At 42.4% G+C, this 531,900-nt stretch overlaps 5 protein-coding genes, 4 long non-coding RNA genes, 3 other non-coding genes, 5 pseudogenes and 1 gene segment (V, D, J or C), besides 23 other annotated features; 7 read left to right on the top strand and 11 right to left on the bottom strand.

The window, feature by feature from the left end:
• Positions 1-34,107: 34,107 nt before the first annotated feature.
• Positions 34,108-34,867, top strand: PPIAL4D (peptidylprolyl isomerase A like 4D). Its single transcript, NM_001164261.2, has one exon. The coding sequence runs from the start codon at positions 34,158-34,160 to the stop codon at positions 34,650-34,652; it is 495 nt and encodes a 164-aa protein (NP_001157733.1). The 5' UTR covers positions 34,108-34,157; the 3' UTR covers positions 34,653-34,867.
• VOPP2P (VOPP family member 2, pseudogene) lies at positions 40,520-43,442 on the bottom strand (annotated as a pseudogene).
• Positions 59,705-61,431, bottom strand: LOC100996740 (uncharacterized). Its single transcript, NR_148945.1, has one exon. It is a non-coding gene; the product is annotated as an uncharacterized LOC100996740 (long non-coding RNA).
• Positions 60,035-60,404: a silencer, noted in NCBI's record as "silent region_1258". NCBI's record gives its function as "represses an Ori minimal core promoter by ATAC-STARR-seq in GM12878 lymphoblastoid cells {active_cell/tissue: GM12878}" and the evidence as "EXISTENCE:reporter gene assay evidence [ECO:0000049][PMID:35858748]".
• Positions 60,230-112,183, top strand: LINC01145 (long intergenic non-protein coding RNA 1145). 8 transcript variants are annotated; one of them, NR_156691.1, is made up of 6 exons: positions 60,230-60,643; positions 61,551-61,605; positions 105,097-105,340; positions 106,617-106,755; positions 107,196-109,336; positions 111,644-112,183. It is a non-coding gene; the product is annotated as a long intergenic non-protein coding RNA 1145 (long non-coding RNA). The 8 variants fall into 8 exon arrangements; NR_111954.2 differs by lacking the exon at positions 61,551-61,605 and having other exon boundaries at positions 106,667-106,755; NR_111958.2 differs by lacking the exons at positions 61,551-61,605; positions 106,617-106,755.
• On the bottom strand, positions 99,171-99,443 carry TRE-TTC10-1 (tRNA-Glu (anticodon TTC) 10-1; annotated as a pseudogene).
• On the bottom strand, positions 106,618-106,763 carry RNU1-153P (RNA, U1 small nuclear 153, pseudogene; annotated as a pseudogene).
• Positions 113,994-114,504: an enhancer, noted in NCBI's record as "H3K4me1 hESC enhancer chr1:149293556-149294066 (GRCh37/hg19 assembly coordinates)". NCBI's record gives its function as "activates a minimal SCP1, AML or CMV promoter by ChIP-STARR-seq in naive H9 embryonic stem cells {active_cell/tissue: H9 hESC(naive)}" and the evidence as "EXISTENCE:reporter gene assay evidence [ECO:0000049][PMID:30033119]".
• Positions 114,505-115,013: an enhancer, noted in NCBI's record as "H3K4me1 hESC enhancer chr1:149294067-149294575 (GRCh37/hg19 assembly coordinates)". NCBI's record gives its function as "activates a minimal SCP1, AML or CMV promoter by ChIP-STARR-seq in naive and primed H9 embryonic stem cells {active_cell/tissue: H9 hESC(naive and primed)}" and the evidence as "EXISTENCE:reporter gene assay evidence [ECO:0000049][PMID:30033119]".
• TRNAV-CAC (transfer RNA valine (anticodon CAC)) lies at positions 115,104-115,174 on the bottom strand. The gene has a single exon. It is a non-coding gene; the product is annotated as a tRNA-Val (tRNA).
• Positions 115,175-119,052: 3,878 nt separating this feature from the next.
• TRNAV-CAC (transfer RNA valine (anticodon CAC)) lies at positions 119,053-119,125 on the bottom strand. The gene has a single exon. It is a non-coding gene; the product is annotated as a tRNA-Val (tRNA).
• Positions 119,126-126,390: 7,265 nt separating this feature from the next.
• Positions 126,391-129,726, bottom strand: LOC101929805 (myomegalin-like). 2 transcript variants are annotated; one of them, XR_007066541.1, is made up of 3 exons: positions 129,587-129,726; positions 127,907-128,041; positions 126,391-126,608 (listed from the first exon to the last, which is right to left on the bottom strand). XR_007066541.1 is itself a non-coding variant. In XM_017003041.2 (3 exons), exons 1-3 carry the CDS (start codon positions 129,663-129,665, stop codon positions 126,532-126,534), a joined length of 465 nt encoding a protein of 154 aa, XP_016858530.2. In that variant the 5' UTR covers positions 129,666-129,726; the 3' UTR covers positions 126,391-126,531. The 2 variants fall into 2 exon arrangements, 1 of the variants encoding a protein (XP_016858530.2); XM_017003041.2 differs by having other exon boundaries at positions 126,391-126,782.
• Positions 146,887-147,181: an enhancer, noted in NCBI's record as "tiled region #11936; HepG2 Activating non-DNase unmatched - State 24:Quies". NCBI's record gives its function as "activates a minimal TATA promoter and a strong SV40 promoter by Sharpr-MPRA in HepG2 cells {active_cell/tissue: HepG2}" and the evidence as "EXISTENCE:reporter gene assay evidence [ECO:0000049][PMID:27701403]".
• Positions 146,970-147,043, bottom strand: TRN-GTT10-1 (tRNA-Asn (anticodon GTT) 10-1). The gene has a single exon. It is a non-coding gene; the product is annotated as a tRNA-Asn (tRNA).
• Positions 163,586-181,986, bottom strand: FAM72D (family with sequence similarity 72 member D). Of its 10 annotated transcripts, none has more exons than XM_047429806.1 (5): positions 181,661-181,986; positions 179,283-181,470; positions 177,217-177,294; positions 173,151-173,275; positions 163,586-164,779 (listed from the first exon to the last, which is right to left on the bottom strand). In XM_047429806.1, exons 2-5 carry the CDS (start codon positions 179,432-179,434, stop codon positions 164,685-164,687), a joined length of 450 nt encoding a protein of 149 aa, XP_047285762.1. In that variant the 5' UTR covers positions 179,435-181,470; positions 181,661-181,986; the 3' UTR covers positions 163,586-164,684. The 10 variants fall into 10 exon arrangements, 9 of the variants coding, with proteins under 9 accessions (XP_047285762.1, XP_011508264.1, XP_047285765.1 ...); XM_011509962.4 differs by having other exon boundaries at positions 181,253-181,470; XM_047429809.1 differs by having other exon boundaries at positions 179,283-180,967.
• Positions 179,484-180,051: an enhancer, noted in NCBI's record as "H3K27ac hESC enhancer chr1:143912345-143912912 (GRCh37/hg19 assembly coordinates)". NCBI's record gives its function as "activates a minimal SCP1, AML or CMV promoter by ChIP-STARR-seq in primed H9 embryonic stem cells {active_cell/tissue: H9 hESC(primed)}" and the evidence as "EXISTENCE:reporter gene assay evidence [ECO:0000049][PMID:30033119]".
• Positions 180,726-181,228: an enhancer, noted in NCBI's record as "H3K27ac hESC enhancer chr1:143913587-143914089 (GRCh37/hg19 assembly coordinates)". NCBI's record gives its function as "activates a minimal SCP1, AML or CMV promoter by ChIP-STARR-seq in naive H9 embryonic stem cells {active_cell/tissue: H9 hESC(naive)}" and the evidence as "EXISTENCE:reporter gene assay evidence [ECO:0000049][PMID:30033119]".
• Positions 180,902-388,994, top strand: SRGAP2B (SLIT-ROBO Rho GTPase activating protein 2B). 12 transcript variants are annotated; one of them, NM_001330684.2, is made up of 11 exons: positions 180,902-181,059; positions 182,839-183,447; positions 281,082-281,274; positions 315,884-315,944; positions 320,681-320,843; positions 361,528-361,590; positions 370,208-370,423; positions 371,063-371,191; positions 378,945-379,166; positions 382,773-382,874; positions 383,901-388,994. In NM_001330684.2, the coding sequence occupies exons 6-11, from the start codon at positions 361,564-361,566 to the stop codon at positions 384,120-384,122; spliced, it is 918 nt and encodes a 305-aa protein (NP_001317613.1). In that variant the 5' UTR covers positions 180,902-181,059; positions 182,839-183,447; positions 281,082-281,274; positions 315,884-315,944; positions 320,681-320,843; positions 361,528-361,563; the 3' UTR covers positions 384,123-388,994. The 12 variants fall into 12 exon arrangements, with proteins under 12 accessions (NP_001317613.1, NP_001355253.1, NP_001372155.1 ...); NM_001368324.2 differs by having other exon boundaries at positions 378,942-379,166; NM_001385226.1 differs by having other exon boundaries at positions 315,855-315,944; positions 378,942-379,166.
• Positions 201,983-202,483: an enhancer, noted in NCBI's record as "H3K27ac hESC enhancer chr1:143934844-143935344 (GRCh37/hg19 assembly coordinates)". NCBI's record gives its function as "activates a minimal SCP1, AML or CMV promoter by ChIP-STARR-seq in primed H9 embryonic stem cells {active_cell/tissue: H9 hESC(primed)}" and the evidence as "EXISTENCE:reporter gene assay evidence [ECO:0000049][PMID:30033119]".
• Positions 206,022-207,014: an enhancer, noted in NCBI's record as "NANOG-H3K27ac-H3K4me1 hESC enhancer chr1:143938883-143939875 (GRCh37/hg19 assembly coordinates)". NCBI's record gives its function as "activates a minimal SCP1, AML or CMV promoter by ChIP-STARR-seq in naive H9 embryonic stem cells {active_cell/tissue: H9 hESC(naive)}" and the evidence as "EXISTENCE:reporter gene assay evidence [ECO:0000049][PMID:30033119]".
• Positions 211,534-212,297: an enhancer, noted in NCBI's record as "OCT4-NANOG-H3K4me1 hESC enhancer chr1:143944389-143945152 (GRCh37/hg19 assembly coordinates)". NCBI's record gives its function as "activates a minimal SCP1, AML or CMV promoter by ChIP-STARR-seq in primed H9 embryonic stem cells {active_cell/tissue: H9 hESC(primed)}" and the evidence as "EXISTENCE:reporter gene assay evidence [ECO:0000049][PMID:30033119]".
• Positions 254,052-254,921: an enhancer, noted in NCBI's record as "H3K4me1 hESC enhancer chr1:143986871-143987740 (GRCh37/hg19 assembly coordinates)". NCBI's record gives its function as "activates a minimal SCP1, AML or CMV promoter by ChIP-STARR-seq in primed H9 embryonic stem cells {active_cell/tissue: H9 hESC(primed)}" and the evidence as "EXISTENCE:reporter gene assay evidence [ECO:0000049][PMID:30033119]".
• Positions 256,660-257,529: an enhancer, noted in NCBI's record as "H3K4me1 hESC enhancer chr1:143989479-143990347 (GRCh37/hg19 assembly coordinates)". NCBI's record gives its function as "activates a minimal SCP1, AML or CMV promoter by ChIP-STARR-seq in primed H9 embryonic stem cells {active_cell/tissue: H9 hESC(primed)}" and the evidence as "EXISTENCE:reporter gene assay evidence [ECO:0000049][PMID:30033119]".
• Positions 257,036-257,230: a silencer, noted in NCBI's record as "fragment chr1:143989855-143990048 (GRCh37/hg19 assembly coordinates)". NCBI's record gives its function as "represses an EF-1alpha promoter that drives an FKBP-Casp9 reporter gene in an ReSE screen in K562 erythroleukemia cells {active_cell/tissue: K562}" and the evidence as "EXISTENCE:reporter gene assay evidence [ECO:0000049][PMID:32094911]".
• Positions 273,986-274,485: an enhancer, noted in NCBI's record as "H3K27ac hESC enhancer chr1:144006805-144007304 (GRCh37/hg19 assembly coordinates)". NCBI's record gives its function as "activates a minimal SCP1, AML or CMV promoter by ChIP-STARR-seq in naive H9 embryonic stem cells {active_cell/tissue: H9 hESC(naive)}" and the evidence as "EXISTENCE:reporter gene assay evidence [ECO:0000049][PMID:30033119]".
• Positions 274,990-275,284: a silencer, noted in NCBI's record as "tiled region #15698 duplicate 2; HepG2 Repressive DNase unmatched - State 14:Gen5'". NCBI's record gives its function as "represses a minimal TATA promoter and a strong SV40 promoter by Sharpr-MPRA in HepG2 cells {active_cell/tissue: HepG2}" and the evidence as "EXISTENCE:reporter gene assay evidence [ECO:0000049][PMID:27701403]".
• Positions 275,350-275,644: a silencer, noted in NCBI's record as "tiled region #356 duplicate 2; HepG2 Repressive non-DNase unmatched - State 14:Gen5'". NCBI's record gives its function as "represses a minimal TATA promoter and a strong SV40 promoter by Sharpr-MPRA in HepG2 cells {active_cell/tissue: HepG2}" and the evidence as "EXISTENCE:reporter gene assay evidence [ECO:0000049][PMID:27701403]".
• Positions 275,350-275,948: a biological region, named in NCBI's record as "H3K4me1 hESC enhancer GRCh37_chr1:144008259-144008767".
• Positions 275,440-275,948: an enhancer, noted in NCBI's record as "H3K4me1 hESC enhancer chr1:144008259-144008767 (GRCh37/hg19 assembly coordinates)". NCBI's record gives its function as "activates a minimal SCP1, AML or CMV promoter by ChIP-STARR-seq in primed H9 embryonic stem cells {active_cell/tissue: H9 hESC(primed)}" and the evidence as "EXISTENCE:reporter gene assay evidence [ECO:0000049][PMID:30033119]".
• Positions 276,533-277,513: an enhancer, noted in NCBI's record as "H3K27ac-H3K4me1 hESC enhancer chr1:144009352-144010332 (GRCh37/hg19 assembly coordinates)". NCBI's record gives its function as "activates a minimal SCP1, AML or CMV promoter by ChIP-STARR-seq in naive H9 embryonic stem cells {active_cell/tissue: H9 hESC(naive)}" and the evidence as "EXISTENCE:reporter gene assay evidence [ECO:0000049][PMID:30033119]".
• Positions 277,514-278,492: an enhancer, noted in NCBI's record as "H3K27ac-H3K4me1 hESC enhancer chr1:144010333-144011311 (GRCh37/hg19 assembly coordinates)". NCBI's record gives its function as "activates a minimal SCP1, AML or CMV promoter by ChIP-STARR-seq in primed H9 embryonic stem cells {active_cell/tissue: H9 hESC(primed)}" and the evidence as "EXISTENCE:reporter gene assay evidence [ECO:0000049][PMID:30033119]".
• Positions 279,028-279,528: an enhancer, noted in NCBI's record as "H3K4me1 hESC enhancer chr1:144011847-144012347 (GRCh37/hg19 assembly coordinates)". NCBI's record gives its function as "activates a minimal SCP1, AML or CMV promoter by ChIP-STARR-seq in naive H9 embryonic stem cells {active_cell/tissue: H9 hESC(naive)}" and the evidence as "EXISTENCE:reporter gene assay evidence [ECO:0000049][PMID:30033119]".
• Positions 284,798-285,463: an enhancer, noted in NCBI's record as "H3K27ac-H3K4me1 hESC enhancer chr1:144017621-144018286 (GRCh37/hg19 assembly coordinates)". NCBI's record gives its function as "activates a minimal SCP1, AML or CMV promoter by ChIP-STARR-seq in naive and primed H9 embryonic stem cells {active_cell/tissue: H9 hESC(naive and primed)}" and the evidence as "EXISTENCE:reporter gene assay evidence [ECO:0000049][PMID:30033119]".
• Positions 295,276-295,776: an enhancer, noted in NCBI's record as "H3K27ac-H3K4me1 hESC enhancer chr1:144028101-144028601 (GRCh37/hg19 assembly coordinates)". NCBI's record gives its function as "activates a minimal SCP1, AML or CMV promoter by ChIP-STARR-seq in naive H9 embryonic stem cells {active_cell/tissue: H9 hESC(naive)}" and the evidence as "EXISTENCE:reporter gene assay evidence [ECO:0000049][PMID:30033119]".
• Positions 343,876-344,377: an enhancer, noted in NCBI's record as "H3K27ac hESC enhancer chr1:144076705-144077206 (GRCh37/hg19 assembly coordinates)". NCBI's record gives its function as "activates a minimal SCP1, AML or CMV promoter by ChIP-STARR-seq in primed H9 embryonic stem cells {active_cell/tissue: H9 hESC(primed)}" and the evidence as "EXISTENCE:reporter gene assay evidence [ECO:0000049][PMID:30033119]".
• On the top strand, positions 345,158-346,018 carry LOC107985595 (uncharacterized). Its single transcript, XR_001737760.3, has 2 exons — positions 345,158-345,244; positions 345,970-346,018. It is a non-coding gene; the product is annotated as an uncharacterized LOC107985595 (long non-coding RNA).
• A 12,207-nt stretch (positions 388,995-401,201) lies between the features above and the next one.
• Positions 401,202-401,927, top strand: LOC107985528 (immunoglobulin kappa variable 1-39-like). The segment is given in 2 exon segments: positions 401,202-401,250; positions 401,375-401,927. Coding segments are annotated over 2 exon segments (372 nt in total).
• A 13,547-nt stretch (positions 401,928-415,474) lies between these two features.
• On the bottom strand, positions 415,475-416,181 carry LOC102724269 (uncharacterized; annotated as a pseudogene).
• Positions 416,182-434,976: 18,795 nt separating this feature from the next.
• On the bottom strand, positions 434,977-462,108 carry LOC105371217 (uncharacterized). 2 transcript variants are annotated; one of them, XR_002958630.1, is made up of 4 exons: positions 461,768-462,108; positions 459,889-460,059; positions 458,897-459,024; positions 434,977-435,000 (listed from the first exon to the last, which is right to left on the bottom strand). It is a non-coding gene; the product is annotated as an uncharacterized LOC105371217 (long non-coding RNA). The 2 variants fall into 2 exon arrangements; XR_922045.3 differs by lacking the exon at positions 434,977-435,000 and having other exon boundaries at positions 453,290-459,024.
• A 712-nt stretch (positions 462,109-462,820) lies between these two features.
• On the top strand, positions 462,821-480,606 carry LOC105371216 (uncharacterized). 3 transcript variants are annotated; one of them, XR_922043.3, is made up of 4 exons: positions 463,064-463,159; positions 466,556-466,701; positions 478,649-478,757; positions 479,505-480,606. XR_922043.3 is itself a non-coding variant. In XM_047438050.1 (2 exons), exon 2 carries the CDS (start codon positions 469,366-469,368, stop codon positions 470,185-470,187), a length of 822 nt encoding a protein of 273 aa, XP_047294006.1. In that variant the 5' UTR covers positions 462,821-463,159; positions 466,616-469,365; the 3' UTR covers positions 470,188-473,045. The 3 variants fall into 3 exon arrangements, 2 of the variants coding, with proteins under 2 accessions (XP_047294006.1, XP_047293999.1); XM_047438050.1 differs by lacking the exons at positions 478,649-478,757; positions 479,505-480,606 and having other exon boundaries at positions 462,821-463,159; positions 466,616-473,045; XM_047438043.1 differs by lacking the exons at positions 478,649-478,757; positions 479,505-480,606 and having other exon boundaries at positions 462,972-463,159; positions 466,556-473,045.
• An 8,190-nt stretch (positions 480,607-488,796) lies between these two features.
• LOC100996737 (proton channel OTOP1-like) lies at positions 488,797-522,815 on the top strand (annotated as a pseudogene).
• Positions 522,816-531,900: the final 9,085 nt, after the last annotated feature.

Genomic DNA, 531,900 nt, shown 5'->3' with positions numbered 1-531,900 from the left:
AAACACTACCCGTTTAAGTGATTTACCACTTCTCCATTAAGCCAACTTAAACCATGTTGCCTTCAACTCAACATTGATTGATCCCCAATACAGTCCTGAAGGGAGGCAAGAAAACTTACAAACGAAGTGGTAAAGAAAGAGAGAGATTAAGCAATTTGCCCCAAATCTCATAACCACTAGGTGATAAATCTTCAACTAGAACTCAAATATCTGGCTGAGAATTCAGTGCTCTTTTCATTTAAATCACATTGCTTCATAAAAATAGATCTGCAGGAAGAATAAAAATGTCCAAAGTGCAATGAGACAGAGAAGATAATATGGAGACAGACATATTGCACAGAAAGCATTTGACCATATGTCTGCCTGATCCCCTTCATGTGTCTTGTTCATAACTTACTTTACTCGGGCAGCAGGAGATAGCATAACAACTGTCAGAGTGAATTTAGGCCACAGTTTTGTGTTGCTGAATGTGTTGAGTCATTTCCCTTAGTTCACATTTCTACCTAACTTTATCTTTTAAGTCATCATCATGGCTTTAATCTCTTATTTATTTTGACTGTTGAGATTTTGTAGCCATTATCCAAATAAAACATTTATTTTCACTCGTGAGTCCCTAATCCTTCGTCAATGGAATTAGCTATTTATTTGATGCAATAGCTAGACCAGTAGGGTTAAAAATGCTTTTATAAAGACATTAATAGCTGGGTATGGTGATGTGCACCTAGGGAGGCTATGGCAGGAAGATCACTTGAGTCCATGAGTTTGAGGCCAATGCCTTCGCAACATAGTGAGACCCTGTCTTTAAAGTAAAAATTTAAAAATTAAAAGAAAAGATATTTAAAAAGGCTGTTTACCAAAATGATGGTTAATTGACAGAAAATAGAAACTGAAACTAGAAATCATTGCCATCAGCTTTCTCTAATGTGTACTTGATCCTTTTCTCCCTGTGATGGAAGTCGAAAGTCTTTTTGTTTTTTTCTTAATCCACTACTGTTCAAATGAGAATAAACAGCCAAATGACTGAATTAGTTGGTAGACATAATTCCTAGTCTTCAATTATTTTTATATTCTTTTGTAATACAGTCATTATTTTTTCAGACTTCTATAATATTGCATTTAACCAATCCCCAAATAGGGAAACGTTATGTAATTTTTCTATTATTTACAGTTCCTTGATTATAATCTTTTATTTGAAAAGATTATATATTTATATAAAAACCCAGTTTCTTTCTTACATATAAATATTATTAGTAGTCTAAAAATGTCACTCTCAATAAACAGGATGAGTCAACTTGAGGACTAGAGAATCAGGTAGTCAACATCAGAGAACTGGTTTAGCAAACAGAAGGGGCCTACCCAGATAGAGAGAAGTCAGGCAGGGCTGTGCTGTGAAAATATTAGAGAAGCTTGATGGGAGGCCTAATATAGTTTGTCTTTACACCTGTATATTTTGCTTCTTGCATCTGCTTCAATGCCCTCTGTCATTTATTATAACTAGATTTATTGTTCCAATAGATTTGTACTACAGTCAGAACAAACAAATCACTGGATCCAGCAGAAGCCTTAGATATATGACATAACAGAGATTTGCACAAAGATTTGCCCCATTGCCTTCTCGAATTTCTCTTATCATCAATCCATCTAGCTGGAGCTCTCTGAAGGTCATCAGAGGTCAGTATAATTTTAATAAGATTTTAACTGAAGGATAGCCTTGATGTTCAGTGACCTTCAGACATGTTTATAATCGAGAAGCCACTCCCCCTGTTGAATGATAACCTCTTCCATGAATTACCAAACCAATGGTGCTCACATTCTGATTAACGATTGATTCCCATAAACCCAGCTTCCCCCAACACTGATGATCTAAATAACCTGAATTATTTGCATTGCCTTATCAATTCCATCTCATTTCCTTTCTTGGTGGTTTTGCTCACACTGCTTCTATGTGGAATGTCCGTATGTAGCCACTCGAGTTTCCACTTCATCGTTCCATCATCTGTAGTCTCTATACACTATCCATCATCAGGACTAATGTGAGCTGACTTTCCTCCAAAAAGCTTTCCCTGAACTTATCCTGAAATAACGTTTTTCTTTGCTAACTTAGCATTTGTCACGTTAGTATACAGCTTCTCTAACTGTCATGAAATGAAATAAATGGGAAGAAGATGAAACATGAAAAGAAATCTGCTTCTTAAGGCAGGCCCTGGGGGAATAGCCCTGGCTGGAGGTAATGTAAGGTCTAGATGGTGTTTTTAGAATCTGAAGACTGCAACACCAAACACAACAAGTATAAGCCTAGGCAAGCTGTCAGTGCAGGGCCTAAAATTAGGTATTTCAACAAGTGGATGAATCAATTTGGGGAATTGTATTAGTAAACAGAGGAAGCCCATCCAGTAAAAGGGAGAGTAAGCAGGGATGCAATTTAAAACTATTGAGGAAAAATGGCTAAGAAATAGTAAAATTAACACATGGCCTAAAATATTAAGAAATTAAGCCTGTTACAGAATTACGGACCTGGCTAGTATATAGGAGCATTAACAACACAAAAACAGATTAGGTCGGGATTAGCAGTGGGGGTGAAATAATCTTCAGGGCTGAACTACTGAGCTAGAAATATTTAAATCCTCCTTGCAGATGAAAACTATAGAGGACAATTTATTGGTTCAGCATGAATTTCTGGTCTTCTGTTAAGAAATACGCTCTTTCATTGAAAGTGAACATTGAGGCAGTAAACTCCAAATACAGCTGCAGGTACTATCTCCTGCTGATTTGTGTGTATAGAGCATGAAAGAAAGGCTCAGAAACAAAAGCATGTTGGAAAAATAAGCAGAAGGAGACATTTACTTGCAAATAAATGTGAGGAAGTCATTCTTCAAAAGAACTGCCCAAAAAATTAAAAAAATAGAACTTTTTAAAACAAACAATATTATGAAGACTATAGGGTTTATATTAATCTCTTCATGGCAGAAAACAGCAATTTTATCATGGTTATTGTATTCAGAAAGTTCATGACATATCTTCAGACAATAAACAGCATTGTAAAGTCAAGGATAAAGTGATTTTCATTAAGGAGTTAGCAACTCTCAGGAAATGCTCAAGGTTTTATTCATTTGGAGGACTGCAGGTAGACAGAGAGACCCTTTTATTGTTTCTTTATGTCAGAGTGCAGAGTTTTTTTTTCTCTGTTTCTTCAGCAGTGGGACATGATGAACGGGCTGACAATGGTGTCAGGCCCCAATGTCACTTTGGTTTTTACACTTCATCTTGCGGTCATGTTTCCTTCTCTACAGGACATGTTTGTCTACCTCCATTTGCTGAACAATGTTCCTAATCAGTACTATTGATTTTACATTTTAATTTGATCCATTTTATTTGCACAGATCTAAGAAGTGTTGATTAATATTTAATGACCTCCTAGTATTTTTTTGATGAAACAATAAACTAAGGCTCACAAGTTTACGTCTATCTATAGATTTATAAAGCCCTTGTGCTTTAAATTTACTTTTACATGTTTAACAGCTCAGTTTAGAGCAGACCACACCAGTCCGTTCACCTCTACCTGATTTCATCTGCAGTATTTATAATGCAAATGTATCCTTTTTAATAAAAGATATCCAATGTCTCGGTGTCCCTGCTCTGCCAAGAAAGGACATTCTTTCTTACCTCCAAGCCTGAGATTGCATAGTCCATAGAGCAAGCACCAGATTGGTTTCCTAGAAGGATGTTATAGGCATCGCTTCTGCGTGAAAAACATAGAAATTATTCTTATTACTGGATTTGTCTTGTCTAATTAAATTGAATTTGTAGCACAGCTATAAATTTTTTATTAAAAAATTGATTCTTCCTGGCTGGGCAAGGTGGCTGATGCCTGTAATCCCAGCATTTTGAAAGGCTGAGGCCGGCAGATCACCTGAGGTCAGGAGTTTAAGACCAGCCAGGCCAACATGGTGAAACCCCGTCTCTATAAAAATACAAATAGTAGCCTAGCATGATGGTGGGTGCCTGTAATCCCAGCTACCTGGGAGGCTGAGGTGGGAGAAGTGCTTGAGCCCAAGATTGAGAGGTTGCAGTGAGTTGAGATCACGCCATTGCACTCCAGCCTGGGCAACAGAGCAAGACTCCATCTCAAAAAAAAAAAAAAAATTTCTAATTAGTAATATATTCAGGTAGAAGGGAGGACAAATTCTTATTGAACCAATACAAATAACTACATAGTCACATAAAGTAAATGTTTTTATTAAAGAAACTTTGTGCAAGATTTAAGCAATATTGCTAATTAAGGGTATGTTAATAGACAAAACCAAATATTGTATGTCACAATTCTTTACAAAATAATTATTTGTATGTTTTTCTTGGCAACTTATTAGCTTTGTTTTTATATTAAGAATTTCTGCAAGGTATTTTTTTCCTCAACACTAAGAATTCAGAGTGTTTTATTTAGTTTTTACAAATTTAATAATTTGTACATTTAATTGGAGATTAAAGGTAGATTAAGAAGAAAGAAAATGGGTTTCTCTCATGTTCATTAAAGTAGAAAATTAAACTAGCCTCAATTAAATTGCCTTACTGAGGCCCTTTAATCCTAAATAACAACCTCTTGTCGTGCTGGTCTTGAGTTAAGCAGTCTACTTTCATGAATTCATCGGCTTCTACACTGTGAGTGTCTTGGAACTCCTGACTCATTTATTTCGTATAGTTGGAATATTGTCTGTGGGGACAAGGTCAGCCTATTCTTGGAGGCCTATATCCATGAGTCAATTTCCTGTGGTATCAATAGTATCAACAGTGTCTGCTACCATTATTACTGGAGCTCTTTTGATATTTCTTCCAGATGACTCAAATTCTGATTGGCGCTTTGTAGAGAGGCTTTTAGGTATGCTTAAAGGGAAAGGAGGGCTGGGCACAGTGGCTCATGTCTGTAATCCCAACACTTTAGGAGGCTGAGGCAGGCAGATCACTTGAGGTCCGGAGTTTGAGACCAGCCTGGCCAACATGGTGAAACCCTGTGTCTACTGAAAATAGAAAAATTAGCCATGCATGGTGGCGGGCACCTGAATATAGCTACTCGGGAGGCTGAGGTAGGAGGACAGCTTGAACCCGAGAGGTAGAGTTTGCAGTGAGCTGAGGTCATACCACTGCACTCCAGCCTGGGCAACAGAGCGAGATTCCATCTAAAAAAAAAAAAAAGCAGCGGGGATAGGGGGAGGAGATGTTGCTAATAATAAAACTGTAAAGTTTGGTTAATTTTTTGCCATAGCAAACAACATCACAATGGGGGACAGTGGCATTCTCTGTTGAGGTGTAATACATACTCATCTAATGAAATTTTAATCAGTGATTACCGTAAAAGACAGAACACATGAAGAACAATTAGTGCATCCCGATACCTCTCCAGGGCCTTTAATTTTCCCCACAAAGTAGATATTATTATTTGTCACCAACTGATAAGTTTACTTTTTTTAATCAGTTGGTTGACATTTATTGCACCAGTCTTTGTACATGAACATAAATATGCCTGAATCCAACCTGAGAAGTGCACAATTATTGTAACATAGCCACAGTAATCATACATAATTATTGCATTTAATTAATTTAAGATGATTTTATTGCTATTTTCTCAGAATATGGCCTTGAAAAACACAGCAGCTTCCACTATATTGAGCATAGTTTTGAGCAAATTAAATATCTGGAGAATGCAAAACATTACCTTTATTTCTAATATATCTTCATGTTAAGAGCTAGGAGGAGGATCTCTGGAGTTTCCCAGCAGCCATCTGAGAAACCCAGAGATACTGTATTCATAAGTAACATCTCAGTAGTTTTACTATTTTGGATTTGAGGGTTAAATTTGGGGAATATGGTATCAAAAACAGTGTCACAGGTGGGGGCTGCAGATGTGAAGGGCCTGCTATCAATCAGGTGACCCTGGATGGACTACCCACTCCCTGTGTCAGTCCAGAATCCCAGCTGTAGTGGGTTCCTCTCTGCTACAGCACATGTTTCTAAAGGGCAAGAATCTGGGCTCCCAATAACTGACCTCTGTCTCCTCCATCCTGGCTTGTCATGGTAGACCCGAACCACCCTCCCATTGAATTTGGGCCCTTGTGGCTCATAGCCACAAGGGAAATTGGGAGCTCACATGTGAAAGGCAGAATTAAGTTAATGCACCTTCTTCCAAAGTCTTACGTTTGTTTGTAGCCCAGGTGCCCCTGTTTCCAGCAGGAGTATTAGCAGTACCAGGCAGCCACTCCCCAGAGTTTGTGTTTCTGAGCTTTCCCATCATCAGTTAATTGGAAATTTCAGGAACTGTCCCTGCCTTACAATGCCTGCTCTGATCTACAGGTCTTTTGGAGACAGACAGCAGGTGATGGGGCATGCCAAAGAGATAAAAATGTCTTCTGATAATCAGGGGTCAGCAGATGAGTATGAAAGCTAATTATCCCCACAACTCAGGGAATTTAGAGGCTTCCCCTTTTGTCTTTGTAGGAATAGCAGACTTTCTGACTGTAATGTCCAAAGTTCTTTACAAGTTGAAGTACAGAAGAGATCAGAAAATGTCTTACGCACATGAGAGTTGTTATCCAAAGATTTGTCATAGGAGCAGCGACTCTAGGTGTTCTCTATTCTATTTAGAAGAATTACATTAGATTTTGATTCCTCAATGTGGCCAAGAAATAGAGCTACTTGCTGGGAGCAAGAAAGACAACATGACTTCTGGAAACTATTTATTATGAAAAATGAATTTTCATTATGTAGCAAATTACACTGCAGAAGTATTACAAAGAATTCTCATAGACATGGTATATTAAATCTCAAATCAATAATCATACATAGTCAATTAAAAATATCTTTGTTGATATCTTTCAGAACCTGGGAAATAATTTTCTGACTTTCAAATTTTTTAGTTTCTATTCAATGGCAGAAAATCTATATTGTGCCAAACCAGTCTGAAAATTAGTAGTTGATTATATGCTGGACACAGAAAAATTTTCTATAACCTGTTAAATGCAACACTCCATTCATTGCTTAATTCTCCCCAAATAGCATAAGGTAATTAAGGCTTTTGTAAACTTTTTTCTTTTTTTAGAACAGCCTACAGTGACAGAGGAGAATGGTTATATTGTTAATTAAAGCTGGTTCATCACTCATGTGGTAAACCTGACTCACATGGAAACTTAACTATTTTATCACGAAGATAAATGTTTATCATTTAAATATGTATGTATTCACTTTTATACTTCTTGAAAGGATTTCTAGGAGTACAAAGTAAACTACTATAAATCTCTTTTCTCCCGGATGGCAATATTGTTGTGGGTGAGAAACAATTTAGTCCAGGAGAGCTATATCTAATCCGGTAGGACACTGTGGAGAATACAAGTGTTAAATTTTTGCTAAAAAACTAATATATGGCCGGGAGTGGTGGCTCACGCCTGTAATCCCAACACTTCGGGAGGCCGAGGAGGGTGGATCACCTGAGGTCAGGGGTTCGAGACCAGCCTGGCCAACATGGTGAAATCCCATTTCTACTAAAAATACAAAAAATAGCCAGGCATGGTGGCAGGCGCCTGTAATCCCAGCTACTCAGGAGGCTGAGGCAGGAGAATCACTGGAACCCAGGAGGCAGAGGCTGCAGTGAGCCAAGATGGCGCCATTGCCCTCCAGCCTGAGGGACAAGAGCAAGACTTTGTCTCAAAAAAAAAAAAAAGGCTAATATATGGAGATTGATTTATCATTTTATCAAAAAGGTAACCCAAATACTAATATGACTTTTTTGAGACCATCCATTTAACAAATTGGACTAAAAGACTCAAAAGTTCTTTTATGTTTTATGCCCAAACTAATTAACATTGAGTAAAGTTAGTCCAAAAATTATAAACGTTTTATTGCTCATTTAAACTCATTATTTGCAGCTATTATAAGCTATAGCAAATGAAGTTTACTTCCCTCAGATATTCTACAATTATTGTATGCCCTTAAATTTGTATTTTAAAATTCAGTTTTATATTCTAGCAAAACTCTACAATTTGCCTTTTAGACAAAATTACTCTCTTTGCCTTGATAAGCAAAAACACATTAATTATATTGCATGCACTTTTCTAAATACTCAAACTGACTTAATTTCTTAAAGTAGTATAAAAGAACATGTGCATTAATCAGAACTAAGGGTACTTTTACATACTGTTCATTCTCCTACTTGATAGCCACTCTATAATGTGTAAAAATATGCAGCAAGGATATGTTAAAAATTTTATGAGACTCATCCAAAGATTTTTCACTAATTATCTCAATGAAATATTAGCCAAGCTCATAAAGCTAACTAGTATGTTAAAATTCATTTTAAACTGACACACTGCAGAGAATTTATACTAAAATATAAAAATTTACATGAAAATTGTGTTACATATGAAATTTGAATTTTTTACCATGTAGGGTATGTGTGGTTTTACCTATACAGTATAATTATTTGTAGCCCCATCTCAAGTTACAGGAACAAATGTTTTAAAAAATACTAGTTTAATAATTCAATTCAGCTGAGCCATAAATCCAGTAGGGGACATCTAGAAAGCTCTGGTAAGTTAAAATATTTTATAAACCAGAAAAATATGCTAACATTAATTCTAAGATTGTGATAAAATCAGAGAAAAAACATAATTAATTTAAACCAAAATTATCAAACCATATACATTTATCCAAGGATTTCCCATGATTAAAAATATTACTGAACTTTACTTCAGTCAAATTTTTAAAACGCTTCAATTTTGTTCTGAAGCACTGAAGTCCTTTGCGTTATGCGATTCTCTTACCCGCCTGCCTTCCCTTGCTTCTCGCCTTCTGACATAGCAACAAAGTCCATTAATTCACCTCAGAACTAAACCTCTCTATAGATTTTTTCTTCTGAGCTGCAGTTCAGCAAGTTACCTGTGCTAGTATACATAAGCCGAGGAAAACAGAAGCTCCATTAAACTTAAGAAATTGTTTAACCTAATTCATTAATTTTCTCCAGAGATAGGAAAATGTACAATAATTTGTTCAGAAGATATTTACATACATACAACAAGAAGTCATTATGAAATTCGGAGCCAGTGATGATTTTCTCCCTGCTTTATTGTAGACTTTCATATGCTATTTATTTATAGTCCTTATCCAGTCAGATTATAGATTATGGTAGAGACGTAATTTTTGAGGTTGAGTAATACTTTACTGTTGATGTATAGAATATTCCTCACAACTTATTTTAACTCATTTTTATATTTCTATGAGATTTTCCTTGTTTGGGGTTTTTTGTTTGTTTGAGAAAAGGGCTAGAGAAATTTAAATGCTTGAAAACCTTTAGAGTTTTCAGAAGCACCCAGAACTTCAAAGAAACACAAAGCTATTCTCATTAATGCTTTCTTAAGACAAATAAAGCAAAGCCCTATCAACAGTTAGAGCTCTCCATTTTTCAGGCTATGCAAGATTGTCTCCAATAGTTATGGCTTCAGCAGTGGTTCAACTTGAGTGTGCATCAGAACCACCTGCAAAGCCTAATTAAACGGATTCCTTGGCTCACTTGGCAGTATATGACTCAGTAGGTAAGATTTGAGAATTTGCATATCTAACAAGTTGCCGGGTAATACTGATACCGATGTCTAGGGACTATGAGAATCACTAACCTAGAGTGTTTAAAAAATGACCAATTTCTGTGCCCAATTATCTGCCAAAGTTTCCTAAGAGAAGGAAAACAACAACAAACAAACAAACAAACCAAAACAGAGAGAAACTGAGAGAAACAGCCACAACTGGAAACTAGTAACACAAAAACAAACCATTGTAAAGGCTAATTAACTTATTTTCATACCAATGGGGAAAGATTTTTATTTCATTTTGCACCCACAAAAAGCTTTAGGAGTTTTTTCATGTGCCAGAAGGAAGCACATAACCTCCAAATTCACAATCTATTCTTTGCCCGTTTGCTGTAGTTACTCTTTGTACCAAAGGTTCTGAGTCTGGAGTCTCTGCTTCCACTGGTCAGATAGACTCTCTCCTTACATTGTGGTCTCTCACTGAATGTTCTCACCCACTGCTTCCTCACTACGTAATACCTGCCCAAGAAGCTCCCGTCTTCTCATTCTCCCATCCCATATGCTGACATTCTTTCCAGTCCCTGCATTGTTATGAGAGCTCAGTGGGGGAGGGAGCTGAATGTCTGTATTCAGTCCACAACTACGATCTAGGATACTCTGTATTAACCATAAATAATTGATGCAAGTTTCTTCCACTCAGCCATAGCTGAGCCAGATTACCCGCAATGCTATCTCATCCCACCACAGTCTCTACGACTAATTTCTATTATACAAGGTAAGATCAACATTTGAAGTGATTGAGTTTAAACATAAAAAGATGTATTGGCTCCTGCGACTGGGCAGTCTTCAGGGTTAGTTGCTTGAGTGATCAACGATACCATTAAGATTATGATTGGGACATGAAAAAAAGAACTGGCAAATAAGGAGAGAACTTTGACAATAGAAAGGCATTTAATCCTTGTGTTGTTTTGAGCGCCCTAAAGGAAAAGACAAATTAAAGGCAGATCCTAACAGAACTATTAACAAAGAAGGAAGAGGGTGAATGAGACTCTTGAATCAAAAATTCTTAATTCTTAACTCCACCTGTGAAATCTTACTTAATCTGGTTATACTGAGAATAATCATCACACCATTCTGTCTCACATTCTAGAAGGCTTTGTAGTGGTAGAACTGTAAACAACATATAAACATTTCTGAAATATTGTGGTTGTTTTATCTTCCATAAGCCTCACACAAGCCGTGTGTATGATCATCCATCTTCTGGGCCATTATCTGATTATTGCTGCTATCTCTCGCTTTGGGGAAAGGAGAGTCTCTTTCCTTATCAATAGTATTGGATCAGCTCTTCTAATTTCATGATGACATGAGTGTTCAGGAATGATGGAAGGCAAATGTAACCCTGAGAAAACTTGGTTTAACTACTGCATTTCACAAGTCCATATCCATCCTAGAAGGTCTTCCAGCCTGCTCTCTGCCTTGCTCCCAAGATGGCCACATGTAGGTCTCTTCTTTCCCGTAACCAGAGGGTTATAGATTATATTATCCTTCAAAGTCTGGGATAAACCAATTTCTCACTCTAAAGAGAACAACGTGTTTTGATTTTTCCAACCCTAACCCTAGCCTAAAGTCTACCTTCTAATCCTATCTTATTATAAATGTCCCTGGATTGATCTTTCAAGGGATTTTTGCCTACTGAAAAAATATTACTCTCACTCAAAGAATTGTGGCCTGACAAGAAATCTACAAGAGTCTTGGACACAGAGGCCAAAACATCATAACGTCTGGATTATTCAGGCTAAAGTAATATCACCTGTGGGTTACCCACAGCCCAGTCCTCAGCTTCAGACAATGCCGGAGTCACTAGTGTTCTGTTTTCTTTCCTCTATCATTCCTATTCAAAAATTCTAAAAATTTGGAGTTCCATTTCTCTTAAGAAGACATGAATACATTAGTACAGTAACATATTTATTTCTACTTCCTTGAAATTTTATTGAGAAATCCATCATTTTCCAAACTTTTCTTTCTATTGGTGTAAAACAGGGATGAATGGCCATGAGCACTTCATTGCCTCATCTCAGGTGACACTTTTTTGCCCTTTGAAAAGCCTATAATGTACTTTATAATGTAGTTTAACTTTTCCACTTCACCTCATGTAAACAAACTGATTTTCCAACTTATCAACACAGTATGAACATTTCTCCAAGTCAATTAACAGAGGAAATATCACTTTAAATGAATGCACAGTTTCTCTATATAGAGAAAAATAATATGTGTGCATATATGCATGTGTAAATATATGTATATGAGTAAATTCTACAAGTTTTTAAACTATCTTTTTACTGATGGAGACTCATCATGGTTTTTTTCCCCCTGTACTACAAACAAAGTAGCCATAAACATTCTAACATTCTGGAGTATGGTATCCCTTATATGAAATGCTTGGGACCAAAAATATTGTAGATTTTGGATTTTTTCAAATTTTGAAATATTTTCATATCATAACATGATATGTTAGGAATGAGACCCAATCTAAATTTATTTACATTCCCTACATATAGTATACATGTAGCCTGAAGGTAATTTTATGTATTTGTAAAATTTTGTGCAAGAAACAAAATTTTGACTGTCTTTTGGCTGTGACCAGTCATATAATGTCATATGTGAAATTTTTCACCTGTGGCATCATATCAGTGCTCAAAATGTTTCCAATTTTGAAGCATTTCAGATTTCAGATTTTTTAGTTGACCTTGGAACAACATGGGTTTCAACTGTGCAGGTCCGCCTACACTGGTATTTAAAAAAAAAAAAAATATATCAGAAAAAGTTTTGGAGAATTGCAATTGAAAAAACTAACAGACTAACTGCATAGCCTAGAATATAAAAAAAAAATTAAGAAAAAGCTATGTACATCCTGAATGCATAAAGTATATGTATATATTAATCTATTTTATCATTTACTACCATAAAATATACACAAATCTATTATAAAAAGTTAAAACTTATCAAAATGTATGCACACAAACCGTACAAGTCACTATTTGCAGTCAAGAGAAACATAAACAAACATAAAGATGCTGTATTAAACCACAACTGCATACAATTAACTATAGCACATACTGTACTACCCAAATAATTACTTTTATTTTATTTTTATAAATGTGCTAGGTACAAGCATAGTTTTATTATATGATTGTTTTGTTATTTGGATATATTGCTAGTGGTGAAGTCTGAGGTTTTACTGTACTCATCACCCCAATAGTGAACATTGTACCCAATAATCATTTTTCAACCCTCACTCCCCTCCAACCCTGGCATCTTTTGGAATATTCTCCAGCGTCTACTTTCCAGTGTATGTACTATTATAATAATTTTGTAGCCACCCCCTGTTGCTACTGTGGAGAGCTCATGTTGCCAGTATCTGCCATGAGCACTTGGTCTCTTCAGTAAATTCTGTATCTAAGTAAATAGTGTGTTCTCTCACAGTTCTCTTTTCATTGTGCTTAGTGTAATACTATAAATCTTGAATAACACCATGAGACCAATACAAAGTGCCACAAGTGATGCTGGGAGTGCTCCCAAGAAGCAGAGAAAAGTTGTGACATTATGAGAAAAAGTTAGATTGCTTCCTATAGATTGAGTTCTTCAGCTGCCTGCCATTTCAAAATAAATGAATCCAGTGTAAGGTCCCTTAAAAAAAAAAAGAGAAATTCATAAGGCCTCATTTCGTGCCAACAGGCATGAAAACCTTGTCCTTTCTTATCTCATATTCAAAATGCAGCTTTTATGTGGGGTACAGAATTGCTATAAGAAAGACATACCTATAGACTCTTATTTGATTCAAGAAATAGCGAAGTCATTATTTGACAACTTAAAGTAAAAGCAAGGTGAAAGATCTAAAGCTGGAGAATTTAATGGCAGCAAAGGATGATTTGATAATTTTAGAAAGTGGTTTGGTTTTAAAAATGTCAGGATAATGGGAGTAGCAACTTCTGCCAACCAAGAACCAGCAAGTGAATTCTCAAATGCCGTTAAGAAAAACATTGAGGAGAAAGGATATCTGCCTGAATAGGTATTAATGCAGCTGAAAGTGCCCTATTCCAGGGGGAAAAATAAAAGCCACAAAGATCATTTATTAGTAAGGAAGAGAAGCAAGCACCAAGATTTAAGGCAGGAAGGGATAGGCTAACTCTACTGCTTTGTGCAAATGTAGTCGGGTTTATGATCAGGGCTGCCCTTAACTATAAAGCTGCTAACCCCTGAGTCTTGAAAGGGAAAAGAGAAACACTAGTTGCCAGTCTTTTGGTTGTACAACAAGAAGGCCTGGACTATGAGAATGCTTTTTCTGGATTAGTTCCATCAGTGCTTTGTCCCTGAAGTCAGAAGTACCTTGCCAGTAAGGGACTGCTTTTTAAAGTTTTTTGTTGTTGTTGTTTAATTGGAAAATGCCCCCTGGCCACCCAGAACCCCATGAGTTCAACACCAAAGGCACTGAAGTGTTCTCCTTTTCCCCCAAACACATCTCTACTTCAGCCTCTAGATAAGGGAGTCATAAGGACCTTTAAGGCTCTACATATGGCACTCTATGGAAAGGTTTGTCAACATTGCAAAAGAGAAACCCAATAGAGAGAACATCATGGAAGTCTGGAAGGCTTACACCTTTCAAGATGTCATCAGTTGATAGAGAAAACCATGAAACTCAAAACAATAAATTCCTGCTGGACAAAAGCACAATTTGTGTCCAGATGTTGTGCATAGCTACAGAATTACGACAAACCCAATTTAGAGAAAACCATGGAAAGAAGTATGGATATGAAGGGAAAAAAAGGTGTGGAGTGAAGGGTTGTAAGATATGGATCTTGGAGGAATTTAAGAGCTAATACACACCACACCAGAGGAATTAACAAAAGATGACTTCATGGAGATGAGTGCTTCCTAACCAGTGCCAGATAATGAGGAAGAAGACATAGGAAAAGCAGTGCCAGAAAACAAATTGGCATTCAACAATCTGGCAAAAAAGCTTTGATTATTCAAGACTACTTTTGACTTCTTTTATGACATAGACCGTTCCATGATACAGGAACTGAAACTAAAGCAAATGGTGGAAGACGGATAGGTACTACACTGAAATGTTTTTAGAGAAATGAAAAAGCAAAATAGACAGAAATAATGATGTATTTTTGTAAAGTTTCACCAAGTGTGCTTGCCTCTTTTGCTTCCCCTTCCATCCCTTCACCCTCTTCCACCTCTGCTACCCTAAGACACAAAGACCAGCTCCTCCTCCTCCTCCTCTGCCTACTCAACATGAACACAACAATGATGAAGACCTTTAAGATGATCTACTTCCACTTAATGAATGGGTCATATATTTTCTCTTCCTTACAATTTTCTTGATTATAATTTCTTTTCTGTAGCTTAGTTTATTGTAAGAATACAGTATATAATACACATAGCATGCAAAATATGTCTTAAATGTAACGCATGTTATCAGTAAGCCTTCTGGTCAACAATAGGTTATTAGTAGTTTGGGGGGAATCAAAAGTTGTATGCAGATTTTTCACTGTGTGGGAGGCCAGCTCCCCTAACCCTATGTTGTTCAAGGGGCAACAATATTCTTTCTCACTGGCACTTTACTTTCCATAAATTCAAATCCCAAAAGTAGAACTGCAAGTTCAAAAGGATTTTTAAAAAAATAATTACTGTCAGATTACAGAAAGTTTCCAATTTACATTTTCACTACCAATGTACAATGTTGGCGTCCCTGAATCCTTATCAGCAATGAATTTTTAAATATACTATAAGAGATGAAAAAATTTTTTTTAAATTTGGAATTCCCTGATCACTAATGAAGTTAAGCATCAATATTATTCCTTTAATATGCAAATGCTGAAAATACATTTAACTATAATAGATGTCAAAAATCTGTAAATCAGGCTAGGTGTGGTAGGCACTCACCTGTATTCCCAGCCACTGGGAGACTTGAGTCCAGGAGTTCCAGACTGTAGTATGCAATGATCAAGCCTGTGAATAGCCACTGCACTCCAGCATGGACAACATAGCAAGACCCCATCTTTTTTTAAAAAAAAGAGTCTATAAGACAAAGGTCCTCATAAATTAAGAGAAGCCAAGACAGTCACTGTGACTGCAGAATATTTTAATTTTTTTTATTATACTTTAAGTTCTAGGGTACATGTGCACAACGTGCAGGTTTGTTACATATGTATACATGTGCCATGTTGGTGTGCTGCACCCATTAACTCATCTTTTACATTAGGTATATCTCCTAATGCTATCCCTCCCCCAGCCCCCCACCACAGAGCAGGCCCCAGTGTGTGATGTTCCCTTTCCTGTATCCATGTGTTCTCATTGTTCAATTCCCACCTGTGAGTGAGAACATGTGGTGTTTGGTTTTTTGTCCTTGTGATAGTTTGCCGAGAATGATGGTTTCCAGCTTCATCCATGTCCCTACAAAGGACATGAACTCATCCTTTTTTATGGCTGCATAGTATTCCATGGTGTATATGTGTCACATTTTCTTAATCCAGTCTATCACTGATGGACATTTGGGTTGGTTCCAAGTCTTTGCTATTGTGAATAGTGCCGCAATAAACATACGTGTGCGTGTGTCTTTATAGCAGCATGATTTATAATCCTTTGGGTATATACCCAGTAATGGGATGGCTAGGTCAAATGGTATTTCTAGTTCTAGATCCTTGAGGAATCACCACACTGTCTTCCACAATGATTTAACCAGTTTACAGTCCCACCAACAGTGTGAAAGTGTTCCTATTTCTCCACATCCTCTCCAGCACCTGTTGTTTCCTGACTTTTTAATGATCGCCATTCTAACTGGTGTGAGATGGTATCTCATTGTGGTTTTGATTTGCATTTCTCTGATGGCCAGTGATGATGAGCATTTTTTCATGTGTCTGTTGGCTGCATAAATGTCTTCTTTTGAGAAGTGTCTGTTCATATACTTCGCCCACTTGTTGTTGGGGTTGTTTGTTTTTTCTTGTAAATTTGTTTGAGTTCATTGTAGATTCTGGATATTAGCCCTTTGTCAGATGAGTAGATTGCAAAAATGTTCTCCCATTCTGTAGGCTGCCTGTTCACGCTGATGGCAGTTTCTTTTGCTGTGTAGGAGCTCTTTAGTTTAATTAGATCCCATTTGTCAATTTTGGCTTTTATTGCCATTGCTTTCAGTGTTTTAGACATGAAGTCCTTGCCATGCCTGTGTCCTGAATGGTATTGCCTAGGTTTTCTTCTAGGGTTTTTATGGTTTTAGGTCGAACATGTAAGTCTTTAATCCATCTTGAATTAATTTTTGTATAAGGTGTAAGGAAGGGACCCAGTTTCAGCTCTCTACATATGGCTAGCCAGTTTTCCCAGCACCATTTATTAAAGAGGGATTCCTTTCCCCATTTCTTGCTTTTGTCAGGTTTGTCAAAGATCAGATGGTTGTAGATGTGTGGTGTTATTTCTGAGGGCTCTGTTCTGTTCCATTGGTCTATATCTCTGTTTTGGTACAACTACCATGCTGTTTTGGTTACTGTAGCCTCGTAGTCTAGTTTGAAGTCAGGTAGCGTGATGCCTCCAGCTTTGTTCTTTTCACTTAGGATTGACTTGGCAATGCGGGCTCTTTTTTGTTTCCGTATGAACTTTAAAGTAGTTTTTTTCCAATTCTGTAAAGAAAGTCATTGGTAGCTTGATGTGGATGGCATTGAATCTATAAATTACCTTGGGCAGTATGGCCATTTTCACGATATTGATTCTTCCTATCCATGAGCATGGAATGTTCTTCCATTTGTTTGTGTCCTCTTTTATTTCCTTGAGCAGTGGTTTGTAGTTCTCCTTGAATAGGTCCTTCACATCCCTTGTAAGTTGGGTTCCTAGGTATTATTTCAAATATTATTGTAAAACAATGAGATATTGAAACATACATTGGAGCAAACTCTTCTTCATCTTTAAATCCTTTCAGCACAGAGACAATCAACTGACTGTCTGGGTACTACCTGACCACTATTGGAGTCTCTTTCATCTGCCTGAGTCTGTGCAACAATATGAAATTATAATTTTACTATGCACCTAAACGTTCCTCAATATATTGAATTCTTACAGAATTTGAAGAGTCATATTTTGTAAATCCAGTTACCTTTTTCCACTACTCTAGGCCTCATATACTATCTGGCCTAAGGGTTAAAGGTCCATAATTGAATAAGCCAAACTTGTTAATTTGAGGGTAAAGCATGTCAAGAAATCTGGCCTTAATGTCCAATGAACTTATGTCATATTAAGTAGCTGGATAGAAACATGCATTCCAAAGTGGATACTGTTTATCAGGCTCAGTGCTCTATTCTTGACAGTAAATCCCAGAATAGGGTGGATGCTTTAATTTTGTATTAAATAGTATTAGGTGTAATATCAAAACCACTAAGGGAACACTAATGATGAGAATAGGAACACTAGCTGTGGAGCTGGCAATTTTCTATAGAAATCCTATCTCTTTCAATTGCCTGTTTAGTGGGCAAGTGTTTCAGTTCCTATAATATCTAAATTGGAGAAAATCACCCCACCTACTTCTTCAGGTGTTATGATAATTATGAGGGATAACATCTTTTTAAGTGTTTAACACAATTCCTCACACATAGAAAGCAATAATAAACATTGGCTAGCATTGTAAGGATGGATTATTGTCTTCCAATGTGTTTTCATACATTTTCTTTCTGGGATCTTGAGTGAAACATGTGGATCTAGAACAAGAACAAAATGATGTTACCTTGATGATCTCTATGTAGGGTCACACTCAAGGCATCTTAAAATATTTTGCTGGCCAACAAAAGACACCTCCTGTTCTAATTGGGCATTGTCCTTTTCTTTAAACTATGCAGACAAACAATATTATAAAGTGAGAACATCCGCATAAAAAACCTAAACATAAATCTTAATAGTGAGTTCATGAAAATTCTTACTGATGAAATGGCAATGTCACAGACTGACTGTTTATGTCCCCCCAAATTTGTATATTGAAATCCTAACCCCCAAGCTACTCGTGTTAGGAGATAGAGCCTTGGGGAGGTGATTAGGTCATGAGGACAAGATTCTCATGAATGGGATTTGTGCCCTTATAAAAGAGATCCCAGAGAGCTCATTGGCCCCTTCCAAAGTATGGGGATACAGCAGGAAGTTGCCATCTATGAGCCAGAAGGGTGAACCTCACCCCAGATGCTGAATCTGCCTTAATATTGGACTTCCCAGCCTGCACAACTGTAAGAAATTTCTGTTGTTTATAAGTTACTCAGCTTGTGGTATTTTGTTACAGCAGCCTACACAGACTAAGACAAGTAGCATTTTGAGGATTAAAATTTCTTCATAAATGAATAGAGTATGCCCTGTTAAACCATATTCTCAGCTAACCCCATTTACTCACTGTTCCTCTTTATTTTAGTTTCACATTTTTGCTATTTATCTCTGTAATTTTATTCATTCTTCACAATTTGCCATTCTTATACTTCGAATCATGTTATCAGTTTATAATACCTCCATCAAATGATAGTCTGCATTTGTTTATCCTTGGCTGATTCAAAACACTTGGCATAATTTCCTTAAAGGAAATCATCTTCATCCCACCTCACAACACTGTATTATTTTCAATTAATTTCCAATAAACTCTTAATTGTCCATGCTCTGTCAGAGTTGGCAGAGTTAATCCCTGTTTAAGCTAATAGGTTCAACTTCTTCAACAAACAAATCTTTCATGAAAGCTGCTGACAAGCCAGAGTATTAATTAAATCTAGTTTCATTGCTTCTCAATTTCCTTGATCTTTCTCTCTTGTTCTTTGGGAAACAAACAGTCACAGAGTTCTGGCGCTAATAAATACTATAAAAAGTAGGAAATACAGTCTAAAGAAGCAGAATATTCTGTTTAAAGTTGATGTGGTGCTTTTTGTGCACCAAGCATTGGCTCAAAAGCCTGAAAATTAGGCAGCAATACTTCCTAAGCTCATCTTCAACCATAAGGCAGAAAAGCCAAACATATCTGAAAATATAATATCACTGGTACCTTATACCAGCACTAAGAATAAGAAAACCCTGGAAAGTGGCTCGAGTACAGTATTTTTCTATTGGAATTAATTTTTCAAAATGGAAAGGACTTCATTGTTATTTTTATTATAAAATTAGTATATGTTTATTATTAAAAATAAGTACAAAAATCTCTAAAAGAAAAAGGGAAAAATTACCAGCAGTTCCACATTCCAGATATCATCACTGTTAGCATTTAGGATACAAATATCCAAACACTTTTTCTGTCAATACATGTAATTTTTAAATTTGACCATTACACAATGTACACATGCACTAAAGCACCACACTGTACCCCATAAACATGTGCAATTATTATGTCAATTAAAAACAAAATAAAAGCATTTTACAAAAAATCATGTTTTGTTAATAACTTGTTTTTCTAATTTTATACACCATAAAATAAATGTCTTTACATGACATTTATTTTATGATAATAACTAATTTATTCATTTAAACAGCAAGGTACATTTCATTCTACAGATATACTATATAATATTTACTCCAATCTCTGGATGAGAATTTATGTTGCCCGTAAATATTGTATCACAAACATTATAAGAATAATCTCTGTAAAGGTTTTCTTCCTGAATTATTATTTGGGTAGAAAAATTACTAGAAATAGAATAACTGGGTCAAAGATTAAAGACAATTTAAATTTCAATATATAGAATCAAATTATTCTCCAAAATATTGTACTCTACAGTATTTGAATTTTGATTTTTTTCTCCATTTTCACTACTGCCAATAACTTTAATCTTTGTCGATAAATGAGACAAAAAAGACAAATAATGCAATATTATACAAGGGAGATTAATAGGTAGAAAAAGAAATGCAATGGCCAGGAATAACAGAAGATGTTCAACATCAATCCAACCAAATTATTGAGTCTTTAAAATGCAATAGCAGTCAATGTTAGCAAGAGTGTAGGTATTAGACATTCTCATAGGAATATAAACTAGGGCCATGTTTTAGGATCATATTAGATCACAGCAATTAAAAAATGTTAAATTCATATGTTCTATAGCAACTTCTCAGGTTGGAATTTATCACATGGAGAATCTTGTAAAATACATAAACCAAGATATGTTATTAATGTTATTGGTAGCCTATTGTTTAAATAAAAAATATATTTATACAATACAGTTGTTAAAAGTTAAGAATATCTTGAAGGTAAATTATTAAACAAAAATAGAAAGCCTAGGCCAGGCAAGACTTCATCTCATGCTTGTAATCACAACACTTTTGGAGACTGAGGCGGGAGGATTGCTTGAGCCCAGGAGTTTGAGACCAACCTGGGCAACACGGTGAGACCTCATCTCTAGAAAAAAAAAATACAAAGCCTAGTTCTGAACATCCTTTTGTGTAATACTAAAAGATAAAATTTTATTTTCTAACTTGTTTAAGATCTATATTCTATATGGGGGATGTGTATTAAGGTCATTTTTAAAAAGATACTCAAGAAATTGTCAACAGTGATTATCTTAAGGAGAGATTCTAGATGTCTGGGGGTAAGAGACTAGAGGAAAGAGAATTTTATATTTCATTTTTACCTTTATTTAATTTTTTGATTTTCTTACTGGGTGCATGAATTATATTTTTATGTCAGCATGTTTTATCAGACAAATAAAATTATGAGCTATTTCTGTTTTCTCTCATTTGTTTTATGTTTAAATAAAGGAAAATGAGATATGTCTTTTTAAATTAGATAATCTTGAGTCCATGATTATTATGAAAGCCCTCTGTTATCTTTTTCCTTCCTTTCACAATGACTATTTATGTTGTAGAATCATTAATTTCTCAAGACAAATGTCTTAGAAGGTAGATACAAAAAAAGGTATACATTTTTTGATTCAAGCTAATTTCATGTTATGAACAAAATTACGTAATGTCATTTCTAAGACCTTTCTGTGATCTATCAATCCACTAGGTTAAAGAGCAGAAATCACTTCCAAAACAAATCCTTTTGCAGTCAGCAAAATGAAGCAATTATATGAATAAGTTTTTCCACTTGGCCTATTTTTCTACCCATGGTTATTAATCAGTCTCACTGACTACATTTTCCGTTTTACATCCCCTTTCAGGCACTACTGCAGATGGCCAAGCATATCACATTATGTAAATAAAATAAAACAAAATCTTCTCCCATTGAGCAAATGGATATACTTCACCTCTAATGCTTCCAGTCTTTCTCAGATCATTCAAAAAGCATGATATGGTTTCCATAAAAGGACATTCATCCCATTTGACTAACTGGAATTTCTTTACTCCAGCTAATCTTTACCAAAGAGCTGAATTAATTCAAGTTGACACCCTGTTATCTACCAGCTCTTCCAGCCCTTTTGCTTGATTGTTTTGTCATTTTGCCTTTTCTTTTCTTCTAAAGTGGGAGTATGGAGATTTACCCTTCTGAAACAGCTGTGTCACATCATGATCCTTGAGGATATCAGCTCTTAACTGGCTGCACATCAAAATCACTGTTTCCTTTGACCAATACTCTAGACACACTCAAGCAGAGATTCTGGATTCTGATTTAATTGACACAGAGTAGGGCCTGGGCATTTTTACAGCTCCCCACATGATTCTATTGTGCCTCATCTATCCTAGCCCTTAAGCAGGACCAAACATTTGTTCTATCTTAATTATTATTCTCTTAAACTTAGTCCAATTCCTTACAACTGATAGCTTTCTATATACTCATCTGCCTTGAGTGATGACAATTGATATGGTTTGGCTGTGTCCACACCCAATCTCATCTTGTAGCTCCCATAATTCCCACATGTTGTGGGAGGGGCCCAGTGGGAGATAACTGAATCATGAGGATGGGTCTTTCCTGTGCTGTTCTTGGGTTAGTGAGTAAGTCTCATGAGATCTGATCATTTTTAAAATGGGAGTTTCCCTGCACAAGCTGTCTCTTTGCCTGCTGCCATCCATGTAAGATGTGACTTGCTCCTCTTTGTCCTCCACCATGATTGTGAGGCCTCCCCACCCATGTGGAACTGTAAGTCCATTAAACCTCTTTCTTTTGTAAATTGCCTGGTTTCAGGTATGTCTTTATCAGCAGCATGAAAACAGATGAATACAACAATACTGTAACAAATCGACTCACATCTGTTCTCTTTATAGGAATTGCAGTGCTACAATATTAGTGGCTCTTAATTCTAAGAGTGTTAAAAAAATATTAATGCTTGTCTCACCCCTAAAGTCTAGGGTGTGACCTGAGTATTAGGTTATTTAAAACTTTTCTCAGGTAATAGACATGTGCAGCCGAGGTTGAGAACCACTCTATAGGGCCAAGATATGTAAGAAAATTCAAGTCCTTTAGCTGGGCATGGTGGCACGCAGCTGTAGCCCCAGGTACTCTGGAAGCTGAGGTGGGAGGTTTGCTTGAGCCCAGGAGAGAGAGGCTGCATTAAGCTATGATCACATCACTGCACTCTAGCCTGGGTGACAAAGTGAGATCATGTCAAAAAAAAAAAAAAAAGAAAGGAGAAAGAAAGGAAGAAGAGGAAGGAAGGAAGGAAGGAAGGAAGGAAAAGAAGAAAGAAAGAAGAAAGGAACAAAGAAAGAAAGAAAGAAGAGAAAAAGAGAGAGAGGAAGAAAGAAAGAGAGAAAGAAAGAAAAGAAAAAGGAAGGAAAGAAAGGAAGAAAGAAAGAAAAAGAGAGAAAGAAGAAAGAAGAAAAGGAAAGAAAGAAAGAGAGAGAGAAAGAAGGAAAAGAACGAAAATTCAAGTCCTGCCTTGTAAAATGCAGTACTCCATTTTCCCAAAGAGATCCCAAGGGAAACTTAACTACAGGATAAAGACAGACAAAAGGACATAAATTACAACTACTCTAGGTTCACATATTATTTTGTTTCTGAAATGGGTTTTAAAATATCTATGTCAGAGTTCATTTCTAGAACTTTATCTCTAGAAAACATATTTTCACTTCTCAATACAGGAAAATGGAGATTGGAAAAATGAGTTTGGAAAATGATTTCCATGCTTATCTCTCAGCTTCTTTTTTCAACTTCCCTTTTTCATCTCCGTATCTTCACTGATACCTAGGAATCTCTGTTACATCACAGTCTTCAAGAGCTTTGCTCACAGCGAATTAGTTAAGACATTAGCTTTCAAAAGTATATGATATTCTCTCACAAGCATTTGTCTACTTTTAATAGGGCAAGCTACGTAAAGATGTTAAATCTCATTCCAGAAATACCACATCTATTCTACCTATTTATGAGAACAGTCGTCTCTAGACCAAGATAGAAATTCATAGTTAGGAAATAAATCCCTGTAGGGTTTTTCCACAGTCCCAATATGTCCCCTACTGTCCCGATTTTAGCAACAAAAATCCCCCATCCAGAAAATCCTTCATTCCTGAGTAAGTTGAAAGATTGGTCACCCTATTTCTATCTGTGTCTCTTTCTTTCATAATTGGCTCATAATCATAGCAGTCACAATTTTGAAAAATGTTATTTTACTGAATTACTCATTGCTGTTTTCTCATTTTTTAAATAATAAACACTTATTAAGAAACATTGGAAATATACCAAAAATAGTAAACAATAAAACAGAAACCATTGGCAGAAATAGTCACTATTAAAATCTTAATATACTCCCTTCCAATGTTGTTTCTGTTAATGCAAATTAAAAAATCAGAGATTCGCCTCTGTGAACTAGATCTCTTTTTACCTTTAGATATTATTTGACAAATACATAGCTCAATCATCTATCCAAACTTCTCTTTTACAGACTCCATGCCAATTAACCTTCTCCTATGAAACTATTATTTCTTCACATAGGATAAATATGGTTATTGACACACAAACTTTCTTAGTTACACTGCAATCCAGTTGTGCGTTCCTAAATTTATACCAATTGGATTTAGAATGATCATTACTAAAGAGGCTTGGCCTTATCTCTTGCAATTTGCTTCTTCCTTCTTAAATTCAATTCTTGTAATGTAACTATAATTTGGGGGTATCTTTTTGCCTCATATTCAAATTCTCTTTCAAACTGAGGTACATTTCTGTATTTCTGTATTTGTATATTGCATATAATAGTATAGAAAACAATAATGAGATTATAGTGTACATAAAAGTTTTGAAGTATAATTAAATATTTAATATATAAATATATTAAATATGGGCTGCTGACTCACCAAGCCTGGTTTGGCTTCCATCACTTGTGTAATCAATCACCTGTATTAAATCACCTCTGCTTGAAAGACGAAGAATAGTTTCTGATTTATAAGCAAACACTGAAAGCTCTTCTATTTCTTGTTTGCTAAACAAGATTTGTCAAAGTTAAATATTTTATTTTATTGAATTCACTTTTTGCCTCTCCTACAATGATGATTTGCTTTTCCTCCTTTAACTTGTTAATGTGATGAATTATACATAGTTTTTTTTTTCTATTGTTAGAAATCCTTGCATTCATGGAACAAACACAATTTTCATACTATATTTTTTATAGACTTCTAAACTTAATTTGCTAACTTTTAATTTAAAATGTTTGCCGTTAGGTTCATGAGGAAAGTTGGCATGTAATTTTCCTGTCTTACACATTTCTCATATAACATTGGTATCAAGGTTGTACTGGCCTCATAAAATGAACGAACAAATGGACCTTTTTTTATTCTGGAGTTGTTTTTATAAAATGGAAATAATCCATTTCTTGAAAACATTTGATAGAACTCACCAGTAAAAATGTCTGGGCCTGCTGGTTCTCTTCTTCTAAGAAGAATTTGGAACTTATAATTAAAGCTCCTTTAATGTGTTAGAAAACTTTCCAGGTTTCCTTGAACATTAATAAATTCCAATGACGAAAAGCCCTCAGATATTAAATATAACCTTAAATATAACCTTCCCTCAATTCAATTTTTCTTTTGCAGATATGATTAGATACTCTAATTTTTCAACCTCTATTTCACATATCCATTTTCCTTTCCTCCTCTGTACTGTCTTCAGCATAATTTGTTTAGTCTAACTTCCAACTCACTTATTTTCTTTTTGGTTCTATCCAATATTGTGTTTAACCTGTCCATTTAGTTTTTAATTTTCATTATATTTTTTATTTCTAAAAGATCTCTTAAATTCAGTTTCAATCTGCTTAATATAAGATACATACACTGTCTCAATTTATATTCCTGGCACACCTCATTGATTTTTTAAACATATTAAACACAGCTTTTATAGTTATATAATCGTCCTAATATCTGAAATCTTTATGGGCATAATTCTGTTTCTGCTCATGATGTTTATTTCCTCATGAGTTTTGTAAGAGTCTTACTTTTTTCTCATTTTGGATGAAATTTTACCTGTGGCCATTCTTTGAGACATGGGCTGAATGTGGGTTTCTCCAAAGACACTTTGCCTTCGTCTTGTGTTTGGTGGTAATACCAACATGGGATAACTATAAAATAAATTATCAGTTTCATGTGTGGGTTTTTTTTAACTTATACTTACAGTGAAAATTTAAACCACAAATTCATGTGAAGATGGCCTTCTCATTTTTCCTCTAAATAGCACCGAGTTTGAGGCAGGAAAATTTCCTGGTTGTCTCCCCCTGAGGAACAGGTTTTTATCTAGTTTATCCTTTCCCTGAAATTATAGTCCTTCGTATCTGTGGCTTTCAGCAGTTTTCTCCTGTAAGACTGCTATACTGGGCAGGCACTAGGTTTTGTCTCACACTCTCCCATATCCCAGGTGGTCATAAAAATTGAAGCTCAGGGTACTAGGACCAGGACTGTCCTTATGGAAGCTTCTGGTTTGGGGGTCTGCATACCTCTCTGGATTTATGTATTCTCCTTATGCTTGGCCTATGTGGTTCACCTTAGTTTCTATTCAAGTCAGTAATATACTTTTGAAAAATGACATGTACATTTTATCTGGTATTTGTAGATTTCATATAGCAGCATAGTGATTCAGCAAATTTAGTCTACCACAATGCTGGGAATAGAATTCCCCTAATTTTTGAAAACATTATATTAAATCATGTTTATTGCCATTAATAGTTTTATAAATGTGCTTTTAAGTAACTGCATTTTGTCATAGCTCATTGTGATTGTATATTTAACTAGTTCACCCCTACCTCATGTTTTTTGGGAGTGAAGGTTGTACTCAACTCATTATGTTAAGTAATACTACAGTAAACATCAATCTATACATGCATTAATAATGATTTCCAAGAAAGTAGTGACACATGGTCATAATCATCTTTGAGGCTGATGGTACATATTTTCAAATTGCATCTCAGAAATAATATACCAATCTGTGCTCTAATCAGCCGCATATGAAAGTGTCATCTTTCTGTTCTCCAACGAATACAACTACTACTGTTTTTATACCTACAAATCTGACAAAGATGGGAGAAGGCATCTTATAGTTTCAATTTGTATTTCTTTGGTAACCAATGTACTAAATTACTCAATGTACTAAATTACTCTTTTCCTGTTTATCATCCATTTCAAACAAAATGTAAACCATTTTTTAAATTTTTTTATATTAATGCAAATTGTAAATCACTACTTTATTTATTCAACTTCCTAAGCAAAATTATATGTTGTCCCATTTATACATTTTATATTAGATCATTCTGCCTTACATTTATAACCTAAAAACTGTCAGAATTATATAATAATGATGAACAGTTGATTATAAATAATGTCTTTATTAGGATATTTCTCCATAAATCTAAATTTCATCAATCTTTCTTTAAATATCTCTACACAATGTCCTCTTGTATTATATTAATAATTGCAGATACACTTCTTTTTGCTATTTCTATTAATTCTTTCCTATTCCTATTGTCTGTTAGTCTCCCATTTCTCCCATAAAATAAATAAAAATTTTTCTATCAGATTCTGTGATATATTACTTCTTATTCCCAGCCTTCAACATTTTAAGAATTCAGATTGACCTTTTCTCCCATTCTTATTTCAAGTTATCAGCATGTCGATACTTGGGAAATCCCATCAAGTGTTTAACAGTGCATACCTTACTGATTCATTATTTATTTCAATTTAATCTTTCTTATTTTCATTCAACTTTTTTCTCAGTAATACAACTTTTTCAAGCTTTTTATTTTCTAATGCATTTCTCCAAATAGCAGCCATAACCCTTATATGCCCTCTTTCAATGACAACAACAAAAGTGTGCTAGGCTTCTTGGAAGAAAATAATGATACCAATTCAAGAAGGAGAAAATTGATGTACTGATAAACAAATGGGCATCTTAGGATCATGTTTCTCACAAGTAAGGCAGTTCCAGAAATTCCTAGGACCATAATGGGTTTTATTCTAAATAGGTTAAACATATCACTTAAAAAATTGTTTTCTACAGTTCTCTAATATTGCTTACAATTGTCCACGTTTCCATGTTTATAAACTTGCACTTTTTTTTTTTTTTTATGGAGTTTTGCTGTTGTTGCCCAGGCTGGAGCCCAGGCTGGAGTGTAGTGGCGTGATCTTGACTCACTGCAACCTCCACCTCCCAGGTTCAAGCAATTCTTCTGCCTCAGCCTTCTGAGTAGCTGGGATTACAGGTGCGTGCCACCACACCTGGCTAATTTTTTTGTATTTTTAGTAGAGACGGGGTTTCACCATGTTGGCCAGGCTGGTCTCGAACTCCTGACCTCAGGTGATCCACCCGCCTTGGCCTCCCAAAGTGCTGGGATTACAGGCATGAGCCACTGCTCCCGGCCTTATACTTGCACACTTTTTAATTGTAAGACCTTGCTACTCAGTGAGGGATCCTGGGACTAATACCATCAGCTTGACTTGAGGCCCTGTTTGAAAGCAGACTCAGAATCTGTAATTTATCAGGATCCCCAGGTAATTTGTATGTGCAGTCTAGTTTGGTAGATCTGCTCTGGCAGACTGGAAGACTCTTCTATCTGCCTCATGTAAGGTGCAGGTGACATAATTAGGTAATCAAGCAAAAGATCACATATTTTAATAAGAAAGAGACACTGGCTATTATTTTGAGTGGTAAAACAGGTTATTCAGTCCCAGTTTAAAATGGAAATGACAGAGACCAAGATGAAGATTTTTAATTTGAGATGTGCCTGCGATGCAATTACATTTGCTGAATGAAACTGCTTCAGTAATTAGATGCAGGTTTCTTCTCTCTTCTTTTTGAGATGTAAAGAAGACACAATAGACTCATGGAACTTAAAGAACTAGACGCCAGCTAACAAAACATGCTATCCAGGCTCTTTCGTTTCACCATATTGCTTTCTTGAAAACATAGGACAGTGCCAGTTTAGCACTGAAAAAAATCAGTTCTCCTAATTCTAAAAAGAGGAGACAGCCAGGCGTGGTGGGTCACTAAAAATACAAAAAATTAGCTGGGCATGGTGGTGCATGCCTGTAATCCCAGCTACTTGGGAGGCTGAGGCAAAAGAATCACTTAAACCCGGGAGGTGAAGGTTGCAGTGTGCTGAGATAGCGCCATTGCACTCTCGCCTGGGCAACAAGAGCGAAACTCCGTCTCAAGAAAAAAAAAAAAAAAAGAGAGAGAGAGAAACTGTAATTTCATTTCAGAAGTTTTATAGGGTACTATTTCCAATTCTTTTTTTCTTACTCCATTAAAGTGTAATTAGCAGTATGTGAAAATTTCCACTTTATCCTCAATCAGAAGCCTCTCCTTCCAATTAGCATATATTTTTTCTATTAACTTTGTAAAGTGGGATTCTTGTTTTATACATACCCATGGAAAGTATACTTAAACTGTGAGACCCTGGGATTTTATATTTCCAAATAGAAGATACCATCCTCTTGTATCACAAAATGTACCTAAGATGGTTTGGATTATATTTAAATATTCTTGAATGAAATAGACTTACTGACTGAAGCCAATTATTATATTTTTCCACACCAAAATAAATGCAATAGGAAAAGATGACAGTTCTATGTAGTATTCCTGCTTCCATATTGCACAAATTAGAAACATACATATTCCATTATGTTACAGGGTCTAGGGCTTTGGGAGGACAAGGCTGCAGGCAGCCGAGATTGTGCCGCTGCACTCCAGCCTGGGCGACAGAGTGAGATCTTTTCTCAATAATAATAATAAAAGTAAAAAGAAATATAATATTTAATCAATATATGCACACACATGGGTTTATCATGACACACACGACATGTGTGTACAGTGAAAAAAATGAGTAAATCTAGAAACCTGTATTGCCTCAATAGCTAGCTAAGTACTTCAATATGCATGTTTATTTCAACAATTTTGTGTTAAGCTTCAGTGGTAAATAAGCAGAGTACACTGACCATAATGAATACTTCTTTTGATGAGGGTTATCACTACACAATTAAAATATTACATAGTTGGCTGGGCACGTTGGCTCACACCTATAATCCCAGCACTTTGGGAGGCCGAGGCAGGCAGATCACCTGAGGATGGGAGTTCAATACCAGCCTGACTAACATGGAGAAACCCCTTCTCTATTAAAAATACAAAATTAACCAGGCGTGGTGGCACATGCCTGTAATCCCAGCTACTCAGGACGCTGAGGCAGGAGAATCACTTGAACCTGGGAGGCAGAGGTTGTGGTGAGCCGAGATAGCGCCATTGCACTCCAGCCTGGGCAACAAAAGCAAAACTCCGTCTCAAAAAAATATATAATAATAAATATATATATATTATATATAATCAATATAAATATAATATATAATAAATATATAATATGTATTATACAAATAATAAATATATATATTATATATAATAAATATATCATATAGATGATATAGTTTAGAGTTAAATACTGACTGCTCTTGGGAACTTTGAGGTATTCTGAGGGATATAAATAACACGAAGAGAATAGCACATTGGCTTGAAGCAGATTAGAGTCTGCTACCTGCGTGAATACTTGTTTTTCATGAACTATGAGGATGCCCTTAGCTTTTGAACCACTTCTACTTGTGTTGAAATTTACCCTTTAATTTTGGGGTTTGACAGGCTCTGCCCTTCTGTTATGCTTGAGTCTGGCTTTTCCTACTCTGACTCACTTTGATTCTTGACCTCTGAATCTTATTCCTATTTTACAATAAACACACATCGCACATACGCCAATTAGTAGAGTGGAAGAGGGAAAAATTGCCAAGGAACTATGTTTAATTTTGTTCCTTTCGCAAACCAGACACCATAACAGAAAAATTTTAGGAACATGTGCATGTTCAGTAGCCTTCAATGCAATTATACTGGTTATTAAAAAGTGTTGGATAATCAATATTTTTTAAAGATTCACTAGTCCCTTCTGATAATTTTAGAACTTTGGGAAGTAATAATACAAATGTATTTTTAGCTGTGTCCTTTAATCTTTTACTGTTTCCTCTATGTGTGGTGTTTGGTTTGTGTGTGTGTGATAATTATTATAAAGATCAGAGGCTAACAGAGGTGTTAATCACGAACTTTTAAATTTTTTTTATTTTTATTTTTTTAGTTTTTTTAAGAGACAGAGTCTCGCAGTGTTGCCAAGGCTGGATGCAGTCACGCCAACTCAGCTCACTGCAACCTTCGCCTTCAGGGTTCAAGCGATTCTGCTGCCTCAGCCTCCCAAGTAGCTGGGACTGCAGGAGGGCACCACGATGCCCCACTAATTTTTGTATTTTTAGTAGAGATGTGGTTTCACCATATTGGCCAGGCTGGTCTTGAACTCCTGATCTCATGATCCGCCCACCTCAGCTTCCCTAAGTGCTGGGATTACAGGCGTGAGCCACCGCGTCTGGCTGCATGACCTTTTAACTTGTCTCATACACTCAATATTCTCAAGATATACCTTCCAAAGTGCAAAATTATGGCACTTTGCAGCCCTGACCACTAACTGAGAACTTTGATGCTTTGGATTTTGGAGACCTCATTTTATCACCTGGTCCTTTTACTTCATGACTTGTCATGCTGCCACATTTTGATGGGATTGAGATGAAGATAATAATTCCCAACTGGTCAGGAATATTGTGCCCCTTTGTTTTTATATCCAGATGCAATAGAGCCTCTGACACACCACTACTATTGTTCTTAGGATTTGGAACAAAATGCATTTCTTTGACAAAATAAATGTTTTCTTTAAAGAACTCTTGATTGATCCTGGACCATTGTAGAAACTGAAGTCCTATCAATGCAAAAAAATATGACAACATGAGCTGCTTATCATGAAATAAGTGTTTTCCAATTAACTATCCTGCTTCATCAGCAGGTAGGAATAATAGAATCTATACCTATGTCTTCATGGGAAGTTCTCTATGGCCAGTTGATTAGTGAGGGAAAAATTGAGCCTGATTTACAGAAGTCACTGTACAACATCACAGCAGCAGCCAAAAGTAGATTGCTTAGGCATTATAACCTACGTGAATGCAATTTTAAAAGAAATTCAGCCTATGTAATTGGTTGTCCACGATGTCTAGAAGGAGAGATATTATTGATGTATATGTGGCAGCTAATAATTTGTCTAGATAATTAGGGACTTGGGGCCAGGCCTGATGGCTCACACCTGTAATCCCAGAACTTTTGGAGGACAGGACAGGTGGATTGTCTGAGGTCAGGAGTTCGAAACCAGCCTGGCTGACATGGTGAAACTCCGTCTCTACTAAAAATACAAAAATTAGCCAGATGTGGTGGTGTGTGCCTGCAATCCTAGCTACTTGGGAGGCTGAGGCAGGAGAATCTCTTGAATCCAGGAGGAAGAAGTTGCAGTGAACCAAGATTGCACCACTGCACTCCAGCCTGGGCAACAAAGCGAAACTCTGTCTCAAAAAAAAAAAAAAAAAAAGAAAAGAAAAGATAATTAGGGACTCGGAAAGACAAAGACTGAAGGATTGGTGGCAATGAGTTTTGGGGAAAAAATATGTAGATGAACCACAGAAAATGAGCCAGAGTGTAAGAATATTTGTGCTTAATACGAATGCTCACCAAACTATCATCAGGAAGGTTATCAAATAGATATGAAGGTATGAAACAATCTCTTTCACCAGGCACTACATTGCTTGCTTAGAAGGCTAATAAACAGCAACATTGGTGGTAGCAGTAGAGAATACACATAGGTTCAGCAACATGTTGGACTTTACCACTCTCGCTTACAAAAGCCTATTTAGCTGTCAAGACTATTAGGTGTCCAACACACAAGCAACAAAGTCCAAGGCTAAGCACACAATAACATATCCTGGGTGAATAAACCAGTCACCTTTTGTCAGACTTGTTGATTTTATTGGAACTCCTCTATGATAAAGGCAACAAGGAATTTTGTAAATGGAATCTACCTTTAACCTTGAATTACATTTGCTTTACCTGACATCATTTTTCTCTGATCGCCACTCTCCACGGGTACATTGAATGCCTTATATATACTGCCATAATATCCTGTTCTACATCCTTCTCTTAAAAGAACTTGTTGTATAACAAATGAGTAGATATTCATTGGACTCACCTGGTCCACCATTTATCCTATCACTAACCAAAATTATTATTATTACAGAATGGTGAATATTTTATTAAAGACTCAATCACAGTGCCAGCTGGAGACAATGGCTTATAAGGTTGTACTCATGCTAGAGGATGTGGTGGTGTATCCTCTGAACTAGTAACTAAGTATAAGCTTGTCTGGTGTCTCCTATATAAAAAATACAACAATCTTTGATATTTGTTATGAATGTTGAAGTGACTCCTTTTGTCATTACATCTAATGATCCACTCCAAATACTTGTCTCTTGTCTCTGAGATTCTAGGTTTTTGCAGAATTAGTACCCAAAGGGAGAGTCTTAGCAGTATTCCATTTTACAATCCATCCTTCGTTAGAGGATGAGAGACTTCTATCTAGCCTTTTAGGTTGCCTGAGACCTTTAAACAAACAGTCAAAAATTTAAAATTTAAAATGCGGCTACACTGTGGCATGGGGTAGTAAATCTTGACCTTAAAACTGGTATTTGTAAGAAAAACAGAAAGAATTCAGGGATCCCCTTTGATGGCTCCTAATTCTATACAGTCCTGTAAATATTCCTGAAGACTAACCAGGCGTGGTGGTGCACACCTGTAATCCCAGCTACTCCAGAGGCTGAGGAAGAGAATCACTTGAACCTGGGAGGCGGAGGTTGCAATGAGCTGAGATTGTGCCACTTCACTCCAGCCTGGGTGACAGAGCAAGACTCTGTCTCAAAAAAAAAAAAAAAAAAAGAAGAAGAAAGAAAGAAAGAAAGAAAGAAAGAAAGAAAGAAAGAAAGAAAGAAATGAAGACTGCCACAACTTGGAAGCAACCAAGATGTCCTTCAATAGGTGACTGCATAAGCAAAATGTGGTATATTCCTACAGTGGAATATTATTCAGTGCTAAAAGGAAAAAACTATCAAGCCACAAAAAGATACAGAAAAACAAAGACATTTTGCTAAGTGAAAGAAGCCAGTCTGAAAAGGGTACATACTGTGATTTCAACTATACAACACTCTGGAAAAGGCCAAACTATAAAGACAGTGAAAAGATCAGTGGTTATCTTTGCAGACGCCACCATCGCTGTGAGCCCTGTACTATCAGCCATGGTCAACTCCGTCGTCTTTTTTGAAATCACCAGGGATGGCAAGCCCTTGGGCCGCATCTCCATCAAACTGTTTGCAGACAAGATTCCAAAGACAGCAGAAAACTTTCGTGCTCTGAGCACTGGAGAGAAAGGATTTCGTTATAAGGGTTCCTGCTTTCACAGAATTATTCCAGGGTTTATGTGTCAGGGTGGTGACTTCACACGCCCTAATGGCACCGGTGACAAGTCCATCTATGGGGAGAAATTTGATGATGAGAACCTCATCCGAAAGCATACAGGTTCTGGCATCTTGTCCATGGCAAATGCTGGACCCAACACAAATGGTTCCCAGTTTTTCATCTGCGCTGCCAAGACTGAGTGGTTGGATGGCAAGCATGTGGCGTTTGGCAAGGTGAAAGAACGTGTGAATATTGTGGAAGCCACGGAGCACTTTGGGTACAGGAATAGCAAGACCAGCAAGAAGATCACCATTGCTGACTGTGGACAATTCTAATGAGTTTGACTTGTGTTTTATTTTCACCACCAGACCCATTCCTTCTGTAGCTCAGGAGAGCACCCCTCCACCACATTTGCTTGCAATATCCTAGAATCTTTGTGCTCTTGCTGCAGTTCCCTTTGGGTTCCATGTTTTCCTTGTTCCCTTCCATGCCTAGCTGGATTGCAGAGTTGAGTTAAGTTTATGATTATGAAATAAAAACTAAGTAACAACAACAACAACAAAAAAGCTCAGTGGTTGCCAGGAGTTTGGGGATGGGTAGGGAGATAAACAGTTCTGAAACAGGCGATTTTTAGGGGATTGAAAATACGTTGGTAATAATGTAATGATGGGTACATGACATTATGCGTTTTGCAAAACTCCTAGACCTGTACCACACAAAGAGTGAACTCTAATGTAAACTGGGGGTGGGATAAAGGTGACAGTATGTGAGAACTCTGTACTTTCTGCTCGATCTTTCCATAAAGCTAAAACTGCTCAAAAAATAAAGTCTATTATTTTGTTAAATGAAAGAAATTAACAATGACCATGGCACGCTCACACAAAAAGATTATCAAGGACATTTCTCTGTCAGGAATGAATATTTGGTCATTTCACAAGGCAAAACCCTGACTAGCAGAGGTGTTAGCTGAGGGCACATGGCCATAGATGCCAATAGTGACCTGCTGGCCACTTGCAGAAAGGAGAGCCTTTACATCCAAACACATTGTTTCTCTTGTATTGTCCTGTGCATACTTATGTATCTTAACAACTTTCCTTCTTTCCTCTCCATTTATCCCTCTTTTTAAAACAGGGCTTATTGAGGGTGATTAACTTAATTTTTAAATGATATATGGCAGAATGTCAAGAGAGTATAGTGAAGAACTTTGTAGAGGAATGGACATAACCCAGAATTCTTAGACTTAGAGTACATGCTGTGATTGAGAATTTTTTATTGTTTCATTGTTCAAGAGATTGTAGGTACATGTTCAATTATTAGAGAAATAGTTGCACTCTGTTAGAAGGAAGCTTGGGTCTTTCGTGTTTACTTTCAAAAGGGAAAGTTTATATTGATATTGAGCAAGTTAAAGCATGAATATTTACTATTTGATGTTTGTTCCTGTGTTTGAGGAATTCCTCAGCCTCTCAGTTTTGACGAAAACAAGAAACCACCTCCTGCTTTAGAAGCTAAAATGTCAAATGCTTGCTTTCTCAGCCTCCTTTGCAGCTATCTGTTGCAAAGCGAACAAGTGGGAGTGGTGCTGGTGGCTTTGCAGTTAGCCTAGGATTGAGCAATTGCTGCAATTGTTGCTCTCTGCATCTTCGGTGTTACTTCTTACTGGTGGTGACAGTGGTTTCCTCCCTGGATGAGTTCTACAGCATGGTTTGGGGTACATTTCCTGGCTGCCTAGCTTTGATCTGGCTCTCTAGCCTTCTCAACAGTTCTACAAGTTCCCCACTATTTCTGTGATAAACCTATTTATTGTTAATGTCAGCCATAATTGGCTTCTGTGGTTTATATTTTTTAAAATTCCAAGATATACCAACGTAACAGATAGCTCAACAAACATATGTCTTTTTAAATTAAGATATATTCTGTGTCACATGAAGTACAATGGACAAAATGCAACAAATTGAATTGAGCTAAAGACCAAATATATATTAAGCCTGGCTGGTCTTAAAAATGTAACTGGATACAGCCAGGCATGGTGGCTCACGCCTATAATCCCAGCACTTTGGGATCCTGAGGTGGGCAGATCACCTGAAGTCAGGAGTTTGAGACCAGCCTGGCCAGCATGGTGAAACCCCATCTCTACTAAAAATGCAAAAATTAGCTGGGTGTGGTGGTATGCCCCTGTAATCCCAGCTACTCGGGAGGTTGAGGCAGGAGAATCACTTGAACCTGGGAGGCAGAGGTTGCAGTGAGCCCAGATCATGCCAATGCACTCCAGCTTTGGCAACAGAGTGAGACTTTGTTTCAAAATAAAAAAATAAAAATAAAAAAATAAAAACGTAACTGGATAGACCTAAGGATCTTGAATAAGCAGAAAATAATTTAGGTAAAAACCAAATAATAAACTAACATTCTGAAAGGTTTAGGATTTGGAGGCCCAAATGTCTTAGCTAAAAGTGTTCATTCTAACCTCACAGGAAAATTGAAATATGAAAATATACAGAAAAATCTTAGGCAGTATTTATCAATTTTAAGAAACAACTATTTACAGGTTTTTCAATAGGCATTACATTAAAAACAAAATATATAGTTAATAAATATGAAAACTGTGGATATAATCAACACATTTATTTTACTTCTTGAAGTGTTAACATGTGCTGTCTCAAATATCAACAGTGTACACGTGAGAAAAAACATTTTACATAGATTTTCTGCGACAGAAAACAGCATCTCATTAGACATCCCAAGTTTTTTTCATTTGGAACACACACTCATTCCCCAGTATACTAGGGGTAATAATAATTTAAAGAGTTTAATTACTTTTTACTACTAGAAAACTAATTTTATGTTTGGCACAAATTTCTGAAATGATATTCCACTGCAAAGAATAATACCTATATATGGCCAGAATTACTTTTCTTCTATAACATTAAGATAATACTTGTCAGCCTGAGCAACAAAGTGAGACCTCATCTTTACAAAAAATAGATAAATTAGACGGGTGTTGTGGTGATGAGGGTCTGTAGTCCCAGATACTCAAGAGGCTGAGGTGGGAGGATCTCTTGAGCCTAGGAGGTCGCGGTTGCAGTGAACTATGATTGCACCACTGCACTCCAGCCTGGGTAACAGAGCAAGATCCTCTCTCAAAATAAAAATAATAAAAAAAAAGATAATATTGGTATAATTCAGGGTTTTTGCCTCAATCCCCATGCTTCTTCATTTGACCTTCCCTGACTCCCTGATGAATTTTAGTTTGAATTTTTGCTATAGTCCAGAAGTTAATTTAAAAGATCTTAAAATTTCCACCTGCCTAGATATTACTTATTTGTTACACTTTAGTCCATGATTTCTATTGTCATTTACATTACCCCAAAAATATGACCTGCTGAATTTCTGCTGTCATGAATTGACTAACATATTTTGTGCCTAAAACCTTTACATTTAGAATCTTTTTGTTTCGTATTGGAAAATATTGTAAGTCCTCCATTTATTGGTCAAAAGCACTGCCTATTTATTTCCATGCTTAATCAGAGAGACTTTCCAATAGTTATTTAATATTATTTACGTTCATTCACTTGTTGACTATAATGAGGTTAGTTGCTATGATATCTTTAGGTCATTAATATAATAAAAATATGTCAACTTTTCTCTTCCAATGTGTCTTTGGGTTATTAATTTTTAACTCAGGTATCAAGCTTGTAAAATGTTTAATGGCTTATAATAATGTCTAACACATAGTATCCACTGAGTTCTGATAACTCTGGTTTATCAAATTCTCTTTTTTTGTACCATTCTCCAAATGCAATGCTATTTGGTTTTATTTTTATTTTTTAAAAATGTGCTGCCTGTTTTGAGTCTCTAAAAGTGTGAAATGCTCAGCATTTCCCAAATGTATTTGAACATGGAGTGTTATATTTACTAAAAAGTTAACAAGCAAGTATTCCCCTAAACACTCTAGCAAATACTACTAGTACAGACAAATTATGATGTAACATTATAGTACATTTTAACTTATTAGGTTAATTTTGGTTGCAAACAATCAAAATTCAAAATGGCTTGTATAATAAAGAGATTTTGAACAATAGTATAGGCTCAAGATAGCCTAATGCAGAAGTTTAATAATGACACAAAATAAATGCTTCTTGTCCTCCCTGTTTCTTCACTCTACCTTAAGTGATATAGATTGAATGTTTGTATCCCCCCCAAAATTTGTATGTTTAAATCTAATCCCTAGTGTGATGATATTTGGCAGTGGGTCTTCGGGGGGTGATTAGGTCATGAGGACAGAGCCCTCATGAATGGGATTAGTGCCCTTATAAAAGAGACCTTAGAGAACTTCCTTGCCCCTTCCACCATGTGAGGACACAGCAAAAAGACAGCTGTCTGTGAACCAGGAAACAAATCCTCATTAGACCCTGAATCTGTTGACACCTTGATCTTGGACTTCCTGGCCTCTAGAACTGTAAGAAATAAATTTATGTTGTTCATAAACCATCCAGGCTGTGATATTCTGGTATAGCGACCTGAAAGGACTAACACATTAGGTCTCAGTTTTATTCTATGGCTTAAAATATCATGTCATGAGTAGACAACTTCCAATCCTAGTACCTCATGCTTCCTCTGCTGCATTTGGAAAGAAGGCATTTCCCTCTTCAATCATGGAATGAAAAAGTTGTACTTCATTCTGATTTGATTAGCAGAAGGCACAGGTTCCTTCCATGCACCAATTACAATGACCAAGAATTGGGCATGGGACTCATGTCACTTAAACATTGTGAAGCTGAGAAATTCATTATTTGGTTAGGAGTGTGTGAGAGCAGGGAACACTGAATGCTTGAGACACCACCACGATGTCCACTACATGTATTTCCATTTCAGTAAACATTTCCATTAAGATAATGCTAGAACAAAATCAGAGGAGTAGATCTTGGTGTCCCCAACTTTTGTTGACCTAACAAAGTGAAGTTGCTTCAACTGGACACTTCTGAACCACATTTATGCCTATATGTTCAGTTCAAATTTATTATAAGCAATTTTCAGGTCCATATGTTTAGGATATTTCATTTGTTTGGTTATGCATTATATGTATACATGTTTTTAACATACATACACCTCTACATATATTTTGGAGGCCTTTACACAAAAGTGTTTTCCCTGAAGGGAGAAGAGAAAAGTTGAATGCAGAAGTAGAAAAAAAAATTCATTTGCACTTGTAGTATTTATATCTAAATATTTTATATTACAGATGTATTAAAATTTTTATAATTTTAAACACTACTTTAAAACAGGGAGATGGTTTACCTTCAAAAAATTTGGCTCTCAACTCAAAGTTATCAAAGTATATCCTAGATGTAGTTTGCTTGTCAGGCTTCTACATGAAAATCTAAAATGCTCCTGCATTTCAGAATGAGCCTAACATATGTAATTGCACTCATCCACTATGTCTACATTGCCAACCAAATACTGACAGAGAGAGCTAGAGTGCCACAGAGAGCTGGCAGTTCCTCTGTTTGCATTAGCTTCTACTTGCTTCTTCATCTTTCCTCTATGTCTGACACATTTCATGTTACTGTTTTTAAATGTTCCCTTAGCTACAGAGCTAATGTGCTTATATCTGTAAGGGGTCTCATGTGAACCTCTAAATAATTAAAGATTCATTAGCTCCCTGGAGGGCCACCATGATTTCCAAAACAAGTCACAATACCTAAAGATCTAATTGTACAATTTCCCTCAGAAATAGCCTTGAGAAAGAAGTCACATCACTCAGCAATGAGTATTATAATTACTCACAGCAGTTTTCATGGTACTATATAACATCCAATTTACAGAATTAAAGGTAATGTAATTCAAAAGAAAAATAGCTGGTTTTAAGGAATGAAGGGCCATGTCAACTATTGGAAGCATCTTTGAACTGGAGCCTCTATGTTCGGGTTTCACCAGGTTTATGTTTTTAATTAATATCCTATTCAGCTTGCTGTAATTTCCATTGAGGTTTTCTAGAACAAGACAAGTCAGAAATTGATCTTTAATTATAAGCTAAGAGCAAACTGCCAAAGAACTGAGAGAAATTTTGAAGAAACAGGTCTATCAGGACTAACCATTTTAAGATAGTAAAGACTAATCAGACACACACACATATGCACAAAAAGAGGGAGAGAGAGAACAAAAATCCTATGAAATACATTTTAAAAACTTAATTTTTTTTTTTTTTTGCCCAAATTTATTTTTATTTTGCACACATAGGAAACAGGATCCTATCAAAAGAGAACAAAAAAGAGAAATGAGCCAATTGTTGCAGAGGAAAAGCATGCAGAGATCTGCTTCAAGTTTACTCTGAACCACAGACGCTCCGGGAATTCTACACACCAGGAGCTGTCTCACTCCAGGAAGTGGGCACAACCCACCATCCACACAATGGAAACAAGAATGGCCAGGAAATGTCACCGAAGTGGGACTTCCATATGCAGGATCAGCGTTCACAGTAGCACAATTCTAACCAAGTTCAAGGGAAAACAAACTCTGTCTCACACAAACATGGGAATACAAAATTGTTGAGCCCTAGCCATCACTGTCTCTTAACATTATTTGCTATCAAAAAGACAAACGAAATTTAGTCACGGACTTTTGGGTGCCTATTCAGCTGCACCCGATTCCAGGGGCAGCTTAGTGTGCTTTTTCATTACAAAAAATAAAGACATTAAAAATGCAAAACAAATGACCTGGAGGAAGAGGAGTGTTTGGACCCACGCAGTTGTCTTGGTTGTAAACAGTGAACATTGTGCTTTGTTGTCTCATTTAGATGGAGGCCTGCAGCATGGGAGGTACCACGCTGGCAGTCAGCAGTCACACCAGGGTGGTCAGAGACACTGGTGGCAGCATCTGTGCTTGCAACTGCATTCCCAGGGTGTCTGTTTTGTTCCCAAGTGTCTCCCACAAAATTCCCCAGGAGGTTCTCCGATTAAATGTCCTCAGAGTGAAAAGCATGGACACCAAATCACTCCGTATCCATTTCCATGAGATGTCTTGATGCTCCAGTTCAATGAGTAACAATTTCTCAAGAGTCTCTGATTAGTTCATTAAAAAATAAGCACCCCCACCTCATTCCCCGTGATACAGCACATCTAGTAATCTAGGCGCCTCAGCTAAGCTGCATAGCTCTTAGCACACAGGACAGGTCAGCGTTCACACATCAACACTATAACTATGCGGCGGAACTAGCTCCCCGCTAGCCGTCAACTACTCAGGAGACTACCTGTGAGATCCTGGGGTGAGCTGTGATTCCTATCCAGGAATGTGCATTTCCAACCACTTCTTCTTTATTCTAATTATGACAACATGGTCAGTGCAGTTGAGTCAGTACTTCTCCTGTCTTTTCCCAGCAAGCTCCTCCTCCTTGGAGCCCAGCACACACCCGCTTAGACCCAACACAACCTCAGAGAGAGACGCCTCAGCTGGTCTCTCTCCCTGGAAGAGTCCATGTGACTTCCCAGCCAGATGTGCCCCCTGTTTTGAAAGCACCCTTCAGAACCCACCACTGGAGCTGCCTGAGGGAAGGAGACCCCCGGGCCTGAGAATGACCTGGAGAGGCAGTGATGTCCAGGGAAGACACACACCCAGTCTGATTTCAAAGGGCAGGATGCTCTACATGCACTTCCATAAACACACCAAAAAATGGGTAACAGTCCTTTCTCCAAATCAGACCAAGAGCTCACAAAATGCAATGTCTCAGTTTGGGGCAGGAAGTGATTTCCCATGAATTTAAATAAATTTGCTTAGTGGATGTCAGATCACTGTCAGGCCTCCAAGGCAAGCCTGATTCTAGGCCCCATCCTGCGGTGAGAGCTGCACGTGCTACCCTTCCCTGGCGGTGCAGGAGAAGTCTATCTTTAGGATATGAACAGAGACAGAAACATGACAAGGGGCTTGCTCTCTCCTGAATGTCTCTCCAACAGCTTCTGGAAGAGGAAGGCTGACGAGAGGACAGGCTGGAGCAGATGACCTGCTGGGCTCAGCTCAGTCGGCTGCTGCTTCATCGGCTGAGCCGCCCGGCGTGGGGCTTCCTATTAATACCCGGGCAGAAGGATGCTTGCCTGGGATGCTCGGCCTGGCCCCTCTACATGCCACCTGCACCTCCAGCACTGCCTTCTTCCTCTCAGTCTCTCTCCTGTAGATCTGGTCACGCCACCGTAAGGACGTCAGCCCTCGGGGACTGTCACCACACTACCATGTGAGAGCACAGACTGCGTCAGAAACAGAAGCAACAGAGGAGACAAAGTGTGAGTTCATATATTGTACTCCATGGAAAGCCTGAAAGAGAGCTGTGCTTGCTGTGAGGATATCAGAGGAACTGCCCTTAGCAGCCCACGAGACCGTTCCTGGAAGTGAACATCAACGAAGACAGAAAGGCCAGGGAAAGGCCCTCTCCTGTCTCTCCTCTTGCACGTGGGCACCCCACTACTTGGCCTTCACTACCTGTTCGTACGGGGGCGGAGGCGTGTTGCAGTAGGCTGGAGGGGGCGGGCAGGCCACACTCCCCTGGGGTGAGTTGGGTGGGACCTGGAAAGCCATTGCCATGGAATTCCCGACAGGGTTCATCCCCGGTCCTCCTGGGTCGGTGTAATAGGGTGGCCCCGGCTGCTGGGCTCCTGGGCCGGGATTTGGGGGCTGCCTGGTGTAGGACACATTGAAGGCTGGCTCCTCGATCAGCGGCGGGGGGTACATGCGCCTCCGGATGAAGAAGCCGGCTCCGCAGCAGAAAAGCACGCCCATCATCAGAAGGAACCAGAAGTACCACAGCCACTGTATGGAGAGGGCCCGCACACAGCACCTGGAGCCACAGCAGTCCTCGTAGGAGCGGCATATATAATAGGTTGGATAGAGTCCTTCGAAATACCAGCAATGCTTTTTGGCTTCTGTGCACTCCAAGAGCAGCCCGAGCAGCAGCGCCGCCACCTTCGCAGGCTGGCGCCTCATGGCTCCTCGCGTCCTCTCCAGCGCGCCCGGACGCCGGGTCGCAGGCGCGCTTCGCGACTCGGCCCCCGCGCGGGGCGGGCGGGCAGACTGCAGCCGGGAGCCGTCCCGCCGACCGCTGAGGGGCCCGGCTGGGAGCGGGCGGGAGCCGGGGCGCCGCGCGCTCCCGACACCAAAAACTTAATTTTTTTAAGAAGAAGCATTTGATCTGCCAAAGAGAAGAGTTAGCAGTTTGGAGATCTGACATTGCTAATCTCAGGGCAAGAAAATAACAAAATAAGACACCAAAGAATTACCTAAACTGTGGAAGATGAAGCTTTCAGAGTTCTCACAGAGAAATGGGATACTAAAGTACCAAGTTTAAGAGGTGTAATCTATTAATGTTTAATTTATGTCCCAAATACTTAAAAACTATGTTTCATTGTTATACATATTTATTTTATTGTAAAGATAATGAATGCAGTAGGGTTAGATTTAAATAATTCATTGGGTTTAAAATGAGAAATGAAAGTCTGGCTTTTTACAACCTACAGTCTTATCACCAAAGTTAGCTATTGTTAATAACTTCTTGTCCATTCTTGTATGTGTTATAGTTTCTTTCTTAGAAAGAAGTATGCTATACTAGTATACATACTATTTATTCATGAACCTTGCACTTATCATGTAATCATATGTCTTAGTGGTCTTTTCATAATAGATGTCTCTCTTTCCCATGCTGTCAGTGGTGATTGCATGAGGCATTGTACAGACGTACCAATAATTACTTACTCTGTGTCATATTGTTGGTTATTCAGATTGTTTTCACTTTGTCCTTGCAGACAACACTGCAATGAACATCCTTATGCATATATTATTCCAAATACATCATCGTGATGGCTGTGTGAGAGAAATATACATTGTTGATTTTATTTTTTTATTTTTTATAATTTCAACTTTTGATTTTAGATACAGTGGGTACATGTGCAGGTTTGTTACATGGGTATGTTGTGTAATGCTGAGGTTTGCGGCATGATTGATCCGATCACTCAGGTACTAGGCATAGTAGTTGTTTTTCAACCTTTACCCCCTCCCTCCTTCTACCCTCGAGTAGTCCCCAGTTTCTATTGTTCCCATCTTTGTGTCCACGTGTACTCAATGTTTAGCTCCTGCTTATAAGTGAGAATATGTGGTATTTGGTTTTCTATTCCTGTGTTAATTCGCTTAGCATAATGGCATCGAGTTGCATCCATGTTGCTGTAAAGGACATGATTTTATTCTTTTTTATGGCTGCAAAGTATTCCATGACATATATGTACCATATTTTCTTTATCCAATCCACAGTTGATGGGCACCTAGGTTGATTCCATGTCTTAGCGATTGTGAATTACACTGCTGATTTTAATAGAAACCACTAATTTTTATGCCAAAAAAATCATCAATGTGCACATGCTCCAAGGCTGTGTGAGCATAGCCCTTTTTCTTGGGATGTCAACAACACTGGGTTTTATCAAAATATAATTTTTGCCAATTTATTAGTTAACAAATGCTAACTCAGTGCTATTTGGATTTGAACTACCACTGGTGCTGAGCAACTTTTTACATATTCACTGGCAATTTATTTATCTTTCTCTGTTGTTTATCTTTTTCTGTGTAATAATTTTCCCTATCTTCTACTCTTTTAAACATTAAGTTTTCACTGTTTTCTTAATAATTTTTAAGTTTAAAAAGTGACCTTTTGGCTGGGCGCAGTGGCTCACGCCTGTAATCCCAACACTTTGGGAGGCCAAGGCGGGTGGATCACAAGGTCAGGAGATCAAGACCATCCTGCCCAACATGGTGAAACCCCGTCTCTGCTAAAAATACAAAAATTGGCTGGGGTGGTGGCACGTGCCTGTAATCCCAGCTACTCGGGAGGCTGAGGCAGAAGAATCACTTGAACCAGGGAGCTGGAGGTTGTAATGAGCCAAGATCACGCCACTGTGCTCCAGCCTGGCGACAGAGCGAGACTCCGTCTCAAAAGAAAAAGTGACCATTTTATCTGCTGCATATAATTCTAATGATATTTCTCAATTCGTTTATCTTTTAACAATGGTAATATATAATGTCTTGCTATTTAGAAAGATTTTTAAAAGTATTTTACATAAAGAAATTTTTATTCTTTGCCATTAATACTTGCAGGTTTGGAATTTTCAGGACCTCCTCAAAGGCCACCTACAGGAAATGCTCTTCAAAGACATTTCACTTTTTCCCCACTTGATTGTGGAGCAAAGACTAACACTGGCAATGCTTTGAAGTACTTGAGTCAAATGGGTCTCTCATGTGGTCATTACTATACTCACTCTCAGGCTCCAATGCAAATTGTTTCCTTATGCCAACTACTCTTGCTTTCTTTTAATAGACCTATTCCTCCTGGGCTGTCTGAAACTAACATTTAATTGTAAATAAAGTCCTGCAAATCCTTGGTATCTCAAAGAACCCTCCTTCCATTTAGTTTTAGGATAACTCTCCTTCTAAAACTCTATTCTTCTCCCTGGAGTCCAGACCCCCATTCCTTGCAACAAATGAACTCTTGATTTGAGCACTGAAGGGAGATAATTGGAAGTTTGACTTTGTGTTCTAGGTTTTCCCTGCCAATATATGCAGCGTCTTTAAAACTAATTGGGCTGAGGCAGGAGAACTGCTTGAACCCAGGAGGAGGAGGTTGCAGTGAGCCGAAATTGCACCATTGAACTCCAGCCTGGGTGATAGAGCAAGGCTCCATCTCAAAAAAAAAAAAAAAAAAAAAAAAAAAAAAAAAAAACAGCAAAAAGAAACTAATTAGGTTCAAGAAGTTCGAATGAATTCAACTTAGACAAGCTCTTAAGCAGACATGTTGGAAGTTCCAGAAAAGACAGTTTGGGAAAATATTTTATTAAAAAAAAAAAAAAGACTGTCCTCCACTTCCTCACTCTTTCTTCCCACTTATTTTCACTCCACTGGTGCAGTTTGGTGTCAACTCTCCTCACTCTACTGAAACTGCTGCAGCCGAGGTTACTAGTTATTTAATTAACAAAAGCAACAGATTTTGTTTTTTTAATTGCATTATACTCTACTATTTTGTGACATTTAAACTATTGACAATGTCTTTCTTGAAAATGTGTCCTTTCTGTTTTTTTCAAAACACGACTTTCTCCTTGATGTCCTCCTTTTTCTCTCATTATTTCACCTTTACATTCTCTGCTGACACCTTTCACCTTACCAAACCTTAATTAAATGTGTATGCTTCCCAGTCTCCCATTCTTGGCTCTCTTCCCTTCCCTCTTATTGATCATTATTGTATTCTGTGATCTCACCAATTCTCTTGGCTTTAACAATAACCAGATGACTCCAGAAAACTATTCAAAATTCCGGACCTATGGAGACTTTGCACCCAGATATGTACCAACAACTCAACCTCAGTTATCTCTAATATTATCTCATTAAGTGCCCTCTAACTACAGAATGACTCCTCCTTCTGGGTTTCCTCTGCCTGAATGGCACCACCATTCAGTGGCCCACGAGAAATGTGGACCTCATTTGGAACTTCTCCCTTTCCCTCATGTTTCATTTTCTCTTGGCTAAAGAGTTATTAGATTCTTCATTTTTAGCTTTTCTCTAGCCTATCTTCAATTTTATAGTGGACAGTTAAGTATACCCTATATCCCAGGAGAGAAGGGATATCTTCTTCTATGCCCCTACTATGAACTAGCATATCCTTTGAGTCCTTTCTTTGTATGAAGCACTGGGGAAATTTAATCAACTTCATAATCACTTATAATCCTCACAGTAATTTTATGAGATAAGTTCTATTTATTATCCCTATCTTAAGGATGAGGAAACTGTGGTTTAAAGAGCTTAAGTAATTTGGGCAAATCATAAAAGAAGCAGTGAAGACAGAATTCAAATCTAGGCAACCTGAAATCTGAGCCTGAGCACTTTGCCTCCCTAATAACTATCTCCCTTTGAGAGTTGTATTACAAAGTTGACAACATTTAGCAACCCTTATTCCCCTCCCCACCCCTATCTCTCTCCAAGAAATCTGCTGTGAGGTAGAGAATGTGTTGATTTTCTCTGCAGTTTTTAGTGCATAGCATAGGGCTTAGAAAGGAGAAAATGTTGAAAAATATTTATTAAAATAATTGTTTTTCTTTGATAGTTGTTATAACCATCTAATTGTGAGTGCTTAACAATTACTATAAAGGAGAATGGAAATCACAGATCTTTTCACAGAATTTTTTTTTTTTTTTTTGAGACAGAGTCCAGCTTGTCACCCAGGCTGGAGTGCAGTGGTGCGATCTCAGCTCACTGCAACCTCCACCTCCTGGGTTTAATCACTTGCCTTGGCCTCCTGAGTAGCTGAGATTACAGGCGTGCACCACCATGCCTGGCTAATTTTTGTATTTTTGGTAGAGATGGGGTTTCACCACATTGGCCAGGCTGGTCTGAAACTCCTGACCTCCAGTGATCCACCCATCTCAGACTCCCAAAGAGCTGGGATTATAGGCTTGAACCACCGTGCTGGGCCTTTCTCAGATAATTTATAGTTTACCTGGAAATGTAAACCATATATACTTAAACTGAGGGATATTTACAAAAGAGCTTTCTACTTAAACCACAAGAAGCTGTATTAATAACAAAGCAAATCAAGCTTGTTCACAGGCAACTGAATGGAATGAATGGTTTTGATTGGTGTTGCCAGTTATATTTCTAACAAGAGAAAATTCAATGTGAGCCTCATTTGGAAACAAGATATTACAGAGAGGAAAATTTGGGATTAAGGTCAGATTTGGTGCAACTATGCTAGATACAGAAAAGGCAAACTTTCAGCTCAATCCCCAGCTAAGTACAAGTTCAATGGTGAAGGCATAAGAAAATGAGCCATTATAATAAGTCTGAAATAAGTTTATGATTCCACCTCAATATGGGCATGCAATATATTCTAACATTTAATCCCTGGAAAAAATGATGACATCACACTGAAATCTTGACTCATAAGAGAACTTTTTTATGCTGTTCCCTAAGTCAGTTTATTTCTACTTCATTCTTGCGTTAAGGGTAGGCTCAATTCTTACTCATTCAAAAATGGTATCACCTGAAGCTTTTCTTTAATTCTTGTTTTCTCTGCAGTGAGAAAATTAATCAAGGGGTTAAAATGTATATTAAATTATATATGTATTATATGTAAAAGTTATATAATATAGATCAGAGAAGAATATATTGCATATGTTATAGGCTGAATTGTGTCCTTTCCCCAAATTAATATGCTGTACCCTGCCCCCTGCCATCCCGGTATATCAGAAGGTGGCTATATTTGGAGATAGAGACTTTTAAGAGGTAACTAATGTAAAATGAGGTCACATGTCTGGGTCCTAATCCAATATCACTGGTGTCCTTATTTGAAGAGGAAATTTAGGTACAGACATACATGTGCACAGAAAAAAGTCCATGAGAAGACAAGATGAGAAAATGACTATCTAAAAGCCAAGGAGAGAAATTTCAGAATAAAATTAACACATCTGATGCCTTGACCTCACACTTCTAGCCTCCAGAACCGTGAGAAAATAAATTTCTGTTGTTTAACTCATCCAGTCTGCAGTAATTGTTATAACAACCCTAGCAAAGTAATATAGGAAGTATATATATATATATATACACACATACATATATATATACACATATTTGTGTGTGTGTGTGTGTGTGTGCGTATATATATATATATATATATATATATATGATAGAGTAGATAGATAGAGACATATACAGTCATCCCTCAGTATTAGTGGGGTATTGCATTCAGGAGCCCTGCATATACCGAAGTCTGCACATACTCAGGTCCCACAGTCAACCTTGCAGAGCTCGCATATGAAAAGTTGGCCCTCCACATATGTGGGTTTCACGTCCCACAAATACTATATTTTCAATCTGTATTTGGCTGAAAAAATCCACCTATAAGTGGACTCACACAGTTTAAACCAGTGTTATTCAAAGGTCAACTGTTGATATATAGATATATAAATATCTCATATGTATAGAGCAAGCGGGAGAAAAAATCTCTAATCTCTCTTCCTTCCTGCTCTTTTTGGATTGCAAACTCTTCTCTCATAAGTACAAAAAGTAATGTTAACAAAGTAAAGAGAATTGGAAATAGTAGTGTTTTTGACCACTAGTGTTTTGTAATTTTAGAAAAAAAAATTACTGAAATGTAACTTTTTATTTATATTGAGATGTTTTGACTCATACTCCAATCATACAGAAATAATAGATAAAATATGAAAAAGACTTCTTTTTACATACATAGCTGGATTAAAATATTAGAAATAATTTTCTTCCCTCAAAGGATCCCCTGTTTAATAAACGGTGCTGGGAAAACTGGCTAGCCATATGTAGAAAGCTGAAACTGGATCCCTTTCTTACACCATACACAAAAATTAACTCAAGATGGATTAAAGACTTAAATGAAAGACCTAACACCATAAAAAACCCTAGAAGAAAACCTAGGCAATACCATTCAAGACATAGGCACGGGCAAAGACTTCATGACCAGAACACCAAAAGCAATGGCAACAAAAGCTAAAATAGACAAATGCGATCTAATTAAACTAAAGAGCTTCTGCACAGCAAAAGAAACTCTCATCAGAGTGAACAGGCAATCTAAAAAATAGGAGAAAAGTTTTGCAATATACCCGTCTAACAAAGGGCTAATATCCAGAATCTACAAAGAACTTCAACAAATTTACAAGAAAAAAACAACCCCATCAAAAAGTGGGCAAAGAATATGAACAGACACTTCTCAAAAGAAGACATTTATGCAGCCAACAGACACATAAAAAATGCTCATTATCTCTGGTCATCAGAGAAATGCATATCAAAACCACAATGAGATACCATCACATGCCAGTTAGAATGATGATCATTAAAAAGTCAGGAAACAACAGATACTGGAGAGGATGTGGAGAAATAGGAATGCTTTTACACTGCTGGTGGGAGCATAGATTAGTTCAACCATTGTGGAAAGCAGTGTGGCGATTCCTCAAGGATCTAGAACTAGAAATACCATTTGACCCAGCGATCCCATTACTGGGTGTATACCCGAAGGATTATACATCATGCTACTATAAAGATGTATACATGCACACGTATGTTAATTGTGGTGCTATTCACAATAGGAAAGACTTGGAACCAACCCAAATGTCCATCAATAATAGACTGGATTAAAAAAATGTGGCACATATGTGCCATGGAATACTATGAAGCCATAAAAAAAGATAAGTTCATGTCCTTTGCAAGGACATGGATGAAGCTGGAAACCATCATTCTCAGCAAACTATCACAAGGACAGAAAACCAAACACCGCATGTTCTCACTCACAGATGGGAGTTGAACAATGAGAATGCATGGACACAGGGTGGGGAACATCACACACTGGGGCCTTTCAGGGGGTGGGGGGCTGGAGGACAGATAGCATCAGGAGAAATACCTAATGTAAATGACAAGTTGATGGGTACAGCAAACCAACATGGCAACATGTATACCTATGTAACAAACCTGCATGTGGTGCACACGTACCCTAGAACTTAAGATTAAAAAAAAAAATTTCTTCCCTCATGAGGTACAAAGCCAAGCATTACACTGGGGCCATGATAGTCCAGGTTGCTGAAAGATTTAGATCTAAAGACCGAAAATTGGGATATATATTGAGAGAGAGAGAGAACAAATGGTAACCTAAATTTAATAAAATAATAATAGACAAATTAGGGTAACAGGCATATGAGTATTTTTTGTTCTAACAATTCTTTTATTTTCAAACTTATCTATAATCTTACATTTATTTCCCAATAAAAAGGATTTTAAGTTAAAAAAAGAAAGTTTTTCTGTAGTAACATTTTCACAACTAGGGCCTTTAAGACTGAGGAAATACTCCAAGCTCTGAGCAAACTCAGTAAGTATAAATCCTTATGTAGACATACCACAGTAAAATGCAAGATACTAAAGACTAATACAATATTTTCAAATCAACCAGAGACGGAAGGCAGATTACCTGCAAAGGAAGGACAATTACTTTATCACAGACTTCTCTTCATCAACGAGAACAGACAATACAGGAATAACATCTCCCAAGTTGTGAGGGAGACTAACAGATGACATGAAATTCTACGACCAAATAAAGCATAATTCAATGGGCAGCAGTTAACAGAATTAAGCTGTTTCCAGACATCTATGGAGAGATTTAACTCAAAGATGTCACTGTAAATTTGATTGTTGAGATGTAGTAATGGATACTTGGTAAGGTTATTGAATTAGTTAAACGATCTTCAAAGCTTAGGTCATGTATCTTCATTAAACACATGGTGCTTTGCATTTACTAAAGAAGGGCTTCCGTTTTCTCTCCAAATAAATCATTGCGACCTTAGCACCCCAAGTGTAAAAACCTCTTTTATTTCTATTCTTGATCTCTAGTCCCTGCTTATGTGTATGCATAAATGCATGACACCGTGCTTCTCTTTTAGTTATTTATTTCTAGAGATCATGTCTTTGAAAATCATTATATTCCCAGCAACTATTTAGAGTGGTACTAAGCTAACTTGGTTTATGGTGTCAACCGCATAGCAGTTATTTGATTGGCCCATTCCTTTATAAAATATTTTATGCTTAGATGATGAACTCTACATAAATTCAGCCAGGAGAATGTTTTCCTTGGCAATCTCTGGGAGATTACAAATGTTCCTTTTTTTTTTTTTTTTTTTTTTTGAGATGGAGTCTCGCTCTGTCTCCCAGGCTGGAGCCCAGTGGCGCGATCTCGGCTCACTGCAAGCTCCACCTCCTGGGTTCACGCCATTCTGTTGCCTCAGCCTCCCAAGTAGCTGGGACTACAGGTGCCCGCCACCACGCCCGGCTAATTTTTTTGTATTTTAGTAGAGACAGAGTTTCACCGTGTTAGCCAGGATGGTCTCGATCTCCTGACCTCATGATCCGCAAGCCTCGGCCTCCCAAAGTGTTGGGATTACAGGTGTGAGCCACCGTGCCCGGCCTACAAATGTTACTATTAACTCCTCCTTCTGCTAAGAAATAAACCAAAATAAAATTATTCACAAATATAACTGTTTTGATCATGCTTTCAGATGATATGTAAAGTAGCCCACAGAAGGTAAATAATATTCAGGGGAAATAAATTATTACTTAAGAGTGGGTGCTGAGAAAAAGAAATGTGTGAAGTGTGAGGTAGGAAGTATGTGAGAAAAGCTAGGGCACAGTTGTGTCTTATATTTTTGTTAAAATCTGCCTGTTAAGACTTCCTGATTGGGTAATGGGAATGATACAGTAAAATACTCTTCCTCAGAGTGTCTGACACCATTGTGATAATTTACTACATAAAAGTACAAGTTACATTATATAAAAAGACAGAATGGCCTGGCTCAGTGGCTCACGCCTATAATCCCAGCACTTTGGGAGGCTGAGGCAGGTGGATCATCTGAGATCAGGAGTTCGGGACCAGCCTGGCCAAAAGGATGAAACCCTGTCTCTACTAAAAATACAAAAAATTAGCCAGGCATGGTGGCAGGCACCTGTAATCCCAGCTACTCAAGGGGCAGAGGCAGGAGAATCGCTTGAACCTGGGAGACGGAGGTTGCAGTGAACTGAGATCATGCCACTGCACTCCAGCCTGGGCAACAAGAGCGGAAACTCCGTCCCCCCAAAAAAAAATGACTCCAAGAAACTGAGGTTTCCAGATGAGGGTTACACAATGTGGATCTAAAAGCAACAGGGAAAGGAAAAGGATTTGGGCCCAGAATGTGGGGAATTTTAGATGCTGCAGAAAGCCTTCTGGTGTCTTTCTAGAATGGCTGGATTTTGGTTAAGGCAAAGAAGAAGTAACTTTTCATGGAGAACAGTAGCATACAGGAGTGCGGATGGTTTGATCATTTAAGGCAGGGATGTGAGGTTTGATGGAATATGTTGATAACAAAGATTCTTTGCTTGGCCAACTTTAGTCAGGCTTCTAAATCTTCAGCTAGGCTAAACTGTGCACTTCCTCGCAAAATCCAGCATTAGCAAAGAACACTGCCAAGTTTACCAAAGAACCCCTCATTCTCAATATCTGATCAGGTTCTTCATTCTTCACCATTCTGCAGGTGATGTCTGATCACCCTGGCCAGTCTTCAGCAAGAATTCTTTTAGGGCGGTTTAGCCAGAATCTCCCTTACTCCTGATGTTTCCTCTTAGTGATTTTCCATTCACTGACCCCTGCATTGCTCCTGGGCTATAAATTCCCACTTCCGCATGCTGTATTCAGAGTTAAGCCCATCTCTCTCCCCAGCTCCAAGACTGTGTTGCAGTGGTTCCTATATCTATGGTGATGGTCCTGAATAAAGTCTTCTTTACTGTGCATTTGAAGTATCACTGAATAATTTTTTCTTTAACAACTATGGTGTTGAAACTCAACTAGGACAGATTCATCACTGGATCCTGGGCCTCTCACTCAGAACCCTAAATGCATGCCTTTGAAGTCTTTGTTGTCATTTCTGACTGATTAGGGATCCATTGGTGAATCAGATTCCTGAGCCATTGCTCCAGACAAAAGCCCGTTGATGGCTAAGGACAGATTTTGAATCTGAAGGGATGAATATTCTCTCTGAAGCTGGGGTAGAGTCCCAGGCTTCTTTTGAAAGCAATCCTCTGGGCAGGAAGGTCTTCGTGTGGGCTTCTTGTTCTGAGTGGTCTATTCTCTGAGTCCCTAGGCTAGAAGTCTCTTCTTTCTGGCTCTCTTTTTCTGAGTGAGGGGTTATTCCCTGATTCCCTGGGCTACAAATTGTTCTTCCTGGCTCTCTATAAAACCACTCTGCTCTTTCTCTTCTCTCTATTGGATCCTGCTTCTCCCATGGGAGCTCTGTCACCTGAAACCCCTCTTCTCAAGTCTCTGCTGACTATTTCTCTGTCCACTCTTGCCAGACCCGTTTCTTTTCTGCTGAACTTCAGGACCCCTATCCTACCCTCCTTTGAGGGGGCTCTCAAGGGACTCAGAGGCCCCTCAAAAACAAGCACCTGGGGCTGATAATAGGAGAAAAAAAGAAACTGTTTGGAAACTGATAAAGTAAAAAAAAAAAAAAATCTTAAAAAACCTCCTCCACAAATATTGGTAAAAAGCTTTAGCCTTTGTTATGTAGGTCAACTCAACTTATCCCTTTTTCACCAGAAACACAATTTGGATAACAATATAAAGCGGAGATAAACCAGTGAGTTTGTATTTTTGTATTACTCTGTTTTACTGCCTCATGGTTAAAAACTTTTTTTTTTTTTTTTTTTTTTTTGGGACAGAGTCTCACTTCATTGCTCAGGCTGGAGTGCAGCGGGGCAATCTCGGCTCACTGCAACCTCCACCTCCTGGGTTCAAGTGCTTCTTGTGCCTCAGCCGGGCGCCACCATGCCCCACGCCCAGCTAATTTTTGTATTTTTAGTAGAGACGGGGTTATGCCATGTTGGCCAGGCTGGTCTCGAACTCCTGACCTCAGGTGATCCACCCACCTCAGCCTCCCAAAGTGCTGGGATTACAGGCATGAGCCACTGCACCTGGCCTGGTTAAAATTTTTTAAATGAGAAGTCATAAGATCTGGTTACATCACTCTATATGTTTGTGTATGTGTACATGTGTGTATCTATGTTATTATGTTATGTATATGTGATATTTTTCTACCTCCAACGTTATTACCAAACTAAAATACCCAAATTGGCTAGGGATAAATGAGCACTCAAACAAATAAGAATGTATAAAATTTTCAGAAAAGTAGAAACTGACCCAATTTTTTTTAAGTTCACATAATCTGGGATATTCCTTAGTAAATAAAAACTAGTTTAAAAAATATTGGTAAAATAAAAATAGAAACATTTTCAGAATTGTCAGCATACACTTGTTTTACCTGGCTTTGCTGATTAGACAAGTTTGTGTTGTTACTGTTAGATGTTTAAGGCCATAAAACCATAAATTCAACCTAAGAGTAGAATATGTAGTAAAAGTAAATTGCTTAATTGTCTGGTGTATGTCTGTTGCAAAAGTAAATAAGAAAAGATGTCTAGAAGGATTGTGAAAATCTTATCTTGTATGGTCTAAGCTGACTGAGATTGGATAGATTTATTTATAAGGTTTTATTAAAACTTAGTTTTAGTAATACATTGATTCAAAAGTAGAATTTGATCTTCTCCGTTAAAATGGTAAAGTTTTCTTGGAATGTTGGTCTGAGAATGTAAAGGGTATTTTTTTCCTTTTAAGTAATTGGCCTCAGAAACAGAGACTCTGTTTCATCAAGATAATTTCTTGAGTTTCATGTTGTTTTATTAGGTTTTTGGTTACTTAAGAAAAGTGAGTCTTCTCAATATTAAAGGAGCTAAGTTCTTGTTCACAACTATGTAATCTGAATTTGCCTTTAAAATCTTTTAATGGAGCTTTTATTAAATAGATAACTATGGTCATATTTGTTTTAAATGTTTTAAACTTTTTGACATTTTTGACAATCTTCCCAAAATCACATTCTAAGTTAAGTCTTTTTGACCTCAAATTAACTTAGGATTCTCCATATTGGACCCTCAGAAAGCCACAAAGAATTTTTTTTTTGTATGAAAGAGAGATTAAACCAATTAGATTTATTTAATATGCTAAATTATATGTGTAGCATTCAAATAAAAAGTGATGCTAAGCCATCTTTAAGTTATATTTATGGATATATTATTGGGATAAGTGTACAAAAGTTGTATGAGATTCCTAGAAATCTAGTATGTTATCAGTCATAATTTTGGTTATTATGTTAAAATGCTGTATGCCATGCTAACCAAATTTTCTTATAAATTGCATCATTGTAATGAACTCTCATTAGATTTTTTAACCATGGACATTTTAAGTCCTTGTCATCTGTAGACAGTTATTGTTTTAATTTAATTGTTCTCTAAAAGCATTTGAAATTAGCTACAGTCCAAAATGGCTTCTTCTTCAAGGAGATTTATGGAAAATACTCTTATGACTATTCTGGAATACAGGTTTCTGAACAACTTTAACGTCATACAATTGGACTGGTAAGAATTTCCAGAACTCTAATAAAACTGATGGGTTCATGTAACTACTAACCCAAGATCAAGCAAAACAAGATTTAATTACATGGTACTGAATGAACTGATGAGAATAATTTTTAAAATGAGTTTTTGTTGGAAACATTGCTAGTTCTTTAAATGTTTTGTTTTCCAGATTTCAGAAAACTTTTTTTTAAGCTATCTCTAGCTTACACCAATTCAGTAAAGAATACTTTTGTGCAAAATGGAAACATTTACTTTTTCTCCCTAACTTATCCCTCCAGAATTTGGAAACTATTTGTGCATATTCTTATTTTTATGGCAATGTATTTATTTGCATAAGTTTAATAAGAATCTGTTGTCTTTGTAACAGGACAAACTGGAAACACAGGTTATATCACCAAGGCTTTGACTGAAACATCATGTTTTCAGATATGACCAGAAGGCTTTAGGGGACTAAGGTTGGCTTTATGGAACCAATAAAGTACCATCTTGGAAAAACTGGCTCTAGGGTTCCCAGACTTACAGGTAAGTAAAGAATGTCACTGCTTGGTGGGTCTGGAAACCTTGGGATATTTTAGGGACCTCAAGAAGAGAGAAATTTATCTAAATCTATAAATGTAACAGGTGCAGACTAATGACAAGTTTTGGGCTTGTATCCCAGCCTCAGGTGGCTTTTAAAAGTTTAATCTGACTGGAGACAGTGGCTCACGCCTGTAATCCCAGCACTTTGGGAGGCCAAGTCAGGTGGATGACGAGGTCAGGAGTTCAAGACCAGCCTGACCAATATGGTGAAAGCCCTGTCTCTACTAAAAATACAAAAAATGAGCCAGGCATAGTGGCACGCACCTATAATCCCAGCTACTCGGGAGGCTGAGCAGAAGAATCGCTTGAACCCAGGAGGCGGAGATTGCAGTGAGCCAAGATCGCACCACTGCACTCCAGCCTGAGAGACAGAGGGAGACTCTGTCTAAAAAAACAAAAACAAAAAGTTTAATCTGAGATTTCTTATCTGACAAACGCAACCTTTAAAAGAGCCTAAATGGTCAATCACTACTCTTAACTGCACTTGTGTACAAAACCAGTACAAGTTTAATGAGATTAAACTTATTTAGCAAACAAATCAATCTGACTTTGATTATCTTTGACAGAAATGAGAGTGAATATAGAGAGAAAAGTTATGTTTCGGGAGAAAACTGCAGTGCACCCAATATTAGATTCTAGCTGTTTTTTTTTTTTTCCTGAGGTTTTATTATCTGCCTGCAATCTGCAATAGATCCTCAATTTTTCTAGCTTACTACAATATTTAGCTACAACACTCCAAATTAATATTTCATTTTTTTCCTGCTATTCTGGCTTGGAATCACTAAAATTATAAACTTTTCATTTCTTGAAGTCCTTCAAACTGAAACTGGATGACTTGACATAAGCTTCAGAAAAATTACCACAACAGCTTGTGTGTGGCCCATCTTTATGGCATTCAAACTGCAAACTAATCCAATGCCTCTTCTCACTCCAGCTGAAGATACTACAAGCCCAGCATCTAGAAATCTTATTGATCAGCTGCCCTCTGGGCTCAGAAACTGTCTTTATAGTTTGTTCCAACTATTAATCTTTTTTAATTTTATTTTTATAGAAACTAAACTTCCCACATTAAAGGCCTGATAGCTCACACTATCCAGGAAATATCCTCTGCTACCAAGTCCCAACTGATGATTCAACTGGTCCTTAATGAATAAAAGGTGATCAAACAAGAAAAGAGACTTATATTGTTTGAAGGAAAGATGAGTGTCTCTTCTTTCCTTAAACAAGAAGTAGTACTAACAAAGATTCCTTGCTAGGCCAAACTTTAGTCAGATGTCTATCTTCCTTGCAAAATCCAACTTTTTTTTTTTTATGTGGTACAATGTGATGTTTTGTTCTTTTTTTTAAATTTATTATTATTATACTTTAAGTTTTAGGGTACATGTGCACAATGTGCAGGTTAGTTACATATGCATACATGTGCCATGCTGGTGCGCTGCACCCACTAACTCGTCATCTAGCATTAGGTATATCTCCCAGTGATATCCCTCCCCCCTCCCCCCAACCCACAACAGTCCCCAGAGTGTGATGTTCCCCTTCCTGTGTCCATGTGTTCTCATTGTTCAATTCCCACCTATAAGTGAGAATATGCGGTGTTTGGTTTTTTGTTCTTGCGATAGTTTACTGAGAATGATGATTTCCAATTTCATCTATGTCCCTACAAAGGACATGAACTCATCATTTTTTATGGCTGCATAGTATTCCATGGTGTATATGTGCCACATTTTCTTAATCCAGTCTATCATTGTTGGACATTTGGGTTGGTTCCAAGTCTTTGCTATTGTGAATAGTGCCGCAATAGACATACGTGTGCATGTGTCTTTATAGCAGCATGATTTATAGTCCTTTGGGTACATACCCAGTAATGGGATGGCTGGGTCAAATGGTATTTCTAATTCTAGATAGAATGTTTCCTCTTATAACTCATAGTGAATATGACTGGACAATGAAACTATTTTGTAATTTCTTTCCTGAAAGGTAAAGGCGTTAGAACATAGAATCTTTCACTGATTCTACAGAATCTTAAGACTCCTTCAGAGATGGCAGTCATTCCTACCGTGCTGAACATCATGTTGTCACGGTGAGAATCAGAACTAAATTGATTAAGGGTCTGAAACAGTTTGGCACTCTTGGGCACTTATTCTGATAAGAAAGCTGATGAGACAGGGTAATGAAAAGAGGCTGCAAGAAATGACCATTCATGCATTCAGCCAACATTTAGGCCACCCTCCTGTATTCCAGGCACTGTACGTGGCACTGAGAATGCAAAGCAAAACGAGTCATGGTCTACTGGCGGGAGCCTTCTCAGCGGAGAAAAGATCAACAAGAAAAGTGCCTGCTGGAGACCTCTCCTAGGGCATAAACCAATATAGAGGTGGGGCAGCTACGTCAGCCTGAGGTGTCCTTAGGCAGAACAGAAAGTGAGAATCAGAGCAGTATCTCATTTCTGAACACCTGGATTGTAGCTTTCCCTGGACTGACTGTCAAAGGAGGTGGTTTTAAAAAGCAAGCCAAACAGGTTTCCATCCTTTAGGAAGACCCTGGAACGTGCCAGTTGATTCTGACAATTTCTCATGAACAGAAACACCTAGGAAGGGAGAACTGGTGAGTCTTTTCAAGAGGAGGAAGTCCCTCAAAAGGGGCTGTGTTTCGCAAACGGCGCCCCAAAAGGGCTGAAATACTTCGATCTGGAGGAAAAAGACTCAGGCACTGAGGGAAGGGGAGGGTGCACATCTGGAGTAATTTCAAGGCTTTTTCCGTGTTATCTGAGGTGGCAACAAGTAAAGATTTGTTCGTTTTATTATTTTTTTAATTTTTAAAGATTTTCTTTTCCCCCCTTTTCCCCCTCCCGGCCACTCCGGTTTGTGTTTGCCACAAGACTCATAATTCCTTTAGAAAGTGGAGTCGAATTCATAAAAGTGACGGGGGGAGAGCGCGGAGAGGGAAGGCTGGGAGCCCCAGGGAGTCTTCACTACCTACACTGCCGCTCAGCTCCCGGCGCGAGTGGAGGTCGGGGTGGGGAGACGCGACTCCTGCCCGGGATGGCTGACACTCTGCGAGCCCCGGCGGCCCGCGGCCGGGCCGGGTGACTAGGCGGAGGGCGCGGAGGGTCCGCGGCGGGCGGGTGGCGCTGCAGCAGCCTGGGCACGGCTGCCGCCGCCCGCGGGCGAGAGTGTGCACGGGTGTGGAAGGCCGGAGTGCGGGCCGTGAGGGGTGTGATCGCTTGAGCCGGAGCGGGGCTCGCCCCTCGTCGGCTTCCGCCGCCCAGCCCGTGATCGCTCTCCGGCCGTCCCCGGCACCCTCGGCCCCCCACGGCGGTTGGTCCCGGCGGGGGAAGGAGAAAGTGAGACTCGGTGTCATCACCAATCCGTCGCCAGAAGGGGAGGAAACTGGAATCCAGCAGCGGCGAGCAGCAGCTGGGCGGTCACATCTGGAAATGGAAAGCCGACCTCCCCCTCCTCCTCCACCTCTTCCTCCTCCTCCTCCTCCTCCTCTCACCCAGGATCACTTCCGAAACCACTTGGCCTTCAGCCCCTGCCTCGGCCAGAGGTTTCATTTTTAACTGAATATTTACGAAAGCTGAAAGCGTGCGAGGGGGGTGGGGTGGAAATAGCGGCTGCTTCTTTTCCAAGGATTTATTTAATGGGGATGTGTTCAAGGCAAGACCGAATTCAGAAGGATATCGACGTCGTGATCCAGAAGTCCAGAGCTGAGGACTGCCTGTTTGCAGGTGAGTTCTTGCTTTTCCAGAACCTCGGACCCAGCGCCCCCTTCCCAGTTCTCTGACCGCGACGTGTGTGGCTGGGGGTGGGGTGGAGGGTTTGCACGTCCGCATTCCGGGGTTCATTTGGCAACAGCTGCTGCAACGAACGCGGGAGCCAAAAGCGGGAGGGGGCGCCAGCCTCGCCCCTTCCCCTCCCCCCACCCCCAAGTCTGGGGCAGCTACCAGCTTTGAGGGCAGAACCCGCGTGGCCCGAGCGGGGGTCTAGGCGAAGGGGCAGTGCGTGGTATTTCCAGCCCCGCGTAGTGCCCGAAGCCTGCAAGCACGCCTCCTGGGTTCCAGCAGCGGCGGCACAGCGGGGTTGGTTGGACCCGCCAGGTTTGCGTAATGGGCTGAGCGGCGGCGGCCGGGAATGGAGCCTGCTGCGCTGCGCTCGTAAGCTGCGCCCGGCGCCGAGGACCCCCGGGGGGCAGCGCTCGGCCCATCTCCGGCCCCTTCGGCTCCATCTAGTCCCCTCCGACTGGCAAAGAGAAGGGATTCCTCGGATTCCCAAGGCACCCAGCGCCCCTGCCTGGGGGGTCGCCTTTCGTCCATTTTGCTCCCCCGGGAGAGAGATCGGATTTTGCTTTCGCTGCCGCGAGCCCGGCTGGGGCTGCTTCCGGCCTCCCCGACCGGGAAATTCCCGCCGTTGCCATGGCACCCGGCACTTGCTGCCGGGGGCGGCCTGCCGCTGCACCCAGTCGGGGGCGCGCCGCATCCCCTCGGACGCTGCGCGGAGAGACCTCGCCGCCCTCTAGCCCTCGCCTCCCGCCCGGCCAGGCCTCCCCTGACTCCACCAAATGGAGGGCCCAAGTCCTGATCGGGGTTAAAACAAATCCACTCCAGGGGTAGCTTTTGACAGGACTTTCTGTTTCAGATTTCAGGTACTCAGACTCCACCTTTACTTTTACCTATGTTGGCGGCCCCAGAAGGTATTTATGGGTGTAGAGTTGCTTCATTTCCTGTTCACACTCTTGTGTTTCCTTTGTTCTTAGCGTGTTCCGTGTTCGGGTATTTTGGTTGCTTGTTTGATTACTGTGGCTTTTCTTTACCTACAACCCAAGCCTGACGTCCCTCGGTTTTAAATAGCAGGGGGAGGGGAATCAATGTTTGATTCAGGTGTTTCGAAGACCATGCCACAGGCGATGAGCAGAACTCTTCATGTTGAAACGGTTCTGCTACAGTACTAGATTGCTCTCAGGCGATTTGGGGTTGATACAGGCAAGCCGGTGCAAAACTGGAATACTGGATATGAAGTGAAATGTATAAAAGACATAAAATGTCACAAAATAGTTTGATCACAAGTGTTGATTTTCCTGGTGAGTTGGGGCTGCGTGTTTCCATGTTTTCTGAAGGTTCACATAAACATGCAGCCTGCCAATTCTCTGTACATTTTTTTTTTCAATGAGTGGTATTTCGGTTTTCACGTTTAGTTGTAAGACAGAAATTGGAGACTTATATGTAGCTGGAGTGGATGACTTCTTTCTTTTGGGGGAAGAATGAGAGATGCACATTTCGTTAGTAAATTGTGAACAACTTGAAACAAACCCAAATCCAATTGTGAATTTAAGAAGTAGAGTTAAAATGAAAGGTAGCCATTCAAATACTATGCCTTGCTGCCTTCACTTATTAAGTTAGGATTTTCTTCCTTTTAGCCCTTTAGGGATACAGTAGTTTAAAAGAGCAGTAGCCACATATGAAAGGATCAGATTTAGCTTAGAGGGAATTCCTTAGACCAGCCCTGCTGTTAAGACTTGACATTCAATATTGTTTGATCACATTCCAAAATATAGCTTAGCTAATGGCAACATTTGTAAACATATAAATTGCAAAAGAAGCTTTCTTGTGTACATACATTTTTAAAAGCTTGAAATTGATGTGAACTTTTAAAAACACGTAGGATCTGTATTACATTCTACATCTCAAAACAAATTTAATTAAAGTGAATATCATTCCAGTATATACAATATGCCTAAGACCCAGAATTGGCACATTGATTTACTAGTTGAAAATATAACAGTATTCACCAAACTTCAATGTATACTTTTTGGAGAGAATGAAATTACAGTATTTCTTAATTTACTGTAATGTCATCTTTGTAATTATGAATTAATTCAATGAGAGGAGACTTGGTTGATTAAATTAATGCTGGTCCTACACATTATATCTAAAGGATCTTCGTATATGACTACTATCTTCTTGGATTATTTTAACAGTTAAAATATACAAAGTGGCCCATTAAAAACAGAGTTGACTTTTCACCATTGCTGTTTTTCTGGTGAGACATGTGGAAAGGAAGGACAGGTGGACTTTTCAACTAACTAGCTCTCTGATTTTTAATAAGATACCTCAGTTCTTTTGGCCTCAGTTTACTTATCTGTACAAAGAGTAAGTCATATGCTTAATCACTAAGATCTGTTAGATACTGCAGTTAAGATTCTTTATCAGCAAATTACTGAACTCTAGTGTTAACATAGCTAGAGGTGGAAAAGGGAGCAAGACCAGGTGTTGGGATGAATAATTAACTAATCGAGATAACATCAGTTTTCACCATAGGAACAAGTACCATGGTTGCTCTTAAAGTAAGAGATGTTTCCTATTTTATGTAATTTTACTAAGGGATAATGTTTTCTTTTGTCACTGATTTAAATGTACCTGGATGTTTCTCAGCCATTTGGCTAAGATCGAACACAAGTAATACCTGGGCCTTTTATATCTAATCTAATGTAGACCAGCCTGTTAAAAGAGAAAGACAATTGGTTAAACTGCTGATGTGTTGCTTTGTCTTCTCAAAAGCTTGTTCTATAATACAATATGTAAAAAGTTGTTACAGTGTAGTAACCGTAGATAATCCCTTTATGATTTGTACCTAATGGCGAAGACCTTTTATTTTCTGAAAATAACGTGTTTGTTTTCATTACCGACATTAGAAGCCAATATTTATTAATCTATTTCTCATCCTGACATTTCAGTCAGACTCTTAAAATAATCTTGCTGTGTTTTGATTTAATGTGCTTATCAACTTAGAATATTGAATTAATGTTAATAGTGTCATTTTAGGTGAACTAGACTTCATTGAAGGAGGTGGGAGCCTTATGGAGAGAGAGTATATGATTATCTCTATTTGTATTTAATTACCATTTCATCTAACCATTCAGAACGTATTTCAAGAATAATTTTAATTCAAGTTGTAGATAAAACTTACTATACCATTTTCATTTTGACGCTTTCCAAGAATGAGATACACGGTATTTTAAAGACAAAGATTGATCTTACATGTTACTATTAAAAAAAACACGATAATTTTGTTCTACATTTATACTTTTAATTTTTCTGTGGATAATAAGAAATGCCAAGAGTCGATTGTGTCCATGCTGGCAAGTGGCCTAATAAATTGTCCTTTTATTTGGTGGTCCTCAGAGTGGCAGTTAACATCTTGCTATTCTGCCTTGTGGACTTGAGGTGGAAAGGTTCATGGAATTATATCCTTGCTTTTGGATGTGCAAACTGAGGCTCAGAGAGTTTAAGACACATAGTCACTTTCACCAATTAAATGATGAAGCTGCCATGTAAACGTATTTCATCACACTCCCGAGACCTTCTTCTCCAGTAGTGTTTTCAAGCTTTTTGAGCATGCAGACACTACCATCAAAAAATTTTGTAGAGACATACTTGAGAGTTACAGTTTAAAGAAAAACAAGGTGTAATTATTTGGTTATTAGTAGCATTTACATATGCTTGAAAACTTCTGCTATATATACAGTAAGATTAATTTATTCTAACAATGATCTTGATAATCCCCCTGATTCCCAGACTCCTTGGAATAGCTCCACAGCTATCAGTGGTTCTGCCACAGGTTCAGAGCCTTCCCAGTACTGCCTTCTTATTTGAGAGGTGTGCTAAGAGCTATAAAGCAGAGGCTTCAATTGTACACAGTTTGGAAGTTTAGGCAAAAGTCATTTCTTCCCTATATTTTGTCATGCTTATCTCCTGTCTCTTTCTGTTTTACAGATTAGCAATAAACTCCTTAAAACCCAAAGGTTTGGGCTTCTGTTCCTTTCACTTGCAGTCAGACATGGAGTTAGTGGTAGAAGAAACAGAAGGGGTAACCTGCATGGTGACAGCTACTGAGGGGATGGATAGGAAAGCAGGCTGAGTCCCTGGGGCCAGTGGTTACCAAAGCCAAGGAGAGAGCAAGGGGAGCCCAGTGGGCCTGGCCATGGACTGCTCTGGAATTCCGAGTGTGAACTTTCAGCCAAGAAGGTAGTGTGAAAATATTACTGTGAGGTTTTAAAAGTACACAAATAACAATTGTTTTTTGTAAAAAGAAAAAAAAAAGTTAGAAAAAGAGATATGCCAAAAAGAAGAAAGTAAAAAATACATGACTTCTGTCTTCTGTTAACATATTAAAATTTATTCTTTTAGATTTTTATGTGTCTATATACATGTAAAATATATATGCATCCCCAAATTGTATTATACTCTTTTGAGACCTCACATTTTTTTTCACCCAAGAATATAACATTAATTTCTTTCCTTTAGAAAAGACATGAGACTAAAGAATGTTTATTGTGTTGAGAGTTTCCCAATCAAGGAGTATGACTCTGTATAATAATAAATCTAATGTTTTATTAGAAATTATAATAAAATTAGAAATTTAATATTTGGCAGGATGTGAGTTGCCTGCATATGTACACCCTTTATTATATGACTAGACACTCTTTTGTGTGGTCATGGATATATTGGCATCTTTTGAAGTGTATCCTTTTTGTTTCAGGAGCTTCTGTCTAGATGAATAGCAAGTGTGACACTGATAATAGTAATCGAATATTCCTCCAAGTACAGGCTCCTTCCTCTTTCTCCTGGACCTTTGCACATGCTGCCTGGAAAACTCACCCACAACCTACTTTCCATCCTCTCCTTCAGCTCATCCCTGCTCAGCCCTCTTTGTTGAGATATTTGCCAAGCCAGATTCTCTGAGAAGCCTTTCCTGGCATCTTCGTCTATATAATTCTGCTAGTTGTTTCTAAAACTATGTTGTTAGTGTATATTGTAATCACCTATTTATGTCTGTTTGACTGTGAGCCTCTTGGAGATGGGAATTCTCTCCTATGCATTGCGGTTTCCCCAGCCCCTAGCACACTGTCTAGCCCAGTATTCCTTCTCAGTAAGTAGGTGTTGAATGACTTACAAAATGAATGCTAAAAGACCTGGTAGACAAGAAGGAATTTCTTAGCCTAAATGACCAGATGTGGAGAAGATACTCAAACACTTCAGGGTCCCCGATCTGGTGATGTCACTTGCAGTGGAATTTCATATGAATCCAGTGTGACAGAAGTTGCCTAGTCAAGTTGTAAGTCCTCTTCTCTGGGTCACATGTTCAAATACTTTTAGGGGACAGATAATGCAATATTTAAGATACAGGAAGTGATGAGGACTGTGGCACACTGGAGAGTTTGGACTCCAAGAGTAATTAATTCAGTTGAAAAAATCAACAGCACTCTGTTGATCAAGCAAACTTTCTAGGGGCCCTAATCCACCGGGGCCTGCAGTATGTAATTCCATAACTCATGGGATGCCATCAAGAGAGACAATCTACTTGATTGCTAAAGGGCCTTTGTTTTCTTTGGAGTTCCCCAGGAAGGAGAAATGTATGTGTGTGCAGGGGTGAGGAGGGGGGAGAGTGAAGAAACAATACTATCCCCCTAAAAAGGTTTGTCAGTTTTCATTATGAAAGAAGATCAAACGTGCCCACTCCAGAAATCTTGGCATATGCAGTTATTTTGAAGCCATTCAGCGTTCTTCAAGATGTCACAATGAAAAGAGTGATGATTTTTTAAATAAAAAATTAACATGTTTCTCTTGGCAATGGGACTTTCTCACCATACTTTTAAGTTACATCACTTATTATATATTCAAAATACTGATTTTTTAAAAGTATGTTCCTTGGAGCCCTGGGAACCTGCCTCAGGAGCTGGGGTGGCTGTGGGGAGGGAGTATGAAGGGAGCTGAATGAGTTAGTCAGAATCTGGGTCTTCATATCTTTTTTAAAATTGTGGCTGCTTTTTTCTGTTCTGTATAACAACTCTTTTTGAAAACAGTTTCATTGTTGAGTTTTAAAACCACTGACCTAAAATAACCACCAATTTAACGTAAGTATAACTTCATTGAGTTTTTTTGTATTAAAAAAATTAAACTCCATTTTCTTCATGGATTAAGGTGATCCTACTAGGATATTTATTAAGCATTGTCTCTGCTGTTCTTTTTGCTTGCCTTGCTTTATCCCGTGTTTCCAAAAAATACAAATAGGTATTTTGTCAGCTATTTTACATTTTATAGCAGGGAAAACAGAGGCTTGGGTGATTTAAGTAAGTTACAGTTAGTAAGAGCCATAGGATACATTTCGGTGTAAGTCAATGTTTATGTAAGGCTTAAGGGACATTGGTTGAATTGGCATGACTAGAATAGTTGGGAATGTTTGGGAATGGGGAGAGATTGCTAGTGGGATGTCTGCCAGGGGCAATACTGAAAATCTGCTGGTTGGCAAAGGTAGTGCCTGAGCCCAGTGCTAACCATAGTAGTTGGAAAATTGTGTACGTTGGCTGTGGAATCCTTATGCAAATATTTGTCCAATCCATCTAAATTTCTCTCTGCAGCATTTTTAAAAAGACAGATAGCTGAAATTTTGTCAGTCCTAAAAATATTTTGTATTTCTCTGCCCAGATTTGCATTTGGGTAGATCGTGCTGTAGAAGATATATCTTGCTTTAAGATAGCTGCCACTGATTAGTTTATTTTAGTCTATTTTAATCAACTTATTGCCTTGTAATCTTTCCTTTTTCATTCTCTAAATTTCTGAAATTCTATCTTTCATGTTCCCCAGGAAAGACTAGTAAGACGTGTTTTTATTAATAAGACATTATCCTCATTTCACCATGACATAATTTGGGCTTTCTGTTCCAAGTTATCCTACTTGAATGCTGGACACTTCCACCTGAATATTTGTCATTTTCACCTCAACCCAGCACATCAAAACAATCCCTTATTACCTCTTTAAAAGAAGCTTCTCTCTCCAGCCTTTTCCTAGTCAGTATCACATCTTTTGAGCCAGGCATGGGGATTGCAGTTTCAGATTTCACCTCAAGTCTTCCTCTTCTGGTTCCTGAAGCTCCGGCAACCTCTACTTTGAAACATTGTTGGCCTCTTCATCCCATCCCATGTCAATATTTAGCCCATGCCCTGTTGGCTTTGACTTAGCTCAATCACCTTAACCCAGTGTCTTAAAATTCTTGATTTTGAGTTTCTTATCCATCCAGTTTATTTACACCTGAACTCTTTAAGCATGAAATTAATCATTCTTCTGTTCAGAAGCCTTCGAATGTGACCACAGCTTTTTCCATATAGACCTAAAACTTATATTCTTGGCCTTTGAGAGCTGCCTTCCCTACCCACTGATATATGTTTCTCGTGCTTCCTAACACCTACATGCTTCTGTTTGCTTAGTGACCCCCCCCACCCACTCATCAGCAGTTTGTATTAATTTAGTGTAAAGCTGTGTAAAGTTTATTGATTGATAATATCTGTGTCAAGATCATGGTTTTTATTATAAAGAGCAGTTCATTGTGTTTTTTCCTTGCCCATGAATGGTATCTCTGTTCATTAGAATACATAATATTTTATGCATAGGAGGATAGAGTGAGAAAATGAGTAGAACAAAGTAAGAATGAGAGGAGAGGATAGTGAAATTTGAGGATAGGATGAGAATGTAAATAGATTTATGTCCATCCATTACAAGATTAATAACCACAACGATAAAAGTCTTGAATGTTATTTATTTGCATATGAGTGATATTTCAGTTTGTGGCTGATACCCTTTTGGTATTAAATGGAAGATGACAAATCATCCAATATTAATTTTAGAGGGAGACATCTATTGAAATCTTTGTGCAGTCAGGTCAAGTTTCTGTGTACAAAAATTAGCAGAGAGGTTGCTGCTGGTTGACTTCCCCTAGGATGGTGTCTTTCTGAACATTTTGAAATGTAGATTGAAAAGGTGGATTTGTCAACTAACTCTGAAGTGCTGTAGTTAGTTGTGTTTTCATCATTGTTTTATTATTTATTTTATTTTTAAGATGGAGTTTTCGCTCTTTTTGCCCAGGCTGGAGTGCAGTGGTGCAATCTTGGCTCACTGCAACCTCTGCCCCCCGGGTTCAAGTGATTCTCTCGTCTCAGTCTCTCAAGTAACTGGGATTACAGGCACACACCACCACGGCCAGCTAATTATTTTGTATTTTTAGTCGAGACGAGAATTCACCATATTGGCCTCAGGTGATCCGCCCGCCTCGGTCGGCCTCCCAAAGTGTTGGGATTATGGGCGTGAGCCAGCCACGGTGCCCGGCCTGTTTTATTGTTTGAAAAACAAGTACAGGTTGTTATTATCCAAGAATTGTTGATAGAGTATATACTGTATTTGAAGTGTAGAACTGAGGCAGAGGCTGATTAATATAACTAGTTTACATTTGTTAGCCTTTCACATCTGTGAAGGAATAAAGTACAGACAAAAGTGGAAAACAAACCAGGAAAAACAAATTGTGAAGCACAGAGCTGCTTAAAAGAAAAAAGTCACAGAAATAAGTCAGTATTTTGTTTAGAGACTAGAACTCCAACTGCTAGCCAACTGCCTAGAATATAGTAAATATTTTCTAGTTTCTTAAATGACTAGTAATATTCCTACATTATGTGATGGCATTTCCCAAACTGTTTAATTAGATGTTAGATTTGTAGCCAAATATGTCTAGGAAATGCTTAAACAATATAAAACAGTTTTAATGATTGGCTTTTTAGAACGTTATATATTAGTGTGCTTTATGCATATCCAAGAGGTGAGTGAGGTATTTGGGGTTTTTCAGACTTACTTGATTACAGATCTGGAGTATCTCAAAACAGTTGTTTTGTGGAAAACACTCTGGCAAACTCTGAGTCTTAGTCATTAAAAATAGTTTTTGGGTAAACAAAAGTGTAATAGAAATGGAAATTACTGATTCACATTGAGCCATGAAGAATTTATTTTCAGCAATTTTTATAGAAGTTGCTTTATGACAAAGAAAGCTTTGGTTAACTGGCATTTGGCATTTCATGCCCCTAAATTTTCTACATGAGGATTTATTTCTCTGGTTCTCTCACTTTCTCACTCAGTTATACTGAATTCATTTATGATGAGCGCTCTGAACCATTCTTATTCATCAAAGCCCTGAAGTTGGCAGAGCCCTCTCTGGTACCTGATTAGAAGTCCGTCTTCTGTCTCATAGGGAAGTGTTAGAGATGGATAATGTTTCTGTGTAGCAGAAGTAGTCATTATGTCCCCTTAAATTCGGTCACTTTGACTGCAGTAGAGCTTCTTAGTGAGCAGTCTGTGATGGAGTATACTTTCGGAGAAGCTCATGGTGGGGGAAATCTGGAATTTATCTAAATATTTCATTTCTTTGATAAATTACATTAAAAAATTAATGAGAGTATCTATTTGGTGAAATCATTTTCCTCCACGTGACCAAATGAGAAATTTAGTGAAAGATTTAAAATCATTTTTCAGACTTTTTCCACATTAGTCGGGAAGCAAACCCCTTTTTTAAGGCAATGTCAGTTATTAAGCTTTAGGGAACCACATGCCACTTTAGGTAACACGTGATTGGAGAGATTGAAGAGTGAAGTCCCTGCTTTAAAGTGTACTCCTGTGGACACAGTAATACATATATTTAAAATGGTTCATGTTAAGAGTAGGTATATTTCTATCTAAATACTCTGTAGCTTTTGTGATTCAGGGAAATGAGTGGAGCCTCACAGGCACAAGAATCTAGTAAATTCTAGGTTTCTTGTGTGGAAATCAGTGGGCAAAATCTTAACTGAGTGAATTCTTGATTATTGGTATCACATTTGTTAGTCTGTATGTATCTGTGTCATCGATCTCCTTAAGAAGAGACTCGTAGATATTGACTGGGAGACCCAAGCTGAATGCTAAAATCTGCTCCATGGATATAAGCTGATGCAGTCATCATTTCACATTAAAATGTACCACAGCTATATATGCAGCAAAAAAAAAAAAAAGTTAGTCCCTCCAGCTGAAAAGCGGTCATTACTTTATTATCACCACAGAATTTGAAATGATTTCTGTAGTTAACAGTCAGATTTTATTTTTACTTAACTAAGACAAAGTGAATAATTAGCCAAATTCTTTCTTGATTCCTCTTTTTGGAGCAGTCCATCTTTATGGGAAAACCAGCCTAGAATGGTGATTTCAGTTTCAGGTGATTTCGATAGAATTGTATTTGGCTCAGAAATGATAAGACTGGGGCCAAGAAAAATTTTAAACTTTTTTTTTTTGTAATCATATTACTAGTTTGATTTCATATGAACTTCCTTTGTTGACTTTCTTTTCCATTAATTTAAAAGTTCCAGTATCCTCAATATTTGATGTCTTATATGTACAGAATCCTTTCCAGCTGTAAGTCATCAGCAAGTAAAAAATTTAGTATGGCAATAGTTTTCATAAGAGGTTTTTTAAAACAGAAAAATGTTGACATTGCCAGCCTCTGGGTTGCATTTTGGGATATGCTACATTTCAAAGGTATCTTTTAAATCTGAAGGCAAAGACTTTTTCAACATCTGAATATTCTGATTTACAGAAATTAAAAAAAAAAATCCCGGAACATTACACAGGCATATAAATTTGAATCAGGAAAATATAAAATTAGCTGATTATTTTTATTCAGTAAAAGTGCCTTGGCACAGAACTAAAATTGATAACTTATGGTTTTAGCATGTAGATAAGTACATGAGAGTAAATCACATTTCTATATGAATAGAAATATCCACTTTATTCATGTATAGATTATAAAACTATACTAAACAAAAAGTAATCATTTACTATTACAAAAATTATTAAGAGCCATTACAAAAATTCTCTGCCTACTAATTTTCAATCACCATAGAAATACAGTATTTAATAATGCTGCTGCTGTACTTACATAAAACATACTAAGAATAGATGTTATATTTCTGTGTTTGAATATTGAGCTTAAACATAAAACATGTTTGAAATGTGTTTGTGTGTGTCTCTCACACACACACATAACATGTACATACCTGAAACTCATACTGCAATTGCAACACATCTTAAGTTTTTCCTTTTAAACATACCAAGATAACATTCTAAAATGAAGAATAATATCTATGTCTCTCTTCATACTACATACTATCTCTCTATGTATATGCAATTGCTATAAACATATCTTCATATTTGATATATATAGGTACATATATATGGATAGATAAATATAGATATATGAGAGAGAAATGGAGATTAGAGATCTATGTTTGCCATAAATCATACTTGTTAACATAAACCATCTGATTAAACTGATATTTTGTGGCCCAAGACCTGAGACATGCAAAACTATTCTTAGCAGATAGAATTTTCTAAAAGCTGAGAGCTCATTCTCCAGGAGCTGGCCAAGGACCAGTCCTAAAGGCAGACCTTTCTTGGAAATGTACAGAGTCTGGGCAAACAAGACCTGCTGAGTTAACCCTTTCCTATACATATGCAGATGGTATTCAGCACAGGGCCTGACAGAAGGCAGTGTTTGTTATTATTATTCATAGCATGAGCCCATTTCTTGTTGTGAGCAACATGAACAAGGAGACTAAGGGGAAAAAAATGCCCTTTTTTAGGGTGACCACCCTAACTGATTTGAAAGTCTACAATTTTTTCAGTTTAAAATGGTATTTATTTGTAACATGTACTATTATTGAATAACAATTTCTAATAAAAAAACTACGCTAGTTTTCTGCCTATGGAGAAGCCACCTTTTTATTCTTTTACTTTCTTAATAAGCTTGCTTTCACTTAAAAAAAATCTACCCTACATATACACAAAAGTTAAAAAGCAGCAATAGTGTACATTGGTCAGTATAAATGCATGCAGTTTTCTTTTCTTCAGTGTAGAAAGTCCAAGTCTAAACCTTTATAATTTTTAGAGTCTAGCGATTCTCCAGACTCCATACTTTTCGTTGTTATCAGATGCCAGCGTTAATTGCTTTTCCTTTCTTCTGTTTTGGGTTCCTGATCTTCATCTGTGTCTTTAAAACAGATTATTTTCTTTAGATTTGAAAGGTTGGGTTTTTGTCTTCATTTCTTATTTGTTTAGCCTTGTATTTCCCTTTCTTTAATTGAATTGTGTTATTGAAAATTAAATAATTTCTCTGTGAAGTCAAAAATCCTGTTTCAGGGTGGGCTCTAGAGCCTTCCTCTTGGGCCATATCCTTAGAAAGCCTGTGTGTATTCTGATACATTTGGCAATTTCTACTGGCTTTTCTTGTATTGTCTGACCCCTTTTTATTTCAGCGGTGCATCCTGGTCTTACCCAACAGGCAAGTGGTGACTCCAGTGCAGGTGACGCAGAGGTGACACTAGAATGAAGTGAAATATTCTGTTGAGGGCTAAGTTCATGTTTTTGCTGACAGTGGTGGATAAATGTCATGGCTTCCCCCTGCATAGTGCTTAGGACATTTCTTTTGATATGTGTTTTAGAGAAAACATAAAACTTGTAATCAGGAAAATGCAATAACGGAAGAAATGCTTACTTGAGTAACTAATGTGAGTTAGGCAAAGAAGATACAAATACTTCCCATTTCCTACTTCTAAATTACAGTCAAATTGTCCTAAGCAAATCTCTCATTGTCTCCATGTAAAAGATATAGAGAAGCCGTTAGAAAAAGGTGGCTGGAACAACTTTATACATACAGCCTGAATGAACTGCCTCATCATTTATATGTTTGAGGAAAGTGTCTGTTTGATAATTTAAATTAAGTTTAAACTGTCATAAACGGAGAGCTGTACAGATTCTGTGGGAGAGGATACTGGGGTACCAGATACTCATTACTAGGCTCTCCACTCTGCCTTCTTCAATACTCTGGATCGGTGCCCTTTATTCATTTTTTTCACAACTTCCTCCCCTTTGCTCACATTCTTTACAAGCTTCCAGGATTTTTAAATTTTATTTTATTTCTTTCCACAATGACTCTCATGGCTGTTGCTATAGTTGCTATAAAAGGCAAGGTGGGGAACAGACAGGTGAATGAGCACAGAGGTCATTTGTAAACCGTTTGTGGTTAGTGCTCCTCTGTTTACTGTCTGTCTGTCTCTCTCAGTGTCTCTGGGTATGTGTCTGTTTACAACATAAAATATATGCACACAAATCTCCAATTTTTCTAGAGTAACTATTAACACAGTTAAAATCTGGAAGAACTCTATCTTTTAAAGGAAATACCAATTAGCAAATAAAAGAGTTGATTCCCCCCAACTCTCATTCCCCAGAGCTTGCTTAAGTGTATGGTTTGCACACATTCCATAAATAAAAACATTGCTGGCTCATAACTATGCTTCATTTTCATAAGCCTTCCAAATGTTAGTAACTTAGCCTTCTCCTTTTGAAGGGTTAGTCTGTAAGTGATACTGGAAGCCATGTGGTAAGAAAGAGGACAGAAGTATAAAATCAGACTCAGAAAGTAAAATCTGGCATATTTGGCATAGATCCATTCAGCTTCGTATACTTTGTTAGGACCCGAGGGCATGCCTGATTTTCATAAAATCGATGCACTGTTATTAAAACAAACAGGTGAAAATCACTTTTGTTAAACTACTTGACAAGGCATCTGACTACCTTAAGTGTGTTATAAATTTTGCAAGTGGTTAAAATTTTATGCTTATGAATTCAAAAGATAGACTTTAGTTAAATTAAAAACTAATTTATGTAGATATTTTCCCTAATAATATAGCACAAATGGGTTTTATTTCCAACTGAAAAGAGTATTTATTACCATGGATATAACTAGAAGAATCATACAAATATATGTAATTCCATTAGAAAATATTTTTCTTAAAATTTGAAATGACAAGAACTTAATGAATCTTAAATATCTCTTGTTTTATTTTGAAAAATTGTTTTCATAAGATACAATTGAGCAATTGAGATTTGTTCTCCCAGTATCTGAAGATTTTTTTGGTCTTGTTTTGTTTTTTGGGTTTTTGGCCCTAAAATTAGGTGAATTCAGCTTTGGGTCTATTTCATCCATTCTGGAAGGTTCCTTGGGTCACTGATCTGAGGCATTCTTGATGTGGTTAGGACTTCCCAGCATTATTTTTTTTAGATCCTGTTTATTTAAAATGAAAAGGATTAGCATGAGGGATGGTAACATTCCTTTTTGATATCTGTAGCAGCAAGTTTTCTTATGATTCATTATTCTTCTTCTTACAGCTTTAAATCATCTAGGAACTTCATATAAAATTTAATTCCAGTTTCAACTAGTTGTGGAGCATTTGATCCAAAATAAAATGAAAGTCCTCTCTGAAGCTGTAGAGGAGACTCAAGAATCAGAACAACCTGAAGTTCTTTAAGCTGTCAGTTGAAGGACTAGGTAAAAAACAAATATCATTTAGTGTGATCATTAATGCACATGAGTCATTATTCCATGTGGTTGCTGTCGACTGGTCAGGGGCACTTCAAGCCCTTATCTGTACTTTGTCCTGTCTCTCTACACCCCGTTCTACTTTTTCAGCTTGTTGCCTGTAATATGTGAATGGAAATAAAATAATCAAGCTTGTTAGAATTGTGTTCATAATGACACAAAAGACCTGAGAGAATGTAAGAACATATAGAACATCCAAAATAAGACATATGTTTGGTTGGTTTAAAACCTTTTTGTTTGTTTCATTTTCTTCTGTGCTTAATGTGTAGTTACTATTATTTCATATCCTTTGACTTACAGGTTTGACTGCAATGCAGTGTGAATATCGCACATGGGACCATTTGTCATACTGTCAGATGGCAATACATAGATGGATAGAATTTTGCTGTTTGATCAAAGCTGTGCCATCGGAAACTTGTTTTCCCAAGTATGGGTACATTCTCCTCTTTTCCTGAGTGGAGAAACCTAGATCTGAGCAAAAAGCATGAATCAATACACCTTGGGAGGCAGGGTGTCAAATATTTGATGCCATTTCCTTTGCTTGTAAATTGTTCATTTCATTTGAATATAAATATAAAAGGACTTCTACCAAGAACATGAAACTAACATTTTGCCAAGCTAAATTTTAATGAATTTATTTGGACTTTTTTATAATCACTTAATATTTTCAGTTCATGTGCTAATATTAACTCTACTTACTGGAGAGAAAGAAATGGTATTCAATATGATAACTGCCTTGTTACTGCAGAAATGTAGAAGTTTGGCATCTTAAGTATCAAATATTTTAAGTCAAAAAATTACCAGTGTCCCACAGCACAGAGAGAGAATATATGTTTGCTTGTGTCCCTTTAATCTTTCCCCTGTAAAATTAAGCCTAGGGGCCTTACACTATTTTAAATTTTCAAAATTAGGTCATGTAAATGTTGTGTCATATTTCCAATTCATAAGTAGTATACTTATGAATACTGAATAGTGAACATAGGGTACATTTATATCCTACTGATTGCTTAGCTGTGGACCAGAGGTAAACAGAGAATGAATGGTATTTTCACAGGTTAGTAAACTGTTTTTCTATGATCTCTTATATACAAGTGTGATGAACATTTTTTCCCCCTTCCTGAACTAATATAGGAACATATGGTCTAATAAGTGTGAGTTCATTTGGGGAGGGCAGGATAGAATGCTTGAAATTAGGACTGACCCAAAAAATGCCTTGGTCTCAGTATTTGTGGATTACGAGGAGGAAGGGCTGAAAAGGAACCTTAAAAGCATTAGAATGGTAGAGTACAGATTAGCAGCAACACTCAGGGCTCCATCATGAAGAGAGTGAGATGAGTTCCCATGGTTAATGCAGCAGGGGCTCTAATTGAAAGCCCTCTACCTAGGAAATGATTTAAATCCTTTTATCCTAGCTGGATTGTGAACGTTTTATTTACTTTGAGGAAGTTGTTTAACCCTTTTTGTAGATTGCATCAATATTTAGAGTAATGTAAATACATTTTCCCTTTGGCTATTTTACAAGGACATTGAGGATTAATTAAATTTAAAAGAAAGTAGTGCAGTTAACTCCCAGGAGACAGAGGGAGATGTTTATCATTTTTCTCATCATTCATTCCTTATTCATTCATTTTACAAATGTTTGTTGAATAGTAATTATAATGAAGATACTATACCAGCTTCCTGAATTGGGAATACAAAGATGAAGGATGAGAGTGACTTCTGCCTTCATTATGTTATGTGTTCATATTTTCTTTTTAAAATTCTCATTATACTATGAGTAATTGTGCAGGGATTTAATATTGCTGGTCTCAGCAATAGTTGATCTTTGATTAACATCTCACTGACACATATTTTCACTGTGTATATTTATTTTTCCTTTCTAAATTTAGAACTACTCTTTATCTTCTACTGTAAGAGATATACAACATACTTTTGTTTTTTTCTATGTTGTAATCAGTGCAGTTTTTTTAACCAAGAATAAACACAAGTTCTAATAGCAAACAGAAATAAACTCCCTACACATTACCTTCTCCATTAAAATATGTTTTATGCCACATGCAGAATTTTAATATTATATAGTTATTTGTGAAAGTATAACTAAATAGAAATTTTAAGAAAGAATGCCTCTAATATTCATATCTTAGCACTAAAGAAGCATATATTATTCTGCAGATTGAATTAAAATGTTAGTTACCAAGATATGAACTTAGACATTTTCAGTAAGCATTTATAGGCTATTCTAGTAGAAAACTGTACACAATTTCCCATGAGGCTGGTGAAGGTTTCTTAGCTTAAGCGACTTTTTATCTGGTTCTTGGATTTTATTAAATAATATTTGAATGAACAGTTTTGACTAACAGCCTGAAAATATTAATCTTTCCTCTCAGTCTGAGCAAGCGAAAGTAGATAAATTCATATTGTATGTCTGATTCTCTTTGGGTTTGAAAAGAAATAAAGACTCTACTTCTAAATTAGCATAGAAAAAAGGAGAATTTCTCTTGATTTATTTCTCAGTTTGGGTTTGTGCTTTTGAAAAAGGAAAATAATGACCCTGAAATCAGTAGGCTTTGTCTTTGCCAAAAAATGTGGACATGTTGATCTTAGGGGGGCTGATTATATAAAACAATAGAAATGTAGTCTTAGATGAAAATCTGTAAAGATGTAAGAATGCTGAACTAACATGAAAATCAGGGGCTGAGAAAATGCTGGATTGAGAATAATGTGATAATGAAGGTTTTATATATATTCATATATATAAAATGCATTCATATATTCTCTTCAACATACATAATGTCATAAAAAGGATAAAACGCCTAAGTCTAGTCTTGACAGAGCACCAGCTTAAATCACATGAGCCTATCAGAGAACTTATGACAATATTTAGGGCTAAACTGATGTTACTGGTGAACCAGTATCTGGAATGATTTCCATAACTCACTTAACTTGCACATTTATAATGTGGACTTTAAAAAATAATTATCAGGATGGCTACTCTGAAGCCAGGAGCTTAGGAAGTGTCACAGATGGTATATATTTGTATTCCTGCCTCATGTCCCTTTCCCTGAAGTGGCGTGTGGAGTATGAGGGATTACGGTGTATTTGTAGGTGGTGTCCCTGAAAGGCTATCAGGGGACTTCTGGTTCTGCTTCAGTTCTGTTTTGTGAAGGCGGTCAAGTGATTTAAGGTCTCTTGCTTCAGCCATCCCACTTAGAAAGCAGTTGCTTTATAGTCCTTTGGGTATATACCCAGTAATGGGATGGCTGGCTCAAATGGTATTTCTAGTTCTGGATCCCCGAGGAATCGCCACACTGACTTCCACAATGGTTGAACTAGTTTACAGTCCCACCAACAGTGTAAAAGTGTTCCTATTTCTCCACATCCTCTCCAGAACCTGTTGTTTCCTGACTTTTTAATGATTGCCATTCCAACCGGTGTGAGATGGTATCTCATTGTGGTTTTGATTTGCATTTCTCTGATGGCCAGTGATGATGAGCATTTTTTCATGTGTTTTTTGGCTGCATAAATGTCTTCTTTTGAGAAGTATATACCCAAAGGACTATAAATCATGCTGCTATAAAGACACATGCACACGTATGTTTATTGCGGCACTATTCACAATAGCAAAGACTTGGAACCAACCCAAATGTCCAACAATGATAGACTGGATTAAGAAAATGTGGCACATATACCCCGTGGAATACTATGCAGCCATAAAAAATGATGAGTTCATGTCCTTTGTAGGGACGTGGATGAAATTGGAAATCATCATTCTCAGTAAACTATCGCAAGAACAAAAAACCAAACACCACATATTCTCACTCATAGGTGGGAATTGAACAATGAGATCACATGGACACAGGAAGGGGAACATCACACTCTGGGGACTGTTGTGGGGTGGGGGGAGGGGGGAGGGATAGCATTGGGAGATATACCTAATGCTAGATGACGAGTTAGTGGGTGCAACGCACCAGCATGGCACATGTATACATATGTAACTAACCTGCACAATGTGCACATGTACCCTAAAACTTAAAGTATAATAATAAAAGAAAAAAAAGAAAAAAAAAAGAAAGCAATTGCTTGAGACTACTTCACTGTAAGCTCCTTTTTTTTTTAAATAAATGCAGATTTTATGATATTCCTGATCATTCTCTTTGCACTTAGTTTTAAAATGTTATTTGCAGTTGATTAGAGAGTGGTGATAAGTAAGCCAGGATTTCTGGAATGCCAGGGCACTGTCCCCATGCATGGAAAACTGCACAAGAGCTTGTGTGTCTTGACATTCCCACATGTCAGGATGCCTTCATTTGCTAATGACAGAATACCCAACTCAGACTGGATTAAATAAAAGGGGATTTTCTTGCTTATTTAACTCTAGATTCAGTGGTAAATGGGTTTCTGGGTTGATTGGTTTGGGGCCTAACAATGTCTTCAAGGACTTGGTTTCTTTTCAACAGTCAGCTTTTGCCTTCCTGTGAGCTAGCATTGTTTCCCATGGGATTGCAAGTCAGCTGCATACAACTCCTGCAGTTCTTCCTTTTCCATATCCAGAGAGGGGACGTCCTTTCAGACGCTGATTATTTTAGGTGTAAATTCCATGTCCCATCCCAAAACAAACAAACAAACAAACAAAAAAACATCTAGGGCATGTCTTATTTGAGGCGCTTAACAAATGACTGGATCATCTCCCTTGTATATAACCCAGAAAACACTGTGAAGTAGAGCAAAATTGGAAAGCCCAAGTCAAAGACCATTTGCAAATTTCAAGTAGATTCCAGTCTGTTGCTCAAATCACAAAACATGAAATGGAGGGGTCTCCCTTGGAGACCATAAAGTCTGTGACATGGTGGCCAGTTGGGTCACTGGAAAACATGGCAAAATATTGAAAATGAGGGATTAGGTGAGAGTGTAGCAACTGAACACTAAATGCTTGATCCAGGTGCCATCCCCTGGATACTGACAGGGAGACACATTGTCCAGGTAATACTGGAAAAATACTTTCTATAGTGTAAACCACAAATAAAATTCCAAGCCCCTCAACTATTTGAATGCACCCCTCCTCTCAGCCAGGGTCATTCCAAAGTTAACCTGAAAAACTGGTTCAGACCATGATGGGAAGTAGGGGTCAGATATGCCTCATTATACCCTCCTTCCTTTGGAATTCAGGCACAACTGACCAGCACATCCGACCAGGCACAACTGGCATTACAACAGAGATCTTAAGAGTTTTTGTAGCAATAAGACACCAAATTCCAGCCTGACTCTAGTGTAGCATTACATGACAGATAGCAGGCCCTGAAAGAAATACAAATATTTTACCCTAAAATATATTTGTTATCATATTTTGAAATGTCCCTACAAAGTTGTCTCTTGTGGGGAAAGTCTACATGCTACAGGGAATCCCTTTCCAGGTCTTTTCCCTAATCTAGGCACCTTTTTAAGTCTGATAAGAAACATTTACAATCAATTCTCTCTGAAGCCTGCTACCTGGAGGCTTCATCTGCATAATAAGAACAACCCCTTAACACAGAGACTGCCTTCTATGGATTCCAGGTCTTTAGATAAACTCTTTCAACCAATTGCCAAAGTATCAGAAAATGATGGCTGGTAACTATTTAATTATGCATATATATTAGTAGAATTTGGGGGGTGGGCACGGTGGCTTATGCCTGTAATCCCAGCACTCCTTCAGGAGGCTGACAGATTGCCTGAGTCCAAGAGTTTGAGACCAGCCTGGGAAACATGGTGAAACCCCATTTCTACCAAAAAAAAAAAAACAAAAACAAAAATTAGCCAGGCATGGTAGTGAGCACCTGTGGCCCAGCTACTCAGGAGGCTGAGGTGGGAGGATTACTTGAGCCTGGGAGGTGAAGGTTGCAGTGACCCAAGCTTGCAACACTGCACTTCAGCCTGGGTGACAGAGGAATGGGCCTTCACTAGACACTGAACCTGCTGGCAACTTGATCTTAGACTGACCATCCTCCATAACTGTGAGCAATAAATTTTTGTTGTTTATAAGTTACTCACTCTGTGGTATTTTGTTATAGCAGCACAACTGGATTAAGACATTAACCTGACCTTAAGAAATCATCTCACATCAGTCTTGGCTTTGATGAGAAACAAAGGGCACACTCGAATGTGTGATTTAAAGAGAGTTTTTTTTTTCTTTTTTGAGATGGAGTCTCGCTCTGTCCCCCAGGCTGGAGTGCAGTGGCATGATCTCGGCTCACTGCAAGCTCCGACTCCTGGGTTCACGCCATTCTCCTGCCTCAGCCTCTGGAGTAGCTGGGACTACAGGCGCCCGCCACCACACCTGGCTAATTTTTTGTATTTTTAGTAGAGACGGGGTTTCACTGTGTTGGCCAGGATGGTCTCGATCTCTTGACCTCATGATCTGCCCGCCTCGGCCTCCCAAAGTGCTGGGATTGCAGGCACGAGCCACTGCACCCAGCCTACAGAGAGTTTTATGAAGAGAATATTTATAAATATATGGACAGGATCAAAATAACCCAACAAAGGACTGAGAGGCGCTCAGAATCTGGAATCAGCAGAGAAGTTGTATTGCCTCTAGGACTTAATTGTTGTATAAGTCTGTTCAGGTTGCCATAACAAAATACCATATACCAAGTGGCTTAAACTATAGAAATGTGTTTCTCACACTTCTAGAAGTTGGGAAGTCCAAGATAAAGGTGCTAGCAAAGCGGATTTCTTTCTAAGATCTCTTCCTACGGCCTGTAAGTGGCTGTAGTTTCACTGTGTGCCCATGTGACCATTTCTTTGTGCACCATAGGGAAGGCTGATGAGCAAGCTTTCTAGTGTCTCTTCTTATAATGGCATTAATCTCAGCATGAGGACCCCACTCTCATAACCTCTTTTAAACCTGATTACCTCTCAAAGGCCCCAGCTGCATAAACCATCACACTGGGGGTTAGGGCTTCAACATTTAAGTGTGGGAGTTGGTGTTCACAATTCAGTCAATTGGAGTGGAAATTGAAATGGGAAAGGAAAACTATAGTTACTAGAGAGAGCTATTGTCTTGGGGAGGATCACTGGACAGGACTATGGTCTTTGGAGAAATAAGCGAGTTACAACTGACAAAGATTCTTTCTGTGAAAATAAGTAATTTAAAATGTAAGTTGTTGGAATTCCAAATTACTGTGAGCCTTAAAAAAATGTGAGTATGGGCCAGGCACCATGGCTCACACCTGTAATCCCAGTACTTTGGGAGGCCCAAGGCAGGCAGATCACCTGAGATCAGGAGTTCAAGACCAGCCTGACTAACATGGAGAAAGCCCATCCCTACTAAAAATACAAAATTAACCAGGTGTGGTGGTGCATGCCTGTAATCCCAGCTACTCGGGAGGCTGAGGCAGGAGAATCACTTGAACCTGGGAGGCAGAGGTTGCAGTGAGCTGAGATTGCACCATTGCACTCCAGCCTGGGCAACAAGAGTAAAACTCTGTCTCAAAAAAAAAAAAAAAGAAAAAAGAAAATGTGAGTATGGAGCCTAAGTCACATGAGAGGCACCTGTAAACTAGGCAGTTGTAACCTTTGTTTCTCTGATTATAGATTGGCCTTCTTCCTTACATACATTGTTGGTTTTTTTTTTTTTGTTTGTTTGTTTTTTTTTTTTGAGATGGAGTCTTGCTCTGTGGGCCAGGCTGGAGTGCAGTGGCATGATCTCGGCTCACTGCAACCTTGGCCTCCTGGGTTCATGCCATTCTCCTGCCTCAGCCTCCCGAGTAGCTGGGACTATAGGCGCACACCATCACGCCCAGGTAATTTTTTGTATTTTAGTAGAGACGGGGTTTCACCATGTTAGCCAGGATGGTCTCCATCTCCTGACCTCATGATCCACCTGCCTCAGCCTCCCAAAGTGCTGGGATTACAGGCATGAGCCACTGCACCCAGCCACACGCATTGTTTTCTAACATGTTATATAAATTATTGAAGGGTGCCAGGTAAGATTGCTTCCCTCTGCACTGCTGACTTTCATTATAGATTAACTTCCTTCTTACCTTGCTCTCATAAAGACTTCATGGCTATTGCATTGTCTTAAGATGCAATGTTAAATACACTCCTTTAAATTGGAAAGGAAATGTGAGCCAGCTATAAAGAAAGAAAACAAGTAGTATGGAAAGAGAAAAAGGTTGGGCACAGTGGGGCTCATGCCTGTAATCCCAGCACTTTGGGAGGCTGAGGTGGGTGGATCACTTGAGGTCAGGAGTTTGAGACCAGCCTGGTTCACATGGTAAAATCCCATCTCTAGTAAAAATACAAAAAATTACCTGGGCATGGTGGTGGGCACCTGTAATCCCAGATATTCAGGAGGCTGAGACAGGAGAATCACTTGAAACCAAGAGGCAGAGGTTGCAGTGAGCCAAGATCATGCCATTGCACTCCAGCCTTAGCAACAGAGTGAGACTCCATCTCAGAACAACAACAATAACAAAAAAAAAAACAAAAAATTCTGCAACTAATTAATTTGTTGTAACTCTTAAAGCAGCCTTATATAGAAAATGTTGTGATCCTATTAATTTTTTTTCTTTCTATGTAAGCAAGAACTTCACTTTTGACTTTGCAGCACTGACCCCATTTCTCTGGAGTCTGTGTGCCCTGATTGGCTATTCCCAGATTTTTGTTTGAATAAACTCTTTTTTAATTTTTACCATTAGTTCCCACAAGCAGAATGAATAAACATTTTAACACTGAATTCTGAACCTTTCATTTATTTCAGGTTGACATCTCCTTGGCCAAACTAATCAGGCTCTTCTGAGTCCTCTTCTCACTAGGCCTCAACTATTGAGCTTCTGTGTTCCTCTCTGCATTGTTCAATCTCAGCAAGAATCCTTCTCAGTCAATTTAGCCAGAATTCCCCATCTTCAATAGCTGATCACTCATAATATCTAATAGGGCTCCTCATCCTTCACCATCTGCTAGGTGATGTCTGATCACCCTGCATTCAGCAAGAATGCTATATGTTGGCTTAGCCATGTGGGAAGCCCAAAATATGCCACCCCAAAATACACTCCTTTGGTATAATTTGAGATGGCTATTTAGAGGGGCTGCAGATGTTACTGAGGGGTCTCACCCCAAAAAGGGACTCTTTCCTGTTTATTATTGCAAAGCCAATGTATGAAACCAAGAGTGAGCGTCAAGCAGTGCAGGCTCTATTCAATGGCATTGGAGAAGTAGGAGCATAGCATGGAATTGGAGAAGTAGTATAGCTTGCAAATCACCTTCTCAGCTACTGAGAACCAGGAAGTTACAAATATAGAGGATCTTTAATGAAGGGAATGAGCAAGGTGAGGAATATTCATGCTTTTCTTAGGAAGGGATGGAGATTTTCCTAGAATCAAGGAGTCACCTCATTTCTGTCCTTTCTTGGTCTCTTCCGTTCATTGTCACAGTGATTGTCAACTGTCATGCACTGATGGGAGTGCTATTTAGCATGGAAATTGGATTATAATAAAGCTAGATGTTTGTCAGAGGTTGCGTAAGCTGCCATCAAGGATTTCACCAGCTTCAGCTGGTTTAGTCCCAAGAAGAAACTTCTGACCACAGACATCCTGTTTCTTAAAAATAAGCAGAGTTAAAGGTGAGTAAGAATTCAGCCATGTCACATAGGCACTGCAATGGCCAACAACATCTGGGTAGGGGTCCAGGTAAGTCATGTAGGCAGTGCAATAGGCAACACAGTCACAGAAATACCTATGAAAAGCTGTCCTTTTGTCAGGGAGATTAGCATGTGTAGAGGAAGTAAACATCAACTGCAAATGGCTTTCTCTGAGACCTTCTTATCTGCTTTATCTGGATCCAGGTAAGATTAACTCACAGGAAAAGGAAACAAAAGATCTCATGCTTTTAAAGGTCTGACAGAGAAACTTTTTTTTTTTGAAACGGGGTCTTACTCTGACACCCAGGCTGGAGTGTGCAGTGGTGCAATCTTGGCTCACTGCAACCTCTGCCTCCCAGGTTCAAGCCATTCTCATGCCTCAGCCTCCCGAGCAGCTGGGATTACAGGTGCCCACCACCACACCAGGTTAATTAATTAATTTATTACTTATTTATTTATTTATTTTAGACAGAGTCTTGCTCTTTCGCCCAGGCTGGAGTGCAGTGGTGCCATCTCAGCTCACTGCAAACTCTGCCTCCCAGGTTCATGCCATTCTCCTACCTCAGCCTCCCTAGTAGCTGGGACTACAGGTGCCCGCCACCACGCCTGGCTAATTTTTTTGTATTTTTAGTAGAGACGGGGTTTCACTGTGTTAGCCAGGATGGTCTTGATCTCTTGACCTCATGATCCACCTGTCTTGGCCTCCCAAAGTGCTGGGATTACAGGCATGAGCCACCGAGCCCGGCCTGTATTTTTAGTAGAGATGGGGTTTGCCATGTTGGCCAGGCTGGTCTTGAACTCCTGACCTCAAATAATCTGCCCACCTCAGCCTCCCAAAGTGCTGGGATTACAGGCATGAGCCACCACATCTGGTGGAGGGCTGCTTCTTGAGAGACTTCATCTGCATCACATCTGCATCACAACACAGCCTTTGCTCACCATGTCTTTCCTCCCCTCAACCTCCCATAACCTGTGGCCACCACCCCCTAAGAACTCCAAGCCTAGTTAGTCCTTTATGTGCTGCATATAAACTTCAACCATACGGCCTTCTTTGAGGCTTTTTTTTTTTTTTGAGACAGAGTTTTGCTTTTGTTGCCCAGGCTGGAGTGCAATGGCATGATCTCAGCTCACCGCAACCTCTGCCTGCCAGGTTCAAGTGATTCTCCTGCCTCAGCCTTCGGAGTAGCTGGGATTACAGGCATGTGCCACCATACCTGGTTAATTGTGTATTTTTAGTAGAGACGGGGTTTCTCCATGTTGGTCAGGCTGGTCTCGAACTCCTTACCTCAGGTGATCGGGATCCACCCACTTTGGCCTCCCAAAGTGCTGGGATTACAGGCGTGACCCACTGTGCCCGGCCTGAGGCTCATATTTTAATTGACTCTGTATTAGTCAGGGTTCTCTAGAGAGACAGAATTAATAGGATAGATATACAAAGGAGTTTATTAAGTATTACACTTACTTTTTTTTTGTCTTTTTTTTCTTACTTTTTGTGGAAAACAGGGTCTTGCTATATTGCCCAGGCAGGTCTCCAACTCCTGGGCTCAAGCTATCCTCCCGCCTCTGCGTCTCTGAGAGCTGGGATTACAGGTGTGAACCACCACACCCAGCCAGGAGTTTATTAAGTATTAACTTACACAATCACAATGTCCCGCAATAGGCTGTCTGCAAGCTTAAGGAGCAGGAAAGTCAGTTCAAGTCTCAAAACTGAAGAACTTGGAGTCTGATGTTCCAGGGCAGGAAGCATCCAGCACAGGAGAAAGACGTAGGCTGGCAGGATAGGCCAGTCTTGCCTTTTCATGTTTTTCTGCCTGCTTTATATTCATGGGCAGTGGATTATATTGTGCCCACCAGATTTAGGGTGGGTCTGCTTTCCCCAGCCCATTGACTCAAATGTTAATCTCCTTTGGCAAGGAGATACCCTCACAGATACGCCCAGGATCAATACTTTCATCCTTCAATCCAATCAAATTTGTGAGAAACAAATTCACCCGTCTAAACCCAAACAATGAACTCAGAGACCCAGAGAACAGCAAAAGTGAGACTTTTAATGACGGTCTTGCAAGATCGGGTGTCTGGCATGCAGGCACACCCAGCACAGTTTCAACAAGCAATTTACGCCCTAGTGCACAGGCCCCTCCCTCAGTTCCTCATAGGCTGAGTACTAGCCTTCCACAATCTTCCTAGACATCACCTATTGATTGTTCTTCAAGTACATTCTTTAGGGTCTTTCTGCTGCATTTTATTGCAGCACACGATGCATTATGACTCTCAGGATTTTTCAAACATTTGACTTACGGCTCTAGTGGCTGCACTTAGCTGATAAGAGAGGGTACAATTATCTATGTTGCAAGCTAGCTTAAACTAAATTTCTTTGTGGAGTGGGGAAGGGGTAGATGAGGGGGCCCCCACCGATAGATGCCTGGCCACTGGGTGAAAGGGAAAGAAGGAAGGTGGAGGGGGTGGCTCAGTACATTCTGCTTCTTTATTTCTTTCTTTCCAGGTAGCCTGCCTAAACCTATACCAAGCCACTTAGAATTGAAAATAGATAATCACATATAGGTTATTTCCTACAATTCCCTCCTTTTTCTTTTTACCCTTTTTGGTTTCATTTTCACTTAAATTGCTTTTTCAAACTGTTCCAGAATTGTTTACTTTTTTTTTTTAGACAGAGTTTTGCTCTGTTGCCCAGGCTGCAGTGCAGTGGGGTGATCTCGGCTCACTGCAACCTCTGCCCCCCAGGTTCAAGCGATTCTCCTGCCTCAGCCTCCCGAGTAGCTGGGATTATAGGCGCGCTGTAATTTTTGTATTTTTAATAGAGACGGGGTTTCACCATGTTGGCCAGGCTGGTCTTGAACTCCTAAACTCAGGTGACCATGAGCACCCGCTTCAGCCTCCCAAAGTGCTGGGATTACAGGCGTGAGCCACCACGCCAAGCCAGAAGTTGTTTACCTTCTTCCTCATAGGAGGAGGAGTTTATTTGGTTTCTAATAATAGTAGGTTATTTTGTTGGAACATCAGGGGCATCTGTTTACTGAGAGTTGTTTTAATAAACCTTAGTGTTATATATATATATACATATATATATAAAATATATTACATATATTATATATAGTAGTAGTGTTAAACCCCTTACACAAGTATTGATGCAACATCGTATGTCAATGACAGAATCTGATAAGTTGGAAGAGTATACTGTAGAAGATACATACTTCACTTTTTTTTTTTTTTTTTTTTTTTTGAGATGGAGTCTTGCTCTGTTGCCCAGGCTGGAGTGCAGTGGCGCAATCTCGGCTCACTGCAACCACCGCCTCCTGCGTTCAAGCAATTCTGCTGCCTCAGCCTCCCAAATAGCTGGGATTACAGGTGCCCACCACCACACCTGGCTAATTTTTGTATTTTTAGTAGAGACAGGGTTTCGCCATGTTGGCCAAGCTGGTCTCGAACTCCCAACATCAGATGATCCACCCACCTCGGCCTGCCAAAGTGCTGGGATTACAGGCGTGAGCCATCCAACCCAGGCTTAAGTCTTTTCACAGTTGGAAGGTCCTGATTAGAGCAGCTAATTCTGCTTTTTGAGCAGAATTCTGAGAAGGTAAACCCTTGGCCTCAATGACTTCTTGTTAGCTAACCTTCCTTTCTTACTCCCTCATGAATAAAGCTATTTCCATCTCTAAACCACTCAACACTGGGGTTAGACAAGGGCTTGTCTTCAAGGTTGGACCTTCTAGAGTAGATCTCTTCCATGGTTTCCACCCAGGAGTCAATGAGTTGGGGATCTGTTTCTTGGGATGTGAGGTCCAGCAACAGAGTAGCAGGGTTTAAAAATCAGCATACTTTAAGGGTAACATCTGGGGTGTCAAGCAGAAGAGCCTGATATTTAAGTAACTGGCCCCCTATTAGCCATTGGTATACTTTTGCCTCTAGGACCCTCTGTACTGTACTTCATGGGGTGGTGGGGGGCGGGGGTGGTATGGCATCTACTTGTTGTCCCAAGGTAAACTTACTGGCTTCTTCTACCAATAGAGTGATGGTAGCCACAGATCTCAAGCTTCCTGGTCACTCAGCTGCCACCTGGTCTAGCTGTTTAGAGAAATAAGCCACTGGTCTGAGGCAATTCCTGACCCTTCGAGTTAGAACATCCAAAGCTGTCCCTTGTTATTCATCCACATAGAGGATGAAAGGTTTTTCTAAGTTCGAGAGTCTTGAAGCAGGGGCTGTCCCTGGCTTTTCTTTTAAGGCTAAGAATGCCTTTTGACAGTCTCCATTGCAATTCAAAGGCTTATGACCACTCACTTTTGGAGGTTCATAGAGTGGTTTTGCTACGAGCCCAAACCTGGGAATCCAAACGCAGCAGAATCCAGCTATTCTCAAAAAGGAATTTGAGGGACCTGGAGTGCCAGGATGGTCTCTTTTCATCCCTGGGTCAAGATCCTGGTCCCAGGAGTGAGAATGTGTCCCAAATACGTGACCCTTTGGACAGAAATTTGGGCCTTTCGGGGGGATACCTGATACCCTTGTTTTGTTTCAAAATTAAGGACTTGAAGTTGTATGTATCTCAGAGTCTTCCCCTAGTAGGGCTGGAAATTAATAGGTGATACACATATGGTAAGAGGGATCCATTAATTAACTGTAGTTCCCATACCTCTTTTGCCAATGCATTGCCAAACAGATGGGGATTGTCCGAAAACCTTGGGGACAGGACAGTCCAGGTAAGCTGAGATGCAGCATGAGTGTCTGGATTAGTCCATTCAAATGCAAAAATGTATTGGGTGTCCAGGTGTAAAGGTGTGTGAAAGAAAACATCTTTTAAATTTAATACTATGAACCAATAAGCATCTTCAGGGACTTGAGTTATTATTTTATAAAGATTAGGAACTATTGGGTGACTGGAACTAATGCCTCATTAACTGCCCTAAGATCCTGAACAAATCTATATTCCCCGTTTGGCTTATTAACAGGAAAAATGGGGGTGTTATGTTGGGACTGATAGGATTGCAATAATCCATACTTCATTATCAGGGGATGGATGCCCCTTGGAGCCAAAGGTCTAAAAGGATACTGGATTTTTCTTTTTTTTTTTTTTGAGTCAGAGTCTTGCTCTGTTATCCAGGCTGGAGTGCGGCGGCGCAAGGCTCACTGCTACCTCTGCCTTCCGGGTTCAAGCAATTCTCCTGCCACAGCCTTCTGAGTAGTTGGGATTACAGATGTACACCACCATACCTAGCTAATTTTTGTGTTTTTAGTAGAGATGGGGTTTTGCCTTGTTGGCCAGGCTGGTCTCAAACTCCTAGCTTCCAGTGATATGCCCACCTTGGCCTCCGAAAGTGCAGAGATTAAAAGCATGGGCCACCACACTTAAAAGGATATTTTTTTTCCCATAGATAATTAACACTGGGTTTCAAAATAACCTGGACTGGGAGAACATTTGCAGTTCTTCCAGGAACTACCATGTCACAAGCAGACGGGTCTACTTGAGAAGTAATATTTGATGGAAGGAACGACTTTTCTTTATCTGTGTTAAGACATGAACTTAGAGCTAGGAGAAGTGTCCCTTCCCAGCCTGTGGCCTTCTCTTGAGGTGCTCCAAATTGAACTGCAGCCTGTTATTGGGAAAGTAAGTCTCTTCCCAGTAAAGGAATAAGGCACTCAAGACTAAGCAAAAATCTGTGGAAAAACATGGTTCCCCACAGTGCAACTAAATGAATGGGTGAATCTCCTAGCTTTTAGCTGGTCATCAATCCTCATTACAGTACAGGAGTTGGAAGACAGCGGCACCAAGGACTAGATCAGAACTGAGAAGGCGGCTCGCATATCCAATAACTCAATATTTTTACCCGCCATGTCAAGAATTACCTGAGGCTCTTCTGTAGAGAAGGCAAGGTGTCTGGTGGAAGCTGTAGGGAATCTTGGGCCCTGTCAGTCCTCTGTTCTCTTAGCCATTAGGGGTCCGAGAAGCTCAGACTCCGTTTGGAGACTGAGGCAGTCTTTCCTCCAGTGGCCCTCTTGCTTACAGAAGGCACACTGATTCCAGCCTAGGGGATGATGAGCTGGCTTTTGTCTGGGCATCCCAAAGCCACTCTTGCAACACTTTCTCAGGATGGGCAGCTCAAAAGCAGTAGGAGGCTGAAAGCAGCTGCAAACAATTGCATTTTTTGGCTATTTCTTTTGGTTTTATCCTCTTCCTCTGCCTTGTCCCTATTGTTGTAAACTCCAAAGGCCATGTTTAAGAGTTGGCTCATGGAGTTTGGGGTCCCATTCCTGCCTTTTGTAACTTCCTCCTAATGTCAAGGATAGATTGAGTAATACAACGCATGCCTAGAAGAGCCCACCCTTCCGGGTTGTCTGGGTCTACATTAGTATATTTCCTGAGTGCCTCAACCAAGCAGCCCTAAAACAGAATGGGATTTTCATCCTTCCACTGAGTTACTTCTCTATCCTTGTCATAATTAACTGGCTTAATCACACACCTTTTCATACTTTCTATTAAACAAGTTAGCATGTGATTTCTATGTTCAAGTTCTTGGGAACCCTTCTGGTAATCCCACTGAGGGTCTCTATGTGGAACTGCATCTCCCCCTACATAAATGGTATGGCCTTGGATATGAGCAGCTACTCTAACTGCATATTCACAGGCCAGTACCCAGAATCCCTCTCTTCTCCTCTATAATACAGGAAGAGGACAATAATATTTGCAAGTTGTGCCAAGTTAAATCAAAGGACATCATCAACCTGACAAACTCCTCTATAAACTTCCCTGGATCCTTCAAAAACCAGCCATATTTCTCCTTGAAGAAAGCCAATTTGGACAAAGGAAATGGCACATATACTCTGATTGTTCCCCTATCTCTGCCAGCTAACTCCAGCAATGGACACAGATTCAATTTCAGGGGCTGATAGAGAGCTCCACTCCTGGTGGTTCTGGTTGGGCTTACTTCCTTGGGCAGTGGGGGATACAGGCTGGAGCTAGCTAAATAAAAGGGAGGGTTTTCTGATGACATTGGGGTGAAATCCCACACTGGAGAACTGGCAGGACCCCTCGCAGAACTGGGGGACTGAGAAGACCCTGGAGAGGGCATGGGCCCTCCAGGGGGTGCCGCCAGGAAGGGAGCATCGAGGATATCCCACGCGGTTTCTTGGTGCCTGGAAGTAACATGAGCCAGACACATCCTGCAGTTGACTCTTAAGTCAGAATCCTGGTAGGGGGCCGTAGAAGCCTGTACGTAAGGAACTTCTCCCCATTTTCCTTCCTTTTTACTGAACAAGTCCAATTGTAAAATAGTATGATAATGTAAAGAACAAGTTTCAGGCCAAATTTCTTGTTCTCTCAAGAAAATTGTTTCTTTTTCTTTGAGCCATCTCATTTGAATTTGCTCCAATTGCCTTAAAGACACCCTAGTGGGGAGTCCTTTGGGATGCTCGCCTTTGTCCCCATGTCTAACAAGGATCTCTACTACACCCAGAAGTTTTTCTAAGTCTAGCAAAAGCTCAGTTACTTTCCCTTTCAAATTCCCACCTCCTGCAGAGAAGATGTAAGTACAGTTAGCAAAGTGTTATGAAAGTAGATTATGAAATATGAATGCGAAGTAAAATGATGGGTCTGAATTCCACAGAGTGAAGAAAGCATTTTAGTTTGGGCAAAGAGGGGTTAAAAGAAACAAGGTGATCATGGAAGGGAGGAAGGGAAAGCATGAACAGCGTTGTCCAGACTGAGGTGCCAGAAAATCTACCCAGCAGCCACAGAGACTGAGGAAAAATATTTGGGCAAAATGTTTGGGTGGCTGCTGCTTGTCTGCCACTATGGGTAGTTGTCACTTGGGCCAGGGATTCAGGAACCCCTGGTCCCTGTGACCAAGAGTTCAATATGGGCTTGAGCAAAGTCACGTAGGAGGGGGCCCACAACTGGCTGTTATGGAAAATCGTAATCTTTTAATTTAAGGGCGGAGAAGATGACATCCACACTCCTCCAGGGAAGGAGCTCTAATCCACAATCCTATAGGGAATGTCAATGCTGAAAACCCCAGAGCATCCAGGGAGAGGCCAACAGTGACAGTGGAACTCTCACCACAACGAAATGCCAAAAACCCAGAGTACCCAAGTATCAGCCAGTGATGGTCCCCACACTGAATGCTGAAACTGCAGGGGAGGCAATGGTGAACCCCAAAGGCCAAGTTAGGGGCCACTGAACAATGTGACTTTGGCATCTCAGGGTCAGCACAGTAAGGGACTTTTCACGACCAAGTGTCCTGCCTTAAACAGTTCTTGACTCTGTCCTGTCCTGTCCTGTCCTGTGTTATATCATGTCCTGTCCCATCTTGTCTTGTCTTTGTGGTCACCAGATGATGCAAGGAAGGACAACCCCAAAATTGGGGCTTTGCCCAGGTAAGAATTCAAGGGCAACCCAGCGGTGAAAGAAAGCAACTTTTGTTAAACTGGTACTGCTTCTCGTGGAGGAAGGCTAACCTATGGGCAGTGTGTGGGTTGCTAGCTAGCTGTATTTATTTAGATGCTTTTAATTAGATGCTAATTAGGAAGTGGGTTATTCAGAACTTTTTGGAAAAGGGATGAGGAGTTTCCAGAAGCATATAAGGTAACTTCCTGGCCATTGCCATGGCATGTTGACATGGCATTTATAAACTGTCATGGCACTGGTAGGAGTGTCTTTATGCTAATGAGCAGTGAGAGCAACTAGAGGTAGCTTTTGTCTCCATCTGCTGGTTTTGGTCAGCTTCTTTACTGCACCCTGTTTGGACCAGATCCTGCTCTGATCAACTGGGCCACAACCGCAAATAAGTCCTGCCACTTTCCTACCTCAGTAGAATCTCTGCCAAAGAATGATCTTGAAAGTTTGCTGTTTACTCATCATCTGGAAAAATCTTCCTGTATAGGCCAAATTCCCACCCTTGAGATTTCTGAAGGACCAACAAGTAAAAACAGTATACTCCAATGGGACTGTTAGATTTCAACTAACTTACTCTCCTTTGGATTTCTTTTTCTGAAAATAAATTCTTCACACACACTGACTTGTCTTTTGCAATCCAATGTAAAAGTGGGACATCTTCTTCAGAAGCTTTGAAACATACAAATTAGCCTCAAACTTACCTACCAGACTTCCAGGCTAGAAGGCTGATTCATGTAAGAAGGACTAAGAAGACACTTCACCCATATCCTGGGTAACAGGAGGGGATCCTTTAGATAGGTTTGTACACCAGGCTGGTAACCTACACTTTCTTCTAGCAGTGAGAGGTACTGAGATCCGTCCCCCCTCCTGCAAGGCCAAGACCCAGAGAGAGCCAAATTTTAGCCTAGAATTCAGCCAGCTCTTCACAGTCTTCCATGTTTTACATTTTCCTCCACAATCATTTACTTTGAAAGACTTCAAACCTATAGAAAAATTGAAAAAAAAAAGAACTCCTCTACACCATTCACCCAAGTTCAACAGTTAACATTCCTTTACCTTTTTTCTCTGTCTACACACACCTACACACACATTCATATTTCATAGTAAATGCAGACCAAAAAAACTCCACTTCATCCCTAAATAGTTCAGCATGTATTTCATGAGATTAAGGACATTATCCTATATAATTATAATACAATTCAATTATCAAACCTAAGGATATTAACATTTATTCAATAACATTATCTAATATATAGTCCAGATAAAAATTTTCTGTTTAGAAAATGTCACATCTATACACATATATGTGCATGTATATAGATATTTATGCATACATAGTGTGTGCATGTGTGTATGTATGTGTATATATAACACACATGCACATTACATATGCATAAATGTTTTAATTTAATAATATTTATATGCATCAATATCTTAAAGATATATACATATCATTAGCTGGAAGCTGCCTCTATCCATATATTAAAGGTTTCTCCATATGTAGTGAACTGTAACCTAACTGGATGTGTAAACAACCTGTAACCTACTCTTGAGCCAATGACTGAGTTTTAGCCAATCAAAGGTGGCCAACTGTTCAAACTGGATTCAAATAAGACAAACTCAGAGCTGTAGCCAATCCGATTATTTTTGTACCTCACTTCTGTTTTCTGTAAGTCACTTTCCCTTTTCCATCCATAAATCTTCTTCTACCACATGGTAGCACTGGAACCTCTCTGAACCTATTCTGGTTCTGGAAATTTCTGATTCAGGAATTCTTCTTTGCTTAATTAAACTCTGTGTGTGTGTGTGTGTGTGTGTGTGTGTGTGTATTATATATTATATACACATGTAATATATATATGTATGTGTATATATAATATTTATTTAAGAGAGAGAGAGAAGTGACTTGTGGTACTGATGTTGCTTCCCTAGGTTCCAAGTAAAGTTCCTCAATTGCACTTTACTTACCTAGAGCTGTCCCTCCATTTCTTTGTCCTTGTTGCTAAGTTTTTGAAGTGGATAGGCTAGTTATCTTGTTCAACATCCTGCATTCTGATCAAACTAAACATTTTTGGAAAGAACAGAATATAGGAATTTGTGCTTCTTACCACTCAACCTGTCAGAAAGCAAGTGATGCAAGAACAAAATATTGTGAATATGTTTACATCGAAAGTGTTAAAGAAAACTCAGCATCTGCCAGCAAGTTTATGGCGTGCCACGGTGGTATAGTGATTGGCACTTTGTGTTGTGAATGCAGAACCTTGATTCCAATCCAAAATGGCAGTGTGTGGCATCTTTTTGGGGAGAAACTGAGCTGTCTTTTGGTTTGTTTTCAATCCGTGCACTGACTGAGTCCTTTAGCAGGGTTTACCACTGACTCCTGCAATGCAGTGCAGTCAGGCAAAAAGGAGACCCCACATTGCACATACCTAGGGCCCAGGACATGCCCTATGTCTCACCATTGAGCAGAAAATATCCCAAAGGGTAAAATGTCACCTTTCAAACCGCCATGTTGGTAGCTTCCACTAATGCAGTGGTGTGGTCATAACTGGTTTTTACTGTTCCTTACAATGGCTGCAACCCTTATTTGTGACTAGAGAACAAGGCTTACCACTGAATTGCCAGCATGATACAGCCAGGGCCATCAAAAACACACCTGCACTAGATCATTGGGAACTTTGGAGGTGCCTTACATCTGGGCATGCATTGAACCACCACACAAGGTGAAATGCCTCTTCTCAAAGAGGCTTGCCTGCAGTTTCCACTAATGAAATTGTGAGTCATAGCTGTTCTTCTGTTTGAGATATTAGGAGGGATTTTGTGGGGGGTGAGGGGGGATGAAAGTGAGCTTTTACTGAGTTTAAAATAAAATCCAAACTCCTTGCCATGGTCTACACTGGCTTGTCTCCATCTTCCATCCCCCACCCCCCATGTTTATGCTAAAGAGCAGACTATTGAAATGTAATTCACACAGTGTAAAATTCAAATATATTAACTAGGACAGGTTATTAAATATTGACAAATGAAATCATCACCCAGATCAAGTTATAGAAAATTTCCATCATCCCAAAAATGTCTGTGGATGCCAGGCACGGTAGCTCATGCTTGTAATCCCAGCACTTGGGAGGCTGAGGCGGAAAGATTGACTGAGCCCAGCAATTTGAGACCAGCCTGGGCAACATGGCAAGACCCCCATCCCTATAAAAATTTTTTTTCAAATTCAAAAAATAAAAAATATTTAAAAAGGTCCAAGAGTCCCTTTCCAGGCAATCCCCACCCTTCTCCCCTTGGTTTATCACTATTCTGATGTTTATCACCATAGATTATGTTGCTCTCTTCTTGAAATTCATATAAATTCACTTTTTGTGTTAGCGTTTTTTTCACATCTTTGAAATGTATCCATATTATTATATGTATCTAGTTTATTTGGGTGTAACTGGTGAGTGTTATCCAATATGTGAATACACCACTGTTGATGGACAATTTGGTTATTTCTAGTTTGGACTATTATGAAGAAGGCTGCTGTGCATGAATATTATTGTACGAATCTATTTATCAACAAATATTCTGTGTTTTCTTAGATTTTGTATTTGTCTCTATTTGGCATCTATTCACCGCAGAACAATTATAATAACTATATTTTCTTATTTTCTTTATTTTTTTCTTAAAACAATTTATTGATGTATGCCTGGTATACTAAAAGCTGTACATATGTAATGAACACAATTTGCTGAGATTGGAAATAAGTATGGACACATTAAATCATCACCACAGGCCGGGTGCGGTGGCTCACGCCTGTAATCCCAGCACTTTTGGAGGCCGAGGTGGGTGGATCATGAGGTCAGGAGATTGAGACCATCCTGGCTAACACGGTGAAACCCTGTCTCTACTAAAAACATACAAAAAAAAGATTAGCCAGGCGTGGTGGTGGGTGCCTGTAGTCCCAGCTACTTGGGAGGCTGAGGCAGGAGAATGGCGTGAACCCGGGAGGCAGAGCTTGCAGTGAGTGGAGATCGCACCACTGCACTCCAGCTTGGGCAACAGAGCAAGACTCCATCTCAAAAAACAAAAAAATCATCACCACAATGCATACAATAAAACTATTCAGCTGGGCACAGTGGCTCACACCTATAATCCCAGCAGTTTGGGAGGCCCAGGCTGGTGGATCACTTGAGGTCAGGAGTTTGATACCAGCCTGCCTAACATAGTGAAACTCCATCTCTACCAAAAATACAAAAATTGTTACAGAATAATTATACATGTTTATAGGGGTACATATGATATTTTGATATATGCCTACGATGTGTAATGATCAAATCAGGATGTTTAGGATATCCATCATCTCAGACATTTTATCATTTCTTTGTGTTGGGAACATTTCAAATTCTCTCTTCTTAGCTCCTTTGAAATGTACAATATACTGCTGGTAGCTGTAGTCACCCTACTGTGCTGTTTCTTTTCTGAGATTCCACCTAACCCCTTGATGTTCCAACTGCTGTGGTTGTCTAAAACTTTGTCCTCTGTTCCTTTAATCTAGGAAGACAGTTTGGTTTTGTATTGTAATTTAGCTAATCCAAGTAAGGGGGAGCAAAGTTTGTTCTATAAACGAAAAATAAAATCCTAAGTCCCCCAACTGACTAAATGGACCCCCCGTTGGCCAACGGGACCCTAGGCAAACCTTATAAACTGAGTCCCAGGCCAAGAAGGAACGGGAGGCCAGACAAGCCTCATTATATTCCCACCCTTTTGCAATTTAGACAAAACTGACCAACATTAATGTTATCACAGAGATCATAAGACTGACGGAACAGACTCTTTATGGCAATAAGACACCAAATTATAAATAGGACTTAGGACCATTCCGGGCAAGGATTAACTCACACACCCCATATATGCAAAGAATAAACTATGTTCTAACTGCCACAAGGATTTTCTCTAGCAGCTAAACAAGCACTGGCCTTGAGAATAGGGAGTGTTGAAGCACTTGCTGCTCACCCCTCACCAGATACCGAACCCCGCTGTTCCACAAGCCATAACTACAGCCTTGACTGACAAGAGACTGATTTCAGTAACTTTCTTCTGATGAGAAGACCAGCGACCATGGACTGGTTCTGTCAGTTTTACAGTATCTGTGCATTTGAGTGCCTTTGTGTCCTGAAAAGACCTTTGTGTATAGGGCCTAATTGTAATGCATTTAAATGCTAAGTATCCATAACAAGGTGAACAAGGTTGTATATTACGTGAATGTTTGTTCAATAAGCATGCATCAGGACCCCTTCACAAATATTCATAAATCCTCCTATAACTTGTTGAATATGTATTTTAGGCCCACCCATTCAACTTAAATTCCTGTCTTGCCCCTCCCTCCCTCAAAGTGCCTGCTTCTGGGCTTCCCGCGATTCCCAGCCTGTCAGGATGACCACCTTACATGCTGTAACCCTTTAGAAGAAATAAATTCTCCTCTGTAAGCTCACAAATTGTATGGTTTTTCAGTTAACAGCCCTCTGCTGAAAGTTTGCAAAATGGGATACTCACTACCTGCCATTCTTCCATATGTCCGCCTGCTTTTGTTCAGTCTTCCAGCACCTTCAAATTATATAATATATATATGAAATAAATTTTTCTAGTTTATAGTCGTTATCTGTGGGAGAGTTACTCTGAAAGCAGCAAGAAGCCATTACCAGATGCAGATCTCATTCTGTCAGTAATGGCAACCCAGCAAATAGGGCAGGAGCCCCACCCAGGTGTGGATCAATGCATGGCTGTATAACCTTGAGCAAGCTGCTTAGTCGACCTCTGAAGTCAGTACTGCTGTATGAGAAATGGAGATATGAAAAGAACAGGAGTGCTAGGGTGCCCAAGGGAGAAAAGAGTAGGTAACAAGATTTTCGGTCAGGAGCATGAGAAACAGGGAGAGGGTCGCCATTAACTCCCCTTCTTCACCAGAGTTTTCTGGCACCCAAGACTACAGAAACTCTCCTGCAGTGGGCTTTGGGGCACATCGCAAGTTCCAGTAACAAGGGCTAAGGTCGCCCGCTTTTGGAGACCTTACAAAGCATGTATTCCCTGACCAGGAATCGAACTCGAGCTGCAGGCGGTGAAAGCGCCGAATCCTAGCCACTAGACCACCACGGAAACAACAGCAAGCACTTTTCATTCCTCTTGCCTTCCAAAGGTTTCTCCAAAAGGTGAACCTGTCTGCAATGCTCACGAAGCCCGCCAGATGCACAAGTCAAAACTGATCTAGAGATTCTGAAGTACGCTGTGCTCCTTGAGAAGTGCGGAGCCACTGGAACCACAAGCAGCTTCAGACAGGAACCAATGAGGCCATCAAAACCCTCAGCAGAGGCATCTGTGAGTTCATTGTGGTGGCTGCAGACACCACGCTGCAAGAGAGCATTCTGCACTCCCACTGCTGTGTGAAGAGAAGAATGTGCTGGGCCTGCCTGGAATGTTTGCGCACTCCAGGCGGGCCCTGGGGCGGGCCTGTGGGGTCTCCAGTCCTGTCATCACCTGTTCTGTCACCATCAAAGAAGGCTCACAGCTGATCCAGTCCATTCAGCAGTCCGTTGAAAGGCTTCTAGTCTAAACCTGTGGCGTCTAAACCCGTGGCCTCTGCTGCACAATCTCTGCTGACTCCTCCCCCTGAGGTTATTCTCAGCTACTTTCTATTGCTATAAAATATTATAGTACTAAATCTGGTTTCTGGGGTTTTGTATAGTTTTTGTTCTGTTTTACAGGGTTGTTTTCCCCCTTCTCCATGCCCACCCTTTCTCTGCCATCCTGCATCCTCTTCAACTCTCTATTGAAAAATGAACAAATGTTCAGAACAGAGGAAGTAGAGTGGTGGCACCATCAAAGGCAGGAAGGGCCAGGAGAACCTGATGGGAGCGGGGATACAGACCTGGTTCTAGCTTCCAGTCTTCCAGTCACTAACTTTCTGCTGTGTGCAGGGCACAATGGAAGTAAACACCACCCACTATATATCCCCTGTGCCTGGCATACAGAATCATTCATACATGTTGACCGAAGGGTTTCCTTTGCTTCTAGGGGATTATGTATCATTTTGGGAGGAAGCATGTATTCTGTGAGGTTGTTTAGTTTATGTCCAAGCGCCATTTACTAATGTATCCCTGCTCTTTGCTTTCGGTATGTATGTTCTTCCTCCACCTGACAATTGTGCCCCCAATGGTGGCCAGGCAGCAGCATACCAAAGAGATGTGCTGCAAGATTTCAGAGGTGGGTGAGTGAGACATGGGAAAGTGGACTCAGGTCTTGAAAGAGTCAGGAGTGGCCAGGGCAAAGAACATGAACTGGTGCTGGAATGAAGGATTCTGGGAAGGTTGTGGAGACCTGGCTGGTAGCTAGAGCAGAGATGATGGAATCCAAGGAAACAACTTCTCTCCGGTGAATCAAGATTTCTTCAGTGGACACTTAGTCCCAGCTCTGATAGCCCTTACCCCTGTTTCCTGCCACAGTGTGGGTCATATGTATTCTTTATCATATGAGGAGAGTGCTAATTAATGTGTCATTTATTTTGTGAGCATGCTAATACATATATTCATATTCCAATTTAGTGAAAAAAAACTGATCTAGAGATGCCCCTTTTCGAGGTGACAGCATGGCTCTGGAGAGATGGCCACAGGAACCATGGCAGTGGACCAGGTTGCTGGGAGAAGGCAAAAGGGGAGGCACCCAAGCTGAGAAGGGGCTAAGCACTCAGCCCCTGGGACCACCAACAGCAGGCCTGAGACACATGCAGGAAACCAGACAGCCTGGATGAAATTTCTTTCAAGCAAGGCCAGTGGTCCCTGACAGAACACCAGAGGTTTCCCCCTAAATCCTTTCGCATCTGTACCGTTTCCATCTTAGTTGGAGCTCTTTGTTCTCATCCTTGCAATACGCAGAGAAAAAAAAATCACAGGTTGTTGATTGTTTGAAGATAGGGTATTGCTCTGTCACTCAGGCTGGAGTGCAGTAGCATGATCACGGCTCACTGCAGCCTCGAACATCCGGGCTCAAGTGATTCTCCCACGTCAGCCTCTGGTGTAGTTGGGACCAAAGGTGTGCCACCACAGAGGCAGGGTTTTGCCATTTTGCCCAGAATGGTCTCAAACTCCTGAGCTCAAGGGATCAGCCTGCCTAGGCTTCCCAAAGTGCTGGGACTACAGGCATGAGACACCTTGCCCAGCCAACCAGAGTTCTTTTTGATGCCGATATTTTACTCGGACTCCACATCTAGGTAGGAATTCATGTTTTCAAGTACGGACATTGCTCTACACAATCCTCTCCTTTCCTGATCACTAAATTAGAGTAAATCACTGTCCTGAAGAAGGTACCCTTGGGAGAGTGGGTTGGCCTGTCTTTCCACCCTTTCTTGACTCTGCCCTCACCTTCAAGCCTCTTTCTGGCCTGTGTTCAAGGTCCAGAGGCATGCTTAAGACCTCTCTGTGTGGCTCTTCTTGAAGAGTCAGGAACCCCATACTTCCTGTTCAGCGGGCAGAGAAGCTTCAAGCCGCACAGTTTTGGGTATGCTAGGATCCCACAAGGCACAGATGTGCAGTGGCCCACGAAGTGAGTTTGTGGGTCTCCAGTTACCTGCAGCCCTTTCTGCTCCTGTAGGTTAAAGGGCAATTGCCTTTTTTTTTCTGTCCAGGAAGGACCCCAGAATGTTCTGAGTCAGAAAGACAGTGAATCCTCTCCTCTGGGTCAGTGGGGAGGGAGAGAGAGAGAATTCAGAGGGAAGAAAGCAGAAAAAGATGTCACAAAATTGCCTAATCAAAAGTTACCATGATGCCTGCCTCATCTGGAACTGGGCTCCCAGTCTCTAGTGAGGGAGACATAGTCCAGTCCAGTCCCAGTCTCCAGTCTGAGCCAAAGCAGAACAAAGCTGGACACTGCAGCCTGGCATCCAACGAACATTTTGTCACTTTCCCCAGGGTGGGAGCATTTGAACTTTGGATGTGAAGGAAACATGGTAACCACTGCAGTAAGAAAAGCAACTGCTGGAGAAAATGGCACTTTCTTCCCCAAATTTGTTTTTACACTCATGTCTAAGGAACACCTTAGAAACCACATTAACATCTTTCAGCAAAAGGAAATTCTGCCTGTTGATCTTTTGCTGTGAGACAAACTTGAAAAGTTCACAGACACTGCCTTTCTCTGAAAACTGCCCTTACCTCTTTGTTATAATTCACTTCAAGATCTGTTGAGTAGGAACATCAAAAATGCAAATAAAAAGTTTCAAGTATTATGAAAGAATGCAATAAAACTGCCTTTAAAAAAAATCTCAAGATGGAGGTGGAGATCCTGTGATCATGAAATCTGAATAGGCTGCTCCTGTGTCCTTCAGTGGTGATGGCTCTGAAACCCTTGTGTTTTATGAACTTCATGCCCTGGTCTTCAAACGAATTCAGTGCAGGCCAAGAAGCACAGTTTGGCCTGGGTTGGATGCTCTATATTTTCAAAGAGTGAAATGCCTTGAGACACAGCCTTTGCTATAGTACCTGCTAAAACTTCAACGTGTGGATAAATATAGCTTACATTGAATCGAATAGACTCAGCGAGAGTGGCAGTGAAGGATGCCCTCTGGAAGATTCGAGGTGCTGAGGCCAAAGGGCTAGCAAGGAAACAGCGTGCGGGTCAGGCCCTTCAGCCTGGTGGAAGAGCAGGCAGGGAGGGTCCTATGGTTCCTGGGAGGACCGGAAGCATGATCGCCTGTCAAGAGCCAAGAGCCCTAATGGCCAGCGCCGGGGAAAGGGCCCCCGAGGGGCAGTCAGCAGCCCTGCAGGGGCGGCGTCCACACTCCTGTGTGGCACGGGACACTCATGGCTCCACCAGCTCCTGAAGCTTCTGGGAGCCAGAGAGTCAGCAGGGAGAATCCCACACACGGGCACTCAGTTCCTGGAAACCCTGCATGAGATGCGGGATCCCGAAGCCAGATTGGGGGTCCCTAGGGTCTTGGCTTCGGGGCTAGGCGCGGAACCGTAAATGAGGGTTCAGCCTGTCTGCCTGAGGGATTGTGTTTCCTGCCGTATTTATCACTCAAATTTTGAAAAGCAGTCGAATTTGTTATATTGGAAACCCTAGTAGTTAAAAACAGCAGATGGTAACATTTCAGGAATATGTCTTGTGCCAGGAACTGTGAGGGGTTTCTGTAGTGTAGTGATTACATGTTCGCTTCACATGTGAAAGGTCTCAGGTTTGGGACCTTTCATCATCAACATGATGAAACCCCGTCTCCAGTAAAAATACAAAAATTAGCCAGGCGTGGTGGTGCATGCCTGTAATCCCAGCTCCTCGGGAGGCTGAGGCAGGAGAATTGCTTAATTCCAAGAGGTAGATGTTGCAGTGAGCTGAGATTGTGCCATTGCACTCCAGCCTAGGCAGCAAGAGTGAGACTACGTCTTAAAAAAAAAAAAAGAAAGAAAGAAAAGAAAACAGAGGACTTTAAAACCGTTATTATGTCAATATTCTATGGGTCCAAAGAATTAAGCAGAGGTATCAAACATATAAAAATGGTCAGAATCAAACTTTGGAGATTAAAAACTACAACATCTGAGATAATAAATTCACTGGATGCAATTAACAGCAGATTAGACACTGCAGAAAAAAAGATTATGAAACACAAAGCCGCCGGGCGCCGTGGCTCAGGCCTGTAATCCCAGCACTTTGGGAGGCGGAGGCGGGTGGATCACGATGTCCAGAGATAGAGCCCATCCTGGCTAAAACAGTGAGACCCCCGTCTTTACAAAAAAAAAAAAAAAAAATATATATATATATATAAATTAGCTGGACATGGTGGCGGGCGCCTGTAGTCCCAGCTAATCGGGAACCTGAGGCAGGAGAATGGCATGAACCCGGGAGGCGGAGCTTGCAGTGAGCCGAGATGGTGCCACTGCACCCCAGCCTGGGCGACAGAGCAAGACTCCCTCTAAAAAAAAAAAAAAAAAAAAACCGCACTGAGGGGAAAAGTCAATGTGAAATTCTACAAAAGCTGAAAATTCACTACCCCCAGCCATTACCACAAAAAAAAAAAAAAAGTTGAAGGAGTCCTCCAGGCAGAACGAAACTGACATCGGATGAAAATCTGGTTGTACAAAAAAAAAAAAAAAAAAAAAACTAGACATGACATCTAATAGACGAATATATAATTTTAACATCTGACTGTTTAGCTGGGCGTGGTGGCTCACGCCTGTAATCCCAGCACTTTGGGAAGCTGAGGCAGGCAGATCACTTGAGGTCAGGTGTTTGAGACCAGCTTGGCCAATATGGTGAACCCCTCTCTCTACTAAAAATACAAAAATTAGTCCGGTGTGGTGGCCCACGCCTGTAATCTCTGCTACTCAGGAGTCTGAGTCAGGAGAATCACTTGAACCCGGGAAGCAGAGGTTGCAGTGAGCCAAGATTGTTCCACTGCACTCCAGCCTATCTGGAACCTAGTTTGATCTGGAGGGATCTTATTTTATAGGAGGCTTGGAGGGGGACCTTTTGCTTTGTGTACTTATAGGATGCACAAGACACAAGGGAACAATCTCTCACTTTTTAAATACAGTGATAGGCCTGAGGAGAAACAACTGCAATTTTTTTTTTTTTTTTTTTTTTTAATGAGATGGGATTCTCACTGGTCTTGAACTGAGCTCAGGCGAGGCTTCCCCTACGTCGGCCTCTCAAAGTGTTGGGATTAATAGGCGTGAGCCACCGCGCCTGACCACAACTAACCAACATTTAAAAGCACGTCCCTGGGTAGGCTCGAACCACCAACTTTCCGGTTAACAGCCGAACGCGCTAACCAATTGCTCCACGGAGATAACCTCAGTTGGTCGCTTTCATCTCAACATAGATTAAGCAATCACTAAACTCTAGGGGTTGCCATTCGCTTTCTGCAGGACAACTGTGCAGACTACAAAGCTTCGGAAAACCGGAGAGGCTGAGTCGACTAATCGTGTTGTTGCACGTTAGAAACGCTTGCATTGCCTGACTCTGAAACCAGAAGGGCGGCCGAATGGCCTTCACCCTCCATTAACCCTCGCCTCCTTCAGAAGCCAGTGCCTCTGGAAATGCCTGGATCTGCGACCCCAGCCTGAGCCTAGTAGGGCCCAAGGGAAGCTGAACGCCCCGACGGCTCTCATGGTAGGTAGCTCTTTCTGTTTTTTTGCGCCGCCTTCAGGCAATCATCTACTCCGCTTGCTATCCCCTCACTCAACTCGGCTTCAGTAGATGGGGTTGGTGGGGCGGGAGCGGGAAAGAGGCAGGGGAGTCAAAAGGGAAAACCTGAAAAGAAGGAGGGAGAAGAAGCAGGGGAGACCAGGACGAGACAATGGGACAGCCCAGGATGCCGGTGCAGAGGGCACCGGCTGGATGCAGAGAAGATGGGACACGTATCAGAATGGACTGGAGAAGACGTGAGGGAAAATCACAAGAACCTGTAGCTGCCCAAGAATAAACACGTAAAAATCGCATAAATGTTTTTACATTAAAAAAAAATCGGGGGACCGGGCGCAGTGGCTCACGCCTGTAATCCCAGCACTTTGGGAGGCCGAGGTGGGTGGATCACTCACTTGAAGTCAGGAGTTCGAGACCAGCCGGGCCAACATGGTGAAAGCCCGTCTCTACTAAAAATACAAAAATTAGCTGGGTGTGGTGGCGACGCTTGTAGTCCCAGCTACTCAGGAGGCTGAGGCAGGAGAATCGCTTGAACCTGAGAGGCAGAGGTGGCAGTGAGCCGAGATCGCGCCACTGTCCTCCAGCCTGGGCGACAAAGCGAAATTCTGTCTCTCAAAAAAAAATGCATAAATAAATAAAAGAGGGGTGGGGAAGCAAAACGACGGGCAGTAGGTGTGGGGCGCATTGGGATTCTATAGTGGTTAGTACCCTGCCTTGTGCCTGCAGCAACCTCTGTTCTAATCTGAATCCTGGTACAGTCAGACTCTATCTTGGACCCACTGGGGCGAACCCACGAGTCTTTTGGTTTGCTTTTAATTCCTGCACCAGCTGCGGCCTTTATCTGCAGCCAGAAAGCAGGGTTTACCGCTGGCCCCACAGCGCCATACGGTCTGGGGAAAAGAAGGAAACCCAATAGTACACAAACAAAGGCCCAAAGAGAAACCTTCCAAGTGCTCTATGCCTCACGGTTTAGCAGAAAATATCAAGCAACTCTCAACCTAGCTGGTCTGTAGCTTCCACAAATGAAATACTGTATTCATTGCAGCCTTTCTGGTTGAGATATTTCAAATATTTGGTGGGGCTTTTAATGAGACGGAGAGACACTCTCGAGTGTGGAAGAAAAACGTGAGGGGGTGTGAGGATAAGGCGACTTTAGGACAGAAAAAACAAAGAGACAAGGAAGCCACGTAAACGTTTTCGGGTAGGCGTGAGGCGATGTCAGTTTTGAACCCCGTTATGTTAGGTAGAGAGCGCAGCCCTCTTCTAGCACAAACACCGTTTCCCACATTGAAGAAATCACAGAGATCAGCAACTCTAGAGTGCGATGAAGAAGCTTCACTCTGGGAGAACCCCCTTCGTGACCACGGTCTCTTTCCTGCCAGGTAAGTGGGAATGAGCGCATGCCCTGCAGGGACAGCACAGCGTCCTCGCCCTGGTCGGACGCTCAGGGTCACCACCCTACCCACTGCCCCCCTCGCCATTCTTCCAAACCACTCTCTGCCAAAGATTCCACCGACAGTCACCCCACACGACAACCCAGGCCGCCTTTCAGCAGTGGCTCCCGCCCCGCAACCACGCGCCCTCTCACCCCCGCGGTTCTGCCCGCCGCCTCTGTCCAGTCTGTGCACTTCACCTCCCTGGCTCCCGCTCTCCCCTGAGCTTACAGTGGACGCGGGGTTCTTCCAAACCCCTCTTGGGAATACTGAATGGAAAAGGGGGAGCGTGCGCAAGTGCTTGGTAGAGTGTAGACATTGTGGGATTTGACTGTGGTACCATCGCTTTGACGTCCTAGTGCTAATTTTTACACCTGCATTCTGCTTAGGGCACCGGCAACAGTTTTCCGTTTGTGCCTACTCCACCTGCTGTCTTTGTTGGGTCAGCGAACATCGCCTCCCTCTACCGCTCAATCAGCAAAAGGGACCGCCCTTGAGGACCTCACCCGCGGCTCACTCCCCTCCCAACTTCGCGGGCATCGCCTCCGGTCGCCTCTTCCGAAGGCCTAACGAGCATGTTAGCTGCGAACGGAGGTGAGGAGGCTCCGCTGACTGACCGGTGCCCATGTCCAGGGCACGCACAAACGCCATGACTTGGCTTGGCCTCTCTCTTAGTTATTCACAAGCTCAGCCCGATAGGCACCTCTGGGGCGGCGACGGCAAAGAGGGTGCGCTTATTAAGTGCAGCTCCACGGGGACTGGCCTCTGCACGGCTGTGTACACCTGAGCGAGACGCTCAGTCGCTCTCTAAAGCCGCTTCTGCGGATGACAGACACGGAGATAAACGTGAGAGGTGGCCCACCACGACTTGCCCTCCTTTGCCCGGGTTTGCCCCTCGCTGCGGAGGCTGTTCTACATCTGGCCCTTGGAGCAGGCCGGCTGACAGCGTGGTAAAGGAAGATTTCTGCGGGAGGGCGGCCAGTGCAAAACAATTCCCTGACCGGGAATCGAACCCGGGCCGTGGCGCTTTCAGCACCGAATCCTAGCCACTAGACAACCATGCAGATGCGGAAAGCTGCTTTCTCTCCCTTCTTCGACCTGAAGCGACACTTTCCTGTGCTCTAGGAGGACTTGGGTCTTGTGAGAGTCTCCCTTTGCTCCTGGAGTCGTCTCACAAGGCCGTTCACTCCCTGCTTTCTTCAAAAAAAGAACCTGCAGGCGACACACCAAGGGCTCCACGAGGGAGTCCTGAGTACTGGAGCGAGTTGCGGCCACGCGGCCGCAGCTCACCACTGGCCTAGAGATGCCCTTTGCCAGGCGGCAGCAACTGACAAGATGGTCGCGGGTCGCCGGGTCCGGAGCCGCCCACCAGGTTGCCAGGAGGAGGCGGGAGCGGGGAGGCGCCCGAGGTGAGACGGGGGCACCCTCTGCATCATAAAGGACCCAGACCCCGGCACCCTCAACATCATAAGGAATCAGACGGATGCGGAAACCGAGGCGGGCTGGATAGGAAACTCTTTCCAGGAAGGCTCCGGGGCACTCAACTGGTCTCCAACCTTCCCCTGCAACCTGTGACGCCTGCCATTTTCCCATTTTAGGCGATGGCAACGCAACCCCTCCGTTTGCTCTGGGCAAAACTTCGAGAGTTCCCTCTGAAGCTGGAGCTTTTTCCTCAGATCCAAGATCCAATTGGTCACCAATTCGTGATTTCCGTCGGCCAAGTGCGTGGGCATTGATCTACACGCGAGTTTCTCCACCTCTGCCGAATGGCTACTTCGGGGTGGGGGAGGGGCCCTCCCGCCGTGGATTGCAAGGTGTTTAGCAGCATCTGTCTCCTCCGCTGACTAGACACATGCCAGGGGGATAACATTCTCCCTCCCGCTTCCCCCAGCCGCGGCCTAGTGTCCCAGCGGGGTTGGGAGAGGCATGTGAGGGCGAAGTTGCCCCCTGTTGAGAACCATTGCTGCGCGTAGTCCTTCTCTCTGAACTTGTGCAGAGGACTCTCCAGGTGAAGGCTCAAGGGTGGATCCAGCTCGAGACACCCTCGCTCCCCCTCACAGTCGGACCTTAGGATTTAGGCTTTAACATCTCCACATCATGAGATTCGAAACCTTTAGGTCTTGTCTTCCGTTCTGTCCTCCAAATCGGCCTCTTCCGAGCCTGTTGACCAGGGCCAGCCGGGCAGAGGGCTGGGCTCGCTCAACGAGGCTCCTCTCGCACCTCCTGGAGCTTCAGGCTTCTTTCCGTTGCAGAGAAGCTTTATGGGCCAATTCGTTCGGCATCCCCGGGGGCAGGTGCGCGGTGCGCGGGGAAGAAGAGGATTTGACTGCGGTTCTCCACCCCCGGCGCCCAACCTCCACCCCGGTGCGCGCGCTCTTCCAGGCTCCTGCTGGTCCCACTTGCCAGGAGTTAGGTCTCAGGTCAGCCTGAGCTCCTGAGACGCCCAGGCCCGGAAAGACACGTAGGGGAAACCATCTGCTCACTTCTGTCCTGTCCGGAAGGGATCCCTTTCTGACGGGAAAGAAAGGCGGTGAGTCCTGTCCTGTTGAGTAGGCGGAAGAGAGATCAAAGGGAAGACAAGAAAAATCCTGTGAGTTTTCAGGATCTAAAGTTACCATGAGGTCGACCTAACCTCCTCTGGAGGTCCTCCCGGTCCTCCCGTGGCTGTCGAAGGTGAATCTAGCTTCCGTCTCCAGTTCGCCAAGGCGGACAAAGCCGACGACAATGGGCCTGTCCACTATCTTCTTTCATATGCACAAAATGTCAGCTCTTCTTGTTTCTAACTTGCAACATCCCACCTGATGACCAGCTCAGCAAATTAGAGACCCTCCATGGGATTCCATCTCTGTCTTAGTTCGGGCTTCCATAACTATATACCATAAACTGGGTGGCTAATTCACGACAGAAATTTATTTCTCACAGTTCTGGAGGTTGGAAGTCCGAGATCAAGGTGCCAACATGGTAGGGTTATGATGAGGGACTTTTTTCTGGTTGTAGACTGCCACCTTCTCATTGTATCCTCAGGGGGCAGAGAGAGCTCCCTGGGGTCCCTTTTATAGTGGCATTAGTCCCACTCAGACTAACGGGACTAAATCCAGACCCAGTTATTGCAATGTGTGCAAAAGAACAAGGACTTGTACTATCTGACTTCAAGGCTTACTATAAGCTATTACAGACAAGGCATCAGGAGGGACAAATAGATAAACAGACTGAGTTAAGAGACCTGAAACTGATCCACAGCCATACAGTCAATAAATGAGCTTTCAATGAAAGCAGTTCAATAGAAGAAAATAAATCATTTCAATTAATGGACTTTCATATGGAGGTGGGGGAGACCAACAATGTTATTCTCCCTCACACTACATACAAAAGTAATTTGAGGTGCATTATACACCAAAACTTAAAAGTTAAAGATATAAAGCATTTCAAGGATACTCTGTAGGTAAAGATTAGCCTACCAACAAGTAGGACACTGAAAAAATATATATAAAAGACATGATAAATTAGACTTCATCAACATTAGCCATACCTTCTCATCAAAAGATACCACTAAGAAAGTGAAAAGGCAAGCAAGCCACAGACAGAGAGAAAATAGTCACAAAACGTATCTGACCTCCACATCCTGTAATTAGAATTATTGTGGTCTGGTACACTGCACCCAGTTTCTGCAGGAGTACTTTCTGGGTGTCTCTAATGAGTAAGAGAGGGCCCCATGGGATATTCCTACAGTTCCCAGATGAACAGTGGGAAAGACTCTACGTTGACAAACCCCGGGGACCTGAAACCTCAGGTCCTCAAGGAGGGTAGAGGATACCTGGACCCTGACCCAGACCCCTAGATGGGCTGTGCCAAGAGACCCAGCAAGGGAAGGGATTCCCTCCTGCCTCAGGTTCTCTGTTCTTCTGTGGTTAGAAGACCTGAACCCAACTCCCTCCCCAAGCAGTGGAGATAGGGCTTTTCCAAGGGCTGGGGATCTTGCTGTCCTAAGGACAGCTGAGCAAGGAGGTCGAGGAGGATCTTGGGTGGTGGAGGAGAGGAAACCGGGTAAGATGTGTGAAGCAGTCGGCTATACCAGGCACAGAGAGGACCCACTGGGACACAAGAGCCTGCATGTGAAGCCAGGCCTTGGGCCACCTTGTTCCTCAAAGGGGTGCTTACTTCCATGGGATCTTCAAAGGGACTGTGGAAAGAGAAGCCTTCAGCCCACACCTCTGAATGCTTTTCCACCACAGCATGCCCTGTGGCCTGTATCCTGCTGGTGTGGAACAGTCAGACCCCTGCAGGGCTGCAGAGCCTCTGTACTGGGCGGCATCCCAGCCTGAGTGCCAGAGCTCAGTGGGCAGGCCCCCGAGCAAGTAGAGAGGAGGGCACCTTTTGGACAGAACCTGTGGGACAAGAGCGACGTCTCATCCGTTCAGGTTCCTCACAAAATGAGAGTCAGGAAGATCAGGGTGCAGACCTGATTTCCCACGAAGGGCTGAAAGCAGACAACCGGAGGGAGAGCAGCACCTGGGCCAATGAGGTAGAAGACAGAAGACCACAGTGTACTTCTGCCCTCAACCTCACCCCCTCCCACCTACATCCTCCACACCCCCTGACCACCTTCTTCAGAAACGTAATAGGAATCAAGATCCCCCCTGGCCTGGTTGCTATGGGAGGCACAGTGGCCTGATGGAGCCTGAGGCAGGTGTGGGAAGATGTGGATTGTCTAACTGGAGGTTGGGAGTCCAGGGTGCAGAAGGAGAAGCTTGGAGTGCAGGATTTGGTGGTATGTGTGTGGCAGTAGGCACTATGTTCTAATTGCCAGTTTTTTTTTCTTCTTCCTTTTTTTCTCTAGCTAAACAAGCACTGGCCTTGAGATAAGCAATGCTGAAGCACTTGCAGCTCACCTATTACCATAAACTGACTGAGCCCTCCCTACACAAGCCGTAACTACTGCTTTGATTGGACAAGAGACTGATTTCAGTAGTTTTCTCTTGATAAGAGACCACTGGCCGTGGGCGGGTTCTGGACAGTTTACAGAAGCTATGCACTTGATTGCCTTTGTGTCCCTGCTTCACCTTTTGAAGCATAGGGCCTAATTATAATGTATTTAAATGTTGTCTCCACCCCAAAGTGAACATGGGTTGCATGTAACAGGCATGTTTACTCAGCATGCATGCAGCAGGATCCCTTCACAAATATTCAGAGCTCCCCCTATTCCCTGTTGAATATGTATATGTGGCCAGCCAGATCAACGTAAATCACTATTCGCCCTCCCCTCCCTGGAAACCTACTTTTCGGGTTTCAGCAGGAAGCTATGCCTCCCAGTCTGTCAGAATGGCCACTTGCAGGCTGTAACCCTTTATAAAAAAATAAAATCTCCTTTCTAAATTTATAAATTGTGTGATTTTTCAGTTGACAGCTTTCAGTTGTCAGTCAAGTCATTGACTGGGAAAAGTCATTTGCAATATATTTATTTGAAAAATGACTCAACTCCTGAATATATAAGAACTTTCATAAATCAGTAATATAGAGCTAAGCCAAATAAAATCGGGCAAAATATTCGAATAGGCCTTTGCAAAGGAGAATTTCTTATATGCTGGAAGCCATAAGAAAATATGCTTCATAGTATTGCTCATTAGGCAAGTACAAATTAATTCCACACTGAGATACCACTAACCAATCACCAGTGTGTGACTACTTTTTTTTTTTTCTCTGAGACAGGGTCTCTCTCACCCAAGCTGGAGTGCAATGGTGCGATTGGTGCAATCTTGAGTCACTGCAACCTCCCCCTCCTGAGTAGCTGGGACTACAGGTGCATGCCACCATGCCTGGCTAATTTTTATATTTTCAGTAGAGACGGGGTTTCGCCATGTTGGCCAGTTTGGTCTGAGAGCATAGCTACATTTTAAAAAGTTAGTACACCAAATGCTGACAAGAATTTGGTGCCACTTCAACTGTCATTGCTGGTGAAAAAACATTCTAGAAGACTGGCAATTTATACTAATGTTAAACTTGTACTCAGGTCGTGACCCAGCAATTGAAGTACTTCCATGAATCTCAAGTGCACAAAAAGACCTGTAGAAGAATATTCATCACAAGAATTCAATAACACCAAAATTGAGAAGTGATCTATGAAACTACGTGGATATATCTCATGAGTATAATGAACATACCTGCAGAAAAAAGGCCAGATACAAAAGATATGTCCATTCACTCATGTGAACTTTAAGAACAGGCAATTGTAACCTATGGGAATAGACATCAGAATAGTGATTAACTAAGAGGACACAGGGTGGGAATTGCCTGGAAAGGGGCTCTAACAGGCCTTTCTCAGATGATGGCAATTTTCTATAACTTGAGCTGGGTGGTGATTACATTCATCAAAAATAAACGAACTGCACTAAAGATTTGTGCACTTTATGTGAACTGTAGTTTATTTACTGTTCTCATTGCTTGAACCCGGGAAACGGGACGTTGCAGTGAGCCGAGATTGAGCCATGGCACTCCAGCCTGGGTGACAGAACAAGACTACATCTCAAAAATAATAGTAATAGTAATAATTTACTGTTCTCATAAAAATTAGGGGATGGGGAATGGAGGCAAGCCGGTGTAGACCATGACAACTAGTTTAGATTTTATTGTAAACTCATTAAAAGCTCGTTCTCGTTTTGTGTTTTTAAAAAATCCCACTGATACAGCCGTTTTCTCTACCAGATGAGACTATAACCGTATTATTTCATCGGTGGAAGCTACAGACAAAGGGCCCTTGAGAGGCGGCATCTTCACCTATGGGAATTTTTTCTGCTCCATTGTGAGACAAAGAGCATGTCCGAGTTTTCATTTTGGCCAGGCCGCCCCCTAGTTTACGCACTGTGGGCTAAACTCCAGAAGCTGGCGCCCTTCCGGGCCAGCGGTTTACTCCGCTCTCTGGAGGCTGCTAGGATTAAAGGCAAAGCAAACGACAGGTCTTTTAGCTACAATCGCAGGAGAGAAAACACTACTGTGACTCAGATTAGAACCCAGGTTGCGGCAACCACAGCTGCAAGTATTGACCACTACACGACCAAAAAGCCTGCTGACAACCATTGTACTTCTTATATTTTTTTATGTAAAAACACTCATACTATTTTCTCTGCTTTATTCTCGAACGTCTGCAGATTTTCGTGCTTTTCTCTCTTTCATGCGCTTCTCCGTTACTCTCTCCCCATTCCGCTACATAATTTAAAAAACATCTCATCTCTCAGGACCTGGCCACTGCCTCTACAACAAGCCTCCTGGGAAGTCTCGTTGTCCCATCGACACCTCTCCCTTCTTTCGCTCCATTTTTTTTTTTTTTTTTTTTTGACGGAGTTGCTCTGTCGCCCAGGCTGGAGTGCAGTAGCGCGATCTTGGCTCACTGCAACCTCCGCCTCCCGGGTTCAAGCGATTCTCCTGCCTCAGCCTCTCAAGTAGCTGGAATAGCAGGTGCACGCCACCACATTCGGCTGATTTTTGTATTTTTAGTAGAGACGGGATTTCACCATGTTAGCCAGGCTGGTCTTGAACTCTTGACCTCAAGCGATCCATCCGCCTCGGCCTCACAAAGTGCTGGGATTACAGGCGTGAGCCACCGTGCCCGGCCAAATTTCAGGCCAACACCTGTTGACACACATTGCCAGACACACGGAATCCCTCACTGAACACCGATGGGCCCACAAAACACGCGGAGGCCACGGTGGCTGAAGATGTTAGCAAATTCGGTTCGCGGTGTCTGGGGTACAGCCTCGAGGGTCCATTGGCTACCTCTGTGCAAGGACCACTCTGCGCAAGGACCAGTCACCGCTGCTCTCCTCATCTCCATTGAGATTCTCCCGCACACACCTCCCCTTTCTTTGGGCCGCTGAGGCCTCTTGGACCTCCGAGGTGATTGCCCCGCCCGCAGCTTCTCTCCTTCCGGGAGCTTCATTTCTTGTTCCTCTCCGTAGTGGCTCAGCGGTAAGCCCAAGGTCCAGCACACGAATCAGGAAACTGATGGTTCTTGGGTTTGCAGGAATCCGCCCAGAGAACAGATGAAAGTAACAGGTACCAATATCAAAACTGCAGTGACTCACCAGAAACACTACGTGCTTGCCACTTTGCTTAGCGGTTTGTTGAGTCCAACAACTGCGTGGGTCCCGGGTTAGTCTCCTGAATGTCTTTTGCTGCTACTTTGGTCAGCGTTGTTGTCAGTTTACCTTGTGGTGGCCAAGCCCTTAAATGCACTATTAGGTTATGCAGTGTAATTCTGCAGGGCAGAAGGGTAAAGAGCCATAGTGAAGAGCAAAAAAACCTCTTGCCTTGACCGGGAATTGAACCCGGGTCTCCCGCGTGTGAGGCGAGAACCCTACCACTGAACCACCAGTGCCTCTCCCCAGCAACCCTTGGAGAATTACCGGAAAGAGTATCCAGAAAGACTTAGAAACTTCCAAGCGGCCTTTTCAAGTGTCGACTCAAAGCTAACAAAGACATCCAAACCAAATGTTTTTATAGGAAACTTTTGCTAAACAAAGTTATAAATATCAAAATAGCTCATTCATCCAAACCAAATGTTTTTATAGGAAACTTTTACTAAACAAAGTTATAAATATCAAAATAGCTCATTTGTCGGATCAAACTCTTAACTCTGAAAAAGGTCTTTCTACCTGCATTACATACCCCTATAATAAAACGTCACAAATTCATTCATGTTTCTTTTTTGTAATCCTAAATCTTCAATTGTCAACGTCAAACTGCTGCCTTAGTGGTTCTGAGAAGGTAACCTAACTGGTAGCTTAGGTAAGTAAAGTTCTAATCCAGGGAGGAAATAAGAAGCAGAAGCAGAATTAGAATTAGAGGAAAGAGGAAATAAAAGGACAGAATCAAGGTAGAGATAATGAAGAAACAAAGGTTGGTCCACTGAGTTAGTCTTTTGTCGCTGGTTTTTTTGGCAAAAGAGTAATGATCGGTCTTGTAACCATAATACTGTTATTTGTCTGCTTGAAGATGTATAAAGCATTTAAAGGAAATGTGATATAAAAAGATTAATAATGCCTGCAGTCAATATTTCATTGTTAGAGAGAATCCAATTTCCTAAGTTAATATGCTTTGATGTATTAGCTATGTAAGGAGTAGACTAGTTTAAGGAAATATTGATGGTCAAAATATTAACATATTAGTCTTTTGATGAAGTTCAAATAGAGAGATTTCTTTTCTCAATTTTCCCTGGAGAGATTAAACTGAAGAGAAAAATTCAGAGAGTTTGCCCCACATGTTGGGTCTGTGAGTCATTATGACTTTTTCAAAGACAGGAGTTGTGACATGGAATCATGCTTCTTCTCTAGCTGAGAAGCCAAGCTAGGTCCAGGCTGGGTCATAAACTTGAGCCCAACAAGGAAATCACCCTTCACATTGACCTCACAGAGCTTTGACTGTTCTCTGTTCTTTGCCCAACACCCAAGACACACACCAGCTCTGGCCAACAAACCTTAACATATTATCTATATCAACCAGAGCTACATTTATTCCCAAATCTCCTTCTAAAATACAAACCTGTACTTTCTACTCTCAACTTCTAAATTTACAAAGGCCTCATATGCATCTCAGAGTCACAGATGCTAAAACTCAACACACCGGTGAGTTCCCTGTCAGCAATATGTACCACCCTCTACCTCAAAACCCAATGATCAGACTCAAGCACAGCATCTCCCAAAGAGTAGTGCACTGCCCTGGGTGTTTCAATGATCACTAAAACCTGTTTCTAGCCCTGCCTAGCACACTTATCCTCACCACCATCTATCCTATTTGCCAAGCCAGATCTTTCTTTGGATAAACTCTCTCATTTTCATAACACAACAATTTCAGTTCAATTCAAAAAAAATAGCGTTTAAGTTTATTGGATACTCCACAAGCTTACTGCCACTTTATTACCACACTTTTCCATCTATCGGCTCTTGCATCCATTAACATAAGCAGACAAAAAACTGGACTCCTGGCCAGGTGCGGTGGCTCAAGCCTGTAACCCCAGCACTTTGGAAGGCCAAGGCAGGCGGATCACGAAGTCAGAAGATTGAGACCATCCTGACTAACATGGTGAAACCCCATCTCTACTAAAACTACAAAAAAAAAAATTAGCCAGGCGTGGTGGCACCCATCTGTAGTCCCAGCTACTCGGGAGGCTGAAGCAGGAGAATCGCTTGAACCCAGGAGGCAGAGGTTGCAATGAGCCAAGACCACACAACTGCACTCCAGCCTGGGTGAAAAAGCAAGACTCCACCTCAAAAAAAAAAAAAAAACAAAACAACAACAACAACAAAAAACTGGACTCCCTACAGCCAGTGTAGTATGCACCACTCACTTGCCACACTGTATGCTGAGTGACCCTTCCACAGCTTAAATCTGCACATAACTTCAGCCTAGAACCATATAATGTCCCTTTATTTCTTCAGTACAATGATTAATACCATATTCTCTGTACCCTTCTTCACTCTATGCTCATCATTCTAACAGCTCTTGCCAATACTCAAATCCAGGAGCAGCAAACTACTTCACATGTCACAAACTTTTCACAGGTTCACACCAGTGGATTCCCCAGTGAACCAGCTGTCTTAACTCAGGCTTCCATAACAAAATACCACAGACTGGGTGGCTTAAACACGAGGAATTTCTTTCTCACAGTTTGAGAGGCTGAGAAGTCCAAGATCAAACTGCCAGCGGATTCACCTCCTTGGTGAGGGCTCTCTCCCTGGCTTGCAGACTGCTACATTCTCCTTCTGTCCTCGCATGGTGGAGAGAAAGAGAGCACTTTCGTCTTTCTTCTGTTTCTTATAATGACACTGATCTCATCATGGAGATCCCATGGTCATGACCTCATCTAAACCTGATTACCTCCCAAAGGCCCTACCTCCAAAATACCTTCACATTGGGGGTTAAGGCTTCAATATATAATATGAAGGGAACACAAACATCCATTCCATTACACTAGCACCTGCATTTGCAATCCAGCCTCTGGGCCAGGCTTAGCAGTGTAGAGCCCAAGGCTTCAATTGACAGGATTTTTATGCTCTCATGCTCTGGCTCCTTGGCTCCAGAAGCTTCTAGAACCAGTAGGGTGATACATCCTTTAGCAACTATATTGTAAAACACATGGTGGGTAAAAGAGTGCCCTATTAAGTATTTTGGTTATGCCCCCATTAGTGTGCTTGGCTCAATATATTAATAGTAAGTAGTGGTTCGCATCCACCCTCAGTACCATCCTCTGCAGTCATCCTGTCAGTTTCCATTCCATTCTCCTATCCCTGGCTTGCTGGTTCAATACTCTTAAGTGATTTACTGCTGGTGCTCTTCTTTTTCCCTCAGAGATACCTTGTGATTTCTTTGATTCTCTCCATCTCTACAGGTTAATAAGTCTAATATTTAAAAACTCTGTAGAGGGATGTTGGGAAGCTGTGGGGAGAGCCCTTGGGCTTTTCGCCTGGGTAAAGTGCAGATTCCTGAGAATTCTGGGCCTTGGCTTCCAGCTGCACTAGTGCCGGCCACTCAGCTGTTCTCAGCAGCGTCACCTGGCGCAATGGTGCTGAAGCGCACTGCCGAGAGGCCAGAAGGCAAAGCGAGAGTCGGTGGCTATGGCCTGGAACCCATTTAGGCAAAACAGAGGGCGCGCGGGGACAAAGCAATAGAGAAGGGTGGGCAATACAGGATCTGTACACCATACATTAGCAATTGTATTTATTAAATTGTTGATTACCTAAGCCTCCGGAGAGTAGTTTGGACGCTTACCGGTTTTCTGAGGATTATTTGGGGAAGGGGTATGCATGCAAATGTATGTACATAATTCGTGTGATTTCGGAATATTGACTCCATGAGTTCCAGATGCAGATTTGGAACGTTTTTAAAAAACATTTTGTTTTTGTTGTCTCGCAAATCAGCCAGATCTGCAACTGTATCAGAGTAAAGCGAAGCCAAGCTGGACCCTTAGGAAATGCGCTAACATGTCATCCACTTTCGGTGTCTGCCTGTGAAAATTCAGGCGATAAAGAGAATGAAGAGAACCTTAAGGAATTGCTGGAACCAAAGTTAATATTAAGCAGGCCTGCTGTGACGTCCTCTTCCTGGCAGACCAGTGGAAATTGTAGCCTGGTCGACAATCTGTATAGATTGATGAGGTCTAAAATGTAGTCACAGGTTCAACTATTTTTCTGTTTTCCAACCTCGAGTAAACTCACTAAATTTAAGGGCTAACAAAAAAAACAAAAAAACAAAAACCTATGTTTCCATCCAGTTTCGAACCGGGGACCTTTCGCGTGTGAGGCGAACATGATAACCACTACACTACGGAAACCACACGCGGAACCTGCGCGGCAAAACATAACCATGAAAATCTTAGATCAGCCGTTTCTATTATAGTTTCCAAATCCAAGATCGCACCACTGCACTCCAGCCTAGACGACAGAGCGAGAGTCTCAAAAAAAAGTTGGGAGAAGAAGGTGCCATTTTCCCTAGTTGCTTTTCTTACTGCGGTGGTGACCGCATTGCCTTCACACCTGAAGTCCAAGTGCTTGCACCCTGGGGAATATGCAGACAGCTGGGTCACTGGACGCCAGGCCGCAGCGCCGGCCTCGTTCTGCTTTTGGCTCTAAATGCAGTCGGGGGACGCGACTGGACCTCACCAGAGACTGGTGGGCTGTTACCCTTACCAGCGACTGGAGGGCCAACCTCCCAAAGAGGCCTACTTCATGATCGCCTTAAATCAGGAAATTTCATGAAATCCCACCCCTCTACCGCCCCATTCCCACATTGTATCTCCTCCCCTGCCCACTCTGAGAGGATTCGCCCCCTTTCTGTCTCGTCTGGACCCTTTGGAGTCCCACATAGACAAGACAAAAGGGGCATTGCCTTTTCCTACAGGAGCGGGAAGAGCCGTCACAGCGGAGGAAACAGAGACTCACAGCGCGCATCCCCACATACTTGCGCCCTGCCGAGTTCCAGCAAACCCAACAAAGCACTCTGAAGCTTCTCTGGAAAAGGAAGGAGTGTGAGGTTTCTGATACGGCAAGAGGAGCCAAAGAGAGGGGACCCAGGCCTTCCCCTAGCTCGAGAGAACAAACCCAGAAGAAGGGCAGATCCAAAGGAAAAGCGCAAAGGCGGCCCAACCCCACGACCTGAGCGAGCCAAGGGTCGCGGGTTAAATTGCGTTTATCAGAACAATTGTTTGCTCACTGTCCCAAAGCCCTCCTAGGGACAAAGAAAACACTGGCATGGCACCAATCGCAGAAGAGGGCAGCATTGACACCCAGGAACAGGAGTGGAAAAGCAGGAAAAGCAGGGATCATCTCTCCCCTACCCCGTATATGGCTGCAGACATAGCAGTGGTTCTTTTCTCCAGGACCCAGTGAGTATGCACCAGGAGAGAACATTATGCACGTTATTCATGGTGGCACCACCCAGGCTGAAAGTGAGCCTGTGCTGCTTGGGCTTTCAGGAAGGACGGGCCCAACTCTCCCTCCCTATACAGAGCTGCAGTGCCCTGACAATGGAGGACAGACCATGGAGTTGCCTGCCCTGGACTCGGGGAAGAGGCTTTGCCCTAAACCCCATTTTAGTGGTAGCTGTCAGAGTGCCATATCCACAGACTTCAGCTGCACCACAGCCAGGAACCAAAGGACAAAGTCTTTATAAAATGAAGGTTGTGAGCTCTGTGACAGGGCATGATAGGGAAGCGGATCACATTCTTGCCTACTCAGGAGGAGGAGCTAGTGCACCTCTGCCCCTTCCCCTGAGACCTCAGCACACCCCGACATGATCTCTTTCCCACCATCCTGTCAGGGCAGGTTTTTCCACTGGACACCAGCCTACGTAACAGCCCTGACTCTTAAGCACCATCTACTGGACTGCATCCTAAACTGGACCACTGAATTCAAAAACCCTGCTACCAAAGGGCTTAGTGCTAGTCCATGAGATAAGTTTCCTGAGAATTCCGTACCCTCAGCCCCCAACAAGGGTTAGTGTGTTAGCTTTTACTTCCAATACATCACCACAACAAGCAGCATCTGAGAAAGCTACTGCTCAGAAGCTATCCACAACCAAGAAACCCATACAAAGCTAGGGCTCCCTGAAAGCACCCAGAAATGAAGCCAAACAATCATACACAACATACACCACAGTCATACCATCAAGGGAAAAAAAGAATAAAAACATTAAAAATCCTCATCCAAACAATACCAAATTCAAAACTAAGAAGCAACAGCTTCCTCGGATGAGAAAGAATCAGTGCAATAACTCCAGTGTACCCAGAGTATTTACACACTTCCAAAGGATCACACTAGTTTCTAGCAATGGATCCTAGCCAGACTGAAATGTCGGAAATGACAGATAAGAATTCCAAATACGGATTGCAAGGGAACTCAATGAGATCCAAGAAAAAGTTGAAGTCCAATGCAAAGAAATCAGAAAAACAATACAGAATATGAAAGACAAGAAAACTATATTAAGAAAAATACAAATAGAACTTCTATAATTGAAAAATTCACTAAAGGAATTTCAAAATACATTGAAAGCTTTAATAATAGACTAGACAAGCAGAAGAATGAATTTCAGAGCTTGAAGGTTGGTCTTTCAAATTCACCTAGTCAGACAAAAGTAAAGAAAAATGAATTTTTAAAAATGAACAAAGCTTTTGAGAATTATGGGGTTATGTAAAGCGATCAAACCTATGACTTATTGGCATTCCTGAGAGAGAAGAAGAAAAGTAAGCAACCTGGAAAACATATTTGAAGGAATAATTCAGGAAAGAATTTTCCTAACCTTTCAAGAGAGATTGATGTTCAGATACAAGAAATTTGGACAACTTCTGCAAGATACTATACAAGATAACCAGTGAAAAGCATACAGTCATCAGACTTCCCAAGATAAATGTGAAAGAAAAAATCTTAAAGGCAGCTGAAGAAAAGGGCCAGATTATCTATAAAGGAAATCCCATCAGACTAACAGCAAACTTTTCAACGGAAATCTTACAAGTCAGAAGAAACTGGGGCCTATTTTTAGCCACCTAAAAGAAAAAAAAAACTGCCTGTCAAAGTTTCATACTCTGCCAATTTAAGCTTCATAAATGAAGGAGAAATAGTTTTTCCCAGACAGAGAAATGCTAAGGGAATTCATTAACACCAGATAGTCTCTATAATAAATGTTCAAAGGAGTTCTAAATATGGATGGTACTTGCTACCATAAAAGCACATGTAATTACAAAGCTCGTACACCTTATAAAGCAATATATAATTGGGTCTACAAAGCAACTAGCTTAACACTATGACAGAAATAACACCTCACACATGAATATTAACCTTGAATGTAAATGGCCTGAAAGTTCCACTTAACGGGCATAGAGTAGTCCAGGTGTGGTGGCTCACACTTGTAATCCCTGCAGTTTGGGAGGCCAAGGTGGGTGGATCACTTGAGGTCAGGAGTTCGAAACCAGCCTGGCCAACATGGTGAAACTTCATCTCCACTAAAATACAAAAATTAGCTGGGCGTGGTGGTGGGCGCCTGTAATGCCAGCTACTCGGGAAGCTGAGGCAGGAGAATCACTTGAACCCAGGAAGCAGAGGCTGCAGTGAGCCAAGATCGCACCACTGAACTCAGCCTGGGACTCCATCAAAAAAAAAAAAAGGCATAGGGTGGCAAATTGGGAAAAAAAAAAAATCAAACTTTCCATGGCCTTTGAGACCTATCTTACATTTTATAGCCCCCAGGGGCTCAAAGTAAAGTGATAGAGATCTGTTATGCAAATGGAAAACAAGAAAGGTCAGGAGTTGCTATTCTTGTATCAAGTAAAACAGACTAAACCAACAAGAGTTAAAAAAAGAAAAAAGACAAAGAAGGGCATTACATAATCAGAAAGCATTCAATTCAACAAGAAGATTTAACTATCCTAAATATATATGCACCTAACATTGAAGCACCCAAATTTATAAAACAAATACAACTACACCTAAGCAAAGAAATAGACAGCCATGCTATACTAGTGGAGGACTTCAACATCCCACTGACAGCACTAGACAGATCACTGAGGCAGAAACCTAACAAGGAAACTTTGGACTTCAATTGGACTCTTGACCAAATGAACCTAATAGATGTCTATAGAATACTCTATCCAACAACCACAGAATATACATTGTTCTCATCTGTGCACAGAACATTCTCTAAGATTGACCACATACTCAGTCATAAAGCAAGTCTCAATAAATTTTTTAAAAAATGAAATTATATCAAGTATCTTCTCAGACAACAGTAGAATAAAAGCAGAAATCAATGCCAAGAGGAACTCTCAAAACCACACAAATACATGGAAACTAAACAACAGAATCATTTTTGGGTAAACAATAAAATTAAGGCAGAAATAAAAAAAAATTGAAACAAATGAAAGTAGAGACACAATGTGCCAAAAACTCTGGAATATAGAAAAGCAGTGTTAAGAGGAAAGTTTATAGCACTCTATACCTACCTTGAAAAGATAGAAAGATCTCAAATTAACAACATAATACCACACCTAAAGAACTAGGAAAAGAAGAAGAAACAAAACCCAAAGCTAGGAGAAGGAAAGAAATAACTAAGATCAGAGCAGAACTAAATGAAACAGAGATAAAAAAAAAAATACAAAGGATCAATGAAATGAAAAGTTGGTTATTTGAATGATTGATAGACCACTAGCTAGATTAACCAGGAAAAAAAGATCCAAATAAGCACAATCAGAAATTACAAAGGTGACATTACAACTCATATCACAGAAATACAAAAGATCCTCAGAGACTACTATGAGCATCTCTACACGCACAAACTAGAAAAACCTAGAAGAAATAGTTAAATTCCTGGAAGCACACAGCTTCTTAAGATTGAACCAGGAAGAAATTGAAATCCTGAACAGACCAATAATGAGTTATGTAATTGAATCAGTAATAAAAATTCTACTAATCTGAAAGAGCCCTGGACCAGACAGAATTTTACAGCTGAATTCCACCAGACGTGCAAAGAAGAGCTGGTACCAATCTTACTAAAACTATTCCAAAAAATTGGGGATGAGGGATTCCTAACTCATTCTATGAAACCAGTATCATCCTGATACCAAAATCTGGCAGGGACACAATAAAAAAAGAAAACTACAGGCCAATATCCCTGATGAACACAGATGCAAAAATTCTCAACAAAATACTAGCAAACTGAATCCAGCAGCACATCAAAAAGATAATTCATCATGATCATGTGGGCTTTATTCCTAGGATGCAAGGATGGTTCAACAGACGCAAAGAAAAAATGCTATTCACTGCATAAACAGAATTAAAAACAAAAACCATACTATTATCCCAATAGATGCAGAAAAAGCACTCAATAAAATGTTACATCCGTTGCATGATACACACCTTCAACAAACCAGGCATCAAAGGAACATAACTCAAAATAATAAGAGCCATCTATGACAAACCCATAGCCAATATCATACTGAATAGGCAAAAGTTGGAAGCATTCCCCCTAATAACTGGAACAAGACAAGGATGTCCACTCTCACCACTCCTATTCAACACAGTACTGGAAATCCTGGCCAGAGTAATCAGTCAGGAGAAATAAAAGCAATCCAAATAGGAAAAAGGGAAGTCAAATTATCTCTGTTCACCAAAGACATGATCCTCCATCTAGAAACCTCTAAAGATTCCTCCAAAATACTCCTAGACTTGAAAAACAAGTTCAGTAAAGTTTCAGGTTACAACATGAGCATACAAAAATCAGTAGCATTTCTATACACTAAAAATGCTCAAGCTGACAGCCAAGTCAAGAACTTAATCCCATTTAAAATAGCCACACACACACACACACACACACACACACACACACAAATAAACAAAACACCTAGGAATATATTTAACCAAGGAGGTGAAAGATCTCTACTGGGAGAACTACAAAACACTGATGAAAGAAATAATAGACAACACAAACAAATGGGAAAACATTCCATGCTTGTGGACTGGAAGAATCAATATTGTTAAAATGACCATTCTATCCAAAGCAATCTAAAGATTCAACGCAATTCCTATCAAGTTACCAATGTCATTTTTTACAGAATTTAAAAAAAAAATTATAAAATTCTTATGGGGCTGGACATTGTGGCTCACACCTGTAATCCCAGCACTTTGGGAGGCTGAGGCAGGAGGATCACTTGAGGTCAGGAGTTCAAGGGCAGCCTGGCCAATACGGTGAAACCCCATCTCTACCAAAACACACAAAAGTTAGCAGGCGTGGTAGCACACACCTATAGTCCCAGCTAATTCAAGAGGCTGAGGTGGGAGAATCACTTAAACCCAGAGGCAGAGGTTGAAGTGAGCCGAGATCATGCCACTACACTCTAGCCTGGGTGACAGAGTGAGACCCTGTCTCAAAAAAAAAAAAAAAAAATCCCCATGGAACCAAAAAACGGCCCGAATAGTCAAGCAATCCAAAGCAAAAAGAACAAATCCAGAGGCATCACATTACCTAACTTCAAACTATACTACAAGGCTATAGCAACAAAAACAGCAAGGTACCGACACAAAAATAGACACATGAATCAATGGATAAGAATAGAGAACCCAGAAATAAAGTCACACACCTACAACCAACTGATCTTTAACAAAGTTGACAAAAATAAACAATGAGGAAAATGATACCCTATTTAATAAATGGTGCTGGGAAAACTGGCTAGCCAAATGCAGAAGAATGAAACTGGACCCCTACCTCCCACCATATACAAAAATTAATTCAGATGGTTTACAGACTTAAATATAGGACGTCAAACCATAAAAATGCTAGAAGAAAACCTAGGAAAACCTCTTCTTGACATTGGCCTATGACTAAGACCTCAAAAGCAAATGCAACAAAAACGAAAATTGACAAATGGGACTTAAAAAGCTTCTGCACAGCAAAAGAAATAATCAACAGAGTAAACAGACAACCTACAGAATGGGAGAAAATATTTGAAAACTATGCACCTGACAAAGGACTAATATCCAGACTCTATAAGGAACTTAAATCAACAAGACAAAACCAAATAACCCTATTTAAAAAATGGGCAAAGGACATGGCTAGACACTTATCAAAAGAACACATACAAGCGGCCAACAAACATATGAAAAAATGCACATCACTAATCATCAGAGAAATGCAAATTAAAACTACAGTGAGATATCATCTCACAGTAGTCAGAATGGCTATATTCCAGGCTCGAGGCAAGCGTGCTCTTCACGAGTTCTGTCATTCTCTTGAGTGAAGCTCACCTGGTATGGTAAGTTGTCCTCATTTTAAAACATTCAGATTTTATTCTGCAATCCTTTCACATGTGACAGTTTTTCTGTTCTTCCTAAGCATGTAATGGAAGTCAAGGAATTCTACATCCTCACTATCTATTAATATTTCTTACCTTCCCACAGCAGTGAAATTCCCATTCTAGTCTTCTGAAACAGAGATAGCTAATAAAGAAAACTCATTTCTCCTTTAACCTTTTCCACACATTTCAGACCATTCTGGTTTTATTCTTTTCTACACAAATTTTACTCTTTATAGGTGTTCAATAAATAAATATAAACATTAATTTTAAAAATAATTTATTAATTTGATCTCTTCATTTAAAGATAATATCCAATGCCTCCAAGTTCCCACCCAAGAATTCTGTTGGATAGGGCTGGAAAAGTTCTGGAGAACATTCTTCCAGACTCTCTAGGCATCATGTCACAGGATGTCCTCGCCACAGCCAGAAGAGTGACTCTGAGTATATGAATGAGGGGCTACAGTGGACTGTGCAGTACCTAGGGAGGGAGAGACAGGGCTGCAATGAAGTCTGGAGGGATTTAGGAGATTCATTGATTGTACCAAACAAAAACTTAATTTCTTCTCTCCTATTCCGTACCCAGGTGAAAGTGGGAAAGACAGGAAGAGAGACACCAAGCTTTCTAGTTGACAGCTAGTGACTCTCTGATTATCTGCAAAGATTGGGAAAGGAACTTAAACATGACATGTAGATTTTCCAGAGATATTTACTCCTGGAGCCAGGAGTCTGCGAACATGTAGGTGGGATCTTTTAAGAAGCAGCCTTATCTAGATTGGGAATAAGCTATTATAGTTTTAGGCTGTGTGGATCTGGTCAACTTTTGTGCTGCCTACTTCTCTTTGCTTCTACAACTGGGCATTGCTGCAGAAAGGAAGAAATATGGAAGTGACTTCAGCTTTGATTTTTTCCTTCTGGAAGCCTGAAAACTCCAGTTTGCTTCCCTGAGCCCTTTTCCTGTTGCACAACTAGGGTGTGGACTACAGGTCCTACCCATGGAAGATGGAGGTAGATACTTCACAGGGAATAAAAACAACCCAGACAAGTCATACCTTTAGGTAACAGATACTTTCAAAGATGTACTTTCCTGCACCCATTAAAGTTTTAGTCTCAGCTAATCTGAAAACCTGCGGTCCTCCTGCACTGGGATAGCAGTGCAATATGGCTCAGGCTCAGGTTTTGCTGGGCACACCAGAGTAGGCCACACACTCTCATGTGAAGTGGCTTCAGGTATGGATCAGGGTCTTTCCCACTAATTGGCTTCAGTTATGATGTTGTAGGTCATCATTCTTCTGGCTTTAATACGAGAGAAGAAGGGATGGGGAAGAACTGGTCTCCAAGTGAGAGCATCCAGGGTGAAGAGTGTGGAAATAAGGGTCATTAGCACAAGAGAAGAGCCAGGTGATATCAAAGGCATGTAGTAATGGCATAAAGGTGGAACGTTGCTCTCATTCTGCTGAAGTGGGCACCATGGAAACCTTGGTGCTACCACTCGCCAGTCAGGCCACAAGCCCAAGAACAGCACCAGGCAGTATAAGGACATATAAGAATGACATCACTTCAGATAGTCCTGAGAATTAGACCTATCCCTGCTTGGGGCAAACCACTCAGTGGGAGCAATAGTACCCTTCTGCTTCCCTATCTGGGCTAATTGTAAGGAACAAGTGAAATCATGCACACCAATGTGCTTTAAACCGGTAAAACTCTGCCCCAAGAAGCTATGTGCCCTTTTGAGACTCCCTAGACGTGGACAGAAACATAAAATTTCTGCCTTTCTACCTTTTCCTTGGTCACCATTGCTAAGCACATGCTGCAGCCTCTCCCTCAGGCGGTCATTGAGACTGATGGACTCCTCCAGGCGCTGGCGCAGGTTCTGTATCTCAGCAAGATTCTTTTCCAGCAGGTCGGCCCCTACTGCAAACACCAAGACATAGGAGAGGTAGGAGGTAGGGAAGCCTGATCATCCCTGGGCAGCTGTGGGGCCTGCGTGGCATCTCTCTGCAAGATCCCTACCTATCTCTATCCTTCTGTCAGCTTCTTCCTCTCTCCTGGGCATTCAGGAAGCACCAGGCAACTTTACTTAAAAGTCCTGGGCTTTCAATCACAGGGTGGCCCCCTGTAAGGAAACACCACAGGCCTCCTCCCAGACAGAGACCACCAAGTACATCTAAGGGAGATGGACACAGGGTGAGAAACTGCTAAAGGCCTCTAGGCAGAACTGGCCTAGTAATGGGAAAGGCTGTCTACCTCCTTGGTATGGAAAACAATCCAGAGAATCTCCCTCTCTACCTCATCCCTCTCCCCGATGATGATCCCGACTCAACAGCCTTTGAGATTTCACTCACTCACAGACAGAAAGACCAAGGTAAGTGCATATGAAATTAAACCAGGCTGTGAATAATGAGTGATAGTGAATGTTCTCCTTTAACCAGTTTTGGCAAAGAGGAACATGGAAGAGCTTGGGAAGGTATCAGGATCTGAAGTGGGGGAACAGGAGAGAAGGGAACAATCTCCAAGGAAGGAAAAAGATGCACAGAGAGAGGAGGCTGAGAATAGGCTTCACCCACTGGGAGATTTTGCGTAGGGTCAGGCTTTTCTCTGAGAATTTAAAATGTCTTATTGTTACACTACCTGGGACACAGAAATGGAGCTGCTTCAAGCCATTCCTCTAAATAGCTGCACTCCTAGCTGCCGGGTGCCAGGATGTTTGGCTCCAAATCCAAAAGCAATGTTTATGGGGGCAGGATTGGCACGTGGTTGTATGCACAGTGTGTGTGAAAGATGTGTGTGAAACAGGAAGGGGAATATCACACTCTGGGGACTGTGGTGGGGTCGGGGGAGGGGGGAGGGATAGCATTGGGAGATATACCTAATGCTAGATGACACATTAGTGGGTGCAGCGCACCAGCATGGCACATGTATACATATGTAACTAACCTGCACAATGTGCACATGTACCCTAAAACTTAGAGTATAATAAAAAAAAAAAAAAAAAAAGATGTGTGTGAAAGAGTGGAAAGAGTGTGTAGGGCTGGGTGACTCTGTAGAAATAGTTTCCCACCCGACAGTAGCTCCTGACCTAAGGAAGACCTTCCCCATGGAAATCTGAGCTTAGCATTCCAGGACAGTCTTAATCTAGGCCTAAGAAGGTTGTAGCACAGAGAGAAGGCAACATTTAAGTGTGAGGTAACTTATCCTCCTTGTAGAGCACCTCAGAATGTCCCTGACTTCTCCTACTCTCCTGCCCAGAGTGAGTTCCTAGGTAGGGTGGCTAGGAGAAGGCACTTTCAAAGAACAAGCACTGAGCTGGTTCTCACTGTCTGGCTGATCTACATATTGTCCTGTCATTTTTTATGAACCAGGTTCTAACAGAGGAACCAAAAAATCCTCTGGCCAGGAAAGGAATGTGTCATTCCTACCAATGGGCTCGATTTCACTAAGTGCTCCTTTGTGTTTTACCAGAGGTTTCGGAGTTGGGTTGGTACAAAGAGGAGAAGGAGGCTAGGTCTCCAGATGCATTCATTTTTTGAGGCCTCATCTCTTCCCATGGGCCACTGCTACCGTGTTCTAGTGTCCTGCTCTGCTGGGCCAGTGCCGCTCGAAGGATGGAAGGGCTGGGCAGGCCTGGTTCCTTGGTTGCTGGGCAAAGCAGCTGAATCAGCAGAAATGGCAGGGCTGGCATCTGTCCAGAAAGGAATGTGAGTGAGAAACCAACAGGGAAGTCATAAAAGAGTGTTTTAAAGGCAATTATAGTGAGTTGAATAGTGTCCTCCAAAAATTCATTCAGTTCACTTGGAACTTCAGAATGTGATCTTATTTGTAAATGGGGTTTTTGTAGATATAATAAGTTAAGATGAGATGATACTGAATTGGGGGTATGTCTTAAATCCAACATGACTGATGTCCTTATGAGAGGAGAGGAGACACAGAGATAAAGAGACACACAGAGAAGGAGACCATGTAACAAGAGAGGCAGAGATTGGGGTGATGTGTCTACAACCCAGAAACCACCAGAAACTAGGAAGAGGCAAGGAAGGATCCTTCCCTGGAGTCTTCAGAGGGAGCATGGCCCTGCTGACTCCCTGATTTTAGACGTCTTCATCTCCAGAACTGTGAGAGAATACATTTCTGTTTTAAGACGCCCGGTTTGTGTTTTTTTGTTTTGGAAGCCCTCGAAAGCTAATAAAGCAATCCACGGAATGAAGACTAAGGCAGATGTCAGCAGACTCATTTCCCAAGGACTCCCCATTTCACCCTAAAGTAACTGGCATTTCTCAGCCTATGACATAAGCAGTAGTGTTAGTTGTAATATCTGAGCATCACAGCGCACATACAGGAAAAATATGGGGCCCCTCTCCTAGCTCCCTTTATGATTCCCAATGCTGGAATGATCCTGGGGAGGTACTTCAGAAATGTTTCTCCTAATAGCAGGACTCACAGCCAATCCTAGGAGTTCAGACAGTGAGGGGTGAAGCATTTTGTTGGTCTGTAAACAGGTGACTATTTATTCAACATTCTATGCCCTTGCCAGAAACACACCAGCTACTCCTTCCTGGGATTGTTCTACACTGAGGCTGTTGGAGGAGGAGGAGAAAATGGCCTCCACTTCTGGACAATGTGCAGAGAACCTAGAGAGTGTTGCTTCCACTCCTGGTGGTTCTCTCTCTGGCCTCGGCTGACTCTGGACCTGCAGTGAAGCTGAGGGGGTGTCTGTCTAAGGCAAGTGGTGATTTGGATTCCACCTAGAATGGCTTTTGACACTGCAAAAATAATTCTTATGTACAGCTCACATTGTCTGGCTCCTGTCCATAGAATAGCTAGTGTACTCTTGCATAGAGGATTGTAGAATCACAAAATACATGGCATCTTACAGCTCAATGATGCCATGAGAACATGGCCAGATCCTCTGGGCCCTTCATTACTGTCTCCCTTTGAGAGAAAAACCAAGCTGGGGTGGCAGGGCCATAATTCAGAGAAAAGTTTTAGAGTCTTTCCCTTTCAAGGATTATTATCAAGGGCTAAAGAATAGACAAGTTTCTCCTCTGAGCAGGTGGGAGTGAGGTTTCTGTTTGCCCTCAACAACATCACGTTCTTTTAGGAACTGTATATTTAAATCAGTATCCAGTAGGTCTCTCCTTCTCCAATTTATAAAATATCAGATACTAATTAGAATCACTGTGAGATAAAGAGTAATGACAACTATGTTAAGTCTTTAATAAATGCCTGACTTAAAGTAGGAACTCAATCAAAATGTGATTACCACCCCCTTTCAAACCTCCTTTAACTCAGAAAATCAGTTTACTCTCAACCATGGCCATAGGAAGCTCTAAGTTTTATCAGTAACAGTGATCAGTGTTTTAACGTTCCCTGGCCATACCACACGGGGAACATGCCCTACACTGCAGATGGAAAGCAACAGAGACTAGACTTTTGTGAAGGAAATTTGGCCTCACAATGTAGCTGTCATGCCAGTGCACTACAGGTTGACTGTTCTAGAAATTTTGGTTCAAAAACCAAAGAGGAAGTGGTGATAAACAGTTGCCCCTGTGAAAGGACAGTGACTTCAAGTGGGAAAGAGAAGGGCTTCGATCTCCCTCAGGAAAGACAGTTGTGGCAAAAAGTAAAGCTGGTGCTCTCCAGAAGCATCATTCCAGAGGCCACACCTCACTGCAGGCAGTGGCAGGGATTGCAGGTAAGGGAAGCATGGGCTTGCCCTTCTGCCATCTCTTGGGGCAGTGCTGAGGTTGAAACAAGTGCCTCTGGGCAACTGAATCAAGGATGCACATAAAAGTCCCATTGGCCCCTTGGAATAGGTGATGTACATATCAAGGGCAGCTCATCTATTTACAAATTCTTAGATAGAAGTGTAATATGTGTAAGGTCTTGTCCCATCTTCAGAGGCCAGAACTCTGCTGGGTGCACAGAGCAGAAAAAGTGGAATGAGAAAAACCCTGGCTCCAGAAGCCTAGCAAAAGAGGTGCTGAGAAGGAGTGAGCACCCTTTGTACGCAGCCCCTGACTTCTCAGGCTGCAGAGTGAAATGCTCACAACCTGAGCTTTGAGTCAGGTAGACTCAAAGTGTATGTTACCCCAAGCTGCTTTGTCTTCAGTAAGTTCCTTAACTTTGCTGAGCCTCAGTGTCCTCCACTATAAAAGCAGAACACCACTACCTATTTGAGGGGATCACTGTGTCAATTAAATGAGGAAATATATGTATAGTGGTCAATATTGTGAGCATAATAGGTGCTCAATCAATGAGAAGTTCCTGTCTTTCCTTGGCTGCTATAATCTTAGAGGAAACATTTTGCCGCTTTGCTCCTCATTGTGAAATGAGAAACAGGAATAGTACCAGATCAAAACCCATTATGGGCCGGGCATGGTGGCTCATGCCTGTAAGCCCAGCACTTTGGGAGGCTGAGGCAGTTGGATCACCTGAGGTCAGGAGTTTGAGACCAGCCTGGCCAACACGGTCAAACCCCATCTCTACTAAAAATATAAAAATTAGCCTGGCGTGGTGGCAAGCACCTGTAATCCCAGCTACTTGGGAGGCTGAGGTAGGAGAATCACTTGAACCCGGGAGGCAGAGGTTGCAGTAAGCTGAGATTGTGCCACTGCACTCTAGTCTGGGCGACAACAGCAAAACTCCGTCTCAAAAACAACAACAACAACTAAAAACCATTATGGCTCACTCATTACTTAAAATTGCCAATTTAGAAAAAAACACCAGATACAGCCAGGGACTAAAAATAATTTCTTGGTATTGTCCACATTAGGATATGATTCATACTGGCCTAAAACTTCAAACACTTTTCTCAAGAGGAAAATTAAAGAGAAAACTGAGCAGGAGAAAAATGAAAGTCTGGTTTCAAACTTAATCTCCTCTTCCCGTCTCTATCAAGGCTATCCCAAGGACCCTCTCAGGGAAATTCTCAGGAGGGACACGCTGGTTGGTGATGGACTCAGCTTGAACCTCACAGCATGGCCCCATTCACTGATAGTTTAGAGGGTGTTACAGCAAACTTATTAGGATGATGGATGGGATCTGTAAATGCATAAATGATAAAGATGATTTAGTGATGAACAAAAAATAGGAACTGTGGCTGTTTACCCCAGGGATTCCAGGATTAGGTGCACAATGTTAGCAACACTCATGTCCCTAGTTTGAAAGATGACATAACTGTGTGCAGTGAAGAGGAACTATTTGCCCCCTTTCTCCCCTTCCCAACCCATGCCCCCCAAGACCAACACCATGTATGTGCCAGAGGGGATCTAGTGACTGATGACATGTGAGACTGGGAATGGAGAAAAGCTACCTGAAAGCCTTGGGGCTTATGCTCAGCACTGAGTCCTGGAGCTGTGCCCGACCAGGTACATCACGGTGGATCTACAGGGCCCGGCTGCAAAGATGCCACCTCTTGGCCTAGACAATGCATGAGCCCCAAAAACTGGAGCCATGTGGCTACTCACTGACTACAGTCACTGAAGGATGCACTTCCTCCTTGTCAAGCTGTGGAGACGTGCTGCTCAGGGAGTGATGTGGGGTAGACCGGGTGTGGTTGCTGCACCAGATCTGGGGCTGAGTCTGGGACCGGGCATCCCACTTGGTCTCTAGGACTTCTGTCACTTTACTCATATTATGCATCTTCCTCAAGATACTAGTGGGGTAAGAAAGAAGAAAAAATAAAGGTCACCTAATGCCACAGCTGTACTAATCTGGAGGCTCACAGGAGATGTAAAGGGGAGGTCAAGAGGATCATTCCTTCAGAGGAGAAGCCAAACAAATCATTTCTGTTTCAGGATAGAGTATGGAGGGAAGGCGGGGACAGAGAGAGCAACAGTTGTCTGGTGCATTGGCTACAAACATCCTGAGGAAAAACGAAGCCGTAATGGGCCCCTTAAATAACACTCATGATTCCTTCACAAAACAGCCAGAGACCCATAAGAGTTCAACTCCAGGTATGGGTATGGCGGTACATGCCTGTAATCCCAGCAATTTGGGAGGCCAAGGCAGGAGAATTGCTTGAGTCCAGGAATTCAAGACCAAACTGAGAAACATAGTGAGACCCTCTGTCTACAAAAAATAAAAATAAAAAATGAGCTGGGTGTGGTGGTGTGCACCTGTAGTCCCAACTATTTAGGAGGCTGAGGAGGATCACTTGAGCCCAGGAGGTCAAGGATGCAGTGAGCAGTGATCGTGCCACTGCATTCCAGCCTGGGCAACAGAGCAAGACCTCATCTCAAAAATAAAATTTTAAAAATGTTAAAAAAAAAAGAATTCAACTCATTCTGTGAACATAATTTTTAAAATAGTATTTGCTATAGGCCATTTAAAACAGATTCCCCAGGCAATGTAGCCTCACTGGTGTCTTGCAGTTTCTAGATCTCCTTCCCTAAGTATAGAGACACAGTATAAACTTTTGTTTGCAAGGAAAATTTGTAGCTGTTTTACATCTTCCAGCACTCCTTGGGTCACCCTTGAAGAAATCAGATATAATCTTACTCTGGTCTTTAAATAAGGGAAACCAGAGGTGATCCCTGGAGGTTCAGAAGACTCCTAAGACCCAGATAGGTTAGAGCAGCTCTATGTTACTAAATTGGTGAATTAATTGGTGAAAATAAAAGAATAATATATTTTTTAAAAAATTTTAAAAATGAGACTGCCTTATCCCTAAGGATACATAATGGTTTAATGGATAAATAAGCTATTTGTTTTTTACTGGCCATGTATGCTCCTGTTTCTTTGAGCTTCTGGCTCTTGCTTCTGGATCCTTCACCAGATTACATCTTCGACAGCCCCTGAAAATTTGGAGTTACCTGAGAGTCGAAGACACCTGTCCTACTTGATTCTTCTTACTTGTACAGTCATCTGAGAACAAAATTCAAAAAGGCCAGTCATGCTTTAAGCAGGTCTCATTTCCCAGACTGCAAACAAACATGGAGGTCTATCTGGGAGCAGAGACTTGACTACCTGATGCTTGCCTTGATTCCAGGATACTCTGAATTTTCTCAGATCTTGGGTTGAGTCTTTAGAGAGCTTGCCTGGCAGGCTTTCCTGAGCCCACCATGAAGGTCATCATCTCCACTTGCTTTGCCCTGAGTCACAGCAAAAAGCTAAAAATGTCTTTATTCCCACATATCATGGAACACATATCCACTCCAGCCAAAGCCTCCAAGTCCTGGCACAAGGCCAGCACCCAAACCCATGGCTGTGTGTTCCACCATAGCTTTCATGCAGAACTTCCTCCCTTCTCCAAGGAGATGATAGACATCCGTGTCCCACCTACCATCAGGAGACAGCACAGTGAACTCAAGCCTTCTGCTACTATGGGCCCTTGGGTTCTCAAGGGGGAATTTCATGTAAAATGCTCCTGAAACAGCTAATTATCTCACCACCATGTACTAGTACACACAGTGCCTGAACCATGCCAAAGTCAGCATGATTCTTTATCATTTTTTTGAAGTGTGCCGATTAATGTTACTTATTTAATCCCTAGAACAATCATGCAACATTCAAGGGCTGGAATTATTTGACTTAATTTTTTAGGTAGAGAAACAGAAATCAAAATAAATATTAACCTGTCCAGAGCTGGTAAGGAACACATATAAGCTAGAGGTAGGGTTTTTGGATTCCCAGTTCAGGGCCCTTCACAAAAACCAGCTGCCCCTGTTCCTTCTGTCTTTCTGCCAATTAGTTTCAGATGAATACCATCATCCCTGGGGATGCCTCCTGCCCTAACAGTCATATTCCATGAGGGATGGAGGTGCTGGTGATCATCATGGCATCCTCAACCCTTCTTCTTGGAGCTCCTCTCCAGCCAGTCCTGACTCTGTGATGGTCTTAAGGTGGTGATTACAAAGCAGGACACCAGGTTGAAAAGTGACATGTGAATGGGGGTGGGATCCTGTGAACTTAGGACCTTGGGAGAGACTGAAAATCTTCCTAAGCTCTGCGGCCAACTTACCTGTGCTGAATTTTCTGGCAAGGCTCTCTGCCAGCTGGCTTCCTTTGGCCAGCTGCTCGCAGTAGTGCTGCTCCATATAGTGGTCAATGTTATTGCTCTGGAGTAGCTCCTCAAAGGTCTTTAGTGTGTTCTTGACATGCTGGATGAGAAGAGCAGAGGCCACTCTCCCAAGCTTCATCTTCTGCCGTAGGTGGGTTAACTCTTGAGACTGATCCTGAATCAAGGAATGATACTTCCTAAAGTAGAAAAAAAGAAGTAAAGGTAGATAGGAATAACTGATAGGTTATAGCAATTTAGGAGAAGGAACTTGAGAGTATCACCAAAGGAGGCCACACACTGAATTCTAGCATATGTTTAGTGTCCTGAATATGGTAAAAGGAATGAAGGAAATGAAAACAATCTTTATGTGAAAGATCCCTTCTAAGATTGTCATTTTCCCTGCCACTTGCTAGAGAAGAAAAATCACTTGATCATATTAATAGATGAAGAAAAAGCATTTGACAAAATTCAACACTCATTCATCATAAAAACTCTCAACAAAGTGGGAATAGAGGAGACCTTCCTCAACTTGATAAAGAACTTCTATAAAAACTCTACACTAATGTCATACTAGAAACTAGAAGCTTTCTCACTAACATCAACAATAAGGCAAGAATTTCCCCGCTTACCACTTCTTTTCACCATCATACTGGAAATCCTAGCTAATGCAGTAAGATAAGCAAAGGAAATAAACGGTATACAGATTAGAGAAGATGAACTAAAACTGTCTTTGTTCACACATGATGCAGTTATTGTATTATAGAAAATCTCCAACATGGTGAAACCCTGTCTTTACAAAAAATACAAAAATTAGCCGGGCGTGGTGGCATGCGCTTGTAATCCAGCTACTTGGGAGGCTGAGGAAGGAGAATTGCTTGAATCCAGGAAGCAAAGGTTGCAGTGAGATGACATCGTGCCACTCTGCACTCCACCCTGAGTGACAAAGTGAGACACTGACTCGAAAAAAAAAAAAAAAAAAAAAAAAAAGGCCGGGCGCGGTGGCTCATGCCCGTAACTCCAGCACTTAGGGAGGTCGAGGTGGGCGGATCATGAGGTCAGGAGATCGAGACCATCCTGGCTAACACAGCGAAACCCCGTCTCTACTAAAAAAACAAAATAGTAGCCAGGCTACTCAGGAGGCTGAGGCAGGAGAATGGCTTGAACCCAGGAGGCGGAGCTTGCAGTGAGCCGAGATTGAGCCACTACACTCCAACCTGGGCGACACAGTGAGACTCCATCTCAAAAACAAAAAGAAAAGAAAAGAAAATCTGAAAGAATTGACAACAAAAATCTCCTGGAACTAGTAAGTGATTATGTCAAGGTAAAATCTAACAAAACATGTACAAGATCTGTATGAGGAAAACTGCAAAACTCTGTTGAGAGAGATCAAAGAAGCACTAAATACACAGAGAGATATTCTGTGTTCATGGACAGGAAGACTAAATATTGTCAAGATGTCAGTTCTTCCCAACTTGATCTAAAGATTCAATGCAATACCAATCAAAATCTCAGCAAATAAATTTTGTGAATATCAACTAACAGATGCTAAGGTGTACATAGAGAGGCAAAAGACCCAGAATGGCCAACACAATATTGAAAAGGAACAGAGGGCTGATATGACCTGACTTCAAGACTTACTGTAAAGCTACAGTAATCAGGAAAGTATAAGATTTGTGAAAGAATAGACAAATAAGTCAGCGGAACAGAATAGAGATTCCAGAAGACTCCAAAATATAGCAGATTGATCTTTGACAAGGGGACAAGGGCAATACAATGGAGAAAAGATAGTATTTTCAAAAAATGGTGCTGGAACAGCGGGACATCCACATGCAAAAAAAGTGAATCTAGACACAGACTTCACATTCTTCATGAAAACTTACTCAAAATGGATCATAGGCCTAAATGTAAAACATAAAATGATAAAAAAAAAAACCCTAAAAGATAACAACAGCTGAAAATCTAGATGACCTTGGGTTTGGTGATGACTTTTTATTTATTTTATTTATTGATCTAAAGATTCAATGCAATACCAATTTTAATTTAGAGACAGAGTCTCTAAATAAATTAATTATTTTATTTATTTGTTGGAGGGCATGATCATGGCTCACTGAAGCATTCCTTGGGCGTGATCATGGTGTGATTATGGCTCACTGCAGCCAAACTCTTGGGCTCAAGTGATCCTCTTGCCTCAGCCTTCCAAAGTGCTGGGATTACAGGTGTGAGCCACCAAGCCCAGCTATATGATTACTTTTCAGATATAACACAAAAGGCATGATCCACAAAAGAAATAATTGATAATCTGGACTTCATTAAAATTAAAAACTTCTGCTCTGCAAAAGGCACATCAAGAGAATGAGAAGACAACACACTGGGAGAAAATATTTGCAAAAGACATATCTGGTAAAGGACTATTAAGCCAAATACACAAAGAACTCTTAAACTCAACAATAAGAAAATGAACCACACAATAAAAAATGGGCAAAAAACCCTGAACAGACACCTCACCAAAGATGATGGCAAATAAGAATATGAAAAGATGCTCAACATCATATGTCATTAGGGAATTGCAAATTAAAACAACAAGATACCACTCTACACCTATTAGAATGGCAAAATCCAGAACACTGATAACACCAAATGCTGGTAAGGATGTGGAACAACAGATATTCTCATTCCTTGCCGGTGGGAATGCAAAATAGTACAGCCACTTTGGAAGACAGTTTGGCATTTTCTTGCGAAACTAAACATACTCTTACCAAATGACCTAACCATCTGCTCCTCAGTATTTTCCCAAGCGAGCTGAAAACTTAAGTTCACACAAAAACCTGCACATGATGTTTATAGCAGCTCTATTCATAACTGCAAAAACTTGGAAGCAACCAAGATGTCCTTCAGTAGGTGAATGGATAAATTTTGGTACATGCAGTCAATGGAATATTATTTGGTACTAAAAAGAAATGAGTTATGAAGCCATGAAAAGACATGAAAGAACCTTAAGTGTGTAAGTGAAAGAAGCCAACCTAAAAAAGCTACATACTGTATGACTCTGACTATATGACACTATGGAATAGGTAAAACAGTGGAGACAGTAAAAAGATCAGTGGTTGCCAGGTGTTAGGAGGGAAAGGAGAATGAATAGGCAGAGCACAGAGAATTTTTAGGGCAGGGAATAGTCATTCTTTATTACAATGGTGGATACATGCCATTATACATTTATACTTGTGTCAAAACCTATAGAATATACACCACCAAGAATGAACCCCACTGTAAACTGTGGACTTTGGGTGATGATGAGTCAATGTAGGTTCATCAGTTGTACCAAATGTTATCACTCGGGGGCAAGATGTTGATAGTGAGGGAGGCTGTGTCCGTGCAGGGGTAGGGGGCATATGGGAACTCTCTGTTACTTTCCACTCAATTTTGCTGTGAACTTAAAGCTGCTCTTAAAAAGTCCATTAAAAAAAAGAATGATCACAGAAGTATAATTTTTAAAAATATATTTGATGAAGTGGGTGTAGTGTAGCCTTTGTGAATCGAGAGCACAGGATTCTAATGTTATCTCTGCCAGAGGCTATTATGCAACTTTGATCAAATGACTATCTCTTAGGGCCTAAGTGTTCTCAGTTCTGAAATGAGGTAATGAGACTAACTGACTCTAGAGTTTTTTGGGTGTTTTGTTTTGTTTTGTTTTGTTTTGTCTGAGATGGAATCTTGCTCTGTCATCCAGGCTGAAGTGCAGTGGTGCTATCTTGGCTCACTGCAATCTCCACCTCCCGGGTTCAAGCAATTCTCCTGCCTCAGCCTCCCAAGTAGCTGGGATTACAGGTGCCCACCACCATGCCCAGCTAATTTTTGTATTTTTAGTAGAGACGGGGTTTCACCATGTTGGCCAGGCTGTCTCCAATTCCTGACCTCAAGTGATCTGCCCACCTCAGCCTCCCAAAGTGCTGAGATTACAGGCGTGAGCCACTGCGCCTGGCCTAGCGTTATTTTAGCCCTAACTAACATTATTCTCTGGGTCAGTGAAATTTAAGTGGAATATATTGGGCAGTGACCTAATGGAGCATGAAGCAGGATTTGAATCACTTCCAAAGCTGTGCACCAACCACTTAGGCAAATTAGTGATTTCAGTAACTTAGTATTTCAGTAACTGGCGCTCACAGGCAAATGCGTAATGGATTAACCCCATATTATTTAAATGTTTCCAAAAAGCTATAGGAAAATGGCCATTAAAAACAAACTGACAAATTTAGCCAACAGGCCACTATTTGACAATTCTGCAAGCTTATTTTTAAAATTCAGCTTATCAAAACTGCCATTCCAGAAGCCAGGGACCTGAGTTTCCATAGAGGATGGAGTAGAATGGAGGGGCCTCTGTATAAATCTACCTCCTCGGGAACTGGGACAGTTCAGCATTCACCAGAGTAACATATGAAGAAACAGGAGATTCCTACATGCTCCTGGGGATCCAGAAGAGAGACCACTCACATGACTGGAAGATTTCCAGCTCAGGTAACCACAAAGGCCATATATTTGGTGAATACATGCAATGTTAGTTAGAATAAAACCAAATTTCTCTGAATAATATAAAGTCATTACTAATAAAACTTTTATAGATTTTTCTCTGAAGAAATTTCCAAGAAGGTGTTAAGAGAAAGCCCTACAATTAAGGTATGGAGGCTGGCTGCAGGCCCTGAAAGCTACTCTGACGAGCAATGACTTAATGCTGATAGTGGGAAGTCTCTTGCCCACTGCAGGATACAGAGAATTCTTCCTCAACCCGAGGCTTCTGCTCATTCACTCCCTTCTCAGCAGGTCCCTTCTTCTCTGAGGGCTGATGCATCCCAGCCTTCTGCTGGGACATTTTCTCATGAAGAGCTCTCTTACAGCCGTCTTTGAAAGGAAGGACAGAGAAGAAAGATGTCTATGTCTTCACAATGGCCAGGCTTTTCTCCAAAACTACCTAAAGCAATTGAAACAAAATTATGGCTTACAGAGGTTAGATTATTAGTGGAGATCCTGTAGGACGATAGAATCTCAAGAGCAGAGCCTACCAGGAAGTAGAGTGAAGCCTACAACTTCCTCAGCCATGAGGACCCAACAATCCACTGGGTAAAAGAAAGATGCAGCAAGTGCTGGGGTGGGGTCGGGGTGGGTGCTGTTATGAGAAGGAAGGGGAGGTCCCACAGGTGTTTAGAAGAAAAAACAGGCAATAAATGAATGAAAACAAATGGGGTTTAAACTAAGCTAAGGGATGAGTATTTTTGTTTCTTATAGCTGAGATAAGGTTCTTATGAAGTTCCCAGGGAATGTCCCTTCAGAGGTCAGGAAGCATTTTGCTTCCACAAGTTTTGAGAGTCATGAAGGCAGGAACACATTTTCAGATGCCAGAGCTCAAATCCCATGTCACTGGGACATCAACAATAGTGCTATGGGGAAGACTCAGGGTGCCAGCTCTTGAGTCACAATCACAGAATTAGAATGTGGAAGTAGCTACAGAACCCAAGGAAGCCCTGCCTTCTGATAGCCACACTCAATGCAAGGCTGCGTATTTCACCCTGGAGGTCTCTATAACAGGGGAGGCCACCCCCTCAATAGCCAGCTTTTTTACCCTTTTGCTTATGTTGTCAACCAATTTCTAACCACAGCAAAATAACCTAAGTATACCTCTCCTTGAAAACATCAAAATATTTTCTCAGCAGCTTTTATTTTCTTGAAGACAATTTCAGTAAAAACAATTCTTGTGGCTTTTCCTAAATGAATTTTTTTTTAACTTCTAGTGATTCTTACTCTTCGTTTTTAGGAACTCTCCAGGTTTTCACTTCCTACATTCTTTCAAGAGTATAGTGACTAAAACTGGAGAATAATCATTTAAGTCTGACTAATAAATTTAGCCTCATGTTGTATTACCTTTTAATACATAATAAATAATATATCCCAATGCGATACTTGCTTCCTTTCCCTTGCAGTAGCAACGTGTAGGGGTTTCATTTAATATGAGGTCGATTTTAACCTTCCAAACTCCCATTCCACCCACCTTTGCTTGCACTCATGGGAAGGCTCAGTCTATATCTGGTTTGCCCACATTCCTAGGCTATAGACCTCTAGGACTCCCAATTTGAGAGGCGCCATTTTTTTGGAGGGTAGTGAATTTTGATTTCTGTCTCCTTTGCATCCTTCCCAATGAAAACTGCTTTCAGCCACTCTCTGCTAGCCTCTCACCAGCACAGAGCTGAATTCACAAATGCCTTGAGGGGAAAACCTTTACCAAGTGTTCAGTTCACATCTCAATTCATTCTAGAATCTTGGCTTTTCAAGTCAAAATACCTGGACAGCTCCACATGTCTACCCACTCCCCACCCCCATGAGGTTACTTAAAGTGCTGCTGTTTTCTCTGGTTTTTAACCACTGCCCTCTCCCCAGCTTCTCAGCCTCTTGTCCCTTGCCAAGAACTAGCAAATACCCTGAGGGGGAAAAATTGTTTCATTCCAATGATCTTCTTTCTCTCTCTCTCTCTCCACCCGCTTTCTGTAGCTGGCCCTGTGGGTCCTAGCTTTTCAAAGACTTCAAACAGAATTCCTTTAAACCAGATTTTATCTACTTCTTTTCGAAGGGAGTGCTGGTTTGCCACAAAACTCCATCGTAACTGAAAGAGGAAATCTTCTACAAATTCCAGGTAAATCAAATTTTCCTACCTTGATTTCTGAAGAAAACAAAAAAAAAAGAGAAGAGGCCATTGGTAGGTATATACTTGCATTTTTCTTGTAATACTTGCGTAAGTCTGAATGGGTATTAAAGGCTCTTGCTAGAATCATGTGCCAAAGATTGTCTACCATGACCTAAACAATCAGGCCTGTCCAAGGTCCAAGAATTTGATCAGGTTGGATCCAGTCCTCTGGTGCACTAACAGAGATCCTGTTGGAGGATAGAATCCTGCTGTAGGATTCTACGTCTGTACTTTGAGTAGACACTTCAAGTAACCAGTTTTTCAGACACCTGGCCACTAATATGGGGAGAAGAGGTCAAAAAAACCATTGAATATTTCTAATTTATTTTAGGGAATGTTAAAATTTCTCACTGGTACAGTTAGAAATGAAAACAAAGACATAATAATAATAGTAATAATAATAATAACTGTTTCAAGAGCATTATTATGTGACTGGCATTGTTTCTAAGTGCTTTACTGTGTAGTAACCTATTTAGTCCACATAACGACCCTACAAGATAGTGTTGATTTTTTTGTTTGGTGGTGGTTGTTGTTGTTGTTGTTGTTGTTGTTGTTGTTGTTGTTTGAGATGGAGTCTCTCTCTGTCATCCAGGCTGGAGTGCAGTGGTGTGATCTCAGCTCACTGCAACCTCTGCCTCCCGGGTTCAAGCGATTCTCCTGCCTCAGCCTCCTGAACAGCTGGATCACAGGCCCCACAACCATGCCCAGCTAATTATTGCATTTTTAGTAGAGGCAGGGTGGTTTCACCATGTCAGTCAGGCTGGTCTCAAACTCCCGATCTCAGGTGATCCACCTACCTTGGCCTCCCAAAGTGCTGGAATTCCAGGCTGAGCCACCCCGCGCAGCCGATAGTGTTGATTATTACAACCCCTTGTTGCAGATGAGAACATTGCACTGAAAGGCTGAGCTTACCTTTCCAAGGTCCCATCATCTCTATGAGAGTGAGAGCCAGGACTCATCCAGACCCTTGCTCTGAGCCATTAGGCTTGGTGGTAACTAAGAAGATCTCACTAAGATGCGCATTCCCTCCTTCTTGCTCAATCTCCAAGATTTCGAGGACAAAATGGAAATTAAAAGTAAGGCCTACAAGATGGCTATTATTTTAAAAAGAAGGAAAGAAAATTATCAGTGTTGGTGATGATGTGGAAAAATTGAAACCCCTGTGCACTGTTGTTTGGAATGTATTAGGTTGGTGCAAAAGTAACTGCAGTTTTTGTCATTACTTTTAATGGCAAAAATCGCAATTACTTTTGCACCAACCTAATAAAATGGTACAGCCACTGTGGAAACCCATATGGTGGTTCCTCAAAATATTAAAAATAATTATCACATGATCCAACAAATTTACTTCTGGCTATATACTCAAAAGAACTGAAAGCAAGGATTCAAAGAGATATTTGTGCACCTACATCAATAGCAGTATTACAATAGCTAAAGAAGGGAAAGAACCCAAGTGTCCAACAACAGGTAAATGAATAAACAAAATGTGGCAAATACATGCAATGGAATATTATTCAGCCTTAAAAAAGAAAAGAAATTCTGACACATGCTACAACATAGATGAACATGAGGATATTATGCAAAATGAAATAAACCAGTCACAAAAGGAAAAAATACTATAGAATTCTGCTTATATGAAGTACCTAGAGTAGTCAAATTCATAGAGACAGGAAATAATGGTGGTTGTGCCAGGGGCTAGGGAGGGAAGAATGGGAAATTAATGGGTATAGCGTTTAGGAACTTTAGTCTAAGAAAGTAGAATATTGGATGCCAGAAATTCAGTTTTCTTTCTGTTCCAAGATCCCTTTAGCTAGAACGACATATTGAAGTCAGAGTTCCTAAGGGAAAATCATTGTGCATGGAGATCATCCTTGTGGATCAAATGTGAATCAATAGTAGATCAAAAGATATTCCACTTTTGCAGATATTGACATTTGTTGGACCCGTAAGATTTTATCTAGTATTAGATAGATAAGATGTGAACCACTTCTCAACACTGCAGACTCAAATACTAGGAAATACTAAGAACCTCAGGACAAACAAATAGCCAGTCCAAAAAGACTCACAGACTAGATAAGCTGTCATCTACCACCTAACAGATAATGTATCCCTGTTAACCACTATCCCCAGATGTTCATTTCATAAAATCAAAAACAGAATTCCATGTGGATCATGGAAAAAAATGGTTGACAATGTACAAATGAGAGAGAGAAAAAATACTTGTCTAAGAATTACATTTAGTGTCTAAAAGCCAAATAGCTCAATTTCTGCTCATGAGATTCAACAGATGAACTGAGGGAACATATGCCAATAGCTCTGAGATTACAGGTCCGCATGGGATGCCCATAAGGTGCAGGATTCTATTAGCTAAGATTATATGTCTCAGGTGGGCAAATCTTTGTGGACATAGCAAGAAAAAAGAAAAACTGTCAAGGAATAATATAGAGACAGTGTGATGGTTAATTTTATGTGTTAACTTGGCTAGACCACAGTGCCCAGGTATGTGGTCAAATATAATTCTGGAGGTTTCTGAGAAAGGGTATTTTGGATGAGAGTAACATTTGCATTAGTAGACTTTGAGTAGAGCAGGTTGCCCCATGTCATGTGGGTGGACCTCATCCAATCAGTTGAAGGCCTGAATGGAATGAGATTGACCTTCCTGGAAGAAGAGGAAATTCTACCAACAGAATATTTTAGGACTCAAATAACAACTCTTCCCTGGGTCTCCAGCCTGCCTGCCTTGAACTTTCACAATCATGTGAGCTAATTCCTTAAAATAAATCAATAAAAATAGATGATAGATGGATGATTCTGTTTCTCTGGAGAACCTTGACTAATACAGATAGCATACTAATTCACCCTTGCCATTTATAGAGGAAAGAGTGGAGTAATAAATATCAGAATATCTTCTCCAGACCTGGTCACCACAGAAACAAATTATAGCTGTACAAAATATCTTGGAAGTTTAGCTGAAGAGATGAGGAGATACTCTACTGCTCCATGTGCGCCATGTCATCTGTTGTACCTCCCCTTAGTTAAGTCAGGAGGGCAACACTCCCTTTATTTTTTATTTTATTTCATATGTATGTGTGTGTGAGATGGAGTCTCGCTCTGTGGCCCAGGCTGGAGTACAGTGGCGTGATCTTGGCTCACTGCAACCCTGCTTCCCAGGTTCAAGTGATTCTTGTGCTTCAGCCTCCCGAGTAGCTAAGATTACAGGCACAGGCCACCACCTGTGGTAATTTTTGTGTTTTTAGTAGAGATGGGGCTTCGCTATTTTGGCCAGGCTGGTCTCAAACTCCTGACCTCAGGTGATCCGCCCACCTCGGCCTTCCAAAGTGCTGGGATTACAGGTGTGAGCCACAGCTCTCAGCCCCTCTATTTATCAGACAGATGTATAGAAAGTTTATTGTGCTAGCAAGAGTATGAAGAAAAGGATTCTCTGAGTTGAAAAAACAAATTGGAATATAAATTGGTACCACTTCTATGGAAGGCAAATTTACAGGGCTTATTAATTAAAATAAAAAATGTGTACTGTAACCACTATGATACAGCAGTTGCACTTCCAGAACTCTACCCTATAGAAATCCGTGTACAAATAGCAAAAGATATTTGTACAAGAATGATGACTGCAGCATTATTTGTAATCGTAAAATCATGGAACAAACTTAATTTAAAAAACAACATGTAAAGGGTTACATGATGGAATAAACAAAAGAAGAAATGCCTTCATCAAAAATAATGCAGAGGATAATAATAATCTTGAGTCTACTGATAACATTATTGATCGAGCAATTATTAAATCTAGGCACATCCTGCAAATGCGGTATTATTACCATCCTCATATTACAGTTGAAAAAATATTGAGGTACAAATAGCTTGTCAATAGCCCAAAGGCACAAAGAGAAGCAAGATTTCACCCAGAACCCGTGAACAGATCACACAAAATTTATCTTGTTCCCTGGTCCAAGGAACTTCTGTACCTTCCAACTACATTTCTTTCCAACAGAGACCTTCTTGGAGGATGAGAAGCAGCCACTAGTTGACAGGAGGGGAAGTGAGGCATGTAGTCTTCAAGGGAGCAGACCACCGTGGGAGTTATAAAATATCAGCGACGCCTCTGGGTGGGTTCGAACCGCCAACCTTTTAGTTAACAGCCAAACGCGCTAGCCGATTGCGCCACAGAGACATGGCTGAGCTCCTGATTTCGTTCTAAAAGAGGGTAAGCTGTCACTAAACGCTAGCTAGCACCATCCGCCTTTTGCAAAATGATTGGGTAATCTCCAAAGCCTGACCAACATGGTGAAAACCTGCCTCCACTAAAAACACAAAATTAGCTGGGGGTGGTGGTGCATGCCTGTAATCCCAGCTACTTAGGAGGCTGAGGCAGGAGAATTGCTTGAACCTGAGAGGCGGAGGTTGCAATGAGCTGAGATCGCACCCTTGCACTCCAGCCTGGGCAACAACAGCAAAAACTCCACCTCAAAAAAAAAAAAAAAAGAAAAGAAAAGAAAATGAGCTAAGGAGCTAGGCTTCCTTATTTCACAACCTTGGCTCTGTCTCCTATGAAACCAGGGCAACTATTTAACCCCTCCATGTCTGAGTTTCCTCATGTATAAATGAAGGGAGCAATAGTACCTAGCTTATAAGGCCATTATAAGGATTTTAAAAGTTAATCTAAAGTGCTTAGGACAGTGTATGGCATAGAGCAAGCACTCAGTAAATCCATTCATTCAATAAATGTTTATTGAATATAGGTGTGGCTGCTGTTTTGGCTGATGAGTATACTAAAGTCAGTGAAACAGACGAAATCTGTGGAGCTTTCTTCCTTGGGGGAGGAGGCCAACAACAACAACGAATACACACAGAGGAAGAGCAATGGAATGAATTGTGTTCCCTCCCCTCCCAAATTCATATGTTGAAGCCCTAACTGCCAACGTGATGGTATCTGGAGATGGGGCATTTGGGAAATAATTAGATTTAGAAGAGATCATGAAGGTGGGAGACTCGTGATGGGATTAGTGCCCTTTTAAGAAGAGAAAGAGTCAGGTGCAGTGGCTCTTGCCTGTAATCTCAGCACTTTGGGAGGCCAAAGCAGGAGGATCGCTTGAGTCCAGAGTTTGAGACCAGCCTGGGCAACATGGTGAGACGCCATCTCTATAAAAATAAAAATAAAAAATTAGCCCAGTGTGGTGGCACACACCCATAGTCTCAGCTACTTGGGAGGCTGAGGCGGGAGGTTGAGGCTGCAGTGAGCTATGGTTCTCATCAGTGCACTCCAGCATGGGTGACAGAGCAAGACTGTCTCAAAATGAAAGAAAAAACAAGAGAGAGAGAGAGATACACCAGGGCTCTCTCTATGTCCTGTGAGGACACAGCAAGAAGGCAGCTGACTGCAAGCCAGGAAGAGAGCCCTTACCAGGAACTGAAGCTGTCAGCACCTTTATCTTGGACTTCCCAACCTACAGAACTGTGAGAACTAAATGTGTGTTGTTTAACAGACATTTTGTCTATGGTATTTTGTTTGTTGTTGGTATTTGTTGACATTTTGGTATTGGTGTGTTGTTTGTTGGTATTTTGCTATCAGCAACCCGGCAGACTAATATAGATTTATATGTAAACATATATTTGAATAGGAACCCTGCAGAAGCCACATAGCTGGTTTTACTGATGCAAAGAGCCCTATGCTACAGTATGATGAGGTGAAGGGCTTACATTTCCCTTTCAGCAGTGGTATCCACTCTCCACAGCGTAGACTTGGAGAAGCCACTTGACTCTCATCTTAGATTCCTGCATCTGTAAAATGATGAACTAGATGATACCCAAAATTTTAGATTCTATCCATCTTATGGTTGGAATAACAGCCCACCTTCTAGGTCAATTACACACACAGGTGTGCTGATGCTTAGGGTGGCAGAGAGGGTGTCCCACAAGTAGACACTGATTATCCTAACTGTAACTTTCAAATGGAAAATTAATTAAATCTCTAAATTTGGATTTGGCTTCCTAGTTAGCACTGTTTCCTTCCTGGAAAAGAAATAGTTATGTGTCAGACAGAACAGCCCCCTCTGATCATTTTTTTCCTTCTTCCTTGCATTATTGTTAGCTCTGACTGTGCAGCTCTCCTGGTGTCTCTCCCTTTCTAGATAACAGCCTAGAAAAAGGAGCTTATGGTTTCCCTGAGGTTCTTTTGATAAATGGCTGACATTTGATTGAACCATTCTCATTTCACTTATTTTTCACTTTCACAGAAAAACTGTAGTAGGTATAACAGCACAAGGTAATCATTTTTAAATTATTCAGACATTTTTAAAAATTTGATTCTGCTTCTCTCACCTCTGAAAGATGTTACTGGGGTGTCTTGGTTGCAAAGATTCATTCAAGTTCTTTTGCTTTTGGATTCTCCATATTCTCTGAGGAAGTGACTGCATCTAAGACTGTGTCCAAGGAAGCATCTTATCACTTTCATCCTTTGATCCCTGAGTGCCTTTCACTACCAGATATACTAAAACAAAAATCTTCTCTTAGCTCCCTGGTGCAGTGGAGTTGAGGGATAACCACAAAGAATTCAGAGTACATCACATAACGGAACTGTCAGGAAGCTTTTGATGGCAGAAACATATTTTCCTGGTGATGAGATTAGAAGGATCTTCATATAACCATCAGATATGTTATTGTCACTTCTGAACAATGCTTTTTATAGCAGATTGTTTCTCAAAAAGGAAATAGAAATGCGATTTTAAAATATGAAAAATATGTTCAATCTCATTATTAAGATAAATGCAAATACAAATTATAAGAGGACTTAACAGATTGGCAAACATCAGAAAAGTGAACAACCTCCTCCACTGGCATTCTTTTTTTTTTTTTTTTGAGATGGAGTTTCACTCTTGTTGCCCAGGCTAGAGTGCAGTGGTACGATCTCAGCTCACTGTAACCTCCACCTTCCAGTTTCAAGCGATTCTTCTGACTCAGCCTCCCGAGTAGCTGGGATTACAGGCTCCTGCCACCACACCCGACTAATTTTTGTATTTTCAGTAGAGATGGGGTTTCACCATGTTGGCCAGGCTTGTCTTAAACTCCTGACCTCATGATCCGCCCGCCTTGGCCTCGGGAGTATAATTTGCTGTATGGAGGGCAATTTGACAGTATCTATCAGATTTTATAATGTACAGAGCCTTGAATTCAGTAATTCTACTTTTAGGAACTTATCCCACAGATATTCCAGACATGCTCAAAGATGTAGGTACAAAGATTTTATTGCAGTATTATTTGTAAGAGTAAAAAACCAGTCCATGAGGAAGACTAGTTCAATAAGTTAATAATCTAGAATATATCGATATAATGGAATACTATCAAAGAACAATTTTCACAATGTATTTTTAAGAGGGGGAAGGTACAGAAACATATGTAAGGAGTTTCATTTGTTTAATATACAATTAGTGACACAGGTTGCATCTGGGGAGGAAAATTAGGGAACAATTTTTTGTTGTACACCTTTATCTTTCATTGTATCTCTTTCAAAACCTTTTGTACCATTTGTGTGTATTGTGTATTTTAAAAATTAATTTAAATTTCAACAACCGTTATAGTGATGCAAAAAACCCTATAGAAATAACAGTTTACATTCAATTTTGCTATATGTCAGGTACTGATTTTTCAACCACAACCTTGTAAGATACGTGCTATTATCATCCCCACTTCACAGGGGGAAACCTGTGGTAGAGAGAGGCTGAATAACTTGTACAAGGATTCATACCTAATCAGTAGCAGAGCTCAGATTTGAACCCAGGCAGCCTGTTTCCAGAGACCATACTTTACCCACCATTCTATACTGCTCTGAGGTCACAGACCTCCATGATGAACTCTTAATTGAGTGCAGTCAATAGGAAACTCAGATAAACTCAGATGTACAAGAAATATCTCACTTCTTCATTTGCTTTTCACCTACTTAACTCTGACTCTGAGTCCCCATCCAGCTTGATTGGCAGAAATTGTAATCTCAGTCATTATTTGGACTCTCCACTGCAAGGGTTTTTCAAGGTCCTGGAATCTTACATGGCACCAAAGCTTGGCAGAGATCCTGCCAGTTGTCAATACATACTGGTTACCACTGACATGTCCATTGCAGTCCAGTACTCTCCTGCGGCCATGTGTAGTCCTACTCACCCTCACCCATAGACTGAAAACTTCCTTATATTCTTGGGAAATTTTCTCCTTTCCTTTTCCTGCTGCCTTCAAAGACATTGATAATACTATCTTCATTGAGTTCAGGTTTTATCTACAGACAGCTAGATCATTCTGCAAAATATCTCTAAGGTAAGAAATTACTAAGGGCCTACCTAACTCACTTAGATCAAAGGGGTAGAGAAAGTACAGAAAGTAGACAAAGAAATTAATATTTCAATAGATTATCCTGCCACAGAGTCATAGCCATGAAAAACAATAACTTTGGATTTGGAATTTACCTCCTACCTCAAGTTTCCCTCTGCAAGTGTTTGGACTTGCATGTTATGGAATGATGATTGTAATGAACCATGCCTTCTATTGGTAGCAGATTTTGACTGAGATATAGGACAGTTAACAACTGCAGTTTGAATGCAAAGGCAGACAGAGTACACTTTGCACAAGGGACAAAGAACTGATAGGGAAACAAGGACAGTCTCCTTTTACACCTTAAAAATCCTCAAATAAGAACCTGGCTTCTGCTCAGCTAACCGACACATAAGTGCAGAAAAAAAGACAAGATTGGAATCCAAGGAAGGAAATGTTAGAATCCAAGGGCCAGGAATCAAAGAGAATATATTTAAATAGAAACCAGGTTGATACTAGAACTTTGGGATGCCTAGAGTAGGCGGGAAAAAGATGTATGATCTAAGCACAGGATATTTCGAATACAGGAGCTTGGATAAGAAGTCTATCCCAAATTCCATCTGCCACCAATGAAAGCAGAAAGGAAATACGTAATGAGAGCCAAGCCATGGGGAAATAGTCCAAGATGGGTGTGCCTCCTGTGTATTTAGTAATCATGTCCAGCTCAGCAAATCTGAGTTTCTTTATTCCTTGAGCCACTGTCCATTTTAATGAACAGGGAACATTTGATCTCAAGCAGCTTCAGAAACTCAATTTTCCCCCAGCCTTTGTCTAGGTTTTATAGAGGAAAAGGTATAGTTGCAGTACTGGTTGATATTTGCTTGTGAGAGCTCTTGGGCAGGTAATTCTTGATCCTTTGCTCCACCTAGTGGATTTCCAGGCTAGAGAGACTCTGGAAAAGAGATCAGTGATCAGAAGGGTGTACATTTGCTGATAAATGAGACTTACCAGTCAGTTTCTGGATTATCGTCAGTTTCTGGATTATCGTCTGTTTCTTTACTGACGATACCCGATTCCATCCCAAAGTGTCCTTGTTTGAATTGATTGAAATCTTTCATTTATTTCCATTAATGCCAGATGTGTAGCTGTAAGTCATCAAAATCTAATGCATTCCTTTTCTCTCTTCTTAATATATAAATAACATTATATAATCAGGAGACCCATATCAGCACAAGAAAGCATATTCTACTTATAATTATATCCTCTGAGGGCCAAACACACTCAAACCTCAACAGAGTCATTTAATTAAACAATGACCTACCTGCTTAACACTTTGGGGACTCCTTTGAACAATAATTGGTTAAAGAGTCATAGGACCCTTTCTCAAGAAGTTTCACATCCAATTATAAAAACAGATGAAATAACACTGGAAAGCAGGGCGACGCTGAAAAATTTCAGGTAGAAGAGAATTCAGAGCTGACTCTTACACAATATCCATATGTGGAGATAAAATTAGTGTTAATGTAGGTTTAAGCCATTAGAGTTACAACATAAATTTGACAATCTATGCTTACTTGCTGGCTGACCATGTCCCTGTCAGTTACCAGCCTTAAAGGCTACCAAGGCATTATTCTTTATTCCTTACCTATATTTAATACTTACTTTTTGTTATGGGTTGAATTGTGTCCCCCAAGTATTCATATGTTGAAGTGCTAACCCTCAGTCCCTCAGAATGTGACCTTATTTGGAGATAGGGTCTTTATAGAGGTAATCAAGTTAAAATGAGGTCATTAGGGCATCTCTACTCCAATATGCCTGCTATCCTTATAAAGAGGGGAAATTTGGAGACAGATGCACACAAAGGAAGAACACCATATGAAGATGAAGATGGCCCTCTACAGGCCAAGGAGAGGAGCCTGGAATGGATTCCTTCCTCACTTCCCTCAGAAACAACCAACTCTGCTAATACCTCGATATTGGGTTCCCAGCCTCCAGAACTGTGAGAAGATAAATTTCTGTTGCTTAAGTCACCCAGTTTGAAGAACTTTGAATGGCAGCCCTAGTGAATTAGTTCAATTGCCTCTGGCAAATGAATAAGAAGCTCACTGCAAAAATGAAATTAATCCACCGAGTGCTAGAGTTGGACGGGATCTCAGAAAATGTATTGCACAATCCCCTTGTTTTGAAATAAATGCCCAAGGTCACACAGCAAGTTGGTGACTTAGTCACTCTTTTAGCTCAACTTTCAGTCCATCAACGTTCTATCACAGTCTGCCAACTATTTCAAAGATGGTGGCAAAATCAGCCAATGATGGTGATTAGATCCAAAACTTAGTTGCAAATAATTTTTCGGGGAACTATATGCAAGCATAGGTCCTTCCTAAATATTTGCTAATGGAAGCATGTGCTAAATAGGATGCCTACCAGAAGACTGATACCCAGCAGAATAGCTAGACAGGTAATTTGACCTCTGGCTGGGCCCGTAGGATTCATCATCCCTCCAGACAAGCACTTGGTTGTGGTAAAGATCTGGCTCTGGTTGGAAGGCTGTCCCATCCCACTGAGGGTGATTCACCAGAGCAACTTAATCATCTACGGATCAGAAGCTCAGGTTCATGTGAGCAGGGTGGGGGTTAAGGGAAAGAGAGTCTGAGTAATGCTTCACAGTGGGTGTGGGGACTTGTTATAATAGTAGGCACGCTGTTGATTAAAGTACATGACAGAAGTAATTGCCAGAGATCCCAAACCAGCCATCACCTAGCATTAGAGATGTATCTAATATCAGACAGAAAGCCTAGTTTCAACTCTGCAGCAGAGGCCTTTGAAAAGTCTCCAGAAGTAATTGGCACTTAATCAATGCAATCATTATTACAGCACATGGCTACTGCAGCTTCAGGCCCTCTTGCAACCACTGAACTGCAAAAGAGGAGACTATGTCTGTAGAATTTTACCACCAACACAACATTTGATTCACAATCTCAGACTAGATAGGAGTGAACATATTTTCATATTTATATATTTTAGAAATACAGGTTCACTGTCAATAAGAATTCAGTCTTGTATAAATGATGGTATAAACAGGGAGGGGCATTTTCCCTTTACAGAGGCTTAATCAGCATTAATTTTGAGAGATAGGAAAGCAAAATCTACCACAGGCTGTTAAGCATTTGTTTTTCATCTAATCTTCTCAACCCTCCATTCAATATTTGGGGGAGTATGACTGTTTATCACTTGCTGAGATATGCAAGGTGCACATGCTGCTTATAATTAAGGAACAAAGAAATGTTGACTTTGCTCTTGGTCTTGCTTCATAAAGTGTTACCACTGGGCATCAAATTGGGTGTTTAAAGGAGAATATACCTCTCTTGGAGAGTAGACACGATTTTTAGGCCTAGATCGTCTCTTCTTTTCCCCGCAGGAGTTCGTAGTTAACTTTCCATCACTCTGTAAAAGGCAATTAGAAAAAAGAAAAAGCCCAAGTTCCCCTCTTGGCATCTTGCAGAAGTCTTTCATGCATAATGGATGAGAGGAAATGGGGAGAAAGAAAAGAAACATCCTGAAATTTAAGCACCCGTAAATGTTTTCATAGATGTTGGTAGTCTATTTCAGTGTTTTTCAAAGGATATTCCCAGATTACCCACTTCAGGATAAGCTGCATTGTTGACAATGCAGATTGCCAGGCCTCAATATTAGACCTGAATCAGAATTTATGGGACTAGGACCCTGGAATCTACATTGTTAGCAAGTGTCTCCAGGGATTCCTGTATACACTGAAATGGAGCCTACTCATCTATCTTCCATAGTCTAAACAGTGCTGTGCTCAGTATCTCCCTCCCTACACCTCTCCCTTGTTAATCAAATCAAGTCTCTCATATTTAAATGTCTTTTTGTATGCAGATGGCTCTCAAATTTATATCCACAGCCCACACCTCTTCCCTAAAACTCCAGAATCCTATACCCTACTGCCTGATTGACATTTAATAGGCATATTCAAAAACAAACTCTTGAATTTTCTCTCCAAACTTGTCCTTCTTCATCTCCATAAATAGCACCATGATTACCATAAAACCTTGAAGTCACTGTTGACTGCATCCTTGGCATCTTCCTCACTTTCTCTCATATTCATTTCCAATCCATCAGAGTACTGTCAGCTCTACTTTCAAAATATGCCCCAAATCTTCCTCTATCTCAAAGACCAGATAGGAGGCTGCTATCAAAATATGATGTTTTGATTATATAATATATATTATATTATAGACTTGATATATTGTATACTCACAGCTACACATTTGGCATTAGTGGAAATAAATGAAAGATTTCAATCAATTCAAACAAGGACACGTCGGGATGGAATAGGGTATCGTCAGTAAAGAAACTGACAATAATCCAGAAACGGGCTGGTAAGTCTCATTTATCAGCTAATGTACACACTTCTGATAGCAGCCTCTTATCTGGTCCCACTGCATGTTTTCTGTATCAGCCAGAGTTCATTTGCAGATAACAGAAGCCATTCTAGCTATTTGAAGCAGAAAGGGATTCAAAACAGTTGTGGTAGATTGATGTTACAAAAATCCTTCCTGTTTCACCCACCTTTTTGCAATTGCCACAACTCCCATAAAGAGATGAAGTCTATTTTTCTCTCCTTGTAAATCTGGGCTAGCCCTCGGTTTAATTCTGACCAATGGAAAGAGGCAGAACTGATGCTGTGTCACTTCCAGACCTAGCCTTAAGAGGCTTTGCGGCTCCCACTCTCACCCTCTTAGAAGAAAGCAGCCGTCCTGTAAGGAAGCTCAGGCTAGATTACTGAATGATGAGAGACCATAGGAGAGAGAGGTCTCAGCCTTTCAAGGCATCCCTGCCAAAATCCTAGACATACGAGTGAGACAAAGTAGGGCCACTGACAGCTGAATACACCCACCTGCCTGTGGAGCCAGGCAGGATCAGCAGAATTGCCCAGCCAAACTAAGTTTTTGGGGTGCTTATTACACAGCAAGAGATAACTGAAATGTCACTAAATTTAGGGATTGCAAAACCATTGGAGGGTTGGTGGGGCAGGCTGTAAATGTGGCCTCCAGGAATGACTCACAGAATAACACCACAGAACTGCCCTGTTAGAAGAATCGCCGCTCCTACCATAGTCTGAAAGCTAAGGATCAAGAAGCCATCAACCACTTTCTAGCTTCAGAAACACACTATCTTAGTCATGCTCTGGACATCAGGAAGTCTCCACAAGTCTGTTGGCTTCAGAATCATACCACAGATCAATTTTAGATAGCAAAATGGATAAAGTGCTGTGACCACCTTTTCCCCACTGAAGTTTGTTCTGAAATCAAGACTTATGCAAATGCATATAACTAGCAAAAAGTAAATTATATAAACCCCTAGCTGCAAGAGAATCTTTTTAGCTTTTTTATTTTTTATGTTTATTTTTTGTGGCAGGGTCTTGCTCTGTTGCCTAGGCTGGAATGCATTGGTGCAAACATGGCTCACTGCAGCCTTGAGCTTCTGGGCTCAGACCTTCCTCCCACCTCAGCCTCCCATGTAGTTGGGACCACATGTGCATGTCACCATGCCCCGCTAATTTCTTGATTTTTTCTAGAGACTGGGGTCTCACTTTGTTGCCCTGAATGGTCTCGAACTCCTGGGCTCAAGCAATCCTCCTGTCTTGGACTCCCAAAGTGTGGGATTAACAGGCATGAGCTACCGCACCCAGCCCACTTTTAGCTTTTTGGCCTAGGCACTGTGGGTAGGCATAGAAGAAAGAATTTTTTTAAAAATGCTTTGTTCACTGCGTAACGCTCACAATAGTGTTCACACAAAAGAGATGCTCATTAAATATTTGTTAAATGATTGAACTAAAGTTTGATAAAGCAAAGGCATAACTTAGAAATGACTGTCTCTAGTTCGCCCAAAGTATGAAATTCTGTATGCCTAAAACTCTCTTTCAGTAATTCTCTTTTATGAATATATTCTGGAATATCAAGAAAGATCTAGGATTCAGGATTTTTTTCAGCCCAATATTTACCATCTTTACTATAAGTGTACAACCATCCCAAGTCAGACAAGCTGAGTCTATTTGGTTTTTTTTTGTAATAAATTTTAATTGGAAAAGATGAATTTGGGAGAATGGGAAGAAGGTTTTGAAGGGCAAGCCCTTCAGTCATTTCTGCTTCCTATGGCTTTGGCCACCATCTCACTTTGAGGGCTTGTTCTTCAGGATACTGACAGCTTGATTTCTCTGGGTAATGTCACACAAAGGAAATTAGCTCAGTATGTCTTCTACTGAATTCCATCTGTAGCTCAATGTTTGAAGGTATTTGTGAACATGACTACAGAGCAATTTTGATAAGACAAGGCAATGTTCCAGTCTCTGAGAATATTTTCCCCAAAGAACTATTTTTTAAAATACCACTGAACAGCCTGAAAACCCACCCACACATGAGCAATCTCCTGCAATATACAGAAAGCTTTTCAGGTGTCACAGCCATAATAGCAGGTGGTTCCTTTGGGTAGAAAAATTATGGCAAGAATATAGCGACAGAAAGCAAACTGTTTTGATATTCTGGGTACAACTTTCCCCAAGTGAATCATTCCCATATGCCTACTTTTACCACGGGCGCCTTTCCAGAGGAAGTGATTTGTGTGAACGGAGGTGTAGAGATGCATTCTGGTGGGCACACTTCATTGGTGCCCATATTTAGCAGATCCAATTAATCGTCAGCTATTTGTCAACCCATTCCTCTGTAAGTCTCAAAATGCAAAATTCGAATATGAATTTGATACCTATTTTTGCTTTCCACATAACAAATACATAATCTTGTTATGAAGATTCAGTAGTGCTCTTTTAAGGCAAGGCTGCTTCTGAAATTCCATATGAATAGATTTTTAAATACAAGCTTATAAAGAAGGCTGAGATTAGAGCAATTTGCAAAAGGCAGTCATTTAATTCACTTTTTATTACGAAATATTTGAGACATACAAATAGCTTAAAGAGCTTATTTACTCTGCTGTAAACTTTTGTTGCTTGTAAGATAAAAATCTGGACTTGTAAAAAAGACTTTGTTTCTAGATAGAACAGCAAAGTTGCAAAGTAAGAGTTTTGCATAATTTTTTTCTTTCTCTATAGTGTATAAGACTAGCATTTTTATTGTTTACAGATAAACCAAATCTCCCTTACTGAAAAGGGAGATGTTGTTGTCCCCATCTCAATTTAAAACAAAAATCAACTAAGCTCTAATAGGAAAAGATGTGTACAGGAAGATTGCTAATGGAAAACTTTTATTTTTACATTTTATTTGTATTTAATTTTTAAATTTTTATTTGTTTTATTTATTTGAATGGAAGACAACTGCATTGAAAAATAAAAAGAACCGGGTACGGTGGCTCATGCCTGTAATCCCAGCACTTTGGGAGGCCGAGGTGGGTGGATCACTTGAGGTCAGGAGTTCAAGACCAGCTGGGCCAACATGGTGAAACACCGTCTCTAGTAAAAATACAAAAAAATTAGCCGGGCATTGTGGCATGTGCCTGTAATCCCAGCTACTCAGGAGGCTGAGGCAGGAGAATTGCTTGAACTCAGGAGGTGGAGGTTGCAGTGAGCTGAGATCACGCCACTGCACTCCAGCCTGAGCAACAGAGGAAGACTCCATCTCAAAAAAAAAAAAAAAAAAAAAAAGAAAAGGAAAAAAAGAAAAAGAAAGCACAGTTATTAAGCTACTTAATTCTGGGCTTTCCAAATCTTAGAGTGGTGTCATTTGCTAGCTGGGTGACCACGAACAAGTTCTTTAACCTCTCTGTGCCTCAGTTTCCTGATCTCTATGGGGAGGATAGGATCCATCAGTTAGGGGTTACATGTGAAGCACTTGGAACAATGCCTGGCACACAGTAAGCCCTCTATCAATGGTAACTCATTTTCTTCTTTACCCTCAACTAGAAAGTCAGCTCCACATGACAGCAGCAATTCTGTCTTGCTTAGTTCTGCAGCCTCAGCATCTATTTTGCCCATAGTAGGCACTGAATAAATATTCGTTGAACTAACTGATTAATGAAAAATAACTGGGCTTTGAGGTTGAAAGTCAAAGGAAATTTCTCCTAAGTTTTATAGCTAGTGAGGGAAAAATGGACAGCAGTTTAGAGTCAGGGAGGTAGAAGAAAACCCTAAACTAAGATGAGAAGCCTGATTGAAGTTCAGATTCTTCCAACTCTCTGGGTATTGCAATCAGGATTTTATTTCTTAATTTGCTCATTTATTTATTTACTTATTATTATTATTTTTTGAGACAGGGTCTCATTTTGTTACCCAGGCTGGAATGTAGTGGCACAATCACAGCTCACTGCATCCTTGATGTCCCAGCTCAAGTGATCCTTCCACCTCCGCCTCCTGAGTAGCTGGACTACAGGCACGCGCCACCACACCTGGCTAATTTTTAAAATTTTTGTAGACACTAGGCCTCACTTTGTTGCCCAGGCTGGTCTCAAACTCCTGGCCTCGGGTGATCCTCTGGCCTCAGCCTCTCAAAGGGTTGGGATTACGGACGTGAGCCACCATGCCTGGACTCTTTCTTAATTTGTAAAATGGGAATGATAGCTCCCAAGGTTATTCTGAGGAGTAAATGACACTGCATGTGAAAGCTCTTAATAAACTGTAAAGGAATATACAAAAGCATGATATAGTTAATTTCTATCTCAGTAAGTTTTTCCATTGGATGACAATAAAGGGATTCTTTGAGAGTGTTGGAAAAAGGAATCTTTAGCTAAAGATTTCGGTACTAAAAATATTCAACCCCAGAGGTACCACAGACATAGACTAATTTTTTCCATCTGTGCAGTTTAGGGTAGATTTGGCATACGCTCAATACCAGGCAAGAAAGAAACTATGGTTTAGGCTGCTTTTAAAGTTAAAAAAAAAAAAGGCAGAAAAGGAAACTATTTCCTTTTATAAGCAGGAATGTTAAAATAGGGAAAGCTTTCATCGAGCAATTCACTACTGAATCAAAACTATTTGATCCATATTCTCACCTACCTCCCCTCACTCCGTATTTGTGTTGTGGTTAGTTGTCTTCTAGATCATGGTTTATATATCATGGTCACTTCCTCACTAAAGTTAAACAATATAGATTATTCTTAACCAGCCACATGTGACTCAGAGGTCAAAAGAGTGTTCTTTTTGGGTAATCTCTCTCAATTGCTAATACTTAAGGACCTGGTTTTCAGAACCATTGATTATTTAAAATGTATGTCTTTAAGATTAGGCTCCACCCAAGATGCCTCCTCAGAGGCTAAGTTTGAGGTTGAGAAACTAGCTTAAGGAGAAAGATAAAGTAGCAGAAATGTCATGGCGGGTGAGCTGATGACTCACTGCCCCTTCCTTGAACTGCAAGAATGACAAAATGGAAAAGGGGAAAAAAAAAGGCAATGCCCTACTGCAGACTAGAGGCTCCATGAAACCCAAGAAATTCCGAGAACTTGAAGAACTACATGGGTTCTTAGGGTAAAGGCAGTAAGTTTAATTTCCATGGTCAAATTGTTAAGTGCATCAAAGAAAGGACATTAGGAAAGCTAAACTTGATTATACTTTACCATCAGAGCCATCATCCTCAATCTGATCATTTTATTCTCCTGCTTAAAAACTTCAATAACTCCACATTGCTACTGGACCAAGTCTAAACTTACAATCGTATAGTAGAATATTCTTCATAACATATAACCTTCCTTGTTAACTTCACCTTGTAATTAATTCTTTTTTTAAAAAAAATTTATTTATTTTTTAACTTTTGAGACAGGGTCTCACTCTGTCACGCAGGCTGGAGCGGAGTGGTCCAATCATGGCTCACTGCAGCCTCAGCCTCCTAGGCTCAAGTGATCCTCCCGCCCCAGCCTCCCAAGTACCTGGGACTACAAGCCTGTGCCATCACCCTGGGCTTATTTTTGTATTTTTTGGTAGAGATGGGTTCCCACTATCTTGCCCAGGCTGGTCTCAAACTCCTGGCCTCAAGCAATCCTTCCTCCTCAGCCTCCCAAAGTGCTGGTATTATAGGTGTGGGTCACCATGCCTGGCCGAATTAATTTTTATTACATGTCTTGGAAGGTATGGGGGACAACTTAGAACTTCCCAAATAAGCAAGATACTTTTAAATTCCCATCAATTTGTTTACACTATTCCCTCTGCTTAAAACTCTCATCCCAGCTGGCAACTCCTAACTGCTTCAAAGCCTGCCTCAAGTATCATTTCTTCTCAGTAGCTTTCTCAATTCCTATGCTCTCTTGCTCAACTCCCACTCTCTCCTGCTACTCAGAATGATTGCTCTTTCATCTCTGGAGTCATAGCACTTTAAGCATGCCTTTGTTAAATCACTTAACCCAATGAAATAAATGGACTCACAGAGTTCTATCCTTTCCTCAACTTACTGTGTACTCCCTGAAGGCAAGTGTGAGCATGTCATTGTACAATTCTTGCCACACTATTGGAGAATAATACAGGTGTGTTGAATTGAATGAAATATTAAAAGAGGACCAAAGAATAGATGGATCTTCTAGGCCTAGGAATTATACTAGGAGTAGAAGGTGTATCCTAAATCCATGTATGTGATTCTGCTTTGGTCTTACCAGAGTGAATGTAATTTGCTTTTATTTAAAAACAGTGTTGACAGGCCATGCACAGTGGCTCATGCCTGTAATCCCAGCACTTTGGGAGGCCAACGCGGGAGACCACCTGAGGTTAGGAGTTCGAGACCAGCCTAACCAACATGGAGAAACTCCATCTCTACTAAAAATACAAAATGAGCTGGGTGTGGTGGTACGTGCCTGTAATCCCAGCTACTTGGGAGGCTGAGGCTGGAGAATTGCTTGAACCTGGGAGGCGGAGGTTGTGGTGAGCCAAGATCACACCATTGCAGTCCAGCCTGGGCAACAAGAGTGAAACTGCATCTAAAAAAAAAAAATCCCAAAAACAGTGTTGGATTCACACTCATGCGTGTAATCCCAATACTTTGGGAGGCCGAGGCTGGTGGATCACTTGAGGCCAAGAGTTCAAGACCAGGCTGGCCAACATGGCAAAACTCCTTCTACTAAAACTACAAAAATTAGCCAGGCATGGTGGTGCATGCCTGTAGTCCCAGCTACTCGGGGGTGCTGAGGCATGAGAATCGCTTGAACCCTGGAGGTGGAAGTTGCAGTGAGCTGAGATCATGTCACTGCACTCCAGCCTGGGTAACAGAGCGAGACCCTCTCTCAAAAACAAACAAACAAACAAAAAAAGCCCCACAAACCAGTGTCATTTAGCCAGGTGTGGTGCATGCCTGTGGTCCTAGCTACAGGGGAGGCTGAGGCAGGAGGATTGCTTGAGTCCAGGACTTCAAGGCTGTAGTGAGCTATGATCACACCACTGCACTCCAGCCTGGGCAACAAAGCGAGACCCTGTCTCTAAAGAAAACAACAACAACAACAAAAAACCCTCAAACCACACTAGTGTCATGAATATATTTCTTTAGATAAAACTTTATTAATCAGCTTTCTGTTTAGAATTGGCTTTCCCATAATCCAGTTAACCAAAGGTAGTTGAGTAATTTGAAATATTCCCCAGCTGGAGTAGAATCACATTTGGGGCTTGCTTCAATCAGTGCACCTCTGTCTTGCTTTTGCTTTTCAGAGAGACCCTAGGTCAATCATAGCCTTTGAAGGCATGAGCTGAACGGAAACCAGATGAACTCTATTGAATTTTAAATTTGCCACATTTCCTAGTCTAGTATTAAACTTTTCTTCTCTAGTTGAGCAAGTTAACCAAAGAAGTATATATATATTTTTTCTCTTATAGATTATGCTCACCTAAGAACTTGAGGTTACAACACACACACACACACACACACACACACCCAAAAAACCAAATCGCAAAACAAATTATTCCATACTCATTCCATTGGTTCTTTTGATGGCCTTCTGTCAGTGTTAATGGTTGGTGTGAAAGATTTTTGGAAACGTTTTCCAGGAGGGAGTAATAGCATTTCCTGAAGCACCTTTTATCTTGGTTTGTGGCAAATGATTCTTTCAATGCCCTCAGGTCACTTATACCCTAAGACCCTGCATGAGTTTATTCAACCTTCAAATCAGTCACTTCTGCCCTCATCTAGGGCACATAACAATGTAGTTAGTTACCCAGCAGGTATCCCGGCTAAGTAAGACCATAAATAAATCATATGAGCAGGAGCTTTTGGAGTCAGTCTTCTGTCTGAGCACCTCTAACCGGTTATGCTACCTTAAACAAATTACTTAACTTCTCTCTGTCTCACCTGATTTACCAGTTTAAAAAAAAAGGAATAATAATGGTACCTACCTCATAGGTTTGTTGTGAGGAGTTAAACGTCTAAAGCACTTAGAACAGTGTCTGGCATATGGTAAGTATTCAATAAACATTAGCCTTATATTCTATACTTTAAGTACTATTTATTTATATTTTTACATACAATATGTGGGCATAACAAAAAATTAAAGGAAGAATGGTCATTTTTAGAAAAAACTTTATTTACAAAACCACAACTCAGTCTGCTTTGGTATTGACAAAATCCCTACAACTGAGATATTAAAGAGATACATTTATTTTAGAGTTACATAAAACCAGAATCCAACACTACCCTACTTTCCTATTCCTTTGTAGCTCTGAATGCAGCTTTAAAAAAACAAAACAAAGCAAAGCAAAGCAAAACAAAACAGCTCTTTATAATGTACAATGGCTTAAGCAAATCGCTTTAGTTTTTTTTTCTATTTAAGATTTAGGACAGACCACTCGTCTAAAATTCACTATTTACAGAGAAGGTCCTAGGGAACAGGATAACTTATTTAGGTTTAGCTCTCATAATACAATATCCATAATGGCTTTAGAAGAATGTAAATAAATAACATTGGTAAACAGCGTATACTGATATTTTCTGACAAACTCATTTATCTAACATCATGCTGAGCAATCAAGAGGATTCCTCTATATATTTTAAATTTTAATTTATTCTATTTCCTGATTCACAAACTCTTGCTCCATGTTAAAGCAGTTATCACCAATAGAACCTATGAGAACCAGTGCCCATGGAAACCTAACAGCTTGTTTTTTTAATCCCCTATTAAAACTCGGTTGAACTTGATATATGCATGGTTGAAATATGCGTGGGTACTAGGCCTTTATTCAGGAATGTAAAATTAATGGTATCTGGTATCAAGTTGTAAGAAAAACTCCCCCAGATTGGGAGGTAACTGAGTGATATGTGAAAGAATCTTCCCGTCTGAATTTAAGAATACACCTACACTGGGCAGAAAAAGGTGGGGGAGAGGAAGTAGAAGTAGAGGAAAAGCACAACTCCACTGGCTTCAATCAAACTGAGGTAACTAATTAGAGACAGAAAATAAATAAATCAACAAATGCCCCATTTTTGTTTTCCAAAAAAGATCACTGGCAACTAACAATTTTAAAGTTGATCCATTAATATATTTTTAAATAGAAAAAAGTTTGTATATCATATATATCATAATTCCATTTATCTAATACACTCCTCTGCTGAGATATTTAACACATCTTCATCTGTACTCTCTTCTATCTCTGGCAAGTTGCCCCGAAGTAGGACGTTTACACCTGAAAATAAAAAGTCATAAAATTCTTTAATGCTTACTACTGTTATAACTCAGAACACAAATTACGAAACTTTATATGTTAATATTCTTATGTAAACCATAGTGTTAGCAGTAAAAAGAGTAGCTATTGAAGAATGTACTGCAAATAAAATTACCTAATATTATCCATCTAGGACATAAACTTTATTTATTTATTTTGAGAGAAATTCTCTCTGTGTTGCCCAGGCTGGAGTGCCTGGCAGGATCACGGTTCACAATCACAGATCACTGCAGCCTGAACCTCCAGGGCTCAAGTGATCCTCCTACCTCAGCCTCCCAAGTCACTTGGACTACAGGCGTGTACTACCACACATGGCTAATTTTATTTTGTAGATACAGGTTCCCACTATGTTGCCCAGGCTAGTCTCAAACTCCTGGGCTCAAGCAATCCTCTCTCCTTGACCTCCCAAACTGTTGGGATTACAGGCATGAGCCACCATGCCTGGCAAACACTTTTTTTTAAAGGGCTAGGACATAAACATTCTTTAAATCCTTTTAAGCAAGGGCTTGAATTCTAGAATTTTACAGCTCAAAAGGCTCTCAGGAGTCCATTTACTCAAACTCTGCCTCCAGCTGCATTATAACATAATCACTATACACTGATAATTTTCTGATCTATTTTAATGATGTTTAAGAATGGAGATCTCACAAGATCCTTTTAGATTAAATGCCTCTTTGGAGGGTTCAGGGAGAAGTCCTGAATAAGTCTCCTCATCCCTTCAATAAGCAGAGAAGTAGCTGGTGCCATTTTTCTGATTCAGAAAAAAAGCAAGGGTTCGGAGCCAGTTATAATATGAACTGCAATCCTTGGTACCAGTGGGTTTCAGTCCACAGGCAGAGCTTTAAACTGAACTTTAGGGCCAGGTTGCAGCAGTCACTATAATAAACAAAAGAATAATCAAAAACTTCACTGAGAAAGAATAGTCAGATTTCATATTGAAGAATGAAGCACAGGTATACAGTAAATGACTAAACATACAGTAGAGGATAATGACAAGTTTATTACTCTGGGCATATATTACATTATTAGTTAAAAGCACTAAATGGAAAATAACTGACCTCTAGGATAGCCAATTAACTTCACAAGAAAAGCAAATCTTTTTTTTTTTCTTTTTGAGTCAGAGTCTCGCTCTATTGCCCAGGCTGGAGTCGAGTGGTGTAATCTTGGCTCACTGCAACCTCTGCCTCCCAGGTTCAAGTGATTCTCGTGCCTCAGCCTCCCGAGTAGCTGGGACTACAGGCGAATGCCACCATGCCTGGGTAATTTTTGTATTTTTAGTAGAGATGGGGTTTCACCACGTTGGTCAGGGTGGTCTTGAACTCCTGACCTCAGGTGATCCCCCTCGCCTCGGCCTCCCAAAGTGCTGGGATTACAGATGTGAGCCACCACACTTGGCCAGAAAAACAAATCTTAAGCTGTCCAGTTATCAGTGTGGACACAAAGAGGATCCAGCAATTCAGGATACCCACCCCATATACACTGAGATAGCAGCCACATGGCGGAATGGAATGAGCCAGGATTTGGAGATTTGGTTTGAATCCAGTGTTCACCACTGCTAGTACACCATGCATGGTTTTACTACAAATGCATGCAACATAGACAATATATATTACTGTTTAGTGGATTTAAATTTTGTATAGAATGTTATTACACTACATATTGTTTTCTAATTTGCTTTTTCACTCGTCATGTTTTTGAGGTTAATCCATGTTAACTTGTGTAGATTTCGCTCATTTATTTTTACTTCTGGAGAGTATTCCATTTTGTGAATTTTTAAAAATGTTGCAAATACAGCCCATTGCTCATCCCTTCCTCAGCTGCCCATCTTGCATAGGTGGTTCAAGGCGACATGCACAGGGATGTGTAGTGTGACATTGTTGAAACAGTAGAAATAATTAACTGTTTACCTTGACTGAGGGAGATACTGGAATCTAATCTGGCAAGAATTTAGCATGTATCTGATGCTGGTAGGGATACAGATGTGTATCTTATTATTTTCTATAATCTTTTCGTGTTTGAATTGTTTATAATAGAAAACGCTACCCCATCCCCACCCCCACCCTAAGAATGAATGGTGTTCTGCTCCAGGTAAATGTCATGGAAGAGCTGACAGGAAGAGCTGTAAGGAATTGCGAGGCAAAAATCAAAGTGAAAATTAGAACCCATAAATGTAAATGGAGGGCTGAAGCCATTTTGACTCTGAGGGCATTTGCCAATTTCAGGAAATTTGAGCTGAGGTTTCCCAAGGCTCCTCCAGAAAGTTCTGGGAAATCAGGTCTCTAAATGAAGACTAGCCTAGAAAACAGACCTCCAGGAGTCCTTTTCAGTTTAAACATTATAGAATTTATAAAGCTTGTCTATGCATTCCTTTGACACTGCTGGTTCAGGTGATTCAAGGACAGTTGTGGCGCCATTAGAAACTTGCTTTGATACCAAGCATCTAGAAAATCTTGCTTGAAATCACAATATTAGGGTTACAAAGCAGAAGCTTGATATTCTTGGAGTCAGTACTCAGAGACATGAAGCAGCTCAGCACAATTGGTTCAAAGGAGGAAAAATAAACTAAGAGATTGGATCTGACAGAAGCAGCACCTTCCTTTCTCTGTTAAGAAGGGAGGAAGGAAATCCTGTGATACATCTGTTTCTTATGGATTAGATTCAGTGCAAATGGAAGAATGCGGGGCTTTTATCTTTGAAAAATTGACCAATATTAAAAAGTAAATCAAACTTGAAAAATCTCCACCCTGTGTTTTGAATTCTGTAAAGCAGGAAAAATACTATCAAAGCAGAAACTTCCTTTAATGTGTCCCATGGGCAACACAAATATAAAACTGGAGGCTTAAATTAGGAGACTGTATCCCACTTAGGGGAGTTCAGATAAGTCCTTACATGAAAATGGCCTTCTTAACATACCAAAGTTTTAAATTAAGACCCCATAAATGATAGATTGAGAGCCACAGTTGAGTCCCAGATAAAAAAATCAAATCTACAAAAATCTAAGCATAATTGGAGGATTTAAAGACCCTTGACAACCTAGCTTGCAATTCGTGATCTTTTGGTCTGTGAAGGCAAATCATATATTTAAAAAATACATTTAAGTTCTAAAGGAGACTAAAACATGCATTTAGGAACCTAAGAATGCTAGTGTCAACTTAGATTGTCAAGTTACTTAAAGTCGGCTGGCGAGGTGTCTCAGGCCTGTAATCCCAGCCCTTTGGAGGCCAAGGTGGGCAGATCACTTGAGGACAGGAGTTCGAGACCAGCCTGGGCAAAATGGCAAAAACTGGTCTCTATGAAAAATACAAAAAATTAGACAGGGATGGTGGCACACACCTGTGGTCCCACCTATTGAGAAGGCTGAGGTGGAAGAATGGCTTGAGCCTGGGAGGTCGAGGCTGCAGTGAGCCAAGATTGTGCCACTACACTCCAGCCTGGGTGACAGAGCAAGACCCTGTCTCCAAAAAAAAAAAAAAAGTTCCTTAAAATCAACTTGGTCTGTTGTGTAAATAGATGTTAGACATGGAGAACATGTGTCTTATAACAAAACTCAATGGCTCCAGGCAATATAAAAAGTATTATATAAATCCCCTTTAAAAATTGGTACTTTGGCCGGTGCAGTGGCTCACACCTGTAATCCCAGCACTTTGGGAGGCTGAGGTGGGCGGATCACCTGAGGTCAGGAGGTCGAGACCAGCCTGGGCAACATGGCAAAACCCCGTCCCTACTAAAAATACAAAAATTAGCCAGGTGTAGTGGTGCGCACCTATAATCCCAGCCACTCAGAAGGCTGAGGCAGGAGAATCACTTGAACCCGGGAGGTGGAGGTTGCGGTGAGCCGAGATCACGCCACTGCTCTCCAGCCTGGGTGACAGAATGACTCCATCTCAAAAAAAAAAAAAAAAAAAAGGTACTTCAGGCCAGGCATGGTGACTCACGTCTGTAATCCCATGTAATCCCAGCACTTTGGGAGGCTGAGGCAGGCGGATCCCCTGAGGTCAGGTGTTCAAGACCAGCCTGACCAACATGGTGAAACCCTGTCTCTACTAAAAATACAAAAAAATTAGCTGGGCGTATGCCTGTAATCTCGCTACTCGGGAGGCTGAGGCACGAGAATCGCTTGAACCCGGGAGGCAGAGGCTGCCATGAGCCAAGATGACACCATTGCACATCAGCCTGGGAAACAAGAGTGAAACTCTGTCTCAAAAAAAAAAAAAAAAGAATTAGTATTTCAGTGCCTCAGCACCTTAACACAAGGAAAAAGAAATTTTTTTTTTTAAAAGAATTGGTAGTGTACTTTCTTACTAAAATAATTTTTTTTTTTTTTTTTTTTGAGACAGGGTCTCACTCTGTTGCCCAGGCTGGAGTGCAGCGGTGCCACCTCGGCTTACTGCAACCTCCACCTCCTAGGTTCAAGGGGGGTTTCATCATATTGGCCAGGCTGGTCTCGAACCCCTGACCTCAAGTGATCATCTGTCTTGGCCTCCCAAAGTGTGGGATTACAGGTGTGAGCCACCATGCCTGGCCTTGCTAAAATAATTAGTATAAGCATACCTCAATTGTGCTTTAGTTTATTGTACACCATAGACACTGGGCTTTATATAAATGGAAGGTTTTGGCAATCCTGCATTGAGTAAGTCTAACAGCATATGCTTACCTTGTGTCTGTTACATTTTGATAATTCTCTCAATATTTCAACCTTTTTCATTATTATTATATATATTATGGTGATCTGTGATCTTTGATGTTACTGTTATAATTGTTTCAGGGTGCTATGAACCACACCCACTTAAGACCACACCCACTTAAGACTGCAAACTTAATCGATAAATATTTTGTGTGTTCTGACTGCTCCACTGACCAGCTGTTCTCGCTCTCTTTCCTGGGGCCTCCCTATTTCCTAAGATACAACAATATTGAAATTGGGCCAGTTAATATCCCTACAATGACCTCTAAGTGTTCAAGTGAAAGAGAGTGGCATGTCTCTCACTGTAAATCAAAAGCTAGAAATGATTAAGCATAGTGAGGAAGACATATTGAAAGCTGAGACAGGCTGAAAGTTGGGCCTTTTATGCCCAATTGTTAGCCAACTTGTGACTGCAAAGAAAAGTTCTTAAAGGACATAAGAAGTGCTACTCCAGTGAAAACAAGAATAAAAAAGTGAAATAGCCTTATTGCTGATATGGAGAAAGTTTTAGTGACCTAGATAGAGGATTAAACCAGCCATGATATTCTCTTAAGCGAAAACCTAATCCAGAGCTAGGTCTTAACTCTCTGCAATTCTATGAAGGGCAAGAAAGTTGAGGAAACTGTAGAAGAAAGTTTGAAGCTAGCAGAGGTTGGTTTATAAAGTTTAAGGAAAGAAGCCATTTCTATAACATACAAGTTCAGGTGAAGCAAAAAGTGCAGATGTAGAAGCTGCAGCAAGTTATCCAGAAGATCTAGCTAAGATTATGGATGAAGGTGGCTACACTAAACAACAGATTTTTCTTTTCTTTTCTTTTTTTTTTTTTTGAGATGGAGTTTCACTTTTGTTGCCCAGGCTGGAGTGCAATGGCGTGATCTTGGCTCACCGCAACCTCCGCCTCCCGGGTTCAAGCCATTCTCCTGCCTTAGCCTCCCAAGTAGCTGGGATTATAGGCATGCGCCACCATGCCCAGCTAATTTTGTATTTTTAGTAGAGACGGGGTTTCTCCATGTTGGTCAGGCTGGTCTCGAACTCCCAACCTCAGGTGATCTGCCCGCCTTGGCCTCCCAAACTGCTGGGATTACAGGCGTGAGCCACCGCGCCCGGCCTCTTATTCCTTTTTTTTTTCAGATGGAGTTCCACTCTTGGTGCAATGGTGCGATCTCGGCTCACTTCAAACTCCACCTCCTGGGTTCAAGTGATTCTTCTGCCTCAGTCCCCCAAGTAGCTGGGCATGTACCACCACGCCCAGCTAATTTTTTATTTTTAGTAGAGGCAGAGTTCTACTATATTGGTCAGGCTGGTCTTAAACTCCTGACCTCAGGTGATCCATCCACCTCGGCCTCCCAAAGTCCTGGGATTATAGGCGTGAACCACTGCATCCGGCAGAGATTTTTAATATACACAAAACAGCCTTCTATTGGAAGGAGATGCCATCTAGGACTTTCATAGCTAGAGAGGAGAAGTAATACTTGGCTTCAAAGCTTCAAAGGACAGGCTGAATCTCTTGTTAGAGGATAATGCAGCTGGTGACTTTAAGTTGAATCCAATGCTCATTTACTGTTCCGAAATTTCTAGGGTTCTTAGGAATTATGCCAAATATACTTTGCCTGTGCGCTGTCAATGAAACAACAAAGCCTGGACGACAGCAAATCTGTTTACAGCATGTTTTACTAACTATTTTAAGCCCATTGTTAAGACCTACTGCTCAGAAAAATCCCTTTGAAAATATTACTGTTCATTGACAATGCACCTAGTCACTCAAGAGCTCTGATGGCATTGTACAAGGAGATAAATATTGCTTTAATGCCTTAACATAACATCTATTTGGCAGCCCATGGATCAAGAAGTAATTTAATCTTTCAAGTCTTATTATTTAAGAGATAGATTTCATAAGGCTATAGCTGCCATAGATAGTAATTCTTCTGATGGATCTGGGCAAAGTACATTGAAAACCTGGAAAAGCACATTCCTGATTCATGGGAGGAGGTCAAAATATCAGTCTTAACAGGAGTTTGAAAGAAGTTGATTCCAACCCTCATGGGTAACTTTGAGAGGTTTTAGACTTCAGTGGAGGAAGTAACTGCAGATGTGGTAGAAATAGCAAGAAAACTACACTTAGAAATGGAGCCTGAAGACGTGACTGCATTGCTGCAATCTCATGATGAAACTTTAATGGATGAAGAGTTGCTTTTTATGGATGAGCAAAGAAAATGGTTTCTTGAGGTGAAATCTACTCTTGATGAAGATGCTGTAAATATTGTTGAAATGAAAACAAAGGATTTAGAATATTACATAAACATAGTTGGTAAAGTAGTAGCAGAATTTGAGAGGATTGACTCCAATTTTGAAAGAGGTTCTACTATGTGTAAAATTCTATCAAATGACATCACATGCTACAGAGAAATCTTTTGTGAAAGGAAGAGTCAATCCATGCGGCAAACCTCATTGTTGTCTTATTTTAAGAAACTGCCACAGCCATCCTAACCTCCAGCAACCACCACCCTGATCAGTTTGCAGTCATCAACATCAAGGCAAGACCCTCCACCAGCAAAAAGATTATGACTTGCTGAAGGTTCAGATGATCATTAGCAGTTTTTAGCAATAAAGCATTTTTTTTTTCTTTTTTGAGACAGGGTCTCATATTGTTGCCCAGGCTGAAATGCACTGGCATGATCACAGCTCACTGCAGCCTCTACCTCCCAAATTCAAGTGATCCTCCCACCTCAGCCTCCTGGGTAGCTGGGACGATAGTATGCCCCACGATGCCTGGATAATTTTTGTATTTTTTTTGTAGAGATGAGGTCTCAGCATGCTGCCCAGGCTGGTCTCAAACTCCTGGGCTCAAGTGATCCTCCCGCCTTGGACTACCAAAGTGCTGGGATTACAGGCATGAGCCACTGCTCTCGGCCGAATAAGTATTTTTTGATTAAGGTATGCACGTTGTTTTTTAAATGTCCTGCTATTGCACACTTAATAGACTACAATATATTGTAAACATAACTTTTATACACACTGGGAAACCAAAAAATTGTGTGACTTGCTTTAATTGTGATATTTGCTTGCTTTATTATGGTGGTCTGGAATTGAACCTACAATATCTCCACTTGTGCCTGTACAACATACTTTATACTTTGGTGTCAAATATTTCCCTTGACTAAAATTCTGTCATAACGTATTAACATAGATGTCGAAATGTCTGTTTTTATTCTGAAGCATCACCAAATACAGAGGTTACTTAGTCCTCCTCCTCTCAACTCCCATTGCCCTAGGCCTGGCCTCTCCCTTTCTTACACACACACACAGACACACACATGCATTAGACTATCAAATCTAAAATCTTCAAAAATTCTCTGGAGTCAGAATATGTATCAAGGCAGCAGTTAAGAGCAATTATAATATTCATTTTAAAAGACCAAGAAATTCAGCCAAGTTTGAGGCCTTAAGTACAAGGATGAACATAGAAATGACAATGAATTTTGCCTAATAGTTTTCATAAGTGAATGTCTGGGAAAAAAGAATTGAAGTTTCACTCTAGCTAATCCAGCTAAGAAGATCTAAAAGGAATCCTGAAATGATCTATTGGGAATTTTACTCAGGTATTGATAGAGAAATGTTACAGGAATGTCCAAGTCAATTGTTTCTTACCTGTGGAGTCTAGTCTGTTAATATCATAAACTGCCTGGCTGTGAAACATCCAGAAGTGTCTGTTGTTGCAGGAAAGAAGACAGGAACTACATGGAACAATCACATGATAACCTACAATGTTCCCACTAGAAAAGAAAGTAAATGTTACTAGATACCATGTAATAACTAGCCAGATAAGTCTTTTCATATTGCTTATATAAATAGACCATATAATTTAGATCTCATTTCCTAACAACTTTCATTGCTGAGATCTTTGGGATGGGATGGGGGTGCAGTTCTACCATCAAGTGGGAAAGCAGTCTTTAAGTGAATAATAGTAAAATATTCTCACATTTCTTTGCTATTATTATTATTATTATTATTATTATTATTATTATTATTATTGAGACCGAGTTTTGCTCTTGTCACCCAGGCTGGAGTGCCTGCAACCTCCGCCTCCCAGGTTCAAGTGATTCTCCTGCCTCAGCCTCCAGAATAGCTGGGATTACAGGCGTGTGCCACCATGCCCAGCTAACTTTTGTGTTATTAGTAGAGATGGGGTTTTACCATGTTGGCCAGGCTGGTCTCGAACTCCTGACCTCAGGTGATCCACCTGCCTTGGCCTCCCAAAGTGCTGGGATTACAGGCATGAGCCACCATGCTTGTCCTGCTAGTATTATTTTATGCATTCTCCCTTCAGAAGTTAGCTTCTAGATGCCATAATGTTGTGATTTGTTTTATAAACCACCCAAATTGATGTGCTGTACAGACAAAATAAATTAAATTAACTCAGTTCTGTGGGTAAAGGTTTTTGCTATCCCAGGACTGTGGCAAGTTGGGTTCTTACATGTTCTAGTTTCATGCCAGCACCTAAAAACTGTTTCAACAGATGGAGAGGTAGGAAGACAGCATGAGTCCCTGTAAACCAAATACAATCTGGCTGCTCTAATTTTAGTCTCAGTGTTTTTGAAGGAACTCAGAAATAAAGCAATCTACAGCCTCCAGAGAAAGTTGCAAAAGTTTTTACAGTTTTCAGAATTATCCAGCTGATTATAAGTACCTCAGTCTTTCACATTTTTTTTTTTTAACTAGCTAGTCACATATTAAATAGAGTGAACCTACAGGGAATGTTTTAGCTAGTACTTTAAAAAAAATAGCAACATGAACTGTTTATACCTTGAGTTGTAAAAATTCTTATTCAAGCTTAGTCTTACTCTGTGAGATTTGTGAGTCAGTCATTTTTATGAGACCCAATAAAGATTACTATAAAAGGTACCATTCCACCTAAAATATGTCTTCTAATTATAACTTGCTTGAAAGGCAAACAAATGAAAACAAAAGTTGTGTTTGGACTAGGAGTGCCAGTTATTTGTAAGACTATATTGCAAAAGTAAATTCCATGACTTTAATTACCGCCTATATTCATTCATTCATCCATTGATTCATCACTTAAACTAACATTTATTGAGTATCTGCTGTCTTTCAGGCACTGCTCTAGGTGCTAGGAATACACTGGTAAACAAAACAAAGCCCTTGTTGTCACGGAGCTAACAGTCTAGCGAGGCTACATCAGATCATTCTGCTCCCTGGTTAAAACCTCTTCAATAGCCAAAAATGAAAATAAAAACCTTTCCATACCAAGGTCCAGATCTATGCTGTCAAGAATAATAGCCACTAGCCACATGTGGCTGTTGTACACTTGCAGTGGGGCTGGCCTGAATTGAGATGTGCTGTTAAGTGTAAAATGTACACCAGATTTCAAAGAGTAAGACCAAAAAATGGAATATAAAATATTACATTAGTAGTTTATGTTGGTTACATGTTGAAATAATATTTTGGATACATTGGGTTAGACAAAATATATGATTAAAATTAACTTTCCTGTTTTGGTTTTCTTTTGAAAATGTTGTTCTTCGGGTGCGGTGGCTCATGCCTGTAATCCCAGCACTTTGGGAGGCTGAGGCGGGTGGATCACTTGAGGTCAGGAGTTCGAGACCAGCCTGGCCAACATGGCGAAACCCCACCTCTACTAAAAATACGAAAATTAACTGGGCATGGTGGCATGTGCCTGTAGTCCCAGCTACTCGGGAGGCAGAGGTGAGAGAATCACTTGAACCCAGAAGACGGAGGTTTCAGTGAGCCAAGATGATGCCATTGCACTCCAGCCTGGGCAACAGAGCAAGACTCCGTCTCAAAACAAAACAAAAAAAATGTCGTTGCCCAGGTGCGGTGGCTCACACCTGTAATCTCACACTTTGGGAGGCCGAGGCAGGTGGATCACTTGAGGTCAGGAGTTTGAGACCAGCCTGGCTAACATGGCGAAATCCTGTCTCTACTAAAAATACAAAAATTAGCCGGGTGGGCTGGGTGCGGTGGCTCACGCCTGTAATCCTAGCACTTAGGGAGGCCAAGGCAGGCGGACTGCCTGAGCTCAGGAGTTTGAGAGCAGCCTGGGCAACACGGTGAAACCCTGTCTCTACTAAAATATGAAAAATTAGCTGGGCATGGTGGTGCGTGCCTGTAGTCTCAGCTACTCAGGAGGCTGAGGCAGGAGATTCGCTTGAACCTGGGAGGCGGAGGTTGCAGTAAGCTGAGATCGTGCCACTGCACTCTAGCCTGGGCGACAGAGCAAAACTCCGTCTTAAAAAAAAAAAAAAAAAAAGAAAGAAGAAAATAATGTCCAAAGGCCAGTGACTTCATCTAGTTTTTGTTGTATTTCCAGCCCTTGTAACAATGACTACCACATACTAGTTCCTCAATACAAGTATAGCTTAAATAAAGGAATGAAATCAAATAGCACATAAGAAGAGCTTGCCAATTTAAATTATTAGGATTGTCATTTATAATACAAACCCCTTCTAAATACAAACCCCATCTAAATGAGAAAATTTCAACTTTTATCCTCCTAAAATGAAAATAATAACACGTCTACTTCTCAAAAGATTATAGTAATAGCTCTCAGCTGTTGTAATTTATAGTTTATTGAGCACTTTAACATTCATATTTGCTCTTTATAATAACTTGATAAGGTAAACACAGAAGATTATTAAATTTCTATCTTAATAAGACAGAATGGCTGGGTGGGGTGGCTCATGCCTGTAATCCCAGCACTTTGGCAGGCTGAGGCAGGCGGATCACCTGAGGTTGGGAGTTCAAGAGCAGCCTGACCAACATGGAGAAATCCTGTCTCTACTAAAAAAAAAAAAAAAAAAATTAGCTGGGCATGGTGGTGCGTGCATGTAATCCCAGCTACTCAGGAGGCTGAGGCAGGAGAATCACTTGAACCTGGGAGGTGGAGGTTGTGGTGAGCTTAGATCGCGCCATTGCACTCCAGCCTTGGCAACAAGAGCAAAAACTCCTTCTCAAAAAAAGAAAGAAAGAAAGAAATTAAGGTAGGATGCAGTGGCTCATACCTGTAATCCCAGCCTTTTGGGAAGCTGAGGAGAGAGGATCACTTGAGGCCAGGAGTTTGAGATCAGCCTGGGCAACATAGCAAGACCCTATTGCTACAAAAATAAAAAACTTAGCCAGGCCTGGTGGTGCCTGCCTGTAGTCCCAGCTACTCAGGAGGCTGAGGTAGGAGAATCACTTGAGCCCAGGAGTTCAAGGCTACAGTGAGCTATGATCATGCCACTGCACTCCAGCCTGAGCAACAGTATGAGACCCCTCTAAAAACAAAGAAAGAAGGAGTAATAACCTAGAAATTAAATAAGAAAACAGAGGTTCAGCAGTTTAGAGGCTAAAGGAGTTCACTCAAGGTCACATAGAGAGTAAGGGTAGGGTCAGACCTCAAACATGATTTTTATTATTGTAAATCCAGGTGTTTCTCCCCCCTAACCTACATTGCCTTGTTCTGAAAATTGAAGCGGATACTGTGAATACACTTTGAAAACTGTAAAATTATATACTAATGTGAAGCATCAGAAAACCCTTTTAAAAAATAGCTCTAAGTAATAAGTAATTTTTCAATGGCTCATTGCATGCTTTATACCAGTCCTTGTTGCAGCCCACTGAACCTTTCTCTATGCTTTGGTGTCAATATCCATCTTCCAAACCCAGAGCTATCCAGAATAGTGCCACAAATTACCATTTTAAACATGCGATGTCCTTCAGTTTACATTTGCAGATTTTGGTGAAATAGCATCTTCCAGTGAAGTCCACTGCGCTGGAGAGAGAAAGGTATAAAAAGACAGTCAGATGTACTTTACAAAAAATTTAATTGTGGCAAAAAATTAACAAAATTTACCAACTTAACAAGTTTTATGTGTGCAGAGCAGATGTGTTAAATATAATCACATTGCTGTGTAATGAATCTCCTGGGTTCAAGTGACCCTCCTACCAGAGTTTCCTGAGTAGGTGGAACTATAGGCGCCCTATACCACATTTTGTTTATCTGTTCATCTGTAGAATCAATGGACATTTGGATTGCTTCCACCTCTTGGCTATTGTGAATAATGCTGTTAATGAACATGGGTGTGCAAATATCTCTTCCAAGATCCAGTTTTGAATTCTTTTGGATATGTACCCAGAACTGCTGGATCAGATAGTAATTCTACGCTTGATTTAGCACAAATTTTGTCAATCCAAAGAGCTGAAAGCTAACATAGAAGTATAGTATATTTTTAAAGAGTCAGTTCATATTTGTGAGCTCAACATAAACATCTGACAAATTTTCCATTAAAAAAATTTTTATGTGTTCATTGATTCACATACATCTTAGCACGCTAATTCATTATTATTTTAACCCCTACAAAGAAGGGTAGAAAATAGGAAAAACATGATTCTATTCTAGACTTGGGTCTAACCTGTAACAATTCACCTAGCCTTCCTTATGACTGCCCTATTACTTACCATAGCTATTGCAAAGATGAATGGGTTAATATTTTAAATTTGTGTATGAGCTACTAAAAAGAAAAAGCAGTGGACAATGAATCACAGAACTTTGTAGCAGTAGGTTCTATGATTTATTTTCTAGTGTTTTCCCTTTTTTGAAATACATATACGATGTACACACACACAAATGTAAAATATTAACTTAGAATTTAAAAAAATTAAAAAGATTTTAAAATAACACATTTATCTCTGCAATAAATGAGAGCCTTTGGCTTTGCTGTTAGACGTGATTACACTTAGACCAATTCAGAAAAGATTTCAAGAAAGGAAGAGTACACAGCTTTACCTGGGTAAATCAAAAAACTTGTAAAGTTTCTATCATTATCATGAAATTCATTTAAAATGAATTGTGGTTATTAACCTGCTTCCTCTGGCTCTATATCCAAAGACTTAGAGAATAACTGTCCACTCATATTTTGGATAATTACTTTCCTTTTAATAATAAAATTTCAATAAATAACTAAATTTTGAAGATTCATGTAGGGCATATATATGTTGATTATGGAAAGGGAAAGTACCATTTAGAGCTAGAAAGAGGTTTATTTGAGTCAAATAAAATGGCTATTTTACCAAATAGGAAGCAAATTCTTAAGGACTCTACACCCAAAAGCAGTTAGTGGCTGAAAACAAACAGATTTTAAAAGGGTTCAATTATGGGAACAAATGTGTAATGTCCAAAATAGTCTTTATTGGAGATAAGGATTAAGGCTAAGTCTCTATTTTTCATCCCATAAAAATCTATTTACATCTCTTTCAGAGAGAGAGAGTTTTGAGGAAAGAAAACTGAATTTGATGAACAACGGATCTGATTTAGGATGCCAATTGCAAATAATGATAGAAAACGGATTTTTTTTTTTTGGTGCAAAATTTCATGGATAAAAATGAAAAACTTAAATGACCTCTCCTCTCCAACAGTACAGAAAATTTTGCCTGAATTTACCTAAAGTCTACGCCACGGACTTGATTCAGTGAAATAGGATGGTTGGGCAGGGCACTGAACCAGGGATCAAACTTAAGAGATGTGTGGTCGCATGACTGCAATTGAACTAGAAGCATTACATCAGGACTGACCACCTTGGCTAAACCATAGACTTTGTCCAGACAGTCTGCCCACTTAGATATATTACAAGGGGATCATCAAACTGGTGGGAGTGGCTGAAACACCGAAATGATAACCTCCTTGTTGACTCCCACAGATCCAAGCCATAAGTGTTCCCATTTAGTTAAAAGCTACCGTTGCCCGCCACTAGCATGACTTACTTGGTAGGAGGGATGTCTGTAGAGAAAAGGTCTATTTCAGTATCAGCCAGCAAAACAGCCTTCATTCCCCTAGAGCTGAGCACTTGTTTACAGAATTTGCAACACAGGATGGACACGCACCTGTCCTTGAAACTACAAATGTTGGTGGACATGGCGTCGCAGGAAGGATGAGGTGTGGGATTTTGAAAAAGGAAACAAGAGTAATGCTCCTACTATTTTGATTCCCCTAGGCTAAAATTCAAATTGCGGGACCTAGAGCTTTTCTAAGTCCTAATATTGGGAAGGAAATTAGTTTTTTTTTCTGTTTTCCCGGTGGCGGAGTAGAAGAAGTATTTATTGAGTAGGAACAGGGGAGCGTGGTAAACTTGGCTTTCCTTTTAACTTTTGGAGAAGGGAGTGGAGTTTGAATTGGAGAGGAGGCAGGTGGAGTTTGAAGGGAACTTCTCAACGGCTTTCCCTTTCTGCTGTCTAAAGGAGTCCTCTACACTTCAGCTCCCGCCCCTTCATAGCAATTCCCTCAGCCTTCTCCGATCGTCTAATTTAAAGCTTCTCCTCTTTTAAGACATCCCTTCCCCAGCATTAAGCCCCTCCCCCGGAGCGCTCCGGTTCCCTGCTGTCGGATCTCGGGCTAAGCGTCCCTACCCACGCCTCCTCTTCCCAGGATTCAGAAACTCCCTTCTCTTTTTCTGCCAGGCGATCCCGGATTCTCCTCCGTCCCGCCCCTTTTCTCCCGGACCTTCCTCCGCTCTGCGGGTCCGCGGGCCCCTCTCCTGGCAACCCCCGGCCCTCAGCGTGCTCGCGCTGTTTCTCTCGCGTCCTCCCTTCCCTCAGCTGTCCCTCGTGCCCCCCGCAGTCCCCTCAGGTTTCTTCCCGGAGCGGCTGTTCCCGGGCGCGCGGTGGTGTTGGTGGGGCAGAGCTGAAGTCGCTTTAGAGGCTCAGTCGGCGCTGGGGTCTGTCACCGAACACGTTGGTTTTCGCTCCCTCTTCCGCTTTTCCTGCCTCTCCAACCCGGTATCAGTTTGAATTGCCAGCGCCGCGCACCGATTGGAAGAACTAGAGTTAGCCCCAGTCCCTCATTGGAAGGCTCCGGGGCCTCCCCTCACGAGAGCTTAGTGGCTTGAAGACCGTAGGCACCGCCCCAGTAACGGTGCTGAGATCAATTCGGCTTTCTGGTCGGCTGAGCTTGGCTCCGCCTCCGATCTCATTGGCCGGCTTCGGGAGGTTTCGGCAAACCCTGCTTTAGCCCTAGTGAAAGTGGCAAGGCACGCCCTTCCCGCTTCTTATTGGAAGAGGGTCTACAGTCTCCACCGGTCTCTACTCTTTATTGGTTAAAATTCCCCGCAACACCCCTCCTCTCTACCCCGGCCCAATTGGCCGTGCCTCAGCTCAAGAGTTTGTGTTTGGTCGTCGGTTCCACCTTAATCCCGCCCATCAGTTCTACTTAGGGGTTCAACAACCCGGGGTGGAGCTTAATCTGTGACCACGCCTCGGCAGTGCTAGTCACACCTCCAAGTTTTGCCAGCTCCTCCCCCTCATTCCGGGCCTCTCGGGATCAGCTCTTCCTATTGGCTATGGGCCCCATCGGTCGATAGAAAACGGGCGGTGATTGGTAAAGGGGTGGGCTCTACTTCCCGGCGGGGTCCTGCGGAGTTGGCGGAGGCTCCTCCAGGGACTGGGGCACAGATCTGCGTAGAAACGGGTGGCGGGGAAGAGAGGGGAGGAGAGCTCTGAGTGGGAAGCGGAGCCGGGGGCCTGGGACCCGTCGCGTCAGAGCCAGGTAAAGGCTCCTTCCCTCTTCCTTTTCTTCCTCCCGGCCGCCGGGCTGGAGCCCTGACTGAACAAACCCGGGCTGGGGCGGGAAGGAGAGGGCGCGGATGCTGCTCGCGGCATCGCCTTAGCGGTGCCGCCCGGAATCCCTCAGACCGCCCCTCCTCCACCCTCTCCAAATCTCCCAGTACAGCCCATAATACTTCTCAGGACTGCGAGTCTCTCCGCCCATCACTGTACAGCCTGGGACTCTGTCCTGGCTCACGGACCGCAGCGCAGCCGGCACCCAGCCGCCTCTCCCTTTCCTCCGCACACGGGCAGCCGCGGTCCACCGTAGGGCAGTCGTCGTTGGCATCGCGCGTAATCATCGGCCGGCCTCCTCCAGTGTCTCCCAGCCCTGGCGGACAGCCCGGGTCCCAGCCTAGGACCCAGGAGGATGGGTGTTCCGCGCAGCTTCCGGGGCTCTCCCCGAGTCCCACCCCCCGGCCCGCCCCGATGGACTTCTCTTCGCCCACTCCCATCCCTAGACCACATCTCGGCCCCCACAGTTCCTGACATCCTTGCGCTTCACGCAACATCGCGGCCCATGATCATGCCCCAATTCCCCTCACCTCTAAGGCAGCCTTCTCCTTGCCGCCTCCCGCCTTCCGAGCGTGTGCAACTCCAGTTGTCCCCGGGCTCCCTTCCAGCCTCAGGACCCCATCTCACACCCGCCTCTCGCTTCCCGCTTCCCGCTCGCCTGAACCCCGCCGCCTCTGCTCCCTGTCTTGTTCCCTCAGCGTGGCCCCTTCCTCCAGCCGCGGGAAGTGGGAGACGCTAGCGGGAGCTTCCTCCTCCCGGCGCTCGGAGGAAAAGGAAAGACCAAGTAGAAAGGGTCGCCGCTGCGGCACGCGAGGGAGCTAGTCGCCGGGCTCCGCGCTCCCGCTTGCGTCCCTCCAGCCCCCTGGGCCTCGTCCGGGGCCGGATCTTCTCGGGCACCGCCTGGTGCGAGGAGTCAGGACTGCGACCTCACCGACCTCCTCCCATCCCCAGCCTGGGATTGGGTGGGATATCTGGGATCTCTGAGCTTGGGTGTCAAAAAAATATTGGGGGTGGCATTTATAGTCACTATCGTCCCTAGCTTGAGGGAGGCGACGGCTGCCTTCCGCTCGCCGCCCCCCGGTTTTCCCGGCTCCGACCCTATCCTCTAACCCGTTTCCTGCTTCAGCTGACCACATTGTTTTCCTGGATGTGTCCCGTGCCGAGCAGGCTTTTTCCTGCAGATTTGCCCCGCCCCCCCATCAACATTTTGCTGCCAAGAGAAGCTAGTAACCAAAAACAAAACAACTGGGAGGAGGGGCGGGAGAGGAAGAAAAGTTGTGCCCTGGTGGCTTGTCCCTCCCCGGCTTTGATCCCCTTTGATGTACAGGGAGGTGCCCCGGCCGGGGGTCTGGGGCCACGTCGGGGGCTAGGTCGGGAGGGCTCCCTCGGGCTGGCCGCTGCCCAGCGCTGGCGGGGCTCAGCAGGCCGCCGAGGTGCCGCATTCCCCGCCCGGTGCCCCGCGTTCCTGCAGTTCCCGCCCGGAGCCCGCGCAGGCGGCTGCTCCAAAGTGTTTTCTTTCAGCCTTAAAATCCGGAGGGAGCTTCCTTCCTCCCCACCTCGTAGCGCCAGGCTCTGCGGGCGGGGAGACGTTAAGCGGACAGGAATGGGCCCAGGGCGGGCTCGGAACGACGTCCCCTACCCCACCCCCGCCGCGATTAGGATCTGCGCTCTGGCTGATCGCCCCCTCCCCCTTTTCCTGCATTTACAGGCAAGTGAACCGGAGCAAACGACTTCCGATCCAGTCTGCGCTGTTGCGGCTCCCGTTTGGGATTTGATTTGCAGCATCTTTGAGCCTCTACGACAAAAAACCGCGAAGCACGCCCAGCCCTCCCCCGGCACCCCGAAAAGCACCCACTCCCTCCCGGGGACACAGCTGGGCGCGTCCACACCCCCGCAGCCCCACACCATGTTGTGCGGAAGGACTTCCACTCCCCGCCTGTGTCGTTGATGTCAGACCCCAGGCCAGCCTCCGGGCGCTGCAGTTCTCCCGGCTAATGCTGAGGCTGCGGCTCCGGCTCTAGCACAGGCACCAGCCGCCGCCGCACCCGGCCTCAGCGCCCACCGTCTGCATGTGCCCGCCGTAGCCGTCTGCCCAGCCCGCAGCCCGCGCTCCACGGAGCGCTGGAGACCACCGTGGGGGGCCCCTTCTGCCCTCGAGAGAAGCGGTCTTGGAGGTATTGATTTAGGTGGTTGGATTTTTTCCGTGGATCTATCAATTCACAATTCGAATTTGGAAGAAAGAAGGAAAACATGACGTCTCCAGCCAAATTCAAAAAGGATAAGGAGATCATAGCAGAGTACGATACTCAGGTCAAAGGTAAGGGTTTTGAAAAATAGCACACTGCAAATGCTCTGTGGACTGGTGAGGCGTGTATTTCCACCGTGATTTGCAGGTTGTTCATTTCTTTGGGTGGAGCAGATGGGGGCAGGCTGACCCCAGAGGTGGTTTCATAGATGGGTCTGAACCTCCAAAGGATGGGCAATGCCAGGGGGCCATTGACACTGGAAAGGAATTTTTGCAGTGGGCTGTAGGAGTATCTTTGTGGGGCTGACCATGATTTTGGCAGCCCTTTCCCCCCAAGCCGGGCAGGGTGGGGGGAGGGGCAGGAGGCTCTTAGAGAAAGGCAGTTTGCCTCCGGTTCTCTGGGTCAGGTTTCCTTGAAAGACAACTGAAATCTGACAGGTGTTTGGACATTTGTTTCAGAGATTGAAGAGGAGTCCAGACAGAAAGGCAACCTTGGGAAGGTGTACCATTTGGAGAGCCTTGGGAGAGGCGGGGTTTTTTGGATGCACTATATTAAAACATGAGATTTGCAATGGCATTGGCACCAAAAGTCCATTGCCACCTTGGGTGTACCTTGTACCTGCCTGGTCTCTGGTCGGCCTGCATACAATCAGAGATCAGAGAATAAGGCCACCCACGCCCGGTCTCCGCCCTCACCTAAATCTGAATAGAGTTGGGAGGATGTTAGGGTAGCCGGTTGGTGCTGATTCTGGAAAATGGGAAGACATAATTGTTTAACCCTTCTGTGCTGTGGCCCTCTGCTCCGGAAGACATGCTTTTAAAGCCCCATTTCCCTCTCCTGAAAAATGTGAAGGGTAAAGCAAAGTGTGGACTAGGAGAAACCAAGTGACCTGTCTTCTCATCTAGTCGACTGACTTGACTCATGAATAAGAGCCCTTACTCAGATAGCGTTTTTTAAACCAGCAATTCCCATAGGAAGGGTTCCTGCCTGTTAAAGAGCTGCAGCATGTGTTTGTGCAAGGCACTGTCCTTTCCTGGTCAGTCACTGGAAAGAGCCATGTGGCTCCAGCCCATTGAGACCTTAGCTGGGGAGTGGAAGAGGTGGGTGGCCTTGAATGTTACACCACATGGTTGGAGCTCTGGGTTTTCCTTTGTTTCAGAGTACAGAGGGAGGGGCCCCTCCTTTCCCTGCACCAGTGCAAGGAGACCTTTTCCTATCAGAGAGGACTTGGGAAGGGCCATGGCTCCCCTCTAATGATTGCTGGGGGGTGGGGGTAGGCGTAGAGTTTGAAATGGGCAGCTCCCTTATCTCTTGGAAGGTTGGAAGGTAGTCTGAAGTCCTCATTGTACCTACAGGATCTTTTTTATGTCATTAGTTTGGTCAGTGCTGGAGGTGCCCTAAGGGGCCTTCTATCCACTTGGCTGCAAATATTGGTAGGTTTATTACAGAGATGGGGGAGTTGACTGATTGATAGCTTCAGTTGAACTGGGATTGAGAGAGGTGTGGTTGTGAGTTATTATTGAGGTCTTGGCCTCTTGTCACTGTTCATAATCCAGGCCTGTTTTTGTAAACAATAGGCCACTGGCCTCCATGTCCTGTCCAGATGCATTGCATTTGCTCTTGGAATCCCCCCTGCAGTTTTAACCAGATATGTCTTTTTTTTTTTTTTTTTTTTTTAACACATCCTATTCTTAAACTGTTGCCATCGGGAGTGTTAATAACTTTGATCTTCCCAGATTTCTCTCCAGAAGCACGCCATTTGACTAAGGTGCAAAGTGACTTTAAATGTTTAATTTTTGGAAGGTTCAAGGCTGATAGGTGTTAATAGAACCATATCTGCCAATTTCTTATTGGCAAAGGATTTCTCAAGAGTGTCTCAAAATTAAACACTTTGGATATTTACAAACATTGCTCATTGAGATGAGGTAATGCAGTCGGCTATTTGGGTTCTCTCTTCAACCTTGCCACAAACAGACTATTTTGCTTTGCTCTGATATTTTCCCATTGATACTATTCAGGATCATAGAATTTTATAGGTGGCTGAGCATGATGTCTTACTCCGAGAAGGTGCCTGATGAATGCTTATGGAACTGATTTGAATAGTTTAGTCCTTCATTTTACAGCTGAGGAGAATACAGAGAACTGAAGAGGCTTGTCCAAGGTCACACGGCTAGATGGTGGCAGATCTGAAACTAGAAGCAGATTTACCAACTCTCAATTCTCTATTCTGTATCTTTACTATGAAACATCATCTGACCAGGGTGGAAAAAAATAAAAAATTCTTAAGGAGCCCAAATCTGTCAATGAATAATGATAGTAATAATGATAATGATAATAGATTACATTTTGGTTGCTCATTATGTTCCAGTCCATCCCAAGTGCTTTAAATGAATGGTCTGGTTTAATCCTTACCTCAACCCAGGGAATGGGTATTATTGTCACCTTCCATTCACCATATAAGGAAACTGAGGCTTAGAGAGGATGAGAAGCCCTTCCAAGGTCACACAGCCAAACCATGGCAGCTTGACTTCATTCCTTTATTCATTAACTATTTATTGAGTGCTTGCTGTGTGTTCTGGCGATTGGCCATACAGCTGTGAAGAAGAAAAAGTCTCTACCCTCGTGGAGCTTATATTCTGGAAGCTGGGCTCTCTATGGAACAGCACAGAATTTGGAGACAAAGGGCCTGCGATCTGGTTTGGCTCTGCCCCCCACTAGCTAGAAGCCCTGGGTCAGAATTATTATGAGTGTCAGCTTTTTGTGTGTTATATGGGACTCATGGTGCTGCCAGACTTCTCTTACAGATGCCAAGATAAAAAGAAAATTGCTGTAACAGCTATGCAGTTTGGTTTGGTTGTTAAGTGCAATTTTTAGAGTCAAAGTGATTCAGGTTTAAATCTTGGTTCTGCCAGTAGATAGCCTTTCACTTCAGGCAAGTTACATGACTTGTCTGAGCCTCAGTTTCCTTATTTGGAAAATGGGTAAAATAAAATACATTTCCTAAGATAGTAGTGAGTTGTTGATGAGATATATAAATTATTTAGAACAGTATCTTGCACTTGTAAGTGCTCAATAATGGTACGGTCTACTTCTCTGTGAGCCTTTCTTTTGCTGAATTGGGCTGACTATTGAGGCTGCATTGCATATTCACTCCCAAAGTGCCAGCTATTAAATGATAGGAAATAAGTAAGGAATGAAACTTAAGTTCTAGCTTAAGATCATTTAGTCGTAACAAAACATCTTGGGTCAGTCACTTAAACCCTCTGGACATCAGTTTCTTTTTCTGTCAGTGAACAAGTAAACTAATTATTGGCCACTGTGGTTCGGCCTGTCTTTGACCAGAGTCCCAGGTCCTGTTTTTTCAATCAGAATTGTTTGAGTCAAATGGACTCTAAATGGGACCCTCATCTCATGGGACTTTCTGGGACCCTACCTATCCCTTGATTTTTGCCTCCCTATAAACCACCTGCTTGCATGTGCCCTGAGGAACTCCTGAGGCTTCAGCCCCAACCCTACCCCAGAGTGGTTTTATGAGGGGTGTGCCTCCTTAGTCAGCCTGCCTTGTAGTGTCTTCTTAAAAACCATCATTGTTTCAGGTTTGTGGGTGCCCACATTCCTTGGAAAGTTCATGCCTCTCAATGTCTGACTTGAAAGCAATAATATTCTTAGTCTTTTTACATAGCTCTTTCCAATTTACATTATGCTTTTATATGTAGTTGTCCGTCAGTATCCTCAGGGGATTGGTTCAAGGACTACCCCCACTTCCCTCAGGATACCAAAATCTGCAGATGCTCAAGTCCCTGATAAATAATGGTGTGGTATTTACGTATAACCTATGTACACACATCCTTCTGTATACTTTAAATCATCTCTAGATTACTTATAATACCTAATACAGTGTAAATGCTATGTAAATAGTTGTTATACTGCTTTTAAAATTTGTATTATTTTAAATTGTTGTATTGGTATTTTTATTGTTTTTTTTTTTTTCTTGAATATTTTCCATTCCCATTTGGTTGAATCTGCAGATATGGAACCTGCAGGTATGGGGAGGGCTGATGTACATTAATCTCTGGAAATTCTTTACAACCCTGGTCAGATTCATGGTCATAAACTGAAGCCTTTGGCCTCTAGCCTGTTAGCTTGTTGCTGGGATTGGAGCAGCGAAGGTGGTAAGGTGCAGGGCATGGTTACCAGGGTTGTGAATCTGGGTGGTATTTGGGTGAATACACATGACTGTATACAGTCCCAGCTATTGTTCTTTCCTTATTTAAGGCCCCTTTCCTTTACCCTCTCTATACCTTGAGTTTTTACAGTCTCCCAGAAAGCTTGAGATTGACAGTTCATGCAAATATTCCAGAAGAAATAGTCTGAAACAGGGTGGCACTGTATGCTGAGCAGTCACATTTTCTTTCTCGAGAACATTAGGGGTCTTGTCTTTTTTTTTTTTTTAATGTCTTAGGAGAACAGTGTGTGTGCACCACAGAGCTGGAAGCGAAATTTTGTAATTTCCATCTGGAGCATTTTGATAGAAAAAGTGCAGGCCTTTGCTTGGAACAGTTTAACCCTTTCAGGACCCTTCAAGAGCAGGAGATGAAATTTAAAACTGGAGTCGTATTGTGTATGTATATATACTTGGGAATGTTGATGGCTGGTATATAAACAAGCTCTTTCCCTTGGGAGGTCTGAGCAATTTTTCATTCATGCCAACAAAGGTCTTCTCCAAAGCTTCTTTCCTCACAGCTCCCATTCCCCAAGGGAGCTTTAAATATAATCAGTTAATCAGTTTTAAATATAATCAGTTAAATATAGTCAGTTTGAAAAGCTGCAGTAAAACATTTAGTTGGAATCCTCAAGCAGATGCTATCATTTTCCTGCAAGATGATTGAGGGCTCCTGTCCCTTGCTCAGGGGAAAAAACAGCAACAAAAAAAGCTACTCTGCAGCAGTAAGGTGAACTCCTGGAAGAAAATGAAACTCTTGGAAACTTTCAAGTACCATACTCTGCATCTTGCAATTGAAAGACCCTAGAGGAAGGTGGTAGGCAAGGAGCCAGGGGATGCAGTGTACTGTGCAAAGAAGCAGTAGTTGGAAACAGTGTTCATGAGGGGTCCTTAGCTTTTTCAATTTCAGGTGTTCTTGGGGAATGAGAACAGAAATTTCCTTTGAAGAAGCCTATCTGGTAATTGTGGCCACATCCGTTATGTATCATGCAGGTTGAAAACTTAGACAGGCTCTGATGATTTCTCTGCTATGAGGTGTCCAGAGATGGACCTGGCTGCAGTATGTAGGCGCCCTCACTATTAAAATCAGCAGGTACCCAGACCCTGACTCCCATTATTCACTCCAGATAAACTGGGCTACCCAGTGGCACCTGTAGAGTTGTCCTTCCAGAAGTGAGAATGCTTCATGGGAATTGTGCTTACCTTATACCCTTGACCTCTGACAGCTACATTAGGAAAATATGTCATATTGCAGGGAAAAAGCAGTTGATATGTAGATTTCTGGTAGTAATAAAATTAGCAGTTTTAACCTGGTGTCAGCTCCAGAATTGACTTTTTGGGGAATCTGGGAAAGTTGCCTTGGAAGTTGTTAGGTTTAAACATAAGTAATAACAGCACTTAAAATCATTTTAAAAAATTACAAAATTAACACCCTTACTGATTTTACAATAATGTGTAGGAACTCTCATATCTCCCTTACTCTCTGTAATTGTGGTAGAATACACAGGAGGTTGACCATCTTAACCATTCTAGAGTACAGTTCAGTAGCATTAAGTACATTCACATTGTTGTGCAGCCATCACTACCATCCATCTAAATGACTCTTTTCATCTTGCAAAACTGAAACTTTATACCCATTAAACAACAGCTCCCTATTCCCTCCTGCCCCTGTCTCTGGCAAGCACCATTGTACTTTGTCTCTATTTGATAACTCCAGATACTGCAGGTAAGTGGAATCATATTGTATATATTTTTTGTTACTGGCTTATTTCACTTCCTATAATGTCCTCAAAGTTCATCCATGTTGTAGCATATGTCCAAATTTCTTTCTTTTTTAAGGTTGAATAATATTTAATTGTATGTATATACCCCATTTTGTTTACCCATTCGTTCATTGATGAACACTTGGGTTGTTTCCACCTTTTGCCTATTTTGAATAATGCTGCTGTGAACATAGGTGTAACATAGGGGTGTTCTTTTTTCTTTTTTTTTTTTTTTTTTTCAGATGGGGTCTCACTCTGTCACCCAGGCTGGATTGCAGTGGCTTGATCACGGCTCACTGCAGCCTTGACCTCCTGGGCTCAAGTGATCCTCCCACCTCAGCCTCCGAAGTAGCTGGGGCTATAGGCACATGCCACCACACCCAGCTAGTTTTAAAATTTTTTGTAGAGATGAAGTCTCCCTACATTGCCCAGGCTGGTTATTTTTTTTTTAAAAGGTACACTATACCAAAGTTTTACAAGCCTGTATATACATTTCTATATAATCACTTGTCCTGATAAATTTTTTAAATTTAAGGTTTTAATATGTGCATTAGCTTGTATATTAGTATATTATTAATTATAAAGTTGTACACCTTTTAATAATTACATGAATTACTAAACTTTTACCATATTTTTAATAGCTTTATTGAGATTTAATTGACATTTAATAAATTGCACATATTTAAGGTATACAATTTGATAGGCTTTGACATATATAATACCCATGAAACCAGCACAATCAAGATAGTGAATGTAATCATTACCCCCAAAGTTTCTTCATTATAATGTATTAATAAACCAGTACTATTGGCCAGGCACAGTGGCTCATATCTGTAATTCCAGCACTTTGGGAGGCCAAGGTGGGAGGATTGCTTGAGCCCAGGAGTTCAAGACCAAACTGGGAAACATAGTGGGACCCCATCTTTGCAAGAAAAAAAAACAAAAAACAAAAACCTGGCTGGGCACGGTGGCTTACGCCTGTAATCCCAGGATTTTGGGAGGTGGGCAGATCACCTGAGGTCAGGAGTTTAAGACCAGCCTGGCCAATATGGTGAAACTCTGTCTCTACTAAAAATAAAAAAATTAGCCGGGTGTGGTGGCAGGCACCTGTAATCCCAGCTATACGGGAGGCTGAGGCACAAGAATCACTTGAACCTGGGAGGCAGAGGTTGCAATGAGCTGAGATCTCGCCATTGCACTGCAGCCTGGGCAACAAGAGCGAGACTCCATTTCAAAAAAAAATTATCTGGGTGTGATGGCACATACCTGTAGTCCTAGGCTCTCTTAGGATGATGAAGCAGGAGAATTGCTTGAGCCCAGGAGTTCGAGATTGCAGGGAGCCATGATTGATTGCACCATTGCAGTCTAGCCTAGGTGATAGAGCTAATAATTATGTTATAGAAGAGGCATTAACTTCAAGATAACTAAGTGAAAGCCTGGTATTAACAAATTTTAAAAAGTAACAAATAAATAATGATCTAAGCTACCCAGATTAGTTTCTGGAAAATTTGTTTAACCAAGACAATCTCCAAGGGAAGTCAGGCTAATAATTGTGTCTCAGCCATTACTCTGCTTTTAGGAGGGAAGGTACAGGATGGAGTGAGAAAGAAAAGAAAAAAAATCATGGCCATGTTAGGAGTGGACAAATGACAGTGTCTGTTTCCATATAGAGTTGGCTTGGCTGGGTGTGGTGGCTTACATCTGTAATCCCAGCACTTTGAGAGGCCGAGGCAGATGGATCACCTGAGGTCAGGAGTTCGAGACCAGCCTGGCCAACATGGCAAAACCTCATCTCTACAAAAATACAAAAATTAGCTGGGCGTGGTGGTGGGTGCCTGTAATCCCAGCTACTCAGGAGGCTGAGGGAGGAGAATCGCTTGAATCCAAGAGGCAGAGGTTGCAGTGAGCCGAGATCATGCCACTGCACTCTAGCCTGGGTGACAGAGCAAGCCTCCATCTCAAAAACAAAAAACAAGCAAATGAAAAAATAGATCTGGCCTGAACTAGTCCTAGGGCCTCATGCCTTTTTAGAAGGGGTCACAAATAAGCCAGATGTCAAGGAGAGGGGCTAGGGGCTCCCACTGGAGATCTACTCAGAATGTTCTTAATATGGCTTCTTTCTTCTAATGATTGACTCCCTATTGCCTGCTAAATACAGACCAACTTTCTAAGGTAGACATGAACTTCATTCTCAATCTGACTGCAACCTATTGTTTCGACCACATTTCTTATTTTGCTTTAAGAGGACTGGAAGCCTAACTTGACTGCTTACCATTCTTTAAACAGACTACTAGCTAACATTTGCTGTCTGTTGGATGTTTACCACTTACTAAGCATTATGCTAAATACTTTATATAGATTATTCCATAATCCTTACTCCAACTTTAGGAAAAAGATGTTACTAGTATCCCATTTTACTGATGAAAAAAGTGAGGTGTAGGACATTCAGTTATTTCTCCAGGGTCTGCAGCTGGTGAATAATGGAATAGGAACCTTGGTTGTCGCCAGAGTCTAAGTTCTACGTGTTGCTCATGAAATGCCCCTTTTTCGCTGCGCAGTCCCGTATCTTCACCTATTGAAATCTCATCCTTCTGCTGGGGGCAGTGGATCACCTGAGGTCGGGAGTTCGAGACCAGCCTGACCAACATGGTGAAACGCTGTCTCTACTTACAATGTAGAATTAGCTGAGGGTGGTGGCACTTGCCCGTAATCCCAGCTACTTGGGAGGCTGAGGCAGGAGAATGGCTGGAACCCAGGAGTTGGAGGTTGCTGTGAGCCGAGATCGTGCCCTTGCACTCCAGCCTGGGCAACAAGAGTGAAACTCCATCTCAAAAAAAAAAAAAAAAAAAGAAAAGAAAGAAAGAAATCTCACCTTTCTGGTAAAGCCCAACGTTTCTGGGATTCCTTCCTTAATTGCTCTGACCAGAAATAACCCTTCTCTCTATTTCACCCACATAGTGCTTCTCTTAATAGATCTCATATGGCATTGATCTCATACTGCCTTATGTTTGGAATATTTGTATTTCATTCTTTTTTCTTCTACCAGACTTCTGAATGTAGGAATGTTTTGAAGTTGTGTAGTGCAATGCAAAGAATACAGGCTCTGGAACCAGCCCTCAGTTGGAGTCTTGTCAGCATCACCTCCTTGCTGTGTGACCTTGCTGAAGTCACTCAACTTCTCTTCCAAGCCTCCTTTTCTGTGATGTGGAGATAATGAGACCTGCCTTGCTATTAATTGCAGTTGTGTTAAGAGTACTGGCTCAGTGTATGGCAAATATTAAATGCTAAATAAATAGCTTATTATAAGGTCCCTTCAGATAGGAAACGTGTCTGGAAGACTATTGTAGCTCAAATGGTGGCTCTCAGTAAACACTTACTGTCTGTAGTACTGAATGAATGGATGACCTAACTACTACAAATAATCTTTTAGAAATAGTTTAATTGTATCTTGACACTGTATCTTGCACAATGTCACCAGAGTGATTTTTAAAAACTCATTTTTTTTTTGCTAACATCGTAGCATAAAAGACTGTTAATATTAATCACTTCCCACTTACCCTGCTTACATTTTATACTGCCTTACAGCTGAACTGCCTCTAGTTTCCTTTCTTTATCATGTTGTGTCATGGTTTGTGCTGTATCCATGCTGTGCCCTCTCTTTGGAATGGGTCCTCTTCCTTGAACCTGTAAAACTTATTCAACCTTTAAAGCAGCTCAGATGCCACCCCTCCAGGAAGCCTTCCCTGCTCCCCTGTGCGGGATCCCAAGCAGGATTCCTCAGCATCTCCCCTTGCCTTCTGTACAGAGTTCATCAGTACGCTCTCAGCATCTCCTCTGCAGTGTCTTTGTACACTCTTGTATTATTGCACTCATCATATTACATTGCGATCTCTTCATTTACATCTCTTTGTTTACAACTCACTGAGCACCTTCAGGAAAGAATGGTCTTTTATTCATTTCTGCATGTCCAGCTCCTGACACATAGTAAGCACTACAATGTTTATAAGTTGAATTGAACTGTCTTCTGAGTTGAGTTTGGATGTGATAGTGCCATGATGGCACGCTTCTGCATTTCTCCCCGACTCCAGTAAGAAACCCATGCCCTATGTTAATATTATTTGAAATTTGATATAGATTAAACTTTGTGAATATATTTGCATTATACAAGGACAAGTACAAACTACATAGCCTTATGGATCCTCCCCCACGGGGGTGTGTTTCTCCTTAAATTTATTGCTGGCACAGCCCTCTTTAGAATCACTGCCCTCTTTAGAGTCACTGCCCTAGAGCTATACTTGCTTTGACCAAATTTCTTCAGTCACATCTCTCACCTTGGAAACCAAGAAAAATGTTAACACTGAAATTCCCGAGAGTTTAAAACAAACATAAGGCTTTCTGTAATTGAAGCAAAAACACATTGTACATTTGTCTAGGATTTATTCACCATTTTAATCAGGCACTAAAAGTCTAAGTTTGAGAAAGTTTGTCTGTCTTGACCTGGAGTTAAAACTGGGTTGACCTGAAAAAGGAACTGTTTTGTTCCTTTTTCAAAGCACGGTGTGGAGAGAGCTATTGCCTGGTTAGAAGCAGCTGTGAGATCTTTGGTAAATGGGGAAGGAGAGGTCCTAAGGAACAAGCAGGAAAATGGTCCCTTATGGTTTTTCAAGTCATTTGGTATGAAATACCCTTGACCTTATTTATACGTTGTGAATGAATGGTTCTGAACTTGAAATATGTATTCGTGAGGAAGGAAAAACAGTTGGGGCATGTTCCTCCATTTTGGTGTATATTTTAGGATATCATCCTTTAGGAAGAAGGCATATTCTCTTTGTTTTTTTTGTTTGTTTGTTTGTTTGTTTGTTTGTTTTTCTTAACCATATCTTCTAAATGCATTAATCAGTGGAGAGGTGACCCAGAAATCACTGTGAAAGTTGGGACCTTATCTTTGCTGTTTGAGCCCAGATCTTGCATTTAGAATCATGGCATGGTGGGCAGGATCTGAATACTCTCCCTGGAGAAGATGACCCTGGCAGCCATGGGTGGCTGGGTGGCCAGGGCTCCACAGGAGGACAAAGCACAGAAAACAAAGGGACTTAAGAGCATGAGCTGGCCATGACAAGCCATGCCATAAGCTTTAAGAAATATGTCTTGTTTCTGAAGAGTTGGCTGTTGCCAACTCTTCTCCAAACATTGAAATCCCTTAGAAATCTGCTTCCTTTCCCCATTAGATTTTGTGTGTGTGTGTGTTTATTATTTTGGTAGGCGGTGGAGATACTGCACCAGAGCTTGTCAGATGAGTAAGCTGCTCTTTGGGAAGACATCTTGACTGAGGTACCTATTCTGGAGCAACATTTCTTTTGGGCCAATACAGTACTTTGTTACGCGTTGAGCTACAGGATTCTACACAGGCAGAATGATCCTAAGGGAAAGTGCTGGATTGGGAGGCAGAAAGCTTGGGTTCTAGTTTAGCTTTGTCATTGGCTGCCATGATTTTGGAGATAACTCACCTAAGGTCTCAAAATCCCTAGTTTCCCTATAAAATCCCTGTAAGATGGGAACAACAATTCTTGGCCCTTATAATAATGATGGTGATGATGGTTAGCGTTTATCAAGTGCTTCTTATGTCTCAGCTCTGTTTTAGGTGCTTTACATATATGAACTCATGAATTTCTCAACAGTCCTGTGAGGTAGCTGCTATTATTATCCCCATTTTACAGATGACGCACAGTGAGGTTAAATAACTTGCTCTGAAGCACATGGCTAGTAAGTGATGAGGACAGATTATGAACCTAAGCTGACTTAACACTGGTGTGAAGCTGAAATGAAAGAATTCAGTTGAAACTATGAGATGCTGTACACACTCAGTTGATTGTCCTCATTTCCTAGTAACTTGGTACAATAAAGAATTAATGCAGTGTTTTAAATGTCTTTCTGTTACATACCTACTGTACCTCCCTATGCCTTGGTATTCTCATCTAAAATACTAGGGGTTAAACATTAGAAACTTTCTAAGGTCCTTCCAGCTTTCAGGGTTCATTATTTTTGCTTATTAATACGTTGAAGATCGGCCTGGCTGGGTGCCTCAAGCCTGTAATCCCAGCACTTTGGGAGGCCGAGGCAGGCGGATCACCTAAGGTCAGGAGTTCAAGACCAGCCTGGCCAACATGGTGAAACCCTGTCTCTATTAAAAATACAAAAGTTAGCTGGGCATGGTGGCGGGCGCCTGTAATTTATCTTAGCTACTTGGGAGCCTGAGGCAGGAGAATTGCTTGAACCTGGGATGCGGAGGTTGCAGTGAGCCCAGATCGCACCATTGCACTCCAGCCTAGGTGACAGAGCAAGACTCCGTCTCAAAAACAAACAACAAAAAAGATGTTGAAGATGATGATTTGTCCCTTTTAAGTAGACACACTTTGAAGTACAAAAACCATTATATTCTCTGAATGACATTCTTTCCACCCCCAGAACTTGCCATGCCTGCATGGCTGCTGCACACTTATGGAGGGTAGGCCCCAGGTGGTAGGTAGTACCAGAGTGGCAGCTGGCCTGGAGAGCAGTTGAAGTGATACTTGTTGAAGTATCACGATCTAGTAGGAAGATGTGCCTCACAGCTGGAGAAAAATCGAGGGGAGAGAGAGTTACTTGATGGGCCTACAGGTGAACTTGTGACTGGATCACTTTAATCAGGATGTTTTAATCAGGATAACTATTAAACTTTGGACTTCCAGTAAGCTCAGAGACTTCTAGAGTTAGAAGATTCCCTGCTGTAACTGGTTTGTATGGTTTTCCCCATCCATGTTGGTAGGTCAGAAATGGAATTTGTGTAACTCTTAGTATTACAGATATTTATGTTGTTGTGTGCAGTACTTAAATTTAAAAGAAAAAGGAAGTTGATTGATTGTCCTTAATGAAAATTAAAGAAATAAGGAAGTGGGAGGCTCGTAATCTCTGACATCTGGTCTGGGACAAACCTGGGGGAGGCAGTGTGGTTATGGAACTGGTATAGGGTTGATCTAGACATCTGGGTTGTTCGGGAAGTGACTTCAGGCTCTTTTAGGATGTGGAGTGGCCTCTTGCCTCTTACATTGCTCTTTATGTATTAGGCCTTTTGTCAACTAAGGATTTCTTTGAGGATTGTGATGAAGCATGCTGTAATGTGGAATTGAAATGTTTTCATGTTTATGTTTGTTTTCCTTTCGCCTAATGAATAGGCTAGTAATAGTCTGTTGTTTTAAATGAGTACTATTAATAATAATGACAGCTCATATTTTTATCATTACAGCATTTAAAAAATATCATTCATAGGGAGGAAGAAATGTAGGGTAATGGAGGACCAGCTATGTAATGTTGAAGATGTCATTCCACCTTTGGGATTCTCAGCTTCTCAGCTGGAAAGTGGAAAGATGGATTACTAGTTCCTAGCTTCATGATTTTTAGGACATATGAACAAAAAATGGCTATTGTTAAGTGAGTTGTCACATAGAGTCTAGATGTTGATTATTGTCCTGGGGGAAGGATAGAAACCAGAGAATAGATAGCACAGGTTCTTCCTACTCCCCTCTTCTACTTCTGGTTTAAGGTTTCATCTTTTTTTTTTTTTCTTTGTTTTCTTCTTAAAGGTTTCATCTTTAAATGACATTAATTAGGCTTTGTGTTTTTAGCCATTTTTAGAGTCCGTTGTGCTGTATCTCCTGATCTCTCTTTTTCAGTGATTTGTGGTTATGTAAGTTATCTCAGTTCTTTGCTGTCAGCAATTTTAAATCAAACATTGAAGCATTTTGGGTAGATGACGTGTTACTTTGATTAATGAGGTTCTTGATCTGGATATTTTAAGGCCAGTAACAACACAATATGGAAACACCTAATTCTCCTTAAAACTGCAATAGTGTTCTCACTGCCAAAGCTGAAACCGATTTGTGCTGGTTACTTCTTTCTAAGAGTGAATGTGTGCGTATGAGCTTTCTTTTGCTGTTTTGGCCAGGGAGTGGGACTGCCAGTCCAGAAAGGCCAGCTCTTCTGGATTCAGTAGCAAAAGAGTTAATCATTAAGCAGAGACAGAAACCTCCCAAGTTTCTAACCTTCTCTTGCGTTAAATCTCCTTACTCTTATTAGAAGAAAAGGCATATGCACACTTATGCATGCGCGTGTGCACGCACGCACACAAACACCATACACACAAATACTCTAACAAAACTTAATGTAAAATGATCTCATGTTTATGAGAGCTGGAATTACTTGGGAGGGATACTTGTGTTCTGCAGGCTTAGTGGGCACGATGTGAAAGCAAGGCTATTTGGCCTGTGGAGATTGAAGATAAGAGCGTGATATGTAATTGAGTAAGAATTTGAAAAATTATCCGATAACGTTAGGAGCAGCAAAGCAACTGCTTGTACTTTTTTATGCTTGAAACTATTTGGAGTAGGAGTGAGGAGCTAGCATTGTTTTCAGGGCATGGGAACCCCCTCCCCACCTCACTAGCCAAATATGTTTGCCTGGGCCGAGAGTGTCAGATCTCTGAGAGATCTTGACAGAGTATTTAAATACATTCTGCCCTCGGACAATTCTTCAGTGTTAATCATTTCAGGAAAAGGGCTGTCAGCTAACCTTTAAAATCCTTTCCAGAATAGTATACCACAGCCCACCTTTCCATCTTGTTCCAGTGACCCAATCTATAAATGGTCAGTTCCTTCATTTGCAGAACTTGAAATAGTTTAAAGAAGAGACTTGATGAATTGAACTCATGTTTTTGCTGCTGTGGCCACACCCTCTATACAGACATTTGCTTCATTTGGGTTCTCAGCAACTTGGGAAGGAGGAGGCTATTGATGAAACTTTCAAGGCGTTGGCTTATAGCTACTGGAGTGTTCTTCTTTCCTGTCCCCTCCCCTCCTCACTTCCTCCAGTGTTGGGACACTTTGTATTGAACAAGAAGATCATGAGCTAATTTCAACCTGGCAGCCATTTATTTAGCACCTACTGTATGTTGTCTTTTTTTTTTTTTTGAGGCAGAGTCTTGCTCTGTCACTCAGGCTGGAGTGCAGTGATGTTATCTTGGCTCACTGCAACCTCCGACTCCCGGATTCAAGTGATTCTCCTGCCTCAGCCTCCTGAGTAGCTGGGATTACAGGCACGTGCCACCACGCCTGGCTAATTTTTAAATTTTTAGTAGAGACAGGGTTTCACCATGTTGTTCAGGCTGGTCTCGAACTCCTGACCTCATGATCCGCCTGCCTCAGCCTCCCAAAGTGCTGGGATTATAGGCGAGAGCCACCGTACCTGGCCTATATGTTTTATACTATGCTAAGCTGTGGGCATAGAGAGATACAGAAAAAAGTTTCTGCCTTCAAGGAGCTGCAGTCTATTAGAAATGTCTTAGTCCGTTTTCTGTTGATTATAACACAATGCCTGAAACTGGGTAATTTGCAAAGAAACAATTTTTTTTTTCCGGTTCTGGAGGCTGGGAAGTCCAAGATTGAGGGCTGAATCTGGTGAGGGCCTTCTTGCTGATGGGAACTCTCCACAGAGTCCCAAGGTGGCGTAGGATATCACATAGAGAGGGAGCTGAGTGTGTAAACTTGCCAGCTCGGGTCCCTCTTCCTCTTCTTAAAAAGCCACTAGTTTCACTGCCAAGATAACCCATTAATCTATTAATCCATTCATGATGACATGCCTTCATGATCCAGTCACCTCTTGAAGGCCCCACCATGGGGATTAAGTTTCAACATGAGTTTTGGAGGGGACATTCAAACAATAGCAAGAGGGGTGATCGGATTACACAAGTACAGTGATAGGGTCATAGTAGAGAGATATCGAAGGCTCTGTGGATAAGGAATAGTCTAACAGTGAGTAATGCTGATGAGACTGGTTGATAGAGGAAGATGATGATGTTACCTAGTATTTACAGGGCACAAGGCAGTCAAAGTGCCTTGCCATACTTTATCTCATTTAACCTCAGAATTGTACAACACAGGGCAGGATGATATCCGGCCTTTTTTTTTTTCTTTTTTTTAATATTTTATTTTGAGATAATTATGCATTCACATGCAGTTGTAAGAAATAATGCAGAGAGATTGCACATACCTGTTACTTAGATTCCTCTGATGGTTAACATCTTGCAAAACTATAACACAGTATCATAATCAGGACCTTGACATTGATACAGTCAAAATTCTAAACAGTTCCATCACTGCAAGGATCACTCATGTTGTCCTTTTCTAGTCCTGCCCCTCCCAGTTCACTCTTTCATCTCACCCCACTTTAGTCCTTAGTCCTTAACTGCTGGCAACCACTAATCTCTTGTCCATGTTTATAATATTGTCATTTCAAGAATATTATAAAAACGGAACCATTAGCATGTAGCTTTTTAGGATTGGCCTTTTTTTTTCACTCAGCACAAGTGTCTGAAGACTCATTCAGGTTGTTGTGCATATCAATAGTGTATCCCTTTTTATTGCTGAGCAGTATTCTATGGTATGAATGTATGATGGTTCGGACATATGGGTTGTTTCCTATTTTAGGCTGTTATGAATGAAGCTGCTCTGAACATTCATTATAGATTTTTGTGTATACAGGTATTTTTTAGAAAATAGAGATAAGCCAGGCATGGTGATGTGTACCTATAGTCCCAGCTACTCTGGAGGCTGAGGCAGGAGAATCTCTTGAGCCCAGGGGTTCAAGATGAGCCTGGGCAACATTTTGGAGATCCTGTCTACAAAAAAAAAAAGATGGAGGTAGTTTTTTGTAATGGCAAGATTGTACATTAGAAGATAGAAAAGTAGGTTTTGCATCTTACTAGGGAAGATACATGTATATTTCTCTCCCTTTGGACTGATCATTTAAGTTGTTTCAATTTCCTTATCAAGAAACTGGCATAATATATGTTCTGCCTACATCCCAGGGTGGTTGTATAGATAAACTGAGATAATATATGGCCTCCTCCCAAGTAACTGGGATTATAGGTGCGTGCCACCACGCTGGGCCAATTTTTGTATTTTCAGTAGAGACGGGGTTTCACTGTGTTGGCCAGGCTGGTCTTGAACTCCTGACCTCAAGTGATCTTCCCACCTTGGCCTCCCAAAGTGCTGGGATTACAGGTGTGAGCCACCGTGCCCGGCCTCAGAGTAGTTCTTAAATTGCAATCTAGAGACAACTCTTTTAGGCCATCTTGCTTTTTCTAATAATTGATGTGTAGATGTTCCTTTTATATTCTGTTTACTCATTGTTGACGATTATAGGTTGCAATACCTGCTCCCAGATTTAGTTTATCATCTTACTTTTAATTGAATTATTTGATATATAAGAAATTCCAAGTCCAAGCATGGTGGCTAACACCTGCAATCCCAGCACTTTGGGAGGCCATGGTGGGAGGATCACTTGAGTCCAGGAGTTTGAGACCAGCTGAAGCAACATATTAAGACTCTGTCTCTACCAAAAATACAAATAAGTTAGCTGGGCATGGTGATGCACTCCTATAATCCCAGCTACTCAGGAGGCTGAGGTGGGAGGATCACTTGAGCTCTAGAGGCCAAGGCTGCAGTGAGCCGTGATCATGCCTCTGCACCCTAGTCTGGGTGACAGAAGGAGACCCTGTCTCAAAAAAAAAAAAAAAAAGAAAGAAATTCCAAATTTAATATAGTCAAATTTACTTTTTGTTAAAGAAATTAATTTTCTTTACTGTTTTGATTTATTTAAAAGACAAACACACACAATCATAAGGATATTCTTCTATATTTTCACCTACACATTTTGCCTTTCACATAACGTCTTGAATAAACAAGGAGTAAATTTTCGTGAACAGCGTGAGGTAGGGATCTAACTTTATTTTATATTCCATGTGGCTATATTTATTAAAGGGTTCATCTTTTTCCCCATTGATTTGTAATGTCTCATTTGTACATACATTAAGTTTATTATACATATTTGTGGGCAAGATGAGTTCTCCATCATGCTGTAGCGGTGCTGCCGCTGGATGTGCATCAGGGGTTGCTGATGAGGGAGTCAAATATTTTCCCCTTTGAGGTAGCAGCACTAGGCTGTCCCCACAGCTCCAACCAGAATAGCTCTGCTTTTATGTTCACGATATTGGGTGTCCCGCTAAGATTTTATTTGAATAACTTTTTAGATGGAACAATTTTAAAAGTTAAAAACTACCATTTTTAAACAAATTACATTTTGGATCGTTTTTTGAGATAGCAAGGGTTTCGTCTCTCATCTTGGGTTGGATGAAAAGTGTAAGACAACACAGAACTCAGAACCTAGCAGCGAGGGAAGTGCCTGTTTTTCAAAGGGAAAGGAATGTGTTATTTTGCAGTTGTCAGTAGTTCCAAATATATCAACTATTCCACAAAATAATGAGTATGTAGTTTCCGTGAGAGACTTAGAACTGTCTAGAGCCTAGTCCTTATTGTCTGTGATCATAGAAACCATGGAGAAAAAAAGCCTACCTATACGAAAGTAGTTAAAAAAAAAAATAACCCACAGCAATACAAGAAATGACATCAGCCAGCAGATGACTGAAAATGAGTGGTGTTGATAAGAACTTGAGGAATTTTGAGATGGGAGAGGTGTGGGCCAGAATGAATAAGACCTTGATTTATGGACTAGGATTTGGCTAAGTCGATAGTAGGAGGAAAGAACAGAGGCAGTGTGTCTTCCCTCAGTGGAGTTCCCACAGCCCCCACCGTGCTTACCGCTCCTGCATCACTTCCTACACCCTAATACAATGATGGTTTTATCCACCCTCACCCCCACCCCCACGCTCCTTCCCCCAGACTACACTCACTACCAGAAAGCTTGTGAGTTCTTTGAGGGTGGGCAGTGGGCAGCCTGTCATTTCAACATTCCCAGCCTCCTGCACCATGTTTGCATGTGGTAGGCACCCAATAAATGTGTGCTGAGTGAGGGAGTAGACTCTTGGGCTGGAGCAGAGGAGTTATAGACAGAGGAGTAAGATCGAACTGGATAGTTTTTGATGACCTTGAAGATCAGCCAGAGTCTGGCTTCATACTGGGGCAACAAAGAACAGTGGGGGCACTCTGAGTTGAAGAGTGATGAAGTGTGATGAAGTCATTTCAGAGGGACTCCCTGGTTGCTCTGAGTTGCCTGGCTGGGGGCAAGAGGCTTGTTCCTGCCCACACAGCATACCAGGCCTTGTGGTGGGTGCTGCAAACATGCTGTTAAATGTGATCAATTACTGGAGTCACCTGTGAGGGAATTGCGAGTCCCCATTTACTGAACAAGAAATTTGAGTCAGGCAGATGATCCGAGGTGATGGTGACCCATGATGGAATGGGGACTGCAGCTCAGGTCTGTCCAACTCTAAAGCCTGCTGGTTCTTTTATCTTGGATCTTATGTTTGACCACACTGTAATCAGGAGATACCACTAAGATGGGAAGATGAGCTGCCGAGATGGGTGTGGGGCCTAGGGGTGAAGTAAGAGTCAGGAATGCCTGAGGTTTTTAGTTTGGGAGACAGGGAGAACGATGGTGGCAATGGCAGAAATAGACATATGGAAGCCAGGAAGAGGTGCAGCAGTTGGTGAGAGAATGAGCATTATTTTAGATACCCTGAGTTTGAGATGACAGTTCCATTCAAGCAGGAATTTCATTAGGCAAGTGACAATGCCACCCCCATCCGCCTTTCATTAAATCTGTCATTTTCTTTTCTTCTAAATTGGGAATGTTGCAGAGAAACTGTGAAATAGATGACACCCCTCTTACGTGCCAAATACCTGACCTCCTTTTGCAGCTTCTTACCTTTCACTTTCAGAAATATTCTCCCTTGAAGGGGCTTCGTGTTTGTGTGCAGGAATTAATAGCATTTTCTATCCCTGTGCCCTGTAGGGAAAGAGCACAGCTAAACAAGGAGAGAGAAAACTGGAGTTCTGAGCTGCCTTGCTCCGAGTTTGGTTGGAGGCCCCTTATGAGGGTCAGCTGGGAATGAAAGAAAAGTCAAGTCAAGCCCTGCCAGCACCCTCCACCACCTGACCTCCCATGGGTGACTGAAGAGCCAGCTAATGAACAAGTTCTTTTAAAGGCAGCCTGGGGAGTGTGGGAGAGGCTGAGTTCAGCAAAACATGACTAGGTGGTGCTGGTGCTGTTTCGGGGTGTGGAGGCAGAAGTGGTTGATCTCCTTAATTTGAATAACTTTGGAATGGGGAGATGGTGCTTTGATAGAGGATTTGATTGGAGATTTTGATTGTAGGATATGTTGAAAGAGGGGATCAGGCTAAAGCCATTTATAGGAAATTATATTTCAGATATTGGCAGTTGAACTTAATGTATTCTATTCTCACTTCCAAAGGCTTTGAATTTTTAGTGTTATTTCTATTTTGAGGAGAGTGGCCTATGAGTACTTCTCATCCAATGTGTTCAATCCAAGGAGACTATAGGAGTTATTACTCTCCTCCTTTATAAATTCTTTCTGTGTAACAGAGATTACCCACAGTTGGCTTGAGAGTTTTACGCCACAGTTTGGTAGAAAAAAGACCACTCAGCTGGAGGTCAGAGGCTTGGGTACCAGTGGTAGCTCTGACCCTTGCCATCAACTATGTGGCCCTGGGTAAGTCTCTAACCTCTCCTGGCCTCAAGCCTCTTCAGATATAGGATGAACATATAATTCCTACATCTAGGAGTTGCTGTGTTGACTAAATGAAGTAATGCTTGTGTATCAGCTTTGCAAATTACATACCCCAAACAAATATATATTAAGATTTTATTTGCTGCAACAGAAGAAAGTGGACCATCTCTTGGTGTTTGTTTTGATGAGACTTGACCTATATAACACAGGCTCAAGTATGTTTGTTAAAGTGAATCACCTGTTGCTTTCTGGGCCATACTTGAAATGACGTGCCGTGTTACAGTGAACCCCTTTTGCACCGCCCCAAGTTCAGGTTGCCCTTACACAATTTGGGCGAGATAGATGAACACGCACCTTCCTCCTTCTTAGAAACAAAACAGTGACTTGGGTAGGGTAGACATTAGGAAAGTGACTTAGCTGGTAAATATGTGATTAATAATGGAGATTTGGCCTAAGCATGAGTGCGAGCCTCTGAATACGGATGGGTAAATGATAAATAGCAAGTCTGCCAAGTTGAGCACATTGGGGAACCTCTTGGGCTCTGTTCATGCTTGAAGTATGACTGTGCCAATACTGTACTCGCTATTTAACAAAATGAGGTCATACCAATCACACTATTTTGCACGTATTTGTTTACACATCTCTTGTCTGCTAAGCTATGAGCTCTTTGAGAGCAGGGACTGTTTCTGTTTATCGTTGTTTTCTAGCATCTAGCAGAGTGCTTAGCATATAATAAATGTGTATTGGATGAATGAATGAACGAATGAAATTCTTTGCATTTTTACTCGGTTAGAGAGATTTTTTGAAAGGCATATATGTGGGATTATTTGTGCTGTCATCTGCTAATTTCACAGATGTCTTCTCAACTGTAGACCTTCATATAAGGGAAAGACCTATTTACGCATAGTTGAGTTGCAGCTGCTGCTGCCCTGGCCTGATGGCACAGTGGTGAGGGCTGTCTCAATATCTGTCCCATGTCTCTTTCATAGAATAATACCCTCCCTCAGCCCCTTTTCCCTGTATCTTCCTTTCAAGGGTTGCTGTGTAGTTAACTCTGCCTCAGGCAATTTATCTTATCTGTACTTTTCTCTTCCTCATTCCTCTTCTCTTTTCCAGTGCTTGTCCAGTAACCTCAAGGAAATCTGTTCCAACCCTTCTTTGCTGTTGGTGTATTCCTATTCATGAGTTAAATCCCAAACAAAACATACTCTAATCAGGGCAGTCGAACTTGAAAAGAGTCAGTGAGAAATCTGAAAGGAGGAAAAGCCTGGCCACGAGGCTCCAAGTGAAATGAAAGCCATAAACACCAGCTTCGTCAACCTTGAAAGCTTCTAAAAGTGCCCCTAAGCCTCCTTTTGAATCACTAAAAGTTTTCACTTACCTCCCTGTCTTTCTCAGATAAAATTTCCTCTTTCTCAGCCATGAGTCTTAAAAAACAAAGCAAAACAAAACACTTCACACCTGCTTCTTATTCAGTTTTACACTAGTGGAAAGAGAACGGGATTTAGAGTTGGAAGGCCAACGTGAGCGTCCTGCTGCCACTTAGTAGCTGTGTGACTCTGTATAAGCTTCTAGGCTTTCTGTGCCTCAATTTCTTCAACCGTTGACAATATGACCGTGTATCATCACATAATACACTATGATGTGAAGTTTATGTAGATGAAGAACTCTTTCAAGCTCACAAAGCACCAGATACATGTCAGATATTTCTAATGTTACACCAGTTTTTAATATCATGTTTCATTTCACATACGGTACTTGATATCTCAATTACATTAGAGGCTAAGACAGTTTTCTACCAGCATGAGAACTGAAACACGATAGCATGCCTTTTATGGCGAAATGTGTTTGAACTTCAAACAACAAATATATAAAACTTATTATGCAATACACCCTATCAGCAAATTAATTGAAGGCTGCCTCTAGATTGTTAGGTGTGGACGACAGGAACTTTATTTCCTACTTCTTTTGTACATGCCATTGCTGTTTAACAGTGTTGGGTTCATAACAGGTGATTAGACAGTCTTGTTGATAGTTTGGAGAACCATCTTAATCATGACCTAGAATCATTCTTATTTCACAGCAACCTGTGTCTTGACTAATGTTAAACTGACTAATTTGTTTTGAAGCTGAGAATGAGAAATTGGAGGTCCTTCTCATAGATCTGAGATTCCTTTTTATTCCCGAGTTGGATAAATTAGGGTAAACAAAATCAAATACTTGTAAAAATACTGTACAAAGGAATGACATATGCATGCTGGTTCCCTAGCAGGGTAATTCCATCAGCGCTTTAAAAAAAAAAAAAAAAAGATGACATTCCTTCTCAACCAGCCAAAGGAGCCATTTTCCAATCTCTTATCTTGTTGGGGTGTGTTAGAGAAATATACCAAGTGCAAGAACCTGTAAGCCTGGGGTTCATTAACCTGCTTAAAACCAGTTTTACTTCAAATAGGCGATCTTTAGTGTCAACCGTTGTACTTTTGTCTGCAGGGAACAACTCAAGTTTCGTCCTGTCCTCAGTAAGCAGATGAGAGGTAGGGTTGACGTTAGAAGCCAAGTTTTTGTGGAGCAATAAGGTAAAATTATGAAGGAAGCCTATAGAATTCCAGGAGAGTTTAAAGAAAACAGTAGAATACTTTCTTAGCAAGGGTATGGGTGGGCTTCTGAGTGGAGGAAGCAGGCTAGACCTTGGGATGTTCCAGTCCAAATTCTGTTTCGGAAGCTCCCTAAATGTATGCAGAGGTTGTGTAATTGTATTCATCACTGTTGAATGTATTATTGGTTTGATTTGGTTTCACTGCTCCTAAGTTCCTTTTGTCTTATCTTGCAAGCATATCACTGTGAGTACTTAAATCATTAACAACTCATTAAAACTCTTGACCATTTTCATTTTCTACCAAGCTGAAGCCTGGGTGTGGTGGAAACTTGTGCAGGCCTGCTTGGCTGTGCCGCAACTGAGCAGCTCCTAGCAGTTTGGCTGTCAAAAGGTCACTGAATAAACAAATTGATAGGAATGGCGGACATAATCTCTGCAGTTCCTTGAAAAGAAGGAAGGGGCTGCAGGATACAGGATAGTGAAGGATCCTTCTCTTCAACCTGAAAGACTCTTCAGCAATTAACACCTTGACTCTCTTTTTATGCAACACTTTTTTTTTGTCCTCTCAGAGACTCTATTTGTACTTGGTCTTTTCTTCTTTCAGGATTTCTATAGCTTCTTTTAGAGACTCAAAGTGCTTCCAGTTTTGTTACCTCATTTATTCTCTAGGGGCAGGAATTAAGGTCTTGATGGAGATGAAGTGGTACATCACTTACTGGGCTGTGGAGGCAGTCTACAACAGGCAGTTGCAGCAGTTCTTCTGGTTACATGTTGAGAGAGAGATATATATATACACATACACACACACACACACACACACACACACACACACACACACACACACACACACACATTTTACCTTATTTAGGATCTCCCAGAAGATAATTTTAACTATTTGTAATTTCTATATATTTTAAATAGCTGATTTATGCCTCATAAGTAAAGAAAAAAGGTTTCTCTGCTTTTGACTTGAATTGTTGAACTATTTGTCCCTTGGTAAACTGATCAGTTGCCGTGCAGATTGAGAGAAAGCCATTCAATCAATCAAAATGTTTCTACTGCATTGGCATGCTTTGTAATGGAAATGAAAATGACAGCATGTTTTTGTCAGTTTAAATGAATAGGTTTCCTTTAGATCGATGCTGAAGTTGGTATTATAGGTATCTAGCCTATGAATGCTAATAATTAATTACGGAAATGCCTCATGGAAGCACTTGAACTTACCCCTGCATCTTACAGATATATCTGCCTGTTGGTGAAGTGTATGCCAGCGTTGACATTTCTTGTGAGTACTGGCATGACCCATGACACAGCCTCTGTGGTACCAGAGGGCCCTACACTGTCTTCAGAGACATTCAGTTCAGTGCATTTTAAAAAATTCATTCATTCAATCACTAATTCATTCATGTACTCAACACATGATTATGTATGCCTACTATGTACCAGGCTCTGGTCTGGTGCTAGAGATAGAGTTATTAACAAGACTGAGGAAGTCCCTGCTTTCATGGAGCTGTATTTGTTTTTTTTTTTTTTTTTTTTTTTTTGAGACGGAGTCTCGCTCTGTCGCCCAGGCTGGAGTGCAGTGGTGCGATCTCGGCTCACTGCAACCTCCACCTCCCGGGTTCAAGCAATTCTCCTGCCTCAGCCTCCCAAGTAGCTGGGACTACAGGCGCCCGCCACCACGCTCGGCTAATTTTTGTATTTTTTAGTAGAGATGGGGTTTCACCATATTGGCCAGGCTGGTCTCAAACACTTGACCTCGTGATCCGCTTGCCTCGGCCTCTCAGAGTGCTGGGATTACAGGCGTGAGCCACCATACCCAGCCCAGAATGGTATTCTTAACGTATGGACTTAAAAGGAGCATTTGCAAGGAAGAGTGGCAGTGGCAGTATTGTATGGGGAGCTCTGATTCTCATTTATGCAAGATATGTAATGCCTTTCTAAAGAATAGTGTTGCTACTTACAGCTCGGGCTTGGAGATAAGACCCACTACTCTGCAGGTCCACTTGAACTTCTTTGTAAGCCCACTTGAACTAATCTGGAAGAGTTTCAAGCTTTGGTACCCTATTTGCCAACAGCTGGGTACAAAACCACCTATTGGGTATGATTTTAGGGCTATTGTCAAGGTCCCTGAAGGTGGATAGACTGAAGACATCTCTTCTACTGGTAGCTTTATCTCTTTAAAACATTCTTTTATTGTATCTCACTCAAAAGACTAGCTGTTTATTTATACTTTAGTATGAGATTCCATTTGTTTCTTTACAAGGTTTTGATAAGGGTCTAAGACTACTAGATGCCAGTTTAGTGAGGGAGGGCACTCTGGGGGAAGTAAGCAGGTATATGGGGCTAAAATCAAAAGGTTGAAGCACCTCCAGTTTGACCTACTTAACAATTTTGCTTAGCCTTGAACTCTTGGCTTCTCTGATAATTAGTTTTCTAATTTTTTTTTTTTTTTTTTTAGACAGAGTCTTGTTCTGTTGTCCAGGCTGGAGTGCAATGGCGTGATCTCAGCTCACTGCAACCTCTGCCTCCCAGGTTCAAATGATTTTTGTGCCTCAGCCACCCCGGTAGCTGGGATTACAAGCGTGTGTCACCATGCTCTTGTAATTTTTGTATTTTTAGTAGAGACAGAGGTTCGCCATGTTGGGCAGGCTGGTCTTGAACTCCCGGCCTCGAGCAATCCACCTGCCTCTGCCTCCCAAAGTGTCGGGAGTACAGATGTAAGTCATCATGCCCGGCCTCGTTTCCTAATTTTAAAAATGAAATTGTTGGAGTAGATCATCACAATCCCTTTTAGTTAAGTCTGCTCACTTGGTAGATTTGTACCTAACTGCCCAACTGCCCAGGCTTTGGTGTTTTTCCCCATTCTGTGCTTTGGTGAGGAGATCCTGCGTTTTCTTTCCGTTTCCTTTGCCAGAAAGAGCTCCCTGTGGCAACATAGAAAATATCAACTCACTGATTTCCCCAGAAAGGGAAGAGTCCACAGCTTCAGAATGGTATCTGCCCTGGTGTCTGCATTCTGGTCAGGCGGCTGCGTTCAGCGTCTGTGCTCCCGGGCTGGGGTGCTTATCTGTAGTAGCCAGACGGCCTGGGCGCTCACAGTAAGTTACGTTTACATAGTGGAGAGGTGAGCAAGCAGATAGTCTGAAGCAAGTAGAAAGAACACTCCAGTCAAGGTTTTCCAGAGGAAAGATTTTGAACCATCGTCAATTAAATAAAACAGAATCTTCTCAAGATCACCAGAAAATACATAGCCAGGGAGATCCCAAGTATTGTGGAACCAAGCTAATTATAGTTACCTCCTATTTGCTTAGCATTTTGTGCTTTTAAAAATGGGTCTTATTTCATATCTCATCTGATCTTAAATATCCTGTGAGCTAAGCAGGTCAGAAATTATCATTATTATTATTTTTTGAGACAGAGTCTCACTCTGTTGCCCAGGCTGGAGTACAGTGGCATGATCTTGGCTTACTGCAGCCTCCACCTCCTGGGTTCAAGTGATTCTCCTTCCTCAGCCTCCCAAGTAGCTGGGATTACAGGTGTGTGCCACCATGCCCGGCTAATGTTTGTATTTTTACTAGAGATGGGGTTTTGCCATGTTAGCCAGGCTGGTCTCGAACTGATCTCAGGTAATCCACCAGCCTCGGCCTCCCAAAGTGCTGGGATTACAGGCATAAGCCATCTCACCTGGCCAGCAGGTCAGAAATTAGTAATCCCATTTAAAATATGAGAAAACTGAAGCATTAGGTAGGCTAAGTGACATGGCCAAAGTCACACAGTTAATAGGGCAGGATCAGAATTTAGAATGCATGTTTTTTCTTTTAAAAACAACTTTATTCAGGTATAATTTATGTGCAATAAAATTCACTATTTGAAACCTATAGTTCAATGAGTTTTGACAAATGGTATATACTTGTGTAGCCACAATTATAATCAATAGGTTGAACATTTCTATCACCCCAAAAAGTCCCTTCACGGTCCTTGGCTTTAATCTTCCTCTTTCCTTCCCCAATTCCCCCTGTCTTTTGATGTCTAATGCAATGCTCTTTTCACTGTCCCACACTCGGACTTGACAGCCCTTCAGCCATATCCTTCTGGAGAGAGTCCTGGCTGGCAGCCAGCCTGCCTCATCATGTTGAGTTATGAGAGTGAATGGGAAGTTAGTGGGTTGCTTACTCCATTGTTAGTTCCTTCCTTCCCTTCTTTTACCAGCTCCAGGCTATAGAAAAATTATGTGGGTTCTCCTTCCCAGGAGAGCTTGAAAAACAGGACACCAGCTCACCTGTCTGCTCTTGCTTCCTGGTAGCCTGCTGCTGGGGAGGGGTGGGAGTGAGCAGGAGGTGGTGGGGTGGTGGACTAGGCGACCTCTAGAGGATGCTCTACTTCTGTATCGTCTGCTCAGTCTCGATCTCCTTAGAAACCAGCTAGCTCTCTGCTGCCTAGTTGCAGTTCTCCAAGGCTTTAAGCAGTCTGAATTCCATATCTGATGAATGAATCCCAAAGGTGTTGAAGATCCCAGTTCTGAAAAATGAGCAAACCCCAAGTTTTATAATTGAAACTTTCATAGCAGATCGGGTCCTAGACAGATCCCTCCCTCTGTAACTGAGTTAGGTTTTGAGGGGAGATATCCCCCATTATACTGTTCCTAAATCCTAGATTTTGACTGTAGTGTTCGGGACATTCCGGAGAGTCACATTGTTTACCCAGGTGCTGGACCAGAGTTGCTCCCCGGCGTTGCTGTGTGGCATCCAGCAAAGGCAGGTTGGGAGCCTGCTCCTTTTCATAGCCAGCTTTGCCTCCATACCAGCAAGATGGAAGATAGGTGCCTTCACTAAGCCCCTCAGGTGGCCACAGGATATGATCCAGAATGGTGGTCTCTACTTTTCTATTTGCTCCTATTTAGCCACCCAGTTTGGGAGTAGCCCTGTGTATTATGATTATCTCTTTCATTCATTTTGGGCTATTTGAGTTTTTAGGGCCCTTTCCTATCCGTTATCTCCTGTTCTCAATAAGTCTGATATCTTCTGTTAGAGTAAAAGCTCTATCTCCTCTGATCTAAGACAGCTGCAAGGACAGGACAGACTCAGATTTCTTCTCTGCAAAGGCTCCTGTTAAATCTTGGGCCCTATGGTATTGATTTTCTTCTAGTTATCTCTACAAATTTTTCTGGCTTTGCTGAAGGGGGAAAAAATCACCAGACTGCATGCTTGAGCTTCAGGTTTCTCCTTAGCTGGCAGCCTCAACCAGAAAAAAATTCTTTTTGAGAGCACTGAGCCTCAGGCACTGGTTTTGCCCTGTACTCCCCAGTGTCTAACTCTTAACAGCTGGTGGCCATCCCTGGCCTCCATCTTTACTTTGCTGCATACCTCAGCTTGATGAGTCCTTGATGTTGATTCCTTGACCTTACTGCCATCTTCTTTCCCCTGCAGGGGCCTCTTGAACTATGGGGAGCTTAGTAAACAGTGGGCTTCCTGTGTTTTGTCTACCAGCAAAGCTGGGTACCTGAATCCCCATGTGACAGTGCTGCATGGCTGACTCCAGTATTCTTCAGGAGACACAGTAGCAGGAACAGAGACTTAGTTGAAAGCCCCAAGTGTGTATATCTGAAGTGTTTGTACAAAGATGGGGGCAGAGAGCTGCTCATGTCTGCAAAGAGGGACAGTCCCACTCTTGCAGAGGTGACAGTCCACAGCAATGCTGTCTCTTCCATTTCTCATTGGGGTTAGGTTTCCAAAGGTCCATGAAGGTTTTATTCGTTTTCGTGCCCCAAGAGAGCTTTCCATAGTAATGAAAGAAATGTTAAGAACTGCAGGAAATGGGTAAGATTATAGATGGCCAAGGAAAGTGGCAAGGAACAAAAAAAGACAATGTATTTTAAAGGAAAACTTTTTGGAGCTATTTCATGGATGCTGCTGGTCACCTGGGGAAATCTTGGATTTATTTGACAGTTCCCATTTTCCACTTAGGCTTCATGTATACATGGGTTTGGGAGCTAGGAAGGGGAATAATACCCTCCCCAAAGAGCTGTGGCTGAGCTCCCAGTCCCCAGGACCAAATTGAGCTGTTGCAGCTGGGAAGCAGATTGGTGCAGCCCTCCCCAAAATGCTCACAGCCCTGTGGTTATTTCCTGTGTTTTTCCCCTTGTATATTCCTCTTTGCAGCTTGTATCTTCCCTTTCTACAGGAAATCTCAGCCGCCTAGCCCATGGGCCTGGTTGGGCTGCTGTCTCCTTCCTTTATTCTTCATAGCCCTTAATCACTTCTCATTAGTGGACTCCCTGGGAGGGAGGGAAGAAGGGTTTTGTTCTGATGCCGGCCTCCTGGAAGGGCTGTATCCCACCAAGACAGATGGCTGCCTAGCCTATTTTTAACTGTCTCTGGGGAAGAAGATTCCACAACCTATTTTGAAACCTGTTTCATTGATTGACAGCTTTCCAATTAGGAATTTCTTGCTGATACCTGACTTAAAATTTGACAGCTATAGTTGAAACTCATTTCCTTTTGTTTCTTTGAAATCATAGAGTTTGGGAAAGAGAGGGATTTTAATTAGAAGTCGTCTAGGCCTACCCCTAATGAAGAAAATAAGTTGAAGTTGAAACTGAAAATGCCTCCTCATCCTCTCATTGAGGATCCCATCAGTTTTGGGATCTGCCTTTGAAATCACACATTTGGGTACCATTCTGTAAGAATCAATTTAATTTTCAGGGGGAAAAAAGTGTTCTGGAGCTGGAAGTTTAGAACGCAAGTAAGTCGTTAATACGACTTACTCTATTTTGTTTGTAGTGAGAAAGTTAAATGGTGCTTATAGAATTACCTTGCCTCTATTGGCAGAGAGTAAAAATAAACTGAGCTCTCAATATACAAAGACTTCCCCAGTTCTTTTCCTTTCGCTCATATCAATGCCTGTCTTTAAAGAAAAAAAGAGGGTTATTTTTCTCTCCTCCATCAGTGGGATTCTCTGTATTTTAAATATCTTTTTTAAGACTAATGTCAGGTGACTCAAATTCCACTGAAGTCTCTCTTTTTAGTTGTCTTTCTGCCGCTGCAGACTTCTCTTGACATGAGACTCTGTGCTGCTTCTCTTGACAGACTGCATCTCGATGGCAGAACACTGGTAAGAAGCTAATGATGTTGGTTCCGTTTCAGTGTGTGGAATCTTGTTATGTGGTATAGAAGTCCAGCATTCTAGGCGAATAAACCGAAAGGTATTAGACTGACTATAAAGGGGTCTTGGGAAGGGATCTTACTCCTCTTTGATAGTTGGTACTTGTACCTTTTCTCAACACCTGCGACATTTTCTTTTTCCAGAGATAGCATCACATGTCAAGGTGGAACATCAGATGCTTGGATCAACCAATGAGTTGTATCCAGACCTGTGACCAAAACTGAGGTGGCATTTGGGATATCATTCACCTTTTGGTCTGTGCTTCAGGCCATGAGTAGTTAGTGTATAGCACATGTTCACAGGCATTAGCATCTCAGTCTTTTGAAATATGGCTAAAATTTAGTATTCCACCTGCACTTGATCTACTTGAGAAGTATTTAACAGGTCTATTTTATAAAATCCCAAGGCAGCCTTTTCTGCTACCTGCTTGGATTGGGCTGCATGAATATAAACTCATTTTGCTATCAGCCTGAGAAATAGGCAGGTATACTGGAAACACCTTCTTATCTGGGGCAATTGGACTAGTAATTGGTCAGTTAATTCCAAAAGTCAGTTAAAACAGAGAGTCTTTAAAAACGAAGACAAAACTGTTCTCAAGCATTTTATTTATTTTAATTTTTTTTTGAGACAGGGTCTCTCTATTATTGCCCCAGCTGGTCTCTAACTCCTGGGCTCAAGCCATCCTACAGTCTCAGCCTCCTGAGTAGCTGGGATTACAGGCACATGTCATCATCTAGCTAGCATTTTATTTTAACTTAAAAATATGTAAATGCCAGCCTGGCCAACATGGTGAAACCCCGTCTCTACTAAAAAAAAAAAAATACAAAAATTAGCTAGGTGGGTGGCAGGTGCCCGTAATCCCAGCTACTCGGGAGGCTGAGGCACGAGAATCTCTTGAACCCGGGAGGCGAAGGTTGCAGTGAGCCGAGATCACACCACTACACTCCAGTCTGGGCGACAGAGTGAGACCCTGTCTCAGAGGGGGGAAAAAAAAGTGAATGTACACATATTCACAAATCTTTTTATGTGGGCCAGGGCTTTTTCTTAAAGTGTGGATCTTTCAAGTAGAGTTCAGTTGACTTTCTTTCATAAATTATACACTTAACATTTGATCTGTGATTTCCAGTTTAAGTGAACCAAGTTCTTAAATACATTTGAGAAATGAAGGGCAGAATTCTTCCAGATTTTTAAGCTCCACCACTACAACCTTTTACTGTTGTCTTGCCCATATCTAATTCAGCAGCAATTTTTTTTAGCAACTTGCCTTCAAATTTCTTCCAAGCATTCAACCTCTTTTTCATAGAAATATCTTTTTTATACTCATATTTCACTTGTTTGTATTATATAATAATTTAATATGTAATTAAAATAACAAGTATACCTAGCGTGAACTAACTACTGACCCTGAAGCAGCCAACCTGGCTGGTGGGAGTAGATGTGAGTAATACACAACCAGCCTCCAGTGTGCTATGCAACTCAGCCAGTTTATTTTGAAGAGAAGTTGGTATGTCACATAAGCTGGCAAGTCAGTTAAGAAAGTATCACCCGTATGTTTCTCTCCTTTTTGCCTCTACTGATTGCTATGGGACTTTTATCTTAGCACCTGTTATCATAATTCCTCTATTAAACTATAAGCTTTTGGATGGCAGGGCCCTTTTCTTACTTATGTGTGTATCTCCAGTGTCTCCTGATATAGTGTCTGGCCTATAGTAGGTGCTCAGAAGTACTAACTAGACATATATATGTCTTAGTTCAGTGCTATATATTTGTTGGTGCCAAACAGCTCTTTATTGAATAGATGGATATATGTATGTATTACTGCACATAATGTACTCAAAATCCAAATGAGAACCTATAGAGTATCTATTTTTTAGGATTTTTGCCATACTGGTTCCTTGTGTTTGCATGAAAAACTGAAAATTGACTGTGGAGCTTTTAGGCTTGGGTTGGAACAATATGTATTTTAGAAAGATTACTCTCTTAATAATAACTACAACTCATTCTTAGAATAATAAAAATCATATCAGTACTAAGTAATATTTATCAACTGCTTACTGTGTGCCAGGCAGTATGCTAAGTGTGTATGTTATCTTAGTTCATATCTACAGCCCTGAAAGAAGACACAACAAGGCATGTTGTGTTATTATTTCCATTTATAGATGAGGTCTCTTTGGGAGCCAGCAAGGAGGTGGTACAAGGTCTAATCTTTGAACAGTTGAGAAATGGGTAGTTTGTTTTCATAGTGCTGCTTCTTATTTTCAAGGTTGAGGGCCCTTCTAGGCGAGGTGAAAGGAACCCTTAAATCTAGAGACTGCCTAGAGGGAGAAACTGACACTTACTTTTGGCTTTCTGGGAACCAGGGTAGGTCCTCTCTTAATTGAAGAGAATTAATAGGATCCTGTGGCTGGGCATTGGGCAGAGTGTTTGAATAGCTGCTGGCCATGGTAGGTAATGCCAAAGTGGCAGTGAAAACAAGCTACTGTGGGACATTAGACCCTGCCTGTCACTTTTCTTCCCAGGCCACTCACTTGTTGGAGGGCCCTTCTGAAACTCCTCTTGCTCTGTAGTCTGGATGCTTGTGAACAAGCTGCTTGCAGGTGCCGAAACAAACAGCAGTGTGGGTCTCAGGGCCTGGGCTTGGAAGCTGGGCAGAGGGTGGAAGGGCTCCATTTGGGAGCAGTGTTGATGGAAGTGATTTTTCTAGCTGAGGTGCGAGGTTGGTTCTGAGCTGAATTTAAGAGAAGGCTATGGTCTTTTGTCCTTCCACACTTTTGGGACCCAGCAGATACTACAAATGCAATCTTTACAAACCCACTCACTGCCAGAAATGAATCTAAAAAAGTGCTAGTCTGTGGGCCTCTTGGTCAGGAAGGTGACAGCAGTGGCAACAGCAGAAAAACCAATCAAACAAACAAAATGCCTGTGGGCTGGCAAACAGAATTTCTTTGCAAGGTTAATTCTGAATGTCAGACTCTTTCCTTTTTTGTAGGTTGGAAGGAGGCAGCAGCAAAGGGAAAGAGATAGCAGTTGGAGGCCACCTTCTTTAGTCCCCCTTCCCCAAAGAAGAGCCGTAGCTAGTATTGTGGTTGGCATTAAATTGATATAAAGACACCCTGGCCTGGAAGTTAAAAGTTTTTTTTCTTTCTTTTTTGAGACAGAGTCTTCCTCTATCGCCCAGGCTGAAATGCAGTGGCATGATCTTGGCTCACTGCAACCTCCACCTCCTGGGTTCAAGCAGTTCTTGTGCCTCAGCCTCCCGAGTAGCTGGGACTACAGGCATGCGCCACCATGCCCGGCTGATTTTTATATTTTTAGTAGAGACGGAGTTTCACCATGTTGGCCAGGCTGGTCTTCAACTCCCAACCTTAGGTGATCTGACTGCCTCAGCCTCCCGAAGTGCTGGGAATTACAGGCATAAGCCATTGCTCTCAGCCGAATGAAAAGATTTTTGATGTACTTTTTAGCCAGAGGGAGTTTATGCTGCTGTGTGGCCAGTTTTTCCACATGTCTGCAACAGTTACAATTTTTGACAGATATCTTGAGAAGATTATAGATTTTGATAGAGGCAGTAACTTTATTAGCAAGACTGATTTCATATTAGAATGAAATCTCTGGGTCTTTTTCGGATTACTTTATGTTCCTTAAAAAGAAAGACATTGGGCCAGGCACGGTGGCTCACGCCTGTAATCCCAGCACTTTGGGAGGCCAAGGCGGGCGGATCACGAGATCAGGAGTTCGAGACCAGCCTGACTAACATGGTGAAACCTCGTCTCTACTAAAAATACAAAAAAATTAGCTGGGCATGGTGGTGGGCGCCTGTAATCCCAGCTACTCAGGAGGCTGAGGCAGGAGAGCTGCTTGAACCCGGGAGGCAGAGGTTGCAATGAGCTGAGATCGCACCATTGCACTCTAGCCTGGGCAACAGAGTGAGACAACGTCTCAAAAAAAAAAAAAAAAAAAAAAAAGACATTGACTGGTCTTGGCAGTCTTTGGGTTTTATTCTGAACTGTGTAGAGTTGGCCAACTCAGGAATTCTAGACTAGGGAGAGAATTTTGCAGTGCTTTTGAGCATGTCTGTGTAAATGTGCTGTACTCATCACTATGGAATGGTTCTCCAGTTTGGCTGTAAACTCATGGAGCTGGCTCCTTGAAATGCTAGCGTCCTAGCCATGCACGCATGCAAGCAAGCAGAATTTGTTCACGCCTAGGCCATATGTGGATGTCACTCTTCTTCAGTTTCATATCCAGTTTCTGCTTGCCTGAGCTAGAAATGAAGTCATCCAGCACTCACAAAGCCTCTGGCCTTAGAGGCTTAAAAACAAAAACAAAACAAACATAGCAACTATCCCATACCACCTTAGTGAGGTGGATATTATTGTCCTCTTTTCAGAAGTGAGGAAACTAAGGCTCAGAAATTAAGATACGTGCTCATGGTCACACAGGTCCTAGGAACTGGGATCCAGGATCCCAAAGTCTGCCTCTAAAGCCTATGCGTTTCCCATAGGGCTGCTGAACCTGACCTTTGCACTTTGCCATTTATGTTACTTCTTCCATTCCTTGGGAGTAAATTGAAATGGGTTTGGGTTGGCGCTGTGGCTCACACCTGTAATCCCACCACTTTGGGAGGCTGAGGTGGGTGGATTGCTTGAACCCAGGAGTTCGAGAGCAGCCTGGGCAACATAAGGAGACCCCATCTCTACAGATAATTTAAAAATTAGCTGGACTTGGTGGCGCCCACCTGTGGTCCCAGCTACTTGGGAGGCTGAGGCAGGAGGATCACCTAAGCCCGGAAGGTCGAGGCTACGGTGAGCTGTAATCATGCCTCTACACTCTGGCCTGGGTGAAAGAGCAAGACCCTGTCTCAAAAACAAGCTAACAAAAACCCCCCTAAAAACAAAAGAAATGGGTTTGAGAGAGAAGAAGAGAGAGAAACTTAACTGTGGGTGTTCGTAGTTAGGTACTCGTGGAGGACCACCTACCATCAGACGGGAGTGGCTAGCCCTTGTTTTCATTTATGCAGACAGACTTCCTTTTCTACCTCTGCTGGTTATACCAGGTACAAATAGGGATGCTGCAGTAGAGCAGAGGAGCTAAACGTGGCTTCCTCTGACTTACATAATAAAATAAGAATCTCCCCAATGGCCCTTTCCTGTCTGCTGGTCTCTGTGATGAAGTGGGCCACCCTAGGGACAGCTTCACTTAAGGGCCTCCCCAGGGTTATCAGGTCCACAAAGGGTCTTGGGATCAAATGTACAGCTAAATTGATGAGATCAATTCATTAAGATAAAGACTTCTACTTCCGAAGCAGTATGGTGCTTGGGTCAGTGTCTCTTGAGAAATTAATGTATAGATAAAATATTTCATATTAGGGAGAGCTCTGTGCTGCCCTTTCCCAAAGCTTTGGTTATTTGATGGGAGGGGAAGTCTTCTCGAACCTATGTCAGAATATTCCGCTTTGAAAGATGAGGGTTTTTCTTGAGGCTAGTTTTGTACCTGCTGTTTCTTTTAGAAATGATTGCTTTATGGATTTAAAAGGTGACCCAAATGACTTTTTTATTATTATTATTTTTTAATGCTGGGAGGAGTTTGCGTGTGTGTGTGTGTGTGTGTGTGTGTGTGTGTGTGTGTGTTTTATCTCCTTCAACTCTGACCACCTGGAAGTCAGCCTAATCTCTGCCCTCGTGTTGATCTTTAATTCAACATTTAATTACCTATCTTGGTATCCATATGAATTTGATTGTTTTTTTGGCTTTTTTTGAACTCATAAAAGGTATCCAAGTTCCTGGAGGGCATAGTGCCCATCTCCTCCCATCCACCAGTGGACATTCTTTTCCAAAAGACACATGGCAAGTACCCCTCACACCTGAGCTGTGGTGGTTTGGGTTTGTCCCCTTTGCTTTTGTTTGCAGAACACCTTTTACTCCTTTTGCACTTGATGGTTCTGTTGTACTTGTAAGGAAAATCAGTTGAAATAAAAAGATATTAAATTGAGAGACAAAAAGATGTTGCCACACTCCCAGTTAGAGGCAGACTTTAGTCTATATTTTCAGATTTATTTTGATTATAAAGTGTAGTCTCCCCCCGCCACCCCCTGTCTGCTTTTCTTTGTAGTTCTGTAATCAGGAGTCTGTTATTCTCTTTCCAATGCTATAATTAATAGTCTGGTCTAAAATATAAAAACCTCAAAGTTATTAATGGAAATGTCACTACTCACCTCATTTTTACAGAGGCCGCTTGGCCTCTAAGTCATTGAGTCTTTGGACAAACATCATTTAGCATTGACTATGTGCAAGAACTGTGCTGTATGCTGGGGATTTAAAGACAAAGAAATACAGTTTCTGCCTCTGAGCGTGCATCATCTCACTGGTGAGGCTCACATACAAACAAACAGGCAGAATTCAGTGTAATTGAGAAATGTTGTAATTGAGTTATATATAGGGTTCTTATTTTGCACGTCTCTGTAGAGTAGTAGTTTCCATACTGTGCGGTATTTGCCTGTTCACTTGCCTGTTCCTTTGTGAGCTCTCGAGGGCCAGGAACAAATATGGATATAAACATGGAACCATGAGCGAATAGATGTTTCTTATCAATGCTCGGCCTGTCTTACGAGGTGTTCCATAGTGGAACCACCTGGGAAACAATTGATTTTGCATTCTTGTTTGTTAGCTAAATGCCTGATTTGCTTTTTAGGATTCTTTTAGGTTAAATCATATGAAATTACCATTTTGTTGATAATTTCACATGGTTCCATGTAATAAAAAGAGATCAATTTTACAGACTTCTGGTTTCAGGTCATGCACAGAGGTGAAGTTCTGCACAGGTACTGGGCATCCTATATGTATTTCCACTAGGTTACTATTTCCGAGTGTGAGTCTCTATTTGGAACTTCAGAGAGGGAGCCTGTGGCCCAGCTACTCCTGTGTCACTCAGCTCTGGAGTGGAATTCTTCTAGGTAGTGCCTGTTTGTAGACTGGACAGGGAATAAAACCACTACTCTGTGCCCGTTTATAAATATTTGCATTTACCTTGGAGAATGTACAAGACCTGGGCTTCATGCGTGTGTGAGAGAAAATAGCAAGTGAAAAGGATGTGTACACAGCAGCATGAATGGGGTGCTATTCTTAGCTGGGTCTCTAACCTAGAGAACAGGAAACAAGATGCTTCTGAATGTGGACTATGGCTGCCCTATGCTAGAGCCAAGAGGCTTCGAGTCATAGGGAAACTCATGACAGTTGCTAGTGTCCTTCAGACCTTCCTCTTTTGTAGAAAGTTTCATTCTTTGTGTGTCTCAGACTGAGATGGAGGAGGGGTGACTCTGTTTTCTAAGGGATCTAGAGAGAAAGGGCAGATGTAGTCTTGAGCAGTGGGCTTCTCAGCTGTGCTGCTTCTTCCACGGAGACCATCTGGATCTACTCGGTTGATGGAGCAGCTCCTCTCATTCTGAGTGGGTTTAGCATTTGAGAAATAGAGGGGCACCTTGGCTGACTGGACTAAACCTTCTTTGGCAATTTATAATAAATGCTCTCTGATTTATTGTTTATTCTTTCACATTGAGGTTGAACCTGATTTGCCTTTGAAAGTTAAGAGCAGGACTAGGACTAGAACTAGAAATGCCTGATGTATACTGTAGCACACAGTGGAGCGTTGTCCACTTTTTAGTCACTTGGTGACTACCGATTAATTGATTTGAATATATCAATGTCTGGCAGTTGGACCAATTACTCAGCTTCCCAATCTGATGGTGTGGTTGATAGAAATGTTTCCTGGTGGCATTTTCCCACAGGATTAGGATGGTGGTGGCATTAGCCAGGATCTCTTTTGTCACTGCCACTGTTACTGAATGATCTGTATTTTGAACTTTCTTGACTTAGTATAGTATTATACATCCAGCCCTTACCCTAAATGCTTATTATTTAATATTGACAACTTACAGGTTAATGTTTTAAATCTTTTTTTTTTTTTTAAGGCAGAGTCATGCTCCGTCACCCAGGCTGGAGTGTGATCTCAGCTCACTGCAACCTCTGCCTCCCAGGTTCAAGTGATTCTCCTGCCTCAGCCTCCCGAGTAGCTGGGATTACAGGCGCCCGCCACCACGCCCAGCTAATTTTTGTATTTTTAGTAGAGACGGGGTTTCACCAGGTTGGCCAGGCTGGTCTCAAACTTCTGACCTCAGGTGATCCAACTGCCTCGGCCTCCCAAAGTGCTGGGATTACAGGTGTGAGCCACCACGCCCGGCAAAACAGCATATCTTTAATTAGAACCCAACACGAGATGGTATTTCTTCAAAGAGGGCCTGAAATTGTGGTATTACCTCCAAGCGAACTTTATGAAAGGGATCGGGTCTGTATATAAACCATTTAATTTCTCCATTTCTCTAAATGGGAAAAAAAATTTGTTTTTGTTTCTTTTTTACTCAGAACACCAAGCCCATTCAGCCACCTCAAAAGAGGTTATAGCCAGGGCGCCCCTCTTAGAAGAAAAGACATTTTTTTTTTTTCCTTAAGATTGGTGCATGGAAGCTTAGAGCCTCATTTCACCACCTCTCCTGATTTGATATAGATTTATGAGAAATGAATATAGGGAAAATACCGGCTGTAGACTTGACAACTGTTAACTTGGTGAACAGCATGTTCTTGTTTATGTTAACTGTGTACTTTGACTGTTCAAGATCCCCATTACTTTTCACTTGTCATGCCACATCATTGCTGCAAGTTAGCCTCCTTAGATAAGATACATGGCAGTTAGCTATCTTCACCTGATGGGGAGGAATAGGGTAGAGAAAAGAATGTGACCAGCTGTTGTCAGCTTCTCCGTGGAAGTGGTAACCATGTCAGAGCCAGGCCCTGGAGACCTGGCTTGGAAAAGAATGAAGTTTTCCTACTAGGAACTTCTGTAGAGCCCTAGACCTTTCCATCTTAGTGCCGAGTTAAATGAGTCACGTAGCCTTCAGGTAAAGTCATTTCCAAGGGATTGTGAGAATGTGCCCAGGTTGGTTTGGACTGTGTCACACTTACTTGTACTGGCTTATCTTTGCTACTAATTTTTTTGTGTGTGTTATTGTTCTTCTAACTATTGTTGATGATTTGAGTGATGCGAAAGATTTTGATGATGGTAACTTTCTATAAGAGATGTAGAAGCAAGAGGCCCAGAGAATTGATCTTGCCCTTCATCTGACACATTGTGACCAGTTTGTTGAACATGATAAGGCCTGGAATTGTCACTTCGAATGTCTTCTTAATCTGGGAAATTTGAAGAGGTCTGCAGCAGGGAGGCTGGTCAGGGAAGTAACTTTGCAAAATAAAATCTTCATACTGATGCAATCCCAGAGAACTTGCCTTTGGGTTTGTGATTGCAAAGTGTTGAATCAGTCTTTGGTGTGGATACAGAATATTTGAAGCTAGTTGAAGTGTAGGGGTGTTGGGACAGGAGAAATGATGAGATGAAGTCTTATCAGAGGCTGAAGGTCACCGGATATTTTCCTAGTAAAGGTTCCTTTGATGTGGAATTTATCCGTTTAGCCCACCTAATTGGAGTTATCTGGTTTCTGTCCCTGAAGATTCTGCTGTTGGCCCTGGACTACTTAATTCTGTTTGCTCACCAAATCGGTGACATAAGTTACAAGTTATGAGATTTAATGTTTAGAGTATGGTTTTGGATTATAGGTTCCTTGCATTCTTAAGTTAGCAGAAGGAAACCAAGAGAAGCAGCATGGTACAAACAAAACCCCAAACAAGTGCTAATGTCAGAGAGACCTGGGTTCAAATCCTAGCTATGCCACATATAAGTTTTATCATGAGAGTAAATTGCGTAATCTCCCAGAACCTCAGTGTTCTTGTTGCTAAATGTGCACAAAATAACTGGCTATCTTATAGAGACGTTGTGAAGTTAGAGTGAGTGAAGGTGACATGCCTAGTAAGGACCTGGCACGTAGAAGCACACAATCAGCTTTAACTGTTTCTGTTATTAGCAGTGGACTTAGCACTGTATAAATCTGTCCCTCCATGCTTCCCACTTGCCCATTTGTCAAATGGACTTGACATTCCTTACTCAGTGGTTGACAGGGAGCCAAGTGAGATATCTGAGCTGTTGAGGATGGATGTGTATCTCAAGATCCTGGCATTCAGACTGGGGCTCTACAAGTCGCACTATATTTGCAAGTTGTAGCAGAACTATATTAAAAACATGCCCTGCCTGTTTCCCCTCGTTGGTCCTCCCATTCAGAGAGGGGCTTTCTGGCCTTGTGCTTTAAATAGTCCTCAGACGGTAATGTGGATAGTAGATGAACACAATTCTTGTGAATCCATTTGCCTTGTGCTTGGGAGTTCTATTCTTAGACCACAATCACCGGAATAGAAAGCCTCCGACCCCACATCCGAACTGAAGCCATGTGGGCCTGGCTAATGGATTTCTTTGGGAAGCTGGGACAAAGGACCGGGTCTGCTTCTGTCATTGACTAGGCCAGGTATGGAGCAGTCCATTAGAAACCAGTCTCCTCCCAATTGTCTGGAGTTTATGAGCCTGGCTTACCTGGGATCATTTTCATGTTATGATCCTAATTAAAGTTCAGCCTGTTTACTCTGCTCCAGTCAAGGAGTTACAGGGGGAATCAAGGCAGATAAGATGTTTATGGGTGAACCCTGTTTCATTTTCCTCGGATCCACAATTAAAGAATTAACAGCACTTGTTATTTATTGAGCAGAACCGTGGGCGGGAGGAGGGCTTTAGTGCTTGTTTTGCTGCTTCTGTGAGCCCAGGGCTGCGCCAGCAGCATTTCACTTTTAATCCTTAGTATTGTTAGGCCTATACTTCCACCTATAGAGGTGGCAATTGAGGATCTTGACTTGCCCAGGGGTTCATGATCACGAACCTTCTACTACTTCATACCTTGAACACCATCTCTTCTAATAGATGGGCAACAATATGGTCATTTCTGTGAAGATACTGGTGACTTAAAAGCATTACTAAATGTTTATTAAACACTTGAATATAGTAATTATATATGTGAGAATGGATTCACATCTAGGGCTCCTGACAGTATCTGTCAAGATGCTGGCCCCAAACCCTGAGTTTGTCATGTTATGTGGGCATATTTGGTTGCCCAACTCTGAAGCCAAATGATGCCAGGGAGAGAGAGCCTCCATGCTGTGGGGGTGTTTCTAAGAGCAGCCTGGTCCTTAATTATCCTACTAAAGACAGTGTCCTCTGTGATCTCAGACTCATAACATCCCTGTTAAGATAGGAGGGGGCTGAAATCATTTGTTCTCCTTCACATTGAGGGGAGACTCAGGCACAGATGAGAGACAGAGGCAGAGAAGTTAAATAATTAGTCCAAGGTCACATCAAATGATTTCCAACTCAGCTGATGAATCTGTCTAGGTCTCGGTCTCCAAATATTGCAGCTTCCCTTACAATGTAATTTGATCTCAAACACTTTACGTGTCTTATTTTTCTTCCTCCTTTTTCTATTTTGGTAAATAAGATGTTTTTTACACCTACTGCCAGATTAATGTTGGGTTTTAATTTAGCCCTTCAAGATGATCAATGACTTAACCGAGGAAACTGCTGCCAGAATGTAGTTTATAATGTACCTTTTTTCCTATACTCGGTTTTCTGCTTCTGTATTTTGTACATTGTCAGTCTCTGTGGGTTAAGAACTTTGGGACTCTCAAGGGTCATCTTGACAGAGGAGCTTCTGCAGTTGGGAATTGTTACCTTTCTCAGAGCAGTGCTATTGGGAAAAAAAAATCTAAGCATTTTTGTTCTCAGCTTCACAGAGGAAGTGAAGCACATTCAAGGGTAGCCCATTGGCTTCTCGTATAGGAATAGTATAGATTTGGCTTATTTTATTCCTTGCTTATTATAATATTATTATTCATAAGCATACCTTTTCAGTTACCCTCATGATTTACTATCTGTAAGAGCATAAGCTTACTGTTTGTGTAATATTTGTCCCTGTATTTTAGATGGGAGTTGCTGAGGTGGTATAAGGTTTGGTAACTGCATCCGGCCTCTCAGGGAAATAACCAAGTTGTTCAGATTCTTAGCTGTATTATGTGAAGTTGTTTGTCAGCTTCATTGCTTACTACTGTGAAATAAGTTATAAAGAGGAACTTTTAATAAAAATAAATGGATTCACTCAGGGGAGGGGTATTCATTGTTGGTGAAATATGTCGAGGACCAGATGCTTTTTGGTCTCCCAAAGACCTATCAAACTGCAGATCTTTTGGCTTTGTAATATATTCAGTTCCACATTTATTCATTCAAGATTTTTGTGTCCTCATTATGTGCCAAGTACTGGGTTGGACACTAGGTGACAGAGATGAACAAATCCCTAATCTTGGGATTTCACAGTGGATGTTGGAATTTAGTACCGTTTAGCTTCATTAGGTTCTGCAGTAGTCCCAAGATTTTCCAAGATCATCCTGTCCTCCAGTGTTCTATTGATTCAACTTCAGAATATATCCCAGACTCTGTCCCTCTTTACTCCTCACTGCTGTTGCCCTGGGTCCATCTGCCATCATCTCTCACCTGGATTATCTCAGTAGTTTCCCAACTGGTTTCCTTGTTTCCATTCTTGCCTCCTTCTGTCTACTCTCAATATAACAGCTAGAACAATCCTTTTACAATGGAATTCAGATCATGTTTACCCCTCTGTTCAAATTCTCCAGTGACTTTCCAGTTTTTACATGATCTGGCTCCTACTACCTGTCTCACTGTGTTTCCTACTACTCTCCTGCCCTTTCTCCTCTTAATAAACACTGGGCTCATGGTGTTTCCTTTAACATGCCAGGCATGCTTGACCCTGTCCTGTCTCAGGGCCCTGCTGTTCCCTCTGCCTGGAACATTCTTCCCATAGTGTCTGCATGGCTCGCTCTCTCACTGCTTTGGATTGCTGCTCAAAAGTCACCTTATCAAAGGCCTTTCCCAAAGGTTTAAAAATCATTCTACTATAAAGACACATGCATACATATGTTTATTGCAGCACTATTCACAATAACAAAGACTTGGAACCAACCCAAATGCCCATCAATGATAGACTGGATAAAGAAAATATGGCACGTAAGCACCATGGAATACTATGCAGCCATAAAAAAGAATGAGTTCATGTCCTTTGCAGGGACATGGATGAAGCTGGAAACCATTATTCTCAGCAAACTAACACAGGAACAGAAAACCAAACACCGCATGTTCTCACTCATAAGTGGGAGTTGAACAATGAGAACATACGGGCACAGTGGGGGGAACATCACACACCAGGGCCTGTCGGGGGGTGAGAGGCAAGGGAAGTGATAGCATTAAGAGAAATACCTAATGTAGATTATGGGTTGATGGGGGCAGCAAACCACCATGGCACATGTGTACCTATGTAACAAACCTGCACATTCTGCACATATATCCCAGAACTTAAAGTATAATTAAAGAAAAAGAAAAAGAAAAAAAAAGTCACCTTATCAAGACCCTCTAGGCTACTCTGCATAAAATATACCCCACTTCATATTTCCTATTTGATGTCTGACTCCCCCTCCTCCTTCACTAAAACGTAAGCTCCATAAGGGAAGGGATTTTGTCTGTTTTGTTCTGTTGTATCCCTAAATACCTAGAAGGTGCTCAGTAAATATTTGTTGGTTGAATGAATAAATCAGCCTATTATTTAATCAGTCAATGTCCTCTGTAAAAAGGACTTCTCATACCAGTGGCACATATCTGTATGATGGTCAGTGTAGGGAGGGACATGGTCAGAATGGCTCTGTCTGTGTGGGATAGTTTTTCTTAGTATAATCCCAGAAGACTCCTATTGGGGTTAAGCCACAGATTTAGCGTTATTAGTACCACTCTTTAATCATAAAGTCAGAGGATGTTATGACTGGAAGGGATCTGGGGGACTGTTTGGTCCACTTTTCTCATTATTGATGTGAGAATAACAGAGCCTAGAGAAAGTAAGTGAATTACTCACAGTCATAAAGCTGTAGGGGTCAATCTGAAATTAGGCTTCTGACATACGATTCTGTAGTCTTTCCTGCATGTGTTCCCCCTGGCTGAGACAGTTTGTGGGCTTTCAGAGTTGACAATTTTCTCTCCAGTCTCTAAACAGGAGCTTTTATCTGGACATTCTAGGTTAGCATAGATGGACGATGACCCTGTAATGTGTGGAAAGTCCCAAAGGGTGAGCACTGTGAATGGGAACTACCCCAGATGTGTCAGGAGCACCACAGGCACGCTCACTCTTCCATTGGCAGGAGATGTGTAGGGTGGAAAGGAAACCAAAATCAAGACCCTTTGTTGCTCCAGTTCTTTTATTACATGTCACAGTCGAATGTGTCTCCATTTAAATTCAGATTTTTTGATGAATGGCCAGACCAGCTGCAGGCCCTTTGGGCCAGAAGCCTTGATCTCGCCAACTGTTCATTTTCTTGATGGACTTCCTTATTTCAGGCATTTGTGTGTAGCTGGTCTATTGTGGAGTTGTCAGAGGGGTGTAGAGCCCCCTCTTTGGGACAGTCAGTCCTCCCTGTGCAGCATGTCCTGAAGCTGGCCTGCCTCCATCCTCTTTCTAAGTGTGTGAGGTCTTTTGTTAAACAGGGTAAAGTGAGGGAGGACTCCTAAAGAGAGAAAAACTCCTCCAGCATTTGCTGGAACATGTTTGTGAACTGAGCAAGATGTAATTGGGATGGCATAAAAAAAAGACTTACATTTACTTAATTTCTTGCTGTCTGGTTTGTGATATATGGTGCCCCAAATTGAGGTTAGAAGGAGCTTTGATCATATGTCAAGGAGGTGTCATATTTAATTCTACTCCCTGTGGCCTCTCTTACAATACCAGTCATGCATAAAGCCCGTGGTTTTGCTGCATCTAGTTTTACTGAAGCAAAGGCTCTGCACTTTCATAGTTTACACTGACATATTTCTAGTTTGCATCTGAAGTGTACTCTGAGGATGCTGACTTCCAGATAGCCATTTTTGGGTTAAGGGAAGTTCAAGTCTCCTGAGTATAGTAGCTACACCACCTGGAGAGCTTCATTTTGGTTTGGTGACAAAATTTATTTTAGCTTAGTTTTCTTACATTAGGTGGGCAAAATAAGAAAGGCCAGAAAAGTTTAGGACAGTTTTCTGAGACACTCAGCAAAACTATGAGGCCTAGAATTGAGAACTGGGTATTACCCTGTAGATGATGTCTTTTCAAGCTGGGCTAGTGGAGTTTCTGAGCAGCAGCTGCATTCTCCTTGTACATCTTCAGGTTTTGTAGGATTACCTTTAGCCCTCTAAGTGATCAGATCCGCCTCACTGTCACTCATGGGAGCCCTTGATCTGGACAACGTGGACCTTGAGTAGCTGAGTTCAAACAACTGAGGTGGCAAGAGGGATCTCCCCCTTGGTTCTTTTTTTTTTTTTTTTTTTTTTTTTTTTTTGAGACAGAGTCTTGCTCTGTTGCCCAGTCTGGGGTGCAGTGGTGCGATCTTGGCTCATTGCAGCCTCCGCCTCCTGGATTCAAGTGTTTCTCCTGCCTCAGCCTCCTAAGTAGCTGGGACTACAGGCACCCACGACCATGCCTGGCTAATTTTTTTATTTATAGTAGAGATGGGGTTTCGCCATGTGGGCCAGGCTGTTCTCGAACTCCTGACCTCAGGTTATCCACACGCCTCAGTCTTCCAAAGTGCTGGGATTACAGACATGAGCCACCGTGCCCGGCCCTTATATATATTTTTTAATTGAAGAGGTAGAGAAGCAATCTCAAGGTCAGGACAACTTACCCTGAGGTTCTCACTTGTCAGGGATTGTGCTGGATTCTGACTTAGGTTCTGCCATCAAACACAGAATGCCCTGATCCTTAGAGGCAGAGGCAGCTCTTTAGCCTATAGGGTAAATAACCGGGAATGGAATTCTCACCAATTCTTATCTTCTATGCTAAAAGTTTTACTTTAAGATTTAGGCCTGCTTTTTTCTTTCTCTCTGTCTCTCTCTCTTTTTTTTTCCCCCAGTAACAGTTTAAAATTGGTGCCTTAGACGCAAGCAAAAAGATATTAGCACAGCTTTAGAAATAAGTGTGAGTCCGCATGTAATTTTTTAGTTTCTCCTCTCCCTTCGCTTTTTGCTTTCTTGGTAGTATGCTAATTGTATTCTTTTTCTGCATCTTTTTTCCCCATTCTTTGGCAGATATTATTACTTGTCTTGAAAGAGTAGGTGAAGAGCTGTTTTTAGGACTCTTTGAAAGGGTACAGTATGGATGACAGTCTTGGCTAAATGTAATCAGATCCAGGAAGCTGGAGTCAGTGTGAGCTGGAATCAGTTCAAATTAGCAAAGCACTGGCGCTCAGTGGCAGGAATACAAGTGACCACAAAGTGTTAAACACATCTGGAAAGGGATTCTGACATCATCCTGAGAATCTTTGGGGAATACATATAGCCTGTAGACCCATTCCTCTTTGACCCTATAAAGATTCTTTAAAGAGTAATACCCTGAGTGGTTTTCTGGCCAGCTTGCCTGCTCATTTATCTTTGAGGAGATGGAAGGAGACAATATGCCTCGTGGAGATCCACAGGCCCTAGAGGTGTATGGATTGTGCATTTGGAAGTGCTGAAGCTGAGAGACTGGGTCTCTTGGTGGACCCCAAGGGATCTGCTTTTCCTCTACTCATTGTCCCTACACAACTTTTCCTGGCAGCTGGCATTGCTGTTTAGATGGGTTGTTCTTTGCTGTTTAAGTTGTTTGGCAGTGGTGTGTCAGGATGCGGGTTTTCTGAATACTTTCCCAGCTGGTTACTTGAGTGGTGGTTAGGGAGGGGCTGTTCTGGGGCTGCTCTGGAGCTGTTGAGGTCGGGTGTCTGTCTGGATACTCACAGCTGGTCTGTCGAGGAGAACGCTGTTCTCATTCTGCTGCCTTTGGTGGTGCTGTGTGTGGCTCTTTAGATGTGGGTGGAGATGAGTTGGGGGAGTTAATGAGATCTTTTTTTAGCTGCTTTTGATAAAGTAGTCTGTACTACAGGATTCATTGTGACTTTTTCCCTTAACCTGTGCATACTTCTTTGCTAGCCTTTGTGAAAGAGAGTTCAGGCCCTCTTGCCCTCTTGCTCTTTCGCTCTCTCTTGCCCTTCTGCCTTCTGCCATGGGATGATGCAGCAAGAAGACCCTCACCAGAGGCAGGTTCCTTGACCTTGGACTTCCTAGCCTCCAGAACTGTAAGAAATTCTTTTCTCTTTTCTTTTCTTATTTTCTTTCCTCCCTCCCTCACTTCCTTCACTCTCTCTCTCTTTCTTTCTCTTTTCTTTCTTTCTTTTTTTTTTTTTTTTTGAGGCGGAGTCTCGCTCCGTCCCCCAGGCTGGAGTGCAGTGGCTAGATCTCGGCTCGCTGCAAGCTCCGCCTCCCGGGTTCACGCCATTCTCCATTCTCCATTCTCCAGCTTCAGCTCCCGAGTAGCTGGGACTACAGGCGCCCGCCACCAGGCCCGGCTAATTTTTTTTGTATTTTTAGCAGAGACGGGGTTTCACCGTGTTAACCAGGATGGTATCGATCCTTTTTTTTTTGTTTTAAATTATGCAGTCTGTGGCATTCTGTTATAACAGCATGAAATAGACAAAGGCTCCATTTTCAAGAGCAAGCCCTTTTGTAGTTTCTGAGCTAATTATGACTGCAAAGGAAGTTCTATAGGTAGCCTCAGATCTACCACCTAGTAAATCTGCTACTACCCAGACCTAGAATCTAGGATTCTAGATCAAGTGCTGGGCAACATGATACCTCTGCAACTTGGCACCTCCCTATATCCCTCCAGTTGGTTTGGCCCATCAGGACTAATATTACCCCTCATATCCTAGTCTCTCTTGTAGGCAGAAGCCTTGCCTAAACCCTAAGCTGCTTAGCTCACATTCTGTCTTGTCTTGCTTTTTCTGTTTTTTTTTTTTTTTTTTTTTTTTTTTTTTTTTTTTTTTTTTTTTTTTTTAGGAGGGGGTTCAAATATAAAATATACGGAAAAGAAATATAATGAACCTCCATGTACTCAACACCCGGATTAAACAGTTATCTCAATTTTGCCAGACTTGTTTCATCTACTTCAATCTCCCTAAACATTTACATTTGTACAGGAAAAACTGGATAAATACCTAATTCTCCACCCTATCTCCCATTTTAAGTCATTTTTCAGAATAATGAGTTAGTGACTAGTAACCTCCACTGTAGTGACCAATAGTTTTTTTTCCTGAATATCGTAATGAGCTCATAGATTATTGTTTGCATTTGAGCCCATTGTAGTCACTATTAATTGTTTTAGATGCTCATATTGTCTCAGGTTAATAAGTATCTCTTCAAGTTGACTCCCATGGCCTTTTGACGTGATCCTGTTGGACTTGGATGGCTTCCTTGCTTTCTGGCAAAAAAAAAAAAAAAAGGTGTTCCAGGATCTATATCCTGCACCATACATGGAGTCAGCCATTTCTCTAGGGGGTCTTGATTCCTTTTAGTAGAGAACACAGTTTGGGCTCTAGGACTGAATTACTTTTGTGAACCTCCTCTCCTGCGATTACAGCCTGCACCCCTGCTTATAGCCAGTAGAAGCTCTTGTTGGGCATCAACAGATCGAAAATCACCATGTAGTTCTGCCTCACTCTTACAAAGATTCATCTCTTGAGAATTTTGTGCTCTACCCCCGTTGTAGTCTTTATGGTTTTGAAACTTTTGCTTCAGTCACCCTGAATTTTGCCAGCCATAGACATGCCATACCTTGGATTGCCAAACTGCCCTCACTGGAGCCAATTTCTCTGGTTAGAATAGTTGTCCCAACTCATGCTTAATACTCTAGTAAGCAAGGTTCCACCTGGGCTCAGGTTAACTTTTCTCCTTTGGGCCCTGTGTTCTACCAGCATTCCATTTATCTGAAACCCTCCCTCACCTCATCAAGATCTTATCTGGTCTTTAATGATTTACTCTGCTGCTTCCTGGGTTCTAAAGAACCCAGTTCAGGAGTTCCTCTTTCAGTTCGAGATCTTATTGGCCTGTCTCGTCAGGTTGGTGTCAGCCCAGCTAGGATTAAGCAGAATGGGGTTGGGGGTTGTAGTGCACTTTTGACACAGCGTGTACCTGGCTGACTACTTCTCTGTCTTTTTTTTCCTATTGCAATTCATGAGTCTCAGCATCTTCTGAATGGTGTTTAGTAGGTCATCATGTTGAGTTCCTGCTCTAGGGAGTAGCATACTCTGGCTCTGTATCATTGGCAAAGGGATTTAAGGTTAGATGATAGGCTGCAGTTTTGTTAAATGGAACAATATGAAGAGATGGCATTATAAAGAGGCTTGGCAGCAGGGCCCATTTGAATGGTTGGTTCTTGATTCCCATGTTGATATAGGCAGATCCTTGACAGGAATTTTGAATGGTCCCAAATGTGGTAAATCGCTGGTACATCAAGTCATCCTCAAAGTTGTCTGTGTAACTGTGTTGAATGCAGTTTTGTGAATCTCTGGTGATTGTCTGTATAGGGCTTCATCATTTAGTTATTTTAGTTGAGCCTGTTTAACTTCTTCAAGAAGATAAGATATGTGAAAGAGATGCAGACAGTAGGGAAAAAGCTAGGAGCTTTGCTCCCCCATCCTCTACTTGGGTTCTGGAACTGGACTCATAGGTGAGTAGTGAGGAGCTGGGCTCAAGCGAATTAATCCCGGATCTAGCTGTGCTATGTGTTCGCTCCAGTCCTTGTGTCAAAGTTCACTTTGAGCCACTCAGAGTAGCGTGTAGAGTGGTCATTCAGGACTGTGCTAACTTACACTTCATTGTATCAAATGGGAGATCCAGTAATTTATAGTCTATTATTTCTGGAGTCTGGAGATGACTCTGTATAAGCTTTGCTGAAGCAGATTTTATTACATTAGAAGAGAACCTACCTGGCTGCATCCAACACCAGAAGCTTTTAGATGCTAAGTAAGGAGGTCATAGTAAAGGTAACAGAATGACTCTGGAACCCATTACCCCACCCAAGAAGGGGAGTAATGAATTCCGGGTTGCCCTCTTTTCATTTCCCTTTGATTTTGAGTAATAAATTCCCTCCTTACTTCCCAGCTGAACAAATTGGGAGTCTGTATTCCCTAGAAAGACTGTTCACATACCCATCAGACTAAATTAGGTGAAATCTCTTTGGCCTTAATGAATGTTGAAGGATTTTAAAGGGCTAATGGAAATTCTTCTAGAAGTAACAATTCCCATTCTATTGGTGAGGCAGTTCTAAAGAAAGTCCCTGAACCTCTTAGGTTATTTTGTACAGCAAAAGAACCAGCATTGGGTTTTCTTTGCTAATAGATGACAGGGAGAATGTAGACACTTGGAATCCATGGAGAATCCCTAAGTTGCATTTTAGCCTTCATGTTATGTCTCCTTTCCTAACCTTTTTACCAGAGCTGATCACAGGAAACAGCATGATAGATTTGCATGACCTAGCTCCCTGCCTTCTCCTGCCATTCTTTTAGAAAGTGGTGAGTGGCTGCCTGCCAGGTAAAATCTGGGTGACAAAATCCAAAGTTAGATTCAGAGTTATAAGCATAGCCCCCACCCAAGTTGCTTCCAAAGAAAAGAAAGGAAGAGTGTTGTGTAAAATCTTGCTTCTTTGCCTTTAAATTGGGTACTTATTGAGTTACCACATTAGAATCGTGCATTGTGCTAGTTGTTGTACTCCTGTTGATTGATTAATTTCATTCTACATTCATGGAACACCAACAATGTGCCTGGTACTATGCTGAGTACCTGAGATAAAAAGATAAACAGGAGTTGGTCCTTACCACTTAGAGCTCACAGTCTACTACTGTGAGAGTGTGGGAAGGTGTGATAAGAGCTATAGTGGTCTTGCCACATAATTTGCATTTGTATCTTAAAGCCAGTGGGGAACCATGGAAATATTTTAAGCAGGGGAGTGACATGATTCATTTGCATTTTACTTTTTTTTTTTCTTTTATGAGACAGAGTCTTGCTCTGTCGCCCAGGCTTGAGTGCAGTAGTGTGATCATAGCTCACTGTAACCTCAGACTCCTGGGCTGAAGTGATCCTCTTGCCTCAGCCTGTTAAGTAGCAGGGACTACAATTGTGCACCACTACACACTGCTATTTTTTTTTTTTTTTTTTTTTTTGAGATGGGGTCTCACTCTTGTTTCCCAGGATGGAGTGCAGTAGTGTGATCATGGCTTGCTGCAGCCTCACCTACCTGGGTTCAAGCGATCCTTGTGCCTCAGCCTCCCAAGGTGCTGCGATTACAGGTGTGAGCCACTATATTTGGTCTCATTTGTATTTTTGAAAGATCACTGGTGGCAGTGAAGATACCAGTGGGTTGGAGGGAGGGAGACTAGAGGCAATAACAGTTTAGATAATAGATATTTACTGAGCCCCTGCTAAGTGCCAGGCACCGATCCAGGTGCTGGGAACCTAGGGGGTGAGTGAATAAGACAGTCTCTGCCCTCATGGAGCTTACATTCTAATAGTGGTAGAGTAGTGTGGTGGTAGGAAAGCAGACTATATATATATATATATATATATATATATATACTATATATATACATGCAACAAATGATATTTTTTCAGATGGTGATAAGTAATTTGAAAAAATAAATAAATAGAGCTATGGGAGTTAGAGTGTTTGGGCATTGGGATGGGTACTAATGGGAATGGGCAGTGAAGGCCTCTCTGAGGAGGTGATATTTGAGCTGAGGCAGCTATGAGAAGACCTAGGCAAGAGTGGTCCTGATGGGTGGAACGGCAAGTGCAGGGACCTAAGATGTGAACAGGCTTGGCACGGTGCGTAAGCACCGTAAAGATGGTCAGAGTAGCTGGAGCATGGTGGAGCCCAGAGGAGCAAGTAATAGTCAGTTGAGGGTGGAGCACATTCTAAGCCATGGGAAGGAATCTGGATTAATTCCAGTGGAGTAAGAAGCACTGTGATTAATTAAATCAGGGGTCAGCAAACTACAGCCCATGGGTCAAATCTGTCCTGCTGCCTATTTTTATGAATAAGCCATATTGGAACAGTCATACCCATGGGTTTGTATATCGTCCATGGCTATTTTTAATGTTACAAGAGCAGAGTTGAGTAGTTTCAACAGAGAACATATGGCCCAGAAGCCTAAAATATTTACTATCTGGCCTTTATAGGAAGAGTTTACTATCCCTGAATTAAATGATCTAATTTAAGTTTTGAGGAGACACTCTGGCTACTGTTGAGATAATTAATGGTAGGAGACAAGAGTATATCTGAATAGTTCAGATAAGAAATAACTAGATGTTGAGCCACCAGAAAGCAAAGATCACACCGTTTTTGTTCTGTTTAAAAACACCTAGGTATGCTTTATACTCATTAAATATTGTTGAATGAATGATGAGATGCTGAATAAGGGAGTGCCAGTGAATATGAAGGGGAAGTGAGGTTTTGAGAAATATTTAGGAGGTAAAAAATCAGTGCAGCTTATTGTTGACAAGGTGAATAGAAATAGGAGTAGGACAGAAGGAGGACTGTAGATGCCCTTCAGGCTTCTGGTTCAGGGATCTTGGTGCATGGTTGGTGTTCCATGAACCTAGAATGAAATTGATCAATCAACAGGCTATTAACTGAGACAGGAGAAGTGGAGATACAAAGAGCATACACTGCCAGGAAGAAGGAATTAATCTTTGGACATGAGACTCCCGGGACATCCAGGTAGAGATGTCTAAAAGGTAGTTGGAAAGACAGAGCTCGGTGGCATGATGCGTAGACTTATGGTAACCAGAATTCTGGAGTCGTTAGCTAGTGTGGGCTCTCCTAAGAAGGGTGTGTGATGAGAAGGTCAGGGTTGGATTTCATAAGGCATTCATTTCCATTACATTTTGGATCCAGAGAGGAGGCAAAGGTAAACTAGCTGTGTGGACAGTTTGCATCAGTCAGTCAGTCAGATCATCCCATGACCATGGCATATTTTTTCTGCAGAAGCTGATAGGCTCAGATGAAGCCTTGCCTTATCTGTTCCTCTGGCTGCCAACCTCTTTCTCTTAGTTGGGTTGACTGGGGCAGTGGTGGAGGTTTCTTCCCAGACTCTCTGCTAAGGTTGGAACATTTGTGGCCTTTTAATTCTGTAGGTGATTCATATTTGCATTTATCTTTTTTTTTTTTTTTAAAAGAGACAGGGTCTCATCCTGTCACCCAGGCTGGAGTGTGATGGCATGATCATAGCTCACTGCAGCCTCGACCTTCTGGGCTCGAGTGATCCTCCCACCTCAGCCTCCCAAGTAACTGGGACCACAGGTGCGTGCCACCAAGCCCAGCTAATTTTTTATTTTTTGTAGAGACAGGGTCTCCCTATGTTCCCCAGGCTGATCTCAAACTCCTGGGCTCAAGTGTTCCTCTCACTTTGGCTTTCCAAAGTACTGGGATTACAGGAGTGAGCCAACATGTTTGCATTTATCTAGTTGAGGCTATGGGTAGGTAGAAGTGTCTAGTTGTTCTTGGTGTTTTGTTAGAGCAAGAACTCTCTGACCCAAGGGTTAGGTAAGTGGCTAAGTTTTATTAAACATTGTTAAATATTAATAAATTTATTAAATATTATTAAATATTATTAAATTTATTAAATATTGTGGGTTCTTTTAACCCACAAAGCTAGATAAACCCATTAGAAGTCCTGAACAATAGCTTCCCCTTTCCTTTTTGTCTGGGGAAGGGGAACCACAGAAATACTTAATAAAAAAGCACTTGTGCTGAAAATGGTCTTAAAACTGGATGCAAATCTCCCCTTTACAGAAGTTCATTATGAAAACCCAAGGATGAAATCAACATTGTAAAGGGAGTAGGGAAGGAGGACCACTCTCTATCCCGCTCTTCCACCCCCCTCATATTTTTTTCAGCATACTGTCACACCTCTGTTGTTTGTACATTTTTAGAAGACACTTTTTGAACACATTTTAACCCCGTCTTACATATAATATTCAAATATTAGGGTCCCATGTTTTATGAGTTTCTCCTTTTCTAAAGAAACAGTTGAGTAATAGTTTTGCTACTCCTCTAACCTAAATTATTCCTGTCATGAGGTTAGTGACTTCTGACAGGCAGAGGTAAGTAGTTTAAAGCCTGATTACCTAGTCCCAAAGTGGACGAAATGGAGCCTTGAACCAAATAAATAGGTAGTAAAGGTAAATTTAAAATATGAAAAAAAATTTTTTTGAAAGGCATATGTTGACGAGTATTATTTCCACTCCTGTCTGGTCCACCCTGTAGAACCCCTGCTCCTTATTGTGGGTGTCACTCTTAATAGTTCCTTATATATCTGTGCAGTGTTTCTTTATGTAAGTAAAAGGAGATATGAATATATGTTCTTACCCCTCCACGTTCTTTTACATGAAAGGTAAATCATTATCTAACCTGTTGTGTACTATTTTGTCCTTAACAGTATGTCTTGGGGATCTTTCCTTGTTGGTACAGAGAAAGCTTTCTCATTCGTATATCAGAGCTGCATAGTATTCCATTGTGTGGATGGCTGCCTCCTACTTTATTGAATCAGTTCCTTACAAATGTGCACTTGAGTTGTTTCCAGTATTTGCTATTACAAGCAATACTTCAGTGAACAAAGGCAGCTTTTTAAAGGGTCGCACAGCACTGCATATGCTACTTAAAATGAGATTATTATTCTTCATTCTTAGAATGCCAGTTGGTTTTGTTGGTTGATAAATTCCCAATTACTCGTATTCATGAGTGCAACATTGATGATGAATGTGACATCCCTTCATAACTTAAGAATCATTAGTATGACTGCCCCATGGAGGCATACTGTTCTATCTCAGGTTTATTTCAATAATAAAACCTTTGGAAATTTTAATAATGAAACCTACTTAAGACCCTTTGCTTAAGAAGTCTGAATCACTGATCACTGCAATTACTGCCATGGCAGCTGTAGAGCAATTTAACAGGATAATAGTGAATAAGATAAATTACACTTCAGATTCTTAATGGATTGATGTGCAGAAGTATGCAAGGGAAGATGGGGGTGGGAGAGGAGCGCCTTTAAAATTTCAGCACACAGTAATAAAATAGGGAACTGGGCCATTGTAGCCGTTACTACTAGGAGTTAGTAATCTCGTACAAACCTCTGGGGCTCTGTGGTGGGTAGAATGTCCTGTTTATTATAGACAACAAATTGGGTTAATTCTCTTGTTTGTGTGCCTCTGTGGAGTGGGTGGAAATTCTAGGTGACTTGCTAATTGTCTTATTTGGAATACTCCCGTTTCTACTAAAGAATTAGTATCTTTGGTATAAAAATAAGGAGGCAGACCAGTTTTACAAATAGCTGCTGGCCAGGAGAATAACAGTTTCTGCCAGGTGAGCAGTTAAAAAAAAGGCAGACTGGAAAAATAACTGTGGAATGGTGTTTCTTATTTACAAGGCTAACATAAAGTCTCCCTGTGTGTTGGGGATGGGGGAGGGGACGGATTGGCTAAGAAGTAAGTACGGTGCTTGCTTTGTATGTCCCTCGATTTGTGTTTAGGGGAGAATAGTGAGGATGTGGTCATACGGGTAGGCGTGGGGCCCGAGGAAGGGGTCCAAGGAAGCAAATCCAGGAGACTTGGCTGCAGTTCTACCCTTATGGACATTCCTTGGCACTTGGTCACACTGTGGACACCTCAATATCTGCTGGGTATTGATCTTGTATACCTTCATTCTCAGTACAAAACCCTTAGCACCCATTATCTCATTCTTCCCCACCAAAGCCCTTGGAGATGAAGAGCAGGAGAATGAAGTCTTTTCTCTCTTAATGTTTAATCAGCATTAACACACCTTTAAGTGCCATTGGATTTAGAGCAGTGTTGTTATTAAAGCAAACTAAATTGTCTTGAAGTGTAGAAAGCACTTTTAGAAAAAGAAGCAAGGTTAGGCTGAGAGAACAAGACAGATGAAGTTACTCCTCTGAGCTGGAAAAGATCTTGTGTCAAAGGAGGAAGCCTCAGAGATAATCTGGGCCAGAAGATTCTGTGTTCAAATCCTGGTTCTGCCTCTTGGTCAAGTTATATAACCTCCGATTTATAATTATTTAAATCTGTAAAGTAAAGAGAGTGATATCTACCATGCAGTGTTTTTGTTTTTTTTTTTTTTGAAATGATTAAATGAGATAATAGAAATAAAGTTGGCCCTCAATAGGTGGTAGCTGATACTATTAATATTATTAACAGAGGGTCTTCTAAAGAATCTCATGATAGTTTTGGAGCAAAGGAAGGCACTCTCTTTTACATGAGGAGATTGGTACTTCTGGCAGTAAATCGAGGGCTGCCTTTAGGGTTGGGAAGCATATTGACAGTATTGGAGGAAGGTGTTAGTTGCCATGGCAACTTGGGAATTCATTTGGAGAGAGAGTTGTGACTGGAGGTTATCTCACTGTAAGAGACTGACTGGTGGAGATTAAAAAAAAAAAAAGCTTGTCTGGCAGGAATGAAATCTTGCTTGCTGTATATCTGCAGGAAATACCAAGAGATGTGCTCTAGAGAAAGTTCCAAACATGAGTCAGAATGATGTGCAGGCCTTCTTTGGTAATGGGTGGTTGTGTCTTAGTGGGCCTAAATGCTGCCACCAGTTGATTGCTTTTGTTCGCATGTATTACTTTGGTAAAAAAATAAATGTATGAATGGGATTTCAGTGAACAGGGTTTTATCGTGGGTTTTTTTTTTTTTTTTTGTCTTCTGAAAACATGACGTCAAATTGTTGGATATTTTCCTACAGTTGGTTTAGTCCCCAAGAAGGTTTTAGTAAAAGAGCATGAATACAGAGCGTAACTGAATCATTTACCTTGTTCCTAAGGTAAATGACATAAGGAATACAAGTATTTCCTTTTGATTGGGCAATTAAGACTTTTTTTTTTTCCTATAAAGGTTCTCCTGATAGTGCCACTTGATTACTGATTTTGAAAAGCCTCTTGGTATGATGTACTTAATGTCCATTGTTAGTTTGTCTGCTTGTTTAGTACATCTGCTGTTATCTGTTACCTTCTGATTGCAGCCTTGCCTGGAAACAGGGCTGGACCAAATGAACCCCTTAAAACAGCAAGATTCTGGAGTCGCTGTTTAATTTTTTACAGGCTTCCAGTGCTTACTCACATCTATTTCCTTCCTTCCCTTTCAAGTTAGGGGTACCATTTGACTTGCATTGGCCAGCAAAATGTGGCCATACATGGCAATTCTGGGCAGAAGCAGTTGCCAGTATGGGACAGTTCAGTGCTCTCTTTTCTTGCCTTGGTGATGGTGAAAGTTTGTGAGCAGGTGGAACCTCTGTCAATCTGAGCTCTTGAACTACAATGATGGAAAGATTGCCCCTCCCTGACCCTTGTTGGACACACAGCATAAAAAATAAATGAGCTTTTGTGAGGTTAAGCCACTGAAATTTTGGGGGTTAGTTGTTCATGCAGCAGAACCCAGCCCATTCTTACTGCCTTAATAGTCATTTAATACATATGTATTGAGTATTTAACTTTGTGCTGGGCACTGTTAGGTTGGGGATATAACAGTGAACAACACAGAAGTCTCTTCTCTAATGGAGATTACATCTATGAGGGAGACATAATAAATAAACTAAGATAATTAAATATTGAGATAAGTGCTATAAAAGAAAATAAACAAGATCATGTGATAGAAAAATCTCCAAAGAACAAAGAGGCTATGAGAAGGAAATGGGAATCCCCCAGGACTCATATTAATGACTTTTAATATTTCCCTATATGTCTTAAGACTCTGGATACTTCTAGAGTAGTTTCTTATGCCTTGGAAAGGGGATAACACTGAAGGCAAGAAAGCAATGTGTTGTATTACTTGGTAGCATGTGACAAAATTAAATAACTAGTGTACTCCAAAATAAATGACAACCGAGAATGATATTAGTTTGCTCTGCATCTTTAGAAACTCATTAGTGTCCTGCTGGGTTTAGTGGAAGATGAAATCTGAGCTTTGTTTATGTGCTGTGTTAAGCCCCTCCCCGAGGGCATCCATCTTCAGCATTCAGACTTTCCAGAGATCTAGTTGCTTAGTAGGTACTGATCCAGTTTAATTGTATTAACCAGACTCTCACACTGGGGAGAAGTGGAATGCAAATTGATGCATAATGCTTATATCTTGCATAATATAATTTTGGAAGGAAATAGAATGATGACATATTTCCTTAAATCTTAAATGCTCTCCAGTGAAAACTTTGAGAATGGTTATAACTTTTCTGGAAGAAACATAGGGATAGAGCTCAGGTCTGATCATTGAGGAACATTAGGTTCAGTGCCAGTTGGCAATGATGATTTACTTTGTGTGACCGTAAGAAATCTCTTGGTACGAGGGTGGGCAGCACCTATTCTGCCTTGATAGGAAGAAATGAGAAAAGTGTTACTTGGGAGTTGTAATGGGGAAAGGAGAGCTTTATCTGCTTTTCTTTTCTTCCTTTTCTTTGGGGCAAACCAAAGCAATGAGAATAGGAGAAGGTCAGGAGAGGAGGCATGTCTAAATGACAGTTATAAGGAAGAATCAATTCATTCAAAAACTTTGGGCACTGGAAGAGTATGGGCTGTTTAATTCTATGTCCAAACTGGGAAACATGCTTTTGCTACTGCAATGAAGGGAATTCAGAGTGATGTGCATGGTGACATTTGCCCCTCATCCATCAAGCCAGTCTTATGATCATCCCTGGAGGAAGATTGAGAATCTCTAAACTGGGGCTCAGATTTTTCTTTCTGTCTCGAATATTTTAGTCATCTCATGTTGGCACATACTCTAAAAATCTGATCTGGGTGAAACTCCAGGGAAGTAGGAAAAATTGATCAAAGTAAGAACAGCATTGAAGACACACACATCCTTGCAAATATATGGGTTTATTGATACAGTGTAAATTTCCGTGCCAGGACACATGCCAACAGTTTAATGATGTGTATATAGCAAAGTCCCTTGTTAACCCCATTCAGAAACTCTAAAATGAGTTGCAAGGCTGAAAGTATTGAAGCCAAAGGCCAAAAACAATGATCATGTTACCTAGGATCTCATGAATAATTCAGCTGAGTTTAATGCTTTTTCCATGGTGAAACTAAAAAGCTGAAATATTTGGCATAATGTAGACAAATTGTACCCCGCTTCCTTTTGGGAGGATGGTTGGTCATGAGGAATGTAAGGAAGGGTGGAGAAAAATAAGGAATCTTTTCATATTTGTTTTAACCAAATATATGGAATCTCTCAACATTCCACCTCTAAAGAAGTAAAAATATAAAAATTCAAGTTGGGGATTTAAAGATGTTCTCTTTGAATGTTCATTAATAGCTGAAGATTTGGGCTTGAGAGGCACTTAGAAAATTGCTCCTAAAGTCCTAGAAAGACGGTCACAGAAATACCAAGAGAGAAGGAATGCTTGATATTCTTGGTGATAGGAATCACCAAGAATAGTGTATTGGTCTGTTTCAGAAAAATAATAGTAATTAGAGATGAACAAAAGAGCATGTGGATATTTTTGAAAGTTGTGTGCAAATTGAATTACTGTAAATCTAATCATAATTTCAAGGCATTAGAAAAGCATTATAACAAAACCTGCCAGAAGATTAGAATTATTTTTCATAAAGTGAACGTGTTTTTTTCTCTCCAGCTTAATTTTTAAACCTAGGTTTTGGTATATTGATTTAACTTAAATTGAGACCTCTGCCATTCAGGGGATAAAGCTCTGGACATTCTACATCCTTAGACTTCAGTTCTTGCCTCTTAAATAGGTAAACTCTCCTATTTCTTTCTACTTTTCTCCTAAAAATAATGAGAAGATAAGCAAGTTAATAGAATCTAAGAATGTTTGAGCTGGAAGGTGCTTAGAGATCATCTAGTGCAGGTCACTCATTTGACTGAAACTAAGACCTAAAGAGGTTATGTGACTCTTCAGAGTCTCCAGTTATAAAAGAGAAGGCAAATTATTATGAATAGGGCAAACATAACTCAAAGAAGGCATTCTTTTTATTAAAAAATATGGGAAAGGAAACAGACCTGGCTGGCATGGCCCATTGTTTTCATTCTCTATGTTTCTTTTTTTTTTTCTTTGAGATGGAGTCTTGCTCTTGTTGCCCAGGCTGGAGTGCAATGGTGCGATCTCGGCTCACTGCACCCTCCGCCTCCTGGTTTCAAGCGATTCTCTTGCCTCAGCCTCTTGAGTAGCTAGGATTACAGGCATGTGCCACCACGCCCGGCTAATGTTGTATTTTTAGTAGAGATGGAGTTTCTCCATGTTGGTCAGGCTGGTCTTGGACTCCTGACCTCAGGTGATCCTCCCGCCTCTGCCTCCCAAACTGCTGGGATTACAGGCATGAGCCACCACGCCCGACCTTCTGTATTTTTTATTGCTTAAAATATGATGAGATGCCTGGACATTCAGCTGCCATCTTGTGATGTGAAGTGCTGTGTTAACTCACTGAAGAAAAATAGATGGAGCCCTGCATCCTTAATGACAATCATCAAGCTGCCTTACCAGCTATGCTTGTCCCTCCTCCAGGTTTCTTCATTGGAGGTCTTCTTCTGGATATCATGGACAATATAATTCCATAAGGAATAATCCAAAATTGGGACAAAATTTTGGTAATCTGTTTGAAGTCAGTGGAGAGCTAACAAAGCAGCAGGATATTATGGAGCCAAGATCTTGGAGAACAAGGAAATTCGAGAGTGACATTGGGACAAACTTTCCCCTAGAGGCATATCTTCTGATTCTTAAAGAGGCAGCTGAGAGGCTAGAAATCTTTCCAGCAAAACTTACTTTTTTTTTTTTTTTTTTTTTGAGACGGAGTCTTGCTCTGTCGCCCAGGCTGGAGTGCAGTGGCGCAATCTTGGCTCACTGCAAGCTCCGCCTCCCGGGTTCACGCCATTCTCCTGCCTCAGCCTCCCAAGTAGCTGGGACTACAGGCGCCCACCACCACTCCGGGCTAATTTTTTGTATTTTTAGTAGAGACGGGGTTTCACCGTGTTAGCCAGGATGGTCTCGATCTCCTGACCTCGTGATCCGCCTGCCTCTGCCTCCCAAAGTGCTGGGATTACAGGCGTGAGCCACCGAGCCCGGCCACTTTCAAACATTCATGGTGCTAGAGGCTCAAAATTTAGGACCTGCCAAGGAGAGTGGGCCGTGGCAAATATCTTTGGCTTTGGGTTGCTATTCTGAGGTGCTGAACTTTAGGATCGAGTATGAACGGAAAATTGACTAGCCCTCATAGAGACTGAGGCCCAGCTTCATACCCTCTCATTCCCTGACTGGGTTAAGGATCTTGATTGGATGGCCAGTTTTCTTAGCTCCATCTCAGAAGCAAAGGACGATCCTCTTGGTGAAGTCTTAAATTATTTCTCTAATTTCTATATTTTTTCATATAAAATGTCCAGTATGCAGTTAAAAACAGCCAGGCATATGAGGTAACATAACAAAATAATTTGAAACTAAGAGACGTAATAAATAATAGAAACAGATCCACAGAGTATCCAGATAATGGAGTCATCAGGTATGGATTTAAAAATAACTTTTCAAAATATGTTTAAGGGTAAGATAAAAACAAGATATATTATTTTGGCAGAGAACTGGAAATTCAAAACTGGATAAAGTGACAAATATAAAACTAAAAATATAATAAATGAAAGTAAGAATTTAGTGGATGGGTTTTATGCAGAGTGAATAGAAAAGAGTGATGGATGAATTCTCAATAGAAAAAAAGGAATCCAGAAAAAAATGGATTTATATCTTCAAAATAAGGAAAATAACATACAAATAAAATTCTCTACAGTGTGAAAATATCCTTTAAAATGAAGGTGACAAGTTCTTCCATGCAAATATGATTTGGGAAAATTTTAACAAAAGGGCTTATGATGAACATGGACTATATATATATATATATATATATATATATATATATATATATATTTTTTTTTTTTTTTTTTTAAATTATACTTTAAGTTCTAGAGTACATATGCACAATGTGCAGGTTTGTTACATATGTATACATGTGCCATGTTGGTGTGCTGCACCCATTAACTCTTCATTTACAATAAGTATATCTCCTAATACTATCCCTCCCACCTCCCCCCACCCCATGACAGGCCCCTGTGTGTGATGTTCCCCATCCTGTGTCCAAGTGTTCTCATTGTTCAGTTCCCACCTATGAATGAGAACATGCCGTGTTTGGTTTTTTTTTTCCTTGCGATAGTTTGCTCAGAATGATGGTTTCATCCATGTCCCTACAAAGGACTTGAACTCATCCTTTTTTATGGCTGTATAGTATTCAAACATGGAATATATTTTAAGATAGATATAAGACTAAAGCAAAGGTAAGGAAAGGATGGAAGAATAACGTGTGTAAATGATATATGTTCTGAAAAATAGAAATAAAGCCAATAAAAATGGGAGCAGAATGGAGGAAGGCAGATAAAAAGGGGAGAATAGAATCAGACTGTCACAAAGTTAATAAATAATTGGGAGTCAAAGAATTCATTATTGAAAGCTGACAAACCAGATAGTAGGAGAGTAAGAACAAAAGGGGGCTAAGGACATTATAAAAAGTATTAGTGTAAAGATAACCACTAGAACAAAAATGCGGACTCCCCTAAATAGAAAAACAGGCAAAGAAAACAAATCACAGAGTGAATTTAACATAATAGAAACAGTAAAAATAATATAAAATAATATGACAGGCTTAAGACTAAATATATCAGTAATATAAATATATAAATGAGCTGAAAATCACCTAATAAAAGGAAAATATTTTCAGATTGACTTTCAAGCAAAACCAATTCATTGCTCTGTAGAAGAGACATACCTAAAACAAAAGGATTCAGAAAGGATAAAACTAGTAGGATGACTTAAAGGCATACAAAGATGCTCTTAGCAGTGTTAATTATAAGACCCAAATAACTACCAAAATGCTCTTCAGAAGTAGAATGAATAAACAAAGTGTGGTGTATTCATACAGTGGAATACTACGTATATAATGAGAGTATGAATATGAATTTTACAAAACAACATGGATGAATCTCATAGTAAGGAGTGAAAGAGGCATGAAACAAGAGTGCATCCTATATGATTCCATTTATATGAAATTTTAAAAGAGGCAGGACCAATCTATGGTGATAGTAATCCGTATCATGGTCACCCTTATGGAAGGGTAATGACTGGAAGGGAAGCCAAAGGGGCTTTCAGAGCACTAGCGATGCTCTATTTTTTATCTGGGTGCTGGTTGCATGATTTTGTTAACTTTGTGAAAATTCTTTAAGCTGGATACTTAAGAGTTGTGTTCCTTTCTGTATCTACGTTACATTTTAATAAAAGGTTTACATTTAAAAATATAAACTATTTACAAGCAGAAGATGAGGCTTGGGGTAAAGTCCCATGGAATAGCTGGACTTAGAGTCATCAGAGAGAATGATTTTTAATTCCAATTTCTATGAACACTGCCTCTAGGCTCTAAAGGCCATTTTCTTTTCTTTATGACACTTCAAGGTTGCTCCCTAGATTTGTTTTTGCCATCTCCAAATTAAAAATAGAGTCTAGAAAAACAGGGTAGAGAATGCAGAAGTACAGCCGAATACACAAAGGCATTTGGCATAGAGTAAACCATGGTATTTCAAATTGGTGGGATGGGAGAGAGGAATGGATTTTTCAATAACTGGTTTTGAGACAACTGGGTAGCCATTTGGGAAAAAATTAAATTGGATCCCTGTCTTCCTCCTTATATGGAAGTAAATTTTATATTGATTAAAATATACATGTACAAAATGAAACCATAAAAATATTAAAAGAAAATATAGAGGTATATATTTTTAAACCATGGAATATAATGTAAGCCTGACTGAAAATTCAGGAGCTATGTAAGAAAAGATTGACAAATTTTAAAAGTTCTACATGGTTAAAAATAATATCATAAAACCAAAAGATGAACTGGGAAAAATATTTGCAACACATGAGAAGGGGCTAATTTCCTTTATAAAGTGTTCACACAGTCAACAAAAAGTCAAAAAAGATCAGTAATCCAAAGAAAAAATGAGTAAAGAACATGAACTGTTGTTTAAAACAGACTAACTAAATAACTTACTAACACCCGCAAAGACTTATTGCAACATGGAAACCTATGAACATAGGAAATGAATGATGCCAGGTCTTATTCATAATAGAGGAATACAAATTAAATTGCAAGTACAGTATGTAGTCATTTTTCACATATTAGATAAAAAACATTTGCTCATACATTGCATTCTGAGTACAGAGTAGCAAGAAGTCTCCTATATTGTTGAATGGGCAGTATTAGAAATAATTTAAAATGTATATACCCTTTGACTTACTGGTTTCCTTCTACCACTTTATTCTGTAGATACACCCACATCTACATTCATTACAGCATTGTTTATGGCAGCAAAAAATTGGAAACAATGGCAGGTACCACCAAAAAAAGAGACTGGTTGAATAAACAAAAGCATAGCTATGCAGTGGAATGCTATGCAGCTGGTAGAAAGAAGGGGCAGATTGATATGTACTAATATGAAAAATCTCCAAGACACACTGTTAAATGAAAAAAATGTGGCACACGTGCCACGTTTTAAAAAGGGAAGGGGCATATACACAGATGCTTGTTTACACAGTTAGTATTTCTTGAAGGATATATAAGAAAATGGTTTCCTCAGAGGTATAGACCTTTGGGGAAGGGTAGGGATGAGAGGGAAACTTACTTGTCATTGTTTACTGTTTTGTATTGAGAATGTTTCCCCCAGGTGAATGACTGTTATACCTATTTAGGAAAACAGACGAAACCAATAAAACCAAACTATTTCTATACAGTGATTATTAGCAGAGATGCCATTGGCATTTTAGATGCATTTTGGGACTGTTCCACACATTTAGGACATTACATTCCTTTCCCTTTGCACTAAATGCCAGTAGCACTTCCCTAGACACTGACAAACAAAAAGTGCCCCTGTAGATTTCTGAAAAGGCCAGGGTGTGGATTGGGGTGGTGGTGTTGTTTGAGTCTAAAAGAATGTAACTTCTCTTCAGGGTTTCCCAGTTTCCAGGTTATGTTGGCCTGGCAGGGAGGGTCTTGACCGACACGGATGGTTATGGACCTTTACTTAGTGAAAAACTCAAATGAACTTCCTTTCTAGAACTCATGGTTTTCATTCAGTGACACTGGACTTTGCCCTGGAGCAGTGACTGGTCAGGGAGCTGTATCTAAGTGGGAGTTGCACCTGTGTGGGCAAAAGTGTGGCACTCAGATTTTCGTAACAATGGGCAAGATTTCAGGAAGCAGGATTTTGGTTCCCTTACTTTAAAATGCATGGAGAATGGCTGGGTTTGGTGGCCCATGCCTGTAATCCCAGCACTTTGGGAGGCCGAGGTGGGCAGATCACCTGAGGCCAGGAGTTCAAGACCAGCCTGGCCAACATGGCAAAACTCCATCTCTACTAAAAATACAAAGCCTAGCATGGTGGAACATGCCTGTAGTCCCAGCTACTTGGGAGGGTGCGGCACGAGAATCACTTGAGCCCAGGAGGCAGGGGTTGCAGCAAGCCGAGATCACACCACTGCACTCCAGCCTGGGCAACAGACCGAGACTCCATCTCAAAAAAAAAAAAAAAAAAAAAAAATTAAAAAAAGCATAGAGGACTGGTTGTATCCTAATAGCACTGGTCCATTTTTCTGTGGTGTGCATTTTAGCTTTTTTCCTAACAAAAAAATCTTACCACATGATTCTCTGCCAACAGATTTTCCTGAGCTGGAAGGAACAGATGTTTCTGTTGGAAATGGGCATCTGTTTCTCCCCTCGCTGTGGCGTGTGCTTCCTATGAGCCCAGGCCCAGGTAACAGTGAATTATCATTAGAAGGCTCTCTCGTAAGACTCATGGGGAAGAACCTATAAGACCCTAGTCTTCCAGGAGGCCAGAAGGAGAGTAGAATGGAGGGTGAGCTTCAGAGCACTGAGGACTGCAAAGGGGAACAGAGCTGCTGTCCTGTCTGCTTGGCAGTGACCAGCAGCTGCTTCTGGCCCTCCTGAAACAGGAGGCGAGTTACTGAGACAGTAGAGAAACCCTGAGTCTTTAGAACTGTATTATCTACCTGGGCCTTATAACCTGGACATGCCCAGGGGTAAAATATATCCAAGTAGAAATCTTCCTTCTCAGAACATACCCAGAAATAATGATTCTCTATTTTGAGTACTTTCTTGTGCAGTATACTAACCAGGTGCCTACTGCTATAAATTAATTTTTTTATTTTTCGTTTTTCTCTTTTTTGATGGAGTCTCGCTCCGTCACCCAGGCTGGAGTGCAGTGGCACGATCTCGGCTCTCTGCAGTCTCAACCTCCTGGGTTCAAGCGATTCTCCTGCCTCAGCTTCCTGAGTAGCTGGGACTGCAGGCATGCGCCACCATGCCCAGCTAATTTTTGCATTTTTGGTAGAGGTGGGGTTTCACCATGTTTGCCAGGCTGGTCTTGAACTCCTGAGCTCAGCTCCTCCACTCACCTCAGCCTCCCAAAGAGCTGGGATTACAGGCGTGAGCCACTGTGCCCAGCAATTTTTTTCTTTAGTCTAAGTGTGCACATTAATGCATAGGAAATCCCCATCTTTCCCCAACCCCCTAGTTTTTCTTTTCCTCTTTTTAAAAACTGGATTTTCATTCATTCTTTCCCTTTCCGCCTCCCATCCCCTGCCCTCCCCAAGGCGTGTTGTAGGTACCCCCAGACCATTGCGTTAAAGCGTTCAGGATAGTGCTCTGCTGATTTTAAAAAAACATTTAAAATAACATTTCCTGCTTTTTCTAATTAGAAAAGCAACATGCTTATCATAGACAGTTTGGAAAATACAGAAAAGCAAAGTGAAGAAAATAATTATCAAGGAAAACGATATGCCTTTCTTTTAAGCCATCATTTTCTCTCCATCTTTGCAGCCACAAAGTCCTTTGTTCCACTTTTTACGTCTTAGAGTAGCTGGGGGTTGGCACACAGATGGTTGGAAGTCCTTGGATCTCACTGTGTTATAAGAGTACAGAAATACAGCAGGCAGCTCTTTGGCTTTGTTTTGAAGCCCTGAAGAATGGGAGAATGCTCTGCATCACTGGAGAACATTTGACTGCATTCATCTCCCAACAAGAGTGGTTGCTGGGAGGAATGAGCAGAAGGAGTGGTGTGTACCAGACTGTACAGGAGTCTTTCCTCCCTAGGCCTGGTCAGCTTTTGCCCTTGGACAGGGGAAGAGGATATCTGGGGATTTATATTTTCTATCAGAATTTGAGCCTTGTCACCTTGGCTGTCCCTCTGTGTCCTTGGGTTTTTAAAATGGAACCTCTTTGTTGTAAAATATTAGTTGTACAGTTGAATTTTTCAGAGTAGAATTGGGATCCAGAGTGAGAAACTTTCTCCCTGAAGGGGCTCCCTGGACTTTTGCTCTTGGCGAGTTGCTGGCAGATACTGACACTAGAAATAAGTGTCAGAGAGGTCTGATATCACTTCAGTTTCAGACTGACCCCAGAGCAACCCTTGAGGACAGCAGTGTGTAAGCTCAAAAAAGATTGTTCTAATTTTGATGACCCTCAGAGTTAAGGCTTCTAGGGGAACTCTTCATTTTCGTAAAAATCCGTCTGTGGGTGGTCACTGTGTTGAGAGATGAGAATTTATGGGTTGAAGTTGTTTTTATGATTTCAGACTAAGTGCTTCTACAACGGGATATTGGGCTTGGGAGTGTAGACGTTGTGGGACCAGGAGCTTTGCAGACTTCCCTTGTTCCCAATTTCTTGGATTTTTTTTTTCTATCCCTTCATTCAGTTGATTCTGATGTCCTAGTATTTTTTCCTAGATCCCAGATCAAGAGATACTTTTATTCCTAATTCTCCCTCTGAAAATTCTATGTCTTTCAGAACAAGATAGGGGAAAAGAGAAATGAGCTTATTAAAAACTATGATATCACAAGGTCAGGAGTTCAAGACCAGCCTAACTAACATGGTGAAACCCCGTCTCTACTAAAAATACAAAAATTATCTGGGTGTGGTGGCATGTGCCTGTAATCCCAGCTACTCAGGAGGCTGAGACAGGAGAATCGCTTGAACCCGGGAGGCGTAGGTTGCAGTGAGCCGAGATTGTATCACTGCACTCCAGCCTGGGTGACAAAGCAAGACTCAGTCTCAAAAACAAAAACAAAAACAAACTACTATGGGCTGGACATGGTGGCTCATGCCTGTAATCCCAGCACTTTGGGAGGCCAAGGCAGGAGGATCACTTGAGCCTAGGAGTTGAAGACCAACCTGGACAATGTAGTGAGACCTTATCTCTACTAAAAATAAAAAATAAAAAATTCACCGGGTGTGATGGTGTGTTCCTGTAGTCCCTGCTAATCCCAGAGGCTGGAGTGGGATGATTGCCTTACCCCAGGAGTTCAAGCTTGCAGTGAGCTATGATCATGCCGCTGCACTCCAGCCTGGGTGACGCAGCAAGACCCTGTCTAAAACAAACAAACAAAAAACTAGGGTGGTTAAAAAAAAATCTTGGTGAACAACCTCTCTTGTGGATTGTAATTTCTCAAAGAAAAATATGATGTAAAGATTCTTTCTTTTACTCTCCCTTCCGGGTGTCTCATCAAAAAGCGTATATTCCTGAGCTTTGCTGGCAATCGTATTATTTTTTCTCTCCACCTCAGTCCCTGTAACTTTCCTCTTTGTCCATTCTGGAGTTGTGGAGGTGATAAATGGGTCCAAAAATGCTGTTAAGAGTGATCTTTAGGTGGGCACAGGTTCTTTATGATATATCCCTAATCAAGAGCCTTTACAGGTTCTCCCCAAAGTCTCTTTGTGCAGGAATGGGAGCCTGCTGTGTTTTAGACTGGATGGGGCTCTGACCAAGTATTTTTTGTCTTTCCCCGCAGGGCATAGTAGTAGGTGCTCAGTAAAGATTTGTTGGATTGAAGTGGTTTGAATTAAATATGATTTGTATGTAATTTTATATTCAAATAAAGTCTGTTCCTGGTCTGAGTTACTTTTCAAATTATATATTGTTACTCTGAAGATTGTCATTTCCTGAATTTTATTTTCTTTGTTCCTTTTCACCCACTTGCTTCCATTGTTCCAAATTTAGTCGTGTTGGAAATCAGACTAGGTAGGTGTGGAAATAATTGTCAAATCAAATTGTTCAGTCAGGGGAAGGTGGGGGGTAGATGGCTAAAGACATCAGAATCTTTTGTCTGGGTTTTAGGGTCAGAAAATGGAAACTGGCAGAGCAAAAAGGTCAAAAAGTATCAGGAATACCCTGCTTTGCTTTAAATCTCTATTTGCCTTAGAGCAGTCATCTGTAGTGTGGTGACCACAGGCTTTCTAATGTCTATGGGTTTAACCCCCTAGAGAGCAATTCCTTTGGGGTGAGGAGACTGGAGGGGATATTCTTCCCTTCCAGGGGTCTTCTCATTGCCTTCTTTTTAATTTTTTAAATTTAAATTTTTTTTTTTTTTTTGAGACAGAGTCTCACTCTGTCACCAGGCTGGAGTGCAGTGGCGCGATCTCTGCTCACTGCAACCTCCGCCTCTCCCGGGTTCAAGTGATTCTCCTGCCTCAGCCTCCCAAGTAGCTGAGACTATAGGCACGCATCGCCATGCCCAGCTAATTTTTGTATTTTTAGTAGAGACGGGGCTTCACCACATTTGCCAGGATGGTCTCGATCTCTTGACCTCGTGATCCACCAGCCTGGGCCTCCCAAAGTGCTGGGATTACAAGTGTGAGCCACCATGCCAGGCCCCATTGCCTTCTAATAGCCCTTTTCTCTTACCCTTTAGCTCTTGGCGCTTGACTTCCTATGTCCATCCCCAATATCCCTACTCCGTGAAAGTGAGGTGAAAATGCCATCATCTTTCTGCCTGTCCTGCTTTTAATCATCTTCCAAGGCAGCAGCAAGTGCAATTCTAGTCCCTTTCAACCCCGTCCATGTGGGTGTTAGACTGATTGTTTAGCTTCTTTATGAAGATGCACATTAGCCATTCAGAAACTTAATCTCATAATGATTTGTGTGTGTTGGTAAAAAAGAAAAGCCATGATCTCTGACTGGTATACTCAGATGTTCCCTTTGGTCACTGATGGCAGGATTTCAGAAGCGAAGGACCATTTAATTTAATTTTGCAGATGGCAGGAGGTAAGCAGGAAAGCTTGGTCACAATATGCCCCCTCCTGGGAGAGTGGCTTCAGTAAATTCAGGTTGCCGAGAGCCTTAGATGTGAGAAATTTAACCCTCTGCCTTCTTTCCACTTCCCCTCCCTTATATAAAACTTGGTTGTTGTTTTTGTGTGTGGGGTTGGGGGGTGGGGTAGGGGGTGGAGTTGAGGAAGGGTGGGAAGGTGGAGTGAAGAAAATTGCCTGGGTTGAAAAGCCAGTGACTGATGTTAGATTACCTTGTAGTGATGTTGCTTTGGGCATATGGATTATGACCAGATACAGATTAACCCGTTCCTCTATAATTGTTTTATGGCCTCATCCTTCTGAAATTGCCTCCTTGTGGCCTGAAATCCTTTCTGGGGTTTTCCTTAGGCTGGGAACTCTGCTTGCAGATGAGAAATAAACCTACCTCTCTCCAGGGCATGAGTTCCACAGTGAAACTGAGGAGTAGATGGATGAGGAATCTTCTTTTATTTTGTTTTTAGGGTGGTGCCCTTCCCACAGGGAAGCAAGCTGCGGATTCTGAATTTGTTAATTGCACAGCAGCTGAGTATTTGCTGCCTAGTCCTGTTGAAGTTCCAGGATTGGATATCCAAGCTGTTGGCTTTTAGGATACATCCCCAAATGGTCATCTATCACTCTTTTTTTTTTTTTTTTTTGAGACGGAGTTTTGCTCCTGTTGCCCAGGCTGGAGTGCAATGGCGTGACCTTGGCTCACGGCAACCTCTGCCTCCTGGGTTCAAGAGATTCTCCTGCGTCAGCCTCCTGAGTAGCTGGGATTACAGGCATGTGCCACCACACCCGGCTAATTTTTGTATTTTTAGTAGAGACGAGATTTCTCCATGTTGTTCAGGCCATCTATCACTCTTTACGGCCAATAGTCACACCCAAAATTTTGGTGACTTTCACAGTCTGGCTATTGGATAAATTTGGTTTCGGATCTTGCCAAAATGAGGCAAAATTGTTTTTCTTCATGCTTCAGAGCCATGCTGCTCTATAAGGAAGTCTATATTAAATAGGTAAAGACATATTTCTTAATAAATCAGTCTAGATGATGGTATTCAGAAGCTTGACAAAATTATCTTCCTAAAACTTGTTTGTTCCTGCTTTGCTAAAGGTTAATAGAAATAACTCATGGATAAGTAGTGAACTTTTTAAAGTTGCTGTTTTTGTCTTAAATCCCTCCTGTCTTTGCTCTTTTCCCTTCCTTTGTGGTGGCTGCCAATCCTACCTTGCAGATAACTTCTCCCTCATGAAAACAGAGGAGGATCTGATATTATTAATTTATCCTGGTAGTTTGACCATTGTAATGCTGTCCGTGAACATTTGCATTTCAGTTGTTTATCTATGAGTAGAAGGCCCTCTGGCTGGGAGTGGTGGCTCTTGCCTGTAATCCCAGCACTTTGGGATGCTGAGACGGACAGATCACTTGAGGTCAGGAGTTCTAGACCAACCTGGACAACTTGGTGAAAAATACTAAAAATGCAAAAATAAAAAAATTTAAAAAATTAGCCGGCATGGTGGCGCACGCTTGTAATCCCAGCTACTTGGGAAGCTGAGGCATGAGAATTGCTTGAACCAGGGAGTCAGGGTTTGCAGTGAGCCAAGATCATGCCACTGCACTCCAGCCTGGGTGACAGAGTGAGACTGTCTCAAAAAAAAAAAAGAGAAGAAAATAGAGTAGAAGACCCTTTTTTTCTTTTAGCCACTACCAAGTAGGTGAAGATATACTTATATGTTTTACAATTATTCATTCATTTATTCATTCATTCATCTGTGCAACAGGTATTTTTGATGATCATGTATCAGACACTACTCTAGATGCTTTATTTCAGTCAATACAATAAAGATCTCTGTGAGTTAACATTTCAGTTGGGGAAGAGGGAGACAAACAATAAACATGATGAATATATAAATTGCTAGTATTTAGAAGGTAATAAGTACAGTAAGGAGCATCAAGAATGCTGGGTAGTTGTGAGGGGAGTTGCTTTTTAAAATTTTTTCTTCTTTCTTCTTCTACCTTTTTTTTTTTTTTTTTTTTTAAAGAGACAAGGTCTCTCTCTCTCTTGCCCAGGTTGGAGTGCAGTGGCACCATGATAGCTCATTGCAGCCTCCAACTCCTGGGCTCAAGGGATCCTTCTGCCTCAGCCTCCTGAAGTACTTGGGACCACAGTCACATACCACTATGCCTGGCTAATTTTTTAATTTTTAATTTTTATTTTTTAGAGACAGGGTCTCATTTTGTTGCCCAGGCTGGTCTCAAACTCCTGGCTTCAAGCAATCCTCCCACCTCAGCTTCCTAAAGTACTGGGATTACAGGTGTGAGCTACCTGTGCCTGGCCCAGGTTGCATTTTAAAATAAGGGGTAGGGAGCTTTTAGATGAGGCCTCATGGAATAGGTCACATTTGTGCAAAAATTTAAAGGAGGTAAGAGTGTAAGCCACGTGGATATTGGGGGAAGGGCATTTCAGGCAGAGGAAACAGCCAGTTTAAAGGCCTTAAGGTGGAGCCCTAAGGCTCAAGTGTGCTTGGTGTATTTGAGGAATGGCAAGAAGGCCACTGTGGCTGAAGCAGAGTGCTCTGGTGGGAATGAGGCGGAAAAGGACTAGGAGATGAGGTCAGAGAGGAGAGGGTGAGAGGTTTTTAGGAGGAAGGGAGGAGATGCCTGATTACATCATACCATGTTAGGCTGTTGGCTTTTATTCTGTAAATATCTATATCTACATCAATTATATCTCTCAGGACTTACAACTTTCCATCTTTATCGTCTTCTGAACTCCATAAGATCTTTCTAAGAATTGAGGGGAAAGTTGATTATAAGGGAGAATATACAAAACCTGGCATCGAAGCCTTACTAGAGACCTGGAACCTACTCTTTTTGGGACTTGGTAAATTGATGAGATTCCATGCGCCCCCACCCCCCATTCTCTGGCATACAGAACAGGAATACTTATATAGCTTACTCTCAACCCAACCTTTCCCTTCGTCTGCTTCAAGAATCTCAAATACTTACGATTTTTGGCATATTTGACATTATTTTAGTTAATTTCTGAACATGTTTTCCCACTGTTAACCCTCTTACCCCAGACAGCATTTTGAAACACTTTTTTCTTTTTTTTCTTTTTTTTGGCAGGGTCTCTCTGTCACCAGGCTGGAGTGCAGTGGTGTGATCATGGCTTACTGCAGCCTTGACCTCCTGGGCTCAGGCAATCCTCCCACCTCAGCCTCCCAAATAGCTGGGACCACAGACATGCACCACCACACCTGGCTATTTTTTTTTTTTTTTTTTTTTTTGTAGAGACAAGGTCTCCTTATTTTGCCCAGGCTGGTCTCGAACCCCTGGACTCAAGTGATGCTCCTGCCTCAGCTTCCCAAAAGTGCTGGGATTACAGGCATAAGCCACCGTGCTCGGCCCTGAAATGCTTTTCTCTACCACCTAATACTTTCCAGTTCTGGAAATGAACTTTCTGACAGCATCTCATTAAATGAAATAATAGAAGTGAAAGCACTTTGAAACTCAGAAAGTCCAGGAAGAAATCGGCTGGTTGTCTCCACTCTCTTCATTACCCACCTGCATGCTAGCGGATGTACATAGCCAGAGGATCACTTTGGAGGCATTTCATTTCATTGGCGGGCGAGGGGGCAGTTCTTTTGGCCTAGTTGAATATTAGGCATATCTGGATCTAGTCTAGCCCCGACCTCCTTACAAGTCTTTGTGCTACAAAGTCCAGCGTTGGTGTGGTTTTTCAAGGAAGGATATAGAATGGTTTATTTTGGATGAGAATTTCATTTTGTGTACCTGATTTTGTATTTTTTTTTTCCTCTTAAGACAAGGTTTCACTATGTTGCCCCAGCTGGTCTCCAGCTCCAAGGCTCAAGCAATTCTCCCGTCAGCCTCCTGAATAGCTGGGATTACAGGAACGTACCATTGCGCCCAGCCCTTGTTTTGTTTTTGAAAGCTGTCGTGTTACTGCTTAAAGTCTCCAAACTGTTATTGAGAACACTGACCAGAGCCCTGTCCATAGACCAGTGTTTTTCCAAGTGCAGATTGCAACTCCTTTGCAGAGTAGGTTGTGGAGCCATTTTAGCTGACTACTCACCAGCTTTCTTCAAAATGTAAATGGAATAGGATAGAAAAATAATGAAAAATTGTAAAGTGAATTGGATGCAAAAAGGGTAAATATTGTTGTGTCAGACTTTTTTGGGTGAGTGTGCATGTGTTCACATACTGGATCACATTATAACATGTATTGCTCATTATGGGTTGTGGTCAGAAAAAATTCAGAAAACGCTGTCTCAGACTGTCCCAAAGTTGTATTTGCTTATTATGGAACTGATGAGGATAGAAGATGAGTGGCTCAGAAGGTTGTATCTTGGTGAGATAAAAGAAGACATCAAATGACAGTTTTAGTTAGAAAAATAATCCCAATTGAGTTTGTTACTCTTCTATGAAGGTGGAAGATTCTGTGCCAGAACATTATGCTCTTCAGGTCAACAGGAACTAAGCTTGTTGTTTCTCTCTGCACAAAGAATTGTGCAATTTCCAGCGGGAACTCCCCTCTGGAGGTGGAGAGGGAAGGGGAAGGAAGAGTGGAGATAGAGGCAATTAGGAAGAAATCTTTACTGTGAGCCTTAGCTGACCCAGGATCTGCACATAGTTAACTCTGAGGCTTTGTTGGAATCCGCCAAAGATTCATTGTTAAAGACAGGGAAAGCACAACTCATTTCCATTTATTTTAGTTCAACATTTATGCCAGCTCTGCGCTAGGTGCTGGGATATAACAATGAATAAGACATGGTCTTGGACTTAACGGTGCTCCTAACCTGGCAGGGAAGACAGATGTAAATTGCTAATTATTGTACATTGTACTGAGTGTCATAATACAGTGTAAAATGCTCCAGTTTATGAATTAGAGGAACTATGCTTTCAGCCTTTTATTCTGAGAAATGTGCCATTTAATAATAAAGAACTGGGATACGGGTTTTTTTTTTCTAAAATTTGGGGAAGACTACTTTGTTGAAAAGGAAAATGAAATTTCCAAGGGAATCAGGTTCATCCAGTCAAGCTATTGTGTTATTTTGTGTCTTTTCCTCTAAAAGTATTCTAATGTCAAAAAATTTTTTAAATCAAGTTGACATAATACACACCTGCCCAGGGAACCTGGAGACCTGTAAAATAATTTAAAACCATTTTTTTTATCATATCTTTAAAAAATACTGGCAAACATAGTAATAAGAATTTGAGACTGGGTGCGGTGGCTCATGCCTGTAATCTCAGCACTTTGGGAGGCTGAGTTGGGCAGATCGCTTGAGGTCAGGAGTTTGAGACCAGCCTGGCCAACATAGCGAAATCCTGTCTCTACTAAAATACTTATAATCCTAGCTACTCCAGAGGCTGAGGCATGGGAATCGCTTGAGCCCAGGAGGTGGAGGTTGCAGCCAGCTGAGATCACACCACTGCACTCTAGCCTGGGTGACAAAGCAAGACTCTGTCTCAAAAAACAAACAAACAAACAAAAAAAACTTGAACCCGGGAGGCGGTGCTTGCGGTGAGCAGAGATCGCACCACTGCACTCCAGCCTGGGCGACAGAGTGAGACTCCGTCTCAAAAAAAAAACAAAAAAAAAAAAACTTGAGTGCTTTTCTTTGTTGGAACCTGTAACACTTTGCTTTTACATTCTCATTGATTTTTAAAATTACTAATAACTTTTTGAGACATGTAAAATCATGACAAATTCTACAGAAGTTCTATCAAAGCAAGTCATGTAGTGTGTTCAGGGTCCAGAACCTGAGTTCACCAGCTCCAGGCTGATTCACTTTTGTCAGCTGCATCCAACCTAAGCCTGGAACCAGATTGAATCAAATGCTAAGTTTTAATGTCTTTCATTTGGTTCTTTTATTTAGTTCAGTGTTTCTTACTGCTAGCTGACTTGGCTCTGAATTTTGTTCCTGCCTCAAGCAAATTCTGAATATGCCCATCTATGGATTTGAACAGTAGGATGTTTTTTCAGAGGTGTGAAATGATCAGGCAGCTTGATAACTTTAGACATACTGTACGTTATGAAGCATTTTCTTGCTTCTTGTTGTCTTTTTCTGGTGGATTGAGTCAATGCAGTTGGTAGAATCTTTTCCACTTATGTTATTGAGGCATGTGGTTGAAAAGTGGCCTTTAAATGGTGTGAGGTGGGTAGGCAGGGGATAAATTCTTACCACAGTTTCTAGGATGAGGAAAGTGAAACTCAGAGGCCCAAATCTTCTGACTCACACAGTGATTCTGGGGCTGTCTGTAATATCTAAACGATGAGACTGATCTACTTGCAAGGTCAGGGCATGTGGTCATTTTCTTGCTAGCCTTTGGATCACCAGGCTGTCAGCATTTTGAGGGGGAGTATTTGCATCTTGCTTTATTTGGAAGATTCAGCTTGAGGGAGTCATTATTAGAAGATTCTTAGAACACTTGAGCCCTCTGAAAATGAAAAGTCTCACATTTCCCTTCTACTTTGGCTCTCTGTTGGAGGGGAACACTTATGTCATTAAAAACATTGTACTTTGCTTATCTAATTCCCACTCTGTGTTCACATTAATAGCTTCCCATTGCTCTTAGGAACAATTCCATACTTCTTCAGACTATTTGCAATACTCACCAGAGCTTGACCCCTGCTTCTTTCAACAGTCTCATCTTTTTTTCCTCTTCTCATTTAAATTCTATGCTTCAGTTACCCTGAATTTCTTCGATTATTTCGGTTCCTTGCATGCAGCTTCTTTTCTGTTGCCTCTGGGCCTTTGAACATGCTGTTGGCTGGAGTACTTTTCCTGCCTTCTTCCCATAGGTAATTCCAATCCTTTACGTCTAGCTCCTCTGCGAGCCTCTTGCTGAGCCCTAGACCAATTTCTGTATACTCCTACAGCATCGTCTTTTTCCCCGATAATGGGCTTTTTACATTGCAATTACTTCTTATGGTAGTCTGTCTTCTCTGGTAGACTAGATTCCTTTGGAAGGCAGGCCCAAGAAGCTGGTTTAAATTACTGGAGTCTGACTAAAAAGACTTTTATATTAGACTGGTATTTCCCAACATTTAAAAATTTATGAACTTGGGCAGGGCATGGTGGCTCACGCCCATAATCCCAGCACTTTGGGAGGCTGAGGCGGGTAGATCACTTGAGACCAGGAGTTCAAGACCAACCTGGCCAACATGGTGTAACCCCATCTCTACTAAAAATACAAAAATTAGCCGGGCATGGTGGCACACCATTGTAATTCCAGCTACTCGGGAGGCTGAGGCTCACTAGAATTGCTTGAACCCAGGAGGCAGAGGCCGCAGTGAGCCGAGATCATGCCACTGTACTCCAGCCTGGGCAACCAAGTGAGACTCTGTCTCAAAAAAAAAAAAATGAACTTCTTTCAGAGTAATATAATTTTGTGAACCCCCTCAGGAATTTAAAAAATAATGTCATTACTTTTATAGACTATTATAAAGCAAATTTATGTAAAATATTTTCTTTTACATCAACATTATTAAATTATTATACAGCTTATTTTAATATACACTTTAAAATTTAATAGCGTCCATTTTATATAAAGATGTTTTCTCATTTAATAGGTGATATACACTAATTTATTTAAATGAATTATGTAAGCGTGTGATTTGTTTAAAATTTATAATAAAATATAGTGCTTAGTTTGAGACCAAATATACATTAAAAATATAGTTGGAAATTTAATTACTTGCTAACACATTTTTTAAAAATAAGAGAAACCTGCATTCTTGACCTAATGTTTGGAATTTTTGCATTTCACACTCTAGAATGACTGCTTCTTACATGTAATTTTTAAGTTTTGTTTCTACATGGTAGCGGTTACCACAGAGAGTTTCAACTGCATATCTACAAGGGAGTAACACCTTGTAGCTATGGAATGCCTTTCCTCTAACAGTTACAAAGCCAATTTGGATATGGTTATCTCTATATCTTATGTCTTTAATATTGGATTTTGAAATACTAAAGATTTAATCAGGTAAATGTAACCTAGTGATCTGGTGAAAATCATCTAGATGTGAATTGGATGCCTTGGTACTGTTTTTTATGCTTCTAGTTGACAATTGGGTTTTATCAATGTCTTAGACTTCTTGTTGTTGGTTTTTTTGTTTGTTCGTTTGTTGTTGTTGTTTTTTTTGAGATGGAGTCTCACTCTGTCGCCCAGGCTGGATACAATGGTGCAATCTCTGCTCACTGCAACCTTTGCGTCCTGGGTTCAAGTGATTGTCATGCCTCAGACTCCCGAGTAGCTGGAATTACAGGTGCCTACACCACACCTGGCTAATTTTTGTATTGTTTTGTAGAGATGGGGTTTCGCCATGTTGGCCAGGCTGGTCTGGAACTCCTGACTTCAAGTGGTCCTCCCCCTTCGGCCTCCCAAAGTGCTGGGATTATAGGCTTGAGCCACCATGCCCAGCCAACTTCTTGTTTTTAATCCACAGTCCACTATGACTGTACATTTTATGATATATGACAAAGAATAAGAGCAGTGAAAAACTGTAGAATGCTCATACCATCTTGGCCTAAGTGGTGGTTGCAAAACCACCATGGCCTAGATAATGATGTTTATTAGCTCATCACCCCTAATCGTTGTGCATACTCACTTGATATATCTGAGGCTCTAAACTGCCCAATTATAAAGGGATAATTGGGAAGACAATAAGGTTGTTGATTTTTTAAAAAAGGAAACGAAGGAGTTGCCATGATTGCGGTTAGCAGTGTGAAGACCCTGGAAGACCTGCTTGAACTTCTGGGGTGTTCACAGTCTATTGCTTGGTCAGGAGCCTTAGAAAACTTAGACATATGTGTTAGGAGACCAGGTTTTGAAACTTGCTCAGGGTTGCATAAACTTCTACATTAAGTTCCATGATGCCAGATTAGTAGTCCACATTTGCATAGTAGACATGCTGTTGCTGTTCCTTTTCTTATCACGAAAAGAGCAGAAGATGCAGATTATACCTGAGACAGAAAGATACAGGGGAGATACTGAGCTTGTTGCCTACCTTTGGGCGCCTCTCATGCCTTGTATTTCACATTGAGCCTCACTTATCAGTGACACAGGGAATGGTCCTTTTGCTCTCCACCTTCCCCATGGCTGCCTGGAGGCAGGGGAGGCAGATTGTGCCACTTGCTGACATTGTGTTGCTGTGGATTAGTTGGAGGGACAGGGACAGGAAACTTTCCTGGTGGTGCATGTGTCACTGGGGCTCACACGGGTACTTTTAAATCTTCTTCTCACTGGCCTCTGTGATTCTGTGAACCTGGTTATTACATGTTCAAAAAGTGTCAGCTTATTTGAAAGGGATATTCTTATTTTGTATTTAAACATTATGAAAGATCATCACACTTTTTTTTGGAGACAGAGTGTTGCTCTGTCACCCAGGCTGGAGTGCAGCGGTGTGATCTCGGCTCAGTGCAATCTTTGCCTTGTGGGCTCAAGCAGTTCTCATGGCTTGGCTTCCTGAGTAGCTGGGCTTACAGGTGCACCACCATGCCTGGCTACTTTTTGTATTTCTAGTAGAGATGGGGTTCTGCCATGTTGGCCAGGCTGGTCTTGAACTCCTGGCCTCAAGTGATCTGCCTGCCTCAGCCTCCCAAAGTACTGGGATTACAGGTGTGAGCCACCACACCTGGCCCATCACACTTTTTGGGTTTCAGGATGCCAACAGATCCTGGATTCTGGCATCTGGATTATGGTAGCAATATTGAAAAAAATATTATAGTGGGGAGTAAAATTTAGGAAAACCTTGCAAATTTTTATTCTTACTCAGGAGCTTTGTCTTCATACTCCATGGTCAGCCCTGGGCAATTAAAACTTTTGTTCCAGTAAAGGTTTCATTCTAAAGAGGTTTCATTAATTATGAAAAATTCCCCGTGGGCATTACATTGTGAATCCTTTTGTAGCTATCATAAATAATGAAGGAAAAACACTTGTCAAAATATAGCAGAGGTGACTAGATAATGCATCTCTCCTTTGATTTTTGATGGGTTTCCTTTTTTAATTTTTAAAGGAATAACTCTTGCTTATTTTTTTAAAAAAGTAAATACTCGTTATAAAAAATTCAAGCAAAACTGAAAAGTAAAAAGAAGCCAGCAATAAATTGTTCCAAATCCCATCACCCAAAAAACAGCTCTTGATTCATTCATTCAATGTGCCTTTATTGAGTGCTTACTCTATGTGAGGCACTGTGGCATCGGGGATCAGCAGGGAACAAAGTGAAGTCCCTACCATCATGGAACTTACACTCTAGTGGGAGGAGAAAATGATAAACACCTAAATAGATTTACAAGTGGCATGAAGAAAAATTAAAATGAGGTAAGAGCATAGAGAGTGTCGGGGCACTTTCAGATGGAGTGGTCACAAAGGCTGCTGTGAGCAGAGAGCTCAATGAAGTGAGAGAGCTAACCACGTGACTGTGGGGAAGTGTGCTTCCAGCGAAGGGAAGCATATGCAAAGGCCCTGAGGTGGGTGTTTGCTTGCCATGTTCTATGACCAGAGAGGCCAGTGTAGCTGGGGGCCAGTGAGTAAGGGTGAACTGGGCCATGTAAGGTTTTGGAAAGCCGTTAGCTTTTCTCCACTGGGAAGCCATTGAAAGATGATGAGCAGGGCTGCAGTGTGGAGAGTAGACTGCAGGGAAGCAAGGGAGGAGGCAGCAAGACCAGTTAGGAGCTACCACAGCAATTCAGAACAAAATGAGGCTGAGTTGCACTGTTCAAAAGGTGGAAGGGATAGGAAGGGTTGAATTCTAGACTCATTTTGAAGGTAGAGCTGATAGGATTTGCTCATGAATTGGATTGGGAATTTGTAAGAGAAGAGTCAATAATAACTCTGAAGATTTGTGGCCTGGCAGGTGAATGGTGGTACCGTTACTGGGGTAGGGAACGTGCTGGGGTGTGGTCAGGATGGGGTGTCAAGAGTTCAGGTTCAGGCATGTTAAGTTCTAGGTACCTGTTAGATGGCTATGAGGGAATGGTAAGTCAGTTGGAGGCTGGAGTTGACTGAGAGATCTAGACTGTAGATACAGATTTGGGAATCACCAGACATAGAATGGAATGGGATCTGATAGGAAGCAAGGAGAGATAGAAAACAGATCCTATGACTGAATCATGCATGGGGCATTTCAGCATTTAGATGTTGGAAAAGGAGAGGGCCCAACAAAGGAGACAGAATGTGTGTCTGTAGCATATCAAGAGAGTGTGGTGTTCTCAGGCCAGTGATGGTGGTGGTGGAGTCTCAAGAGTTGGCAATATTTAGCCATGTGCAGGTCATTACCACCCACCACAAGAGTGGTAGAAGCAAGAGCCTGGTTACAGTGGCCTTAAGAGAAAAAGGGAAGAAAGAAGGTGGAGGCAGGGAGTACGGACACCATTTTGAGTCTTAATGTAAAGAGAAGCCACGATGAAAAGGTAGGTGGGTTGGGAGAAGGGAAGAGATCAAGGAAAATATGCGTTTGTTTGTTTAATAAGATGGGAGAAAATACAGTGTGTTTGACTGCTGCTGGTAATGGGCCAGTAGAGATGGAAAATGATGATACGGAAAATAAGAGTGTATAATTTTAGGAGGAAAGGGCTTGAGTAAGCAAGAAGGGGTGGGTTCTGGTTTGCAGGTAGAAAGATAAACCTAGGTTAGAGGCTGAGACAGGGCAGGCAGGTAGGAGGGGAAGGCTCTGGATTTGGTAATGGTGCGTATGGACTTTCTCTTCCAGTGTTAACATTTGGTACACATAAACAGAAGGGTGGCTGGTGAGGGTGAAATAATTTTATAAGAATGGCATTATACCGTATGTACTATAAAAATAAAAATAACTGCATTTCTTTTTACTTGAATTTAACAGAAGAAAAGAAAACTGAAATGAAAGTGAAAGAGCTGCTGTACTTTTTTCTCTACCAAAGATAATAGTTCCTAAAAGTTTTCTCTAAGGTTAAAAAAAGATTATGAAAACTGTTAGGAGGCTAAAGTCACTATTAATATTTTTAAAGACATTTTTAGTTATATCTTCACTTTAGATGATTGTCTGGAAGAATTAGGTAATTCGTGTTTTTAAACTTCCTTGCACTACTCTTCCTATCTCTCAATTTTTATAGCTTATCTTTTTTTTTGTTGTTTCTTTTTTTGCCTTGGCAATTTTCTAACATTTACATTCCAACTTGCATGCTCCCATTTTTTGGTCTTGGTGCCATATGTAGCCACTTGTTCTTTGATCGTGGCTTTCCTGTTCCTGTGGTTTTTGTTTTGATTGATCTACTGGGTGCAAGATTTCTGTTTCTCAAGACGAGTTCGTGGGTGCTTCATAGGCTGAGATCTTTCAAGTTGCAGAGGAAGAGAGATGTCTGAACCTTTTTTACACTTGAGTGATGACTCAGCTTCTCCTAATATTCTTGGATCACAGTTGCTCTCTATCAGAATTTTTTAAGACATGGCTACATTATCTTCAGGCCTTGAATATTGCTATGGAGAAGTCTGAGACCAATCTGGGTTTCTGCTGTATTTTGTTAGCAATCCATTGATTCTTAAATAACTCTTTCTTTATCCTTGAAGGGCAAAAATTTAAACATTATAAGTCTTTGTTGATTTTTCTGTGTTCATTTCATGATATATTATGGGCCTTTTCTATTCACAGATTTAGTTCTCTGGATATTTTTTTCTGTTTTATTTATTGTCTTCCTCTGCATTTATTGTGAGTCTCTTAAGCCTTTTTTTTACACACCATTAATTAGATATTTAAAAACTTTTTATTATAAAAAATTTCAAATATATACAGTAGAGAGACTAGTGTTATGGATTCTCATGTACCCATCATGCTACTTTGATAATCATCAGCTCAGGGCCAATTTTGTTTTTTTTTTTTTTGAGACGGAGTCTCGCTCTGTCGCCCAGGCTGGAGTGCAGTGGCGGGATCTCGGCTCACTGCAAGCTCCGCCTCCCGGGTTCACGCCATTCTCCTGCCTCAGCCTCCCAAGTAGCTGGGACTACAGGCGCCCGCCACTACGCCCGGCTAATTTTTTGTATTTTTAGTAGAGACGGGGTTTCACCGTTTTAGCCGGGATGGTCTCGATCTCCTGACCTCGTGATCCGCCCGCCTCGGCCTCCCAAAGTGCTGGGATTACAGGCGTGAGCCACCGCGCCCGGCCGCCAGTTTTGTTTTATCTGTATCCCTCACCCATTCCCACTCTCCTCCATTACTTTGAAACAATAGCAGATATAATTTATCTTTGAATATTTCAATATTTAAGAGATAAGGAGGTTTTTTTTTTTTTTTTTGAGACGGAGTCTCGCTCTGTCGCCCAGGCTGGAGTGCAGTGGTGCCATCTCAGCTCACTGCAAGCTCCGCCTCCCAGGTTCACGCCATTCTCCTGCCTCAGCCTCCTGAGTAGCTGGGACTACAGGCGCCCGCCACCACGCCCAGCTACTTTTTTTGTATTTTTTTTTTAGTAGAGACGGGGTTTCACTGTGTTAGCCAGGATGGTCTCGATCTCCTGACCTCGTGGTCCGCCTGCCTTGGCCTCCCAAAGTCCTGGGATTATAGGCGTGAGCCACCGCGCCCAGCTGGACTGTTTTTTTTTTTTGGTGTTTTGTTTTGTTTTTTTAAACTTAACCACTAATAAGTTTCATCTAGTCTGTTTATAATCTTTTTACTAAATATATAACAACATTGCCTTGTGGTGTTTAGATCAGCAACTTCTTTGCTCCAAAGGTACAGTGAATGATGACGGTTGCTGGGCCTCAAAATAAGGAAGACGAAACTAAGAGAACAGGCCACAGGACTCTCCCTGATGTTGAATGGCAGCACCTTAGATTGGGCAACAGTAACATGAGTTGCATACATAGGAAGTGCCCACTGGTTCCTGGGTGTTCTCTGAATTTCTAGTGCTCACGTGAACTGTGGAGGGCAAAGGAGGAGGATACGGAATGTACAGTTTCTTTTACAGCAAGAAGTGAAACTTAGGCCCTTTCTGATTTAATAATAACCCATGAAGAAGGAGCTGAGTGGTTTGAAGACTGTTCTAGTTCTGCCTTTGGTGGCCATGTGGTTTATTCCACAGCTTTTCAAACTGCAGGTTGAGACCTTTTACTAAATCATGAAAGCAAATTAGTGAGCCACAACCAGCATTTAAAAAGTTATAGAAAATATCAGAGTTCATGACTAAGGATAAATGTTGTTTCATGACACTTTTCAGTTGTGTGTGTATGTGTGTGTGCATGTGTGTTGGATTGCCAAAGTTTGAAGCCACTAGTTTTGTTCAATTCCTATCACTTTCTGTACCTTCTTTATCGAAAAGTTAAAGGATCAAAGAACCTATGGGATAGATTTTATGTATTATCAGAAATGTATATAAGTCGGGCACGGTGGGTCATGCCTGTAATCCCAGCACTTTGGGAGGCCAAGGCAGGTGGATCACCAGAGGTCAGGAGTTTGAGACCAGCCTGACCAACATGGTGAAACTTTGTCTCTATACAAAAAAATTGGCCCGGCGTGGTGGCAGGTGCCTGTAATCCCAGCTACTTGGAAGGCTGAGGCAAGAGAATTGCTTGAGGCTGGGAGGCAGAGGTTGCAGTGGGCTGAGATTGCTCTATTGCACTCCAGCCTGGGCAACAGAGCGAGACTCCATCTCAAAAAAAAAAAAAAAAAAAAAAGAAGAAGAAATGTATGTAGTGCTTACAGTATAATGTACCAGGAATTATTCTAATAACTTTACAAATATTAACTCATAAAAACTCTGTGAGGTAGATACTGTTATTAACAAAATTTTACAGAATAGGGACATTCTTGCATAGAGAGATAAGTAATTTGCCCAAGGTCACACATAGCTAGTAGGTGGTGGAGCTGGCATTTTGAGCCCAGGCAGTCCAGTTCCAGGGTCAGAATTTTCTCTGCGGCCTCTCCAGTGGATAGCATCTCTAGATGATGGCATGGACTTTTTCCTGCTATTGCCTTCAAGAAGAAATGGTAAAAAGGTGGTTCCCCCTCTTTCCCAACACATACACCTAAACATTCAGAGTTAAGACAGTGAGAATGAGGATTCTTAATTTGGTGAAGGTGAAGGAATTCGGGGATTCTTTTTGTTAACCAATCAACATTGCCAGCCTAGCACTAAAAGATTCCACTATGACAGACAACCACATGAGGCCGTATCTCAGCATTAGAAACAAATGGATGGGGGAGAGTGGTTAAGAGCACTGATTTTAAGAATTAAACACATCTAGGTTCAAATCCTGTTGTGATCTGTTACTGTCTGAGTGAGCTTAGGCAGTTAACTGATCTCTCTGAACCTCAGTGGTCCCTCGTTGTGAAATGGGAGGAATCGTGGTTGCCTTTTAATGGAGGCTTACTAGGCATCAGGCATGTAGCAAGCACTTTATATTCTCCATCTCTTTTATTCTTCATAACAATCCAGTGGAGTGGCTGCTATTACAAACTCCATTTTGTAGATAATGAAAACAACTTAGAGAGATTAAGTGTCTTGTTCAGGGAGACACAGGTACCAGGTGGCAGAACTACAATTAAAATTCAAGTTTTTCTGAATGCGGTCTATCCTCTTAATCACTCAGCTTTGCTGTGAACTAATCTCCCTGGGGTGTTTTGAGGATTAAGTGAGATACCTTTATACTTGAATAGTGACTCAATAGGAGCCTACTTGGCACATAATAAGCACTTAATGAATGGGATATGTGATTACTAGTAAATATATAAGATGTGTCTGCCTATAACTTTTGTGGGGACAGTTTACCTTTCCATAAAAAAAAACTGTGGTCAACTAAATCAGTTCTTATAACAAACCAGTCACTTCACATGTATATTGAGTTGTTGAAAAATAAATGGTTATCTATTCTGAAGGATCTGCTGGGCAGATTCTTTCATTGGAATAAGTTTTGTCAAGGACGGGACTGTCTACCCAACATCCAGAACAGTACCTGTCACAAGGTAGGTGTCTTAGTCTAGAGTCCTTGAAAATATAAATTAGAGGGAGAGGCAAAAGCGTACACTTCATTTGCAAGAGTCATCCCAGGGAAGCAGGAATGGGGAGAAAGGGAAGGAGGGAGAACATAACAAGAGATTGCTTATAAGTTGACTATAGCTTCATGAGAGGATGATTGCTTGGTCTTGTGGGACATCTTCATGTAACTATGTGAAGCTACTGCATCTCTGAACAGTCCACTGGGGCAAGGAGGGAAAATATTTCATTCGTCAGTTTCTATCTCCTGTAGGTCAAAGTTTGATTCTTGAAGCCTCCACTTCTCTGTACTTGTTGTTGACATGACTGCTGATTGAATAGGTCACTCCAAGTCTCATGCTTCAGTAGCAGGAGAGAAAGCCTGGGTGGGATTGAGAGTCACGCCGCAGGGGTAGAAGGCAATGCACTGTCAGGCTGGTGCATCAACAACATATGAAGGCCCAGGAACAGCCATTGCAATAGGAACTGGGCAGACTGTTTCAGCCAGCAGCAAGGTAGTTGTGTTCATCTGGGGTGGTGCATAAACTGAATCTGGCAGAGCAGGCCCTCAATAATGATAGACTTCTCATTGCCAAGGTTAATGAGCTCTTTGCCTTGCTGTCTTATTTAAATACTCCATAGTTATTGACACTTTTGTACATCTCTCTTCATTCTTAATCTACTTTCCTATCTCTCCTTGCTTTGCTTTCCACCTAAATGGGGATATCCTAAGCCTACATCTTTTTAATTCTACATGCTGTCTATGGACAGCTGCATTCACTTTGCTGGTTAACTTCCTAACTGCCATCTATAATATTTGCTGATGGCTCCCAAGTGTCTATTTCTAGACTTGACCTCTCCTGAGAACAGAAGGAGAATACAACTGCCTTTTCCAGTAGGATGCTTCGTAGGCATTTCACGGGCCAACTGAACTTCTTGGTCTTCTTTAATCATTTTTGTTTGTCCTTCTCACTGGTAACGAATAGGTGCTTGGTCCCTGCTTGTTGAACTAAACTTGAAACAATGTGCCAGTACTTATGCTAAGCTGGGTCCTGCACAAAATGAAGTGAACTCTCCAGAGCCAGCTCTACAGGAACGTAGGGTCTGGATTTTAATATTGATCTGGTTTGTTTTCAACTCGATTGTGTTGGAGCCTTGAGCACATACAGTGTGCCTTTGTCCTCTAAGAGAGTGGACATGTTTGAACTGACATTTGGTCTTTTCAGGAATTGTTTGGTAGGAAATTTCTTGGATTTTTACTCTCCTTGAGCTTTGACTCTTCTTGGGCTGTCCTGCTTTTCAAGACTCTCATTTTGCTTTGTCCAGAGTTTACAGAGCCCTTTAGAACTGTGTTTGTATCTGTTCTGCTCATCAGGCATGCAGGACCCTCTCTGCTGGCCCTGGCCTGCTTATTTACCCCTTCTCTTCATACTCTTCTGTGTGAACCTTCAAGTCACAAGGCTTCTCACAGCCTCCTGAGCTTCATCTGCCCATTTTAGCCTCTTTGACTTTGCTTTGCTAACTACAACCCTTCATCTGTCATCCCCCTCGCTTCTGTTTAAATCCCCCCCTACCCAAGGTCTCAAGAGGTCCATGCTAGATTTTACTGATTTCTTCCTCTCTTAATGTAGTCTGGGACCATTATTTTGGCACTTAGGATGCCAGTCTTATACTCTTAAATATTTTTGCATTTAGTCCTCCTTTTCTCCAATTCAATTGTAAGCTCCTTGAGAGTAAGAGACTGTCTTACATTTTCTTGTGTAAATATCTTACATTTTCATGTGTGTTCCAATGATTCATCACCCAGATCTTCCCACAGAGTTGGTGTTAGATAAATATTTGCTGGGTTTGTTGGTTGATTATCGTGGTCCTTGGGAACTGACTTGCAGCTTGTCACTAGCAATGAATCAGGAGCATCAGACTAGCTGACATTTCCCAGAGGAGCTGCTGGTCTTCACATCCTGCATCTTTAGTTTGTGGTACAAGTTAATTCTAAATTTTGGACCTTGAGAATTCTGTTTCTTAAACATCTCAGGCAAGACCTAGGAGCTAAAATTACTACTTTGGCATTTGATGTGGCAGCTTTTTCATTTGGGATCCTTTTGTCTTTAACTTGCTTTTGAGTCACTTGAAAGAACTAAGGCAGCCTGCCAGAGTAGTCACGATGATATTGAAATATCCCTCTCATTGGCTTTATGAGATTGCCTTCTGTGCATTCACTTGGGGCTGGAAAGTTAATGGATGACTGAACGTCTTTTGGAAACTTGTAGGGCCATTTTTCTTCTTCTCTTTCCCACTAGCTGGTTTCTCTTTGTTACCAAAGGTGCATGCATTGTTTTTAGGTAGTGTGGAGTTAATGTAAGGGGAGGAGTGTTTCTTTCTTTCATAGCTTTGGAATAATCTACCGCACAGGGCAGACAGTTTTGAAGATGGCCATGTTTAAAGTCCATCAGAGAAAACTACAGTCAAAAGGAAAGCCAGGGAGGCCAGAGTTCCAGTCACAACTGCCCCCACTACCCCCTTCCTCCCACCAAGATTACTGTCTTACCTTTGAACCCAAGGATGTCTCTTATGGCTCCAGTTTGCTGACTACTGTGAAGGGAAGGATGGTTTGGAATCATACTATAGAGTCATGGGCTCTAAAGTACGTGTTATTGCTAATGATTGGTGTTGGTATGTGCAGGGATTTTCCACTCATGGAATTCTCCTACTCATTTTGACCTCTCTACCATTCAGCTTGTATTGCTCATTAATGTTCACTCCATTTCTTCATTTAGACAGCATAGGACTCCATCCAGCAGACTTCCTTCACTGTGATCTTGCTTCAACTCCATTTATTACATTCATCATGACACAAACTTTTACCAGCTCCATTTCTGGCTGCTTGAGATCCAAACTACTCTATTGGCCTTTGGAGCTATTCCTCCTCTTGCACCTTTATCTTTGACCAAGCCTCAGTGCCACCTTTTGTTCCAGTAAGGACATCTTCCTCCCTACCCCACAGAGAGGCCACGCTCAAACATTCCTATCTCTTGGTGTACGTTTTCTCTTACTCTGGGATATCCTCTCCTCACCCTTCATTTACTGAAATCCTACTCTTCCTCAGAATACTACTTCAGATTTCTGTTTCCTTCCCTTTCTCTCTCTCTTTCTCCTCTCCTGCCTTCCCTCCACAAACTTGGAGGCCTACTATAATGCTAGGTGTTGTTCTGGGTCCCACAAGTACATTAGTCAACTGAACAGACAAATTTATTCTTTTTTTTTATTTTTATTTTTTGAGATGGAGTCTCTCCCTGTCACCCAGGCTGGAGTGCAATGGTGTGATCTCAGCTCACTGTAACCTCTGCCTCCTGGGTTCAAGCGATTCTCCTGCCTCACCCTCCCAAGTAGCTAGAATTACAGGTGTGTGCCACCATGCCTGGCTAATTTTTTGTATCTTTAGTAGTGATGGGGTTTTACCATGTTGGCCAGGCTAGTCTCAAACTCCTGACCTCGTGATCTGCCTGCCTCGGCCTCACAAAGTGCTGGGATTACAGGTGTGAGCCACTGTGCTCGACCAAATTTCTTCTTTTCAAGAAGTTTAGACTACCTCCAGAAGCCTGACTATAGTAATGGGATTCCCCACTGATCTTCCTGAGCTTTCAACACTTTCATTGTAGTATTTATTCTTAATTTCATGTCCTTATAGTATACAATAACATAATTTCTGTACTATATAATTATATATCTTGTGCAATTATGTAATATGAATTGTTATGTGAAATTTTGAAATGTATATTTGGATCATGTCTTCACAATTAGATTGTAATTTCTTGAGAACAGGGAACTTCATACTTCAGAAATCCTCAGTTTATCCATTACAGCCCCTTTGCAAGGGACCAAAAATCCAAGGCAAAGTGGTTTTTTTGTTTGTTTCTTTTTTATATATCTTTTATTTTATTTATTTTATCTTTTTGAGATGAGGTCTTGCTATGTTGACCAGGCTGGTCTCAAACTTCCGGCTTCAAGCAGTCCTCCCATCTGGGCCTCCCAAAGTGCTAGGATTACAGGTGTGAGCCACCATGCCTGGCCTAGGCAAAGTGTTTTAAGCGAAAATTGAATGAATTGACTTGTGTCACTGAAAGGTCCAGGGATAGGGCTGGCTTCTCATCGTGACTTCATTCAGATACTCATGTTTCCTTCTCCCCATCTCTCAGCTCTGCTTCTCTGGGCCAACTCCATTCTCAAATGGGCTTTCCACTCACGGTAGCAAGATGGCAGTGGCAGTGTCACACTCTCTTTGTCCCCAGGTCTTCCATCTCCCAGCCAAGGCCTGGATTTGAGAAAGCACACTATCTTTGGAGAGGGCAGGGGTGGGATCAGTTTTACTGAAAGCATGTGGACCGAGAGTGGGGAAAACATGGATATAAGGAATGAAAAACAATTATTTCAGAAACATAATAGCTATTTGTTGGTTGGTTGTGCCTTATGTATTTAGTTTTTTGAGACAGGGTGTTGCTCTGTCACCCAGGCTGGAGTATAGTGGCACAATCACGGCTCACTGTGGCCTTGACCTCCTGGGCTCAAGCAAGCCTCCCACCTCAGCCTCCCAAGTAGCTGGGACTAAAGGCATGCACCACCCCCCCAGCTAACTTAAAAAAAAATTTTGTAGAGCTGGGATTTTGCCATGTTGCCCAGGCTCATCTGGAACTCCTGAGCTCTAGTAATCGGCCCACCTTGGCTTCCCAAAGTCCCGGGATTACAGGGGTGAGCCACTGTGCCTGGCCTGTTTTGTGCCTTACTTAATAGAGTAAAGTAATGCAGAAAAAGACTATCAGTCACACTCTTTGAGGAAGAATATTTGCTGTTTCCTAGTTTACTGAAAGTATCTTGATGGCCTTTTCTTGGAAACTGACTACTCATAGGTAAGTAATGTCAGTCACTGAGGATGTGTTATAGCACATATAACACATTGAGGGTGGTGCTGTGTCTCTCTCTCTGCTCTGTGCGCATACTCATTTGTTTATATTATTATTTAACCTTGTTTGTTACTGTTTTTTTCTTCTTTCTTCTCCACTACCCTGCTAACTTTGAGGAAGAACTTTTTGTCTGTATTCCCAGAGCACCCGGAAGGCACTCAAATAGATGTTTGCAATGAGAGTAAGTAAAAGTAGGAAAGGACATTGGGAACTCAGCGACTTGGATTTCAGTCTTGGATCTGCAACTAAATAGCTGTGTGATCTTGGTCAATCCCCTTTGCTGCTCTGAGCTTTGGTTCTCACATCTGTCCAGCAAGGATTTTTGAGTCCTCCCTTTACTAAGTTCATAGAAAGGCAAACTAGCAGAGTAGAGAGCAAGACTTGGCAGGGCATTCTGGTATTTTGTTTCCTGAGGAACAGTTTTGAGAGGGGCTGATTACTGTTGTGATAAGAAGTCTTGGTAAGAGATATGGAGGGTAGCGCCTGAAAGCCTCAATTGTATTCTTATGTAACATTCTCTGGAAAGGTACTAGGAATTAATATTCCTGAGATGGCTGAGGTGACTTCATGTGTTTGTGAAGGGGCTAAAAGCAGGTGAGGCAGATTGGGTGGAAAAAGACTGGCAGTCAGACCAGGTTCCCAATGGGGAGCGCGGGCTGATCTGCTCCACGTGCTGGCAACAGAGCCTGTGGGAGATGCAGCTCCTGCCCCCTGGGTGCTGGCACATCAAGGAGAAAGGAAGGACATGCCTGTGTGACTCTCCTGAAAGATTACATCTGTCTCCTGGCCTGCCCTTCCTCCCCCATTTTCTCCTTAGAAATGTGGTATTCATGACTTAATCAGAGAAAATTCCTGAAGAAGAAGATGAATTTTGAAAGGAGGAAAGAAAGGGATCTCTGGATTGAAAGCAATAGGCTGAACACCCCCACTCCCTCACCCCCTGTACTCTGCTGACTGGTGAATTCCCTGGATGTTCTCTGAAGTGAGGGCAGTTTTCAGAGGACTGTGTCATCTGCATTGGCAGGTGTTGTAATTTGGAGTCTACATGATTGTCAGCGTGGCAGGGCCCTGCCTGTTTTTGTTAAATGATCAGTATCCTATTAGGGCTAGTTTTTCTTCCAGTTGCATGCTTATTGAGACCCTTCAGCATCTTTCTAAAAAGGAAATAAGCCTCTTTCTAAATACTAGGACGAGTATAGTTAGTGTCTCAGCTGTGGCCAAGCATGGGCAAGGAGGCAGCATTTCCCAGGGGAAGCTTCATGGGTGTGTCTGGTGATGCTGGATTTGAATTCACATATAAAAACACTCCCTGGCAGGTCTTTATCTGACATCGTTTGGAAATGGTGATCTGCCAGTGGAGTTCAATGTCATGGCCAAGCCTACGGCCCAGAGGGGCAGCTTCCAAGATTTGCTTTAGGAATAGTCAATGCAGAATGTGTTTAATTCATACACACGGGGAAATGGAAACCAAGAATCCGTTCCTCCTTTTGGCTCCTGTTTGTTGGGTTATTTTCCCCTTCACTGGCAGATGGTGCTCAACAGAATATGCTATGTGGTGGGGTTAAATTTTTTAATCTGTTTTTTTCAGTGAGATATAATTCACATACTGTAAAATTCACTCTTTTAAAGTGTACAATTCAATTTTTTAAACATATTCACAAGGTTGAGCAACAATCATCACTATCTTAATTTCAAAACAGGGAGGTTTAAATTTGTCTTGAATCTCTGCATGAAATATCAACCAGAGGTCAACTCTGATTCTCAGGAACCTTTTAAAAAAATTGGGTTCCTCTTGCAAGGGAAGCTGCAATTTTTATTCAAGTGTCATTTTTAAAAAAACATAATAAGAAAAAATGATAGAGGACATTGGATTTTTCTTAGCCCTGTTATGTGATTTCTTTCCGCTATTGATGATTTTTAAATCTTAGATCTTCAGGTTGGGGCTTATTACCACAGCTTTGTTATAATAAAGAATATTTAAAGCAGAAACAATAAGACTTTTTGTGTTCTCTTGTCCTTTCTCTTCTTTGTCAAGCCATGCCTCTTTAGACAGAGCTTAGACCTGTCTTTTCCTCCTTTGTCACCATCACCTAGCACAGTGCCTCCATACAGGAAAGGCTCAGTAAGATTTGCTGAATAAATGGGCTCTACTGGGCGCTCAGGGGAGGCTGTTTGGATGTATATATCACTCCAGGTGACTCATGGCGACCTTAGTACTTTGGCTTTGTGAATAGCCAGGGAATTCTTTTGTACCCCTAAGATATAGCTGCTTCTAGAAAGTGAGAGCTTGACTTCTTTCCATGTATTTCTAGGGAAGGAACTGGCAAGGACCCCACCATCTCCATAGCTCCCAAGTATTCTCATCCAACTGTAAACCAGATGTGTAAAGTCTTCTTGAGTTGGTATCGTGAAGCATGGTGTAAGTGGTATGAGTGGTGTGAGTCTTTGAGTGTGTACACATGATGTGCACATGCATGATCGCCTAAGCACATGAGGGAACTGTGAGGAGTTCCTCTATGTTTTTAAATTGCCTCTTTCTTCTTTCTGCCCTTTTGTTTGTTGATAGGCCAGGATTCAGAGGGGCCTTCAGCCTGGGCACATGGCCCAGGAGTGCTGGTATTCAGTGGCCCATTGTTTCCTGCCCCTTGTGTGCATGAACGGGGACTGGGGCCAGCATAGCTGCCTTCTTGGGGACCATTGTTTGTCTTTGTAGGAGCAGCAGCAGCAGCGCCTAAGGCAGCACATTTTTCCCTGGATAGAACAACTGTTCTGTCTTGGAGCTGTACGCCTAAGAGTGAGAGTAGTTAGAATTTCCCTTAATGCCTGTATGGATTCTTTGAAGATGGTAACAAGGGAGGCATCTTCTTCTTTCTGCTTCCTTTCTTCTTTTTCCTTCTTCATTCTCTTTCTTCTTTCTTTTTCTCCTCCTTTTCCTTCTCCTTCTCCACCTCCTGTTCTTCCTTCCTTTTCCTTCTTCCTCTTCCTCTTCTTCTTTTTGGCCAGTTGTGAGGGAGGGGAGATGCTCATGGTGTCATATCACAAATAAACCACACTAGCAGGTGGTATCTATTAACAGAGCCTCTTTTTTTTCCTGGATCAGGGGTGGGGATATTGCTTTCTTACTGTCTCTGTCCTCTGGGCTTCCTGGTAGACCTCAGGGTGTACTCACAGGACAAGAAAAGCACTTCCCCCTAAGCTGTCCTGTAGAGTAGATCTAGGAAGTGGGGAAGGGATCCAGTGTGGTTGTGGACAGATTGAAACAGAGCTAGCTGGTGAGTCGGTGGGCAAGTCCAAACTTGTCTTAGGGGCCTGAATCAACCCTCAGCTGGAAAGTGGAAAAGGCGATGTTCCAGGAGTTAAGAGTCATGGTCACTGTGATTTACACAGAGATACTTTCAGAGACTCCAAACTGGTGTTCTATTTCTCTTGTTTTTGTTTCTCTGACCTACTATTAACCTCTTTGACAAGTCAGACAAACCTTAATTTAGCTCCAGCTCCTGTTGCATAATTGTTGACCCTTTGGTAAATTACTTAAAGAGTCTTACTTCAGTTTTCTCCTTAGTGTAATCAGGATAATTGTGGATACCTTACAGACTACCTGTGAGAATTAAATGAGATGATACATAGAAAGGCCTATAAAATGTATTCAATAAACACATGCTCCCATCCCTTCAGGGTTCCAGAGGGAGTACCTGTGATGCAGCATATACTCTGCTGCCCTCATTGAGGCACCTGCAAAATCAGGCTGGAATTCCTTGCTGGCTGGATGTGCTTGGGGGTTTCTTATATTAAATCACATATCTCAGAGGCCTCCTATTAAGTACTTGTTCCTTGGACAGGCTAACTCTGGAGTGGCCTACTTCTGGAACTTCATGGGACTTTGCCTTGTCCTCTCTTTTTTTGGCAGAGGGTGGGTGTCATCCAACTAACTATTCCTTTGTATTCCCCTGGTGAGTGAGATTACTGAGGTAAATTCTTAAGTGCATTACAGGGGACTCAGAGGGACCTGACAGCCTTACTGCCCATCCATATCCCCTGTACATCTGTTACTGATTCAGTACCTGGAAAGCCTTTCCACCCTAAAAACGCCTTGGTTCTTTTTTTTGTTGTTTGTTTGAGACGGAGTCTTGCTCTGTCGCCCAGGCTGGAGTGCAGTGGTGCGATCTCTGCTCAGTGCAAGCTCCACCTCCCGGGTTCACGCCATTCTCGCACCTCAGCCTCCCCAGTAGCTGGGACCACAGGCACCTGCCACCATGCCTGGCTAATTTTTTTTTGTATTTTTAGTAGAGACAGGGTTTCACCATGTTAGCCATGATGGTCTCGATCTCCTGACCTTGTGATCCGCCCGCCTCGGCCTCCCAAAGTGCTGGGATTACAGGCGTGAGCCACCGCGCCTGGCACTTGGTTCTTACTGAACGGATGGAATTTAAGTAATATTAGTAAGCATTCTGAATGCCCTCTCAATGTACAGTCTGCCCACCCAATGTCTATTACTATCAGCTTTTCACTAATATATTGAAGGGGGACAGATGCCTACAGGAATAGTCTCAACAAGGGCTGTTCCCTTTAAGAGACCCAGAAATCCCTGGCAAGAACCAGATGCCTGACATAACCTCTGCAGATCTTTACCCCCAATACCCTTGTAATCAGACTCCGTAAAACACAGAACAAGAGAGCTTTGATGAGTGATGAGGTAGGCAGCTTTTCTGCACAGCCTTCTGTCTGCTTGAAACAATCCTCCGGAGCTCAGTTTCAGTTCAGGTGAGGTTACTGCAGGGCTGGTTGGCATTGGTGGTTGACAGGGAGAGAGATGAGGATGAAGAGGGTGAGAATTGCGCTTACAGATCACCTGAGATCATCTGCAAAGGACATACTGATATTTGTAAAAACAGAAACAAAAATGTAGATGGGGACAGATTGTGGAGCCTCGACTACTTTAAGGCAAAGCTAAACGCACCATTTACCCATCCTCATTGCTTCAAGAACATTTCAGCATCATAGTTCTGATCCTGATTTGCCTCTGATTTATCTGCAGCTCACGTGAAAACTCTAGACCCCCTCTCCCCATAATGATGCATTACATAGCATTACATAGCATAGACAGAAAGCATTGTTGCAACTGTACTATTTGGGAATGAATTTGGGGCACACATAAGGAAAGGCATAATATAGGTGCTCCTTTTCTGTGGGATTGGAGTCACTGTCACATCCTAATGCATTTGGAGCTGAGCAGGCTTGCAGAGGGAAAAGATGAAAGAAATGGCTCCATTCTGACTCAGATGGGGATTGGGACATAACTTCAGCAGGATACACACTGCAAGCCTTCTCTGAGCTGAAAATCAGTCTGGCTTTGTCATACTGCTTCCTATGAGTGCCAGGTCTCTTGTCAGTAACAAATGCAGTGCTGCATTTGAGGCAGATCTGTTTGCATCTATAGCTGCCTTTGCAGCAGTTCCAGAGAGAGTGTTTGCTAGCTCCATACAAGGACCCTGACCAGCCAGAAATCTGCATGCTAGAGCTTAACCAGAAGTATTTCTAGCTATGACACTATAGAGGCACTACAGCATCTATGAAGATTAAGCAACACAGATATGAGTGATATTTGTTAGTGAAAAAAATCTCTTTCCAAGTCTTCTTAAAAAATGATTTTCATTCTGTGATGTTGGAAACTGTGAAATCTGATTGACAGTGAATGGTTTGCCTGCCCAGAAGTTCTTGTGCTTCTTTTGTTTTGATTGCTACCATTTGACCTTGGGAGATTTTCTTCCTATCTCCGTTAAAATATCCTGACCTTCATCCTACTTCATGAAGATGGTAAACAACATTTTGAAATGATGGGGAAAAATGCAAAAAGTAGGAGCATGGTCTCTAAAGTCAGTCTCTTGGGGTTTGAATCCCAGCTTCACCACTTAAAAGTTTGACTTCTTCAAGACTCTGTTTTCTCATTTTTAAAATGGGGATGAGGTAGTACCTGCCTCATAGGATGGTTGGGGTGATAATTCATTTGGGCCCTCTGCCAGAAGACAACCCAGATTCTGGCTCTGTGCCACTAGAAACATAGTAATATAAATGGTAGATAGGAATGTTATTATTTTTAATAAGCAGCTTCTCATAAGTGATTCAGCAGATTCCTGGTTCACAATGTTCTTTAATGGTGTAAAAAGGGTTGGCATTTTTGGAGGTGCCTCACATCCTATGGCCAGTTTAGACTTTAGGCTTTTTTGTTCAGGGCTTTCAATTTCCCAGGGCACGGGGAATAAGTAAGTGGAAGGTGGGTGAATATTGGCATGCATGGTGGTTTATTTAGGGCTGTCTTTCTGACTGTCTTCTCTTGTTTTTGTTGTAGAGATCCGTGCTCAGCTCACAGAGCAGATGAAATGCCTGGACCAGCAGTGTGAGCTTCGGGTGCAACTGTTGCAGGACCTCCAGGACTTCTTCCGAAAGAAGGCAGAGATTGAGATGGACTACTCCCGCAACCTGGAGAAGCTGGCAGAACGCTTCCTGGCCAAGACATGCAGCACCAAGGACCAGCAATTCAAGTAGGGGCTCTGTGGCTATTACTCTCTGAGACCTTGGAATATGGGGTCCAGGGTGGAGGGGGGCAGGGTATGCCACTTAGATCCAGCTGAATTCAGGAGCCCCTGGCTTCAGATTGGTTGAAAGCCCTCAAGGACTTCTCATTTTCCAGATCAGTCTTAAGTGCAATTCAACATTTCGTAGAGATGAGAGTAGATGATGAACCATGCTAATAATAACAGCAAACTTGTTTATAGCTCTGTTGCCAGGCATGCTACTAAGGGCTTTACATATATGTTAGTTTGCTTAATCCCAACAACTCCATATGATGGTTATTGTTATTATCCCCAATTTATAGATGAGGAAACTGAGGCATAAAAAGGTTAAGGGGCTTAACTCAGGGTCTATCTTAATCTCTGTCTCTCTCTCTCTCTCTCTCTCTCTCTCTCTCTCTCTCTCTCTCACACACACACACACACTCACACTCACACACCCCTAGTAAATAGTAGAGCTGGAATTGGGCTGCAGGGTCTATATTTTTAACCATTTCACCAAACTGTCTTTAATTAGAAGAAATAAATGATGTTGAGGCCATTATATCTAAATCCCTGTCTAGGTAGCTGCTAAGGTCTATTTCTTCTACATTTAGTTTATTTTATACAGCTGGCCCATTCACTTGGTTCCCAGTGCCATTGCCCTAGTTTAGATCATCATCTTTTTTGCCTGAATGATTGCAGTATTTACTATATCTTCTATAGCAGAGATTTTCAACCCTGGCTGCATATTAGAATTCCCTGGAGAACTTTAAAAAAAATACAGAAATCTGGGCCCCACTCCAGACCAATTAAATGAGAATCTCTGGGAGTGAGGCCTGGGTAACAGGGTGGTGTAAAAGCTTCCCAGGTGATTCTAATGAACAGCCAGCATTGAGGATCACAGTCCACAGCAGGGGTGTCCAATCTTTTGGTCTCCCTGGGCCACATTGGAAGAAGAAGAATTGTCTTGGGCCACCCATAAAATATGCTAATACAATAGCTGATGAGCTTAAAAAAAATTGCAAAAAAACCTCATAATATTTTAAGAAAGTTTACAAATTTCCGTTGGGTTGCATTCAAAGCCATCCTGGCCCCCATGCAGCCCACAGGCCGTAGGTTGGACAAGCTTGGTCTACAGTTTCTCTCCATTCCAATCTGCCTGCTCCATTGTGATCGGAGTTAATCTTCCTGGAACACACTGGCGATCAGAGAATTTCTTTCTGCAAAACTTTCAATGTCTCTCCATTGTCTATGTTCTTTTTATTATGATTATTATTATTTTTAGAGATAAGGTCTTGCTCTGTCACCCAGGCTGAAGTACAATAGCGTGATCTTGGCTCCCTGCAGCCTCAAACTCTTGGGCTCTAGTGATCCTCCTGCCTCAGCCTACCTCCTGAGTAGCTGGGACTGCAGGTGTGCACCATCATACCCAGCTATTTTTATTTTATTTTAATTGTTGTAGAGACAGGGTTTCGCTATGTTGCCCAGTTTGGTCTCAAACTCCTGGCCTTAAGTGATCCTCCCACCTCATCCTTCCAAAGTGCTGGAATTACAGGTGTGAGCCACCACACCCAGCCCATCTATGTTTTTGATATCAAATTGTAGTTTCTCAGTGTCAGCTTCATCTGTACTGTTAGAAATGCAGTATCTCAGGTCCTACTCCAGTCCTACTATAACAAGATCCCACAACATAGCATGTGATTTGTGTGCACATTGACATTTGGGAAATGCTGTTCCATTCACAAAGGTGCACACTTTTTGGCTTGGTCTTTAAGCCCCTCTACATCTGGAAAGCCTCAAACAGGTTTCCAACCTTATTTCTTGTTTCTGTTCCACTATACCCGAGCCAAACAGAACATTCACTCCAGTGAGTCACTGGCATCCTGTTACTTGAGGTTATGTGGTCAGTCTTTCCATCTTTGCATGTCTAAGTCATGCCCATGTCTTAAGACCCATCTCAGGTGCTCCCTGTTCCAGGAAACTTTCCTGATTCTCCCAGAAGGAAGAAAGTTCTCCATCTTCTGAATTCTTACAGCATTTTATTTGTTCTTCTCTTAGGGCATTCAGCACTATCTACCTTCTGTTATCTTCTCTGAGTGGACTGTATAAGTTTGTTTGATCTTCTGGTGTCCCACAGTGCCTAGTATAATATGTGGTGTATAGTAGATGCTCACTAAATATTGTGGAATAAATAAATGAATGAATGAATTTGAAATTAGTGCCAAGTGTATCTTATTTTCCCCATTTTCTATTTTTGTTTATTGCCTTAATAATACAGGACACAAATTATCCTTTAAAAGCCAGCTCTGTGCAATGAAGATGGGGTTAAGGTTGAGGAGAACATGACATCTCAAAATAAGCCAGAATGAAAATTTCCTCCAGATGTTTTTTTCCTCAGAGTTTCTTATCTTTCCCAAGTCTTATTCTCTTTATGATAAGAGAATCATCTGATAAAAAAATGTTATTTTAGTATGTGATAAATGAAGACTTAGGGGAGGAATCATTTGCTTTAGAAAATGATTCAAAGTTGGATTTATTCTGTTGGTAATCTCATCCTAAATTTAAAATAGCATTTGATTTTTAGTACTGTATCATATTCTCAGCTTATGGACGTATTTGTTACAAATTAAGGTTCAGATGTGTTAATCTCCAAGTCATCTTGTGTCCGGAATTGGTGGGTTCTTGGTCTCACTGACTTCAAGAATGAGGCCGCGGACCCTCGCGGTGAGTGTTACAGCTCTTAAGGTGGTGTGTCTGGAGTCTGTCCCTTCTGATGTTCAGATGTGTTCGGAGTTTCTTCCTTCTGGTGGGTTCGTGGTCTCACTGGCTCAGGAGTGAAGCTGCAGACCTTCACGGTGAGTGTTACAGCTCTTAAGGCAGCGCGTCTGGAGTTGTTCGTTCCTCCCGGTGGGCTTGTGGTCTCGCTGGGCTCAGGAGTGAAGCTGCAGATCTTTGCAGTGAGTGTTACAGCTCATAAAAGCAGCATGGACCCAAAAAGTGAGCACTAGCAAGATTTATTGCAAAAAGCAAAAGAACAAACCTTCCACCGTGTGGAAGGGGACCCGAGCGGGTTGCCAATGTTGGCTCGGGCAGCCTGCTTTTAGTCTCTTATCTGGCCCCACCCACATCCTGCTGATTGGTAGAGCCGAGTGGCCTGTTTTGTCAGGGTGCTGATTGGTGCATTTACAATCCCTGAGATAGATACAAAGGTTCTCCACCTCCCCATCAGATTAGTTAGATACAGAGTTTTGACACACAGGTTCTCTAAGGCCCCACCAGAGCAGCTAGATACAGAGTGTCGATTGGTGCATTCACCAACCTTGAGCTAAACACAGGGTGCTGATTGGTGTGTTTACAAACCTTGAGCTAGATACAGAGTGCTGATTGGTGTATTTACAATCTCTGAGCTAGACATAAAGGTTCTCCACATCCTCACCAGAGCAGCTAGATACAGAGTGTCGATTGGTGCACTCACAAATCTTGAGCTAAACACAGGGTGCTGATTGGTGTATTTACAAACCTTGAGCTAGATTCAGAGTGCCGATTGGTGTATTTACAGTCCTTGAGCTAGACATAAAGGTTCTCCATGTCCTCACCAGAGCAGCTAGATACAGAGTGTCGATTGGTGCACTTACAAACCTTGAGCTAAACACAGGGTGCTGATTGGTGTGTTTACAAACCTTGAGCTAGATATGGAGTGCCGATTGGTGTATTTACAATCCTTGAGCTAGACATAAAGGTTCTCCACGTCCTCACTAGAGCAGCTAGATACAGAGTGTCGATTGGTGCACTCACAAACCTTGAGCTAAACACAGGGTGCTGATTGGTGTATTTACAATCCCTGAGCTACATATAAAGACTTTCCACGTCCCCACCAGACTCAGGAGCCCAGTTGGCTTCATCTAGTGGATCCCGCACCGGGGCTGCAGGTGGAGCTGCCTGCCAGTCCTGCGCTGTGCGCTCGCATTCCTCAGCCCTTGGGTGGTCGATGGGACTGGGCGCCATGGAGCAGGGGGTGGTGCTCGTCGGGGAGGCTCCGGCCGCACAGGAGCCCATGGAGTGGGTGGGAGGCTCAGACATGGCGGGCTGCAGGTCCCGAGCCCTGCCCCGCGGGAAGGCAGCTAAGGCCCAGCGAGAAATCGAGCACAGCGCCGATGGGCCGGCACTGCTGGGGGACTCAGTACACCCTCCGCAGCCACTGGCCCGGGTGCTAAGTCCCCCATTGCCCGGGGCCAGCAGGGCTGGCCGGCTGCTCCGAGTGCGGGGCCCACCAAGCCCAAGCCCACCCGGAACTCCAGCTGGCCCGCAAGCGCCGCACGCAGCCCCGGTTCCCGCTCGTGCCTCTCCCTCCACACCTCCCTGCAAGCTGAGGGAGTGGGCTCCAGCCTTGGCCAGCCCAGAAAGGGGCTCCCACAGTGCAGGGGGGAGGCTGAAGGGCTCCTCAAATGCCACCAAAGTGGGAGCCCAGGCAGGGGAGGTGCCGAGAGCAAGCGAGGGCTCTGAGGACTGCCAGCATGCTGTCACCTCTCAATCTGAATTGTTCTAATTAAGATCACATACTAGGAATAGGGTGATTTCTCCAAGTTTAGAAGAATTGATTTATTTTCTGATAAAGATGGTGCTTGGCAACATTTTTTCCTCAAATAACCAGTGAGTATTTATTGATTGACCAGTTCTGTGCTTGTACAAGGCATTGGAAAATACAAGAGAAGTTTAGGGAGTCATTATGTGGTTGGAGAGAAGATTTTGAATACAGGAAGCAATTAGAGCATAAAGCAGTAATGATCTCATTAATTGGTGTTATGTACAACATAGATCTGATGAGAGGTCAGAGATGGTTAAAGGTTCTGGAATAGTCTGGAAAGTTGTCATGAAGCAGGTGGGACCTAGGCTTGAGAGGTAGATTTGTGTGGCAGAGGAGAGAACAGCAAGTGCAGGTGAGAGGAAGCAGGAATATTTGGTGATGAGAGGGTGTAGGGGCTAGTGTGGGATCCAGCTTTATTAAAGGGAAGGTTCCTAACACATTCATCTAACTGATTTCCATTGCACATTCCTTGAACTCCTTTGTGCCTTGGAGTGTAGCAGGGAACAAACTGCTACACTTAGCACTTAGCACTTAGATGAAGAAATGGGCATTTAACAAATCACACAATTAGATATGTAATTTAAAGTTGGGGTAAGTGTTGTGGAAGGAAAGTATTTAATACAAGGTGGCACAAGAACCTGGAAGAGGGCAACTTTTCCACTTTATAGCTGGTTTACTCCAATAGCTTCCTGCCTGATCATATTCTGGGTAACAATCAGTCTACTTATTCAACAAATTACTTTTAAATACCTACTGAGTACTGTGCTCTGTGTTGATTCCTATAGGAACTAACATAAACTTAGGAATTCCTGTTTAAGCGGAGCATGGTGACTTATGCCTGTAACCCCAGCACTTTGAGAGGGTAAGATAGGAGGATCTCCTGAGGCCAGGAGTTTGAGACCAGCCTAGGCAACATAGCAAGAACCCATCTCTACAAAAAATAAAAAATTAGCTCAGCATGGTGATGCACGCCTGTAGTCCTAACTTCTCAGGAGGTGGGAAGATCGCTTCACTCCAGGAGTTGGAGCCTACAGTGAGCTATGACTGCACCGCTGCACACCAGCCTGGGTGACAGAGTGAGACCCTGTGTCTAAAAAAAAAAAAAAATCCCTGGTTAACAGGGAAAAGAGCTATGTAAATAGTATAATGTGAAAAGAGCTTTAGTAGAGATATGAGAACACAGCTATTTTCAAGAGCAGTGGAAAATAAGGTTAAATAAGTAGAGTAGACCCCAAATGATAGCCCTTTGATAGCAAGCAGAGAAGTTCAGATTGGGTGTGGCAGCATTTTAGTGGGTCCTCTGGGTTCTTAGGTGGGGAGAGAGACACGAGGAAAACAGAAGGCCAGGATGAAGGTTTTGGAGTAATCTACACACAAAGTAAGAGCAAAAAAAAAAAAAAAAAAAAAAAAAGTGGGGGGAGTGGAAAGGAAGTAGGAATATATTCAGAAGGTATTCAAGAAACTAAATAGGACTGGATAACTGACTGGATAAAGCATAGAACCATAATGGTCAGAGGTGACCCAGTGTCTCTACCCTGGTGACCTAGAAGAATTGTGGCATTCACGATAGAAGTGGGGGTGTTGAGGGAAGATCTGTTTTGAATGGTGATCCTACTTTGAACATTTTGGGTGTAGAGCAGTACGAGGCCATCAGGTATCCAGGTGGAGATGGCATACTGCTGAGGTAAGAGGTTATGACTGGGGATAGCTAGCAGAATCTTCGGAGTAAAAGTGATTGTGGGAGAGATGAAAGTATATGAATTCAGGGAAGAGAAAGAGGAGAACAAAGAGCTAAATCCAGGACCCCAGGCTTAGACAATAAAAGTTTTGCATTGGTAGTAAAAGTTACTATGAGGAGAAGCAAAAGCTACCTGAAGAGAGAGAGAATAGTTTTGTTTTTTAAGGCACAGGGTAGAAGGTAAGGTGGGAAAGTGGCGTCTGATGGAACTAGAAGTGTTTTAAGTAGAAGATCTGTAAGAGCAATTTCTTATTGATACTCTCTCATGTATAAGGTATTGTGAGAGATGCAAAGATGACTAAAACAAGCCCCAAACCCAAATGTTTTCAATCTCTTAGGGTGAAACATATGAAATTGCTGGTTTTTTTTGTAAGGCAAAATGGCAATTTCATATGGTACAGCCTGGTAGAAGAGGAGATAGAACATATGTACAAATGCATTTAATACAGGCAAGGTGGTGAGAAACTCAATAAGAGAGGCTCAGGCAACATCCTACTTTCATGCATAATTTATTCCTAAAAGTGTATACAGAAGTCAAATGGTTGAATGTCTAACTACAGTTTTATGTGGGGTAGGTAGGTTCTATTATTATAAATAAGTGTATATGTGAAATTCCAAATTATCCCTCACCTGATATATTTTTAGCATTGTATACCTTGTCTTTAGTTCTGTTTGTTTTTCCACCATTAAACTCATGGCCTGCCTGCTCAAGTTCAGTGAATACCTAAAGAGTCCACGTAGCTGATGAGTTCTGCCCTTATCTTAGTAGTACAGTGATGAGACCTCTACTTCTCAATGCCTCAATGCAACATTAGTAACAGCACTTTTGTTTTTCCATTTCCACTCATTTTTGTGTTGCAAAAGATAACCAAGTGTTAAAATGTGTGCACAGCACAAGCATTGCTGTGCAGAGACAACCATCCTGCTGAAACAGAATTGGTACCTGGCAGTCAGCAGCACTAAGACAAGCTTGAAACATTTGCTGGCAACTGAAAATTTGACATTGGCATAGGAAAGGCATCTTAGGCATGTCTGATTTGGTAAAGATATAAGTTTGGCTGATGTAATAGACCCCAAGTAATAATGGCATACACAAGATAGAGGTTGATTTCTCTCTGATGTCATAGTCTAGGTGTTAGCCATCCAGGGCTGTCAGGCTTCTTATTCCATCCCGAGAGTGTTATCCTTTTCTGTATGACCCAAGATGGCTCACTGCCACCATGTTCTCATTCCAGCCAGCAGGAAAAGGCAACAGGACGAGGGGCAGGTATGGCCTTATTTTTTAAAGGTGCACTCTGGAAGTGGCACACACAGCTCTTCAACTCATATCTGACTGGCCAGAACTTAGTCACATGGTTATGCTGAACTGCAAGGGAGGCTGGGAAGTGTAGTTATTGTTCTGGGTGACTATAAAGTAGAGTTTCTCTTAATATAGAAGAAGGGGAAATATTGGGGGACAATCAGCAGCATCTGCCATGGTGTATGAAAGGACAAGTGTAGGAAAGACCATGGCCACCCATCCATACAGAGTGCCACAGGTGCACAAAGAAGAGAGATTTCTTCTGATTGGAGGACTGGAGAGGGCTTTAGGGAGGTCAAGTTCAATGGATGGGAGATAAAAAAATTAAAGTGCCAATGCTAGGCATTGATCCTTTAAGCTTAATACAGTTGAGACAATGGAGAAGTTGTAGAAAGAAGGTGAAAAGATGGGAAAGGAAGCATTTTAGATAGAGCAGTATTAGAAAAGGCTAACAGAAGTGAGAACAAAGGCTGATGGATAACTTATCTGTTTTGCTGAAGAACAGTAATTATAAATGTGATAGTGAAATAAACCTGGAAAAGATAGGGGCCAGAAGATTAAAGAGGTCTATGAATGCCAGGCGACAGGGTTCGGGCTTTATTCTGTAAGCATGGGGGACCATTGATAGTTTTTGAGCAAGGAACATAATTATGGCTGTGCTTTCGAAGGGTAACTATGGCAACGATGCATATGATCAATTGGAGCAGAGAGACTGGAAGGAGGAGGACCTGTTAAGAAAGGAGTCCAGTGGTGAGGTTAATGTGGGCTGAAACTGAGGTCATACCCTTGGAAATAGACAAGATGGGGCCAAGTGTGAGGACAAGAATCAATGGAATTCAAAGAAGCTGGGACAGAGAAAGTGCTCTTGGTTTCCTGGGTCTCTGGAGTGACAATAGTACTGTATTTTCATTCAGTCGGTGAACTGTAGCCTTGATTTTGCTGACTCTAGGACTGGTCCCAGAATAGTTCATTCTCTGCCCAGAACATCTCAGTGGGCACTCATCACCTCCCCCGGAGCTGTAGCAGCTGTTGGGCTAGCAATGCCATGAATTTGTCTTCCTGTACTGCCAGGAGAGCAGCTGCCAGCAGCAACTCTGAACAGACCCATCTCAGGGACGTGGAAACTATTCAACTTGGGATGCAGCAGGTTGGCCAGGGCTGAATTCAGTCCACATGGATTCATCTCACCCTTTTCCAGGCCACTTTCTTACCCTGGCTGGGTTTCAGCCACTCATACTGCGTTAGGTTGGGTATTTTCTTACAGTTCTAAGTGATTGCATTTAGGGATGGACGCTGCTGAACTGCTTTCTTCATCTTTTGGACACCTCCTCCCCTGGAAGCCATTACGCTGTCAGCCTTTGGCTTTGCTTCCTACTCTGCTCTGCTCCTGCTCACCTTTTGTCCTCTCCCACATTGCGCTCAGTGCAGATATCCTCATTAAAGCCTGTACAGTTCTGACTCCATGGCAGCCTGACCCTCTGGTTCCATCCCTCTCCTTCTTTCTCCTTCCCCCAGAGAATGAGAGATGCTGCAGATAGAACTGTAGCGATTATTTGACCCTATGTTATTCTGCTTTGTTTAAGACAGGTAACATGGCTTTCCCCATCCCTGTGAATTGTGGGAAGACCCTGCTAATGTCTGAAATTCTGTCAGCCTGGTTTGATTAAGAGCAGTGGTAAAGTATTATGCGAGGGTAGGAAGCCTTTCTAGGGAAGATGTTCTTGCATTTTCTTTGGCTCCTTGAAGAGCATAAATGTATTCCTATGCGTTGCTGAGCCTTTGATTGTCTCTTTTAAGTGGAATCTGTGTTAATATGGCCCAGCAGGACTCTAATTGATAATGCATTGGCTGTTTGTTTGTTTTTTTTTTAAATAGACTTGCTGTAAATTACCTTTCAGTCATAGCTCACTTGGTTTTGATCTCCTGCTTTTAATAGCTCATTTTTTAGGTAGCTTTTTTTTTTCTGTTGAGTTTTTAGAGCAATACTTCTACATTTCTGTCCTGCTGTGTTCCTTGCAGAGACCTTCTGCTATTTTATAACCCACTGTCAGTATCTTTTCAGCGTTTCTCCCAGCTTCTTTCTCTCCTCAACACATATTTGTTGACTATTTTAGAGGTTTTGTTCTAAACTCTTAGAGGACAGAGATCCAAAGAAATAAAAGGAGTAGTTCTTTCCCATATGAAATTATAATCTAGTCAGGGAGAAATTAAATTCAAATACAAGAATACAAATCTTCAACATAAGGCTATATGTAGTAAGTACTAAGTATATGCTGCAGAAGAGATGAGGCTCAGTTGATGTAGACAGGAAACTTCAGTAAGGAAATGAGATTTGAACAAAGCTTTAAAGAAAATGGCTCTTGAGAGGGAGGGGAAGATACTCTAGGAAAAAGGGGCACAGCTAGAAGAAAGAACAAAGCACTTTTGAGGTACAGTGAGTAGACTGGTTTAGCTGGGAGAATAAGTGGATGTGGAAGAAGTGGACAAAGGTAGATGGGTTTGTATTGTGGAGGGCCTTGACCCTTGATTAGGGATTTGGCTCTATGCAATAGACACTGGAAACCACTGATGGTTTAAATAAGTATGAATTCTGATTAAGGAAGATTAACCTAGTGGTAGTTTGCTAAATGACAAGAAACATGAGACCAAGGAAACCAGTTGCTGCAGTAGATCATAAGGATCTAAATTAGGTTGGGATGGTAGGAATGAAAAGAAGGGGAATTTATCCTTCTGTCCATTTAGCAAATATATATCTTCTTACCATGTGCCAGACACATGCCAGATACCCACCCCTGTACTCCTAGAGCTTACAGTCTAGAGACAGACGGAAAGCACCTGGTGCAGGAAGAATCTACAGGAATTGCTGACTGATGGGATTCAGGTTTCAAGTGAGCTTGGAAGCCATAAAAGAAAGAGGTCTGTAAAGTGTCTTTTTGACTTGGGTGATTGATAAATTAATGGTATCTTTAAAAGAAATAGAGAGGGGCTTTTTTGTTTTTTTTTTTTTGTTGTTGTTGTTGTTGTTGTTGTTGTTGTTGTTTGGGTTTTTTTTTAGATGGAGTTTCGCTCTTGTTGCCCAGGCTGGAGTGCAATGGCACGATCTCAGCTCACTGCATCCTCTGCCTCCCAGGTTCAAGCTATTCTCTTGCCTCAGCCTCCCGAGTAGCTGGGATTACAGGCATGCGCCACGACGCCAGGCTAATTTTGTATTTTTAGTAGAGACGGGGCTTCTCCATGTTGGTCAGGTTGGTCTTGAGCTCCTGACCTCAGGTGATCCGCACACCTTGGCCTCCCAAAGTGCTGGGATTACAGGCATAAGCCTCTGTGCCCAGCTGAAATCTAGTGTTTTTTAACAGAAGTTAGGAGAAAGAATTGTTTTTGAAGGAGTAAAATATGAGAAATTTGGTTTTGGATTTTAAGTTTAAGGTGTTGGAAGAGTATTGAAGCTAAAATTTCTAGTAGTTGACAAAATGAATGGCTGTATGCAGGGCTAAAGAGATTTTTTGGCTGTTGGTAGAGATTTGCACACGTGCACAGAGGGGATGGTTGAAACTGTGGAAATATTTGTGATTTCCAATAGTAAGAGTTTAGAAGAACAAAGGGGAAACTTCCTTTGTATCATCTGTGATACTCAGATTACAGAGTGTATAAAGGAATTTAAATGATATATTTATTTGTGTATCATTGAGTATACATTTTGGGAACCTAATTATGTATCAGGAATTGGGTTTAGTACTGGAGATAGAGAAGAATAAGACAATCTCCTATTTTCACTAATATTAAATTAGCAGAATATCAAGGAGGTAGACATAGAAAGTAAACTTTCTTGTTTGGCTGGTTATCAGTTGTGTCACTATTGGAAGTGATGTGAGGGAGCAGGGCCTAGGTATCTTAAGAATTTGGTAGACATTCAACCTGCAATACTCCTTTCAGTGGGAGGTTAGTTACACAATTAATTAAAGAAAAATTATTGTAGAGTCTGTGTTCTCGGCTTCAGGCCCAGTATTTGAATGTGCGCCATCTCTGTAGTTACATCACTACTGCGGATGGGTTCCTCCCCTGGAGTTGAGTTCAAAGTCATTCACCAGTCTCACAGGATAGCATTGGGTTGAAAAGCATAGAGTCAGTTGGCCATGGAAAATGTTATAGTTGTGGTTGCAAATCGGAAAAGGGTGGAAGACCAGAAGGTTCCTCATTGACTTATGGAGTGACCTTGAGAAGGAAAGTACCAGGAAACATGAAGCTCCCGGGAGGGAAAACCCCTGACTTCCTGGGACCAGTGCATCACTCACTCATTTTGGACATATTTGGGAGCTGTTTGTTCCCTCAGGAAAGATTTTGCCCAGATGTAGCATCTGGTGTTGCAAGGGTTGGCTTCCCTTCTCCATGGCTCAAGATGCCTTTGTTCAGAAATTAACAGAAGGTTCTTTGGTGTGTTTTGCATGGGCCCAGTTCATGTAGAACCTTAGGTCATTGTTGAGTCCTTTTTGGAGGAAGAGTTGGGAGGACTTCTCACACATGGGTAAAGCAGAATGGAAGAGACGCAAGAAGGCCATTTGGGAATCAGCAAGACAGGGTGATCCAGTCTTTGGAAGAGAGAAAGAATTCAGTTAAAAGTTCTTTGGGAAGCTTTGTGACTTTGTGTGGGAAAAACCAGAGCTTTGAGCCAGAAAAACTTGGGTCTGAATCTTGTCTCTTCTACTCCTAGCTTGTGACCTTAAGCAAGTCACTTAACCCCTGTTAGCCTCAATTTCTTACCTGTGAAATGTTGACAGTAATACTTACCTTGAAGGATCCTTCTAAGGATATATATAATGTATATACAGCACTAGCTAATGTTTGTGACTTAATGGATGCTCAATAAATGGTAGCTGATATAATTATCAGGAAAAGTCAATCCTGATAGTTAAGATCAGCCACAGAAGAGTCAGCCCTGATAGTTAAGATCACAAGTTCTGGGAACCAGATTTCCTGGGTTCACAATCCTGGATTTCTCCCACTTACTTGCTGTGTGATTTTAGATGAAAGGTTTTAATCACCTCAGTATCCTCGTTTGCAAAATGAAGATAATATTCATAACTACCTTATGGAGTTGTTATGCTGGTTAAGTGAATTAATAATATGTGAAACACTTAGGACAGCTTGGCACATAGTAAATGTAAATAGTAGCAACTATTATCCCTATCCTCAGGATTTGGGCCTGAGCACAGCTGTACTGGGTAAAACACTGGTATATTAGATACACTAGTCATTCCTTGTGCAGAGTTAAGTATTCCTAAGCCTGGCTGGGTAATATGTCAGTTTCCATTTTCTTCAGACCCCTGTGGGCCCTCATGAATGACAAATTCATCCCCTACCCTGATTTTTATGGTATAGCTACATTGGGCAGGACATAGGCAATTATGTGACTCTGTGTAATTGCATGGTCAGTCCCTATAAAAACTCAGCAATTGTATGTTTTGTTCTGTAAGGTGTCATATAGTTCAACCTTGGTGGGTTACTTTTAGATCCAGGCTCATAATCATGAAGAGGAAGACATTTGTCATACAACCACTCTCTGATTTTCTCGTCCTCTTGGAGTTAATAGTTAGCCCTATTGCCAAATTGCTGAGTTTCTATAAAGATATACTGTTGAGACCCACAGGTCCCAATTTTGACTTGGGCAAATAAAAGAAGGCCAGTCCTATTCAGCCTCCTGCAGTATCTACCATCGAGGCCAGCAGGCCAGTGCAGTACAAACCTTAGTCATGAACATAACAGTATGTGGTTTACTGGGTTGTTTGTCTCATGAGGCCAAACAGAAGCTCCCAAGCTTCTGCATAAATGGCTTTATATCTTCCTTTTAGGGTAGGGAATGATAAGAGGGCAGGTTAGAAGCAAAATATGCTTTTATGAGCAATTGGGAGGATGTTGGAGACTCCTGAGAGTTTCCTGTGTCTCCTAGGATTTGCCACTGGAATGTCAGCAGGCCATACCTCAGGCGTTCAGCTCCATGGAGCAAAGACAGTAGTGATCACGTTCCTTGACAACAGTGCTAGTGTGCGGGGAGCTTTTAGTTTTCCTTTTCTCTGCTCCTGTAAGCCCCATAATAATTCTGTAGCAGACACAGGAAGCAATGTGTCTAACTACTACTAGGCAATGTGTTCTTGGGATTTTTAATTCTCAGGAATTCGCAGCCAATTAAATGAATTTACTTTGATCCAGTTCTCTTTTCAAGGCAAAAGCTGTGTCATCTTATTGGGAGCTGACTGTGTTAAGTGGGAAGGGTTTACAAGATAAGAAGAAAAGACAGTCTCTGCCATACGTGTTTTTATAATTGAAATGGGGGAAATCGGGCAGGCTGAGAGAGAATAATAAGAACACATGTGCACAGGAATTTAAAAATAGCACCCCATTTAAAGCAGGTTCCAGTAGTCACCAGGAAAAGAAGAAAGGTGGAGTACTCAGGAGGGACTTGTACTTGGTTCAGTCAGGGAAAGGTAAAAGATAGTATAGTTATGTTCTCAATTAGATTTGTTCCCTGGTTAATTGAAGTAAAGACTTTAATATCTAATTCCTACACTGCACAGAAGTATCACACATTGAAAAGAAACAGTGTGACATGGGAAGGACTCACTGTTAACGAAAGATTTAGAGAGAATGAAAAAAAAAGTAGGATTTGGGTTTTTCAGAGTTGAAATAGGTTCATCTTTTCTGCTAGCTCCTCCTTTTATACATCTCCACTGTCGTTGCTCCTTGGGTTTTAAATTCAGGGAGAATCAATGAGCACAGTTCTGCGTCTTAATATATTTAGGGTGCAGCTGGTTAAAGAGCCAGGATTAGAAAATGAATCGAACAAACTAGGATTATCTTCAACAGTAGGATGCTGAGCTGTGTTTGCTGATTCCTGCTTAAGCAGTCGGGACAGGGCATCCTTGCATGAAATTCAGACATCCCTCCCTGGCAGCCTCTGTGGTAAAGTAGAGGTTGCAGAACAAGTCTGGCAGCTCTCAGCCCGAACCCTTGTAAACAACAGATGTTCATAACTAAGTTCTAGGGTGGGGGTAGGGGTTATTGTTGATGCTTGAAATTCTTTGAATTTATAGGCAGCATCTCAGGGATTTAGCAAAAGGAGGAAGTTATACAGAATTGATTTCTGCAGTGTACAGGTAGAAATGATGCCTCATGGATTTCCTTGAAGACAAAGCACAGGCTATTGTGTGGACTCTAAAACAGAGCAAGGTGAACCCAGGAAGGCAGGCACAGTTAAGAAAGGGTTGGCTTCTTACGTGTATTGACTTCCTCCCCTCCTTCTCCTCTCTCACTCCTTTTTATACATTGACTGGATTTGTCAGTCTTGTTCTTGCTCCTGTTTTCTCCGGTAATGGGTGGAAATGTGTGTCCTTTCTTACCACAGAGTCCTAGATACATGTGCATACAAATACACAGTGTATTAGGCCATTTTTTGTGATGCTGTAAATAAATACCTGAGGCTGGGTAATTTCTAAAGAAAAAAGGTTTGATTGGCTCATGGTTCTGCAGGCTGTACAGGAGGCATGGTGCTGGTGTCTGCTTCTGGTGAGGCCTCAGGAAGCTTACAATCATGGCAGAAGGCACCGGGGAGCCAGCATGTCACATGGTGAGAGTGGGAGTGAGAGTCGGGGGAGGTCCCAGACTTTTGAACAACCAGATCTCTCGTGAACTAAGTGAGCATGAACTCACTTATCACCACAGAGATGGTGCTAAACCATTCATGAAGGATCTACCCCCATGACGCAGTCACCTCCCACCAGGCCCCACCTCCAACATTTGGAATCACATTTCAACATGAGATTTGGGGGGGGACAGACATCCAAACCATATCACATAGGAGGAAAAACACACAGGAAGAGCACACAGGTGCACTTCCCTTAGTGCCTTCTGAAGGACGCAACTCAGGTTTTTATGATATACTGATTAACGGGTTATTGTTATGGGCTTTGTCTTGGATTTTAACCTGATACTTTCTCAGTGTTGGTTTTGCTAGATGTTCATTACTTCATTAAACAGAGGTGCCGGGTGCGGTGGCTCACGCCTGTAATCCCAGCACTTTGGGAGGCCGAGGCGGGCGGATCACGAGGTCAGGAGATCGAGACCATCCTGGCTAATACGGCGAAACCCCATCTCTACTAAAAATACAAAAAATTATCCGGGTGTGGTGGCGGGTGCCTGTAGTCCCACCTACTCAGGAGGCTGAGGCAGGAGAATGGTGTGAACCCAGGAGGCGGAGCTTTCAGTGAGTCGAGATCGCGCCACTGCACTCCAGCCTGGGTGACAGAGCGAGACTCCGTCTCAAAAAAAAACAACAACAAAAAACAGAGGTGAGTGATGAGAATATGGCTTATGAAGACTTCAGTGCTGCCTCTTCTTGATCCCCATCCCCTAGTCCCCAAGCACACATACCAAGTTTCCAGCCAGATGATAAGTGCTTAGGAAACCTTCTACTTTACAGCATAGTTCAGGGAAGCCATAATAGAAAAAATATAATACATCTTTGGTAGGCTTCCTTGGCACCAAATTGACGAAGACTTTAGAAAGGTTCTTATCGTACATCAGATGAAAAAAAGCGATTTACCAGATCTGGGAATGTTTTTGAGCCACTCTAGCAAAAAACAACTGGCTTGAAAATCTTTGATAAAATCGCTTATTCTTTTGGAAGCTAAGAACATCTTTGTACAATTTTTTGTTGTTGTTGTTTTTTGTTTTTTGAGATGGAGTCTCTCACTCTGTTGCCCAGGCTGGGGTGCAATGATGCCATTTCGGCTCACTGCAACCTCTGCCTCCCAGGTTCAAGAGATTCTCGTGCCTCAGCCTCCCAAGTACCTGGGATTACAGGTGCGCACCACCATGCCTGGCTACTTTTTATATTTTTAGTAGAGATGGGGTTTTTCCACGTTGGCCAGGCTGGTCTCGAACTCCTGACCTCAGGTGATCTGCCCACCTCGACCTCCCAAACTGCTGGGATTACAGGCGTGAGCCACTGCGCCCGGCCCATCTTTGTACTATTATTCCTTCTGGAAAAGAAGTCCACTTCTGGCTGTTTTGTCCATTTGTACGAATTTGGTGAACACCAATCCTGGTATGTGAGGTTCACTTAATCTTTCAGCAAACATTTATTGAACATTTATTCTGTGCCAAGAGTTGTACAAGGAATTAAATATACATAGAAGAATAAGCTACCATTCTAGCCCATGGGAGTTATTACTTAATGTGAAATATTTTAAGTTTGTTTATATACATTTGTATGTGCTCTGATAAGGCGTAGACTTCCAGGTTGAGGAGACAGAATTGTTGGGTTATGAGTCACCCTGTTAGTCACCTTTATTATATGTGAATCAGTAATAAACACTTGACTTCATTCTCATCGCTAATGACCAATAGGTTCTCTGCAGGTTTGGGGTCACAAAGAGGTGTAGGATCCTGTTCTTTCCCTCAGGAAGCTCATGGTGTCATGTGGAAGACAGAGAGTTTATGGGAAAAAGATAACACAAAATAATATACACTTACTGCCAAAGGAGAGATGGGAGAAATGATTTCATTTTTCTTCAGAATGCAATCTGTAAACAGTTTTAAAATTTTGCCATAATGTTAGACTTACAGAAAAATTGCAGGAATAGCACAAAGAATTTTTGTATACTACCATTTTATCCAGATTGCCCCAAAATGTTAACATATTACTACATTTGCTTTATACTTCACCCTTTTCATACTCAATTCTCACACACATATTTTGTTTTTCTGAAACACTTGAGAGTAAATTGCAGACATGATGACCTTTTATCCATACATACTTTAGGGTGTATTTACTAAAAATAAGGATGTTCTTTTGCATAATCGTAGTGCAGTCATCGAAATCAGGACATACAGATTGATACAATACTATTATCTAATCAATAGACATTCAGATTTTACCAGTTGTTCTAAAAATGGCCTTTTTTGGCAAACGAAAGTCCAAGATTATGCAATTCATTCAATTGTCTTATCTCTTTACTTTCCTTTAATGTGGGATGATTTCCAAGTCTTTATATTTCAAGACATTGACGTTGGCCCCGTTATTTTGTAGAATATCCCTTAATTTGATATTTCTGGCAATTTCTGATAATTTCCTTATTATTAGATTCAAGTCACACACTTTTGGCAGGAATACCATAAAATGTAATGTCACGTTCTTCTCAGTGCATCATATCAGGAAGCACTTGCTGATGATTTGTGCCATAACTGATGATGTTAAATTTGATCATTTGGTTACAGTTGTGTCTGCTAGGTTTCTCCACCATGAAGTTGTTCTATAAGCTTTGTAATTAATGTATATATTGTGGAGAGATACTTTGAGACCATGTAAATATCAGCTTACCCTTCAACTCTTATACTCACTAGTTTTAGCATCCATTATAATTTCTTGCTTGAATCACTTTCTATTATGATGGTTACCAAATAGTCATTTTTCCAGTTTTCATCATTCCTTCTACATTTATCAGTTGCAATTCTACTGTAAGGAAGAGCTTTTCCATCACCCCCACTTTTTGGTCTGGTTGTTGGTTTATATCAGTGTGGACTTGTGGATTATTATTTTATTCAACAGGTTATAATCCTTTACCATCTTTATTTTAATGTTCATATTGTTCTATATTTGGCCAATGGAGTCCCTTCAAGCTGGCTTCTGTGTCTTATTGATATGTCCCCATCGTTCTTTGAGCACTTCCTTACTTGGTGGCACAACAAGATGTTCCAGGCTTAACTTGTACTTTCCTTGCCTTTACTGTGGAGTTGACCATTTTTTCAGAGAGCCTCGGTTGCTTTTAGTGGGAAATGGTATTTAGAAGCCATGGATGCTAAATATGCTCTTTGTAACTGAAGTACCATTATTTATAGTCCCTTTCAGCAGACAGAGGTAGTAGATATATGTATGTACACATAGACACATACACACACACACCCATGTACTTCTATAAATAGCTATTTCTTTATCTGTCTGTATATTTATATATATTAAAGCCTATGAGATCATATCAGTATCTTTCATTCCAATCCAATACCACATGTTTTATTTAATTTTCTCCCCTTTCCTGTTCTCTGAACAGTGAGAAACCTGGTTCCTATTATCCATAACACACATTTTCACTTAATTGCTCAGTCCTAGAGTGTACAGAAAGTTGTTTCAGAATTACTAACCCAGGCTGGGCGCGATGGCTCACACCTGTAATCCCAGTACTTTGGGAGGCCGAGGCGGGCCGATCATGAGGTCAGGAGATCAAGACCATCCTGGCTAACACGGTGAAACCCTGTCTCTTCTAAAAAATACAAAAAAAAAAAATTAGCCGGGCATGGTGGCAGGCGCCTGTGGTCCCAGCTACTGGGGAGGCTGAGGCAGGAGAATGGGGTGAACCTGGGAGGTGGAGCTTGCAGTGAGCCGAGATCGTGCCACTGCACTCCAGCCTGGGTGACAGACCGAGACTCCATATCAAAAAAAAAAAAAAAAAAAAAAAGAATTACTAACCCATGCCTCTGAAAAAGAAGACTACTGACTAGATTTTAATACTGGTTTAGAGTTCTTTTTGTTATTAGCCTTGAGGGCCAAGACACAATGTTCAAAAGTTAGCTGACTAGTTCTTTCTTTCCTATCTTAGTCTGTTTTATGTCGCCATAACAGAATACCTGAGTCCAGGTAATTTATAAAGAAAAGAAGCTTATTTGGCTCACGACTGTGGTGGCTTGAGAGTATAAGAATGTGGCATCAGCATCTGCTCAGCTCTTGGTGGGGGCCATGTGCTGCCTGACAACATGGCGGAGAAGCTGAAAGGCTAGGGAATGAGTGAAAAGAAAGCAAACACTAGGAAGAAGCTTGCTTTACAACAACTCACTCTCTCAGGAACTAATCCAGTCCCACAAGAGTGAGAACTCATTTCCATGAGAATATTAATCTTATTCATGAAGGATTCTTCCCATGACCCAGACAACCCCCAGTGGTCCAGCCTCTCAATACCACTTGCAATTGCAATCAAATTTCAACATGAGTTTTGGAGGGAACAAACCAGATTCAAACCATAGCATCCCTCAATCTCCAGACCTTCAATGTAGTTATATTATTTGTTTGAAATATAATTTGGTTTATTTATTTGTTTGTATTTAATGTTTTCCTCTCCGGAATGGGGTCTTGACATTTCTCACTGCCAAACCTTTTCTCTTGACTAAAAAAGATGGCGCAGATTCAGGAGAAGTGAGAGACCCATGTATCCATAGATTAAGTCAGGGCTTTAGCAGAAGTCAGTGATGGGGACATAGGCCAGACATGCACTGAGAACAAACCAACCATTTTCCCCTACTTCTGGACCAGCCCTGTCTCTAAGCAAGCCATCTTATGGATTGAGACCCTTGCCAGTTTCTCCTAAGCCTGCTCCTAGGTTCTCCTTGCCATTCTCCCTGATCACCTCTTTTGCATTTAGTGAACCAAGAATCCAGCATCAGCATCAGCATCAGCATCAGCATCAGCATCTGCTCAGCTGTAGGCCATGATTGTCTGTACTGTTTACCAGCAGCTCATGTAATATGCTTGATGTAAGACCTTAGGATAATGTTGATCTGGCCTTTCAGACATGAAGCCCCGGGGCACTGCACATTGACACCCAAACTTGCAAACTTTTACGTCCTTTTGCGAGACTGTTTGCTAGTGCCCTGTTCTGAAATCCTTGAAATTTCTCCTCCTGGACTTTCTTCAGTTACATGCTTTGGCCTCTCTAATAGCTCTTTTGCATCAATTCTGATGACCTGGCCATTTTCTCCTGTCTGTCTGGGAATGGCTTCCAGAATCCCCTTTCTCTGCCCCATTTAACCCTCTTCCTCCATCTCCCACACACTCATTTTATTTCTCTTTCCTCCAGACACATATAACCTGGTCAGTGCTGCTGATTCCAGCTGTTCTGAATCTTGTGTACAGCTTAAGTTCAAAAACAGATGGGCCCAAAGTATCCTAGATGCTGTGCCAATTTCCACTGCATGAAAACAAATTACTGAAAAGCATCAGGAAATTTTAGAATAGTTTTGGGGTTTGATTCTCTATCTTCTCAATGGTCCTTCCTCCCCAACTCTTCCATTTCTCTTCACCGTCCCTGTCCCCCCATTATACCTTGCCACTTTCCATCTCTTCTTCATATTCCTCACTTAGCAAAGGCTGGTTTTTAAAACCTTTATTCTCATTTTTACTCTTTCTATGTACTGATAGGTTTAACCATCAGGATGGGACTGTGTTGATAATCAAGCTATGGCTGTTGGTTGTTTTTCTAGACGTTTATACCCTTTTAAAATCTTCCATCTAGGACTAGGGACCTTATGTCCTATGTCCTTTTCATATAGAGAAGGTAAGGCTGGGGCCTCTGTGTCTGTGGGTACATTTGTAGGTCAAATAATTCACCAGCTTGCAAATAAAGTAGATATTCTTCTATTGACTTTATCACTGGGGGGTGCACAATTGTGCCAGTGCCATTGTCTGCCCTTGTCGGGAGTGAGTAGACACTCCCTGTAGACAGGGAGTGTGTTCCTTGGAAAGCAGTGACATTGGACCCACACCATTGCTTTCAGAATCCTCATTCTGGGAATTTGCCAACTGCTTTCTCCCAGTGTTCTGTAGGACATTGTTTAGCTTTGGCATTCCTAGTCACCCTAAAAATAAGAGGAAAACAATCATCGTAGTTGGACCACTTATCTTACAGGTATATAAGGAAGACACTGGGGTCATTTACAGAGCATGGGGAGAAAGCTGTTGGCATGGTACAGTGGTTATTGGGTGCCCACTGTGAACAGACATTGTAGGAACTGTCTTCAAGAGAAGCCCTTGAGGGATAGGCTTCTAGAAGTTCAGGTACATGCTGGATTTATCTATGCAAATTATAATGTTTCCCCGCTTCCCTCCCTCCCTCCCTCCCTCCTTCTCTTCTTTAGAAGAGAATCCTCAGATTCTCAAAAAGTATCAAGCAGAGTCCTATGGATGGTAACTGAAAGAAAAAAAGAAAAAAACGATTCTCAAAGGGATCTGGAATACGTAATTATCTCCCATAATTTAAGACCATTACTCTGGAGCAGTGACTTTAAAACATTTTGATCATGAATCTCCATATTTTATACTACAAGCTGGAATATACTTATATACACATAAATAGCTGAGAACAATACTTTCACAGAACAATACTTATGTTTGCTTTGTGTGATGTACTCTGAGATTTTCTACTTTGTTCTGTTATTCTTTTTTTTGTTGAGATGGGGTCTCACTCTTTCACCCGGGCTGGAGTGTAATGGCGCCATCTTGGCTCACTGCAACCTCTGCCTCCTGAGCTCAAGTGATCCTCCCACCTCAGCCTCCCGAGTAGCTAGGACCACAGGTGCACACCACCATGCCCAGCTAGTTTTTTGTATTTTTGGTAGAGACAAGGTTTTACCGTGTTGCCCAAGCTGGTCTCAAACTCCTGACCTCAAGTGATCTGCCTGCCTCAGCCTCCCAAAGTGCTGGGAATGCAGGTGTGAGGCACTGCATCCAGGCTACTTTTTTCTGTTATTCTCTTCTACTGTTGCCTACTTAATTTTTTGAGAAATGCTAGTTGGTGACCTATACGTTGATTTTTTTTAAACCTCACTAATGGGTTGAATCCCACAGTTTGTAAAACATTGCTTTAAGAGCATTGTTTTTTAAATTTTTTGGTGTGCATAAAATTACCTGACATGCTGATTTGAAAGGCAGATTCCTGGGCATCAGTCCACGAGTTGTAATCTCTGGCAGACGAGCATAAGAATCCACATTTTAAACAAGCATTCCAGGTGATTCTGATGCAAGGTGATTTGGGGTCTTGAAGCCTCACACTTACAGAAACTGCTCTCTTTTGCATTTATGAACCTGGCTGTTGAAGGCTTCAGATCACATGCTTGGGGATGGTAGATACTAGTGGGGATCATCTGACTCCAGACTGGGAATCTTCTCGTTACAGGATGACCCCAATCACTTAGGTTTACTTCTGGATCTTGATAATTCCTTGATAGTCCTCTTTTACTGATGTCTCTTATGGCCCTTAAGAAGGCAGAGAAGGGGTTAACTGAGGCCACAGAATAGAGAGAGTGAAGGAACTGAAGGGTCATTTTACAGAGTGACTGGGGTGTGGCCCAGTCCTCCAGTAGGTGCCCAGAGCCAGTCCAAAATTAGAATGGGGTGGGATTCAAAACTGCTTTTCCTATTCACTTGCCTTTCATGTGTAACCACATGCAGTGTGTCAACATGCTTTCAGGCGCCGTTAGGCAGCAGCAGTTTTGCTCCCTCTGGGTTCATGGACCCTTGGTATTCCTGTTATGTGTTGTCTTAGAATAGCTCTGCGCTCTGGGGCTCTGAGCATTGTCCATTAACTCTTTCAGCACCAGCCCTTTGAGATGCTAAGGGCTTTTGAATGAAATGTAATAACCACCACAATGAAATAAGAAAACGGTTACTAGTCAGGAGACCTGGATTCTTGCCCTGCTCCACCACTGTCTGTGTGATCTCAGGCTCCCTGAGCCTCAGTTTCCTCACTCAGACAATGACAGGCTTGGTCTAGACTCTAGACCATCTTGAAAGTCCCTTCTAGCTCTGAAATTCCATGATTCTCTTTTTGTACACTCTGGCCTTTTCTCTTTGCACATGATTCTTTCGTTTAAAGTCTCAGCTACATTAGGCACAGAAGATTCACTGAGTTTGGGAATTTCCAGAGAATCAGATGATAAATTAATAGCAATAAAATGTATTCCTGGCCAGGTGAGGTGGCTCATAATTGTGAGCCTGGCACTTTGGGAGGCTGAGGCGGGAGGATTGCTTGAGCCCAGGAGTTTGAGGCTACAGTGAACCATGGTCATGCCCGTGTACTCCAACCTGGGCAACAGAGCAAGACCCCATCTCTGCAAAAAAAAAGTATGGGCCGGGTGCGGTGGTTCACACCTGTAATCCCAGCACTTTGGGAGGCCAATGTGGACAGATCACCTGAGGTCAGGAGTTGGAGACCAGCCTGACCAACATGGAGAAACCCTGTCTCTACTAAAAAACACAAAATTAGCCGAGCGTGGTGGCACATGCCTGTAATCCCAGCTACTCAGGAGGCTGAGGCAGGAGAATCGCTTGAACCCAGGAGGCGGAGGTTGCGGTGAGCCGAGATCGCACCATTGCACTCTAGCCTGGACAACAAGAGTGAAACTCCGTCTCAAAAAAAAAAAAAAAAGGAAGTGTTCCTATTTAGTATACTAATGAAGTAGGGAATTTATGAAACAAGTTTATTATAAAAGGAATTTTGAGATGTATTTGTCTTTTCAGACATGATTCTAGTCACTTTGTTTCGTGGGTATGAATTCATTGTGTGGGCTGTTGAGTAATGATAGTTGTCATAATTATAAGAAAAGATGTTGATACTGATATATAGTTGTAGAACACTTTCATGTTTATAAAGTTTGTTTAAGGGCATCACCTTGTTTGATTGGATCTTCACAAAAGTCATGTGTGTTAGGCAGGGCAGGTCTGCTGTCCCTGCTTATCCCATTTATTTATTTATTTATTTTTTATTTATTTATTTTTTTAAAAGATAAACAGTTATTCATTTTTGTTTAAGACATCAGGAGTACTAATAAAGAACCAACTGGTAAACTGCTGATAATTCCATATAATATATCTAGCACTACAACTACACTGAATCATGCTTTTTTTTTTTTTTAATACTTTAAGTTTTAGGGTACATGTGCACATTGTGCAGGTTAGTTACATATGTATACATGTGCCATGCTGGTGCGCTGCACCCACTAACTCGTCATCTAGCATTAGGTATATCTCCCAATGCTATCCCTCCCCCCTCCCCCCACCCCACCACAGTCCCCAGAGTGTGATATTCCCCTTCCTGTGTCCATGTGATCTCATTGTTCAGTTCCCACCTATGAGTGAGAATATGCGGTGTTTGGTTTTTTGTTCTTGCGATAGTTTACTGAGAATGATGGTTTCCAATTTCATCCATGTCCCTACAAAGGACATGAACTCATCATTTTTTATGGCTGCATAGTATTCCATGGTGTATATGTGCCACATTTTCTTAATCCAGTCTATCATTGTTGGACATTTGGGTTGGTTCCAAGTCTTTGCTATTGTGAATAATGCCGCAATAAACATACGTGTGCATGTGTCTTTATAGCAGCAGGATTTATAGTCATTTGGGTATATACCCAGTAATGGGATGGCTGGGTCAAATGGTATTTCTAGTTCTAGATCCCTGAGGAATCGCCACACTGACTTCCACAATGGTTGAACTAGTTTACAGTCCCACCAACAGTGTAAAAGTGTTTGTATTTCTCCACATCCTCTCCAGCACCTGTTGTTTCCTGACTTTTTAATGATTGCCATTCTAACTGGTGTGAGATGATATCTCAATAGTGGTTTTGATTTGCATTTCTCTGATGGCCAGTGATGATGAGCATTTTTTCATGTGTTTTTTGGCTGCATAAATGTCTTCTTTTGAGAAGTGTCTGTTCATGTCCTTCACCCACTTTTTGATGGGGTTGTTTGTTTTTTTTCTTGTAAATTTGTTTGAGTTCATTGTAGATTCTGGATATTAGCCCTTTGTCAGATGAGTAGGTTGCAAAAATTTTCTCCCATGTTGTAGTTTGCCTGTTCACTCTGATGGTAGTTTCTTTTGCTGTGCAGAAGCTCTTTAGTTTTATGAGATCCCATTTGTCAATTTTGGCTTTTGTTGCCATTGCTTTTGGTGTTTTGGACATGAAGTCCTTGCCCACGCCTATGTCCTGAATGGTAATGCCTAGGTTTTCTTCTAGGGTTTTTATGGTTTTAGGTCTAACGTTTAAATCTTTAATCCATCTTGAATTGATTTTTGTATAAGGTGTAAGGAAGGGATCCAGTTTCAGCTTTCTACATATGGCTAGCCAGTTTTCCCAGCACCATTTATTAAATAGGGAATCCTTTCCCCATTGCTTGTTTTTCTCAGGTTTGTCAAAGATCAGATAGTTGTAGGTATGTGGCATTATTTCTGAGGGCTCTGTTCTGTTCCATTGATCTATATCTCTGTTTTGGTACCAGTACCATGCTGTTTTGGTTACTGTAGCCTTGTAGTATAGTTTGAAGTCAGGTAGTGTGATGCCTCCAGCTTTGTTCTTTTGCCTTAGGATTGACTTGGCGATGCGGGCTCTTTTTTGGTTCCATATGAACTTTAAAGTAGTTTTTTCCAATTCTGTGAAGAAAGTCATTGGTAGCTTGATGGGGATGGCATTGAATCTGTAAATTACCTTGGGCAGTATGGCCATTTTCACGATATTGATTCTTCCTACCCATGAGCATGGAATGTTCTTCCATTTGTTTGTATCCTCTTTTATTTCCTTGAGCAGTGGTTTGTAGTTCTCCTTGAAGAGGTCCTTCACATCCCTTGTAAGTTGGATTCCTAGGTATTTTATTCTCTTTGAAGCAATTGTGAATGGGAGTTCACTCATGATTTGGCTCTCTGTTTGTCTGTTGTTGGTGTATAAGAATGCTTGTGATTTTTGTACATTGATTTTATATCCTGAGACTTTGCTGAAGTTGCTTATCAGCTTAAGGAGATTTTGGGCTGAGACGATGGGGTTTTCTAGATAAACAATCATGTCATCTGCAAACAGGGACAATTTGACTTCCTCTTTTCCTAATTGAATACCCTTTATTTCCTTCTCCTGCCTGATTGCTCTGGCCAGAACTTCCAACACTATGTTGAATAGGAGTGGTGAGAGAGGGCATCCCTGTCTTGTGCCAGTTTTCAAAGGGAATGCTTCCAGTTTTTGCCCATTCAGTATGATATTGGCTGTGGGTTTGTCATAGATAGCTCTTATTATTTTGAGATACGTCCCATCAATACCTAATTTATTGAGAGTTTTTAGCATGAAGGGTTGTTGAATTTTGTCAAAGGCTTTTTCTGCATCTATTGAGATAATCATGTGGTTTTTGTCTTTGGCTCTGTTTATATGCTGGATTACATTTATTGATTTGCGTATATTGAACCAGCCTTGCATCCCAGGGATGAAGCCCACTTGATCATGGTGGATAAGCTTTTTGATGTGCTGCTGGATTCGGTTTGCCAGTATTTTATTGAGGATTTTTGCATCAATGTTCATCAAGGATATTGGTCTAAAATTCTCTTTTTTGGTTGTGTCTCTGCCCGGCTTTGGTATCAGAATGATGCTGGCCTCATAAAATGAGTTAGGGAGGATTCCCTCTTTTTCTATTGATTGGAATAGTTTCAGAAGGAATGGTACCAGTTCCTCCTTGTACCTCTGGTAGAATTCGGCTGTGAATCCATCTGGTCCTGGACTCTTTTTGGTTGGTAAACTATTGATTATTGCCACAATTTCAGCTCCTGTTATTGGTCTATTCAGAGATTCAACTTCTTCCTGGTTTAGTCTTGGGAGAGTGTATGTGTCGAGGAATGTATCCATTTCTTCTAGATTTTCTAGTTTATTTGTGTAGAGGTGTTTGTAGTATTCTCTGATGGTAGTTTGTATTTCTGTGGGATTGGTGGTGATATCCCCTTTATCATTTTTTATTGTGTCTATTTGATTCTTCTCTCTTTTTTTCTTTATTAGTCTTGCTAGCGGTCTATCAATTTTGTTGATCCTTTCAAAAAACCAGCTCCTGGATTCATTGATTTTTTGAAGGGTTTTTTGTGTCTCTATTTCCTTCAGTTCTGCTCTGATTTTAGTTATTTCTTGCCTTCTGCTAGCTTTTGAATGTGTTTGCTCTTGCTTTTCTAGTTCTTTTAATTTTGATGTTAGGGTGTCAATTTTGGATCTTTCCTGCTTTCTCTTGTGGGGATTTAGTGCTATAAATTTCCCTCTACACACTGCTTTGAATGCGTCCCAGAGATTCTGGTATGTTGTGTCTTTGTTCTCGTTGGTTTCAAAGAACATCTTTATTTCTGCCTTCATTTCGTTATGTACCCAGTAGTCATTCAGGAGCAGGTTGTTCAGTTTCCATGTAGTTGAGCGGCTTTGAGTGAGATTCTTAATCCTGAGTTCTAGTTTGATTGCACTGTGGTCTGAGAGATAGTTTGTTATAATTTCTGTTCTTTTACATTTGCTGAGGAGAGCTTTACTTCCAACTACGTGGTCAATTTTGGAATAGGTGTGGTGTGGTGCTGAAAAAAATGTATATTCTGTTGATTTGGGGTGGAGAGTTCTGTAGATGTCTATTAGGTCCGCTTGGTGCAGAGCTGAGTTCAATTCCTGGGTATCCTTGTTGACTTTCTGTCTCGTTGATCTGTCTAATGTTGACAGTGGGGTGTTAAAGTCTCCCATTATTAATGTGTGGGAGTCTAAGTCTCTTTGTAGGTCACTCAGGACTTGCTTTATGAATCTGGGTGCTCCTGTATTGGGTGCATATATATTTAGGATAGTTAGCTCCTCTTGTTGAATTGATCCCTTTACCATTATGTAATGGCCTTCTTTGTCTCTTTTGATCTTTGTGGGTTTAAAGTCTGTTTTATCAGAGACTAGGATTGCAACCCCTTCCTTTTTTTGTTTTCCATTTGCTTGGTAGATCTTCCTCCATCCTTTTATTTTCAGCCTATGTGTGTCTCTGCACGTGAGAAGGGTTTCTTGAATACAGCACACTGATGGGTCTTGACTCTTTATCCATTTGCCAGTCTGTGTCTTTTAATTGGAGCATTTAGCCCATTTACATTTAAGGTTAATATTGTTATGTGTGAATTTGATCCTGTCATTATGATGTTAGCTGGCTATTTTGTTCATTAGTTGATGCAGTTTCTTCCTAGCATCGATGGTGTTTACAATTGGGCATGTTTTTGCAGTGGCTGGTACTGGTTGTTCCTTTCCACGTTTAGCACTTCCTTCAGGAGCTCTTTTAGGGCAGGCCTGGTGGTGACAAAATCGGTCAGCATTTGCTTGTCTGTAAAGTATTTTATTTCTCCTTCACTTATGAAGCTTAGTTTGGCTGGATATGAAATTCTGGGTTGAAAATTCTTTTCTTTAAGAATGTTGAATATTGGCCCCCACTCTCTTCTGGCTTGTAGGGTTTCTGCCGAGAGATTTGCTGTTAGTCTGATGGGCTTCCCTTTGAGGGTAACCCGACCTTTCTCTCTGGCTGCCCTTAACATTTTTTCCTTCATTTCAACTTTGGTGAATCTGACAATTATGTGTCTTGGAGTTGCTCTTCTCGAGGAGTGTCTTTGTGGCGTTCTCTGTATTTCCTGAATCTGAACGTTGGCCTGCCTTGCTAGATTGGGGAAGTTCTCCTGGATAATATCCTGCAGAGTGTTTTCCAACTTGGTTCCATTCTCCGCCTCACTTTCAGGTACACCAATCAGACGTAGATTTGGTCTTTTCACATAGTCCCATATTTATTGGAGGCTTTGCTCATTTCTTTTTATTCTTTTTTTCTCTAAACTTCCCTTCTCGCTTCATTTCATTCATTTCATCTTCCATTGCTGATACCCTTTCTTCCAGTTGATCGCATCGGCTCCTGAGGCTTCTGCATTCTTCACGTAGTTCTCGAGCCTTGGTTTTCAGCTCCATCAGCTCCTTTAAGCACTTCTCTGTATTCGTTATTCTAGTTATACATTCTTCTAAATTTTTTTCAAAGTTTTCAACTTCTTTGCCTTTGGTTTGAATGTGCTCCCATAGCTCAGAGTAATTTGATCGTCTGAAGCCTTCTTCTCTCAGCTCGTCAAAATCATTCTCCATCCAGCTTTGTTCCGTTGCTGGTGAGGAACTGCGTTCCTTTGGAGGAGGAGAGGCGCTCTGCGTTTTAGAGTTTCCAGTTTTTCTGTTCTGTTTTTTCCCCATCTTTGAGGTTTTCTCTACTTTTGGTCTTTGATGATGGTGATGTACAGATGGGTTTTCGGTGTGGATGTCCTTTCTGTTTGTTAGTTTTCCTTCTAACAGACAGGACCCTCAGCTGCAGGTCTGTTGGAATACCCTGCCGTGTGAGGTGTCAGTGTGCCCCTGCTGGGGGGTGCCTCCCAGTTAGGCTGCTCGGGGGTCAGGGGTCAGGGACCCACTTGAGGAGGCAGTCTGCCCGTTCTCAGATCTCCAGCTGCGTGCTGGGAGAACCACTGCTCTCTTCAAAGCTCAGATGGAAATGCAGAAATCACCCGTCTTCTGTGTCGCTCACGCTGGAGCTGTAGACCGGAGCTGTTCCTATTCGGCCATCTTGGCTCCTCCCCCCTACACTGAATCATTTATTTTGAGCCAGGGCTTGAAGCAGACAATCCAAGCATCCTTCTAAACTATCCTCAGTCTTGTCAACAGCTGTTATCTTCAGCTTCTTCAAGGTATCACTGAGATTATCCATGTTGCTCCCCGAGGGTGAGGAACCGGCGGGGCGAGGCGAAGGTCTCTGGTGCAGGCGGCGCGGCTCTGTGTCCTCCCTCTACCTCCGTCTCTATTTATTTATTTTTTAAGAGACAGGTCCTATGTTACCCAGGCTGGTCATTTACAGGCACAATCATTGTGCACTATGGCCTCAAGCTCCTGGGCTCAAGCGATCTTCCCACCTCAGCTTCCCGAGTAGCCAGGAGTACAGGCACGTGTCACCATACCTGGCTTCCATTTACTTTTTAAAACAGGTGAAGAGATTTTGAGACCCAGAATGCATTTGTGACTTGCCCAAAGTTACCTGGCTAGTAAGTGGCAGAGCTAAGCCTAGACTCTGTGTCTTAAGCATAGTTCAAGGCGCTTTCCACAGAGTGTAGATGGAGTTTCACATTGTTCATCCAGATTCCTTAAGGACCTGAACTCGCTAATTTGATCTACTAACCTGGAAATTGACTAGGGCTTCTCTTATACCACTCAGCCCTTTAAAGTTTTGCCAGTAAAGTATCAACATGGTTAATAATATGCTGTAATTTAGAGTACACAAGCCAATGGACATACAAATTTGGTCATTCAGTAGCCACCCAGAGAGTGAGCACAGATACACACTGGAGCAGCTGATTTGGCAAGATTGGTGGAGGCTGAACATATTAACTAGTCATTAAATGAATCATGGTCTTTCTGTCCTCAACATTTACAGGATTGCTTTGGCTCTGGCATCTGTTGTTAGTCAATACTGATTAAGGACCCACCTATTCTTGGTGATAGGTGTTCATTAAACATTCTAAATATACCCTGTCCTCAAGAGAATTCCTTACTGGGCCTGGGGGTTGTTCCTCCTGCACCCCCACACAAAAAGAGACTTCCTTCTAATAAAGGCAAGATAAATATCCAAATAACACATGAGAACTGATAATGACACATGCAGCCAATCTGATGACTGTGTAGACTTCATTCCATTTAGATCTATAGTTTCACAGAATCAAGAATTTTATTTTTTTTCCCTCCTTTTCATTGTTGTTATGAGCCATGTAAGGGGACTCATTGTCCCAGGGACGGGTGTTTGGGAGGGGGAGATCTTTATGGATACCCTTTCTTCTCAGTGGCTTATTGCTATTTGGCATACTACAGTACAATTTGCTAGCCAGGAGGAGTTTCTGGCTGTAGATCAAACTTCTCCGCTCATGCCTGGTGCCAGAGAGATGCTTGCTCTTAAGGGGGTGGTTACTGCTTTGATAAGTGTGTGGATTTCTGAGTGACGTCATTCCACTTTGGCACAGACAGGTATTTATTTCTCTAGAATGAACTACCAGGGGTGAGCCAGACTGTCTGCCTCAGTCATTTCCCAAGGTTTCATTTATTTTAAAAATCTGCTAACACATCTGTGTGTATTTTTTTTTCTCTGTATGTTTGTCATGTGCTATAATTACTTATAGGGCTTCTGGTGACATCTTAATTAACTAGAGAAGAAAAAATCAAAGATATAATTGTAGAGTTGTTCACAGGTTTTTCTATGGACTTTGTGGATCCAACTGTCAACATGATATTGATGGTTACGAATTCTTTTTAAGCTGAGAAACGTATAAATTTTATGTTCCTCGGTCATTGATCACACCTTTGTTCTGTCTTTTACCCTTGCTATGGTGTTTTAGTTTAACTGAGTGAATGAGTCAGCTCAGGCCTTTGATGTGATCACAGCCTATTTTGGGGGGCTTTCAGGGAGCATATTTAATACCTAAGTGCATTTCTAGGCCCTTAGTTCTATGGATTATATTGGGGTGGCATTGTAGCATGTAGATTGTACCAAGAGGGTTTAACAGCCTCTTTATTCATTCCTCCCTATAGTTCTGGGAATGCTAGTGCTAACACATGGGATGTAAACAAAGGGAAGGTCCCAGGTCTACAGAAGCTATAGAGAGAGCTGGTGGGCAGGCAGATTTTCTAAGTCAGCCAAATCAGGGTTTTGCAGTGGGTTCATCCAAGCCAATGTACACACAAGCCACAAGACCAGGATAAGATGTGGGTTGTGGCTGATGCACAGTTTAGGAGCAGGAAAGCCATGTCTTGGATCCAGGAAGTCTGCAAACATGGGAGAAGCAGGTCAGAAAAAAGAATGTTGATCCTTTTATTCCTAGAATAGTGGCTAGCCCATAATAGGAGGCTCAATTAATATTTGTTAAATGAATGAATGAAATAAGAAGACATCAGGGACTCAGAGAAGGAGCCTGGACAATAAGATATCAGAAACTAGGCAAGAAATGTGGATGGCAGAGATTCAAATCTTGTGTAGACCCCCGTGTCTGGTCTTATGGGATCCATAGATCTATCTTAAGAGATATGAAGACCCTCCATTTGCCTCCTTTCTGCTGTGAGCACCGTGCCATAGGGGTGGTTGAAAGGAAGGCAGAATCTCTCACTTAACATAAATTGATGGAGACATTTCCAGTTAGTGTCTACGATAGCTTAAATTTGGGGGCCATTCCTAGTTCTCTGACCTAACCCACAAGAACCTTGGTCCTATAATCATTCAGGAAATCGTGATTAAGCACTTAATAGATGTCAGACATGGTGCTAGTCCAGTTCTCTACTTCAAAGCAGATTCCTAAGGTCCGGCTCTTGGGCATGCTGTTCTCTCAAGGGTGTGGTTCTGCTCCATGGAACTAATCCAGAGCCACAAGAATCTTATTTTCATACAGTCCTTCCCCCAAACCTGATTATAGGGGACAATTTAGGCTATTTTGAGAAGGTGGGTCTACCACTGCTTGAATCCTTTCTAATCATCTGTCTAGGCTACCGAAGACAATTTGTGGTACTCACTTGTCCCTGAAAATTTGAAAGTTCATTTCTCCATATGTAGACTATATTATTTTTGCCTTTGGCACTTTTCTCTGTCTCTGAACTCTCCTCCTCTGATCTCATTGCTGGCAACGCTGAAGCCAAAGCTGTGATAAGCCCAGAGAAGTGTGCCCGCCCCCTGCCTGCCCGTCTGTCTTTGAAAGATACCTTCAGGCTGCCGCTGTACTACTGGGTCACAAAACCAGCATCCACCATTACAGGCAGAATCGTTTTCAAGTCATTTCCTACCTTGGTGATTTTTACCCCCTCCTTCTTTTAACACCTTCCCCAGCAAATCCAATCCATCCTCTGGCTTATCTGGGTCAGCAAGGGTCTGATTTTATGCATGACACTGTCAGACCATAAATCCACTGCAGCTTTGCCTCTCTATCCAGCCTGCCTGCTTCTGTCAGCATCAGCAAAATGCATAATAGAGAAAATAAGCCAGAAAGGCTAATAACACTCATCTGAATAAAATAATCTCTTTGGCTGCCTCAGTTCATTTCATTTTAATCAAGGTGCCAGGAGGGAATTTAGGTTAAAAAATCCAACCTCCTTCTTGTCACAAGTTCCCTGTCCAACCATCACTTAAATGATTCCTTTTATCATGCATGTACCTTTTTTTATTCACCACATACTTGTATGTTCAATAACATATATTGAATGATGTATTTAACTCTTTAAGTTTTGTCTATCATCACAGATAGGTCTGTTTTTAAAAGCGAGAAATTATATTCTGCTTAGATGTATTGATAGTTGCCATCTCTCTATGCAGATTGGCAGGTTTGATAGGAATTCTGAGACAGGGGATGGGAGCTTAGTATAAGTTGCTGAAGCATCTAGGGTTTGGGCAATCTGTGCTCCCTTTGGATTCCTTTCTGTCAACCTCAGCACACAGTTCCCAGTGTGGAATGCAGGACTGATTGTTCTACCTTGTCCCTTAGGGAAAGGACAGTGGGAGATTAAAATCTGCTCTCCTGTTGGTATCTCTCTCACGTCTTCCCAGAGCCTTACGGCTGCTTTGTTAATTGCCTGTTGCTGCTGTCTTACTCAAACCATTATTTGCTGAAGGCTGTGCATTTTCAGCAGGCAGCAATCTTGGCCCTGGCCCAGAGCCGGGTGAGAAGCATGTTGGAAATTGATGAAAGCTGAGTCCTAGTTTGTTTGGAAATAAAAATAATAATATTTCTTCACATTTGTATAGTGCTGAACTATTGGCATAGTTCTTTTGCATCCATCATTTCATTTGATCCACACAACAGCCCTGAGAGGTGAGCAACTTAGAGACTATTGGCCCAAAAGGAAACACACCTCGTTATAGCAATGCAGAAGCTCAAGCTATATTCCAGCAATGCCAGCCTCATGCCATGCATTCCATCTGCACAGCCATGAACGTAGCAATTATTAATTAAATGGCACCTTAGGTCAGGAGAGCGTCTAGGATTTTACAGCCATACTTTGAAGATCTTTGAGGAGTGAGATGTATACCAATAGGGCACGTGTCCATTTTATAGATGAGATGATAAAAACCAAACAGAGGTGATATGGAAAAGAACCATAATAGAGAGGCCAACTTGGACCTTTATAGACTTGGCTCTTCACCATGGATATTTTAGAGAAATCCCTTTAAGCGCTTGTTGCTAAGTTTGTTGAACGTCCATAAATAGTCCAAGTTGAGGGAGAAAAGCTGGGCTAATGTCTTCGAAGCTAATGATTCAGCTATGCAGGTTTATCTCTTTCAGTGCATTTACAGTGATAATGTCTCCTGCAGATGTACAGGCAGCATGTGACTTTCCGGGTCTCCTTTCGACTCCAGAGTCATTCCCTCTCAGGTATAGTATGATGTTTTCTTGATCTTCCTCCTGAAAAACATTTTAAGTAAGAAAAATACTCCTAGGTATTTTGTCTGCTTTTTAGGGATTAGTGTTTGAGGAGGTTTGCAGCTGCTCAGCACATTCCTAAGGGATGCAGACCCTTTCCTTTAAAGGCCCAAGTATTATACAACCTAAGGCTCTGGGGGTGGGGAAAGTAAAGAGACTGTGCAAACAAATGATAGATGGAAAAGATATAAAGACAAATTTCAATCTCCTAACCAAACGAAGTTCCCTTGGCTTCAGCGGTCCCAAATAAAATGAGGCTGCAAAGCTTCTGGAGCAGGAAACCACTCTAGCAGAGCCTTAATATGCTCCCTATGAAATCACGTCTCGTTGCCGTGCTTATTTTCCAGCCTGAAGTGTGTTTCATCTTTGTTCGTGTTGGCTGGGAAAATTGTCTGTATATTTGTGATCCCCTCCTCCCACTTTCTCTCTACCTTACTTGCTCTACCACTACCCAAAAATAAATAAATGAATTAATTGAAACACCTCAGTTGAAAGGAAGAATATGTCTGAGAAAGCTTACAGACTCAAAGGACCAGAAATATTGTGTGAAAAGCTGCATTAATAGTAGGAGAGGCTGAGAACTCCTGGAAGAAACAGCCAACAGGATCTAGTGCTGGTTTTTTAAGCATAGACTCCTTTTTTAAAATAAAAATCTTGCATAGAGCCTCAATATATGAAACAGATCAAAGCAGTATTTTTATTGGTATAAATCTGCTTTTAAAGTACAAATTTATAGAGTACTTATTATACTGTCAGTCAATGAGAACAATGAGGCTGTTTTTATGAACTAAAAATATTGAGATCAGGATTATGAATCAGTTATAGTTTTATATTCATTTCAGCATCTGGTTTTGGTTTAGGTAGTCCAATATCAAGAAAATTCTGATTAGCATAGATAAGTTATTGTAATCTTGAGCTTTAAATTGATTTAGATGGAAAAAAGAAGATATTTTTGTTTTAAAGTTGAGTCACTATCATCACCTAGCAGCTATTCCCCTTCATAAATATTAATTGGATAAGCCCCAACATGTATAATAGGCATCGCAACAACTGATGATGAGATGGTATGATATTAAGCATGTTGATTTTCGCTACCCAACCACGGTCTCACATGAACCCAGCCTAGGCCCTTGAGCCTTCTATGGCATGTGATTGAACCTTGCTGCTGTGTGTCAAGTTATAGGCTCACCTGTACAGCTTTATTGGAGGAGGCACACACAGGCTTGAATGAAAAAATAAACCTATGCAAAGCTACATGTATTCTAATTAATAGCATATTGTTCAGAAGTTCCAAGGCATACAGTGATTCTTTCTTCCAGGGTTTACATAAAACAATGCTAGCAGCCTGCGAGACATTGCAGTGGTATCTAATGCAGGGAAACTGGGTCCTGGGTCTCTTGCTCATGTCAGTGAGGGTTGCTCATTTGAATGGATGTGTCACCGTTTTTTAAATTGAAATGTGATTTTCTGCTAATTCCAGAGTATCTCAGAACACAGTTTAAAAGCTCCTGCTCTCTGAAACCAATACTAATACTGTAACTATCGCACAAAATGCTGTAAGGATGGAAATAAATACATGTGAAAAGTACTTATAGCACCTTGCAAGTTCTTTTTTCTTTTTTTTCTTTTGTTTTGAGATGGAGTCTTGCTCTCACCCAGGCTGGAGTGCAGTGGCATGATCTCAGCTCACTGCAACCTCTGCCTCCGGGGTTCAAGTGATTCTCCTGCCTCAGCCTCCCAAGTAGCTGGGATTACAGGTGTGCACCATCCACACTGAGGTAATTTTGTATTTTTAGTAGAGATGGGGTTTTGCCATGCTGGCCAGGCTGGTCTTGAACTCTTGGTCTCAAGTGATCCACCTGCCTTGGCCTCCCAAAGTGCTGGGATTGCAGGCGTGAGCCACACCTTACAAGTTCTCAATAAAACTTATTAGCATTAAGTGGTAAGGCATTTTATTTTAAAAGATTTCTACTTCCAGCCATCCTGTTTATTGACCCATCTTTGTTCAGTCATCTTTTCTTTTGAGGACACCTTGGGGATATGTGCTCTGCATCCTTTCCCATGGTGTTAGGTTGATTTTGCCTCCTCTGCTTCCTCTTTTGATCTGCGGTCTACCTTTCTGAGCTAGCTGGCCTTTTGTTTGTACCACCATTAAAGTTCTACTTTACTATAGGTCTTTCTTTGTCTCCCTTACTATATTGCAGCATTTGCACTTTTATAACCACTAAAGCACCTAACACCATGCCTTGTTCATTTAAGATACAAATGTGTGTACATTTGTGGAATTGAATTGTGGCATTATTTGTGTGTATGTAAAGTGCTATAGGGAAAGAACCAGTATAGATCCCCCCCAATCCATCTTCTTCCTTAAGAAATAGATTGAAACCAATTGTCAATGTAAAGTCTCATGAGATCTGCCCCTTTAAAAAGCATGCTTACTGAGGACATGGGTATCTTGCCGAGAGACACCACTTGATTAAAATGTAAATTAGGTTATTTAGAATTTTGTAACTGAAATCTAATTGGAATCATTTTGAAAGTTTTCTTGCAATGGAGACATCAGATGCTATGGAATGCATGTGTTCAAATATCTTACCATTTTGAATTTAGGATTGTTTCCAGTTCACTTTTTTTTCCCCAGATACTAAACATTTTGAAAGGAGTAAATTAATTATGTGTCTCTCTTCCTCTCAGCTGGTATATTTTTGATTTCCATAGAAATCTTTCAGTTTCCCTAAAAAGGTAAGTGTTGTCACAGTGATTGGCACGCTTAAGAGTTAGTGATTTTGGCTACAGAAGAGTGATGCCTGGGGCAGGGGGTGAGTGGTACCCGGATACAGGTTTAGAACAGTTTCAATTTGGACTCTAATATTAATTGGTTTGAAGTAACTTCTTGGTTGGGTTAGACAGATATTTGATTTGTCTGATGTGTTCTGAAGTCCAAGTAAGTATGGCATGATTATTTGTTAATAGTTACTACTATAGAATTGGAAAAGCCTTCTAAGTTGAACTTCATGGTTTACAAATCACAAGTGCCTGGTCTTTAGTGCTGAATGGAGGCAGTACTGACTCAATAACCAAGCTACTCTCAACTCACTTTCCTTGTAGTAGGAGTCTGACTGGAGCGGAGAAGAGAGGAAAGGGGGAAAGAAACAGATAGTTATTATTTGCAGTGAATGAGAGTACTCGCTTTGCAGTTATAGGCTTGGTTTGAATTCTGGAATTGCCACTTTTTAGCTATATGACCTTGGGCAAAGTGTTTAAAAATTTTTAGTCTACTTTTCCTCATCTTCCAAATGTGGTTAATAACACCCACCTCATCAGGTAGTTGTGGGGTTTAAGTCAAACAACATGTATAAAGGGCCCAGATATGTGTACAGTATCCCTTGATAAATAGTACTGCAAATTATTCCTACTTTTGTTTCTCTCCTTAAAGAAATCCAACTTCCAAATGTAGAACTTTCTGTTGCTTAAGTTAATGCTGAGTTGGTAATCAATAATTCTTTTGGATCACAATGTTTTCATTAGAAATGAGCATCTAGGGCCGGGCGCGGTGGCTCACTCCTATAATCCCAGCACTTTGGGAGGCCAAGGTGGGTGGATCACTTGAGGTCGGGAGTTCAAGATCAGCATGGTCAACATGGTGAAAACCCATCTCTACTAAAAATACAAAAGTTAGCTGGGCGTGGTGGCAGGTGCCTATAATCCCAGCTACTAGGGAGGCTGAGGCAGGAGAATCTCTTGAAAGCGGGAGGCGGAGGTTGCAGTGAGCCAAGATTGTGCCACTGTACTCCAGCCTGGGTGACAGAGTGAGACTTTGTCTCAAAAAAAAAAAAAAAAAAAAAAAAAAGGGAATGAGCACCTTGGTTTAGCACTTTACTGCTCCACTCAAGCTGTAGACATTTTAGGAACACATGTTCAGGTATGGTTTGTGTTCTTGATTGTATGGGACATGAGATCATGGCTCAATAAATGAAATCAAAACTTCCTTAGATGTGTTCTGTGGAACTCCAGAGTTTTCAGTAACATTTTAATGGCATATGTCTCCAAATTTGCCTTTATTAAATCCTACAATGGATACATTTGTGGGGATTTTGTAGTGCTGTAGTGATTTTTGTGTCTAGACAAAATCTCTAACTTTGGTTTCTAACCCTAGGGACAAACCAAATGACTTAGTGGCTAAAATGATGGACTTCAGAATCACCTTAGACCTGGTCTAGCCAGACAATGCAGAACTGTTGTTCTAGTCCCTGGCGCCCTCTTACTTGTTGTGTTAGTCTTACTCGCTGTAGACAAGTGACAACCTCTCTGAGCTTCAGTTTTCTAATCAGTTGAAGGGGGATAATGGTAGTTCTTTCCTTAAAATGAAATGATAGAGCTTAGATGAGATGAGATAATACGTATAAAGCATTCACCAAGTTCTTAGAACATAGTAGGTGCCTAACAGATAATCCTGTTTCTCCTTGTACATCCCCTCTTCCCTCCCTCTCCTTCTTGTCCTTATTTTCTCCTTTTTTCTCCACTGAGTTTTTAGAAAAGGAGAAAACTAGAGAGGTGAGCTTCAGGAAAAATATCTTTATTTCTGGATTGGCTTTGATTGCTGTGATTTTAGGACACGGACTATAGTTGTAGATGTTGCCCTGGCTGCGTATCAACAATGACTTCTTTTCCTTGATGTTTCTTCACAGGAAGGATCAGAATGTTCTCTCTCCAGTCAACTGCTGGAATCTCCTCTTAAACCAGGTGAAGCGGGAAAGCAGGGACCATACCACCCTGAGTGACATCTACCTGAATAATATCATTCCTCGATTTGTACAAGTCAGCGAGGACTCAGGAAGACTCTTTAAAAAGGTACAGAGATATTTCTTCACAGAGGTTCTTGGGTGGAGCAATGACACAATTTTTAAAATCCTATTAGATATTATGTTGATTACCTGGGTGACAAAATTATCTGTACACCAGACCCCCATGACATGCAATTTACCCATGTAACAAACTTGCACATATACCCCCCTTGAACCTAAAATAAAAGTTGGAAAGAAAAAATAAAAGAAAGAATATCTTATTGGCCCACTTCATAGGCTTTCCACTAGTCATTCCCTACCACATACTTGTGGAGAAAAAAATTATTTGAATTGGCATTCCTTTCTTCCTTTCTGAGCTGAATTAATAGTAGCCTTGGGAAAGGAACCATTTGCAAGGTATAAACCCAGGGCTGGTACTATAATTCATAATCTGCATCTATTAACAAAAACTGTGTTTTGGGAAGTTTTCTTAAAGTGATTTTTGAAGCTGTTGAGCTTAAGGGGCCAACACTGTCATTTTATGTTTTCCTATTCTAGTTCATTTAGCAAACTCATATACGTTTATGTTTTTAGTTTAGTTTTCTTCCCAGGGTCTTATCTTGGCCAAGGTAGACTCAAAAGTGTGGTTATTCTTATCGTGGTATGTCTTTGTCTTTGGGTCTCTGAATGCTTTCGGAACTCAATTGTTATCGTACTTCCTTGGGTATAGGTTGAACAATTTGACAAAGGAAAACTCAAAATAATCATGATAATCTTAAGGACCCAATTCACCTTACCTGTCAACGATGGAACCAGCCTCTTGAAAATCCAGGAAGCTCTTTTCTAAGCTGTCTCAGCTTGAGCTCAAAGTGGAATCATTTATTCATGAGGTTGGGTTACAGACAGCGGTGAAGGCCCCAACCATTGTATATGATATGTCATGTCTACCATTCAAGCATTGACATCCCCGGAAGACTTTCCAGAAGGCAAATAATCTTCCTAAAAGTTATAGGTAGAAAAAGATTATAGAGGGCTATTTAGAATTCATCAGTTTCCAGGTGACAAAATCCATTATTAAAATTTGAAAGTATGAGAGAAAAGACTGGTAAACAGGACTGTAGTCGATACAGTCAAAGCTCTTGATCAGCTTTCCAGTTCTCAGGAATTTTTCCAGATTTCACTAGATCTGGAATTAATACCCCATTTTTTTTCTGTAATTACCAGCCTGATCAAATAACTGATTTGGAATCTTCCATCTACCTAATTGCATCCGTGAAGGTGCTTTCCCTGTGTCTTAGAGACAGAATATTGAGGGTACAATCATCTGACGACGAAAAGAAGGCAGAGAAAGATAACTCCTCCCAGAGCTCACTGGCTATTATTAGTAGCCCGGCTGTGCTGTGGTTGGGGCCACACCTCATTTTGGAGTGAGGGTACTTCTCACCATCTCCTCCATGGTTTCCAGCATCAGCTTCAGCTTGGTTGTCATTAATTTGAATTATTCTGCAATACTTGGTGATGCATGTGTGTGACTAAAATTAAAACCTATTTAGGTGAAATTTTGACAGCTCGTCTCTATGACCTTGACAGCCACTTAGACTATCTCAAGAAGGAAAGGGCTTGACTGATAGTTTCCTCCTCCGTTTTCTTTGTTCATCCGAGAAAACAACTTTTATAAGATCTGTTCACCTAGCTAGACTTCACTCAGTCTCTCAGCTCCCTTTTTACCAAGCCTTAGAAGGTTAGAGAAAAACCAGGCTAGATAATTTAATAGCCTCTCCAGATCTCAGAGATGCTTATACTGAAGGCAGCCAGATAGCAAAGTCACGAGTGTTCCTGGCTCTTCAAGTGCCCTATGCATATTTCACCAAAGGTAGGTACATGGCATGTATACAAGGTGTGGGGCATATGACATCCATGAAGAAAATTCGTCTGTGAATGATATTCCTAGCCATGGGCTCAGGGTTGACTTCCTTAAGCCGTGTATTACTATGCTAGAGCGTGAGGAAGAACTTATTTCTCATAGGACTGTTTATATATTACATTTCACTGAAGAAAAGTATGCCTATTATAATTTAATAGCTATATGCATTTTCACAAACTGAATTCACACTTGTGTAACCAGCACCCAGATCAAGAAACAGAACATTTCTGTACCCTAGAAACCCCCTCATATTCCCTTCTAGTCATCTCCCCACCCTAAATCCCCAAGGATAACAACTGTCTTGACTTTTAACAGCAGAGATTAGCTTTGCTTGGTTTCATACTTTATATAAGTAGAATTGCACAGTATGTACTCTTTTTTGTTTGGTTTCTTTCAATATTATGTTTGTGAGATTTATTCATACTGTTGTGTATAGTTGCAGATCATAGGAATTTCTCTTGATCTTTGTAACTTTGGATCAATTAAATTGTAGTTGATTAGAGACATGCCCAGGGTTGTTGAATGGCCAATGATTACTATCCCACAGGGTGAATAATCTCTTTTCTCCCTCCCTTGGGGCATTCCCATGTAGGCAGAAAACTCTTAAATTAGGAGCTGGTTGGCAGATCATAAAAATAGATTGAGCCAAGCACCATGGATCATTCCTGTAATCCCAACAACTCAGGAGGTCAAGGTGGGAAAATGCTTGAGGCCAGAAGTTCAAGAACAACCTGGACAACATAACAAGACCTTGTCTCTAAAAAAATTTTAAAAGTTAGCTGAGCATGGTGGCCTGTGCCTGTAGCCACAGCTACTTGGGATGCTGAGGTGGGAGTATTGCATGAGCCCAGGTGTTTGAGGATGCAGTGAGCCGTGATCATGCCACTGCTCTCCAGCCTGGGCAACAGAATGAGACCCTGATAGTTTGAGGATGCAGTGAGCTGTAATCATGCCACTGCACTCCAGCCTGGGCAACAGAGAGAGACCCTGATGGTTTGAGGATGCAGTGAGCTGTAATCATGCCACTGCACTCCAGCCTGGGCAACAGAGGGAGACCCTGACTCCTAAAAAAAAAAAAATTGATTCATTCTCTTTTGGCTGGGTAAAGAGCCTCTCTGCTTTCTAGTAATGGGCAAACAAACATTCTTCATACCACACCCCAGTTTTTTAACCTCTTTTGTTTAGAGTGTCCTTGCACATGAATTAGAATCCTACTGGTTAAGATATAGTATCAGATAAGAGTCCTAAGGAATGTCCTCAGCCATTCTGTAGTTACATGAATCTTCCCGGGGATTTGCTTTGTGCTATCAGAGGAGATGCCTTTTCCAAGTGACCCTTTCTCTTGGGCCTAGCTCTGCTCTTAACTCTGAGACCTTGGACAATGACTTCTTTCTGTGCCTCAGTTCCCTAAACTTTAAAAAAAGAGTGTGGTCTATGTGATCTCCATGGTGCCTTCCAAATTCAGGATACCACTGTTCTGTGACGATAAGGGGATCCTACACTGGGGGCTTCCTTCTGGTTGTTAGGTTACCTTTGTTAAATTGTGATAGGTAAATTTTAATCCCACAGATAAGGACAAACAAAAGTGGATATAGGTGTGGAGAGGGCTAGCTTAAGCAAATGAAGACCAGATTTCTTGAAGAATGAAGGATTATTTCAGGTGCTGATATCTACAATGTCAGCAATAAAGAAATACCAAATTGGGATCCAAATACATAAAATAGATATGTTTTACCAGTAAATTTGGTTCCAGTGGCAAAAGGACCCATTTCTCTGGGGACATAGGCTTAGAAAAGATACCTTAATTTGTGGTATGGCTGTACACACCTGTGCTTTATGTGAATTTGGGTCTGTTTGTCACTAGCAAAAGTCAACATTTTTAAAAATCTTTTTTTAATCTATAAAACTTAATGATTCACTGCAAAAATTATGATAATAGAAGTCATTATATTTTGAACCTCTATGTGCCAGGTATCGTGTTAAGCACTTTATATGTATTATCTCCTTTAATCCTTACCGTAATTTTATAAAGTAGTTACTATTGTCATCATCGCTGTTTTATGAAGGAAGAAACTATGGCTTAAAGAGATTAAGCAGGCCAGGCACAGTGGCTCAAGCCTGTAATCCCAGCCCTTTGGGAGGTTGAGGTGGGAGGATCGCTTGAAGCAAGGAGTTCAAGACCAGCCTGGGCAACATAGCAAGACTCTGTCTCTACCTCCCTCCCCCACTTAAAAAAAATTAGCTAGGCATGGTGGTACACACCTGTAGGCCTAGCTACCCAGGAGGCTGAGACGGGAAGGATCACTTGAGCCCAGAAATTTGAGGCTGCAGTGATCTATAATCATGCCACTGTACTCTAGCCTGAGTAACAGAGCCAGACCCTGTCTGTTTAAAAAAAAAAAACAAAAAACAAAAAACAAAAAACAAAACAGAGGGCTGGGAGCGGTGGCTCACGCCTGTAATCGCAGCGCTTTGGGAGGCCAAGGTGGGCAGATCACCTGAGGTCAGGAGTTCAAGACCAGCTTGGCCAACATGGTGAAACCCCGTCTCTACAAAAACACAAAAATTAGCCAGGCAAGATGGCCAGTGCCTGTAATCCCAGCTACTCAAGAGATTGAAGCAGGAGAATCTCTTGAACCCGGGAAGTGGAGGTTGCAGTGAGCACAGATCATGCTGTTGCACTTCAGTCTAGGCAACAGAGCAAGACTTCGTCTCAGAAAAAAAGAAGAGAGAGAGAGAGATTAAGAAAAACGAAATGAAGCTAACGTTTAACTCCAGTCACCTGGCTCTAGAATCCAACATTTTCATCTACATACTGTATTAGGATTCTCTAAGTATGTTGTACAGAGAAGAGAAAATCCTGGATTTTCTCTGTTTCATTGAATTCAGATATTTCACTTAGTTATAGAATTAACCTAATTTTTCTTTTGCACATAAACCTTCAAAGGGTATGGAGATGTTGAACATCAACATTGGATTGTTTTTCCTACCTGGGGTTGGGGCAAGCAGCTGGAAGTTGGGAATGAAATAGGGCAGCATGTTTACACTCCTCAGGGGCAAAATATCTCTGCCCCCTGTAAGAGGGAAACAAGGACTCATTAAATGTGAGAATTGGCCCCAAATCTGGCTCACAGCTAATTTAGCTAATTTAGGGATGTCAGGGTGGCTGCACAATTGGCCCCTCTATGCTATTGAACCCCCTTAAGGGAGGCTCCTTGCTAGCCCTCTGGTTTGTGGTAATGTCTGCTGGGACATATTTTACATTTTGCATGAAGCCATGTTGGAGATTCCTTTAGCTAAATATAACATCTGGAGAAAGTAGCCTCCTGTTCACAGCTTAAAAACAGACTGACTTTGTCTAGGACGAGAGGGAAAATTGAGCCCGTTTGGTGCTCCTGACATCTCCTTTCATGTAATGAAAGCTCAGTCTGTCTAACCTCTGTTGGAACCAGGATTTGGGCAAATATTATTGCTGCCACCTTCATTTGTTTAATGCGGTGGCTTCAAAAACCATGGGCAAAAACTGCCAAGTTTGACTCCCATCTCCCTGTGGTCTCCATGAGGGGCATGTTCTAAAGAAGCCCACCAAGAACAGAAATAATTTTTCCCACTTGCTTAGTTTAAACTGAAATAAACTTGGGTGTGCTTTTTCCTACAGGAGAGAGGATAATCCTGTTTTCTCTTTTTACTTAGCTGGAACACACTAAAAGTACCTCTGACTTTGCTTTCTCAAATCACTGTTTCTAGCCCTTCACAGCTGCTCACACTTAAGCTTGGAAGCTGGTCAGTTCAGACAGTGCTAAGGCTCAGTTGCATCCTTGTTTTTACAGCACTGCAGTGAACTGTACTCCTGTTTTGCTGTTAGGACTCTTAAGTTTCTATGGCAAAAATTTAGGTTAAATTGAAAAAGCCAAGTCAGATTCCCTATAGACCAGTAGCTTTCAACTTTGCCTGGGCATGAAAGTTACTTGGGGAGTTTTAAAAAAATCTTTGTGACCTTGAATAAACAAAGGTTTCTTAGAATATAAAAAGCATGAACCATAAAATTTTATAAAGGATAAGTCAGACTTCATCAAGTCTTGGACTTTTGTTCCTAGAAAGACTTTATTTACAAAATGAAAGACAAGACGCAGACTGGGAGAAAATATTTGTAATATGTATCTGACATGGACTTATATCAGATTATAGAATAAAGAACTCTGAGAACTCAGTAATAAGACAAACTACCCAAATTTTTAAAAATGGAAACAGGTTTTAATAAACATTTCACTAATAAAAATATACAAATGGCTAATCAACACATGAAAATATGCTCAATATCATCACTCGTGATGGAAACGCAAGTTAAAACTGTAAGAAGATATACCATACATTCACTAGGATGGTTAAAATTAAAACATCTGGCAATACCAAGTGTTAAGGAAGTTGGCCAGAACCCTCATATGTTGCTAGTGAGAGTGTGAAAGTGGTACAACCACTTTGGAAAATAGTGGCAGTTTCTTATGACATTAAATTTGTACTTGTCATATGACCCAGTAATTCCAGGTATTTATAGGCATCTACCCAAGAGAAATAAAAGCATATGTCTAAACAAAGACTTGCACCTGAATATTCATAAAGCTTTTGTGATAGGCTGAGTAATGCCTCCCTCAAAAAAAAAAAAAAAAAAAAAGAGGTCCATATTCTAACCTTTGGAACCTGTGAATGTTACCTTATGCATGTAATACTTTGCAGATATGACTAATTTAAGGATCTTGTGATGGGGATATTATGCTTAATTAGCTGGGTGGGCTGTAAATGCAATCACAAGTGTCCTCATAAGAAGGAGATTACAGATAAAAGAGAGGAAGGTCATGTGATAGAAGCAGAGGGAAACAGAGTCATAGAGAGAGGATGCTATGCCACTGGCTTTGAATATGGAGGAAGTGGCCATGAGCCAGTGAATACAGCTCTAGATGCTGGAAAAGGCAAGGAAACGGATTCTTCCTGAGAGCCTCCGGAGCAGAAGCAGCCCTGCTGACTCACTGGTTTCAGCCCAGTGAAATTGGTTTTGGAGTTCTGACCTCCAGAACTCTAAGAGAACAAATGTATGTTGTTTTAAGCCACCATGTTTGCAGTAATTTGTTACAGCTGCCTTAGGTACTTTATTCATAATAGCCCAAACTGGAAACAACCCAAATGTCCATCAACAGATGAGTGGAAAAACATATTGTAGTGTATCCATATATCAATACTACTCAGCAATAAGAAGGGAAATGCTGATACAATATAAATGAGCTCAAAAAACATTATGCTGATAAAAAGAAGCCAAGCACAATGAGTACATTCTGTATGATTCTGTTTCTATAAAATTTTAGAAAAAACAAATCTGATCTATAGTGATAGAGAATAGATCATTGATTGCCTTGGGGCCAGGATGGGGATGAAGGATTGACTGCTAAGGGACACAAGGGAGTTTGTAGGGTTTTTATAGCCTACATTATATAACATTTTAAACAATGCTTTATAACATTTTTATAATGTTACATAATCTTGACCATGGTGGTACATTAGACAGACTTTATCATATTATACACTTAAAATGTGTACATTTTATTATGTAAATTATGCCTCAATAAAGTTGATCTAATTTAAAAAATACCCATGCCAAGACCCTACCCCAGCATGATTTAGTCAGAATCTCTGGAGTAGGGCCTGGGTGATTGTTGCCTACAGCTAGGGCTGAGAATCACTGCTGCACTGTTTTCCATCTTGGGGAAACTGCAGAGCACAGAGAATATCTGATGCCCTAAGATCCTGTCTATCTGTATGTGAGCCATGTTTGCCTCTGCAACAGACAGTGTTAAAGCATCTAGGCTAGTTTCTCTAGGCAACCCATTGTGGTTTCCTACTTTATTCTTGGAGGGTGATGAAGGGTGAAGTTAGCTTCAGATAAATAAATCTGGTGACAAAGGGTGAATCTGGCTTCCTTCACACTGCAGGAAGTGGGGAATGCAAGAAGAGTGCTGAGGAAGGAATGTAAGAGGCTCAGTTAATACTTTTCTCCAGGGTCTTGGAGATGTTAAACGTGTCCTTTTGCCATTAGTGAATCAGTCACAAGAGAATTGCCACAACAGTCAGATTTCTTTTGGCACTAAGGAAATGAATCTGGTAGTTAAAAAGGATAAATGAGATTTAAAACTAAAAGCAGTGCATGTTACCTATCTGTTTGGTATCCGTTTGGACTGAGATAGGATTTCCTATGGCGTGTCTTGAGTCCAGCTGTTTGGCATGTGTGAGAAGAGTGGATGATGAAACTGTGAGAAGGCATTTTGGGTGGTGTGATGGTCATAAATAAGAAGAGGAGAAGTGGTGACCCACAATGCTGGTATAGTTGAATGTCCCTGGTAAGTGCTGTGGATTGAATGAATGGAGGAAAAGAATGGTTTTCCAAAGGTTGTGTCCCTGTGCTCTGCCCCCTTAAGAAAGGGTTTAACTCTTTGGGAGAAGGAGTAGATGAGTGATTTAACCCTCCCTCCCTTCCCCGTCTACCATATCCCTCCTGCTCGTCTGAACTCAGTATCTGTGATTGGACTGAATTTCCTCCACATTATAGCATGGTCACTAACAGCGTTTGCACAGTGCTTTACAGACAGCTGTTCCAGTTGCCCAGTTTATCTTGTTGGTAGCAAAAATCTGTTCTAATTAATTGAGCTTTATTCTCTCATATCTGATGAAAAGATCCTCTTTGGAGAAAAGAATAGAATGTGAAGCTGAGCTTATTTGAGTAGGGGATGGAAGGCTGCCAGCTACTTCAAAGGTATCTCTGCTGATAAGGGGCGTCAGGTTTGCTGCCAAAGCCAACACCGAGGGGAGCTTTGCAGCTCGTGCTGTTGGGGGTGTTTTAGCTTTGGTTTCTGTGACACTGGGTCAGCAGCATCTGTGTGCTCTCCCTTGAGGCTGCTCTCTGGGTGGTCCAGGCTTTTATTTAGACTTAGGAAGGTGCAGCTCAAAGGGAATGTGTGCATCAAAGATGTCTGTAGTCTTTTGCTTAGGTTAGTTTGTGTGTTTGCCTTTTTGGTGTTTTAGTTCTTAGGTATCTGCCTTTTCTAAAAGAGCTCAAGGTGCTATATTTAGAACTTTCAAAAGTATAATAGTACTTCGATTTGTATAAATCAAAGGATTATTAAGGGAATCTGAAGACGAGGAATGGAATATGGGAAATGGAATATGGGAAAGAGAGGTGCAGTAGACAAAAAATAAAAGTGTCCATATGCAACCTTGTATTGGAATACTACCCTAAATTAGGAGATTATACAGTCAATAAGTATTTTAGTGAATACTGCATGCACAGCATTATGCTGCTAGGTGCTTAAAAGAGCTTGAAAATCAAATTGAGGAGTAAGATTTGCCTCCCAAGGGAGCTTGGGGTTTTTGGTTTATTTAGGTCTCTCAAAACTTTCTGTGGGATGATGATGATGACAAAGTAATAATAGTAACCTTTCGTAAAATTCACACTGTGAATACCTCCCACTGTAGTAGGCCCTAGATGTGTATTTTCTCTGAACCTTTCATCTATTTTTGCAAAGTTTTTTTCCTAAACTATTTATGAAAGTATAAAATACTTAGAGAAAGTACACATATTATAAAGTGTACAGCTCAATGAATTTTTACAAACTGAATACAGCTATGTAATCAGCACCCAGATGAAGAAAGAATGTTACTAGTATCCCATGAACCCTCCTTCTCTCCACTTCAAGTCATTACTCTCTGAAGGGTAACCATTATCCTGACTTCTAACACAATATAAGTATTTGCCCATTTAAAAATTTGTTTGTGTAAATGGAATCAGATAATTTTTTTCAACAACTTGAATATGTAATTCACTTGCCTTCTGGCCTCCATTATTTCTGATGAGAAATCAGCTGTGGTTCTTAGGTTCTTATTATTGCTTACTTGTATGTAATATATCATCTTTTTGTTTGTTTGTTTGTTTGTTTGTTTGTTTGTTTTAAAGAGATGGAGTCTCTGTCCCCCAGGCTGGAGTCCTGTTGCATGATTACAGCTCACTGTAGACTCAAACTTCTGTGCTCAAGCAATCCCAGTCCTTCCATCTTGGCCTCCCAAAGTGGTGGGATTACAGGCGTGAGCTGCCATGCCCAGCCCTTCTTTATTTGGCTGCTTCCAATATTTATTCATTATCTTTGGTTTTTAGTTCTTTGATTATCATAAGAGTGTAAGCGTGGTTTTCATTGTATTCCTTTGGCTTGGTTAAATATAATATCCAGACAATCCCTGATCTGTCAAATATCTAATTTGTAGAAATTGTAGGAAAAATATCAAATTTTTCCTCAATTTGAGAAAAATTTTTGGCAAATATTTTTTTCTGTCCCATCTCTCCTTCCTGTTTTGCTTTGTTATCAATTGCATGTATGTTAGACTACTTGATTCAGTCCCACAGCTTGTTAATGTTCTGTCCATTTTTTTCAAATTTTTGTTTTCTGTATGCTTTAGTTTAGATGATTTCTAAAGTTTACCAATTTGGCTGGGCATGGTGGCTCACACCTGTAATCCCAGCACTTTGGGAGGCCAAGGTGGGTGGATCACTTGAGGTCAAGAGTTTGAGACCAGCCTGGCCAACATGGTGAAACCCCGTCTCTACTAAAAATACAAAAATTAGCTGGGCATGGTGGTACATGCCTGTAATCCCAGCTGCTCAGGAGGCCGAGGCAGGAGAATCACTTGAACCCGGAAGGTGGAGTTTGCAGGAGGCTGAGGCAGGAGAATCACTTGAACCCAGAAGGTGGAGTTTGCAGTGAGCTGAGATTGTGCCACTGCACTCCAGCCTGGGAGACAGAGCAAGACTCCATCTCAAAAAATAAATAAATAAATAAATAAATAAATAAATAAATAAATAAAACAACCAATTCTTTCTTTTGTTCACCTAAGATGCTATAAATGCCATCCAATGAATTTTTTTTATTTCAGATTTTTTTTTTTTTTTTTTTTTTTTTTTGAGATGGAGACTCACTTTGTCACCCAGGTTGGAGTACAGTGGTGTGATCATAGCTCACCCTACCCTCAGACTCCTGGGCTCAAGTGATCCTCCCACCTCAGCTTCTCATGTGTCTGATACTACAGGTGTGTACCATCATGCTTGGCTAATTTTTTTAGAGATGGGGTCTCGCTGTGGTGCCCAGGCTAGGCTTGAACTCTGGGGCTCAAATGATCCTTCCCCTTCAGCCTCCAAATTATTGTATGGATATTTTTAAAACATAGTTGGCAATTACTTAAAAATTCTTGTTTGCTATTTTTAACATTGACATTATCTGTGGGTCTGTTTATTGATTTTCCTCTTGACTTTTTTTTACATGCCTACTAATCTTTTATTGCATATTGGACATCATAGATAATATGTCATAGAAACTCTAGATGTACTTATCTTCCTCTGAAGATTATGAAGTTTTATTCTAGGAGGCTATTAAATTACTGGTTGATCACCTTGATCTTGTGGGGGCTTGGCTTTATACTTCATTACAGTGGGTATATTTTGGTTTTGCCCTTCGTCTTAGAAAATACTGTATACTTAAGGCATGGCCTTTCTGGGGTTTCCATGGGAAACCCAAGATGTTTATCAAGCCCCTCTAACTTGGCAGGCTTTGAATGCCAAATTCTATCTTCCTTACAGTGGGCAGCACCTAAGACGACCAACTATCCTGTTTGCCTTGGGCTGAGGGGGTTCCTAGGACATGAGACTTTTAGTTTTATCTGTTCAACTGTTGATGGCATTTGGATAGTTTTCAGTTTGAGGCTATTATGTATGTTATAAATAATGCTGCTATGAACATTATAATGGGAAGTTATTCTTTCCAGTGTATGGTTGAACCTGGTCACAAGCCAGGCTTTAAGAATAGTGAATTCAAAACCTTTTCTCTCTCTTTCTCTCTCTCTCTCCTTCTCTCCCTCCTCTGTCTCTCTCCCTCCCCCCCTTCCTTCTCCCCTCTGCCTTCTCTTCCCTCTCCTTTCTCTCTTCCTTTTCCTCTTTCCTTCTCCCTCTCCTTGTTTCCTCCCTCCCTTCCTTTTCTCTATTCTTTTGAATAATCTTTTAAATTTTATAGTAGATGTATGTTATAGAAAATTTAAAAATACAGAAAGCAAAAATATGATATAAAAAACAGATTTATTGTACATACTATTTTGTAATCTACTGTTTTAGTCAAGACCTTCTCCTTTACATTTCAATAAACTTTTGTCTCATCTAATACCCAGGCCATGTAAAGATTTAATTAATTACTCAAAAAATCTCTTTGACAACTAGTTTGTCCAAGCCAGTATCTAATGCACACAGTTTTATGTCCCTTAAGTGTACTTTAATCTAGTATTATTTTCTTTCCATGAAACTGATTTGTTGAAGAGACCAAGCCAGATGTCCTGCAAAATCTCCCATCTTCTAGATTTGTCTGGTTGTTTACTTGTGTTGTTAAGCTTCTGCCCGTATCCCATATTTCCTGTAAATTGGAAGTTGGTTCTAAAGGTCCAAGTGGATTCAAGTGACTTAGAATGCATAATAAGTGATGTTAGTACTTCATGTAGCATCAGAGCAGGAAATACATAACATCTAGTTAGTCTACCGATAGTGATGCTAATATTGGCACCCTCTAGAATAGGGCTGTGATAGTCTGACCCTTCCATTTTCTAGTTACATTTTTTAAATCACATGATAGAAACCTGATTGTAAGGTGTTATTCATGGTGCCAGCCTACAAATATTGGGTGCCAGTTCAGTCATTCATCTGATAATTTTAGTATCAGTTGATAATTTTAGACAAGTTACTTTTTGTCATCTCTGTACCTCTCTTACTTGACTATAAGATGCCTCTCTGAGGCTGGGCACAGTGGCTTATGTCTGTAATCCCAGCACTTTGGGAGGTGGAGGCAGGTGGATCACCTGAGGTCAGGAGTTTGAGACCAGCCTGACCAACATGCTGAAACCCTGTCTCTACTAAAAATACAGAAATTAGCCAGGCGTCGTGGTGTATTCCTGTAATCTCAGCTACTCAGGAGGCTTAGGGAGGAGAATCACTTGAACCTGGGAGGCAGAGGTTGCAGTGAGCCAAGATTGTGCCATTGCACTCCAGCATGGGTGACAGAGCAAAACTCCGACTCAAAAAATAAATAAATAAATAAATAAAATAAAAATGCCTCTCTGAGAAAAGGAGAGGATTGTTAATACAGCTCATCAGGCACCATGCAAATAGTAGTTTGTAAAAACGTATTAGTCTTGGGAGAAACCACACACACGAATAGTGTGCAAGCTGACAAGGTGTCAATTTGTTATTATTAAGAATCACAGCAATAATTTTTTTAAAAAAAGCATAATTCTAAATGAATGCTAACCATGCCTAGGGACTGTGCTAGGTGTTTTACATGTATTAACCTATTTAATCTCATCACAACGACACTTTGAGATGAGTACTGGTTTTATCATCCCCATTTGTAGATAAGAGCATGGGCAAAGGGTTTAAGCAATTTACTGAAGATTATACAGCTGGTTGATGGGAGAAATGGGATTCAAGCCTAGGCAGTTGGCTTCCCCTGATCTCTTCACATCATCATGCTCTGCTGCCTTGCATGTAGGAAGGTGGCAGTCATATTGGTAAGCTAAAGAACCAGTGCTTGTGCAGGGAATTAATGACTCATGCATTCTGCAGTCATACGTTGCTGTGCTTCTGTCAGGTCAGAATTTCCATTGTGCTATTCTGATTCTGCTTCTTGCCCAGCTTGTCCAGAGAGAGAGTAACACCTTTGACTTTAGCCTCCCTTGTTGCAGGACAGGCTTCTGTTGACTCCCCTATTTATCTTTGTCAAGACTTTTCCTTTGAATTCCTCCCTGCTTGTCTGAGCATGATTTTTATTTAAAGTGAGGACAAAATTTAAGTTTTCCTCCTTTTGACACAGCGTCTTCAGTTTTTTTTCATTTTCATCTTCTTTCCTTACAATACTGGACTTTCTCTGGTCTTTTAGTTTTTCTACTAGATCCTACCTTTCTTTGCTTTTAAGCCCAGCCCTTGGGGTTTTTTGTTTTGTTTTCTTTTTCTTTTTTTCCTTTTTCTCTGTTCTCTACAAATCATTTGGGTCTACATCCAGCTTCTCCCAGCATTTACTCAATATGAAACTTCCAGTTATAGATTAATTTGAATTCTTTGCACTAATTGTTTAAAAGACCATAGGAACCTCAGACCATCCCTCTTCATGGTCTCAAGAGCTCCCAGAATCATCCTCTTGGTAAGCTAAGTAGTTATTAGTAAGGCCCAGGGACAGGACTGAGAAGTAACATCTTCTATTTTTTATTTCAGTTTTCCTTTAATTTGGAAGCAAACAAACAAAAAACCCTTCAGCTTAGGGTTTTTTCAATTGTTAAAGTAATACTGAGCTTCAGTTAAGGCTATGAAAGAAAAGAAAAAATTTTAAAAAGTAGTAACGTGTTTTTTTCAAGATATTGTGGGTAAAAACATAATAAAAAGAAAATAATAATTACTTGGAATCATGATTAACATTTTGATGTATTTCCTTCCAATCTTTTTTATACACATTTTTTTTAAAAATGAGAGTTACATTATATATTAAGCTTAGTGTAATTTTTTTCATTTAACATTTGGAGAAGCATTTTTATCATGTCATTGCATCTTCTTTTAAATGTTGCCTATATGATCATACAGCAGTCTGTAGTCTGGCTGTCCCATAGCTTTTTCATATATTCCTTATGGTTCTTTGGCTATGTTGTCTTTTTTTTTTTTTTTTTTTGGAGATGGAGTTTCTTTTTTTCAGGCTGGAGTACAGTGGCGTGATCTTGGCTCACTGCAACCTCCGCCTCCCGGGTTCAAGTGATTCTCGTGCCTCAGCCTCCCGAGTAGCCGGGATTACAGGCGTGGGCTACCACATCCAGCTAAGTTTTTTGTGTTTTTTTAGTAGAGGTGGGGTTTCACCATGTTGGCCAGACTGGTCTTGAACTCCTGAACTCAAGTGATCTGCCTGCCTTGGCCTCCCAAAGTGCTGGGATTTCAGGCGTGAGCCACCACGACCAGCTGGCTGTTGTCTTGACTCTCCCCTGGACTATGTTCTTGTACATCTAGAAGCAATTAAAAATCTCGTTGTCTTTTTGGAAATCACTTGTTTTTAGGATGACTAGGTAGCCAAGGCTTTCATTTGGAAATACCCTACTTCCATTTAATATAAGGTAAGGAGAGAGGGTTTTTCCCCCTGCTGCTTTCCCTTTTTCTTCCTCTTCTGTCTTGCTCATTGTCTTAGAGCTTAGTTGAGAATCAGTGCTACGCCTGAGCCTGGGCCCTGGCTGGCTCAGTGGAGTTCTTTCACCATGCTGAGTTTCACTTTCCTCATCTTTACACTAATGAAATTACTCATACCCTCACTGTTCCTTCTCAGAATGCTATAGGCATCAGTAAAACCTGGGAACAAAGTGCTCTGCAAAGTTATGTTATGGTCAGAAGGTATCTGGTTGTGTTCATGCAGAAGAGCGTGTGTCTTGTGCCTTCGCCCAGCTAGGGTGGTCTTTGCAATCTCTAAGCTAATCTTTTTTTAGCGGTATATTATCATATAGGCTAGAAAGGAAATACAGAGAACAAACTGGGCGATCCAGTCTCCAACTTTAATCATCTCTTCTCCAAAGCCAAGATAATCCAAGCCATCTGACCACATAAGCATTGCATCCCTTCCTGCCTTGCCTCTTCCCATGACCTTGTTTTTCTTTTGATGTTCATTTTGAGGGTGGAGAGTAGAAAAAGCATTCTCTTTTTGCTGCTCTCAGAGTCAGTGGTCTTTCTGGACCTTTAAGTTCTCAGGCAAGGAAAACCACATAGTCTACCTGAGCTTTCAGGGACTGAAGGAAAAAAAAAAAGTATTGCTTTACTCAAATTCAGGACCACAAATAACCACTACCAACCCATTCAGTTGAGTTTAATAATATTATTTTATTGTCTGTAATTGCTCGGTATTCAAGTTGGCAGTATAAAAGGCCTGCAGAGCAAGCTTAAAACATGGTTCAAGATCTTAGATTTCTTACATCTCAGGTGAAAGACAGACCATAGACTCCCAAAGCAGGTTACAATTTAGATAGCAATGTAATGAGTCGTACAGACAATTTGTTGTCTATAGGATCTTGGAAAAAAAACAGATTCATGAAAAGTAAGTCAGGAGAGCTTCATAGAGGGGAAAGAATTGGGCCGATGTTATTTTAATTACCTGCTTCCAGGATTCTCAATTAGCCATCTGTTTCTTATCTTACAGAAATATCTTTTGAAGATTTCCATATTATCTGATTCCAAGTTCCTTTCCTGCCTCTTTGTCCCCATTAGAGATGTCACTCATGAGGACAGTCTGACAGCAGAGACTTCCTTTTGACCAGCAATGGGAGAAATATGTGGAAATAGCCTGAAGCCTGAGTATAGAAGGCTTTGAATGCCAGTCCAAGGAGTTCAAACTACAGGTCAAAGAGAGCCATTGACAATTTTAGGCAGGGCAATGAAATCTTGAAAACCATGATTTCCAGTGGCATTGGCAGCAGTACTCAGTGTGGTTTAGCATGGAAGAAACTATATAGGAGCCTGCTACAATAATTCAGAGGGATAATAGAAACTTGGATAATGACAATGGGAACTAAAAGAATTAGATTTACCAGAAGGCAGAGGAAAGACATTATAGACAGGACTGAGTGGCCTGACATGAGGTGGGAGGAGGTCATTCAACTTAGTCATTCAGCAGTTCACTTAGTCATTCAGCAGATATTTACAGTGTGCCTCCCATGTTCCAGGCACTGTGCTAGGCACTGGAATATAGCAGATAACAAAAAGTTCTTGCCTTCATGGAGCTTATATTCTAATAGTTGAAACAGATAATACATAAAAAAGTAAATATATAATATATCAGATGATGATAAAATGAAACAGGGCAAAGAGGATGGGGTACAAGGGATATTGCTCTTTTATATAGGGTGGTCAGAGACGGCTTCACTGATAAATTGGCATTGGAACTGATTCTTGGAGGAAATGAGGGATTTTGCTGTTTAGCTCTTTGAGGAAGGTATTTCAGGCAGAGATAATAGTGCACATCTAAGGCCATGAGATGGGAATGCGCTTATCTGGTTTGAGAAACAGTAAGGAGACCTTGTACAGAGTAGGCAAGAGGAAGAGTGGTGGGAGATGTGGTCTGGGGCAGCGAGCAGGTTTCTTCAGGAAGGGCCTTGGAGGCTACTGGAGGACTGGAGAGGCATGATACAGTCTGACTTCTGTTTAAATGGGATTATTCCAGCTTCTGTGTGAAGAGAGTGCTTTAGGAGGAGTAGGGTGGAAGCAGCAAGGGAAGACCAATTAAGGGAGCTTCTATAAATAATTAGGGCAGGAAATCATAGTGGATTGAAACAGGGTGGAGCTTTGGAGATGGTGAGAAGTGGTCAAATTCTGGGATATATTTTGAAGATGGAGCCAATAGGATTTGCTGCTTGATTGATATGGTGTATGAAAAAAATAGCAGTCAAAGATGACCCCAAGCATTCTGGCCTGAACGATTCGAAGTTGGAATTGCCATTTATTGAGGGAAGTGTGTGGAAGAGCCACTGATTCTAGTCAAGCCCTGTAATTCATGAAGAATCTGAGAGCCAATGAGAAGTAACTTGCCTTAGTTTACCCAGTTAGGTAGTAGTTGAGATGTGACTGAAACTACCAGGTCTTCTAAATTCTACTCACTGCTCTGTCCAGTACATACCATATTTCTGACTTCAGCTTTAGACATGGTAAAGGGAAGGTTTAGTGAGGGCAAGAGCTAGAAGAAGACTTGAAAATTAACCACACAAAAGACCAGTTGAGGTCATGAAAGGGTATTCAGAGTAAAGGGTAGTTGAGGCCTAGAAAGAAGACTTTGAAGAGCTAGCAAAGAAGAGAGAAGAACAAATTAAAATGGGCAAAAGGAAAATGAGAGTAATATGGCTCAAAGGACTTAAGAGAGAAGAAGACTCAATGATGAGTTCTATGAAGGGGTCAGGAAGAATGGGAACTGAACAAATGTCATTAGATTTGGGTTTTAGAATCTTGGGAAACTGTGGTGCCTACAACTTAACCTCCTTTAAAATTTTAAGCACTTTTCTTGCCGTTTCAGCTAATAAGGAGAAGGAATATAACAGGGTAAGCCTGAGACAGAGAATTAAAAACAAATTTACTTCCAACTCCTGCATTACCTTCTTGTGAATCCTACACAAAAATTTGACTTTCCCAGACTCCCATGTGCCCATCTATAAACTGAACAAGAAGCATACTTCTTGCCCACTTTGCCTCCTGGAGATCCTGTGAGGATAACAATGACAAAGGATAGGAAACTGCTTTGGAAGAGAAATGTTACATAAATCAAGATATCCTTTTCTAGCTGACTTTAAGTTTTTAATTTAAGAAAAATTCTTGAAAGAGTCACAAAAAACTTTACTTTAGAGATACACTAAATGCAGGACGTGTTGACTGATAAAATAGATATTCTTCTTGGAAACAATGGAAAATACTTCAGTATCATTTTGATTAAATCTTGCTTAATAACTGTTCATTAGACTCATATCAAATCCTGTCTTGGCTTTGTTATTTAATTTAATTTAATTTTGTAGTCATTGTTACCCAACCACAAAAGAATTACCCCTGTGCTTAAGGCCACACAGATTTTTCAAACATTGATATATCAGCATTGGTCCTTCTGATGAAACACAAGATGAGGTTTTCCCTGCTGAGTGTCAGGCAGTCTGTCTCAAGCTGCAGGCTGAAGCCCCAGTGGAATCTAATTCCATCCTTCCAGTCCCCTTCATACGAAGAGTGGGAAATAGTGGGAATGGAAATTAATTGTACCTGCTGGCATTATTAAAGTTATCAGTGCGTATCCCCTCTTGGGCCAGGAAGATTAAAAAGGCTGTTGTAATCAGAGCAGATGATTTCTGACACACTGGATGGGCTTCCTCCCCAGGTTAGATGTAAGGAAGTGATCTGAGCTTGTTGCCTCTGGCCTGATACCACATAGCTCGGGGCTATGCAGTGTCTGCCTCATCCTCCCATCAGCCCTGGAGGAAAGCCAGGATCCTGCTCTCTGAATCAGAGATCTCTTAGTTGGAAAATCAGGCCTTCTCACTTAAGACTAGTGTATTCTGGCTGCGCATTCCTCACAAGATGTAGTCAGGTTAGGTTAGACCTTAGAGTCACACCTTGTTCAGGTTCAACCTGAGTGAAATAAGGAATTGAGGTGCTGCTCCCTGGTGATTCAGCTCGTTTTAGCAAGTGTTTATTAAATGCTTTCCCCAAGCACCACACCAGGCCCAGACAATTCTGCCTGTACACATCCTGTGGTATTTGTTGGTTGGAGGAAAGAGGCTCTTGTAGTTTATGAATTAAAGAAAAAAAATTCCTGATCTGGGAATGAGAATCTTATCCTACGTTTCACACTGACTCACAGCCTAACTTTGACTGTGAATGCCGCCTAACTTTGTAACCTGTCTAGGACTTAGTTTTCTAATCTGTAAGATAATGGTTTGGACTAATCTCTCTAAGATTTATCTCTGAAATTCTGTAATTAAGTGAGGGAATTTCTATGAAAGTGCTTGGCAAACCATTGGGCTATTATGATAGTTCTAAGTGGAAACATTATGTTTCCTCAATACACAGTGAATTGAGTTCTGACTCTCTGGGGCAGATAGATTTCTGACTTTCTGGGCCATGTGTTGAAAATATGAAGATGGCTGACGTGGCCCCTGATATTGAATACAGTGTCTAGTGGGAGAAATAGACATGCACATAAGCTATGATGATACAGTGTAATAATGGGTTCTTGGGTGGAGGGAAATATGAGGTGAGGTTTGCCTTATGATGTCCTTTGTATCTTAGGAAGAATGGGAGTGTAGGAGAGGGGAGCATAGGGGATTTCTGGGAGATAAAACCATTTATGCAGAAAGCAAGGAAGTATAATAGGTGAAAAGCGTTCCGGAACTACAGGTGGTGTGGGTGAGGATGGCTGCACACAGGTCCCTTGTAGGGGAGTGGCAAGCGATGAGGCTGAGGAGGTGGGCAGGGCCTTGCCTGCCACATCAAAGGGCTTATACCCTGAAGCCAGTGAAGCAGAAGCCCCTGTAATGTTATTGTTTTAACTTCTTATTTTGAGATAATTTCAGACTTAAAGAAAGATTGCAAAGTAGTCCAGAAATTCCTCTGTACCCTTAACCCAAATTCCCCAAATGTTAAAATCCCATCTTTCCAATATTTGGGGGCGAGATTTTTAAAAAATCTCGTATAATCACAGTACAATGATCAAAATCAGGAAATTAACACAGAGGTAATACTATAATCTCTCAATCTTACTGAAATTTCACTTGTTGCCTTGCTAATGTCCAATTCAAATTTCTGGTTCAGGGTTCAGTTTAGGATCACACATGATGTCGAGGTGAACTGTCATCTTAGTATCCTCTAATCTCTGACAGTTCCTCTGTCTTGCTTTGTCTTTCATGGTTTTAAAGAGTTCTGGTCAGTTATTTTGTAGAATGTTCCTCAATTTTGGTTTGTTTGGTTTCCTCATGATTGGATTCAGTTTAAGCAATTTTGGCAAGAACACCGTAGAAGCGATGTCATATTTTTCTTAGTGCGTTATATCAGGAGGCACTTGCCGTTGATTTGTCCCCATTACTGATGGTGATAATTTTAATTACTCGGTGAGGATGGGTGTCCCCTTTGCACTGTAATAAATGTCTTGTGAAGATACTATGTAAATATCCTATTTCTCCTCATCCTTTGCTTACTAATTTTTAGCATGCTTGTTAACTGAAACAATTCTACTAGCGGATTTTACCAAGAGAGTGCCATGGACAGATTTGCCTTTTAGAAAGATTACTCTGAAATGTTTGGATGTGAGAGAGATGTGAGAACAGGGAAAAAGTTACTACAGTAGTTCATTCAAGAGCGGGGCCCTGATCTAAGGCAGTGAGAGGAGGAGTAGAGAAGACAGAAGAGCCATTTAGGCTATGTTTGGAATCAATAAGCAGGGTTTACATTTTGTGCTATAGATTTAAATGCTGGAAAAATTCTGAAATGGGGGGAAATATCACATTTTTTATAGATTAACAGGCATCTATATAACCTCTGGGTTGCTCTTTTTTTTTTTTTTTTTTTTTTTGAGATGGAGTTTTGCTCTTGTTGCCCAGGCTGGAGTGCAGTGCGCGATCTTGACTCACTGTAACCCCCGCCTCCCAGGTTCAAGTGATTCTCTTGCCTCAGCCTCCCGAGTAGCTGGGATTATAGTATGTGCCACCATGCCTGGCTAATTTTTGTATATTTAGTAGAGACAGGGTTTCACTATGTTGGCCAGGCTAGTCTCGAACTCTTGACTTCAGGTGATCCACCCGCCTCGGCCTCCCAAACTGCTGAGATTACAGGCATAAGCCACTGCACCCGGCCCTGGGTTGCTCTTCTAAGAATAGCTGACTTTATTAAACATATTGTAGGTTTCATTAAATGATGTTTCACAAGGTGTTGCTTCTCCTGGACCAAATTCCTGTTGTTCAGCTGAGAGCTATTTCTAATCTCCAGTGTGGATGTGCTCATCATTTGGTTATAGGATGTGAGCAAATGAGATGGTGTTCTGCGTAGCCCAGAGGCTGCTTCCATTAGCCCTTTCCCCAAACTTTTGCCACTTTCAGGCTTAGCAGTATCCTCTCTTGGGTTCAGAATGCCTGCTCTTTGCCCTAATACAAAACCTAGAGCTGTAGGCCATGTTCTTATGATTTGACAGTATCAGGGAAGCATTTCTTATTGACTTTTCCAGAGAAAGAGAGAAAATAAGCAAGCCGGCAACAAGACAGAGGGGAAAAGGGAAGTGGCTCAGTTCTTACTTTAAGAAACAACATGGAAGATATGTTTGTTGATTTGAGGGTGGTGAATTTTTGCACTATAGCTTTGTGAGGGAGCTGGAAAGAGCCTTTCAGTTTTTCATGACTGGGAGTTTAATTTGGTTTATAACATTACTTAAAGATAACTTTGAAATTGGTCTAAGAACTTAGGGTTGTTCCTGACCCCAGGTCAATGGCCTACTTGACCTAGGCGAGAGGAGAAAGAGTTAAGGATAGGGAGTTGAGCTTTTTGCTCCAAAATCTATAGAGGGTACACCCCTCTTATATTCTGGAGTCTTACTGGGTTTCTGAAAATGCCCTTGTGGGTCATGAAACATAGCCCTTTGAATATTTTTCTGCCGCTGCTGATGTGAGCTGATTAAACTGGCAGGCAGATGATGGAAGGAATAGTTACATGTCCCAGGCGGGAGGTCATGACAGTTGGATCTGTGGTTGACAGAAGAATTTCAACACACATTCAAATCAGCTCCTAAGATAGATTGTCTGAGTTCCCTGGGCCTGCCTCATGCCCTCCTCAAATGCATTTGACTCCTTCTGGCCCGTAATACTCACACTTCAAATGTTTGGCTTGGCGTCCACAAATCAACTCAGGGCCGGGGTAGGGGTACTGATGAGCAGTGATGCCCTCTTTGGGAGCTACCACAGCATAGGAAATGAACATTAGACCAGGAATCAGGTAACCTGGTTGGGGACCCAGGGCTCTAGATGGTTTATTTTTTTATTTTCCTTATTGGTTAAATTCCCTACCGCAGTTTTGACATTCTCTTCTGGATACTGACTGTGGTCTAGAGAAACAGCTAAGGAAGGCAAATCTGAATTAAAATCTGGTTCTTGGGAAAGAACTGAAGTTTTCAGATTTTGCAAAATTATGGAGAGTGCAGACTAGGAGAAAAAGGACAGGCATAGTTGTGACAAGGAGCTATTTTTTCTAGTTCTGCATTCTAGAAACAGTACTGATGAGTCCAAAAATATAGAGATAAAATTTTGTCTTTTTTCTTGCTTTAAAAAAAAATGCTTCTAAATGTCTACATACTTGCCTAAGAAAATATTTCTCAACTCCTCCAGAATATTTAGGGTTAACTAAAAATTATAAAAACATACCACAGAGCTAGTCCACTCTTTATGCCTAGGGTTTACCCAAAAGGTCTGCATGCTCTGGCTTGGAGACCCTGACCCCATCTCAACTTGCTGGTTTCAAGTCTACATATTTGGCTGCAAAGCCCTAATGCCAGGAGGAATGCGGAACTGACGAGTCCACCCCATCTACAAGCTAGAAGGACATCTTGATTAAATTAGTGTCAAGGGCAGTGGAGAGAAAGGCACAGTGACACAAAGGGTGTTTTGAGGAGCCCTGTAGCGCCTGTGGAGAATGAATGTTCTTGTTAAATATGGCCGTGACCTGCAGCTCCACACATGCCAGAGACACAGCTCAATTGTCCCCAGGATTTGGGGGGTGGGGACGATCATGGGGAGAGGACAGCCTGGCATGGAAAGGCAGGAATGCAGGAAGGCCTGTTGTTGTTTTCTTTTTGCGATAACTACAGCAAGCAATTCTTTGATCATGGTCCTTGTGTTTGGAAGGGATCAAGAAGCGATTTCCTTTCCCCTGGGTGTTTGAACCTTTGCTCTGCTCCTTGCTTCTCTGGGTATTAAGGGGACTCCTGAAAGCCCCCATTGTCTTCAGCCTCTTTCCACCCCCTTCCTTGGGGCTCCCCAAGAAGATTGTTGCCTGAACTCTGTAGGGCAAGAATGAGAAGCAGTGCCCCCAAGACAGTGCCTACCCTTGTCATTTACCCACCATCCTCATCTCATTTATCCTTAAGTCCCAAGACCAAAGCAAAGAACACATGGGCTGTTGAAGGCTTCCACAGGACTGCCCTGGTCAGTGGGAAAGCAGTAATGCTTTCTAGCTGGGTAACCCCTTGGCTGAGTTCCATCTGCACTGTGGCCAGGGTGCGTGGTGAGACATGCTTTTGCCATTTGCCCTTTGAACTGCCAACAATCCCAATGTAGCAAATGGGATTTAAAGCAAATCTAAAGCTGATTGAGTTTTAGATTTCTTTCCTTTAACCAGAATATTCTAGCAGCTTATTTTTATAGTTCTGCTTATATGATTCTCTTTTTAACAGATGGAATCACAACCTTTTCTGCAGAATATATCTGATGAATTTAAAAACTGATACATCAAGAATATTCTTTTGTATATGTCTTTCTTGCTGTGAAAATTTATGGCCTTTCTTCCCCCTATCTTCGCTCTGTAATTATTAGGTGCTTACTATATGCAAGGCATTGTATAAGATTAGGAGAATACAGATAAGACAAAATAGCATTGAAGGAGTTTATGAGTTCAATTCCAACTTCACCAATTAATAGTTGTTCTCATGGACAAATTTTTTGACCTCTCTAAGCTTTAGCGTCTGTAAGTACTAAGTGCTTTTTGTGCAGAGAGATGTAGAGAGGTGAAATTTGAGCTGGATTTTTAGTGAATGAAAATGATTTCAGTAATTAAAGATGAAAAAGTACGGAGTTTGTGAGCATGGAGGGGGAGCTGGAGTCAAAGGATATTCCATATGGAAGAACAGGCTTCAGGATGAAGGAGAGCACCGGAATGTGTGAGGACTCTTCAGAGGGTGGTGAGTAAAAATAGTTTGGCTAAATCAGAGTGTTAATGAGGAGAGCAGCTTGAAACAAAGCCGAAAAGAGCCTCGAATGCCAAACTTGGAGTTTGAACTTCATTCTGAGAGCACTAGGGAACGATGGAAGACCTACTCATAGGGAAATGATAAAATATTGCTGCTATTTCTGAAAGACTGGGCCTCTAATTCCAGGACAGGGTAATAAGAGCCTGAGATGTGGTAGCAGTGACAGGAGGAATGAAAAGAAGGAGACAGATGCCAGACATATCATGAAGGAGAAATGAACAGCGTATGGCCACTTATTGGAAAGAGAATTCGAAGTCAGTGATTACTTCTTTCAATTTTTTTATGCTAGTGTCACTTAGGAAAAGCCAGTGTGCTGTTACAGAATTTGAGGTGGCTGGTGAAGCTGACATTTTCACATGTCTCACGAACTAGATGCCCAAATCTTTCTCAGACCCCAGATGGCCCCATATAGAGCTTTTATACGTGCCAATTTTTAGAATTTCTTGTAGAGTTCCTCCATTTGGTGGTCACCAGAGGATCTCTGAGATTAGTATCTGGATTCTTAATCATTCAGCTAATTTCAGAGATGTCCTTTATTTGAGGTAGATTTAACCTCCTTTTTCTGTTTGATGGAGTGTGGTTTTTGAAAAGTCCCTAAGGAAGTAATGTGAAACCATACTTGAAACCTCAGGCTTGCTTCTCTCTTGTTTTACCAGAATGCTTTGGTTACCACGTCCTGGGAAATGAACAACTTAAAACGTAAGTGTGGCAAGCCTTCACTATCACCAGTATCTGTTCATTGTATCAAACAAAGCATATTTCCATTCTTATTAGGTTTCCAGAATTGCACTGGGCCTGGTGAGGGCTACAAATAAACATAAGATAATCTGTTTTCAAAATTTAAACTTAGAGTTGTGCTTCTAGAAATGGAAGCTTTTCTAGAAGAAAATTCAGACCAATCCTTTTGCTTCATGGGAGCTGCTTTCCTTGAAGAGGCTTCTGCCATTTTAGAAAATATTACTGAGTGTCAAAAAGCTGAGCAGAGTGTTTAATAGACTTGTAGGGCTAGCAGGACAAATATGGAAATTTAAGGCCCAGGGGCCCAGGATGGGTAGCCTTGGTAAAATTCCCCAGGCTTTGAGACACCAAAGGGATACAATTAAGAAGGAAAGATAAGCCAGAAATAGACTAAGGCAGTTTCATAGAGACTGAAGCCTGGATTCAAATTATCTTAACCTCTAATTGGATTAAGGTGATTTAGGATAGCCAGTGGCTAGAAACAAATTTAAATCCTCTCTAGAGGAAGATACTGTGGAAGATACTATCATCCTAGACCTAATATATCTCTCATCATTTTTCATTATGATGTTTGGCACTCAGTTATAAATAATTAGGCCTATGAGGAAATAAGAACTGTGACCAAAAGCTAAGAGAAACAGCTAGACCCACAGGAGATCCTAGTAATGGTGTTAACAGATGCAAACTTTAAATTAACTATGTTTAATATGTTTATGAGATTAAATTATAAAAACAAACCTGGAAATAATAAAAAAATTAACTCAAAATGGATCAAAGGCATAAATGCAAGAGCCAAAACTATAAAACTCTTAGAAGAAAATATAGGTGTAAGTCTTCGTGATCTTGGATTAGGCAATGATTTCTTACATATGACACCAAAGCACAAGCGACAAAAGAAAAAATAAATAAATTGAACTTCATCAAAGTCAGAAACCTCTGTGTTTGAGAGGACACTGTCAAGAAAATGAAAAGACAGCTATAGAATGAGAAAAGGTATTTTCAAATCATATATCTCATCAAGGTCTAATTTTCAGAATATATAAAGAATTCTTACAACTCAGCAACAAAAAGATGACCAGTCCAGTTTAAAAATGGGCAAAAGACTTGAATAGGCATTTCTCCACAGAAGATACACAAATGGCCAACAAGCACATTTTTGACACTGTTATTTATTGGGCTACTGCAAATCAAAACCACAATGAAACACCACTTCACACCCACTAGGATAGCTATAATTTTAAAAAGGAAGAAAGAAAAGGAAAGAAGAGTTTTGGAGAGGGTATGGAGGAATCAGAACCCTCATACATTGCTGGTGAGATTGTAAAATGGTGCAGATGCTATGGAAAACTGAAAATTCCTCCAAAACTTAAGCATAGAATTAACCTGTGACCCATCAATTCCACATCTAGGTGTATACCCAAGAGAATTGAAAACATATGCTCACACAAGAACTTATACACAAATGTTCATAACAGCATTATTCAAAATAACCAGGCTGGGCACGGTGGCTCACGCCTGTAATCCCAGCACTTTGGGAGGCTGAGGTGGGCAGATCACGAGGTCCGGAGATCGAGACCATCCTGGCTAACATGGTGAAACCCTGCCTCTACTAAAAATACAAAAAAATTGGCCAGGCGTGATGGCAGGCACCTGTGGTCCCAGCTACTGGGGAAGCTGAGGCAGGAGAATGGCGTGAACCCAGGAGGCGGAGCTTGCAGTGAGCAGAGATCGCGCCACTGCACTCCAGCCTGGGCGACAGAGCGAGACTCCATCTCAAAATAAATAAATAAATAAATAAATAAATAAATAAATAAATAAATAAATAACCAAAAAGTGGAAGCAACCCAAATGTTAATGAAGTGATTTATGGAACAAACTTAAACAAAGTATGGCATACCTATACAATTTAAACAAAATGTGTCATGTCCATACAATAGAGTAGTATTTAGTCATAAAAAAGAAGGAAGTGCTGATACATGCTACAATATGGATATACCCTGAAAACATTATAAGTGAAAGAAGCTAAACATAAAAGGCCACATATTATATGATTCCATTTATAGTAAATGTCCAGAGTATGCAAATCTATAGAGACAGAAAGTAGATTAGTGGTTGCTAGGAGCTGGGGGAAGGAGAGATGGGGAGTGACTACTAACAGGTTTGAGTTTTCTTTTGGCATGATTAAATATTCGGGACTTAGTGGTGGTGGTTGTACAACCTTGCAAATATACTAATAGCCACTGAATTGTGTACCTTGTAGTGGTGAATTGTACAGTGTGTGAATTATATCTCAATAATTTAAAAAATCAAACAAATTTTAGTACAAAAAATGCAGTAACTAAAAGAGCTCAATGTGTAGATCAAGTAGCAGATTAGATGGTGCTGAATAAATAATTAATGAACTGAAACGTCAGAAAACAATGCATACTGAAGCTCAGAGAGATAAACAGATGGAAAATACAGAAAAGAGCATAAGAGACTTATGGGATAGGGTAAGTAGGCCTAACATGCTTCTACTTGAAGTCTCAGAAGAAGAGAACAAAGAGAATGGGATAGAAGCAATATTTGAAGAGATAATGGCTGTGAATTTCCCTAAACTATAAAAGACTTCAAGCCACAGACTGAAGCATTATGAGCCCCAAACAGGAGAAATACAAAGAAAATACAAACAGCTAGAGGTAAAAAAGACGTATTATCTTCAGTGGAGCAACAGCATGGTTGACAGCTGACTTCTGGACAAAAGCAATGGAAAGCAGATGACAGTGGAATGAAAGTGTAGAAAGGAATACCCTTCAAAAATGAAGGTGAACTAAAGATGTTTTCAGACAAGAAAAATATGAGAAAATATATCACCAGCAGACTTGCACTAAAAGAAATACTAAATGGCATTATTTAGGCAGAAGGAAAATGATCCCAAATAGAATCTTAGAAATGCAGTAAAGAATGAGGAGCAACAGCAACTATATATAAGAATATAGATTGGCCGGGCACGGTGGCTCATGCCTGTAATCCCAGCACTTTGGGAGGCCGAGACGGGCAGATCACGAGGTCAGGAGATTGAGACCATCCTGGATAACATGGTGAAACCCCATCTCTACTAAAAATACAAAAAAATTAGCCAGGCATAGTGGCGGGCACCTGTAGTCCCAGCTACTTGGGAGGCTGAGGCAGGAGAATGGCGTGAAGCCGGGAGGCAGAGCTTGCAGTGAAACGAGATCATGCCACTACACTCCAGCCTGGGCAACTGAGTGAGACTCCGTCTCCAAAAAAAAGAAAAAAGAAAAAAAATATAGATCTAAGTGAATAATCACTGTTAAAAACAACACTAATAATCATCTGTGGGGTTTTCCTTTTTTAGATGTGTGGGTGGGAGGGACAGAGTCTTGCTCTGCTGCCCAGCCTGGACTGCGGTGGCACAATTATAGCTCACTGCAGCCTTGAACTCCTGGGCTCAAATGATCCTCCCACCTCAGCGTCCCAAGTATAACAGCTGGGACAAGAGGTGTGTGCCACCATGCCTGGCTTATTTTTTATTTTTTGTAAAGAGAGGGTCTATCTGTTGCCCAGCCTGGTCTTGAACTCCTGGCTTCAAGTGATCTTCCTGCCTTGGCCTTCCAAAGTGCTGCGGTTACAGGCATGAGCCACCACACCAGGCCAACCCTGTGGGGTTTTAAATATGTATAAAATTAATATAAATGGCAACAATGAAATCAACAATAGAATCTGTGTCTGGGTGGGGGTAGGGAAATGGGTTTAAAGATATTTTCAGAAAGTGGTAAAAGTAGTAATTTGTATTAGGTGTTGGCAATTCAAGGATATATGTTGTAATTTTTGGTAACCACTCAAAGAATAGTATTGTACCAATCTAAGAAAGGGACAAATTCAGTTAATAAAAAAGTAACTCAAAAGAAGGAAAGAAAAATTCTGGGGAGGGCAAAACTATAGAGATACAGAACAAATCAATGGCTTCCAGTGGTTAAGGGTAGCGGAGAGTTTGACTCTAAAGGTGCAGGATACAAGAGGTTTTTGGTGGGTGATGGAACTGTTCTGTGTCTTAATTGTGGTGATGGTTAGACAACTCTGTGCATTTGCCAAAGCACATGGAACTGTATGCCAACAAGAGTGAATTTTCTGAATGTTTTGTAAATGGAAGAAAAAAAGAAGGTAGGAAAGGAGAGGAAAGAGGAAAATAGAAGAGGCAGGACAAATAGAAAGCAATTAGCAAGTTGGTGGGTTTAAACCATAATATAAGGTGTAAATTGACTTATGCAAATTAAAGACAGATTTTTAAAAAGCAAAACTAGAGTGTATGTTGCTTGTAAGAGAACAGATACACTTTAAATATAAGGATAAAGAAAGATTTAAAGCAAAGTGATAGGAAAAGATAGCTACAATAAAATCAGGCCAGGTAGATTCCTTTCTTTCTTTCTCTCTCCTTTCTTTCTTTCTTTCTTTCTTTCTTTCTTTCTTTCTTTCTTTCTTTCTTTCTTTCTTTCTTTCTTTTCTTTCTCTCTCTCTCTCTTTCTCTCTCTCTCTGCCCCCCCACTTCTTTCTTTCTGTCCTTTTTTTTTCTTTCTTTTTTTTTTTTTTTCTGAGTCTTGCTCTGTCACCCAGGCTGGAGGGCAGTAGTGCAATCTCAGCTCACTGCAACCTCTGCCTCCTGGGTTCAAGCAGTTCTCCCACCTCAGCCTCCCAGATAGCTGGGATTACAGGCATGCGCCACCATGCCCAGCTAATTTTTGTATTTTTAGTAGAGACAGCGTTTCACCATGTCAGCCAGGCTGGTCTCAAACTCCTGACCTCAAGTGATCTGCCCACCTGGGCCTCAAAAGGTGCTAGGATTACAAGCCTGAGCCACCGTGCCCAGGCAGTCCAGGTAGATTTCAATGCAAAAAGTATTTTTCGTTATAAAGAGAGACATTTCCAGGCTGGGCATGGTGGCTCACTCCTGTAATCACAGCACTTTCGGAGGCCGAGGCAGGCAGATCACTTGAGGTCAGGAGTTCGAGATCATCCCGGCCAAAATAGTGAAACTCTCTGTCTTTACTAAAATACAAAAAATTATCCAGGCATGGTGGTGAACACCTGTAGTCCCAGCTACTTGGGAGGCTGAGGCAGGGGAATCACTTGAACCCAGGAGGCGGAGGTTGCAGTGAGCCGAGATGGCGCCACTGCACTCCAGCCTGGTGATAGAGTGAGACTCTGTCTCAAAAAAGAAGAGAGAGAGACATTTCCTAGTAAAGACTAAGTTTCCAGGAAGAAATATATACTTAATAACATAGGCTTAAAATATGTAAATCAAATGGGACAGAATTAAAATGGGAACTAGATAAATCATCACCCTAATGAGAGATTTAACACACCTGTCTCAGTGAATGATTAAACAACTAGACCAAAAAAGTCAGTAAAAATACAACAAACTTGACCTAAATGACATATATGGATACTGCGCCTGACAACTGCGGGTAGATACACATTCTTTTTTTTTTTTTTTTTTTTGAGACGGAGTTTCGCTCTGTCACCGAGGCTGGAGTGCAGTGGTGCGATCTTGGCTCACTGCAAGCTCCGCCTCCCGGGTTCACGCCATTCTCCTGCCTCAGCCTCCCGAATAGCTGGGACTACAGGCGCCCGCCACTACGCCCGGCTAACTTTTTTTTTGTATTTTTAGTAGAGACGGGGTTTCACCTTGGTCTCGATCTCCTGACCTCGTGATCCGCCCGCCTCGGCCTCCCAAAGTGCTGGGATTACAGGCGTGAGCCACCGCGCCCGGCCAGATACACATTCTTTTCAAGTGTACGTGGAACATTTACAAAGTTTAAACCTGAAATGGGGAGGAAAAATCGAAGAGCTTAGGGGAGAAATTAGAGCTGGAGATTGGAAATCTCCATTTCCAAAGTCTACCTTCTTTTTCTCACAATTCCATGATTTTTCAGTAGGAGTGGGGTACTGGCCAAGAGGGAAGGTATCCTCCCCCAAGAATATTGATTTTTCTTTTTTCAACTGTATGTAGGCCATGACTAATGGGAATGGCTACCCATGTGTTTACTGTGGACAAAGACAAGAGGCTTCAAACCACCATTGTAGCTGACGAAAGCTGATACAGGCTCAAATCTTCATCCCAGTCCCTAGGCAATGCATTCTAATTTCTGTCAGTAAAGGGCTCTACTCATTCTCCCAAAGTTGGCTTTGTGCTCCTCTTAGGTCCAACCCTGGCACCTGAGGTGTCAAGAAAATGCTGTCTTCATAACTCACTGGAGCCTCTTCCTCTCGATTCTAAAGGCTACTCCCAGTGTTCTAAAACTACACAGATCTCTCGATGAATTGGCTTTGCTGCTGGGTTCCTCTTTCTTAAAAGTATTTAATCAGCGATTTTCCCAGTGCCCCAGGCATTTCCTGTACGAGTGCTGCTGACTGTTTTACTTCCTACCAGGCTGCCCTCCTCCTCTTGGCATTCACACTTCCAACTTTCAGATGAGCTCTATTAACTCCTGTTCTTCCAGCCTCCGCCTGGCTCAGCCATCTGGGAGCCACACAGGCATTCTTTCCATCCCCCAGCTCATAGATTTCCTTATTGTAGAAGGGCATATGTTTTCAAGTACCTTATCATTCTGGCTCTTTCCCCCGATTCTCTCCCAGTTCCAAGCCATTGATTGTTTTTCCTCCTTAGTTCATTTTACAGCTGCTGAGAGATTTGAGCTCTCGTGTTGCCTGTTTGCTTTTGTGTCTTTTGTCCCTTATGTCCCAGTCTACTCAAGGTTACCCACAGTCACCTAGATACCATTTCTACTCTGTGCTTTTAGTGTCCTGCTTGGGAAATGGGGTGATCACTCATCTTCAGAATGACCTCAAGAAATGCTTTGGCATGAGAGATCAGGGCCTGAAGACATTACGCCCCCAGCCAAATCATTATCCAAAAGGGTAAAAGATGGAAATTTGCCAAGACAAAGATCACAGTGGTAGTTTAAGAAATGAAAGCTTAGATTTGATTGTCTGTTTTAAGGGATGTTGTTTTGAGTTTATTTTCTTAGTATTAGGATAGGTCATTCAAAGAGATTGGAACAACCATGGAAGAACATTCAGATTATTATAGGACTGTGTTTCAGACTGGGAGAGCAGAGGGCCGTTATCCTCTTCCTGACCCCACCCTGAACTCCCCTGAACTCCCACCCTTGTCCCGAGTATGCCTGTCCCTGACAAGAGACTTTGGTCAGGGACCAAAGTGAGCTTTGTTAGTGAGCATTCACAGAGGGTAGGAGCTGAGTCCACGAAGTTCACATCATGCCAAGGAATGGATTTCCTCCCAGGGCCACTAGCATTACTTGTGGGTTATCAAGTGTTACTGCTCACACATTCCAGAGCTTCTAGAAAAGCCGTAAGGAAATGGCTTTCAGAAAGCCATTTCTGTCCTAGAGGAGAGAGGTCCTGGATTTCACTGAACCAGAACTTGATGGGTGGTTTTGGTATTCTGTGACCTAGGTAGTGGGGAGCCCCTTCCTTTGGATGTTTCCTTTATGCCCACAGTCGAACCATATCCTAGTTGTACAGCCAAGAAGGATCTTTTCTGTTTAATCTATCTGGAGGAATAGAAGGTAATTGTATCCTCCTTATTTTCATTCTGCCACCCCTACCTTCATCATTTCTTCCTTTCTGCTAAGCACTTTTTATCATCTTTCTTTGTTTCGTTTTGGGAGTTTTGTTTTTTTGTTTTCTTTCCTCAGGAAAGCTGAATTATTTCTTACAGAGTCATTTAGTTCTTACTGAAACTGGGGAAGAAAAAGATTATGCAACAGCAGGCATAAGGAAAAACAGAGAACGTTCTTCCCTTCGGGCCCACAGAGCCCATTGGAGGAATTCAGCTACAATCCTGCCTGGGAAGTAGTTTCCAGGACCTTCGCAATTCCACATAGCATCTTTAACATGTTTGAGAGTACGTAAGGAGGCAGCATAGTGCAGCGGAAAGAACACTCAAGTGAGTGTTGAGGGGGCTGGATTCTAATATTAATATTAGCCAACATTTATTGAACAGGCTAGGTGCTAGATTCTGTTTAAAGCACTTTATGTGGATTATCTCACTATTCTTATTATCCTATTTTACAGATGTGGAAGCTGAAGCATAGAGGGTTTAAATATAATTTACCCAAGGTCATCAATTGGGGAGTAGAAGTAGGATTCAATTCCTGCTCCAGAGCCTGCATGTTCAGCTCTCTTTTAATACTGCATGTGGTCCTTGATAGGCTACTGACCCTGGAAAAGTCATTTCAACTTTTAGGGCTCATTGGTGAACCATAACCAAAGGGAGCTCATTGTGGCTAACCTCTGATGGAGTTTCCACTTTTAATAATTTATATGATGAAATGCAGCTATATTGTTTAGTTCTTGTCATTATGTGAAAGCATAGTATTTAAACTTTGATCTCATTGATTCAGCAACTGATTATTTTATGGCCACTGTGCACAAAGCAATGGGCTGGGTACCACAGAGGATTCAGAAAAATGCTTAAAAAGGTAAAACCTATCTCTTCCATTAGCTTTAGATGGTTTCATATTGTAGTTGCTTTGAGATTTTTTTAGACTAAGTTTTTCAGATAATTAAACAGGAATCAAATTCAAAAACTATTCATATTCCAGAAGAGGAATCCTGAAACAGGTATTGGGCCTTAGACTAGTCAAGTTTCTGACATTTTCTTTTAAAATATAACTTGTCACTAGGATAGTTTATATCCATTAACTCCTGAGTGAAGGAGCTTCTGGTGAAATTGTTTTTTATGGTGCTTACAAGCTCAAGGGGTTCTTTAAAAATGGAATGTGACTGCTTTGGGAGTCACTAATACTGAAGCTGGATCATTATAACCTGAAATATCCATTAGTAACTTAGAAAGACAAACCCAAAGAAAAAGAATTTACTATGTAATAGCTGGATTTTTTGAAATCAGATTTTTTTTTTTTTTTTTTTTTTTTTTTTGGCAAGCTAGATTCAATATCTAGCTTGCTGTGGAATTAGGTTATGGTGTGGAAACCTCTTGGCTGGGACAGGAAAAAAAATTGATCTTAAACTAAAAAAACTAACTTAAGATATTCCATTTCTAGTAATACCTTTGAGATTGGAAGAATTGCATTCTGATGGGCCCAGACGTTAGATTAATGTCCATCTTTCTCAACAGGTTGTAAACTTTTAAACTTTCTGTTTTGCATTCAGACCACAAGTGCCTGACACTTAATAAATGTTCTATAAATATTTGCTGATGGACTCTTTATTGCTTACTCCCTAAAATCCAGCCATTTCTCCCTTGCCAGCATTCAATAATTGAACCTGCTTTGAAACATCTGATCAGCCACTTCAAGACGGCAAGTTATTTTAGCTCCTGTCTAACTAAGTTAGTGGGCTCCAGTCCTTAAACCACTATTTTCTTTATTAATTCCTCAAGTACAGACTTTTGTATGTAACCAGTCTTCTTAAACCTGTGTATAATGACTCATTAATGAGTTGTAAAATAAATGTAGTGAGTTATGACCAATATAAAAAAATAGAAAAGGCCAGGCACAGTCGCTCGAGAATATAATCCCAGCTACTCTAAGAGGCTGAGGTGGAGGGATCTTTAGGCCAGGAGTTTGAGACCAGCCTGGGGAAACATCACGAGACTCCATATCTGAAAACAATTTTTTTAAAAATTAGCCAAGCATGCCTGTTACCAGCTACTTGGGAAGCTGAGGCAGGAGGATTGTTTGAAGCCAGGAGTTTGAGACCAGCCTGAGCAAACTCAGTGAGATCCCATCTCTACAAAAATTACAAAAATTAACCAGCGTGTTTGTACACATCTGTCGTCCCAGCTACATGGGAAGCTGAGGGAGGAGGATCACGTGACAGTTGAGCCCAAGAGTTCAAGGCTGCAGTGAGCTATGATCAGGCCACTGCATTCTAGCCTGGGCAATAGAGCAAGACCTTGTATCTAAAAAGAAAGAAAGAAAAGAAAAAAAGAAGATAAAAAAATAGGAAATATCATAGTGGACAGCACATAAGTAGAGGTGAAGCCAGCTGGACTTCCTCAGTGGAGTGGGGACTTGGAGAACTTTTCTGTCTAGCTAGAGGATTGTAAATGCACCAATCAGCACTCTGTAAAAACGCACCAATCAGCGCTCTGTGTCTAGCTAAAGGATTGTAAATGCACCAATCAGCACTCTGTAAAAATGCACCAATCAGTGCTCTGTGTCTAGCTAAAGGATTGTAAATGCACCAGTCAGCACTCTTAAGAGCTGTAACACTCACCGCGAAGGTCCACAGCTTCATTCTTGAAGTCAGTGAGACCAAGAACCCACCAGAAGGAACCAACTCCGGACACATAAGTACTTTTATTATAGACACCTATTATGCTGTATTGCAATAAAAAATGTATTTTTTGAACATCCTAGTCTACCTATCTTCAGAAGGCAAAAGCACCTCTGGTGTCCCTGTTGTGGTATCTCCTAGCCTACCTCTCTATAAAAGTTTTGCAATTAAGTATATTTGTGTTTTATACATCCTTGGGCTTCTCATAGTTTAAGGTCCTAACTGGAGTTCAGTCTTTCTCAGAGCCGTCTCATGGTATCCTCACCGATGAATGAATGCTGAATAGAAAGAGCCCTGCTTGCATATATGCAGGTAGTATGGTGGAGGGGAAATCTAGAAGTCATTTCTGAGCTCTGACCTGCTGGATCATCACCCCCTGAACCCCCAGAGCCTCGGCATACAGCCTCACACTGTACCACCTATTTTGGTGGCCCAAGTTAGCTGAGAGAGAGGACCAGACACAGTGCCCACCATCACCTAGCACTGGCCCTGCTACCAAACAGTCATTCCTTTTAGCCCTCTCCTCCCCACCAAAAGCATTTCAGGCAAAGTGCCAGCTCCTGAAATGTGGCCTCTTTGAAGTGGTTAGTGAATGCCCCTGAAACCACCACCTTATGTATGGTGGTGCTTCTGCTGCCAGAGCTTAATACAGGGTCATGTTCCTTTCCTCTGAAATCTGTAACATAAATTCAGTTTTAAACTGGATTTTTTTTTTAACAGTTGGTCTCTGAACAATCTTTAGGGTGGGGAGGGGATAGTAGTGGTTGTTGGGGAGATATGTGCCCTTGAAAACTGGATTCTTTTTTGGAAAACTGCTGACACAGGCTAAATGGCAGAGAACTAAATGGCCCTACTGTTCCTACCTGCTGACAGGCTCAGCCTTGGGATGGGGCTGAAATGAGCTCTCGCCACATGGCAGAGACATGCCTTCCTCTTTTTATTCTTCTTTCTTACAAATAGGGGGTACTTTTGTGCCTGTCAAAAAATACAGCTTTGAAATGTAGATAACCAATTAACAACAGTCCCACCCCCAACTTGGAAAGCACATGAGTGCTGATCTAAATAACTAGAGAATCGGTAACAAGTAACCTCCCTATTGAGAACAGGTCTGAAACCTCTTTCATAATTGGTGTTCTTTGGGAAACGCTAATAGACAAACCCATCCAAGCTCAGGAAATGTACTGATTTAAAGAGGTCTAAGGAAGAGTGACCAGCCCAGTGGCCAGGCATCCCGGATGCCTAGGATCCTTATGTTTCCGTACATATCTGCTGTTACATCCTTTCTGTGAGCAAGGAGGCTTTGGAACATTACAGTCTTGTCTTGGGGAGATGAGATGACACAGTGCATTTCAGTTCTGTTTCCAATGCTGTTATCTGTTGGAAAAAGGAAGCTTTCCTACCCATTTTGTCAGCATACAACTGGTAGAAGCTGTTGCAATCTCATTGTCTTCTGATCAGCCCCTCGGCAGCAGTCAGAGTGGAGGCCAGTGAAGCACTCTGGCCAAATGGTTGTGGTGAGTTTCAAAATAAGAGATCCCAGCCTGAGCACACCATCACACTTCCCATCCGATAGAACCAGCATTGTTAACTGTACCACATCTCTATTCTAAATTTAGGCATCTTTTTTTTTTCCAGGCAAAGATTACTATGCAAACATTTAAGAGAAAAACTTTGTCCAAAGTAATTTTTTCCCCCAACTTCTATTTGGTTTCCTGCAATGTTGAGATGACTCATTCTCTTCCAAGAAATTTTAAAGAAAAGAGATGCAGGCTGTATGTTAGTACACAAAGACTGCTCTGTAAATTCTTTTTCTTCCCTGTCTAGAAACCCCTTGCCTTTTTATAGAGAACGGAAAAGCTCTACAGTCTTCATTGTCATGTACTCGGCCTCATCAGGTTTTGTTGTTCCCAGGAATAAATGTCCCCCTTGTCTTTGGGTGGGGCCCCCTTGTGGCTTACCAGCTCTGTCAACCCCACTGCAGTGGCCAGCACGGAAGCCCTTCCTGGGGCCACGCTTTCCCCCAAAGGCACACAGTTAAGGTTTCTGAAACAGAGAACGAATGGCCTTTTATCATCTGTGAAAGGAGAGACACTGGCAATTTCCTGCCTCTGGCCTAGTGTCAGAATTTCTCCTGATTGCTAGAGGCTGTATTGCACATTTTAAGTGGGCTCGCTACACATGTATTCCCAGCCCAACCCTCAGCCAGAGGGAGCAGTAAGTCAGATCACTTCAGCAGCCTGTTCAAATAAACAGGGATAATAGTTGAGTGGTCCTCCCAACTCATCAGTACATGAAAGGAAACATCTGCCTGGGCTTAATTGCTGTTTTTTTTGGTTACACTTTTCCCTCCTCTTCTTCCCCCATCCCCCACTCTGGGGCTAGGTTATTTAAGTCATGGGTAAGCAACAGGGTAGAGGAATAGGAGCTTTCTCCTTTAACCTCTGCCATTCAAACATAAGGAGGAGTTAAGAAACGATAGGCTGGCAGGGGGAGATGGCCCGGAGGCAGGAGGGCAGGGCGGTGGGAAGTGATACTCATGGTCACTTCCTGACCCTGTTGCTGACTCTGGGGCTCAGAGTGAGTCATGTTGCCTCACTTCACCTCCTTGGGCCTCTGTTGCTTCAGTGGAGCTCAGCTTTCCTCTCAATGGAAAGGACAGGCTGGTATGTGAGATCACAGATGAAAGGCATTCCCTCTTGTGGCTTCTTCCAGCAGTTGAGGTCATTGGATGAGAGACCCTGGAATGATAAATTTAAGACTGGCAAGATCCCCTGAACCCGTCCATTTTGTAGAGCATCTGGGTCCCCGAGGAGAACTTGCTCATTATCTTCTAGCCAACCAGCCATACACTAAAGGGAGGGATGTTTGAAGCTAATATGGACTCTAGAAGCCAGGCAGAAGATCATGTAGAATCATAGAATGGCAGAGGTTGGAAAAGACTTTAGAAATGTTTTAGCTGAAGCTTTTCATTTTATAGAAGGGAAAACAGAGGGCCAGAGAGGTTAACCAGGTTGTCCAGAGTTACCTCTTTGGTAATGCAGGAGCCAGGAATAGAAAGAGAATCTTGTGATTGCTAATTTAGGGCTCCTTCCACCCCTTTCCCCACTATCAGATGTAAAAATTCATGCTTACTCATGACAGAGGCCACACATAGGTTATATTCCATAATGAATACCTTAATAGAAAAATGGGCAGAGAACACCTTAATAAGAAAATGGCAGATTATAAAAGAAAAATGAAAATGACTGATAAACATTTTTAAAAATGCTCAGGCTCATTAGAATCAAAGGATTGCAAATTACAATAGGATACCACATCAAATTGTCAAGACAAAAAAATGTGAAATAAACATTCATATATGCTATTGGTGGTATTTTAAATTGGTACCGTTTTTCTCAAAGGCATTTTAGTGGTATAAATGGTAGTCTTTGACCCAGCAATGTTATTTCTAGGAAAAAATAATGAAAGGTGTGTGCATTAGATCATATACAAAGTAATGTGATATGGCATTTTTTATCACAAAAATTTAGAAGTGAAGTAAATGTCCAAGAATGGGAGCTACATCAATAGAACGTATTATAATGCTATAGAACAATAATACATGTGGAAATGTTTACAACATATGTTTAAGTGAATAAGTTACAAAACAGGATTTATAATGCAATCCCAATTTTGTAAAACTAGAAAAGATTAGAAAAATACATAACAACACTTAGAGTGGTGATTTCTTAGTGGTAGGAATTTAAGAGTTACTTTTGTTTTCTTTTTTGAGGTTTCTAGTTTCCTTATTATAATAAACATACATTACTTTTGTAATCAGAAAAAAAAGTATTTTTTAAGTAGAGATGTATGTACCTTGAAAAAAAGCAAGATCTTAAATGATTGTGTATCTGACATGAAAGTCCTTCCTTTTTTTGCCTGGGAGCTAGCAGCTATGGTGGGAGGGATGGGAAACAGTATTATAACTTCTGTTAGGATGGCATTTTGATACCCGAATTTCTGGTAGGAAAGATCTAGAAGGAGCTGGCAAAAGATAAAACAAGGGCTTTCCCTCTCAATGACCCATGCTGCCAATCAGTTTTAGCTCTCTTAGGTTTGGCATAGAACACTTAGTATAGAAGGTGTGACAATTTCCTTCCTGCTTCCTCCTTTCTTTCCTTTCCTTTTCTTTTCTTTTTTTTGAGACAGAGTCTCACTCTTGTCACCCAGGCTGGAGTGCAATGGCGCAATCTCGGCTCACTGCAACCTCCACCTTCTGGGTTCAAGCAATTCTCCTGCCTCAGCCTCCTGAGTAGCTGGGACTACAGGCGTGTGCCATCAGGCCCGGCTAATTTTTGTATTTTTAGTAGAGATGGGGTTTCACTATGTTGGCCATGCTGGTCTCGAATTCCTGACCTCAGCTGATCCACCCACCTCGGCCTCTCAAAGTGCTGGGATTACAGGTGTGAGCCACCGTGCCCAGCCCTCATTGTTTATTTCTACTGCTCTATGTAGTTAGATGTCAGCCCTGGGTGGCAGCAGCAAAGAACCCAGGAGCCATCACTGCTCAAGATTAACTAGTTGGAGACCCCTTAACATATATTTTCAGCATCTAGTAACAGCTAATCTCTCAGGCAGTCAATATTGAGATACCGCTGCCTTGTGAGTTTTGGGTAGAAATAAAGCAAGTAAGAAATATAGTTCCATCCTGCTTGGAGTTTTCTATTTAGTTAGGGACTTTGAAGTCCCTGAATGTTTATATACTTTTTCCTATTTCATCCCATTACACATCTTACTTTCCTTTGAAATCTTCTGGAATGCTTGACTGCAAGTATCTGAGAAACCATGTTCCACCTAACAACAGTTGCTAGGTAGGATGTGGCTTTCAGGCCTGCTCTTTGGGGACCAATAGAAAAACCAAAGGCTACCACCCTTTTTCCCTCTACGCAATTGCCTTTGCTAGGCTATAGAGAGGGCACATTTCATTTTATTAAAACTCTTTGAGTAATCTGACCATAATTGGGTCTGATTGGAGTGGTTATCTGATTTGCTGGGTTAAATAATGGGCCTTAATTGAGTCTGGGTTATTTGTAGAGCCAGTGTGGCTTTTGCCTTCGTTGCTCCCTCCTCTCTCTTCTGTTTCCCAATTAACCTTCATTCCTCTTTCCTTGCAGAGTAAAGAAGTCGGCCAGCAGCTCCAAGATGATTTGATGAAGGTCCTGAACGAGCTCTACTCGGTAAATCAGATGGGTTGCTTGGCTCTTTAACAAGCAGAGGGAAGCAGCATTTGGCAGCTTGCAGCCATAGTACATCAGCAACAGAACTGAACTGAGGTTGAGGACAAGTGCATGGTCCCCACTGGGGGTGACCCCACCCATCTCTTTTTTCACACTCGTCTTTTCAAAACGGAATGAGTCAAAAAATACTTCCTCAAAATAAGTTTTCTCCTCAGCTATGCAAGCTCACCCTGGCTTTATTTGGGGCATAATTACTAGAGACCAGCCAAAGTCTAGGTCATTGGCACAATGGACCCCGTTAGCAGCAAACCAGGGACCCTGAACTAATGGCAAGGAACGTAGCCTGCATTGCACTATTAATATGTGCCTGTCGGAAAGGCTTTATTGTTCTAGGTTTTTCATCAGATCTTGGATTGATGTATGGCTTTGAGACTAGAACAAATGCTCTAGAGGGCAGCACAGAGTCCTAAATGCCCCCAGTAAGAGGGACCAGTTTGAGCAGAGAGAGCTTTGCACTGGCTTCCTGGAGTTTTATAAAGCCAAACCTCAGTGACGAGGCAGGCTGCGGGCTTGGAGAAGAGAACACAATCTGTTCTGAGATGACTGGCGCTTCAGGCACATGATGCCTGTGGCTGGTGCGTGTTAATTCATGCGCAGAGAGGTGGTGGTGGTGGTTGTTCCCCAGCCATGTTTTTCTAATTATAATGAAAACAAACACACACTCACACACATACACACCAAGGAAATTCCTGTTGCTATACAGGGAATACTTAAGTTATACAGCTAATGCCTTTCAGGGGCCCCTTCTCCAGCTTGGATGTGCCAGCCTACTATGTCATTCTCCAGGGTTTCTCCATCCTGTTTGAAGGTGATACTGATTTCTGATGTTTACTTGCTTATTTGCTGCATTTTTTCTTTTCTTTTCTTCCTTTGTTTTTTTTTTTTAATTCACAGAACAGGCAGTGGTGACATGCATGACAGGCATTTGGGATCAGATGTTGCTGATCCAGAAGCCTAGGTGTGGCCATTTTGTCATGGCAACTGTTAAGCAAGTAAATAGGGTAGAGTAGTCATCTGACTTATCTCCAGCGATGTTCAGTTTGTTTTGAATTTCTACTCTGTGACACTTCTGCTCTGAAGCCAAGCATAGATAGATGGTACCTTTCGTTCAACTCCCAAGTTTTCATTTCTCTCAAATGAAGTTAAGAGGTTTTTAAAATAGAAACACATCGATGTGAGCCATTTTCAGACTGGATGGGTTTCCTGAACCTTGTCTTTTTAATGCTTTACTTCTGCTCTTTTAGATCAATTTCTAAGCGCCAAGAAGAGCTATTACTCCTTTCTCCTAGCAGAGAATTCTCTAAGATAGAAAATGACACATGTAGTCATTGTATAAATTCTTTTATTTTCCTGTAAGCATCTTGACCCTCTACTATTTGCAGCTGTTTCTGGGGAGGAGTAGTTTGGATAACCAACAAACCTTGCCACTTCTTCAGTGGGACTCAAGGCAGCAGAAGAAGACTACTGTCTAAGGATCTGTTAGCTTTTACCCAGGGTCCTATGTCTCTTCATATGCTGTGCTTTAAAAAAAAAAAAAATAAGTGAAAGGGCGTAAGCTGTGTTTGAGTGAGGAAGAAAACCTTGGAACTTATTTCTCTGGTCTGCAGAGGGCCGAGCTGCTACCTCTGACTGCAGACTTAAGACAGCCCAATATTGGCCAACTACTTTACTGGCCATTGTGAGGCCATGGTCAACATAGAGCATAACATCTTCCCATTGATGTTCAAACTGAGAATTGCCTGAGTGTGGTATCCCCTGCCATAAGGTGAGCTGGAATACACCCTCATAATCTGTTAAAGGCCAAAATTAAAATGTGATGTTTTCCTCTAGTAGGCAATGGAAAGAGGGAAAAAAGAGTAGAGGCACTAGGAAGTTTCAGAGAAGTCAAAACATTCTGGTCCAAATGGAGTTTTAAGCAGAGGGAGTTTTACCCCGAGAGGACATTTGGCAATGCCTGAAGACATTTTTGATTGTCACGACTGGAGGAGTAGAAGGTGCTGCTGACATCTAATGATCTAGAGGCCAGGGGTGCTGCTAAAATCCTACAGTGCACAGGGCAGCTCCCACAACAAAGAATTATCTGACCCACAATGTCAATATAGAGACATTGAGAATCTTCTGACCCACAAGATTGAGAAATGCTGGTCTAGTGACTAGAGTCTCCTGAATTAAGCAGCCTAGATTCTACCCTGTCTTGACTACTAGCTGTATGAGCTTGAGGGATACCCCAAACCTCTATGACCTTAGTGTCTGCATACACTCCATGCACTGGTATTTCTATATCCTAGGGGGTGGAGTAGTTGGGTGAGTTATACTTCCTGAAATATTAGGCTATAGCTAAGGATCAAATAGGTTTCCAGAGTCTGTAGGCCATTAGAAAGTTCAGTGAGCCAGGCTCATGCCTGTAATCCCAGCACTTTGGGAGGCTGAGGCAGGCAGATCACGAGGTCAGGAGATCGAGACCATCCTGGCTAACACGGTGAAACCCTGTCTCTACTAAAAATACAAAAAAAAATAGCTGGGCATGGTGGCGGGTGCCTGTAGTCCCAGCTACTGGGGAGGCTGAGGCAGGAGAATGGCTTGAACCTGGGAGGCAGAGCTTGCAGTGAGCCGAGATCGTGCCACTGCACTCCAGCCTGGGCAACAGAGCGAGACTCTGTCTCAAAAAAAAAAAAAAAAAAGAAAAAGGAAAAAAAGAGAAAGTTCAGAGAATAGCCGGTCACAGTGGCTCATGCCCGTAATCCCAGCACTTTGGGAGGCTGAGGTGGGCGGATCATGAGGTCAGGAGATCGAGACCATCCTGGCTGACACGGTGAAAACCCATCTCTACTAAAAATATATTAAAAACTAGCCGGGCATGGTGGTGGGTGCCTATAGTCCCAGCTACTCAGGAGGCTGAGGCAGGAGAATGGCATGAACCCAGGAGGCAGAGCTTGCAGTGAGCCAAGATCGTGCCACTGCACTCCAGCCTGGGGGACAGAGCAAGACTCGGTCTCAAAAAAAAAAAAAAAATAGCAGTTCAGAGAATAGAATTATTTCTTCTGGAGATTAAGATAGGTTTAGGACTGGTCTGAATAAGGCACCATGGGATTACGGTGACTAACTGTCCCTCTTTGCCTAGTACTGAAGAGTTTCCTGGGACATGAAATTGTCAGTGCTGAAACTGGAAAAGTTCTAGGTTAAAAAGGGTTAATTGGTCACCTTGCATGGGAGAGTGGTTTTATCAGGTGGGAAGCTGGGCCTGTTACATGCTAGCTTTGGGAAGCTGCTTGCTGTATGCACACCTTTGAGGAGTCAAGAAGAGAACAAGGGAGAGTTTCTTAGAAGGAGCTTTCCCATTATTTGCTTGTCAGGAAGGCAGGGAAGGGCCTCTCATTTCAATGACGTTGTAGGCAATAGAAGTTATTTGGGGTCACTGGAAAAAGGAAACCAAGGATATAAGAAACCCACCCAGTTTTTTCATGTCCTTCACATCTGCTCCTAATGCCCATGAATACCTTTTTTTAGGGGACTAGTTATCCAAGGGTTGGTAATTTTAGTACCTTTGAACCTTGATGATCCAAGGAGCAGGACCCAGGTGTTCCCAAATAAAGATGCCTTTGGGCACCGGGCCCAGAATGCCGCCATGAGTGGCCAGCTGCCCCTCTGCACCTTCCTCTTTTCTGCCTGAAGGGCCTTTGATTTCCCTGACTTGGCATTCTGTGCTGGGGCCTGCTTCCCACAGCTGCTATTCAGAGAGCAATCCTAGCGAGCATTCTTCTCCACGTGTTTTCCCCCCATAATGAGCTGGCTTGTATGTAAGCCATGGCATAAGTGGTTTTCATTTTCTGACTGATGCACCGGGAATGCCTTTGAAGTCAGAACACACTGCTTCCCAAAGAACTCTGGGATTCTTTGCCTCAGTTGTACTCAGAGGTCGTGTCTGGAAAAACCCAGCAAACCCCCACAGGAAGGAGTGTACATGGAGGCACTGAAGCCAGTGTGGATTGGCTGAGTATGAAGAGTCAAGGAAGCTCTAGAATTGAGAAAAAAGAGGCTTTGGGACACTTTGGGGCTGTTGTTATTCCAGAGGCCTTATGCTTCTGTACTCCCCCTAAATTTATATCCCCTTGGCTTGGAGCATCGGCTGTGTGCTGGCAGAGCTACTTCAGACTGGTATTTAGCACCTGTTCCCTTGAAACAATGGCACTTAATAGTCCCTCAACTCTGCTTGCCTATTTGACTCTGGCACTAGGCACTAGGGAGACAAGAACAAATAAGAGATGTTTCTGACCTCAAGGCGTTTAGTTTTAATAGGGAGAGACAGAAAAGTAAAGCATCAAGTGAAAAATGAAGTGACAAGAACTCATTTACATGTCTACACAGAGGACAGGGATGAAGTCAGGCTCCTTGAAGAGATACTTGAATTGAATCTTTATTGCCAAGAACTCTTTTCTTGTTCTCTACATGTTCCCTTTTTTGTTGCATCCAACTTTTGTTTCATGATGCAGTATCGTTTTATTTCTCATTTATCTCTCCAGGGCTATTATGGATATATTGTTTTCAAACTTTTCTTCTTGTTGTATAATATTTCTTCTAAATTGCTAGTTTTGGTCTTGGTCTTTCATATTAGACATTTCCTTTAAATGCCTGGTCATTCTTAGCTGCCTATTCACATTTTAAAGTGAGGCACTAAAAGATTCTATGTCAGCTGTGGCCTTCACAGTAGGGTGTTCTAACTGGGCTGTGTCCTTGTGGAAGCCCCAACTTTAGTATTTCTAGGTCTCTTATCTTGGATGGTCAGATTGCTGAGAGATCACACTTTTGATCTCCCACTCATGTCTGGGAGCTGAGTTGTGAAGAGGCCTAGACCATCTCAAAATTTAACATAGACTTCAGCTAATCCTCCTGTTGAAGTTCAGTATACCCGTATCCTCAGCTGAACCTTGTATCCCCTAGTCCATGGACCCTCTCTAACAGAATAAACCTCTCATCTAGTCTTCCACTACAATGGGAGAGGGGATCTTGGGGCCTCACTGTTCTCAGACTTCCTTTTTTTTTTTTTTGAGATGGAGTCTCGCTCTGTTGCCCAGGCTGGAGTGCAGTGGCGTGATCTCGGCTCACTGCAAGCTCCACCTCCCAGGTTCATGCCATTCTCCTGCCTCAGCCTCCCGAGTAGCTGGGACTACAGGCACCCGCCACCACGCCCAGTTAATTTATTTTTGTATTTTTAGTAGAGACGGGGTTTCATCGTGTTAGCCAGGATGGTCTCAATCTCCTGACCTCGTGATCCGCCCACCTGGGCCTCCCAAAGTGCTGGGATTACAGGCATGAGCCACCATGCCCGGCCTGTTCTCAGACTTTCAATAGCTTATTTTGTGTTTAGCTCTACCTTCATCCCACTGCTACTTATTTCTCTTCGGGCTTCTGTGATATAAATCTGGCTGCTTCCTGGCTCACTCTGGTTTTGGTTTAGGACTCAAGTAGATGAGTTACTGCTTGCCTACCCGCTTTTCGGCTTCAGCTTCCATTCTTTTTGTTTTTCTCAATTTATACCTAAATGATAATCATTTTAGAACCTTTTTTTTCCTATTATTTTAGTGTGGCTGTCAGAGGGAGCAGAGCTAAATATGTGACTTCAGTGTTTAGTTTTTCAAAGTAAAGTGGAATGTTCTTTGCAGAACTGAGAATTTAGACTTTTCAGTTTTTCCCCATAGTTTGCATTTGCCTATCTATATATAGATAGAAGTATGTATATGTATATCTTTATGTATACATATCTATATATACATATATGAGTAGCTATATGTCTAAGACATAGATATATAGATATACATATATTTACATATGTATATGTACATAGATATATATATCTAAGTCCTATCTTGGCTTTCTCTAAGTCCTATCTTGACTATAAATATATATTTATAAATATATATTTAACATGTATATCTGTATCTATATACATTTCTAAGTCCTGTCTTGACTTTCCTATTTTTTCAATTGTTTTTGCATCACTTATTTAAGCTTCAGCTTCTAGGTACCTCAGTTTTCTCTTGAGCTGGAAGGCACTAATAAAGCTTCTCCAGTATTTACCCAGAAGAGAGATTCAGTGTCATTCAGTCATTTGGGCAACCACTTTGTAAAACTACCATTGTGTATATGACATATTTCTCCACTGTGAGAAGAAAACACAAAAGAAGTAGAGCTTAGCGTGAAGAATGTATAGTTTCTTAGGCAAAGTAGCGTTTTACTCTCTTTTAACAAGAAAGTTCTTTAAGTTTTTTAGGGGAAAGTAACATTGTAAATTGTTGATTTTTGTTACTTCATTTGTTGACTTGGTAGTGCTATTCTTTGACCTCTTTTTTATCTCATGTTTATTCATAACGTTTTCTCTTTATCATGCACCTTCATGAAATAGGAAATCACTTTCAAAAAGAAAAAAAGCACTCACTTTTGTAACTTCTCACTAAGCTTTTGAATCCCATGGTCAGATTCAGGTGGAAAAAGAGAAAAAAAAGAGGAGCCTCCTATCTACACTTCTTCAGCTGAGATAACAGATGCCTCTTTTCCACTTCTTAGTTAACCTGGAAAGCTGGGGGTCTGTTCGAATTACTTAGAAAGGCTTTTAAACGCCATTAGTTGTTAAGTATTTTTTCTTCTGTATAGAAAATATGAAGAGTATTATCCTGGTAAAATTTACGGGAAGTAGTGTTAGGTTCAGAATGAGGTGAAACTGATTTAAAACATTCTGCATTCAAAATGAGACATAATTTAGACTCTAATGTACTTTGATTTTGTCAGTGTCCCAGTATTCTTTATTCTTTCGTCTGCCTCTAGCTGATCGTAGGGGCTAGATTAGTATACCCACAAAGTCTTTCTAAGCTAGATTTTCTCAACGTCAGCACCATTGACATTTGGGCCAGATAATTAATTGTTGTGGGGGCCGTCCTGTGCATGGGATGTTCAGCAGCATCCCTGACCTCTAACTACTAGATGCCAGTAGCAATCCCCAAGTTGTGACAATCAAAAATATTTCCAGACACTGCCACATTTCCCCTGGGGGCCAAAATAGCCCCAGGTTGAGACACTTCTCTAACTCAGGTTCATACACGGAACCAGTTTCTCTTTTCAGGAATATCTTGACCATATTTAACCTTTCCTCCCAACCAGTTCAGCTCCAGTCCTATCCAGAGGAGAGTCGGTGTTGCTTAATGGCTAAGAATGTGGTCTTTGGAGTCTGACAGACCTGGGTTTGAATCCTGATTCCACCATTTACTCATTGTATGACCTTGGGTATGATAGTTAATCTCTCTGAGCCTTATTTCCTTATCTTTAGAAATAGAAATAATAACAGTGTCTTTCACAGAGTTATTGTAAGAATTAAATGAGGTAATGTACGTAAAGCCCATGGTACACAATGTTTATTAAGTGGTAGATATTAATAATAATATTGTACCTTTGCACTCCTGTGTTACACACACACATGCACACACACACACACACACACACACGCACACACACACCCAACTTCTACTCTCTAATTCTCCCTCTCAAAGAAATCTTATGGCATCACACTTTCAGCACTCGTGAACTCCCTGTGTGGAAACAGAAAGTTCCCACAGAGTAGAGCAGGCACTAGGTGGCTGGAAGTAGTATGTTTAGTAGGATTGGAAACAAGCTTGAGTTCTAGGCTTCCTGGCTTCCCTGTTAAGAGAAAGGATTGGACTCCTAGATGGTTGCTTTGATGGAAAATCATCCTTCACCTTTTATACTACTTCCCTCCTGTGGCAATTCCAGTTATACTTGATATGGATTTTATTCCTTCCCAGACTCTTACCTGAATTGTTTTGAAGGCTTACAGTCTTCATAGGGTTGTTGTCTAGATTGTGGAATTGTCCTAAGGATGAAATGAGAAAATGTGTTGTGTGGTACTTGGCATAAAGCCAGGAATATACTAAGTGCTCAGTAAATGATAACTGGCATTGCAATTGCTGCTGCTGCTTTAGTTGCTGTGAGAGGGTGTTTGATCTGGATAAAGCAGAACAGACAGATCCCCAGAATGCCAGGCCAGTAAAAGGAGCTTTTGGAAGCTTTTCCTCTTCCCTATTTTATATCTGAAAGGTAACAGAAAGCATAGGCTACTCCATAGGCTGCACTGCCCTCTTCGGGGTTCCTGACCAGCCCAGAAAGGCTTTGCCCTTGGGGCCTGAGAGTGGTGGTGTTGTTTCCCATCTACTCAGTATTATGAGGTGACTAAGTGATAGAAATCACCTGGCCAATATTAAAGAGAAGTGATTACAAATGATAATGAATAGAAATAAATAATACATGATGGATAGACATTAAGTTATTTCAATAAGAGGAAATGTTGGCTCAGTTCACATATTGCTTTCCTGTGCTTTGGAGTGGTCTTTAATCTGTGTTTGCTGAACCAAACACTTCTGGATTTTTCCCTTAGGGGTGTGAGGATATTGCTTCATGGGGGAGAGCTCCAGCTGAGTCTGTTAGTCTGTAAAGCAGAGAAATGACACCCTTGGCTTGACCTCTGGGGGTGGGGGTGGGCGATGTCTTGCAGGTCATGAAGACATATCACATGTACAATGCCGACAGCATCAGTGCTCAGAGCAAACTAAAGGAGGCGGAGAAGCAGGAGGAGAAGCAAATTGGTAAATCGGTAAAGCAGGAGGACCGGCAGACCCCACGCTCCCCTGACTCCACGGCCAACGTTCGCATTGAGGAGAAACATGTCCGGAGGAGCTCAGTGAAGAAGATTGAGAAGATGAAGGAGAAGGTATGTAGGCTCCCACAGCTGTAGATGCTGGGAAGCAACATTCGGTAAGGCATGGCTGATAGGAATTTCCCAACAGTCACTGGGAAGAGCAGACGAGGAAGCTCTGGGTTCTTTTAGTGCCTAATGACTGAAAATGAGGCCTTGCTCTGTGCCCTGGCAGGAATACTAGGTATTGGAAGAACTGGGCACGTGGGTTCCAAGTTTCTAGCCTCTAGCAGAAAACCAAGAAACAGCAGTCACCTTTCCCAATCCATTTTCCAAATAGAGCTCAATATCCTATTGCTTTGGAGGGGTTGGGGGTGACTGTAAACCCAGGATTTGGTTTCAGGTATCAGGTGTTCAGGGGCAAGAGTAGTGGTACCTCCTTCAGAGTGGCATTGCAAGAATGAAGAATGATATTTGAAGATAGAATCAAAGTGGGGCACACATCTTAAGTAGGGAGCCTCATTAACCTTTCCTGAATTGATCTACATTGTGCCCTTGAATCTCATTAAACAGAATTAGAACCCAATTTAAGGCAGATGCGCATAGGGAGTAGCAACACAATTGTAGTTCTTGAATACACTGTACTTTTATCTTTTAGAGAACAAGCCCCCCTTAAAAAAAAAAGGTAAAAGTGAACTTCTGTTTCCTTTTCAGCGCCAAGCCAAGTACACGGAGAATAAGCTGAAGGCCATCAAAGCCCGGAATGAGTACTTGCTGGCTTTGGAGGCAACCAATGCATCTGTCTTCAAGTACTACATCCATGACCTATCTGACCTTATTGATGTAAGTGCTTAAAGCCAAGGGCCTGAGGGCACCTCTTTTCTGGTTTCAGAATACTCGTCAGACATTCCCTGATACTATTGTTCAGGAATCTGGTGCATTTTGAGAACAATTAGGAAGATAGCAGCCATGATCCAACAGGGTGCTTGCCAAGCACCAAGTGAAACACTTCACACTTATTCAATCCTAACTGGAATTCTGGGAGGAAGGCATTATTATCTATATTTTTACAGATTAACAGAGAGTTTAGATGACTTAGTCAGAGTCAGTTAACAAATGACAGAGGCAAAATTTGCACCTAGGCCTGATGACTCAACCCAGGCTCATAACCACTACACTCGTCTATCTGCCAGGAAATACTTTCTTCCTTTTTTTTTTTTTTTTTTTTTTTTTTTGAGATAGAGTCTTGCTTTGTCCCCCAGGCTGGAGTGCAGTGGTGCAATCTTGGCTCACTGCAACCTCCATCTCCCAGGTTCAAGCAATTGTCCTACCTCAGCCTCCCCAGTAACTGGGACTACAGGCATGCATCACCATGCCCAGCTAATTTTTGTATTTTTAGTAGAGATGGGGTTTCACCATGTTAGTGAAGCTGATCTGGAACTCCTCACCTCAGGTGACCTGACCTCAGGTGATCCACCTGCCTCGACTTCCCAAAGTGCTAGGATTACAGGTGTGAGCCACTGCACCCGACCTAGGAAATACTTTATTACATCAGCTTCTCTTGCACAGAAGTGAGTGGCAAGAACTTAACTAAAGAGTTACAATGCCATCCCTTATATTTGTATAGCATTTAAGGTTTCTCGGTGTTAACTCATTTGACTCTCACATCACCATTATGGGTAAGCATTGCTGTCTCCAGTTGCTAGATAAGGAAGCTCAAGGTCCAGAGGACTACGAGACTCACTTGTCCAAGGTTATGCGCAAATTAGGGTCCTGTCAGGAAGGTATCCAGCTCCCCCTGACATCTGGCCCATTTTTAAAAATATGTGATGCAAAGGGGATTGAGGAAAGCGGTTAATAGGCACATGTGTTTTGCAAGGGGCAAGCGCAGGGATAAGCTTTTTGTTTTTTGCCTGTGAGTTATTCTTGGCCTTGTTTTTCCTGCTGCTTCCCCTTACAGTTGGGTCTTACAAGCCCTCTCACCTACAGACTCCAATCTGGCCCAGGTCCTGAGCCACACCTAAGTGAAGCTATGTAATTACACCCTTTCTCACCTCTCCTTCCAGTCATCAAAGTGAGGCATCTGGAGCCAGCCAATTTAGCATCCCAGTCTCTGGGGCTTCAAGTGTATCTCATCTTGGAGGCCTGCCATTTGTTTCAGGGTCTTGTTGGCAGCAGTTGGGCTTTGCAAAACTCTGGCCCGACCACTCTTGCTTTCCTGCCTTGGTTTCTCCACAAGCAAACCTGCCACACCTCACAACATCATATGGGATTTGGGTCCGAGTCTTGCTGTTATATCACCACCTGGGTCATCTAGGCTTGTCACTGAATTGTTCTGGAACCCAGCTTTGTTTCTCACCCACTCCCAAGCTCCTCTAGCTAACTGAAGAACTGGACTAATTCCCTGGTATTAAAATCTGGCCTCACGTAAGAGTTGCTTGGGGAACTTCTCTAAAATACAGATTCCTGTCTCCCTTTAGCCGAGGATTTTTGATTCAGTAGATTTCAGCCACTTAATGCCCTAGGTGTCATTGTCTCACTGGGTTAGTAGAGCCTTGCTCCCTGTTCTGGTACCTCTTTGTTCTCTCTGCTTGTTGATGACAATCTGAACACTGTCCTTCAATGGAGGTCAAAGCCCTAAACAAGATCCTTTCTCCTCCTCAGGGGAAGAGCTCCTCATTGTTGGGAGAGAGGCCTGTTCTCAGCATAAGGAAGAGAATCCATTCTTTCTTATGCACAATTTCTGCTATTTATCTCGCATTTGGTAAAAATTCAGACTGTGCTGTCTGCCACACCGCTGCTATTGGTTAGCCCTCTTCTCTTTTTTTGTACTCAAGGCAACTTCCCTACCTTTTTCACCAAAATACTGATCTCAGGGGAAGGGAGGGGTTACTGCTGTATCAGCCACAACCTTTGCAATCCATAGATTCTCCATCAGGTATAACCAAGCGTTTTAAAATCAGTCCAAGAAGCGAGGTATTTTGTACCTTATTTTCATCATTTAAAAAAAAAAAACGTCTGCTAAGAGCCTAATTTCACAGGATGTGGTGTGACATGCCATTGAAAAAGAGGCTGCCTTAGTACTTGGCAGGGTGTGGGTCTAGATCACTGGGATCAAAAGGCTACATAGGTAGTAATAAAGTTTCTCATGTTTCTTTTTTTTTTTTTTTTTGAGAAGGAGTCTCTCTCTGTCGCCCAGGCTGGAGTACGGTGGTGCGATCTCGGCTCACTGCAAGCTCCGCCTCCCAGGTTCACGCCATTCTCCTGCCTCAGCCTCCCGAGTAGCTGGGACTACAGGCACCCGCCACCACGCCCAGCTAATTTTTTGTATTTTTTTAGTAGAGACGGGTTTTCACTGTGTTAGCCAGGATGGTCTCGATCTCCTGACCTCGTGATCCGCCTGCCTCAGCCTCGTTTCTTTGCTGCTGTTTTGGTTGTGTCTTGTTTTAGTTTGTTGGTTGGTTGGGTTTTTGTTGTTTTTCCTGGGATATGGACACATTCATTATTTTTTTTAAAGTTGTATTATTCTGCTCTATAAATGTTCAGTAAATATTTATTTAGGGAGAAGCCACGTGCTCAGTATTGGGGTAAAAATGGATTATAGTAGTTCTCACCCTAGAGGTAGTCATAGGCTGTAAGACAACATTTTTCAAACCATTGGTCAGATCCCTTAAGAAAGTCAGGAAATCACTTTTATTGGTTTAACCTGTGTTTTCAGATGACTAGATGAGACTAGAATAAGAAAGAAAATATTAGAGTACATCACATTGGTAAGATTATGTGAAACTTTTATGTTAGATATGTATGTACACACTTGTACATCCTATGGGGGAGTGTGTGACAATAGAAGATGTGTTTCTTATTGTGAGTTGGGAGTCAAAAAAGTGTTTGTGAGCCATTGTACTATGAACAGAGGAAGATCTCAGTCTCATCTGTTAAGTTCTGTGAGAGCAGGAACCAAGAGTTTTCTTTACCTTAGTAGCCTCCAGTGCTTAATATATAGCTGAGCACATAGTGTGTTTACTGAAGGAAGAAAGGAATAGAAAGAGGAGGAAGATGATCATCTAAGCTAAGATCGGTTTTTCTTTTTGTACCTTTCAATATGGTTTTGAAGTATAATTTACATACAGTAACTAAACTTAAGTGTTACAGTTTCAAGAGTTTTGACAAATTTGTACATCTTTGTAATCTATGTCAAGATATAGAATAAATATTTTGATAAGAGATATCTTTCCATTGCCTCAGAAAGTTTCTCTTGTCTCTTCCCAGCCAGTCCCCCACCCCAAGGCAACCACTGTTATGATTTCTTTCACCATAAATTAGTTTTGCCCGTTGTAGAACTTCACAAAGATGGGATTATCCTTTTTTGTGTCTGGCATCTTTTGCCAACATGATGTTTTTGAATTTCATCCATGTTGTTTGCATGTATCGGTAGTGTCTTTCTTTTTCTTGCTGACCTATGAGATAAAAAGGGCCAAAAGGATGCAGTTAGAGCAGGACTAAGTGAGGAGCCTGGGATATTGGCATCCTGATCTTAACATTATTCATTACTTGCTTTAAGACATGGGATGAATCCTGTTGCAGTCCATTGCCATCTGTGTCATGTACAGCCTTCTGCCTCCTTCCTAGTGGTTCTGAAGCCAAATGTGTGCATAAGGCATTGAGGATAAGTGAAAAGAAGTTATTTTTGTTGATGCCATTACATTGACCAAGGACTAGCCTCCGACTTCTTTTTATAGTATAGTGCAAGATTTAAACTTCAGACTGTAGGAATCCACGTGAGGCATCTGCCACACTGGGGAAACCTTGACTTCAGGCCAAAAAGACGTTCTGAGCTCATTTGATGGCATCTAAGAACGGTAGGCTCACTGGAATGTAATTTTCCTCCCCCATACTCTTCTGGCTCTCTCAACCCAGGAGCAGATGGATGAATGAAGAACAGGGCATTGTCCTCATGCATAGCTGGAGTGTTGTAAGTGCCGTGTACATGTATGGAAGGTCTGTGACACCATGTGCACCCAAGTCGGACATGAGGGAACTTGGCTGTTTCAGTAAGAAATGTCATTAAGGGCAGTTATTTTTCTCTTTTGTGTGAACTTGAAGTGGGTGTTGTGAAACACCCATTTTTCCTTTCCAGGCCTTGTGGAGTCTCTGGGTGAAGATATCAGCTGGGAAAGGGTTAATGAGCTATCAACTCAAGTCATCATACATCTGGATGGGCTGTCATTAACTTCTTACAAAAATTTGATTTCCCCTGAGAGATTTTTCATCAAACATTTATATAACCCAGAAATGGCCAGGGGAGTCCAGCGTGGCCACAGAACTCATCAGAAGCCATGGAAAGCCTGCTTTGTCCCCACTGTGAGCAAAATAATGTGCTTCCTGTACTTATTGGGATTCTTCTTGGAACAGGATGAAATATTCAAATCTCATTTACCCAACCTTGCCAGATATTGCTTCTTCGCTGAAGGCTCGGTTTCTGGCTGTTTCCCCTACAGGTATATAGATAGTCAAGACTCTGGAGAACCTCTTCCGAATCTGCCTGGTTGGCTAGAGGTGTAGAGGAGCCAGGGGCACATTGTGACTCAGACCCTCACTCATTGGCACAAAGAAGCTACAGAATAGTTATATAAACAGAGGCAGTGCGCCAGCCTGGGAAAACTCCCAGCCTCCCTTTGGCCATAGAGTAAGCAAAACAAATGGCTTCACTGGCCCCATCTACCCACTTGACTTAGGTCAGTATTCAGCCTAAATGTTTTATTTCCTGAGAGGCTGGAATCTGTATTTGTGGTATCAATCAGTCAACTGAAATTTATTAAATGCCTGCTGTGAGCAAGGCCTAATGCTGAGGGATGTAAAGAAGAGTGAGAAGCTAGTCTGGTTGGGGTGATATGACATGGCAAGTCATAGAATGAAGAAGCGTATTCCTTGTCATATGAAAGCTGCAGATTAGTGTGGTTCTAAGTAGAGGCCAGGGTCACTGGAGTCTAGGATTGCAGGGTTGGCTGGCTTCCCAGAGGCTAAGAATTTAATTTGGATCTTGAAGATCTGGTCCAATTCCAACAGGTGAGAGGCATAGGAAACATTTAAGGAAAAGGACATTCTGGGAGCTGAAGGGCAGAGGTCAGTGGATTTGGAGCTATATTAGTATTTTTTTAAAGTGTCTACATGGTACCAAATATCTGTAAATATATTGCCTGTTAGCCTACAACAACCTGTGTGGCTGGTGTTATCCTCATTTGAGGCCCAGAAGGATTAAGTAGCTTGCTTATGGCCATATAGCTGATTTGAAGACTAATACTCTACCCTAAACAGAGAGTATCTCATTGGATTAGAGCAGATGAATCTGAAGAAGAAAATAAAGGGAGTTGATGTTGGATGGGTAGATTGAAGACAGATTACAGTTTGTTCTGGCTATTGAACCTTGCTCAAATTATTTAACTTCACTGAACCTCAGCTTTCAAGCCTGGAAAATTAAGATTATACCAACCTCATTGGGGTTATTATGAGGATTAAAATGTAGAATGTATATAAAGCACTTAGCACATGGACTGACGTATAGTAAGCATACTTAGTGAAATAGAAGCATTTTTTAAATTTCAAAACTGAGGAAGGTGGATTTTACCTTGGGGAAAAAAAATGAGAGGTATTTTAGGTTCTTCAACAGGAAAGTGCCATAATTAAAGTCACAGTTTAGGACAGTGAAGCTGACGGTGAGGGTATGAATAGGGGTAGAGGTAGTAAGAATGGAGAGGAAAGGGAAATTACCAAAAACAGGTAAAAGTTTTTTGAAGGGTAACTTTTCTCTCCCAGATTCTACCCCCTGCCCACACCCCCTCCACCCACACTCATACACTCTGTGGGCCGTGTTACTTCTGTTCATTAGACTTATAGGCATAGAGCTCATCAACAGGGTCTACATAGAGCTAGTCAGGAAGGTTTACAGGTTCAAGGGCAGCCTGGTGAGACCAGCAGCATCTCCCAGAGAGCCCATGCCCGTGCAGCGTCCTAATGAGCCGCTTTTGTCTAGCTTCCATTTGCTCTTCCCTCCCAACTGAATTTAATGTCTTTCCATCCTCTGCCTCTAGTTAAGTTGTAACTGCTGTTATTCCACTGCAGCCAGGCAGCTGCCAGGGCCTGTTGGCACTGAACCCAGAGCCCAACCCAACTGATGTTCTCACTGAGCTTCTTGTCAGATGCCAGGAAAGAGGAGGCACATCATATGCCTTTTCTTCCCCAATAGTAGCTGCTTCCAGTGTGATCATGATGAGAGGAAAAGGCTGTGGGGAGAGTTAATTTGATGCTTGCTTGTGCAATGAAATGGCAATCAGGCAGATGGCCTTACTCTATGCATAGATTCTTCTTTGAGGTTTCTTCTTAGGACCCGGACCTCAGAGCTGCTTAAGCAATAGAGAGGATGATGGATGGCCAAGGAATTGGGATCTCTGGGTCTTTTGGGAGGGATGGGGAATATTATCACAGAGTTACAGAATGCCATTGCTGAAGAGGGCCTTAGGGATTACATTTAGTCCAAGGATTTTCAGACTTTTCTCTAACAGAAGAATTCTTTCTTCAAACCAAACCTTACATAGAATCCCTAAATATTAAATAGAAAAAAGAGCAGGGTTGGCTTGGTTGAAGGAGGAATAGAAGACTCCAAGTCCTAGTAGTTGGGTTGTCCTTTTACTCACTTCTCAAGGGCAGCTTCAGTGCCAGCTCTGGTCTACTGCTTGAAAGCCACTAGCCTGGCCAAATCTGTTCATTTTACTATGGAAGAAACAGGTCCAGAGAAGGGGAGTGGCTTTTCCAAGGTTGCTTGATTCTGCGCCAGTGCTTTTTTTATACAGTTGCCTCTTTTTGCATTTTGTTGTAAAAAATCAGAATCCTTTACATGGCATGAATTTTTCCAGTAACACTTTTGCGTAGAGCTTTTTAGTCTTATAAATGCTATTTCTGTAGTGCAGGGGCATCTGTTGTCAGATGCCAGGAAGGAGGAGGCATGTCAGAAACCCTAGTCTGCAGCTAAGGCCTGTCCTAGGATGTTGGGCATTGGTGGGGATGATGACCCACAGAGTCAGCTCCCCATTCTCTCCTTCTCCCATCTAGAGTTGAGCTTGCATACATTAGCTGCTGTTGCAATACTCCTGCTTTCAGAACCCTGAAATGGCCTGGCTTGGTTGCTATATAGTGATTTAACCACAGTAAGCCTCAGTGAGTGGCAGGTTGTATTTTTATTGTTGAATTTTGTTATAATGACAACCCCAGATAAACCTGAAAATGAAAGAGGATTCTCTTTAACTCTCAATTCTTCTCATGTTTATGAAATAGCGCTTAATTAAATAATGTCATTTTATCCTTATGAGTCTTCTTCCTCCTAACCACCTCACAGCCCTGTAGGGTGTGTTTAACCGTTGAATTGGGAGTCAAGAACTGAGAACTCTCACCCAGACCTTGGAAGTCGGAATGTCAGCCGTCTTTCTACTGCACAGCCAAGCCTATTGATGTGGTCAGATCTGCCCTCTGGACCACCTTCCTTTTCTGCCAAGCCTTGGGGCTGTCCATGGTGTGCTCATGTGCCTTCTCCTTCCCACAGCAGTGTTGTGACTTAGGCTACCATGCAAGTCTGAACCGGGCTCTACGCACCTTCCTCTCTGCTGAGTTAAACCTGGAACAGTCGAAGCATGAGGGTCTGGATGCCATCGAGAATGCAGTAGAAAACCTGGATGCCACCAGTGACAAGCAGCGCCTCATGGAGATGTACAACAACGTCTTCTGCCCCCCTATGAAGTTTGAGTTTCAGCCCCACATGGGGGATATGGTGAGGCCCTTTCCCTATACCCCCACCCTCAAGGGGCTTGAGTGGACTTGTCTAGATTAATTACACAGAAGGCACATTATTCTGGGGTGGGAGAGGCCTGGGCCCGGCTTTTTGTCAGGTGGGTGAGGCACATTCCCCTTATTGAGCAAACAGTTAGTGAGTGCCTGCTGTCAGACACTCGGGCTTGGGTGCAGACATGGGGGATTAAAGCCCTCGGGGAGCTTACAGTCTGGGGAATAAGGTCGCTAAGGCTTGAGGAGGGTTCGAACTATGCATAGAGAGGGGTATCCAAAGGGGCCCAGCAGGATCAAAGAAGGTGAAAAACAGCAGGTATATTCTAAAAACTACCAACAGTTCAGGATGGTGAAAGGAAAGTGAGGGAGGGGGGCGCTCCCAGTGGTGAGGCTAGAAGAAATGAGAGCTGAGGTGGGGCCACATCCTAGAGGCTTTAGTGGGGAAGCGAGGGCTAGGCAGGGAATGCTGTGATCTTTTGGCATTTGGCAGAGTTCTGAATAATCTTATTCTCCTGAAGTTAGAAGACTGTGATGAAGTGTATAGTTTTGTTTGGGTATTGAATAAAAAAGAATGGGTACCTGCAGGAAGGAAAGGAGCTAAGATGCTATCCCAAAGGCCTGATGCTGGTTGCCCAGACAGGGGAGCATGAACATGGGGGCCTTGTTTTGGACTCTTAGCCTCCAGTGACTAGAATAAAAAGGGCCTAAAAAAGCTAAAGTGAGAGGCAGGAGAAGCTCCTGGGTTTTCATTGTTCTGAATCTTTTGGTTCCACTTGTGTGGTTGTGTGTACAAGTCAGAGTGAACCTCATTCCTGTGGATAAGAGCCACCATTTCTCCTACTGGTGAAATTAGAAGGAGGTTGTATAGGGCTTATGCGATAGAAAAGATCAAGATGGACCTTTGGGTATAGTTGGCTTTAGGAGGAGGAATTTTACCAAGACACTGTTTTGCTGTCTCTGTACTACTTCCTGTGTGTTAACTCCATTCTCAGACAGGCCATTCTCCCATGGAGGCAAGGTGACTGCATTTCCAGCCTTCCCTGGTAGGTTGAAATCTAGTGGAAAGAGTCTCTGCCTCCCTCCTCAAAGCCCCCATAAAGTTTGTGTGTCTCATTGGTTTTGATTGGGTAAAGTGCTTATGCCTGGGTCCATGCAAAGCACGTGGCCTGAGTTGTGGAGTGGGAGGTTCCCCTCACCGAGGGCAGTTAGACCAAAGCTACCAAAAAAAGGAGGAGTGGACGCCGGGGACCAAAAAACAGCAACATGTGTGCTCCTCAGGAATGATGCTTCCCTTAAGATTAGCATCCAGACTCTAGAAATCCCCACTCCAGAATGACAGCTGTGGCAGTGGAACCAGAGGATTTGCTGTCATCAGTTGGCCTCTATGGAGAGTGAGATGCTGTCCTGGAGATAGAAATGTGGAGTTGGTTTCCTTCCTTTCCTTCTTGGGGAAAATCAAACCATTTACAGTTCATTTCCATTGCTGTGGCTTAGGAAATGTCAGTGTCTGAACAGATGGAGAAGTGAGATGGCAGCATGTGCAATTAGAATTGGGGGAAGGGGTGTCACCAAGCCTCAGGAAGCCCCATTCCTCACCTGCCCTGGCTTCTGGTCAAACTTGCCTTCCAAGCACCTTCTCCAGCTGTCACTGAGGTTCCTTCCCAGGGATCAGTGGAACTTGGGGACCAGCTGAGTGGAGTGATACATTTTCTGGTGTTAGTGACTGAGTTGCCTTCTGAGCCAAACAGCTTGTCTCCATAAAGGAGGAATCCAGATGCTGGGTGCTCAAGCCCCCTCCTCCCCCTGTCAGAGCCTTATTTCCATACTCCGGAGTGCAGCTGAAGTGTATTACCTTGCACCCTGGTAGCGGACCACTGCCAAAGCATGCATCATCATCAGCTCTGCTACTTCTTAAAGGAACAGGCTTGGAGGTGGTTTTTCCCTCCATGATTCCTCTCTGCTAGGTCTGGGTTACTTTAAAAATCAATAGCTCACTCTTCTGCCAGGGCCCTCCCTTTATGTAATATAGCTGATCAGTGGCTGAGCCAGGCAGGGGCCAGGACCAGTCCTGGAGCTTGTGAAGGTTCCGCATTCTAGCCTAGCCTTCATATGAGTGAAAATAAAAAGAGATGAGAGGGTGGGTCATTCTTGGCCTCTGCAGCCAGTCTATCCCCATCAGTGTGGGTTGTCTGCAGATTGTGGAGGCAACAGGAGGGAGCTGCCTGGAAGTCGTTGAACTAGGGCCAAAGATTGGGTAGCATTTTGACCGGAAGCCTTAAAATTGGCCAAGGTCCCACACTAACTGGTGTTCTGGGGTGCACAGCACATGAATTGATGCCAAGTGCTCTCAGATGTACTAGGAGGAGGTGCTTGGCTCCATTTTTGGTGCCCTCAGAGGCTGTGGGACTCTGGATGCCTGACTGGTGACATCAGGCAGCCAGAGAATTTCACTCTTGGCGCTAACCGGTTCTGGCCACTGAGCTTTCTCCATTGTGTCTGCTTATCCAAGAGTTAGAGTGAAGTCAGCTCTCTGTGGATCTGAGAGTTGGCTCAGGCCAGCCTCTCAGCTGGGGGAAGAGGTCAAGTCAGTTGGGAGCTTAAAAGCCAATGGAGGAAAAGGTCAAGTCCCAGCCCCCTCCATTTGAAGAAAGGTTTTTTCTTTTCAAGCAAGGGAATGGTCCGTGGGCATGTGAATGTGCCCACTCTTTGCTGAGGAGGAAGGAGGCCATTTCTATCCAGATGTCTCTCTGCAGGCAAGAGGCTAAAGGACGAACGGTAACAAGGTGACAGGAGCTGTCTCCACATGGGTCCTGCCTCCCAACTCTCTCAGCCTTCTGCTCCTCATCTGTCATCCAGGGGACTGTGGATGACCTCATCCCATAACCACATCTCCAATGGGAGACAGTGGAACAGCCATTCCTTCACACAGGGGAAAGCTAATTGGCAATAATCCTTGCGGGAAGGTCAGACTCCTCTCTTACAGATCTAGGGAAGGCCTGGTAAAATGATGGCTCTTTGGAAAATGCCAAGCTCCTTCAGATTCCATACCCTCTCGGGCCCTCAAGCATAGGCAACGAACTTGTTCCTGGCTTCACGCTTTCTCATTGAATCAAAGCTCTCATGCATGGCCTGGATTTGTAAACACATGCTGGCTGCCAGCAGTGGCAAGTTAGCCTCCTGACCCACTTCTCTCCTGCTTTCACTCTGGTGTATGAAGGGGGATGAGGGAGGGGCCAGAGAGGTGGCCACTTGGACCTTTGGCAGGAAATCTTCACTGTGCCAAAGCATTGTGTTTCTGGAGCCGGAGCTGCCTGAGGCACTCTTCTCCAGCCTCCTCAGCCTTCCATGGAGCTGCAGACCCTACCTAGACCTACCCCTGCCGGGCTCCAAACAGATCCCCCTACCCATTCCTTTCATGTACTGTTTGGTCCTGGAAGAGGCTCACACAAGTTGGCTTTGGGTTTTGCTTCAACATAGAAACCACGAGCCTTATACCTTGAATATGGGTAGTTTCATTGCCAGTAATGGGAACTCTGGAACTGCCAAAGGGACTGTATCCTCTTTCTGACCTGGTGTTGCTTTCTTTTGTTAGGCTTCCCAGCTCTGTGCCCAGCAGCCTGTCCAGAGTGAGCTGCTACAGAGATGCCAACAACTGCAGTCTCGCTTATCCACTCTAAAGATTGAAAACGAAGAGGTGAGTTTCTTCCTTAGGAGGCTCAAAGCCACACTCTTAGTTTCCCTGTTGAAACTTTTGCTGCTGCCCGTCTGGGAGCAGGTGGAAGGAGCATGCAGAGAATGTCCGGGCGGCCGCAAACATTTCCTAGCCAAATGTAGGCTTGGACTTTCCCCCTCTGCTACATCCTGCCCTTGAACTCCAGGAAGTTGCTCTTGCATTGCCAAAGGTTGTGCTCTATTTTGAGCTTTTGCGAAATGCTTTTTTTCCCCTCTACACATTTAATCAAAATGGCACTTGGCAGCTGTGTGAACAATATTGTGTCTCTGAAACCACCTCCTCATGCCTAGCTTTTTCCAGCATGTTCAAACAAACAGAGGCCTTTGACTTTGACACTTCAAACATCTCCATCCTCTTAGGAAAGGGTGAGTTTCTTCTGGGCTCAGTGTATTTGCTTTCAAAAAGCGGTTCAAAAGGGCGGGTGATCCAGCTTTCTGTTGAGCTCAGATGGCTTCTTACCTTGTGTCTCAGTAAGTCTTACTTTCTGCAGGAAGATCAGGAAGAAGTAGGGATAGGTCACTTAGTTTGCAAATGAGCAAACAAGTTCATCAGTTTGTTGAAGGTCATGAAACAGAACCTGGGGCTTTGCAGTACTAGGCCCATCACACATTTTAATTAGCTGTTTGTATGAGGGGGTTGGTTTAGATTTATTTTATTCTCTTTCCCTTAAAACTTCTATTACAATATTGTTATATAATATTATAATAATGCTAATATTAAATTTTAAAAGTAAACATTAAAAGATCTGGGTCAAGTACATAGCATGAAGGGTTGTAGTGGCTTTTAGGTTTTCACTGTAGAGAGTAGCATGCTGTAGCAGAGTCCATGTGATGTTTACCTCTCACTTAGCACTGTCCAGTGGGAAGCAGAGCTGCACACTCTGATGGCATCCTGTGGCCTTCCCCAGCCCACTCTCTTCAAGCTTCTCCATCACCTGCTGTTTAACAACCCACCCTTCATGCATCCTGTTGGCCCTTGTCGTGGCAGGTAAAGAAGACAATGGAGGCCACCCTGCAAACCATCCAGGACATTGTGACTGTCGAGGACTTCGATGTGTCTGACTGCTTCCAGTACAGCAACTCCATGGAGTCCGTCAAGTCCACGGTCTCTGAAACCTTCATGAGCAAGCCCAGCATTGCTAAGAGGAGAGCCAACCAGCAAGAGACAGAGCAGTTTTATTTCACAGTGAGGGAGTGCTATGGCTTTTAAAGAGCGTCAGCATGCACTGCAGCACTCAAGGGAGATTTGGAACTCAGAGTCCTTGTTAAGTGTCTGAAGGACAGGCGTTGAATATCTTAGATACGAATGTGGGCATACTCAGAGACCATCCCTACAGTTAAAGGTGCAAACATTAAAAGTTGTATATGTCTAACAGGGATCCGCCCAAGAGAAAGGATGCTCCCAAGTATACAACTAAGAAGATTTTCTTTTTTAAGAAATTTTTAACTAGCTAGTAGGCTTTCACTGGAAAGTTTCCTTCTCAGGCACAGGGGATCCTGAAAGGGGAACTTCATCTTTTAGTTCTTGGAGAGTACATACAAATATTCATAATAACACATATTTTGTTTATAAAAATCTATAATCTCTTCTAGGTGATATGATGACATTATTTTATAACTTTTATTGTTGGGAAACTATTTTTTCTAATTATTGCTAAAACTTAAAGGATGGGTAATATGCAGCATTACTATTTTGCACATAATTCCAAAACATCGTATTTTCTTATTCATGTATCTCTAGTCTTCTTTTAGACAGTTGGACCCTTTTTTCTCTTTTTTTTTTTTTTTTTTTTTTTTTAAGTATTGTTAACAATCCTTTGGAAGTCACTACTGGTCTTTGTGTGCTGCTTTTTAATAATTGAGTTATTTTGAGCTTGCCAAGTAGGATCTATTGCCTGGACTAAAATTTATTTCCTAATCTTCTGATGACCAAGAAAGGAAAAATTAAGTTTGCAGATGTGAGATGAAATATAGCCAGTGAATATGCATACTGATTCTGAATGAAAGGAATTAACTTTTCAGTCAAGAAACAGTCTGCATGCAGTAAATTGAATTTTTCCTGCAACTGGAATGATTTGTTTAATTCTTCTTTGAACACTGCCCTTTCTCCAGTAAGAACACTAATGATTTGCTAATATTTTTTAAAGAAATCTGTTTTTTTAATTAGTTAAGCTCAGACTTCCTCTTATTTTTTATCCTAGAGAAAACTGCTAAAAGGGAATGATATATCAGTACTATTCTTCTAAAACAACTTTTTAAAAATGATTATACAAAGCCAAATATGCTCATTATATAAAATTTAGAAGCAAAAAGAAGGAAATAAAAATTTTCCATAATTCTACCAGCTAGAGATAATGGTGTTAGAATATATTCCTTTCTAATCTGTTTTCTATGCATGCACAAACACATATGTGAGCACATATTTATAATTTTATTCTAAAAAATAGGATACTGCTGTACATATTGTTTTACAATCTAAGTCATATAATTATAATATTCTTTAAGCATATTTATGAGTAAAATATTAAAACCTATACAAAAAAATAATAGAATGGCATTTTAGCTCATTCATTGATTTTTATAAAATATTTAACACACTCCCTGGTTTGTAGTTAGCGTTCAATAAATGCTAAAAATTTATCTTCACCATCATCATTAATTTATTTATTAATCATTATTAAATTATTCATTGATCATTTTTTGAGGATTTACTATTGCCAGACACTGTGCTACAAGCTGGGAATGCTGACAGTATAAGATAAAGAGGGAAATGATGGGGGATGGGTCATGTAAAGGGAGAACTTTCATTTTTACTTCATATATATCTAAGCAGTTATAATAGGTTGATTTTTGTAATTTAAAAAATGTAAAAATGCATACATGCACTAGTGCATGAATGGCAGCCAGGATGAGTGGAATTGGAGAAGCATCACACACACAGTGACTTTTGTGTTTGATCTTGAAGAATGAGCGAACCAGGCAGGGAGTCGGGGAGGAGAATCGCATTCCTTGAGGAAAGAGCAGCATGTGGGAAAACATAAATGCACGCAATAACCTGGCTCACATGTTAAGAGAACTTTCTGACTATAATGAGGGATGTGTTGCTGCCCCAAGCTTCATTATCTAAGGAGTTTGTTGAACACTCTCTAGAGGCTTTTAATAATAGGATTGTTTAGCTGGTCTGTCTGGACTGGTTAGATATAACACTATTTAAATGACCCAATCTCATTACATTGTGAAGATTTCCATTTTTTAGGTTACGTAAGAAATTTTGGACCTAAAAATCTTGCATTTTAAGACAGTCTTTGTCAGAATTACTTTTTGGCTCTAAATGAATTCTGTAACATTTGTATTCTAAATTGACCTTTAGTAAAAGCAGGAATGGCCATATTCAAACTGGTAACCTCGCAAATCCTGCCCACCCTTTCACTTTCTGTCTCAATACATTGATGTCCTCTAACCCATTTCCTGTCTTATGTGGCTTTAGTGCCACTTATCAAAATTGTGTGCAAATTTCCTTGGCTAACAGTAACAGTTTTTGTCTGGGCTTGTCTAGCAGTGGAATTCTGCCTGAGTTCATCATTTTTGTGACTGGTACTTGAAGTGCATCAGATGATTAATTTCATGATAAGAGGGCTTTTTGGGGTGGTGAAATAGACATTTATGGAAAATGGGATACCCACATTAAGCAGGGTGACTACCTGTTTACCATACAACCCACACAAAGCCAATACAACTATAGATGTGCTTTATTTAGTCTGTTGCCTCTGCAAACATTGCCCGTGTGTTTCTCTATGCCCTTCAAAAACATCAGAGCAGCACATCCTGGAAGATCCTATCTTTTGTAAGTTTAAGAAGCAGCCTCTTGTCACAGGTTGACTCCTAGGTAGTGTGCCTAGTGACCAAGAGGGCTGCTAAGAAAGCTTTCTGACCACTTGTGGCTGTCATTGGACTGATTTGCCCAGATGACATCAATTGGGAATTTGAGGCATGACCTATAAAGATCAGTTGCTTGCAAGAGTCTCAGGAAAATAATTGTGGAGTTAAGAAACTTGAAGCGATTTTTAAAAATTACCTAACCCAACCTTCTCATTTGAAAAATTAAAAAATAAATAGGCCAGATATGGCAGCTCATGCCTGTAATCCCAGCGCTGTGGGAGCCTGAGGCGGGTGGGTCTCTTGAGGCCAGGAGTTCAAGACCAGCCTGGACAACATGGTGAAACCCTGTCTCTACTAAAAACACAAAAATTAGCTGAGTGTGGTGGCAGGCGCCTGTAATCCCAGCTACTCAGGAGGCTAAGGTGGGAGGATTACTTGAACCGGGGAGGCATAGGTTGTAGTGAGCCAAGATCGTGTCACTGCACTCCAGCCTGGGTGACAGAGTAAGACTCTGCCTAAAAAAAAAAAAGAAAGATTAAAAAATAAATAAATCTGCTGGGCGTGGTGGCTCACGCCTGTAATCCCAGCACTTTGGGAGGCCGAGGCGGGCGGATCACCTGAGGTCGGGAGTTTGAGACCAGCCTGATCAACATGGAGAAACCTCGTCTCTACTAAAAACACGAAAAAATTAGCTGGGCGTGGTGGCGCATGCCTCATTCACGTACATGGGAGAGTCTACAAAGTCACACGTATTCATAGGTTAAGCCACATGCTGACAAATGTCATAAGAAGACCCTACACTTTTACCTTGGCCGATCCCTCCCCTCAGTGCAAGCTCTGTGCAAGAGTGAACTTGAACTTCACTCAGTGCAAGAGTGAACACACACTTTGTGCCGGCTTTAAAGAACCCAGCACAAAGCCAGTCTGCATGGCCTACAGACATATTTTGCTGGACAATGATTACTTGCTTTTCTTTTTGTTTTTCTTGTATTTGCCTGTTTGATTGGCTCCTGACATACCAGAAAATCACTGTCAAAACATTAGCTTAACATTTGTTAAGGAAACAAAAAGACTTCGGTGACCACACCTTATAAACCAAACAGTTTTGTAAATCACTTTGGAAAATTTCACTAAAAAAAAAAATCCTTAACAATATAATAAGTAAAGAAAATTTAAAACCACAAAACATCACTGTGTTTGTAGGGGGAGGTCTGATTTACAGAGTAACCACATAGTAATTATAATTATTAGAATGTCCAGTTTTCAAAAAACGTTACAAGGCATACAAAGAATGGGAAAGTGTGGCTCATTCAAAGGAACAAAATAAAGTGACAGAAAATATCCCTAAAGAAACCCAGACATCAAACTTACCAGACAAAGACTTTAAAACAACTGTCTTCATTATACTCAAATGTCAAAAGGAAAACATAAACAAAGAAATAAAGGAATCAGAAAAAATATTAAAAAGTAGGAATATCAGCAAAGAGATAACAAATTCTGGAGTGGAAAACTACAATGATAAAAATTTAAAAATCACCAGAGGGATTTAAGAGTATATTTGCACACACAGAGGAAGCCATGAACTTGAAGAGAAGAAAATGGAAAATACTCTGAGAAACAGAAAGAATAAAAAATAAACAATGAGCACAGACTAATGAATCTGTGGGACATCATCAAATAGACCAACATTCATATTCTAGAAGGATAAATTATGTTGTTAAAAAGTTTACCATTCTTTCTTTTCACCTTTCTTCCTTCTTCCTTCCCCCTCCTCCTCCTTTTTACTTTTCTTCCTCTTCCTTTCTCTTCTTCTTTCTCTCCTTCATTATCCCTTTCGCTGTCTCTCTTTCTCCCTTTCTCTTTTTTCTTTTCTTTCAATTTTCTCAATTACTAAGAGATGTTTAAGTACCCTTAGCATGTTAGTAGATACGGTTATTTCTCCCTTTAGTTCTCTTTTGAGATTTATAGTCACTCAAATAAAGAGATAACCCAAACATAAGCGTCACAAACAGGCTTTCATACCATTCTTAATTTGGTCCTGTAATTCTTCATTGCTGTATTAATTTTCTGATGCTTTTAAGGATGTTTTATAACAAGTTGTGTAGCTTTTTCCAATGGAATGTTTATTCTGAATTATCTAATTCATATTGTAAGTATAGAGGGAGTTTAACATAAAATTATTAAACTAATATTTGTGAAAGAATGTATTTGTGCATTTAACAAATATGTTAATCCTCAGACTGTTATTGGGCAGCTGAGCATACAGGAATAAAAATAACACAATTTTTATGTGTACAATATTTATGGAATACGTTACTGGACCCAATAAATAATTTAGTTAATAACATGACAAAGAACAGAAATTGTATACACTATAGAGCATAGTAATGGAATAATGAATGATTAAAGTTATTAATATTAGGTAGAAAATGAAGGGTATCTTTGAGAGCAGAATTCAAGGAAGCAAGCAATTCGCCTTATCAGGAAAGAGTTACCTGTGGATAAAGGAGAAACTGAAAAATTTACAAGTCAAGACTTTTTGAGCAAAAACAAAAATATGACTATTAGTCACCAATTCAGTACAGTGAAAAAAATGTTGAAGAGATATCTTGGAAGTAAACCATGTTGTGGAAGAGCATGTAGGGTTTTGATAATCATGGGATGATTCTGAATTAATTTTAAATGCGATAGGAATATATGAGATAATTTCACCAGAGAATAATATGATTGTGTTTGCATTTCAAAGGGGTGTATCTGGTGCACTGTGTAGAATAAATAGGTTATGTGAGCAAATAAATTGGGAGGCTACTCTAATCCAGCAAAAAAAGGTAGTGACTTAGGTGAGAATGCTGTCAGCATGAGTGGTAGTAGTGGTGAGAAGTCGTTAGGCCATGGATGTATTTCATAGGACTGGCCAAGAGAACTGCAGCTAAATTGGAGTGTAGGGAGTGAAATAGAGAACTCAAAGATGACTCTCAGCAATGGAAGGTGACAGCTGTCACTGAAGCATGCTGATGCCTCTTATTAAGAGAGTTACTTGGGAATGGCAAGATCAAAACTTCTCACTTTCAAATTTATGGAAAATATTGTTTTCAGAACGAGTGACTTTGGGATCAGAAAGCCACCATTCTAATTGATGGTTCCACGACTACACGGGCTCACACTCGCAGGAGCAAAAGTAAATCATCACAAAGGTGCTTCTTGATAATTCTAGAGAATGGAGAATTACTGTAACATCTTTCTGATTTTAGGAGAGGTAGCAGTTCCCTTTTTAGCCTAAACGCTATTTCTTTTTAAAGCTCAGCCAAGAGACTCCATTATAATTTTCAAATGTGTGTAACTTAAATTCTCATATGAAATACCACTGTGCTTAAATTAGTCAAAACATTTTCCCCATCTACAACTCTATCTTGTCATTGTAATCATTTTCACAAAAGTGACTGCAGCTCTCAGACCCTAAAAAGAGAAAATCCAGGGTAGTTTATCTGATCTAGTTAGTTTCGAAGACAGGATCTAGAGATTATTTAATATGAAATGGGTCACCTGAAATGAAGTGTTTACTGAAAACAGCTTGGATCAGCCCAGTTTTCTACCACTGAACCATGCATTTGGTTTAAAAAACACAACAACTCTGCGGAATATCGGCTGCTTCCAACTGTGTTGAAGGTGTTAAAGAAAAGAGCATAAAATTAAAAATGATCATCTGAGGCCTTTATAGTCTCTGCTCAAGAGACTAGAGTTTTCCATTCTTAACGGAACACCCAAATATCTTAATAATTGGGCAAAATCTAAATATCAGAGATAATTTTATCTTGAAGATTGTTAAATTATAACGGTGATTCACTAGCTTGCCACGTCTCTGAGTCAAAAATTAGGTCTTTGTTTAGGAATCAATCATAATCTGCAATTTGGAAATAGGAAGATTTTAGAAGACTCAGACATTGACTTTCTTGTGTGCAAAAAAAAAGAAGTATTGAGATAAGACAAGTCTTTCCTTGCAAGGATACCTCTAATGCTCATACACCACCTCCCCTAACATTAATAGAGCTTCCAGGTCACTAACCAGTGTCAGAGAGCAGCCCACGCAACCAGAAATTCAAAAGATGTCGAACATAGGGTCAAGCTTAGAATAAGACGTCTTAGCTAATTAAGTATGCTTTTTTCCCGAAATTCATATTAACAAAATCTTGGATATGTCAGAGAATGCATTCTAAGTTCACTCAACCTAGGAGGGAGAAACATAATTTTAAATTAAGAGCTGAAGCATTCTTGTCCTAACACAAAGCAAGGAAAACGAAATATCACACCACAGGAGGGATTTCACAAATTTGCGTCAACATCAAAACCTTAAAATAGGCAAGGAGAATGCAGATTCACAATGAACTCCTGTACTTGTTTTGTTCAGAGAAGAGATGGTTCTGAGAGAATGACAGTGAACCAACCCCAGCTGGTTTAGTTGGTGCTTTCAACTGCTGCTTCTGATCAACTCCTTTAGCTAGAATAAATTGATGAGGATTTTGGCATGTGGTATTAGAGATGGTTATTAATTTTTTCCTCTTATTTGCATTGTTCAATGTAGTAAATACTAGCTGCTACTTCAATTCAAATTAATTACAATGAAATATACTTAAATGTTGAATTTTTTAGTCACTGTTGGTTCATTATTGAATATCTTCAGCTAAGATTTCCCATCTAAATACACTAAGAGGTGATTTAGTTAACTGGTCGTCCACAAATATTGAAGCTGTTGTTAACTCCTGATATATTCTCTGCAAAGAGAATATTCATGAGCCTCCTCCTGAAATCAGCAGCCTAGAGATAGTTTTATAAATTGGATACAAGTTGGAAATGTATATACTCTTTCAGTTTTTGAAATATTAGCTTCCCAGGGAAGAAAATCAAATTCATAAGATATGTTAGGACAATTTAACTCAAGATGTTCAAAACTGAAATGACATGTTCTACAATATGTGATAAAACCAACCCCTAACAAAGCAAAACAGGGATTGACCTTAAAGACCTGCCTTTTCCTCATGCCCCAGCCAATCAGTTTTCAAATCTTGCATTTTATTTTGAAAGGTCCTTATCCCCCGGTCTCTTGTTTCTAGACTTCGCACATATTTAAGTTTGTTACCTCTATCTACTGTCTTTTCTCTCTTCAAACAGTATCTATGCCTGCCAAATGTGAACATACAAAAAACAAATCAGAATATGCCATTCTGATTTAAACTGCTTATTAGTTAATACCCTCAAGATAACATCTGGGTTCTTAGCTGCAATGAGTCAAGCTTACTTACATCTTTTTTTCTCTTTGGCTGCACATTTCCTATCACATCACACTCCAGCAATACCAAACTGTGCCGTCCTTCTACCCCATCTCCACTATTTTGCCCCCCACCGCCGTGGCTTTTCGCCCCCCGCCGCGGCTTCCCCCCCCCCACCCCCCACCCCGCCTCGGCTTTTTGACCGCCGCGGCTTTTTACCCCCCGCCGCCGTGGCTTTTCGCCCCCCGCCGCCGCGGCTTCCCCCCCTCCCCCCCCCCCACCCCGCCTCGGCTTTTTGACCGCCGCGGCTTTTTACCCCCCGCCGCCGTGGCTTTTCGCCCCCCGCCGCCGCGGCTTCCCCCCCTCCCCCCCCCCCACCCCGCCTCGGCTTTTTGCCCGCCGCGGCTTTGTTGTGACCCCCCTCGCCGCCGCGGCTTTTTGCCCGCCGCGGGATTTTGCCCCCCACCGCCGCGGCTTTTTCCCCACGGCGGTTTTTTGCACCCCCCCCCCCCCGCCGCCTCGGGTTTATGCCCACCGCGGCTTTTTGCGCCCCCGCCGCCGAGGCTTTTTGTTGCCGCGGCTTTTTACCCGCTCCAGCTTTTTGCCCCACCGCCGCCGCGGGTTTTTGCCCGCCCCGGCTTTTTGCCCGCCCCGGCTTTTTGCCCCCACGGCGCCTCGGGGTTTTGCCCGCCCCGGCTTTTTGCCCGCCCCCGCCGCCGCGGCTTTTTGTTCCCCGCCACCACGGCTTTTTGCCGGTCACGGCTTTTTGCCCCCCCGCCACCGCAGCTTTTTGCCCCCCCGCCACCGCGGCTTTTTGCCCCCAACGCCGCGGCTTTTTCCCCCACGCCGCCGCGCCTTTCTGCCCGCCACGGCTTTTTCCCCCGCGCCGCTGTGGCTTTTTGCACCCCCGCCGCCGTGGCTTTTTGCCCGACCCGGCCTTTTACCCCCCCCGCCGGTGCCGCACTTATTTGCCCGCAGCGGCTTTTTGCACCCCCGCCGCCGCTGCTTTTTGCGGGCCGCGGCTTTTTGCCCCCCCGCCGCGGCTTTCTGCCCGCTGCGGCTTTTTGCACCCCGCCGCCATGGCTTTCTGCCCACCGCGGCTTTTTGCCTCCACGGCTTTTTGCCAGACCCGGCTTTTTGCCCCCTGCCGCCGCGGTTTTTTGCCGGCCGTGGCTTTTTGCCCCCCGCCCCCAGGACTTTCTGCCCGCCGCGGCTTTTTGCCCCCTGCCACCGCGGCTTTTTTTGCCTCCGCGGCTTTTTGCCCGACCCGGCTTTTTGCCGCCGCGGCTTTTTCCCCCCCGCCGACGCGGCTTTTTGCCCGACCCGGCTTTTTGCCGCCGCGGCTTTTTCCCCCCCGCCGACGCGGCTTTTTGCCCGCCGCGGCTTTTCGCCCCCCACGGCTTTTGCCTCCCCGCTGCCACAGCTTTTTGCCCCCCGCCGCCGCGACTTTTTGCCCCCCTGCCCCCCCGGATTTTTCCCCCCTGCGGACGCGGCTTTTTGTCGCCCCTCCCCCACCCCTCCCCCCCCCCCCGCCGCCGCGGCTTTTTGCGTCTTTGTGCCCCCGCCGCCGTGGCTTTTTGCCCGCGCCACCACTGCTTTTTGCACCTTTTTGCCCCCGCCGCCGCGGCTATTTGCCCCCCGCCGCCGCGACGTTATATGGTTTTTTGCTCCCACCGCTTTTTGCCTCCGCCACCGCAGCTTTTTGCGCGTCTCGGCTTTTTGCCCCACCAGCGCCGCGGCTGTTTGCCCCCTGCCACCACGGCTTTTTCCCCGCCGCGGCTTTTTGCCCCCCCCGCCGCCTCGGGTTTATGCCCGCCGCGGCTTTTTGCCCCATGGCCATCCTCAGAAGTGTGAGTGGAACAGAGTGAAGGGAAAGCTGTTTTCTTCGAAAGCTCAAAAATCTTGAACTTTCAAATAGGGATAAGTGTTATTTTTGCTCCAAGCACACATTTGAGAAATCTTCCATTTAGCGGATCTGATGATAAACCCACATTTTTGTTTGTTTTAATCTGAAAATGTATTTGTATGGTTCTTGGAAATATTTTTTTCATATAAAATTATAGTGTATCAGCTTATTTCAAGTTTTATTTACCATTTGATAATTACTCCTAAAATGTCATTGATTAAAGAAAGAATCATCTATTGCTCCAACTGCCCTTTACTAAAGGTAATTTGTCTTTTTAACCTCATCAGGCTCCTTTTAAGCTCTCAAACTGACCTTTTTTTTTTTTTTACAGATTCAATGCATTAAGTCAATTTATTACTTATGATGAATTTATTTATGTATTTATTTTCGCTATCACAAGTAGAAAAAGCCTATAAGTTGCTATGCCAAAAACCTGCCTCTAGATGGCAAACAAACCCCGCAATACACAAAAGAGAGCCAAATTCTTAGAAACCCTGGGAAAGGAAGAGGGCTACTGTCCCATTAACAACTTGGAGCCCTTAAGCCAAGAATGAGGTGGAACATCTGGGAGGAGACACAAGGGTGCGGAGTAGTGGGGAACCTGCTCTGTGCTCTGAGACTGAAAGCCCAGCCTTGCCTCTCACCGCTGCCTTGACTGTGTCCCCATCTGCTGTGAAGTGAATGGTGTCTTCTAAATTCGTGCTGAGCCCTAATTGCTGAAAACTGTAAGACATGCAATGGGGGGATTATGTGCATCTTCCCGACACCAACATGATGCTCAGGAAGGAGACTTCTTGTTTTCTCTTAGGATTCTTTTACTAACCAAGATTTTGCCTCTACTGCATATTTCCCTTTGCTGATTGTCCCTCCCTTTTGACAGAAGATGGCCCAGGGCATTCACTACTAAGTCTCAACCTCTTACCCAAAGCCCTCAGTCTAGTGTTGCTCTTTCCTTCGTGCTATTTTTGTTTCTTTCTTTTCTTGTAATCATCTTGGCAATAAAATAATCAGTTTTTTCTTTCTACCTATTAAAGATGTTACCTTAGTTAATTACAGGGGTTTCCTTCAGAATGATAAATGGTCTTTCAAAATGATGTAAAGAGATCTAAATCCGTGTGCTCCAGAACTTGAATGAAGCTCTGTCTAGCACGGGTGCCAGTGACTCTCCCAGAGTGCTCCATGCAGCTGGACCCACAGAGTCCCTCTGTGCTGTCATATCACCCACTGCCTTCTGTGAATGAGATATTCTGATTAGAATCCTGGTGGATGCTATTTGAGCCAGTGCCCCCACAACTCCTACGAAAGCCGAGGACCACAGGCCCCTGAAGACAATCACAGGTCTCTAGACTCACAGCTCATGACCGTCCTCTGCAGACACAGCTTCTCCCCGGATGGCTGAGGGTTGTCATTGGCTGTGTCCTTCCTTGTGCATGACAACAGGAGACATAGAAGGTCTGTAAGCAGCCCTGCAAGCCAGGTTCTGAGCAAGCCCTCCTGTGTGGGGCCCTCTTACCTGGACATAGGTGTGTAAACCAAAAATGAAACTCTAAGCTCCCTAACCAACTGAATGAACTCCTCCTCTCAGCCAAGCACACACCAAAATCAACCTGAAATACAATGCAGCCCATGATCGGAACGGATGATTGGATATGCCTTAACTTACCCTCTTCCCTTTAAAATTCAGGCACAACTGACCAGCTTTTAATATGAAGACAGAGACCTTGAGACTGACAAAGAAAACTCTTTATAGCAATAAGATACCAATGTGACAGATACCACGTCCTAAGAGAAATCAAAGTATTTTCCCCAAGATATTGTTATTTAATGTATTGAAAAATGCCTCTGCAAAGCTGGTTCTTGTGGGAAAAATCTACATTCTGTAGAGACTCCTTTTTAAGTCTCTTTCCTGACCCAGAGAGATTTAACTAAGAGTTTGGCACCTTTTAAGTCTACTAAGAAACAATTACAATCTATTCTCTCTGAAGCCTGCTACCTGGAGGCTCCATCTGCATGATGCAACCTTGGCTCCAAAACCCTTTTTCTAAACCCAGAAACTCCCTTGTGTTGATTACAGGTCATTAGATAAACTCTTTCAACCACCTATGAAATCTTTGAATCCACCTATAACCTGGAAGTCCCCAACATCCCCCCTCCTTCGGGCTGTCCTGCCTTTTCATGTCAAAGCAATGTACAGCTTACACGTATTGATTGATATCTTATGTCTCCCTAAAACGTGTAAAACCAACCTGTAGCCCGACGACCTTTGACACACGTTCTCAAGACCTCCTGAGGCTGTTTCACTGATATTTCTTTAACTTTGACCAAGTAAATTTCTAAACTGATTGAGACTTTTCTCAGATACTTATTTGTTTATAGGTATCACTGGATACACTTAAGGAATTGAAGAGATTTATGACATTGAGAAAAGGAGGAAGCCAGGGTGTGTGGACATAGAGAGAGAGAGAGAGAGAGAGAGAGAGAGAGAGAGAGAGAGATTGTGATGTATGTACAGGACTAACACTGAGACCTGGTTATGTAATGGTGTAGTACTGAGTATCATCCCCAAATAGTGAGGTTTCATTCCATGAAGACTATGCATGTATCTCATTTGGGAAAACAGCTTTTGCAGGTGTAAATTAAGGAGCTTGAAACAGGGAGATGGTCTTAGATTAATCAACTGGGACTTAAATGCAAACTCAAGTGTCCTAAAAAAAACAAGAGGTAGAGAGACATTTAGCATAGACTGAAGTGGAGAAGGCAGTGTGAACACAGAGACAGAGATTGCAGTGATGTGTCCACATCCCGGGAGAGAGAAGCCACCAGAAGCTGGAAGAGCTAAATCAGACTGCTCCCTAGAGCTTCAGAAGGAGCCAGAACTGATGACTCCAAGATCTTAGCCCAGTGAAACTGATCTGGACTTCTGAACTATGAGAGATTCCATTCCTGTTGTTTGAAGCTACCACATTTTTGAGAACTTGTTACAGTAGCCCGAGGACACTAACACAAATGGGCTCCAGGAAAATCCAGACTAAAGGTGTTGTGTTGGTTTGCAATCTCCTTGCTTAACTTTCTGATACTAGACGTAAATAGATTGGTGAAAAATTTTGTGATTGAAGAAATGTACATGAAACCTACAGTGTACAGAGAAGCATCTGTTAGTTATAAGATAAATACTGATAATTTTAGTTGAAAATGACATATGACTGTTAATATCTCACATAACATTCTGAGTTACTCAAGAATGCATAAAAGAGGCACTAGATACTCTTCTCATGTATGTGTGTGTGTCTGTCTATACATGGATGTACACTTCATGGTGCATCAGCTGGCGGAACCCTCAGGACACCCCTTCACATCCTCAGTGCCCCATTTCACACATGAGGAAACTGTTCATGACAGCACATGGCTGATTTGCATAAAAGTCACTTGGTCAGCAGTTGTCGAAGCTGAAATTGGAATCTAGGTCTGTCTGACCTTAACTTATGTTCCTTCCACAGAGCCACGTTCATTCCATAGAGGGACCCACCACCTATAAAACCAGAAAAGAGACAAAGCCAGAAGTGCAGGGTGGATTTCTTAACACAAGCTCACTACGACCTCTAGTCCTCATCACGCTGACACTAAGCTTAAACCCAGACCCTTCTACAGTTTTGTCTACAAAGCACAATTTGCCCAAAGCCTTTACAAACACCAACAGCCTTTCTTTCAGATATGGCAGCAGGGTCACATCTTACACGGCCCTGACCACATTTTGTCTCCTCTGCCATCCCCATCTCTCTGACTCAGTCCTCGCTTGCAGCCATGAAAAAGGATGAGTTCATGTCCTTTGTAGGGACATGGATGAAGCTGGAAACCATCATTCTCAGCAAACTATCGCAAGGACAAAAAACCAATCACTGCATGTTCTCACTCATAGGTGGGAATTGAACAATGAGAACACTTGGACACAGGAAGGGGAATATCACACACCGGGGACTGTTGTGGGGTGTGGGGAGGGGGGAGGGATAGCATTAGGAGATATACCTAATGTAAATGACGAGTTAATGGGTGCAGCGCACCAACATGGCACATGTATACATATGTAACAAACCTGCATGTTGTGCACATGTAACCTAGAACTTAACAATAATAATAATAATAAAAAGAATGGGTCTTGTACATCCAATTTGCCCTATGAATGTTAAAACAGCAAACCCGCATCCCCTTCCTCTTCTCATGTGCTGTGAGAGATGACCTCCAGGCTCTCAGATACCAAGATTGTACAAGACCTAACCCAGAGAATTACTCAAGACACTTTCTACGTAAGAAGAATTGTGGTACTAGCTCTCCTCATAGAAAAATGTTTTCTGTCTCTTGTTGAAATTGACAGCAAACACAAAAACACAGAACTACTTGGGAGAACAGAGGACAGTGATACACTAGGGAAGTAAAACACACCCCTTCCCCTTGCATTGGTTTCCTGTTGCTGCTGTAACAAATTACCACAACTTTACTGCTCCACATCACACAAGTGTATTATCTTACATTTCTGGAGGTCAGAAGTCTCAATGAAGTAAAATCAAGGAGTAATAGGGCTCTATTCATTCTAGGCTTCAAGAGAGAGAATCCAATGTCGAGCATTCCATCTTTCTGATGTTCCCACATTCCTAGCAGCATGGCCCCTTCCTCCATCACTCCAGTTTCCCTGTCCATTGTCCCAGGTCCTCTCTGGCTGTTACCTTCCTCCCTCCCTATTGTAAGGACCCTTGTGATTATGATGGTCTCACCCAGATAATTCAGGATATTCTCCTGACCTCAAAATTCTCAACCATGTCTGCCAAGTTATTTTTGACTTGTTCATAAGTAATGATCATAGATTCCAGATATTAGGACAAAGATGTCTTTAGTGGGTGTATTATTCATTCCACAAACAACTCTCATCATCCACACAATGGCCTTCCCCTAAGGTAGAATAAAAATATCACAAGGCAGATTTATGAGGCGATCGACCTAGAAAAAACATGAGACTCTAGGACTGTCTGATGTGTGGATGTCAAATCCTGGGAGATTCTGAGCCTCTGCTCTATGTGGACTCTATATTGTGTAGCCATTTGTGGAAGGCTTCTGTGATTTTGTGACCTAGAGAAAACGAATCTCTGCTAAAATCAAATCTAAGAAAGATTGGCAAAGGGAATTTAAAGATTTCCTAAATTTTTGGAATTTCCCTAGGCATTAAAACATGAGAAGTGGCAATAATTCAAACCAACGATGCCCTCCAAGAATGAGGATTTTTCCAATGCATTAGGTTGGGTCCCCTCAGTGAGAAGGATGCCAAAGATTCGCATGCAGGCAGTATATTTACAAAGTGCGGGAAACAAGCAAGTGAGCAAGGGAGGGGAGGAGGGAAAGGGAAAGTGAAAAGTGCCTCAGAAGGAGCCACCTCTGAGGATGACGAGCGCTCAAGCCCACATAGAAACACAGGAAAAATGCCTCTGTTATTCCACCTGAGAGGTGAGGGAGCTGGGGGATGTGTACACCTCCCTTGTCATCACTGATTGACAACCGTCCTAGGGGATGCTAATTCCAGGCCATGAGGTCTGCCTCATTTGCAGCCTGAGCTGCTTCCCCAGGTTCAGATAGAGCAGTGAAGGGGAGAAAGGGCCATAGAGAGTCAGCTGAAGTATAATGTCTAGAATCCCCAAGGCATAGTAACAATGACTGCTAAAATTATGCACAAAGAAAAAGTGCATTTGAATCCAGAGATGTATCTCTCTGAATCTGGATATATGGATCCTGGCAGCCTGTTTGGTAGCCATTTCCCAGAAATCCAGTCCTCTGGAAAAGCAGGAGGAGGTTTGTGCATAGGCTGCACTACCTTGGTCTGGCCATGCGTAGTCGTGCATGAGAACTACTCCCTGGAGTATTTCTCAGTCCACTGACACTGATGTAATTGGCTCCACTTCCCCTGCTGTTGAGCCAGGCCGACACGCCCTGGGCAAAGGCATCTGTGTGAAGTATTGAGGTTCAAATCAGTGCTTAAGATATGTTTGGATGCAAAACACTTTTTCATCTACATGGGCAGTGTCTTGGCAGAGGATGGAGATTCTCTCTAAATGCATGTGAGACAGGGTGGCTGGCATCTGGGTCAGGATGATGCCCTGGTGCATGGCAAGAACATGCCTTGTGCAGCAGCTGCCCTCGCTAAGGAGAGAGGCTCACTGACCTGGCTTTTCCCCCTCACCTGCTCTCCAGAAAGCCAGACTCTAGGGCAGATGCTCCTGAGACCCCAGGAACAGGCTGGTGGGGAGCGCAGCTCAGAGCATTACTCAGGGGATGTGGCCTTTGTCATCCTACTTTGAAACAATTGACTATTTGGGCCTAGATTGATACAGGGCTTCAAGTTGATTTTAATCCAGGCTCCTATAGTCAGCGCGTGAAACAGAGATTTTAGTTGAAATAATGAGACCTGGTATTACTAGTCAGCTCTCCATGCTGGAGAACCATAAGAAATTATACCAAAGGCAGGAAAGGGGATAGAATATGGGGATCATCACACCAAGAATAAGGTGCAGCCCATTTAGCCCCTGGGTCTTAAAGAGACCCATAGCTCTGGATAATGGCAGATCTATGCGTGACACAGTTATCATCTTTGTGCATCTTCAGAGAATTGTTTTTCCTTTTACTCCTAGGGACAATGTCTTAAGTTTGTTAGTAAATTCTATTGAATTTATTAAAGATGCTTCTGATAAATTCTTTTTATATTCATTTCAAACAAGAAGCAATTTCACACTGACATTGTTATTATAGCACTAAATACTTTTACACTCATCAAATTCCTTTGAGACTAACTGAAATTTCTGACAGCCCCACATTCTACAACTTTATTGTAAATTTTCTGCCAAAAATGATGCTTTCCTATACACTCCTAATACAAGTATAAATATATTATTTAATCTAGTCTTAGGTTGATTTAAAATTTTGAAAATTCACTCCAAACATATGTTCTGTAACCATATGGCCACCAATGAGAAATGCATTCTTTCAAGGTAAATCTGTGCTGCCCTGGTTTGACCTGGGACTCTGGGGATACTGCGCCCCTGTGCTGAGTTACTGAGATGAGCCAGCCCTGCAGCTGTGCTCAGCCTGCCCCATCCCCTGCTGATTTGCCTGTTCCTAGAGCACAGCCCCCTGCCCTGAAGACTTTTTATAGGCTGGTCACACCCGGTGCAGGAGTCAGCCCCAGTCAGGACACAGCACAGACATGAGGGCCCCCACTCAGCTCCTGGGGCTCCTGGTGCTCTGGCTGCCAGGTAAGGAAGGAGAACACTAGGATTATACTCGGTCAGTGTGCTCAGTACTGTCTGGAACTTCAGGGAAGTCCTCTGATAACATGATTAATTGCGACAATATTTGTTTTTATGTTTCCAACTTCAGGTGCCAGATGTGACATCCAGATGACCCAGTCTCCATCCTCCCTGTCTGCATCTGTAGGAGACAGAGTCACCATCACTTGCCGGGCGAGTCAGGGCATTAGCAATAATTTAAATTGGTATCAGCAGAAACCAGGGAAAACTCCTAAGCTCCTGATCTATGCTGCATCCAGTCTGCAAAGTGGGATTCCCTCTCGGTTCAGTGACAGTGGATCTGGGGCAGACTACACTCTCACCATCCGCAGCCTGCAGCCTGAAGATTTTGCAACTTATTACTGTCAACAGAGTGACAGTACCCCTCCCACAGCGTTACAAGTCATAACATAATCCCCAAGGAAGCAGATGTGTGAGGCTGGGCTGCCCCAATGCTCCTTCCGGTGCCTCTATCTGCTGAGGGAAGTTCTCAAACTCAGTCAGGTTTGGAAAGTCATTGGGAGATTTTCCTAGAGGAGGCCAGGGAGGTTCCTCTGAACCCTAAGCCTCTTTCACCCTCATCCCCAGCAGAAAAGATGTGACAATGCCTGTCCTGACTGAATAAAGAAGAGAGATAAGTCCAACTGAGGAGTCTGTGTTATGGGATAATCGGAATTTGTACAGCAAAAGAGAAGCTATTCTCAGTATTTCAAGGAGAAATTATTCAAGTTGAATAAATTAGAGCCTAAACCACAGTCTTTCCGAAGCCTATGGAATGTTATTCATGAAGCAGGTACTAGACACAGGGGATTCTCAGGTGCTACTTCAGAAGCCAGGGTGCACCTGCCCCTGGTGGTATGTGCTGAACACCGTGTGATGATCCTCAGTCCTGTCTGGGAAGCCCAGGTCTTCCCAGACAGGAATGCTTTGATAAATCCACTGCTAGGTAGGTAATTCTTCTGTAACATTAATAATTCGGTTTTACTTTTGGATCCTAAAGTGGAACTACTTAGAAAATCTGCAAAAATCATGCAAAGAAAATCATGTAAAATCATGATCTTTACTTAGGCACTTACAGGTGAAATGACGAGGTATCTGGAATTGCATTAAAATAGATCAAGGTGAAAAAGACTGACAAAAACATTAACTGTTAAAACTTGGGGCTATATATCAAAGACATTAGTTTCTCTATGAGTATATTTCAAATTTTCCTCAATAAATTTTTTAAAAATTCAATTTAAAATTCAAGCCACAAATAAATGCTTTTTAAAAATTTCTTAGATTATACAAATAGTGCCATAACATCAAGAATAATCCCAAATCATTCCATATACTTCAAAAGATACAAAACCAGGCTGGGTGCGGTGGCTCACGTCTGTAATCCCAACACTTTGGGAGGCCGAGGTGGGCGGATCACCTGAGGTTGTGAGTTTGAAACCAGTCTGACCAACATGGAGAAACCCCGTCTCTACCAAAAATACAAAATTAGCTGGGTGTGGTGGTGCATGCCTGTAATCCCAGCTACTGGGGAGGCTGAGGCAGGAGAATCACTTGAACTCGGGAAGTGGAGGTTGCAGTGAGCCGAGATTGCGCCATTGCACTCCAGCCTGGGCGACAAGAGCAAAACTCCATCTCAAAAAAAAAAAAAAAAAAAAAAAAAAAGACACAAAAGCAGGAACTCTTTTCCAGGAGCAATCCCATTTAGTTAAGAAAAAGAAGAAAAAAATATTCCCTAGATTCAGCCAGTTCCTTATCTCTACTGTCCTTCAGAGTCAAATTTCTTAAAAAAATAAGCAACTCTGCCAGGCGTGGTGTCTCACGTCTGTAATCCCAACACTTTGGGAGGCCAAGGAGGGCGGATCACAAGGTCAAGGGATCGAGACCATCCTGGCCAAGATGGTGACACCCCATCTCTACTAAAAATACAAAAATTAGCCCAGCGTGGTGGCACACGCCTGTAGTCCCAGCTACTCAGGAGACTGAGGCAGGAGAATGGCTTGAACCCAGGAGGCGGAGGTTGCAGTGAGCCGAGATCACGCCACTGCACTCCAGCCTGGTGACAGAGCAAGACTCTGTCTCAAAGAAAAAAATAATAATAATAAGCAACTCCATCTCTCCCCACTTCATCCTTCTCAGCCCTCGGTCCTCTGTGATCTGGCTCATGTTCCTGCTGCCTTACTGAGGCTGCTTTAGTAAGGGTACTAGTAAGCTTCCAACTGGCAACTCCAAATGACTATTTTCAGTATACAACTTACTTGGAGTCTACTTAGCATCTTCAGTTATTGAACTTCCTCCTTTAACTCACTTCCAAAATACTACTCTCTCCTCCTTCCTTCTCTATTTCTTTGTTGGCTCTTCTTCCTCTGCCTTCTCTTCAAATATTTCTACTTCCTCTCACTCCTTCTAGTTCTCTTTTCTGTTTCCACAATACTTGTTCTATCAACTACTCCTTTCACTTCATTCACAATAATACTGATGATTCCCAAGCATATATCTCTCATCATGCGTCCCCCTCACATATCTGCTCTTTAATTCTTCTTTTTAATTCATTTGATACCTTCTAAAAGTCTCTCACAATTCAGATAGTCCTTCAAGCCAGGAACATGGGAGTCATTCTCAAATTATCTTTCTCACTCACCCCCTGTCCCATCTCCAAATTTTTATATAAGCTTCAGATTTCATGGACTGTACTTAAAAATTTTTTATAGTTGATGTGTCTCTATTTCAGCAGCTACTGTGTTATCATTTCTCATCTTAGACTATTACAATCTTTCTGGCTGTGTTTACAGATCTTTCCAGTCCACCCCCACACTGAGGTCAGGAGATCTTTCTAAAATGTATTTCATACTCTATCTTGCTTAAAACTTTCAAGTGCTTAACAACTAAATGCAGTATATATTTCCAGATTGGATCCTGGACCAGGGGAAAAAAAAAGCTATAAAGATCCTTTTTAGAACATCTGAATATAGACTATATCAGATAATAGAATATCAATGTTACATTTCTTTAACTTGGTAATGTACTATAATCACATAAGGAAATGTCCTTGCTCTTAGGAAATATACACAGAGGTAGTTAGGGACAAACTAGCAAATGATTTAGGGGAAAAAATGATACCTACAGAGAGAGCAAACACAATAAAGCAAATATAGCAAAACATTTTCAATTGGTGAATCTGGGTAAAGGGTATACAAGATTCTTGCAACTCCTCTATTAGTTTGAGATCATTTTAGATAAAATATTTTTGGCTGGGCATGGTGACTCACGCCTATAATCACGGCACTTTGAGAGGCTATAGCAGGAGGTCTGCTTGAGCCCAGGAGTTCCAGACCAGCCCTGGCAACAGGGTGAGACCCTGTCTCTCTAAAAAATTAAAAATTTGTCTGTGTGGACTGGAGTATATCTGTATTCCCAGCCACTTGGGAGGCTGAAGTGGGAGGATCACTTGTGCCCAGAAGGTTGGCACCACAATGAACAATGACTGTGCCACTGCACTACAGCCTGGGCAACAGAGCAAGACCCTGTCTCAAAAAAAAAAATTTAAACCTCCCACATTCCCTGTTACATGTAAGATAAAAGTTTGAACTCCTTGGTTAGGCTCTCTGTGATCTGACTCTTGCCCCCTCTACCATTATCGGTCATCAACTGAGAGGAGGACCACAACCAACATCCTACTCTCCACACACAAAGATTACAAATTTCTGAACACACCAAACTGCTTTGTTCCATGTCAAACATGTTCTCTCTACTTCCTGCACCTTGTCTGTCTGACAAGCACCTTCTTATTTGATGCTATTCAAGCCTCACCTCCTCTTACTCTGCACTCCTTTCTACTTTCCTCTTCCAGATGAAAATAACCACTCCAGGCCACGCATAGTGGTTCACGCCACCCAGCACTTTGGGAGGCTGAGGCAGACGGATCACAAAGTCAAGAGATTGAGACCATCCCAGCCAACATGGTGAAACCCCGTCTCTACTAAAAATACAAAAATTAGCTGGACATGGTGGCGAGTGCCTGTAATCCCAGCTACTCGGGAGGCTGAGGCAGGAGAACTGCTTGAACCCAGGAGGCAGAGGTTGCAGTGAGCCAAGATCGTGCCACTGCACTCCAGCCTGGCAACAGAGCAAAACTCCGTTTCAAAAAAAAAATCTCAAATACTCGGCCAGGTACATTGGCTCACCCCTGTAATCCCAGCACTTTGGGAGGCTGAGGTGGTGGATTACCTGAGGTCAGTAGTTCAAGACCAGTCTGACCAATATGGTGAAACCCTGTCTCTACTAAAAATGCAAAAAAATTAGCCGGGCATGGTGGCATGCGCCTGTAGTCCCAGCAACTCCGGAGGCTGAGACAGGAGAATTGCTTGAGCCCGGGAGGCGGAGGTTGCACTGAGCCGAGATCACACCACTGCACTCCAGCCTAGGCAACAAAGCAGGACTCCACCTCAAAAAAAAAAAAAAAAAAAATCTCACTACTCCCAAATTATGTATTTTTAAAAATGTTTTTTATTTTTTATTTTTTTATTTTTTTTGAGATGGAGTCTTGCTCTGTCGCCCAGGCTGGAGTGCAGTGGTGCAATCTCGGCTCACTGCAAGCTCCGCCTCCTGGGTTCACACCATTCTCCTGCTTAGCCTCCCAAGTAGCTGGGACTACAGGTGCCCGCCACCATGCCTGGCTAATTTTTTTATATTTTTAGTAGAGACGGGGTTTCACCGTGTTAGCCAGTATGGTCTTGATCTGACCTTGTGATCTGCCCGCCTCAGCCTCCCAAAGTGCTGGGTTTACAGGCGTGAGCCACAACGCCCAGCCTAAAAATGTTTTTTTCTTTCCATGTCCCTGATACAGCTTTTCATCAACTTTCCCAAAGTATGAAAAGAAACACGTATTTTTCACTAAGAGGTCAACCTATTTTCAATCTCTTACACCATTCTATATGTTGATGAACGTAAGTTCTAATAAAATTTTATCTGTTTCTCATTACTCATAAATATCATCTATTTATCTAATTGCATCTAAATGCTATTTTATTGCAAATATCCCATTCACCAACTTCAAAAAGAGAAAAACAAAACAAGCATCATTAAAAACAAAGCAAGAAAGTAGCAAAATAGATAATTCCAATATCACCTATAAGTACTCAGTTATCTTAAACAAATGAACTCAGATTGTCGACAAAAAAATCCAAGGCCTATTCATTAAAGCAAATAAATAACTCATATAACATCTAAAAATCTCACTCATGACCTATTTTCCTTTACTTGTGACCCAAATTTAGTTACTGGAGTATCTTAGACACTAGCAAAATAGAAAGGTAAGACAAGCTTTTGGACAGATTGTAACGGCAGACAGCAAAGAAACAAAATACACAAAAAAAGTCTATAGGCTGGGCGCGGTGGCTCACGCCTGTAATCCCAGCACTTTGGGAGGCCAAGATTGGGGGATCATGAGGTCAGGAGATCGAGACCATCCTGGCTAACATGGTGAAACCCCATCTCTACTAAAAATACAAAAAATTAGCCAGGTGTGGTGGCGGGCACCTGTAGTCCCAGCTACTTGGGAGGCTGAGGCAGGAGAATGGCGTGAACCTGGGAGGTGGAGCTTGCAGTGAACCGAGATTGCACCACCTCACTCCAGCATGGGCAACAGAGCGAGACTCCGTTTCAAAAAAAAAAGTCTATATAGAATCTTAACATAGTCTGCTAGAACAATTTTTTTCTAAAGAAAATACATCAAATTGAATAATATTAAATGACAGGAAAAGGAGTAAACATTATAGAAACCTCCTTTAAAAATTAAAAACTATTTCAACTTTAAAATGAATGGGTATTAACAGCTCAGGGAGCACATCTGCTTCTTCAAAACAGGCAGAGTAGGAAAAAAATGTTGCTAATTTTTAAGAAATCATATAAATCAATTTTTTGATCATTATCAAACTATTCATAATAAAATTAACATATTACAACCATTCATACAAATGTTTACTACAGACACACCTGAACTCAAGCAGTATTAACATTTCAATTTATTTTAGGAATGATGAAAAAATTATTCTAACATTTAAGAGACCACCATTTTGGCCAGGCCCAGTGGCTCACACCTGTAATCCCAGCACTTTGGGAAGCCGAGGTGGGCAGATCACCTGAGGTCAGGAGTTCGAGACCAGCCTGACCAACATGGAGAAACCCCGTCTCTACTAAAAATACAAAATTAGCTGGGTGTGGTGGTGCATGCCTGTAATCCCAGCTACTGGGGAGGCTGAGGTGGGAGAATTGCTTGAACCGGGTGGTGGAGGTTGCGGTGAGCCAAGATCGCACCATTGCACCCCAGCCTGGGCAACAAGAATGAAACTCCATCTCAAAACAAACAAAAAAGAACACCACTTTTCATTTTACTGAATTACCTTTCCTGTTTAAGAGCATACTCCAACATTTTGATCCTCCTCACAAGATCCTTCTTCAAATTTTCTTGGCCCTTCCTTTCTCCCTGTAGGAAGGTAATCTGGGCCTGAGTAGGGGAAAGACAGACAAAATTCAGTTTAGACCAAAAAAAAAACAGTTTTTTTTAACTCAGTAAAGAACCTTTGGAAGTTAGAACAATTAGATGCAAAAATATTTCCTTTACACATTTCTCACAAAGCATGTAGAAATATAAAAATGCACTGACTGCAAGGGGGAAAAAGGATTTAAGTTAAAAAGGGCGGGGGGACATCTAAATGCATTGTACTTCAGGGTAGGGATTTTACAACACATAGTCCACATCAATTAAGAGTCTACAATATAAAACAACTAATACTGCCGGGTGCGGTGGCTCACACCTGTAATCCCAGCACTTTGGGAGGCTGAGGCGGGTGGATCACTTGAGGTCAAGAGTTCAAGACCAGCCTGACCAACATGGTGAAACCCTGTCTCTACTAAAAATACAAAAATTAGCCGGGCCTGATGGCACCTATAACCCCAGCTACTCGGGAGGCTGAGGCAGAAGAATTGCTTGAACCCAGGAGGCAGGGGTTGCAGTGAGCCGAGATTGCGCCACTGCACTCCATCCTGGGTAACAGAGTGAGACTCCATATTAAAAAATAAAACAACTAATATTAATACAAACAAATGCAAGGTGTACAGTACAGTTTGCTAAAGCGTTTGTCTTTTTGCCATCAACAAGATCTTTTTATAAAGCAGGAAGGGTTAAAGTAAAATCAGTTCTTATAATCCCCTTGCACAAGCTTCATCATATATTTAAATTTTATGACAGATTCCTTAAGTGACTTTATTTTGGACCTCCCCTACAAAAAATAAATTGCTCCCTTTTCTCAATCCCCACCATTTTTCTCACCCACCTTGACATGTAATCCATAGAAAAAAGAAAGTGAAAGTTGGGAAAAGGAAAATTAGAGACAATGGCCTTCTGCCCATTCCTGCCCCCCACCCCAAGGAATTACTAAAACCCTACATTTGAACATGAAACAAACTGTAAACAACTTTTAAAGTCAGTAAAACAGAGGGGCTAGGAAAGAGTAGCTCTCCAGAATATTAAAAGAACATTTACAACTGAAATACTATCTTTCACATAAGAAATTGAAACTATGTCACAAACACTAACTTGTTAAAGTGACTCATAATACCTCTTAAAAGTCACAAGGGCCTCAAAACTAGCTATAAATTTCACTATTCTCACATATACCACCACCCCCGTCTTTTATACTGACCCACTAAGACAGGTAACAATGTTATTTATGTATCTACAGTGCTTTCCATTAAGTGAGCAAGAACTTTACATTTAAGGATGACCTTGCCACATCCCTAAGGAATTGTGAGGATTGTGCAACCCAGGTTTAGCAAGTGAGCCATTAAACTTAATTCTCATTCAAACTTAGTTTGAATGACCTTTGTTTCTATTCGGTACCACAAGAAACATAAAATCCAACTTATCTAGTCTCTTATAACTTTCAAAATATAGGTAGTGTTGAGCTTTTCTTTTCATTTCAATATGCTCTTAAATTCTACATTACAATTAAAGGAAGGATTACATTTATCTTACTGAAATAAAAGTGGTCTGAAAACAATTCAATTGTTTTCAGAGGAAAAGGCATCAAATATCCACAAGACTCTTTTGAAATTATATATTCTGCAGTGGGATAATTATGTTACCTAACCAGAATAGTAATGACACATGCATTTAAAGCTGATAAAAATGAAAGTCTTGTCAAAAGGAAGTGACAGCCCAACTTGTCAGGCCAAACATGCTTTGGCATAGAACTTTATATGCTCTTTAAAATGATTTTAATAAAAATAATAAGCTAATCAATGCAATCAAACTTTGAAGGTAATAACAATATCAATTATCAATTTTGTCCTCTCGATACTCCTTGGCTAGTTTTGCATTTCTGCTAACATCATTGGTCCTGGATGATTCTGAAACTTCAGCCTACAATACCGTAAAGTCTTTACTGTATATGTTCAACTTCAAGCATAAGAGAAATTACAATTAAAAGTATAATCAGAGGCTGGGCACAGTGGCTCAGTCCTGTAATTACAGCACTTTGGGAGGCCGAGGTGGGAGGATAACTTGAGCTCAGGAGTTTGAGCCTAGCCTGTGCAACATAGCGAGACCACTTCCCTACAAATAATTAAAAAAATCAGCCAGGCATGGTGGCATGTGTCTGTGGTCCCAGCTACTTGGGAGGCTGAGGCAGGAGAATCACCTCAGCCCAGGAGGCCAAGGCTGCAGTGAGCAGTGATCACGCCACCACACTCTAACATGGGTGACAGAGTGAGACCTTGTCTCAAAAAAAAAAAGGGGGCGGGGGGGGGGGTGGTGGGGTGGTAATCAGGGCCAGGCATGGTAGCTAATGCCTGTAGTCCCAGAACTTTGGGAGACTGAGGTGAGAGGATTGCTTGAGGCTGGAGTTTGAGACCATCCTGGCCAACATGCCAAGAAGTCTCATAAAAATATTAAAAATATAAAAAATAAAGTACAATCAGATTTCTCCTTTTCCATCAGATGGATAAAGTTCAGTAATTTAATAATATGGTAGAAAACAGACATTTATATGTTAGCTGTGGTGATATAAACCAGTTTCACTTTATAGAGGACAACTGGTAATATCTGTCAAGTTTATAAATGCATATACCCTTTAACTCAGCAATTTTAGAATGTTATCCTTCAAATATTTATTTGTACATACATGAAATTATATAATACATTACTGATAAAACACAGACAAGAATATGTATACAACCCAAATGACCACCTAAAGGAGACTGGTTAAATAAATGAGTATAATTGAAAGAAAATTAGGACCTGAACTAAGACCTTTGAGAAAAGAGTAAAAGACTATGAGAATAATGTCAATCTTTTACCTTTTTTTCTCTAGAAAACTAAGACATTAGAAACAAAAAGTCTTAAAACACATTCCTACATAAAAAAAAGAATTCCTTCTGTAAAACGACCTCAGTCGAAAACATAATAATTGGTATAAATTCTTACTCTTTTAAAATAAAGATTAAATTCCAGCTAAAAATTCTCCAGATATGGCAGTATATTGCTCTTTGAATTGAACTGAGGAAGGGCGAGGGTGAGAGACATAAAAGATGAAAACAGTGAAAGGAAGAAATAAAGGGAAGGGAAAAAGTAAAAAGAAAAAGAGGAAAATAGGTCGGACACAGGGGCTCACACCTGTAATCCCAGAACTTTGGGAGGCTGAGGCGGGGGGATCACCTGAGGTCAGGAGTTCGAGACCAGCCTGGCCAACACAGTGAAACCCTGTCTCCACTAAACATACAAAAATCAGCCAGGCACTGTATTCGCAGCTACTCGGAAGGCTGAGACAGAAGAATTACTCAAACCCGGGAGACGGAGGTTGCAGTGTGCAGAGATCGCACCACTGCACTCCAGCCTGGGCGACACGGTGAGATTCCATCTTTAAAAAAAAAAAAAAAGGCAGGGCGTGGTGGCTCGCCCCTGTAATCCTAGCACTTTGGGAGGCCGAGGCGGGTGGATCACGAGGTCAGGAGTTCAAGACCAGCCTGGCCAAACCCCATCTCTACTAAAAATACAAAAAAGAAAATTAGCCGGGCGTGGTGGCAGGTGCCTGTAATCCCAGCTACTTGAGAGGCTGAGGCAGAGAACTGCTTGAACCCAGGAGGTGGAGGTTGCAGTGAGCCGAGACCACACCACTGCACTCCAGCCTGGGCAACAGAGTGAGACTCCGTCTCAAAAAGAAAAAAAATAAGTGTTATGAATAAATATGTTTAAAAACTTACAAATCATCAACTGCCATTTATCAGTACAACTAAACTTAATGATAACAGGATATATTTCTGGAGAAGAAAACTTTGGAATTATTTTCAAGGAAAATGAATGTTGAACTTCCATGATACTTTGTGTATTTTTCACAGTATAGAAAATTAGATATTCACTTCCTAACCATCATAAACAAAAAAGATAAAAATAATAGAAGGAAGATATTTTACTATTTAAGTCTGCATGACAGAAAGAAAATTTATTTTTTTATTTAATTTTTTATTTTATATATTTATTTTTTTTGAGATGGAGTCTCACTCTGTTGCCCAGGCTGGAGTGCAGTGGCACCATCTCAGCTCACTGCAAGCTCCGCTTCCCGGGTTCACGCCATTCTCTTGCCTCAGCCTCCTGAGTAGCTGGGACTACAGGCGCCCGCCACTGCACCCGGCTAATTTTTTGTATTTTTAGTAGAGACGGGGTTTTACCATGGTCTCAATCTCCTGATCTCGTGATCCGCCCGCCCCGGCCTCCCAAAATGCTGGGATTACAGACGTGAGCCACCGTGCCCAGCTGAAAATTTATTTTTATATTATTTTCAATTCTAATTTGTCAAAAGGATATATGTAAATAGGAATACAAATCTTCTATATTTAAACAGGTTTATCTGCATACGTAATATCTAATAAACAATTAAAATATTTAAAATGTACCACTTAATTTATTAAAGCCCCCCCACCCTTTTTTTTTCTTTTGAGACAGAGTCTCACTCTGTCGCCCAGGCTGTAGTACAGTGGTGAGATTTCGGCTCACTGCAACTTCAGCCTCCCGGGGTCGAAGTAATTCTCCTACCTCAGCCTCCTGAGTAGCTGGGATTACAGGTGCGCACCACTACGCCCAGCTAATTTTTGTATTTTTAGTAGAGACAGGGTTTTACCACGTTGGTCAGGCTGTTCTCAAACTCCTGACCTCGTGATCCACCCACCTCGGTCTCCCTAAGCCCTGGGATTACAGGTGCGAGCCACCGCGCCCAGCCTTATTGAAGCCATTTTAAACTACTGTGTATTCTGAAATTTAAAAGGGCTAGGATTCAAAATTGAAATAACTGAGAAGTATATTCAAAATGAAAAATACACAAAATTCTTGGGTTGGACACTTTTCAGTAGCTTTTCAGTTACTTGCTATGGAATATAAAAAGCATTCACTTTTACAAAAATCTAAAATAAAATATTATAAAACTTGATTAATTTAAGGTTCTCATCTTTTGATTTGAACACAAACTTCAAAGTAAAAGAGGAAATATATAAGTAAAAGTCAATTATATGGTTACAGTGTACAGTGAAGTTTCAATAATCTGCTTTATGTCTTAATGCCTTCTATAAACTATATCTATTCCCTCTGAAAAGCTTTGGATTATATTATCCTCTTAAATCTAGGCTGCTAGTTTTCTCTGGCACATAATCACTGCCTCTAGCCCTCTCTCTTAAAGACAGTGTCTTTATCAGGCTAGGCACAGTGGTTCATGCCTGTAATCCCAGCACTTTGGGAGACCGAGACAGGTGGATCACCTGAGGTCAGGAGTTTGAGACCAGCCTGACCAGTATGATGAAACCCCATCTCTACTAAAAATACAAAAATTAGCCAGACATGGTGGCGTGTGCCTGTAGTCCCAGCTACTCAGGAGGCTGAGACAGGAGAATTGCTTGAACCTGGGAGGTGGAAGTTGCAGTAAACCAAGATCACGCCACTGCACTCCAGACTGGGCGACAGAGCAAGACTCCATCTCAATTTAAAAAAAAAGCATCATTATCATTTGGTGACATCAAACTTTACCAACAGAATCACCCAGATGACTTGTTAAAACACAATTTTTTAGGTTCTACCCTCAGAGTTGCTCATTCAGTAGGTCTGGAGTGGGGCCCAAGAATTTGCATTTCTAGTAAGTACCCAGGTGATAATGCTGCTGATCTGGGACCACCCTTGGAGAACCACTGACTTAAACCATTTGTAACACAGTTAGAAGGCCAAAAACAAAAAACAAAGCAAAGCAAAACAAAACAAAACAAAAAGCAGGAAATAGTCTGTTAAGGAGCAAGGAAAAGAACAGTCCCAGAGGCCGGGTGCAGTGGCTCACGCCTGTAATCCTAGCACTTTGGGAGGCCGAGACGGGCGGATCACTTGAGGTCAGGAGTTCTTAACCAGCCTGGCCATCATGGTAAAACCCCCATCTCTACTAAAAATATAAAAAAATTAGCCAGGTGTGGTCGCAAGCACCTGTAATCCCAGCTACTCAGGAGGCTCAGGCAGGAGAACTGCTTGAACCTGAGGTAGAGGTTGTGGTGAGTCGAATTCATGCCACTGCACTCCAGCCTGAATGACAGAGCAAAACTGTCTCAAAAAAAAAAAAAAAAAGAAGAAGAAGCAAAGAATAGTCCCAGAACCCTCTTTTTTTCCCCAAAGTGTTGGGATTACAGGTGTGAGCTACCGCGTCCAGCCCCAGAACCCTACCCTTTTTACTCCACAGAAGTATGGAGTCTTATACAGGCCTTCAAGCTGACAGATGAGTACATACTAGCTTTTTGATTCTCTTCCAAATTCCTTATTTATGACTATACTTTTGGCAGTCTCCTGATAAAATGAAATCTACCAATGTATTTCAGTTCAATCACGTGTTTGGGAAATACCTACTTCCCATCAGGTCTAAACTGCTGTAAAGGAGAATATAGGAAAAACAAATAAAACCAAGTTTCTACCCACAATGTACTTCCAATCTAGTTAGGGTAAAAAAGCAGCACACATATGTTCACAAAAACAGCTAAGAAAAGATAGTGCAGTACTAATAAATGAGGATTCAAGTGATAAAATCAAATATTTGTATTTCTTCATTTAACAATATTAGCTAAACACCTACTTTGTGCCTGGCACAGTTATTGGTACTGGGACTAAAGTAGTGACAAAACAAAACAGAGCTAACAATCCAGTGAATGAAATATATGTTGCCTAAGACGTATGTGTACCAGTAGCATACGTTATATTTACTTAGAACCAGAAACACAGTTGCAGGCAAAAGCAGTGAATATAAAAATAAACACAAAAAGCAACTGGATGCCTATTTAACTCTAGAGTCAAGTAGAGAACTGATGTTCAACTTAAAAATTGCTTGCTTGCTTATTCATTTATTTGTTTATTTCTTTGAGACAGGGTCTCACTCTGTTGCCCAGGCTGGAGTGCAATCATAGCTCACCGCAGCCTCGAACTCCTGAACTCAGGCAATCCACCTGCCTCAGCCTCCCAAAGTGCTGGAATTACAGGCTTGAGCCACCGCGCCGGGCCTATGTGTTTTTAAGGAGGCCGGCCTGAGTGTGGTTTTCCTTGTTGAAATGTGTCTCTAAGCAGGTTCCTGGCTCCTGGACTTTCTGGGGCAGGGTTTCCACCCTGTCCCTGGGCAGCCCAGGGGCTGACCCGGAAACCGTGAATTCAGCATGCTCAGCAAAGCCTACAAAGCCATCCTCTTCTGGACAAAGTTCAGACTTCAATTCCTCTGTTCTCAGATGTCAGGCATAGAGCAGAGCCTTGTTAACCACGGTCACACTGTTTCATACTGAATTGTTACAAATTAGTACTTATTCATCCTGCGTAACTGCAACTTTGTATTTTTAACCAATACCTCTTCATTTCCTCCTGCTGATGATCAGGGTATATCCATAGATAATCATCACATTGGCCTGGTGCGGTGGCTCACACGTGTAATCCCAGAACTTTGGGAGGCCGAGGCGGGCGGATCACGAGGTCAGGATACGAGACCATCCTGGCTAAAACGGTGAAACCCTGTCTCTACTAAAAATACAAAAAAATTAGGTGGACATGGTGGGTGGGTGCCTGTAGTCCGAGCTACTGGGGAGGCTGAGGCAGGAGAATGGTGTGAACCCGGGGGAGGCGGAGGTTGCAGTGAGTCGACATCGCACCACTGCACTCCAGCCTGGGCAACAGAGCGACAGAGCGAGACTCTGTCTCAAAAAAAAAGTCTACCAAGGAGTTTTGCTTCACCCATGAAAGGAAGAAAATGGTCCAGGTAAAACGGCCATCGGGATGTAACAAAAAATTGTCAACGATCACACTCTATAGAGGTGGCTGATTTGATACAACACCCAGTGAAATTTTTGACGACAAATATTGCAGACTGCAAGAGACGCTTCTTGTTCGTAGAAATAGAAATAAAGCATGGTGTCTGCGCCTGGCTTTCTGCTGTAAGCTGAAGTACTTCATGGCAGCAGGAATTGGGCAACCCACCGTTTACACTCCACCCTTTGAAACTGGGCTGAATGGGGTGGGGACCCGCCTTTGGGGAGAAAAGCAAATTTTATTTAAGCCCCTGAAAGATGAGAGGGTTGGCCAGGCTTGGTGGCTCACGCCTGTAATCCCAGCACTTTGGGAGGCTGAGGTGGGTGGAACACTTGAGGTCAGGAGTTCGAGACCAGCCTGGCCAGCACGATGAAACCCAGTCTCTACTGAAAATACAAAATGAACCAGGCGTGGTGGCACATGCCTGTAATCCCAGCTACTGGGGAGGCTGAGGCAGGAGAATCGCTTGAACCCTGGAGGCGGAGTTTGCAGTGAGCCAAGATCATTCCATTGCACTCCAGCCTGGGTGACAAGAGCGAAACTCTGTCTCAAAAAAAAAAAAAAAATGCGTATTCCCCAGCCACTGGAAAATGAGATTTCTGAGCAGCTGGATCTGATAATTACCATGAGGTGTCATTACATGATATACACGTGCTTGGAAACAGTATATTATATGTCATAAATGTGTACAATCGTTATGGAGTTTTTTTCTTGAGACAAGGTCTTGCTCTGTTGCCTAAGCTGGAGTGTGCAGTGATGCAATCATGGCTCAGTACAGCCTCAACCTCCTGGACTCAAACCATCCTTCCACCTCAGCCTCCCCAGTAGCTGGAAATACAGGTCTGCACCAGTAGGTCCAGTTAACTTTTGTACTTTTTTTTAAGAGATGAGATCTTGCTATGTTGCCCAGACTGGTCTTGAACTTCTGGCCTTGTGATTCTCCCACCTCAGCCTCCCAAAGCGCTGGGATTACAAGCGTGAGCCACTGCGCCTGATCCGAACGATGACTCTTAAAAATAAAATAAAACTTTAGAAAAGAAGAAAATCTAATGGTGGTTTTTGTCTTTTCATTGGCTCTGTGTTACTTTGTAGCTGCAATTTTTTTTTCCTTCATTAAGTCAGCTCCAAATTTGCAAACTCAAGTGAAAGGTGAGTGAGTTTTCTGTGTATCTTCTTGGCATGGGGTGGTGAGTGTGTGTACGTGTGAGTGTGTGTGTGTGAGTGTGCTGGCTGTCTTGGCTGGCTTCGCTGGCTGGCTGGCTTGGCTGCTTGGCTGGCTTGGCTGGCTTGGCTGGCTGGCAGGCTTGGCTGGCTTGCCTAGTTTGGCTGTCCAGGTAGCTTGGCTGACTTGGCTGGCCGTGGGACATGGCTGGCTTGGGTCTCTTGGCTGGCTTGGCTGGGTGGCTGGCTGGCTTGGCTGGGTGGCTGGTTTGGCTGGCTGACTGGCTGGGCTGGCTGGGCTCGCTGTCTGGTTTGGCCGGCTCGGCTGGCTGGCTGGCTGGCTGGGCTGGCTTGGCTGGCTTGGCTGGCTTGGCTGGCTAGCTGGCTGGCTTGGCTGGCTTGGCTTGGCTCGCTTGGCCTGCTGGCTTGGCTGCCTTGTCTAGCTGGCTGGATTGGCTTGCTTGGCTGCCTGGCTGGCTTGGCTGGCTTGGCTGCCTTGGCTGGCTTGGCTGGCTGGCTGGCTTGGCTGGCTTGGCTGGCTGATTGGCTTGGCTGGCTTGGCCGGCCGGCTTTCCTTTCTTGGCTGGCTGGCTTGGCTGGCTTGGCTGTTTGGGTTGGCTTGGCTGGCTGGGGCGGCTGGGCTGGCTGGCTGGCTTGGCTGGCTGCCTTGCTTGGCTGGCTTGGCTGGCTGGCAGGCTTGGCTGGCTTGCCTGGCTGGCTGGCTTGGCTGGCTTGGCTGGCTGGAGGCTTGGCTGGCTTGGCTGGCTTGGCTGGCTTGGCTGGCTTTCCTGGCTGTCTGGCTTGGCTGGCTTGGCTGGCTGACTGGCTTGGCTGGTTTGGCTGGCTTGGCTGGCTGGCTAGCTGGCTCACTTGGCTGGCTTGGCTGGGTGGGTGGCTTAGCCGGCTTGGCTGACTGGCTTGGCTGGCTTGGACATTAAATATAATAATATATTTGGTACATTAAATATAAATTGTATACGTTAAATATAAACATCTTTTATACATCAAACATAAACATTTTATACATTAAATGTAAACATATCTTATATGTTAAATATAAACATCTTTTATACATTAAATATAAGAATACATTTGGTACATTTAATGTATACAATACATTAAATATAGACATTTTAGACATTAAATATAAGCATATATTCAGCACATTAAATGTAAACATATTTTATACATTAAATATAAATACTGTATATGTTAAATATAAATATGTATTTTCTATATTAAATATAAATATGTATCCTGTACATTAAATATAAACATATTTTCTATATTAAATATAAACATGTATTTTGCATAGTAAATATAACTATACATTTTCTATATTAAACATCAACATGTATTATGTATATTAAACATAAACATATATTTCCCATATTAAATATAAACATATATTTTTATATGTTAAATATAAATATATATTTCCTGTATTAAATATACACATATATATTAAATATAAATATATTTTTCTGTATGAAATGTAAACATATTTTAAACATTAAATATAAATATTCGTCTTAGATATGGCCCGTGTTGGAATGTGTAGTAGATTGAGTATATAATGTCTACTCAATATAAAATTTATATTTATATATGCAGTAATGATTCAAGTTGATTGTAGTTAAGAAAAACAAGCTCCAAATTCGAAAGAAATATGTAAGAAGAGAGACAGGAAGAAAAAATAATGAGGCAGGTAAATGCAACAGACAATTCGAGACCCACAAATGCAGAGCAGGCTTCCCAGACCCGGGTAATGTCTCCTGGGCTGATAGGAAGCCCTCAACCCCCCAAGTCCTTCTCAGCCGTAAACCGCCTGAGCACAGAGCCACAGGGACCGTGTTGGGGCTGGGCCTCCCGACTTCAGTTCCTCTCATTCTGTGCAAAAGGAAAAACAATTCAGAATCTACAGAGTTTTAGAGGTGTGCAGATGTGGACAGAGAAGTCCGGGCACAGTGGTTTACTGCCCAAGAAGACAGTGAGTCCCCGGAGGAATAGAAGAATATACATCATGCTAATATATGTCATCCCAGTACTTTGGGAGGCCGAGGCAGGTGGATCACTTGAGGTCAAGAGTTCGAGACCAGCCTGGCCAACATGGTGAAACCCCGTCTCTACTAAAAATACAGAAATTAGTTGGCCGCGGGGGTGGATGACTGTGATCCCAGATACTCGGGAGACAGAGGCAGGATGAACTGCTTGAACCTGGGAGGAGGAGGTTGCAGTGAGCTGAGATCATGCCATTGCACTCCAGCCTGGGGAAAAGAGCAAGATCCCGTCTCAAAGAAAAAAGAAAAAAAGAAAGAAGTTGTGAGTGCTAAGTTCTCTCTGGATTTTCAGGAGGCCAGTTCTCCAGTCCACGGTGGCCTGGGAGGACAGGGGTTCCTGAGGGTGAACAGAGCCTGTGCCCGGTCAGGTAGGATCATATGTCCCTGAAGTTCAGAACCCAGGAGCATGGGGATGGTCCTGGGGGTTCCTGCTGCACGGAGGGAAGACCCTCTTTCCACAGGGGCCCCGGAGAGCGAGAGGAAGGAGGAGGGCAGGTCAGTGAGTGTGATGGGGTCACAGTGGAGAGGGAAGCAGAAAGAAGTGTTCCCACAGCAAGACACACACAGTGTCCACGCTGAAGCTACAGAGAGGACCTCTCCACCTGTGTCTGCCGCAAAGCAGTGGGGCGTCTTCTGGCAGCCCAGAGTCACCTCCAGATCCCACCTGCACCATGCTTCCTGCGGAGACTGCCTGTCTTCCTAATACACTGTCTTCTGACCAGTCTTCCAGACAAATCACTGGTTGCTATATATATATATTTTTTAATAGCTAATATCTTACACTGATATATTTATATTATATATAAATAATTTTGTGCTTTATGTTTATGCTATATATACAGATGTAGTTAGTTATTTATGTTATATATAATATAAACATGATGTATATTCTTATATTTCTCTGGGGACTCACTGTCTTCTTAATACACTGTCTTCTGACCAAATTCTTCCAGACAAATCAGCTGTTGCTATATATATATATATGCTATATATTTTATTGCATAGAATATATTATATATTATATATTAATTATAGAATATATTATATATTATATATTAATTATATAATATATGTTACACATTACATATTATATATAATATATTATGCTATATCTTATATATTATATATGTTATATATGTATATATATTATATGTACACATATACACATACATACACACATGTATACTTTAATAGCTAATATCTTACACTGGTATATTTATATTACATATGATTATATACAAATATTTTTGTACTTTATGTTTGTGCTCTATATACAGATGTAATTAGTTGTTTATGTTATATATAATATAAACATGATGTATATTCTTATTTTCCTGTGAGGACCCACTGTCTTCTTAATACACTGTCTTCTGACCAAAGTCTTCCACACAAATCAGCAGTTACTATATATATATATAATATTTATATACACATATACACATACATACACACATATGTATATTTTAATAGCTAATATCTTACACTGATATATTTATATTACATATAGTAATATACTAATATTTTTGTACTTTATGTTTATACTATACATACAGATGTCGTGAGGTATTTATATTATATATAATATATTAACATGATGCACATTCTTGTATTCTCCTGGGGACTCACTGTCTTCTTAATACACTGTCTTCTGACTAGAATATTCCAGACAAATCACCGGTTGCTCTCTCTCTCTCTCTCTCTCTATATATATATTTTTTAATAGCTAATATCTTACACTGATATATTTATATTACATATAGTTATATACAAATATTTTTGTACTTTTGTTTATACTATATACACAGATGTAGTTAGCTATTTATGTTATATATAATATATCAACATGATGTATATTCTTATATTCCTCTGGAGACTCACAGTCTTCTTAATACACTGTCTTCTGACCAAACTCTTCCAGACAAATCAGCTGTTGCAGTATATATATATATTTATTTTTTAATAGCTAGTATTTTACACTGTGGCTCATGCCTGTAATCCCAGCATTTTGGGAGGCCGAGGCGGGTGGATCACCTGAGGTCAGGAATTTGAGACCATCCTGGCTAACACAGTGAAACCCCATCTCTACTAAAAATACAAAAATTGATTGGGTGTGGTGGTGCATGCCTGTAATCCCAGCTACTCGGGAGGCTGAGGCAGGAGAATCGCTTGAACCCAGGAGGCAGAGGTTGCAGTGAGCCGAGATCGTGTTGCTGCACTCCAGCCTGGGCAACAGAGCGAGACTTCATCTCACACACACAAAACAGCTTACACTGATGTATTTATATTACGTGTAGCTGTATATAAATATTTTTGTACTTATATTCTATATATTATAAAATATTATATAAAATTATACATGTATAATAAAATGTTACATAAAAATTTTAATATAATACCATTTTATTACATATATTTCTAAATTTAATATAATGAAATTTTATATATAATAATGTATAACATTTCTAAATTTATTATAATACAATGATATATAATTATTTTCTCATATTATAATTATACATAAGGTAATTTATTATAAATAAAATTTTATATAATCTACATTTATTATAATAAAATTTTATTACATATAACACATTTCTAAATTTAATACAATAAAATACTATGTATAATAATTTATAACGTTTCAAAATTTATTATATAATTTTATTATACAATTATACATAATTATATATAGTATATAATTGTATTTATAGAAATATAATGATGCATATGCAATATGTAATTTTATTTTTACACAGTATATATGCATAATTATGTATTAACAAATATAATAATATCAATTTTATATACTTATTTACATTAAGTTATATATTATATAAATGATGTTATATGTTATATATGTTACATATATTTTTGCTTAATATATTAAATTTAATCTATAAAATTATGTATTAGAAATAGAAGTATTTTACATATACACTACATATAACTTTATTTATATAAAAATATAAAAGTCATATGGTTAAGTTAATAAAATAATTTGTATCAATCTATTCATATAAAATATACACAATGCATATTTATATAAATACAAAGTATATAAAACTTTTACCAGTAGGATGCAAAGAGTTGCTGACCGTCTGCAGAAATCCTGAACCTCTGGAAGCAGAATAAAATCTTACCTCCCAGTCTGCTTTGAAAGGAACAGTAAAGCAGTCCCGAACCCCAAACCCACCCTAAAGGGAGATGGGGGAGTTGGGATGGACGCGTTGACCAGTGAGGACTTTCCTTTGCTGGTTTTGAGGTGTCTTAGCCCAGAAGCTAAGATGGGAAGTGATTCTGGAGCAGGTGAGCTGATCACAAGCCTGAGCCAAGAATCCATGGAGCTCATAAATAGCAGAAGCCAGGACCCTGTGCAAATCCTTCTGAAATATTCTCCATTTACTGGGCTCCTAGGGGTGGGGAAGAAAAATTCCCTGACATTTCGGCCTCAGGGAAAGAGAGAGACACCCCACTGGCCGGAAGCCTCTGCTATTTTTCAGAAGACAGCTGGGGCATCACCCTTTCCCAAATGACGGTGATTTTCAGAGTGGTTCACTTTTTGGAGAGACATTTCTGCCCTGGAGATCCATACATATTGAACCCAAATGAATATTTTTTAATAAAAAAAATTAAACTTTAGAAAGTTCAATATTGAGGCAGCTACGAGTATGAATTCCTCATTTTTCCTAAATGCATGTTGTCAAAATTTGTATTGCATTTAGTAACTACTTATGTTTCTAATGTATATAAGGTTACACAATGTTTTCTTCTTTTTCTGCTCCTCAGGGTCAGAATTTGAAATAAAAGTTTTGGAAAGAAAAAACACTCTTGTCTGTTTGTGCAAAAATAAAATAACCCATATTTTAAGAATATTTTAAAATAAATACAAATTTTGTGTGGGGGGGTTGCTTATAAGAATTCTTCATATCCTAAATCAAAGATAGATCTTGTTATTAACCAGAAAACAAAATGTGTGTGTATAAATGTACAACACTCTTACACTCACACAAACACAGGCACACATGCACACACACACATTCATGCACTCACTGATGTACTCACACAAACACAGGCATTCATGTATAAATACACACATAAGCGTGTATTTATAGAAATATAATTATGCACATACAATATATAATTTTATTTTTACATAGTATATATACATAATTACGTATTAACAAATATAATAAGATCAATTTTATTATATACTTATTTACATAAAGATATATTATATAAATGATGTTATATGGCATGTATATATCACATATAACTTTGCTTAGTATATAAAATTTAATCTATAAAATTATGTATCACAAATAAAAGTATATTTTACATATACACTATATATAACTTTATTTATATGAACTATAAAAATCATGTTTATATTAATAAAATATATTTATTTATATCAATATATTAATATAAAGTATGCACAATGTATATTTATATAAAAATTTTTAATTAAAAAATATTCATTTGGGTTCAATATGTATGGATCGCCAGGGCAGAAACGTCTCTTCAAAAGGTGAACCGTTCTTAAAATCACCGTCATTTGGGAAAGAGTGATACCCCACCTGTTTTCTGAGAAACAGCAGAGGCGTATGGCCAGCGGGGTATCTCTCTCTTTCCCTGAGGCCGAAAAGTCAGGGAATTTTTCTTCCCCACCCCTAGGAGCTCTGTAAACCGGGGATATTTCAGAAGGATTTGCACAGGGTCCCGGCTTCTGTTGTAAATGAGCTCCATGGATTCTCGGCTCAGACTTGTGATCAGCTCACCTGCTCCAGAATCACTGACACAAATGCAACCACACACTTACACAAACACACATCAACACAAAGAATCACAAAACACACTCATAGAAACACATGGACACACGAAGACATGCACACTCACACAAATGCAGGGACACACAAACACAATTACAAAAATGTGTGGGTTTTTTGCACACGTGGGTGCACATGCACATTGACATTCTCACAAAGCACACAAACACGTATACATACAAAGTCACTCATAAACAGAAACATGCAAACACTCTCATATAAACACGTGGATGGCTACTCACCCACATAGACACTCATATATGTCATACACACTCATACACACACTCAGAATCACACAAGCACACACAAACACATAAATACAGTCACACACTCATGGAAACACAGTCACAAAAAGACTCACATAATCATGTGGACACACAAACATAAAAATTCACACACTGGGGCCGGGCAAGGTGGCTCACGCCTGTACTCCCAGAACTTTGGGAGGCCGAGGCGGGCAGATAACTTGAGGTCGGGAGTTCCAGACCAGCCTGGCCAACATGGTGAAACCCCGTCTCTACTCAAAAATACAAAAATTAGCCAGATGTAGTGGCTTATGCCTGTAATCCCAGCTACTCAGGAGGCTGAGGCAGGAGAATCATTTGAACCCGGGAGGCAGAGGTTGCAGTGAGCCAAGATCATGCCACTGCACTCCAGCCTGGGCGACAGAACGAGACTCCGTATCAAAAAAGAAAAATTAGCCAGATGTGGCGGTGGGTGCCTGTAATCCCAGGTACTCAGGAGGCTGAGGCAGAAGAATTGCTTGAACCCGGGAGGCGGAGGTTGCTGTGAGCTGAGATTGTACCTTTGCACTCCAGTATGGGTGACAGAGCGAGACTCCATCTCAAAAAAAAAAAAAAGAATTTATACATTGCCATACAGATTCACACACATACACTCATATTCACAAACAGACAAATACGATAAACGCAGGGGCACACAAAAACACCATCACAAAAACACACTTCCATAAAACACAGGAATGCACGCTCACACAGAAACACGCATGGAAACACACATTGTCTTACAGACTCACAGACACACTCATCATCACATAAACAGGCACACACACACACAGCCACACAAGCACACACCCACACCCACATCAACACACACACTCCCACACGGCACACATGCGCTCACGCACACAGGTAGAACAGGCCTGCATTACCTGATAACGCAGTTAAATCAGACGTGATGCTGCCTGCTGAGGAGACCTGGAGGCTTCCCATGAATGGGCTTTCAGAAGAGAGGTCTCTGGGTGCATTTGGTGACACCCCAGGCAGTGGGGGAGACGTCCAGGCTGGAAGGCCAGACACAGCCAGCTCTGCCCAAGGATGCCACGTCCATTTGCTTCAGTAGGATATGTACCCTGGAAACCCAGCTTCCTGCCTCTCCAGGAAACCCCACTGAGGTCAGCACATCCCCCCAGGTTTAGAAGGGGTCTCTGGGTGCATCTGGTGACACCCCAGGTGGGGGGGAGACATCCAGGCTGGAAGGCCAGCCACAGCCAGCTCTGCCCGCGGATGCCACGTCCATTTGCTTCAGTAGGATCTGCATCCTGTAAACCCTGGTTCCTGCTTCTCCAGGACACCCCACTGAGGTCAGCACTCTCCCCAGGTTTAGAAGGGGTCTCTCAGTGAAATGTGGTGACACCCCAGGCAGAAGGGGGGATGCCACAGCCAGCTCTGCCCGCGGATGCCACGTCCATTTGCTTCAGTCGGATCTGCACCGTGGATACCCAGGTTCCTGCCTCTCCAGGACACCCCACTGATGTTAGCACACCCTCCAGGTTTACAAGCGGTCTCTGGGTACATTTGGTGACACCGTAGGCAGAGGGGGGACACCACAGCCAGCTCTGCCCGCGGATGCCACGTCCATTTGCTTCAGTAGGATCTGCACCCTGTAAACCCTGGTTCCTGCCTCTTCAGGACACCCCACTGAGGTCAGCACCCCCCACCCCCCACCCCCAGGTTTGTGCAGCTTCACTGTCTGGGGAGGGACACAGAAAGACCACATTCGGTGGAATTCTGGCTATAACCTTTTGTGGCCGGCAAGAAGGATCACCAAGCTGTCCTGTTACCTTGCTGGAGTGATCACTGGCTTCACGCTTGGCCCCCGTGCAGTGAGTGCCTGGGCCAGGCTCGATTCTTGGAGCTCCAGTGAAATTTGGGCTTGGAGCTCACGCCTGCACCATCCAGAAAGCAGAAGGCAGCTGGCCCGGGCTGTACGGTTCGTAGAATCAGAGAGAACACTGCTTGCCTTCATGTCTGTACCACAATAAATCTGCCAACTGTGGTCAAAGTCTCTGGATTCCTGCCCCCTCATTTTATTTTGTCTATTATGGAGTGGAAGGAGTGAGAAAGATTTTGCTTCCTATTTTGTTTTGCAAGGCGTTTCTAAGAAAAACAACCCGTGTTCTGCAAACGAGATTCTGAGTGTCCCCTGGGCGTGATGAAAACAAACTTTGGGAATCCAAGGGCCTGAGAGGCAGAGTGAATGTCATTCACATTTCCCTGCGAATGACAAAGTCACTTTTTATTATTATTATTATTATTATTATTATTATTATTATTATTATTATAATTATAGATTCAGGGGATCCATGGGCAGCTTTGTGTCCTGGGGATATTGTACAATGCTGAGGTTTGGGGTATGAATAATCCCGTCACCCAGGCACTGAGCATTGTACATTCCTGAGGTATATAATGTGTACTAAAAATAAAATGTATATTTATATATGCACTAATGATTCAACTTGATTCCTTGTAATTAAGAAAAACAAACCCCAAATTCGAGAGGAGTTCTAGAAATATATAAGAAGAGGGCCAGGCGCAGTGGCTCATGCCTGTAATCCCAGCACTTTGGGAGGCCAAGGCAGGCAGATTACCTGAGGTCAGGAGTTCGAGACCAGCCTGGCCAACATGGTGAAACCCCGTCTCTGCTAAAAATACAAAAATTAGCCAGGTGTGGTGGCAGGTGCCTGTAGTCCCAGCTACTTGGGAGGCTGAAGTAGAAGAATTGCTTGAATCCAGGAGGCAGAAGTTGCAGGGAGCCAAGATTGCACCACTGCACTCCAGCCTGGGTCACAGAGTGAGACTCCATCTCAAAAAAAAAAAAAAAGAGAGAGAGAGAGAGAGAAAACAAACAAGCAAGAAAATGCAACAGAAAAATCCGTGACCCAAAGATCTCTCCAGTTGCTGCCTTCTGCCTGAAATTCAAAGAATCTCAGGGTAGTTTTTCAACTCTTGTACCCCCGCCCCTGCTTCCTACTCTATTAGTCCTGAGGGTCTGTGGTGCTCCTTCATTGTGTCCAGGTGCAGGCAATGTTTAGCTCCCACCTATAAGCAAAAACATGTGGTATTTTATTTTCTGTTCCTGGCGTTAATTCACTAAGCATAGTGCCCTTCAGCTTCATCCATGTGACTGCAAAGGGCATGATTTTATTCTTGTTCATGGCTGTGTAGTATTCCATGATGCGGAAGGATCACATTTACTTTATCTAATTGAGCACATGTGGTATTTGATTTTCTGTTTCTGGCATTAATTCACTAAGCATAATTCCCTTCAGCTTCATCCACGTTGCTGCAAAGGGCATGATTTTATTCTTGTTCATGGCTGTGTAGTATTCCATGATGCAGAAGGACCACATTTGCTTTATCTAGTGCAGAACATGTGGTATTTGATTTTCTGTTCCTCATATTGATTCACTAAGCATAATGCCCTCTGGCTGCATCCATGTGGCTGCAAAGACATGATTTTATTTTTTTCATCACTGTGTAGTATTCCGTGGTGTAGAAGGGCCACATTTGCTTTATCCAGTTGAGAACATGTAGTATTTCATTTTCTGTTCCTGGCATTAATTCACTAAGCATAATGTCCTTCAGCTGTGTCCATGTGGCTGCAAAGGACATGACATTATTCTTTTTCATGGCTGTGTAGTATTCCATGACGTAGAAAGACCACATTTGCTTTATCTAGTGGAGAACATGTGGTATTCCATTTTCTTTTCCTGGCGTTAATTCACTAAGCATAATTCCCTTCAGCTGTGTCCATGTGGCTGCAAAAACATGATTTTATTCTTTTTCATGGCAGTGCAGTATTCCATGGTGTAGAAGGGCCACAATTGCTTTATCCAGTCAAGAACATGTGGTATTTGATTTTCTGTTCTTGTGTTAATTCATTAAGCATAATGCCCTCCAGCTACATCCATGTGGCTGCAAAGGACATGATTTTATTCTTTTTCATGGCTGTGTAGTATTCGATGCTGTAGAAGAACCACTTTTGCTTTATCCGGTACCCCACTGATGGGCAACTAGGTTGATTCCATGACTTTCCTATTGTAAGTCGTGCTGTGATGAACCTTACAGGGCCAGGCACTGTAATCCCAGCACTCTGGAGGGCCAAGGTGGGCAGATCACCTGAGGTCAGGAGTTCGAGACCAGCCTGGTCAATATGGTGAAACCCTGTCTCTACTAAAAATACAAAAATTAGCCAGGCATGGTGGTGCATGCCTGTAATCCCAGCTGCTCAGGAGGCTGAGGCAGGAGAATCACTTGAACCCTGGAGACAGAGGTTGCAGTGAGCCGAGATTGCTACTGCACTCCAGCATGGGAAATAGAGCGAGACTCCATCTCAAAAAACAAACAAAAAAGGAACTTTACCATGCGTGTGTCTTTTTGGTAGAATGACTTCTTTTCCTTTGGGTAGATGCCCAGTCTTGGAATTGCTGGTGCAAATGGTGGAGCAGTTTGGATTCGGGAGGTACATGTACAGGTTTCTTACATGGGTACAATGTGTGATGCTGAGGTCTGGGGTATGAGTGATCCCATCACCCAGGTAGTGAGCATAATACCCCACAGTTGGTTTTTTCAACTCTTGTCCTTCTACCTTCCTCTCTCCCCCTAACTAGACCCCAATATCTGTTCCCTTCTCTGTGTCTACATATACGCAACATTTAGCTCCCACTTATAAGTGAGAACACGCAGCATTCTGTTAATTTACTTAAGATAATGGCCTCCACACTGTTCACAATAGCAAAGATGTGGAACCAACCCAAATGCTCATCAGTGATAGACTGGATAAAGAAAATGTAGCACATAGACACTGTGGAATACTATGCAGCCATGAAAAAGATGAGTTCATGTCCTTTGCAGGGACATGGATGAAGCTGGAAACCCTCATGTTCAGCAAAGTGACACAGGAGCAGAAAACCAAACAGTGCATGTTCTCACTCATAAGTGGGAAGTGAACAATGAGAACACATCGACCCAGAGAGGGGAACATCACACACTGGGGCCTATTGCAGGGGTGGGGGACTGGGGGAGGGACAGCATTATGAGAAATATCTAATGTAGATGATGGGTTGATGGGTGCAGCAAACCGCTATGGCACATGTATATCTATGTAACAATCCTGCACATTCTGCACATATACCCCAGAACTTAAAGTAGAATAGAAAAAATAATAAAAATAATTAAAAAAAATAATGGCCTCCAGCTACATCCATGTTGCTGCAAAAAAAAAAAACAAAAAACAAAAAAAAAAAACCATGATTTTGTTCCTTTTCAGGGTTGCGTAGTAGTCCATGGTGTAGATGTACCGCATTTTCTTTGAGGGTGGAGGGTGGGAGGAGGGAGAAGATCAGCAAAAATAACCTGTGGCTGGGTATGGCAGCTCACACCTGTATTCTCAGCAGTTTGGGAGGCTGAGGTGGGTGGATCACCTGAGGTCAGGAGTTTGAGATCAGCCTGGCCAACATGGCAAAACCCTATCTCTACTAAAAGTACAAAAATTAGCCGGGCATGGTGGTGCATGCCTGTAATCCCGGCTCCTCTGTAGGTTGAGGCAGGAGAATCTCTTGAACCCAGGAGGCAGACATTGCAGTGAGCTGAGATCGTGCCACTGCCCTCCAGCCTGGGCCACAGAGTGGGACTCCATCTCAAAAAATAATCATAAAAATAATAATAACAACCTGCTAGGCTTAGGACCTAGGTTGATTCCATTACAAAAAAAAAAAAAAAAAAAAAAACAAAAAAAAACCCTAACTTTTTTTTTTTTTTTTTTTTTTTTTTTTTTTTGAGACGGAGTCTCACTCTGTCGCCCAGGCTGGAGTGCAGTGGCGCGATCTCGGCTCACTGCAAGCTCCGCCTCCCGGGTTCACGCCATTCTCCTGCCTCAGCCTCCCGAGTAGCTGGGACTACAGGCGCCCGCCACCACGCCCGGCTAATTTTTTGTATTTTTAGTAGAGACGGGGTTTCACCGTGTTAGCCAGGATGGTCTCGATCTCCTGACCTCGTGATCCGCCCGCCTCGGCCTCCCAAAGTGCTGGGATTACAGGCGTGAGCCACCGCGCCCGGCCAAAACCCTAACTTTTTAAAAGAAGGATCTCTCTGTTCAAAAACAAAACCAATGCCCTGTCAGGAAAGATGTTCTGTGTTTCTGGTAAAGCTGGAAGGAACCTACAGGAAGGAGTCACCCCATAAAACTAGTGGAGCAGCATTGCCTTTTGGGGTGAGGGCTGCTTCTGTTAGGCCACCAGGATGAGTGCCTTCCTGGGGAGTGTGGTTCATCCTATACCATCCAGGAAGCAATTCCTGCCCCCAAATCACCTGCCAGCTTCTGCCCTGTAAGTAAAATCCCCAGCAAGCGGGCAGCAAGGAGCTGCTTGCCTTGGAAGGCAGCTGAAGTCTCTGCCCACCACCCAGACTGTGTCCTCTGGGCAAGGCCAGGGCTTCCAGTTGGATGGTTTTCACATTAGCGGCTGCTGTTTAGAATCATCAACATTGGCCAGGCGCGGTGGCTCACGCCTGTCATCTCAGCACTTTGGGAAGCCGAGGCGGGTGGATCACAAGGTCAGGGACCAGCCTGGCCAACATGGTGAAACCCTGTCTCAACTAAAAAAAGAAATACAAAAATTAGCTTGGTGTGGCTGGGCATGGTGGCTCATCCCTGTAATCCCAGCACTTTGGGAGGCCGAGGTGGGCAGATCATGAGGTCAGGAGATCAAGACCATCCTGGCTAACATGGTGAAATGAAACCCCGTCTCTACTAAAAATACAAAAAATTAGCCAGGCACGGTGGCAGGCACCTGTAGTCCCAGCTACTCGTGAGGCTGAGGCGGAAGAATGGCATGAACCTGAGAGGCGGGGTTTGCAGTGAGCCCAGATTGCACCACTGCACTCCAGCCTGGGCGATATAGAGTGAGACTCTGTCTCAAAAAAAACAAAAAAATAAAAAATTAGCCTGGTGTGGTGGTGGGCACCTGTAATCCCAGCTACTCAGGAGGCTGAGGCAGGAGAATTGCTTGGACCCCGGAGGCAGAGGTTGCAGTGAGCCGAGATCGCACCATTGCACTCCAGCCTAGACAACAGAACAAGACTCTGTTGTAAAAAAAAAAAAAAAAAAAAAAGAATCATCAACATTGCCTTGGCCCAATCTCTTCCCAGACTTGTCAAATCTTTACCACTGGACCTCCATGTTCTAGTTTCAAAGCTCTGCTGGCCACAGTGGCTCATGTCTGTAATCCCAGCACTTTGGGAGGCTGAGGTAGGAGGACTGCTTGAACCCAGGAGCATGAATCCATCCTAGGCAACATAGTGATAATAGTGTCAAATGAGAGCCAGTGTCCAGTAATTCCCCAAATATCTGAGAATTTTCTTTTCTTTAAGTCACAGTCATCCTGGCAGAAGGCTGTAGGTCCCTTTGGGGAAGACTGGGAAAAAGATTAACAATGTAAATTTTTGGCAATGTAGCAGCGTACTTCCCCAAGATCACCCAGCCTCCCCTTCACTTAAGGGGTTGTGGGCCTGTGAACTGGCTCAAGTCTGGGAATTGATTGAGGGTTTTAGATCTGTGTTTCATTAATTTGAGTTAGTCTTTTATTCAGTTGACCTAGAATTCTTCATTTTTTAAAGAACAACTAAGACTTTGGTACAGCCCATTAGCTCTCCCTGTGGATACCGTGGACTACACAATGCCGTGGGTGTCTGTGAGTCAAGCCATTCTGACTGCTGCTTTGACACTGCTTTCCACTGTGGTGACCACACCCACCTCATCTTTGGTGATTAAGGACAGCCCATGTTCCCTGCCACCCCAGGATTCAATTATCCTCATTTTACTTAAAGATCCCAGTCCAGTGGCTGCAGTTCCTGCTGTAACATTTTGCCTACTGAGAGCACAAGCTCAAAGCTCTTCCAGGATACTGGGCTCCTCTCACAATATTCTTTCTCATGATCGTTGTGAGGAGTATGTTCCGTAGACCCTCCAGTGTGAGTGAGCAGGTCTGACATAATAAATCCAGTCTCCCTGAGTTTTTGCATACCTTTCTGTACACATAAACCAAGGAAGTTGTGGCATCTCAACTTTATGTACCTTAGGTAAACTCTGATTCTGTTTCAGCCAACCAACCAAGTCACCAAACAAATAAGCAAACAGCCAACCAATCAACCAACAAGCAAGCAAGCAACAAACCAACCAAACAACCAAGCAAGGAAGCAAGCACCAACCAACCAAGCAAGCAACCAACCAAGTAACCGATCAAACCAACCCTTGGAGCCCTTTCTAAAGCTTTGACCTACAACCCTGAGTCCAGAATCTCTGTTTAGTGGGCCAACATTAATAAATTTAGCCTAATCCAACTTTATGTTACTTCCACCATGGTGCCACACACTTAATATCCATTCCCACATATATTCTCCAGATTTCCTTCTGTATAAATTGCGTGTGTGTGTGTGTGTAGAAAGAGAGCATCAACTGAAAAATCACACAATTTTATAAATTTAGAAAGGAGAGCTTTATTTCTTATATAGGTTTGCAGTCTGCAAGGTGGCCATTATGACAGGCTGGGAAGTGTGGCCTACAGCCAAGGCCAGAGGCAGGCATTTCCAGGGAGGGAAGGAGAGGACAGGAATTTGAGCCAAATGAGTTGGCTACATATACATACTCAATAGGATATCAGAGGAGCTATATCATTTTATGAGAATACTCATAAAAGAGGTCCTAATGCATGCACATTCAATAAACATGCATGTTCATTCTGGGGTGGAGACTTGACATTTAAATGTATTATAATTAGGCCCTACACATCAAAAAGTGAAGCAGGGACATGAAGGTACTCAGCCTCTGTAAAGGCACTGCCTCCAAAACTGGCCAGAACGAGTCCATGGAGGATGGTCTCTTATCAGGAGAAAGTTACTGAAATCAGTCCCTTGTCCAGAGAAAGCTGTCATTAAGGTTAGTGGGGCAGGAGATCAGTTACTCAGCGTCTGTGAACTGGGTGAGTTGTAATTGTTTTAATCTTGCTTCTCTCACAGCCAGTGCTTGCTTGGTTGCTAGAGAAAAATAAAACCCATGTGGTAGTTAGAATCTAGTTAATTCTTTAAGAGTAGGGTACAAGACTTAACGCTCGCCTGGCATGGCCCTAGGTCCTGTTTATAATTTGAGGTCTTATTGCCACAAAGAGTCTGTTCTGTCAGTCTCATGATCTCTATTTTAACATTAATGCTGTTCAGTTGTTGGGTCTAAGCCATAAGAGGGAGGGAGGTACAGGGAGGTATGTCTGACCTCCTGTCCTGTCATGGCCAAGAACTGAATTTTAAGATTTATTTGAGGTTCCGTTGGCCAACAGGGGGTCTGTTAAGTCGGGTGGGGGGCTTAGGATTTTATTTTTAGTTTTCAAGGGAGATAAAATAATTTAATCAATTGGCCCCCGTGACTGTGGGATTAACATGGCTATGATCTGTCGGACAGACTTCACGCTGGCACCCAGGCAAAATTCTATGCTGTAGTAAATGCATCATGCACATTTGTAACAACACGTACATAACAATGTCACAAAATACTTTCACGGTGACACCTAGATTAGTATTTTATTGAATAGCTGATGATATAAACTGGCTCATTTGATGCCAAGACTGACCATCACCACCATACCAAGGTCATCACTGATCAGAGGCCTAACCCAAGGAGGGGGTCATGTGCAGACCCAGCAGTGGGGAGGAAAGATGCTGCAGAGGAGACGGATGCCCACAGAGGCCCCTGAGCAGACACAATGCTCACTAAGTGGTAAGTATAGACTCAACGTAGGCTGTAAGGTCTCCCCCTGTGCAAATGGGACCCCGTCCACTTGAGAGTCAAGGGTCTGTTTGGGTGGCAGGGATAGCCACTTCTGAAGGTAGAAAGGAAAATAAGCCACCAATTTGGTAGCTTTCTGTGAAATGGACATCGTGCTTAGAATCTCCATTTTCCCCACAACCTGGAGGAATAAGTACTGTCATCTGCATTTTGTAGCTGAAGAATCTGACTCAACAAAATTAAATTACTCGCCTAAGCAATTAGCAATTAACCAAGTCTTTCTGACTCAGAAACCCAGCTGTTGCCTGTTCATATCCAGCCCCTGTATTGGGGTCAAGATCTGGCCTGTTCTCAATGCAGCAAGATCCAGGCAGATCACACTGGACTCCCAGCACTGAATCTGGCTCGAGGGGACATCAAATTTGACTGGGTCATGGGGCTCAGGAGCATCACTCTCAAAAATAGCAGTACAGGAAGAGGCGATGGCCCTAAACAGCATTTGCAGGCAGATCCCATGTTAATCGTAAGGGTCAGGACTCTCACTTTTCTGTCTCTCTCTCTGTCTCTCCTCTAGGGCTGACCCCACATTGGACACCACTACATCCATGTCCATCACACACCACAGCTGCCTTTTCTTCTGCCTGCTTATGGGAAAGTCCCCTCCTCTCCTCCATTTTCTTCTCTTCCTGCCCTATCACACCGTGCACTTCTCCCTTTCCTTAAAGAACCACCATCAACTTTAGGAGGAGGGAAAGGGGTGGCTCTGGCAGGAAAAGCCAGAATCCCCTCTAGCCAGCAGAGAGAGAGGAATGGCTGCCTGTTTTCTCCCCCAGTCCAAGGCACTAGGTTTTGGCTAGGTTGCAGGTTCCAAGCTGCTCTCCTGCTGTGTCGGCGAGTTCTGGTCAACCTGCAACCTCCTGATGTGGCCACTGCAGTTCATCGAGTCTTCAGGGACTCCCCATGGCCTGGAGTACTTTGCCTTGCTTACACGGGAGAGGAGAATGGATTTATAGGGAACATCATCTAAATCCAACTTGACCATTGTGTGGCCACACTTGCTAGATTGCTATAGTCTAAATCTAGCATTGTAGAAAGACGGGGGAGCTTGGAGCTGCACAAACCCAGGTCTGGAACTGGCTCCTTACCTTGAAAGGTGAATGATCCTGGCAGGACTCTTAGCCTCCCTGGGCCTCAGTTTCTTTATCTGTTTCTTGCTGGTTGGTTGGGTGATGTGGGGGCTCTGTGAAAACAGCTTGTCAATACAAGCCGAAATAGGAATATTTCTCCACAGAGTATGAAGGTCAAATGAGAGAATACATTTAAATTAAATGGAAAATTAAAATGGCAGAAAAGGCAAAGTTGTATTGAAAGTTCCGAGCTTCTCTATAAGGAGCTTTTTGACTATGTAAGAATCCGGTACTCGTTCCCCCTAAATATAAAAAAAAAAGTTGAAGGAGGAAGAAGGGAGAGTGATGCATGATGGGCGAGGACTTCACCTGCTGTTGCTGGCTTTGAGGATGGAGGAAGGAGGCCACAAACCTAGAAGCTGGAGCCCCTAGAAGCTAGAAAAGGCAGGGACCCGATTCATCCCTTGAGCCTCCAGAAGGGACATAGCCCCGCCAGCACCTTGACTTTAGCCCAGTGAGATCCTCTTAGGACTTTTGGCAACCAGAACTATAAGACAGAAATGGAAGCCACTGAGTCTGTAGCTGTTTGTTGCAGCAGCAATAGAAAACTAATGCAGAGCCCAAGAAATCACTGGTGATGAGATGGGGAAGTGGGCTCAGGAGGTCTGGATCTGTGATGAGATGGGGAAAGTGGGCTCAGGAGGTCTGGATCTGTGATGAGATGGGGGAAGTGGGCTCAGGAGGTCTGGATCTGAGTTGGGGATCTGGAGTGGAAGGGGAATTCATTTGTTCATTGTCTATCCTTTTGCATTGATTTTTTTTCTATATATACATACATACATACATACATACATACATATATATATATATATATATGTGAATTTTCACAATAAAAGTTTTTTCCAAAATAAAATAAACAAAAGGGGCTTTTTGCAACCCAATTCCTATCTATGTCTGAGTCCACTTGTATTGAATGAGTCTTTCTGCTAACGTCCTTATATTTGGGTGACAATCTGAATGTCAGTGACCAATCAGAGCAGAGGCAGACCTTGGAGTGGGCAGGGCACCCTGAGGGCCCTGATTCCCGCCATGAGGCATAACCCTTTAGGTGCCAGACCACGGGGAGGTCCAGGGGTTGCAGGGGAGGGCTGTGCATCTGCAATGACTCTCAGGGGGCTCCCGGTGGTGGCAATTGGTGAATCTGCACGGTGGTGTTTCAATATTGTCACAATCCTGCTGTCTCTCATGCTCTTAAAAAGCATTTCTCTTACCTGTGACAGACTTCCTATACCTAACAGCTTGCAAAAATTTTCCAGGTTAATGAGAATAATCTCTCGGAGCCATACCTCCCTGCTTGGGGTCTCAGTTTCCCCAACTGTCTCCAGACAAGTTAGGCTGGAAGGCCCCTGAGCCTCAGCCCCTCTATACCCCTCCTGTCACCCAGACCTGATCTGGGTCTTGCACCCTGGGTGCAGCAAGACAGGGGTGGGCAGGGGCTGGCTCTGGGCCAGAGGACCCTTTCTGATGGACTTCAGCTGTTGGCCTTCCAGGGGAGACTGATCAACCTCACAAGAGTCATACGGTGAGTAGCAGTGGGCAGATCCATCCCCCTCGTCTTAGATTTATGGGGAGACAGAGAGAAAGAGGAGACACTCCAGGAAGACCTGCAGGTGGGAGTACCAGGTTGAAACCAAGGACACATTCCTGGAGGAGCTGCTGTTTGAGCCAGCTCTGAGAACAGGTGGGGACAGGACTGGAGAGGAGGAGGGGGTCCCCTATGAGCAAAGACTGGCCACCACCCCATCTAACACCCCCACAGGGCCCCTGTGGCATCCCTGTCCAGTCCCTGTCACCACCCAGTTTTTCCCTCTGGACCCAGGAATTCAAAGTAAGCAAGGAGGTCCACTGCTCCAGTTGACTGCAAATAATTACAACCTTGAGCCCAAGCAGCACTTTGGGTCCTGGTTTGGGACCATGAAGCGGCTCGGTGAGACTGAGAGGTAAGGCCAGGACAGGAATTGGGATAGTAGGATTGAACTCTCCCTGGGGGCCAGCCTCAGAAAGCCTGTGGCCATGGCCTCTTGGCCAACATCAGATCCTGTGGTCTGGCAATGCCTGGGGTACCCAGACCTCACTCTGGACAGGCCCTGGGAGGGGGCCCTGGTGAGATTCCTGGCAGCCTCACAGCCACTCTTCTGTCCATAGCTACAACATGTCATGCCAGCTGGAGGCTCCATCCCAGTTGGCTGGGAGCACAAAGGCCAGGAAGATAGACATCACCCACCACTGGGGCCAGTCGGGGCCTGAACCAGGGCGGGCAGAGGTTGGCTGCCTTGGGATATGGGTGGGCTCAGGGAGTCAGACAGCAAGGGACTAGCTTCCCATCCTACTGCTGACCAGCTCTGTGACTGGGGAGAGTCACCTTACTTCTCTGGGCCGAGTTTCCCCCTCTGTGGAGTGACACTAAATGCTCTCTCTGGAGACTGGGATCAATAGGGCACTGGTGATTGACCAGGCACTCAGCACATGCCTGGAGCACACAGTGCAGGGCTGTGGTGGGGAGGTGGCCTGAGTTCCTGGGGAGTCACCCATGTGTGCCTGCCCTTCTGACCAGCCACCAGGCCCTCAGGGCAGAGCCTACTACCAGCAGCAGCTCACACCCCGACACCAGCTCAGAGGCAGCCCCTACCTCAGCAGCAGGGACATCACGGACACTTTGAGCTGCTACTAGGGTGGCTTCCCCAGCTCCCACGTGGAGAGGGGTCCCAGCTGAGTCCCACTCACGTGGAGTCTCATGCCCATGAAAGTGCCATTCACCACTGGTCAGGCTCATGAGGCCGCATGAGAGGGGGGGTCACTGGGGAGGAGATATCGGGGTAACAGAGAGGGTGGTTGAATTTTTGTATAATAGGCAGTGCAAGTGTTTACCGTTTGGGAGGGGAAAGGTTTGTTATTATTAGCAATGCTACACTTGAATATTATACTAAAATCCACTTTCTCTATAACCTGGGAGTTGCTCTTTTGTTCTTTCTTTTCCCATCTTAATTAAAATGAGATGCAGACTCTCACGGTCCACAGTCGATTAAGAAATCTTGCACGGCCATCAGGTTATGTCTTGGAGAGCAGAGTTTCAGTACCATCAGCCTGGCAAGGAGCCGGGCCTGCTCCTCAGAGCTCCCGGGACTGTGAGAATTGGCATGTTCACAGGGCACTGTCACAGCCTCTGAAACACGCTGTCTTTAAAGACGTTTGCAGGCTGGACGCGGTGGCTCACTCCTGTAATCCCAGCACTTTGGGAGGCAGAAGCGGGTGGCTCACTTGAGGTCAGGAGTTCGAGACCAACATGGCCAACATGGCAAAACCCCATCTCTACTAAAAATACAAAAAATTAGCCAGGTGTGGTGGCAGGTGCCTGTAATTCCAGCTACTCGGGAGGCTGAGGTAGGAGAACTGCTTGAACCCAGGAGGCGGAGGTTGCAATGAGCAGAGATCACACCACTGCACTCCAGTCTGGGCAACAAGAGCAAAACTTCATCTCAAAAAAAAAAAAAAAAAAGAACACAAAGACATTTGCAAGGACCATGTCCTCACCCAGAATGGTGCCTGCCTTTCTACAGTTTTTCAGGAAGAGGAAACATTTTCTGCTTCTCTCGCTGAGGTTTTTTTTAACCACCCATTAGGAACGTACAGATTTCAGGATCGAACACTGGGATTCCCTCAGCACTAAAGGAGGAAAATTGCAAACAGAGCTGAAAGTGCAATGTGCAAAGGTCAGGCTGAGGAAGGTTCTTAGCCAGTAGACCAAGGGCAGGAAGGACACTGCCTCCTCAGTCTCCCACTTTGTGATTCTTGTCCCCTGACCTCAGAATTCCTTGTCATGTTTTGTCTCCAAGGGAAGGGTTTGAATTACAGAATTTAAGGCTAGAGTGGGCCTCGTGCAGTTAACATTAACCCTCTCTCTCCTTTGCTGGCCGAGGTGAAGTCCAGGAACATGTAGTTCTGATGTCCACTCTCTCGGGGGATCACCAGTTCACCCATCTCACCCGGCAAGCTGGGCCCTAGTTTGGTGACAGGCATCTTCCACCCACCTGGGAGGCAGGGTTCAATACTCTGCCTCTGACCTTGTTTCCTTCTTCTGCCATCTGCTTAGGCAGCCAGAAGGGGTTGTCCAGCCAGCACCTGGGCTTTGGCCCTCCTCAAGAAGGTGGAGGAAGTTTCAGGCACCTGGCTCCTCAGGTGTCTGCCATCCAGGTGCTCTTCAGGCCTGCCCAGAAGAGCTCTCTTGATCCAGCTAGAACTGGCCAGAACTGACTCACTCAGGAATGTGTAGACTTTGACATCAGGGGCTGCTTTAATTTGCACAATTTCCAAATACCTCTTTTTTCTTCTTTTTCTGATGAGTCATCTCCCTAGACTTGCATTTTAAAGAGATAGATAGTTATCAGATTCCAGAGAAGACATGGTAGAACATTTATATGTCAAAGACACAGAGCTGAGACTTTAGTTTTAGATACTATAATTTGCCTAAACCAAAAAGGAAGGTGTAGGTAAAGTTCTAGTCAAGACAGGATGGCCAGGAAAAACACCTTAAACCAAGGGACGGCTTGCTTTGCTGATTTAAGCCAATGGCTTCTTTATCATAAGACTTCCCAGTGATTTAGTCCTCCCTCTCTTCCAGTGCACAGAGACATACCCCTCCTTACAAATAAAAATGTTCTTTATAGATGGAAATTTATTTTACAAAAATGTTTCAAAATAACCAGATGAAAATCATCCTTATGCCAGAAAGACTTGGTTTTTTTTTTTTTCATTACTAGAAATGAAACAGTAAGTATTTGTTGTATTGACATACTTAGGCTTAGAACTATGTTTAACAAGAAAGCCTAATAATAGCACTGTGGTTAGACTGCAGCCTATTTTTCCAAACCATCATTTTATTATTAAGGAAACGAAGGATCAAATACCTTTCATTCATCTGATATGATCCTTTAAAACACATTCCACTAATAAGTCCCATTTGGAACAGCTGAAAATCTTTTAATAAAACTTTTTAAAGATGAGCTCATGGCTTAGTGTAAATTTCACAAGCTTAATTAGGTCAAATGGAAGGAACTCAGATGAGTAGTTGCCCAATCAGAGCCCACTATTTGTAAGTCATCAGACCCCTCCGTGACCTTAAAACTCCACTCTGACCTAATTATTGCAAACCTATATACAACAAAGTGAAAGGATTAATTTTCATTCATCAACCTCTCAATCCCAGATTTTCAAAGAAAAGACCTATGTAAGGAATACTTGCCAAAACCAGACAGGAGAATTAGAGCCTGCATACTTAAGAGTCAAATTTGTTCCACTACAGCCAGGTGGCATACAATTACATCATTTGGTTCTTCATACACTCTAGAACTGACTAGGACAGAGTTTAGCATAGAAAAACTGTAAGAAATAGGTTCTGAAACATAGAAATTGCGAAGTTCAAAAGGCTATGAAAAAAACTAATGCAAATGAGAGACTCCCCTCCCTTTGTTTTAAAGAAATAGACCCATCAGAGAAATGCAAATCAAAACCACAATGAGATACCATCTCACACCAGTTAGAATGGCGATCATTAAAAAGTCAGGAAACAACAGGTGCTGGAGAGGATGTGGAGAAATAGGAACACTTTCGCACTGTTGGTGGGACTGTAAACTAGTTCAACCATTGTGGAAGACAGTGTGGCCATTCCTCAGGGATCTAGAACTAGAGATACCATTTGACCCAGCCATCCCACTACTGAGTATATACCCAAAGGATTATAAATCGTGCTGCTATAAAGACACATGCACACGTATGTTTATTGCAGCACTATTCACAATAGCAAAGACTTGGAACCAACCCAAATGTCCAACAATGATAGACTGGATGAAGAACATGTGGCACATATACACCATGGAATACTAGGCATCCATAAAAAATGATGAGTTCATGTCCTTTGTAGGGACACGGATGAAGCTGGAAACCATCATTCTCAGCAAACTATCGCAAGGACAAAAAGCCAAACACCACATGTTCTCACTCATAGGTGGGAATTGAACAATGAGAACACTTGGACACAGGAAGGGGAACATCACACACCAGGGCCTGTTGTGGGGTGGGGGGAGGGGGGAGGGATAGCATTAGGAGATATGCCTAATATAAATGATGAGTTAATGGGTGCAGCACACCAACATGGCACATGTATACATATGCAACAAACCTGCACACTGTGCATGTGTACCCTAGAATTTAAAGTATAATAAATAAATATAAAAAAATAAAAAAAGAAATAGATGTTCTGTAAAAATATACACAATTTTTACAAATACATTTATAAGTTGTTTTTATCTTAAAAATTGGGGATATTTCATATTTATAACTAATTATTGAACCTTAAGTTTTCTTGGCCATTTCTAGGCTAATAAACTACGAATCATGTAAACTAAGCCAAAGTAGAATAGACATAAAAAGTCCTCAACACTTCAACTTCCTATCCTTCAAGAAGTATACCTCGCAAAGCTCATTTGAGAGAGGAAGAGCTTTCCTCCACCCTCTGTTTTACAGCGCTGAGGCTTCTCATCACATTTCTATGACTTGTAGCTTAAATCCATGTTACATGGTAACTGGCATTGTTAGTGCTTCTCTTTTAACACAGTAGGAATTAATCAATTTTGTGGTGTATTTAATTAATTCTATCACTAGAGGATTGTAAAATTACATATATGAATACCTCACTTTAGAGGCCACTTAATTTTTTTCCAAGGGGATATTTGACTACATTTCACTTGTGTCTTATTTAATGATTTTATAATTTAAACCCTAAATTATAAATCTAGAATTTAGAAAGTATATTTCCCCACTGGATTACATTTTTGGAAATATTATTTTATATGTGCACAAATATTACAAAATCACTGTAGACACCTGAAAACTATATTATCTTTTAAAGGCAATATTTACATTAAACTGGTATAACAAAATTGTTTGGTGCATTTTTTTCCAGTACATTTTGTATATATTACATGTTTAACCTTTTTTATTCAGCAAATAATTTTTGAGTATCTACTAAGTGCTAGGTTCTGCATTACTAACTGAATTTAAAGAGTGAAATAACAGACATGGTCTCAGACAATAAAAATTAACATTAGGTCACCTATTTATATATTTTAAAATGGTAATTATGAAAACTTTTTGAGATTTTTAACTAGATAACATTATAATAATACACTTGATGTTGTTAATATTTGCCAGTGAGCAAAAAAGAAAATAAAAAGATGGTTTTATTCAATATACACTTTAAAATTGCAGAAAATAGTCAAGTTTCTCTGCTTTGCAGTTGAATGTCTATGTGGTTTTCTCCGCAACTTGCCTTTTGTGGAGTGAAACAATTATTCTTCCAGCCCAATAAAGGCAGAAGAGTAACAATAAATCTAATATTTTAAGTGCTTCTCAAAAGATAGTAAACATATTACTTCAGAATACTGAGTTCAATAAGTTGACCTACAAAAAAAGCCAAACTGACAGTATTACTGAATAAGGAAAGGCCCAAAGAGACAAAATAATTTTTATTTTGTAACCTCGGTATGACACAACTTACCCTAACTATAAAGACCCTAAATTACCAAGATGGGTGCTTATAATAAGGAGAGTAAAAAAAGTCATTTGACTTTTAGCTTTTTTATTTCTCTCAGAATAAAAAGTGTAAAAGGAGTTTATAAGGAAGTTGATACTATAAGTTAGTACTACAATGACAGCACTTTTCAAGAAAAGACTTTTTTCTCTCTTACAAATATCATGTTAGCAGTACTTGTTTTCTCCAGAAATAATGAGGAAATAAAAACATAAGTATGTGGGTAATTAGTGTAGTTTCTTAAAGAAATGAGTTAGGCAACAGGCTAATAATGTATACTTAGCTGGCTTTTGAATGCCAACAATCATATTCTTTACAAGGCACAGAGAAGATTTTTCTGAAGAATAAGTATGTGAACCTGAGAAGTAATCACCACTTGGTAGTGACAATATGGATAGGGTGAAGGGTGTCATCAAGAAGCAATGAAAAGATACATTTGCAGTTCAATTTGAAAACCATGATGTTTAATACATATAGTAATAAAGAATACTTTCTCCTATTTCAAAATTATTTTAGAATTTAAGATAGAAGCTAAAATACCTAGGGATAATGATATGACTATCAAAAATTAAAAATTAAAGGACATTCTGAGTATTATAAGAATGAGAACTTATTACCCAATGAACAGGGGTTAATTCATTATGCTCCATATCCATTGAATTAAAAGACAGGCCCATTACCTGGATAATTTGAAAGTTTAATTTTATTTAAAAGTCTTGTTTCATTCATCAAGCTAAAGGATTAGCTCCCAGAAATATTCTAGGATTGCATATCCCCAACTCTGTAGGAAGTATAGAAAGAATGTTATAAGGGCCACCATCTAAACATTATTATGTAAATAATTTAGTACCATTCCATTTGCCCTTGTAGATTTAAAAATGTAAATGGCTTTCTCATATTAGGAAACATCACTTTTCAAAACTCAGATAAACATAGTACATTGCAAGAGAATAATTATTTTCTTTATTAAAAAAGAAATACTGGATGCTAAGTCCAAAAGACATAAATTATTTTATACTAATAACTACTAATATTTTATTCATTAAAATATAAAGGTCAAAGATTTCAAAATGATCTTTAAATGATTAATAACATGTTGATCTTTTTCTTCTTTCTGTAAACCTTTTTGAGTCTTAAAAATACTAAACTATACAAGCAATATTAAATAGTATATAAACTTGGATTAAAATATTCAAATTTACTAGAATGTGGACATTGGAAAGAATGAAAATAAACAGAAGCATAAAGCAGCAGATATAAAATTAAGAAAGCAACTAAGAGTGTTTAAAGTACATATTCATCTGTAGTCTAATGTCTACCATAAACAATGACTCTTCTCAGTAAAACACAAATTGTTCATGAAGGGAAAAAGCATGTTGTATTAGAGAATATTCAACATAATTTTTTTAGTACTAACTTGTGCCTGGAGTATTATTGGTTTTTCTATTATGAACTTATGCACTTGTTAATTTTTTTCATAAAAATTATATGTACAACTCCATTCAAAAGCAGTTTTTGGTGGGTTTTTTTTTTTTTGAGACAGAGTTTTGCTCTTTTCACCCAGGCTGGAGGGCAATGCTGCGAATTTGGCTCACAGCAACCTAGCAACTTTTGCCTCCCAGGTTCAGGTGATTCTCTTGCCTCAGCCTCTCGAGTGGTTAGGACTACAAGCATGCACCACCATGCCTGGCTAATTTTGTGTTTTTAGTAGAGACATGGTTTTGCCATGTTGACCAGGCTGGTCTTGAACTCCTGACCTGAGGTAATCCACCCATCTTGGCCTCCCAAAGTGCTGGGTATGGGCAAGAGCCACCATACCTGGCCTCAGAAGCAGTTTTTAAAAGCAAACACAGTATAACACTAAAGTTGAAAAATCTATGCTCACCCAAGGATGCCAGGTTTAATAAATTATTTATAGAATACTGCATCAAAAATAAGATAATAACCCAAAATATACCATTAAAGATGTATCCACTCCTACAACTAGAGATAATTAATCTATCTAGTAGCAAATGATACTTCAATCAGTTTCAGCATGTCTGAAATCTTTAAGGACAAAAGTGATAAAACATGACTTCATTCTTCATTAGACTCTTAGAACACCTGAAGGAAAATAATTTCTGAAGCACAAAGAAGTAAAGAGGTGTAATCTTTCAAAAAGATATTCAGTGTTCAAAATCCAAGAGTGCAATATCAGGCTGGGTGCGGTGGCTTATGCCCGTAATCCCAGCACTTTGGGAGGCCATGGTGGGTGGATCACCTGAGGTCAGGAGTTCGAGACCAGCCTGGACAACAAGGTGAAACTCTTGACTGTACTAAAAATACAAAAATTAGCCAGGCATCGTGGTATGCACCTGTAGTCCTAGCTACTTGGGAGGCTGAGACAGGAGAATCACTTGAACCTGGGAGGTGGAGGTTGCAGTGAACCGAGATCATGCCACCTCACTCCAGCATCAGTAACAGAATGAGATGCCATCTCAAAAAAAGAAAAGAGTCTAATATCGGTATACACAGATAATATACTGAATGAAACAAATAGAATAATTTGAAGAGGTATCTTGATGAACAAGGAGTCATTAGAAAGGTTGTATTCATGTCTTTGAAGGAAATTGCAATGTGAGAAATTAATACTTTGACTACTATACTAAAAGTTTATTGCTAACATGTATTGAGTTATTAACGTGTGTTAGGCAGAGTACCATATAATTTACAAGTGTTATCTCATTTATTGTAGGTAAAATGTAATTTTGAACTCTGGGAGTATAAATGAATTAGATAGAATAAAATTCTATTTAAATGGCCATCAGTAAATCGGTATCTAGGAACAGGGTGATACGGTGCCCAAGTTTTCTATTCTTACTAAATGTTGTGTTTCATTTTCAATGTTTTCTTGGATATTGCTCTTTTTTGGTGATTTTGATTTTTTTTATTTTAGAAAACTAATAAATTGACTCTTCTTGGTACTGACTCGGGTTTTATAGAAGAAAAAGTAATTAAATTATGTATATTTACCTTTGTCTCATTTTTTCTCTTTTAAATTTACTTTAATTGACATATAATAAATGTACATGTTATGGGGTACAGAGTGATATTTTGATATATTTATGCAATGCGTAAAGATCAAGTCAGAGTCATTATCATATCCATTACCTTAAATCATGTATTATTTCTTTGCAGTGAGAATATTCAAAATCTTTTATTTTAGTTATTTGAAAACACACAATAAATTCCCGTTAACTACAGTCACCCAACAGTGCTGTAGAGAACTAGAACTTCTTCCTTCTCTCCAGCTGTAATTTTGTATGTATTAACCACATTTTTCTTATACTCTTCTTTCTCCTACTCTTTCCAGGATATGGTAACCAAAACTCTACTATCTACTTCTACGAGATTAAACATTTTAGCTTCCATACATAAGTGAGAACACGTAGTTATGTGGTGTTTATGTTTCTATGCCAGGCTTATTTCACCTAACATAATGCCCTCCACTTGCATTCTTGTTGCCACAAATAACAGGATTTTGTTCTTTATTATGACTAAATAGTATTCCATTATATATGTATGTCACATTTCTTTATCCATTCATCTGTTGATGGACACTTTTGTTGATTCCACATCTTGGCTATTGTGAATAGTGCTGTAATAAACATGGGGGTGCAGGTAAGTCTTTGATATACTGATTTTCTTTCCTTTGGATATATACTGAAAACCATATGATTAAATTAATAAACACAATAAAAGCGTTTGGCAAAATTAAATATTCTTACATGACAAAAAACCTCTCAACAATTTAGTATAGAAAATATATGCCTTAAAACAGAAGGACATAAAGGACAAACCTACAACTAAGATCATACTGAGTGTGGAAAAGGTGAAAGATTTTACTGTGAACAAGAAAAAGATTTTACTGGAACAAGAAAAGGATGCCTATTCTCACCAATCATATTTCACATAGTGAAAGTCTTAGCCAGGACAATTAGGTGAGAAAAAGAAATAAAGGACATCTGAATTGGAAAGGAGACAGTCAAATTGTCCCTGTTTAAAGACAATGTGATCTTATACACGGAAAAAAATAAGACTCTACCAAAAGCTTCTTAGGGTGATACATGAAATTAATAAAGTTGCAGGATATAAATCAACATACAAAAATCAGTAGCATTTCTATATATTGATAGTAAACTAGCTGAAACAAGAAATTAAGAAAGCAATTCCTTTTACAATAGCTACAAAAATGTACTTAGAAATAAATTTAACCAAGGAAGTAAAAGATTTCGACAACAAAAATGACAAATATTAATGAAAGAAATTAAAGAAAACACAAAAAAGGAAAGACATCCACGTTTATAGATTGAAATAACTAATATTCTTAAAATGACCCACTATCCTATGTGATTTACAAATTTGGTACAATCACTAGCTTGTATTTTTAAAAGCACCTTTGTTGCATATTCTTAAGATATTCAATGACAATGCCTGGATTTAAGTTTGAGGTATTATTATATCTATTTTATACTGGGCACAATATAATGTTATCAGAGGTAACGGTTTTGATTGGTCCTAGGTCATACAGTAATATATACATTGTGATTTATAGACATGCTATCTTTTAATACTCAGGCATTTAGAAAGTTCATTTAGACAAAGTTATAAAAACTTGCTGTCCTTTCTGCCTATATCACCTAAAAATCCTAATTTAAGAGGTAATAACATTTTTTATTTGATATACAATTTATCAACACAATAAAAATCTAACAATTATCATGTGCAGAGTGTGAAAATCTCATCAGATTAAGGAACACAAAGACATCTTTTTCATATTTCGAATGTAAAACTGTTTTGGAAACTGTTATTTTTAGAAACAGTTAAAAACATTTTTTCATTAGTTTTTCATGTAAAATTGTGACAACCAGCATGAAATAACTGTCATCACAGAAGCATGGTATATTCGATTCCAAAACATATTCTTTGTAAGTTTTAATATATTTATGTATTATTTATACTTAGATTGTAACCCATAATGTACAGATATTATTTTTCCTTCAACTCTTAAGAATATTCTTAAATAATAAAATTAAAATTAATGAATTATAATTTTTGTTGCTTGGGAAAAAGAATAGACACACACGTGACAGTGCATCACTTCACCCCATCATTTCATCTCATCATTTCATCATTTCATCTCATCATTTTATCTCATTTCATCTCATCCCATCTCATCTCATCATTTCATATCATCTCATCATTTCATCAAATCTCATCTCATTTCCATTTCATTTTCATTATTTCATTTCATCATTTCATTTCACTATTTCATTTCATTTCATCTAATTTCATTTAATTCATTATGTCATTTCATATAATCTCATTTCATTTCATCTCATATTTTTGATATCATTTTTCATCTCATTTCATCTCAATTCATCTCATCATTTCATCTCCTCATCTCATCATTTCCTCCTTTCATTACAACATTTCATCTCATTTCTTCTCATCTCATTTCAATTTCATTATTTCATCTCATTTCATTATTTCACCTAATTTCATTATTTCATCTCATCTCATCTCAGTTCATCTGATCTCATTTCATCTCAGCATTTCATCTCATCATTTTTCATCTCATCATTTTTCATCTCATCATTTAATCTCATTTCATTTCATTTGATCTCATCATTTCAGCTCATTTCAAGTCACATCTATTCATTTCATCATTTCATTTCAACATTTCATCATTTCATCGCATCATTTCATCTCATCTTTCACTTTCATTTCAATATCATTTCATCATTTCATTTCATCTCATTTCATTATTTCATTATTTCATTTCATTTCATCTCATCATTTCATCTCATCATTTTTCATCTCATCATTTTTCATCTCATCATTTTTCATCTCATCATCTCATCTCATCATTTCATCTCATTTCTTCTCATCATTTCCATTTCATTATTTCATTTCATCATTTAATTTCATCATCTCATTTAATTTCACCTCATTTCATTATTTCATTTTTTCATTTCATTATGTCATTTCATTTCATCTCATTTCATCTCATTTCATTTCATCTCATCTTTTCATCTCATCATTTCATCTTATCATCTCATCAACTCTTTTCATCTTATCATTTCATCATTTCATCACTTCATTTCATCTTGTATCTTCTCATCTCATTTCAATTTCATTTCATTATTTCATTTCATTATTTCATGTCATCTCATCTCATCATTTCATCTCATCACATCTCATCATTTTATCATTTTATTTCATCATCTCATCATTTCATCTCATCTCATTTCAATTTTATTTATTTATTTCAATTTCATTTCATCTCATCAGTTCATCTCATCATTTCATCTCATCATCTCATCTCATCTCATCATTTCATCTCATCATTCATCTCATTTCATATCATTTTATCTCATCTCATCTCATCATTACATTTCATTTTATGTCATCATTTCATGTCATCATTTCATCACATCTCATCTCATCATTTCATCTCATCATTTCATCATTTCATCTCATTTCAACTCATTGCATCTCATCTCATTTCCATTTCATTATTCCATTTCATCATTTCATTTCATTATGTCATTTCACCTCATCATATTTCATCTCATTTCATCTCATCTCATCATTTCATTTCATCTCATCATTTCATCTCATTTTATCTCATCTCATCTCATCATTTCCATTTCATTTTCATTTCATTATTTCATCATTTCATTATTTCATCTCATTTCATTATTTCATTTCATTATGTCATTTCATTTCATCTCATTACATTTCATCTCATTTCATCTCATCATTTCATCCATCATTTCATTTCATTTCATCATTTCATCTCATGATTTCATCTCATCTCATCATCTCATTTCATCTCATTATTTCATCTCATTTCATCTCATCTCATTTCATCATTTCATTTCATCATTACATCTCATCATTTTATCTCATTTCATCTCATCCCATCTCATCTCATCATTTCATATCATCTCATCATTTCATCTCATCATTTCATCAAATCTCATCTCATTTCCATTTCATTTTCATTATTTCATTTCATCATTTCATTTCACTATTTCATTTCATTTCATCTAATTTCATTTAATTCATTATGTCATTTCATATAATCTCATTTCATTTCATCTCATATTTTTGATATCATTTTTCATCTCATTTCATCTCAATTCATCTCATCATTTCATCTCCTCATCTCATCATTTCCTCCTTTCATTACAACATTTCATCTCATTTCTTCTCATCTCATTTCAATTTCATTATTTCATCTCATTTCATTATTTCACCTAATTTCATTATTTCATCTCATCTCATCTCAGTTCATCTGATCTCATTTCATCTCAGCATTTCATCATCATTTTTCATCTCATCATTTTTCATCTCATCATTTAATCTCATTTCATTTCATTTGATCTCATCATTTCAGCTCATTTCAAGTCACATCTATTCATTTCATCATTTCATTTCAACATTTCATCATTTCATCGCATCATTTCATCTCATCTTTCACTTTCATTTCAATATCATTTCATCATTTCATTTCATCTCATTTCATTATTTCATTATTTCATTTCATTTCATCTCATCATTTCATCTCATCATTTTTCATCTCATCATTTTTCATCTCATCATTTTTCATCTCATCATCTCATCTCATCATTTCATCTCATTTCTTCTCATCATTTCATCTCATCATTTTATCTCATTTCATCTCATCTCATTTCAATTTCATTATTTCATTTCATTTCACTTCATTTCATTTCATCTCATTTCATTTCATCATTTCATTTCATCTCATCTTTTCATCTCATCATTTCATCTTATCATCTCATCAACTCTTTTCATCTTATCATTTCATCATTTCATCTTATCACTTCATTTCATCTCGTATCTTCTCATCTCATTTCAATTTCATTTCATTATTTCATTTCATTATTTCATGTCATCTCATCATTTCATCTCATCACATCTCATCATTTTATCATTTTATTTCATCATCTCATTTCATCTCATGTCATTTCAATTTTATTTATTTATTTCAATTTCATTTCATCTCATCAGTTCATCTCATCATTTCATCTCATCATCTCATCTCATCTCATCATTTCATCTCATCATTCATCTCATTTCATATCATTTTATCTCATCTCATTTCATCTCATTTCATCATTACATTTCATCTCATTTTATGTCATCATTTCATGTCATCATTTCATCACATCTCATCTCATCATTTCATCTCATCATTTCATCATTTCATCTCATTTCAACTCATTGCATCTCATCTCTTTTCCATTTCATTATTCCATTTCATCATTTCATTTCATTATGTCATTTCACCTCATCATATTTCATCTCATTTCATCTCATCTCATCATTTCATTTCATCTCATCATTTCATCTCATTTTATCTCATCTCATCTCATCATTTCTTCTCATCTCATCATTTCCATTTCATTTTCATTTCATTATTTCATCATTTCATTATTTCATCTCATTTCATTATTTCATTTCATTATGTCATTTCATTTCATCTCATTACATTTCATCTCATTTCATCTCATCATTTCATCCATCATTTCATTTCATTTCATCATTTCATCTCATGATTTCATCTCATCTCATCATCTCATTTCATCTCATTATTTCATCTCATTTCATCTCATCTCATTTCATCATTTCATTTCATCATTACATCTCATCATTTCAACTCATCTCATTTCAATTTCATTTCAATTTCATTACATTTCATAATTTCCTTTCATTATTTCATTTCATTTCATCTCATTTCATTATTTCATTTCATTATTTCATTTCATCTCATTTTTCATCTCATCATTTTTCATCTCATTTCATCTCATCATGTCATCTCATCGTTCATCTCATTTCATCTCATTTTATCTCATTATTTCATCTCATCTCATCTCATTTCAATTTCATTATTTCATATCATTTCATTATTTCATTTCATTTCATCTCATCATTTCATCTCGTTTCATCTCATCATTTCATCATCTCATCATTTCATCTCATTTCATCTCATCTCATCTCCTTTCAATTTCTTTTCAACTTTGTCATTTCATCTCATCATTTAATCTCATCATTTCCACTCTCCATTTCATCTCAAAATTTCATCTCATCATCTCATCTCATCTCATCATTTTGTTATTTCATCTCATCATTTCATCTCATCTCAAGTCATCTTATCATTTCATCTAAGTGAAATGACATAATGGAATCATGAAATGAAATGGATAGGATGCCCTCAGTGATGTTAAATTTAAAAATTGTTTCTTTTCATGCATGCATTTTTATATTTATATGTATTTATATTTATATTTACTAATATTTCTTTTTACTTATTTTTATTTATATTTTTACTTATTTCTTTATTCATAGACAAGGTCCTGTTCTGTGGCCTAGGCTGGAATGCAGTGGTGCATTCACAGTTCGCTGCAGCCTCGAGAAAACCTCCCACATTAGCCTCCCAGGTAGCTGGGACCCCAGGTGTGCACCACCACACCTGGTTAATATTTTATTATTTGTAGAGATGGAGTCTTGCTATTCTGCCCAGGCTGGTCTCAAACTCCTGGGCTCAAGCAATCCTCCTGCACTGGCAACCCAAAATGCTGGGATGACAGATATGAGCCACAGTGCCCAACCTATTTATTTATTTATTTAATAAGGACAAGGTCTCACTATGTTGCCCAGGCTGGTCAACTCCTGGACTCAAATGATTCTCCAAACTTGGCCTCTCAAAATGTTGGGATTACAGGTATGAGCCACCATGCCTGGCCTAAAAATAGTATTATATTTTTGTATCATATAATTTTCAATTAGGTAATATGAATATTCTGTACAGGAAATACGCCCTTAATTACATAGGAATAAACGTTTGTTACACTGAGAAAAATCTAATAGAGCTAAAAATAAATATTAATTTGGAAAGGTCATTAGATACTGATACATTCTTACGTTTATACATTCTTTCATATATTCATATATTCTTTTAACAGTATCAATGGTTTGGAGTTATGTGTACAAAACCATGACCTATATGTAATACAACTAATAACAGGCATTTACAATTCAAGGCATATTATATACAAAGCTTTAACTTCTTATCAAAATATTTTGTTTTTTTTCTTTCTGTTTTGGCAGATACTATGAACACTACATTCAACTCACAGACACCATGGAGCCCTTACTAAGCATAAAGTACTGTGAAAGGCCAGGGCTAGGACAGAACTGAGACAGGGCCAGGGATAGGACAGAACAGGGGCAGGGTCATGGCCAGAGAAAAACCAGGGGCAGGGTCACGGCCAGGGACATGAGAGGACCAAGGCCAGGGCCAGAAGCAGGGCAGAACCAGGGCCAGGGCAGGGACATGGCAGGGCCAGGGCCATGGCAGGATCAGGGTCAGCAGAAGGCCAGGGCAGGGCTAGGGTAGTGCAGGGCCAAGGCAGGGCAGGGTCAGTGTAGAGCAAGGAACGGGCCAGGGTATGGCAGGGCAGGGACAGGGAGGTCCAGGGCCAGAGTCAGGTCCAGGACATGGACAGGACAGGGCCAGAAATATGGCAGGACCAGAAAGGGGACAGGGCAAGGGCAAGGCCAGAGAAGGACCATGGAAAAAACACGGCCAGGGAGGGTCCAGGGCAAGGGCAAGGCCAGGGCAGAACCAGAGCCAGAGCAGGCCAAAGGCAGGGCCAGGGCAGGGCAAGGCCAGGGTAGGGCGGGGCCAGTGTAGGGTGAGGGTAGGGCCAGGGTGAGTTCAGGGCCAGGGCAGGACTAAGATAGCACAGGGCCAAGGCAGGGCCAGGGCAGGGCCAAAAGGAGGGGCCAGGGCCAAGCATGGCCAGTGTCAGACCTGGGGATTGTCAGGGCCAGGGTCAGGGTCAAGGCTGGGCCAGGGACAGGGCCAGAGCAAGGGCAGGGCCAGGGAGAAAGCAGAACCAGAGAGGATCCAGAGCAAGGCCAGGGTCAGGGCAGAACCAGGACCAGGATAAGGCAAAGCCAAGGCCAGGGCAGGGCAAGGCCAGGGCAAGGCAAGACCAGGGAAGGGCAAGGCCAGAGTAGAAAAGGCCAGTGTAGGGCCAGGCCAGGGTAGGAGAAGGCCATGGTAGGGCCAAGGCCAAGGCAGGGCAGGGCTAGGGTAGCACAGGGCATGGCCAAAAACAGGGCAGGGCCATAACAGTGGCAGGACTAGCAACAGGGCCAGGGCAAGCGCTGGACCAGAGCATGGTGGGGACAATACAGGGCCAGGACAGACGATGGCAAGGCAGGTCCAGGGCCATTTCATGGACTCGGTAGGCCTGGGGTCAGGCCAGGGCAGGGCAAAGGCAAGACCAGGGAGAAGGCAGGGCCGGGGCCAAGGCAGTGCCAGGGCAGGGCAGGACCAGTGCAGGGCCAATGCAGGGTGAGAGCAAGGCCAGGGCATGGAAAGGCAGGGCAGGACCAAGGAAGGGCCAGGAGAGGGCCACGGCAGGGTCACGGCCAGAACAAGGGTATGGCTGGGGTCAGGAATATGGTAGGACGAGGGCTGGGCCCAGGCTGGGACACGCAGGGCAGAGCATGATCTGTGCAAGGCACGGCCAGAGCCAGGCCATAGAGATGGGAGGGCAACACCAAGGCAGAGTCAGGGTAGATCCAGGGCTGAGCAGAGTCAGGGCAGGTCCAGAGTCGAGGCAGAGCTAGGGCCCAAGCAGGGCCATGGTAGCACCAGGGCAGAGGAGGGCAGGGCAATGCAGGACTGGGCCATGGCAGTGCCTGGTCAACTCCCGGGCAGGGCCAGAAGCAGGACAGGGCCAGGGCCAATGCTCAGGCCAGGGACAGGGCATGACAGGAAGTGCCAGAGCAGGGCTGGACCAACGTTGGGGCAGGGCAAATCAGACCAGGACATCTCCAAGTCCATCTCTGGCCCTGCCTTGGCCCTGGCCCCTTCCTGGCCTGACCTTGTCCCTGGCCCTGCCCTATCCATGCCCTGTGTGTTTGACCAGTGTTTTATAACCAGAATCCTACAAGAAACTTAAATTAGTTCTTTTTGTGCATTTTTAGTAGAGATGGGGTTTCACAATGTTGCCCAGGCTGGTTCCAAACTCCTGAGCTCAAGCCATCTGCCTGCCTTGGCCTCCCAAAGTGCTGGGATTACAGGAGTAATCTGGCCAAGTATTTAACTTCTTTATACCTGTTTCCTATATTTGGAAAATGGGGATGCTTTAAGTACCTAGCACATAGAATTATTGTGAGAATCAATGCCTCACATATTAACATATTGATAAAATTATACTCATAGAACACTACTGGAAGCAAAGATAGTATTAGTTAAAATTTAGTGATTACTGCAAATATTATTACTATTACAAACAATATAGTATAGACATTACTACTACTATAGTTATCTTAAAAATCTAAAATAAAAATTTTATGTAATAGCCCAATGTAATCTCTCCTGCTCTGTCCTGGCTCAGCCCTAGTGCCGGCTCTGCCCCTAGTCCTACTACATCCCTGGCCCTGACCCTTCCCTGGTCCAGCCGCTGCCCTGGCCCTTCCCATCTTCAGGCCTTACCATGGCCCTACCCTGGTCCTGACCCTGCCCTGGTCTGGTCCTGACCCTGGCCCTACCCCAGAGAAGGGGTATGGCAGAGCCAGGGAAGGGCCAGGGCAAATAAGGGACAGGACACATCCAAATCCAGGAAAGGGCCAGGGCCATGACAGAGCCAGGGCGAGTCCTTGGCAGGGCCAGGTTCCAGGCCAGGGCCAGGAAAGGGTCATGGCAGGGTCACTGTATGGCCAAGGTCCAGGCCAAAGCCAAGGCAGTGGCAGGGTCAGGTCTGCATAAGGGCAGGACCAGAGCCAGTGATACGGCAGGGCCAGGGCCAGGGCCAGGGCTGTGCCAGGACAGAACAAGAGCAGAGCAGGGCAGGACCAGAGCCAGGCCATAGAGAGAGTAGGGCAAATGCCAAGGCAAGGCCAGGGTAGTGCCAGGGCTGAGGCAAGATCAGGGAAGGTCCAGGGCTCAGTCAAGGCTAGAACCAAGACAGGGGCAAAGGCCGGGGCAGATCTAGGGCACAAGCAGGGCAGGCTAGGGCAGGGCAATGGCAAGACCAGGCCATGGCAGGGCCAGCCCAGGATAGAACAGGGCACAGGCAGGGCAGGGCCAGGGCCACGGCTGGGGCAGGACAAGGACCAGGACTGGGGTCCAGGCCAGGGCAAGGGTATGGCCAGGGCAGAGGTAGGGCCAGAGCCAGGGTCTGGGCAGGACCAAGGCAGGTCTATTGCAGGGCCAGGGTTCAGACCAGGGCCAGAGCAGGGCTGGGACAGGGCCAGGGCCAGAACCAGGAAAGGGCAATGTCAGGACAAGGGCCGTGGCAGGACCAGCAATGGGGCTGGGGCCAGGACAGGGACAGGGACAGGGTCAGGGCTAGGGCCAGAATAGCATGCCAGGGTAGAGCCAGGCCAAATTAGGGCCAGGACAGGGTCAGGACCAGGGCTGGGCCAGGGTATGGCCTTAAGTAGCGAAGGGTCAGGGCCAGGGTCCATGCCAGTGCCAGTGCTGGTCCAGGGAAGATGCAGGGCCATGGCCAGATCTAGGACAAGGCTGGGGCAGGACCAAGGTCTGGGTCAGGGTCAGCAGAAGGCCAGGACAGAGCCAGGGGAGGGACAGGGCCATGGTAAGACCAGGTTACATCAGGGACAAGACACCTGCAAATCCACTTCAGGGCCAGGGTCAGGGCAGGGCCAGTTCAGGGCCAGGGCCAAGACAGGGCCAGGGTCAGGGCTGCCAGGGTCATTGGCAGGGCCAGGGCCATGGCAGGACCGGGGTCAGGAGCAGGGGTCAATGCCAGGCCTAGGCCACACATAGGACCAGGTCTGTGCTAGGGCCAGTGTGAGGGCCAAGGCAGGGTCAGGGCAGGGCCAAAGGGAGGGCAGGGCCAGGGCAGGGTGGAGCAGGCCCAGGGTAGCACAGGGTTAAGGTAGGGCACGACCAACCAGGGCAGGTCTATGGTTGGGGCCGGGGCAGGGCCAGAGCCAGGGCACAGCCAAGACAGTGGCAGCTCCTGGGCAGGGCCAGGGTTAGGACCATGGACATGTCCAAGGCCAGTGCCAGGGCAACAGCAAGGGCAGGAGCAGGGCCAGGTTCATCTAAGAACCAGGGACAAAGCCAGGCCCAGAGCTGGGCCAGGACAGGTACCTGGCAGGGCTAGGGTCTGAGACAGGGCCACAGCAGGACCAGGGCCACAACCAGGTCTGTGCTATGGCCAGGTCCAACACAGTGCCCAGGTAAGGCTAGGGTGAAGGCCAAGGTAGGGCCAGGGCAGGGTCAAAGCCAGGCTAGGGCCAAGGCAGGGCCAGGGCCGGCAAGGCAGGGCCAGGAAAGCATAGGGCCAGGGCAGGGCAGGGCCAGGGCAGGGCGGGGCCAGGACAGTGCCAAGACCTGGGCAGGGCCAGGGCCAGGGCCATGGCCACGGCCTGGGGAAGACCAGGTTCAGGGCAGGAGCAAAACAATGGCAAGGACAGTGCAGGTTCTTGGCACAGCCAGGGTCCAGGACAGTGTCAGGGCAGGGCCAAGGCAGGGTCTGGGCCATGGTAAGACCAGCAACAGGGCTGGGGCTAGGCCAGTGACAGGACCAGAGTCAGGGCAAGGGCCAGAGCAGTGCAAGGCCAGGGTAGGGCCAGGCATTTCAGGGTCAGGGCCAGGGGAGAACCAGGGCAAGGTCTCAAGCAGGGAAGGGCCAGGGCCAGGACAGGTCCAGGGCAGGGCCATGACAGGGCCAGGGGCTGCGTTAGGGCAAGGGCAGGGCCACAGCAAGGTAAGGGTCAGGGCCAAGGCCAGGGTAGGGACAGGGCAAGAAATATGGCATGACCAGGGGCAATGCCAAGGCCAAGGTTGGGCCAGGGCTGACCCGGGACTGAGTCAGGGCAGGGCAGGGCAGGGCATGGTATGGCCAGTGCAGGACAGGACAAGAGCCGGTCCACAGAGAGAGCAGAGCTGATGCCAAGAAAGAGCCAGGCTAGTGCCGAGGCTGAGGCAGTGTCAGAGCATGTCCAGGGCAGGGCCAGGGCCAGGGCCAGAACCGAGCCAGGGCACAGCCAAGGCAGGGTAGGGAAGGGAAATAGCATGGCCGGGTCAGTACTGGGACAGGACAGAGCAGGGCAAGGAGATGGTAGCGGCAGGGCAGGGACAGGCCAATGCAGAGCCATGTTATGCCGGGGCCAGGACACCTCCAAGTCCACTTCAGGGCCAGGGCTATGGCAGGACAAAGACCACGGCCAGGATCAGGGCCAGGTCTGTGCTAGGGTCAGCTCCAGAGCAGGGTCTAGCGCAGGCTAGGGTGAGGGCCAAGGTAAGGCCAGGGCAGGGTCAAAGGCAGAGTAGGGCCAGGGCAGGGTGATGACACATCCAGAGCGCAGCAGGGCAGGGTGATGGCAAGACCAGGGGCAGACCATTGCCAGCTCAGGGCCAGGGAAAGTCCAGTGCAGAGCCAGGAAAGGGTCTGGGTCTGGGTCAGGGCCAGGAACAAGGCAGAGCAGGGCCAGGGCCATGGCAGAGTCAGGGCAGGTTCTTGACAGGACCAGGTTCCAGGCCAGGGCCAGGGCAGCAGCAGGGGCAGGGCCTGGATAAGGGCAGGGCCAGGGATATGGCAGGACCAGGGCTAGGGCCAGGGCCAGGCCATAGTGAGGGCAGGGCAAAAGCCAAGGGCAGGGTCAGGGCAGGTCCAGGGCAGGTCCAGGGAGTGGCCAGCACCAAGCGGGGCCAAGTCACAACCAGCGCAGGGTAAGGCAGGGCAATGGCACCACTGGGCCATGACAGGGCAAGGTCAGTGCCAGGAGAGGGCAGAACAGGCAGGCCCATGGTGGAGCCAGGGCAGGGATGGGCCAAAGCAGGGCCAGGACATGTCCAAGGCCAGGTCAGGGCCAGAACAGGAGCAGGACCATGACCATTGGCAGGGCCAGTGCCATGACACGACCAGGGTCAGGACAAGAGGCAGGGCCAGAGCCAGGGCCAGAGCCAAGGTCAGGCCAGTGCAGGTTCAGGGCAGGGCCAGTGCCAGGGCAAGACCAGGGCAGGGACAGGGTAGCACAGGGCCAAGACAGGGTCAGGATGGGACCAGAGCAGGACAGGGCCGAGAGTCCAAGTAACAGTAGGGCAGGTACAGGGCAAGGCAGGGCAGTACAGGGCCAGATCCACGGCAGGCGCAGGGCAAAGCCAGGCCCATTGCCAAGGCACCAGCCCTCCCTACAAGGCTCCTACCACCTGGCCACTGCTGCAGCCCGTCCATCGCTCTAAGCCTGACCCCCAACCCTGGCTGCAGCCGCCTGCCCTCCTAGCGCAGCCGCTCTCCTACCACTCTGGCGCACCGCAGTCTCTGTCACTGCCGCCCACCCGCAGCGAGGCGAGCCATGGTGTCGCAGGCTCTAGGTGTCTCCTCCTCCTCCTGGCACAGAGCAGCTGGGCGGGCAAAGCCAGAAAAGCCTAGGGAAAGATGTGAGGGGTGGAAGGGTTAGAGCCTCAACTTGTCATGCCGGCCACTGGGTGGCAGGGGCCAGTTTCAGCAAAGGCACTCACACCCACCCTACAAAGTCCAGCCTCTCCTTTTGGCCCAAGCTGGGCAGGAACTGGGGTCTGGGGTGGGTGCTGGAGACACCACAGCATCCAGCTCCCCACTCCACAGGAACCATTGGGCCCACTGGGGCTGCACTCCTCGGGGAGCAGGAGAAGCAGAAAAATTCAGACCCAGCCAGCCCTCCACACCCAGGTGCCAATTCCTGTTCCGGACACCTCCACGCACAGGGCCCTGTCCCCCGTGGTGTCCCCAGGGGTGCCTGGCAGCCTCTGAGGCACAGACCCACAGTACACAGGCCCAGGAACCACGGTGGGTGTGGGGGCTCTGCCATGCTCAGGATTCCCACGCAAACGCTGTGTGCCCTGCTGCACTCCAGTATGACCAAGAGTGGGTCGCCCTCTGGAGTGTGGAGTCAGGGAGAGGAGAACCACTCCTTCCTTGGATGCCAACTCTGTTGACCGACACCAGCAGTGCAGCCCCTGATAGCACCGAACTCGCCCCCGCTCCATGGCTAGCCCTGCCCTCAATAGCGCCCCCCACCTCCGTCCCCCAATGCCGCCAGTAGCGTATAACTGATAGTGCCCTAACCTGTCCTCCTCCATGGGCATTGCAGCCCCAGAGAGCACCCATAACCCACCCTCCCTGCCGTGGGCAGTGCAGCCCTGTACAGTGCTACCAACCAGTACCCCTAATGCAGGCAATGACACCCTGGATAGCGCCCTCAACCCACCCCACACTGCGAAAGGTGCAGCCCTGGATAGCCCCTGTCCTACCACTCTGGTCGTCCTGCAGTCTCTGTCACCACCACCACCAACCACAGTGAGGCAAGCCAGTGGGCCACAGGCTCTAGGACCCAGCAGCCAGGCATGGAGCAGCTCTCGCTGATGGCCGGCTCCTACCACTCTGACCACGCTGCTGTCTGTCTCCGTGGCCATCTTCTTTCACTACAAAGGAATAAAACTAGGTATCAATAAGAAAAGCAATTTTGGAAACAATACAATCACATGGAAGTTAAACACTACCCTCCTGAATAAATGACTAGTGGGTCAATGAAGATACTAAGACAGAAATTCAAAAATTTCATGAAACAAAGGGTAATGAAAACACAGTATACCAAAACTTGTTATGCAGAAAGCAGTACAAAGGCAGAGATTTACAGCTATAAGTGCCTACCATCCAAACAAAAGAAAACCTTCAAATAAACAATACATCTTAAAGAACTAGTAAAGAACAAACTAAACTGAAAATAAGAAAATAAATAAGATCATAGCACAAACAAAATTGAAATAAAAAACAGACAAGATTAAACGAAAAGTTGGTTTTCTGGAAAGCTAAACAAAATTGACAAACTTTTAACCAGGCTAAGAAAAGAGACAAGATTCAAATAAATAAAATCAACAGATTAAAAAAAGGAGACATTACAACTAATACTTCAGAAATTCAAAGGATCATAACTGGCTACTATATGCCAATAAATTGGAAAGCCTAGTAGAAATTGGCAAATTCCTAGATGCATACAACCTACTTAGGTTAAACAATGAAAACATCCAAGACCAGAACAGATTGGTAACAAGTAATGAGATTGAAGCCATCAGAAAAAGTCTCCCAGTAAAGAAAAGCCCAGGAACTGATGTCTTCACTGCTGATGGCTTCACACCAAACAATTTAAAGACCTAGTACGAATCCTGCTCAAACTATTTTGAAAAACAGGAGGGAATACTTCCAAACTTATTCTATGAGACCATTATTACTGTGATACCAAAATCAGACAAAAGCATCAAAGAAGGAAACTACAGGCCAGGATCTCTAATATTGATGCAAAAATCCTCAACAAAATACCAGTGAATCAAATTCAGTAATACATTAAAAAGATAATTCATCATGATCAAGTGGGATGTATCCCTGGGACCCAAGGGTCACTCAACATACAATGTGATACATCATATCAACCAAATAAACGACAAAAACAGTATCATCACGTCAACTGAAACTGAAAAAGCATTTGATGAAATTCAACATCCCTTCATGCTATAAATCCTCAAAGAAACGGGCACAGAAGAAACATACCGCAACGTAATAAAAACTACAGGAAAGACACCCACAGCTAGAATCATATGGAATGGGGAAAAATGGAAAGCTTTTCCTCTAAGATCTGGAACATAAGGATGCCCCCTGTCACCACTGTTGTTTAACATAGTACCAGAAATCCTAGCTAAAGCCATCAGTGCAGCCCCTGATATGGCCCCCAACCCACCCTGCCCCCTACCACCAGCAGTGTCACCCCCCCAATAGCACACCCAACATACCCAAACTGCCCCGCCTCCCCACACCATGGGCATTACAGCACCCCATAGCGCCCTCAACCCGAAACCGCCACCCCCCCGACAGCCGCACAGTGCAGCCCCGGATAGCACACTTAGCCCACCTCACTGTTGCCAGCAATACAGTCTGGGATAGTGCCCCCAACCGGCTCCCCACCAAAGGCAGTGCAGCCCCGGTTTGGCCCCCAAACCACCCCCCCCCCGCCCGGTGCAGGCAGCACAGCCCCAGATAGCACACCCAACCGGCCACCCAAGACGGGCAGTGACGCCTGAGATAGGGCTCCCAACCCGTCCCAGGCCACCCACAGTGCAGCCTGGATAGTGCACTTACCCCGACGCCTTTCTACGCTCTGGCTGGCTGCAGTGTCCATCGCTGCCACCAACCACAAACAGGGCTGCAAACAGGAAGGATTTTATTCACTGTCCATGCGGCCCTGAGTTGTCCCAAAGCGAGGCAGTGCCCCCAAGGTCTGTGCAGAGCAGAACGCAGCTCCGCCCTCGCGGTGCCACCGGCCCGCCCGCCCGGGTCTCTGCTGAGGAGAACATTGCTCTGCCTTCGCTGTATCTCCGAAGTCTGCAGAGGAGAACTCAGCTCCGCCCTCGCAATGCTCTCCGGGTCTGTGCTGAGGAGACCGCAGCTCCGCCCTCGCAAAGGCACACAGCGCTGGCGCCGGCGTGGCGGAGAGGGGGCCAGTGGCGGAGAGGCGGCCAGCGGCGGCGCGGCGGAGAGACGGACAGCGGCGGAGAGGCGGCCAGCGGCGGCGCGGCGGAGAGACGGACAGCGGCGGCGCGGCGGAGAGGCGGACAGCGGCGGAGAGGCGGCCAGCGGCGGCGCGGCGGAGAGGCGGACGGCGGCGGAGAGGCGGCCAGCGGCGGCGCGGCGGAGAGGCGGACGGCGGCGGAGAGGCGGACGGCGGCGGCGCGGCGGAGAGGCGGACGGCGGCGGAGAGGCGGACGGCGGCGGCGCGGCGGAGAGGCGGACGGCGGCGGAGAGGCGGACGGCGGCGGCGCGGCGGAGAGGCGGACGGCGGCGGAGAGGCGGCCGGCGGCGGAGAGGCGGCCAGCGGCGGCGCGGCGGAGAGGCGGACGGCGGCGGAGAGGCGGCCAGCGGCGGCGCGGCGGAGAGGCGGACGGCGGCGGAGAGGCGGCCAGCGGCGGCGCGGCGGAGAGGCGGACGGCGGCGGAGAGGCGGACAGCGGCGGCGCGGCGGAGAGACGGACGGCGGCGGAGAGGCGGACAGAGGCGGAGAGGCGGACAGCGGCGGCGCGGCGGAGAGGCGGACAGCGGCGGAGAGGCGGACAGCGGCGGCGCGGCGGAGAGACGGACAGCGGCGGAGAGGCGGACAGCGGCGGAGAGGCGGATAGCGGCGGCGCGGCGGAGAGGCGGACAGCGGCGGAGAGGCGGACAGCGGCGGCGCGGCGGAGAGACGGACAGCGGCGGAGAGGCGGACAGAGGCGGAGAGGCGGACAGCGGCGGCGCGGCGGAGAGGCGGACAGCGGCGGAGAGGCGGACAGCGGCGGCGCGGCGGAGAGACGGACAGCGGCGGAGAGGCGGACAGCGGCGGAGAGGCGGACAGCGGCGGCGCGGCGGAGAGACGGACAGCGGCGGAGAGGCGGACAGCGGCGGCGAGGCGCGCAGCGGCGGCGCAGGCGCGGAGAGGCGCTGGCGCCGGCTCTGGCGCGGAGAGGCGCAGGCCCAGGCTCCACTCCCCAGCTGTGAAAGGGTAAGAACCGAGGGTGGCTGAGACTCGGGGTTGTTCAGGGCGGGGTGGGCTCTGGACCCAGCAGGCCCGGCACCCAGGTCAGGGCTCCAGGGGAGGCCGGGTGGGCGAAGGCCAAGAAGGGGCTGGGGCTGGTCAGGAAGGGCTCCTGGTGACCGGAGCACTTTGCGTGAGCCAGCGTGGGAGGAAGGTGGGCTGGATGAGCCAGGGAGGCGCCGGGAGGGGCCTTGGCAGAGGCGACCCCCTCCGTCACCCCCAGGCCACTGAACCCTGGGTAGCGGAGAACCGACAGGGGAGGCTGCAGACAGAGGAGTGGAGGCTCCCCGGCTTTGGGGGCTCTGAGTAGAAGCATCTAGGGTGTCCCTCAAGAGGCCCCCAAACGCTTCCCCATGGTGAGAAAAGAAGGTGCAGAGAGGGGCACGGCGCTGGTGCAGAGGGGCACACAGCGAGATTTGCTGTGAGTTCTTTTATTGCCCCAAGTGTACCTCATCTTGGTAGATTTCTATTGGCTTTAAAAATGTGTGTGTTTTGCTGTTGGGGAGTGGGGTATTATACGGATGTCAGATTTTGCTGGTTGACTGTTCAGATCTTTTGTAAATCCTTGCTCCTTTTGTGCCTAGTTTCACTCTGTCACTTACACTAGAGTGCGGTGGCACGAACATGACTCACTGCAGCCTTGACTTCCTAGGGTCAAGTACTTCCCCTGGCTTAACCTCCTGAGTAGCTGGTACTATAGGTGTGTGCCGCCACACCTGGCTAAATTTAAAATTTTTTGGAGAGATGAGGCCTTGCTATGTTGCCCAGGCTCGAACTCCTGGCCTCAAGCTATCCTTTGTTTTTGCCTCCCAGAGTTCTGGGATTACAGGCATGAGCCACTGTGCCCGGCCTCTGCCTAGTTTTAACAGTTGCTAAGAGGAGGATGTTGAAGTAGATGTCTTCTTGGTGGGTTAATCCTTTTGTCATTAAGCAGTTGTTATGGTCACTTCCTCTTTTCACCCCATTGGTGAAGGAGGGGTCCCTGCCCTAAAGTGTAGGAGATGGCTGAACACGACACCTGGCGTGGATGGATGCGATTGACAGCAGTGTTTTAGTCACATATACCCACAGCTCAGAGGAGGACACTGCATGCCACACAGGGTCAGATGGGCACCGCACTCTGTAGTGGAGTGAGGGCTGCGGGCTGAGGAAGCAGGCGGGCTTGGTAGTAACAAGAGCACACGATGACCAATGGTTCCCGAGGGGGAATGCAATTGGCTTGTTTGAATAAATTCATGGGCTGGCAGACAGGTGAAGTGAAACTTCTTAGGCTGAGGTGCAACTGTTCTGGCTGATAAAAGAACTAGCCAGGTGGGGAGCCTTTCCTGTTGGGTGGCGGGGTAGGGGGTGTCTGGTAGAAACAGGAAAACCCACGGCTAGGTCTTTGGGGCCCTGTGAGGCTCAAACATGTCAAGGCAGCATAGGAAATTTTAGATCTTAAAATTCAGCGAAGACCCTCTCCAGCTCTGGTAAATTATTTTGCTTGAAGTCTACTTCATGAGATATTAATATATTCACTCCTGCTTCCTTAAAAAATTAATGATTTCACAGGATATCTTTCTCCATTCTTTTACTTTCAACCTACTTAGGTCCTTAAGTGAGTTTGAAGTTTCTTATGAACAGCATTTAGTTGGGCCATGTGTTTATTATAGGCTCTCCATCAATCTGTCTTTTGGTTTATTTAGACCATTTACATTTAAGGTGCTTATTGTTACATAATTGCTTATGTCTGATGTTTTTATTATTTGCTTTTTTGTTTCCTTTTTCTTTCCCTCCATCTTGATCTATTTCTGTATAATGTTGTTGCGTGTATCTCTTTGTATAGTCTTAAAGTGTTTGCTCTGGATGTTACAATATGTGTATTGTAATATAGTAGTCTACTGGTACCAGTATTTACCACTTCAAAGTGTGGAAACCTGCCTTGCATTTATGTCTCTTTACCTTTTCCACTTGTATAAATCACTGGCTTGAGTATTAGGTGGTGGTATAGTTTTTGTTTCAGTCGTCAAATGTGATTTTAAGAACTGTGGATTGTCTCGCATATGTATCCACATTTCTCGTCTTTCCTTTGTCCCTCCTCCCATAGTCCCATATTCATCCCTTCTGCATAAGAACTTTCTATAGCCATTTTTTTATTTTGATTTTTTTGTTTTAATTTTTTATATTGTGGAAATGACAGAACATATTTCTGTAGCCACTTTTTAGCATTTCTAAATTGACCAGTGACAAATTCCTATATTCTCTTCCTCTGAGAATGTCTTTATTTCTCTCTTCATTTCTGAAGGGTAGTTTCATGGGATATAGAATTTGCCTTTCATGTATTCAGAGGTTTTCAGTATTCGTATAATCAAACCTGATAGTTTTCCTTTTGGTTTTGAGGTTGTGTCTTGTTTGGGTGAGTCTCCTACCCATTTGACTACAGAAATGCCCTTTCATTTTAAATATCCTCCTATTATGAAACACATTTCCACATTTTCTAAATTTTTAATTTTTAGCTGAGAAATAAATTAGTAATTATTTAAGTATTAATTACTTTTATCTTGCTATTAATTATTGGTTTTATTTATTTACATGTAGTTGGCTTACATTTAGTTTAGTTTAACTTAATTACTTTAAAGTAATGTATAACTATCTGCAGTTTGTACCTCATGTTCTCACTCATAAGTGGGAGCTGAACAATGAGAACACGTAGACACAGGGAGGGGAACATCACACACCAGGTTCTATCCAGGGGTTGGAGGCAAGGGAAAGGAGAGCATTATGACAAATACCTAATGCATGCAGGGCTTAAAACCTAGATGACAAATTGATAGGTGCAGCAAACCACCATGGCACATGTATACCTATGTAATAAACCTACATGTTCTGAACATGTATCCCAGAACTTAAAGTAAAATTAAAAAAAAAATAATTAATTAAAAATATATATCTTCAGTTTGTAAACGTCCCGACAACACAGGAACAGAGTTAAAAGAGTGTGTGTCGTCCTTAGCTGCTCCCACCCCATCGTCTCCTCCCTAGCCAACCCAGCCGCCAGTCTGGCGTGCGCCTTCAAGGTTTCTTCCTAGACACTGGCAAACATAGATCACTATTTTCTGCCACATGGTATCTTTTAAACACACACGATTGTTTTGTGCAGAAACTTTCTATTTTTACCTCTCATAAGTGTCCTGTGGATTCTTTCCATGTCACTGTGGTGTGTGTGCGTGTGTGAGATTCAAGTTCAGCTTGCTAATCTTGTAGAAAGAATTACACTCCACTTCCCCTGTGCTCTGGCCCTCCCTAACACAGCAGCCCATCCCTGGAGGCTGATGGAGCCCCTCGAGCACCTGCTTACCATTTCTGTTTGTTCTGTTTATTCAGGTTTTCTGCCTCCTGCTAAGCCAATTTATACATTCCAAGAAAATCTTCCATTTCATCCAGGTGAAACAGAACCTACTGGAATGAAGCTGGCCTCCCATGGAATGAAGCTGGCCTCCCGTCTCCTTGATTTGAAGCAGCTTCTCCACGTTGGTTATTATGTCATTTTTCTAAATCTAACATTTTAAAATTTGTGCCTTTTCTTTCTCTTTTGCTTGACTTCTCAGAGGTTTTTTTAATGGTCTTTTCAAAGAAGTGGTTTTGGGTTTTATTTATCAAGTCTACTTTTATTATGGCTGTTTTAAAATTAAATACATTTATTTCTTGTTTCCCTTAAAAAAGCTTCTTGTATGTTTACTTAGTTTATATAATTTTATATGTCTTCTGTTGAAGCATATTAACAAACACTTCCAGCTATAACGTTTCCCCTGAGAACTGCTTTGGACACATCCAGAGATTTTGATAGGTCACACACTTATTGTAGTTTGTTTCTGAAAAGTTTTTCATTTTAGTTTTTATTTTCTCTTTTACTCAAATTATCATCAGCTTTCTCCTTTTATCCTGTTTCTGACAAATTAATCTGAGGATATAAATTTCTCCCTAAATGTCAATTTTGTTGAGTTTCATAATTTTAATATGTAATACCCTATTGCTATTGAGTTCCAGGCATTTTATAATTTTCATTGTGAAAACTAACTTTGTTTCCAAAACACACTTTTTCTTCTTTTTTGAGACAGAGTTTCACTCTGTCGCTCAGGCTGGAGTGCAGTAGCACAATCTCATCTCACTGCAACCTCTGCCTCCTAAGTTTAGGTGATTTTGTTGCCTCAGCCTCCCTAGTAGCCGGGTTTACAGGCTTTTGCCACTATGCCTGGCTAATTTTTTGTATTTTTAGTAGAGACAGGGTTTCGTCATGTTGCCCAGGCTGGTCTCGATCTCCTGACCTGGGGTGATCCACCCGCTTCAGCCTCTCAAAGTGCTGCGATTACAGGCATGAGCCACCATGCCCGGCCCCAAAATGCACTTTTAACATGGTCTTTGTTATTGCATGTTTCTAATTTTGTTGCACCCTGGTGAGAGAATGTGATTTGTGTAACAGCAATTCTTGGGAAAGGGGCTGAGGCTTCCTGCTCCTTTAGCACAGCTAAATTTTCCCAAACGCCATCCATGAGCTTGGAAAGAGCATTGTACTCTGTTGGGATGGGCTCAAATCTCTCTGTAAAAATGAGTGTTCTTCTGTTGTTGTTGTTCTGTTTTTTGTTTGTTTTGTTTTGTTTGTTTTTTGTCTCAGTCGTTTTGTTTGCTCAGATCTTTTGATGATCCAGATGATCTTTTAATTTATGCAGGATGTTTCTCTGCTTGTGCAGGCTGGTGGGATTGGGGACTGGAGAGAGGATAAGTGTCTGCTTGCCCAGGACTGGCAAACTGTCACTTGCCCTGGTTGTGCCTTGCCAGGAGCTCCCGTGCCTGTCTCTGAGAGTGTCATGAGCGCAGCGGTGGTAGTTGTGTGGTGGATGCATTTCCCCTGGGTTGGGGGGTGGGTGGCTGGTCCTAGCTCTGTTTGTTGTTGCCGATGAGACACAGCACACTTCTGCTTCCTGATGGATCTTGTCGGTCATTTGACTTCTTCCTGGTCTGGGCTCCTGAGCTGGCCCTCCGCAGGCCAAGCAGGAATGGAGCTGGCTGCTACAAGAGTTCCTTCACTAGAGGGCATCTCTCCTCTCTCCTCCCACACATGGGAACACAAGGGTGGGCTTTCCTCCGCCCACTGTGATCCGCAGCCCGGCTTTCCCCTCCTCACCCTCTGCTCTCAGACAGACTTGGTTTTCGCTGGTGTCTGTGAGAGGTGATTCTTCATGGTGCCAAGAATGTGGATTTTTTTGAGAGCAGGCACTCTCACAGATATTTGCACACCCATGTTCAAAGCAGCGTGATTCACAAGAGTCAAAAGGTAGAAGCATTCTGAGGGTCTATGGGTGAGTGGATGGGCAAGCGAAATGTGGTTATGCATACAGTAGACTGTTACTGAACCTTTACCAGGAAGGAGATTCTTTTTTTTCTTTCTTTTTGTGGAAAATGCAGTCTCGCTATATTGCCCAGGCAGGTCTCGAACTCCTGGGTTCAAGCTATCTTCCTACCTCTGCCTCCCTAACAGCTAGGATAATAGGCGTGAGCCTATAATATCACCCAGCCAGGAGGGAAATTCTGAGAGGTGTGCCAACACACATGAACCTTGAGGACATTGTGCTAGATGGAATAAGCCAGCCACAAAAGGACAAATACATTGCGATTTCACTTACATGAGGGGCCCAGAATGGGCAAATTCAAATACAGAAAGAGCAATGGTTAACAAAAGGAGGGAGTTGGTGTTCAATGGGTCTGGTTTCCTTTTGGGAAGATGAAGACGTTCTGGAGATGGACGGTGGTAGGGGATATGCGACAATGTGAGTGCACTTAATGCCAGTTATAACACGGGGAGCGCGTGTGCACACGGCTCTGGGAGTTCTCGTGCAGCACTCAGAGCTCAGCGTGGGCGAGGGCGTCACCCCTCTGGGGGCGTCCATGGGGCCTTGGAGAAGGGAGGCTTCAGGGCACCAGAGCAGTCTACCGGGAGAGGCCGGGCCGAGCGCTTGTTCACCCCCAGCCCTCTTAGGGAACTTTCACATGCTTCTCCCACTAGGCCTAGGCACCCCTCCCTACTCTCCCTACCCTCCTGGTTCCCTGACCCTCAGTGACTGTGTCCTTCAAGACTGAACTCCAGAGTCCCCACCCGAGGACCCGCAGTGCCCAGCCCCCGCGAGCTCGCGGGGTGTATGCCCACCCCGAGGCTCCACCGCGCCTGTGTGCTGGGAAGCCTGGCTCCATGGGACCCTCGGGCTCTGGGCGCGCTGTCGCTGCAGCTGCCAGCAGCTCCTGAGGAAGTGGCTCGAGGCCCTGGGGCGGGCCAGGCGTGCGGTGGGCCCGCAGCCCTCACACCGGCCCCGGCCGCACACAGGAGGCACAATCAGCAGAGACGTTGGACAGGGTTGGACACTGGCTGTCTCTTTCGGGCCTCAGTTTTCACGTCTGAAATAAAAGCGAGCATCCTGGCCCTGGCGCCATGCCTCTGCCGCGGTAGAGGTTTCCACCCCTATGAGCCCAGTGCGCCTTCCAGGCTCGAGGGAGAGGGAGTGTGCGTGCGTGTGAACGCGTCACACTCTTGTGTGAACGCGTCATACGCTTGTGAAAGACTGTGCGTGTGCACACGCGTGTACGTGCATGTGAACGCATCAGGGTGCCCGAGGATGCACACATGCACGTGTGAGTGTGCGCGAGTGCGTGCTCAGAGGACAGCTCTCAGCAGGCTGGGGACCTCCTTCCTCTCACCCCTGAGGGTTTTGGGGGACCAGCCCCCGTCTCCGGGTGCTATGGGATGCCCTGGGGCGAGCTCCCACCGCTGTGCTCGGGCTCCGGCTTTGTGGGGACCCGGCCTTCCCCGCCCTCACCACGGGGAGTTCCACGCAGCACCCACGAGGTGGCGCCGCAGACTCGCTATCGCGGAGCGTGGCGGCTCCCAGCAGCCTTGCCTACAGCTGTGGCCAGGGCGATCCCTCTCAGGCCCAGGCCGCTGCTGCCAGGAAGAGCAGGAACAATAGCCAGTCACGCCTGGTGATGCCCTGAAGTGCTTATGCTCCCAGGCATGGGCTGTCCACAACGTGCATTCTCTCCTTTTATGCCCCTACTATTTGGAACGCTGTATTTTTTCATTTTTATTTTTATTTTTTGTTGTAAATCTGCCACTTAAAAATACCCAGGGTGGAGCTAAAAGTACAGACACTGCTCAACTTACCCCTGGCTGCGGCCCAATAAGGCCGCTGCGAGTGGAAAATGACTGAGTCCACCTGACTACCGAATAGCACAGCGTGGGGGGGCCCACCTTGGCCTGCTGAGAACACTGCCCTGAGCCTGCGGTGGGCAGAAGCATCAACACGAAGCCTGTTTTGTAGTCAAGTGTCGGATACCTCATGTAATCATTGACTGCTGTACTGAAAGTGAAAAACTGGCCGTGTGGGACTCACACGAGGGTTTCTGCTGACTGTGGATGGCTTTTGCATCACTATAAAGTTGAAAACTGTTAAGTGGAACTGCGGTAAGTCGGGGCTGTGTGCGCTAGAGACCTGAGTTCTGCCGCTCCATAGCTGTGTGACTTTGGACACATATTTGAGCCTGAGTGTCTTCTACACAAAATGGATTTCTTAGCATAACCTACACATGTGTACGTGCCCGTGAGCGTGCACGTGTGTGTTTGCATGAACACATCTGTGTATGCACGAATGTGTGCACATTTGTGTGTGTCTGTGTAAGTCCGTATGTACATTTGTGTGCATGTCTGTGTGTGCATATGTTTGTATGTGTGTGTGCTATGCATGTGTGTGTTAAGGCCCTGGGGTGGAGCTGAGGAGTTGAGGGGAGATGCTGGGAGGGCAGCCAGCACCAGGCGTTTGTTGGCCAGGAGAGAAGCTGCCATCCAGGTGCACTCTGGAGCTCGTGCTTCAGTGGCACAATGCTTTGGGAGTGAGGAAGCTGGGGGCTGGGGCAGGGCAGTCCTGCACCTCAGGGGAGGTGCAGAGTGAGGCCAGGAGGATGGAAAGAGTGCCAGAGAATGGGGGAAATCTGAGGCATCAGGAAAGGAAGACACAGGCCATGGAGAGGGCAGCTGGGCCCTGGGTGAGGCCGGCCCTCAGGAAGGAGGTGCCACAGGCAGGGGAGTGCCCAGATGGAGAGCCCAGGGGTATGGACCCACGGGTGTATGACAGTGGGGGTACTCCTGAAACAGAGCAGTGTTATCCAACAAGCAGGGTTGGGACAACTAGTTATTTCATTTAAAAAAACAGGTCAATGTCAGTCCTCATACTGTGCTTTAAAATAAGCTCCAGATGGACTCATGTTTTACATGTAAAGAAAAGAAGGCAAAAAGAAAATAAAGAAAAGGCTTGTAAGCAGGTAGTTAATTGGAGGCAATCCCAGGATGCAGGAGAGAGGGGATGGAGCCACAGCAGGTCTGGGGAAGGGAGAGAAGCCGGCCCCGAGACCGCAGCCCGAGGACCCATTCAGGCCAGCAGTGCCTTCTGTGCACTTCCACAAGGTCACACGTTCTTCCAAAGTTGCCATCATGGAGAGATAGGCTTCCACGTAGTCTTGACTCCACTGGATTTCAGTCCTTAGGTGACTTTTCCTGTGATCACACTCAGCCCTGATACAGTCATTGCTGGGGCCTCCCCTGGCTGGACGTTCCGCTTTTGGTTCACATTCTTTCCTCCTGCCCCGAGACTGGCCATGGGCCTCCCAAAGGCTAGCTGGGAGGACCTCCCTTCCACGGCTGTGCTCTTGCTCTGCCCATGCTGTCGCCTCCATCTCCACCTCCCTCTCCATCCTCACCACCAGCCCTCGAGTCAGTGGGGAGCTTTCCACTCACCAAGCCCAGGCAAGTGCATCGCGTGAATTTCTCTTGCGCCTCCCACTAGAGGTAGAGGCGCTGTTGTCACCCTATCTGCTGAGGATATGCTGGGGCTGGCAGGGGCCACCCAAGACCAAGGGTGTCACTGTCTCCATCCTGTGCCCACCCAGTCCTGCCCCCTGGGCTCCCTTCAAATCTTTTTTTTTTTTTTTTTTTGAGACAGAGTCCTGCTCTGTCTCCCAGGCTGCAGTGCAGTGGTACAATCTCAGCTCACTGCAATCTCTGCCTCCTGGGTTCAAGCGATTCTCCTGCCTCAGCCTCCCAAACTGCTGGGACTACAGGCACCCACCACCACACCCGGCTAATTTTTTATTTTTATTTTTGTATTTTTAGTAGAGATGAGGTTTCACTATGTTGGCCAGGCTGGTCTTGAACTCCTGACCTCGTGATCCCCCTGCTGCAGCCTCCCAAAGTGCTAGGATTACAGGCGTGAGCCACCACACCTGGCCCCCTTCAAATCTTAACAGAGAAGCCACCAAAGTCTCCTTGGGTCCATCACATGGATGGGCCTCCTGGGCCCCTCAGACCCTGGGCTTCCCTTGAGGTCCTGGAGCTATGTGGGCTCCAGCTCTGGGAAGGTGGACCCCCATGCATGTGTCCTGCCGTCACTGTCTCTATGGAGTCTGGCTCACACTAAGTGAGCCATAAGGCCTTCTTCAAGGTCATCTGTCCCACTGATTTCAGACTCAGGGCGGAGTGTGAAATCATCTGTCCCCCACAGTGCACTCAGAACCCTGTCTGGACTAGGGCACACACACATGCATGCGCATATGAACACACATATGCATATGCACGCACACATGCAAGGCTGCAAGTCTCATGCACACACACATGCACACACATGCACATGCATGTTCACATGCAGAGGCACTCAGGCACCTAGAGCCTTCTCATCCTGCACTTTGAGTCCCCCCTCCCCTTGCCCATCCTTGCCCATCCTTCAAGGCCTCAGTCAAAAGCCATCTTTTACAAATTGTCTCTGGTTGACTTTCCTTTTTTTCCCTCTTAGAAGAAGCGATGCTGTCCTCAGTCATCAAGCGTTCACTAGGCGCTTGGTGTGTGCCAGGCCCCGATGTGGGTCTTGGGCATGTTCCAGTTCTCACGTCCTCAGGGCTCCTTGGTGAGTCGAGGGTGAGGAGGACACAGAGGCACAGGAGGCCATGGGGCAGGTCTGGGTGCACTCAGGCTCCAGAGCTCAGCCCTCCCTGCTGAGTCAGGGCGAGCAGGATAGACGCCTGCTCCTGGAACTCAGTGGGTGAGGTGGACACGCATGCAGGGAGGTACCAGCCTCAGGGGCTGTGGAACAGAGAAAGGGAGCTTCCAGGACATCAAACAATTCCTGGAGTGCCAGGGCAAGAGGGGAATCTGGGTGGAGGAAAGTGTGAACAGGGCAGAGGTTGGAAGTGGTTGTGGCCCCCGAGCATGTCGGAGGCGACTGAGCTGCTCCTTGACTTTGGGCATCTTTGTTCGTCTCTGCATTTGCACATTTGTTGAACAAACCTACTGAGACACTTGTTTTCTTTCCATGGTCCATACATTAGGAATATTGAGTTAGCTTCCTGGGGAACATTTTAAGACGTATTCTTAGAGAAGAAACCAGGAGGCATCCTTGTGGGACGTTGGTCCAGGATCTTGGGTGTGTCCTTTGGTCTTTTGTGGGTCAGGTTAGCAGGAATTGTGTCCTGAGGTGTTGGAACTGCAAAGTGCAGGTTCCCTCCTGCCCGCACTGATGCCTTCAGGGAATGGCCTGTCCGCTTTTCTAAGAAGAACACTTAACTCAGCCTTGGCTGACTTCAGCTACCTGTGCTTTCTCCAGCCAGGCTCTGTGTTTTGTGCTTTTACTCTCAAAACAACCCTATTATTATCCGTGTCCCACAGATGAGGATGCTGAGCCCCTGAGAGGCTCAGTAGGTGCCTGAAGGCATTCCAGCCAAGAGGTGGCAGAGCCAGGGCCAGCCTGGCCTGAGGACTCTGAAGCTCCCACAGGCACAGCTCCTTCATGCCAGCTCTGTGTCAGGATTTTCTGTGGTCATCACAGCCATCTTCCTGGTCGGCTAAGTTACAGACAGGGTGGAACTAGGATGGCCAAGCTGGAAGCAGAGCTCATTCCTGAGCAGGGCACCCGGGCCCTGCCTACGGTGCTGGGCAGGCTTCTGGTGTGGAGGGTGGGCTCAGATCCTGCTGTCCCTGTGGCTGTGGGAGGCTTTTCTAGGCACCCTCCTGACTGCTAACACCAGGAGGGCCTATGATATGGGACCGCTGCCCCATGACGTGTGCCAGGTTTCTGCACGCGACTGCTGGGAAAGGCTGGCCCTGGGCTGGGTGGACCCGCACTGCCTGCTGGCCCCTGCACCCAGATGGTGCAGCCCACACCCCTCTGATGTCCACCCATGCTCGGCTCTGGGACTTCCCTCCTTCCACCGTGTCTGACCCTGGTTGCCCTTGTTCTGCCACTGGCTTGTAGCAGCCCTTCCTGAAGCCACGTCCTCCAGGGAGATTTGATTATGTCCTGGTGTTGCAACCTCGCTAATGCAATCAGGAAGTTTTCTCAAGACTTCAGCTGCTTTGTTGGCAGCCAGGCCTGACTCTCAGCAGCTCTGCAGGCTGGAAGGGCCCAAGAGACCCCTCACCCACCTGGTGTCTCCAGCAGTGGGGAGGGCTCCGGGGCATAGCCTATTGCTGCTCTGCTCTCCTCCTTTCTTTGGGTAAGCTCCTTTGCTCTGATTTTATCTGGAATCATCGAGAGCCTCTATCTGTCTAGAAAAAGCACTTAGCAATGAGGAATCAGCACTGCGGAGAGTACTCCAGAAAGCAGCCATTTTCCATCAAGATTAGGCTCTTAATTGAAAATTTTAAGAGGAGAGGAAATTAGGGGAGAATCCAGATATTCTCTCCATTATGGTAATTGGCTGTAATCAGAGCCCAAGAGCTGTGTTCAATCCTGGGGGTTCTTCCAGGATTACCAGAGCTGTCATAGTCACCTTCACTGACCTGCACTGGAGTCAGTGGGAGGGGCTGGCGGGGTCCGGGGCTGCTCTGGCAAGTGGATCCAGGAGGGCTGGGCTGGATCCAGGGGGCTGAGTTCAGAGGGGACTCTGCTTAGCAAGTGTGAAACACACGACAGGGCCTTCCAGGCAGAGGGAAGATTGAGAACTGCGGCCGAGCGAGTGCGTCCAGGGGCCCGAGTTTAGTTGAGGGCCTAAGTTTTCCCAGCAGGGCAAGGTTGAGGGTGAGGATGCTGCAGGCCAGTTTTGTATGGCCTCAGAATGAGGACAAGAAGGGGGAGATGGGCCACAGGGATGAGGGTGCCTGCTCCCTGCAGCAGTGTGCACACCACGGCTGTGCAGAGGCAGCAGGTGGCAGGTATTGGGAAGAAGCCCTTCCCTTGTGTGTCCTAGGGGCTGGGCACAGCCTGATGGGCCCCCTTTGCTCACAGTTGCAGAAGCCCATCCATGTAGGGTCCTGCTGAACTGGCTTCCATGGGGCTGGGAAGGACTGGCCTGGCCTCTTTGCTCACTTCACCTTATGGGCAGTGTCCTGCAGGTTTCTGTGAGCAGAGCAGACAGAAAGGAGATGCCCAGTGACGTCAGCTGTCCCCCACAGAGCTTCCTGGAGCCTGGGCTCCAGGCTGAGGGTCCTTGGACAGACGTCATCTCCCTGGCTTCAGCAGAATCACCCACAAACCCACCCTGTGCCCACCCTCCCATCACAGAGAGCAGCTGCTGGAGAAGGCAGCATGAGACTTTGAAGACCTCGAGGAGCAGGAGACACAGGAGACAATGGCCAGGATGGTCATGGTGGCGCGGCTATGCCATCACTGATTTCTGCCTACCTGCCCCCTAAGTCTCACTTGCTACTACTCTCAATTTCCTACTTAATGCTTCAGAGAGCACCAGTCCTGAGATGAGAGGCGGGATGTTCACTCTCTGGGAGTTGAGATGGAACCCAGGCAGTTAGAAAAAAGTGCCACAGCCACGTGCCGAGCCTACTACTTGTCAGGAGCTCAGTGAGTCATCCAATTCCTAAAACAACTGTGCTGCATGTGCTCCACCGCGCCTGGGCGACTCGGGGAAATGGGCTGCGGGAGGCTTAGTGACCTGCCCTGGGTGACACGGATGGCATGGATGCCCTGTCCATGCACGGGGCTGTGCTAGGAGAGGACAGGATCATCCCCAGAAGCTGGTCCTGTGTCCACTGCTCACGGTGGCAGCTGCTTGGGCTGACAACGCCCCCCACCTCCTGATCAGATAGTGATATACTTGGTCCAAACTTCGAAAGTAAAAAAGTTAAAACAGAAAAATAGTCTCCTGGTCATTCATGCTCTCTGGTTCCCTTTTCATTAGTATCTCTTTCTCCTTCTATTTATGGATCTAGTTATTTAAAGCACAGATGGTGACATTCTGTACATATTCTGCATTTTGCTTTTTAAGTCTATTTTATTATGACGTACAATACATATAGAAAAGTGGAAAAAACTGAAATGAATGAATTTTCATGAAGTGAGCATTGGTGTAAACTGAGCCAGTACATTGGGAACCCCCTTCATTCTCCCTCCCAGTTACTGCACCATCCCTCCTGCCACCGGTAAATACTGCCCTGACCTTCATGGTAACTACTTGCTTTGCTTCCATTAGATATTCTATTTTTGTTTCAGCTGTGCTTTTGAACTTTATAGAAATGGATTCATACAGGGTGTATTCCTTCACATTGAGCTGGCTGTGTGCAGCATTGTGTGCAGTTGTTTCATATTGTAGCCGGGAACAGTGACTCATCTTCATTGCTCTTTAGCATTCCATTGTTTAATTGAATCCCAGTTTTCTTTTCCACTGTTGGTTGTGTTTAGATTTTTTTCAGTTTGGGGTTACTATGAAGGATGCTATAAAGAGCATTCTTGTACATGGCTCTTGTAGCACAGTGAACACATTTCTGTTGGGTGTAGAGATGTACGTATATGTGTGTGTGTGTGTGTGTGTGTGTGTATATATATATATACACCCCAAGGGGTAAAATTGTTGGATGTACATACCTTTGACTTCAGTAAATCATGCCAAACTGCTTTCCAAAGTGGTTGTTCATCTTTTTTTCCTTTTGTTTTTCAGTGGATCCTTATAGTTTGGGATTCTTCCATAATGGTACATATAGATGTGTCTCATTTTTTTAAACAGTTGCATAGTTTTCACAGCATGGACATAACATGATTTATTTAACCTGTCTTCTGTTGTTGGACTTCGTTATATTTATACTCAAACAATGCCACAATGAATAACCTTCTTCATAAGTTAATTAAATACTCGATGAAAAATACAGGTTTTTTTTCAGTTTATAAAAGTAATACTTGCTCACTGAGGAAAAAAAAATCTGTAAATTACAGAAAAACACAAAGGAAATATATCCTCTGATCCAACCAGAAAGAAAACTACTTTTCCTATGTTGTGCGTAGCTCTCTAGTTTTTTCTTTCTTTATATCAATTGGATTTTTTTTTTTTTTTTTTTTTTTTTTGGAGACAGGGTCTCACTGTGTCACCCAGGCCGGAGTGCAGTGGCATGATCACAGCTCACTGAAGCCTCGACTTCCCAGGCTTAAGTGATCCTCCTACCTCACTCAGCCTCCCGAGTAGTTGGGACCACAGGCATGTGCCACCACATCTGGCTATTTTTAATATTTTTTGTATAGATGGGGTTTCGCCATGCTGCTCAGGCAGGTCTCAAACTCCTGGCCTCAAGCCATCTGCTTGTGTTGGCCTCCCAAAGTGCTGGATTACAGGCATGCACCACCACCCCCGGCCTAATTGAATTTTTATTTTGGAAGAACCATATACCTTTATACATATTCTTTCTATGACTTATTTTCTGTAGTTGAAGTTCAAGGGTGTTTGACAGTGTGATGTGGTTATTGTTAACCTGTATGTGGGGGCATACAGATATGTTTTTTTACTTTTTCCCATAAGGCTAAGATCATCTCCAGAAATATTAATTTTTTAGACAGTGTGATTATAGTTATTTAATACTCATACTTATCAAAATATTATATGTTAAAACCAATAACCATCTGAACTTATTTGAATATAGTTTTTCCTATTCTGTTCTTAGAAATTTCAGTCACTAACAATCTTTACACTTAGAAAGTGTTTTAATTTTACTTTGATGACAGGAATAGTGTTCTTCTCAATGAAATATAGAATAGCAGCTTATAAGTGATAACTGTTTTCATTCTGTTTTTAAGAGAAAATACTTTGGTCTTTTTTACCATGATAGTTTAGTGTGTGATGTCATAAAAATGGGCTGTAGCCATTTAAATTCTTGTTCAAGTGCAGAAACTAAGAGACTGCAGTTTCTATTAAGCCATGTCAACTCCTATTAGGAGACCTTTAGTGGTTCCAGTTCCAGGGCCTTCTTGAAGAAATTGTGATACTTGTGTAAGTATATCTAGAGTTTTCTTTCCAGCATTGGCTAAGTCACATAGCTGAGAAATATGATACATGGAGAAGGTTGCTGACTGGATGAACTTTTCTACATTGAATACTTTAAATCTGGATTCTAGAATAAAATATATTGATGCATATTTGAGTTGTCAACTGTTTATGTCTTGTTCTTTTCAGCTTCAACATTGCTTTATGGCATGTGTGGTCGTTTTTCACTCCATTGTTGTTGTTTACCCAGTTTATGGGGGTTGTAATGTTTATCACACTCCTTGGATGATTTCCGAAGGTAAGATATCTGGAATGGTTTTTCTAAAAATGAACTCATTTGAAAAATGTCTTTTATGACAATTTTCAGTGGATGGAGCTGTAACAGACTATTTGTGAATTATTTTCAGTCATGTTTACACCAGAGTTGTCCACACTAGAATTATCCATTCGTTGAACTCTGAGATAGACTCCTTTTTTTTGAGACAGTGTCTCACTCTGTTGTCCAGGCTGGAGTACAGTGGCATGATCACCGCTCACTGCAGCCTTGACCACCTGGGGGCTCAAGCGATCCTCCCACCTTAGCTTCCCAAGGAGCTGGTATTACAAACATGTGCTACCACGCTTGGCTAATTTTTAAAATTTTTTTTGTAGAAACAGAGTCTCCTTATTTTGCCCAGGCTGGCAGGGGTTGGGGGCTGAGACTCTTTCTTTTGTAAAAGTTGGTTCTAAGTGACTACTTTTTAGAGAAGGTACCCTGCCTTTCAAAGACCTCATAAAGACAGGATTTGTACCTTCCAATATAGTTAAATTCACACATTAGACCATTTTATGTTGAAATTATATTAATTTGTGTCAGCTTATATTCAATGACTGTTGGCTAGATCATTCTTAAGAAATGGGAATACAGGAAGAATGGACAATTTTACCCAACTGGGAAAAAAAATTCTACCATCTTCTAATTATTCTGACTTCCTCATAAAAATGTGTTGGATGACACAATCAGCTTTTGTTTGGTGTTATTTATAGAATTTCTGCCTCCCTACAGATCACCCCATCCTGAGATCTGCTGCCTTACACAGTGGAGGCTGTTTTCTGAGTGTCGGATAACTCTGTTATTAAATAAGTGCATATTGAGAATACTCACTCCAGATGCTTAGAGGCAAGTTGAGAAGGACAAAGATAGTGCCTCCTGTCAGGTCACTTACATCAGAACTTGCAGGAAACCTGCTTTATACAGCAGTTGACAGGTGTGGAAATTGAAGCTCATGGAAATGAAAGTTAATACGCTAAATTTTCAAGGAGTTAATGAAAACTGACATTTCTGCTAAAAACAGCATGTTCTCCCTGTGGGATTTTAAAGGAAGGTCAATGGTAACTGTACAAAGAAGAAATGGACACAGTCTCATTGTTAGCAGTCTGAAAATAGTTGCTAGCACCTCCATGCCCACGCCAATGTCTCCAGCCTCTTTCAGGCACCTTGCTGTGTCTTGGAACCACTGGGAGCCCTCACAGGAGGCCCTTCGTTCCTGTATGCATGTGGTGCCACAAGCTGCTTTGGGCCCGGAGGAATCCTACACATCTCAGAACACTTCCTCACCTGACCCTGTCACCCATCTCTCCCCTTCTCATGTGCTCAGCCCCTTCTTTGACTCTTGAATTTTGAGTTTTTACAGATGTTTGGGAGCTCTTACCCTGACATGAATTTACAATTGTAATGGAGACTCAGACAACGTTGTAGATCACAGAGTGAACTATGCTTTTTAGTGTTAAATGCAATAGCTTAAGATAGAATGTTTTACTTGTTACATAAATGCTGGTTTTCTTTCAGATTTAAGGATATATACTTTTTTTTTTTTTAAGAGATAGGGTCTTCTATGTTGCCCAGGCTGGCTTTGAACTCCTGGGATCAAGTGATCCTCCTGCCTCAGCCTTCAAAGTAGTTGGGACTACAGGCCCACGCCACCGTGCATGGCTGGACACGTAAATTTGAAGTGAATGGTTAAACATCCAGCTAGCTGAAAGCATGACAGACCCTAACAGAAAAGCTACAGTGTGTTTTTGCAGCTATGAAGTGAATGGTTTCCTGGGGAAAATTGTGACTTTGTATAACTATTTTTGAAACCAGAATAAATTATATTTCACTTGCATATTCTTAAATTATTAAAATTTTCAGAAGTCAGTGATACAGAAATACTATTTTGCAATGTTAATCTGTTTGAGTCTTTGGAGAAAGTGGTTTCATTATAGGTACATGATGCACTCTTAATATTTTAAACAAATAGTTCACTCTTCCATTTAAGGGATAGCAGTTCCTTGTATAAAATGACTGGATATGTATAAAGGAATTACGTTGTCATGTGCCTTTAACCAGCTTTAGTAATTACTATAATCTCATATTTATGATCGTTTTGTTAGGTGACAGGACCAAATGAAAATATTTTATGTTTTCCCGTCACTTTAGATTTTATCATTGTGTAAATTACTGGGTTTTTAGCATTTCCTAATGTGAAGTTTTAATCATTTTTAAGTATACATATTTTTTTCTGTACCATTTAAATAAAATATTTTTATAACTTTCTTGTGAGTTTTGTTCATGCAAACTTTGGAATGACTTCTGGTTTTTAGCTATTAGCACTTTGAATTAACCATAGAAATAACAAGGGCTAACTCTGTTCTTCAAAGACTTTATAAAGACAGTATTTGCACTTTCAAATGCAAATATATCTACATTAAATCTAAACAGCATAAGCATTGTGACAGAATGTACCTCATGTTGATTGTTTTCTCTGTAAGGTGACTTCTAGTAATGATTTGACTTAATCACCACTTGTGTCTGGTTCAGATCATACCCTGCCATTTACTAGCTGCAAGACCTTCAGTAGTACAGGTTTAGTATCCCTAATTTCAAAATCTGAAACTTTTTGATTGCTGATATGGCACTCAAAGGAAATGCTCATTGGAGCATTTCGGGTTTTGGAATACAATGCAAGTATTCCAAAATCCAAAACACTTCTGGTCCCAAGCATTTCAGAGAAGGGGTAGTCAGCCTGTAATCTTTTTTCAGCTGTGAAGTGGGAACAATATCTGTCTTGTAGGGTTGTGGGTAATAGTAATAATGTTTGTAAAACACCAATTACAGTGCCTGACACAGTAGGTGTCCACTCAATAAATGGTAATGGAGAGGGAAAGAAAGGGAAAGCAGAATCTAGGATCAGGAATATCACATCCCGTCATGATGTTTGCAAAGGGGAAAGTCAGGCATGATGAGTAGACAGAAGTAAACCCAGTTTGTTGTCATGGGTATGTGAAGGTGTGGCGAGAGTGTCATTTAAAATAGGGAGCAAGGCCAGGCAAAGGCCACAATCAGGCAGCCGAATCAGGCAGTGATGAATCAGGCAGTGATGTGAGGGTCCGGCACAACCGAGGCAGCAGCCCGGGAAGGGAGGGCATTTGGATCACACTCCCTGGAGGGAGCTTGGGTGGAGAGTGCCCCAGTGTCAGCCTTCACACATTTTATATCTTTTTTTTTTTTCTTGAAGAGTATGTTTACAACATGGATAGAAATCTAAGGCTGGCATGTGTTTAAAACAATTAGTTAAAACCCAGTTTCCCAAGAGCTAATAACTGGCCAATTAGGATGGTATGAAGATTGTCCTATTACTTAAAAAAAGACTTTTTGAGACAGAGTCTTTAACTTGTCATAACATGTCTGAACAGGATCTAGTTTGAGACACTAAGAAGGATAAGACATCAGTTTGAAAAGAGACCACATCAGTGCAACATTAATTCTGCTAAAATCGAAGCAAGAACAAACATCAATTTATTATGAAGCTTGGGTGAAAAATGGTAAAATCACTAATGCTTCATGAAAAGTTTATGGGAACAATGCCCCAAAGAAATCAACAGCTTACAAATGAATAACTTGTTTTAAGAAGGTATGAGATGATGTTGAAGAGGAAGCCCTCAGTAAGAGACCCTACACACGAATCTTTGAGGAAAAAATTCATCTTGTTTATGCCCTAATCAAAGAGGACTGATGATTAATAGCAGTTAACAATAGCAGAAACAATAGACAGTGTCATAGACGTCAAATTGGTTCAGGTTACACAATTCTGACTGAAAGCCAACTTTGCACTTGATGGGTGCCAAAACTGTTGTGCCCAGATCAGTTGCAAACAACAGCAGAGCTTTCAATGGAAATTTAAACAGTGGGATCAAGATCCTGAAGCATTTGTTCGAAAAGTTGCAACAAGTTATGAAACATGGATTTCGTAGTACTATCCTGAAGACAAAGCACAATCAAAGCAATGGCTACCAAGAAGTGGAAGTGGGTCAGTCAAAGCAAAAGCAGACCAGTCAAGAGCACAACTCATAGCAACAGTATTTTGGGGCTCAAGGCACTTCCCTTGTTGACTTTCAGGAGGACCAAAGAATGGTAACATCTGCTTATTATGAGAGGGTTTTGAGAAAGTTACCCAAAGCTTTAGCAGAAAATTCTTGGGAAAATTTCAGCAGAGTCCTCCTCCACCATGACAATGCTTCTGGTTATTCCTGTCATCAAGGGCAATTTTGGGAGAATTTTGATGGGAAATCATTACAGTCCTGATTTGGCTCCTCCTAACTTCTTTTTGTTTCGTAATCTTAATCTGTAAAGGATACCCTTTTCAGTTAATGTGTAAAAGACTGCATTGATATGGTTAAATTCTCAGGACCTTCAGTTCCTTAAGGATGGGCTAAATGGCTGTAGCATGACTTATACAAGTGTCTTGAACTTGATGGAGCTTATGTTGAGACATAAAGTTTATATTTTCAATTCATTTTTTCCAAGTTTTGAAGTCCAAGGGTACATGTGGAATGGCTAGATGGAGTTCATTAATATATGCATTACTTTGCATACTTATTTTTTGTGGTGAGATTTCTTAAAATCTACTCTTCACAATTTTTAAAATGCTATAAATTGTTATTAACTATAATTACTAAGCTGTACAATAGATCTCTTGAACTTACTCTTCTTACTTAAATGAAATTTTGTACCCTTTGACCAACATCTCCCAACCCACAAATTCCACCTGCTGCCCAGCCCCTGGTAGCCACTCTTCTACTCTCTACCTATATGACCTCAGCTTTTTTAGATCTACATATAAATGAGATCATGTGACATTTGTCTTTCTGTGCTTGGCTTATGTCACTTAACATAGTATCTTCCAGGTTCATATCCATACTGTTACAAATGTCAGGATTTCCTTTTTTTTCTTTTTTGAGACAGGGTCTGGCTCTGTCACCAAGGCTGGAGTGCAGTGGCACAATCTCAGCTCACTGAAACCTGGACCTCCCAGGCTCAAATGATCCTCCTACCTCAGCCTCCCAAGTAGCTGGGACTACAGGTGCACACCACTGGGTTTAGCTGATTTTTTTTTTTTTTTGAGAGAGAGTTTCACTCTTGTTGCCCAGGCTGGAGTGCAATGGTGTGATCTTGTCTCACCCACAACCTCTGCCTCCTGGGTTCAAGTGATTATCCTGCCTCAGCCTCCTGAGTAGTTGAGATTACAGGCATTTTTAGTAGAGAAGGGGTTTCTCCATGTTGGTCAGGCTGGTCTCAAATTCCTGACCTCAGGTGATCCAACTGCCTCAGCCTCCCAAAGTGCTGGGATTACAGGCATGAGCCACCACACTCAGCCTTTTTATTTTTATTTTTTTGTAGAGTTGAGGTTTTGCCATGTTGCCCAGTTGGTCTTGAACTCCTGGGCACAAGCAGTCCACCCACCATGGCCTCCCAAAGTGTTGGGTTTACAAGCGTGAGCCATTGTGCCCGGCCATTTCCTTCTTTTTAAGGTTGAATAATATTCTGTTGTGTATGTATACAATGTGTATACATACACACATTTTCTTTGTCCATTCATTCATCCATTGATGGATGCACAGGTTAATTCCATATCTTGACTATCATTTGTGTGTTATAGATTAAATTTTTGCTCACCAGAAGATCTGTTGAAATCTTAACCCCTGGTTCCTCTGATTGTGGCCCTATTTGGAAATGGAGTCTTTGTAGATTTAATTAAGATGTAAATTACAATGAAGTCATACTGGAGTAGGTTGGGCCCTTAACCCATTATGACTGGTGTCTTTATAAGAAGAGGAAAAGAGACACAGATACAAAGGAAAGATGGTCAAGTCACAACAGAGGCAAAGATTGGAGTGATACAGCCACAAGCCAAGGAATGCTAGGGGTTGCCAGCAACCAGCAGAAACTGGAAGAGGCTGGCGATGACCCCCCATTGGAGCCTTCAGAGGGAACTTGGCTCTTCTGACGTCTAGATTTTGGACTTCTGGCCTCCCAAACTGTGAGAGAATAAATTTTCATTGTTTTGAAGCCACCCCGTCAGTGGCACTTTGTTAGACCCACCCACTTGGCTGTGCACAGTGACTCATGCCTGTAATCCCAGCACTTTGGGAGGCCGAGGTGGGTGGATCATGAGGTCAGGAGCTCAAGACCAACCTGGCCAACATGGTGAAATCCCATCTCTACTAACAATACAAAAAATTATCCAGGCATGGTGGTGTGTGCCTGTAATCCCAGCTACTCGGGAGACTGAATCAGGAGAATCACTGGAACCCAGGAGACAGAGGTTGCAGTGAGCCAAGATCACACCACTGCACTCCCGCCTGGGTGATAAGAGTAAGATTCTGTCTCAAAAAAAAAAAAAAAAAAAAAAAAAAAAAAGAAGTGAATACACTGTCTAACTCTTTTGTTCTTAAAAATACTGGGATTACATAGCTACCACCAAAGGTGACTGGGGGCAAAATGTGCTAATTGCCCCTTGGGACCTTCTATTATCTCTGGTAGTTGAGAGTGCCAGTGGGCCTCTGGCCTTGTGAAATCCTGTCAACTTCACTGGAAGAAGGGAGCTCATGTGATCATTAAAAAGGAAACAACAGGTGCTGGAGAAGATGTGGAGAAATAGGAATGCTTTTACACTGTTGGTGGGAGTGTAAACTAGTTCAACCATTGTCGAAAACCGTGTGGTGATTCCTCAAGGATCTAGAACTAGAAATACCATTTGACCCAGCGATCCCATTACTGGGTATATGCCCAAAGGACTATAAATAATTCTACTATAAAGACACATACACATGTATGATTATGGCGGCACTATTCACAATAGCAAAGACTTGGAACCAACCCAAATGTCCATCAATGATAGACTGGATTAAGAAAATATGGCACATGTACACCATGGAATACTATGCAGCCATAAAAAGGATGAGTTCATGTCGTTTGTAGGGACATGGATGAAACTGGAAACCATAATTCTGAGCAAACTGTCGCAAGGACAGAAAACCAAACACTGCATGTTCTCACTCATAGGTGGGAATTGAACAATGAGAACACTTGGACACAGGATGGGGAACATCACACACCGGGGCCTGTCATGGGGTGGGGGGAAGGGGGAGGGATAGCATTAAAAGAAATACCTAATGTAGATGACGAATTAATGGGTGCAGCACACCACCATGGCACATATATACATATGTAACAAACCTGCATGTTGTGCACATGTACCCTAGAACTTAAAATATTAAAAAAAAAAAAAGAAAAAAAGGAAGGGAGCCCATGCCCGAGGGCACCATGCCTCCCTGTCCATCTGCGTGGTACTGAATCATCACTGGGAAGCAGCTGCCTGGTCAGGACGTTTCCAGCTTTTACACTGATTGAGCCATGCCACACAGTTCTCAGGACACAGTGTGGGCAGGGGTAACATGCACCAAATGTGGTGAAAACAGCAGGCCTGGGCACCACCAGAGCACCATTTCTGACCCCTTGTATCTTCCCATCATGGAGCAGGGGTCAGTCGTAAGAAATTGGGGGCCCCGTGTGGCTCAGACTTTTGAAAAAAATCTCACTGGTGGAAGGCAGAACACAGTGTGGGTAAATCTCTCAGTTTTATTTATGTATTTATTGAGATGGAGTCTCTGTCATCCAGGTTGGAGTCCGGTGGCACAATCTTGGCTCACTGCAACCTCTGCCTCCTGGGTTCAAGAGATTCTCCTGCCTCAGCCTCCCAAGTAGCTGGGATTACAGGTGTGCACCACCACACCAGCTATTTTTTGTATTTTTAGTAGAGACGGGGTTTCACCATGTTGGCCAGGCTAGTCTCGAACTCCTGACCTCAAGTGATCTGCCTCGACCTCCCAAAGTGCTGGGATTACAGGCTCTCAGTGAGTTTTAACATTGTCTTGAGATTACAATAAAGGGGGCTGACTTTAGCCTCCAGAAACTTTCATTTCATTGCTTCTTAAAAAAATGCAGGCCAGGTGTGGTGGCTCATGCCTGTAATCCCAGCACTTTGGGAGGCCAAGGGGTGGATCACCAGGTCAGGAGTTGAGACCAGCCTAACCAACATGGTGAAACCACATCTCTACTAAAAATACAGAAATTAGCCGGGCATGGTGGCAGGCGCCTGTAATCCCAGCTACTCGGGAGGCTGAGGCAGGAGAATCGCTTGAACTCAGGAGGCAGAGGTTACAGTGAGCTGAGATGATTGTGCCACTGCACTCCAGCCTGGGTAACAGAGTGAGACTGCATCTCAAAAACAAACAAACAAACAAACAAACAAACAAACAAACAAACAAACAAAAGTGCAGGTAGCCCAGAGACAGGCATTCCACTTGATTTTCAGATAGTGACTGAGTGTTATTTATCTTTGTACTCAATGGGTTAAGGTACTGCTAGCTGCTGTAACATTTCAGACTTTGGTGGCTTAGCACAATGGAAGTTTATTTCTCACTGATGTAAGGTCCAGCTTCGGGAGGAAAAGCCACCTCACTAGTCACTGGGGAGACACGCAGACAGGCTCTTCCATCTTCAGCTCAGCCTCCCAGGTTGCTCTGGCTGTTGGTAGGAAGAGGAGGGGAGAAGGTGGAGGATTCCCAGTAGGTTTGCTGGATCCTCTCTCTGGACTGCCTTTCCAGACCCCTGCTCCCTTCCACCTGGCCATCCACTCCTAAGCCTAAAGAATGTGCAGGAGGCTGGACGTGGTAGCTGGAGCCTGTAATCCCAGTGCTTTGGGAGGCTGAGGTAGGAGGATGGCTTGAGCCCAGGAGTTTGAGATCAACCTGAGAAACACAGCGAGACCCCTGTCTCTACAAAAAACAATTTTAAAAAACTGAGCCAGGCGTGGTAGCACACACCTGTAGTCCCAGCTATTTGGGAGGCTGAGGTGGGAGGAGCACTTGAGCCCCAGAGTTCGAGGCTGTAGTGAGCTATTATCACACCACTTCATTCCAGCCTGGGAGACATAGGGAGGCCCTGTCCTTATTAAAAGATAAAAATAAAATAAAGAAAGAAAGAAGACTGTGCAGGTGTTGCCTCCTCCCTGAACCTCGCAGCCTTCCTGCAGACCTGGGCTCCTCCCAGGCCCCTGGTGGTAGCCCTGCTCAAGGGTGCTGTGCTGCTTACTCTGTCCCCACCCCCAAGCTCTTAGAAGTTGAGGGCTAAGTCTCACAGGTCACGCTCCCCAGCTTCCCAGTCAAGGCTCATTAGCTGTTTGTTTATTGCTGTTTCTCTACCTGAACATCAGCTCCACCTGAACAGAGCCTTTCATAGCTGAAACCCCAGCGCCTACAACAGAGACCAGCAAATGATTCATAGGTCAACACATACATGTGTGTTGATCAAATGAATGAATGCATGAATTGGAAGAATGATGGCGGCAAGGCAAGGTCCCCCAGGTTGACTTCTTGCCGGCCCAGGACTCCCCACCCCTCCTTTACTAGTCAGGACCTGCTATTGCAATTTGCTGCGCTTAGCGCAAAACAAAAACCTGGGCCCTCTTGTTCAAAAATTAAGAATTTCAAGACTGCAAGAGCCTTAAACCAAGAGGGAGAGGGTGTCTTCCGGGGCCCAGCCCCGGGCTGCTGCATGGTGGGATGGGGGCTCGCCCCAGGCTCGCTCCCAACTCCCCTCTCCAACCTGCAGCTGGGGGGCTGGGGTCCACCGCCTCCTGTCAGCCACGCCCGACCGGTAGAACGCTCTTCTGCAGAAACTTCCCAGACCTCCACTTAATGGCACCCGAGCAGGGCGCCCTGGCAGACGCAGTCTCCTTCCGGGAGCAGGCAGGTGCAAGGCAGGCACCGGGGCTTTGGAAGGGGCTGGTGGAGATGCTTGGGCGCCGGTTGCCCCAGGGCAGACCCTGGGGCCTCCCTCATTCCAGCTCCTCTGCGTCCAGAATGGCTGCCGCTCCTTTGGGGGAGGGTGCGGGATGGTCTCTTTTCTTAGAAAGTGGCTCAGGTCTTATTCTGCGCCTGGGCGTCTCGCAGCCGACACACAGGCACACCAGATGGACAAACAGAAAAACCCACAGAAGGCGGCCCCTCCCCCAATTCAGAGAGCCAGTGACTGGCGCTCCTCCACCCCTAACCAGACACACCCGAAAACAGACGGCCAGACACAGAGTGACCGGCACAGAGAAGACAATACAGAAATACGCAGGGACAAGGACAGACCATCGGACGCTCGGACACGGACCCAGGCAGGATCACCTGGACCTCTGGGTTCCCCAACGGAGACCCTCGGGGAAGGCCCGGAGCATAGCACGCCCCTGTGGAGCCCCGTGCGCCCCACTTGGCAGCAGCCACGCCCCCCGCGCACACCCCACTTCGGGCTGGCTCTGGAAGACCCCCTCTCCCCAGCCCCGCAACCCCGGGACTCTGGGAGGCATCTCTCGTCACCCAGCGTTTCTGAGGCGCCGGGACAGGGGCTGGGTGGGTGGGCGTCGGCGCAGGAGTGAGGGCTGCAGACGGTGGGCGGGGGCCGGGCGCGCGGGCGGAGGTGCGGGAGGACGCGCTAGTGTCGGGGCAGGGCTGGCCAGTGTCCCAGGGATCAGGAGCCGGGAGCGGTCCGCGTGGGTCCCGGAGGGGACAGATGGCTGCCCCGGGCGTTGCCCAGTGAGGGGCAGTGGGCAAGGGAGCTCGTAGAATCCCGGGTCAGCGGGGTGGGGCGCTGGGTAAGTGGACAGGGTGGTACCTTGACTGAGGACGAAGGGGCAGAAGAGGGGAGGGCGGGCGTCGGGAAGTGACAGGAGACGGGGCAGGTTGTTGGGGGCGTGGGGTAGGAATCGGAGGGGAGTTGAAAAGGGGGGTGCTGGTTGGCAGAGGCGTCGGGGCAAGGACAGGAGCCAGGAGCGCAGGCGGGGCCCGACGGCAGCCACCCCCGGGGCCAGACTTGGCGCGGGTGTCTTGAAGATGCTTGAGGGCCTGGGGTCGCCCGCCTGGCCCCGGGCAGCTGCGAGCGCCTCAGTCGCGAGGTCATCGGGGCCCGCGGCCTGCCCGCCTCCCTCGCCGTCGGCCCCGAGGTGCCCGGAGTCCCCGGCCCCCCGGAGGGGCGGTGTGCGCGCCAGCGTCCCACAGAGGCTGGCCGAGATGCTGAGCAGCCAGTATGGGCTGATCGTGTTCGTGGCGGGGCTGCTGCTGCTGCTGGCCTGGGCCGTGCACGCCGCGGGCGTGAGCAAGAGCGACCTGCTGTGCTTCCTGACGGCGCTCATGCTGCTGCAGATGCTGTGGTACGTGGGCCGCAGCTCCGCGAACCGCCGCCTCTTCCGCCTCAAGGACACGCACGCCGGCGCCGGCTGGCTGCACCGGCTGGTGAGTCCAGGCACCGGGCAAGCGGGTCTCTGCCTCCTCGCCCGCTGGCTGCATCCTGAGACGGCTCTGCCCCCTTCCTACCACTGCCGTCTTCCCTTCAGCCTTTTCTGCCTTGGTCTCTCTGTGCATCTTTCCTAGCTTTCCTATCTGCCCTTCCTTCTTTCCTCTCTCTCTCTCTCTCTGAAGCCTGGGTCGTCGCAGGAGCCTCCTCTCCGCCTCCAGACGCTTCCATCATTACAGCCACAGTTACAGAAACCTCTCCTGTCCTTCCCTGGCTTAAAGCCATACAGTGGCCCTACTGACCCCATGAGGGAGGTCACGCTCCCTCTCCTGACACTCAGAGCCTTCTAGCACCCGGCCACCGAGGGCCCGTTTCCTTTGATCCCCTTCTTTGTTCTCATCCTATGCTGGGGTCATTCTCGAGGACTTTCTCTCCTGTCGCAGGATCTCTGCCTCTGCACATTCAGCACCTTTGGTTCCCTCCTCCAGGAATGTCTTTTCCACTCTCCCACCTGCCCCTCTGCTTTCCGAGACAGGCCTCAGGCCTCACCCCATTCTCCCCGCGAAGCTTCTCCGACCCCCTTCTCTTCCCCGCTTTGCAGGTCTGACCGCACGCTCCCAGCCCGCACTGGGTTCCAGTGTTCTTGTCGACATGTCTGTACCCTCCACTCCACTGGGGAGCTCTGTGATCCCTGTCTCTCGGTCCTAGAGCCACCTCAGGGCCTGGCACAAGTGGGTGTTGAGAAAATGAGGGGGGATGAATGATGTAATGAATGCGTGGATGCAGGGTGGGGCAGAGAGGGATAGAGGCTCCTGCTGGTACTCACGGGCATTGGCTGAAATCGTCAAGATAGGAGCTCTTCCTTTCTCAAGGGGCTGCCACATCTTTTTTTTTTTTTTTTTTTTTTTTTTTTTTTTTTTTTTTTGAGACAATGTTGCTCTATCTCCCAGGCTGGAGTGCAGTGGCACAGTCACAGCTCACTACAGCCTCTTCCTCCTGGTCTCAAGCAATCCTCCCACTTCAGCCTCCTGAATAGCTGGAACTATAGGTACACATGGCCTTGCCTGGCTAAGTTTTGTTATATTTTGTACAGATAGAGCCTCGTTGTGTTGTCTCCTGTTCTCAAACTCCTGGCCTCAAGGGATCCTCCTGCCTTGGCCTCCCAAAATGATAGGATCACAGGCATGAGCCACTGTGCCTGGCTGGGGTTGCCAGTCTTGAATGGGAGACAGACATGGTGCAGGTGAAAGGGAGGAGGCCGTGGGGAGCATGCTTGTGAAGAAAGCTTCTGTCTGAGTAACCTTCCCAGGAGAAGCCGACTGCATTTCACACCACGTGGTCCAGACACATCACACATTGCCACTTGGATTCTCATATTAGACCTGAATTTAAATCTCCATTAGAGTGGGGCTTCCGTGTTCCTTGCATGCATGACCTCGGGCAAGTTGCTTGATTGCCTTCCTTACCCTGAACCCTGGTGTCGGCATCTGTAGAATGGGGATCTCACACTGGATAGGATCCAGTGATTGATGAGGTGGCTGCCCAGCACACACTAGGCCTCCTTTCTGCACTTCTTTCAAAGGTCCTGGCCAGATGCCACCTTCTTCACAAATGCCTGGCAGGAATTACTCCTCACTTCCATGGGCCACCATGGCCCTCCTTCTGTAAAGCTCTTTTGGTCCTTGTCTGTTTCTGCCTTGTATTATGACTGTTGAATATTAGCCTTATCATCCAGAAGAGATTTTAGACTTCTTAGGCTCAGGGACTGGATCTAGTTCATCTTGCTTTTGGGGAAATTTGACACCATTGCAGGGTGGCCCAAATTCCTGTTCTGAAATTGGTTGTTTTAGGGAAGTTAATGGTTTTGTGACTCTGTGAATGACAGTGAATCTGGTGCTATTTAAAACAAGGCACAAAGTGTTATTTTAGGATATTGACTTACACAGGCTAAAAAGTATTATACACATGAGCCTTTACCTGTGTTTTCCTACAGTCAAAGCCCCCTTGTTTGTTCCTCACTTCTTTTTCTCCTCCATCCTTTTTTCTCCCTTCTTCCTTCCCTCTTTCTCCTTTCCTTTCTTCCTCTTCCCTCCCTCCCTATTCCCTCCCCTTCCCTTTTCTCTCCCTTTTCTTCCTTTTTATCTTTTTTTTGAGATGGAGTCTTGCCCTGTCACCCAGGCTGGAGTGCAATGGTGCGATCTCGGCTCACTGCAACCTCCGCCTCCCGGGTTCAAACGATTCTCCTGACTCAGCCTCCCAAGTAGCTGGGATTATAGGCGCTTGCAACCATGCCCAGCTATTTTTTGTATTTTTAGTAGAGACGGGGTTTCATCATGTTGGCCAGGCTGGTCTCGAACTCCTGACCTCGTGATCTGCCTGCCTCAGCCTCCCAAAGTGATGGGATTACCAGTGTGAGTCACCATGCCCAGCCTCCCTTTCCTTATTTTTTTCCTCATTTTCTTTCTCTCTTCTCCTCCTTCATTCTTCCTTCCTCTCTTCCTTCCTCTAGCCTTCCCTCCACTATCCCTCTTCCCTCTCTCCTCTCTTTCTCTTCCTTCCTCTCTTCCTCTCTCCTCTGCTGTTTTTGTTTTTGTTTTTGAGATGGAATCTCACTCTGTTGCCAAGGCTGGAGTGCAGTGGCTAGATCATGGGTCACTGCAACCTCCATTTCCTGGGTTCAAGTGATTCTCCTGCCTCAGCCTCCTGATTAGCTGGGACTACAGGTGCACATGCCACCACACCTGGCTAATTTTTGTATTTTTTAGTAGAGACAGTGTTTCACCATGTTGGCCCAGTTGGTCTCAAACTCCTGAGCTCAGGTTATCTGCCTGCCTTTGCCTCCCAAAGTGCTGGGATTACAGGCATGAGACACCACGCCCAGCCTGGTGCATTTAGAATGTGCCTCCTTCTCCTTCTCCTCTCCTTCTCCCCCTCTCCCTCCCCCTCCCTTCCCCCTTCCCACCCTCCCCTTCCCCCTCCTCCTCCTCCTTCTTCTTCTTCTTCTTCTTCTTCTTCTTCTTCTTCTTCTTCTTCTTCCTCTTTCTTCTTTTTTCTACTCAGTCTATCCTTATCCAAGGAATGCTCTTCTTTATATTGAAGTGCAGTTAACTTCCCAGAACCATCATCCTCTTCCCTGGAGCTTCTATCATCATTCACTTATTTATCCACCATGCATCCATCCACCCATCCACACTTATTCATCATCCATCCATCCATCTATCCTTCCATCCATCCATCCATCTGTCCATCCATCCATCTGTGTTTTTTTGTTCTTCCTCTCTCTCTGCCTCCTTTCAGGTTGACTCCGAGCATTGGCGCCTGAGTCTATGGGTGAATGGTTGCACCATTTCCCAAGATTGGGAAGCCAAAGGGAAGAGCAGGGTGGGGACACAAAACCAATGACATGTTACAGTTCTCTTATGGACATGCTACATTTGAGGTGTCTTTGGGACACTAAGTAGAGAGGGAATAAATGGGCAAGGTAGAGAGAGCACGTGATAGGTGTTCAGTAGGTGGTAGCTCTTTAGACATTCAGTGAGTTGCCCCATAATAATGTAATTCAAGTGAGGTGTGTGTATCATGGAAATGGTGTTGGCTCTGGAGGGCTTGGCTTGAGGTCTCAGCTCTGTCACCTTCACCTTTCTGAGTTCTGCTTTCCTCATCAGTAAGATAAGAATCCCAGTCGACTCTCTGGGAGGAGCTGGGGGATGTTGAGAGAAGCAGTTTGCAAAGCCCTGGCCATTCCTGTGGGTTCCTCAAAGAAGCAAGACGCTAATTATTAGTGTCGAGAGGCCCCGACGCCAAAAGGAAGCACCTTCAGCCCCAACAGGGACTGGGGTTTCCTCTGGAATTCTAGCTGGAAAGACAGGTTTGACCCGGGAACTCAGCTCTGCCCTGGTGTTGGTGACAATCTTAGATCAATAGGCAGAGGGCAAGTCCCTCAGGAAAAAGACCAGTGATCCTCAAGATCCATTCTGGGGCCACTATGAGGGTCTTGCTTAACTGCATGCATTTTCTTACTTATTTCTTTTCTTAGATGATATTTCTGGTCCAATGGAAAATATAGACATAGTGTCACGATTTCAACACAAACGAGCGAATGTGGCTGCCAAAAAATCAGATGCAGGCTTGGCTTTCATTGGAAAGGAAATCAGACTGTGTGTGGAGGGTCTCATCCTCCTTGAGCATTTCACAGGCCCTTGGAAAGAGTGGCGGCAGGAGGAGCAAAAGGAGGTTCAGTCCAGAAGAGAGAAGGATGCGGAGGTCACAGGGTAGAAAGTGCTGCTGCCTTGCACCTGTCAGCTCCAGGCCATCCTCTGTCTTTCAGCAAGTAAGAGTCATTTCCTCTGGGAAGCCTCTCCCGATAGTTTCAGACCAGGGGAAGCCCCCATGTTGTATGGTCTCATAGCACTCTTCATTTTCTTTCTAGCACTAATCAAGCAGGATATTGTATTATTCAGTGACTGTTGGGGTAGCCAGACTGAGCCCCTAAAGGCAGAGACCCTGTCTGAATGTGCTTACCATTGTATCCCGAGCTCCTGGCACAGTGCCTAACATGTAGTAAATGCCAATTCCTAGCTACTGAATAATTGGATGATTGAATGATTGGGTGGATGGATGGATGACTAGATGGGTGGATGAATAAGTGAATGATGATAGAAGCTCCAGGGAAGAAGATGATAGTTCTGGGAAGTCAACTGCACTTCAATATAAAGAAAAACATTCTGAAGTAAGCACCAGGCCATGCGTGGTGGCTCACGCCTGTAATCCCAGCACTTTGGGAGGCTGAGGTGGGCAGATCACCTGAGGTCAGGAGTTTGAGACCAGCCTGGCCAACATGGTGAAACCCCGTCTCCACTAAAAATACAAAAAGCTGGGCATGGTGGGACACAGCAAATTATGAATCATTTGCTGATCTCTGTTCTAGGTGCTGGGGTTTCAGCTATGAAAGGCTCTGCTCAGGTGGAGCTGATGTTCAGGTAGAGAAACAGCAATAAACAAACAGCTAATGAGCCCTCACTGGGAAGTTGGGGAGCGTGACCTGTGAGACTTAGCCCTCAACTTCTAGGAGCTTGGGGGTGGGGACAGAGTAAGCAGCACAGCACCCTTGAGCAGGGCTACCACCAGGGGCCTGGGAGGAGCCCAAGTCTGCAGGAAGGCTGCGAGGTTCAGGGAGGAGGCAACACCTGCACAATCTTCTTTCTTTCTTTATTTTATTTTTATCTTTTAATAAGGACAGGGTCTCCCTATGTCTCCCAGGCTGGAATGAAGTGGTGTGATAATAGCTCACTACAGCCTCGAACTCTGGGGCTCAAGTGCTCCTCCCGCCTCAGCCTCCCAAATAGCTGGGACTACAGGTGTGTGCTACCACGCCTGGCTCATTTTTTAAAAATTGATTTTTGTAGAGACAGGGGTCTCGCTATGTGGAGTGCCTGTAATCCCAGCTACTCGGGAGGCTGAGGCAGGAGAATTGCTTGAAACCAGGAGGCAGAGTTTGCAGTGAGCCAAGATCATGCCACTGCACTCCAGCCTGAACAACAGAGTGAGACTCCATCTCAATAAAATAAAATAAAATAAATTAAAATAAAATAAAAATAAAACACAAAGTAAGTACCAGCTGGTGATGGAAGGGTGCGCTTTGAGAGATGTTGAGCCTCCCAGCCCTGGGCTTGTCCAAGTAGAGATCAGATGGCTTCCGGTCATGATGCATTGGAAAGCATTCTTGCATGGGATAGAATGCAGACTAACTCTGTGGGACTTTCCGCCTCTAAGAGGGGGGTTCAAGATTCTAGACTCCTAGGAGGGATTTGGGTGCCTAACAAAGAGGAGGGGGTTCCCTCTGCCATCACTAGATGGGTACCCTATGTAGTCTTTGGATTATTCTCAAGTATTGTAGCTGGTAAACTTTCTAATTGGTTCTAATGCATCAACATTTTCTTGGCGATTGAGTGATGATAATAACATCCCGCTTATAGAACTTTCTAGGTAAGGAACACTGTTCTAGGTGACTTCCATGTAAAGACTCACTTAATCTCCTCAGCACCCCTATGAGATAAGTGTTATTACTGTCATTACATCTTAGAGATGGGGAAACTGAGGCAAAGGTAAGTTAAGTAATTGCAAAATTATATATGTATATATATTTATACATGCATAAATATATATGTATATGTGTATATATACTTATCTATGTATATGTGTATATATATACTTGTATATATATATTTATACATATATATGTGTTTATATAAATCAAAATCTGTTTCATTTGGGCACATGTGTGGCTGTTATAGCTTCCTCATACAGTCGTTGTGTTTTTTGTTTTTTGTTTTTTTTTGGGACAGAGTCTCGCTCTGTCGCCCAGGCTGGAGTGCAGTGGCGCGATCTTGGCTCACTGCGAGCTCTGCCTCCTGGATTCATGCCATTCTCCTGCTTCAGCCTACCAAGTAGCTGGGACTACAGGCACCCCCCACCACGCCCGGCTAATTTTTTGTATTTTTGGTAGAGACGGGGTTTCATCATGTTAGCCAGGATGGTCTCGATCTCCTGACCTTGTGATTCGCCCACCTCGGCCTCCCAAAGTGCTGGGATTACAGGCGTGAGCCACCACACTGGACAGTCTGTCTTTTATTATATGTAGTGATAAAAGAGGAAGGATTCTTTATCCTACTTAATACATTAAATCCCGTATGGTCTGATATTAATATTGCCATTCCAACTTTCTTTTTGTTTGCATTGCCTGATTCCTCTTTGTCCACTACTTTATTTTAAACCTTTATTACTTTGTTAAAGGTGCAATTTGTGTAAAGATCATGTAACTAGGTTTTGTTTTTAATTCAATTTTCCTATTCTTGCTGACTACTTAGTGGGAGGATTTAGATCATTCTAATTTATAGAAATAATTTATGTAGTTGACTTTTTTGTTTCCATTTTTCTTTTCGATGTTTATGATGATATATTTTACATTCCTATTTCTTCCTTTTCCTCTTCCACATTTGTCTTTTTTGAGCATTTGAAAATTTATTCTGATTTTTTATTCCATTCATGGCCATTTTTTTCTTCCCTCACTCTCATAATCTGATGCATATTACTTCATTCTTTTTTTTTGAGCCAGAGTCTCACTTTGTTGCCCAGGCTGGAGCGCAGTGGCATGATCTCGGCTCACTGCAACCTCCGCCTCCCAGGTTCAAGCGATTCTCCTGCCTCAGCCTCCTAAGTAGCTGGGACTACAGGTGCCCATCACCACACTGGGCTAATTTCTTGTGTTTTTGGTAGAGACAGGGTTTCACCATCATGGCCTGGCTGGTCTTGAACTCCTGACCTTAAGTGTTCCGCCCATCTTGGCCTCCCAAAGTGCTGGGATTATAGGTGTGAGACACCGCGCCCAGCTGCCTATTACTTCATTCTTATTTGAAAACAAAATATTGAACATTTCCCTCAGCAAGCCACACTGTGTCCCACTCCAAGATGTTCACTGCTCCCACTTCCTCTCTACCTAATGGGATGAGATCTTTAGGATACGTTTGCCTCCCTATTCCTTTCCCTTCTTCCCTCTCCTTCTTTTCCATTTATTTACCTTGAGGGCTTTCAAAGGTTTTTCTTTGTTCCCTATCCAGTCCTTTTCCAACTTAGGTTTTTTGTTGTTGTTGTTGTTGTTTTGTTTTGTTTTGTGTTGTTTTGTTTCAGATGGAGTCTCGCTCTGTCACCCATGCTGGAGTGCAATGGTGCAATCTCAGTTGACTGCAACCTCTGCCTCTTGGGTTCACACCATTCTCCTGCCCCAGCCTCCCAAGTAGCTGGGACTACAGATGCTTGCCACCACGCCAGACTAATTTTTGTATTTTTAGTAAAGACGGGGTTTCAGCATGTTGGCCAGGCTCATCTCGAACTCCTGACCAAAGGTGATCCATCTGCCTCGGCCTCCCAAAGCGCTGGGATTACAGGTGTGAGCCACTGTGCTTGGCCGAACTTATGGGTTTTGTAGAGATAGTTAATAGAATTTCGCCTCAAAATGTCTATTCTGTATGACAAGTCTTTATAGGGTATGTAAATTACACATCTCAGGCAGTTTATCCATTTGAATTTAAGTTCTTCTTTTCTCTCCTATTAATCTAATTATCTATCTCCATCTGTCTCTCCATCCATTATACCTCCACCCTCCTCTAGCCTTCCACAGAGTTGATTGGTCACTATAATTTGCTCTCCTCCTCATCTTCCCCTCTTTTGGGGACTCTCTTCCAGTTCACAAGCTCCTTGGTTAAAGTCCTTTGTCAGACAAGTTATGTGGATGACAGTTTTCTCTGTTCTCTGTTCAACAATCACCTCCTTTCCTGCCCATGTACCTTCAACCTCAGTCCCCTTTTCTGCTTTACTTTTCTTCATGCACTTAGCACTTCCTGACATTCTTTATGTGTTTACTATTTACCGGTTTATTTTTTGCCTTCCCCACTAGATGTGAAACTCCTCAAGGGCAGATACTCTATTTTATTGACCTTTATATCTTCAGTGCCTGGGACAATGCCTGGCCCATGGTTGCTGCTCAATAAATAGCTGTTGAAAAAATTACATTTTGTATACTTCAAACATCATTCTGCCTTTTGCCCTGACACATGGGCGACATCTTAGCTGAGAATAAGGTTTTTGAGGTGCAGTCCTTTCCTTGTGGCACATATGTCCACTGTCTTCTGGTTTCCCAGGCTGCACAGAGGAAGTCTGTTGCCAGCTCATCTCTCTGATATTTTGTGCACACCCTAATTTATGCAATATTATACTCGTATATTTTTGTTTCTACAGCAATCTCCTATGTCTGTCTTTGAGCCCTTGGCACAATGTCTCATGCATAGTAGGAGTCCCCAAGGTGTTTGTTGTATAAACAACTGGCTGAATGAATCCATGGATGAATGGATGAACACAGGAAGAAAGGGAGGACTGAAAGAGTATATTATTGAACACTTGGCATGTCAACCACAGAGATGGTCTAGACCAGTAGTTTTCAAAGCGGGGCCTAGATCAACAGTGGCAGCCCCACTTGAAAACTTGTTAGAGATGAAAATTTTGGGGCACCACCCAGACCTACTAAATCAGAAACTCTGGAGGTGGAGCCCAGGAATTTGTGTTTTAACAAGCCCTGCAGGTGATTCTGATGCAGTTTCCAGTTTGAGAACCACTGCTGTAGACCATCCGCATTTTCTGTATGGGAATCCTGAGGTTGGGAGCAGGAAGTGACTCATGTATTCTGTGAGTGTCCAGGTCTCCGTACTTTCAGGCCTGTACTCTTGCCACTCAACCACGCTGCCTCACCTGATCTTGCTATGTTTTTTGTAATTAAAACCAACCACGTATTTGTCAAAACATTTCAAAGCACTGGGATTGAATCTCCACTCTTACAACGTTTCCGATTTCATTGGGGTGTTTCCAGGATTAAAAATGTGAGTTAGAGTTGTTTCTATAAGGCTTTGAGCAGTGGAAAAGTGCCAGGCGATTGCATTACTTTTCAGAGGAGGCTTCTCAGGCTGGGGCTGTAACGTTATAGCCCAATGTTATGGCTCATGCCCTCCTCTCTGCTCAGTGCCTTAATGCATGTCATACATGATCCAGTTTCCTCCTGTTGGCAGGAGCAAATGTGTAAATGGCAGTCATTGCTAGCCCAGGAGGGAGATGAGGAACTCTGACTTGATCAAGCACTCATGATCATTGCCTTTTTCTCACTAATTTCTTCATTTGTCACCAAGTGTCTTTTTAATGTATTTTGTACATTCCTTTCCAGTCTTTTTTATATGCAAATTTTTTATTAGTTTGTCTTTATGTTTTGGGCAAAGCCATGCTCATTATACTATCAAAGATTGCTTCCTTTCCTCAGTACACCTAGCACAGGCCCTTCCTCAGCTACTACTATAGAGCCCTTACCCATCTATTTTTTTTTTCTAATATACTTTCAGCCGGGCTCAGTGACTCATGCCTGTAATCCCAGCACTTTGGGAGGCTGAGACAGGCGGAGCACTTGAGGCCAGGAGTTTAAGACCAGCCTGGCCAGCACACCTGTAATCCCAGGTACTTGGGATTGAGGTTGAGGCACAAGATCACTTGAACCTGGGAGGTGGAGGTTGCAGTGAGCCAAGATCGTGCCACTGCACTCCAGCCTGGGTGACAGAACAAGACCCTGTCTCAAATAAATAAATAAATAAACTTTCCATTTTAGAAAAGCTTTAGATTTATGGAAAAGTTGCAAAGACAGTTCAGAGAATTCCTGTATACCTGTATGACCTGCACACTCTGCACTCTTATTTCTTATTATTTCTTATTAATATATATATATTTTGAGACAGAGTTTCACTCTTGTTGCCCTGGCTGGAATGCAATCATGCAATCTCGGCTCACTGCAACCTCCACCTCCCGGGTTCAAGTGATTCTCCTGCCTCAGCCTCCGGTGTAGCAGGATTACAGGCATGCACCACCACACCCGCTACTTTTGTATTTTTTAGTAGAGATGGGGTTTCTCCATGTTGGTCAGGCTGGTCTCGAACTCCCAACCTCAGGTGATCCACCCACCTCGGCCTTCCAAAGTGCTGGGATTACAGATGTGAGCCACTGCACCCAGCCAGCTGCACTCTTATTCTTTAGAGAACAGGATTTTAGGATTAGAGAACTGAGATTTTTGAGTAGAGCAGTGACATTCTTAGATTTCTCCTTTTTGAAAAAGCTTCTGGGAGCATTCTGTTGACTGGACCAGGCTTCGTTGATTGTGTATCATTTGTCAGACTCTGGGCTATGGGGTGGGTACAATGATGAACGGGACACAACACCTGCCTTCTAGTTTTACCTTCGCAGCTCAACAGTAGAATTTGTTTATTTATTTAGAAATAATTATTATGTTATCTTTGGGTAGAGATGGGGTTGCTTAGGCTCTTGGCCTCAAGTGATCCTCCCGCCTTGGCCTCCCAAAGTGCTGGAATTACAGGCATGAGCCACCATGCCTGGGCTAGAATTTATTTTATTAATATATTTTTAATTATGGTAAAACATGCATTTATATACATAAAATTTACCAACTTAGCAGTTTTCAAGTGCACAGCTCAGTGGTGTTAAGCACATATGCACTGTTGTGCAACCAACCTCCAGAACTTTTTCATCTCGCAAAACTGAAACTCTGTCCTCATTAAACACTAACTCTTCATTCTTCCCTCCCTCTAGCACCTGGCAACCACCATTCTATTTCTGTCTATGAATTTGCTTACGTTTGATACCTCATATAATGAAATCCTACAGTATTGTCCTTTGGTGGTTGAGTTTATTTTACTTAGCATAATGTCCTCATGGCTCATCCATACTGTATCGTGTGTCAGAATTTCCTTCCTTTTTAAGCTGAATAATATTCTGTTGTATGTCTATACCTCATTGTGTTTATCCATCCATCTGTTGATGGATGCTGGGTTGCTTCCACCTTTTGGATACTGAAAATAATGCTGCTATGAACAGGAGAATACAGATATCCCCTCGGGTCCCTGCTTTCAATTCTTTTGGGTATATACTCAGAAGTGAAAATGCCAGATCATGCCATAATGGTATTTTCAATTTTTTGAAGGCCCTCCCTACTGTTTTCAGTAGTAGCTGTACCAATTTACATTCCTACCAACAGAGCACTATTTCTCTATATCCTCACCAATGCTGGTTATTTTCTATTATTTTCTTTTTTTTTTTTTTTGATAGTAGCCATCCTGATAGTGTGAAAGTATTTTGTAGTTTTGATTTGCATCTCTCTAATAATTAGTGATGGTGAACATCTTTTCATGTACTTGCTGGCCATCTTTATGTCTTCTTTGGAGATATGTTTATTCAAGTCCTTTGCCAATTTTTAAATTGGCTTTTGTCATTGTTGATTGATCGATTTTTGGAGACAGAGTTTCGCTCTTGTTGCCCAGGAGTGCCATGGCATGATCTCGGCTCACTGCAACCTCTGCCTCCCTGGTTCAAGGGATTCTCCTGCCTCAGCATCCCAAGTAGCTGGGAATATAGGCATGCACCACCATACCAGGCTAATTTTTGTATTATTAGTAGAGACAGGTTTCACCACGTTGGCCGGACTGGTCTCCAACTTCTGACCTCAAGTTATTCACCCTCCTCGGCCTCCCAAAGTGCTGGGATTACAGGTGCGAGCCACTGTGCCCAGCCCATTGCTGTCAATGTATAAGAATTCTCTATAAATTCTCTCATAGCAGCATTATTTTCAGTATCCAAAAGGTGGAAGCGACCCAGCATCCATCAACAGATAGATGGATAAACACAGTGAGGTATAGACATACAACAAAATATTATTCGGCTTAAAAAGGAAGGAAATTCTGACACACGATACAGTATGGATGAGCCATAAGGACATTATGCTAAGTAAAATAAACTCAACCACCAAAGGACAGTACTGTACGATTTCATTATATGAGGTATTTAATGTAAACAAATCTGTATATTGTGGATATTAATGACTTATTAGGTATATAATTTGCTAATGTTTTCTCCGGTTCTGTGGGCTGTCTTTCCACTTCGTTGGTAGCATCCTGTGATGTGCAAAAATTTTTCATTTTCATGTAGTTCATCTTATTTATTTTAATTTTTGTTGCTTGCATTTTTGGTGTCCTAGCCAAGAAATTATTGCCAAAGCCAATGTCATGAAGCTTTCTCCCATGTCTTCTTTTACAAGGTTTATACTTTTATGTTTAGATCTTTTATCTGTTTTGAGTTAATTTTTGTATATGCTGTAAGGTGAGGGTTCAAATTCATTCGTTTGCATGTGGACATCCAGTTTTCCCACATTTGTTGAAAAGACTGCCCTTTTCCCATTGAATGGTCTCAGCACCCTTGTGAAAAAATCATTTGACCATATACATAAGGGTTTAATATGTAATATAATTTATTTTGAAATGACATCAATGTATATTAATGGAATGTGTGTGTTTCCACTTCCCCCTTTATCCCACATTTAGGTAGTATCACATTGTTTGCAGTCATTACCATCATCCTGGGATGCCTTAAAATTAGATACTTCATTGGATTTTCAGAATGTTTATCAGCCACTGAAGGAGTTTTCCCTGTCACCCATTCAGTGCATACTTTGTTGCAGGTAAACCACTGATGTTTATTCATGTTGTCTCATTCCTGTGAAGTGTATCCCAGGTTGTGTAGAAACTTGTAACATCAAGACATGTGGCAAGTGGAGACAGTGTGCACAGCTGTGAACTGCAATGAACTGAGGTGAACTGAAGTCTATCTTTGAGGCTTAATTCTTCAGCTGCCTCCATTGCAAAATAAAACTCTGTGTCCCCATGGCCATTTTTGCAGGGATCCTATGAGGCAGAACTTCTAATGATGAAGAGTCAGGAAATTCTGCCAAGCCAGGGTCTACAGTAAAAGCTTGAGGGAGTTTTATTTTCTGGGTATGTAACAGGTTTATTGAGAGAATTCACATGGCATATAATTCACCCATTTAACATGTGGAATTCAACGGTTTAGTCTGTTCATAGAGTTATGCAACCATTGCCAAAATCAATTTTATTTTTTAAAAAAATTTAATATTCTTCTTACATAGAAACCTTGTGCCATTGCAATGCCTCCTCTGGGTCATGGAAGCGCTTTTGTTTTCTCGTTTGGGGATTAAAGTCTTAGAAATGTATAAGGATTTTTTCCCACAGCATTGGTAAACTTGGTATGGCTCAGAAGGAAGGATTTGATAAATATAATTTAAATACATAGCTTAGGGTCAGAAAAATCTCATGGTTGAAAAGAATGTTAGATGGGCTTTCAGGGTAGTGTTCGCCCTTGGCAGAAATCCGTGGTAATGTTATCAGAGTCAGGATCTGAATTGTTGAATTGTCAGTCTCATTTTTTTTTGTTTTTTGTTGTATATGTTTAAGGTATACAACATGATTATTTGATATTCCTATCCATAGTGAAGTGATTACTACAGTCAAGCATATTTATGTCTGTCATCTCACATAGTTGCCTTTCTTTTTTTGGATGTGGTAAGAGCACCTAAAATCTATTCTCTTAGCAAATTTCCAGTATACAATACAATAGTATTAACTACAGTCTTCACGTTGTCCATTACATCTCTAGAATTATTCATCTTACGTATTTGCAACTTTGTACCCTTTGACCAAAATCTTCTAATTTTTCCCCTCCAACTACCATTCTACTCTTTATGTTATTTTGTTTTTATTTATTAATTTAATTCAATTTTAGAGACAGGGTCTTGCTCTGTTGCCCAGGGTAGAGTGCAGTGGTGCCATCACGGATTACTGCAGCCTTGAATTCAGCTCAAGTGATCCTCCCGCCTCAGTCTCCCTAGTAGCTAGGACTACAGGCCCACATCACCATGCCCAGCTTCTACCATCTGTTTTTATGCATTGGATTAAAAACGTTTTTCTAGATACTACATATAAGTGAGATTATGCAGTATTTTTCTTTCTGTGTCTGCCTCATTTCACTGAGCACAATGTCCTCCAGATTTGCCCATGTTGTTGCAAATGGCAGGCTCTGCTCTCATTTTTTTCTAACGAAGAAGTTGGAGCTCAGAGAAGACAAGTGACTTGCTCAAAGTCACTGTGGAGACACAATGATTATTTTCTTCCTGACAAGTCACCCTGGAAGACCATGAACTTGTTCTGGTGATACTGCCATTGCTGGAAATATTTTTGGATTTCCAGTTTGAGAAGGTTCTTTGGAAAGTTTTCTACCTCTAGAAAACCAGGGATGACATGTTTAAAACTTCATCTTTTATCCAAAGTGACCGTCAGCTTGTACCCCCAGCTGACTTACCAGACAGCACTGGATGACCTTAGAGTGTTTCTCTAGATCAAACACATTCTCAAACAGTGAAGCTAACAGACAGAACGTGCCCAGTGAGCCTGGAAACAGTTTAGCTCCATGGTGGCATGGTGGGATCACTGGGGAGCTTGCTGAGGGGCTCATTTGGAGGGGCTGCCTTGCACTTGAAAGCTGTTATGAACTGAGTCATATCCCCTGTGAAATTCATATGCCGAAACCCTCATTCTCAGTACCTGAGCATGTGACTGTATTTGGAGATAGGGTCGTTTAGAGGAGATTGAGGTTAAATAAGATCATTAGGCTGGCCCAAATTCAATATGCCTAGTGTCTTTATTTTTTATGTTTTTGAGACGGAATTTTGCTTGTTGCCCAGGCTGCAGTGCAATGGCATAATCTCGGCTCACTGCAACTTCCGTCTCCTGGGTTCAAGCAATTCTCCTGCCTCAGTCTCCCAAGTAGCTCGGGTTACAGGCACCTGCCACCATGCCCAGCTAACTTTTGTATTTTTAGTAGAGATGAGGTTTCACCATGTTGGCCAGGCTGGTCTCGAACTCCTGACCTCAGGCAATCCACCTGCCTCGGCCTCCCAAAGTATTGGGATTACAGGCGTGAGGCACCGCGCCTGGCCCTGGTGTCTTTATAACAAGAGGAGAGAAGGACACAGACACACACAGAGAGACAGCCATGTAAAGACACTGGAGGAAATTGACCATCTACAAGCCAAAGAGAGAGGCCTCAAAAGGAACCAACCCTGCCCATACCTTGATCTTGGATTTCTAACCCCAGGACCCTGAGAAGAGAAATTCCTGTTATTGAAGTTGATGATCTGTGGTCCTTTGTTATGGCAGCCCAAGCTGATCAAAGATAACTGGCTGCTCATTCCAGGGGAGCCAAATCCCGTGAAGACAGAGCCTTATAGTGATACAGTGACAATGTGGAAAGCTTTCGTGAGGCCAGAACGAACTGCATTCGTTCATTCATTTTTCTTGTAGTTCATCTTTAAATACTGGACGAACATTGTTCTCAGCATGGGGAATACAAGGCTGTAAAGTCTGTGTCACACACCATGGGGGTGTCAGTTAGGTGAGAGGCAGTCCCCAAAACAGTGACAACGCTGGGCTCAGTGCTTTGACCAGAGTGTCCCAGAGCAATGAGGGAGCACAAAGGAGGGCATTTTGGCAGCTTGGAGTGACAGTCAATTTCTGCCAGGGAAGGTCCCAGAACCGTTTGTGAGAGAGGGAGGAGCACAGGGTTAGTGGGTCAGAGGCCACTGGAAGAGGGTGTCTTTGGGACATGCAGTCTTTCCTCACAGTGGGGTAGCGGGAGGATGTGTGGGCACAGGCTGGATCCCTGTTTGGTGTAGGGCTTGTAAGCTTGCACTCTGGTCAGATTGCATGACTCTGGCTCTGACCACAGCTGTGTGACTTCAGGCAAATTACTTAACTTCTCTGGGCCTCATGGGTCTTACTTGCAAGCTGAGGACAATCACAGTACCTACTTCATGGGCTCGTTGTAGAGATTAAAGGCACATGTGTATGAAAAGCACTTGGCACAGGGCTAGGTGTGCAGCAAATTCTTGGTCAAGGCTGACCGCCACCTAGGGGCTTGGGCTTCACCTCGAGGGCAGTGGGGAGCCACTGAAGGCTTTAGGCAGAAGAATGACTGGGACAGATATGAATTTTCAAAATATCCCTCTTAGTTGGTGGGTTGGAGATCCTAGCTTTCTAATTTAAGGCATTTTATTGGCCAGGCAAGTCAATGAATTAATCATTCTATACCTGTTGGACACTTACCATGTGCTTTTGCTACATTAGATGACTGGCGAATGGAAAAAAGTATATATAACAATTAGGCGCTGTTCTAAAAAACAGAGCATTTATTTTAAAATTGTGGCAAATACTGAAAAACCTGTAGATATCAGGATGAAATCGCTTTTGTCAGACCCAGGCAAAATAGGCCTGGGAAGGCGCTAAGGAGAGGGCACTTCTGTCTACGTGTCTGAGATACAAAGTGTTTCCAAAGACTTTCTAAAAACCCTTCATGCATCTCCTGCTTTGAAGAGGTTGGACATTACTAGACATTCTTTAGGACTGCAGTAAAGCAGATAAGATGCTCTTGGAAGAACACTTGTCCAGCACTGGCATCTCCACCAATGAACTGATGACAACTCTGGCTTTGAGCCTCTAGAACCGATGAACTCTTTTTCTCTGTGGATTATGTAAATCTCTCTTTGCTAATAACAGCTCCTCCTTACCCTTCCCTCACCGAATGCGCTGGTGGCTTGCCATTCCATGCATTCTGGACTGTAATTCCTATTTCCAAGTAAATCCAACATATTTAGTGATAATTTTCTCTAGTGTCTTTTTTTTTCAGGTTGACAATCACATAACATTTACCATCTTAGTCATTTTAAGCGTATGGTTCATTAATGTTAAGTACATTCACTTGTTGTACAACCAATCTGCAAACGTTTTTCATCTTGCAAAACTGAAACTCTGAGCCCACTACACAACTCTCTATTTCCTCCTCCTCTGGCTTTTGGCAAACTCTGTTCTACTTTCTGTCTTTATGAGTTTGAATATTCTAGATGCCTCGTATGAATTGAACCATACAGTATTGGTCTTCTTGTGTCTGGCTTATTTCTCACAGCATAACGTTCTCAAGGGTCATCCATGATGTAGCCAGAATCATGGCTGAGAAGGAGCCGTGTATTTGTGTGCACATGTCTGTCTCACCCTATGGTGCCTGAGGCTCTCCCAGGGCTGCTTGAGAACTGAGTCCTTGTGTTTTTCAGGTTTGGGGTGATCCACTTGGTGTTCACCAACCTGCTTCTGTGGGCCAACGGCGTCCTCAATGAGTCAAAGCACCAATGAGCACAAGGAATGGCTCATCACTCTGGGCTTTGGGAACATAACAACAGGTGAGTGCTGAGAGAGGTGAGTGGCCCCTCTGCCATGTTGGAATGTCTTGGAAACCTGCAGAGTCCACAGTGTTCAGAGATGGAGTGCAGGTTCCAAAGAACTTCAGGCCCACCAAAGTCAGCATCAGCCAGACAGCCCCCTGTTGTTGAAAATCTTCCAAAACCTGAATCTCTCATAAGTGATGTGTACTGAGCATAATTAAAGGTTTCTTCCATGACTCAGGGACTTGTAAGACCCACGGTGATCATTCTGATGGCCATTTCTCATGGTCCAGTTTGCCGCAGAAATAAATGTCTTTGTTTTCAACTACAGAAGATTGATGGTTGCCTCTGCTTGTGTTTTTAATTAAACCTCTACTACCAGTTCTTTCTAGTAAAAGTATGGCTTTTAAAAATTCATAAAAGTCTAATGGTAGGTTGTGGTTAATAGGCTGTGGTTCATTTAAAGTTTTAATTTAACTGTAGTTGGCTTATAATTCTAGCTCATGTCTGTTCTACCTTGTTCCTATTTGAGAGCCTGTTGGGTTAATCTTTATATTTTCATCTAAAATCCTTTAGCATTTACAATATGTCACTTCTATATGAGAACATTCAGGCTGAGGGGAATGTGGGGCAGGGAACTGGGTGTCTCAGGTTTGTTCCCATCATGTACAAGCTGTGTGATCTTTAGAAGACATTTAATCTCTCTGAGCCTCCCTTTTCTCATTTGTAAAGTGAGGGTATCCAAATCACGCACTTGCAAAGATCCCTTCCAGCTTTAACATGCAGCAAGTCTGTGACAGCTGTGTGAACCCAAGCTGTCCTGGAGAGCCACTTTGAACCTGTTTTGTCATCAGTGGGGTGGAGACAACGAAGTCACCACCCCCAACCAGCAGGCACTCGGTGTTTGGGCCTCATGTCCTCCTTGGTATCAATATTAGTAGCAGCAATGACCACAATAACAAAAGTAAATTTTTATTAAGCATTTGCTGAGTGCCAGCCACTGTTGTTGGAAATTTACACATGTCATTTAATTTGTACCCCCACACTCTCTGGTAGGCTATATATGTGTGTATGTGTGTGTGTATGTATATATATATATATATATATATATATATATATATATATATATATATATAGTTGTTTGTTTTGAGACAGAGTCTCACTCTGTCGCCTAAGCTGGAGTACAGTAGCGTGATCTCGGCTCACTGCAACCTCTGCCTCCCATGTTCAAGTGATTCTCCTGCCTCAGCTTCCTGAGTAGCTGGGACTACAGGTGCATGCCACCATACCTGGCTAATTTTTGTATTTTTAATAGAGACGGGGTTTCACTATGTTGGCCAGGCTGGTCTCGAACTCCTGGCCTTGTGATCCGCCAGCCTTGGCCTCCCAAACTGTTGGGATTACAGGCGTGAGCCACTGCGCCTGGCCTCAGGTAGACAATATTAACCTCATTATATGGATGAAGGCATCAAGCCACGGAGAAGTTAGCCCAGGGTAACACAGTGAACATGTGATACAGCCATGATTTGAATCCTAACAATCTGGCTTCAAGGCCCTCTGTGAAAGATGAGGTTGGATTAATTTTCTAAAAAAGGACTCTGTCAGCTGTAACATTCTGTTACTCTGAACTTTTCCTCCTGATTTCTTCCCTTGTCTTCTGCATAACACCGTATTGAATTGTAAGTGCTAGGGAAGCCCTGTGTGAATTGAAGATTATTACTGGGGCAGTGACTCACACCTGTAATCTGAGCACTTTGTAATCCTAAGGCAGGAGCATTGCTTTAGCCTAGGAATTTGAGACCAGCCTGGGCAACAAAGGGAGACCCCAGCTCTGGAAAAAAAAAAAAAAAAAAGCCAGGCATGGTGGCATGGGCTCGTGGTCCCAGCTATAGCTACATGGGAGACTGACGCAGGAGGATCACTTGAGCCCAGGAAGTCAAGGCTGCAGTGAGCTGTGTTTGTGCCACTGCACTCCAGCCTGGGCAACAGAGGGAGACCCTATATAAAAAAGAATAAAAAAAGAAAAAGAAAATTTCATAGTGTTCTGTGAAAGTAAAATTAATGCTACGATATAGTTTTTCTCAGATTTTTTTTTTTTAGACGGAGTCTTGCTTGTCGCCCAGGCTGGAGTGCAGTGGCATGGTCTCGGATCATTGCAAGCTCTGCCTCCCGGGGGTCACACTATTCTCCTGCCTCAGCCTCCTGAGTAGCTGGGACTACAGGCGCCCACCACCACGCCTGGCTAATTTTTTGTATTTTTAGTAGAGACAGGGTTTCACCGTGTTAGCCAGGATGGTCTCAATCTCCTGACCTTGTGATCTACCTGCCTCGGCCCTCCAAAGTGCTGGGATTACAGGCATGAGCCACCACGCCCAGCTGCTTTTCTCAGATTTTATAAGTAATATATACATATCATAAACTAAAACAATGACAAAGTGTGAAGCAAAAAAATCCACAACACTTACCCAGAAATGCAGTAAATGCTGTGAATGTTTGGTTATTTTTTTGTAGTGTGCCATTTATTTATAGTTGATTTTATACTATATATTTGATCTTTTTTTATTGCAAACTTCAATAAGAGACAGATTTTACACTGTAATCCAAACACGCACATACTTATGTGTGTATGCTTGATGAAATAATACTTAATTTTACTGTATCAGAGATGCTTCCAAATTTTATCGGAGTTGATTCCACTCCATTCTATCCTATTCTAGTCCACTGAAAATTATTTCTGCTACAAAAAAGTTGGTTGCTACCTGATTTTACAGCCTTGTACTGGGTTGTGACTTGCATTAAAGAAATATACAGTTTGTTCTTACTTTTTTCCATTTTCCTTGAAACGAGATTACTTTCTTAATATTAAAACACATCCTGGCTGGGTGCAGTGGCTCATGCCTTTAATCCCAGAACTTCGGGAGGCTGAGGCGGGCAGATCGCATGAGCTCAGGAGTTCAAGACCAGCCTAGCCAACATGGCGGAACGTTGTCTCTACAAAAAATATAAAAATTAGCCGGGAGTGGTGGCATGGGCCTGTGGTCCCAGCTACTCAGCAGGCTGAAGTAGGAGGATGCTTGAGCACAGAAGGCTGATGTTGCAGTGAGCCAAGATTGTGCCACAGCACTCCAGCCTGGGCAACAGAAGGAGGCTCTGTCTCAAAACAAACAAAAAACAAAACAACCCCCCCCATACCCAAAACCATAAAGCACATCTTAATTATAACGTGCAGTGGCTGTCTACTATCTCATTGTTGGGATATACTAAAATTTACTTAACAATTTCTAAGTTGTTGGACCTTGAGCTGTTCCTCTCTCTCTCTCTCTCTCTCTCACACACACACACACACACACACACACACACACACACACACAATTTTACCTGACTTTTTTTTAAATTATTTTTTGAGACTGAGTCTCGCTCTGTCACCTAGGCCGGAGTGCAGTGGTGCGATCTCAGCTGACTGCAACTTCTGCCTCCCAGGTTCAAGCGATTCTTCTGCCTCAGCCTCCCCAGTAGCTGGTATTACAGGCTTGCCACCACACCTGGCTAATTTTTGTAGTTTTAATAGAGATGAGGTTTCGCCATGTTGGCCAGGCTGGTCTCGAACTCCCGACCTCAAGTGATCCACCTGCCTTGGCCTCCCAAAGTGCTGGGATTACAGGGCTGAGTCACCACTCCTGGCCTTACCTGACTCTTTGATTACATTTTTTTATTTGTCCCTTTGAGTAGAAGGGTAGAATGGAAAGAATGGAATTATGGGTCAGAGACTGCATCGCCTTCAGGGCTTTGGTGACCTGTTTCGTCATTTACTTGCAGCATCTGCCTTCCTGTGATGAGAGGGCCCTCCATATGACAGCCAGCTTCTCTTCCAGAAGGTGGTGCCCGTTTACTTTCCCCGCACTGATATCGGAGAGCACCTGTCTCCTGCATGCTTGCTAGCACTGGAGTCTTAAGAGGCATATCTTTTGCTAATTAAAAGGGGTATTTTCTCCAGAAAGTATTTTTTAAAAATAATCTTAAAAAATCACACATGTAAATCATCTTCACAGAGAAAATTTAGAAAATACAGGGAAGCAAAATCTAGAAGAGATTAAAAATCATCTGTCATTTTTCCACCCAGAGATAACAATTGTTGACATTTTAGTTTGTGTCCTTCCAGGTTTTTTCCATCTGTCTGTGTGTGTGTGTATCCATCTATCTATCTATCATCTACATATCTATTTTTTACAACAATAGAGTCATCTTCTCTATCCTCTTTGGCAACTCACCAAATAAATGTGATTTAGGTAATGAATATGCTTTGGGGATACTCAGGGCTATCAAATTAGCCATGATATTAAACGTGATAATAAGCCATGACATGAAAAAGCTTGTAATCCAGTGGGAAGACCCAAGCCTGAATCCACAGTGGAAACAGTTTTCTGTGCTTTTCTGCTTCCCCTTGCACCTGCTAATAGCCCCCCTGTGTGATCAACCTGTCTCCCCTAGTTTTAGATGACCACACACCGCAATGTAACTGCACGCCCCCAACTCTCTGCACCACCATCTCCCACGGGATCTACTATATCTACTACCTCTACCCCTTCAACATAGAGTATCAGATCCTGGCCTCCACAGTGCTCTACGTCCTATGGAAGAACATCGGGCGCAAAGTTGACAGCCATCAGCACCAGAAGATGCAGTTCAAGCCTGATGGGGTCACAGTGGGCACAGTCCTGGGCCTGACCGCGCTGGCCGCCACCATTGCCGTGGTGGTGGGTGGTGTACCTGATTCATATTGGGTGCTCCAAGACCAAGAGCAAGTCAGCACTCATCACGTTCTACCTGTATGTCATCACCCTGATGAAGCTTATGGGGGCTGCGGGGCTGGCTGGAATCCGGATTTACAGGACAGATGAGAAGTCACTGGATGAGTCCAAAAATCCGCCCCGCAAACTGGACTCGGACCTCTTGGTGGGCACTGCCTCAGGCTCCTGGCTTATCTCCTGGGGCTCAATCTTGGCCATCCTTTGTGCCGAGGACCACCCCCACTACACCTGGTACAACCTGCCCTACTCCATCGTGGTGATCGTGGAGAAGTACATCCAGAACCTCTTCATCTTTGAATCCATTCACCGAGAGCCTAAAAAACTCTCTGAGGACATCCAAACCCTTCGGATGGTCACAGTCTGCAATGGCAACACCATGCCCCTTGCTTCCTCCTGCCTCAAGAGTGGAGGTGTGGCCGGAGACGTGGCTCCCTGGGGCAGGGACATGCCACCAGCAGCCAATGGAAATGTGTGCCTGAGAGAAAGCTGTGACAAGGAGGAGAAGCACGAGGAGAGCAGCTGGGGAGGGAACCCAAGCCCAGTCCACCTTCCTCGTTTCTTACAGGGCAACGCCAAGAGAAAAGTCCTGAGGAATATTGCAGCCTTCTTGTTCCTCTGCAATACTTTGGTAATCTGCACCAAGTTATTCTTATTCTTTTAATTTTGCTGTAAACTTTCATTTTAGGTTCAAGGGGTACGCATGCAGATTTGTTACATGGGTAAATTGCGTGTCGCTGAGGTTTGGTGCACAAATGATCCCGTCACCCAGGTAATGAGCATAGTACCCGATAGGTAGTTTTTCACCCTGCACCCCACTTCCGACCTCTCCCCCAGTAGTCCCTAGTAGTGTCTATTGTTCATATATTTGTGTTCATGACTACCCAATGTTTAGCTCCCACTTATAAGAGAGGACATGAGGTATTTGGTTTTCTGTTCCTGTGTTAATTCACTTAGGATAAGGACTCCATTTCTATCCAGGTTGCTGCAAATAATGTGATTTCATTCTTTTTTTAAGGCTGCATAATATTCCATGGTGTAGAGCTACCACATTTTCTATTTATTTTTTTTTTGAGAGAGGGTCACGCCCCATTGCCCAGGCTGGAGTGCAGTGGCATGATCACAGCTCACTGCAGCTTCGACCTCCTGTGCTCAAGCAATCCTCCCATCTCAGCCTCCTGAGTACCTGGGACCACAGGCATGTGCCACCACACCTGGTTAATTTTAAAAACTTTTTTTGTTTTTGAGAGAGAGTTTCACTCTTGTTGCCTAGGCTACAGTGCGATGGTGCTCACTGCAACCTCTGCCTCCCGAGTTGAAGTGATTCTCTTGCCTCAGCCTCCAGAATAGCTGGGATTACAGGCACCTGCCACCACAGTTGGCTAATTTTTGAAAATATTTTTAGTAGAGATGGGGGTTTCACCATGTTGGCCAGGCTGGTTTCGGACTCCTGACCTCAAGTGATCCACCTACCTTGACCTCCCAAAATGCTAGGATTACAGGTGTGAGCCACCATGCCTGGCCAAAACTTTTTTTTTTTTTTTTTTTTTTGTAGAGATAGGTTCTCACTGTGCTGCCCAGGCTTGTCTTGAACTCCTGCGCTCAAACAATCCTCCTGCCTCAGCTTCCTAAAGTGCTAGTATTACAGATGTGAACCACTGTACCCGGCCATAATACATTTTCTTTATCCAGTCCATTATTGATGGACATCTAGGTTTCTCTTGCCTTTTTAAAATAAGGAATGGAGGCAGCTTGTAATAAAAATACTGTAAGTATAAAATTACAATATAAGGCTGGAAAATAGACCTATATTCTACAAATCTACCTACTAAAGACTTGCTGTGTGCTAGGGGCTGGGCTAGGTACTAAAGATTAAAGTGGAAAGACTCAGTCTCTTTCCTCTAAAAGGTCTCAGTATAATGGGGGAGGGAGACAATGAGCAAATCTAATATAGTGAACAGGACAAGTGCTGAGATGGGCTTGTGCAAGGTGTACTAGGAGCAGGGATCCAGAAGGACTTCAGTGAGTAGTGGGTGCTTGAGGTGAGGCCCAGTGTCAATCAGGAGTGCTTTTAGTTGCAAGTGACAGGCAATTTGATTCACAGTGTCTTCAGTCTTAACAATGTTTAATTATCTCATGAGAATTCCGGAGGTTGGCTGCTTGGGGTTGGCCTGGCAGCTGAACCATGTCATCAGGCATCCAGGCACTGTTCATCTTGTCACTTGGGTGGTGTGGTGTTTGTTGTGACATGGTCATGAGATGGCTGCAGCTGCACCAGGCATCACATCTGGGTTCAAGACAGAAAGCAGTGGGGAAGGGCTGGTGCCAGACAATGTCTCTCATGTGGGCACCCCTCACTGCAAGGGAGGCTGGGGAAGTAGAGGGTTTGCTTCCCAGCCTCTCTGATGGAAGGTAGCAAGGGAGAGGAAGGTGTACAGTCACTCACCCATCTGTCTGCATCAGCAAGGAATGACTGGAAGTTCACCAGGTTATCAAGGCGGGGAAAAGCATTTCAGGCAGAGACACACAATATGTGAAGACACAGAGGCAAAAGACACCATGGCATGTTTTGAGAGCACCAAGTAGTTTGGCATAAATTCCATGTGTGTTAAGCAGAGTAGCAGAATGGGAATTAGGAGAGAGGGCCCAGGTAGGTGGACTCTGGCTTGAGCAGGGCTTCCTAGGCCTGGCTGGAGTCTAGTCTTTATGCTGAGGGCAAGGGAAGACTCTCTCAGATTTGTGTTTTGGAATGATCCTCCCAGTAGCTGTGTGTAGCAAGGATGGAGACAGATAGGGCCAGAAGCAGAAAGACTGGGAGAGAAAGCCCTGCAACAGCCCAGGCAGGAAGGGGAGGAGCTTGAACTAGGGCAGTGATGGAGGGATGGAGAGAAGAAAAAGGAATAAGAAGCATTGTGTGCTGTTGGGATTTTTTTAAAGACACATAAAGGAAGGATGGTGGGGGTCAGTAAGAAGGAGGGGGAAGCAGCCTTTGCCACCGCATGAGTCTCTGCAGTGATGGTGACTGGTGGCTGGAGGGGAGTGCCCCAGTCCACAGAGGTGCCTGCCCATCACTCTGGGTGAAGTCAGCTCTGTGCTACTAGCCTCTGTTATCAAGCCTGCTCCCTGTTGCCCCAGCAGCTCAGAGGCTTTTGAGCTTCCTCCCCTGAATTTCAGATGGTGCATACGGGGTCTGCAGCTTTTGATATCACCCTAAGAACACAAAGTTGGGAAAGTAAGTCCCTTCTAAAGTCAGAATGGCTGTGTGTCTGCCAAGCAAACCTGATCCACCCTAGCCTTGGATCACCCAGGTTCCTTCAGTTTGCTAGGCAGTGAGGAGGGGCTCTGAAGGTGGAAGGCCCAGAAGAGTTTGGCTGCAGGGAGACCATCTTCTCCATCTAACAGACATTTGCCAGGCACCTGCTGTATGCCAGGGACTATGTCAGGGGCACAGCAGTGAGTCAAAAATTGAAAGAGTTAACAAGAGAGATAGATACTGTAAGCTGCATTTTTTTGAGGTGCTTATTCCAAAATGCAAATTCTTATAAAGTCAGAGCTAGTTCTAGAATCTTCCTCAAGTATATGCTTTTTGTACATATCCTGTGATTAATATTAATATACATATATTTTGAGATGGAGTCCTGCTGTGTTGCCCAGGCTGTAGTGCAATGGTGCGATCTCGGCTCACTGCAACCTCCGCCTCTTGGGTTTAAGTGATTCTCCTGCCTCAGCCTCCCGAGGAGGTGGGACTACAGGCATGCAACAACCATGCCCAGCTAATTTTTCTACTTTTAGTAGAGACAGGGTTTCACTAGGTTGGTCAGGGTGGTCTCGAACTCCTGACCTCAGGTGATCTGCCTGCCTAGGCCTCCTAAAATGCTGGGATTACAGGCGCGAGCCACTGCTTCTGACCTAATATTTCTTTTTAAAACTAAGTTCTGAAAAGTTGTCTTTCCCTGGTTGCCTTTTTGGTTGACCACTGGGTGAAATACTTGGCTTGCATTTTTGGACCCACTTGAAGAAAGATAGCACTGTCCGAAATACCAGAATCAAGTGGCAATTCATGGTCTGTCAGGACCCGAAAGCCAGACCCAGGGCCCAGTCCAAGGAGAAGGGTGGGCTCCGTCTCTTCCTCCCTGTGCTTGGCCCATGATGCCCCCAGGCACTGGTTGGGTTCTGGGGGGTTGAACCAGAGGATGGAAATCATCGCAGGGTGGAGTCTTAGGATACCCGTGCTGGCTCATGGGTGGCACTTTGAAACCTTGTGGTTGACCCCAGGTGGTGCCAAAGGCATCTGGCAGAGAGCAAGAGCTGTCTTCTCCAGCATCGGGAGCCAGTCCAGAGGCCCCAGCTGCAGGTGCTGATGTGCATGTCCAGGTGGAGTGGGCTCCACTCCAGAGACGGACATGGAAATGTTAGTTGAATTTCCAGGAGCCGTGGCACTGGAGACAACAGAGGGTGGTTGTGGTGACCGGGAAGGGCAGGGTGCTGTGGGAGATGGGTCAGGGAAGGCCTCTTCTAAGGAAGGGTGTGGATGGGGCTGGGATGAGAGACTATCAGGGCAGAGCTGCAGGTGTGGGGAAGGGACGGATGCAAGGCAAGGCAGGGCTCACTGGACATGACCTGGGAGCACAGAGCAGAGGGCAGAGGGGAGACCACACAGGGCCTGCGAGCCAAGACTCAATCCTAAATGCAACAGAAAACCATGGAAAGGTCTACACTGAGAGTGACGGGATCTGACTCATGCTTATTTTGTTATATTTTTAATTGTGGTAAAAAACTCATCAAATAAACTTTCCCATTGCACCCACTTTCAAGTGTATAGTGGAGTAAAGTACGTTCACATTGTGCAAACATCACACCATCCATTTCCAGGTTACTCTCGTCTGGCAAAACTGAAACTCTGCCCCCATTAAATATGAACTCCCCATTCTCCCCAGCCCCTGACAACCACCGTTCTTTCAGTCTCTAGGAATTTGACTCCTAGACTCCTCATATAAGTGAATTTGTGGAGTATTAGTCCTTTTGTGATTAGGTTATTTCACTCATCATAACATCCTCCAGGGTCTCCAGGTTGCAACTCGCAAAGGGTGACAGACGCCAAACATGACCCCTGCCTTCACACTTGAGTTCCTGGGGAGATGGTGATACTATGTTGGAGATGGAGGAGGACTCTGGAGGAGGGGCAACCTTGGGAGCAGTGGGTGGAGGTCAGTGTGGAAGGAAGAACCAGAGTTAAGTAATGAACGTGTTCTGTTTCAGGTGCCTCTGTGGCATCCAAATGGACGAACCCAGTAGACAGATATTTTGGTTTTCTATTGCCGTGCAATGAACTACCACTAATGTATGACAAAAGCAACATGCATGACTGTTTTTGTCCCATAGCATTTATTGTGACTCGTGGCTTTGTGGGTTAGAAATTCTGGCAGGGCTTGGATGGGCAGTTCTGTTCCTCACAGCATCAAGTGAAGTTGGTGAAGCCTTGGCCAGAAGCTCCGTGGTCTGGTGCCCTGGGTGGGGGTGGCTGGGAGGCTGGGCTCAGCCAGGACTCTTGACTGGGGCATCCACAGGTGGGTCTCCAGCATGACGTCTCAGGGTGGTTGGACTCCATGCGTGATGGCTGAGGGCCCCAGAGCTGACCCTCCAAAAGACTGAACTGGAAGCTGCCTGTCTCCTAAGGCCTGGGCTTGGAAACTGCATGGTGTCATTTCTGCCATATTTTATTAGTCATGTAGTCACAGAGTCCATCTAGATTCAAAGAAAGAGGTCATAGGCCACTTCTCAATAGGATAAGTAACAAGAATTTCCAGCCAACTAAACAGCACATATAAAGATGTGGATTTCAGAAAAGAGGTCCCATTTTCCTGCCTTCCTTTCTTCTCCCTTTTCCTCCCTGTCTCCCTTGCCCTTCCTCTCACCCTTCCTTTAAAAGGTGTCCCTTAAGTACCTACAGAGGTACAGGGACTGCTATGAATGGTGAGGGTACAGCAATGACCAAGATCTCTGGTCTTCCTCTTATGGGGCTTACAAACCAGGCAACAGCAGGTGAAACCATCAACTGAGCAAGAAAGACACCTTATAGTGTACCCGTGTTAAGCAGAGAAGTGGAAAAGGAGGGTGTGGGAAATAGCTCTTGGGCTGCCATTGTAGATCAGATGGACCAGCTTAGCGGGAAGGCCTCGCTGAAGGGTGACACGAGACAGGAAGGGGTTGGCCACGCATGTTCAGGGCAGAGGGAACAATGGCTGGTATAAAACCCCCAGTGGGAGTGAGCGGGTCTGGTTTGAGAAACAGGAAGAAGGGTTGCCTGCAATGTGGGTGGGGTGAGTGGAGAGAAGCGTGGGTGGTTAGAAATCAGCTAACAGAGCACTTTATCACTCCGTGCGGGAGTGTAGAATTTATTTTAAATATTTTGGGAAGACTTTAGGGGTTTAATCAAGGTAGGGACAGGATCTGATTTCCATATAATGTAAATCTGGTGGCCGAGTGGAACCCTAGTTCGAGCTGGGAGACCAGGCACGGGGCCACCGCCATGGTCCAGGTGAGAGAGGCCAGTTGGACAGGTGGAGAGAGAGAGCCACAGGTGGGCTGAAGATACTGCTTTGGAGGTGCACAGTGGAGATGCGCTGAGGGACTGGATGGGAGGGGGCATGGTTATGAGAGTAGGAGGGAGATAAGGTTGACACCTGGAGCCTCGATGGACCACCTGGGAGGACGATGTAGCTGAGCAGATGGAGAAATGGGGAAGGTGGGTTGAGTTTGAGATGTGTTTTAGACACCCAAGTTGCCACCGGAAACTATGAGTCTGGGGTTCTTGGAAGTGGTCCAGGCTGGAGATTGAGACTGGGAAGTCATAGGCCTATAGCTGGTATTTACAACCAGGGACTGGGAGAGAGCCCCAGGGTTCATGTGTAGAGAGAATAGAAAGGGACCCAGGAATGAGCCCTGGACGCTGGCTAACATTAAGAGGCAGAGCAAAGGATGAAACAGCAAAGGAGACTGGGAGGGACCCGCCGAACAAGTAGGAGAGCTCCTAAGAGTCACAGCAGCCAGTAAGCAAAGCAGAAGAGAGGGGTCTTGGTTCCAGGGCCCCCGTGGTGTATACCAAATGCACAGATGCTCAAGTCCTATACTTGCATGTAACCTACCCATCCTCCCGTACACTTTAAGACATCTCTAAATTACTTAGAATACCTAATACAATTTAAATGCTATGTAAATAGTTGTTACATTGTATTGTTTAGAGAATAATGACAAGAAGAAAGTTTGTACCTATTCAGTACAGACACAACAAACCATTTTATTTTTTTAATTAATTTATTTTTATTTTTTGAGACCGAGCTTCACTGTTGCCCAGGCTGGAGTGCAGTGGCATGATCTTGGCTTACTGCAAGCTTCGCCTCCTGGGTTCAAGGGATTCTCCTGCCTCAGCCCCCTGAGTAGCTGGGATTACAGGCACATGCCACTACACTTTGCTAATTTTTTGTATTTTTAGTAGAGATGGGGTTTCACCATGTTGGCCAGGCTGGCCTTGAACTCCTGACCTCAGGTGATCCACCTGCCTCGGCCTCCCAAAGTTCTGGGATTATAGGTGTGAACCACTGTGCCCAGCCTACTTTTTGAATATTTTTGATCTGTGGTTGGTTCAATCCACAGACACAGGTCCCTGGATACAGAGGTCGGCTGTATATACCAGGGAGTGTTCTGTATGGAGATACAAATGAAGGCTATGTGTCTCAGTTACCTATTGCTATGGAAGAGACCACCCCAATACTCAGCAACTTAAAACAATGTACATTTATGATTTCATAGTTTCTCTGACTTATGACTCCAACTACAGTTTTAGCTGAGTATCTCTGCACAGGGCCATTCCCAGGCTGAAACTGTTGGCTGGGGCTGCATTCATTTCAAGGCTTGACTTTCCGAGAGGTGGCAGAGGATTTGTTTCCAAATCTACTCATGTGACTGTTGGCAGGATTCAGCTGTGGCTTGTTGGGCTGAGGGTCTGAGTTCCTTGCTGGCTGTTGACAGGGGTACTCCCTGGGCCCCTTGCCGCATAGGGTGCTTCGCAGCATGGCAGCTCTGCCACCTGTCTTTCAGGAGAAGATGAGCAAGAGGGATAGCAGGTCCTTTTGCAACCTAATTTCAGAGGTGACTTCCTGTGTCTTTTGCCATATTTTGTGAGTTGGAAGTGAGTCATTAGGTGCATCCCACACTAAAGGGGTGGGGACTCCACAAGAGGGTGACTGCAGGAGCTGGGGATCATTGAGGGTCATCCTAGAGGCTGCCTGCCACAGCCAGGGAGTGGAGGAAGCTGAAGAAGGGTGCAGCCTGAAGCGGGAGTGAGGAGCCTGACAACTCAAGGGGTGGCAGAAAGGGAGAGAACTGGGACAGAGAAGAGCCTGAGAAGCAGGGAACAGTGTGTAGGTTCTGTGAGCAACACAAACAAAAGTCACTGCTTTCAGTTTTGCAAACTTAATTCTCATCTAAGCCCTCTCAGACACGTGTTAGAATTCCCATCTTTCAAATGAGGAAACTGAGGCTGGGCGAGGGCTGTAGAGATGGAGAGAGTTGGATGGGTTCAAAGAGCACTCATTAGGGATGGATTGCAGGGAAGGGTGGGTGAGGAAGTGAGCAGGATCATGGCAGACATGGATTTGGTGGTTTCTGTGGAGATGGGAAATGCCACGAGGTCTCCTTATTGTTCTGTCAGGGGTGACTCAGTCCCCGTGCATCAGGGTCAGCTCCCATGAGGCCTGGGACTTGAGTGGGGCCTCCGTGGTGGCTTGGAAGCTGCTCCCCACCACAGGCCATTTTCTCTTCTCTTGCAGCTTTGGATACCTCCCGCTTTTGGCTGTCGACCTGAGTATGACAATGGATTGGAGGAGATTGTCTTTGGCTTTGAACCCTGGATAATTGTGGTCAACCTGGCCATGGCTTTTTCTATTTTCTATGCAATGCACGCAGCTGCCTCCCTCTTTGAGGTCTATTGTAAGATATAGTCTGGGTCCACAAGAGACTAACAAGTGACTAACAAGAGTGAGCTAACAAGAGTTCATTGGAGCCAACTGGGAATGGCCAGGTTGGACAAATATTGCCTGACAAACATGAGAAGGGCCACCTTTTGTCTGCAAAGATTGTGCTTCCTGTGGGCTGGAACTGCCCATCACCCCTGATGAATGTAAACAAGTTAGATCAAAATCCATAAGGTGGCTGGAATCTGTCCTTGGTTAGTTAAATGCTAATCAAGCCCAAATTATTTTATTGCCTTCTAAATGATTTAGAAGAATGTGATTCTGGCTTGGGAAACAATCTATCCAGTTTGTTTTTCATAAAAAGCATTTTCTTTGTGTCATTTATCATGTGACTCCATACAACCTTTTCCTGACCACCTGCATAGTAATTTATACTTTAAAAATTTATCCTTCTCAAAGCCTATGAATTTAGACACAATCACTATTGTTTCTGAATAGGTTTAATTTCTTGAAGTTATTTTTATCAGCTGGATAGAAATTTGTATACAGACCCATATAAAAACACATTTCTTACCTGAAATGTTGGCACATTTTTGTGATCATTTTCAAGTATTTTTAAAAAGAAATTTCACTGTTCTCTCTTTCACTGTAAATACACACATGTTTATTGTAAAAAATTTGGATATTTCAGAAAAGTAGAGAGAAAAAGTCACCTACGATGCCATTGTTCAATTAACAATTACTTTTAATATCTTGGTGTATTTCTTCCGACCATGTTGATGAGATTCTTTTTATTGTCATTATTATACCTTTGAATGGTGATGTAACATATTTGATTTTGTATTCAGTTATTTTCCTACTTAACAATATGGCATAAACCTTGCCCCCATATTGTTATAAGTTCTTTATAAATATCATTTTAATGCTGTATGATAGTCTATCAAGTGAATGTACCTTAATTAACATAGTTTCCTATGGTTGGTTTTACAGTGTTTATAACTTTTTGCTTTTATAGGTAACTCTGCAAAAATCAACCATATTTGTGAAGCATTTCCTATATTTAGAATTGTTTCTTTAAGATATGGAATTACAATTAGGATGCCTAGTCCAAAGATTAAGTTTAGAAATATTTCAAAGGTGCCTAAGGAATATTGACATTTGGGAGGCCTTTGTATAGTTTTTCCACAGCTATTTTAAAATAATAATAAAATTAATTTTCTTAATGTAAGTATTAATGTATCTTTTCATTTGAGTGTATTTTTTTTCAGACAGTGCAGGCAATGGGACAGTAATAAATACAAAGTTTTTTTTTAACATGACTAAAGTACACTTATTTTAGAAAAAACTAAAAAATAGGCATATATACTAAAAAACAAAGGAAAGCATCATCTATACATGTCCCATCTAGAGAATCGGTTCTCCAACTGGGGACCTTGTTCCTTGAGGGGACATTTAGCAATATCTGAAGACATTTTTTAATATTTATTTTTTATTAAAATTAAAATAAATCTAAATTATACATAATATTTATACATACTTACAGGGTACATGTGATATTTTGATATAAACATATAATAAATAATAATCAAATCAGGGTGACAGATATTCATACCCTCAGGTATGTATCTTTTTTGTGTGTTAGGAACATTCTAATTTCACTATGTTAGTTACTCTAAAATATACAATAAATTGTTGTTAACTATAGTTGTACTTTTGTGCTACCAAACACATTTTTGATTGTTACACTACTGCACCCAGGGATACTGCTAACACCCTACAACACACAGGACAGCCCCACCACAAAGTCTTTGGGCTGATTGTCAATGGTGCTGAGGTAATCTAGAGGTAATTGCTGTTAAGTATTGTTATCTAGGTAGCTATTAGTACACACACACAGGCTGGACATGGTGGCTCACGCCTGTAATCCCAACACTTTGGGAGGCCACAGAAGGATCGCTTGAGGCCAAGAGTTTAAGACCAGCCAGGGAACACAAACATAGTGAGACCCTGTCTGTACAAAACACAAAACAAAAAACCCAGGTGCGGTGGAGTATGCCTGTAGTCCCAGCTACTCATGAGGCTGAGTGGAGAGGATCACTTGAGCCCAGGAGTTTGAGATTGGGTAGTGAGACAAGATTGTGCCACTGCATTCTAGCTTGGGTGGCACAGCAAGACCCTGTCTCTAAAAAATAAAAATTAAAAAAATTATATATATATATATATATATATATATATATATATATGTATATATATATATATATATATTTTTTTTTTTTTATTTTTTTGAGACAGACTTTCACTCTTGTCACCCAGGCTGGAGTGCAATGGCATGATCTTGGCTCACTGCAACTGCCGCCTCCTGGGGTCAAGCGATTCTCCTGCCTCAGCCTCTGGAGTAACTGGGATTACAGATGCCTGCCACCACGCCCAGCTAATTTTTGTATTTTTAGTACAGACAGGGTTTCATCATATTGGCCAGGCTGGCCTTGAACCCCTGACCTCAGGTGATCCACCCACCTTGGCCTCCCAAAGTGCTGGGATTACAGACGTGGGCCACCGCACCCAGCCGATAATTTTTTTTTTCAAAAGTACGCATACATCGACACCCACACCCACATGAAGGCGGTGTTTTTATGTATACTGCGTTTGTATGTAACTTGCTTTTTTCCTCTTGATACACCAGAGTGCTTCTTCCCTATTTTGGGTCCCAGGCATCGATGCTCTGGCTTTAGTGTGCCTGAGACTCATCTGGGGAACTTGTTAGGATTCCTGCCCTCCAAGCTGGAAGTGCAGATTCAGTCTGGAGGGGGGCCCGGAAGTCTGCACTTTCATGAGCATCTCAGGGGGTGCCAACTCCCTTTGATAAGCATCTCCTTGGACGTCCATGGACCCCAAGCTAGGACTCCTGAGTAAGTTTCCTTGACATTGCATATCCATATGCAGTATGATTTTGGGTGGATTTAAGGTACATTCCATGGAAGGATGTACCATTCTTTATTTTTTCAAACGGTGATGTTGGACATTTAGAGATATTTAGGTGGTTCCTTTTTTTGGTGCTACTGTAAACAATGCTATGGTGATCATCTTTGTAACTCAGTCTTTGAGGTCAGAAACTATCCTCTGGAGTGATTTATGCTGACTAAGCAGTGACTGAGCAGGAATACAGGTTTCCCCATTTTGGTTGGCATTACCTTTACCCCTGTTCTAAGCACATTAGAAAAGCCCTGAGGCCTCAGCTGTGGGTTTTGGGCTCTTCCAAGGAGACAAAGGAGCTATCATAATGCTGGGAATGATGGATCCAGGCTGTGGGGATGCTATTGTGGACACAGGGCAGCATCAGAGCTTGGAAAAGCCTGCATGGCTGGCCAGGCTCAGCGTTTCCAAGAAAGGATCTAAAGATGGATGAAGCATCTCCTATCCTCAACAGGCAGCCTCAGGGATGGCTATTTCAGCCAGGTGCTTTTTACCTCCAAGTAATTAAGCATCCTGACTCAACCAGCGTAGGTGGCAAGGAAAATTTACTATCTTAATGCCAAGGCAATTTGCCAAAGAGGAACCAGAATGTGCAATACACAAGTGTTAAGGTCTCAGGGAATACAAATTGAAATAATAATGAGTTACCACTTCCCATTCATTAGATTGGCAAGAGTTGGCAAGAAGTGAAAGAAAGACTCATATATACTGCTAGTGGGAGCGTAAATGAATAAAATCAGATAGGACAGCAATTGGCAATATTGACTAAGGCTGGAGGTACACATTCCTTACAACCTAAGAATTCTGTTCCCTGGCATGTGCTCCAGAGACAGCCTCACACCTGTGTTCAGGAATGTTCACTCAGCATAATTGTAATTAGGAAAATGGAAAACAGCCTAAATGCCTGTCAATTAGGAGTGCAGATAGACACACTAGGGACAATTTCCATAATGGACTATTTCACAAGAGGAAAAAATGAACACAACAGAATTCATGTATCAACATGGATAGTCCCCCAAAACAATGTTGAATGAAACATTAAGTAGTGTAGGGGTATAATTGGTATGATACCATTTATATGATGTCTAGGAACAAGCAAAACAATCCCTGATATTGCTGGGGGATATGTCCATATGTAGTAAGATTACAAACACACCTGAAGAAAGAATGCATGCCAAGTTCAGTGTAGTGAGAAGGGGAGGGGCTTGGAACCAGCAACTGAGTTCATGCTGTGTCCGAAATATTTTTTCCTAAGCAAAGATGTATTCATTATGTTTTCATCTGCACTCTTAAAATGTACTCTTTAAATGTACTTTTAATGTATTTTAAAGAAATTTTAAATGAGATATTTAATAATACAAGTATTTGAGAGCAATAAAAAAAGAAAGTCCATACAAGGAAGATGAACTTAGAGAGAGCTACCAGAGCAGGTAAATTTCCAGCATTCTTCCATCATTGTTGAGAGATGGGTGTCAAAGCCAGTGGTGTTCTGTTCTCCTTGGCAGGTAGATCCCCAAGGTGGGGTAGCTCAATGCAATTAGCTGGTAAGATCACCGGACTCACTCTTCCAGGGATGACTCCGTGCACATTAGGAAACCTGACATTGGTTTGCCTTCCAATGTCGCTCTTTGCTGTGGGGGCAATGCCCTGGGCACACATATTATCAGAACAATCTGCAATGGACTGGATGTTTGTTTCCCCCTTAAATTCATATGTTGAAGCTTAATGCCAATGTGGTGGTATTTGGAGGTGGGGTCTTTGGGAGGTAATGAGGTCATGATGGTAGGACCGTTGTGAATGGGATTAGCGCCTGTAAGAGGGGGCCAGAGAGCTTGTGCACTTCTTTTCTGTCATGTGAGGATGCAATGAGAAGACAGCTGTCTGTGACCTGGAAGAGGGCCCTCACCAGAACCCAACCATGCCAGCACTGGCACCCTGATCTTGGGCTTCCAGCCTCCAGACCTGTGAGAAATAAATGCCTGTTGTTGATTAGCCACCCAGCTTGTGCTATTTTGTTACAGCAGCTTGCACTGAGTAAGTTACTCCCTTACCTGCTGTAACCGTATACAGGAGGGGCCTGTGCATTTGGTAGCTTGGGTTCCTCCCTGAGCCTGTGAAACTCAGATTTGAACTCATGTATTTTGGGTGCCATGACTCTTGTCGAGGCAGAGTGAAAGGGCAAGGGCATGGAGCTAGATATCCAGGGTGACAACAGGCTCCCATGGTGCCTGAGTGTGCATTAAAAAAAGCACCCCTTCCACAAGACATTCTCCAAACTGTCGAACCAAACCCACCAGCATCTTCCTACCTGCCCATGTGCCGGGGTGGGGGGAAAATTAGACATGTTTGTCTCCCCACTACAGATGTCGGCCAAAAGATCCAACTGGAAAATGCTTGCTACTACCTTCCAGTTTCACGACCCTCTCAGCTAAGGAAGCCCTTCCTGCATCCATGTCTCTCTATGCCTGTCTGTGAAGTCCCAGCTCACAGCTGACCTGGTTAGGTAAGCACTGTTATTTTGTTTCAACGGAGGGAACCTTTGGATTACATGTACATAGCTAGTCAGTGGCAGCATTTGGTTCATCACGCTGGTTTTAAAAACTCCATTGCCTTTTCTCTTCATTAGTCCTACCATCTTATGAAGAAAGTCAACTCAGTAAAAATATCCGTCAAACAATGGCTTAGGGATATGCGTACAGAACAATCAAATCAGCTGACAGAATATCTGGCTTTTCACCCAGTTATAAAATGTTGTGCTTTGCTTAACATGGTGAAGAACGAAAGCTGCTAACAGCTGATTTCTTTCTCCCAAAATGTGAGCCCTGCTATGGGAGAGCGCAACCAGCAGGGGGTGCTGGCGTCTTTCCCTGAACTTCAGGGCACGCTTGAGAGAGGGTACCTGGCGGGTGGGCAGTGGCCTCAAGTTACCAAACGAAGGGGTGGGCGCAAGGTGTGCTGATTGGACTCCATTGGCTGCGCTGGGTTCCCGTAGCGTATGTGAGAGATACCTGTCACCACTTCCCGGCTAAGACCCAGCCAGTTTCAGCAAGGACGTTCCCTCCACTGGACCCACCAGGACCCACTCCCTGCAGGGCACCATGGTCCCTCTCAAGAGGCTTTGGAGGAACTTGGGAGTTACAGGGTGTTCCCCTGATGGGAGAGTCCCTGGCATGCCGCGTGTGAATGGGACTGAGTTGGGTGGGGGAGGCTGGGAGGGCACTTGTGCTGGGTGTGATGGGGGAATGTAGTCCATGTTAGTTCCTCCTAAGAGCAGCCACTAAGAGGACTCTGGGGAGGGACAGATGGGTGCAGTGTTTTAACCCACAAATGGGAGGGTAATTCTGGCATGATGGTGGTTTTAGCAATGTTAGTAATGCACGGACCACCATAACCATGATAGTGAAGCTACATGTCTAAAAAATGTAAATCAAATCAGGCCACCTGCTAAAAACGATTCAATGGTTTCCCATTGCCCCCCCTCCCTTTTTTTGAGGCGGAGTTTCGCTCTTGTCACCCAGGCTGGAGTGCAATGGCATGATCTCAGCTCACTGCAACCTCCGCCTCCTGGGTTCAAGCGATTCTCCTGCCTCAGCCTCCTGAGTAGCTGGGATTACAGGCGCGCGCCATAACACTTGTCTAATTTTTGTATTTTTAGTAAAGATGGGGTTTCACCATGTTGGTCAGGCTGTTCTCGAACTCCTGACCTCAGGTGATCCACCCGCCTCGGCCTCCCAAAGTGCTGGAATTATAGGCTTGAGCTACCGCGCCCCGCCCTCCCATTGCTTTTAGTAGAAAATACAAACTCCTACCCGTGGACTATTGGGGCTATCACGATCTGGGCTCTGCATCTCCATCTTCTCATGCCAGTCCCATCCTCTGCCTCCCCAACCCCATCGCCCTTCCTCCTGCATGGCTGCAGCCACACCTGGCTTCTTCTCTTTAATATTCCTACCATGCCTGCCCCACAGGACCTCCGCAGGAGCTGCTCTCTCTGGGGTGTGCACTTCTGGCTCAGGGCAAGGATCCATCTTTCTCACCCTTCAGGCTGTGTGTAGATAGATGTCCCTCTGTAGTGAGGTCCTCACTATCCAGCTCATTACGCTTCACTTCGGCACCCTGTCCAGACCCTTCACAGTCAGCTGCCAGCTGTGTTTTCTTATTTATTGGTGCTCATCCAGTCCAGTCCTGGATGGGACTGCCTGCCTCATGAGGGCATGAGCTTTGCCTTCTCCTCTCCCAGAACCTCCCTGATGTGGTTGCTTGGACACGTGGGCCACCCTCCCAACACCAGACTATCGCAGGGTGCGGGAAGGCCTGGGGCCGCCGCGGGCCTTGAGGATCGCCATGTTTCCTTCTCTAGTTTTTGAGACATTGGTGAAGATCCTCTGCCTGCTTCTAGCACACACATCCTGATCTCCTTCTGCCTTCAAGACACAAGATGGCGCTTTAAGCCTGGTTGTTAAGAAAGAGGACTACAAACGCTTGAGTTTCTTCCCTCTGCTCGCTCTCAGACGTGGCTTGCGAGGGGATTTGTGGGGTCCACCTCTCCACAGCTTGGTGGGTGGGTTCCGTCCTCCTCCTCGGACAGGGCAGGACCAGCAGCCAATCACTCCTTCCTGCCAGAGAAGGAAGTGGCGCTCAAACTGTTTTTCTGACATCAGTAATATCTGCCTACACTCCTCCAGCAGGCATCTCTGAAACATCAGTTTTGGGTGATTGGTCTAAGCCAAGCACCTTTGATAGCAAGGGTAAGCTCGCTATCCTTTGCTGGAGATGGGCACGGAGAGGGCATGTGAAGAGTGCCAGACCAGGCGTTGACAAACTATGGCTCATGAGAAGAATGGAGTGTACATTTTTAAAGGGTCATCTCTCTCTCTCTCTCACACACACACACACACACACACACACACACACACACACACACACACACAGAATATGCTGCAGAGATCATATGTGACCTGACAAGCCTAAAATACTCACTATCTGGTCCTTTATAGGAAATGCTTACTGACCTCTGGTCTAAACACTGAGAGGTAAGGGACCTCTGCTGCACCGCCCTGGAGGGATTTTTGATCCCTAAATAAGAAGAGGTGAGGAGGAAGCCTGCCCTTCCTCCTGGCCTGAATGTGCTTCTGAGAGGCAGTCAAGCCTGGAACTGTGGCAGCCGGCTTGTGACCATGAAGAAACCAGCCCAAGAAGAAAGGCCAACCTGCCAAGGAGGGAACAGGAGCCTGGGGCCTCGAGGACTTTGCTGAGCCTTCGTGTGACCCTGGAGCCACCTTCCTCTGGAGTTCTTGTGATGGCAGATAATTCAATGTTGTCATTGTTCAAGCCAGGGGTGGGCAAACTTTTTCCATAAAGGGCCACATGGAAAACATTTTAGGCTCTGTGTGGGCCATGAGATCTCTGTTGGCACTACAACCCTAAAAACAACCATAGACAATGTGTAAATGAATGGGTACACCTATGTTCCAATAAAACTTTATTTATAAAAATAGATGGTGGGCTGAATTTGGCCCTGAGGGCCAGAGTTTGCTGCGTATTTTGTTTGTTTGTTTGTTACTTGCAGCTGACCTATCCTAACTAGTACTCCCTGAAGTCTGCCTCAGCTCAGAAGCGTCCTTGGGTTCCAAGCCACAGGGGCTAAGCTTGAGTGTGGGTGGGGTCTGCAGCAGGGTGGTGGGAGGGATAAGCACATAAAGGCCCACACATTGATCTGCCCTTTCTATGGTCCAGGTCGTGCTTTCCTGCAATATCTTCTCATCATGGGCCTAGCAATCATGATGGGAAGGCCTCACTTTAAGAGAATGCTTTCAGCATTTCCAGGCAGTCCCTGCTTGCCCTCAACACTACATGTAGGCCTCAGCCTCCACACCTAGCATGTTTGTTAAGCAAGACTAAGCCACATGAAGCAACAGGGCAAGGGGAGGGCCCTTGTGTTCTCAGGGTCCCACGGCAGAAGTGTGGTTCCGGGAGAAATGGGGGAGTGTGCCCTTCCCTGAACAAGCATATTCCCTCAGTGTGGAGGAGCCCCTCCAAAATTTACAAGTGCTGTGATGACACGATGCTCATTCAGACCATCAGCTGCAGACAGATTGCAGAAATATGTAAGGGCTCTGTCCTTGGAGGTAGGATCTGGTTGCTCCTTGTTCCCTAAGCTTGGCCCTGAAGGGAGGGCAGGATTCCAGCCAGAGTGAATGAAGAGTGAGGCTTTGGGGAAGGGCTCGGATTGCCTCTCGTGCTTGTGTTCAGATTCCTGCTGATTGGTTGTTCCCCAGGGAGACGAGGCTTCGAGGCCAGGTCTCTGCTCTGAGTTAACTTCACCACCCTGCACCTTGGTGGCAGTAAGAGAGCGACCTCAAAGGGCCGCTGAGAGAATTGAGGTGGATGCCTGTACAGCTCTAGTTATGGCACCCATTCCGGCCCCTGGCAAGCTCTTACTACGGTTGCAGGTGTAATTTCCAGTCTCTGCCTCCAGGGATTGCTGCTGAGCACAGACACGTTTCTCTGCTCACAGAGTGAGGCCGCCAAGATGATTCTCAGATCTCTGGTTCTGTATACAGCCCAGATAGCCTGTGAAAGGGGGAATGATAACCCCCAAAGATGTCCACGTCCTAACCTCCAGAACTAGTGAATGGGATGTTGGCAGAAGAGACTCTGTGGATGAGATTACTTCAAAGATTTGCGACGGGGAGACTATCGTGGGTTATCTGTGTGGATACGCAATGTAATCACAAAGTGTCCTTATAGATGAAGAGGGAGGCAGAGGAGATTCGACTACAGAAGAGAAGGTGATGCTACCGTGGAGGCAGAGATTGGAGTGATGTGCCCACAATTCACAATGCCAGCAGCCACCAAAGAGGCAAGGAATGGATTCTCCTCTAGGGCTTTTACCAAGGGTCCTGGCAACACCTCAGTTTTAGTCCAGGAAGACTCGTTTTGGATTTGTGACCTCCAGAACTATGAGAGAATACATCTGTGTTGTTTGAAGCTGCCAGGTTTGCAGTAGTGTGTTAGAGCAGCGTGGAAAATCCATTGAGTCCCATTGCCCTGCTTTTTATGCCTTGATGCCTTGTACAAAAGCAGAAAATGGTATGGATGGAATGGGAGGTCATTATGTTAAGTGAAACAAGCCAGGCACAGAAAGACACACATTGCGTGTTCTCACTGATTTGTGGGATCTAAAAATCAAAACAGTTCAACTCATGGAGCTAGAGAGCAGAAAGGTGGTTACCAGAGGCTGGGAAGAGGAGTGGGGGGCTGAGGGCAGGTGGGGATGATGTTAGAAAGAATGAATAAGATATACTGTTTGATCACACAGCAGGATGACTGTA

The sequence above is a fragment of the Homo sapiens genome, chromosome 1 (genome assembly GCF_000001405.40).
Source record: "Homo sapiens chromosome 1, GRCh38.p14 Primary Assembly".
NCBI classification, from domain to species: domain Eukaryota; kingdom Metazoa; phylum Chordata; class Mammalia; order Primates; family Hominidae; genus Homo; species Homo sapiens.
The sequence above is the reverse complement of the archived record's forward strand: the minus strand, read 5'-3'. Positions and strand labels throughout refer to the sequence as shown.

Coding starts and splice junctions, on each gene's coding strand:
- PPIAL4D (NM_001164261.2), top strand. CDS start 34,158: ATGGTCAACTCCGTCGTCTTTTTTGAAATCACCAGGGATGGCAAGCCC.
- LOC101929805 (XM_017003041.2), bottom strand. CDS start 129,665: ATGAGGCCTCAAAAAATGAATGCATCTGGAGACCTAGCCTCCTTCTCC. Junction 128,042..129,586: donor ACCCAACTCCGAAACCTCTG/GTAAAACACAAA, acceptor TGGTGTTTGCAG/TAGGGGCCGACCTGCTGGAA. Junction 126,783..127,906: donor CAATGGTGACCAAGGAAAAG/GTAGAAAGGCAG, acceptor CAATCTTTGCAG/ATAATCAGAGAGTCACTAGC.
- LOC105371216 (XM_047438050.1), top strand. CDS start 469,366: ATGCCCACCCCGAGGCTCCACCGCGCCTGTGTGCTGGGAAGCCTGGCT.
- SRGAP2B (NM_001385226.1), top strand. CDS start 183,381: ATGACGTCTCCAGCCAAATTCAAAAAGGATAAGGAGATCATAGCAGAG. Junction 281,275..315,854: donor ACCAAGGACCAGCAATTCAA/GTAGGGGCTCTG, acceptor TATCTCTTTCAG/TGCATTTACAGTGATAATGT. Junction 371,192..378,941: donor ACCTATCTGACCTTATTGAT/GTAAGTGCTTAA, acceptor TCCTTCCCACAG/CAGTGTTGTGACTTAGGCTA.
- FAM72D (XM_047429806.1), bottom strand. CDS start 179,434: ATGTCCACCAACATTTGTAGTTTCAAGGACAGGTGCGTGTCCATCCTG. Junction 173,276..177,216: donor GACATCGCATGTTTAAAATG/GTAATTTGTGGC, acceptor TTTCTTTTCTAG/TGGGAACATTGTAGGTTATC. Junction 164,780..173,150: donor TAACAGACTAGACTCCACAG/GTAAGAAACAAT, acceptor TTTTATTTTCAG/GTGTAAACGTCCTACTTCGG.